Here is a 568414-nt window from a genome sequence, read left to right as displayed (position 1 = left end):
GAAAAAAATTGTACTTGATTTGTAACTGTAGTATTCAGACATTCTAACACAAAGATAATTCTGACTTCTGAATAATCAAACAGCCAATAAATCTGTTTTAAAAATCAAGAAGAACACAATACAATACCATTGAAAATAAGCCAGCAAAGATGTTCGTTGGGCAAGGCCACTTGCATAATAAGTCGAAGGAATTTAAGAATGCTCATGCACTTCTTCTGTGATTCCAGATTCAGCAGTTTGGGATCAGCCTCTTTCACCATTTGGTAACAGCAAATGCTGTTCATTTGCAACACATGAAGCTACAGAGCAGCAAATAGTTATAATTAATTTCTGAGAAGGCTACATATAATATAATAGAATAATTCACTTAAAGGAATACTGTTGATTCAACCTTCATTCCCCTTGTGTTCCTGAATATTACTGCATTGTAAAATGTGTGCATTTAAAAATCTCATGTCGTAATAAATAACTTGCCCAGTTTCAATAGGAATGAGTTGCCATAATAGATGATTTACCCATCACCTATAATTATCTGATTTATTTATTTAATGCTGTTTATCCAGTGAGTGCCCGATTTATTTAATGCTGCAATTATATTGATCTTTAGGAGAGACAGTAGCTATTTTGACCTTTACCAACTGGTTCCAAAACCACTTGGAACAAGTAGCCTAGTCAAATCTAAAATCTGACTGCCATAATTTGTAGGTTTTTTGTGAGGACTTCAATTATATTATCCAATTATTTGTAGAGAAGTAACGTCTGTCAAAAGACCACTGTCTTTATGAAAAAGTGTTACATTGGGGAAAAAGAAAACAAAAGAAACACACGCCATTTTTAACTATGATACCAGCACATACAAGTAACAACGATTTGTTACGACCTGTACTTGACTTCTATAATAATTGAATTACATGCTTGTAAAATAAAAGTACTTCAAACTTTGTTTTATAATGTCCCCATAACTGTATGTATACTGATCATGATTGGCAGTAATATGTTCTGTACAAAAATTCACCTCCATATATTAGCAGGTTTATAATGAGGATCTATAAACTGGTCAATTTCGGTGCGTGGCAACTGGTAACAGCAGTGTAGGATACTGTGCAAAACTACTCAATCCTGATAATCTGAGTTCATCTATTTTTTTTAACCTATCACAAAGGTCATATTGCCTACATAAACTAGCCTTAATTCAACATTGTTTTTTTGCTCAGAAACGGTAAATTATCCAGCAGTTTCAGTTAAGCAATTTTAATGAAACAGCACACCAAAACACGAACTGAACTTTAAAAACATGAAAGCAACAAAGCAACTACTGAAATGCAAATGATTGAACACTATACAAACTTCACAACATAAAGTTCAGTCACTTTAAAAAATACTTAGGCCCAAAAATGTACTACCTTGCTGCCATGAGTTACCACCGGAATCCTGGCAAAAATTGGCAGCTGCCAATCTTCTCTGGCACAGGACTCAGCGGCCGCCATTTTGGTGAGGGCCTCAGTGTTGCCGATAGAAGCGCTGGCCCTGGAGATGCTAATATGGAGAGCGTGATGTCAGTTGCCGTGCAACGCTGACTTAACATCACATTCTGCGAACAAAGACTTCTGCCCCAAGTTCAGCAAAGGGTTCTAAGCATGCTCTGAAAAGCGAGCGTGCAGCAGACTGTCAAGACACTGTCAGCACTTCTTAAAGAGACACACACATTTTTCAGGTAAGTTTGCATTGAAGTTTTTGGACTGGATTTTTTATATTTTATTGAAGTAGTGACTTGGTGCAATACATGTTAAAAGTTTTATTTAAGTGTAAAGGGAGTGCTGCTGGATGCTTGCAAGGCCTCATAAAGGAAGGCTTCAGGACAGACAGAAAATGCTGGAAATACCCAGCAGGTTAAGCAGCATCTGTGGAGAGAGAAACAGAGTTCATGCCTGACCTGCTGAGTATTTCCAGCATTTTCTGCCTGACCTGCTGAGTATTTCCAACATTTTCTGCTTTTATTTCAGGTTTACAACATCCACTCGCAAAGGGATGAGGAAGCCACAAAACAGAAAGATGCAGAAGGAAGGATGCCAAGATATCCAGGGTGTAATCATCCGCCTGCGATACCAGTGGCCACAACCCCAATTCCCCTTTCAACATTTGTCCCACACCTTACCGTCCCTCCGTTACTGACCATCACAGCGTCCTCTTGGCCACGATGCTAAAATAAAAGCCACCACAAAAGAAACTTTCAAATCTAACTTTATACATTTATCCACCTGACATCAAGAAATCAACTCATCACCCTTATGCATTCCCTTAGTGATTGTCTTGTGTGTCCCTTCACCTATCCTACTGATGTCACGCAGTGCTATCCTAGAGGCTGCATCATGGCTGGTGGCAGGCTGTTGACTTTCAGTGGGGGACACTGCAAATGGCCTTGCTGGTCGATCTTGAGGAGCTGGTGGCATGAAATCAAGTGACGGTTTTTTATATCATTATTCTTCTCTCCCTCTTCTTGGTCAACCATTATCTGGGCAGGCTGCATTTCTTGGGTTTGTGACATGAGGAAGGCACAAGCCTGGAGTTGTGGTGAGGGGAAGATGGGAAAGCAAAAGGTGCTTGTGAGAAGGAGGCTACCAGCATCTGTTATCCTTTCAGCCCCACTGCTGGCCAAGGGCTCAGCCATGCCAATGCCAATGCCAAGAATGGTCAACACCGTCTCCTCCAAGGAAGTGAGATGAAGCTAGGAATAGGCAGTGCACCTCATAATTGGTACAGATTGTTTGTAGGTGAGTGATTGAGGGGGGTGGGGAGTCGTGCATTGTGAAGTGTGTGAGGCAAGTGGTGCAGTTGGTTGGAGACAGTCTTTGAAGATGCAGTCACTGACCTTGACCAGTCTGAGGTCATGAAGTTTCTTTGGGCACTGGAGCTAGGTTGTGGGGGCGACACTGCTGGCAGTGACAACCTCCGTGATCTGGTCCCCCATCGCTCTTTCTGGAGGGCCTGTGGAGAGAGGATCTCTCTTGCAGTGTTGACTCTCTACACAAAGCTGGTATAGTGCATGCAAGACCATGGGTATCCCTTCCCTGGCTTGTTGATCCATTTGTGTTAGTGCTGAAGCATGTCTCCCATTTTTTAAGTGTGGAAGGCAATTCAGCTTTAAGAGCTGAAGATTCCCAATTGGGAATTCTATTTAACGTTAATTTATTTCAGAAGGCAGTTGAGCCGTTAGGACTAAAAACTGCCTATTTTTAAACTGATTTTTTTTTTTCCATTTTAGAAGGTCCATTAATGGATCAAACTGCTTTCTGAAATGACAGCCTTAATGTAAGAGAAGGCTGTTCTTGCTGCAATGACGTTACGGCCACGCTACATTGGGCTTCCTGACAGGACGAACCCCACGAAAATAGCCTTGCGCAGTAAGTTTAGCATTGGGTTAATGTTAATTAGCAACCAGCGCTAATTTACCAGTCCTGCCTGCGCCATCAATTTCAACGATTGTTAATTCCAGCCCGCGATGGCACCAGCAGGTTTTTAAGCGCTCTTCAATTTCTAGGCCTCATTGTCTGTGGTTTGTTCCGCACCAACACAAAACTGTCAATTCTATTTGGGCCAAAGCAAAGTCCCATTGGGACATCTGGCAAGTAGGCTACCTCCGCAATCACACACCATAGCTATAGTGGGGCTGGTTCCTCACTCACTTGGGCTATTTCTCCACTGCTCTCACCAGCAGCAATACCTGTGTCAGTCAATAATCCAGACATCAGGGCTTCCTTATTAGCACCAAAAATGGGTTTCAAACTCATGTCTGCTAATAGTCACAACAGAGAATTTGATTGCTCAAAAGGAGATTAGCTGCATCAGAATCAACCATTGATGCCTGTGTGGGTTCCTTGATCATGTCAGATGCAGCTGCTTCTTCTGTTGCTGGAATTAATTCAGTGCTGAAAGCAGCTGGGAGTGCATTCTGCTTTGAGCTCATCTCATGAAGAATGAATCCTGTGGATTGCTCACAGAAGATCCAACAAAAAAAAGCATGCCAGCATCATGTGTAACACACATTTCATACAACAAACATTTGTTTAAGTGCTGTTTCAAAGCATGAATCACATAAGCATTCATTTGGCTGGATCACGCAATTCACTTTTAATGGTAAATATGTTAGCTCCGTCAATTTAGGTACAGGTACGTCATGCAAGCCCCAGTTGTTGGGGTAAAAATTCAGATCCGCCCGAAACAGGTTGCACCTACCACTTCTGAAGTGGTTTTTCCACAGTGTCAGATGAGGTGGCCTCTTTCACGAAATTCAGCTCTATCATTTTTTGGGGAGCAGTATGCAGAAGATCGACATCAACAGGGGTGGAAATGGAGCCGGGATGGAGTCACCGCTCTTGTCGATCATCAGTGGAGCAGTGATGACATCATGATGCGTATGCGTCACGTCTCTCCCCTTCACCCCACGATTGGGTGCCAGGCGGCCTGGCCGAATCTGGGGGCATATTTATCCGGCCGATCTGGAAGTTGGCCGGCAAAAATAATAAAATGGCGGCCACAGCAGTGTGCCCTCGCCTTTAATGGCCACTGCGCAGCCATGTCCCACACACAGAAAACAAGGTGCACAGACAGAAAAAGCTGTTGGGGGCACCGCCCGGCAGATTGAAGATTTTGCAAGCTGAATTTAGATGGAGCTGCTCTGATTACGCACTTAGGACCGGTCGGCAGCAGCGGCGGGGCTGGGGGGGGGGGGGGGGGGGGGCGGGTGGGGAAGAGAGTGGGAACCTCTGGAATATCCACCAAGGTGAAATTTACTAGCGGCGGCCATTCAACCGCAAATCAGCGGCCACTGGTCTCCGCCACTTGGCCGCCGCCTTGTTGGGAGGCTGAATTTCTGCCCCGTTAACTGTCAAGGCAGCTTTTCTTCCTTGCCATGCCATGCTTCAGGCAAACCTTTTTGTTCTTTCTGTAGTCTCCTGCTCTGTAAATTTCTAATGTTTCTGTAGGTAATAGGCAGAGGAACAGCACCACAGAAGGCATTCAATATGATGCCAAACAAGAAGTTGCTAAGATTAGGGCTCATGGGATATGGGGCAATATATTAGCATGGATGGAGGAGTGGTGAACAGACATAAAACAGAGAGGAGGAATAAACGGGTCATTTTTGGTGCAAACCATGGCAGCAATTCATGCTTGGCTTTTCCTCCACTTGAGCAATTGATGAACTTTTAAAAACAAGCAGTTTCATCTGCATTAAAAATGTCTCTGGGCTTGTAATAAGGTTAAATTTCAGGAATATAATCACTCACCGAGTTGTCAAATGCTTTCTATGGAAATATCATTTGCCTCCCCGTGTGTGGACCGGAACTTGACTTTGTGGTTTTTGAAGCAGCTGAGCCACGAAGCAGAAATAAAGCCAATTCCAGATTCTTGGGCAAACTTATTTGTGCACTCCAACAGGATGAGGCTATTTAACTCACAAAGTTTAGCTGCTCTGACCCGCTTGAACCAGCTCAGCAAAGTTGATTCAACATCAAGACAACCTGAGTTATATATTTTTTCCATTGACTGGAATAATTCTGTTCGCCGTCAGCCTTGATTATCGCTCAATCAAGTGCTCCACTTCCTTCTTGGAGTGCCAACACTTGAGAGTACAATCCAGCAGTGCTGCACACTGGGCCGTGCAGCGCTGCCACATTCAAAAGGCCCCTCCCTCCCTTAAAGGGAAGGGCTCAGGCTGCAGGCTCTGCAAATAATGATTCACCTACCTGGACCACCGAGGGAGCTGGGGGGGGGGTCCCATGCGATCTATTATGTCCGTAATGTACTTATGAATGACTCCACGAGGCAATGTGTTGTACTCAAACTGTAGTGACCTTGGTCCTTTATTCCAAACTCCAGAGTAAGGCTCCCCTTTTATACAGCCCCTGCCACCAGGGCAGGAAACCCCGGTCTCCACCAGTTACACCCTCTAGTGGTGCCAGCATGTATATACACAGTGTAAACCTTATTGATAGTACATCAGGTAAACAAATCGGCATCTTATGCAACTATACAGTGACTACACAGAGAGTATATCTATAGTCTGCATATATAACACCGATCAATCCAGCACTCAAGCAGAATGCCGGGCTGAACGATCACGGGAAGAATCCCGCACAGAAAACAGATCAAAACAGCAAAAATAAACGGAAAGTTTATCTTTTTAAAACTTACCTCAGCCACCTCACCCAGACAGCGGCAGCCGCCCGATTAACACCTCGCCCGACACTGCTGCAGGGGGCAAAAGTTAATTTTGGGGCCGAGATGCTAACGGGGAAATGCGCACGGCGATGGCGTCATGACCTCTGGGCGCAACGCTGTAGTGCCCCGCTAAACTCCCACCCAGTATGACAGGAGTCACTGTCAGTGCCGCGCTCGGGCACCAATACATTTATGCCCCATTAGCGTCTCCCGCTAACAGGAGGCACAAATGCACCAACATTTCTCGGCCTTTGTTTTTCAGGTACGTGGAGAGGGTGATGGGAGGGGCATAAAATTTTTATGCCACAACTTTTTTATTTTCTCCAGAGTGCTTCCAAAAGTATTTGATGACTTTGTATGTTTCTCTCAAATGGTAAGGGTCCCGTCATTCTGAAATAGCTCTCAAACGGCTTCCTGTCTCTACTCAATGAAGCACTGCAAGGTAGCGGAGGGCTGTCTGATGATAGAGACCTCAAGTTGATCACAGGGTAGAATTTGAATTTAGCGTTAAATTCACTGGTCAGAACCCATTCGTAGAATTACATGGAATCTATAGCAGGAAACAGACCATTCAGCCCAACCAGTCCGTACCGGCATTTCTGCTCCATTAAGCCTCCTCCCATCCTTCCTCATCAGCTTAACTCTCTATCCTCTTCAGCTTTATATGCTTATCTAGCCTCCCCTTAAATGCATCTCAACTACTCCCTGTGGTAAGTTGCACATTCTCACCACTCTATGGTGAAGAAGTTTCTGTTAAATTCCTCATTTGATTTCTTATATTGATGGACTCTAGTTTTGCTCTTCTCTACAAGTGGCAATTCTTTCTCTCTGTCTACTCTATCAAAACCTTCTATCATTTTAAAGATCTCTATTAGGTCACCCCTCAGCTTTCTCTTTTCAAGAGAAAAGAAACCCAGCCTGTTCATCCTTTCCTGATGGGTATAACCTTGCATTTCAGGCATCATCCTTGTAAATCTTGTTGGCACCCTCTCCAGTGCCTCTATATCCTTTTTATAATATGGCAACCAGAACTGTACACAGTACTCCAAGTATGATCTAACAAAGGTTCGATACAAGTTTAGCATAACTTCTCTACTTTTTACTTCTATCCCTCTAGAATTAAACCTTAGTACTTGGTTTGCTTTTTTAGGGCCTTGTGTATTTGTGTCCCCAGATCCCTATGCTCATCTACCCCATTGAGATTCTTATTTTCCAGGTAATATGTAACCTCCTTATTTTTCTTACTAAAATGTAATACCTCACGCTTATCTGTGTTGAAATTCATTTGCCAATTATATGCCCATTCTGCAAGTTTATTAATGTCTTCTTGTAATTTGTTGCAGTCCTCCTCAGTATTAACTGTCCCCGCCAATTGGTGTCATCCACAATTTAGAAATTGTCTTTTTGATTCCAAAGTCTAAATCATTAATATAAATTGTGAACAACCAAGATCGTAGCACTGATCCGGAACCCCACTTTCCACCTTCTGCCACTCTGAATAGCTACCTACTACTTTTATTCTCTGATCTGCTCTGGTTCATTTCCCATTACTGAAAAGTCGCGAACCCTCCCTTATTGGGCTTCTTACAAACTAGGTTAGAAAGGAGTCCTGTATACGTTGTAGGGAGTCCATTCGCTTTCACGTTGGCAAGTCAAATTTAAATTCAGAGGTTCGGGTTAAACAACAAATTTTCAATACACTTCCAATAGGAGGTATTTTTGCACAATTTCAATTTAACTAAAATAAGGATAAGGTTTTAAAAGAGCTGCCAGAGAAAGAGATTTTTCTCTGTGACTACATTCTCACAGCTCTCCCTTTATCAGAATTCCCAGTTTGATTTATTTAATTAGTGCATAGCCTCCACACAATGTCATTGTTCTATGGCAATGTTTAGTTGCGAGGATTCAAATTCATTACAGCAAGGAGTACGGTTCTGTTACACTGGTTCAGTCCTTGCTTAGTGGGTGAGAGGACTCCAGCTCAAGAGTACTTGGTTGCATGGATTTAAATTTCCTTTTCAATTTTGTCCAAAGTAGGACATGAGATTCCCTTCCCATACTGCCTACAGAGTGGCTAATGTTGCCGACTCTTAATTCCCAATCTGCTACAGTGACAATTTATTATTTTGAAATAACAGATTTAAAAAAATATATTTTGTAAATTTCAACTCCCGCCCCCATAAATTTGAATCTTCATATTTGAACAATGCTACTATGATTTTTAAAATTAGGCTGTGAAAATTGGCACCTTAGCGGTAACTGATAGAAACATAGAAACATAGAAAATAGGTGCAGGAGTAGGCCATTCGGCCCTTCGAGTCTGCACCACCATTCAATAAGATCATGGCTGATCACTCCCTCAGTATCCCTTTCCTGCTTTCCATACCCCTTGATCCCCTGAGCCGTAAGGGCCATATCTAACTCCCTCTTGAATATATCCAATGAACTGGCATCAACAACTCTCTGCGGCAGGGAATTCCACAGGTTAACAACTCTCTGAGTGAAGAAGTTTCTCCTCATCTCAGTCCTAAATGGCCTACCCCTTATCCTAAGACTGTGTTCCCTGGTTCTGGACTTCCCCAACATCGGGAGCATTCTTCCCGCATCTATTCTGTCCCATCAGAATCTTATGTGTTTCTATGAGACCCCCTCTCATCCTTCTAAACTCTAATGTATAAAGGCCCAGTTGATCCAGTCTCTCCTCATACGTCAATCCTGCCATCCCGGGAATCAGTCTGGTGAACCTTCGCTGCACTCCCTCAATAACAAGAACGTCCTTCCTCAGATTAGGAGACCAAAACTGAACACAATATTCCAGGTGAGGCCTCACCAAGGCCCTGTACAACTGCAGTAAGACCTCCCTGTTCCTATACTCAAATCCTCTAGCTATGAAAGCTAACATACCATTTGCCTTCTTCACCGCCTGCTGTACCTGCATGCCAACTTTCAATGACTGATGAACCATGACACGGAGGTCTCATTGCACCTCCCCTTTTCCTAATCTGCCGCCATTCAAATTGTAGTGTCCCTGCACCGTACTACAAATTCGCACGAGGCATGTATTGCAGACACAGTCACTCGGTGACCTTAACCTTTATTCCCAGAACCAAGGAGTGCTGACCCTGGGTGGGACTTCCCCTTTTATACCTGGAAACCCAGGTGAGGAGTGTCTCCCACAAGTTCACCCCCTGTGATCAGGGTGTACATTTCTAGGGTATAAGTACAGTGTACAGGAGTTGCATGAAGGTTAGTTACATGAAGATTACCGTTGCATGATGATTACATACATGTTACAGATAATATTCTGTCTTCACGTTTTTGCCTCCAAAGTGGATAACCTCACATTTATCCACATTATACTGCATCTGCCATGCATTTGCCCACTCACCTAACCTGTCCAAGTCACCCTGCAGCCCCCTCACAGCTCACACCACCACCCAGTTTAGTGTCATCTGCAAACTTGGAGATATTACATTCAATTCCTTCATCTAAATCATTGATGTATATTGTAAAGAGATGGGGTCCCAGCACTGAGCCCTGCGGCACTCCACTAATCACTGCCTGCCATTTTGAAAAGGACCCGTTTATCCCGACTCTCTGCTTCCTGTCTGCCAACCAGTTCTCTATCCACGTCAGTATATTACCCCCAATACCATATACTTTGATTTTGCACACCAATCTCCTGTGGGACCTTGTCAAAAGCCTTTTGAAAGTCCAAATATACCACATCCATAAGGCAAAAAAAATGGCAGCTGCCGTGCTTCCGCACATCTTGCGGCAGCTGCAATTTTGGCCAGGACAGCAGCGCGGCCGTTAGTCGTGCTCACTAGAAAAATGGGAGTGAGGCAGATGGTGATGTCAATCAGTGTGCAATGCTGAATGAATGACGCACAAATTGCTATTTTCGTTCCATTTAACGCCCTCTCCTAATCACGTACAGCTGAACATTTGTTCAGCTTCAAGAAGGACCCTCCAATGGCAATATTTAAAGCAATCAGCAACAACTTGCTATGACTTGTTTATTTGATTTCAACTGGATGTGTGTACGTTTGTGCAACTGTTTGGAGCTTTCTACAGTTATTTAAAATTGGTGAGGTGACAGAGAGTGGTGCTGCAAATGGAGAATGCCTTGCTTCTGATTTCAAGGGTTCTGCTCAGACCATTTGCTCCCAGTCATGGGGGACCTACTTGCAGTCCCCCTCGTGCTCAAGTATGACAAGGAGATGGAGCCGAGGCAGGAAAAAAAAAAAGACAAGCTGCTCGCAGAGGGAGGAGGAGCAGCGGCAGGAGGCCTTATCCACTAGGGTCTTCTGAGAGCAATTTTCCTTCCTGCACTTAAGCAGAAGCAGTGTATTCGTAGGCTCCACTTCACCAAAGAGATGGTCACTGAACTCTGCTGCCTCCTGGAAGCAGACCTGCAGCCTCGGAGCAAGGCAACGACGGCGCTGCCACTGGCTCTCAAGGTCACCATGGCCCTCAATTTGTTCACCACCGGATCCATCCAATCTGGAGCAGGAGATATAGTTAACATCTCCCATCCGCCATTCATTGCTGCATTCGGGAGGTCACAGTCTCTGTACTACAGGAGAAGGGACTTCATTGTCTTCTTGAACAGAGGAGAGTATGTATGGCTTTGCCAGGATATCGGGCTTCCCCATGGTGCAGAGCGGCATCAACTGCACACATGTGGCTTGCAGGCACCGCATATCAATCCTGAGATGTATCACAACTGCAAAGGCTACCTCTCATTTAATGTGCAGTTGGTGTGCGACTATGCACATCACATCATGATGGTGAATGCCTGGTATTCTGGCAGCAGTCATGATGCCTTCATCCTGTGCCAGTCAGTTGTGCCAGCAATCTTCCAGCCACCATGTCGAACCCTTGGGTGGCTGCATGAGAGCAGTCCAAGGTTGCATGGCAGACAAACTGAGCTTGCATGAGAGTAGTCTTAAGATTTCACTGCAGTACTTGGGTGACTTCCATTTGTGCTGCAATGGAAGCTGTGACATCACCCATCACACCCAACATCATGGTTGGGTCCACAAGTGTCCAAATGGAGTTGCACATCATTTCCATCCTGGAAATTATGGGCTCCAAGCTCCACGCAAAGCTCCATGCAATGTTGAAGCCGTAATCCTCCATGCTCCTCGACACTGACAAGAGGCTCTCTGGCAGGCTAGCCATTGCACCAAGCATTTCGGTCTGCATGACCATCACCATCTGAAGGCTGCCCCATAGAAGTCGTCATCATCACAGTCCTGTGCAGTAGAATTCTTACGTGACCTCGCCGTCCGGGAACTGGTACCCGAGCTACCCTTTCCTCCTGGCCTGGCTGCAGCCCACTCATACCCAGTGGCTCACCATGTGCCGATCCCACCTCTATACTACCCTATAAAGGTACACAGTGACATTTTCTGAGCAGGTTGGTGTGTGGGAGTATCAGATCGAGTGATGGTGCCACTTCTACTCCTTCACAAGGTCGGGGACAGGCTGGGCTGGTGGCAGTTCGTGGGTATCTGAAAGGAGACAGGTACAATGGTGGGGTTGTGGTGAGGGGAGGGGAGAAAGCAAGATGTACATGCTTACACCATCAACAGCTTGTAAGTGAGAAGAGATTGTGCCATGAGGGGGAAGTGGGATGTGAGAAGAAGGATTAGGTATAAGCATATCATCATCAGTAATGCTTTCAACCTCGCGGCTCGCCACGGCCTCTCCAATGATTTCCAGCACTGTCTCCTCCAGCTCAGTGAGGTTCTGAAGTTGGGCTTCCAATCCGCCCATCTACTGCTGCTCACGTCTGTTGTGCGCCACCTTTGCCTGCAGGAGAAAGGGAAGCATGTCAGTGAGTGTGCTGCAATGTGTTTGGGTGATGTGCCTATTATGCTTGAATAGCTGGCAATGTGTGTAAGGAGTGAAGTGTGGGTGTGAGGCTTACAGCAATGGTAAGTGTGTGAGGGATAAATGAAGCTATGATTGTGAGGGATAAATGAAGCTATGATTGTGAGGGATGAGTCGTGGTTGCTAGAGATTGTTAGTAAATGGGTGATGGTACGGTGCATTGAGCAGTGTGTGAGGTTAGTGGTGCAGTTGGTGGGATATGGCATTTGAAGATGCATTCATTCACCTTGACCACTCGTGTGAAGTCACTGAACTTGTTGCAGCAGTGGATCCAGATCCTGGGGCAACACACATGGCACTGATGGCTTCTGCTATCTCCTTCCACTGCCTTCTCGCATGCTGCCTCGAAAGCCTCCTGACTCCCTATGGGTAGCGGACCTGTCGTCTTCTGTGCACTCTAGGAGCAAAGCCTCCAGTGCTGCATCTGAGAATCTATTTGCCCGTTCTCCTTCCTGTTGAGCCATGGCTTCAGAGTAACAATGAGGTGTTTCTGCAACAAAGCACCTCCCCTTTAAGTAGTGCAGAGAGCCGAGGAAAATTTTTATTAGTCATTTGCTAATCGCTAAGCTAACAAGCAGTGTATTTGGCGCTGAGCTCAGCTCTCCAATCAGATAAATGAGAAGGAAGCACAAATTTGCATGCTGCCTATACCACTTTGCTTAATTGAGTTTCACCCCCAAAATGTGTTCAGACTGTACACTAATGAAAGAACCGTGGTGAGGAATTTGGCTAAGAGAGGTACTGTAAGGGAAGGAACAAGGAATATTGGAAAGCCTTCAGCAAACAGTGCAGACTAGTGTGTTCCACCTTCATTCCTCCACAGGTAACATGTTGTTTTCTCAAAGAAATTTTAGTTTTGTTCTCAAGCATCTCAGCTTCAAGCTCTGGAGCAGTATGAATAGCAGATAAAACAGACAGTCCATCACATCCTGGGCAACCTGAGCACATTGATATTGTGCTGTTATTTGGAATAATAATGAATAAATGTTGCCTGTCATAACCCAACAGAAGTGGCTGGAAGCTATTCACATTTTTGCTTTGTTAAAGATATCAGCCTTTGTTTCACCAAGGTAGGCCATTTTAACACTGACCTAGTATTTATTATTGTTCATTACATGTGAATAATAAATAACTGCATTTGGAATAATTAATTACTTTTCACTTTCAAAAAACAGCAACATAATTGCAATGCTTCTATACTTTTTTGGTTGTATTTGATGTGTGATGTTACACAGGAAATGTTCAAAGTGGTACAGGAACATTTTGGTAAAAAAGCATGTCATCAATCAAGTTCACTTCACTGGTGAGTACTTGAGGATCTAAAAAACACCTCTAGTTTAGAACAATGGATCTAATATTACAAAGAAAAAACTGTAGGAAAGATAAGGGTAATAAAATAAATTATCAAAAGGCACATCACAGGCATACAGTAATAACAAATGTATAAAGAATATAGTTCTGCATTTCTTATAAAAAAATCAAAAAGATTTTGCACATACCGTTAAACTAGATTTCTCCACTTCAAATTCACTTAAAAAGATAGTCTTAAACGTTTTTACATCCGAGATGTCATCAATCATGAAAAAACCGAACTGTTGCAGGTATCGTCCATAACACTGCCACGAGGCCAACTTATACAGCTGGGAGTGAATGTCAACATGCATTAGAATACCACACAATAAAACACATACGTCAAAATACTTATAAGAAACATTTAGTTTACTCTATAAGAGCAGAACTAAGTGCTGATCACTCCCCATGTTTCAGTAATATTTCTAATTTGATGAGCTATACTACCATTACTGACTGTTACCATGGGATTTGTGACGTATTGCAAAACTCTGCATATTGTATTCATCCTGCAGCACATTGCACCAGCTGGTTTGGGTTTTGCTCCCATTCCTTAATACAGTATACACTGTTTCAGGTTTTGCCTGCACTATGTACTATGATCATGAGGTGCAAAGTAGTGCTATGTAAGCCACCATAGGAGGGAAATTAAAAGGGTCAAACTTAAAAAGGCTGCTCTTGTGCACCTCCTAACTACAAGAAAATAAGAGACTATTAACAGAACAACAATCCCATAGCTTAGAAGCAGATCATGGACCTAACCTTTTTATCCTGACCTGTACTAGACTAGGGAAACCAAAGTAAAAATAAACATTCGTAATCTTTGTAAATTTTGTAAATGTCAAGTAGCAGGAGCGGCAAACATCCCACAGAGATCTTGAAAGTAAGATCGAGGACAGCTGTCATTCTTTTTGGAAAATACTAACAATGAACAGGACAATCTACAGTTCCACCTGCACTGAGAATAATCATTCAAATACTGCAGAATTTATATGGACTGTAACCATAAGTTTATTCATAGTGGAAATCATTCCAATAAGGCTTCATATTTCCTACTTCACTGTTTCCTTCATTACAACAGTGAGTACACTTCAAAACTTTAAATTTTTCTAAACTTGCACTCACCTCCAAAAGTGGGAACCAGGAGCAAGAAGAAATAAGAAAAATAAAATATTAAATTTCACTTCTAAAAGATAAAAAATAATTTGAAAAGATGAGATAGATCAGATTTGGCAGAAAAGAGTAAAATCAAAAGTTTTTTAAAAAATAGGAAAATGTGGGATAAGATGCCAAGCGGAACAGTTAAAATTACTTTTAATGAAAATGGTGTTTTAGTTGTCATCATCACCATAGGCAGTCCCTCGGAATCGAGGAAGACTTGCTTCCACTCCTGAAGTGAGTTCTTTGGTGGCTGAACAGTCCAATACGAGAGCCACAGACTCCATTACAGGTGGGACAGATAGTCGTTGAGGGAAGGGGTGGGTGGGGCTGGTTTGCCGCACGCTTTTTCCGCTGCCTGCGCTTGATTTCTGCATGCTCTCGGCATTGAGACTTGAGGTGCTCAGCGCCCTCCCAGATGCACTTCCTCCACTTAGGGCGGTCTTTGGCCAGGGACTTCCAGATGTCAGTGGGAATGTTGCACTTTATCAGAGAGGCTTTGAGGGCATCCTTGTAGCGTTTCCGCTGCCCACCTTTGGCTCATTTGCCATGAAGGAGCTCAGAGTAGAGCACCTGCTTTGGGAGTCTCGTGTCTGGCATGCGGACTATGTGGCCTGCCCAGTGATGTTGATCGAGTGTGGTCAGTGTTTCAATGCTGGGGATGTTAGCCTGAATGAGGACGCTGATGTTGGTGCACCTGTCCTCCCAGGGGATTTGTAGGGTCTTGCGGAGACATCATTGGTGGTATTTCTCCAGCAACTTGAGGTGTCTACTGTACATGGTCCATGTCTCTGAGCCATACAGGAGAGCAGGTATTACTACAGCCCAGTAGACCATGAGCTTAGTGGCAGTTTCTAATAGCTAACACCTATGTGTGTGTGTGTGTGTGTGTGTGTGTGAGAGAGAGAGAGAGAGAGAGAGAGAGAGAGAGAGAAAGAGAGAGAGAGAGAGAGAGAGAGAGAGAGAGAAAGAAAGAAAGAAAGGAAGAGAAAGAAAGAAGAGAAGAAAGAAGAAAGAGAGAAAGAAAGAAAGAAAAGAAAGAGAGAAAGAAAGAGAGAAAGAAAGAAAGAAGAAAGAAAGAAGAAAGAAAGAAAGAAAGAAAGAAAGAAGGAAAGAAAGAAAGAAAGAAAGAAAGAAAGAAAGAAAGAAGAGAGAAGAAAAAGAGAGAGAGAGAAAGAGAGAAAGAGAGAAAGGAGAAAGAGAAAGAGAAAAAGAGAAAAAGAGAAAAAGAGAAAAAGAGAAAAAGAGAAAGAGAGAAAGAGAGAAAGAGAGAGAGAACTTAATTGATTTTTTAATGTTGAATTTTGGAAGCAAAGAAAGCCTTGAGGAAATTAGAAAAGTCAGTGTTAAGAGGGAAACAGGTTGAGCGTGAAGGGGAGGGCTCCAGCCTCTCACCACCTGTGCATGGGAGTGGATAGGGACTTCAGGGTAAGGTGATGACAGCAGAGCGAGGAGGAGGAGAGGATACAAGGTCAAAGGTCAAGGGGAAGAGAAAGAGGGAGCAATGCGAGTGAGTTGGGCTGTTGATGGGAGTAAGGAGGCCGGAAGAGTACGTAGTAGAGGAAAAGTGATGGGATGGGAGACACAACGAGAGTGAGGGATGGGACTACACAACAGTTGATAACATATGAAACATTACCTGAAAAATCCATTACGCAGCTTTTTTCAAGTCACAAAGAACAACTTAAAGCTCTAAAATACTTTAATTCCACTAGAACAGTGCCGTGCGATACATTAGCCAATATCCACATGTGGCTAATTGCATACGGATTAGTAAATAAAAATAAGTAATAGACACTGTCGTTGGTCATGTGATCTCAGCATTCATATTCACATGGCGTATGCTCTCTGCTCCTTCTTCGAATAGTGCCAAGGGATCTTTTACATCCAACTGAACAGGCAGACAAGGCCTCAGTTTTTAATGTCTCATCTGAAAGACCACAATACTGCACTGAAATGACAGGATTTGTACCCAAAACCTTCTGATACGGTGGTCAGAGTGAAGCCAAGCTGACACATAGGCCGGAATTTTCCCATAATAAAAGGGTGGGTTTGGAGCGTGGGGGCAGTTAAATTGTTAAAAATGGAATTCCCGACCTGATCCCGCCTCCAACCCACACACTTCCGGTTTTGCCAAGGACGTTACGGGAGCAGGCGACCAAGCCGCTGCCGGGGCGTTACCTCAATTTAAATATTGCAATGAGGCTGGAAGCCTCTATTATCCCCTCCATTTTGAATTTAACTGCCTGTGGACGGGTTTCACACAATTCGTGAAACCTGGCAGTTAAACAGAGGTGGGAACTGCTGCATCCAGGAGGTAAGTATTTTTATATCTACCTCCTGGATCAAGGGTCTTACCTAATCTATCCCTGCGATCAGAGATCCCCCTCAAGAGGCCTCCAATCACATTTCCAGGCCTTCCCCATCCCCAGGTTCCCCCCCCCCCCGCCATCCTCTGTATTGATGATGAGGCTGACCATGATCCTCCGGTGGTAGGCCCCGATCCTTTCGCTCCCCTGCCGATCCTCCATCACCACCCCCCTCCACCCTGCGATATCCATCCAACCAACCAACCAACCTGCCCACCCCCCCACCCCTCCCAAATCCCTGGCCGCCACTAACCTCCCCCCCCCCGCCGCCACACACACACACACACACACACAATCCCCGACCACCACCGCCACCCTCAAACACCGCCCATTGCCTGCCGATCCCCTGCCAACTCTGCAACCTCCCCCACCCCCGCCGATCCTCTCTCTCCCCCACTCCCGAGTGCCGATCCCCTCCTGATTGCACTTCCCCTCCCAATTGTCGACCCCTTCCCAATGATCCCTGACCTCCCCCTTCCGCCGATTGCAAACCCCCCTCCCACGAATTGCCAACATCCGCTTCTGCCTCCCGGGTTTCCCACCATCACAACCCGCCTCCCCCCAAAAAATTGTGGCCATATTTACCCGATAGATAGATATTCATTATAAACAGTAGTGGAGTTAATTCAGACAGACTTACCTTCAGCTCTGCAAGAAAAACTCCGACCATAATAAGTTTTTCATGGTAATAATGAGCTGGTAACAGCTTCTCATACTTGTTCCAGATGCGAAATAAGTCACTGGCTCTAATAAATTGAAACAGAACAATGCTAATAATTAGGCTGTCTTCATGGGTTAGGGGAGCGTGGCGGCGGGGAAACAGACAGCTTAACTTTCAAAACTCAATTCACGGACAAACGAATAGATATGTAGATATTCATGCTACTGCTATAAAAACTGCTTTATGAAAGCCCACATTTAAAATACTCGTTGATCTCGTGTAGTATTGCAAACAGGAAGTCAAGACCAAGGATCTTCAGGTGAGGTGCCTTGGGACATTTTACTACGTTAAAGGCGCTATATAAATAAAAGTTCTTATTATTATTGAAGTGGAATTGGAGGGTGGAAGATAATTTAACCAGTGCATGCAAATGTAATTCTGAAGTTCAGCATTTGGGTGCAGTGGGGTTGGGAGATCGGTGAGACAGTGCCTTAAATAAAAGAAAAGTTAGGAAGCTATTTTCGAACTATCATAACAGGATAGAAAAGGCAGACTTGTTTCCCAGCAGCTAGAGATTGGGAGGGGTTCGGGGGAAGAGAGTGACAGACGACTGGGGGTCAGGGGAGAGGGTGACAGGGACTGGGGGTCAGTGGAAGAGGGCGACAGTGACTGGGGGTCAGGGGAAGAGGGCGACAGGGGGTTGAAGAAGGGGTCTCAAGAGTGAGGGAGAAAAAGGAATGAGAATGGGGCTCGAACGGAAGGAGAGAGGGAAGAACATAACATAAGAATTCGGAGCAGAAGTTGGCTATTCGGCCCCTCGAGCCTGTTCCGCCATTCAATCAGATCATGGCTGATCGTCTACCTCAACTCTATTTTCCTGCAATGTCCCCATATCCCTTAATTCCCTTAATATTCACTCAAAGACTGAGCCCCCAGCCTTCTGGAGTAGAGAAGTCCAAAGATTCACCATCCTCTGAGTGAAGTTTCTCCTCGTCTCAGTCCTAAATGGCCGACCCCTTATTCTGAGACTATGATCCCTAATTCTAGAGGAGGATCTCTTGAGGAAACATCCTCCCTGCATCTACTCTGTCTAGCCTTGCAAGAATTTTGTATGTTTCAATGAGATCACATCTCATTCTTCTAAACTCTAGAGAATATAGGCATAGTCTGTACAATGTCTCCTCACCGTCCCCCGCCATCCCAGGAATCAGTCTGGTGAACCTTCGTTGCACTCCCTCAATGGCAAGCATATCCTTCCTTAGGTAAGGAGACCAAAACTGTACACAATACTCCAGGTGCGGTCTCACCAGGGCCCTATATAATTGTCTTTACTCTTATACTCAAATCCTCTTGTAATAAAGACTAACATAACATTTGCTTTCTTAATTGCTTGCTGTACCTGCATGTTAACTTTCAGTGGTTCGTGTACAAGGACACCCAGGTCCCTCTGAACTGAAGCCAGGGCCTGGAGAATCCTAGAGCAGTGGGAGCGACGCTGTGAGAGGAGCAGCCAGTAATGGGGTGAGTGAAAGCTGGAGGCTTTATTGGGGGTAAATAGTGAAAGAATATTACCACCAATGTTCCTGTTAAGCTGCATGGCCGTGTGCTGTCTGGAGGGCCCGTGCAGGCCGATCACCGGCTTTTTCATTGGAGCATGTGTGAAATTTTGAATGGGCCACGCATCCAAAATAAATTAAGGGGAACATTAGTTACTACTTGTGGGAAAATACCACTAAGGGACCATGACAGAGGATTCTCACTGAGCACGGGGTGCTGCACGCCCTGATTTTACATTACATGGAGGAGCGAGGTGCCGAAGGAACGAATATGAACTGGCATTGGCCCACAGTAGTGCTGTGGAAGTGGGAGGCGCACTCCTACTCCATTGCGCTCAACCTGCTCTTCCTGGCTTCACAGAAAGGGGAAGTCAAAAAAACTTTCTACTAGTGTGCTTCACCTAGTTTTTCAGGCATTGTACAGAAGGGCCCTGAAACAGCTAAGCTTAGGGAGGGAATTCTAGAATTTAGGCCAAGGCAACGTAAGGCACGGCTGTGAATGTTTGAAAATGTATAGAATATGAATGTTTGAAAATGTATAGAGACATTGAAGTTGAGAATGTGGAAAAATGTACAAAGAAAGTGAAATTGAACAAAGAAATCATGGGAGAATAACTAAAAGAATGTCAGTCTGCAAATATTACAACATCAGCACAATTAACAGATTTGCAAGGTCTAAGATACTAGTCATGCCAGTAAAATTGTAACATTTAGAAGCAATGCCTGAGAAAGTTCTTTGACAAAGTGTGAGAAAGTTCTTTGGGAAAAACAGACCATACTGAAGTCGGCTTATGAGTGGACAAAGGGAAGGAGGGATCAAAAGGGATAGGCTGAACTAGGATGTCACTCTAAATTGTATCTTGTTATCTTGTACCGAAAACGTATAACCGTTGTGCCTTTACAATGTAATTTCACTTTGTCCGTAGGAAGTGGGTGCGCTCTATCAAGAGAGCATTCCTTCTGTCTGATAAAGTCCCGGCCGGTAATAAAGACTGCTTTGTTATAAGCTTCTTTGGTGTTCGCCTCAGTGTATTCGCTGAAACAGATTGAAGGAAAAGAATCCAGAAATCTACACAGCCATCAATGGCGGGACAATGCCAATCAGAGATGTACTAGAGGCCAGAATTGGAGGACTGTGGAGATCTCGGAGGGCAGGAGGAAGTTACAGTGATAGGGAGTGTAAATGCATAGTCATTTCTACCACAACCACAATATGTCCAAATAACTTCTGCCGAATGTGGCCCACACCAAGTGCCAGATCAGGCCCACCGTGCAAATTGGGTTTGAGCCCCCGAGTTGGAGGGTCGGTGTTTCTCTACAGTACTGGCCGAAAACTGGGAGGTAAAGCAGAGTGCCACAACTAGCAGGAGGGTGCAATTACAACATGGCAAGTTTACATAGGATGTTTCCATTATAAATAGATATGGGAATTTATCATGGCTTAAAAGTTGACAAAAATGTGGCAAAAACAGGAAGTACAGTTTTGTAGACTGGAAGTACAAGCAACTCTCCTTTGTTAAAATTATATTGTATATTGGCAAGAGAAATAGGCAGATCACATATTACTTGTAAGATAAGAATCTAAATGGGGTGGAGAGTGCAAACACACAAATCACAAAGTATCAACACAGGTTAACAAAGCCATAAAAAAAAGCAAACCAAGCACGAGAGTTTATTTCTGAAGGGATACAACTGAAAAGAAATTAAGTTAATATAAACTTCTATCGAACTTTGGTTGGACCACACACTGCGTATAATTCTCTCGCCATATTATAAAAAGGATATAGAGGCATTGGAGAGGGTGCAGAGAAGATGAACAAGAATGATAGCAAAAATGTGAGGGTATACATATCAGGAAAGGATGAACAGGCTGGGTCTCTTTTCTCTCGGCTGAGGGATGACCTAATAGGAGGTCTTTAAAGGTTTTGAAAGAGTGGATACAGAGAGAGTGTTTCCAAGTGTGGGGAAGGGCACAACGAGAGGCCATCAATATAAGAGAGTCACCAAGAAATTCAGTAGGGAATTCAGAAGAAACGTTTTTTTACCCAGAGAGTGGTGAGAATGTGGAACTCGCTACCACAGGGAGTGGTTGAAGTGAATAGGATGCATTTAAGCGGCTAGATAAGCATATGAGGGAGAAGGGAATAGAGGGTTATGCCGAATGACCTGTTTCTGTGCTGTAATAAATAGATATAGCATTTTCCAGTCCAGGTCAACCAACAACCGGGAACAAACGTTTTGCATTTGTGAGCACCGTTGCCTTTAATTAGGAATAAAATTGAGCAGGATGCAAAATAAGTAACAAAATGCAAGAAGCCTCGGGGCGATTATAAAACCTGCAGGACTCTGCTCCCCGGGATGGGGAGTTCTGGGCCTGTAAGGCGGTTTCCAGTCTTACCGTCTGATGTACGAGCCCTGGGAAGTCGTTTTCACTATATGTCCCATAAAGTCGTTGAGCTCTTGTTCAAGTGCAGTTATAACGGGGTTTTTTTGGTCGAGTTTCCCATAAAAGGAGGCGGGCACGGGGTCCATGGTGACCCCGAGACAGTACGATGAGCGCCCGCTCCTCAGGCTGCCGCACCAACCGCCCAACAAATCGTTGCTAGGAGACCGCCGCCGCGCGTGACTCCCGCCCCTCGTCTCCGATTCGTCCGAAGGCAAGAACCCTCGCGTCTGATTGGTAGCTTTCTGAGCCCGCGCCGCCGCCGTCTCCACGGCGACAGCTCGCTGAATGAAAATAAACTCTGGGGGCTCAGGGCTGACAACACCTGAGGGGCGCTCAACGCAACAGGCTGTCACTCAAAGGGTAATTGATAACAGGTCAATCCCGCCCCCTGTCTGATCACAGGAGGAGCCCGGGGCCTGACCCATCATTAAACAACAACCTGTATTTATATAGCGCCTTTAAGCTGGTGAAATGTCCCAAGGTGCTTCACAGGAGTATTATGCCACAAAAATTTGACACCAAGCTGCGTAAACAGAATTAAGCGCAGGTGACCAATATGTTTTAAGGTGCGTCATGAAGGAGGAAAGAGAGGTGGAGAAGTTCCAGAGCTTAGGGCCCAGGCAACAGAAGGCACGGCCACCGATGGTTGAGTGATTATAAACAGGGATACTCGGGAGGGCAGAATTAGAGGAGCGCAGATATCTCGGGGAGTTGTGGGGCTAGAGGAGATTACAGAGATCGAGAGGAGCGAGGCCATGGAGAGATTTGGAAACAAGGATGAGAATTTTGAAATCGAGGCGTTGCTTAACCGGGAGTCAATGTATGTCAGCAAGCACAGGGGGTGAAAGGTGAGCGGGACTTGGTGCTGTTGTGTATCTGTACAGCATGCACTCCCATGTTCCACCACCAGGGAGTGCATCCCCTGAAGTCCCAAGGGATCCCAGCATCCCTTGGGAGCACTGTATATAAGCCGGCCCCTAAGGCCTGTTCCTCACTCTGGAGTGTCTTAATAAAGACTGAGGTCACTGTTACTTTAACCTCCCTGTGTGCAGTCTCATCTATGTTAGGAATACAACAACTGGCGACGAGTACACGAATCCAACACAAAGATACAGCAAACTGTGGGTATCCGGGAGAAGTTCTCGGAGGGTGAGGACTGGGAAGCCTATGTCGAATGGTTAGACCAGTACTTTGTAGCCAACGAGCTGGATGGAGAAGGAGGCGCTGCAAAAAGGAGAGCGATCCTCCTCACGGTCTGTGGGGCACCGACCTACAGCCTCATGAAGAATCTTCTGGATCCGGTGAAACCCACAGATAAGTCGTATGACGAGCTGCGTACACTTGTTCGGGAGCATCTTAACCCGAGGGAGAGCGTGCTAATGGTGAGGTATCGGTTCTATACATTCCAGAGATCTGAAGGTCAGGAAGTGGCGAGCTACGACGCATAGCTAAGGCGGCTTGCAGGACAATGTGAGTTTGATGGCTACCTGGAGCAAATGCGCAGAGATTTTTTGTACTGGGCATTGGCCACAAGACCATCCTACGAAAACTTTTGACTGTAGAGACACCGACACTCAGCAAGGCCATTGCGATAGCACAGGCGTTTATGTCCACCAGTGATAACATCAAACAAATCTCTCAGCACACAAGTGCTAGCAATGTTCAAAAATTAACTGGAACTGTGTTTGCGAGCAGAAATGTACAGGGCAGAACCCACAAGTCCGCAACTGCCAGCAGGCCTCAGGTGACCCAGATGACTCAGAGTCCGCAACAAAGGATGAATGCAAGGCAATTCAAACCTTGTTGGCGTTGTGGAGGCTTCCATTCAGCCTATTCATGCGGCTTCAAAGGGTATGTTTGCAAGAGCTGTGGAACAAAAGGCTGCAAGCTCTGCAAAACCTGCTAACCACCACGTGGCAGAGGAAGATCGGTCCATGGTGGATCAAAGCAATTTCGAGCCTCAGAGAGAGGAGGCAGATGCTGAAGTACATGGGGTGCACACATTTTCGACGAAATGTCCACCGAAAATGCTAAACGTAAAATTGAATGGCTTACCCGTAGCCATGGAACTGGACACTGGCGCTAGCCAATCCATCATGAGTAAAAAGATGTTTGAGTGACAGTTGTGCAACAAGGCACTTAGACCAGCCCTGAGCCCCATCCACACGAAACTGAGAACGTACACCAAAGAGCTTATCACTGTCCTGGGCAATGCCATGGTCAAGGTCACCTACGAGGACATGGTGCACGAACTGCCACTCTGGATTGGCTCAGGCGATGGCCCCACATTGCTTGGAAGGAGCTGGCTGGGCAAAATTCGCTGGAACTGGGATGACATCCGAGGGCTATCACATGTCGATGACGTCTCATGTACCCAGGTTCTCAACAAATTTCCTTCTCTTTTTGAGCCAGGCATTGGAAACTTTTCCAGGGTGAAGGTTGCGGATCTACTTGGTCCCAGAGGCACGATCCATTCACCACAAGGCACTTGCGGTACCTCACATGATGAGGGAGAGAGTGGAAATCGAGCCGGACAGGCTGCAACACGAGGGCATCATCTCCCCAGTGGAATTCAGCGAGTGGGCCAGCCCGATTGTTCCAGTACTCGGTCAGGATTTGCGGCGATTATAAAGTAATTATTAATCGTTTCTCGCTACAGGACCAATACCTGCTACCTAAGGCAGACCACCTAGTAAAAGATCCTTTCGGAATGAGTGATCACAGTATGGTTGAATTTGTAATACAGATTGAGGGTGAAGAAGTAGTGTCTCAAACGAGCATACTATGCTTAAACAAAGGGAACTACAGTGGGATGAGGGCAGAGTTGGCTAAAGTAGACTGGAAACACAGACTAAACGGTGGCACAATTGAGGAACAGTGGAGGACTTTTAAGGAGCTCTTTCATAGTGCTCAACAAAAATATATTCCAGTGAAAAAGAAGGGCGGTAAGAGAAGGGATAACCAGCCGTGGATAAACAAGGAAATAAAGGAGAGTATCAAATTAACCAATGCGTTATAAGGTGGCCAAGGTTACTGGGAAACTAGAAGATTGGGAACATTTTAAACGACAGCAAAGAATGACTAAGAAAGCAATAAAGAAAGGAAAGATAGATTACGAAAGTAAACTTGCACAAAACATAAAAACAGATAGTAAAAGCTTTTACAGATATATAAAATGGAAAAGAGTGACTAAAATAAATGTTGGTCCCTTAGAAGATGAGAAGGGGGATTTAATAATGGGAAATGTGGAAATGGCTGAGACGTTAAACAATTATTTTGCTTCGGTCTTCACAGTGGAAGACACAAAAACCATGCCAAAAATTGCTGGTCACAGGAATGTGGGAAGGGAGGACCTTGAGACAATCACTATCACTCGGGGGGGGGTAGTGCTGGACAGGCTAATGGGATTCAAGGTAGACAAGTCCCCTGGTCCTGATGAAATGCATTCCAGGGTATTAAAAGAGATGGCCGAAGTTATAGCAGATGCATTCGTTATAACCTACCAAAATTCTCTGGACTCTGGGGAGGTACCAGTGGATTGGAAAGCAGCTAATGTAATGCCTCTGCTTAAAAATGGGGTCAGACAAAAGGCAGGTAACTATAGGCCGGTTAGTTTAACATCTGTAGTTGGGAAAATGCTTGAAGCTATCATTAAGGAAGAAATAGCGGGACATCTAGATAGGAATAGTGCAATCAAGCAGACGCAACATGGATTCATGAAGGGGAAATCATGTTTAACTAATTTACTGGAATTCTTTGAGGATATAACGAGCATGGTGGATAGAGGTGTACCGATGGATGTGGTGTATTTAGATTTCCAAAAGGCATTCGATAAGGTGCCACACAAAAGGTTACTGCAGAAGGTAAAGGTACGTGGAGTCAGAGGAAATGTATTAGCATGGATAGAGAATTGGCTGGCAAACAGAAAACAGAGAGTCGGGATAAATGGGTCCTTTTCGGGTTGGAAATCGGTGGTTAGCGGTGTGCCACAGGGATCGGTGCTGGGACCACAACTGTTTACAATATACATAGATGACCTGGAAGAGGGGACAGAGTGTAGTGTAACAAAATTTGCAGATGACACAAAGATTCGTGTGAAAGCGCGTTGTGCAGAGGACACAGAGAGACTGCAATAAGATTTAGATAGGTTAAGCGAATGGGCTAAGGTTTGGCAGATGGAATACAATGTCGGAAAGTGTGAGGTCATCCACCTTGGAAAAAAGAACAGTAAAAGAGAATATTATTTGAATGGGGAGAAATTACAACATGCTGTGGTGCAGAGGGACCTGGGGGTCCTTGGGCATGAAACTCTTTTTGGGAGTGAACAAAAAAAACATTAAACCGTGCCCCACCGATCTGGGGGAAACACCAAACAGGCCCTTTTATTTTTTGTGGTATTTTTTGGGGTTTTTTTTTGGCACAAAAACATTTTTTCTCCAAGTGCCCCCTATAAAAGGGGAGGGGGACACTAAAAGCATCGGCAATTAAAACAAATTAACTTAAAAACATAAAATCAAATTAAAATTTGGTTGCCGGGCGTGACGATGCACTCCAGTCCCTCCGGTGCCCACCTCTCGCGGAAGGCCGCGAGCGTACCGGTGGACACCGCGTGCTCCATCTCCAAGGACACCCTGGCGCAGATGTACGCGCGGAAGAGAGGCAGGCAGTCAGGTTGAACGACCCCCTCGACCGCCCGCTGCCTGGACCGGCTGATGGCACCCTTGGCCGTGCCCAGGAGCAGTCCTATGAGGAGGCCCTCGGACCTACCCGCTCCCCTCCGCACAGGGTATCCAAAGATCAGGAGTGTGGGACTGAAGTGCAGCCAGAATTTCAGGAGCAGCCCCTTTAAATAATAAAACGGGCTGCAACCTCGTGCATTCCATAAAAACATGGAACACGGACTCTTCCAGAACGCAGAAATTGCAGGCGGCCTGGAAGCCCATGAACCGGCTTAAAAATTTATTGCACGGGACTGCTCCGTGCACCACCCTCCAGGCCAAGTCCCCGATAAATACTGGGAGGACTCCCGCATAGAGTGCCCTCCATCGGGGACCCCCGCCTCCTCCGGACGGCAAGATAGTACGCCATGGCATGTCCGGACAGCAGGCAAGGATGGCAAAGTTGAGAGTGCACAGGAGCAGCCCGTACAGGAAACCCCTCCGCGCGGAACTGAAAGGCACGGAGGGGATTTCCCCGAGGCGGCTCAAGTTGTGAGGCGCCGGCCCCCGAGGGAGGTTCCGGGGTTTGGCGCCGATGAGGAATTCTGTCCGGACGGGGGTCAGTTCGGACGGGATCTCCCCACGTGCTTGAGCCTCCTCGATGCACCTAACGGAGTCGGGGCGCAGAGCTCTTTTTAGCGACGCGATGGCATCGGCCGCGTGGCGGACGTTGGCAGAATTTAGACGCCGCGCCAGCATGTCTGGCGCCATCCAGCCCGCTCCTCCGCCATCGAGCAGGTCCCTGACCCTGGTCACCTCACCAGCCACAGCCCTCTCGTCCGACCACCACCTAAAACCTTGGTCGTGGAGGTACGGATTCCCGAGCAGCGGCTCCTGCAGGACGGCCGCCACTCCAGCCGGTGGAGAGCTGCGCTTGGTGGAGACTTTGTTCCAGACCCTGATGAGTTCGTTGTAAAAGACAGGCAGCTCCCGGAGGGCGGTCCTGACGCCCCCCACACTCACAAACAGGAGCTGCGTGTCGTAGTTGAGGCCGTGCTGCTGGCGGAAGAAATACGTCGCCAGAGCACGCCACCTAGGAGGGGGCTCGACGTAAAGGTATCTCTGCAGGGTCTGAAAACGGAAAGTCGCGAGCTGGGTGCTGACGCACACCAACGACTGACCGCCCTCCCCAAGCGGGAGCCTCAAGACCGCCGCAGAGACCCAGTGCTTCCTGTTGTTCCAGAAGAAGTCCACCAGCTTCTTCTGTATCTTGGCGACAAACGCAGGGGGAGGGGTCAAAGTGACCAGCCGGTACCACAACATGGCGGCCACCAGCTGGTTTATGACTAGCGCTCGACCCCTGTAGGACAGCACTCGGAGCAGTCCTGTCCAGCGCCCTAGGCGAGCGGCGACTTTGGCCTCCAGCTCCTGCCAGTTCGTCGGCCAGGCTCCCTCGTCGGGGCTAAGGTAGACTCCCAGATAGAGGAGATGGGTCGTGCTCCAGGCAAAAGGCCGGAGCTCCTCCGGCAGGGAGTCCACCCGCCACTGACCCACCAGGAGTCCGGAACATTTCTCCCAGTTGATTCTGGCGGAGGATGCGGCCGAGTAAATCTCCTGGCACTCACGCATCCTCTGCAAGTCAGCGGGATCCTCTACCGCGAGGAGCACGTCATCGGCGTAAGCCGAGAGGACGACCTCCACGCCCGGCCCTTGCAGAGCCAGTCCCGTCAACCTCGTCCGCAGGAGGCGCAGGAAAGGCTCCACGCAGACAGCATATAACTGGCCGGACATGGGGCATCCCTGGCGCACCCCTCTCCCAAAGCGAAGGGGCGCCGTCAAGGACCCGTTAACCTTAATCAGACACTCCGCGGCGGCGTACAAAAGTCGGATCCGGGCGACGAAATGCGTCCCGACCCCGAAAGCGCGCAGAGTTCCGAGCAGATAGTCGTGATCCACCCTGTCGAATGCCTTCTCTTGGTCGAGGGATAGGAAGGCGACCGACAGACCAGCCTCCTGGGAGTAATGGATGAGGTCCCGGACCAGATGGATGTTATCATGGATTGTCCGGCCCGGGACCGTGTAGGACTGGTCGGGGTGGATCATGTGGTCCAGCACGGCGCCAAGGCGAGCAGACATCGCCCTGGCGAAGATTTTGTAGTCCGTGCTGAGGAGGGAGACCGGGCGCCAGTTCTTAAGGAGGCGGAGATCGCCCTTCTTAGGCAGCAGGACGATGACTGCCCTGCGCCAAGAGAGGGGCATCTCCCCGGTCGCCAGACTTTCCCCCAGGACCCGTGCGTAGTCGCCCCCCAGGACCTCCCAGAACGCCCTGTGGAACCCCACGGTCAGCCCGTCCAGCCCCGGGGATTTTCCCCTCGAGAGCCGGTCAAGGGCGCCGGTCAGCTCCGCCAGGCTTAGCGGAGCTTCCAGATTTTCAGCTCCCTCCGGGCTGACCTTCGGCAGGTCCTCCCACAAAACTCGACGCGCTTCCTCGCTGGACGGCTCCGGAGAGAACAGGGCCCCGTAATATTCACGGGCCCTGTTGTTGACGCCCTCCGGATCCGAGACGAGAGAGCCGTCATCGGCCAGCAGCGTCAAGAGCTGCTTACGGACACCCTGTCTTTTTTCCAGCGAGTAGAAGAAGGGGGAGCCGCGGTCCAGATCCCGCAGGAACCGGATCCGCGACCTCACGAACGCGCCTCGGGACCCGACGAGCTGCAGGTCCTTCAGCGCGGCCTTCTTCGCTTCGTACACCGTCCACAGGGCCGGGTCCCCGACGACTTGACCGAGACGGGACTCCAGGTCGAGCACCTCTTTTTCTAGGCGCCCGACCCTGGCCGCCCGCCTCTTGGTCGACCCCCTCGCGTACTCTTGACAGAAGACGCGGACGTGAGCCTTGCCCACGTCCCACCATAGCCTCAAGGAGGGGAAGCCCCTCTGCTTCCTTCTCCAGTCGGACCAGAATCGACGGAACGAGTCCTGGAACCGCACGTCCTCCAGCAGCCGGTTGTTAAAATGCCAGTACGCGGACCCCGTCCCCGCGCGGAGCGAAGCGAGCTCCGCCCACACCAGGTGGTGGTCCGAACACGGCACCGGCCGCATGGAGGCCGCCGGGACGCAGGAAACGTACGCCCGAGACACGTAAAGGCGGTCGACTCTGGACCATCCTACTCCAGGCCTCACCCAAGTAAAGGCGCTGGAGTCGGGATGGAGATTTCGCCAGACGTCCACCAAGTCGAAAGACCCGACCAGGTCCCTCAACTTCTCCATCGCCGTCATGCTCTGCGGGGCACCGGAGCGGTCCCTCGCCTCGAGGGTGCAGTTAAAATCCCCCCCGAGGACAATGCAGTCGCCGACGTCACCGGAGCCAAGAAGAGCGGACACCTCTTCAAAGAAGCGCGTTTGCTGCGGGCCGGGCTGAGGGGCGTACACATTCACGAGATGGAGCGGCACGTCCCCCAGGCGAACCGTTACGTGCAGCAAGCGGCCTGGCATGGGCTCCTCGACCCCCAAGATCTCCGGCTGAAAATGCGGGGCCAGCAAGATGGCCACCCCACTAGAAGTGGCGGTGAGGTGGCTCATGCAGACCTCTACTTGCCATTCCAGGAGCCACGTGGCTTCGTCTCCCAGAACGGTGTGGGTTTCTTGCAGGAATCACGCCGCATATTTCCCTTCCCGCAGGAGCGAAAAATTGTTAAATCTACGGCGTGCCTCTCTGCCGCCGTTGATGTTGAGGCTGGCTATGGCTATTTTCATGACAAGAGCATAGTGCAACCTCTACCTAACCTATTGTGGGGGAGGGAGCGGAGTCTTTTGTTGAACTCCGCTCCTTCAGCAGCCCAGCAAGGAACTTTTTGAGCCGGCACAGCTCAAGGCCTTGCGCCTTTGATAAGGGCCCGCCCGTGGCCATGGTTTTAGCGGCGACGCGGACGGAAGCGATGAGCAGCCCCGGCTCGGACCATCTTTCCCGGGCCAGATGGGTTCGGTTGCGGCGACCCTGGCTCTGGACCAAAAAGTCCCGGAGATCCTCTACAAGAATGAGGAGGGTCTCAGCGGCGGGCACGAGGAGATCCACCGCCTCACTGGCGATGGACTCGAGATCTTCACCCGCGTCCTCCACCGAGTCCCCGTCCCCCTCCGGGAGGTCGCCGCTAGCAGCCGGCCCGTCGACCGCACGAGGTACGGCAAACGGCCCGACCTCTCCATCCGGCTCTGGCTCTGCCCCGATCCCACCCCCAGGATCGTCGGCAGAGGAGTCCCCACTGGGCTCTTTTAAAATTGGTGCTGGGTCGGGAAGCGACAGCGGAATGGGTTCCTCCTCGGCCCCAGGAACCGGGGAACACGGAGAGACCTGGTCAAAGTAATGTTCCAGGTCCACCAAGTACCCCAGCTCCAAAGTAGGGGCGAGGGTTGTTGTTCTTCCCCCTCCCCGCCGCCAACCCCCGGCCCAGCGTGTGGATGTATGTTAAAATTGTCTGCAGTTTCATTTTCTGCCGAGTCGAGCAAGTCCCGGGGGAAGTCGGTTATTGGCTGGGCGGGCTCAGGTGCGGCCTTTTCGGCCCCGCCCGCCTCAGTCCCTGGGACGCTCGACCCGGCGGCTACGCATTCCTCCGCTGGCCGCACGCCCCCCACAACAGGCAGATCTTCCACGCCATCCCCGGGAGGCAGCGGCTGGGCAGCCTCGACTGCCTCACCCTCCCCAGGGACAGATTCCTCTCGCCTACAGCGCAGTTTGGGGGCGCCGGTGGGGGACGCGGGACACGCGGCGGGCACCGACTCCTCCACGGAGGGATGTTGTTCCCCCTCCGCCTCATTGGAGCGGCGCCTCCTTTTGTTCCTGGGGGTGCGCAGAGGCAGGGAGATCCCCGTGTCTGCCGAGGCCTCCCGCTCCACTCCCCCCTTTTTCTTGTCTTGCCCGCGCCCGAAACCCTCTGCGGTATTAGTCAAGGGCTCGGGCACGGGCTCAGGGCACCCCTCGCCAGTGACAGGGTTGGGCCGAGCGCGGTAAACAAGTTGTTTGGCGCACTGAGGTGACCCGCCTCTAGATGTTTAGCCGCCTTCCGCGCCTTCTTTCCGGTCGGACGCTCTCCCTCCCCCCCGCCGGAGGCCGTGAAAACAAAGGCCCCCGACGATGCCCGCGCACCTACGGCTCCCGGCACGCGGACGCAACCAGGGGGAGGGGTGGCGGCGGCGCCAGCCTTGGCCGCCCTCGGTGGTTTGGCGGCCTTGTAGGCGGGGCAGTTCTTACGAACGTGCCCCACCTCCCTACAGGCATGGCACCGCACGCCGTCCGACGTCCAGAAGACGCGGTAGGCAGTCCCGTCGTGCACCACATTAAAATAGCCCTCCGTCGTCTCCTCCCGCACCAGCCGGACAAAGAGCTGGCGGCGGAAGGAGGACACATGGCGCAGGCTGTTCCCCCTGAGGCCAAGCGATATGGGGTTGATTCCCGACCTTACCTCCCCCAGTTGGTGTAGGTGAGAGAGGAGGAGCTCAGTGGGAACAAAGGGCGGGACGTTTGAAATGATAACCTTCTGCGCGGTGGCCTCGAGAGGGTCCACCGGCAGGAACGTCCCGCCCACCGTGAGCCTCTTTTCGAGGGCCAGAGACACCACCTGCTCCGACCCCAGGAAGAACACAGCCTTCCCAGACATCTTGGAGGCTGCGACAATGGCCGAGGGGCCGACTATCCCAGCCATCGCCCGCACGCACTCCTCAATGCTCATTGTGGGGTGAGTGTAGCTCTTGACCCCGTGTTTTTTCGTAATCAATCTGAAAGGTGGCAGGGCAGCAGGAGGCGCAGGACGTGCCGTGGATGTCGACGCCGCCTGCGCATATGTCTTTGCTGACCCTGCCACCGGCGTGGATGGAGTCGCCATCACGGGGTCCCTTTAAGGGCCACACCCACCCCAAAGTCACAGGCCTCAATGGTCTTAAGTGGCCTCGTTTAAATATTTAACAGAGGAAGCTCTGAAAGATTCACTCCTCTCCCCTAGTTGGCAATTGGGGAGGGGCCTTGCTCCCTCTGCTCAGTTGTCTTAATTGTTTTTTTTTTGTTTCTTTTTTTCAATCAATTGGGAGGAAGGGCTCTCAGAGAGAGAGAGGAGAGACAGAGAAAGAGAGAAAGAGTGAGGGGGGGTGGGAAAGAGGGAAACTGCGAGGGCAGGTCTCCCCTCACAGCAATGGGTGGGTGCACTCCCCAGATGGCAAACAAAACAGTCTTTGGGGTGGTCTTCGGGTGGGGGGAGAAGATGTCTTCGCCTGGGGCAGCTGGAGCCACACAGGTGCACACTCCCAACGATGTTAATTAGGGTAATTGAGTTTCTTCAGCCGAGGAGCTCCAGCTATCCCAGGCTAGGCAGTGGGGGAGGGGTGCTTCAGTGGTGTGTGGGGCCTAGCTCTAGGCAAGACCCCCACACACACTTCCACACACACACACCCCCCACGATGTTCCGGCCCTCGATTGGTCTTCTTTCCTCCCCCCACCAACACAATAAAGTCTTTTTGGGGAATGCACCAAAACACACCCACCTCTGGTTTAAGAAGTCTTTCCCTCCTTCCACACTGGTAAGTTGTTCTTTTTTTTCCCCCTCTCTCCAACTCTTTGTAGGAATAATCAAGTTGTTGCAGTCCTCTGTTCTCCTCCTCGCACTCGAGATGGATTGTAATGAAGCCCCTTCCTTCCTCCTCTTCCTGGGCTGGTCTCAGGGCTCTCAAAGGCCTTCCAGACAGGAGCTAAAGCAGCAGCTCCTTCCCTCACTGCTCCAGGCTCCAAGTGATTAGGCCACGCCTCCAAAGCTCTACCATTGGCCCTTGGGCATGAAACTCTTTTTGGGAGTAAACAAAAAACATTAAACCGTGCCCCCCCAATCTGGGGGAAACACCAAACATTTACAGGCCCAATTATTTTTTTGTGGTATTTCTTTGGGCTCTTTTTTGGGCACAAAAAACATATTTTTTCTCCAAGTGGCCCCTATAAAAGGGGAGGGGGACACTAAAAGCGGCGGCAATTAAAACAAATTAACTTAAAAACATAAAATCAAATTAAAATTTGGTTGCCGGGCGTGATGATGCACTCCAGTCCCTCCGGTGCCCACCTCTCGCGGAAGGCCGCGAGCGTACCGGTGGACACCGCGTGCTCCATCTCCAGGGACAAACTGGACCGGATGTATGCGCGGAAGAGAGGCAGGCAGTCTGGCTGAACGACCCCCTCGACCGCCCGCTGCCTGGACCGGCTGATGGCCCCCTTGGCCGTGCCCAGGAGCAGTCCTACGAGGAGGCCCTCGGACCTACCCGCTCCCCTCCGCACAGGGTGCCCGAAGATCAGGAGTGTGGGACTGAAGTGCAGCCAGAATTTCAGGAGCAGCCCCTTTAAAGAACAGAACAGGGGCTGCAACCTCGTGCACTCAATAAAAACATGGAACACGGACTCTTCCAGACCGCAGAAATTGCAGGCGGCCTGGGAGCCCGTGAACCGGCTTAAAAATTTATTGCACGGCACTGCTCCGTGCACCACCCTCCAGGCCAAGTCCCCGACAAATAGTGGGAGGACCCCTGCGTAGAGTGCCCTCCATCGGGGACCGCTGCCTCCTCCAGACAGCAAGATGGTACGCCATGGCGTGTCCGGACGGCAGGCGAGGATAGCAAAGTTGAGAGTGTGCAGGAGCAGCCCGTACAGGAAACCCCTCCGCGCGGAACTGAAAGGCACGGAGGGGATTTCCCCGAGCCGGCTCAAGTTGTGAGACGCCGGCCCCCGAGGGAGGTTCCGGGGTTTGGCGCCGATGAGGAATTCCGTCCGGACGGGGGTCAGTTCGGACGGGATCTCCCCACGTGCTTGAGCCTCCTCGATGCACCTAACGGAGTCGGGGCCCAGAGCTCTTTTTAGCGACTCGATGGCGCGGCCGCGTGGCGGACATTGGCAGAATTTAGGCGCCGTGCCACCATATCTGGCGCCATCCAGCCCGCTCCTCCGCCATCGAGCAGGTCCCTGACCCTGGTCACCTCACCAGCCACAGCCCTCTTGTCCGACCGCCACCTAAAACCTTGGTCGTGGAGGTACGGATTCCCGAGCAGCGGCTCCTGCAGGACGGCCGCCACTCCAGCCAGTGGAGAGCTGCGCTTGGTGGAGGCTTTGTTCCAGACCCTGAGGAGTTCCTTGTAAAAGACAGGCAGCTCCCAGAAGGCGGTCCTGACGCCCCCCACACTTACAAACAGGAGCTGCGTGTTGTAGTTGAGGACGTGCTGCTGGCGGAAGAAATGCATCGCCAGAGCACGCCACCTAGGAGGGGGCTCGACGTAAAGGTATCACTGCAGGGTCTGAAGACGGAAAGTCGCGAGCTGGGCGCTGACGCACACCAACGACTGACCGCCCTCCCCAAGCGGGAGACTCAAGACCGCGGCAGAGACCCAGTGCTTCCTGTTGTTCCAGAAGAAGTCCACCAGCTTCTTCTGTATCTTGGCGACAAACGCAGGGGGAGGGGTCAAAGTGACCAGCCGGTACCACAACATGGCAGCCACCAGCTGGTTTATGACTCGCGCTCGACCCCTGTAGGACAGCACTCGGAGCAGTCCTGTCCAGCGCCCTAGGCGAGCGGCGACCTTGGCCTCCAGCTCCTGCCAGTTCGTCGGCCAGACTTTCTCGTCGGGGCTAAGGTAGACTCCCAGATAGAGGAGATGGGCCGTGCTCCAGGCAAAAGGCCTGAGCTCCTCCGGCAGGGAGTCCACCCGCCACTGACCCACCAGGAGTCCGGAACATTTCTCCCAGTTGATTCTGGCGGAGGATGCGGCCGAGTAAATCTCCTGGCACTCACGCATCCTCCGCAGGTCAGCGGGATCCTCTACCGCGAGGAGCACGTCATCGGCGTAAGCCGAGAGGACGACCTCCACGCCCGGCCCTTGCAGAGCCAGTCCCGTCAACCTCGTCCACAGGAGGCGCAGGAAAGGCTCCACGCAGACGGCGTATAACTGGCCGGACATGGGGCATCCCTGGCGCACCCCTCTCCCAAAGCGAAGGGGCGCCGTCAAGGACCCGTTAACCTTAATCAGACACTCCGCGGCGGCGTACAAAAGTCGGATCCGGGCGACGAAATGCGTCCCGAACCCGAAAGCGCGCAGAGTTCCGAGCAGATTGTCGTGATCCACCCTGTCGAACGCCTTCTCTTGGTCGAGGGATAGGAAGGCGACCGACAGACCAGCCTCCTGGGAATAATGGATGAGGTCCCGGACCAGATGGATGTTATCGTGGATTGTCCGGCCCGGGACCGTGTAGGACTGGTCGGGGTGGATCATGTGGTCCAGCATGGCACCAAGGCGAGCAGACATCGCCCTGGCGAAGATTTTGTAGTCCGTGCTGAGGAGGGAGACCGGGCGCCAGTTCTTAAGGAGGCGGAGATCGCCCTTCTTAGGCAGCAGGACGATGACTGCCCTGCGCCAAGAGAGGGGCATCTCCCCGGTCGCCAGACTTTCCCCCAGGACCCGCGCGTAGTCGCCCCCCAGGACGTCCCAGAACGCCCTGTGGAACTCCACGGTCAGCCCGTCCAGCCCCGGGGATTTTCCCCTCGAGAGTCGGTCGAGGGCGCCGGTCAGCTCCGCCAGGCTTAGCGGAGCTTCCAGATTTTCGGCGCCCTCCGGGCTGACCTTCGGCAGGTCCTCCCACAAAACTCGACGCGCTTCCTCGCTGGACGGCTCCGGAGAGAACAGGGCCCCGTAATATTCACGGGTTCTGTTGTTGACGTCCTCCGGATCCGAGACGAGAGAGCCGTCGTCGGCCAGCAGCGTCAAGAGCTGCTTACGGACACCCTGTCTTTTTTCCAGCGAGTAGAAGAAGGGGGAGCCGCGGTCCAGATCCCGCAGGAACCGGATCCACGACCTCACGAACGCGCCACGGGACCCAACGAGCTGCAGGTCCTTCAGCGCGGCCTTCTTCGCTTCGTACACCATCCACAGGGCCGGGTCCCCGACGACTTGACCAAGACTGGACTCTAGGTCGAGCATCTCTTTTTCTAGGCGCCCGACCCTGGCCGCCCACCTCTTGGTCGACCCCCTCGCGTACTCTTGACAGAAGACGCGGACGTGAGCCTTGCCCACGTCCCACCATAGCCTCAAGGAGGGGAAGCCCCCCTGCTTCCTTCTCCAGTCGGCCCAGAAACGACGGAACGAGTCCTGGAACCGCACGTCCTCCAGCAGCCGGTTGTTAAAATGCCAGTACGCGGACCCCGTCCTCGCGCGGAGCGAAGCGAGCTCCGCCCACACCAGGTGGTGGTCCGAACACGGCACCGGCCGCATGGGACGCAGGAAACGTACGCCCGAGACACGTAAAGGCGGTCGACTCTGGACCATCCTACTCCAGGCCTCAACCAAGTAAAGGCGCTGGAGTCGGGATGGAGATTTTGCCAGACGTCCACCAAGTCGAAGGACCCGACCAGGTCCCTCAACTTCTCCATCGCCGTCATGCTCTGCGGGGCACCTCGCCTCGAGGGTGCAGTTAAAATCCCCCCCGAGGACAATGCAGTCGCCGACATCGACGGAGCCAAGAAGAGCGGACACCTCTTCGAAGAAGCGCGTTTGCTGTGGGCCGGGCTGAGGGGCGTACACGTTCACGAGATGGAGCGGCACGTCCCCCAGGTGAACCGTTACGTGCAGCAAGCGGCCTGGCACGGGCTCCTCGACCCCCAAGATCTCCGGCTGAAAATGCGGGGCCAGCAAGATGGCCACCCCACTAGAAGTGGCGGTGAGGTGGCTCATGCGGACCTCTCCTTGCCATTCCAGGAGCCACGTGGCTTCGTCTCCCGGAACGGTGTGGGTTTCTTGCAGGAAGCACACCGCATGTTTCCCCTCCCGCAGGAGCGAAAAATTGTTAAATCTACGGCGTGCCTCTCTGCCGCCGTTGATGTTGAGGCTGGCTGTGGTTATCTTCATGACAAGAGCATAGTGCAACCTCTACCTTAACCTATTGTGGGGGGGGAAGTGGAGTCGTTTGTTGACCTCCACTCCTTCAGCAGCCCAGCGAGGAACTTTTTGAGCCGGCGCAACTCAAGGCCTTGCGCCTTTGAAAAGGGCCCGCCCGCGGCCAAGGTTTTAGCGGCGGCGCGGACGGACGTGATGACCATCACTGGCTCAGACCATCTTTCCAGGGCCAGACGGGCTCGGTCGCGGCGACCCTGGCTCTGGACCAAAAAGTCCCGGAGTTCCTTTGCGGGAATGAGGAGGGCCTCAGCGGCGGACGCGAGCAGATCCATCACCTCACTGGCGGTGGACTCTAGATCTTCTCCCGCGTCCACCACCGAGTCCCCATCCTCCCCCGGGAGGTCACCGCCAGCAGCCGGCCCATCGACCGCACGAGGTACGGCAAACGGCCCGGCCGCTCCATCCGGCCCTGGCTCTACCCCGATCCCATCCCCAGGATCGTCGGCAGACGAGTCCCCACTGGGCTCTTTTAAAATTGGTGCTGGGTCGGGAAGCGACAGCGGAAGGGGTTCCTCCTCTGCCCCAGGAGCCGCGGAACACGGAGAGACCTGGTTTAGGAAATTCTCCAGGTCCACCAAGTCTCTCAGCTCCAAAGTAGGGGGCGAGGGTTGTTGTTCTTCCCCCTCCCCGCCGCCACCCTCCGGCCCAGCGTGTAGATGTATGTTAAAATTGTCTGCAGTATCATTTTCTGCCGAGTCGAGCAAGCCCCGGGGGAAGTCGGTTATTGGCTGGGCGGGCTCAGGTGCGGCCTTTTCGGCCCCGCCCGCCTCAGTCCCCGGGACGCTCGACCCGGCGGCTACGCATTCCTCCGCTGGCCCCATGCCCCCCACAACAGGCAGATCTTCCACGCCATCTCCGGGAGGCAGCGGCTGGGCAGCCTCGACTGCCTTACCCTCCCCAGGGACAGATTCCTCGTGCCTACAGCGCAGTTTGGGGCGCCGGTGGGGGACGCGGGACACGCGGCGGGCACCAACTCCTCCGTGGAGGGATGTTGTTCCCCCTCCGCCTCATTGGAGCGGCGCCTCCTTTTGTTCCTGGGGGTGCGCGGAGGCAGGGAGATCCCCGTGTCTGTCGAGGCCTCCCGCTCCACTCCCCCCTTTTTCTTGTCTTGCCCGCGCCCGAACCCCTCTGCGGTATTAGTCAAGGGCTTGGGCACGGGCTCAGGGCACCCCGCGCTCGCCGGTGACAGGGTTGGGCCGAGCGCGGTAAACAAGTTGTTTGGCGCACCGAGGGGACCCGCCTCTAGATGTTTCGCCTTCTTCCGCGCCTTCTTTCCGGTCGGACGCTCTCCCTCCCCCCCGCCGGAGGCCGTGAAAACAAAGGCCTCCGACGTTGCCTGCGCACCTACGGCTCCCGGCATGCGGACGCAACCAGGGGGAGGGGTGGCGGCGGCGCCAGCCTTGGCCGCCCTCGGTGGTTTGGCGGTCTTGGAGGCGGGGCAGTTCTTACGAACGTGCCCCACCTCCCTACAGGCATGGCACCGCACGCTGTCCGACGTCCAGAAGACGCGGTAGACAGTCCCCACATTAAAATAGCCCTCCGTCGTCTCCTCCCGCACCAGCCGGACAAAGAGCTGGCGGCGGAAGGAGAACACATGGCGCAGGCTGTTCTCCCTGAGGCCGAGCGGTATGGGGTTGATCCCCGACCTTACCTCCCCCAGTTGGTGTAGGTGAGGGAGGAGGAGCTCAGCGGGAACAAAGGGCGGGACGTTTGAAATGATGACCCTCTGCGCGGTGGCCTCGAGAGTGTCCACCGGCAGGAACGTCCTGCCCACCGTGAGCCCCTTTTCGAGGGCCAGGGACACCGCCCGCTCCGACCCCAGGAAGAACACGGCCTTCCCAGACATCTTGGAGGCTGCGACAATGGCCGAGGGGCCGACTATCCCAGCCATCGCCCGCACGCACTCCTCAATGCTCATTGTGGGGTGAGTGTAGCTCTTGACCCCGTGTTTTTTCGTAATCAATCTGAAAGGTGGCAGGGCAGCAGGAGGCGCAGGACGTGCCGTGGATGTCGACGCCGCCTGCGCATATGTCTTTGCTGACCCTGCCACCGGCGTGGATGGAGTCGCCATCACGGGGTCCCTTTAAGGGCCACACCCACCCCAAAGTCACAGGCCTCAATGGTCTTAAGTGGCCTCGTTTAAATATTTAACAGAGGAAGCTCTGAAAGATTCACTCCTCTCCCCTAGTTGGCAATTGGGGAGGGGCCTTGCTCCCTCTGCTCAGTTGTCTTAATTGTTTTTTTTTTGTTTCTTTTTTTCAATCAATTGGGAGGAAGGGCTCTCAGAGAGAGAGAGGAGAGACAGAGAAAGAGAGAAAGAGTGAGGGGGGGTGGGAAAGAGGGAAACTGCGAGGGCAGGTCTCCCCTCACAGCAATGGGTGGGTGCACTCCCCAGATGGCAAACAAAACAGTCTTTGGGGTGGTCTTCGGGTGGGGGGAGAAGATGTCTTCGCCTGGGGCAGCTGGAGCCACACAGGTGCACACTCCCAACGATGTTAATTAGGGTAATTGAGTTTCTTCAGCCGAGGAGCTCCAGCTATCCCAGGCTAGGCAGTGGGGGAGGGGTGCTTCAGTGGTGTGTGGGGCCTAGCTCTAGGCAAGACCCCCACACACACTTCCACACACACACACCCCCCACGATGTTCCGGCCCTCGATTGGTCTTCTTTCCTCCCCCCACCAACACAATAAAGTCTTTTTGGGGAATGCACCAAAACACACCCACCTCTGGTTTAAGAAGTCTTTCCCTCCTTCCACACTGGTAAGTTGTTCTTTTTTTTCCCCCTCTCTCCAACTCTTTGTAGGAATAATCAAGTTGTTGCAGTCCTCTGTTCTCCTCCTCGCACTCGAGATGGATTGTAATGAAGCCCCTTCCTTCCTCCTCTTCCTGGGCTGGTCTCAGGGCTCTCAAAGGCCTTCCAGACAGGAGCTAAAGCAGCAGCTCCTTCCCTCACTGCTCCAGGCTCCAAGTGATTAGGCCACGCCTCCAAAGCTCTACCATTGGCCCTTGGGCATGAAACTCTTTTTGGGAGTAAACAAAAAACATTAAACCGTGCCCCCCCAATCTGGGGGAAACACCAAACATTTACAGGCCCAATTATTTTTTTGTGGTATTTCTTTGGGCTCTTTTTTGGGCACAAAAAACATATTTTTTCTCCAAGTGGCCCCTATAAAAGGGGAGGGGGACACTAAAAGCGGCGGCAATTAAAACAAATTAACTTAAAAACATAAAATCAAATTAAAATTTGGTTGCCGGGCGTGATGATGCACTCCAGTCCCTCCGGTGCCCACCTCTCGCGGAAGGCCGCGAGCGTACCGGTGGACACCGCGTGCTCCATCTCCAGGGACAAACTGGACCGGATGTATGCGCGGAAGAGAGGCAGGCAGTCTGGCTGAACGACCCCCTCGACCGCCCGCTGCCTGGACCGGCTGATGGCCCCCTTGGCCGTGCCCAGGAGCAGTCCTACGAGGAGGCCCTCGGACCTACCCGCTCCCCTCCGCACAGGGTGCCCGAAGATCAGGAGTGTGGGACTGAAGTGCAGCCAGAATTTCAGGAGCAGCCCCTTTAAAGAACAGAACAGGGGCTGCAACCTCGTGCACTCAATAAAAACATGGAACACGGACTCTTCCAGACCGCAGAAATTGCAGGCGGCCTGGGAGCCCGTGAACCGGCTTAAAAATTTATTGCACGGCACTGCTCCGTGCACCACCCTCCAGGCCAAGTCCCCGACAAATAGTGGGAGGACCCCTGCGTAGAGTGCCCTCCATCGGGGACCGCTGCCTCCTCCAGACAGCAAGATGGTACGCCATGGCGTGTCCGGACGGCAGGCGAGGATAGCAAAGTTGAGAGTGTGCAGGAGCAGCCCGTACAGGAAACCCCTCCGCGCGGAACTGAAAGGCACGGAGGGGATTTCCCCGAGCCGGCTCAAGTTGTGAGACGCCGGCCCCCGAGGGAGGTTCCGGGGTTTGGCGCCGATGAGGAATTCCGTCCGGACGGGGGTCAGTTCGGACGGGATCTCCCCACGTGCTTGAGCCTCCTCGATGCACCTAACGGAGTCGGGGCCCAGAGCTCTTTTTAGCGACTCGATGGCGCGGCCGCGTGGCGGACATTGGCAGAATTTAGGCGCCGTGCCACCATATCTGGCGCCATCCAGCCCGCTCCTCCGCCATCGAGCAGGTCCCTGACCCTGGTCACCTCACCAGCCACAGCCCTCTTGTCCGACCGCCACCTAAAACCTCGGCCGTGGAGGTACGGATTCCCGAGCAGCGGCTCCTGCAGGACGGCCGCCACTCCAGCCAGTGGAGAGCTGCGCTTGGTGGAGGCTTTGTTCCAGACCCTGAGGAGTTCCTTGTAAAAGACAGGCAGCTCCCAGAAGGCGGTCCTGACGCCCCCCACACTTACAAACAGGAGCTGCGTGTTGTAGTTGAGGACGTGCTGCTGGCGGAAGAAATGCATCGCCAGAGCACGCCACCTAGGAGGGGGCTCGACGTAAAGGTATCACTGCAGGGTCTGAAGACGGAAAGTCGCGAGCTGGGCGCTGACGCACACCAACGACTGACCGCCCTCCCCAAGCGGGAGACTCAAGACCGCGGCAGAGACCCAGTGCTTCCTGTTGTTCCAGAAGAAGTCCACCAGCTTCTTCTGTATCTTGGCGACAAACGCAGGGGGAGGGGTCAAAGTGACCAGCCGGTACCACAACATGGCAGCCACCAGCTGGTTTATGACTCGCGCTCGACCCCTGTAGGACAGCACTCGGAGCAGTCCTGTCCAGCGCCCTAGGCGAGCGGCGACCTTGGCCTCCAGCTCCTGCCAGTTCGTCGGCCAGACTTTCTCGTCGGGGCTAAGGTAGACTCCCAGATAGAGGAGATGGGCCGTGCTCCAGGCAAAAGGCCTGAGCTCCTCCGGCAGGGAGTCCACCCGCCACTGACCCACCAGGAGTCCGGAACATTTCTCCCAGTTGATTCTGGCGGAGGATGCGGCCGAGTAAATCTCCTGGCACTCACGCATCCTCCGCAGGTCAGCGGGATCCTCTACCGCGAGGAGCACGTCATCGGCGTAAGCCGAGAGGACGACCTCCACGCCCGGCCCTTGCAGAGCCAGTCCCGTCAACCTCGTCCACAGGAGGCGCAGGAAAGGCTCCACGCAGACGGCGTATAACTGGCCGGACATGGGGCATCCCTGGCGCACCCCTCTCCCAAAGCGAAGGGGCGCCGTCAAGGACCCGTTAACCTTAATCAGACACTCCGCGGCGGCGTACAAAAGTCGGATCCGGGCGACGAAATGCGTCCCGAACCCGAAAGCGCGCAGAGTTCCGAGCAGATTGTCGTGATCCACCCTGTCGAACGCCTTCTCTTGGTCGAGGGATAGGAAGGCGACCGACAGACCAGCCTCCTGGGAATAATGGATGAGGTCCCGGACCAGATGGATGTTATCGTGGATTGTCCGGCCCGGGACCGTGTAGGACTGGTCGGGGTGGATCATGTGGTCCAGCATGGCACCAAGGCGAGCAGACATCGCCCTGGCGAAGATTTTGTAGTCCGTGCTGAGGAGGGAGACCGGGCGCCAGTTCTTAAGGAGGCGGAGATCGCCCTTCTTAGGCAGCAGGACGATGACTGCCCTGCGCCAAGAGAGGGGCATCTCCCCGGTCGCCAGACTTTCCCCCAGGACCCGCGCGTAGTCGCCCCCCAGGACGTCCCAGAACGCCCTGTGGAACTCCACGGTCAGCCCGTCCAGCCCCGGGGATTTTCCCCTCGAGAGTCGGTCGAGGGCGCCGGTCAGCTCCGCCAGGCTTAGCGGAGCTTCCAGATTTTCGGCGCCCTCCGGGCTGACCTTCGGCAGGTCCTCCCACAAAACTCGACGCGCTTCCTCGCTGGACGGCTCCGGAGAGAACAGGGCCCCGTAATATTCACGGGTTCTGTTGTTGACGTCCTCCGGATCCGAGACGAGAGAGCCGTCGTCGGCCAGCAGCGTCAAGAGCTGCTTACGGACACCCTGTCTTTTTTCCAGCGAGTAGAAGAAGGGGGAGCCGCGGTCCAGATCCCGCAGGAACCGGATCCACGACCTCACGAACGCGCCACGGGACCCAACGAGCTGCAGGTCCTTCAGCGCGGCCTTCTTCGCTTCGTACACCATCCACAGGGCCGGGTCCCCGACGACTTGACCAAGACTGGACTCTAGGTCGAGCATCTCTTTTTCTAGGCGCCCGACCCTGGCCGCCCACCTCTTGGTCGACCCCCTCGCGTACTCTTGACAGAAGACGCGGACGTGAGCCTTGCCCACGTCCCACCATAGCCTCAAGGAGGGGAAGCCCCCCTGCTTCCTTCTCCAGTCGGCCCAGAAACGACGGAACGAGTCCTGGAACCGCACGTCCTCCAGCAGCCGGTTGTTAAAATGCCAGTACGCGGACCCCGTCCTCGCGCGGAGCGAAGCGAGCTCCGCCCACACCAGGTGGTGGTCCGAACACGGCACCGGCCGCATGGGACGCAGGAAACGTACGCCCGAGACACGTAAAGGCGGTCGACTCTGGACCATCCTACTCCAGGCCTCAACCAAGTAAAGGCGCTGGAGTCGGGATGGAGATTTTGCCAGACGTCCACCAAGTCGAAGGACCCGACCAGGTCCCTCAACTTCTCCATCGCCGTCATGCTCTGCGGGGCACCTCGCCTCGAGGGTGCAGTTAAAATCCCCCCCGAGGACAATGCAGTCGCCGACATCGACGGAGCCAAGAAGAGCGGACACCTCTTCGAAGAAGCGCGTTTGCTGTGGGCCGGGCTGAGGGGCGTACACGTTCACGAGATGGAGCGGCACGTCCCCCAGGTGAACCGTTACGTGCAGCAAGCGGCCTGGCACGGGCTCCTCGACCCCCAAGATCTCCGGCTGAAAATGCGGGGCCAGCAAGATGGCCACCCCACTAGAAGTGGCGGTGAGGTGGCTCATGCGGACCTCTCCTTGCCATTCCAGGAGCCACGTGGCTTCGTCTCCCGGAACGGTGTGGGTTTCTTGCAGGAAGCACACCGCATGTTTCCCCTCCCGCAGGAGCGAAAAATTGTTAAATCTACGGCGTGCCTCTCTGCCGCCGTTGATGTTGAGGCTGGCTGTGGTTATCTTCATGACAAGAGCATAGTGCAACCTCTACCTTAACCTATTGTGGGGGGGGAAGTGGAGTCGTTTGTTGACCTCCACTCCTTCAGCAGCCCAGCGAGGAACTTTTTGAGCCGGCGCAACTCAAGGCCTTGCGCCTTTGAAAAGGGCCCGCCCGCGGCCAAGGTTTTAGCGGCGGCGCGGACGGACGTGATGACCATCACTGGCTCAGACCATCTTTCCAGGGCCAGACGGGCTCGGTCGCGGCGACCCTGGCTCTGGACCAAAAAGTCCCGGAGTTCCTTTGCGGGAATGAGGAGGGCCTCAGCGGCGGACGCGAGCAGATCCATCACCTCACTGGCGGTGGACTCTAGATCTTCTCCCGCGTCCACCACCGAGTCCCCATCCTCCCCCGGGAGGTCACCGCCAGCAGCCGGCCCATCGACCGCACGAGGTACGGCAAACGGCCCGGCCGCTCCATCCGGCCCTGGCTCTACCCCGATCCCATCCCCAGGATCGTCGGCAGACGAGTCCCCACTGGGCTCTTTTAAAATTGGTGCTGGGTCGGGAAGCGACAGCGGAAGGGGTTCCTCCTCTGCCCCAGGAGCCGCGGAACACGGAGAGACCTGGTTTAGGAAATTCTCCAGGTCCACCAAGTCTCTCAGCTCCAAAGTAGGGGGCGAGGGTTGTTGTTCTTCCCCCTCCCCGCCGCCACCCTCCGGCCCAGCGTGTAGATGTATGTTAAAATTGTCTGCAGTATCATTTTCTGCCGAGTCGAGCAAGCCCCGGGGGAAGTCGGTTATTGGCTGGGCGGGCTCAGGTGCGGCCTTTTCGGCCCCGCCCGCCTCAGTCCCCGGGACGCTCGACCCGGCGGCTACGCATTCCTCCGCTGGCCCCATGCCCCCCACAACAGGCAGATCTTCCACGCCATCTCCGGGAGGCAGCGGCTGGGCAGCCTCGACTGCCTTACCCTCCCCAGGGACAGATTCCTCGTGCCTACAGCGCAGTTTGGGGCGCCGGTGGGGGACGCGGGACACGCGGCGGGCACCAACTCCTCCGTGGAGGGATGTTGTTCCCCCTCCGCCTCATTGGAGCGGCGCCTCCTTTTGTTCCTGGGGGTGCGCGGAGGCAGGGAGATCCCCGTGTCTGTCGAGGCCTCCCGCTCCACTCCCCCCTTTTTCTTGTCTTGCCCGCGCCCGAACCCCTCTGCGGTATTAGTCAAGGGCTTGGGCACGGGCTCAGGGCACCCCGCGCTCGCCGGTGACAGGGTTGGGCCGAGCGCGGTAAACAAGTTGTTTGGCGCACCGAGGGGACCCGCCTCTAGATGTTTCGCCTTCTTCCGCGCCTTCTTTCCGGTCGGACGCTCTCCCTCCCCCCCGCCGGAGGCCGTGAAAACAAAGGCCTCCGACGTTGCCTGCGCACCTACGGCTCCCGGCATGCGGACGCAACCAGGGGGAGGGGTGGCGGCGGCGCCAGCCTTGGCCGCCCTCGGTGGTTTGGCGGTCTTGGAGGCGGGGCAGTTCTTACGAACGTGCCCCACCTCCCTACAGGCATGGCACCGCACGCTGTCCGACGTCCAGAAGACGCGGTAGACAGTCCCCACATTAAAATAGCCCTCCGTCGTCTCCTCCCGCACCAGCCGGACAAAGAGCTGGCGGCGGAAGGAGAACACATGGCGCAGGCTGTTCTCCCTGAGGCCGAGCGGTATGGGGTTGATCCCCGACCTTACCTCCCCCAGTTGGTGTAGGTGAGGGAGGAGGAGCTCAGCGGGAACAAAGGGCGGGACGTTTGAAATGATGACCCTCTGCGCGGTGGCCTCGAGAGTGTCCACCGGCAGGAACGTCCTGCCCACCGTGAGCCCCTTTTCGAGGGCCAGGGACACCGCCCGCTCCGACCCCAGGAAGAACACGGCCTTCCCAGACATCTTGGAGGCTGCGACAATGGCCGAGGGGCCGACTATCCCAGCCATCGCCCGCACGCACTCCTCAATGCTCATTGTGGGGTGAGTGTAGCTCTTGACCCCGTGTTTTTTCGTAATCAATCTGAAAGGTGGCAGGGCAGCAGGAGGCGCAGGACGTGCCGTGGATGTCGACGCCGCCTGCGCATATGTCTTTGCTGACCCTGCCACCGGCGTGGATGGAGTCGCCATCACGGGGTCCCTTTAAGGGCCACACCCACCCCAAAGTCACAGGCCTCAATGGTCTTAAGTGGCCTCGTTTAAATATTTAACAGAGGAAGCTCTGAAAGATTCACTCCTCTCCCCTAGTTGGCAATTGGGGAGGGGCCTTGCTCCCTCTGCTCAGTTGTCTTAATTGTTTTTTTTTGTTTCTTTTTTCAATCAATTGGGAGGAAGGGCTCTCAGAGAGAGAGGGGAGAGACAGAGAAAGAGAGAAAGAGTGAGGGGGGGTGGGAAAGAGGGAAACTGCGAGGGCAGGTCTCCCCTCACAGCAATGGGTGGGTGCACTCCCCAGATGGCAAACAAAACAGTCTTTGGGGTGGTCTTCGGGTGGGGGGAGAAGATGTCTTCGCCTGGGGCAGCTGGAGCCACACAGGTGCACACTCCCAACCATGTTAATTAGGGTAATTGAGTTTCTTCAGCCTAGTAGCTCCAGCTGTCCCAGGCTAGGCAGTGGGGGAGGGGTGCTTCAGTGGTGTGTGGGGCCTAGCTCTAGGCAAGACCCCCACACACACTTCCACACACACACACCCCCCACGATGTTCCGGCCCTCGATTGGTCTTCTTTCCTCCCCCCACCAACACAACAAAGTCTTTTTGGGGAATGCACCAAAACACACCCACCTCTGGTTTAAGAAGTCTTTCCCTCCTTCCACACTGGGAAGTTGTTCTTTTTTTTCCCCCTCTCTCCAACTCTTTGTAGGAATAATCAAGTTGTTGCAGTCCTCTGTTCTCCTCCTCTCACTTGAGATGGATTGTAATGAAGCCCCTTCCTTCCTCCTCTTCCTGGGCTGGTCTCAGGGCTCTCAAAGCTCCTTCCCTCACTGCTCCAGGCTCCAAGTGATTAGGCCACGCCTCCAAAGCTCTACCATTGGCCCTTGGGCATGAAATTCTTTTTGGGAGTAAACAAAAAACATTAAACCGTGCCCCCCCCAATCTGGGGGAAACACCAAACATTTACAAGCCCAATTATTTTTTTGTGGTATTTTTTTTGGGCTCTTTTTTGGGCACAAAAAACATATTTTTTCTCCAAGTGGCCCCTATAAAAGGGGAGGGGGACACTAAAAGCGCCGGCAATTAAAACAAATTAACTTAAAAACATAAAATCAAATTAAAATTTGGTTGCCGGGCGTGATGATGCACTCCAGTCCCTCCGGTGCCCACCTCTCGCGGAAGGCCGCGAGCGTACCGGTGGACACCGCGTGCTCCATTTCCAGGGACAAACTGGACCGGATGTATGCGCGGAAGAGAGGCAGGCAGTCTGGCTGAACGGCCCCCTCGACCGCCCGCTGCCTGGACCGGCTGATGGCCCCCTTGGCCGTGCCCAGGAGCAGTCCTACGAGGAGGCCCTCGGACCTACCCGCTCCCCTCCGCACAGGGTGCCCGAAGATCAGGAGTGTGGGACTGAAGTGCAGCCAGAATTTCAGGAGCAGCCCCTTTAAAGAACAGAACAGGGGCTGCAACCTCGTGCACTCAATAAAAACATGGAACACGGACTCTTCCAGACCGCAGAAATTGCAGGCGGCCTGGGAGCCCGTGAACCGGCTTAAAAATTTATTGCACGGCACTGCTCCGTGCACCACCCTCCAGGCCAAGTCCCCGACAAATAGTGGGAGGACCCCTGCGTAGAGTGCCCCCCGTCGGGGACCCCCGCCTCCTCCGGACAGCAAGATGGTACGCCATGGCGTGTCCGGACGGCAGGCGAGGATAGCAAAGTTGAGAGTGTGCAGGAGCAGCCCGTACAGGAAACCCCTCCGCGCGGAACTGAAAGGCACGGAGGGGATTTCCCCGAGCCGGCTCAAGTTGTGAGACGCCGGCCCCCGAGGGAGGTTCCGGGGTTTGGCGCCGATGAGGAATTCCGTCCGGACGGGGGTCAGTTCGGACGGGATCTCCCCACGTGCTTGAGCCTCCTCGATGCACCTAACGGAGTCGGGGCCCAGAGCTCTTTTTAGCGACTCGATGGCGTCGGCCGCGTGGCGGACATTGGCAGAATTTAGGCGCCGCGTCACCGTATCTGGCGCCATCCAGCCCGCTCCTCCGCCATCGAGCAGGTCCCTGACCCTGGTCACCTCACCAGCCACAGCCCTCTCTTCCGACCGCCACATAAAACCTCGGCCGTGGATGTACGGATTCCCGAGCAGCGGTTCCTGCAGGACGGCCGCCACTCCAGCCGGCGGAGAGCTGCGCTTGGTGGAGACTTTGTTCCAGACCCTGATGAGTTCCCTGTAAAAGACAGGCAGCTCCCGGAGAGCGGTCCTGGCACCCCCCAAGTTCACAAACAGGAGCTGCGTGTCATAATTGAGGTTGCGCTGCTGGCGGAAGAAATACGTCGCCAGAGCGCACCACCTAGGAGGGGGCTCGACGTAAAGGTATCTCTGCAGGGTCTGAAGACGGAAAGTCGCGAGCTGGGCGCTGACGCACACCAACGACTGACCGCCCTCCTCAAGCGAGAGACTGAAGACCGCGGCAGAGACCCAGTGCTTCCTGTTGTTCCAGAAGAAGTCCACCAGCTTCTTCTGTATCTTGGCGACAAACGCAGGGGGAGGGGTCAAAGTGACCAGCCGGTACCACAACATTGCGGCCACCAGCTGGTTTATGACTAGCGCTCGACCCCTGTAGGACAGCACTCGGAGCAGTCCTGTCCAGCGCCCTAGGCGAGCGGCGACCTTGGCCTCCAGCTCCTGCCAGTTCGCCGGCCAGGCTCCCTCGTCGGGGCTAAGGTAGACTCCCAGATAGAGGAGATGGGTCGTGCTCCAGGCAAAAGGCCTGAGCTCCTCCGGCAGGGAGTCCACCCGCCACTGACCCACCAGGAGTCCGGAACATTTCTCCCAGTTGATCCTGGCGGAGGACGCGGCCGAGTAAATCTCCTGGCACTCACGCATCCTCCGCAGGTCAGCGGGATCCTCTACCGCGAGGAGCACGTCATCGGCATAAGCCGAGAGGACGACCTCCACGCCCGGCCATTGCAGAGCCAGTCCCGTCAACCTCGTCCGCAAGAGGCGCAGGAAAGGCTCCACGCAAACGGCGTATAACTGGCCGGACATGGAGCATCCCTGGCGCACCCCTCTCCTAAAGCGAAGGGGCGCCGTCAAGGACCCGTTAACCTTAATCAGACACTCCGCGGCGGCGTACAAAAGTCGGATCCGGGCGACGAAATGCGTCCCGAACCCGAAAGCGCGCAGAGTTCCGAGCAGATAGTCGTGATCCACCCTGTCGAACGCCTTCTCTTGGTCGAGGGATAGGAAGGCGACGACAGACCAGCCTCCTGGGAACAATGGATGAGGTCCCGGACCAGATGGATGTTATCGTGGATTGTCCGGCCCGGGACCGTGTAGGACTGGTCGGGGTGGATCATGTGGTCCAGCACGGCACCAAGGCGAGCAGACATCGCCCTGGCGAAGATTTTGTAGTCCGTGCTGAGGAGGGAGACCGGGCGCCAGTTCTTAAGGAGGCGGAGATCGCCCTTCTTAGGCAGCAGGACGATGACTGCCCTGCGCCAAGAGAGGGGCATCTCCCCGGTCGCCAGACTTTCCCCCAGGACCCGCGCGTAGTCGCTCCCCAGGACGTCCCAGAACGCCCTGTGGAACTCCACGGTCAGCCCGTCCAGCCCCGGGGATTTTCCCCTCGAGAGCCAGTCGAGGGCACCGGTCAGCTCCGCCAGGCTTAGCGGAGATTCCAGATTTTCGGCGCCCTCCGGGCTGACCTTCGGCAGGTCCTCCCACAAAACTCTACGCGCTTCCTTGCTGGACGGATCCGGAGAGAACAGAGCCCCGTAATATTCACGGGCCCTGTTGTTGACGCCCTCCGGATCCGAGACGAGAGAGCCGTCGTCGGCCAGCAGCGTCAAGAGCTGCTTACGGACACTCTGCCTTTTTTCCAGCGAGTAGAAGAAGGGGGAGCCGCGGTCCAGATCCCGCAGGAACCGGATCCGCGACCTCACGAACGCGCCTCGGGACCCGACGAGCTGCAGGTCCTTCAGCGCGGCCTTCTTCGCTTCGTACACCGTCCGCAGGGCCGGGTCCTGGACGACTTGACCGAGACGGGCTTCCAGGTCGAGCACGTCTTTTTCTAGGTGCCCGACTCTGGCCGCCCGCCTCTTGGTCGACCCCCTCGCGTACTCTTGACAGAAGACGCGGACGTGAGCCTTGCCCACGTCCCACCATAGCCTCAAGGAGGGGAAGCCCCCCTGCTTCCTTCTCCAGTCGGACCAGAATCGACGGAACGAGTCCTGGAACCGCACGTCCTCCAGCAGCCGGTTGTTAAAGTGCCAGTGCGCGGACCCCGTCCTCGCGCGGAGCGAAGCGAGCTCCGCCCACACCAGGTGGTGGTCCGAACACGGCACCGGCCGCATGGAGGCCGCCGGGACGCAGGAAACGTATGCCCGAGACACGTAAAGGCGGTCAACTCTAGACCATCCAACTCCAGGCCTCACCCAAGTAAAGGCGCTGGAGTCGGGGTGGAGATTTCGCCAGACGTCCACCAAGTCGAAGGACCCGACCAGGTCCCTCAACTTCTCCATCGCCGTCATGCACTGCGGGGCACCGGAGCGGTCCCTCACCTCGAGGGTGCAGTTAAAATCCTCCCCGAGGACAATGCAGTCGCCGACGTCGACGGAGCCAAGAAGAGCGGACACCTCTTCAAAGAAGCGCGTTTGCTGCGGGCCGGGCTGAGGGGCGTACACGTTCACGAGATGGAGCGGCACGTCCCCCAGGTGAACCGTTACGTGCAGCAAGCGGCCTGGCACGGGCTCCTCGACCCCCAAGATCTCCGGCTGAAAATGCGGGCCCAGCAAGATGGCCACCCCACTAGAAATGGCGGTGAGGTGGCTCATGCGGACCTCTCCTTGCCATTCCAGGAGCCACGTGGCTTCGTCTCCTGGAACGGTGTGGGTTTCTTGCAGGAAGCACACCGCATATTTCCCCTCCCGCAGGAGCGAAAAGTTGTCAAATCTACGGCGTGCCCCTCTGCCGCCGTTGATGTTGAGGCTGGCTATGGTTATCTTCATGGCAAAAGCATAGTGCAACCTCTACCTTAACCTATTGTGGGGGAGGGAGCGGAGTCTTTTGTTGAACTCCGCTCCCTCCGCAGCCCAGCGAGGAGTCCCTCGAGCTCGCGCAGCTCAAGGTGTTGCGCCTTTGTCAAGGGCCCGCCCGCGGCCAAGGTTTTAACGGCGGCGCGGACGGACCCCTTGATCAGCTCTGGCTCGGACCATTTTTCCAGGGCCAGTCGGGCTTGGTTGCAGTGACCCCGGCTCTGGGCCAAAAAGTCCCGGAGTTCCTTTGCAGGAATGAGGATGGTCTCGGCGGCGGCCGCGAGCAGATCCACCGCCTCGCTGGCGGTGGTCTCTAGGTCTTCACCCGCGTCCCCCACCGAGTCCCCGTCCTCCTCCGGGAGGTGGCCGCCAGCAGCCAGCCCATCGACCGCACAAGGTACGGCAAATGACCCGGCCGCTCCAACCGGCCCTGGCTCTGCCCCGATCCCACCCCCAGGATCGTCGGCAGAGGAGTCCCCACTGGGCTCTTTTAAAAATGGTGCTGGGTCGGGAAATGACAGCGGAAGGGGTTCCCCCTCCGCCCCAGGAACCGGGGAACAAGGAGAGACCCGGCCATAGGAAATCCCCAGGCTCTCCAAGTGCTCCAGCTCCACAGCAAGAGGGTGTTCCTCCCCCTCCCCGCTGCCACCCCCCGGCCCAGCATCTACAGTGTCATAATAGACATATGTTTCATTTTCTGCCGGGTCGAGCGACTCCCGGGGGAAGTTGGGTATTGGCTGGGCGGGCTCAGGTTCGGCCTTTTCGGCCCCGCCCGCCTCAGTCCCCAGGACGCCCGGCCCGGCGGCAATGCATTCCTCCGCGATCCCCACGCCCCCCACGACAGGCAGATCTTCCACGCCATCCCCGGGAGGCAGAGGCTGGGCAGCCTCGACTGTCTCACCCTCCCCGGGGACAGACTCCTCTCGCCTACAGCGCAGCTTGGGGGCGCTGGTTGGGGACGCGGGACACGCGGCGGGCACCGACTCCTCCGCGGAGGGATGTTGTTCCCCCTCCGCCTCATCGGAGCCGCGCCTCCTTTTGTTCCTGGGGGCGCGCGGAGGCAGGGAGACCTCCATGTCTGCCGAGGCCTCCCGCTCCGCCCCCCCCCTTTTCCTTTTCTTGCCCGCACCCGGGCCCCTCTGTGGTGTTGTTCAAGGGCTCGGGCACGGGCTCGGGGCACCCCGCACTCGCCGGTGACTGGGTTGGGCCGAGCGCGGTAAACAAATTGTCTGGCGCACCGAGGGGACCCGCCTCTGGATATTTTGCCTTGTCCCGCGCCTTCCTTCCATTCGGACGCTCTCCCTCCCCCCCGCCGGAGGCCCCGAAAACAAAGGCCTCCGACGATGCCCGCGCACCTATGGCTCCCGGCACGCGGACGCAACTAGGGGGGGGTGGCGGCGGCGCCAGCCTTGGCCGCCTTCGGTGGTTTGGCGGCCTTGGACGCGGGGCAGTTCTTGCGAATGTGCCCCACCTCTCTGCAGGCATGGCACCGCACGCCGTCCGACGTCCAGAAGACGCGGTAGGCAGTCCCCTCGTGCACCACATTAAAGTGCCCTTCCGTCATGTCCTCCCGCGCCAGCCGGACAAAGAGCTGGCAGCGGAAGGAGAACACGTGGCGCAGGCTGTTCTCCCTGAGGCCGAGCGGTATGGGGTTGATCCCCGACCTTACCTCCCCCAGTTGGTGTAGGTGAGGGAGGAGGAGCTCAGCGGAAACAAAGGGCGGGACGTTTGACACGATGACCCTCTGCGCGGTGGCCTCGAGAGGGTCCACCGGCAGGAACGTCCCGCCCACCGTGAGCCCCTTTTCAAGGGCCAGGGACACCGCCCGCTCCGACCCCAGGAAGAACACGGCCTTCCCAGACATCTTGGAGGCTGCGACAATGGCCGAGGGGCCGACTACCCCAGCCATCGCCCGCACGCACTCCTCGATGGTCATTGTGGGGTGAGTGTAGCTTTTGACCCCGTGTTTTTTGGTGATTAATCTGAATGGTGGCAGGGCAGCGGGTGGCGCAGGAGGTGCCGTGGAAGCGGTTCCCACCTGCGCATATGTCCTTGCTGGCCCTGCCACCGGCGTGGATGGGGTCGCCATCACGGGGTCCCTTTAAGGGCTACACTCACCCCAAAGTCACAGGCCTTAATGGTCTTTATTGGCCTCGTATATTAACTGAGCAGAGGAGCCCTTAACGAGGCACCTCTCCCCTAGTTGGCAATTGGGGAGGGGCCTTGCTCCCTCTGCTCAGTTGTCTTAATTGTTTTTTTTTTTAAATTAGGAGAAAGGGGCCTCAGAGAGAGAGGGGAGAAACAGAGTAACAGAGAAAGAGAGAGGGGGTTGGGAAGGGGGGGGGAACTGCGAGGGCAGGTCTCCCCTCGCAGCTGTGGGTGGGTGCACTCCCCAGATGGCAAAACACAAAAAACACAGTCTTTGGATTGGTCTTCAGGTGGGGGGAGAAGATGTCTTCACCTGGGGCAGCTCGAGCCACCAGGCACACACTCCTAATGATGTTTAAATAGGGTGATTGAGTTTCTTCAGCCTGGTAGCTCCAGCTATCCCAGGCTAGGCAATGGGGGAGGGGTGCTTCAGTGGTGTGTGGGCCTAGCTGTAGGCAATAGTGCGGGCAAATTACAACCCATAGCTTATGCCTCCAGGTCACTTTCGCGGGCGGAGCGCGGGTACGGAATGGTAGAGAAGGAGGCGCTCGCGTGCGTGTACGGTGTCAAAAAGATGCACCAATATCTTTTCGGGGCCAAGTTCACGTTAGAAACCGACCACAAGCCCCTCACATCCCTCCTATCCGAGGGCAAGGCAATAAACGCCAACGCCTCGGCGGGAATTCAACGGTGGGCACTCATGCTTGGGTCCTAGGACTATACCATAAGGCATAGACCAGGCACAGACAACTGTGCCGACGCGCTCAGCAGGCTACCCCTGGCGATCACGGAAGGGTCTGACGAACAGAACTGCGAGATAGTCATGGCAATCAATGCCTTTGAGTCCACAGGTTCGCCCATGATGGCTCGCCAAATCAGAGCCTGGACGGCCAGCGACCCCACGTTATCCTTAGTAAAAAGATGTGTCCTAACCGGTGACTGGGCAGAGGCTCGCGATGCCTGCCCCGAGGAATTAAAACCCTTTCACAGGCACATGCATGAGCTATCACTACAAGCAGACTGCCTGATGTGGGGCAGCCGAGTAGTCATGCCTCTGCGAGGCAGAGAGGCATTTGTCCGGGAGCTCCACCACGAGCACCCGGGGATCGTTCTCATGAAGACCATAGCCAGATCCCACGTCTGGTGGCCTGGTATTGACGTGGACTTGGAACTCTGCGTCCGAAGGTGCACCATTTGTGCCCAACTCAGCAATGCCCCCAGGGTGGCTCCACTGAGCCCCTGGCCCTGGCCTACCAGACCGTGGTCGCGGGTGCACGTAGACTATGCGGGCCCATTCATGGGCAAAATGTTCCTTGTAGTTGTAGATGCATTTTCAAAGTGGATCGAATGCACCATTTTAAACTCAAGCACAACCTCCACCATTGTGTCGAGCCTCACAACCATGTTTGCAATACACGGAATCCCTGACATATTGGTCAGTGACAATGGTCCGTGCTTCACCAGCGCAGAATTCCCAAGACTTTATAAGTGACCACGGCATAAATCACGTCAAGACGGCACTGTTCAAGCCGGCCTCCAATGGCCAGGCGGAGAGAGCAGTGCAAATCATTAAACAAGGCATGCTTAAAATCCAAGGTCCCACGCTGCAGGGTCCCCTGTCGCGACTGCTGTTGGCATACAGATCTCGTCCGCACTCACTGACTAGGATCCCCCCCCGCGCAACTGTTGATGAAGAGGACTTTAAAAACAAAGCTCTCATTAATCCTCCCAGACATGCACAAAATCATTGAGGCAAAGCGCCGTAAGCTGACTGAGTACCATGACAGAAATTCGAGGGGGAGATGGAATGAGATAGGGGACAAAGTGTTTGTACTAAACTATGGCAGAGGTCCCAAATGGCTTGCAGGGACAGTAACGGGCAAGGAAGGAAACAGGCTACTGGTAGTACAAATGGACAATGGCAAAACCTGCCGAAGGCATGTAGACCAAGTCAAAAGCAGATTTACCAACAGCACTGCGGAACCAGAGGCAGACTACAAGTGCAACTCACACCACACCTGGTGGACAGACAGAGGGAACAACCTGAGGAAAGGGCAATCCCAATAGACAGCCCAGGCGAGTCAACAACAATCACACCAATCGAAACAGACAGCCCAGGCGAGATACAGCAACCACACCCAAAGAAAAACAGACACCAAGGCAAACAACTGAACCACAACTCAAATGCTCCACGCGAAAGCGTAGACCACCTGAGAGACTGAACTTATAAAGTCAATAAGACCTTGGGGGAGGGTGATGTCATGTATCTTACATTATTATATATAACTGTATCCCAACATGCTAGACATGACTGTAATAAGATATGACCTGTAACCACCAGCATACCTTACCACCAGGGGGTACACTCGCAAGAGACAGGTATATAAGGACAGGTCTCAGGCAAGTGCAGCATTCCAGAGCTGGAAAATAAAGGTGCAAGTCCAGAGTGACCTTGACTTCACTACATGCCTCGTGTGAATCTGTACTGAGGGGACAGGACTTTACAATCCTGTATCGAAGGCGGATTGGAAGATTATGGCCAGTATCTCCGCAATTTGCACCTTTACTTCCCTCAGCATCCTAGGTTGCATCCCATCGGTCCTGGTATCTTAACTACTCTTAAGTATAACCAACCTTTCTAGTACCTCCTCTTTATCAATTCTATCCCATCCAATATCTCAACTATCTCCTCTTTCGCCATGATTTTGGCAGCATCTACTTCCTTGGTGAAGACAGATGCAAAGTACTCATTTAAGCCCCAATTTTGCCCAGTGAATTTTTTGGCACCGAAGCTCAGTTGAAAGAGTCCCCAATGTCGGGGCACCGGCATCTACTACCAGCGGCAGAATGTTTGGCACATTATATTCTGGTGCTGATGTACCTGTAAAAGAAGGTTCCGCGTCATTTCTGGGCATAAGGCCAACTTTCCACACCAACAAAATTTTTAAAACCGGCGCACAGACCCTAGAAACACCGCAGGAATAACCCTTACCTACAGTTAGAGAAATCCGCACTGGCCCGCTCCTATCCCCGGCCGAAGAGAGTCCCTGTCTCTTATAAATAAACTTTAAGGTAATTTAAAAAGCGAATACTAACTATATGCAGATATAAAATCAAAAATAAATATAAACATACCAATACAGATGCTCCTGCAATGATAAATGAATGCTGGCAAAAAAATAAAAAATCTTTACCTTTTTCCACCGATGTTCTCACTGCCCAAAATCATCCAAGAAGTGCAGGGAAACCTTCTAAAATCTCCAAGTTTGAAAAAGCAGCAGACAAATCGGAATCTTTTTCTTTTACCATTCAGTAAAGCCTTCTCCCGATTCCCCTCGATGTCGACTGCAGCCGCTGCTAGCCCCCGGCCGAAGGTCTTCCATCCACGTGGTCCGTATTTATCTTTAAATATTCATAACTTTAAAGATCTGCACACAAAAGACAATGCAAGGCACTCCAGACTCATAGGGAAGCAGCAGTGATTTCTAATAAAGATGGAACATTACATTCAATTAAAAAAAATAATCCTACTACAAATCTTTTATGTTTTTATGGAGTATTGGAGTGCTTAGGTGGAAAATACATAATTTATATTAAATATTTCCACCACAAATCTTTTATGTTTTAATGGAGTATTGGAGTGCATTAGTGGACATTACATTATGTTTATTAAATATTCCCACCACAAATCATGTATGTTTTAGTGGAGTTTTGGAATGTTGGAATGCTAAGGTGGACAATAATATTAAGTTGTTCACGGTCACTAATACATGCCCCATGGTCCTTCGTTACATGTATCAGTAACCCAGAACAAGGCAGGATCCATGAACATCTTAGTACTGGAACCTGCCCCTGTACCATTTAAACTAATAGATTGCAAGGGGTGAGGCCATTTTACATGTTGAGTCCAGTTATCCTGCAATATTTATTAGTGCAGCATTAAAAAATGAAGTGCAGGAGTCAGGTTAAAAGTTCAAAATTAAAATGTTTATTAAAGATTTGTACAGCACAGTTGTAATTAGCTTAACATTACTTATCTTTAAACCTTCATAACTTTAAAAATGTTATTCAAAACTGTGGCAAACTTTATAAAGAACAATCAACTAAAGCAAACAAAAAACAAACAAGACATCGATTTTCCTCCTTAGCGCTGTGCGCCAATCCTGCCCCAGTGGATGCCGCTACCCCATTCGCATGCCCATAGTTGCAGACTTCTGCTTTCCCCCGCCCCCTCCCCCCCTCCTCCACCATACCCCCAGGTGTAATCTGTTTCTTTTCCGACACGGCATTTCTTGCTGCTGGGCTGCAACAGGGACAGAGCCAAAATGTGTCATTTTGGAATGCCCAGGTTCCTCTTCATAGTCAACCTCAGCCTCAGGATCAACCATTGATTTTCGTGCCGAGTGGAAAGCGCTCCTCGCATTAAGGACAGCATGGGTGAACCCCCCTATTGCCAATACTACCTCATTCAACCGTCCCAAAAGTCTTTCCACGTATAATGACAGTCCTCCCAACTCTGCCCTCACCTCACCAAAGGCTTCCAGGAGCAATCGAGATTGTTGGATGTTCTCACCACTCCGAATCCACTGTTTCTGCATCAGGTCTGGAGTTCGCCCTCCAAGATGTCTCGCAAGTGTGGCTTGCTGCGACACACTTGTACCCGCAGCCTCAGATGTCACACCTAGAAAAGTCCTCGCTTGATTCACTCATGAAAGGGCCTGGAATCATAGAAACATAGAAACAGAGAAAATAGGTGCAGGAGTAGGCCATTCAGCCCTTCGAGCCTGCACCGCCATTCAATAAGATCATGGCTGACCATTCCCTCAGTACCCCTTTCCTGCTTTCTCTCCATACCCCTTGATTCCTTTAGCCGTAAGGGCCATTTCTAACTCCCTCTTGAATATATTCAATGAACTGGCATCAACAACTCTCTGTGACAGGGAATTCCATAGATTAATTTATTCAAATGTTTGTATGTGTTTAGTTTGTTTTCCAAATACGTAATAAAGTTTTCCAAATGAGTGAAGAAGTTTCTCCTCATCTCAGTCCTAAATGGCCTACCCCTTATCCTAAGACTATGTCCCCTGGTTCTGGACATCCCCAACATTGGGAACATTCTTCCCACATCTAACCTGTCCAGTCCTGTCAGAATCTTATACGTTTCTATGAGATCCCCTCTCATCCTTCTAAACTCCAGTGAATAAAGGCCCAGTTGATCCAATCTCTCCTCATATGACAGCCCAGCCATCCTTGGAATTAGTCTGGTGAACCTTCGCTGCAATCCCTCAATAGCAAGAACTTCCTTCCTCAGATTAGGAGACCAAAACTGAACACAATATTCCAGGTGAGGCTCACTAAGGACCTGTACAGTACAACTGCAGTAAGATCCTCGAGGGATTCAGCACTTCCAAATCCAGAGTAACCATCTCGTCGTCTATGACTCTTTGCTGCCCATCATTCTCCTGAATTGAAATATCTGGCGTGGCGTTTTCTTGAACATTTTCTCCTTCAACTTCAGGTGCACCTTCTGTCTCCTCCTGATGCTCAACCTCTGCGAAACAAAAGATAGATGCTTGGTTAGCAGCATTGAGGAAGGAGCAGCATAGGAAGCACATGTAACATTTAGCCAACCCAGACTTGCAATTTGCAAGGCTTACCCTCAAATGGAAAACTGGGCCTAACTGCCGCGTTGATTGTTGGTCTTCTCCTGTGACATTTAATCATAGACGCCATCCTCTGCTCCACGGCTGTTAGTTGCAGCCTACTTGGCAGACCTCCTCCAGTTGTGACCATTCTCGGTTGATCGGTGACACCATCTTCTGCAAAGATGAAAATGGAATTTTTTAAGCAAGGGTCCTTCTGAACACACACATGCACATGGATTAATTTACGGATGTTATTGCAGTGCATAAATATACATATATTTAAAAGCCCAAATAAATGTAAGTTTATCGTATTACTTACAGTCATTGCTGGTCCCAGATCCTGCAACATTTGCAGCTGCGCACCGGTTCTCAGGTCATGGACATTTCATTAAACTTGACTGCGACCTGCTCCTAAACGTTTGCGTAAGCTTAATTTTACGGAAGCTCCCCTTGTTCTCAAGAACTCACCATTTACTCTCAATTAAGTGTACCTGGGCTCAATTTTTCCATGAGAAATCTCTTCACCCTTGCAGTTTCCCCTTCTCTGTCCCTGGCCCTTTCGCCTTTTCTGTTGACTTCCATTGCATCCATCTCGTGATCGAAGCTGTATTTCCTACCTGCGAATCCACCTCTGCTACCAATGGATTCTCAATGGTGATCCACACAGTCCCCAATCGTGCTTTTTTTTAATACTTTCTCCTGCACATGTGCAAATGGTTACTTTTTTTTGTGCTCATGTGTGATTTGGTGCCCGTGAATTTTTTTCCACGCATGCGCTGTGCAGTTTCAGCGCACATTGGAGGCTCTGCCCTTCGAGTTCAGATCAAGTAGCGCTGGCGCCAGAGGGTGCACATGTGGTGAGAAAACTCTGCGTTTTTATTTTCAGCGCTGAGGGACAAAAAAAACCGGTCATTCAGGTAAGTGAGCACCATTTTTTTTCTTTAAGGAAACTTGGGCCCTTAGTACATCAGCCATGCCCTCTGCCTGCATGCATACGTCTCCATTTTTGGTCCCTAATGGCTCCACCTTTAATTACCCATTTACTATTTAGATGCCTATAGAAGACTTTTGGATTGCCTTTTATGTTAGCTGCCAATCTATTCTCATACTCTCACTTTGCCCCTCTTATTTCCTTTTTCACTTCCCCTCTGAACCTTCTATATTCAGCCTGGCTCTCACTTGTATTCTCAACCTGACATCTGTCATACACCCTTTTTTTCTGCTTCATCTTACTCTCTATCTCTTTCATCATCCAGGGAGCTCTGGCTTTAGTTGCCCTACCTCTTCCCCATGTGGGAATATACCTCGACTGTACCTGAACCACCTCCAAAGGCAGCCCATTGTTCAATTACAGTTTTCCTGGCAATCTTTGATTCCAATTTACCTGGGCCAGAACCGTTCTCAACTCACTGAAATTGGCCCTCCTCCAATTAAGTAATTTTACTCTAGATTGCTCCCTATCCTTTTCCAAAGCTAATCTAAACCTTATGATATGATGATCACTGTTTCCGAAATATTCCCATCTCATTCCCCAGGACCAGACCCAGCAATGCCTCTGTCTTTGTGGACCGGAAACGTACTGATCAGGAAAGTTCTCCTCAACACTCTTCAGAAATGTTTCCCCTCTCTGCCCTTTACTCTATTCCGATCCCAGGCTATTTTAGGATAGTTGAAGCCCTCAATTATCATTACTCTATTGTTCTTGCACCATTCTAATTTCCCTGCAAATGTGCTCCCCTATATCCTTCCCACTAGTTGGTGGCCTATAGAATACACCTAGCAGTGTAATGTCATCTCTATTGTTTCTTAACTCTAACCAAATAGATTCTGTCCTTGACCGCTCCAGGACATCCTCTCTCTCCAGCACTGTAATATTCTCCTTAATCAATACTGCCACCCCACCTCCTTTCTTTCCTTCCCTATCTTTCCTGAACACCTTGTATCCAGGAATATTTAGTACCCAGTCCTGCCCATTTTTGAGCCAGGTCTCTGTTATCGCCACAACATCATATTCCCATCTGACTATTTGTGTCTGCAGCTCAGCAATGTTATTTACCACGTTTAATGCATTTACAATCATGCACTGTAAACCTATCTTAGACCTTGGTCTGACCCCATCTAATACCATACTCTTTCTTACTCTAGTGCTATCTGTTACTCCCAATCCTTTGTGCACCTTGTTTCTCCTTTCTAATGCTACATCCTGGTGCTCATCCTCCTGCCAAATTAGTTTAAACCCTTCTCAACAGCACTAGCAAACCACCCTACCCAAAAGGACATTAGTCCCAGCTCTGTTGAGGTGCAACCCATCCAGCCTGTACAAGTCCCACCTCCCCCAGAGTCAGTCCCAATGTCCCAGGAATCTAAGGCCCTCCCTCCCGCACCATCTCTCCAGCCACGCATTCATCTGCTCTATCCTCCTATTTCTATACTGACTAGCTCGTGGCACCGGGAGTAATCAGGAAATTACTACCTTTGAGGTCCTGCTATTTAATCTCTTTCCCATAAAATCTGCCTGCAGGACCTTATCATTCTTTCTAACTATGTCGTTGATACTGATATAGACCACCACCTCTGGCTGTTCACCCTCCCCCCTCAGAATGTGCTGCAGCTGCTCAGTGACATCCTTGACCCTGGCACCAGGGATGCAACATACCATTCTGGAATCAAGTCTGCAGCCGTTGAAATGCCTGTATGTTCCACTAACTATCGAATCCCCTATCACTATTGCTTTCCTGATCTTCCTCCCCCCCTCCACCGCCGTACAGCTGAGCCACCCATGGTGCTGTGCACTTGGCTCTGGCTGAACTCCCCAGAGGAACCATCATCCTCACCATGAATATTGGTTAGAAAGTAAGTTACACTCGGGGACTCCTGCACTATCTGCCTGGTCCTCCTTGTCTTTTTGACGGTCACCCATTCCCTCTCTGCCAGCACACTGATACGCTATGGGGTGACCACCTCCTGAAGCGTGCTATCCACGTAGCTCTCAGCCTCACGGATACACCGCAGTGACACCAGCTGCTGTTCAAGCTCCAAAACCCGGAGCTTGAGCTCCTCCAGCTGACAACACTTCCTGCACATGTGGTTGTGCAAGACACAGGAAGCATCCTGGAGTTCCCACACGGCATTCCATGGGACTGAGGTGTCCTGCTATGCCTCTATTTAACAGACTACTAACTAACTTAACAGAAATAAACTCAAGACTTTAAAAAAAACAAATCACCAGCTACTCACCAACTAGCTGACGGCACTTTATGTTTTTTTACCTGGCTCCCTGACGCTTGCGCTCCCTCTGGGCTCTCGGGCCAACCTTTATCTCTGGCCGCTCCTCTCGCTGTCCCACAGGTCTGTTCTTGGGCCTATTAACTTAGAGTCCTTGGGGTCTGTGGATGCACTCCTCCTTTTCAGTTGGACATCTCACCTGCCTTCCCACTCTCCACCGATTCCTGCTCTTACTAAATTCCTCCACTCTGTGAGCGATCCACTCTGATTGCATTCATCCAGCTCTGTCTCCAATCTCTGTGCTCAAGCTCCAGCAAGTTCAACACCCTATCTAATTTTACTCTCCATTGATTTCAATAGACAATAAAATCCAGCAGGGTGCAAAACAGGCTGTCAACCTCCTCCTGTCACTTTCCCACCAAGTGCGTTAGGTTAAAATTACTTTCATTGCTTTGTTAAATTTGCCGTATTACAGCAAAGAGTGAACTGCTGTCATGTTTAGACTGCAGTGTGAGATTAATGTAAACATTAGAAACTGTACTCCAGATCCGAAACGACTGTTGGACAATGCCACAGAACAGAACAGCAATGTATTCTCCACAGTAGGTGAAATTCACACTAGTCCTTTACACCCGATTTGGAGTTAAGAAGCAAAAACTTTTTGTGGAACTTTTATTTAGAGATTAAAGATTTTTTTAGTTTTGGTTGAATTTGGTGTCAAGTTGTCTTTTTGGAAAAGAAAATTATTTTTGTTTTTTTGTAGCAAATAATTAATTGAGTGTGTAGAGGATCTCCTGGGTTCACATTTCCTGTGATCTTGTTACACCTTGTAAGATTGTCCTCTTGCACTCAGGCAGTTTTTTATGGCCCTGAAATTCCGATCGGAGGCTTTTTTCGGCCGAATGCCTCCGAAATTATCTGGTGGTCCCGGAGGTGCCTGGGATTCTGGTGAGGAGGCCTTCTCTTCCCGAGCTGCAAAGCGCGCTTCCGTCCTCCAGGTTCCAACGCAGATGGTACAGTCACGTGTGATTGTTCAGCCAATCAGGTAAAGTATTCTCATTAATAGCAATGAGAACTCCGTATCTAAGAGTTCTCATTGCTATTAAAGAGGAAAAAAAAAACAAACACATTAAACAGTATAATAAAAAATAAAAAACACACCTCATAATTAAAATGAATTGAAGTTAAAGTTAATAAATTCCTTAGAAAAAAAATATTTTTCTAATTTAAAAAAAAAGTTTTGTTATTAGGGTTTAATATAAACTTACTGTAGTGGGCAGGGTTTTTAACATAAAATATGGTTTTTAAGTTTTACTTTTATATGTTTTTATTATGTTTGGAAACTCTTATTCTGGTATTATGATTGAAAACTCTTATTCTGGTAAAACTCTTATTCTGGTCAGGACATTCGCGGGGCAAGAGATGGGAAAAAAACGCAATCTTGCCCATGCGAATGTCCTTGCTGGTGAGATGCGTTGGATCTGTCAAGCTAACTTGACAGATCGAAAAGCCGGTTTTCAACTTTTGCGAGGACCCGGGGAAGCCAGAATTTCTGTGTAACTTGGGTGAGTTGTATTGTGTATGTAAGCACTCTGTTAATGACTCCACGAGGCAGGAGTATGGCACTTGAACTGTACAGACTGTAGTCCTTTATTGCAGCTCCTAGAGTGAGGACACCAAGAGGTGAGCTCCCTTTTATACTTGGTTACTACAGTGTACAGGTGACCCTTAGGTCTCCAGCAGCAGCACCCTCTGGTGTACAGGTATGGCATTTACAGGGTGAAGGTACATTCAGGTCTAGTGTTATAGTACATCATTGACATGCATACATAACAACATTCCCCCCTAAGCCTTTCCCAAGTCCTTATTGCCATGACATGGGGAGATGATCAATAGTGGGCTGTGGGAGGTTGTGGTGAGGGTTGTGTGGGTGCCAGGTGTGATCTCTGTGCTTGTGGCTGCCCTCATCCATTTCCCCTCCCCCCCCACATACACAGGTGTCACTGTTGGAGGATTCCGCAGTGGTGGAGTTAGTGCAATGGGTAAGGTACACACAATGTAGAATGGGTAAATGATGGTGTTTGGTGGTGAGCAGGGTGGTGTGGCCTCCTTGTCCTTCATTGGTGGTGGAAGTCTGGTCATCCCAGGCTCCACCAGGAAAGCTGGAGGGTACTGGCCTCTCGCTCCCGGTTCTGGCCCTGGTGGCCAGGGGGTGTAGGGCTGATCTGGGGCAGGTTATCAGTGGTGGTGGCTGTGCTGCCCATTGACCGTTGTCCCTGCAGTGGGTCTGCTCCCTCTCGGTGTGTGTGAGCCCTTCCTGGGGCATCACAATTGTCCCAAAAGCCCAGGCCACATGGTCAGGTAGCCCGCTGGACCTGGGGGTCTCCCACGGGGGGTTTCCTCTGGCATTAGTATGAAACCTGTAGAACCCGGTGTCATTTAACATTCTACCTTTTACATGCATGACACATTGGCTCTGATCGCAACTAGTCGACTCTGCACTGTTATCTCTCTTCACATTATCACATTTTGTATTTATAACACTTTCTTGTGTATCAGTGTCTCCATGCAGGGTTACATTTATCATATCAGCATTTCTGGCATCATCATTTAACTGTACAAACTTCTTGCTTGCATTGCTTTTAAAGGCATTCATTACATTTTTTCCATTAGTGAATCCGGCATCACATTTAACATTACATTTGCATACCTGCATTCGCTTACTGCACTTTTAACTTTAATGTCCTCGGCATCGCTGTGCCTAGAGTAGAACTGTCCCTTTAATTGCCTTGGGTTGCCAGTCTCCTTTAAGAGGGCCTTCCAATCCGGTTCACCGCTCGGTGCCACATGTTGCTCCTCCAACGCTGCCCCTCGTGGTCTGGTCGCGACCATTTTGATTCCAGGTTCTTCGCCTCGAGGTGCGGCTGCCATCTTCTCGCTCTCCTTGAGGTAGGCTGTGGTGATCCTTTTCTCCCCAGGTTCAGCCACGGACGTCGGGAATCCACCTTTTTCACCGATCTTCTTTCCTTGGAGTCCTGCCACGGCCCAGAAGGTGAGGTCTGGACGTCCGGGTTGGATGATCTCGCCACGGTGTTGTGCAGTCTGTGTCGTCACCGTGCTGTCGAGCTAGATGGTAGGATTTCTAGATGCTGCGATGGATCCAAGTTTGGGACCACGTGGGATGTCGATCGCTGGGACCTGGAGGCCATCGTCACTCCGACCGATTTGGACCTGCTTCATCCAACTTCTTCCCAGCAGCGTTGGACCATCGCCGGCAACGATCCCTTATACATCGTGCTCCCATGGAACACCTGGACGTCCATGCTGCCAACAACTGGGATGGTGCCTTTTGCATAGGTGAGCAGCTTTGCCTGGATTGGGGACAGTTTTGGTCGTTCAGTGGGATTTTTCCAGAGTTTTTCAAAGGCCATCTGGCTCATCAACGACTGGTTCGCCTCTGTGTCGATCTCCATCTAAACTGGAACTCCGTGATATCCACTTCCATCTTCCACGGGGAACTCTCAGTGGAGCAGGTATATATTCCGTACTCTTCTTCCAGGGGCTGAGTCGCTTCGTCTTCATTAGTGTCGGAGCCCAGGTGATCGGCCAACTCTTCAGCGACGTGGTGAATAAAACTTTTTCTGCACATTCGCTGAAGGTGACCTTTCGCGTTGCAGCCTTTGCAGGTATAGTCTTTGTATCGGCACTGGTGGGCCCTGTGATTTCCTCCACAGCGCCAGCACGGGGCTAGCTGGTTGGCCCCATGTGACGGACTCAGGGTTGTGGGACTCGGGGCAGCATTCTTTCCTCTGAAAGTCGCCATTCTGTTCACTGCGCTCGTCAGTTTAGAGTCCTGGGTGTGGGTCATCATTCATTTGGAGTCGCAGACAGAAATCATGAAAGCCTGGCTCATTTTGATTGCTTTCTGCAGGGTGACCATAGTGTCCACAGAGAGCAGTTTAAGGAGAAGGCCCTCGTGGCCGATTCCAATAAAGAAAATGTCCCTTAGTGCTTTGGTGAGGTGGTCACAAAAATCACACGGTGCAGCAAATCTTCTTAGATCTGCAGCATACTTAGCAATTTCTTGGCCTTCGGGCCGCTGGTGAATATAAAACCGGTTTTGGCTGTGAGGATGCTCTCTTTGGGTTTCAGTTGCTCTTGTATTAAAGTTACGAGCTCTGCATAGCTCTTGGTTGTTGTCTTTGCTGGGGCTAGCAGGTCCCTGACGAGGCCATGGATAGTGGGCCCACAACTGCTGAGCAGGATGGCCCTGCGTTTGTTCGCCAGTGTGGCCAGTGAGTCCCCTTCCAGGTCATTCGTGATGAAGAAGTATTCTAACCTTTCCACGAAGGCGTCCCAATCTTCCCCACCAGTGAATTGTTGGAAGTTGCTGAGATTAGACATCTTGTGCATGAAATTCGTAGCCTCGTCACCAGTTATTATGTATGTAAGAACTCTGTTAATGACTCCACGCGTCAGGGGTATGGCACTTAAACTGTACAGACTGTAGTCCTTTATTGCAGCTCCTAGAGTGAGGACACCAAGAGGTGAGCTCCCTTTTATACTTGGTGACCTGCAGTGTACAGGTGACCCTTAGGTCTCCAGCAGCAGCACCCTCTGGTGTACAGGTATGGTATTTACAGGGTGAAGGTACATTCAGGTCTAGTGTTACAGTACATCATTGACATGCATACATAACAAGGTGAGCAGAAAATTAAGCAGGAACCTGCCTTGTTGCGTCTCCACCCATTTCTGTGCCTGTAACAATATCTAGTGTCACTTTTGCTGAATGCCTGATGCATCTAAAAATAGGCAATAATCTCTATACTAAACTATGTTACAATTAACTCTTGTGCATGTAGTTCACTTTATATTCTTCCTAACTACAGGAATATCTGGCTAGCTAAAACTTTGAAAGTTTCAGTCAGATTTACTCTGAAGATTGCCTAATGAAAGCCCCAGGTCAACTAGCAGATTTTAACAAGAGTAACTGAAACCAGGCATCATTTACATTATTGTCTGTTCAACTTAAAAAGCTAATAATCAAACACATATTGAACTAATAGGAACATAGGAATTGCTAGATGAAAAAAGAGCACAGTCCATCTAGTTTACCGTCAACCATCCTGCTAATTGCATGATAGAATGCTAATCGCACCGTATGTTTGTTTGAATTGTGTGAATTGGTTCCTCCCTCAAACAAACTGGCAAGTAATAACAAGTCCTCACAACATTGTACTGAGTTAGGATTGAACATAATTTCCGTGAGTGCAACTCATGCAAAACTCAAAAATACTGACACAATCCCCAAAAAGCTAATGACTCAAAAAATAATGGAAAGAATGAAAGACTTGCAGTTACATAGCGCCTTTCATGACGTCTTATGTCCCAAAGTACTTTACAGCCAATTAAGTATTTTTGAAGTGTTGCAATGCAGAAAATGCAGCAGCCAAATTGCGCACAGCAAGGTCCCACAAAATGGAGGATCATTGGAGGTGATGATGTTCCAATACACACTTCCTAGGTAGTGGAGGTCGTAGGTTTGGGAAGTACTGCTAAAAAAGCCTTGGTGAGTTGCTGCAGTGCATCCTGCAGATAGTACACACTGCAGCCACAGTACGCCAGTGGTGGAGGAGATGGATGTTTACGTTAGTGGATGAGGTGCCAATCAATATGTCTGTTCAGTTCCTCAAAAAGCTGTAAATATTGCTTTTTAAAAATATAGCGTGCATGAAACAGTTCCACTCCTGGAGGAGTTCTGCTATTCTACTGCTAAAATAAAGCAGGATTTCAGGTACATTTAAGTTGGGGTGTAGAAATCCAAAGAGATTGCTCTTCTAGAAGTTTCAAAAGTACAGCACAGGCAAAAGGAAGCTTACAGGCAAATCAAAGCCACGGGGAGCACCTGTAATAATTAGAAGTTAAAGGGGATCACCCAAGCTGAAAGGGAACAAAAGAGTAAAGGGATCTCACAAAGGAAACACCTGAGAAGGTAGACAATAAGGAAGCAACTAAGAGAAACATAAAAAACAAACGGCACCCGTGAGTAGTTAAAATAAAAAGGAAACAAAAGTACTTAGGAACTGCTACAGGCTGCTTACAAAACGGCCCACCAAATATTGACATTTATTTTTGAAGGGGCCAGGAGGAGTACCTGCAACTTGCCTGTAGAGTGAAAATGAGGTCCAGGGCTGTAAATGGCTCATGCCTTCCACTGGCCAGAACGATGGGCAGGCAGGTGATCTCTCCCGGTCTGCCAGCAGTTAAAAACTGGCCTTAGAAGAAGGGGTAGTTAGAAAAGCAGAGATTAGTTTGGCAGTTACAGATAGATTTGAGTCGTAAGGGATTTCTTTGCTCAGAAAAGTACATAGACATGTGTATTGTAAAGTCAATATTTACAGTTGTCTACCTAGAGCCAGATCAGTACAAAGTGAAGAAAGGTTGGATAGAGTAATGAAGGGGGATGGTAGGAAACATAGAAACATAGAAAATAGGTGCACGAGTAGGCCATTCGGCCCTTTGAGCCTGCAGCACCATTCAATAAGATCATGGCTGATCATTCCCTCAGTACCCCTTTCCTGCTTTCTCTCCATACCCCTTGATCCCCTTAGCCGTAAGGGCCATATCTAACTCCCTCATAAATATATCCAATGAACTGGCATCAACAACTCTCTGCGGCAGGCAATTCCACAGATTAATAACTCTCTGAGTGAAGAAGTTTCTCCTCATCTCAGTCCTAAATGGCCTACCCCTTATCCTAAGGCTATGTCCCCTGGTTCTGCACTTCTCCAACATCGGGAACATTCTACCGGCATCTAACCCGTCCCGTCCCATCAGTTTCTATGAGATCCCCTCTCATCCTTCAAACTCCAATGTATAAAGGCACAGTTGATCCAGTCTATCCTCATATGTCAGTCCTGCCATCCCGGGAATCAGTCTGGTGAACCTGCACTGCACTCCCTCAATAGCAAGAATGTCCTTCCTCAGATTAGGAGACCAAAACTAAACACAATATTCCAGGTGAGGTCTCACCAAGGCCCTGTATGACTGCAGTAAGATCTCCCTGCTCCTATACTCAAATCCCCTAGCTGTGAAGGCCAACATACCATTTGCCTACTTCACCGCCTGCTGTACCTGCATGCCAACTTTCAATGACTGATGAACCATGACACCCAGGTCTCGTTGCACCTCCCCTTTTCCTAATCTGCCGCCATTCAGATAATATTCATGATTTTGCCCCCAAAATGGATAACCTCACATTTATCCCCATTATACTGCACCCTGCAGCCTCTTAGTATCCTTCTCATAGCTCACACTGCCACCCAGTTTAGTGTCATCTGAAAACTTGGAGATATTACACTCAATCCCTTCATCTAAATCGTTAATTTATATTGTAAAGAGCTGGGGTCCCAGCACTGAGCCCTGCAGCACCCCACTAGTCACTGTCTGCCATTCTGAAAAGGACCCGTTTATCCTGACTCTCTGCTTCCTGTCTGCCAACCAGTTCTCTATCCACATCAGTACATTACCCCCAATATCATGCACTTTGATTTTGCACACCAATCTCTTGTGCGGGATCTTGTCAAAAGCCTTTTTGAAAGTCCAAATACACCACATCCACTGGTTCTCCATTGTCCACTCTGCCAGTTACATCCTCAAAAAATTCCAGAAGATTCATCAAGCATGATTTCCCTTTCATAAATCCATGCTGACTTGGACCGATCCCATCACTGCTTTCCAAATGCACTGTTATTTCATCCTTAATGATTGATTCCAACATTTTCCCCACTACTGATGTCAGGCTAACCGGTCGATAATTACCCCTTTTCTCTTTCCCCACCCTTTTATTTAAAGTGGTGTTACATGAGCTACCCTCCAGTCCATAGGAACTGATCCAGAGTCGATAGACTGTTGGAAAATGATCACCAATGCATCCACTATTTCTAAGGCCACTTCTTTAACTACTCTGGGATGCAGACTATCAGGCCCCAGGGATTTATCGGCCTTCAATCCCATCAATTTCCCTAACACAATTTCTCGCCTAAAAACGATATCCTTCAGTTACTCCTTGTCACTAGACCCACTGTCCCCGAGTACATTCAGAAGGTTATTTGTGTCTTCCTTCGTGAAGACAGAACCGAAGTTTTTGTTCCCCATTATAAATTCACCTGAATCCGACTGCAAGGGACCTACGTTTGCCTTCACTAATCTTTTTCTCTTCACCTATTCATAGAAGTTTTTGCATTCAGTTTTTATGTTCCCTGCAAGCTTCCTCTTGTACTCTATTTCCCCCCTCTTAATTAAACCCTTTGTCCTCCTCTGTTGAATTCTAAATTTCTCCCAGTCCTCAGGTTTGTTGCTTTTTCTAGCCAATTTATATGCCTCTTCCTTGGTTTTAACACTAGCCTTAATTTCCCTTATTAGCCATGGTTGAGCCACCTTCCCAGTTTTATTTTTACTCCAGACAGGGATGTACAATTGCTGAAGTTCATCCATGTGATCTTTAAATATTGGCCATTGTTTAGCCACCGTCAACCCTTTAAGAATCCTTTGCCAGTCTATTCTAGCCAATTCATGCCTCATACAGTCGAAGTTACCTTTCCTTAAGTTCAGGACCCTAGTTTCCGAATTAACTGTGTCACTCTCCATCTTAATAAAGAATTCTACCATATTATGGTCACTCTTCCCCAAGGGGCCTCGCACAACAAGATTGCTAATTAGTCCCTTCTCATTACACATCACCCAGTCTAGGATGGCCAGCTCTCTCGTTGGTTCCTCGACATATTTGTCTAGAAAACCATCCCTAATACACTCCAGGAAATCCTCCTCCACCGCATTGCTACCAGTTTGGGCTAGCCCAATCAATATGTAGATTAAAGTCGCCCAGGATAACTGCTGTACCTTTATTGCACACATCCCATATTTCTTGTTTGATGCTGTCCCCAACCTCACGACTACTGTTTGGTGGTCTATACACAACTCCCACTAGCGTTTTCTGCCCTTTGGTATTCCGCAGCTCCACCCATACCGATTCCACATCATCCAGGCTAATGTCCCTCCTTATTATTGCATTAATTTCCTCTTTAACCAGCAACGCCACCCTGCCTCCTTTTCCTCTCTGCCTCTCCTTCCTAAATGTTGAATACCCCTGGATGTTGAGTTCCCAGCCTTGGTCACCCTGGAGCCATGTCTCCATGATGCCAATTACATCATATCCATTAACTGCTGTCTGCGCAGTTAATTCGTCCACCTTATTCCGAACACTCCTCGCATTGAGGCACAGAGCCTTCAGGCTTGTCTTTTTAACACACTTTGCCCCTTTAGAATTTTGCTGTAATGAGGCCCTTTTTGTTTTTTGCCTTGGGTTTTTCTGCCCTCCACTTTTACTATTCTCCTTTCTATTTTTTGCTTCTGCCTCCTTTTTATTTCCCTCTGTCTCCCAACATAGGTTCCCATGATACGTGCAGCAGACTTTTGGATGAGCTCAAGTTCACGGCTGGTGGAAGATGGAAGGTAGAATCACACAGCCATCTCAATGCTGGAGACGAATTTAAGGAGCTAGGAGCTAAATTTAAAAGTAGGACCTCAAAAGTAGTAATCTCGGGATTGCTACCAGTGCCACGTGCTAGTCAGAGAAGGAATCGCAGGATAGCTCAGATGAATACGTGGCTTGAGCAGTGGTGCAGCAGGGAGGGATTCAAATTCCTAGGGCATTGGAACCGGTTCTGGGGGAGGTGGGACCAGTACAAACCGGACAGTCTGCACCTAGGCAGGACCGGAACCAATGTCCGAGGAGGAGTGTTTGCTAGTGCTGTTGGGAAGGAGTTAAACTAATATGGCAGAGGGATGTGAACCAATGCAGTGAGACAGAGGGAAACAAATTGGAGACAGAAGCAAAAGACAGAAAGGAGATGAGTAAAAGTGGAGGGCAGAGAAACCCAAGGCAAAAAACAAAAAGGGCCACTTTGCAGCAAAATTCTAAAGGGTCGAAGTGTGTTAAAAAGGCAAGCCTGAAGGCTCTGTGCCTCAATGCGAGGAGTATTCGGAATAAGGTGGACGAATTAACTGTGCAGATAGCAGTTAACGGATACAATGTGGTTGGCATCACGGAGACATAGCTCCTGGGTGACCAAGGCTGGGAACTCAACATCCAAGGGTACTCAACATTCAGGAAGGATAGACAGAAAGGAAAAGGAGGCGGGGTGGCGTTGCTGGTTAAAGAGGAAATTAAGGCAATTGTAAGGAAAGACATTAGCTTGGATGATGTGGAACCGGTATGGGTGGAGCTACGGAATACCAAGGAGCAGAAAACGCTAGTGGGAGTTGTGTACAGACCTCCAAACAGTAGTAGTGATGTTGGGGAGGGCATCAAACAGGAAATGAGGGGTGCATGCAATAAAGGTGCAGCATTTATCATGGGTGACTTTAATATGCATATAGATTGGGCTAACCAAACTGGAAACAATACGGTGGAGGAGGATTTCCTGGAGTGCATAAGGGATGGCTTTTTTTTTGACCAATATGTCGAGGAACCAACTAGGGGGGGAGCCATCTTAGACTGGGTGTTGTGTAATGAGAGAGGATTAACTAGCAATCTCGTTGTGCGAGGCCCCTTGGGGAAGAGTGACCATAATATGGTGGAATTCTACATTAGGATGGACAATGAAACAGTTAATTCAGAGACCATGGTCCAGAATTTAAAGAAGGGTAACTTTGAAGGTATGAGGCATGAATTGGCTAGGATAGATTGGCGAATGATGCTTATGGGGTTGACAGTGGATGGGCAATGGCAGACATTTAGAGACCGCATGGATGAACTACAACAATTGTACATCCCTGTCTGGCATAAAAATAAAAAAGGGAAGGTGGTTCAACCATGGCTATCAAGGGAAATCAGGGATAGTATTAAAGCCAAGGAAGTGGCATACAAATTGGCCAGAAATAGCAGCGAACCCGGGGACTGGGAGAAATTTAGAACTCAGCAGAGGAGGACGAAGGGTTTGAGTAGGGCAGGGAAAATAGAGTACGAGAGGAAGCTTGCAGGGAACATTAAAATGGACTGCAAAGGCTTCTATAGATATGTAAAGAGAAAAAGGTTCGTGAAGACAAACCTAGGTCCTCTGCAGTCAGAATCAGGGGAAGTCATAACTGGGAACAAAGAAATGGCAGACCAATTGAACAAGTACTTTGGATTCACTAAGGAGGACACAAACAACCTTCCGGATTTAAAAGGGGTCAGAGGGTCTCTTAAGAAGGAGGAACTGAGGGAAATCCTTATTAGTCAGGAAATTGTGTTGGGGAAATTGATGAGACTGAAGGCCGATAAATCCCCAGGGCCTGATGGTCTGCATCCCAGAGTACTTAAGGAGGTGGCCTTGGAAATAGCGGATGCATTGACAGTAATTTTCCAACACTCCATAGACTCTGGATCAGTTCCTATCGAGTGGAGGGTAGTCAATGTAACCCCACTTTTTAAAAAAGGAGGGAGAGAGAAAACAGGGAATTATGGACCGGTCAGCCTGACCTCAGCAGTGGGTAAAATGATGGAATCAATTATTAAGGATGTCATAGCAGCACATTTGGAAAGAGGTGACATGATAGGTCCAAGTCAGCATGGATTTGTGAAAGGGAAATCATGCTTGACAAATCTTCTGGAATTTTTTAAGGATGTTTCCAGTAGAGTGGACAAGGGAGAACCAGTTGATGTGGTGTATTTGGACTGTCAGAAGGCTTTCGACAAGGTCCCACACAAGAGATTAATGTGCAAGTTAAAGCACATAGGATTGGGGGTAGTGTGCTGACATGGATTGAGAACTGGTTGTCAGACAGGAAGCAAAGAGTAGGAGTAAATGGGTACTTTTCAGAATGGCAGGCAGTGACTAGTGGGATACCGCAAGGTTCTGTGCTGGGGCCCCAGCTGTTTACATTGTACATTAATGATTTAGACGAGGGGATTAAATGTAGTATCTACAAATTTGTGGATGATACTAAGTTGGGTGGCAGTGTGAGCTGCGAGCAGGATGCTATGATGCTGCAGAGTGACTTGGATAGGTTAGGTGAGTGGGCAAATGCATGGCAGATGAAGTATAATGTGGATAAATGTGAGGTTATCCACTTTGGTGGTAAAAACAGAGAGACAGACTATTATCTGAATGGTGACAGATTAGGAAAAGGGGAGGTGCAACGAGACCTGGGTGTCATGATACATCAGTCATTGAAGGTTGGCATGCAGGTACAGTAGGCGGTTAAGAAAGCAAATGGCATGTTGGCCTTCATAGCGAGGGGATTTGAGTACAGGGGCAGGGAGGTGTTACTACAGTTGTACAGGTCCTTGGTGAGGCCACATCTGGACTATTGTGTACAGTTTTGGTCTCCTAACTTGAGGAAGGACTTTCTTGCTATTGAGGGAGTGCAGCGAAGGTTCACCAGACTGATTCCCGGGATGGCGGGACTGACATATCAAGAAAGACTGGATCAACTAGGCTTGTATTCACTGGAGTTCAGAAGAATGAGAGGGGATCTCATAGAAACGTTTAAAATTCTGACGGGTTTAGACAGGGTAGATGCAGGAAGAATGTTCCCAATGTTGGGGAAGTCCAGAACAAGGAGTCACAGCCTAAGGATAAGGGGTAAGCCATTTAGGACCGAGATGAGGAGAAACTTCTTCACCCAGAGAGTGGTGAACCTGTGGAATTCTCTACCACAGAAAGTTGTTGAGGCCAATTCACTAAATATATTCAAGAAGGAGTTAGATGTAGTCCTTACTACTAGGGGGATCAAGGGGTGTGGCGAGAAAGCAGGAATGGGGTACTGAAGTTACATGTTCAGCCATGAACTCATTGAATGGTGGTGTAGGCTCGAAGGGCCGAATGGCCGACTCCTGCACCTATTTTCTATGTTTCTATGTTTCTATGAGTCCTTAACCTCGGCAAGACATGAAAGGTGGAGGAGCCTTCTGGAGAAGAGTAACCTCACTCACTAAAGAAGGAAAACACGGGCCTTGCTCCATGAACTTAGCGGGGCAAACCCCGCCTATAGACGCAGGATGACCATCAGAGCGAACGCCATTACATTCCACTTGATACAAACATCAAAAACTTCAGTGGACCAAGAATGTTGATGGCAGCTTTTGACAAACTTGATGGCGGCACCAAGATCGTCAAGATGTCTGATCCATTCACCTTGGAAAAATTAAACGCAGCCCTTCGATAACCAAATCTGGAAAAGCTGTGGCCCAGATGTTGTTTACCCAGAATACTTAACAGCACTGGGACCCAAAGTGAAGAGATGGTTGACCTTCTTTTCCGACGTATGGTAAAATTCCAATTATCTGGAGGGAAGCTAAAATATTTGCCCTCCTGAAGCAGGGGAAGAATACTTATGAGGCCTCCAGCCACCGCCCGATCTCCTTACTTTGCACTTGTTATCAAGTGCTGGAGAGGCTTCCACTCCACAGACTAGCTCCAATCATCGAGCCATCCATCCCCAAGGAGCAAGTGGGCTTCCTGAGCGGCCATAACTGTTGCGACCAAATGGTAGCTTTAACCATGTATATCAAAGCAGCCTTCCAGCATCACCTCCAGATCTCCGTGGCACTCGTGGGCTTGTCAGTGGTGTATGACACACTATGGAAGCACGTACTGCCTTTCAAGCTCTCAACCATTTTACCTTGCAGAACAACGATTCCTCTTCTCAACTCCATGCTCAGTTACCAACGTTTCCATGCATACTCTGGCACCAAGAAGAGCAAATATAGGACACTCAACAACATGCTCCCACAGGTTATGTCTTGGCACCAATGTTATTCAATATCTCACCAGTGACCTGCCCAAAACAGAATCCCTTGGTCACGCAAAATAAGAATCTGTCCACCACCGAGGAGACCCTGACCAGTGATTTACAGAGAATGGAGGCCTACTTCCGCCGATGGCAACTCCGGCCAAACCCGCAAAAGACCATCACTTTGGCATAACACTCAACACCCATCAAGCAAACCAAGCTCTGAAAGTCTCCTTTTTGCGGTGCAAAGATAAACCATGCCAAAAAACCTTACCATTTAATTGTCACGCTCAATCACACCCTGTCACATAGACAGCAGCTCCAGAACCTTGAGAAGAGACTAAAGAGTAGGGCCAACCTGGCCCAGAAACTCGCTGGATCCACACGGGGAGCAAACGCTCAAACCCTCCATACGGCAGAACTCGTCCTGCTGTACTCCACAGTGGAGTACTGCTCTCCGGCATGGCTATCTTAACCGAAAAGGGATTAAGGAGTTATGGGGAGCGGGTAGGAAAGTGGACCTGAGTCCATGATCGGATCAGCCATAATCGTATTAAATGGCGGAGCAGGCTTGAGGGGCCGTATGGCCTACTCCTCTACTATTTCTTATGTTCTTATGTTATTATATGTCAAATCCATTGATGTCCAGCTGAATTCGACGATGAGAATTATCACCAGTATGCTTTTATCGACACCAACACCTTGGCTGTCTGTGCTTCCAAACATCGCACTACCACACCAATACCGCGAATATTGCCTGTTGGTAGGTCAAAATCCTGGAACTCTCTCCCTAACAGCACCATGGGAGTACATAAGAACATAAGAACATAAGAATTAGGAACAGGAGTAGGCCATCAAGCCCCTCGAGCCTGCTCCGCCATTCAACAAGATTATGGCTGATCTGGCCGTGGACTCAGCTCAACTTACCCGCCCGCTCCCCATAACCCTTAATTCCCTTATTAGTTAAAAATCTATCGATCTGTGACTTGAATACATTCAATGAGCTAGCCTCAACTGCTTCCTTGGGCAGAGAATTCCACAGATTCACAACCCTCTGGGAGAAGAAATTCCTTCTCAACTCGGTTTTAAATTGGCTCCCCCGTATTTTGAGGCTGTGCCCCCTAGTTCTAGTCTCCCCGACCAGTGGAAACAACCTCTCTGCCTCTATCTTGTCTATCCCTTTCATTATTTTAAATGTTTCTATAAGATCACCCCTCATCCTTCTGAACTCCAACGAGTAAAGACCCAGTCTACTCAATCTATCATCATAAGGTAACCCCCTCATCTCCGGAATCAACCTAGTGAATCGTCTCTGTACCCCCTCCAAAGCCAGTATATCCTTCTTTAAGTAAGGTGACCAAAACTGCACGCAGTACTCCAGGTGCGGCCTCATCAATATCCTATGCAGTTGCAGAAGGACCTCCCTGCTTTTGTACTCCATCCCTCTCACAATGAAGGCCAACATTCCATTCGCCTTCCTGATTACCTGCTGCACCTGTAAACTAACTTTTTGGGATTCAGAGTTTCATGCACAAGGACCCCCAGGTCCCTCTGCACCGCAGCATGTTGTAATTTCTCCCCATTCAAATAGTATTCCCTTTTTTTGTTTTTTTTCCCAAGGTGGATGACCTCACACTTTCCGACATTGTATTCCATCTGCCAAACCTTAGCCCATTTGCTTAACCTATCTAAATCTCTTTGCAGCCTCTCTGTGTCCTCTACACAACCCGCTTTCCCACTAATCTTTGTGTCATCTGCAAATTTTGTTACACTACACTCTGTCCCCTCTTCCAGGTCATCTATGTATATTGTTAACAGTTGTGGTCCCAGCACCGATCCCTGTGGCACACCACTAACCACCGATTTCCAACACGAAAAGGACCCATTTATCCCGACTCTCTGCTTTCTGTTTGCCAGCCAATTCTCTATCCATGCTAATAGATTTCCACTGATCCCGCGTACCTTTATCTTCTGCAGTAACCTTTTCTGTGGCACCTTATCGAATGGCTTTTGAAAATCTAGATACACCACATCCATCGGCACACCTCTATCCACCATGCTCGTTATATCCTCAAAGAATTCCAGTAAATTAGTTAAACATGATTTCCCCTTCATGCATCCATGCTGCGTCTGCTTGATTGCACTATTCCTATCTAGATGTCCCGCTATTTCTTCCTTAATGATAGTTTCAAGCATTTCCCCCACTACAGATGTTAAACTAACCGGCCTATAGTTACCTGCCTTTTGTCTGCCCCCTTTTTTAAACAGAGGCGTTACATTAGCTGCTTTCCAATCCGCTGGTACCTCCCCAGAGTCCAGAGAATTTTGGTAGATTATAACGAATCCATCTGCTATAACTTCCGCCATTTCTTTTAATAGATTGGGATGCATTTCATCAGGACCAGGGGGCTTGTCTACCTTGAGTCCCATTAGCCTGTCCAGCACTACCCCTCTAGTGATAGTGATTGTCTCCAGGTCCTCCCTACCCACATTCCTGTGACCAGCAATTTCTGGCATGGTTTCTGTGTCTTCCACTGTGAAGACCGAAGCAAAATAATTGTTTAAGGTCTCAGCCATTTCCACATTTCCCATTATTAAATCCCCCTTCTCATCTTCTAAGGGACCAACATTTACTTTAGTCACTCTTTTTCGTTTTATATATCTGTAAAAGCTTTTACTGTCCGTTTTTATGTTTTGCGCAAGTTTACCTTTGTAATCTATCTTTCCTTTCTTTATTGCTTTCTTAGTCATTCTTTGCTGTCGTTTAAAATGTTCCCAATCTTCTATTTTCCCACTAACCTTGGCCACCTTATACGCATTGGTTTTTAATTTGATACTCTCCTTAATTTCCCTGGTTATCCACGGCTGGTTATCCCTTCTCTTACCGCCCTTCTTTTTCATTGGAATATATTTTTGTTGAGCACTATGAAAGAGCTCCTTCAAAGTCCTCCACTGTTCCTCAATTGTGCCACCGTTTAGTCTGTGTTTCCAGTCTACTTTAGCCAACTCTGCCCTCATCCCAATATAGTCCCCTTTCTTTAAGCATAGTATGCTCGTTTGAGACACTACTTCCTCACCCTCAATCTGTATTACAAATTCAACCATACTGTGATCACTCATTCCGAGAGGATCTTTTACTTGGAGATCGTTTATTTTTCCTGTCTCATTGCACAGGACCAGATCTAAGATAGCTTGCTCCCTTGTAGGTTCTGTAACATACTGTTCTAAGAAACAATCCCGTATGCATTCTATGAATTCCTCCTCCAGGCTACCCCGTGCGATTTGAGTTGACCAATCGATATGTAGGTTAAAATCCCCCATGATTACTGCCATTCCTTTTTCACATGCCTCCATTATTCCCTTGATTATTGCCCGCCCCACCGTGGAGTTATTATTTGGGGGCCTATAAACTACGCCCACCAGTGACTTTTTCCCCTTACTATCTCTAATCTCCACCCACAGTGATTCAACATTTTGTTCATTAGAGCTAATATCATCTCTCACAACTGCCCTGATATCATCCTTTATTAACAGAGCTACCCCACCTTCTTTCCCTTCTTGTCTATCTTTCCGAATCGTCAGATACCCCTGTATGTTTATTTCCCAGTCTTGGCCACCCTGCAACCACGTTTCTGTAATGGCCACCAAATCATACCCATTTGTAATGATTTGTGCCGTCAACTCATTTACTTTATTTCGAATGCTGCGTGCGTTTAGGTAGAGTGTTTTAACCCTAGTATTTAATCCATGATTTTTAGTTTTGACCCCTCCTGCAGCCCCTTTACATTCAGTGGTCCTTTTTGTTTTTTGCCTTGGGTTTCTCTGCCCTCCACTTTTACTCATCTCCTTTCTGTTTTTTGCTTTCCCATACCTTCACCACAGTTCCTCGCAACCTTCAATCGCCTCAGAACTGGTCATGGTTGATGCTGCCACCTTGTCCATAAATGAAAGATGAAAGCAGCCCCATCATGCGACTGCAGAGCTCCTAATCAGACCCTGGAACACATTATTGAGCACTGCCCTGGGAGGAAAGATACCCATGCTGTTACAGCGGGAGCTTTGACCTAGATATCTGACTTAGATATTGATATTTTATTTGTTTTTTGTTACTACCATATGAAAGAAGAATTATAGAATGATACAGTTCAAAAGAGCCCAGAATTGAACACACTACTCCAGCCAAGGCCTAACAGGTGATTTATAAAGGTTTAGCATAACTTCCTTGGTTTTTCACTATACCTCCACTTCTAAAGTAGAAATGAGGATTTACGGGTATGAAGATTCTCTCTTTAACGATGTAACACTTTTCGCGGTGGGAAACAATTGGTAGTGGAGAAGAGAAGCCGGGAGTTATCTTTGCTCTCCGGGATGATCCTGGAGTAGTGAACAGTTTTGGCAGAGAAAAGCAGGACCAAATTCTGCATTATGTGGTTCAGCTAGATCTGGCAATGAATGGCTAAACCAGTTGTGCCCCATAAATGTTCAAATCTGCATCCCTTAGACTTAAGAGAGCAAAGTTGAGGGTCGTACCAAGCAGGAGAATATTGTAACATAGAGCTCCCCTCGTGGACGACTACTCCGTCTAGTGGACTACTGTGGTAATGCAACTGCTGATGTATAATAATAAAAGGGCCATGTGACTAGATCACCTGACAAGTTCCTGTGTAATGAAGCCGTCATGTAAGTGTGTGTTTGTGATGTCTTAGAGAAGATATCAGATTGGCGACAATGATAGGATAATTAGATTCCCGAGCTGAAATTTGTGGTGGTGGATGATTCCTGCCAAACAACAGAGACACTTTGAGAGGTTCTTTGTTTTGCAGCACAGCTAAAAATCCAAGGTAAATTTCAAGCACACTGTTGACATTGCCACAGTCCAGATCGTCACACCTATGGGAATAATAGGGCACTTGGGTGAGTTCCATCCCGACCAAGAGACTTTCGGAGCATATGTGGAACGGATAGAAATGTTTTTCACCGCAGATAGTATCATCGAAGTCCCCAATGATGAAAACGGTAACCGGGTGGTTTTAGAAAGAAAACGGTCTAGTTTCCTGACTGAAGCAGGCCCCGAAGTGTATGAAACCCTGAAAAGTCTGCTTCTTCCTGTCAAGCCAAAGGACACGCCATTGACACAGGTTCTAACAACACTACAGTCCTGAGCCCCTGGAAATTGCTGAAATACGAGATCAGTTAACTGATGAGAATCTCAGTGATTACATTGCAGCATTAAAAAAGCTATCCATTCACTTTAATTTCGGAAACTTTCAGGACCGAGCATTGCGTGACCGCTTTGTTTGTGGGATGAAAAATTAAGCAATCAGAAGAAAGTTGTTGACAACTGTTATGTGCATTATAAAGTAATGAAACTGAGTACTGAAAGTGTGACCTTAGCTCCTTTACTCAAACTCCAGAGTGTTGGTACAGCATGGGATGCCTGCTTATATACAGTACTCCCAAGGGATGCTGGGATCCCTTGGGACTCCAACAGGTATGCTCTCTGGTGGCAGTATGATACACATTACCTAGGGTTGCATACATAACATTACTCCTTCCCAAAGTCAACACTTATTTACAGGGTGAGATGATCTGGGGCTTTTCACTCCCTTGTCGATCGTCTCGGTACAAATGCAAGTGTGGGTGAGTTGGTTGGTTCTTCGCTGAGCTGCTGGGCAGCTGGTCTTGCTGGGTTGCTGGGGATGGTGAGTTCAGCTTTGTGGTCAACCGTGATGTCGGTTGCCACTTGTGTGTGTGCTGGAGGGTCGTAGTTGGTGGTGTCCTCTTCAGGTTGCTCGTGGCTGTCTGTGAATCGCAGTTTGGTTTAGTTCAAATGCTTTCTGCAAGTTAGTCCATTAGCAAGTTTGACCTGAAACACTCTACTCCCTTCTTTGGCTATGACAGTGCCTGCAAGCCATTTGGGACCATGTCCATAGTTGAGTACAAATACTGGGTCATTGACCTCAATATCGCGTGACAAGTTTGCGCGATCATGGTACATGCTTTATTGATGCCGCCTGTCCTCGACGTGATCATGAAGATCAGGGTGGACAAGAGAGAGCCTTGTTTTGAGTGCCCTTTTCATGAGAAGCTCGGCTGGGGAACACCGGTGAGCGAGTGGGGTCTGGTGCGGTAGCTGAGCAGCACTCGGGACAGGCGGGTCTGCAGGAAGCCTTCCGACACACGTTTCAAGTTTTGCTTGATGGCCCGTTCTGCCTGGCCATTGGATGCGGGCTTGAACGGGGCAGATGTGACGTGCTTGATCTCATTGCGGGTCATGAATTCCTTGAATTCAGCACTGGTGAAGCACGGCACATTGTCGCTGACAAGGACACCAGGCAGGCCATGTGTGGCGAAAATCGCTCGTAGGCTTTCGATGGTGGCAGTGGATGTGCTTACAGACATTATTACGTACTCAATCCATTTTGAATAAGCATTCACAATGACCAAAAACATTTTGACTAGAAACGGGCCCGCAAAGTCAACGTGGATCCTAGACCATGGTTTGGAGGGCCATGATCACAAACTTAGCGGTACTTCCCTGGGTGCATTGCTCAGTTGAGAGCAAGTGTTGCACTTGCGCACGCAAGACTCCAAATCTGAGTCGATGCCAGGCCACCACACATGGGATCTGGCTATAGCTTTCATCATTACTGTGCCTGGGTGGGTACTGTGTAGGTCACGTATGAATGTCTCCCTGCCTTTCTTAGGCAAAACCACGCAATTGCCCCACAAAAGACAGTCCGCCTGTATGGACATTTCATCTTTGCACCGTTGGAAGGGTTGGTCTCTTCATGCATCTCCGCTGGGACGCTGGACCAACTCCCATGGAGGACACAGTTTTTTATAAGGGACAGTAGGGGATCCTGGCTGGTCCAGGTCCTGATCTGGCGGGCCGTAACGGGTGACTTTTCGTTTTCAAATGCATCCATCACCAAGAGCAAGTCTGCCGGTGGTGGGCAATGGTAGCCGACTAAGAGCATCAGCGCAGTTCTCTGTGCCTAGTCTGTGGTGGATTACATAGTTATATGCAGACAGCGTAAGCGCCCATCTTTGGGTGCGGGCAGAGGCATTGGTATTAATCCCTTTACTTTCTGAGAATAGCGATATGAGCAGCTTATGTTCAGTTTCTAACTGAAACTTGAGACTAAACAGATTCTGGTGCATTTTTTTCACCCCGTAAACGCATGCCAGAGCATCTTTTTCAATCATGCTGTAGGCCATTTCGGCCTTGGACAAATTCCTGGATGCATAAGCAACCGGTTGCAATATTCCCAATTCATTTGTTTGTTGTAACACACACCCGACCTCGTACGAAGATGCATCGCAACCTAGCATTAAACGTTTACATGGGTTATACAGAACAAGCAGTTTGTTGGAACATAACAGATTTCTGGCTTTCTCAAAAGCAACCTCTTGTGATTTCCCCCATACCCAGTCATGTGCGTAGCAGCACATGTAGGGGTTCTAGTAAAGTGCTTAACCCGGGTAGGAAATTCCCAAAATAGCTGAGTCCCAGGAACGACCGCAGCTCCGTCACGTTCTGTGGTCTCGGTGCATTCTTGATGGCCTCTGTCTTGGTGTCGGTGGGTCTGATGCCGACTGCCGCGATTCTTCTCCCTAAGAACTTGACTTCTGGCGCCAGAAAAACACACTTCGAGCATTTCAACCTGAGTCCCACGCGATCTAGCCGACCTAGAACCTCTTCCAGGTTCTTCAAGTGTTTGATGGTGTTCTGACCTGTGACCAGTATGTCGCCCTGGAAAAGCACGGTGCATGGAACCGACTTTAGCAGGCTCTCCATGTTCTTTTGAAAAATTGCCGTGGCCGATCGAATCCCAAACGAGCATCTGTTGTAGATGAACAGACCTTTGTGCGTGTTGATGCAGGTGAGGCCTTTCGAAGATTCCGCCAGCTCCTGCGTCATGTAGGTCGAGGTCAGGTCCAACTTGGTGAACGTCTTTCCTCCAGCCAGGGTCGCAAATAGGTTGTCTGCCTTGGGTAGCGGGTACTGGTCCTGTAGCGAAAAACGGTTAATCGTTACTTTATAGTCCCCACAAATTCTGACCGTGCCATCGCCTTTGAGAACCGAAACAATCGGGCTGGCCCACTTGTTAAACTCCACCGGTGTGATGATGCCTTCTCGCTGCAGCCTGTCCAGCTCAATTTCCACTTTATCTCGCATCATATATGGCACCGCCCATGCCTTGTGGTGGATAGGTCGTGCACCGGGAACCAAGTGGATCTGCATCTTCGCCCTCGAAAAACTTCTGATGCCTGGCTCAAACAACGACGGGAACTTGCTCAGAACCTGAGCACATGAGGCGTCGTCGACGGACAAGAGCACTCAGATGGCGTCCCAGTTCCAGCGGATTTTTCCCTGCCAGCTTCTGCCGAACATTGTGGGGCCATCTCCTGGTACAATCCATAGTGGGAGTTCGTGCACTGCTCCATCATAGGAGACTTTTACTGTTGCGCTGCAAATTACAGGGATCAGCTTTTTAGTGTAAGTTCTTAGCTTGGTATGAATGGGGCTAAGCTTGGGCCTGTGAATCTTGTTGCCCTACAGCCTGTCGAAGGCCTTTTTGCTCATGATGGACTGACTCGCACCCGTGTCCAGTTTCATGGATACTGGAATTCTGTCCAGTTTGACTTTTAGCATGATCGATGGACATTTCGTGGTGAAGGTGTGTACCCCGTACACTTCTGCCTCCTCGGTTCGAGTCTGTAGTTCAGCCTGATCCACCATGGATCGATCCTCCTCTGCAATGTGGTGGTTTGCAGGGTTTTCAGCTTGTCTGCACGTTCGCTGGAGGTGTCCCATTGTTCCACAGCCTTTGCACACATAGTGTTTGAAGCGGCATTGATGGGCTTGATGATCACCCCCCAGCGCCAATAAGGTGTTAACTGCCTCACATTAACGTTTGATGGCGGACTCTGAGTCATCTGAGGTCGTGCAGCTGCAGCCATATACTTTATGCCACATGCATTCCTGCCTAAAAACAATGTTATTTTGTGTACAGTACTTGCTGAAACCTCTTTATGCTGCGAAATTTGTTTGGTGTTATCGCTGGTGGACATAAATGCCTGAGCTATCGTTATTGCTTTGCTCAGGTTTGGTGTTTCAACAGTCAATAGTTTGCGAATGATATCCTCATGGCCAATGCCAAGCACAAAGACGTCTCTTAGCATTTGCTCAAGGAATCCATCGAATTCGCAATGTCCTGCAAGGCGCCTTAGTTCGGCGATGTAGCTCGAGACGTCCTGGCCTTCAAACTGTTGACATGTGTAAAATCGATACCTTACCCTCAGAACGCTGTCCTTCGGATTTAGGTGCTCCCGGACCAGCGTACACAGTTCTTCATACGATTTGGTTGTTGGTTTCACCGGAGCTAGAAGATTTTTGATGAGGCCATAGGTTGTTGCCCCACAGACCGTGAGGTGGATCGCCCTTTGTTTGGCAGTGTTCTCATCCCCTTCCAGCTCATTGGCCATGAAGTATTGGTCGAGTCGCTCCACGAAGGCCTCCCAATCGTCCACTTCTGAGAATTTCTCCGGATACCAACAGTTCTCTGCATTTTCGAGTGATCGTTCGTTATCTCATCACCAGTTGTTATGTTCATAATAAAGTAATGTAACTGAAAACTGTAGCCATGAGTAAGTGTGACCTTAGCTCCTTTATTCAAACTCCAGAGTGTTGGTACAGCATGGGAGACCTGCTTATATACAGTGCTCCCATGGGATGCTGGGATCCCTTGGGACTCCAACAGGTATGCCCTCATGTGGCGGTATGATGCAGGTTACCTACCGTTGCATACATAACAACAACCCCTTAACTTGATTTTGATTTAGCTTGTCAGACAGCTATGTCGATTGATATGGCCGACCAATACTCCCGAGAATTTCGTGCCATTTCCAGTTGTCAGCCAACCGAGGTGAGTCACCTGCAGGTTAAAAGAAAAAGGCAGTTGGGCCCCAAGGCCTCAGCAACTGGCCAGGGTAACAGTAAATTGAAGTCATGATATCATGACTTCAATTTACTGTTACCCTGGCCAGTTGCTTCTGCAGGAAGCATTCCATTCTGCTCAAAGCTGTCCATATGTAAAGGCAGAGTGTTTCTTCTGCAGGAAAACTGGGCATTTTGGGAAGGCATGCCAACTGAAGAGTAAACCGATGTTCAATGCTAGAAGTAGTAATCGCCAGAGACAACATAGCCTTGAAGCGAGGCAACAGGACAAGGAGGTTTGGGAGATACACGTCACCAGGAGCACAAGGGTACCTAACAGTGATGTGCGAAGTATCCGTCTTCCAAGTAGATGTTGCGAGAACCAGGATACCCATGGAAATCGACACTGGTGCATCCATGAGCATAGTACCGGAATTGCTGTATCTCGACAAATTTAATGATTTTCCACTGAAGAGGCCGAAGACAGAGCTGCGAGGCTACTCAAGAGAGCAAATCCCTGTGATAGAATGTATCACCGTACCGGTGAAATAAATGCAGTTTCAGAGCTTGCCTCTCAATAGTGTCAGGAAACAAGCCTGCCTTAATAGGTAGAAATTAGTTGGGATCACTGAAGCTGGATTGGAATGAGATTTTTCGTGTAGAAACAAAATTTGCATTGAAAGGGAAGCTTTGGCATTAATTTTTGGGGTCAAGAAGTTCCACAAATACTTGTATGGTCATAAGTTTACCATCATTACAGACCATAAGCCCCTGACAGCAAACCTCCATCCAAAGTCCCCGGTTCCAACCTTAGTTGCAGCCCAAATGCAGAGATGGGCTTTGATTTTGTCAGCATATACGTATGACATTGAGTACAGACGATCAGCTGATGTTATGTCCAGGTTGTCATCCCCATCACAAGTTACACCCAATAGGGAAGAAGTGTTCTATTTTTCATACATTGATGAGCTGCAGTCACAGCTGAAGAGATTGGTAGAGCAACCAAATGGTAGAGTAAGAGAGAGAAGTGTGAAATTGAATCAGAAAGTTAGAGTGAAGAACCATCACCATAAATGATTAAAGTGGTTACCAGGAAGAATAGTGAAGATAAATGTACCTCGCACATATTTGGGCAAGATATTTGATCATGGACAAGTTAGGTTTGTTCACGTAGATCATATGTTACCTACAGATGTGGAAGAAGTTGAAAATTGGAATGATTTGATTATTTCTGATGAGTCAGATAGTTTTGTTACAAGTAGAGTACCAGTAACAAATCCTACATCAGATGTACTATGAAACAAGTCCAATAGAAAATCAGAATTTAAGTCTGAGTCCGAGTCGGGCAGACAAACGGTCTAAAGCTGTGGAGAGTCCAAATGTAGATCAAAGACATTCCTTGGAGAAAAACTCTCCTCAGGCTCAGCCTAGAATGAGTCTAAGTTCAACACCAAGTTTATAAAGTTTTGTTCAAGAGCAAAGGTATCCTCTTCGAAACAGAAAACAATTGGTTAAGTTTGATTTGTAAATATGGCAAAATAAGTCCACATCTTTTGTTTTGTGTAACCATGCTAGTTATGTATGATAATAATTTTGTTATACAGGCAACTCTCGATTATCTGGGTCCCTCGGGGATCGGGCTATTCCGGGTAAATGATTTTGCCGCTAAGACGAGTGCACTTGGCGAGAATGTTTGAGTCCCAAATTTGACGTGGAGAGAAAGGTAAAAACGCGGGCAAGGACACGGTGAACCGTATTGTGTTGGAAGCGGATATTTTTAAACTCTCTGGAGTGGAACATTCAATAAATAATTAATTGCACCCAGGGTTGCAGTTACTTACTGATGTCAGCGCTTTCGTGCAAACAGCGGACGGTGCAGAAAGTGGTCAGCGCAGAACTGTGTGTGGGTGGGCTTAATGGTCGTGTGCAAAACATAGAAACATAGAAACATAGAAAATAGGTGCAGGAGTAGGCCATTCGGCCCTTCTAGCCTGCACCGCCATTCAATGAGTTCATGGCTGAACATTCAACTTCAGTACCCCATTCCTGCTTTCTCGCCATACCCCTTGATCCCCCTAGTAGTAAGGACCTCATCTAACTCCTTTTTGAATATATTTAGTGAATTGGCCTCAACAACTTTCTGTGGTAGAGAATTCCACAGGTTCACCACTCTCTGGGTGAAGAAGTTCCTCCGCATCTCGGTCCTAAATGGCTTACCCCTTATCCTTAGACTGTGACCTCTGGTTCTGGACTTCCCCAACATTGGGAACATTCTTCCTGCATCTAACCCCGTCAGAATTTTAAATGTTTCTATGAGGTCCCCTCTCATTCTTCTGAACTCCAGTGAATACAAGCCCAGTTGATCCAGTCTTTCTTGATAGGTCAGTCCCGCCATCCCGGGAATCAGTCTGGTGAACCTTCGCTGCACTCCCTCAATAGCAAGAATGTCCTTCCTCAGGTTAGGAGACCAAAACTGTGCACAATACTCCAGGTGTGGCCTCACCAATGCCCTGTACAACTGTAGCAACACCTCCCTGCCCCTCTACTCAAATCCCCTTGCTATGAAGGCCAACATGCCATTTGCTTTCTTAACCGCCTGCTGCACCTGCATGCCAACCTTCAATGACTGATGTACCATGACACCCAGGTCTCTTTGCACCTCCCCTTTTCCTAATCTGTCACCATTCAGATAATAGTCTGTCTCTCTGTTTTTACCACCAAAGTGGATAACCTCACATTTATCCACATTATACTTCATCTGCCATGCATTTGCCCACTCACCTAACCTATCCAAGTCGCTCTGCAGCCTCACAGCATCCTCCTCGCAGCTCACACTGCCACCCAACTTAGTGTCATCCGCAAATTTAGAGATACTACATTTAATCCCCTCATCTAAATCATTAATGTACAGTGTAAACAGCTGGGGCCCCAGCACAGAACCTTGCGGTACCCCACTAGTCACTGCCTGCCATTCTGAAAAGTACCCATTTACTCCTACTCTTTGCTTCCTGTCTGACAACCAGTTCTCAATCCATGTCAGTACACTACCCCAATCCCATGTGCTCTAACTTTGCACATCAATCTCTTGTGTGGGACCTTGTCGAACGCCTTCTGAAAGTCCAAATATACCACATCAACTGGTTCTCCCTTATCCACTCTACTGGAAACATCCTCAGAAGGAGATGCTTAAAGGAGGAACAGACCAAGGTAAGAGTGCGTTAAAGACCAAAAATGAGTAGTTTGGACAGGAGCTTTGCATTGCTTTCTGTTGCAGTTGGGATCAGCTTGTTTTCCAGTGCTGAGATTAGAAAAACAGCAAAATGTCCATCTCAGTGCAGCAGTACACGGGACACTATCACAGTTTTTAAAAGTGCCACTGCAGCGGGTTCTCCGTTAGATCCATGTACAGATAATCGAGAGTTGCCTGTAAATTACTTTTTCATTAAGGAGGGAGAAGTGTAATATAGAGCTCTCCTAGTGGTGGACTACTGCTCCATCTAGTGGACTACTTTGGTAATGCAACTGCTGATGTATAATAATAAAAGGGTCAGGTGACCAGGTCACCTGACAAGTACCTGTGTAATGGAGCCATCTTGTAAGTGTGTGTTTGTGATGTCGCAGAGAGGATATCACAGATATCTCGATCAGAAACTTGCCATGGGTTTGGGTAGGCAATAGCGAGTAAACAATAGAGAACAAGGATTTTGAAGGAGATGCTTAAAGGAGGAACAGACCAAGGTGAGATTTGCTAATAAGGGCCACACCATCACGGGATGCCTGTGCAGCGAAGTCGGTGGAAAGTATAACTGGGCAGGCAGGCTTCAGTAAGGGTGTGGCCCTTATTACCAATGTTGGTCATCAATGTTGGTCCAATCAAAAAATGAGTTGACAGAATTTTATTTTATGATTGACAGCAAAAATGGCCATTCACAGAGTGAGCCAAGGCTACTTATCTACAAACCCCAGACTCAATTTCCAGTATTGTATTGGATAGTGAGGGCTGGATTTTCTGCTTGGTATCATCTCTCTTTTCACCCCGGAGAGGCGGCAATGGCGGCGGTAAGCTCTTCCCGCGCCACTCCAGGTTTTTTGGGGCCGGTTTCGGCGAGGTGCAGACACCAGTTCAATTTTTGGCTCCCGCTTGACCCATAGCGCTCCATCGAGCGTCGTGCTGGGACCGCCTGTGAAAACAATTCTCGGCCGGTATCAGGACTGCTGTGCCGCCATTATTGCCCCGAAATGACCAAAGCCGAAAATCCAGCCCAGATGGTTCCTTAATGTCCTTCAAGGTAGGGAGTCTGCCACCCCTACCCAGTCTGGCCTACACATGAATACAATCCCACACTCTGTGGTTGACCCGAATGCTGCCAGTTGTAAACAATCGCTATGCAGTTTAAGAAGAAACAAACTGGACGACAACAACCCAGGTATTGTAAAAGAATAAGACCAAGGTAATCTGAACCCAGTCAACTCTACAAAGTTCTCTTCAGCAAGCTTAGACAGCTGTCTCACAGTCTCGCCAAACAAAAGCCTGACATAGCTGTACTCACAGAATCATATTTATAACCCAACATTCCAGACTCTTCTGTCACCATCCCTGGGTATGTCCTGTTCCACCAACAGGACAGACACAGCAGAGTAGAGTACAGTGGCATACGGCCAGGCGGGAGTGACCCTGTGAGTCCTCAACATTGCCTCCTGAGCCTATCAAGTCAAATAAGGTCAAGGACATAGCTGTCAGACTGTGCCTGTGTCAGGTGCTGAGGGATTCAACACAAGGAAGTAACCTACTTGGTCTTGTTCTCACCAACCTTCTTGCTGATCACCATCCCAAGTGACAGCATAGGAGGAAGCTCTAAGGAAAGCAAATGCACTGAATGTATTCTAGGTGGAGGGCTTCAATTTCCACAACAAGAGTGGCTCAGTAATACACCACTGACCAAACTGAACAAGTCCTGAAGGATATAGCTCCCAGACTGGACCTGCATCAGGTGCTGAGGGAATCACCAAAAAGAAGTAACCTACTGGATCTTGTCCTCACCAACCTACCTGTTGCAGACACTTCTGTCCATGATAACATTAGTAGGAGTTGTGAAGACAAGTTTCTTTTCCACCGTAAGGACATCCTCCAATCCTCTATCATGTGTTGTAATTCTGCCATGGTAACTGGGACAGACTCAGACAGAGCTAGTGGCTCAAAACTGGGAATCCATGAGGCACTTTGGGCCATCAGCAGCTGCAGAATTGTATATCACCACAATCTGTGATGTCATTACACAGATGAGACTGAACACAGGGAGGTTAAAGTAACAGTGACCTCAGTCTTTATTAAGACACACCAGAGTGAGGAACAGGCCTTAGGGGCCGGCTTATATACAGTGCTCCCAAGGGATGCTGGGATCCCTTGGAACTTCAGAAGATGCACTCCCTGGTGGCGGAACATGGGAGTGCATGCTTTACAGATATACAACATCACTCCCCCGCAAAGTCAAAGTGAAAACTAATTACAAGGTGAGGCAGTCGGGAGCCTTTCTTTCCCTGGTGGACCGCCTCGGTACAGTTGTCTGTTCTGGTGTGTTGGCTGTGCCCTCGCTGGGCTGGCGTGTTGTTGGCCCTGCAGGGCTGCTGGGTGAGCCTGGCCTTGCTGGGCTGTTGGGCGTGATGGGTTCGATTTCCAGGTCCCGAGTGGTGTCGTTGATCCTTTCGGTGTGTGTTGTGGGCTCAAAAAAGGTGGTATCTGCTGTTGGGCATGATGGGTTCGATTTCCTGGTCCCGGGTGGTGTCGTTGATCCTTTGGGTGTGTGTTGTGGGCTCAAAAAAGGTGGTATCTGCTGTGGGTTGTTCAGGGCAGTCTGTGAACTGCAGCCTCGATTGGTCCAGGTGCTTTCTGCAAATTTGTCCATTGTCAATTTGACTACAAACACCCTACTCCCTTCTTAGCTATCACCGTGCCCGCGATCCACTTGGGACCATGTCCATAGTTTAGCACATACACAGTGTCATTCAGATCAATTTCCCGTGACACAGTGGCGCGACCATCGTCTACATTTTGTTGCTGCCACCTGCTCTCTACCTGAGGTTGGGGTGAATCAGCGAGAGTCTGGTTTTAAATGTCCTTTTCATGAGTAGCTCAGCCGGGGGCACCCCTGTGAGCGAGTGGGGTCTCGTGCGATAGCTGAGCAGTACTTGGGACAGGCGGGTTTGGAGTGAGCCTTCTATGACTCGTTTGAGGCTCTGTTTGATTGTTTGTACTGCCCGCTCTGCCTGCGCATTGGAGGCTGGTTTAAACGGGGCCGAGGTGACATGTTTGATCCCATTGCGGGTCATGAATTCTTTAAATTCGGTACTGGTCAAACATGGCCCGTTGTCACTGACCAGTATGTCAGGCAGGCCGTGGGTGGCAAACATGGCCCTCAGGCTTTCAATGGTGGTGGTGGCGGTGCTTCCCGATATTATTTCACCGGAGCCAGAAGACTCTTCATGTGGCTGTAGGTCTGTGCCCCGCAGACTGTGAGGAGGACCACTTTCCTTTTTACAGCACTTCCTTCTCCAGCCAGCTCGTTGGCTACAAAATACTGGTCTAGCCGTTCGACATAGTCCTCACCCTCCGAGAACTTCTGCAGGATGCCCACAGTTTGCTGCATCTTTGCATTGGATTCGTATACTCGTCGCCAGTTATTGTGTTCCGAACATAGATGAGGCTGCACACAGGGAGGTTAAAGTAACAGTGACCTCAGTCTTTATTAAGACACTCCAGAGTGAGGAACAGGCCTTAGGGAATGCTGGGATCCTTTGGGACTTCAGGGGATGCACTCCCTGATGGCAGAACATGGGACTGCATGCTTTATAGATACACAACAGTCATGACCTGGGACATCCTTCACTCTTCTCTCACCATCAAGCCAGGAGACAAACCATGAAGCTATGGCACAAGGCTACCTATTTGCTGTACACCAAAAGTTGAAAACCGTATACAGAGCTAAGCAATCCCACAATCAACGGATCACAGCAAAGCTCTGTGGACCTACGATATCCAGCCGAGAATGGTGGTGCAAAACTAGGCAACTAACAGGAGGAGGAGCTTTCATGAATACCCATCCTTAACCATGGTGGAGCCCAATACATGGATGCAAGAGACAAGACTGAAGTATTTACACATGTCTTCTGCCAAAAATGAATGATCCTACTCAGCTTCCTCTCGAATTCTCCATCAATGTAGACACCAGTATCCAACCAATTTAGTTCACTCCACGTAACATTTAGAAGTGACTAAGTGCACTGGACACAGCGAAGATATTGGGCAGTATCCCTGCTGTAGTGCTGAAGATTGTGTGCCAGAGCTAGCTGCTTCCCTAGCCATGCCGCTCCAGAACAGCTATGGCATTGACATTTACCCAACAATATGTAAGATTGCCCAGGTGTGGTCTATCCACAAGCAACAGGATAAATGTAACCCAGCTAATTACCATTATCAGCCGCCTCCCAATCATCAGTAAAGCGATGGAAGAAGTCATCAATAGTGTCATCAAGCAACACCTAGTCACAAATAACCTGCTCACTGAAGCTCAGTTCAGGTTCTATCAGAACCACTCAGTTCCAGTCCTCATAACAGCCTTGATCCAGACAATGATTCAAGACTTGAATGCCAGTGTAGATTTGAATGTAGTTGCCCCCAACAAAAGGCAGCATTTGACCAAAGATGGCACCAAGGAACTCTCGAAAAACTGGTCAGGTGGGGGGGGGGGTCAAAGAAAAACCCAATCATACCGGACATAAAGGATAATGGTTGTGGTTATTAGAGTCCAGTCATCTGAGCCCCAAGACATCACTGTCGGAGTTCCTCATGGAAGGATTCTTGATCCAGCCATCTTTAGTTGCTTTCCTTCATTATAAGGCAGGACTGGATGTTCGCTGATGATTCACACCTCCTCTGATGATGAAGCAGCCAACGCCAGCCATTAGCAGCACCTGAATAACATCTAGGCTTGGGCTGAAAAGTGGTAGGTAATATTCCTGCCACATAAGTGCTTGGTAATTACCATTTTGATCAAGAGAAAGCCCAATCGTTTGCCCTTGGCAATAGTCCCCCACTATCACCATCTTTGGGGGTCACTATTGACCAGAAACTCAACTGGACAAGTCACAGGAACACCATGGCTATCAGAGCAGGGCAGAGACTGGATACTCTGCGATAAGTGGGTCACCTCTTGACACCCCAGAGCCTCTCTAATGTTTACAAGGCTCAAGTCAGGAGTGTGATATAATACTTACAACAACACTGAAGAATCTCGAGACCATCCAGGACAGAGCATTTCACTTTATCGTTTCCCCTGCTATTGGACCAATATCGACTTCCACCATCACCCGTGAACTGTGGCTACAGTTTGTACAATTTCCAGCATGCATTGCGGTAACTCACCAAGATTACTTTGACAGCTCTTCTCTCCCCTGCAAAAGAGGACCAATGGCATGGGAACACCATTACCTACCAGTTTCCCTCTAAGACACACACCATCCTAACTTGGACATATATTGCTGATCCTCATCATTGATGGGTATTGAGGAATTCCTTACCAAACACCATTGTGGGAGCACCATTACTAGGAGGACGGCATGGTTCAAGAAGGCATACCACCACCTTCTTACAGCTATGACAAATGGGCAACATATGTGACCTTGCCAGTGTCACCTACAGCCACAAAACAACAAGATCAGAAGAAAGCCTTCGGTGTATTCAGGTAGCTGTAGTCTATCAGAATGGCATGCACATTGAGGCTAGTGCAATCTGAGAGTTTGCTCATTTGTACTAAGGGACTTACGCATGTAACAAAACCCAAATCCCAGGCTTCCAAAACAGTTACAGGCCTCCGAACAAAAACTTTCAGAAAAATCTTTCAAACATAAAAATCAAATGTATGGGTAAATTTAGTACAGGTTGAGCCTCCCTTATCCAGAACTCCCTTATCCAGAACCACCCCTTGTCCAAAATCATTTCTGGCCACCAGGTGGCACATGCGCAGAACTCTGACACTCCCAGCCCCAAGCCAGCCAGTCCCGATATCCCCTTGCTCAGTACCTGTTAACCAATTTAACGTGACCACTCCTCGTCCGGAAAAATCCCTTATCCAGAACAGGTCAGGGCCCGAGGGTTCCGGATAAGGGAAGTTTAATATTATTGTGATTTAAAAAAAATGTTTTTAGAATATTTGAAATCTTTTCTTAATGTCTTCTGAGGTGACTGACCAAAAAAAATGGTGGCTAAAAAGATTGAGTGATTTCCTTGGTCCTGTTCTCCTCCTTGCTATTATTTTGGACCATCCAATCCATGTTGTTGTTTATTTTTCACATGAGCAGTAATGTTTATCCCATGTGTCCACCCACTTCCCGTATCTCTTTATCCCTCTTTCGTTCAAGCACCTACCTGACCCATTCTAAAATATAGACAAGGACTCTGCTTCAATCATTAACTCCAGTAATGCATTCCACTGCCTCACACCCTGTGTAAAAGAAAATCTCCGACACTCTGTCTTGAATCTCTTGCATTTAATGTTATAATTATGCCCCCTCATTTTAGACCCCTCAATCTGCTCTGTTCTATTCCCTCATAATGTTACATTGGATTACATCGGATTACATCGGATATACGGCACAGAAACAGGACATTCGGCCCAACCAGTCCATGCAGGCATTTAATGCTCCACTCGAGCCTCCTCCCGTCTTTCCTCATCCAACTCTATCAGCATAACCCTCGATTCCCTTCTCCCCCATATACTTGTCTAGCCTCCCCTTAAATGTATCTATACTATTCACTTCAACCATTCCCTGTGGTAGCGAGTTCCACATTCTCACCACTCTCTGGGTAAAGAAGTTTCTTCTGAATTTCCGATTGGATTTCTTGGTGACTATCTTATATTGATGGCTTCTAGTTATGCTCTTCTCCACAAGTGGAAACATTCTCTCTCTATCCACTATATCAAAACCTTTCATAATCTTAAAGACCTTGATTAGACCTTCTTTTTTCAAGAACCAGCCTGTTCATCCTTTCCTGATATTGTACCCTCGCATTTCTGGTATCATCTTTGTAAATCTTCTCTGCACCCTCTCCAGTGCCTCTATATGCTTTTTATAATATGGTGACCAGAACTGTGCGCAGTACTCTAAGGGTCCGAAATTGGTCTTTGCATATGGTCCGCCCATTTCTCGGCGGTATGCCGGCGGTGCGTCATTTCAAACCCCCGGCATACCGCTGAGACCGAAGGGGACAAAATTGGCCGATTTTTTTTCGCCGCGATGTTGGCGGTATGTCAGCTGTCTGCAGCGGGCGGTATGTAACCTAGTAGTCGATCCAGATCGACTTTCTCTTCGATGGGTGGTGCAACACTGAACTGTGCATGCGGATTTTTTATTTTTTTTATTTTTTTCACAGAAACGTTTTACCCCTGATTTCGAGGGTCAGGGGTCACCCGCACATGCGCAGTGAGTTGAAGAGGAGGGGGAGAGAGTGAGAAGGAGCAGTAAGCTAGTCGACGGGCAGTTTAAAAACACATTGCAGAATTAAAAAATATTCCTAACAACTAATAATTCTACAGTTTGAAGAATAAGAAGACATATTTTACAAAGCAAAAATCATAACAACATAAATATTATGGAAATATTAAAAAAAGAAGTCGAAGTGCAGAAACATCGAGAAGGGCGGGAGGTTGAGGGCGTCCACCTTCGACGAGACGGAGTTACCTGCCCTTCTGGAGAATATCACGGAGAGGTACTCCAAGCTAACGAAGGGTGGTCATGGAAAGCCCCCTCCCAAATGAATACAACAGGATATGGGATGAGATCGGGGCGGCTGTGTCCTCCACAAGTACCATGGTATGCACCGAGGAGCGACCTGGTGAAGGTAGCAAGAGTAAGTAATGATTTTATTTATGCACTCCCCATGTGCCATGTACCATGTAAATGTAGGTTCAGTGTCACACGGATAATGTTATTTATCCCAAGGTTACGCCGATGTATTTGTGCTTTCAGGCAATGACAAGAGGATCAACCCAGTGTTTTTTAATATGTGTGTGTGTGTGAGACCCTGTGTGTCTGCGATGTTACATGGATTGAAGACTTTTACTTTCATTTACTTTACTTTTTGCAGAAGAAGACATCTGCAATAGCAGCGGATCAGCGGCGTATGGGGGAGGACCCGCAACCCAGGAGCTTCTGACTGAAATTGAAATCCGTGCCCTGTCCCTGGTTGGGGATAGCAACCGTGCCACCACTGGCATTGGAGCTGACCCACTCACACAGGATGGTCAGTTCAATACAATCCAGTCTGTGTTGCGGTCCTCTCATGTCACTGTAACTGTAATGTTGGCCGGATGTAATGTAATGTAAGTTTATTGCACTGTAATGTTGGCCTCATGTGATGTACTGCAATGCTGGGGGCATGTAACGCAATGCATATATGTATTGTCTGTCTGCGATATGTAATGCAGTACTGCAGCAGCGGTGGACATTTAAGTAAGACTGTGATAAGTCACTGTACTATGTACTCATGTAACCCTGACCCCTCCCCTGGTGCCAAGCGTTTTTAAATGTTGTTTTGTACTTCCAGACTCAGACAATTCAGACCACACCAACACAGAGAGACCAGACGACAGACCCACTGCCTCCACCTCTGGCGACACCCAGCCTTCTCCCGACTTCACCCCTGGCAGAGATGAGGAAGAGGAAGAGGAAGAGCCGCTGATCCTGGAGCCAGTGGAGGTGGAGGTGGGGGTGGAGATGGAGGAGGATACACCAGCTCCATGGGGGGAGCTGGAACATCCTCCACCACCGAGTCTGTATTCAGGGGATTCCCCCATGGCTCCTCTGATTCTGCGGGACCAAGTGGTGCGCAGCAAGGTTTCCCCAGTGTTGCAGTGCCTTTGCCGCAGTGACGGAGGTTGGTGCAGAAAAGGTTGGTTGCTGCACGACAGATAGGTGCGTACCAGAACATGGTGTGTCTGTCACAGGCCAGCGTCGACATCGGTCGAGAGCTGCTCAAGGCCATGGCTATGATAGCCGCAAACATCGCGGCTCTATCAGAGCGGCAGTCGGAGGATATGTCGCGTATGATCACCGCGATGGAGCGAACGGCCGACCCCATCGAAGCCATGCGGCAATCAACAGGATCAGGACATGGTGCGGAATCCCTCCGTGCCATAGTAGTCGGGTCAACAGCACCTGAGGGTGGGGAGCTGACAGCATCTTCCAGCCCTGAAGCCGTGCCTTCCACATCACGAGCTTCTCCTGAGGCCCCATTTATTGCGTCTGCAAAGTCTCACCCACAACGACAGCAACAGTACTTGGGGTGCAGTGCTGCACACCGGCTTGGTACCACCACGGGGAGGTCCGGGCTCAAGGGCACTGGGAAAGGGAAGGGCGGGAGTAAGAAAGGGGGGAATAGGCCCAAGGGTGGTGTAGCGCGCTGTCGAGGTCGTGGTCGTGGCCGAGGACAGTAAAGGGTCTTTTGTTGTACTTGTTCATTGAATAATTGAAGTTTGATTTGTAAAAGTTTATTAAAGTTGTTAAAGTTTTGTTAAAGTTGTTATTAAAGATGTTAAAGTTGTTAAAGTTGTTTTATAGTTATACGTTTTACAAAGTTTTAAAATTGTTGTATATTTTTGACATTTTTACATAAATGTTTGAATTCAATTTAAGTACTCTTGTACAGTGTCAAACTTTTGGGGTAACAGTCATCAGGGTCCCAAAATGCAGCTCTCCACATTCAAGCAAAGGGTTCATTTATAAACCTTCTCACATCTGGTTCCTCCATTAGACAGGTAGTCAGCAATACAGGCTGAGCTAGTACAGGCCCCATTCATTTTAAACCTCCACAATATTTTTCAATGAAAAAAATATAACTAAAATTCCTTCTATCTTAATAAGTTAATCAGTACCAATAAAAATACCTTTTCCACTCTAAATCGCACTGTAAAGTCACTGTTCACCTCAGAAATACAGAGGTGCTGCTTTAGCTGACAGTTCCCGATTTCCAAAATGGCGGCTCATAGAAACATAGAAAATAGATGCAGAAGTAGGCCATTCGCCCCATTCGGCCCTTCGAGTCTGCACCACCATTCATGACTGATCATATAACTTCAGTACCCCATTCCTGCTTTCTCTCCATACCCCTTGATCCCTTTAGCCTTAAGGGCCACATCTAACTCACTTTTGAATATATCTAACGAACTGGCCTCAACAACTTTTTGTGACAGAAAATTCCACAGGTTCACAATTCTCTGAGTGAAGAAGTTTCTCCTCATCTCGGTCCTAAATGGCTTATCCCTTAACCTTAGACTGTGACCCCTGGGTCTGGACTTCCTGCATCTAACCTGTCCAATCCTATCAGAATTTTATATGTTTCGATGAGCTCCCCTCGCATTCTTCTAAATTCCAGTGAATATAAGCCTAGTCGATCCAGACTTTCTTCATATGTCAGTCCTGCCATCCTGGGAATCAGTCTGGTGAACCTTCGCTGCACTCCCTCAATAGCAAGAATGTCCTTCTTCAGATTAGGAGACTAAAACTGTACACAATTTTCAAGGTGTGGCCTCACCAAGGCCCTGTACAACTGCAGTAAGATCTCCCTGCTCGTTTACTCAAATCCTCTCGCTATGAAGGCCAACATGTCATTTGCCTTCTTCACTGCCTGCTGTACCTGCATGCCAACTTTCAATGACTGAGCACTCCGCCCATTCTCACCCACTTAACGCTGCGTAAAACCACCTTTTCCAGGACGGTATGCAGCTCCGGTGGTATGTCACTATATGCGATGAAAATCAGACTGTTTGGGCGGTGTGTGGGCAGTCAGCGGTACGTCAATGATGAATATTCCGCCGAGCAGTATGTCGACGGTATGTAGGTTTTTTCATCAAAATCGGGCGGTAGTGGGCGATATGTCGATGAATTTCTGGCCCCAAGTGTGGTCTAACCAAGGTTCGATACAGGTTTAGCATAACTTCCCTACTTTTCAATTCTATACCTTTAGAAATATACCCGAGTGCTTGGTTTGCTTTTTTATGGCCTCGCTAACCTGTGTTGCAACTTTTAGTGATTTGTGTATTTGTACTCCGAGATCCCTTTGTTCCTCTACCCCAACCAGACTCACACCCTCCAAGTAATAAGTGACCTCCTTATTCTTCCTACCAAAATGTAATACCTCACATTTATCTGTGTTGAACTTCATTTGCCAATTATATGCCCATTCTGCAAGTTTATTAATGTCCTCCTGTAATATGTTGCAGTCCTCCTCAGTATTAACTATCCCCCCAGTTTGGTGTCATCCGCAAATTTAGAAATTGTGTTTTTGATTCCAAAGTCTAAATCGTTAAAATAAATTGTGAACAACAGTGGTCCCAGCACTGATCCTTGTGGAACACCACTGCCCACCTTCTGCCACTGTGAATAGTTACCCTTTACCCCTACTCTCTGCTTTCTGTCTTGAAGCCAGCTAGCTATCCATTCTGCTACTTGTCCCCTGATTCCACAATCTCTGACCATCAGTCTATTATGGCCTCCAATGTGCCAGTGCAGCCTTCGGCTGCCTGAGTAAAAGAGTGTTTGAAGACCAGGCCCTCAAAACTGCCACCAAGCTCATGGTCTACAGGGCTGTAGTAATACACGCCCTCCTGTATGGCTCAGAGACATGGACCATGTACAGTAGACACCTCAAGTTGCTGGAGAAATATCACCAACTATCTCCACAAGATCCTACAAATCCCCTGGGAGGATAGGCGCATCAACATCAGCATCCTCACTCAGGCTAACATCCCCAGCATTGAAACACTGACCACACTCGATCAGCTCCATTTGGCAGGCCACATAGTCCGCACGCCAGACACGAGACTCCCAAAGCAAGTACTCTACTCGGAGTTCCTTCATGGCAAACGAGCCAAAGGTAGGCAGCGGAAACGTTATAAGGACACCCTCAAAGCCTCCCTGATAAAGTGCGACATCCCCACTGACGCCTGGGAGTCCCTGGCCCAAAGATTACCCTAAGTGGAGGAAGTGCATCCGAGAGGACGCTGAGCACCTCGAGCCTCAACGCCGAGAGCGTGCAGAAATCAAGCACAGGAAGCGGAAAGAGCATGCGGCAAACCAGTCCCCCCCACCCCTTCCCTCAATGACTATCTGTCCCACCTGTGACAGGGTCTGTGGCTCTCGTATTGGACTGTTCAGCCACCAAAGAACTCACTTCAGGAGTGGAAGCAAATCCAACTCGATTCCGAGGGACTGCCTATGATGATGATGATGATGATTATGATGATGATGATAGGGCACCTTATTGAAGGCCATTTGACAATCTAGATAAATTACATCTACTGCATTACCATTGTCTACTCTCTGTTACCTCTTCAAAAAATTCAATGAGATTGATCATTAATTTGAAATGCACTAATCCCATTACTACTCTCATCATCCAATGTCATGTCCACCCGTTTAACACTTCTATCAATCGCCCAGTCATAACCTATGCTCTCTGTCTTTGTTTTTTATAATGTCCTTATACCAGGCAGGAGAGGAGTGAATCTGCGCTGTACCTTCGCAATTGCCTCACTCCTTTCTATAGTGTCTGGCACATAAACTGCGCACAATATTCCAGTTGTGGTTTTATATAACTCCTGAATGGTACTTTTTATGCATAATTTCCATTCCCACTTTTACAGCTTTTAGAACATAAAAATTAGGAGCAGGAGTAGGCCATTTTGCCCCTCGAGCCTGCTCCGCCATTCAATGAGATCATGGCTGATCCTCTACCTCAACTCCATTTTCCTGCACTATCCCCATATCCCTTGATTCCTTTAATACCCAAATGGGTACATTCACTATCAGTTCAGTTATGATTTGTTGCTGTTTTACAAATCAGGTACAAGTGTGACACAGAAATTTGTACATGTGACATATTTGATGTCTGAAATTTAACAGACAAAATATAGACTGACACAAGGCTTTTATTTATATTAGTGGACCACCTTTTGGCATGGCTCATGGTAAGATGGACGATATGCTGTTTGATATTATTCTACTGGCACAAAGTCTAATTGTTGAGGAAACAGAGGTTTAGAACAATCAGAGTTGAATAGAGTATGCGAAGAAGCTTGCTGGGAACATAAAAACTGACTGCAAAAGCTTCTATAGGTATGTGAAGAGAAAAAGATTAGTGGAAACAAACGTAGGTCCCTTGTGGTCAGATTCAGGTGAATTTATAATGGGGAACAAAGAAATGACGGACTAGTTAAACAAATACTTTGGTTCTATCTTCACGAAGGAAGACACAAATAACCTTCGGGAAATACTAGGGGACCGAGGGTCTAGTGAGAAGGAGGAACTGAAGGAAATCCTTATTAGGTGGGAAATTGTGTTAGGGAAATTGATGGGATTGAAGGCCGATAAATCCTCGGGGCCTGATGGTCTGCATCCCAGAGTACTTAAGAAAGTAGCCCTAGAAATAGTGGATGCATTGGTGATCATTTTCCAACAGTCTATCAACTCTGGATCAGTTCCTATGGACTGGAGGGTAGCTAGTGTAACACCACTTTTTAAGAAAGGAGGGAGAGAGAAAACGGGTAATTATAGATCGGTTAGCCTGACATCGGTAGTGGGGAAAATTTTGGAATCAATTATTAAAGATGCAATAGCAACACATTTGGAAAGCAGTGACGGGATCGATCCAAGTCAGCATGGATTTATGAAAGGGAAATCATGCTTGACAAATCTTCAAGAATTTTTTGAGGATGTAACTGGTAGAGTGGACAAGGGAGAACCAGTGGATGTGGTGTATTTGGACTTTCAAAAGGCTTTTGACAAGGTCCCACACGAGAGATTGGTGTGCAAAATTAAAGCACATGGTATTGGGGGTAATGTACTGACATGGATAGAGAACTGGTTGGCAGACAGGAAACAGAGAGTCGGGATAAACGGGTCCTTTTCAGAATGGCAGACAGTGACTAGTGGGGTGCCGCAGGGCTCAGTGCAGGGACCCCAGCTATTTACAACATATATTAATGATTTGGATGAGGGAATTGAATGAAATATCTCCAAGATTGCAGATGACACTAAGCTGGGTGGCGGTGTGAGCTGTGAGGAGGAAGCTAAAAGGCTGCAGGGTGACTTGGACAGGTTAGGTGAGTGGGCAAATGCGTGGCAGATGCAGTATAATGTGGATAAATGTGAGGTTATCCACTTTGGTGGCAAAAACACGAAGGCACAATATTATCTGAAGGGTGGCTGATTAGGAAAAGGGGAAGTGCAATGAGACCTGGGTGTCATGGTACATCAGTCATTGAAAGTTGGCATGCAGGTACAGCAGGCGGTGAAGAAGGCAAATGGTATGTTGGCCTTCATAGCTAGGGAATTTGAGTATAGGAGCAGGGAAGTCTTACTGCAGTTGTACAGGGCCTTAGTGAGGCCTCACCTGGAATATTGTGTTCAGTTTTGTTTCCCTAATCGGAGGAAGGATGTTCTTGCTATTGAGGGAGTGCAGCGAAGGTTCACCAGACTGATTCCCGGGATGGCAGGACTGACATATGAGGAGAGACTGGATCGACTGGGCCTGTATTCACTGGAGTTTAGAAGGATGAGAGGGGATCTCATAGAAACATATAAAATTCTGACAGGGACTGGACAGGTTAGATGCAGAAAGAATGTTCCCGATGTTGGGGAAGTCCAGAACCAGGGGGTATAATCTAAGGATAAGGGGTAAGCCATTAAGGACTGAGATGAGGAGAAACTTCTTCATTCAGAGAGTTGTTAACCTGTGGAATTCCCTACCGCAGAGAGTTGTTGATGCCAGTTCATTGGATATATTCAAGAGGGAGTTAGATATGGCCCTTATGGCTAAAGGGATCAAGGGGTATGGAGAGAAAGCAGGAAAGGGATACTGAGGTGAATGATCAGCCATGATCTTATTGAATGGTGGTGCAGGCTCAAAGGGCCGAATGGCCTACTCCTGCACCTATTTTCTAAGTTTCTATGTTTCTATGTTGTTTGGTCTAGGAATTTTGCAGGTTAGAATGTTCTTGACAATTGCAAGCTTGTAGCTTGGAAGCAACCAGTATTTTAAGATGGTTTTTCATTTGTAACTTGTGTGAAGAATGGATTTTAATGTCTGGGGCATGGCATCTATGTGCATTAGGAGCATCAGCTGGGCCCTGGTACACTAGAGGAGCGGGAAGGTCGTTATAGACTTGCGATGAGTGATCGGACGGAGAAGTGATGAGGGATCGTGGCTGAGATTTGGTGGGTGATCGTGACGAAGGTTCGGTGAATGTTTGGTGCGGAGGTGTGGCGGGAGATCATGGCGGAGGTGCGGCGAATGTTTGGTGCTGAGATGCGGTGAGAGATTATGGCAGAGGTGCGGCGAATGAGGGCCCAGGGGCAGCACGGGCCAGCCCACTCTGCGATATGTATGCGCACTAGGTCCGTGCAGCAGATCTGGTCTCCAGTCGTCTTGGTTAACCCTTGCCACTGTCAGGCCCCTGTGGTGGCTAATGTGCAACGGTCATCACACATTAAAAAAATCCACGCACAGGCATCTTCCATCCCCTCAATTGGAGTTCCGGACTGGAACATCGGGTCCTTCATTGAAACATCTGTGAACGCACGTGGAAGCAAGTCATCCTCGTTCGAGGGACCGCCTATGATGATGATGGGTGGTAGATGTACATTTAAAAAATATTACCAGTGGTTATTCCGCAGTGCTGCTCAGTGAGTCAGAAGATGTGCTGTTCTAGGACAGACGAATTACATCATTGTAATGAACGGTTTTATTCTACTGCTAAATTGTGAACTTGCAACTCTTAAGCCTGCAAGGTATAATTATTCTGCATTTTTGAAATGAATGCTCGGGTGAATTATAGGTCAGGATGCCTTTTTTACCATTTTAAGTGTGATTGCTAAGGGTAAGGCTCAGGTCAAACAGTGTTTAATTGTTGTTTGGTCATGGAACTTTGCAGATTGGAATGTAGTGTGAGCTTGAAGCTGCAGCTCATAAGCACCCAGCACTTTAAGATGGTTTTGCATCTTTAACAAACCATAACTCTGGAGTGTCATATTTGGATATGCTGGATGTACTGTTTCTGTTGTGTAGCAAATGCTCTAATAACGACTCCACGAGGTAAGGATATAGTCCTTGAACTGTAGTGACCTTAGTCCTTTATTGCAGCCCCTCGAGTGAGGACACCAAGAGGTGAGCTCCCTTTTATACTTAGTTACCTGCAGTGTACAGGTGATCCTTAGGTCTCCAGCAACAGCACCCTCTGGTGGTACAGATATGGTGTATACAGGGTGAAGGTACATTCAGTGGTCTAGTGTTACAGTACATACATTAACATGCATACATAACAACACTCCCCCCCTAACCTTTCCCAAGTCCTTATTGCCATGACATGGGGAGGTGATCAGTAGTGGATGGTGGAAGGTTGTGGTGAGGGTTGTGTGTGTGCCAGGTGTGATCCATGTGTCTATGGCTGCACACATCCATTCCCCCCCCCCCATACATAGACCATGTGGGTGTCACTGTTGGAGGATTCCGCAGTGGTGGAGCAAGTACATGTTGTTATGGGTAAGGTACATACATTGTAGAATGGATAGGTGGTGGTGTTTACTGGTGGGCAGGGCCACAGGGTGGTGTGGTCTCCTTGTCCTCCATTGGTGGTGGAAGTCTGGTCATCCCAGGTCCTGCCGTGAAAGCTGGAGGGTACTGGCCTCTTGCTCCCGGTGCTGGCCCTGATGGCCTGGGGGGGGGTAGGGCCGATCTGGGGCAGGTTGCCAGTGGTGGTGGCTGTGCTGCCTATTGACCGCTGTCCCTGCAGTGGGTATGCTCCCACAGGGTGTGTGTGAACCCTTCCTGGGGCATCACATTGGTCCCGGAAGCACAGGCTACATGATCAGGTAGCCCGCTGGACCGGGGTGTTTCCCACGGGGGGTTACCTTTGCGATTGTCAGTATATATGTAGAACCCGGTATCATTTCTCATTCTATCATTAGCATACATGATACATTGGCTCTGATCGCAACTAGCTGACTCGACATTGTCATACTTCTTTACACTTTCACATTTGTCACTTACAACATTTTCTTGTGTGCTATCAGTATCTCTGTGCAAGGTTACATTAGGGTACCTGCCTTTGTTGGTTACATGTGTCACGTTAGCAGTACTGGCATCACTGTTCAACAGTACAAACTTGTCACTTACATCACTTTTTGAAGCATTCATTATATTTCTCCCATTAGTATTGCTGGCATCACCATTCAACAGTACATTTATATACCTGCATTCATTGATTACACTTTTATCGTTAATATCACCGGCATCGCTGTGCCAAGAGTGGAACTGTCTCTTTAATTGTTCTGGGTTGCCGGTCTCCTTTAAGAGGTCCTTGCAATCTTTACCCCAATTCGGTTTGCCGCTCGGTAACATGTGTTGCTCCTCAACGCTGCCTCTCGTGGTCTGGTCACGGCCATCTTGATTCCAGGTGTTTCGCCTCATGGTGCGGGCTCCATCTTCTCTTTCTCCCCAAGGTAGGCTGTGGTGATCTTTTTCTCCCCAGGTTCTGCCACGGACGCCGGGAATCTACTTTCTGCGCCGATCTTCTTCCTCGGAGTCCTGCCACTGGAGCCTGGAAGGTGAGGTCTGGTCGTTCAGGATGGATCAGCTTACTGTTAAGTTGTGCAGCCTGTGTCGTCGCCACACAGTCGAGTCGGACGGTAGGATTTTCAGGTGCTGCGATGGATCCAAGCTTGGGGCCGCGTAGGATGTCGATCGCCGGGGCCCGGAGGCCTTCGTCGCTCTGACAGATTTGGACTTGCTTCATCCATCTTCTTCCCAGCAGCGTTGGACCATCACCGGCAACGATCCACAAGGGAAGCTTGTGTATCGCACCACCATGGGACACCTGGACCTCCACGCTGCCAACTACTGGGATGGTGCCTTTTGTGTAGGTGAGTAGCTTTGCCTGGATTGGGGACATTTTGGGTCATTTGGCGGGATTGTCCCAGAGTGTCTCAAAGGCCATCTGATTCACCAATGACTGGTTCGCCCCTGTGTCAATCTCCATCGAGACTGAAACCCCGTTGATTTCTACTTCCATTTTCCACAGGGAACTCTCGGTGGAGCAGGTATATATTCCATACTCCTCTTCCAGAGGCTGAGCAGCTTCGTGTTCATCAGTGCTGGAGCCCAACTCGGTGAGTAAAACTTCTTCGACACATTTGCTGAAGGTGACCTTTAGTGTTGCAGCCTTTGCGGGTATAGTCTTTGTATCAGCACTGGTGGGCCTTGTGGTTTCCTCCACAGCACCAGCACAGGGCTAGCCGGTTGGCCCCATGTGGCAGACTCAGGGTTGTGGGACTCGGGGCAGCAGTCTTGCCTCTAAAAGTCGGCATTCGGTTCACTGTACTCGTCGGGTTAGAGTCCTGGGTATGAGTCATCGTCCCTTTGGAGTCGCAGATCGAAATCATGAAAGCCTGGCTCACTTTGATTGCCTTCTGCAGGGTGACCGTAGTGTCCGCAGAGAGCAGCTTGTGGAGGAGACCCTCGTGGTCGATTCCAATAACAAAGATGTCCCTTAGTGCTTCGATGAGGTGGTCACCAAAATCACACGGTGCAGCCAATCTTCTCAGATCTGCAGCATATTTAGCAATTTCTTGGCCTTCGGCCGCCGGTGGGTGTAGAACCGGTGTCTGGCTGTAAGGATGCTCTCTAGGTTTGAGTTGTTCTTGTATTAAAGTTACGAGTTCCGCATAGCTCTTGGTTGTCGTCTTCGTTGGGGCTAGCAGGTTCCTGACGAGGCCGTGGTTAGTGGGCCCACAACTGCTGAGCAGGATGGCTCTGCGCTTGTTCGCCAGCGAGATCAGTGAGTCCCCAGCCAGGTCGTTCATGATGAAAAAGAGTTCTAGCCTTTCCACAAAGACATCCCAATCTTCCCCATCAGCGAATTTTTGGAAATTGCTTAGGTTAGACATATTGTGCGTGGAAATTTGTAACCTCATCGCCAGTTGTTGTGTAGCAAACACTCTAATAACGACTCCACAATGTAAGGGTATAGTACTTGAACTGTCGTGACCTTAGTCCTTTATTGCAGCTCCTAGAGTGAGGACACCAAGAGGTGAGCTCCCTTTTATACTTGGTTACCTGCAGTGTACAGGTGACTCTTCGGTCTCCAGCAGCAGCACCCTCTGGTGGTACAGGTATGGTGTATACAGGGTGAAGGTTCTTTCAGTGGTCTCGTGTTACAATACATACATTAACATGCAACAATAACAGTTTCTAATATACTAATGAATCTTTCATGGGATTGCTCATGGTATGTTGAATTATGCATTCTCTCTGCTACTGTTTCTGTATTGCAGCTTCTCTCTCTTCCGGTTCTTGGTCACTTTGTCTTCTTTTCTGGTCTATCTTGTTTCTCTCTCTTTTCTTTAATGTTGTGTGTGTCTTTTTTAGGTTTTCCGTTTCACGGGGTCTTTTTGGGTGGGAGGTGGTTCGTTGTTCATGGTGGTGGCTGCAGGATTCCAGCTGGGGAGGGATTCAAGCTCATGGGACAAACCAATAGATTGTTGATGACTTTTACATAGTGTGAAGGGTATAGAGGGTGCGGAATTCCTAAAAAATATTCAAGAGAACTTCTTTAGTCAGTATGTAACAAGCCCAACACGGGAGAGGACGGTTCTGGATTTAGTTTTGGGGAATGAAGCTGGGCAGATTAAAGGGGTATCAGTGGGAGAGCACTTGGGTGCCGGTGACAGTGAGCCCGAGTTTCCGCCCTCTGGAAAAACAGCGCATCTCGATAAGATGCGCCGACTTTCTGGAAGAAAAAGGGCGCCAAAAACTTACCTTGTGATTCGCCGAGCTCCTCAGGACATCTTCGTGCTCGGCGTGGTGCAGCACAAGGGGTCGGAGGCGAAGCCAGGTCCCGGCGCTGAAAACAGTGCCGGGACCTCTGCACATGCGCACTAGAGTAGCTCCAGGCCCTCGAGGCTCTGTGGGAGGGGCCCGACCCTAGCCCTGGCCGAACAGGGCGAAGATCAGGACTCGGACCTCCCTCCCGTTCAGCTTCCTCCCCCTGCTCCCTCCCTCCATGTCGTTATCGGGGGCCGCTCGGCATCTCGCTGGGGGCGGGCCCTGCCCAAAGTGTCTGCAGCGGCGGCCCGGCCCGGCCCGTTCAGCCGCTGTCCCCTCCTCTGTCCCCCTCCCTCCCTCGCCCTCTTCTCTCCCCCTCCTCTCTCCCCCTCCCTCCCTCCTCTCCCCATCCCTCCCTCCCTCCTCTCCCTCCCTCCCCCTCCTCCTCACCCTCCCTCCCTCCTTCCCCTCTCCCTTCACTCCCCTCCTCTCCTCCCCCTCCCCTCCCTCTCCTCCCCCTCCCCTCCCTCTCCTCCCCTCCCCTCTCTCCTTCCCCTCCTCTCCTCCCCCCTTCTCCACCCCTCCTCTCCTCTCCTCTCCCCTCACTCTCTCCTCCTCTCCCTCCCTCCCCCTCGCCTTCCCTCCCCCCTTCTCTCTCTCCCTCCCCTCTCCTCTCCCTCCTCTCCCCCCTCCCCTCTCCCCCTCCTGTCCCCCCCCTTCTCTCCCTCCCTCCCCTCTCCCCCCTTCCCCTGCCCCCTCCCCTCTCCCCACCACCCCCTCCCCACTCTCTCCCCCCACCCCTTGCTGTCAGAAACACAGAGACACTGACAGAGACAGAGAGAGACACTGGGGTGGGCGGGGTATCCCAGCATGCTGTTGGAGGTCTCCCGGTACTGCAGCAGGTGAGTAGAAATATTTTTTTATTTATTGATTGATTTGTTATTATTTTTGTTATATTTTAATTTTTTAATTTTTTTTGATCGATTTATTGGTTGATTTATTGATTTATTGATTTATTTATCATTTATTATTGATGATGGCTCTTTATTTGAAAAAAGTGAAGTGTTTAATGTTTGTAAACCCCCCTCCCCATCTCTCAATCCCTACGCCTGATTTCTAAGTGTAGGCAAGGTTTTTCTGAGCGTACAAAAATCTACACTTACTCCATTCTAAGTTAGTTTGGAGTAAGTTTTCATTGCCTAAACTTGCAAAACAGGCGCAAGTGGCTGGACACGCTCCCTTTTGAAAAAAAATCTGTTCTAAAATGAAACTAATCTAACTGACGAGAACTGGAGCAAACTAAATGGCGAGATATTATTTGAATGGGGAGAAATTACAACATGCTGCGGTGCAGAGGGACCTGGGGGTCCTTGTGCATGAAACACTTTTTGGAGTTTATCTGAAAAACATAAAACATTAATCGGTGCCACCCGACCTGGATGACACACCAGACATTTACAAGGCCCCTTTTTTTTTTTCTTTTTTTGTGTTTATTTTTGTGTTTTTCTTTTTTTGGGGTTTTTTTTTTGGGCACTAAAATCAAATTTTTTCTTCCAGTGCCCCCTATAAAAGGGGAGGGGGACACTAAAAGCACCGGCAATTAAAACAAATGAACTTAAAAACAAAAAATCAAATTAAAATTTGGTTGCCGGGCGTGACGATGCACTCCAGTCCCTCCGGTGCCCACCTCTTGCGGAAGGCCTCGAGCGTACCGGTGGACCCCGCGTGCTCTATCTCCAAGGACACCCTGGCGCGGATGTACGCGCGGAAGAGAGGCAGGCAGTCAGGTTGAACGACCCCCTCGACCGCCCGCTGCCTGGACCGGCTGATGGCACCCTTGGCCGTGCCCAGGAGCAGTCCTACGAGGAGGCCCTCGGACCTACCCGCTCTCCTCCGCACAGGGTGCCCAAAGATCAGGAGTGTGGGACTGAAGTGCAGCCAGAATTTCAGGAGCAGCCCCTTTAACTAATAAAACAGGGGCTGCAACCTCGTGCATTCCATAAAAACATGGAACACGGACTCTTCCAGACCGCAGAAATTGCAGGCGGCCTGGGAGCCCGTGAACTGGCTTAAAAATTTATTGCACGGCACTGCTCCGTGCATCACCCTCCAGGTCAAGTCCCCGATAAATACTGGGAGGACTCCCGTGTAGAGTGCCCTCCATCGGGGACCCCCGCCTCCTCCGGACGGCAAGATGGTACGCCATGGCGTGTCCGGACGGCAGGCGAGGATGGCAAAGTTGAGAGAGTGCAGGAGCAGCCCATACAGGAAACCCCTCCGCGCGGAACTGAAAGGCACGCAGGGGATTTCCCCTAGGCGGCTCAAGTTGTGAGGCGCCGGCCCCTGAGGGAGGTTCCGGGGTTTGGCGCCGATGAGTAATTCCGCCCAGACGGGGGTCAGTTCGGACGGGATCTCCCCACGTGCTTGAGCCTCCTCGATGCACCTAACAGAGTCGGGGCCCAGAGCTCTTTTTAGCGACTCGCTGGCATCGGCCGCCTGGCGGACGTTGGCAGAATTTAGGCGCCGCGCCAGCGTGCCTGGCGCCATCCAGCCCGCTCCTCCGCCATCGAGCAGGTCCCTGACCCTGGTCACCTCACCAGCCACAGCCCTCTCTTCCGACCGCCACATAAAACCTCGGTCGTGGAGGTACGGATTCCCGAGCAGCGGCTCCTGCAGGACGGCCGCCACTCCAGCCGGCGGAGAGCTGCGCTTGGTGGAGACTCTGTTCCAGACCCTGATGAGTTCCTTGTAAAAGACAGGCAGCTCCTGGAGGGCGGTCCTGACAACCCCCAAGTTCACAAACAGGAGCTGCGTGTCGTAATTGAGGTCGCGCTGCTGGCGGAAGAAATACGTCGCCAGAGCACGCCACCTAGGAGGGGGCTCGACGTAAAGGTATCTCTGCAGGGTCTGAAGACGGAAAGTCGCGAGCTGGGCGCTGACGCACACCAACGACTGACCGCCCTCCCCAAGCGGGAGACTCAAGACCGCGGCAGAGACCCAGTGCTTCCTGTTGTTCCAGAAGAAGTCCACCAGCTTCTTCTGTATCTTGGCGACAACCGCAGGGGGAGGGTTCAAAGTGACCAGCCGGTACCACAACATTGCGGCCACCAGCTGGTTTATGACTAGCGCTCAACCCCTGTAGGATAGCACTCGGAGCAGTCCTGTCCAGTGCCCTAGGCGAGCGGCGACCTTGGACTCCAGCTCCTGCCAGTTCGCCGGCCAGGCTTCCTCGTTGGGGCTAAGGTGGACTCCCAGATAGAGGAGATGGGTCGTGCTCCAGGCAAAAGGCCTGAGCTCCTCCGGCAGGGAGTCCACCCGCCACTGACCCACCAGGAGTCCGGAACATTTCTCCCAGTTGATCCTGGCGGAGGACGCGGCCGAGTAAATCTCCTGGCACTCACGCATCCTCCGCAGGTCAGCGGGATCCTCTACCGCGAGGAGCACGTTATCGGCGTAAGCCGACAGGACGACCTCCATGCCCGGCCCTTGCAGAGCCAGTCCCGTCAACCTCGTCCGCAGGAGGCGCAGGAAAGGCTCCACGCAGACGGCATATAACTGGCCGGACATGGGGCATCCCTGGCGCACCCCTCTCCTAAAGCGAAGGGGCGCCGTCAAGGACCCGTTAACCTTAATCAGACACTCCGCGGCGGCGTACAAAAGTCGGTTCCGGGCAACGAAATGCGTCCCGAACCCGAAAGCGCGCAGAGTTCTGAGCAGATAGTCGTGATCCACCCTGTCGAACGCCTTCTCTTGGTCGAGAGACAGGAAGGCGACCGACAGACCAGCCTCCTGGGAATGATGGATGAGGTCCCGGACCAGATGGACGTTGTCGTGGATTGTCCGGCCCGGGACCGTGTAGGACTGGTCGGGGTGGATCATGTGGTCCAGCACGGCACCAAGGCGAGCAGACATCGCCCTGGCGAAGATTTTGTAGGCCATGCTGAGGAGGGAGACAGGGCGCCAGTTCTTAAGGAGGCGGAGATCGCCCTTCTTAGGCAGCAGGACGATGACTGCCCTGCGCCAAGAGAGGGGCATCTCCCCGGTCGCCAGACTTTCCCCCAGGACCCGCGCGTAGTCGCCCCCCAGGACGTCCCAGAACGCCCTGTGGAACTCCACGGTCAGCCCGTCCAGCCCCGGGGATTTTCCCCTCGAGAGCCGGGCGAGGGCACCGGTCAGCTCCGCCAGGCTTAGCGGAGCTTCCATATTTTCGGCGCCCTCCGGGCTGACCTTCGGCAGGGCCTCCCACAAAACTCTACGCGCTTCCTCGCTGGTCGGCTCCGGAGAGAACAGAGCCCCGTAATATTCACGGGCCCTGTTGTTGACGCCCTCCGGATCCAAGACGAGAGAGCCGTCGTCGGCCAGCAGCATCAAGAGCTCCTTACGGACACTCTGCCTTTTTTCCAGCGAGTAGAAGAAGGGGGAGCCGCGGTCCAGATCCCGCAGGAACCGGATCCGCGACCTCACGAACACGCCTCGGGACCCGATGAGCTGCAGGTCCTTCAGCGCGGCCTTCTTAGCTTCGTACACCGTCCGCAGGGCCGGGTCCTCGACGACTTGACCGAGACGGGATTCCAGGTCGAGCACCTCTTTTACTAGGCGCCCGACCCTGGCCGCCCGCCTCTTGGTCGACCCCCTCGCGTACTCTTGACAGAAGACGCGGACGTGAGCCTTGCCCACGTCCCACCATAGCCTCAAGGAGAGGAAGCCCCCCTGCTTCCTTCTCCAGTCGGACCAGAATCGACGGAACGAGTCCTGGAACCGCACGTCCTCCAGCAGCCGGTTGTTAAAGTGCCAGTACGCGGACCCCGTCCTCGCGCGGAGCGAAGCGAGCTCCGCCCATACCAGGTGGTGGTCCGAACACGGCACCGGCCGCATGGAGGCCGCCGGGACGCAGGAAACGTACGCCCGAGACACGTAAATGCGGTCGACTCTGGACCATCCTACTCCAGGCCTCACCCAAGTAAAGGCGCTGGGGTCGGGGTGGAGATTTCGCCAGACGTCCACCAAGTCGAAGGACCCGACCAGGTCCCTCAACTTCTCGATCGCCGTCATGCTCTGCAGGGCACCGGAGCGGTCCCTCGCCTCGAGGGTGCAGTTAAAATCCCCCCCCCGAGGCCAATGCAGTCGCCGACGTCGACGGAGCCAAGAAGAGCGGACACCTCTTCGAAGAAGCGCGCTTGCTGCGGGCCGGGTTGAGGGGCGTACACGTTCACGAGATGGAGCGGCACGTCCCCCAGGCGAACCGTTACGTGCAGCAAGCGGCCTGGCACGGGTTCCTCGACCCCCAAGATCTCCGGCTGAAAATGCGGGCCCAGCAAGATGGCCACCCCACTAGAAGTGGCGGTGAGGTGGCTCATGCGGACCTCTCCTTGCCATTCCAGGAGCCACGTGGCTTCGTCTCCCGGAATGGTGTGGGTTTCTTGCAGGAAGCACACCGCATATTTCCCCTCCCGCAGGAGCGAAAAATTGTCAAATCTACGGCGTGCCCCTCTGCCGCCGTTGATGTTGAGGCTGGCTATGGTTATCTTCATGGCAAAAGCATAGTGCAACCTCTACCTTAACCTATTGTGGGGGAGGGAGCGGAGTCTTTTGTTAAACTCCACTCCCTCCGCAGCCCAGCGAGGAGTCCCTCGAGCTCGCGCTGCTCAAGGTGTTGCGCCTTTGTCAAGGGCCCGCCCGCGGCCAAGGTTTTAGCGGCGGCGCGGACGGACCCCTTGATCAGCTCTGGCTCGGACCATTTTTCCAGGGCCAGTCGGGCTTGGTCGCAGCGACCCCGGCTCTGGGCCAAAAAGTCCCGGAGTTCCTTTGCAGGAATGAGGAGGGTCTCAGCAGCGGTCGCGAGCAGATCCACCGCCTCGCTGGCGGTGGTCTCTAGATCTTCTCCCGCGTCCCCCACCGAGTCTCCGTCCTCCTCCAGGAGGTGGCCACCAGCAGCCGGCCCATCGACCGCACAAGGTACGGCAAATGACCCGGCCGCTCCAACCGGCCCTGGCTCTGCCCCGATCCCACCCCCAGGATCGTCGGCAGAGGAGTCCCCACTGGGCTCTTTTAAAAATGGTGCTGGGTCGGGAAACGACAGCGGAAAGGGTTCCCCCTCCGCCCCAGGAACCGGGGAACAAGGAGAGACCCGGCCATAGGAAATCCCCAGGCCCTCCAAGTGCTCCAGCTCCAAAGTAGGGGGCGAGGGTGGGTGTTCCTCCCCCTCCCCGCTGCCACCCCCCGGCCCAGCATGTACAGTGTCGTTAAAATTATTCTGAATTCCAGTTTCTGCCGGGTCGAGCGAGTCCCGGGGGAAGTTGATTAATAGCTGGGCGGGCTCAGGTTCGGCCTTTTCGGCCCCGCCCGCCTCAGTCCCTGGGATGCCCGGCCCGGCGGCAATGCATTCCTCCGCGGGCCCCACGCCCTCCACGACAGGCAGATCTTCCACGCCATCCCCGGGAGGCAGAGGCTGGGCAGCCTCGACTGTCTCACCCTCCCCGGGGACAGACTCCTCTCGCCTACAGCGCAGCTTGGGGGCGCTGGTGGGGGACGCGGGACACGCGGCGAGCACCGACTCCTCCGCGGAGGGATGTTGTTCCCTCTCCGCCTCTTCGGAGCGGCGCCTCTTTTTGTTCCTGGGGGTGCGCGGAGGCAGGGAGACCTCCATGTCTGCCGAGGCCTCCCGCTCCACCCCCCACTTTTTCTTGTCTTGCCCGCGCCCGAGCCCCTCTGCGGTATTGGTCAAGGGCTCGGGCACGGGCTCAGGGCACCCCGCGCTCGCCGGTGACTGGGTTGGGCTGAGCGCGGTGTTCAAGCAGTCCAGCGCACTGAGGGGACCCGCCTCGAGACGTTTCGCCTTCGTCCGCGCCTTCTTTTCGATCGGACTCTCTCCCTCCCCCCCGCCAGAGGCCGTGAAAACAAAGGCCCCCGGCGATGCCCGCGCACCTATGGCTCCCGGCACGCGGACGCTACTAGCGGGGGGGGTGGCGGCGGCGCCAGCCTTGGCCGCCTTCGGTGGTTTGGCGGCCTCGGAGGCGGGGCAGTTCTTGCGAACGTGCCCCACCTCCCTGCAGGCATGGCACCGCACGCCGTCCGACGTCAAAAAGACGCGGTAGGCAGTCCCCTCGTGCACCACATTAAAATTTCCCTCCGTCGTCTCCTCCCGCGCCAGCCAGACAAAGAGCTGGTGGCGGAAGGAGAACACGTGGCGCAGGCTGTTCTCCCTGAGGCCGAGCGGTATGGGGTTGATCCCCGACCTTACCTCCCCCAGTTGGTGTAGGTGAGGGAGGAGGAGCTCAGCGGGAACAAAGGGCGGGACATTTGAAATGATGACCCTCTGCGCGGTGGCCTCGAGAGGGTCCACCGGCAGGAACGTCCCACCCACCGTGAGCCCCTTTTCAAGGGCCAGGTTCACCGCCCGCTCCGACCCCAGGAAGAACACGGCCTTCCCAGACATCTTGGAGGCTGCGACTACCCCAGCCATCGCCCGCACGCACTCCTCGATGCTCATTGTGGGGTGAGTGTAGCTCTTGACCCCATGTTTCTTAGTTATAAGTCTGAAAGGTGGCAGGGCAGCAGGTGGCGCAGGAGGTGCCGTGGATGTGGATGCCACCTGCGCATATGTCCTTGCTGGCCCTGCCACCGGCGTGGATGGGGTCGCCATCACGGTGTCCCTTTAAGCACCCACCCAAAAGTCACAGGCCTTAATGGTCTTTATTGGCCTCGTTTGTGTTTTGAGCAGAGGGAGCTCTGAAAGAGGCACACCTCTCCCCTAGTTAACGATTGGGGAGGGGCCTTGTTCCATCTGCTCAGTGTCTTAATTGTTTTGTTTTTTTTAAATTAGGAGGAAGGGCTCTCAGAGAGAGAGGGGAGAGACAGAGAGAGAGAGATAGAGCGAGGGGGTGCGGGAAAGAGGGAGGCTGCGAGGGCAGGTCTCCCCTCACAGCAATGGGTGGGTGCATTCCCCAGATGGCAAAAACAAAGCACAGTCTTTGGGGTGGTCTTCGGGTGGGGGGAGAAGATGTCTTCACCTGGGGCAGCTAGAGCCACCCAGGCACACACTCCCAACGATGTTCAATAGGGTGATTAATGCTTCTTCAGCCAGGTAGCTCCAGCTATCCCAGGCTAGGCAATGGGCGAGGGGTGCTTCAAAGGTGTGTGGGGCCTAGTTGTAAGCAAGGCCCCCACACACACTTCCACACACACACACCCCCCGCGATGTTCCGGCCCTCGAAAAGTCTTCTTTCCTCCCCCCACCAATAAAACAATGTCTTTCGAGGAAATGCACCAACACCCACCTGTCGAATGTTGTAGAATCTCCCTCCTTCCACACAGGTTGTTGATTTTTCCACTCTCTCCAACTCTCTGTAGCAGTAATGAAGTTGGTATTTTTCCTGTGCTCCACCTCTCCCTCCGGATGTTGAATGGGTAGTAAGCTAGCCCTTTCCTCCTCTTCCTGGGCTGGTCTCAGGGCTCACTCCAGGCCTTCCAAGGCAGGAGCAAAGTTGGTAGCTCCTTCTCTCTCAACAGCAGAGCTCCTACTGATTAGGCCATGCCTCCACTGCTCCACAATTGGTCCTTGTGCATGAAACTCTTTTTGGGAGTAAACAAAAAACATTAAACCGTGCCCCCCCGATCTGGGGGAAACACCAAACATTTACAGGCCCTTTTTTTTTTTGTTTTTGGGGTTTTTTTGGGCACAAAAACATATTTTTTCTCCAAGTGCCCCCTATAAAAGGGGAGGGGGACACTAAAGCACCGGCAATTAAAACAAATTAACTTAAAAACATAAAATCAAATTAAAATTTGGTTGCCGGGCGTGATGATGCACTCCAGTCCCTCCGGTGCCCACCTCTCGCGGAAGGCCGCGAGCGTACCGGTGGACACCGCGTGCTCCATCTCCAGGGACACCCTGGACCGGATGTATGCGCGGAAGAGAGGCAGGCAGTCTGGCTGAACGACCCCCTCGACCGCCCGCTGCCTGGACCGGCTGATGGCACCCTTGGCCGTGCCCAGGAGCAGTCCTACGAGGAGGCCCTCGGACCTACCCGCTCCCCTCCGCACAGGGTGCCCGAAGATCAGGAGTGTGGGACTGAAGTGCAGCCAGAATTTCAGGAGCAGCCCCTTTAAATAATGGAACAGGGGCTGCAACCTCGTGCACTCAATAAAAACATGGAACGCGGACTCTTCCAGACCGCAGAAATTGGAGGCGGCCTGGGAGCCCGTGAACCGGCTCAAAAATTTATTGCACAGCACTGCTCCGTGCACCACCCTCCAGGCCAAGTCCCCGACAAATAGTGGGAGGACCCCTGCGTAGAGTGCCCTCCATCGGGGACCCCCACCTCCTCCGGACGGCAAGATGGTACGCCATGGCATGTCCGGACGGCAGGCGAGGATGGCAAAGTTGAGAGTGTGCAGGAGCAGCCCGTACAGGAAACCCCTCCGCGCGGAACTGAAAGGCACGGAGTGGATTTCCCCGAGGCGGCTCAAGTTGTGAGACGCCGGCCCCCGAGGGAGGTTCCGGGGTTTGGCGCCGATGAGGAATTCCGTCCGAACGGGGGTCAGTTCGGACGGGATCTCCCCACGTGCTTGAGCCTCCTCGATGCACCTAACGGAGTCGGGGCCCAGAGCTCTTTTTAGCGACTCGATGGCAGGTGGAGAGCTGCGCTTGGTGGAGACTTTGTTCCAGACCCTGATGAGTTCCTTGTAAAAGACAGGCAGCTCCCAGAGGGCGGTCCTGATGCCCCCCACACTCATAAACAGGAGCTGCGTGTCGTAGTTGAGGCCGTGCTGCTGGCGGAAGAAATACGTCGCCAGAGCACGCCACCTAGGAGGGGGCTCAACGTAAAGGTATCTCTGCAGGGTCTGAAGACGGAAAGTCGCGAGCTGGGTGCTGATGCACACCAACGACTGACCGCCCTCCCCAAGCGGGAGCCTCAAGACCGCCGCAGAGACCCAGTGCTTCCTGTTGTTCCAGAAGAAGTCCACCAGCTTCTTCTGTATCTTGGCGACAAACGCAGGGGGAGGAGTCAAAGTGACCAGCCGGTACCACAACATGGCGGCCACCAGCTGATTTATGACTAGCGCTCGACCCCTGTAGGACAGCACTCGGAGCAGTCCTGTCCAGCGCCCTAGGCAAGCGGCGACTTTGACCTCCAGCTCCTGCCAGTTCGCCGGCCAGGCTTCCTCGTCGGGGCTAAGGTAGACTCCCAGGTAGAGGAGATGGGTCGTGTCCAGGCAAAAGGCCTGAGCTCCTCCGGCAGGGAGTCCACCCGCCACTGACCCACCAGGAGTCCGGAACATTTTTCCCAGTTGATCCTGGCGGAGGACGCGGCCGAGTAAATCTCCTGGCACTCACGCATCCTCCGCAGGTCAGCGGGATCCTCTACCGCGAGGAGCACGTCATCGGCGTAAGCCGAGAGGACGACCTCCACGCCCGGCCCTTGCAGAGCCAGTCCCGTCAACTTCGTCCGCAGGAGGCGCAGGAAAGGCTCCACGCAGACGGCGTATAACTGGCCGGACATGGGGCATCCCTGGCGCACCCCTCTCCTAAAGCGAAGGGGTGCCGTCAAGGACCCGTTAACCTTAATCAGACACTCCGCGGCGGCGTACAAAAGTCAGATCCGGGCGACGAAATGCGCCCCCAACCCGAAAGCGCGCAGAGTTCCGAGCAGATAGTCGTGATCCACCCTGTCGACGCCTTCTCTTGGTCGAGAGATAGGAAGGCGACCGACAGACCAGCCTCCTGGGAATGATGGATGAGGTCCCGGACCGGATGGATGTTGTCGTGGATTGTCCGGCCCGGGACCGTGTAGGACTGGTCGGGGTGGATCATGTGGTCTAGCACGGCACGAAGGCGAGCAGACATTGCCCTGGCGAAGATTTTGTAGTCCGTGCTGAGGAGGGAGACCGGGCGCCAGTTCTTAAGGAGGCGGAGATCGCCCTTCTTAGGCAGCAGGACGATGACTGCCCTGTGCCAAGAGAGGGGCATCTCCCCGGTCGCCAGGCTTTCCCCCAGGACCCGTGCGTAGTCGCCCCCCAGGACGTCCCAGAACGCCCTGTGGAACTCCACGGTCAGCCCGTCCAGCCCCGGGGATTTTCCCCTCGAGAGCCGGTCAAGGGCGCCGGTCAGCTCCGCCAGGCTTAGCGGAGCTTCCAGATTTTCGGCGCCCTCCGGGCTGACCTTCGGCAGGTCCTCCCACAAAACTCTACGCGCTTCCTCGCTGGATGGCTCCGGAGAGAACAGGGCCCCGTAATATTCACGGGCCCTGTTGTTGACGCCCTCCGGATCCGAGACGAGAGAGCCGTCGTCGGCCAGCAGCGTCAAGAACTGCTTACGGACATCCTGTCTTTTTTCCAGCGAGTAGAAGAAGGGGGAGCCGCGGTCCAGATCCCGCAGGAACCGGATCCGCGACCTCACGAACGCGCCTCGGGACCCAACGAGCTGCAGGTCCTTCAGCGCGGCCTTCTTCGCTTCGTACACCGTCCGCAGGTCCGGGTCCTGGACGACTTGACCGAGACGGGCTTCCAGGTCGAGCACCTCTTTTTCTCGGCGCCCGACCCTGGCCGCCCGCCTCTTGGTCGACCCCCTCGCGTACTCTTGACAGAAGACGCGGACGTGAGCCTTGCCCACGTCCCACCATAGCCTCAAGGAGGGGAAGCCCCCCTGCTTCCTTCTCCAGTCGGCCCAGAAACGACGGAACGAGTCCTGGAACCGCACGTCCTCCAGCAGCCGGTTGTTAAAGTGCCAGTACGCAGACCCCGTCCTCGCGCGGAGCGAAGCGAGCTCCGCCCACACCAGGTGGTGGTCCGAACACGGCACCGGCCGCATGGAGGCCGCCGGGACGCAGGAAACGTACGCCCGAGACACGTAAAGGCGGTCGACTCTAGACCATCCAACTCCAGGCCTCACCCAAGTAAAGGCGCTGGAGTCGGGGTGGAGATTTCGCCAGACGTCCACCAAGTCGAAGGACCCGACCAGGTCCCTCAACTTCTCCATCGCCGTCATGCTCTGCGGGGCACCGGAGCGGTCCCTCGCCTCGAGGGTGCAGTTAAAATCCCCCCCGAGGACAATGCAGTCGCCGACGTCGACGGAGCCAAGAAGAGCGGACACCTCTTCGAAGAAGCGCGTCTGCTGCGGGCCGGGCTGAGGGGCGTACACGTTCACGAGATGGAGCGGTACGTCCCCCAGGCGAACCGTTACGTGCAGCAAGCGGCCTGGCACGGGCTCCTCGACCCCCAAGATCTCCGGCTGAAAATGCGGGCCCAGCAAGATGGCCACCCCACTAGAAGTGGCGGTGAGGTGGCTCATGCGGACCTCTCCTTGCCATTCCAGGAGCCACGTGGCTTCATCTCCCGGAATGGTGTGGGTTTCTTGCAGGAAGCACACCGCATATTTCCCCTCCCGCAGGAGCGAAAAATTGTTAAATCTACGGCGTGCCTCTCTGCTGCCGTTGATGTTGAGGCTGGCTATGGTTATCTTCATGGCAAAAGCATAGTGCAACCTCTACCTAACCTATTGTGGGGGGGGGAGTGGAGTCATTTGTTGACCTCCACTCCTTCAGCAGCCCAGCGAGGAACCTTTTGAGCCGGCGCAGCTCAAGGCCTTGCGCCCTTGATAAGGGCCCGCCCGCGGCCATGGTTTTAGCGGCGGCGCGGACGGACGCGACGAGCAGTACCGGCTCGGACCATCTTTCCAGGGCCAGACGGGCTTGGTCGCAGCGACCCCGGCACTGGACCAAAAAGTCCCGGAGTTCCTCTGCAGGAATGAGGAGGGTCTCAGTGGCGGCCGCGAGCAGATCCACCACCTCACTAGCGATGGACTCGAGATCTTCTCCCGCGTCCCCCACCGAGTCCCCGTCCTCCCCCGGGAGGTCGCCGCCAGCAGCCGGCCCGTCGACTGCACGAGGTACGGCAAACGGCCCGGCCGCTCCATCAGGCCCTGGCTCCGCCCCGATCCCACCCCCAGGATCGTCGGCAGACGAGTCCCCACTGGGCTCTTTTAAAAGTGGTGCTGGGTCGGGAAGCGACAGCGGAAGGGGTTCCTCCTCCGCCCCAGGAGCCGGGGAACACGGAGAGACCTGGTTTAGGAAATTCTCCAGGTCCACCAAGTCCCTCAGCTCCAAAGTAGGGGGCGAGGGTTGTTGTTCTTCCCCCTCCCCGCCGCCTCCCCCCAGCCCAGCGTGTGGATGTATATTGCAGTTGTCTGCAGTGTCAGTTTCTGCCGAGTCAAGCAAATCCCGGGGGAAGTTGGGTATTGGCTGGGCGGACTCAGGTTCGGCCTTTTCGGCCCCGCCCGCCTCAGTCCCCGGGACGCTCGACCCGGCGGCAATGCATTCCTCCGCGGTCCCCACGCCCCCCACGACAGGCAGATCTTCCACGCCATCCCCAGGAGGCAGCGGCTGGGCAGCCTCGACTGCCTCACCCTCCCCGGGGACAGATTGCTCGCGCCTACAGCGCAATTTGGGGGCGCTGGTGGGGGACGCGGGACACGTGACGGGCACCGCCTCCTCCGCGGAGGGATGTTGTTCCCCCTCCGCCTCATTGGGGCGGTGCCTCCTTTTGTTCCTGGGGTTGCGCGGAGGCAGGGAGACCTCCATGTCTGCCGAGGCCTCCCGCTCCGCCCCCCCCTTTTCCTTATCTTGCCCTCGCCCGAGCCCCTCTGCGGTATTGGTCAAGGGCTCGGGCACGGGCTCAGGGCACCCCGCGCTCGCCGGTGACTGGGTTGGGCTGAGCGCGGTGGTCAAACTTTCCGGCGCACTGAGGGGACCCGCCTCTAGATGTCTCGTCTTCTTCCGCGCCTTCTTTTCGATCGGACGCTCTCCCTCCCCCCCGCCGGAGGCCCCGAAAACAAAGGCCTCCGACGATGCCCGCGCACCTATGGCTCCCGGCACGCGGACGCAACTAGGAGGAGGGCTGGCGGCGGCGCCAGCCTTGGCCGCCCTCGGTGGTTTGGCGGCCTTGGAGGCAGGGCAGTTCTTACGAACGTGACCCACCTCTCTGCAGGCATGGCACCGCACGCCGTCCGACGTCCAGAAGACGCGGTGGACAGTCCCCTCGTGCACCACATTAAAATGACCTTCCGTCGTCTCCTCCCGCGCCAGCCGGACAAAGAGCTGGCAGCGGAAGGAGAACACGTGGCGCAGGCTGTTCTCCCTGAGGCCGAGCGGTATGGGGTTGATCCCCGACCTTACCTCCCCCAGTTGGTGTAGGTGAGGGAGGAGGAGCTCAGCGGGAACAAAGGGCGGGACGTTTGAAATGATGACCCTCTGCGCGGTGGCCTCGAGAGGGTCCACCGGCAGGAACGTCCCGCCCACCGTGAGCCCCCTTTCGAGGGCCAGGGACACCGCCCGCTCCGACCCCAGGAAGAACACGGCCTTCCCAGACATCTTGGAGGCTGCGACAATGGCCGAGGGGCCGACTACCCCAGCCATCGCCCGCACGCACTCCTCGATGCTCATTGTGGGGTGAGTGTAGCTCTTGACCCCGTGTTTTTTCGTAATCAATCTGAAAGGTGGCAGGGCAGTAGGAGGCGCAGGACGTGCCGTGGATGTCGACGCCGCCTGCGCATATGTCTTTGCTGACCCTGCCACCGGCGTGGATGGAGTCGCCATCACGGGGTCCCTTTAAGGGCTACACCCACCCCAAAGTCACAGGCCTTAATGGTCTTTAAATGGCCTCGTTCAAAAGACTGAGCAGAGGAGCTCTTAACGAGGCACACCTCTCCCCTAGTTGACAATTGGGGAGGGGCCTTGCTCCTTCTGCTCAGTTGTCTTAATTGTTTGTTTTTTTCAATCAATTTGGGAGGAAGGGCTCTCAGAGAGAGAGGGGAGAAACAGAGAGTAACAGAGAAAGAGAAAGAGAGAGGGGGTGGGAAGGGGGGGAACTGCGAGGGCAGGTCTCCCCTCGCAGCTGTGGGTGGGTGCAATCCCCAGATGGCAAAACAAAAATAGTCTTTGGGGTGGTCTTCGGGTGAGGGGAGAAGATGTCTTCACCTGGTGCAGCTGGAGCCACACAGGCACACTCTCCCAACGATGTTCAATAGGGTGATTAAATATTCTTCAGCCAGGTAGCTCCAGCTATCCCAGGCTAGGCAATGGGGGAGGGGTGCTTCAAAGGTGTGTGGGGCCTAGTTGTAAGCAAGGCCCCCACACACACTTCCACACACACACAACCCCCGCGATGTTCCGGCCCTCGAAAAATCTTCTTTCCTCCCCCCACCGATACAACAAAGTCTTTTAGGGACTGCACCAGTACACCCTCCCTCCACAATGGATGTTGTTGTTGGTCTTTCCCCCTCTCTCCAACTCTTTGTAGAAATGGTGAAGTTGTTCAAGTTTTCTGCTTTTTCCTCCTCTCCCTCTGGGTGAACGTTGGTGGTGAAGCCCCTTCCTTCCTTCCTTCTCTTCCTGGGCTGATTCACAGGCCCAGCCAGGAGCTACAACAGGAGCTGCTCTCCTCACTGTTCACTCAGCCAACTGAGCAGGACACGCCTCCAAAGCTCCACGATTGGTCCTTGTGCATGAAACTCAAAGCTAGTTTGCAGGTGCAGCAAGTAATCAGGAAGGCGAATGGAATGTTGGCCTTCATTGCGAGAGGGATGGAGTACAAAAGCAGGGAGGTCCTTCTGCAACTGTCTCGGGTATTGGTGAGGCCGCACCTGGAGTACTGCGTGCAGTTTTGGTCACCTTACTTAAGGAAGGATATACTAGCTTTGGAGGGGGTACAGAGATGATTCATGAGGCTGATTCCAGAGATGAGGGGGTTACCTTATGATGATAGATTGAGTAGACTGAGTCTTTACTCGTTGGAGTTCAGAAGGATGAGGGGTGATCTTATAGAAACATTTAAAATAATGAAAGGGATAGACAAGATCGAGGCAGAGAGGTTGTTTCCACTGGTCGGGGAGACTAGAACTAGGGGGCACAGCCTCAAAATACAGGGGAGCCAATTTAAAACTGAGTTGAGAAGGAATTTCTTCTCCCAGAGGGTTGTGAATCTGTGGAATTCTCTGCCCAAGGAAGCAGTTGAGGCTAGCTCATTGAATGTATTCAAGTCACAGATAGATAGATTTTTAACCAATAAGGGAATTAAGGGTTACGGGGAGCGGGCGGGTAATTGGAACTGAGTCCACGGCCAGATCAGCCATGATCTTGTTGAATGGCAGAGCAGGCTCGAGGGGCTGGATGGCCTACTCCTGTTCCTAATTCTTATGTTCTTATGTTCTGATGAGAATTGCAATTTCTAAGATACTCCATTCTAAACTAGTTGCTCCAAAAAAAAGGAGCAACTCAGGCTGAAACTTGAGCCCCATAATTCAGTCAGATTCAAGGTAGTTATGGATAAGGACAAGGATAGACCAGGAATAAAAGTCCCAAATTGGGGAAAAGATAACTTTGCTAAGTTGAGGAGTGATTTGGCCACAGTGGACTGGAAACAGTTACTTGAAGGTAAATCAGTGTCGGAACAGTGGGAGGCATTCAATGAGGAGATCCGGAGGGCTCAGGTCAAACATGTGCCCTTAAAGACAAAGGGTGGGAATAACAATTCTAGAGCTCCCTGGATGTCAAGGGACTTACAGGGAGGATAAGGAAAAAAAGGGAAGCTTATGTCATATACCGACAGCTAAATACTGTAGAATCTCTGAAGGAATATAGAAAGTTCAGAGGTAAAATTAAAAAGGATATTAGGAATGCTAAGAGAGAGCATGAAAAATTCTTAGCAAGTAAAGTCAAGGAAAGCCCAAAGATGTTCTATAAATATATTACGTGCAAGAGGATAACTAAAGAAAGGGTAGGTCCTATTAGAGACCATGAGGGTAAGCTGTGTGTGGAGATGGAAGATGTGGGTATGGTTCTTAATGAATACTTTGAATTTGTTTTCACAAAGGAGAGGGGCAATGTAGATACTGCTATCAAGGAGGAGTGTGATATTCTGGATGAAATAAAAATAGTGAGAGAGGAGGGGGGTTTGGCAGCTTTGAAAGTACATATGTCCCCAGGCCCGGATGAAATGCATCCCAGGCTGTTGAGGAGGAAATAGCAGAGGCCTTTGACCATCATTTTCCAGTCCTCTTTGGATCTGGGCATGGTGCCGGAGGATTAGAGGATTGCTAATGTTGTACCTTTGTTTAAGATGGGAGAAAGCGAGTTATTATTTAAGTGCAGCAGGACCTGGGGCTCCTGGTACCTGAAATACAAAAGGTTAGTGATCAGGAATGCCAATGGAATCTTGCCTTTATTGCAAAGGGGATGGAGTATAAAAGCAGGGAAGTCTTACTACAGTTATACAGGGTATTGGTGAGGCCACACCTGGAATACTTCATGCAGTTTTGTTTTCCATATTTAGGAAAGGATATACTTGCTTTGGAGGCAGTTCAGAGAAGGTTCACTAGGTTGATTCTGGCGATGAGGGGGTTGACTTATGAGGAAAGGTTGAGTAGGTTGGGCCTCTACTCATTGGAATTCAGAAGAATGAGAGGTGATCTGATCGAAACGAATAAGATTATGAGGGGGCTTGACAAGGTCGGGTCACAGTGTCGGAACGTTCAAGGGCACTAAAGTAGTGATACGCATCACTCCGGACGCCAGACCAGTGCACCACAAAGCCAGAGCGGTGCCGTATGAGAAGCGTGAAAAAATTGAAAGTGAATTGGACAGGCTGCTCAGAGAGGGCATAATTTCGCCCGTTGAATTCAGCGATTGGGCAAGTCCCATAGTTCCTGTCCTTAAAGCTCAGTCAGGATTTGTGGCGACTACAAAGCCACCATCAACCGTGTGTCGCTGCAAGACCAATACCCGCTCCCGAGAGCGGAGGACCTTTTTGCCACGCTGGCAGGTGGCAAGCTGTTCATGAAGCTGGGCCTCACTTTGGCCTACATGACCCAGGAACTGGCTGAAGAATCCAAGCTTCTGACCACCATCACGACGCACAAGGGATTATTCATCTACAACAGGTGTCCATTTGGCATTCGTTCGGCGGCAGCTATCTTTCAGCGGAACATGGAAAGCTTGCTCAAATCCATTCCTGGAACAATCGTATTCCAAGACGACATTCTTATAACGGGTCGAGACACCGAGGAACACCTCCACAACCTGGAGGAGGTGCTATGCCGACTGGACCGGGTAAGCTTGTGGCTGAAAAAGGCCAAGTGTGTGTTTTTGGCCCCAGAGGTCGAGTTTTTGGGCAGGAGGGTTGCCGCAGACGGGATCCAGCCACTGAATCAAAAACTGAGGTGATTCGCCGGGCGCCCAGGCCCGGCAACACGTCGGAGTTGCGATCATTCCTGGGACTTTTGAACTATTTCGGGAATTTTCTGCCGAACTTAAACACATTGTTGGAGCCGTTACACATGCTCCTCCGTAAAGGTTGTGAATGGCTTTGGGGGGACTGTCAAGAACGGGCTTTCAAGAAGGCGAGGAACCTGCTGTGTTCTAACAAACTGTTGACTTTGTATGACCCTTGTATAAAACTAGTTTTAACGTGCGATGCATCGTCCTACGGGGTTGGGTGTGTGTTGCAGCAGGGTAATGACGACGGCCGACTCCAACCGGTGGCTTATGCCTCCAGGTCACTCTCCCAGGCAGAGCGTGGATACGGCATGGTCGAAAAGGAAGCACTCGCTTGTGTTTATGGTGTGAAAAAGATGCACCAGAACCTTTTCAGTAGGCGGTTCGAGCTAGAGGCGGACCACAAGCCGTTAACATCCCTGTTGTCCGACAGCAAGGCTGTCAACGCCAATGCGTCAGCTCGCATACAGCGATGGACTCTCAAGCTGGCTGCGTATGACTACACCATAAGGCACCGGGCAGGCACCGAAAATTGCGCTGACGCGCTCAGCAGGCTCCCATTGGCCACCACCGAGGGGGCAGCGGAGCAAAGCGCTGAGATGGTCATGGCCGTTGAGGCTTTTGACACCGCAGGCTCCCCCATCACAGCCCACCAGATCAAACTCTGGACCAACAGAGATCCCCTCCTATCCATGACAAAGAAATGTGTCCTGACTGGGGATTGGGCGCCCGCACACAGGGCGTGCCCCGAGGAGTTCAGACCACTTCAGAGACGGATGGATGAGCTCTCCACCCAAGCTGACTGCCTGCTATGGGGCAGCCGGGTAGTCATGCCCCAGAAAGCAGGAAAGCGTTCATCAGGGAACTCCACAGCAAGCACCCTGGCATCGTGTTAATGAAGGTCATTGCCCAGTCACATGTATGGTGGCCAGGGATTGACTCAAACCTGGAATACTGGGTTCGCAGGTGCACGACGTGTGCCCAGCTGGGCAATGCCCCCAGGGAGGTCCCACTCAGTCCGTGGCCCTGGTCCACCAGGCCATGGTCACGTATTCACGTAGACTATGCGGGCCCGTTCATGGGGAAAATGTTCCTGATCGTTGTCAATGCATACACGAAATGGATCGAGTGCATCATATTAAACTCATGCACGACATCCATCGCGACCCACGGCTTGCCAGACATCCTGCTAGGCAACAATGACCCTCGTGTTTCACCAGCCATGAATTCCAGGAGTTTATGTTGGGCAATGGTATCAAAGACGTCCAGACAGCACCGTTCAAGCCGGCTTCCAATGGCCAGGCGGAATGTGCAGTCCAAGTCATAAAACAGGGCATGCTACGCATCCAAGGACCCTCCCTTCAGTACCGCCTATCGCGCCTCTTGCTGGCCTACAGGTCCTGCCCGCACTCGCTCACAGGAGTCCCGCCAGCGGAACTCCTCATGAAACGCATGCTTAAAACGTGGCTGTCCCTCATTCACCCAGCCCTGGCAGACATTGTTGAGGGAATGCGCCAGTCCCAAACTGAGTTCCATGATCGAAACTCAAGGGGGAGGTGTGTAGAAATGGATGACCCGGTATTTGTTCTTAACCATGCTTTGGGACCAAGTGGCTTGAGGGCACAGTGATTGGCAAAGAAGGGAATAGGGTCATACTGGTCAGACTAAACAATGGGCAGATATGCCGCAACTACTTGAACCAAGTAAAGAAAAGGTTCAGTATAGACACGGAGGAACCTGAAGAAGAGCATGAGATGTCAACCACATCACTGCCAGTGTACGAGCAACAAGGACAGTCCACAGCATGCACAGTCCCTGCGGCCAGCCCGGACAGGCCGGAATCACCTCAGGTGACAGAGACGCGTGCTGAGGCTCAGCCACCAGAGTCACAACTGCGGCGCTCCACGAGGGAGCGTCAACCACCTGAAAGACTTAACCTTTGACACAAAAAGACGTAAGGGGGGAGGTGATGTCATGTATGTAACCATCATGCAATGGTAATCTTCATTTAACTGTAACCTTCATGCAACTCCTGTACACTGTACTTATACCCTAGAAATGCACACCCTGACCACAGGGGTGAACTTGTGGGAGACACTCCTCACTTGGGTTTCCAGGTATAAAAGGGGAGGTCCCACCCAGGGTCAGCACTCCTTGGTCCTGGGAATAAAGGTTAAGGTCACGTAGTGACTGTGTCTGCAGTACATGCCTCGTGTGAGTTTGTAGTACGGTGCAGGGACACCACATATTTCTTATGTTCTTATGTTTTTATATTAAAGGGATAGGCCGAGTAATTACAGGCCTGTCAGCCTAATTTCAGTGGTGGGAAAATTATTGGCAAAAATCCTGAAGGACAGGATAAATCTACATTTAGAAAAGCAAGGATTAATCAGGGTCAATCAGCATGGATTTGTTCAGGGAAGATCGTGTTTGACTAACCTGATTGAATTTTTCGAGGAGGTAACAAGGAGGGTCGATGAGGGCAGTGTGTATGATGTAGTGTATATGGACTTTAGCAAAGCTTTTGATAAGGTCCCACATGGCAGATGGGTCACGAAGGTAAAAGCCCATGGGATCCAGGGCAAAGTGACAAGTTGGATCCAAAATTGGCTTGGAGGTAGGAAGCAAAGGGTAATAATTGATGGATATGTTTGTGACTGGAAGGATGTTTCCAGTGGGGTTCTGCAGGGCTCAGTACTGGGTCCCTTGCTTTTTGTGGCATACATCAATAGATTTGAATATTGGGGGTATGATTAAGAAGTTTGCAGATGACACTACAATTGGCTGTGTGGTTGATAATGAAGAGGAAAGTTATGGACTGCAGGAGGATATCAATCTACTGGTCAGGTGGGCAGAACAGTGGCAAATGGAATTTAATTCGGAGAAGTGTGAGGTAATGCTTGGGGAGGTCTAATAAGGAAAGGGTATACACGTTAAACGGTAGGCCACTTAGAAGTGTAGATGAACAAAGGGACCTTGGAGTGCTTGTCTACAGATCCCTGAAAGAAGCAGGCCAGGTGGATAAGGTGGTTAAGAAGGCATAAGGAATGCTTGCCTTTATTGGCAGAGGCATAGATTACAAGAGCAAGGAAGTTATGCTTAAATTGTATAATACACTGGTTAGGCCACAGTTGGAATACTGCGTGCAGTTCTGGTCGCCGTATTATACGAAGGATGTGATTGCACTGGAGAGGGGGCAGAGGAGATTTATGAGGATGCTGCTTAGAATGGAGAATCTTAGCTATGAGGACAGATTGGACAGGTTGGGTTTGTTTTCCTTGGAACAGAGGAGGCTGAGAGGAGACCTCACTGAGGTGTATAAAATGTTGAGGGGCCTGGATATAGTAGATAGCAAGGGCCTATTTCCCTTGGTGGAGGGGTCAATTACAAAGGGGCATAGGTATAAAATGGTTGGTGGAAGGTTTCGAGGGAATTTGAGGGGAAGCTTCTTCATGCAGAGGGTTGTGGGGATCTGGAGCTCGCTGCCTGGAAGGGTGGTGGAGGCAGAAACCCTCACCACATTTAAAAGGTGCTTGGATGGGCACTTGAAGTGCCATAACCTACAGGGCTACGGACCTCGAGCTGGGATTAGACTGGATAACCTCTTGTTGGCTGGTGCAGATACGATGGTAAGTACTTCAGGGAATTTAATACGGCCAGAGTGCTCTCCTGGACTAGTTTCGATCACCTGGATGGGTCGGAGAGGAATGTTCCCAGATTTTTTTTCCCAATTGACCTGGGTTTTTATGTTTTTTTGCCTCTCCCAGGAGATCGCATGGCTCCGGGTAGGGTGGAGTGTAAAATGTTGCGATACATGGGGCAAACTGGTTGGGCCGAATGCTCGTTACCGCTCCCATAGGTTTATATGTAACCTTCAGGGCTGCTGACCGAGGGCCGTGTGGCACTTTGTCGGCCGGCGCGGACACGATGGACTGAAATGGCCTCCTTCTGCGCTGTAAATTTCTATGTTTCTATATTTTGAGCTGTAGTTCATGGGTGGAGGAGGGATCCAGCCTACAGGGTTAATTTTATATTGTGGAAAGGAAAGGGAAGGGACAGGATGAAGGATAGGAATTCACAGGCACTGAAGGCACTTAGTAATTTTAACTCAAAAGAAATGGAAGAAATAAAAAACTTGCTTGCATGAAAGGACATACCTGAGTGCCGCACCACAGTGCCACCTATGCCTAACAAAAATCTATCGATCTCTGTCTTGAAAGTGTCAAGTGACCCAGTATCCACAGCCATTTGGGGGAGATAGTTCCTGATCACTTATCTTATTTCCCTGGTGTATCTGAAAATTTTGATTTTTCTCTATCAATTTAAGTATCATCTATCTATATGAGGTCTCTTTAAGATAGTTCTTACAAGGCTGACGAGCCTTTGCTTATCGGCTCATTTTTCACAGCTCTTGCTTCTGATACCAGTGATTAATCAAGTTGATCTCCTCTACACTTTCTTTAGGGTCTGGATGGTTCCATGATGTTGCAGCAACCAGGACTCTCTGTAGTATTTCAAGTATGTTCTGATCTGGTACTGTACTGCTTCATCATAACTTCTGGCAATTTGAACTCAACTGATTTGGCAATATAAGCCACCATTCCATTAGTTTTGTTTATTGTGACTTTACACTGTTTAGACTTGGTGGGTAACAAATTAGTTAATGCCCTCGGTCTCTTTCAGCTTTCCCCTTGACAAGTGCGTCAAGGCATGGTTCTTCCATTTTTACTTCTAATGTGCAGTACCTTGGGCTGGAGTTTCGGCTTTTGAGATTTTGGGGCGGTAATGGTGACGGGACGGTCTGCAAAATTCAGCAAAAAAATGAGGTTCCATGATGGGGAGTGCAAAATCAGGAAGTTTTTGCACACTAGCCGAAAATCACGGCATTAAAAAAGTTTTGTTGATTTAAGGAACTTCATTGTTGCTCAGTGCCCTGGAACATAACATTGTGTATTGTCTGGTCTTATTTTGCTGGGGAGAGTTTTTGTTCCTTTGTTGCAGTAAAATGTCTGTTTGATCCTTTGCCATTGGTGTCTTGTGCATCATTCCAACGTTCACCAGAGATGTGCCTTTATGGGGGCACATAGTGTGTCCAGTATTAGCTCCATCCCTCAGTTTCCTCCATTTAGGAGCCGGTCCATTATGAGCTGGCGACGTGCGACACTTGGTCCAGCAGCATCTCCACGCTGCCTCCCCCGTGGATGGGGTGGCTATCCATGGGGGCCTCGCCTGGCTCCTCTTCGTCCTCCTACTCCTGAGTTGGGCCTGCAATCCCCACTAGCAATGCCTGGCCTCTCATGATGGCCGAGCTGTGCAACGTGCAATGCACCACAATGAATTCGGATACCTGTTGATGTAAGTATTGAAGGCTGCCTCCAGAGTGGTGCAGGCATCGGTATGCCTTTAGGAGATGGCATGTCTCTGTCAGCATTTCCTTTCAGAAGCACAGCCTTCTCAGACACTGCTCCTTCGAGAACTGGAGGTCTAAGCGTTGGTGCCTGTAAACCCGTGGCGGGTAAGCTCTCCTCCCCAGATGGCTTTGGCCTCTCCTCATCCATGGGCCGACATGGCTAAGAGCCCTTCTTCTAGCTTGATGTCTAGCTTAATAGCAGAGCATGATACACTGTCGAACTAGTAATGCCCCCATTACATTTTCTCACTAAGGTTGTAAGGACACTGTAATGACAGATAAAAGTGCCGCTTGCATGTCGGAGCTTCACACAGCGAGCTGTGCGCAACCATTGCAACCAATGTGACTTGCGATGTCGGAGCCTCATCCCTCCATTCGCTGCCAATACCGCCTGCTGCACCCTGGGAACGCCTGGTTTTGCAGACGTTTCCTGGGGTGCGCGTTAAATGAGGTGTTCGGCCCGAATTTTGCATCTGGAGTGGTCATGATCTCAGAGAAACTAGAGTTTTTACGCTGCCACATACCATGAGCCAAATTTGTCAGCGGGGCGGTAAAAGCTGGACGGCAGGCGTTACGCCTAGAAACACCATTTACCGCCCCTCCAGGACGCAAACTGAGGCACAAGCGAGCCGAAAGTCCAACCCCTTGTATTTGTCAAAATTAAGCATTATTTTCCAAATGCTTATCCCTGATCTTGGTTGCCTCCTTTGAATCCACAGTCTCCTCTACCTTGATTTATGCTTCAAATTTAATGCTCTTTGAATTGAGTCTGATTCCAGAGCAGGTGGGATCCCAACATGAACATCTGGTACATCCTTCCTCTTTCTATGACAACAATAACAATTTGTAGTTATATAGTGCCCTTTAATGACGTAAAACATCCCAAGGTGCTTCACAGCAGTATTATAAGACAAAGAATTTAACACTGAGCCACAGAAGGAGAAATTAGGGCAGATGACCAAAAGCTTGGTCAAAGAGGTAGATTTTAAGGAGCTTCTTAAAGGAGGAAAGAGAGGCGGAGAGGTTTGGGTAGGCAATTCCAGAGCTTAGGGCCTGGGTAACAGAAGGCATGGCCACTGATGGTTCAGCAATTATAATCAGGGCAGAGTTAGAGGAACACAGATATCTCAGGGGGTTGAGGGGCTGGAGGAGATGACAGGAATAGGGAGGGGCGAGGCCATAGAAGGCTTTGAAAACAAGGATGAGAAATTTGAAATTGAGGCATTGCTTAACCAGGAGCCAACATAGGTCAGCGAGCTCAGGGGCTCAGGGGTGATGGATGAGCGGGACATCGTGAGATTTAGGACATGGGCAGCTGACTTTTGGATGACCTCAAGTTTACGTAGGGTAGAAAGTCGGAGGCCAGCTAGTAGTGTGTTGGAACAGTCAAGTCTAGAGGTAACAAAGGCATGGATGAGGGTTTCAGCATAAGTGATGAGCTGAGGCAAGAGTGGAGACGGATGATGTTAAGGAGGTGCAAATAGGTGGACTTAGTTATGCTGCAGATATGTGGTCGGATGCTCATTTCAGGGTCAAATATGACACCAAGGTTGCGAACAGTGTGGTTCAGCCTCAGGCAGAAGTTAGAGAGAGGGACGGAGTCAGTGGCTAAGGAACGGAGTTTGTGGCGGGTACTGAAAACAATGGTTTTGGTCTTCCCAATATTATGATGTAGCGAGCCTTACCATTCCCCTCTACTTTCTTCCTTCTACCTATCTGCCCTTGATTATTAAAGGCTTCTCTCATGCAGTACTTTGCTAAGAGATACAGACAAATTCTGAGAAACCAGGCTTCACTCGGAAATAAAAGCAACTCGGTGCACATAAACAGGTCAGTCAGCATCTAAAGGAAATTCCTCCATGGAGCATGAATATATGTTTGAACTCTGCACTGCATTGTTCCCAATCTGATCCTCACTGAGTGGGGAAGTGTTGAATATTATAATTCAGACTTCTTCTCAATACTTTTTATTCATACTCAATGCAAAAGTTTACTTTAAGAACCAAGCCCGCAAGTCCTATTAACCATAATTTAATTTGTATAGATAAAATAATTGGGATAATGTTGCTGCAGGGTGAACAATGAGCCCTTCTTCCATGAAGTATGTACTCGAACTGACACTGCCTACTCACAGTGTGCTTCAGGCAGATGATATAACGCAGGCTATAAATTACTAATTCTTAATTATTTAAAAGCAAGATTACTGAAGATAACATAAAGCCCTAGATAAACATAACATCACATGGATGAACTTCAACAATTGTACATCCCTATCTGGAATGAAAATAAAACGGGGAAGATGGCTCAACCGTGGCTAACAAGGGAAATTAAGGATAGTGTTAAATCCAAAGAAGAGGCATATAAATTGGCCAGAAAAAGCAGCAAACCTGAAGACTAAGAGAAATTTAGAATTCAGCAGAGGAGGACAAAGGGTTTAATTAGAGGGGGAAAATAGAGTATGAGAGGAAGCTTGCTGGGAACATAAAAACTGACTGCAAAAGCTTCTGTAGATATGTGAAGAAAAAAAGATTAGTGAAGATAAATGTAGATCCCTTGCAGTCAGAATCAGGTGAATTTATAATGGGGAACAAAGAAATGGCAGACCAATTGAACAAATACTTTGGTTCTGTCTTCACTAAGGAAGACACAAATAACCTTCTGGAAACGCCAGGGGACTGAGGGTCTAGCGAGAAGGAAGAACTGAAGGAAATCCTTATTAGTCAGGAAATTGTGTTAGGGAAATTGATGGGATTGAAGGCCGATAAATCTCCAAGGCCTGATAGTCTGCATTTCAGACTACTTAAGGAAGTGGCTCTAGAAATAGTGGATGTATTGGTGATCATTTTCCAACAGTCTATCGACTCTGGATCAGTTCCTATGGACTGGAGAGTAGCTAATGTAACACCACTTTTTAAAAAAGGAGGGAGAGAGAAAATGGGGAATTATAGACCGGTTAGCCTGATATCGGTAGTGGGGAAAATTTTGGAATCAATTATTAAAGATAAAATAGCAGCACATTTGGAATGCAGTGACAGGATCGGTCCAAGTCAGCATGGATTTATGAAGGTGAAATCATGCTTGACAAATCTTCTAGAATTTTTTGAGGATGTAACTAGTAGAGTGGACAAGGGAGAACCAGTGGATGTGGTGTATTTGGACTTTCAAAAGGCTTTTGACAAAGTCCCACACAAGAGATTGGTGTGCAAAATTAAAGCACATGGTATTGGGGGTAATGTATTGACGTGGATAGAGAACTCATTGGCAGACCAGAAGCAGAGAGTCGGGATAACCGGGTCCTTTTCAGAATGGCAGGCAGTGACTAGTGGGGTGTCGCAGGGATCCCAACTATTTACAATATACATCAATGATTTAGATGAAGGAATTGAGTGTAATATCTCCAAGCTTGGTGGCAGTGTGAACTGTGAGGAGGATGCTAAGAGGCTGAGGTGAGGTAAGTGGGCAAATGCATGGCAGATGCAGTATAATGTAGATAAATGTGAGGTTGGGGGCAAAAACACAATAGCAGAATATTATCTGAATAGCGGCAGATTCAGTAAAAGGGGATGTGCAACGAGACCTGGGTGTCATGGTACATCAGTCATTGAAAGTTGGCATGCAGGTACAGCAGGCGGTGAAGAAGGCAAATGGCATGTTGGACTTCATAGCTAGGAGATTTGAGTATAGGGGCAGGGAGGTCTTACTGCAGTTGTACAGGGCCTTGGTGAGGCCTCACCTGGAATATTGTGTTCAGTTTTGGTCTCCTAATCTGAGGAAGGACGTTCTTACTATTGAGGGAGTGCAGCGAAGGTTCACCAGACTAATTTCCGGGATGGTAGGACTGACATATGAGGAGAGACTGGATCAACTGGGCCTATATTCACTGGAGTTCAGAAGGATGAGAGGGGATCTCTTAGAAACATATAAAATTCTGACGGGACTGGACAGGTTAGATGCAGGAAGAATGTTCCTGATGTTGCGGAAGTCCAGAACCAGGGGTCACATGTCTAAGGATAAGGGGTAAGCCATTTAGGACCGAGACGAGGAGAAACTTCTTCACTCAGAGAGTTGTTAACCTGTGGAATTCTCTACCGCAGAGAGTTGTTGATGCCAGTTCATTGGATTTATTCAAGAGGGAGTTAGATATGGCCCTTACGGCTAAAGGGATCAAGGGGTATGGAGAAAAAGCAGGAATGGGGTACTGAGGTGAATGATCAGTCATGATCTTAATGAATGGCGGTGAAGGCTCAAAGGGCCAAATGGCCTACTCCTGCACCTATTTTCGATGTTTCTATGTTTCTAACTGTTCATTTATACCATGTTCCAAAACAATAAAAGTTCCAATAAAAAAAGTAAGGTGGTGAAATTGCCCTGCGTCCCGATTGGGGGCGGTAACCTTCTGGGGTCGAGACTTTTAACGCCTGACGCAGAAGTCCCGCCCCCGCACAGAATTGCCCTTACCACCCCTCAAAGGAAGCGGAGCGCAATCTCGCGTCTCCGCGTAGTGCTTACACGCTTCCAACGTCCCTCCCCTTCGGTTAAAGGGGAGGACCAGGGCAGCGTCTGACCGAGCCTGCAGCCCGGCACCCAAGACAGAATACCAGGCTGCACGATGGCGGCCGGACCACGCTGGGGCCATCATTGTTGAGCTGACCGGAGAGTCAGCCGACAAAAAAATATGGCCGCAAAGCTGGCGTAGACATCTGCTCACGCCAACCTAGTGGCCGGCGGGGCAATTTCCCCCATGGACCAATAAGAGATCAGCGCAGGTTGCGTGGCAGCCCGGGACGCTAACCGCAGGGTGCGGCATTTCCACGGCAGCGCCTACGCAAACTCCAGGGCAATTTCCCGGGGAGGTGGTAGCTCCCACTCCCCTGGGTAGGAAGTGTCTTGCATCTCATTAGCGCTCAGTGGAGGCAATAAAAGGGGGCAATTTCATCCCTTAAAGTCTTTGCAGTTCCCAATTAAAGGGTCGGTGGTAACTTGGGTACAAAATTGGCTACGGTATAGGTGAATGGATGTCTTTCTGACTGGGAAGAAATATGCAGTGGGGTCCCCAGGGGTTGGTATTCAGACCAATGTTTTCTGGTTATATATAAATTACGCCCCCCCCCCGCACTAATCTTGTTTTTTTTTTCTTTCTTCGCTTTTTTTCCTCTTTGTCTCTAATGGCAGCTGGTCATTACTCCGCAATTCACACCCGAGCCAAATCAACCTTTTTCTAACTTCTGTCATTACCATTTCAATTAGGCCCATCATCCCTTTTCTCTCTAATCTCTCCTGCCTTCCACCCGATCACAGCCCTTCCCTTTTGTTCTTTCTTCCCCTCCCCCTTTCAGTGATTAAGGCTGTCCTCTTTTCGAACATTCGGCAGTTCTGACGAAGGGTCGTCAACCCGAAACGTTAACTTGGTTTTTCTCTCCACAGATGCTGCCTGACCCGCTGAGATTTCCAGCACTTTCTGTTTTTTTTCAGATTCCAGCATCCGCAGTATTTTGCTTCTATATTATGGACTTGGGTCTGGGTAGTAAATGTTGAAGCTTGTGGACAATACAAAACTTGGCAACATAGTAAATAGTGAGCAGGATAGTAGCAGACCTCAGGCTGAAATGGGCAGACACATGGCAGATGAAATTTAATGCAGATAAGTGTGAAGTGATACACTTTGTGAGAAAAAACATGGAGCGGCAGTATAATCTAAATAGTACTATTTTGCGGGGGGGGGTGCAAGAGCTGAGAGACTTGGGGTGCATGTTCACAAATCTTTGAAAGTACAGGGCAAGTTGCGAAGGTGGTTAAGAAAGCATATGGGATACTTGATTTGTAAATAGGGGCATTGAATACAAAAACAAGGAAGTCTTGCTAAACCTTTACAAATCACAGGTTCGGTCTCAGCTGGAGTATTGTGTATAATCCTGCGGTGTGACTTTAGGAAGGATGTCAAGGCCCTGGAGAGGGTACAGAGGAGGTTCACCAGGGTGATACCAGGGATGAGGGAGAGATTGGTGCGGCAGGGGTTGTTCTCCTTAGAGCAGAAAAGATTAAAGGGAGGCCTAATAGAACTATTCCAAATGATGAGGGGTTTTGTCAGAGCAAGTAGGGAGAAACTACTTGCAAAGCGATTAGATGATCGCTTTGCTGAACATCTCCGTTCAGTCCGCAAGCGTAAGCCTGAGTTTCTGGTCATCTGTCATTTTAATTCTCTGCCCCATTCCCACCCTGACCTCTCTGTACTTGACCTCCTCCACTGTTCGAATGAAGCTCAATGGGCGCTCGAGGAACAGCACCTCAGCTTTCGATTAGGCTCTTTCATCATCATAGGCAGTCCCTCAGAATCAAGGAAGACTTGCTTCCACTCTTAAACTGAGTTCTTAGGTGGCTGAACAGTCCAATACGAGAACCACAGTCCCTGTCACAGGTGGGACAGATAGTCGTTGAGGGAAGGGGTGGGTGGAACTGGTTTGCCACACGCTCCTTCCGCTGCCTGCGCTTGATTTCAGCACGCTCTCGGCAATGAGACTCGAGGTGCTCAGCCCCCTCCCGCTCTTTACAGCTTTCCTGACTCATCATTGAGTTCAACAATTTCAGATCATAACCACTGCTCCCATTTTTTCAGACAGTAGCTGTTGGTAATGATTCTGATATTGTCATTTTCAGCTCCTCCAGAACCATCTTTTGTTTCTTTACTTATCCCATTACCATCCCATTTTGCCTTTCACCAGCATCCATTCTGTCATTTAATCTCGCCTGCCTTCCACTATATCAAAGACCTTCCCATTGACTTTTTCCTCCACCCCACGGCCCCCCCACCATTCCCCACCTCTGTGCTTGCTTAAAACCTGTTGCCCATCTCTAACTTTTTCCAGTTCTGTAAAAAGGTCATCGAGCTGAAAGGTTAACTTTGTTTCTCACTCAGATGTTGTTTGACCTGCTCAATATTTTCAAGCATTTTCTGTTTTTATTATGGCAAAACCATTTCCTCTGGCAAGTGTATCAGTGACAGAGGTCATAGATTTAAAATAATTGGCAAAAGAACTCGAGGGGAAATTAGGAGAAATTTCTTCTGCCGAGGGTTGTTAAGATCTGGAGAGCACTACCTGAAATGGTGGTGGAATAAGATACAATAGGAACTTTTAAAAGGCAATTGGGCATTTACTTGAAGATGACAAATTTGTAGGGTTATGGGGAAAAGGCTGGGGTGTGGGACTAAATTAGACAGCTCTTTCAAAGTGATGTCATAGGCATTACAGGCCAAATGGCCTCCTTCTGTGCGACAAGATTCTATGGGGGGAATGTTAACATGAAGGAGAGTGTGGGTTTGGGTGGGGATGAGGAGTTACAACAGGCCAACCTGCCGACTTCCACATTTAACTGATTCAAGCGCTATTGATGTAGATTTTTCAGTTTAACATGTGATCCACGGGTTTCCCAAGCTTGCTGAAACTCGCCGGTGAAAGCAAGGGGAGAACATAGCAGCAATTAAGGGGTCAATCAATCTCAGGGAAATGTGGCACTACATACACAGTACTCACAGCTGCTTTCTTATTGGGAAATGGTATTCACAGTACTCTTGCTGAGAGTTTACTTTCTACACTTTAGAAGTTTGACCTATCAGGTCAGGAAGAATGCTGCTTACGCTGACTTAGATTGGAGCTCAGATGAGGACCAAAATGACCAGTAACAGCAGCAACACCACCAGCAGCAGTGTCGAAATCTCGACTCACAATATACGACTCTGACACCTTCAGCTCCAGCAGATGTTCTTTTAATTTTTACTTGCAGCAAGGGAAGAGTCTCACTCAGTCAAAGGCTAAGTGAAGACCTCCAATATGGTACAGTTTCATGAGGTATTTATACAGTAAAAAACAAATTATTGTCCCATCCTGTGTATTGGTTCTGCCTTTGCAGTCAGCGAATGCAGATAAAGAGTTAATGATTACCATATTCTTGTCTTGACATTGTTTCCAAATGTCTCCTTTGTCAGTTATTGGTGGGCCAGTCAGCCATTACTCGATTAGGGTGTGATAATGTGCTATTACCGGCCTTGCATTGTGTGAGGATTGTCCAGTTTTCTGGTCAGTTATTTGGGCCCATGATTTCCATAGTGGTTGATTGGGTACTTGGCTTCTTGCATATTATAAATGAGTTCTGTACAAGAGATAATGGCTGGTAATTTGATTATCTCTTAGCGGGGTGAATTGGTGCTGCATGGATAATACAGGGGAGCACAATGGGTGGTACTTGTCTCAGCAGGACAGTTTAATGTTGTCTGGTGGCTATTAATCAGCTATCAGCAGTTTCAATCCAGGTTAGCATGTTTATTCAAACAGGCTATCTGTTGCGGGAGTTTCTGGAAGGACCAGGACTCCATTTTGTTTTATGTCAAAAAGGGTACAAAAAACAGTGTAATGCAGCTTTAAAAAATACATTTCCACATTCCCCCCTTTTGTCCTTCACAAGGACAACTTAATCCATTCTGATCTTGCACAGTCTCTCTATTTCCATTTCCACACAAGAACCTTCAGTGGTTGTTGCTACCATAACCTTAGTAGTGGTCTCGGTTGGTAACACTCTTTTTCCCAACCTGGCACAGCAACACTTAACTAAGACAAACAAAAGATATAGGACGAAGACTATCAGCAAGAATATGATCAAACCCTGCACCAAAGATCTCCCTAGGGATCCCAACCATCCCGATGCCCAATCCCACAAGGTGGTATGGCCCTGGCCAATCGTCTGTTTGTACTCTATTACCTTTTTCCTAATATATTCAGCTAGACTGCCGATTTCTTCTGACTTATCCGGGATATACATACAGCATTCTCCACCTATTAACGCGCATGTCCCTCCTTCTTTGGCTAGGAGATAATCTAAGGCCATACGATTTTGGAGAGCCACTGTTCGAATGGCTACTATTTCATCATTCACCCCTTCGAAGGCTTGGGAAGTTGCGTTGGCTACTGATTCGACTAAATTAGCCAGTTCCCGTAATTGCCATTCGTTTGATGCTATGCCATAGGGTGGTATCATTACCCTGAATATTCCATTTAACCATGTCAAATCCCGTTTAAATCTATGACTTCCATAGGCATCCTCTAAGGGATGCCTATTGTTGACCTAATAAAGGGTACCACATATCCTAAGTAACAGGACCCTGTCCAGTTGGCTGGTAACCATGGGTAGGCTTTATGGCCACAAATAAAGTAGATGCAATTATAGGACGTCAGCTCCTGGTCCTTTCGTGCCATCCATACTCGAGTGGTCTCACCGTCCCACCCTTCACCTGAAGTTTTATTATGGACCATTGTCCAGCTAACGGTTGCTATCTTTCTCCCATCAGTGGGATTAGTTGTGGCTTGCCATTTAGTCATTTGGGAATACTTGCTGCGTTCCATTTCTGGTCCTTTAATCTCATTACTCATTAGGCATATTATACCTTCAGGATTTCCTATTCCAGGAGTAATACTTAGGAAGGGTGGCTGATGGTTATTATTATAATTGGGCTGGTACCATCCCTGGAAGGTTGTAAGTTTATACCCTGCTGACCTCCATTCTGTTAGATCCTTCGTTTCTGACCCCTTGGTTAGGTTTGTCCTATTTTGCACGATCAACCATTCTACCATTTCTGATTCGTTAAAGGGGACTGATCTTAGGGGAATACCTGCTTCGGAGTGGACAGGTACATGGGAACATATCCAACAACTAGACAAGTTTCTTTCTTGAGCATACTTATGACTCAGCGCCATAGATACGTTTACCTGCAGTTCCCTTTGTTCGCGTTTCTGTACCCCTGGTATAATCAATAACGCAAAGCAAAACCCTGTCAAGCACAGCACCATCAGTCCCTATAGTCCGTACAGTCCCTTATTCAGTCTTCCTTTTTCTGTTCCTCTGGTTCCTTCTTCCCTTCCTCCTGGTCGGGTGCCCTTTTGCAATGGGACGCATGGATCCATGTTGGTCTTTCCTTTACCTTGATTGCAATATTAGTTGCCAGCAAGACCTGGTATGGTCCTTCAAATTGTAGACTGCTTTTTCTTTTAAAAATTTTGATGTAAACGAATTCCCCGGGCTGCAGGTTATGACACTTCCCTTCCGCTGGCTTGACTTGAGCTTCCTTTACCTGCGAATGAAAGCTGGAGATACATTTGGTTAGTGCAACACAATACTTTAACATATTTCCTTCCATTTTGTGGATGTCTATTTGTTTTGCAGTAAACGGTGCTGTAAACGGTAGTTGTTGGGGACGTCCCATAACTATCTCATGCGGTGACAGGCCTGTTGTTCTATTGGTTGCGGATCGCATTACCATCAAGGCTAAGAGCAGCAGTTCTACCCATTTTAGTCCAGTGTCATTACATAATTTTGCCAGCTTATTTTTAAGCATTCCATTATATCTTTCAACAAGTCCAGCTGATTGTGGATGATAACTGCAATGAAAACGTCGGTTAATCTGCAAAGCTTTACACATTTCTTTTATAACAGTTCCCGTGAAATGTGACCCGTTATCACTGGAAAGCTTAGCAGGGATTCTGAAGCGCGGTACGATTTCTTTTAACAAAAATTTAGCAACAGTAGTGGCATCGGCCTTTTTACATGGAAAGGCTTCAATCCATCTAGAGAACACATCTACAATACATACTTGAATCCCATACACATAGGTAATTCAATAAAATCCATTTGTAAATGTACAAAAGGCCCCAAACTGGATTTGGGTGGGAGGCAGACTCTACTTTTTCCGTCTTACCCGGATTCATTGTCTGACAGGTAACACAATTTTCACAGATTTGTTTTCTAATTGCCGAAATATCTGGTGCATACCAAGTTGTCAAAATATAACCTGCCATCCCCCCTTTGCCCGCATGTGTGAATGTATGAACACATCGGGCAATCCATGGAAGTAAGAATTTGGGCGCCACCACGCGGCCGTCGTGGTGAACCCATATTCCTTCTGGATTTTCATAACATTGATCCTTCGTCCAGGTCAACATCTCCTCTGTGCTGGCCTGAGTTTGGAAGACCAGCACATCATTAATAGTGGGTGGCGGATCTGAGCAAGTATTTTTCCTTAGCGGAAACAATGACACCTGCATCCCCCCTTTTGACAGAGTTGCTGACTTAGCTGCATTATCAGCTCTGGCGTTTCCAAGTGCTCCCTCATTCAACTGGCCTGTATGTGCTTGGCATTTGATAATGGCAAGTTTTGAGGGGCATTGAATGGCTCGCAGAAGATTTTCTACTTGTTCTGCATTCTTGATAGTAGTTCCTGAAGAAGTCAAGTACCCACGAATTTTCCAAATTTGTCCATAGTCATGTGTTACCCCAAAAGCATACCTGGAGTCAGTGTGGATATTAACTGTTTGTCCTTCAGCCAGAATACAGGCTCGAGTTAACACAAACAATTCGGCTTGTTGGGCTGAAAAGGAGTCTGGAAGAGAGGCTGTTTCAACAACATTAAACTGGGTTACAATTGCATAAGCCGCTTTAGGTTGGCCCCTATCATTTCGTAAGGCTGATCTGTCAACATAACCTTGTCACACACCAATATGAACCAACCAAATAGGATAAGGTTTTGCTTAGTGTAGGGTCCAACCTTTTCCAGGCATACAATATGGGTGTTGTGGGTTGAAGTAGTGGATATGCACCACATTTATGTATGGAGACTCGAACTTCCATACCGGTTGGAGAACAGAGGATTGTGGCATTCATTTTACATAATAGGTCACGTCCACACAGATTTACTGGAACTTCCTTAGACAGTAGGAATGAATGACTATCTTTGTAATCTTCTAATTGTACATTGATAGGGTCGGAGAAAATACATTTGAAGAGCGTGTCCAGATAGTCCAATCACTGAGGTTTGGTTAGTGGAAGTGGGAATTCCCTTTGTATCTTCCCTCAAAAGGACCGAACAAGTGGCGCCAGTATCCACTAGGAATGGAATGTCCCTTCCTTGTACTCGTATTTTTACTTCAGGTTCTCCTTTGGCATTTAACGAAACGACGGGTAGCTGTTTGTTCGCAACACTTGGATCTGGGATTGGGCGTCATTGGTCATTATACGGACAATTTGATCGTTGGCCGAATTGATTTTGATTCTGTGGTCCAAATGGATTTTGAACCGAGAAATTAGTCTGAGGTCTAGTATGTACCTGGACTTGGGTCGCATACGGGTTGGGTTCTAGAGGGGGAGGAGGTGGTCTATTACCAGCCTGTTGAGTCCAATCATAATTTGGTTGTTGCCCTTTTGACGGGCAAGTTCTAGCCCAGTGTCCAGTCCGACCACAATTGTAACAGGTGCCATATTGTCCTCGCCCTACAGCTCCTCTCCCTCTTCCCCTGAAATTTCCTCTTCTGCCTTGTCCTCTTCCTCTACCCTGTGGAGGGCAGTAGGAAGGTGCCGCTGGGGCAGGTGTTGTTGGAGCTGCTTGTCCCATAAACACAGTGACCTTGCTTTTCGATTCTCTATTTCGCTCCTGTATGTCTTTTAACATAGATACAACCTTGGATAGCGATTCCTGTCACCATCCGAGACAAACTAATTTAAAGGGATCTCTAAGTTCGGGTCGTAGTCCGTTTACCACAGCGCTAATCATGGGAGATTCTACCTCCTCTATTTTCATGCCTTGGTTCATGATCTCTCGCACTCTTTCTACATAATCCTCAACATCTTCCTCCTTTCTTTGTGTAGTTTCCATAATTTTGGACCAGTTCGTTTTCCTTGGGAACACCTGGTGTAAGGCTTCCCAACATCTTCTCCAGAACCCCTTTCCTGGCTTCATGCTGGGATCTGCATTGGGAGCCTCTCGCTGGGTTTTAAAGTCTGTGAATTTTGTCTCGAATTCAGCAAATTTAGTGTCCTTTAACCATGCTTTCAGCAAAATTTGACCATCTAATATACTGGATTCATGGCACAAGATGATCACTTTTAATTGGTCTATGGCCTTTTCAATACTGGTTTTAGGGTCTGCCAATCCTTCCACAATTATTCTTAACTCATTTGGTGACCATGGTCAATAAATAGGAATCGGAGCTCCGTCAGGGAGTGGATTGGGGGAAGTCTTAATGGGAATGCGGATGGCTCTAGGGCACTGGGCCCTTGTCCACGAGCCTGACTTCGCGTACTACCTACACAGTATTGATTTCCTTGTGACAGATCTATTTCTCCTGTAGCCGCACCTGCATTGTTGGGAGCAGGTGTTACCCCGTCTCCCTGTGCTCCGGCCCAAGGATTGCCTCCTTCCTGTTGGCCTGGAGCACCCGCTTGGGGTGGAACATACGGCAGTGGTCGATGGCTGTAGGGAGTCCAATCCTCATTCCAATCCTCATCCTCATCTTTTTCCCAACCCTTAGGGGCACTTGGCGAGTGTGCCTTTGTTTCTTTAGCAACCATAACAGATGGATGTTTACTATATCTAGGGCAATTCACCTGTTCTACTCGTTTATCCACCTGCTTTCTCCCTCTAGTACACTGCTTGCTAACCCTTGGGCTCTTTTCATGTCGTTCCTCAGCTTCCCTTTTCCAATCTCCAAATGCCGACCAATTTACTTTCTTTTTTTCTCTTCTACCTGGGTCTCTGTCTATAAGGCACTCCTCTAGACATGTTATTCTCTCTAAATTAAATGAACCATCGGGTGGAAATGGCCTGTTTTCACCCTTAGTCCACTTTACCCATTTTTTTTTAGGTGGTCAATTGAAGACTGACCACAATTCTGGAGCATAAAATAGGCTGTGTGCCCTTTGGTGGTGTTTTACTTACTCCGGCACCCATTCTGGATGATTAAGATTTTTCACAGTTTCTGATCTCACAATCCTTTCGGTCAACCGAGTTCTCTACGCCCACTTCTCATGTGGCCTGAAAAGGCTCTTAATTCGGGCTCAGTCTGGGTATGTGAGAGATGTTGACATGAACCAACCGTAGTTGATCAATCAGTTACTGCTTCTTTTCTCAATCAATCCTTGTTTTCCTGAATCACAATTTTCCCGAGTAACTCTTCCCATTTCTCTAATTGCAATGTCACACAAAAGTATTGAACACAACAGTATAACAAGGACAACTAGGACAATCAACATTCACGCGAGTATACAAATCATGACCTTAAACTCTATCTAAACAAATAGTCAATTCTCAGTCTGACCGAGTCCTTAACTTATCTTAATAAAACTTATGGTCCTATCACACAAGAACCCGGATCCTATCATACAAGGACCCTATCCCTTCTAAGGCAGTCCTATTGCAAAAGGAACTTTCCCTTTTGGGACTTGTATTATCCTATCGAACAAGGATAATTCCCTTTATGGTCCTATTGCACAAGGACCCTGATCTTATCACATAAGGACCATCAATCGATAGTGCTCTTTTTACTTTTTCCTAATGAAAATCTCCCCGGGCTGTTTCAAGATATTTTCAGGATCAGATCCCTTCTGCCTACAAGCTGAGAAGGGAATGATTACAAAAATATAACTTTAGCTCTTAAATGTCGAGTCTCGTAGATCGCAGTACCTCCCCTGTGAACAACAGATTACATATGCGATTCAACAGTAAAGAAAGCTCTTGTGAGCAAAAGGCTCACCTTATTCTGGCCAGTGAAGCCCTTCACTGAAGAGGCACTATGCCGGCATCTGTTTACTCACAGGGTAGAGAGTAAGCGATCTCGGTGGAACCTCCAAGAAGTAACTGTCGAAATCTCGACTCACAATATATGACTCTGACACCTTCAGCTCCGGCAGATGTTCTTTTAATTTTTACTTGCAGCAAGGGAAGAGTCTCACTTAGTCAAAGGCTAAGTGAAGACCTCCAATATGGTACAGTTTCACAAGGTATTTATACAGTAAAAAACAAGTTATGGTCCCATCCATGTATTAGTTCTGCCTTTGCAGTCAGCAAATACAAATAAAGAGTTAATGATTACCACATTCTTGTCTTGACATTGTTTCCAAATGTCTCCTTTGTCAGAATTATTGGTGGGCCAGTCAGCCATTACTCGATTAGGGTGTGATAATGGGCTATTACCGGCCTTGCATTGAGTCAGGATTGTCCAGTTTTCTGGTCAGTTATTTGGGCCCATGATTTCCATAGTGGTTGATTGGGTACTTGGCTTCTTGCATATTATAAATGAGTTCTGTACAAGAGATAATGGCTGGTAATTTGATTATCTCTTAAGGGGGGTGAATTGGTGCTGCATGGATAATACAGGGGAGCACAATGGGTGGTACTTGTCTCAGCAGGACAGTTTAATGTTGTTTGGTGGCTATTAATCAGTTATCAGCAGTTTCAATCCAGGTTAGCATGTTTATTCAAACAGGCTGTCTGTTGCGGAAGTTTCTGGAAGGACCAGGACTCCATTTTGTTTTATGTCAAAAAGGGTACAAAAAACAGTATAATGCAGCTTTAAAAATACATTTCCACAGCAGCCAGCTGGTCACAGACCTGTAGCTGCACAGAAGCGAGGGGAGCAGCAGCGAGGTTTGGACCTGCAGAAGGACCATGGTGCAGAATGCAGAACCTCTTCGTAGGATCATGAGGAGGAGGAAGACGAGGATGAGGAAGATGATGAGCTGTGCACATTACTGCCAGGGAAGCCCTGCTTACTGCAAGGTTCACTTAGGTTCCACCAGTGGACCCAGTCACAACTTCATGCAACAACCAATTTTCCGCACCCCCCACCCCCGTGCCACTGACACAAAGCAATCCTGCAAACAACTAACCACCCCCTTCATAATCCCACTTTGGGCACCATCAATTCATATCTTCCCATTCCTTGTCGAACAACTTGAAAGGCCATTTGCCAGCCAGCAACCAAGAATGAGCAAGACAGGAAAGTGGTGCAGAAAAATAATATTAATGCGCTTCAAGGAACAGAAACTTGACATAACAATGTCCAAGACACCCATGTGCATACCCTTGTGCAACTACAAACCTTTAATTTTCCTTTTCCTACCGCTCCTACACCATGCTACTCCTGAGGCTTCAGCAGAGGTAGAGGCTGGCTGTTTAGATCCTTGCTCTGACTATTGAGATGCTCTTAGCCAATGTCCCCTGGGTTTTGGAGCCTGTGAGGAACCCGCCAAAGACTGTTTTCACCTGCACCTGTGCAGGGAAAGATTCTGCCGTAGGGGACACGAGGCAGCATGGCGGGTACTGACGGGGGGGCGGGGGGGAGATCAGTGGGTCGATGAATAGCCAAAACTAGGGTATCTGTCATCCTATTTAAGGTGGTATCCAGAGTCTGCAAGCCCTTGCTCAAGACCTGCAGGAACTCATGTGCAGCAGGGAGGGATTCAAATTCCTGGGGCATTGGAACCGGTTCTGGGGGAGGTGGGACCAGTACAAACCAGACAGTCTGCACCTAGGCAGGACCGGAACCAATGCCCTAGGGGGAGTGTTTGCTAGTGCTGTTGGGGAGGAGTTAAACTAATATGATAGGGGGATGGGAACCAATGCAGGGAGACAGAGGGAAACAAAATGGAGACAGAAGCCAAAGACAGAAAGGAGATGAGTAGAAGTGGAGGACAGAGAAACCTAAGACAAAAAACAAAAAGGGCCACTGCACAGCAAAATTCTAAAGGGTCAAAGTGTAATAAAAAGGCAAGCATGAAAGCTCGGTGCCTCAATGCGAGGAGTATTCGGAACCCAGAAGAGGGATCTGAGCTAGTTAGAGTGGGTGAGAGCTCAGATGAACAGGACCCCAAGAAAGAATGCAAAAGGCAGGAGGCAACAGAGCAGAGTAGCACTGGGGTAAGTGTAAACCACAAGGTGATAGGAAGGGACAATATGTATGAATATAAAGGGGCTGCAGGAGGGGTCAAAACTAAAAATCATGGTTTAAAAACTAGTATTAAAACACTCTACCTAAACGCACGCAGCATTCGAAATAAAGTAAATGAGTTGACCGTGTTGATTTCTGGATTCTTTTCCCTCAATCTGGTTCAGTGAAATCACTGAGTCGAATACTGATTGTGCTTTAAACAAAGCAAGCTTTTATTTAAAAAGCAAATCCCGATCGGGGACCTTATCAGACAGAAGGAATGCAATTCTAATAGATCGCACTCACTTCCTACGGACAAAGTGACGTTACATTGTAAAGGGACGACGGTTATACATTTTCGGTAAAAGATAACAAGATACAATTAGAGTGACATCCTATTTCAGCCTATCCTCTTTGATCCCTCTTTACCATTGTCCACTCATAAGCCGATCTAAGAATGGTATGATTTTACACAAAGGCCCATTATGATTTACAAAGACTTTGAGGTTTTTCTGCAAGCTGTGGGTTTTGTTTCAATATGTGTTAGTGTTGTAACATTTTGCAGTCTCGAGTCTGAGATGTCATGGCTATTCCTCCATGAATTCTTTGTTAGCTTATACTGTCCATATATAATTCCCACATTCTCAACTTCAATGCCTCTATACATTTTCAAACATTCACAACGGCACAAATCATTACAAATGGGTATGATTTGGTGGTCATTACAGAAACATGGTTGCAGGGTGGCCAAGACTGGGAATTAAGCATACAGGGGTATCTGACAATTCAGAAAGATAGACAAGAAGGGAAAGGAGGTGGGGTAACTCTGTTAATAAAGGATGATATCAGGGCAGTTGTGAGAGACGATATTGGCTCTAATGAACAAAATGTTGAATCATTGTGGGTGGAGATTAGAGATAGTAAGGGGAAAAAGTCACTGGTGGGCGTAGTTTATAGGCCCCCAAATAATAACGTCATGGTGGGGCGGACAATAATCAAGGGAATAATGGAGGCATGTGAAAAAGGAATGGCCGTAATCATGGGGGATTTTAATCGACATATCGATTATTCAAATCAAATCGCACGGGGTAGCCTTGAGGAGGAATTCATAGAATGCATACGGGATTGTTTCTTAGAACAGTATGTTACAGAACCTACAAGGGAGCAAGCTATCTTAGATCTGGTCCTGTGTAATGAGACAGGAATAATAAACGATCTCCTAGTAAAAGATCCTCTCGGAATGAGTGATGACAGTATGGTTGAATTTGTAATACAGATTGAGGGTGAGAAAGTAGTGTCTCAAACGAGCGTACTATGCTTAAACAAAGGGGACTACAGTGGGATGAGGGCAGAGTTGGCTAAAGTAGACTGGAAACACAGACTAAACAGTAGCACAATTGAGGAACAGTGGAGGACTTTTAAGGAGCTCTTTCATAGTGCTCAACAAAAATATATTCCAGTGAAAAAGAAGGGCGGTAAGAGAAAGGAGAACCAGCCATGGATAACCAAGGAAATAAAGGAGAGTATCAAATTAAAAACCAATGTGTATAAGGTGGCCAAGGTGAGTGGGAAACTAGAAGACTGGGAAAATTTTAAACGACAGCAAAGAATGACTAAAAAAGCAATAAAGAAAGGAAAGATAGATTACGAAAGTAAACTTGCGCAAAACATAAAAACAGATAGTAAAAGCTTTTACCGATATATAAAACAGAAAAGAGTGACTAAGGTAAATGTTGGTCCCTTAGAAGATGAGAAGGGGGATTTAATAATGGGAAATGTGGAAATGGCTGAGACCTTAAACAATTATTTTGCTTCGGTCTTCACAGTGGAAGACACAAAAACCATGCCAAAAATTGCTGGTCACGGGAATGTGGGAAGGCAGGACTTTGGATATAATCACTATCACTAGGGGGGGTAGTACCGCACAGGCTAATGGGACTCAAGGTAGACAAGTCCCCTGGTCCTGACGAAATGCATCCCTAGGTATTAAAAGAGATGGCGGAAGTTATAGCAGATGCATTCGTTATAATCTACCAAAATTCTCTGGACTCCGGGGAGGTACCAGCCGATTGGAAAGCAGCTAATGTAACACCTCTGTTTAAAAAAGGGGGCAGACAAAAGGCAGGCCAACTATAGGCCGGTTAGTTTAACATCTGTATTGGGGAAAATCCTTGAAGCTATCATTAAGGAAGAAATAGCGAGACATCTAGCAGTTGCAACATGGATTCATGAAGGGGAAATCATGTTTAACTAATTTACTGGAATTCTTTGAGGATATAATGAGCATGGTGGATAGAGGTGTACCGATGGATGTGGTGTATTTAGATTTCCAAAAGACATTCGATAAGGTGCCACACAAAAGGTTACTGCAGAAGATAGAGGTACGCGGAGTCAGAGGAAATGTATTAGCATGGATCGAGAATTGGCTGGCTAAAAGAAAGCAGAGAGTCGGGATAAATGGGTCCTTTTCAGGTTGGAAATCGGTGGTAAGTAGTGTGCCACAGGGATCGGTGCTGGGACCACAACTGTTTACAATATACATAGATGACCTGGAAGAGGGGACAGAGTGTAGTGTAACAAAATTTGCAGATGACACAAAGATTAGTGGGAAAGCGGGTTGTGTAGAGGACACAGAGAGGCTGCAAAGAGATTTAGATAGGTTAAGCGAATGGGCTAAGGTTTGGCAGATGGAATACAATGTCGGAAAATGTGAGGTCATCCACCTTGGGAAAAAAAACAGTAAAAGGGAATATTATTTGAATGGGGAGAAATTACAAGATGCTGCGGTGCAGAGGGACCTGGGGGTCCTTGTGCATGAAACTCTTTTGAGTTTACCTGCAGAACATAAAGACATTAAACGGTGCCACCCGACCTGGGTGACACTCCAGACATTTACAAGGCCCTTTTTTTTTTTTTTTTCCCCCCTTTTTTTTTGTTTTTTTGTTGTGTTTTTCTTTTTTTTTTTGTTTTTTTTTGGGCACTAAAATCACAATTTTTCCCCAGTGCCCCCTATAAAAGGGAAGGGGACACTAAAAGCACCGGCAATTAAAACAAATTAACTTTAAAACGTAAAATCAAATTAAAATTTGGTTGCCGGGCGTGATGATGCACTCCAGTCCCTCCGGTGCCCACCTCTCGCGGAAGGCCGCGAGCGTACCGGTGGACACCGCGTGCTCCATCTCCAAGGACACCCTGGATCGGATGTAAGAGCGGAAGAGAGGCAGGCAGTCAGGTTGAACGACCCCCTCGACCGCCCGCTGCCTGGACCGGCTGATGGCACCCTTGGCCGTGCCCAGGAGCAGTCCTACGAGGAGGCCTTCGGACCTACCCGCTCCCCTCCGCACAGGGTGCCCAAAGATCAGGAGAGTGGGACTGAAGTGCAGCCAGAATTTCAGGAGCAGCCCCTTCAAATAATGGAACAGGGGCTGCAACCTTGTGCATTCAATAAAAACATGGAACACGGACTCCTCCAGACCGCAGAAATTGCAGGCGGCCTGGGAGTCCGTGAACCGGCTTAAAAATTTGTTGCACGGCACTGCTCCGTGCACCACCCTCCAGGCCAAGTCCCCGATGAATAGTGGGAGGACCCCTGCGTAGAGTGCCCTCCATCGGGGACCCCCGCCTCCTCCGGACGGCAAGATGGTACGCCATGGCGTGTCCGAACGGCCGGCGAGGATGGCAAAGTTGAGGGTGTGCAGGAGCAGCCCGTACAGGAAACCCCTCCGCGCGGAACTGAAAGGCACGGAGGGGATTTCCCCGAGGCGGCTCAAGTTGTGAGGCGCCGGCCCCCGAGGGAGGTTCCGGGGTTTGGCGCCGATGAGGAATTCCGTCCGGACGGGGGTCAGTTCGGACGGGATCTCCCCACGTGCCTGAGCCTCCTCGATACACCTAACGGAGTCAGGGCCCAGAGCTGTTTTAAGCAACTCGATGGCATCGGCCGCATGGCGGACGTTGGCAGAATTTAGGCGCCGCGCCAGCGTGACTGGCGCCATCCAGCCCGCTCCTCCGCCATCGAGCAGGTCCCTGACCCTGGTCACCTCACCAGCCACAGCCCTCTCTTCCGACCGCCACATAAAACCTCGGCCGTGGAGGTACGGATTCCCGAGCAGCGGCTCCTGCAGGACGGCCGCCACTCCAGCCGGCGGAGAGCTGCGCTTGGTGGAGACTTTGTTCCAGACCCTGATGAGTTCCCTGTAAAAGACAGGCAGCTCCCGGAGGGCGGTCCTGGCACCCCCCAAGTTCACAAACAGGAGCTGCGTGTCATAATTGAGGTCGAGCTGCTGGCGGAAGAAATACCTCGCCAGAGCACACCACCTAGGAGGGGGCTCGACGTAAAGGTATCTCTGCAGGGTCTGAAGACGGAAAGTCGCGAGCTGGGCGCTGACGCACACCAACGACTGACCGCCCTCCTCAAGCGGGAGACTCAAGACCGCGGCAGAGACCCAGTGCTTCCTGTTGTTCCAGAAGAAGTCCACCAGCTTCTTCTGTATCTTGGCAACAAACGCAGGGGGAGGGGTCAAAGTGACCAGCCGGTACCACAGCATTGCGGCCACCAGCTGGTTTATGACTAGCGCTCGACCCCTGTAGGACAGCACTCGGAGCAGTCCTGTCCAGCGCCCTAGGCGAGCGGCGACCTTGGCCTCCAGCTCCTGCCAGTTCGCCGGCCAGGCTCCCTCGTCGGGGCTAAGGTAGACTCCCAGATAGAGGAGATGGGTCGTGCTCCAGGCAAAAGGCCTGAGCTCCTCCGGCAGGGAGTCCACCCGCCACTGACCCACCAGGAGTCCGGAACATTTCTCCCAGTTGATCCTGGCGGAGGACGCGGCCGAGTAAATCTCCTGGCACTCACGCATCCTCCGCAGGTCAGCGGGATCCTCTATCGCGAGGAGCACGTCATCGGCGTAAGTCGAGAGGACGACCTCCACGCCCGGCCCTTGCAGAGCCAGTCCCGTCAACCTCGTCCGCAAGAGGCGCAGGAAAGGCTCCACGCAAACGGCGTATAACTGGCCGGACATGGGGCATCCCTGGCGCACCCCTCTCCTAAAGCGAAGGGGCGCCGTCAAGGACCCGTTAACCTTAATCAGACACTCCGCGGCGGCGTACAAAAGTCGGATCCGGGCGACGAAATGCGTCCCGAACCCGAAAGCGCGCAGAGTTCCGAGCAGATAGTCGTGATCCACCCTGTCGAACGCCTTCTCTTGGTCGAGGGATAGGAAGGCGACCGACAGACCAGCCTCCTGGGAACAATGGATGAGGTCCCGGACCAGATGGATGTTATCGTGGATTGTCCGGCCCGGGACCGTGTAGGACTGGTCGGGGTGGATCATGTGGTCCAGCACGGCACCAAGGCGAGCAGACATCGCCCTGGCGAAGATTTTGTAGTCCGTGCTGAGGAGGGAGACCGGGCGCCAGTTCTTAAGAAGGCGGAGATCGCCCTTCTTAGGCAGCAGGACGATGACTGCCCTGCGCCAAGAGAGGGGCATCTCCCCGGTCGCCAGACTTTCCCCCAGGACCCGCGCGTAGTCGCTCCCCAGGACGTCCCAGAACGCCCTGTGGAACTCCACGGTCAGCCCGTCCAGCCCCGGGGATTTTCCCCTCGAGAGCCGGGCGAGGGCACCGGTCAGCTCCGCCAGGCTTAGCGGAGCTTCCAGATTTTCGGCGCCCTCCGGGCCGACCTTCGGCAGGTCCTCCCACAAAACTCTACGCGCTTCCTCGCTGGACGGATCCGGAGAGAACAGAGCCCCGTAATATTCACGGACCCTGTTGTTGACGCCCTCCGGATCCGAGACGAGAGAGCCGTCGTCGGCCAGCAGCGTCAAGAGCTGCTTACGGACACTCTGCCTTTTTTCCAGCGAGTAGAAGAAGGGGGAGCCGCGGTCCAGATCCCGCAGGAACCGGATCCGCGACCTCACGAACGCGCCTCGGGACCCGACGAGCTGCAGGTCCTTCAGCGCGGCCTTCTTCGCTTCGTACACCGTCCGCAGGGCCGGGTCCTGGACGACTTGACCGAGACGGCCTTCCAGGTCGAGCACCTCTTTTTCTAGGCGCCCGACTCTGGCCGCCCGCCTCTTGGTCGACCCCCTCGCGTACTCTTGACAGAAGACGCGGACGTGAGCCTTGCCCACGTCCCACCATAGCCTCAAGGAGGGGAAGCCCCCCTGCTTCCTTCTCCAGTCGGACCAGAATCGACGGAACGAGTCCTGGAACCGCACGTCCTCCAGCAGCCGGTTGTTAAAGTGCCAGTACGCGGACCCCGTCCTCGCGCGGAGCGAAGCGAGCTCCGCCCACACCAGGTGGTGGTCCGAACACGGCACCGGCCGCATGGAGGCCGCCGGGACGCAGGAAACGTACGCCCGAGACACGTAAAGGCGGTCGACTCTAGACCATCCAACTCCAGGCCTCACCCAAGTAAAGGCGCTGGAGTCGGGGTGGAGATTTCGCCAGACGTCCACCAAGTCGAAGGACCCGACCAGGTCCCTCAACTTCTCCATCGCCGTCATGCACTGCGGGGCACCGGAGCGGTCCCTCGCCTCGAGGGTGCAGTTAAAATCCCCCCCGAGGACAATGCAGTCGCCGACGTCGACGGAGCCAAGAAGAGCGGACACCTCTTCAAAGAAGCGCGTTTGCTGCGGGCCGGGATGAGGGGCGTACACGTTCACGAGATGGAGCGGCACGTCCCCCAGGCGAACCGTTACGTGCAGCAAGCGGCCTGGCACGGGCTCCTCGACCCCCAAGATCTCCGGCTGAAAATGCGGGCCCAGCAAGATGGCCACCCCACTAGAAATGGCGGTGAGGTGGCTCATGCGGACCTCTCCTTGCCATTCCAGGAGCCACGTGGCTTCGTCTCCCGGAACGGTGTGGGTTTCTTGCAGGAAGCACACCGCATATTTCCCCTCCCGCAGGAGCGAAAAATTGTCAAATCTACGGCGTGCCCCTCTGCCGCCGTTGATGTTGAGGCTGGCTATGGTTATCTTCATGGCAAAAGCATAGTGCAACCTCTACCTTAACCTATTGTGGGGGAGGGAGCGGAGTCTTTTGTTGAACTCCGCTCCCTCCGCAGCCCAGCGAGGAGTCCCTCGAGCTCGCGCAGCTCAAGGTGCTGCTCCTTTGTCAAGGGCCCGCCCGCGGCCAAGGTTTTAACGGCGGCGCGGACGGACCCCTTGATCAGCTCCGGCTCGGACCATTTTTCCAGGGCCAGTCGGGCTTGGTCGCGGCGACCCCGGCTCTGGGCCAAAAAGTCCCGGAGTTCCTTTGCAGGAACGAGGAGGGCCTCAGCGGCGGCCGCGAGCAGATCCACCGCCTCACTGGCGGTGCTCTCTAGGTCTTCACCCGCGTCCCCCACCGAGTCCCCGTCCTCCTCCGGGAGGTGGCCGCCAGCAGCCGGCCCATCGACCGCACAAGGTACGGCAAATGAACCGGCCGCTCCAACCGGCCCTGGCACTGCCCCGATCCCACCCCCAGGATCGTCGGCAGAGGAGTCCCCACTGGGCTCTTTTAAAAATGGTGCTGGGTCGGGAAATGACAGCGGAAGGGGTTCCCCCTCCGCCCCAGGAACCGGAGAACAAGGAGAGACCCGGCCATAGGAAATCCCCAGGCCCTCCAAGTGCTCCAGCTCCAAAGTAAGGGGCGAGGGTGGGTGTTCCTCCCCCTCCCCGCTGCCACCCCCCGGCCCAGCATCTACAGTTTCATTAAAATCAATATATTTTGTTTCTGCCGGGTCGAGCAACTCCCGGGGGAAGTTGGGTAATAGCTGGGCGGGCTCAGGTTCGGCCTTTTCGGCCTCGCCCGCCTCAGTCCCCGGGACGCCCGGCCCGGCGGCTACGCATTCCTCCGCGGTCCCCACGCCCCCCACGACAGGCAGATCTTCCACTCCATCCCCGGGAGGCAGAGGCTGGGCAGCCTCAACTGTCTCACCCTCCCCGGGGAAAGACTCCTCGCGCCTGCAGCGCAATTTGGGGGCGCTGGTGGGGGACGCGGGACACGCGGCGGGCACCGACTCCTCCGCGGAGGGATATTGTTCCCCCTCCGCGTCATTGGGGCGGTGCCTCTTTTTGTTCCTGGGGGCGCGCGGAGTCAGGGAGACCTCCATGTCTGCCGAGGCCTCCCGCTCCGCCCCCCCCTTTTCCTTTTCTTGCCCGCGCCCGGGCCCCTCTGTGGTGTTGTTCAAGGGCTCGGGCACGGGCTCGGGGCACCCCGCGCTCGCCGGTGACGGGGTTGGGCTGAGCGCGGTGGTCAAATTATCCGGCGCACCGAGGGGACCCGCCTCTTGATGTTTTGTCTCCTTCCGCGCCTTCTTTCCGGTCGGACGCTCTCCCTCCCCCCCGCCGGAGGCCCTGAAAACAAAGGCCTCCGACGATGCCCGCGCACCCATGGCTCCCGGCACGCGGACGCAACTAGGGGGAGGGGTGGCGGCGGCGCCAGCCTTGGCCGCCTTCGGTGGTTTGGCGGCCTTGGAGGCGGGGCAGTTCTTGCGAACGTGCCCCACCTCCCTGCAGGCATGGCACCGCATGCCGTCCGACGTCCAGAAGACGCGGTAGGCAGTCCCCTCGTGCACCACATTAAAGTGCCCTTCTGTCATGTCCTCCCGCGCCAGCCGGACAAAGAGCTGGCGGCGGAAGGAGAACACGTGGCGCAGGCTGCTCTCCCTGAGGCCGAGCGGTATGGGGTTGATCCCCGACCTTACCTCCCCCAGTTGTTGTAGGTGAGGGAGGAGGAGCCCAGCGGGAACAAAGGGCGGGACGTTCGACACGATGACCCTCTGCGCGGTGGCCTCGAGGGGATCCACCGGCAGGAACGTCCCGCCCACCGTGAGCCCCCTTTCGAGGGCCAGGGACACCGCCCGCTCCGACCCCAGGAAGAACACGGCCTTCCCAGACATCTTGGAGGCTGCGACAATGGCCGAGGGGCCGACTACCCCAGCCATCGCCCGCACGCACTCCTCAATGCTCATTGTGGGGTGAGTGTAGCTCTTGACCCCGTGTTTTTTTGTTATAAGTGTAAATGGTGGCAGGGCAGCGGGTGGCGCAGGAGGTGCTGTGGAAGCGGTTGCCACCTGCGCATACGTCTTCGCTGGCCCTGCCACCGGCGTGGATGGGGTCGCCATCACGGGGTCCCTTTAAGGGCTACACCCACCCCAAAGTCACAGGCCTTAATGGTCTTTATTGGCCTCTTGTATAATGACTGAGCAGAGGAGCCCTTAATGAGGCACACCTCTCCCCTAGTTGGCAATTGGGGAGGGGCCTTGCTCCCTCTGCTCAGTTGTCTTAAATTGTTTTTTTTTTTTAAATTAAATTTGGAAGGAAGGGCTCTCAGAGAGAGAGGGGAGAAACAGAGTACGGGGGCGCGCCTTCGCCTCCCCTCCCCGATTCTCCTGCTCCCTCTCTCTCTCCCTTTGTGCCGAGCAGACGCAGGCGAGAAGACACAATGGCGGACGAGAAGCCCAAGGATGTGCTGAAATCAGAAAACGACCACATTAATCTGAAGGTGGCAGGCCAAGATGGTTCCGTTGTGCAGTTCAAAATCAAAAAGCATACACCTCTAAGCAAATTGATGAAAGCGTACTGTGAGCGCCAGGGTTTGGCAATTCGACAGATCAGATTCCGGTTTGATGGACAGCCGATTAATGAAACAGACACACCTGCACAGTTGGAGATGGAAGATGAAGACACGATCGATGTATTCCAGCAGCAGACTGGGGGCCAGTACTGACGGCTTTCGCTCCCCGTGTGATTGTCTGATCCGTGGATCATCAGCGCTTCTGACAAAGCAGCAAGTTATTCTCAGCAGCAGTTTGGAAAACACTTGTAGAATATTTTACGTCCACGTACACCTTCATAAGAGCTTTTATGGTTTGCTGGTTAATCTTATCACATTCGATTTTAAATAATAAAAATGACCAGTTTATACAGAAAAAAAAAAAAAAAAAAAAAAAAACAGAGTAACAGAGAAAAGAGAGAGGGGGGTGGGAAGGGGGGGGGGGGCTGCGAGGGCAGGTCTCTCCTCGCAGCTGTGGGTGGGTGCACTCCCCAGATGGCAAAACACAAAAGTCTTTGGGGTGGTCTTCAGGTGCGGGGAGAAGATGTCTTCACCTGGGGTAGCTGGAGCCACCAGGCACTCCTAACGATCTTTAATAGGGTGATTGAGAAAACCAACAATCTTCAGCCTGGTAGCTCCAGCTATCCCAGGCTAGGCAAATGGGGGGGGGGGGGGGGGGGGGGTGGGGGGGGTTCCAATTGTGGGGGGGGCCCAGTTGTAAGCACAGCCCCCACGCACACCACCACACACACACACACCCCCCGCGATGTTCCGGCCCTCAGTGGTCTTCTTTCCTCCCCCCACCGAAACAACAAAGTCTGTTTGGGGAAATGCACCCACACCCACCTGTAGAATGTAGAGTCTCCCTCCTTCCACACTGGATGTTGTTGTGGTTTTTCCCCCTCTCTCCAACTCCTTGCAGAATGGTAAAGTTGTTTAAAGTTTTCTTTTTTCCTCCTCTCCCTCTGGGTAAAGTTGAAGGTGAAGCCCCTTCCTTCCTTCTCTTCCTGGGCTGGTCTCAGGGCTCTCCAGGCAGGAGCTCAAGTTGCTAGCTGCTTCTCTCACTGCTCACAGCTCCAACTGAGCAGGACACGCCTCTACTGCTTCACGATTGGTCCCTTGTGCATGAAACTCTTTTAGAGTCTACCTGCAAAACATAAACATTAAACTGTGCCACCCGACCTGGGTGACACACCAGACATTTACAAGGCCCTTTTTTCCTTTTTTTGGTTTTTTTTTGTGTTTTTTGTTTTTTTTTTTTGTTTTTTTTTTTGGGCACTAAAATCACAATTTCTCCGGTGCCCCCTATAAAAGGGAAGGGGACACTAAAAGCACCGGCAATTAAAACAAATTAAACTTTAAAACGTAAAATCAAATTAAAATTTGGTTGCCGGGCGTGATGATGCACTCCAGTCCCTCCGGTGCCCACCTCTCGCGGAAGGCCGCGAGCGTACCGGTGGACACCGCGTGCTCCATCTCCAAGGACACCCTGGACCGGATGTAAGAGCGGAAGAGAGGCAGGCAGTCAGGTTGAACGACCCCCTCGACCGCCCGCTGCCTGGACCGGCTGATGGCACCCTTGGCCGTGCCCAGGAGCAGTCCTACGAGGAGGCCTTCGGACCTACCCGCTCCCCTCCGCACAGGGTGCCCAAAGATCAGGAGAGTGGGACTGAAGTGCAGCCAGAATTTCAGGAGCAGCCCCTTCAAATAATGGAACAGGGGCTGCAACCTTGTGCACTCCATAAAAACATGGAACACGGACTCCTCCAGACCGCAGAAATTGCAGGCGGCCTGGGAGTCCGTGAACCGGCTTAAAAATTTGTTGCACGGCACTGCTCCGTGCACCACCCTCCAGGCCAAGTCCCCGATGAATAGTGGGAGGACCCCTGCGTAGAGTGCCCTCCATCGGGGACCCCCGCCTCCTCCGGACGGCAAGATGGTCCCTTGTGCATGAATTCCAAAAAGTTAGTTTGCAGGTGCAGCAGGTAATCAGGAAGGCGAATGGAATGTTGGCCTTCATTGCGAGAGGGATGGAGTACAAAAGCAGGGAGGTCCTGCTGCAATTGTACAGGGTATTGGTGAGGCCGCACCTGGAGTACTGCGTGCAGTTTTGGTCACCTTACTTAAGGAAGGATGGGGTACAGAGACGATTCACTAGGCTGATTCCAGAGATGAGGGGGTTACCTTATGATGATAGATTGAGTAGACTGGGTCTTTACTCGTTGGAGTTCAGAAGTATGAGGGGGGATCTTATAGAAACATTTAAAATAATGAAAGGAATAGACAAGATAGAGGCAGAGAGGTTGTTTCCACTGATCGGGGAGACTAGAACTAGGGGGCACAGCCTCAAAATACGGGGGAGCCAATTTAAAACCGAGTTGAGTAGGAATTTCTTCTCCCAGAGGGTTGTGAATCTGTGGAATTCTCTGCCCAAGGAAGCAGTTGAGGCTAGCTCATTGAATGTATTCAAATCACAGATAGATAGATTTTTAACCAATAAGGGAATAAAGGGTTATGGGGAGCGGGCGGGTAAGTGGAGCTGAGTCCACGGCCAGATCAACTATGATCTTGTTGAATGGCGGAGCAGGCTCGAGGGGCTAGATGGCCTACTCCTGTTCCTAATTCTTATGTTCTTATGTTCTTCTGTTCTTATGCCACATTTGATGTTCCATGCAGTTGGCCAGTCTAACCATCATCTCATTGCTGTGCAACATCAACACACTCATGCTTGAGCTGGACTCTTCCAATCTCAATGGACAGTGTGCTTGGAAGGCTTGTTAGTACATCGCACATTCTCTACTACTGTTCAATTATTCTCCTTGTCATCGGCAGCGCCTGGATACAGCATCTGTGTCCAACTGGGCAGAGCTTGGCGAGGGCTGAGCCCTCTGATGCGGACTCTCCACTGCTGTATCCACCATCACCATCTGCTCTTGCTCACTTGTGAAGTGTGAATCTGTTATGTTTAGAATGACTCCACAAGACTGTACATCTTAAGCTCAAACTGTTGTGACCTTGGTCTCTTTATTGTAACTCCAGAGTGAGGAGGCAGCATGGTAGACTGCCTTTTATACCTGCTTGCCCAGGGTCTGCAAGTGACCCTTGGGTCTCTCACAGGTGCGCCCCCTCGTAGCAAGTCTTACACATTAGTAATGTTTACATACATAACATCATTTCCCCCCCAAAGTCTTATATACAAGTTATTTACAAGTTGAGGTGATCCGGGGCTCTGTGTTCCCGGGTTGATCGCCTGAGTTGAAGTCCTGGCATGGGTGAGCCGGTCGGATCATTGCTGCACTGCGGTGTGGCTGGTCTGATCGGACTGTCCGGCATGGTGGGTTCATCCTCGTGGTTGACCGCGAGATCAATTGCTGGTTGGGTGTGTGTGGGTGGATCAATGATGTTAATGTCCTCTTCAAACTGTTCTTGGTTGTCAGTGAACTGCAGTTTAGTGTGATCCAAGTGCTTTCTGCACGTTTGTCCGTTCAAAAGTTTGACAACAAACACTCTATTCCCCTCCTTGGCTAACACAGTGTCAGCAACCCATTTGGGACCATGACCATAATTAAGAACAAACACAGGGTTATTAACTTCAATGTCGCGTACAGGCAAGTGATCATGGTACATGTTATGCCGGTGATCACTGAGATCTGGGTGGACTAAGGAGAGCCTGGTTTTGAGTGCTCTCTTCATTCGCAATTCTGCAGGGGGAACCTCGGTAAGCGAGTGGGGTCGTGTGCGGTAGCTGAGCAGAATCCGAGATAGCCGGGTCTGCAGGGAACCGTCGTCACGCATTTCAAGCTCTGCTTGATGGTTTGGACTGCCCGTTCTGCTTGACCATTGGATGCGAGCTTAAACGGCGCAGACCTGACATGCTTGATGCCATTGCGGGTCATGAACTCGTTGAATTCCAAGCATGGTGAAGCATGGTCCATTGTCACTAACAAGGACGTCGGGCAAACCTTGGGTGGTGAACATGGCCCGGAGGCTTTCAATGGTGGCAGTGGACCTACACGACGACTTTATTGTACATTCAATCCATTTTGAGTAAGCGTCCACTGCTACGAGGAACATCTCTCCTAGAAAGGGGCCAGCGAAATCTACGTGGACTCTTGACCATGGTTTGGAGAGCCGTGACCACAGACTCATTGGGGCCTCCCTTGGTGCATTGCTCAACTGTGAGCAAGTGTTGCATTGGTGTACGCATGACTCCAATTCCGAGTCAATGCCGGGCCACCAAACGTGCGACCTGGCGACAGCCTTCATCATGACTATGTCTGGGTGGGTACTGTGAAGGTCGCGTATAAACGTTTCCCTGCCTTTTTTTGGAAAAATTACACGATTCCCCCATTGGAGGCAGTCCAAATGGATGGGCATTTCGTCCTTGCGTCAGTGGAACGACTTAATTTCATCTTGCATTTCCCCTGGGACCAATGGCCAGCTCCCATTGAGGACACAGCTTTTTACGAGTGATAGCACCGGGTCCTGACTAATCCAGGTCCTGATCTGGTGAGCCGTGACGGGTGACCCCTCGCTCTCAAAAATATCCATTACAAGGAGCAAGTCTGCAGGTTGCACCATTTCCACCCCGGTGGTGGGCAATGGTAGCTGACTGAAGGCATCAGCACAATTCTCCGCGCCTGGTCTGTGGCGGATTACATAATCATATGCAGATAATGTTAATGCCCATCTTTGGATGTGGGGCGAAGCATTGGTGTTAATACCTTTGCTTTCTGAGAACAACAAAATAAGCGGCTTGTGGTCGGTTTCGAGCTTGAACCGGAGCCCAAATAGGTATTGGTGCATTTTCTTAACCCTGTATACGCATGCTAATGCTACTTTTTCAACCATACTATAGGCTCTTTCAGCCTTAGATAAGCTTCTGGATGGATATGCAACCAATTGCAGTTTGCCTGACCCATTGGCTTGCTGACCCCATACAAAGATGCATCACAAGCTAGTACTAAACATTTTCACGGGTCGTACAATACAAATAATTTCTGGCCTTGTTAAAGGCTGTCTCTTGAGCTTTACCCCAAACCCAGTCATCACCCTTGTGTAGCAATAAATGCAATGGTTCCAGCAAAGTGCTCAACCCCAGTAGAAAGTTACCAAAATAGTTGAGGAGTCCCTGGAACGAACGCCGCTCAGTCACATTCTGTGGTCTGGGTGCATTCTTGATGGCCTCTGATTTGGAGTCCGTGGGTCTGATGCCGTCCGCCGCAATCTTTCTCCCCAGAAATTCGACCTCTGGCATCAGGAAAACACATTTGGAGCATTTCAACCTGAGTCCCACTCTGTCCAGTCACTTGAGAACCTCTTCCAGGTTGTGCAAGTGTTCGGTGGTGTTGCGGCCAGTGATCAAGATGTTGTCTTGGAACACCACTGTGCGCAGACCTGATTTCAGCAGACTCTCCATGTTCCTCTGGAAGATGGCCACCGCCGAACGAATCTCAAAGGAGCATCTATGGTATATAAACAGTCCTCTGTGTGTGTTGATGCACGTCAATTTTTTCGAAGGTTCAGCCAGCTCCTGTGTCATGTAAGCTTGGTGAATGACTTCCCCCCTGCTAGCGTTGCAAACAGGTCATCCGCTTTGGGTAGTGGGTACTGGTCCTGTAACGAGACTCGGTTGATCGTTACCTTGTAGTCCCCGCAGATTCTGACCGTCCCATCACTCTTCAACACCGGAACAATTGAACTGGCCCACTTGTTGAACTCGACTGGCGATATGATCCCCTCTCGTTGAAGTCTGTCCAGCTCGATCTCGACTTTCTCCCGCATCATGTATGGAACCGCTCGGGCCTTGTGATGAACGGGTCGTACATCAGGGACTAGATGGATCTGCACTTTGGCGCCTATGAAGTTCCTGACGCCTGGCTCGAATAACGACGGGAATTTGTTTAGCACTTGGGCGTCATCTTCCGAAGACCATGCTTTGATGCCGTCCCAGTTCCATCGGATCTTTCCTAGCCAGCTTCTGCCGAACAGCGTTAGGCCATCGCCTGGTACAATCCATAGTGGTAAATCATGCACAGCTCCATCGTACGATACCTTCACTGCCGCACTGCCAATGATTGATATGAGCTCTTTGGTGTAAGTGCACAGCTTGGTGTGGATCGGACTTAATTTTAGCCTTTGTGCCTTGTTGCCCCACAGTTTCTCAAAAGCCTTCTGGCTCATAATTGACTGACTCACCCTCGTGTCCAATTCCATGGAAACTGGAATGCCGTTTAATTTGACTTTTAACATTATCGGAGGGCTTTTGGTGGTGAAGGTGTGTATCCCATACACTTCCTCTTCAGCCTCGGGTTGAGTTGCCTCTTACTCATTCAGCGTGATCCGCGCCGGATCGGACATCTTCTTCCGACTCTGCCACGTGGTGAGTCGCAGCACATCTGCACATTCGCTGGAGGTGCCCCATTGTTCCACAGCCCTTGCGCAAGTAGTGCTTGAATCGACATTGATGGACTTGATGATTACCCCCGCAGCGCCAACATGGTGCTAATGGATTCGCATTCATGCCCCACGGTGGACTCTGATTCATCCTAGGTCTGGCCTCTGCGGGCTGAAGGCGTTATTTTATGCACAGTACTTGTCGGTGAGTTCCGATGCTGCAATGATATCTGTTTCGTGTTATCGTTCGTGGACATAAAAGCCTGGGCTATCGTGATGCTCAGATCTAGGGATTCGGCAGACGGCAGTTTGCGAGGAATGGCCTCGAGGCCAATTCCAAGCACGAAAAAGTCCCGCAACACTTCCCCCAATAATCCAGCAAATACACACGGTTCCACAAGGTGTCTTAGGTCAGCAACATAGCTCGCCACGTCCTGGTCCTTGGAGCGTTAGTGCGTATAAAAGCGATACCTGGCCATCAAGATGCTCTCCTTGGCTTGAGGTGTTCCCGAACCAGCGTGCACAACTCTTCATATGTCTTGTCCCTTGGTTTCGTCGGTGCTAGCAGATTTTTGATGAGGCCATATATCGTGGACCCGCAAACGGTGAGGAGAATCACCCTACGCTCGATCGCAGTTTCTTCCTTTTCCAGCTCGTTGGCCACGAAGTGCTGGTTAAGACGCTCAATGAAGGCTTCCCAATCATCACCCTCAACAAATCTCTCAAGAATACCAACGGCAGTCACAACTGCATGAAAGTTTATGATCTGTTACTCGTCGCCAATTGTTATGTTTAGAATAACTCCACAAGACTGTATATCTTAAGCTCAAACTGTTGTGACCTTGGTCTCTTTATTGTAACTCCAGAGTGAGGAGGCAGCATGGTAGACTGCCTTTTATACCTGCTTGCCCAGGGTGTGCAAGTGACCCTTGGGTCTCCCACAGATGCATCTCCTGGTGGCAAATCTTACACATTGGTAATGTTTACATTCATAACAGAATCACCAGGTGAAAACCAACTATCTCACTTAATAGTCCCACCAAAGTGTGAGTATCTGAGCTGGTGCATTGTATGCATGAGTCCTGTGACGGCGCACCCTCAGAACGATTGAGCTCCTCTGAGGGATCATTATCCGCGACGTCCAACAACTCCTGCTGCATGCGTGAAGGCCCTGTGGCAGATAAAAGCCATGAATGAGCATTGGCAAGGTAAGAATGTTGCAATTTTTCACTATTAACATGATCATATTTCACTCGCTGTGACTGAGCACCCTATGACATGCGGCTGTTTGCTAATTATTTGCATCACCGAGTGGCTGGGAGGTCCCCATCTCCGAAGGCCAGGCATACCGAGACTCCACTGATCTCCAACGCCTCCTCCTCTGCACTTGTGAGCTTTGAGATAGCTGGAAGGCCATCTCTGGTTCTCTGCCTTTCCCTGGTGTTCAGTGCTCGCTTCTCCTGCGAAGTAAAAAACAGATCTAAGCGAGTGTAATGGCATGTGTTTATCCGATGGATGAAGTGCATTTGGTGAGGGTGAGTATTAGGGAGAGGCATGGAATTGCATAAGGATGAGGGTGAATGGATAGATGGGGTTGTGATTAAGTGCATAGACAGAAAGGGATGAGTGCAGCTGAAAGGTAAGTGGGTAAGAGGAGTGATGTGATGGAGTAGCTTAAGAAGGTAGAGTGAAGTGGTGGGGTGATGCGCACAGCAGGATGCAGGTGAACGCGCCACTTTACTCACCTTTCCTGGCCTGGTTAGGTCATTAAAGTGCTTCCTGCACTACGTCCATGTGCTCCTGCTCCTGACTTTGGCAACCTCCAGGTTTCTTCCTCCCATTGTTGCGGAATAGTTTACATTCCGGCTTCTCACAACCCCCAGAAGCAGATCCAGGGAGACATCATTGAAATGGAGCACAGCCTTTGCATGTCTCACTTCCATTCCTCAACTTCCTCCTCTCTTCTCTTGAAATCCAACATCTTCAAATTGCATTATTTGCACTGTCCCTTTAAATACTAGAGTTGCGATTGCGTTATGCAGGTCCTCATCCTGTCTGCTGCCACTCATTGGACGGGAAACCTGGAAGTAAAATGATAATGAGATGGTTGCATTAAAAAACCACTGACAGAGGTGCTTAAAATACTTCCCACACAATATCGAAACACCATCTCCTGCTCCCAGCTACGTTCGGGGCCTATGATTCTCCTCAGCAATTTTCAACTATGAATCTGTTATGCGAAGCTTTGCTTGAGTTTCAAGCCCCATATTCTGGGCATTACCAAGACCAATTCCACCTTCACGCCTTACCTCACAGCTGCAATTCTAATATATGCTTTTGTCACCTCCAGACTTGATTTCCTCAACATTCTCCTTTCAGTTTCTCAAGTTCCGCTGTTCACAACCTCCAACTTGCCCAACTTTCCAGTGTCTACATCCTATCTCACACGATATAGTGCTTGCCCATCATTCCAATCTTTGACGATGTACACGGTCTCCCTATTCACCTGTGTATCATAGAAAAATACAAATATAGAAAATAGGTGCAGGAGTAGGCCATTCGGCCCCTCGAGCCTGCACCGCCATTCAATAAGATCATGGCTGATCATTCACCTCAGTACCCCTTTCCTGCTTTCTCTCCATACCCCTTGATCCCTTTAGCCTTAAGAGCCATATCTAACTCTCCCTTGAATATATCCAATTAACTGGCATCAACAACTCTCTGCAGTAGGGAATTCCACAGGTTAACAACTCTCTGAGAGAAGAAGTTTCTCCTCATCTCAGTCCTAAATGGTTTACCCCGTATCCTTAGACTATGTCCCCTGGTTCTGGACGTCCCCAACATCGGGAACATTCTTCCTGCATCTAACCTGTCCAGTCCCGATAGAATTTTATATGTTTCTATGAGATCCCCACTCATCCTTCTAAACTCCAGTGAATACAGGCCCGGTCGATCCAGTCTCTCCTCATATGTCAGTCCTGCCATCCCGGGAATCAGTCTGGTGAACCTTCGCTGCACTCCCTCAATAGGAAGAACGTCCTTCCTCAGATTAGGAGACCAAAACTGAACACAATATTCTGGGTGAGGCCTCACTAAGGCCCGATACAACTGCAGTAAGACCTCCCTGCTCCTATATTCAAATCCCCCAGCTATGAAGGCCAACATACCATTTGCCTTCTTCACCGCCTGCTGAACCTGCATGCCAACTTTCAATGACTGATGTACCATGACACCCAGGTCTCGTTGCAGCTCCCCTTTTCCTAATCTGCCGCCATTCAGATAATATTCTGCCTTCGTGTTTTTGCCACCAAAGTGGATAACCTCACATTTATCCACATTATACTGCATCTGCCACGCATTTGCCCACTCACCTAACCTGTCCAAGTCACCCTGCAGCCTTTTAGCGTCCTCCTCACAGCTCACACTGCCACCCAGCTTCGTGTCATCTGCAAACTTGGAGATATTACACTCAATTCCCTCATCCAAATCATTAATGTATATTGTAAATAGCTGGGATCCCAGCACTGAGCCCTGCGGTACCCCACTAGTCACTGCCTGCCATTCTGAAAAGGACCGTTTATCCCGACTCTCTGCTTCCTGTCTGCCAACCAGTTCTCTATCCACGTCAGTACATTACCCTCAATACCATGTGCTTTAATTTTGCACACCAATCTCTTGTGTGGGACCTTGTCAAAAGCCGTTTGAAAGTCCAAATACACCACATCCACTGGTTCTCCCTTGTCCACTCTACCAGTTACATCCTCAAAAAATTCCAGAAGATTTGTCAAGCATGATTTCCCTTTCATAAATCCATGCTGACTTGGGCTGATCCCATCACTGCTTTCCAAATGTGCTGCTATTTCATCCTTACTAATTGATTCCAACATTTTCCTCACTACTAACCGGTCTATCATGCTAACCGGTCAGGCTAACCCGTTCATGACCCGTTTTCTCTCTCCCTCCTTTCTTAAAAAGTGGTGTTACATAGCTACCCTCCAGTTCATAGGAACCAATCCAGAGTTGATAGACTGTTGGAAAATGATCACCAATGCAACCACTATTTCTAGGGCTACTTCCTTAAGTACTCTGGGATGCAGACCATCAGGCCCCGGGGATTTATCGGCCTTCAATCCCATCAATTTCCCTAACACAATTTCCCGCCTAATAAGGATTTCCTTCAGTTCCTCCTTCTCACTAGAACCTTGGTCCCTAGTATTTCCGGAAGGTTATTTGTGTCTTCCTTCGTGAAGACAGAACCAAAGTATTTTTAACTGGTCCGCCATTTCTTTGTTCCCCATTATAAATTCACTTGAATCTGACTGCAAGGGACCTACGTTTGTTTTCACTCATCTTTTTCTTTTCACATACCTATAGAACCTTTTGCAGTCTGTTTTTATGTTCCCAGCAAGCTTCCTCTCATACTCTATTTTCCCCCTCCTAATGCCCTCCTCTGTTGTATTACAAAATTCTCCCAGTCCTCAGGTTTGCTGCTTTTTCTGGCCAATATATATGCCTCTTCCTTGGATTTAACGCTATCCTTAATTTCCCTTGTTAGCCACGGTTGAGCCACCTTCCCCATTTTATTTTTACTCCAGACAAGGATGTACAATTGTTGAAGTTCATCCATGTGATCTTTAAATGTTTGCCATTGCCTATCCACCACCAACCCTTTAAGTATCACTCGCCAGTCTATTCTAGCCAATTCACTTTCCTAATTTCAGGACCCTAGTTTCCGAATTAACTGTGTCACTCTCCACCTTAATAAAGAATTCTACCATATTATGGTCACTCTTCCCCAAGGGGCCTCGCCCAACAAGATTGCTAATTAGTCCTTTCTCATTACACATCACCCAGTCTAGGATGGCCAGCCCTCTAGTTAGTTCCTCGACATATTGGTCGAGAAAACCATCCCTAATACACTCCAGGAAATCCTCCTCCACCGCATTGCTACCAGTTTGGTTAGCCCACTCAATATGTAGATTAAAGTCGCCCATGATAACTGCTGTACCTTTATTGCACACATCGCTAATTTCTGGTTTGATGCTGTGTCCAACCTCACTACTACTGTTTGGTGGTCTGTACACAACTCCCACTGGCGTTTTCTGAACTTTGGTATTCCGTAGCTCCACCCATACCGATTCCATATCATCCAAGCTAATTTCCTTCCTTACTATTGCATTAATTTCCTCTTTAACCAGCAATGCCAGCCCACCTCCTTTTCCTTTCTGGCTATCCTTCCTAAATGTTGAATACCCCTGGATGTTGAGTTCCCAGCCTTGGTCACCCTGGAGCCATGCCAATTACATCATATCCGTTAACTGCTATCTGCGCAGTTAATTTGTCCACCTTATTCCGAATACTCCTTGCATTGAGGCACAGAGCCTTCAGGCTTGTAATCCTAACACACTTTGCTCCTTTAGAATTTTGCTGTAATTTTACCCTTTTTGCTTTTTGCCTTAGGTTTCTCTGCCCTCCACTTTCACTTTTCTTCTTTCTATCTTTTGCTTCTGTCCCCATTCTACTTCTCTGTTTCCTTGCATAGGTTCCCATCCCCCTGCCATATTAGTTTAACTCCTCCCCAACAGCACTAGCAAACACTCCCCCTAGGACATTGGTTCCGGTCCTGCCCAGGTGCAATCCGTCCGGTTTGTACTGGTCCCACCTCCCCCAGAACCGGTTCCAATGTCCCAGGAATTTGAATCCCTCCCTTCTGCACCACTCCTCAAGCCACGTATTCATCTGAGCTATCCTGCGATTCCTACTCTGACTAGCATGTGGCACTGGTAGCAATCCTGAGATTACTACTTCTGAGTTCCTACTTTTTAATTTAGCTCCTAGCTCCCTAAATTGTCTTGTAGGACCTCACCCCGTGTTTTACCTATATCGTTGGTACCTATATGCACCACGACAACTGGCTGTTCATCCTCCCTCTTCAAAATGTCCTGCACCCGCTCCGAGACATCCTTGATCCTTGCACCAGGAAGGCAACATACCATCCTGGAGCCTCGGTTGCAGCCGCAGAAACGCGTACCTATTCCCCTTACATAGAATCCACTACCACTATAGCTATCCCACTCTTTTTCCTGCCCTCCTGTGCAGCAGAGCCACCCACGGTGCCATGAACTTGGCTGCTGCTGCCCTCCCCGATGAGTCATCCCCCTCAACAGTACCCAAACGGTGTATCGGTTTTGCAGGGGGATGACCACAGGGGACCACTACCTTCCTTGCACTGCTCTTCTTGTTAGTCACCCATCCCCTATCTGGCTGTGTACCCTTTAACTGCGGGGTGGCCAACTCACTAAATGTGCTATTCACATCATTCTCAACATCATGGATGCTCCAGAGTAAATCCACCCGCATTCCAGTGCCGCAACTCGGTCTGTCAGGTGCTGCAGGCTGATGCACTTCCCGCACATGTAGTCGTCAGGGACACTGGAAGCGTCCCTGACTTCCCACATAGCACAGGAGGAGCATAACACATGTCCAAGCTCTCCTGCCATGACTTGTTGTTGCTAGATTAACTTAATTTAGCAACAACAATGCTAAAGGTTACTTACTGATAAAGAAAAAGAAAAAATCTACTCACCAATCACCAGCCAATCACTTACCTCCTTGGCTGTGACGTCACCCTTCGATTTCTTTCTACTTCTTTTTGCCTCCCTGCTACAGCTGCACCAGCTGGGCCTTTTGTAGGCCTCACCAACGCTGCCGCTCCGCCTCCCGACTCCCCGCTGGTCACTCCGACGCTCCTTTCGGTTTCAAAAACCAGCCACTCATCTGCAAATCCCTCCATGGTTTCACCCACCCACCTCTGTGACTTTCTCCATCCTTGTGTACCATCCTGAGCCATTGTTTTGGTAACTCTGGACTCTTTTGTATCCCTCTTTCTGTCCCCCCATCGGTGGCAGGGTTTCAGCAATGTCAGACCGGTCTGGAACTCGATCCCCAAACCTCTCTGCCTGTTTCTCTGTTCCAATCTTTCAGTATCTTGTCAAAATCTACCACTTCTCCCATGCCTTCACAACTCCTAATTCAGGTATCCATTTTTACTCCTCTATTAAGTACTTTGGGATGTTTTCTTTTATGCTAAAGATATCATATAAATCAAGTTTGTTACTGAGTAGAGTTTCTTTTCTGTCCTGTGTGAAATAGGGGAATTCTATATTATATTTTTTATCTATAGCTTTAGATACATTGGGTGAAAGTGCTTTAAAAATAACTGGAGTTAAGATGGAAGCTTTCTTTCCCTACTAGGCACATTCTTTAATCTATAGATGAGCCACAATGTGGAAGCTTAGTCCTAAGCATCAATCCAGTTACACTTGGCTTTATAAATTCAGATTTGCCTTGGCATCAGTCATTCCCACCACCAGTCGGAGCATCTTACTTTTATGGAAATTGCCTTACACTGCCCTGTACCTACATGTACAATAGCATTTCATAAGATGCAACAATAACATCACCATGTGAACTGGACCTGATACTTGTATAATTCCCACATGTATTTCTTCAATCACTCTGAAAGTGGACCGAATGAACACTTGGTGAGGTAAGACTTGATATGACAGCTTTATTTCCCATCAAGTGTGTTATATATGTAAATGTGTATACACTCTGTACAGCCACCAGAGGGATCCCGTAATCTATTGGGAGCACAGGTATTTAAGGAGGCCTCACAGGTTGGAGAGGCACTCTGGAGACCTGCAATAAAAGACTACGGTCACACTTTACTTTGAGCTCACAGTGTTCAGTCTGACTCTTTCTTCATACATAACAACTGGCGACGAGATACAGATAGCGAACCCAATGATGCAGAGAACAGTGGGCATCCTGGAGAAATTCTCAGAGGGAGATGATTGGGAAACCTTTGTGGAGCGACTCGACCAATACTTCGTTGCCAACGAGCTGGATGGAGAAGCGAACGCTGCCAAACGAAGGGCGATTCTCCTCACCGTCTGCGAGGCACTAACGTATGGCCTCATGAAAAATCTGCTTGCTCCAGCGAAACCCACAGAGAAATCATACGATGATTTGTGCACACTGGTCCGGGAGCATTTGAACCCAAAGGAAAGCGTTCTGATGGCGAGGTACCAGTTCTACACCTACAAAAGGTCTGAAGGCCAGGAAGTGGTGAGTTATGTCGCCGAGCTAAGACGCCTTGCAGGACATTGCGAATTTGAAGGACATTTGGAGCACATGCTCAGAGACTTTTTCATACTTGGCATTGGCCACGAAACAATACTTCGCAAACTTTTGACTGTAGAGACCCCAACCTTGAGTAAGGCCATAATGATAGCCCAGGCGTTCATTGCCACCAGTGACAATACTAAGCAAATCTCTCAGCACACAAGTGCTGCCACAAGTACTGTGAACAACGTGATGTTGTTTTCAAATCGCAACGTACAGGGCAGGCCCCATATGCCTGCAGCTGCACGTCCACCATCAAGGGTGATGAATGCAAGGCCATTAACACCTTGTTGGCGCTGCGGGGGTGACCATCGTTTCCATTCATGCCGCTTCAAAGGGTACGTTTGCAAGGGCTGTGGAACAATAGGACACCTCCAATGTATGTGCAGGTGAGCTGCAAATCCTGTTAATCCTGCAAACCACCATGTTGCAGAGGAGGTCAGATCCATGGCGGATCATGATGAACCGAGGAGGCAGAGGTACATGGGGTGCACACATTTCCCACAAAGTGTCCCCCAATAATGATGAATGTTGAACTAAATGGACTCCCGTTGTCAATGGAGCTGACACAGGCGTGAGCCAGTCCATCATGAGCAAAAAGAATTTTGAAAAATTGTGGTGCAGCAAAGCCTCGAGGCCAGTATTGACCTTATACAAAGGAACTGATTCCCGTAATCGACAGTGCTTCTGTAAAGGTCTCTAAGATGGAGCGGTGCACACGCTACCACTCTGGGTGGTACCGGGCGATGGTCCCACGCTGCTCGGCAGGAGCTGGCTGGGAAAGATACGCTGGAACTGGGACGATGTCCGAGCGCTCTCGCACGCTGATGACACTTCGTGTGCCCAGGTCTTAAACAAGTTTCCTTCGTTGTTCGAACCAGGCATCGGGAAATTCCAAGGAGAAAAAGTGCAGATCCACCTAATTCGGGGGCCGCGACCCATCCATCACAAGGCGAGAGCAGTACCGTACATGATGAGAGAGAGGGTGGAGATCGAGCTGGACCGGCTGCAACAAGAGGGCATAATTTCACTGATCGAATTCAACGAGTGGGCCAGCCCGATTATCCCAGTCCTCAAGGGAGATGGCACCGTCAGAATCTGTGGTGATTACAAAGTAACTATCAATTGTTTCTCCCTGCAGGACCAATACCCACTACCAAAGGCCAACAAGTTCTTTGCAATGCTGGCGGGAGGAAAGACGTTCACGAAGCTGGACTTGACTTCAGCCTACATGACGCAGGAGCTGGAGGAATCCTCGAAGGGCCTCACCTGCATCAACACACACAAAGGTCCCTTCATTTATAACAGATGCCCATTTGGAATTTGATCAGCGGCAGCGATATTCCAGAGAAACATGGAAAGCTTACTGAAGTCAGTCCCGCGCACGGTGGTCTTCCAGGGCAACATCTTGCTTACAGGTCGGGACACAGTCGAGCATCTGCAGAACCTGGAGGAGGTTCTTACTCGGCTCAACCACGTGGAGCTCAGGTTAAAATGCTCGAAGTGCATTTTCCTGGCACCTGAAGTGAAGTTCCTAGGGAGGAGGATCGCGGCGGATGGTATCAGGCCCACGGATTCGAAGGCGGAGGCAATCGAGAATGCACCGAAGCCACAGAACGTGATGGAGGTGCGGTACTTTCTTGGACTCCTGAACTACTTTGGTAACTTCTTACCGGGTCTCAGCACATAGTTAGAAGCACTGCACGCCTTACTGTATAAAGGGGATGAATGGGTATGGGGCAAAAGCCAAGAAAATGCCTTTGTAAAAGCTAGAAAATTGTTATGCTCAAACAAATTGCTTGTGTTGTATGATCCATGTAAGCGTTTGGTACCAGCATGTGATGTGTCGTCATATGGCATCGGGTGTGTATTGCAACAAGCTAATGACTTTGGGAAATTGCAACCGGTTGCTTATGCATCCAGGAGTCTGTCTAAGGCCGAGAGGGCCTACAGCATGATTGAAAAAGAAGCGGCAGTCTGAGCAGCGGGAGTCTGGGGGAGGCCTAGAAAGGCCCAACATCGGACGAGGAGCGGCAGTCCGAGCAGCGGGAGTCTGGGGGAGGCCTAGAAAGGCCCAACATCGGACGAGGAGCGGCAGTCCAAGCAGCGGGAGTCTGGGGGAGGCTTAGAAAGGCCCAACGTCGGACGAGGAGCGGCAGTCCGAGCAGCGGGAGTCTGGGGGAGGCCTAGAAAGGCCCAACATCGGACGAGGAGCGGCAGTCCAAGCAGCGGGAGTCTGGGGGAGGCTTAGAAAGGCCCAACGTCGGAGGAGGAGCGGCAGTCTGAGCAGCGGGAGTCTGGGGGAGGCCTAGAAAGGCCCAACGTCGGAGGAGGAGCGGCAGTCCAAGCAGCGGGAGTCTGGGGGAGGCCTAGAAAGGCCCAACGTCGGAGGAGGAGCGGCAGTCCGAGCAGCGGGAGTCTGGGGGCGGGGGGGGTGGCGATAAAGGCCCAACGTCGGAGGAGGAGCGGCAGTCCGAGCAGCGGGAGTCTGGGGGAGGCCTAGAAAGGCCCAGCGTCGGACAAGGAGCGGCAGTCCAAGCAGCGGGAGTCCGGGGGCGGGGGGGGTGGCGATAAAGTCCCAACGTCGGAGGAGGAGCGGCAGTCCGAGCAGCGGGAGTCCGGGGGCGGGCGGCGGGGGGGCCGATAAAGGCCAGCTGGTACAGCTGCAGCAAGGAGAGAAGGCAAAAAAGAAGTAGAAATAAATCGAAAGGTGAGGTCACAGCCAAGGGGGCAAGTGATTGGCTGATGATTGGTAAGTCGTTTTTCTTTTCTTTATCAGTTTTTCTTTTCTTCTCTTTATCAGTAAGTAACCTTTTAGCATTATTGTTACCAAATTAAGTAAATCTAAGGGTTAAGTCATGGCAGGACAGCTCGGACACGTGTTATGCTCCTCCTGTCTGGGAAGTCAGGGACGCTTCCGGTGTCCCTGAAGACTACGTGTGCGGGAAGTGCATCCGCCGGCAGCTCCTAACAGATCGCATTGTGGCACTGGGGCTGCGGGTGGATTTACTCTGGAGCATCCACGATGCTGAGGATGAAGTGAATAGCATGTTTAGTGAGTTGGTCGTACCGCAGGTAAAGGGTACACAGCCAGATAGGGAATGGGTGGCCAACAGGAAGAGCAGTGCAAGGAAGGTAATGCAGAGGTACCCTGTGGTCATCTCCCTGAAAAACAGATGCACCACTTTGGGTACTGTTGCAGGGGATGATTCATCAGGGGAGGGCAGCAGCAGCCAAGTTCATGGCACCATGGGTGGCTCTGCTGCACAGGAGGGCAGGAAAAAGAGTGGCAGAGCTAGAGTGATAGGGGATTCAATTGTAAGGGGAATAGATAGACATTTCTGCGGCCGCAACCGAGACTCCAGGATGGTATGTTGCCTCCCAGGTGCAAGGGTCAAGGATGTCTCAGAACAGGGAACAGGGCGCATTCTGAAAAGGGAGGGTGAACAACCAGTTGTCGTGGTTCATACAGGTACCAACGATATAGGTAAAAAATGGGATGAGATCCTATGAGATGAATTTAGGGAGCTAGGAGCTAAATTAAAAAGTAGGACCTCAAAAGTAGGAATCTCAGGATTGCTACCAGTGCCAGAGTAGGAATCGCAGGATAGCTCAGATGAATACGTGGCTTGAGGAGTGGTGCAGAAGGGAGGGATTCAAATTTCTGGGACATTGGAACCAGTTCTGGGGAAGGTTGGACCAGTACAAACCGAACGGTCTGCACCTGGGCAGGACCGGAACCAATGTTCTAGGGGGAGTGTTTCCTAGTGCTGTTGGGGAGCAGTTAAACTAATATGGCAGGGGGATGGGAACCAATGCAGGGAGACAGAGGGGAGTAGAATGGGGGCAGAAGCAAAAGATAGAAAGAAGAAAAGTGAAAGTGGAGGGCAGAGAAACCAAAGGCAAAAAGCAAAAAGGGCCACATTACAGCAAAATTCTAAAGGAGCAAAGTGTGTTAGAAAGACAAGCCTGAAGGCTCTGTGCCTCAATGCGAGGAGTATTCGGAATAAGGTGGACGAATTAACTGCGCAGACAGCAGCTAACGGTTATGATGTAATTGGCATCACGGAGACATGGCTCCAGGGTGACCAAGGCTGGGAACTCAACATCCAGGGGTATTCAACATTTAGGAAGGATAGACAGAGAGGAAAAGGAGGCGGGGTGGCATTGCTGGTTAAAGAAAAATTAATGCAATCGGAAGAAAGGAAATTAGCTTGGATGATGTGGAATCGGTATGGGTGGAGCTACGGAATACCAAAGGGGAGAAAACGCTAGTGGGAGTTGTGTACAGACCACCAAACGTAGTACTGAGGTTGGGGATAGCATCAAGCAAGAAATTAGGGATGCACGCAATAAAGGTACAGCAGTTATCATGGGTGACTTTAATCTACATATTGATTGGGCTAACCAAACTGGTAGCAATGCGGTGGAGGAGGATTTCCTGGAATGTGTTAGGGATGGTTTTCTAGAACAATATATCGAGTAACCAACTAGGAAGCTGGCCATCCTAGACTGGGTGATGTGTAATGAGAAAGGACTAATTAGCAATCTTGTTGTGCGAGGCCCCTTGGGGAAAAGTGACCATAACATGGTAGAATTCTTTGTTAAGATGGAGAGTGACACAGTTAATTCGGAAACTAGGGTCCTGAAATTAAGGAAAGGTAACTTCGATGGTTTGAGGCGTGAATTGGCTAGAATAGACTGGCAAATTATACTTAAAGGGTTGATGGTGGATAGGCAATGGCAGACAATTTAAAGATCACATGGATGAACTTCAGCGATTATACATCCCTGTCTGGAATAAAAATTAAACGGGGAAGATGGCTCAACCGTGGCTAACAAGGGAAATTAAGGATAGTGTTAAACTCAAGGAAGAGGCATATATATTGGCCAGAAAAAGCAGCAAACCTGAGGACTGGGAAAAATTTAGAATTTAGCAGAGGAGATAAAAAGGGTGTAATTAAAAGGGGGATAATAGAGTATGAGAGGAAGCTTGCTGAGAACATAAAAACTGACTGCAAAAGCTTCTATAGATATGTGAAGAGAAAAAGATTGGTGAAGACAAACATAAGTCCCTTACAGTCAGATTCAGGTGAATTTATAATGGGGAACAAAGAAATGGCAGACCAATTGAACAAATACTTTGGTACTGTCTTCACAAAGGAAGACACAAATAACCTTCCGGAAGTACTAGGGGACCGAGGGTCTATTGAGAAGGAGGAACTGAAGGATATCCTTATCAGGCGGGAAATTGTGTTGGGGAAATTGATGGGATTGAAGGCCGATAAATCCCCAGGGCCTGATGGACTGCATCCCAGAGTACTTAAGGAGGTGGCCTTGGAAATAGTGGATGCATTGACAGTCATTTTTCAACATTCCATTGACTCGGGATCAGTTCCTATGGAGTGGAGGGTAGCCAATGTAACCCCACTTTTTAAAAAAGGAGCGAGAGAGATAACAGGGAATTATAGACTGGTCAGTCTGACATCGGTAGTGGGTAAAATGATGGAATCAATTATTAAGGATGTCATAGCAGTGCATTTGGAAAGAGGTGATATGATAGGTCCAAGTCAGCATGGATTTGCGAAAGGAAAATCATGCTTGACAAATCTTCTCGAATTTTTTGAGGATGTTTCCAGTAGAGTGGACAAGGGAGAACCAGTTGATGTGGTATATTTGGACTTTCAGAAGGCTTTCGACAAGGTCCCACACAAGAGATTAATGTGCAAAGTTAAAGCACATGGGATTGGGGGTAGTGTGCTAACATGGATTGAGAACTGGTTGTCAGACAGGAAGCAAAGAGTAGGAGTAAATGGGGACTTTTCAGACTGGCAGGCAGTGACTAGTGGGGTACCGCAAGGTTCTGTGCTGGGGCCCCAGCTGTTTACACTGTACATTAATGATTTAGACGAGGGGATTAAATGTAGTATCTCCAAATTTGCGGATGACACTAAGTTGGGTGGCAGTGTGAGCTGCGAGGAGGATGCTATGAGGCTGCAGAGCGACTTGGATAGGTTAGGTGAGTGGGCAAATGCATGACAGATGAAGTATAATGTGGATAAATGTGAGGTTATCCACTTTGGTGGTAAAATCAGAGAGACAGACTATTATCTGAATGGTGACAGATTAGGAAAAGGGGAGGTGCAAAGAGACCTGGGTGTCATGGTACATCAGTCATTGAAGGTTGGCATGCAGGTACAGCAGGCGGTTAAGAAAGCAAATGGCATGTTGGCCTTCATAGCGAGGGGATTTGAGTACAGGGGCAGGGAGGTGTTGCTACAGTTGTACAGGGCCTTGGTGAGGCCACACCTGGAGTATTGTGTACAGTTTTGGTCTCCTAACTTGAGGAAGGACATTCTTGCTATTGAGGGAGTGCAGACTGATTCCCGGGATGGCGGGACTGACCTATCAAGAAAGACTGGATCAACTGGGCTTGTATTCACTGGAGTTCAGAAGAATGAGAGGGGACCTCATAGAAACATTTAAAATTCTGACGGGGTTAGACAGGTTAGATGCAGGAAGAATGTTCCCAATGTTGGGGAAGTCCAGAACCAGGGGACACAGTCTAAGGATGAGGGGGAAGCCATTTAGGACCGAGATGAGGAGGAATTTCTTCACCCAGAGAGTGGTGAACCTGTGGAATTCTCTACCACAGAAAGTTGTTGAGGCCAATTCACTAAATATATTCAAAAAGGAGTTAGATGAGGTCCTTACTACTAGGGGGATCAAGGGGTATGGTGAGAAAGCAGGAATGGGGTACTGAAGTTGCATGTTCAGCCATGAACTCATTGAATGGCGGTGCAGGCTATAAGGGCCGAATGGCCTACTCCTGCACCTAGTTTCTATGTTTCTATGTTTCTATGTTTCTATCACAGCCCGACAGATTAAAACCTGGACGAGCCAGGAGCACTTACTGTCCCTAGTTAAAAATTGTGTGCTTCACGGGAGCTGGTCCAGTGTCCCAGTGGAAATGCAGGAAGAGACAAAGCCGTTCCAGCGGTGCAAAGCTGAAATGTCTATACAGGCAGACTGCCTTCTGTGGGGTAATCGGGCAGTGGTTCCCAAGAAGGGCAGAGAGACCTTCATCAGTGGCCTCCACAGTACCCACCCAGGCATCATAATGATGAAAGTGATAGCCAGATCCCATGTGTGGTGGCCCGGTATCGATGCGGACTTAGAGTCCTGCATGCACAGATGTAACACATGCTTGCAGCTAAGCAATGTACCCAGGGAGGCGCTGCTAAGTTTATGGTCTTGGCCCTTCAAACTGTGGTCTAGGGTCCATGTCGACTATGCAGGCCCGTTCTTGGGCAAAATGTTCCTTGTGGTTGTAGATGCGTACTCCAAATGGATTGAATGTGAGATAATGTTGGCAAGCATGTCCGCTGCCACCACTGAAAGCCTGTGGGCCATGTTCGCCACGCACGGCCTGCCCGTTGTCCTTGTGAGCAACAACGGGCCATGTTTTACCAGTGCTGAGTTCAAAGAATTCATGACCCGCAAGGGGATTAAACATGTTACATCTGCCCCATTTAACCAGCATCCAATGGTCAGGCAGAGAGAGCAGTGCAAACCATCAAGCAGGGCTTGAAGAGGGTAACTGAAGGTTCACTGCAGACTCGCCTAACCCGAGTCCTGCTTAGCTACCGCACGTGACCCCACTCGCTCACTGGGATCCCACCTGCTGAACTGCTCATGAAAAGGGCACTTAAGACAAGGCTCTCGTTAGTTCACCCTGACCTACATGAACAGGTAGAGAGCAGACGGCTTCAACACAGTCAATATCATGATAGCGCAAATGTGTCACGTGAGATTGAAATCAATGATCTTATATTTGTATTGAATTATGGACACGATCCCAAGTGGCTTCCCGGCACTGTTGTGGCCAAAGAGGGGAGCAGGGTGTTTCGGATCAAACTGTCAAATGGATTCATTCACCGGAAACACTTGGACCAATTCAAACTCAGATTCACGGACTATCCTGAGCAACCCACTTTGGACCCTACTTTCTTTGATTCCCCAACATACACACCAGTGGCAACCGACACCGTGGTTGGCCACGAAGCAGAACCCATCATCCACAGAAGCCCAGCAGAACTCACCACTCCAGGCAGCCCAGCAAGGCCAGCTGCACAGCAGCCCAGTGAGGGCCCAACAGACGATTCACCAAAACCAGCATTTGTCCCGAGATGATCAACCAGGGCAAGAAGGGCCCCAGATCGACTCACCTTGTAAATAGTTACACTGTTGACTTTGGGTGGGGGAGTGTTGTTATATTTGTATATATTCTGTACAGCCACCAGAGGGCTCATCCCCTGGAGTCCCAAGGGATTCCATAATCCCTTGGGAGCACAGGTATGTAAGGAGGCCTCACAGGTTGGAGAGGCACTCTGGAGACCTGCAATAAAAGACTATGGTCACATTTTACTTTGAGCTCACAGTGTTCAGTTTGACTTTCTTCATACATAACAACTTTTAGTCCGAAGCATCAATCCAGTTACACTTGGCGTTATAAATTCAGATTTGCCTTGGCATCAGTCATTCCCACCACCAGTCTGAGCATCTTACTTTTATGGAAATTGCCTTTCACTGCCTTGTACCTACATGTACAATAACATTTCAAAAGGTGCAACAATAACATCACCATGTGAACTGGACCTGATACTTGTATAATTCCCGCATGTATTTCTTCAATCACTTGGTGAGGTAAGACTTGATATGAATCGTTATGCAGCTTTATTTCCCATCAAGTGAACATACAGTACAGCAGCTATGATCAGATTCACTTATTGCTATCAATACAATGTGCCTCTGTCTGATAATTTTAAAAATGAGCATGCTACACTATCCCACTTCAGCCGTACACCTGCTTGATGTAAAGTTAGCTCTCTCTCATCCTTGTTTTCAAATTCTTTCATGGCCTCGCCCCCCTCCCTATCTCGAGGACCTCCTCCAGTCCTACAAGCTTTCAAGATCTCTGCACTTCTCCAATTCTGGCACCTTGTGCATCCTTGATTTTAATCACTCCACTGTTGGTGGCTGTGCCTTCAGCTGCCTCGGCCCTAAGCTCTGGAATTCCCTCCAAAAGCCTCTCCACTTTTCTCTTTCCTCCTTTAAGATGCTCCTCGAAACCTACATCTTTGATCAAGCTTTTGGTCACCTGACCTAATATCTCCTTATGTGGCTTGGTGTCAAATTTCATTTGATCATGCTCCTGTGAAGCACCATGGGATGTTTTACTATGTTAAAGGTGCTGTATAAATGTACGTTGTTGTTGTTTCCCAAAAAACCATCTGCCTCCTAGTGTCTTTGGCTGTCCACAAAAAAATCACCCAAAAACCTCTCAAACAAAGGGAGGAATTTTAACATCAAAGGGTGAGTGGGTGTCGGAGCAGGTGGATAGTAAAATGCACTGAAATTGATAGTGTCGTGAAGCTGGCTCCAACCAGCTGACTTCCACATTTCACTGGAGCACATTCGGCAGTGTGCGAGAAACCCCTTCGCGAGAGGCGGGTTACCAATTCTTTTTTTAACAGGGGTTTTCACTGTGGTTCCATGGATTTCCCGAGCTTTCTGGATCTCGCCAGTGAAAGCAAAGTGAGAGTACCGCGGCAATCGAAGGGGCTGAACAAATGGCAGGCCAAAAATACCATAAGTACTGAGACCTCACACCTGCTTCCTTGCCAAAGTGAAAGGCTATTGCTCACAGCACTTCTTCTGAAAGTTTGCTTTCAGTACTTTGCAGGTGATTTCTGCAACTTTGTCAGATGCAGTATAATGTGGATAAATGTGAGGTTATCCACTTTGGTGCCAAAAACATGAAGGCAAAATATTATCTGAATGGTGACAGATTAGGAAAAGGGGAGGTACAACGAGACCTGGGTGTCATGGTACATCAGTCATTGAAAGTTGGCATGCAGGTACAACAGGCAGTGAAGAAGGCAAATGGCATGTTGGCCTTCATAGCGAGAGGATTTGAGTATAGGAGCAGGGAGGTCTTACTGCAGTTGTACAGGGCCTTGGTGAGGCCTCACCTGGAATATTGTGTTCAGTTTTGGTCTCCTAATCTGAGGAAGGACATTCTTGCTATTGAGGGAGTGCAGCGAAGATTCACCAGACTGATTCCCGGGATGGCAGGACTGACAAATGAGTAGAGACTGGATTGACTGGGCCTAGAATTCATTGGAGTTCAGAAGAATGAGAGGGGATCTCATAGAAACATATAAAATTCTGACGGGACTGGACAGGTTAGAGGCAGGAAGCATGTTCCCGATGTTGGGGAAGTTCTGAACCAGGGGACATAGTCTAAGGATAAGGGGTAAGCCATTTAGGACTGAGATGAGGAGAAACTTCTTCACTCAGAGAGTTGTTAAACTGTGAAATTCTCCACTGCAGAGAGTTGTTGATGTCAGTTCATTAGATATATTCAAGAGGGAGTTAGATATGGCCCTGACGGCTAAAGGGATCAGGGGTATGGAGAGAAAGCAGGAAAGGGGTACTGAGGTGAATGATCAGCCATGATCTTATTGAATGGTGATGCAGGCTCGAAGGGTAGAATGGCCTACTCCTGCACCTATTTTCTATGTTTCTATGTTTGGAGGTGGTTTCTACTAATTTGGAGGTAGATTTCACTACCTTGGAGATCACTCTCACAACTTTGGAGGTGACTTTCTCTACATTGGATGTCACACTCACTACTTTGGAGGTTTGTGCGTCTGATCACCACTTTACATCTCTCATAGATCAGGTTAGCATAGGTGCAGTTTATGCTGTTTCACCTTGGACCTCAGATAAGGACCAAGTTGAACAGCAGCATCAACAGAACCAGCAGCAGGAGGACCAGTAGCATCAACAGCACCAGCAGCAGGAGGACCAGTAGCATCAACAGCACCAGCAGCAGGAGGACCAGCAGCATCAACAGCACCAGCAGCAGGAGGACCAGCAGCATCAACAGAATCAGCAGGAGCAGCAGCAGCCTTCTCCTCACAGGAGAGGAGGGATGAGCACAGAGCTGCAACTTGCAGAAAGTGATACCCACAACACAGGGTGTTGTGATTGCTTGAGACACAGCAAATATAGAGAACTGCATATGTAGTTTCCGGGTAGGAACTGTACAGCACATTGCTTTATTATTATATACATCAGTAGTCCACCACTTCTCCCTCCTTATTGAAGAAGTTAATCATTACAAATAAACAATGTACATGACTTGCATGGCATCCACAACTCTTGGTATACATTTCTCAAATGGAACCCATTTTATGTTTACAAGTTCTGCTATAGAATTCTATAACACAAACAAAAGATATGAACATATTTTCCATATTTACTGATTAAACTTAACCACTGGTTTTCTGTTTTTTCTTGAACAGAACTTTTCGATCTTGTTGTAGGACTCTACTGATCCTGGGGAGAGTTTTTCTCCAAGGGCTGACCTTGATCTACATTTGGACTCTCTCCACTTTCAGACTGTTTCTCTGCCTGACTCAGACTCAGACTCAAATTCTGGCATTCTCTTGGACTTGGTTCTGGTACATCTGATATCGGATTTGCTACTGGCACTCTACTTGTAACAAGACGATCTGACTCATCAGAATAAATTGAATCATCCCAACTTTCAACTCCTTCCATATCTGTGGGTAAGATATGATCAATGTGAACAAACCTAGGCCGAGAAATTGGCCTCGTTAGTGCCTCCCGATCGATAACGAGGTGATAACGATTTACCGACCAGGTGTGACGAGTTCAATGACTCTCTTTAACTTGACCGAAAGGATTGTGGCAGCAGTTACACCTTGCGCCATGATCTCCTGCACCCAGAGGTTGTGACATCATTGTCGAGTGCATTGCCCTGGTAGCATCCCGGACTGGAACTTCGGTTCCACCCCCTACAGAATCGCCGAGTGCAAACACCAACAGCTGCAGGAAGCGTTGTTCGGAAGGCCGGGCGCTTCGAGGGCGCAAGTTAATGGGGATAATGGCGCAGTAAATGTAAATATTGTTGCAATGTGTTACTTTAATGTTTTCCATTTCTCTTAGGCTGCGATCGATCAGCCCGGTGCACTGCTGCAGTGCATGGGGCTGATCGGGCTGGATCACATCTGCCGTTGGGGACCAGCTCACTAGTCCCAATGCACAGTCTGCAGCGATGGCCCTTCTCTTTCAGGGAGGGAAGGAGACTCGGATCGCGGCAGCGCTACACAAGATATTGTGCAGCGCTGCACAACTACCACCTCCCCCGCATCCTTCAGCGCTCCAGGAAGGAAATGGCGCGCTTGATTTCGTGCTCCACTTCATTCGTGGAGTGCTAACATCGAATTTACAGATAGTTGAAAATCATTAGCACCTGGCGCTAATCTTTCCAACTTTCAAAAGTTAACAAAAGTTAGCCCTTGAATTTCTCACACCTCACCTTTCCATGATCAAACATATGGACCAAATATGTGTGAGAGCCACATATCTTCACTACTACTCTGGTAACCACTTTAACCATTTATGGTGATGGTTCTTCACTCTAACCTTCTGGTTCAACCACACTTCTCTCTCTAACTCTCATCATCATCATAGGCAGTCTCTCGGAATCGAGGAAGACTTGCTTCCACTCCCTAAGTGACTTCTTTGATGACTGAACAGTCCGATATGAGAGCCACAGACCCTGTCACAGGTGGGAGAGCCATTCGGCTGGTTTGCCGCACGATCTTTCCGCTGCCTGCGCTTGGTCTCTTCGCTCTTTGCGTTGAGACTCGAAGCACTTTACCAGGGAGGCTTTGAGGGTGTCCTTATAACATTTCTGCTATCCTCCTTTGGCTTGTTTACCATGAAGGAGCTCCGCATAAAGCATTTGCTTAGGGAGTCTCGTATCTGGCATGTGAACTATGTGGCCTGCCCAGCGAAGCTGATCGAGTGTGGTCAGTGCTTCAATACTGGGTATGTTAGCCTGGTCGAGGACACTGATGTTGGTGTGCCTGTCCTCCCAGGAGATAGCAGTATCTTGCGGAGACATCGTTGGTGATATATCACCAGCGACTTGAGGTGCCTTCTATACATCGTCCATGCCTCAGATCCATACAGGAGGGCGGGTATTACTACAACCCTATAGACCCAATCCGGACCAGGGTCAAACAGGGCTGCATCATTGCTCCAACCCGCTTCTCAATCTTCCTCGCCACCATGCTCCACCTCACAATCAACAAGCTCCCCGCTGGAGTGGAACTAAACTACAGAACCAGTGGGAAGCTGTTTAACCTACGCCACCTCCAGGCCAGGCCCAAGATCACCCCAATCTCTGTCATTGAGCTTCAGTATGCGGACGACGTCTGCGTCTGCGCACATTCAGAGGTTGAATTCCAGGATACAGTCAATGTATTCACTGAGGCATATGAACGCATGGGCCTTACGCTTAACATCCGTAAGACAAAAGTCCTTCACCAGCCTGTCACCGCCGCACAGCACTGTCCTCCAATCATCAAGATTCAAGGCGCAGCCCTCGACAACGTGGACCATTTCCCATACCTCAGGTGCCTCTTATCAACAAAGGCAGACATTGATGCAGAGATTCAACATCACCTCCAGTGCGCCAGTGCAGCCTTCGGCCGTCTGAGGAAAAGAGTGTTTGAAGACCAGGCCCTCAAATCTATCACCAAACTCTAACTCTACCTTTGTCATGACTCTCTTTCTGCCTTGATTGTTTCTCTTCTACTGACTCTGCCAAGTTTGGCTTTAATAATGAGAACCTGATTCATGGCTGTCGTTTCAGAAACAACTCTGCTGGTTTTATAAAAACATAAGAACATAAGAACTTGAGAAATAGGAGCAGGAGTAGGCCATACGGCCCCTCGAGCCTGCTCTGCCATTTAATACGATCATGGCTGATCCGATTACGGACTCAGGTCCACTTCCCCGCCCGCTCCCCATAACCCCTTATCCTCTTATTGGTTAAGATACTGTCTATCTCTGTCTTAAAGTTATTCAATGTCCCTGCTTCCACAGCTCACTGAGGCAGCGAATTCCACAGATTTACAACCCTCTGAGAGAAGAAATTTCTCATCTCAATTTTAAATCGGCGGCCCCTTATTCTAAGATTATACCCTCTTGTTCTAGTCTCCCCAATCAGTGGAAATATTCTCTCTGCATACACCTTGTCAAGCCCCCTCATAATTTTGTACATTTCGATAAGATCACCTCTCATTCTTCTGAATTCCAATGAGTAGAGGCCCAACCTACACAACCTTTCCTCATAAGTCAATCCCCTCATCTCTGGAATCAACCTAGTGAACCTTCTCTGAACTGCCTCCAAAGCAAGTATATCCTTTCGTAAATATGGAAATCAAAACTGTACACAGTATTCCAGGTGTGGCCTCACCAATACCCTGTATAGCTGGAGCAAGACTTCCCTGCTTTTATACTCCACCCCTTTGCAATAAAGGCCAAGATACCATTGGCCTTCCTGATCACTTGCTGCACCTGCATACTAACCTTTTATGTTTCATGCACAAGTGCCCACAGGTCCCGCTGTACTACACATAGAAACATAGAAACATAGAAAATAGGTGCAGGAGCAGGCCATTCAGCCCTTCTAGCCTGCACCGCCATTCAATGAGTTCATGGCTGACATGAAACTTCAGTACCCCCTTCCTGCTTTCACGCCATACCCCTTGATCCCCCGAGTAGTAAGGACTTCATCTAACTCCCTTTTGAATATATTTAGTGAATTGGCCTCAACTACTTTCTGTGGTAGAGAATTCCACAGGTTCACCACTCTCTGGGTGAAGAAGTTTCTCCTTATCTCGGTCCTAAATGGCTTACCCCTTATCCTCAGACTGTGACCCCTGGTTCTGGACTTCCCCAACATTGGGAACATTCTTCCTGCATCCAACCTGTCCAAACCCGTCAGAATTTTAAACGTTTCTATGAGGTCCCCTCTCACTCTTCTGAACTCCAGTGAATACAAGCCCAGTTGATCCAGTCTTTCTTGATAGGTCAGTCCCACCATCCAGGGAATCAGTCTGGTGAATCTTCGCTGCACTCCCTAAATAGCAAGAATGTCCTTCCTCAAGTTAGGAGACCAAAACTGTACACAATACTCCAAGTGTGGCCTCACCAAGGCCCTGTACAACTGTAGCAACACCTCCCTGTCCCTGTACTCAAATCCCCTCGCTATGAAGGCCAACATGCCATTTGCTTTCTTAACCGCCTGCTGTACCTGCATGCCAACCTTCAATGACTGATGTACCATGACACCCAGGTCTCGTTGCACCTTCCCTTTTCCTAATCTGTCACCGTTCAGATAATAGTCTGTCTCTCTGTTTTTACCACCAAAGTGGATAACCTCACATTTATCCACATTATACTTCATCTGCCACGCATTTGCCCACTTACCTAACCTATCCAAGTCACTCTGCAGCCTCATAGCATCCTCCTTGCAGCTCACACTGCCACCCAACTTAGTGTCATCCGCAAATTTGGAGATACTACATTTAATCCCCTCGTCTAAATCATTAATGTACAATGTAAACAGCTGGGGCCCCAGCACAGAACCCTGCAGTACCCCACTAGTCACTGCCTGCCATTCCGAAAAGTACCCATTTACTCCTACTCTTTGCTTCCTGTCTGACAACCAGTTCTCAATCCACGTCAGCACACTACCCCCAATCCCATGTGCTTTAACTTTGCACATTAATCTCTTGTGTGGGACCTTGTCGAAAGCCTTCTGAAAGTCCAAATATACCACATCAACTGGTACTCCTTTGTCCACTTTATTGGAAACACCCTCAAAAAATTCCAGAAGATTTGTCAAGCATGATCTCCCTTTCACAAATCCATGCTGACTTGGACCTATCATGTCACCATTTTCCAAATGCGCTGCTATGACATCCTTAATAATTGATTCCATCATTTTACCCACTACTGAGGTCAGGCTGACCGGTCTATAATTCCCTGCTTTCTCTCTCCCTCCTTTTTTAAAAAGTGGGGTTACATTGGCTACCCTCCACTCGATAGGAACTGATCCAGAGTCAATGGAATGTTGGAAAATGACTGTCAATGCATCCGCTATTTCCAAGGCCACCTCCTTAAGTACTCTGGGATGCAGTCCATCAGGCCCTAGGGATTTATCGGCCTTCAATCCCATCAATTTCCCCAACACAATTTCCCGACTAATAAAGATTTCCCTCAGTTCCTCCTCCTTACTAGACCCTCTGACCCCTTTTATATCCGGAAGGTTGTTTGTGTCCTCGTTAGTGAATACTGAACCAAAGTACTTGTTCAATTGGTCTGCCATTTCTTTGTTCCCCGTTATGACTTCCCCTGTTTCTGACTGCAGGGGACCTACATTTGTCTTTACTAACCTTTTTCTCTTTACATACCTATAGAAACTTTTGCAATCCGCCTTAATGTTCCCTGCAAGCTTCTTCTCGTACTCCATTTTCCCTGCCCTAATCAAACCCTTTGTCCTCCTCTGCTGAGTTCTAAATTTCTCCCAGTCCCCAGGTTCGCTGCTATTTCTGGCCAATTTGTATGCCATTTCCTTGGCTTTAATACTATCCCTGATTTCCCTAGATAGCCACGGTTGAGCCACCTTCCCTTTTTTATTTTTACGCCAGACAAGAATGTACAATTGTTGTAATTCATCCATGCGGTCTCTAAATGTCTGCCATTGCCCATCCACAGTCAACCCCTTAAGTATCATTAGCCAATCTATCTTAGCCAATTCATGCCTCATACCTTCAAAGTTACCCTTCTTTAAGTTCTGCACCATGGTCTGAATTAACTGTTTCATTCTCCATCCTAATGCAGAATTCCACCATATTATGGTCACTCTTACACAGCACTTTGCAATTTTTCTCCATTTAAATAATAACTTGCTCTTTGATTTTTTCTGCCAAAGTGCATGACCTCACACTTTCCAACATTATACTCCATCTGTCAAATGTTTGCCCACTCACTCAGCAGATTTTTTGTGTCCTCCTCACATCTTTGTATCTTCAGCAAACTTGGCTACGTTACACTCGGTCCTTTCTTCCAAGTCGTTAATATAGCTTGTAAATATTTGGGGTCCCAGCACTGATCCCTGCGGCACCCCACTAGTTATTGATTGCCATCCCGAGAATGAACCATTTATCCCAACTTTCTGTTTTCTGTTAGTTAGCCAATCCTCTATCCATGCTAATATATTACCCCCAACCTCGTGACCTTTTATCTTGTGCAGTAACCTTTTATGTGGCACCTTGTCAAATGCCTTCTGGAAGTCCAAATACACCACATCCACTGGTAACATTTGAAGTAGATGAATATAGTATTGTGTATGGAGTTGGGGTTAATGCCAAGCATATATATCTATATCTATCATGTAGAGTTCCAAACTAAAATCGGCTGAGCAGGAAAGAGACCTAGGTGTTATAATACATGAGTCTCTACAGGTTCCGTGTAAGTAGTTTTGCCCTTGGTGGTTTCGAATCACCCCCCCTCACAACAGTTCGACACCATCAGAATGCTTTTATTCAAGTTAAAGCACACACCTGCATCCAGTAAAACACACCCTGGTGGCGTAAAACAAACAAACACAGTACAACACACAACCCTGGCGCATCTGAACAGGCCCCTAATGTGAAGTACCCACATCTAAAACACCCCTGCTCGGGTTCAAAATTACACCACCGAATCTGTCCAACAAAAATTGTGCGTACGCTTATGATCCTTGCAAAAACCTCCCCACTAAAACCCCTAAGGTTTGGTCGGGACACACGACACCCTTTCACACTATGCGGTGGTCTTAAAGATGTGTGGGCTGGGATAAATACTCACCAATTACCCCTCTGGCTTACTCGCTGCTTCTCCCGATGAGTGTATCTTCTGGTTCTGTACCTGTTATGTAATGATGTGTGTATCGTCCCTGTACCTTAAATGTAATGTAAGTACTATGCCACACCACAGAGGGCGCTGCAGTGGGAAACCCTGGTATTACCTGTAACAAGGACTAATTCAGGCTGGCCACCACACCTGGGAGGCACTCTGGAGCTGAACAATAAAGGACGAAGGTCACAGCAGTTAGACTTACACCAGACCATGTGGAGTCAGTGATTTGTGTGCTACATACACCACATTGGCGACGAGGATGGGATTTGCTGGCACCTGGGAGCGCCAGGGACAAGTCATACGAGGAGCTGACTGAACTCATTCGTGACCAGTTGAAACCGAAGGAGAGCATCCTCACGGCCAGATACAAATTTTACCATCACTGCAGACCTGAGGGCCAGGATGTCACCAAATATGCTGCGGACCTCAGGAGACTCGCGGCGCCGTGTGATTTTGGGGCACACCATGACGAGGCTTTGCGGGACGTCTTCGTTATGGGGATTGGCCACGAGGGCCTCCTTCACAAGCTGCTGGCCACGGAACCCACAGTCACTCTGACAAAGGCCATCGCCATCAGCCGGGCATATATGACCTCGACTTGCAGCACCAAGCAAATAATCCACACAGTCTCGAACCCGGCAGGCACTGTCCACAGGCAAGTCCTAGCCCCGGACCTCACACAGAGACCCTGCAGCCTTAATCCCCACAGGCAAGCCCCAGGCCCGGATCTCACACAGAGACCCTGCAGCCCCAGCCCCCACAGGCAAGTCCCAGGCCCGGATCTCACAGAGACCCTGCAGCCTCAGCCCCCACAGGCAAGCAGCCCTGCACAGAGGGGCCTAGTGGGGGGGGGGGGGGGGTGAGCTGGCGGGGCGCTGCGGGCGGGGTGCTGAGGGATCCAGGGGCCGGCGGTTCAGAAGGGCCCCGCAAAGGAAGAGGCCGTTGGGCGGGCCCCGCCGAGGAGCTGGCAGCGTCGGGCGGCCATGGCAGCCGCAGGGGAGGCCGCTATGGAGGCCGCGGGGGACGCGGCAAGTGCGGCCACTGGAGAGGCCACGGCGGCCGCAGGAGAGGCAGCAAGTCAGGTGGCAGTGGAGGGGAGCAGAGGCTGCCACGGCGGAGGGCATTCGGAGCGGCGGAGAAGAAGATGGCGGCGGCATCATGTCGGAGTTGCAGAGCATCAAAGATGGCGGCGTCCAAGGCGAAGCCTCGTGGAATCCTCCTGCATCAAAGATGGCGCCTTAAAGAGGAAATGCACCCGGGAGTCTTAAAAGGGCCTTACAAAGAGGTGGTCCCCACAAAGGACTTCTGTTTGGCAGAGCGAGTCTAAAATGAGCTATGTTAATGTGAGATAGTGAATTTATAATAAGAATTACTTTTTTTATGCTGAATGGCCACTGTATTTGTGTAAAATAATGGATGAAGTACAATTAATGATAACGGCTAACAAGGAAATCAAGGTTCCGCTACCAGTCAATAACCAGTTAATGTACCAGATAATATGTATCATACTAATGCACTGTCTATGCCCACCTGCCTTCTGTTGGACAAGTGTGATGTTATGTAATGATGTGTGTATCGTTGTCCTGCATCCAGGTGGGGGGGGGGGGAAGAGGTGATGTTATGTAATGATGTGTGTATCGTCCCAGTACCTTAAATGTAATGTAAGTACTATGCCACACCACAGAGGGCGCTGCGGTGGGAAACCCTGGTAGTACCTGTAACAAGGACTATATAAGGCTGACCACCACACCTGGGAGGCATTCTGGAGCTGAACAATAAAGGACGAAGGTCACAGCAGTTAGACTTACACCAGACCGTGTGGAGTCAGTGATTTGTGTGCTACATACACCACAGTACCGATCTGTGGTATTTAAGTCCAGTCTCAAGGTCAGCTTCCCAATCGAAATAGCGAGGCTCTTTTTGCTCGTAGATGATGCTTCTTCTCTCCATCCCTAACGGAGCACTCAGTCCCTGTGCATTGAATGACGCAAGCAGGCGTAGAAGAGGGGAGAGAGAGATGGCAGCAAACTGCCAATCTTATACCTGCAAAAATGCTTATTCTCACGCCAAAAGTTCAACTGTCCTTTCGCCTGAGGCAGTACAACTGAAAGAGTAAAATCAATGTCCTCGGCCTGTTCCTTTGTTACTGGCTGTTTCCTTGATAAGGCTTCGACTAGTCTGTGTGGTCGAATAGCTTTCCTTTGTGTCATAGCACCGACCAATCTACTTGATCTCTCACTGATTGCATGAGAAAAGTCCTGTCCATCAACCATGTGATTCCTGCCCACCTGATGTGTATTCCTGTGGAACATGTTTGGACCTGTCCCACTTCACTGTCTGTTCTGCTCCTCTGCAGAACAGAAAATGTATCCAAGCAATGTCCAAAACTTAAGTCCAAAAGTGTGTTTTTGCCAAATTCTTACATCCGTGAGGCTATAATAAAGGTTGATATAGTATTGGGAATGTATTGCTAAGGCGATATAATATAATTCAAAATGCACTTTTGTTGTTTCGTATGATGGGAAAAGCTTACAATGGGATGTCCAGTTGGTCTCTCCATTTGATGGCCTCCTGAGATGCTGAGTGGAGAAATGAGATGCCTCTTAGATCTTAGTGGGCAGGTTCATGTGATGTGTTCCATGGTCTGGGACTCATGGCCACAGTTGCACTTCGGGTCGTCCGTCATCTTCCACTTGTGGAATAGGTGACCGCATCGTCCATGCCCTGTGTGGATTTAGTTGAGCGCTGTCTTTGAGGGAGGTCGAAGACAGGGAGCTCTGTTGTTGGGTCAGTGATGAAGTGCTGGTTCTTTACGTTGCATGAGTCTCATGATTCCGTCCATCTAGATAGTGGGTCGATACCAGTTGCGTGAATATTGGTTGCTGTTTCCCAGAATGGCCGGCGCGATTTTAAGTGCTTTCTTAGTGAGTTTTTCAAGTCTTTGTTAATGGGAAGGTCGGTGTTGCTCATGACTTTTTCCATCTCACGGAGCACAGTGGCATTGTGGCAAATAGCAGGCAGAGTAATGTGGGACAGCACCAGGAGCCACTCAGTTGGAATGGACTGGAGCGTCCCTGACACCTTCCTCATGGCGGCATTTAGCTGCACGTCCACGATCTTTGTGTGGCGGCTGCAGGACCATGAGGCAGAGCAGTATTCTGCAGCAGAGTAGAAGAAGGCCATTGTTGCAGTGCTAAGTGTTTTGGCTGTGCTCCCCCATGATGGTCCAATGAGTTTCCAGACCAAGTTCACCATGGTTTTTACTTTTTTGGCTGATGTTGGGGAGATGAGGCCGATAGGCGAGAGTCCTGTCCAGGGTGACGCCCAGGTATTTTGGGTGGGGTACATGGATAAGCCGCCTTCGGCAGAATGAAATGTTCAGTACTTACCTGGCGACATTGTTGTTCAGATGAAACGTCGATGTAACGGTCTTCTCTGGATTGGGACGGAGGCGCCACGTCCTGAAGTATCATTCCACAAGGTCCAGGTCGCTTGTTAGCTTCCTACTTGCTTCCTCTAGTGTTGATCCTAAGGCAGCAGTGCTATGTCATCGTCATATGTGAATTTCGGAGATTTGGTGCAGGGCATGTCCACCGATGTTGAGAAAGGCCGGTGTGAGCACCGATCCCTGTGGCAGACCATTCTTGAGCTTCGGTGTTCAGCTGGTCTTGTCACCTAGATGCAGAACTTATGGTTGCTCATTAGGGTGTTGATAAGCCTGAGGGTCTTGTAGCATTGAATGATTATTGAAAACTTCAGTAGTAGACCTTCATGCCAGACAATGTCGTATGCTAATGACAAGTCTTTGAAGGCAGCTCCAGTCTTCAGCTGCTTCTGGAACCCTGCTTCAATGCTGGTAGTGAGTGCAAAAACCTGGTCAGAGCAGCTTCTTCCTTCTTTGAAACCCGTGTGCTCGTTTGGGAGGGCAGCTTCTAAAGCTGTTTTTATCCGATTAAGGATGGACCTTTCGACCATCTTGTAGACTGTAGGCAGAAGGGCGATGGGGCCCCAGCTTTTGTGATCGTTGGCTGGTTTTCCTGGCTTTAAGATGACAATGACTTAGGAATGGTGCAAAACTTCAGGGATTATCCCAGAGTCAAGGATGTTGGAAGCAAGTTGGGCCCTGGTTCTTGAGAATTTCTGGGTAGATGCCATGGATCCCGGTGGCTGCCAGCGCTGTGTCGAATTCTTCGGTGATGAAAGCCACCGAAAAGGTGGTGTGTGGAGTTGTTTTCTGCAGAGAGAGCTTAAGCAGCTTTTTCACTCTGTGCTTGTTTTCGGTGATAGTCGTTACCTTTGAGTTGGCACTATAAGGTCCTTGAACAAAATCTTGAGTAGGCCTCATCTCAATTAGTGTGCAGTTTTGATCCCCTCACATGGTGGGTAATATAGAGCCCCTGGAAAAATTTCATTTAGAATGGCAATTAGTTTAAAGACTCTCAATTATAGCGATAGGTTTAGAGAGCTGGGTCTTGTACTCCAGAAAAGCGTAGACTTCAGGGAGGTATTTAAAATAATGAGGGGACTGCACTATTTCTGTGTGGATGGACTATTTGAATGAGAGAGATTAGGGAGAAGCAGTGGACATACTTATAAATTACATAAGCATAGAAGTAGGTTAGATGACAGGAGTTTTTTCTTTCCACAGAGGGTCATTGACCTTTGGAACAAGTTGCCGGCTTGTGCGGGGAATGTGGGCTCGCTGCAAACATTCAAAAGGGAGCTGGACGAGTTCCTGGCTGAGGCTGATATTACTGTGTACAAAAGGTAGGCGGGATGTTGGATGACATGTCTCGTTGTCACTGTGGTCTCCTGGAATTCGTTTTGATACCCTTCAGGAGCTGGTTAAGTATTTCCATGTGCAAAACTGGTTGCACCCCAGTTTGAATTAATGAGCATGATGAGTTTCCGCCAATTACATCCTTTTGCGGCCCAATGAGGAGGGTCTTCAAATTAAGCTGTACTTTCTGGGCACAAAGGCACCTTTTAAAAGTTTTTAAATATTAAAATATATTGAATTTACTAAGAAACTGACTAGTGTACACCAATGAAATTAAAAATTGGTTCTGAATCGTTTTTAAAAGTCATTTTCAGCTATTTAAAATCAGGTTACTCAGTGGTGGACAAGACTCTTATTAAAATTGTTTATTTTTGTAAAAAAAACATTTTCAGCTGTATTAATAAAACTGCACCAGGTTACCACACATAACTACATCAATGAATATCTTTTAATGCAAGGGAAAAAATAAAGTTCTGTTCTAAAATGCTGCCCGATTGCGCTGGTTCATGGAAGATTATGCATTTGTGATTATGCAAATGAGTTTGAGCAGAAACTTGAACCATAGAACGAGGGGGCATAGTCTCAGGATAAGGGGTCGGCCATTTAAGACTGAGATGAGGAATTTCTTCACTCAGAGGGTGGTGAATCTTTGGAATTCTCTACCCCAGAGGGCTGTGGATGCTGAGCCATTGAGTATATTCAAGGCTGAGATAGGCAGATTTTTGGACTCTAAGGGAATCAAGGGATATGGGGATCGAGTGTAAAAAGGAGTTGAGGTCGAAGATCAGCCATGATCTTATTGACTGGCCTGAAGGCTTGAAGGGCCATATGGCTTACTCCTGCTCCTAATTCTTATGGGGGGAATGGGTACAGCTAACACTGAAAAAGAATGCAATAAAATACAAGACGACATTAGAAAACATGAAGACTGGGCAGTTAAGTGGCAAATGAGCTTTAATGTAGATAAATGGGGGGTGATGCACTTTGACATGAAAAATAGAAACATCACCTACACATTAGAAAATAAGATACTGAATGGGGTAGAATACCAAAGGGAACATAGAATCATAGAAATCTTCAGCTCAGAAGAAAGCCATTTGAACTGATGTGCCTGTGCCGGCTCTTTGAAAGACCAGTCATGCTTAGTGCCACGCCATTGCTTTTTGTATGTAACCCTGTAAATTCCTCACCTCAAGTACCTGTGCAACTCCCTTTCAAAATTATTGACAGAATCAGCTTCCACCACCTTTTCAGGTCGCGCATTCCAGATACCGACAACTCTGAGTGAAAAAATTCTCTATCGACTCTGACAAAATCTCCCATCATCTTTAAAACCTCTATTGGGTCACCTCTTAACCTTCTCTGTTCCGAGGTGAACAGTCCTAACTTTTCCAACCTCTCCCCATCCCTGGTAACATCCTGGGAAACCTCCTCTCTAAGGCCTTTATATCTTTCCCAGAGTGTGGTGCCCAGAATTGTCCACAATACTCCAGCTGGGACCGAACCAGTGATTTATAAAGTTCTAGCATCATCTCTTTGCTTTTATATTCTATGCCTCTGTTTATAAACCCAAGTAACCCATATGTTTTTTAACCACCTTAACAACTTGCCCTGTCACCTTTAAGGATTTGTGCATATGCACACCGAGGTCTCTCTGCTCATCTACACTTTTCAAAATCGTACTATTTATAGTATACTGTCTTTCTATGTTAGTCCTCCCAAAGATATCACTTCACACTTCTGCACATTGAATTCTATCTGTCATGCTTCTACCCATTTTACCATCCTGTCTGTGACATGCTGAAGTCTACAACAATCCTCATCACTATCTACTATGTTGCAAAGCTTCGCATCAGCTGAAAACCTTATAATGTTGCTCCCAACACCAGAGTCGAGGTTGTCCAAGGGACGCAGAATTGAAAATCTATGGCAGACAACTGGCTAAACCATTCATCACCAGATCTGGTTGGACGACATAAAGCACTATTGGAAAAGTAGGAAATTATTCACTTTGGTAGGAAGAATGGAAAAGCAGAATATTTTTTAAAAGGCTAGTAAATGTTGGTATTCAGAAGGATTTGGGTGTCCCTACACATGAATCACAGAAAGTTAATGTGCAGGCACAGCAAGCAATTAGGAAGCCTTTATTGCAAGAGGATTGTATAAGAGTAAGGAAATCTTGCTGCAATTATATAGGGCTTTGGTGAGACCAAACCCTGGAGTACTGTGTACAGTTTTGGTCTCCTTACCTAAGGAAGGATATACTTGCCTTAGAGGGGGTGCAACAAAGGTTCCTGGGATGAGATGGCTCTTGGAGAGTTTGAGCAGAAAGGGCCTATATTCTTTGGAGTTTAATGATAGGTGATCTCATTGAAACATATAATCGTGTAAAACTCTTAGAGGACTTCACAGGATAGATGCGGAGAGGCTGTTTCCACTGGCTGGAGAGTCTAGAACTAGGGAACATAGTCTCAGTATAAGGGGTTGGCCATTTAGAAAGATGAGCAGAAATCTCTTCACTCAGAGGATTGCGAATCTCTGGAATTCTCTACCCAGAGGGTTGTAGATGCTCCGTCTCTGAGTATATTCAAGACGACTAAGATTGATAGATTTTTAGGCACTAAAGGAATCAAGGGTTGTGGGGATCAGGCAGGAAAGTGAAGTTGAGGTCAAAGATCAGCTATGATTTTATTGAATGGCGGAGCAAGCTCGAGGGGCCGTATGGCCTACTCCTGGTCCTAATTCTCATAGACATAGAAACATGTTCTAATAGTATTTGTTTGCAAACATTATGAGATATCGGGCTAGATTTTCCATTATTTTTGCATGCATAACGCCCACTTAACGTTCATTTTTCCGCTGAAATGAGGTATAAAGCCCAGATCTCGCCCATTTAGTCACAAAATGGAAACTGACGGGCATTTTTCGGAGACATATTGCTGAGCGTTACTTTCACCATGTACGTAACGCTGGGGAAAAATAAGACCGCCCGCCCACTTTTTTGGGCGGAATCATTAGAATGGGCAAAACCAACGCCCATAATATCACCCAGCGTTACTTTCCGCAAGTAATTAATGCCGAGATTCAATAATACCGACCGCCCACTTTTTTTAATCATAAAGATCAAATTTGCTGAAACTAACGCCCAGGAGATCACTCAGCGTCACTTTCATCACCTCGCACACATCTCGCCCACAATATCGCTCGCCCAAAACACCGTCTGAAAAAGTGGAACTGTTCTGAACTAATCACAGCGGTGTGGGCGCCATTTTTCAAATCGCAGGTCACTTCATTGAAAAGGCTGCTTCAACTTCGGGGGAGTTTGGATTGACTCTGGAGTTCTTCTCAGATGAAGTGACCATCTCAACAGACATATTTTTAGACTCTGGACGACTGGGGTTTACTCTAGGTGTATTTTAGTGTGGAAATTATTGCTTCTGATCAATCGCTATTATACTTTCATTGGAATGGGGCCAGCCATTTCTCAGCCTGCATCGATTAATACGCAGATGCTGCAGAGTGCAAATGGCACAATATCTAATGCATATCATTATGTGCCCAATCTAAGACATGCCAGAATGAGGAGGCGGTCCAGACCATACACACCCTGCACTTACAGGGAGAAGGGAGTTGTGTACAGACCACCAAACAGTGGTAGTGAGGTTGGGCATCAAACAGGAAATTAGGGATGCGTGCAATAAAGGTACAGCAGTTATCATGGGTGAATTTAATCTACATATAGGGCTCAAGTTTCGGCCTGAGTTGCTCCTATTTTTTTGGAGCAACAATTTAGAATGGAGCATCTTAGAAATTGCAATTCTCGGCATGTAGTTTGCTCCAGTTCCAGTGAGTTAGAATAGTTTCATTTTAGAACAGATTTTTTTTTTCAAAAGGGGGCGTTACCAACCACTTACGCCTGTTTTGCAAGTTTAGGCAGCGAAAACTTAGTCCAAACTAACTTAGAATGGAGTAAATGTAGATTTTTGTATGTTCAGAAAAACATTGCCTTCACTTAGAAATCAGGCGTAGGGATTGAGAGATGGGGGAGGGGGGAGGGGGGTTTACAAACATTAAACACTTTATTTTTACAAATAAAGAGCCATCATCAATAATAAATGACAAATAAAACAATAAATCAATAAATCAATCAATAACAAAAAATAAAAAAATAAAAAAATAAAAAAAATATTTAAAAAATCACTCAATAAATAAAAAATTATTTCTACTCACCTACTGCAGCACCGGGGAGAAGAGGGGTGGAGGAGAATGGGGGGGAAGAAGATAGGGGGGGAGAAGAGGGGGAGAGAGAAGAGAAGAGGGGGGAGAGGGAAGATGAATGGTGGGGAGGGGGAAGATAAACGGGGGGAGGGGAAAGATGAACGGGGGGAGGGGGGAAATAATTTCTTCTCTCAGAGGGTTGTGAATCTGTGGAATTCTCTGCCCAAGGAAGCAGTTGAGGCTAGCTCATTGAATGTATTCAAGTCACAGATAGATAGATTTTTAACCAATAAGGGAATTAAGAGTTATGGGGAGCGGGCGGGTAAGTGGAGCTGAGTCCACGGCCAGATCAGCCATGATCTTGTTGAATGGCGGAGCAGGCTCGAGGAGCTAGATGGCCTACTCCTGTTCCTAATTCTTATGTTCTTATGTTCTAAGATGAAAAGGGGAGAGGGGGAAGATGAACGGGAGAAGAGTGGGGAAGATGAACGGGGGGGAGGGGGGAGATGAACGGGGGGAAGAGGGGGGAGATGAATGTGGGGGAGGGGGAAGATGAATGGGAGTAGGGGGGAGATGAATGGGGGAGGGGGAGATGAATGGGGGAAGGGGGGAAGATGAATGGGGGGAGGGGGGAAGATGAACGGGGGCGGGAGAGGGGAGAAGATGAATGGGGGGAGGCGGGGGGAAGATGAACGGGGGGGGGGAGAGAAGAAGCTGAATGGGGCCCGCCGAGGAGTTCGGGCGGGGCCCGCAAGCAGCCGATGCCAGGTTGCCGCCGCCGCCGCCGACTCTTCGGGCGGGGTCAGCCCCCAGCAAGAAGCCGGGCTGGTGGGCCCCGCCAACGAGGTAAGATGTGTCAGGCCACTCGGCCCGGGATAGGGGCGACGTCCCTTCAGCTTGGGATAGGGTCGTCGCCTGGCGACAGGACGCGCTGGGAGGGCCGGGAGCTACTGCGCACGCGCGTAGCCTGCATTGCGCACACGTACAGCTGCCGGCATTGTTTTTTGCGCAGGGCTGTAGCTCCGCCCACAGCAGCTCCTGCTGCACTGCGCCGAGCTGGAAACGGGCTTGCAGATATCGGAGAATCGCGAGGTAAGTATTCGGCACAATTTTTATTCTACAAATTAGGCAGGCCTCTCCGATGTGCACTGTTCTAGCGGTAGTCCGAAACTTGAGCCCATAGATTGGGCTAACCAAACTGGTAGAAATACGGTGGAGGAGGATTTCCTGGAGTGTATAAGGGATTGTTTTCTGGACCAATATGTCGAGGAACCAACTAGAGAGCTGGCCATCCTAGACTGGGTCTTGTGTAATGAGAGAGGATTAATTAGCAATCTTGTTGTGCGAGGCCCCTTGGGATGATTGTAGAATAATATGGTAGAATTCTTCATGAAGATGGAGTGATACACAGTTAATTCAGAGATTAAGGTCCTGAACTTAAAGAAAGGTAACTTCGATGGTATGAGACGTGAATTGGCTAGGATAGACTGGCGAATGATACTTAAAGGGTTGACAGTGACTAGGCAATGCCAGACAATTTAAAGATCACATGGATAAACTTCAACAATTGTACATTCCTGTCTGGCGTAAAAATAAAACGGGGAAGGTGGCTCAACCGTGGTATCAAGGGAAATTAGGGATGGTGTTAAAACCAAGGAAGAGGCATATAAATTGGCCAGAAACAGCAGCAAACCTGAGGACTGGGAGAAATTTAGAATTCAACAGAGGAGGACAAAGGGTTTAATTAGGAGGGGGAAAATAAAGTATAAGAGTAAGCTTGCAGGGAACATAAAAACTGACTGCAAAAGCTTCTATAGCTATGCGAAGAGAAAAAGATTAGTGAAGACAAGTGTAGGTCCCTTGCAGTCAGAATCAGGTGAACTTATAATGGGAACAAAGAAATGGCAGACCAATTGAACAAATACTTTGGATCTGTCTTCATGAAAGAAGACACAAATAACCTTCTGGAAATACTAGGGGAGCGAGGGTCTAGCGAGAAGGAGGAACTGAAGGAAATCCTTATTAGTCAAGAAATTGTGTTAGGGAAATTGATGGGATTGAAGGCCAATAAATCCCCAGGGCCTGATAGTCTGCATCCCAGAGTACTTAAGGAAGTGGCCATAGAAATAGTAGATGCATTCGTGGTCATTTTCCAACATTCTATAGACTCTGGATCAATTCCTATGGATTGGAGTGTAGCTAATGTAACCCCACTTTTTAAAAAAGGAGGGAGAGAGAAAACACGGAATTATAGATCGGTTAGCCTGACATTGGTAGTGGGGAAAATGTTGGAATCAATTATTAAAGATATAATAGCAGCGCATTTGGAAAGCAGTGACAGGATCGGTCCAAGTCAGCATGGATTTATGAAAGGGAAATCATGCTTGACATATCTTCTTGAATTTTTTGAGGATGTAACGAGTAGAGTCGTCAAGGGAGAACCAGTGGATTGTGGTGTATTTGAACTTTCAAAAGGCTTTTGACAAGGTCCCACACAAGAGATTAGTGTGCAAAATTAAAGCACGTGTTATTGGGGGTAATGTATTGATGTGGATAGAGAACTGGTTGGCAGACAAGAAGCAGAGAGTCGGGATAAACGGGTCCTTTTCAGAATGGCAGGCAGTGACGAGTGGGGTGCCGCAGGACTCAATGCTGAGACCCCAGCTATTTACAATATACATCAACGATTTAGATGAAGGAATTGAATGTAATATCTCCAAGTTTACAGATAACACTAAGCTGGGTGGCAGTGTGAGCTGTGAGGAGGATGCTAAGAGGCTGCAGGGTGACTTGAACAGGTTAGGTGAATGGGCAAACGCATGGCAGATGCAGTATAATGTAGATAAATGTGAGGTCATCCACTTTGGTGGCAAAAAGAGGAAGGCAGAATATTATCTGAATGGTGACAGATTAGGAAAGGGGGAGGTGCAACGAGACCTGGGTGTCATGTTACATCAGTCATTGAAAGTTGGCATGCTGGTACAGCAGACGGTGAAGAAGGCAAATGGAATGTTGGCCTTCATAACGAGAGGATTTGAGTATAGGAGCTGGGAGGTCTTACTGCAGTTGTACAGGGCCTTGGTGAGGCCATACCTTAGAAACATAGAAAACATAGAAACATAGAAAATAGGTGCAGGAGTAGGCCATTCGGCTTTTTGAGCCTGCACCATCATTCAATAAGATCATGGCTGATCATTCCCTCAGTAATCCTTTCCTGCTTTCTCTCCATACCCCTTGTTCCCCTTAGCCGTAAGGGCCATATCTAACTCCCTCTTGAATATATCCAATGAACTGGCATCAACAACTCTCTGTGACAGGGAATTCCACAGGTTAACAACTCTCTAAGTGAAGAAGTTTCTCCTCATCTCAGTCCTAAATGGCCTACCCCTTATCCTAAGACTGTGTCCCCTGGTTCTGGACTTCCCCAACATCGGGAACATTCTATCCGCATCTAACCTGTCCCGTCCCGTCAAAATCTTATATGTTTCTTTGAGATCCCCTCTCATCCTTCTAAATTCCAATGTATAAAAGCCCAGTTAATCCAGTCTCTCCTCATATGTGAGTCCTGCCATCCCGGGAATCAGTCTGGTGAACCTTCGCTGCACTCCCTCAATAGCGAGAATGTCATTCCTCAGATTAGGAGACCAAAACTGAACACAATATTCCCTGTACAACTGCAGTAAGACCTGCCTGCTCCTATACTCAAATCCCCTAGCTATGAAGGCCAACATACCATTTGCCTTCTTCACCGCCTGCTGTACCTGTATGCCAACTTTCAATGACTGATGAATCATGACACCCAGGTCTTGTTGCACCTCTCCTTTTCCTAATCTGCCGCCATTCAGATAATATTTTGCCTTCGCGTTTTTGCCCCCAAAGTGGATAACCTTACATTTATCCACATTATACTGCATCTGCCATGCATTTGCCCACTCATCTCACCTGTCCAAGTCACCCTGGTGCCTCCTAGCTTCTTCCTCACAGCTCACACCGCCACCCAGTTTAGTGTCATCTGCAAACTTGGAGATATTACACTCAATTCTTTCATCCAAATCATTGATGTATATTGTAAAGAGCTGGGGTCCCAGCACTGAGCCCTGCGGCACTCCACTAGTCACTGCCTGCCATTCTGAAAAGGTGTGTACAGTTTTGGTCTCCTAATCTGAGGAAGGACATTCTTGCTATTGAGGGAGTGCAGTGAAGGTTCACCAGGCTGACTCCCTGGATGACAGGACTGACTTATGAAGAAAGACTGGATCGACTAGGCTTATATTCAATGGATTTAGAAGATTGAGAGGGGATCTCATAGAAACACATAAAATTCTGATGGGATTGGACAGGTTAGATGCGGGAAGAATGTTCCCAATGTTGGGGAAGTCCAGAACCAGGGGTCACAGTCGAAGGAGAAGGGGTAAGCCATTTAGGACGGAGATGAGGAGAAACTTCTTCACTCAGAGAATTGTAAACCTGTGGAATTCTTTACCACAGTAAGTTGTTGAGGCTAGTTCGTTAGATATATTCAAAAGGGAGTTAGATGTGGCCCTTACGGCTAAAGTGATCAAGGGGTATGGAAAGAAAGTAGGAGTGTGGTACTGAAGTTGCATGATCAGCCATGATCATATTGAATGGTGGTGCAGACTCGAAGGGCCGAATGGCCTATTCCTGCATCTATTTTCTATGTTTCTATGTTTCTATAAGAGGTCTTACCTCGACATGTCCGGGAACACCTGCCTTCGGAAACTGTGCTTCCACAAGGTGGTGATCACTGAAATATGCGAGCTCATCAGACCAGATATGCAGCCTGCCATCAGAATATCACTGTTGGTCGAGGTCAAGGTCACCGCGGCACTGTATTTCTACGCGCTCGGTTCCTTTCGAGCCTCCGTGGTCGAGATTTCCCATCTGTCTCACATGCCACACATCGCTGCATTAGACAGGTCACGGAGGCCCTGTATGCGCGTAGGATGGACTTTATCAGCTTCCCCATGACCACAGAGGGTCAGACTGACAGGGCTGGAGCATTCTACCACATTGCTAAGTTCCCAAGGGTGCAGGGAGCAATACAGTGTACTCACATCGCCATGCGGGCACCTTATCAGGACTCAGAGCTTTTTTGTAAAAGGTCGACCACAACCAGATCATACTGGCAGTGAATGCCAAATGTCCAGGCAGCTTCGATGAGGCTCACATCCTGCGTGAGAGCACTGTGTCTGACATGTTTAAGAGTCAGTCACAAGGACAATGCTGGATGCTTGGTGACAACCTATATGCCCTCCCCTGTGTGACACCCACACCGAGGCCGAGAAGTGATACAACCAGAGCCACAGAGACACACGTAATATGGTCGAGAAAACAATTACTGTGTTTAAGCAGCGCTTTAGATACCTGGAGCACTCAGGAGGGGAGCTACAATACAACCCTGAGCAAGTAGCTAAATTCACGATTGTGTACTCCATGCTGCACAACCTGGCTATCAGGAGGGGACAAGAATTGCCAGAAGGGACTGATAGTCCACCTCAGGAAGAGGAGGACGAGGGGCTGGACTCTGACCTAGGGCCAAACAATCAGGCTGACTATGCAACTATGCCCACGCCCGCCTCCAGACCGTAAGAAAGGCCCCGTGGTGGCTACAAGGCTGCAAGACTCTTACGTCAGGAGCTCATAAATGAGCGATTTGCCTAAAAGAACGTTGCTGTAATTGACAAAGCTGACACACTGCTGTGTGCATGCAACTCAGACGTCAATGGTGGGCATCACCTTGGTGCCAGTTAAAGTTTAAGTTGATTGAAGTTAAGTTGTATTTAACCCTTTCATGTTAAGGAATCACCAGTGTGTAACGGTCCAGCTATCTGAGACAATGCGCAACAAGGTTATGTTGAATAAAAAACATTTTATACGACCATTGGTCTGAAATCATAAGTATCACGGGCAAAAACACCCCACCCCCACCCCACTTTTTCGACCATTGACATCAATCAAATGGGCAACACAGAATACAAATGCAAAACAGGAGGGTGGTCCCCTCCCCCCCGCCATACATTACAACAAATGGCATACACCCAGATGGAGATATAACACAGCCATCACCTGCGGACATGCACCTCACTTTCCTTCCCCCCATCCCCTTCTTCTCCCCACCTCTACCCCTTCCCCTCCTCGCTCCAGGCCACCTGGTCGAAGAGCTCCTCAGGCGGTGTCTCATTTGGGGGGGATGAAGGCAGAAGCAGTGGTTGCACGGGTACGGGAGCGGGGGGTGCTGAGGTGGGAACATTCTCGGATCCAGAAGCAGGATCTTGGTCCTGCCTCTCATGTGTCGTTGGCACTGGTGGTGCTGAACCTAGGGGTGGAGTGCCGTGCTCCGGGACCACTGGGAGGCCTGGCTATCGCCTTCAGGGCCTCCACCATTCGCGGAATGTACTCAGTCATGGTGCCGGAGATGTTGGCCAGCTATCGGGATATGCCCCCAATGCATCGGGGATCTGGTCACCAATGTCTACAGTTCTCCTGGACAACTTAACCATCTCTCCGCTCTCATCTGACGTTTGTGGACCAGACCTGCCACATCCACAAACTCCATGAGGTCGCCGCCGTCCTGGGGACAAATGGGGTGCCCTGTGGCGGCGAGGTGCTTGGGCCCGGTACCTCCAGAATGGAGACGGGAACGGCCGGAGGAGCACTAGATGGCCTTGGGGTGGAATGCCTTCTGGAGCCTGGTGATGCAGGTTCCTCAAAGTCGGCGCTCTCATCCGTAGAGAACAGACCCAGCGGATTAACGGGTGAGAATCGGAGCTCCTCAGCAGCAGATGTAGTATCGTCCGCTGAGTCTGGCCCCGCACCCCCACCTTCTGGCCTCTGTGGTCTTGCCTGGGGCCGCGCTGCTGGCAAAACACAAATGAGGTTATTAGAAGATAAGGGGGTGCAAGGGTCACAAGGTGATTATAGCACTACAAACAGCATATGCACGACAAAAGCACCACTGCTATCAAAATCCTCACAGACATCACATTTCATGACCATTAACACATTGCGCATTGCAATGATTTTCATTCGGTCAGCATTATTTATAGGACAATTTTAGAACCCATCTATCATATATTATTGTTCGGATATGAGTGGGTATGGCATCAATTGACCTTACATCACACAATGGTGTATACTTTACTCACGTGGCATTAATTCAGGGTCTGCAGCTGCTTGCGTGGCCACCTGAGTGTGCTTCCCCACGAGTTCGAGCACACGCTCCTCCATGTCAGTGATGCCGCTGATGACTGGTGGCCCCCCACCCGTTCGCCTCTGCACGGACCTCATCGTCGATAGCTTCTTCTGCAAAAGGTAGCAGGACGACATGGCATGAGATCATTGTGTGATTTCATTGCTCGGTACTGTCACAGACACTGATACGACACATAACCGAAAGATGTAATCATGATTATTATGATCATTATCATTCTTTACCTAAAGACATACACTATGAACGCAAGCTTTGAGTACAACATTCCCGGTAAAAGTGAAAGACCTCACATCTGATTATAGTCACTCATGACTCTTACAAATCAAATTATATAAATATATAAGTACATGTAAATAAATGTAATACTCTTGCGGATCCAACAAGGTCATTCCATCGCTTGCGGCATTGGTTGCCCTCACTCACCTCATTGGTCGCTGACGAGGCTACCTCTGCTATCTCGGCCCATATCTTCTGGTAGGCCTTTGGGGTGGGTTTCCCACGCCCTCCCTGGGTCAAATCACCCCAGCGTAACTCGACCTCCTGCAGGAGGGAGACATTTGCCTTGTCCAAGAACCTCCTCGCTCTTTTGCAATGTGTTCCTCTCCCAGCTTCCCAGCTCACTGCTCTCACCAGCATCAGTCTCCACAGCGTGCTGTGACGCCTCCTCCTCTCCCTCCATTATAGGCACCAAATTCGAGCAAATATGTGGCTGGTAACAGCTAATTTTTGTTTCCCAATTTGCTATAAAGCTCTAAACTCTCCCTCCTTCCTCTCAAAGCAGCCACACCACAGTTACACACGCCTTCACTCTCTCTCAGCTCCTTCTCTCTCTGTCTCCTCTTTTGCGCATGTCATGATGACCCTTGACCTCCTGAATCGCGGGAATCGAGCGTTGTCATGCCGTTGCTAAGGACGGCAACACTTTACGGCAGAAGGTCAGAGAGATTTAACGCTAATGCCCATTTCATATCGCTCGCGGTAACATCCAATTTCAAAAGTGGAGACTAGGGGCTTTGAGAATGGGCAACAAGTCGGCGATCTGAAAACCCATTTTTACTGTCCACGCCGGAAATAACGCCCATTTTTGGGTGATCTGCACAAAAGTGTAAAACCTAGCCCATAAAGTTGTCATTGGTGGAGTGCAAAATGGGTGATATCAAATTAGCAGCCTGTTTTGCACTCTGTTCGATTTTCGTTTTCATTGACTTTAATGGGAAAGAAAATCAAGCAGCGTGTAATACAGGCTGCCAATTTTCTACTGGCAATTTTGTGCTATCGCCAAGACGAATTTATACTCCAAGTCTTTGAACTTGAATTTACGACACATATCCCAGCCAAAACGACTTCTTTCTTCACAGGTCTTTTTGGCTGAGATAGATCTTGCAGATTTTACTCAATATCTTTAGTTCCTTAGTTCAAATTTAGAGCTGAATTTATAGCTCAGTTTCAGTTTATGAACTGACACTCAGTTTCAGTTTCTGAACTGACACTCGGACTCCATGTGATGGGCAGGAATATGCATCTCACCCACATAAACCACATCAGAAAGTTGTCCTCCACAAATCTTGCAGATCATACATTGTGTAAGAAATAGCTTCTGAAAAGGACATTTTAAACTGTTGTGGACTGATCTCATCTCTACTGGTTTCTAAATATTTGTACCTTGCTGTGTTTTCTGCTTCTATGTAATTATCTCACTTGCAAATAACTCTAGCTACTTTAACCTGAACATAATGTTTGACAGTGTGGTATTTATGGTCTTTGGCGTAGGATGGTGGCCATCCCACTTGGTTTCCTGTGTATTACACCATAATTAAAGTGTTATTCATACTGCCAAGATGCAGCTGAGCCTTCTACAGGGTTTGACCTGACAGTTGAGAGAGAACTCCCCCATGAGGTAATGAGATTCCAGGAGATGGTGAGGCACGTATTCAGAAGTTCGAGAACTATGTTTTGTGAGACCAATAAGGGACAGAATCTAAGAATAACATCCCCAAAATATCCCCGGAAAAATGCTGAGAAATCTTAAAATCTCATAACAAAAACAAAATTTGACTTGTTTAGTAATCATAAACTAGTGGGCCTAATTATAATTGAATGGAATTGCAGAATGTAATCCTGGATACATTGCATAAAAATCCAGAAATCCTAAGTAATAAAAATAGAATAAGACTTATTGAGTCACGATAAATCAGTGGACATGCCCATGATTAGTCTTCACCACAGTATGAAGCTTGTTCGCAAACTTGGTGTCATATTTGACCCTGAAATTAGCTTTCAACCACATATCCACAACATAACTAAGACTGCCTATTTCCACCACCGTAACATCTCCGCCCATGCCTCAGCTCATCCGCTGCCAAAGCCCTCATCCATGCCTTTGTTACCTCTAGACTGGACTGTTCCAACGCACTCCTGCCTGGCCCCACATTCTACCCTATGTAAATTAGAGATGATCCAAAACTTAGCTTCCCTTGTCCTAACTCGCATCAAGTCCCGTTTACCCATCACCCCTGTGCTCGCTGACCTACATTGGCTTCCGGTTAAGCAACGCGATTTCAAAATTCTCATCCTTATTTTGAAATCCCTCCGTGGCCTCACCCCTAACTCGCCCCAATCTCCTCCAGCCCCACAACCCCACCGAGATGTCTGCGCTCCTTTAATTCTGCCCTCCTGAGCATCCCTGATTGTAATCGCTCAACCATTGGTGGCAGTGCCTTCTGTTGTCTTGGCCCCATGCTCTGGAACTCTCTGCCTAAACCTCTCTGCCTCTCTATCCTCCTTCAAGGCGCTCCTTAAAACCTACCTCTTTGACCAAGCTTTTGGTCACCTGCGCTAATTTCAACTTATGTGACTCGGGTGTCTAATTTTTATCGCCTAATACTCCTGTGAAGCTACGTTAAAGGCGCTATATAAATTCAAGTTGTTGTTGTTGTTGAAGAAAATTAGTTTAGTGGATCCAAGTGGCACTCTGTGTTTGTGCTAATCCTTATCAGAAACACCACATACCCAGTGAATCTAGCCTTTTAGACAGCCTTTTAGTAGAACATGATTATATTCCTGGGTAATAGGCTTTTCCATGTCATGCAACCCCTGAAACACAACCACTGAGATATTAATCAGATGATCAGCAAAAGCTGCTTTCACAAGTCAATCCAATCACAAGAGGATCAAAGGAAGGAAGCAATGACAAATGCCTCACAGGTTAATGTCTGGATCTTCGTCCTGCTCTTCCTCAAGTGTCTTTCCCTTTTATACACTTTTAGAGAGTGAATGAGTCCATGAGATGGAAGGCTAGGAGCAACAGTAAGAAAAATTCACCTCGGTAGTTGAGTCTTTGGTCATCTTGTGAACTAAAAAAATTCCCGAATAAGGAAATACAGGGGTCAAATCTCCTGTTTAATGACACCTGCTAAACAAGTGATGTCGCTGACAAGGAACGGTAACCTTCTTTAAGTGGTGGCACCCTAGACATCTGAACATCTTGTGAAAGTTGGAGAGAATATATAAAGGTTTGCCTCTGGAAAATGCATAGATGATGCATGTCTGCAAAGGGCCCAGAAAGAACTGAGACTCCTCCATAGCCTCCTTCATCGTTAAAACAGGATTCCTGATGATTGCAGACTCAGCTGGGAGTGGAGAAAGTGTGTATTGGAGCATTGCATTTGTGGACTTGAAGATTGGCAATAGCAGACCTCCAATCCTGAGCAGTCAGCTGGTCCAGTGGGGTTTGTGAGGTGTTGGGACAAGGATGTACCTGGAATCTAGGCTATCAAAGGCCCTGCGAGGTGCATTGTGGAACAGGTGGGGAGAGGTTGGAGTTAAATTTATAATTTAGAGTTCAGCAGGATGGGTGCATTACTGTCACCCTCACTGTTGAGTCAGAAGATTATGAGTTCAAGCCACACTGTAGGTCTTGAGCGCACAATCTAGACTGAAGCTTCAGTGCAGTACTGAGGGAGTGCTACACTGTCTGAATTGCTGTCTTTCAGATGACGTGTTAATGGAGACCCTCTCTGTCTGTTCAGGTGAACAAAAAAGATCCGAAAGTATCATTTGAAGTGTAGGGGAGTTCTCTTGGCATCCTTGCATTCCTATAGTGCGTATCATGACCACAGGATGTCTCAATGTGCTTTACAGCCAATTAATTACTTTTGAAGTGTAGTCAATGTTGTTAACGTAGGAAACACAGCAGCCAATTTATATACAGCAAGGTCCCACAAACAACAATGAGATAATGACCAGATAATCTGATTTAGTGATGTTAGTTGAATGATAAATATTGGCTAAAACTTCCCTGCTCGTCTTCAAATGGTGCCATGGGATCTTTCACATCCACCTGTGAGGGTAGACAGGGCCTCAAGTTAACACCTCATCTGAAAAATGGCACCTGACAGTGCACTACTCCTTCAGTACTACACTGAAGTGTCAGCCTAGATGATGTGCTCAAGTCTCCAGAATGGAACTTAAACCACAACCTTCTGACACCTAATATCCTAGCCAACATTTATCTCAACTAACACCACTAAAATATATATAAAATCAATTAGATAGGAGAAAGACAAAGACTTAAAAATTTAAAAGCTCTTTATCTGAATGCACACAGCATTTGTAACAAAATAGATGAGTTGATGGCACAGATACAAATGGGTATAAAAATTAGGAGCAGTAATAGGCCATTCGACCCTTCGAGTCTGCACCGCTATTCAATATGATCATGGCTGATCCTCTATCTCACCACCATATTCCCGCTGTCTCCCCATACCCCTTGATGCCTTTTCTGTCTAGAAATCTATCTCCTTCTTAAATATATTCAGTGACTTGGCCTCCACAGCCTTCTAAGGTAGAGAATTCCACAGGTTCACCACCCTCTGAGTGAAGAAATTTCTCCTCATCTCGGTCCTAAATTTCCTACCCCGTATCCTGAGACTGTGACTCCTTGTTCTAGACTTCCCAGGGGAAACATCCTCCCCGCATCCAGTCTGTACAGCCCCGTCAGAATTTTATACATTTCAATGAGATCCCCTCTCATTCTTCTAAACTCTCCTGAATACAGGCCCAGTCGACCCAATCTCGCCTCATACGACAGTCCTGGCATCCTAGGAATCAGTCTGGTGAACCTTCGTTGCACTCCCTCTATGGCAAGTATATCCTTTCTTAGGTAAGAAGCACACAATACTTCAGGTGCGGTCTCACCAAGGCCCTGTATAACCTTAGTAAGATATCTTTGCTCCTGTACTCAAATCCTCTTGCAATGAAGGCCAACATACCATTTGCCTTCCTAACTGCTTGTTGCTCCTGCATGTTTGCTTTCAATGGTGTACAAGGACACCCAGGTTCCTTTGTACATCGACATTTCCTAAGCTATCATCATTTAAATATTACTTTGTCCTTATGCTTTCCTACCAAAGTGGATAACTTCACATTTATCCACATTATACTGCATCTGCCATGTGTTTGCCCACTCACTCAACCTATCTAAATCACCTTGCAGCGTCTTTGCATCCTCCTCACAACTCACAATCCCACCTAGTTTTGTGTTATCAGCAAACTTGGAAATATTACATTTGGTTCTCTCTTCCAAATCATTTATATATATATTGTGAATAGCTGGGGCCCAAGCATTGATCCCTGTGGTATTCCACTGGTCACTGCCCGCTACCCCGAAAAAGACCCATTTATTTCTACTCTCTGTTTCCTGTCAGTTAACCAATTTTCAATCCATGCCAGTATATTACCCCCAATCCTATGTGCTTTAATTTTGCACACCAACCTCTTATGTGGGACTTTATCAAAGGCCTTCTGAAAATCCAAATACACTACATCCACTGGTTCTATCAGTTACATCCTCAAAAAACTCCAGTAGGTTTGTCAAACACGATTTTCCTTTCATAAATCCATGTTGACTTTGTCTAATCCCGTTATCACATCCTTTATAATAGACTCTAGCATTTTCCCTACTACTGATGTTAGGCTAACCGTTCTGTAGTTCCCCGTTTTCTCTCTCCCTCCTTTTTTAAATAGTGGGGTTACATTTGCCACCCTCCAATCTGCAGGAACTGTTCCATAATCTATAGAATTTTGGAAGATGACACCAATGCATCCACTATTTCCATGGCTATTCTGGGATGCAGATTATCAGGCCCTTGGGATTTATCTGCCTTCAGTCCCATTAGTTTCTCCAGCACTATTTTCTTACTAATAATAATTTCCTTTGATTCCTCTTGCTCACTAGACCCTTGATTCCCTAGCATTTCTGGGACGTTATTTGTGTCCTCTTCCGTGAAGACAGAACCGAAGTATTTATTTGATTGTTCTGCCATTGTTCCCCATTACAAATTCTCCTGTTTCTGACTGTAAAGGACCTACATTTGTCTTCACTAATCTTTTTCTTTTTACAGACTTGTAGAAACTTTTGCAGTCTGTTTTTATGTTCCTTGCAAGTTTACTCTGATACTCTATTTTTCCCCTCTTAATCAATCTCTTGGTCCTTTTTTGCTGAATTCTAAACTGCCCCCAATCCTCAGGCTTGCTATTTTTCTGGCAACTTTGTATGACTCCTCTTTGGATCTAATACTATCCTTAATTTTTTTTGTTAGCCATGGTTGGGCCACTTTTCCTTTTGTACTTTTGTGCCAGAAAGGAATGTATAACTATTTGTTTCTTAAATGTTAGCCATTGCCTATCCACTGTCAAGTTTTTTCATCAATCTTCCCAATCTATCATAACCAATTCATTCCTCATACATTCAAAGTTTCCTTTGTTTAGATTTAGGACCTTAGTTTCGGATTGGACTACTTCACTTTCCATCTTAATAAAGATTTCAATCATGTTATGGTCACTCTTCTCTAAAGAACCCTGCACAACATGACTATTAATTAACTCCTTCTCATTGCACAATACCCAATCTCGGATAGCCTGCTCTCTAGTAGGCTCCTCAACGTATTGGTCTAAAAATCCATCTCATACACACTCCAGGAATTCATCTGATAGCCATTACAGAGACGTGGTTGTGTGACCAAGGCTGGGAACTAAATATTCAGGGATATTTGGCAATTCGGAAGGACAGACAGAAAGGAAAAGGAGGTAGAGTAGCTCTGTTAATAAGGGATGAGATCTGTGTGTTAGTTAGAAATGATATTGGCTCAGAATGTTGAATCAGTTTGAGTGGAGATAAGGAATAATAAGGGGAAAAAGTCGCTGGTGGGCATAGTCTATAGGCCCCCTAACAGTAGCTGCACTGTTGGACAGAGTATAAATCAAGAAATAATGGAGGCTTGTAAAAAAGAAACGGCAATAATCATGGGTGATTTTAACCTTCATATTGATTGGACAAAGCAAATTGGCCAGGGTAGCCTTGAGGAAGAGTTCACAGAGTGTATCCGGGATAGTTTCCTTGAACAGTATGATGCGGACCAACCAGGGAACAGGCTATCTTGGATCTTGGATCTGGTACTGTGTAATGAGACAGAATTAATAAATGATCTCCCAGTAAAGGATCCTCTAGGAATGAGTGACCATAACATGGTTGAATTTCAAATTCAGTTGGAGGGTGAGAACGTTGACTCTCAAGCCAGTGTCCTAAGCTTAAATAAAGGCGACGACAAAGGTATGAAGGCAGAGTTGGCTGAAGTGGACTTTGAAAATAGATTAAAGTGTGGGACGGTTGATGAGCAGTGGCAGACATTGAAGGAGATATTTCATAATTCGCAACAAAAATATATCCCAATGAGAAGGAAAGATTAAGAGAAGCGATAACCATCCAAAGGAAATAAGGGATGTATCAAATTGAAAACAAGGGCATACAATGTGGCCAAGACTAGTGGGAGACCAGAGGATTGGGAAACTTTTAAAAGTCAGCAAAGAACGACTAAAAAAATAATAGAGGGAAGATAGATTATGAAAGTAAACTAGCATGAAATATAAAAACAAATAGTAAGAGTTTCTACAGGTATATAAAAAGGAAAAGAGTGGCTAAAGTAAATGTTGGTCCCCTAGAGAATGAGACTGGGGAATTAATAATGGGGAACAGGAAAATGGCAGAGACTTTGAACAAATATTTTGTATCGGTCTTCACAATAGAAGACACTAAAAACATCCCAAGAGTGGATAATTAAGGGGTTATAGGGAGGGAGGAACTAAATACAATCACTATCACTAGTAGTTCTCGGTAAAATAATGGGACTAAAGACGGACAAGTTCCCTGGACCTGATGGCTTACATCCTAGGGCCCGAAAAGAAGTGGCTGCAGAGAGAGTGGATGCATTGGTTGTATGCTACCAAAATGCCCTGAATTCTGCGGAGGTCCAAGCGGATTGGAAAACCGCAAATGTAACGTCCCTATTTAAAAAAGGAGGCAGACAGAAAGCAGTCCGATATAGACCGGTTAGCCTAAAATCTGTCATTGGGAAAATTCTGGAGTCCATTATGAAGGAAGCAGTAGCAGGACATTTGTATTATGCTCATAATAAAGGATGAAACTGAGGACTGTATGCAATGAGTAAGTGTGACCTTAGCTCCTTTAATTGAACTCCAGAGTGTTGGTACAGCGTGGGAGGCCTGCTTATAAAAATTGCTCCCAAGGGATGCTGCGATCCCTTGGGACTCCAACAGGCAGGCCCTCTGGTGGTGGTGGTGTGATACAGGTTGCCAAAGGTTACATACATAACATCATTCCCTCATAAAGTCAATAGTACACTTATTTACAGGGTGAGACAACCTGGGACTTTTCGCTCTCTTGTCGATCGTCTCGGTACAAATGCAGGTGTGGGTGGATTGATTGGTTCTTCACTGGGCTGCTGGGCAGCTGGCCTTGCTGGGCTGCTGGAGATGGTGAGTTCAGCTTCATGGTCAACCGTGATGTCGGTTGCCATTTGTGTGTGAGTTGGAGGGTCGAAGTTGGTGGTGTCCTCTTCGGGTTGCTCGTAGCTGTTAGTGAATTGCAATTTGGTTTGGTCCAAATGCTTTCTGCACGTTAGTCCATTGGCCAATTTGACCTGAAACACCCTACTCCCTTCTTTGGCTATGACCGTGCCAGCAAGTCATTTGGGACCATGTCAAAATTGAGTACAAACACAGGGTCATTGACTTCAATATTGCGTGACAAGTTTGCGCAATCATGGCCGCCTGCCCTCGATGTGACCATGGAGATCAAAGTGGATAAAAGAGAGCCTTGTTTTGAGCGCCCTTTTCATGAGCAGCTCGGCTGGAGGAACCCCGGTGAGCGAGTGGGGTCTGATGCAGTAGCTGAGCAGGATTCGGGACAGTCGGGTCTGCAGGGAGCCTTCCGACACGCGTTTCAAGCTTTGCTTGATGGTTTGAACTGCCCGTTCTGCCTGGTCGTTGGATGTGGGCTTGAACGGGGCAGATGTGATGTGCTTGATCCCATTGCGGGTCATGAATTCCTTGAATTCAGCACTGGTGAAACACGGCCCATTGTCGCTGACAAAGACATCGGGCAAGCCGCGTGTAGCAAACATGGCTTGTAGGCTTTTGATGATGGCGGTGGACGTGCTTACAGACATTATAACACATTCAATCCATTTTGAATAAGCATCCACAACAACTAAGAATATTTTGCCTAGAAATGGGCCCGCAAAGTCAATGTGGATCCTAGACCACGGTTTGCAGGGCCACGGCCACAAACTTAGCGATGCCTCTCTGGGTGCATTGCTCAGTTGTGAGCAAGTGTTGCACTGGCGCACGCATGACTCTAAATCTGAGTCAATGCCGGGCCACCACACATGGGATCTGGCTATGGCTTTCATCATTACTATGCCTGGGTAGATGCTGTGGAGGTCGTGTATGAAAGTTTCTCTGCCTTTCTTGGGCAAGACCATGCGATTACCCCACAAAAGACAGTCCACCTGTAAGGACATTTCGTCTTTGCGCCTGTGGAACAGCTTAATCTCTTCCTGCATCTCCACTGGGATGCTGGATCAACTCCCATGGAGGACACAGTTTTTTTTCAGGGACAGTAAAGGATCCTCTGACGTGACTTTTCATTTTCGAATGCATCCATCGCCATGAGCAAGTCTGCAGGCTGTGCCATTTCCACCCCGGAGGTGGGCAATGGTAGCCGACTGATAGCATCAGCGCAGTTCTCTGTGCCCGGTCTGTAGCAGATTACATAGTTGTATGCCGACAGCATGAGTGTCCATCTTTGGATGCGGGTAGAAGCATTGGTGTTAATCCCTTTGCTCTCTGAGAATAGCGATATGAGCGGCTTATAGTCAGTTTCAAGCTCAAGCTTGAGAGCAAACAAATACTGGTGCATTTTTTTCACCCTGTAAACGCACGCCAGAGCGTCTTTTTCAATCATGCTGCAGGCCCTTTCGGCCTTGGACAGACTCTTGGACGCATAGACGACCGTTGCAAAATCCCCGATTCGTTAGCTTGTTGTAACACACACCCGACCTCGAATGACGACGCATCGCAAGCTAATCATTTACATGGGGTATGCAGAACAAGCAGTTTGTTTGAACATAACAGATTTATGGCTTTCTCAAAGGCAGCCTCTTGTGAATTCCCCCATACCCAGTCGTTTCCCTTGCGCAGTAGCACACGTAGGGTTTCTAGCAGGCTGCTTAACCCGGGTAGGAAATTACTGAAATAGTTGAGGAGTCCCAGGAACGACCGCAGCTCCGTCACGTTCCGTGGTCTCGGCATGTTCTTGATGGCCTCCACCTTGGCATCGGTGGGTCTGATGCCGACTGCTGCGATTCTTCTTCCCAAGAAGTTGACCTCTGGCGTCAGGAAAACACACCGAGCGTTTCAACCCGAGTCCCACGCGATCTAGCCGACTTAGAAACTCTTCCAGATTCTTCAAGTGTTCGATGGTGTCCCGACCTGTGACCAGTATGTCGTCCTGGAAAACCACGGTGCGGGGATCCTACTTTAGCAGTCTCTCCATGTTCCATTGGAAAATTGCCACGACCGAACGAATCCCAAATGGGCATCTGTTATAGATGAACAGACCTTTGTGCGTGTTGATGCAGGTGAGGCCTTTCGAAGAGTCCTCTAGCTCCTGCGTCATGTAGGCCGAGGTCAGGTCCAACTTGGTGAACGTCGTTCCTCCAGCCAGGGTCGCAAATAGGTCGTCTGCCTTGGGTGGCGGGTACTGGTCCTCTAGCGAAAAACGGTAAATCGTTACTTTATAGTCCAGGGATCGGAGAGGCCTATAAAAGGCCGCGAGAGGCAGCGGGAGTTCGTGGTCACTGAGGCGTGAGTCCAGGGATCGGAGAGGCCTATAAAAGGCCGCGAGAGGCAGCGGGAGTTCGTGGTCGCTGAGGCGTGAGTTCAGGGATCGGAGAGGCCTACAAAAGGCCGCGAGAGGCAGTGGGAGTTCGTGGTCGCTGAGGCGTGAGTCCAGGGATCGGAGAGGCCTATAAAAGGCCACGAGAGGCAGTGGAAGTTCGTGGTCGCTGAGGCGTGAGTCCAGGGATCGGAGAGGCCTATAAAAGGCCACGAGAGGCAGTGGAAGTTCGTGGTCGCTGAGGCGTGAGTCCAGGGATCGGAGAGGCCTATAAAAGGCTCGCTTGTGTAGCTACAGGGAGAAGGCAAAAAAGAAGTAGAAAGAAATAGGAAGATGACGTCACAGCCAAGGGGGTAAGTGATTGGCTGGTGATTGGTGAGTAGTTTTTCTTTTTTCTCTTCTGTAACAGTGAGTAAACTTTAGCATTGTTGTTGCCAATTTAAGTGTATCTAAGGGTTAAGTCATGGCAGGAGAGCTCGGTCACGTGATATGCTCCTCCTGTACCATATTGGAACTCAGGGACACTTTCGGTGTCCCTGACGACTATGTGTGCAGGAAATGTATCCGCCTCCAGTTCCTGACGGTCCGCATTGCGGAATTGGAGCTGAGGGTGGATTCACTCTGATGCTGAGATAGACGTGAGTAGCACGTGTAGCGAGTTGGTCTTACCGCAGGTGAAGGGTCCACAGCCAGTTAGGGAATGGAAGACCAGGAGGAAGAGCAGTGCAAGGAAGGTAGTGCAGGGGTCCCCTGCGGTCATCCCCCTGCAAAACAGATACACCGTTTTGAGTACTATTGAGGGGGATGACTCATCAGGGGAGGGCAGCAGCAGCCAAGTTTATGGCACCATGGCTGGCTCTGCTGCACAGGAGGGCAGGAAAAAGAGTGGGAGAGCGATAGTGATAGGGGATTCGATTGTAAGGGGAATAGATAGGCGTTTCTGCGGCCGCAACCGAGTCTCCAGGATGGTATGTTGCCTCAACTGGTGCAAGGGTCAAGGATGTCTCGGAGCGGGTGCAGGACATTCTGAAAAGGGAGGGTGAACAGCCAGTTGTCGTGGTGCACATTGGTACCAACGATATAGGTAAAAAAAGGGATGAGGTCCTACGAGATGAATTTAAGGAGCTAGGAGCTAAATTAAAACGTAGGACCTCAAAAGTAGTAATCTCAGGATTGCTACCAGTGCCACGTGCTAGTCAGAGTAGGAATCGCAGAATAGCTCAGATGAATACGTGGCTTGAGCAGTGGTGCAGCAAGGAGGGATTCAAATTCCTGGGGCATTGGAACCGGTCTGGGGGAGGTGGGACCAATACAAACTGGACAGTCTGCACCTAGGCAGGACTGGAACCAATGTCCTAGGGGGAGTGTTTGCTAGTGCTGTTGGGGAGGAGTTAAACTAATATGGCAGGGGGATGGGAACCAATGCAGGGAGACAGAGGGAAACAAAAAGGAGACAAAAGCAAAAGACAGAAAGGAGATGAGTAAAAGTGGAGGGCAGAGAAACCCAAGGCAAAAAACAAAAAGGGCCACTGAATATAAAGGGGCGGCAGGAGGGGTCAAAACTAAAAATCATGATTTAAAAACTAGGATTAAAACACTCTACCTAAACGCACGCAGCATTCGAAATAAAGTAAATGAGTTGACGGCACAAATCATTACAAATGGGTATGATTTGGTGGCCATTACAGAAACATGGTTGTAGAGTGGCCAAGACTGGGAATTAAACATACAGGGGTATCTGACGATTCGGAAAGATAGACAAGAAGGGAAAGGAGGTGGGGTAGCTCTGTTAATAAAGGATGATATCAGGGCAGTTGTGAGAGACGATATTGGCTCGAATGAACAAAATGTTGAATCATTGTGGGTGGAGATTAGAGATAGTAAGGGGAAAAAGTCACTGGTGGGCGTAGTTTATAGGCCCCCAAATAATAACTTCACAGTGGGGCGGGCAATAATCAAGGGAATAATGGAGGCATGTGAAAAAGGAACGGCAGTAATCATGGGGGATTTTAACCGACATATCGATTGGTCAAATCAAATCGCACGGGGTAGCCTGGAGGAGGAATTCATAGAATGCATACGGGATTGTTTCTTAGAACAGTATGTTACAGAACCTACAAGGGAACAAGCTATCTTAGATCTGGTCCTGTGCAATGAGACAGGAAAAATAAACGATCTCCGAGTAAAAGATCCTCTCGGAATGAGTGATCACAGTATGGTTGAATTTGTAATACAGATTGAGGGTGAGGAAGTTGTGTCAGAAACGAGCGTACTATGCTTAACCAAAGGAGACTCCAGTGGGATGAGGGAAGAGTTGGCTAAAGTAGACTGGAAACACAGACTAAACGGTGGCACAATTGAGGAACAGTGGAGGACTTTTAAGGAGCTCTTTCATATGCGCAACAAAAATATATTCCAGTGAAAAAGAAGGGCGGTAAGAGAAGGGATAACCAGCCGTGGATAACCAAGGAAATAAAGGAGAGTATCAAATTAAAGACCAATGCGTATAAGGTGGCCAAGGTTAGTGGGAAACTAGAAGATTGGGAAAATTTTAAACATCAGCAAAGAATGACTAAAAAAGCAATAAAGAAAGGAAAGATAGATTACGAAGGTAAACTTGCACAAACCATAAAAACCGATAGTAAAAGCTTTTACAGATATATAAAACGGAAAAGAGTGACTAAAGTAAATGTTGGTCCCTTAGAAGATGAGAAGGGGGATTTAATAATGGGAAATGTGGAAATGGCTGAGACCTGAAACAATTATTTTGCTTCGGTCTTCACACAAAACCATGCCAAAATTTGCTGGCCACAGGAATGTGGGAAGGGAGGACCTTGAGACAATCACTATCACTAGGAGGGTAGTGCTGGACAGGCTAATGGGACTCAAGGTAGACAAGTCCCCTGGTCCTGATGAAATGCATCCCAGGGTATTAAAAGAGATGGCGGAAGTTATAGCAGATGCATTTGTTATAATCTACCAAAATTCTCTGGACTCTGGGGAGGTACCAGCGGATTGGAAAGCAGCTAATGTAATGCCTCTGTTTAAAAAAGGGGGCAGACAAAAGGCAGGCCGGTTAGTTTAACATCTGTAGTGGGGAAAATGCTTGAAACTATCATTAAGGAAGAAATAGCGGGACATCTAGATAGGAATAGTGCAATCAAGCAGACGCAACATAGATTCATGAAGGGGAAATCATGTTTAACTAATTTACTGGAATTCTTTGAGGCTATAACGAGCATGGTGGATAGAGGTGTACCGATGGATGTGGTGTATTTAGATTTCCAAAAGACATTCGATAAGGTGCCACACAAAAGGTTACTGCAGAAGATAGAGGTACGCGGAGTCAGAGCAAATTTATGAGCATGAATAGAGAATTCGCTGGCGAACAGAAAGCAGAGAGTCGGGATAAATGGATCCTTTTCGGTTTGGAAATCGGTGGTTAGTGGTGTGCCACAGGGATCGGTGCTGGGACCACAACTGTTTACAATATACATAGATGACCTGAAAGAGGGGACAGGGTGTAGTGTAACAAAATTTGCAGATGACACAAAGATTAGTGGGAAAACGGGTAGTGTAGAGGACACAGAGAGGCTGCAAAGAGATTTGGATAGGTTAAGCGAATGGGCTAAGGTTTGGCAGATGGAATACAATGTCGGAAAGTGTGAGGTCATACACCTTGGGAAAAAAAACAGGAAAAGGGAATATTATTTGAATGGGGAGAAATTACAACATGCTGAGGTGCAGAGGGACCTGGGGGGTCCTTGTGCATGAATCCCAAAAAGTTAGTTTGCAGGTGCAGCAGGTAATCAGGAAAGCGAATGGAATGTTGGCCTTCATTGCGAGAGGGATGGAGTATCAAAGCAGGGAGGTCCTGCTGCATCTGTATAGGGTATTGGTGAGGCCGCACCTGGAGTACTGCGTGCAGTTTTGGTCACCTTACTTAAGGAAGGATATACTGGCTTTGGAGGGGGTACAGAGACGATTCACTAGGCTGATTCCGGAGATGAGGGGGTTACCTTATGATGATAGATTGAGTAGACTGGGTCTTTACTCGTTGGAGTTCAGAAGGATGAGGGATGATCTTATCGAAACATTTAAAATAATGAAAGGGATCGACAAGATAGAGGCAGAGAGGTTGTTTCCAGTGGTAGGGGAGACTAGAACTAGGGGGCACAGCCTCAAAATACGGGGGAGCCAATTTAAAACCGAGTTGAGAAGGAATTTCTTCTCCCAGAGGGTTGTGAATCTGTGGAATTCTCTGCCCAAGGAAGCAGTTGAGGCTAGCTCATTGAATGTATTCAAGTCACAGATAGATAGATTTTTAACCAATAAGGGAATTAAGGATTACGGGGAGCAGGCGGGTAAGTGGAGCTGAGTCCACGGCCAGATCAGCCATGATCTTGTTGAATGGCGGAGCAGGCTCGAGGGGCTAGATGGCCTACTCCTGTTCCTAATTCTTATGTTCTTATATCATGTTCTTATAGTCCCCACAAATTCTGACTGTGCCGTCACCTTTGAGTACCGGGATAATCGGACTGGCCCACTCGTTGAATACTACCGGCGCGATGATGCCTTCTCGCTGCAGCCTGTCCAGCTCAATTTTCACTTTCTCTCGCATCATGTACGGTACCGCCCGTGCCTTGTGGTGGATGGGTCGTGTACCGGGAATCATGTGGATCTGCACCTTCGCCCCCGAGAAGCTTCCAATCCCTGGCTCGAACAACGATGGGAATCTGCTCAGAACCTGGGCACATGAGGCGTCGTTGACGGATGAAAGCGCTCGGATGGCGTCCCAGTTCCAGCGGATTTGTCCCAGCCAGCTTCTGCCGAACAGTTTGGGGCCATCCCCTGGCACGAAGCATAGTGAGAGTTTGTGCACTGCTCCACCATAGGAGAATTTTACTTCTGCATTGCCAATTACAGGGATCAGCTCTTTGGTGTAAGTTCTTAGCTTGGTGTGAATGGGGCTGAGCTTGGGCCTGTGTGCCTTGTTGCACTGCAGCCTGTCAAAGGCCTTTTTGCTCATTATAGTCTGACTCGCACCCGTGTCCAGTTCCATGGATACTGGAATTCCGTTCAGTTCAACTTTTAACATAATTGGTGGACATTTTGTGGTGAAGGTGTGTACCCCGTACACTTCTGCCTCCTCGGTTCAAGTCTCTAGTTCAGCCTGATCCACCATGGATCGATCTTCCTCTGCACCGTGGTGGTTTGCAGGGTTTGCAGCTCGTCTGAACATTCGCTGGCGGTATCCCATTGCTCTGAAGCGGCATTGATGGCCCCGATGATCACCTCCACAATGCCAACAAGGTGTTAACTGCCTCGCATTAATGATTGATGGCAGACTCTGGGTCATCTGAGGTCGTGCAGCAGCTGGTGTGTATGTTCTGCCATGTATATTCCTGCTTGAAAACGACGTTACTTTGTGCACAGTACTAGCCGAAACCTCGTTATACTGCAAAATTTGTTTGGTGTTATCGCTGGTGGACATAAATGCCTGGGCTATTGTTATGCCTTTGCATAGATTCGGTGTTTCAACAGTCAATAGTTTGCGAAGGATAACCTCATGGCCAATGCCAAGCACAAAAAGGTCTCTCAGCATTTGTTCAAGGAATCCATCGAATTCGCAATGTCCAGCAAGGCGCCTTAGTTCGGCAACATAGCTCGCCACTTCCTGGCCCTCCAACCATTGACACGTGTAGTACCGATACCTCGCCATCAAAACGCTTTCCTTCGGATTTAGGTGCTCCCGGACAATTCTTCATTGGATTTGGTTGTTGGTTTCACCGAAGCTAGAAAATTCTTCATGAGGCCATAGGTTGTTGCCCCACAGACTGTAAGGAGGATTGCCCTTCGTTTGGCAGCGTTCTCGTCCCCTTCCAGCTCGTTGGCCATGATGTATTGGTCGAGTCGCTCCATGAAGGTCTCCCAATCGTCCCTTGCTGAGAATTTCTCCAGGATACCAACAGTTCTTTGCATTTTCGTGCAGTTGTTCGTTACCTCGTCGCCAATTATTATGCTCATAATAAAGGATGAAACTGAGCACTGTATGCAATGAGTGTGACCTTAGCTCCTTTAATTGATCTCCAGATTGTTGATACAGCGTGGGAGACCTGCTTATATACAGTGCTCCTAAGAGATGCTGTGATCCCTTGGTACTCCAACAGGTAGGCCCTCTGGTGGTGGTGTGATACAAGTTGCCAACGGTTACAGACATAACAATTTGGAAAAGCATAATTCAATCAAGCAGAGTCAGCATAGCTTTATGAGAGGGAAATCGTGTTTGACAAATTTGCTGGAGTTCTTTGAGGATGTAACGAGCAGGGTGCATAAGGGGGAACCAGTGGATGTAATGTATTTGGATTTCCAGAAGGCATTCGATAAGGTGCCATATAAAAGGTACTGCATAAGAGAAAAGTTCACAGGTTGGGGTTAATATATTAGCATGGAGAGAAGAGGGTTGGGGCGATGTCGCAACTGTTTGACCCCGGTCCGGAAGTCCATTGAGTCTGTGATGGATCCGTTGGTAAGAATCACGGCCTGCATGTTGTCGTGGAGCAGGCGGAGGATGGTGATGAACTTTTGGGGGCATCCGAAACAGGAGGACGCTCCATAGACCCTCACGGTTGACAGTGTCAAAGGCCTTTATAAGGTCGAAGAAGGCCATGTATAAGGGCTGGCGCTGTTCTCTGCATTTTTCCTGTAGCTGTCGCGCTGCGAAAATCATGTCCATTGTGCCCTATAGGGGACGAAATCCGCACTGTGACTCTGGGCGGAGCTCCTCGGCCACGGGAAGAAGACGGTTGAGGAGGACTCTAGCGAAGACTCCCAATGGCTGATAGCAGGGAGATTCCTCTGTAGTTGCCGAAGTCAGACTTGTCCCTTTTTTAAAGATGGTCACGATTACTGCATCTCTGAGATCTCCCGGCATGCTCTCCTCCCTCCAGATGAGAGAGATGACATCGTGTATTCATGCCAGCAGTGCCTCTCTGCCACACTTCAATGCCTCAGCAGGGATTCCGTCTGCATCCATAGCCTTGTTGTTTTTAAGCTGTCTTGTGGCTTTTTCTACCTCGTGCAGTTTTGGGTCTCACTGAGGGCATCAAACAGGAAATTAGGGGTGCGTGCAATAAAGGTGCAGCAGTTATAATGGGTGACTTTAATATGCACATAGATTGGGCTAACCAAACTGGAAGCAATACGGTGGAGGAGGATTTTCTGGAGTGCATAAGGGATGGTTTTTTAGACCAATATGTCGAGGAACCAACTCGGGGGGAGGCCATCTTAGACTGGGTGTTATGTAATGAGAGAGGATTAATTAGCAATCTTGTTGTGCGAGGCCCCTTGGGGAAGAGTGACCATAATATGGTGGAATTCTGCATTGGGATGGAGAATGAAACAGTTAATTCAGAGACCATGGTCCAGAACTTAAAGAAGGCTAACTTTGAAGGTATGAGGCGTGAATTGGCTGGGATGGATTGGCGAATGATACTTAAGGGGTTGACTGTGGATGGGCAATGGCAGACATTTAGAGACTGCATGGATGAACTACAACAATTGTACATTCCTGTCTGGCATAGAAATAAAAAAGGGAAGGTGGCTCAACCGTGGCTATCAAGGGAAATCAGGGATAGTATTAAAGCCAAGGAAGTGGCATACAAATTGGCTAGAAATAGCAGCGAACCTGGGGACTGGGAGAAATTTAGAACTCAGCAGAGGAGGACAAAGGGTTTGATTAGGGCAGGGAAAATGGAGTATGAGAAGAAGCTTGCAGGGAACATTAAGACGGATTGCAAAAGTTTCTATAGATATGTAAAGAGAAAAAGGTTAGTAAAGACAAACGTAGGTCCCCTGCAGTCAGAATCAGGGGAAGTCATAACGGGGAACAAAGAAATGGCGGACCAATTGAACAAGTACTTTGGTTCGGTATTCACGAAGGAGGACACGAACAACCTTCCGGTTATAAAAGGGGTCGGGGGGTCTAGTAAGGAGGAGGAACTGAGGGAAATCCTTATTAGCCGGGAAATTGTGTTGGGGAAATTGATGGGATTGAAGGCCGATAAATCCCCAGGGCCTGATGGACTGCATCCCAGAGTACTTAAGGAGGTGGCCTTGGAAATAGTGGATGCGTTGACAGTCATTTTCCAACATTCCATTGACTCTGGATCAGTTCCTATGGAGTGGAGGGTAGCCAATGTAACCCCACTTTTTAAAAAAGGAGGGAGAGAGAAAACAGGGAATATATAGACCGGTCAGCCTGACATCGGTAGTGGGTAAAATGATGGAATCAATTATTAAGGATGTCATAGCAGTGCATTTGGAAAGAGGTGACATGATAGGTCCAAGTCAGCATGGATTTGTGAAAGGGAAATCATGCTTGACAAATCTTCTGGAATTTTTTGAGGATGTTTCCAGTAGAGTGGATAAGGGAGAACCAGTTGATGTGGTATATTTGGACTTTCAGAAGGCGTTCGACAAGGTCCCACACAAGAGATTGATGTGCAAAGTTAGAGCACATGGGATTGGGGGTAGTGTACTGACATGGATTGAGAACTGGTTGTCAGACAGGAAGCAAAGAGTAGGAGTAAATGGGTACTTTTCAGAATGGCAGGCAGTGACTAGTGGGGTACCGCAAGGTTCTGTGCTGGGGCCCCAGCTGTTTACACTGTACATTAATGATTTAGATGAGGGGATTAAATGTAGTATCTCCAAATTTGCGGATGACACTAAGTTGGGTGGCAGTGTGAGCTGCGAGGAGGATGCTGTGAGGCTGCAGAGCGACTTGGATAGGTTAGGTGAGTGGGCAAATGCATGGCAGATGAAGTATAATGTGGATAAATGTGAGGTTATCCACTTTGGTGGTAAAAACAGAGAGACAGACTATTATCTGAATGGTGACAGATTAGGAAAAGGGGAGGTGCAAAGAGACCTGGGTGTCATGGTACATCAGTCATTGAAGGTTGGCATGCAGGTGCAGCAGGCGGTTAAGAAAGCAAATGGCATGTTGGCCTTCATAGCAAGGGGATTTGAGTACAGGGGCAGGGAGGTGTTGCTACAGTTGTACAGGGCATTGGTGAGGCCACACCTGGAGTATTGTGTACAGTTTTGGTCTCCTAACCTGAGGAAGGACATTCTTGCTATTGAGGGAGTGCAGCGAAGGTTCACCAGACTGATTCCCGGGATGGCGGGACTGACCTATCAAGAAAGACTGGATCAACTGGGCTTGTATTCACTGGAGTTCAGAAGAATGAGAGGGGACCTCATAGAAACATTTAAAATTCTGACGGGGTTAGACAGGTTAGATGCAGGAAGAATGTTCCCAATGTTGGGGAAGTCCAGAACCAGAGGTCACAGTCTAAGGATAAGGGGTAAGCCATTTAGGACCGAGATGCGGAGGAACTTCTTCACCCAGAGAGTGGTGAACCTGTGGAATTCTCTACCACAGAAAGTTGTTGAGGCCAATTCACTAAATATATTCAAAAAGGAGTTAGATGAGGTCCTTACTACTAGGGGGATCAAGGGGTATGGCGAGAAAGCAGGAATGGGGTACTGAAGTTGAATGTTCAGCCATGAACTCATTGAATGGCGGAGCAGGCTAGAAGGGCCGAATGGCCTACTCCTGCACCTATTTTCTATGTTTCTATGAGGTGGTCGGGGGTAGCATGCTGCGGGATGGAGTTGAGAACACTCGAGTCAAAGGCAGAGTCTCGATTGAGGAGATCTTTGAAGTACTCCTTCCAGCGGGCCCTGACTGCCTCGGTGTCCTTGATGAGTGTTTCCCCATTCTTGGCCAACAGTGGGGTGGGGCCTTGGGTATTTGGCCGGTAGGTGGCCTTGACTGCGATGAAGAATCCTTGCACATCATGGTTGTCGGCCAGCTGCTGTATCTCCTATGCTTTCTCCATCCACCACCTGTTCTTTAGGTCCCGGATTTTTTGTTGGACCTCAGCCTTGAGCCATCTGTAATGCTGCTTTGCTATTTCTGCGTTGGGTTGTTGTTTAAGGCTCAGAAATGCCCTGCGCTTGCGATCTATTAGCTCTTGGATCTCCTAATCATTTTCATCAAACCAGTCCTGGTGTTTCCTGGTTGAGTAACCGAATGTCTGGTTGGCAAACAGTGACTAGTGGGATGCTGCAGGGAGCGGTGCTGGGGCCTCAACTATTTACAATCTATATTAATGACTTGGATGAAGGGACCGAGTTTAATGTAGCCAAGTTTGCTGATGATACAAAGATGGGTGGGAAAACAAATTATGAGGAAGACACAAAAGATCTGCAAAGGGATATAGACAGGCTCAGTGAGTGGGCAAACATTTGGCAGATGGAGCATAATGTGGGAAAATATGAGGTTGTCCACTTTGGCAGAAAAAGTAAAAAAACAAATTATAATTTAAATGAAGAAAAATTGCAAAGTGCTACAGTACAGAGGGACCTGGGGGTCCTTGTACATGAAACACAAAAAGTTAGTATGCAGGTACAGCTAGTAATCAGGAAGGCAAATGGAATGTTGGCCTTTATTACAAGGGGGATAGAGTATAAAAGCAGAAAAGTCTTGCTACAACTGTACAGGGTATTGGTGAGGCCACATCTTGAGTACTGTATACAGTTTTGGTCTCCATATTTAAGGAAGGATATACTTGCATTGGAAGCTGTTCAGAGAAGGTTCACCAGGATGATTCCGGAGGTGAGGGGGTTGACTTATGAAGATAGCTTGAGCCTATACTCATTGGAGTTCAGAAGAATGAGGTGATCTTATCGAAACATATAAGATAATGAAGGGGCTCAACAAGGTGGATGCAGAGAGGGTATTTCCACTCAGAGGAAACTAAAACTAGGGGGCATAGTCTCACAATAAGGGGCTTCCCATTTAAAACTGAGATGAGGAGGAATTTCTTCTCTCAGGGTTGTAAATCTGTGGAATTCTCTGCCCCAGAGAGCTGTGGAGGCTGGGTCATTGAATATATTTAAGATGGAGTTAGATTTTTCAGCGATAAGGGAATAAAGGGTTCTGAGGAGCGGGCAGGAAAGTGGAGTTGAGCCCATGATCAGATCTTATTGAATCATCATATTATAGGCAGTCCCTTGAAACGAGGATGACTTTCTTCCACAGCAAAAAAAGGATGAGTTCACAGGTGTTACGAAAGAAGAACCCGAACTACATCCTCAAGGATGGAAGATGCCTGTGCGTGGATTTTTTTAATGTGCGGTGGCCGTTGCACACCAGTCACCACACGGGCTTGACAGAGCTCGGTTTTGGTCCAGTGGCAAGGATTAACCAAGACAACTGGAGACCTGCTCTGCTGCACGGACCCAGTGCGCACACATATCGCTGTGTGGGCTGGCCAGTGTTGCCCCTGGGCCCCTGGCCCCGAACTCACACCTCCTCTGGGCCCTGATCACATCCCTCCACAGGTTTATAGTTTATAGGCCCCCTCACAATAGCTACACTGTTCGACAGAGAATTAATCAAGACATAATAGGAGCTTGTAACAAAGATAATACTGTAATCATGGGGAGTTCAATCTTCATATTGTCAGGGCAAATCAAATTGTCAAAAGATAGTCTAAAGGACGAGTGCATGGAATGCACTCGTCCTCTTATTAAATGGCGAAGGGTGAAATGGCCTACTCTTGGTCCTGTTTCTTATGTTCTTATGTTTAACCGTGGAGAAAAAATTACGACTTGGTGACAGTATCCGCAGTATTTTGCTTTAATCTTGGGGGCAGAAGTGGTCTTTTTATGTGGGTAAATTCTGCCACATGTCTCAAGAGATACCTTGTCTCAGCGCAGACTTCCCACCGCCTCAATTTCAGTGGTTATGATCCGACAATTTCAGTGCTAGCAGGTTCTCGGCATCGGCGAGAATGCAGTAAATGGCATTCAATCCTTTTGCAGCGGAGAACCATCCCCGTGCAATTCATTGGGAAGGTGAAAGCAACGCAAGGTTTGTGTGAATGCACGTGGCTCTTAAAAAAACAGCGCCCTGCACTGTAAGTACTGTTTAAAGGTGCCGTCTGCATGGCACCGCTGCGATTAAAATGTGTTTCCACTTCTGTGAGGGCAGGCAGTGTGCTTTCTGAACGTACTGAATTCTCGTGTAATTTCTCTTCTGTTTTGCACTTTGATGCAGTTGGTGCGAACCTCATGCAGTTTATTCCTTTAATAAAGGAGTTTCAAACTGTCAACAAAAGGGGTTCCAATCCTGTGGCTCGTCGGCATCAATTCCCTCCCCATGCCGAGTCCTCCTTGTTGGCTTTCGCTCGATGTACAGGTGCGAACGGGGCAGCTGACTGAAGTTTAATTTGTTTTATTGCCGGTTTTAGTGTTCCCCACCTATTAGCCAGGGGGCACTTGTTAAATTTATGTTTTTTTAGTGCCAAAAAACCTCCCAAAAATCACAAAAAAAAGGCACTTGAAAAGTGTTTGGAGTGTCCCCCAGATCAGGGCACGCTTGATTTAACAGTTTAATTTTGTTTACAACCAAAAGAGTTGGCGAGCTGTTGCCGAGAGGTGGGCGCCGGAGGGACTGGAGTGCATCATCACCCCGGAAACCACATTTTAATTTGCTTCAAGTTTACTGTCTAAAGTTTAATTTTTTTAAGTTTTTCAATTTTAGTGCCCCCCTTTACTCAAGGGGCACTTGATTATTGTTCTACTTAAAATATTTGTACGCATGAGGTTAACGGGTCCTGTCCTCCTTTCGTACCACCTTCATCTGCACCCCCGCTAGGCCAGCACCTCCGGGTGCATTCACTTCCCGCTCGCTCGCTGGTGTCGCCTGCAACCTTGGGCTGGACGGCAGGGGGAGCCCCACCGAGCCTGTGTTTGTGCGCGCACGCGCCGGCTGGTTGGCTGGCTGTGAAGCGGGTGGAGACGGGCATGTCGGGTGTGCAGGGTTGCCTTCGCTCGGGTTAAATCTGACGCCGCCATCACTACTACTATCACCACCTCCGCCGCCACCGAATTCTCAACCGCACGGCTCGCGGTCTCGCCGCTCCCCCTCCACACACACACACACAAAACACCTTTCGGATATCGGCGAGAGAGACGCGCCGCCGAAGCCTGCCCGGAGAGACTGTCGGAAGGCGCTCGAGACCCAGGAGGGAAATTCGAAAAGAAACCGTCAGCGGTCCTGCGCGAGAGCGGTAACCCGGGGAGACGGGCGCGTGGTGACGGGGCGGCCAACGGCAGCGCTTGTTGCAGGGCGCGAGGGCACGGCCGCACAGTGAGCCGGAGGAGGAACGACCGGTGCAGACATCGCCTCAAGCTCTCCCCGTCGGCCGCTCGCTGCCCCTTGTTTTATTATTAACAGGTAATGTTTGGCTTTTTCTCAAATTCGCGTTTTAAAGTTACCCGGCGGGGGGGGGGGGGTGTTGTGCTTAAATTGTCTCTATAAGTGAGAGTTTGTTTTGCTGAGGTGACCGGCCTTGCCCCTTTTCTACCAGCCGCCCCGGCGCTCGCTTGCTCATTGGGGACGGTTTTTTTTTAATGACAGGAAATGCGAGTTTTTATATCTTTGTGAGGGGGAAGTGTTGTGCGAGGCGGATGTCGGCGTGTCATGGAAACAGGTCCTGGGACGGCAGCAGCGGAATTGAAGCAAAAGAAAGGGACCGTGGGAAGAGGGTGACGCTGCAACATTCCCGGCCCATGATCTCAGCCTTTTAATTAATTAGCGTCTCGTCGAAGATCCACCCCTGTTTGTCAGGCCAACATCCCCAGCATCGAAGCACTGACCACGCTGGACGGGCCACATTGTTCGCATGCCTGACACTAGACTCCCGAAACAAGCAGAGGAAACGTTTCAAAGACACCCTCAAAGCCTCCTTGATAAAATGTAACATCCCCACCGACACCTGGGAATCCCTGGCCCCAAGACTGCCCAAAGTGGAGGAAAAGCATCCGGGAAGATGCTAAACACTGCGAGTCTCTTTGCCGAGGGCAAGCTGAAGCCGAGCGTCGATAGTGGAAGGAGCGCGGGGCAACCCAGGCACCCCAACCTCCCGTTTGTCCCATTTGTGACAGAGACTGTAGGTCCTGCATCGGACTCTTCAGTCATGCGAACTCATTTCTAGTGTGGAAGCAAGTCATCCTCGACTTCGAGGGACTGCCTGTAATGAATGATGAGTAAACTGATGACCAGGACAGGAATGAATAATAAACTGGTGACCAAGACTATCCACAGGAATTTGTCTTTTCTCACAACCAAAATGCAAGTGACAACCTGTCCAGTTTTACTGTAGGAATCCTGTAGCTCACTCAGTCCTCCCTCAGTAGTTTCTTACACGTTTTAGTTTACACAAACAATGAAAATTGACACCAGATATCTGTTTGATTTGATTTGACTTTGAAGCTGTTGAGTGTTTCAATCCCAGTTAACTGTTCTGTGTCTGAAAGCACAAAGTTTGTCAATGAGTTTGAGCTTAGTTTCTATTTCAGATATTAAAGCAACACCAATAGCCGTGGCATGCATTGTATTCAATAATCTACATATCTTTGGTGTTGAGTCTACAGTTAAGTTTTCTTAGCTTGTATAGATAAATTAATCAAATTGAATTCTCATTTTATTTCTATATTCCATGTTCTATACACTTATTCAAGTTAGCATGGAATAAATTCGCCCCAAATTTTCAATGCTGAAACTACACCAGGGTCTAAGACAAAAGCTGTAAAAAAAATGTCCTTGGTCACAAAGAGTTACTATTTCATCACATTGGAGCCCTGGCCTTGTATTAACTTTTTAAATTGACATCTGAAGTAAGTTGTTGTAATCTGAATTGCAATATATTTTTCTGAAGATTTTAACAAGAACTTTGCTCATTTCATTTAATAAAAAAATCTGAGGGTGTTCATTGCTGTAGAATGTCTTAAACTTGTGGAAATAGTAGAATAGCTGAACTTCAATATATATAAATGCAAGTACATTTTGGTAGGATGAATAAGGCAACATACTCCTTGGAAAATAAGTGTCTAAATGGGGCAGAAGAGCAGAGGGATCTGGGAGTACAGATACATAGATCACTAATAGTGATGCAGGTTAATAAGACCATTTAATTTTTTAAAAAAGCAAACCAAGCACTGGGGTTCATTTCTAGAGGGTTAGAATTGAAACTCAGAAGTTATGTTAAACTTGTATAAAACCTTGGTTCGACCAAACTTGTACTGCAAACAGTTCTGGTCTCCATATTATAAAAATGATAAGAGTTGCTGGAGAGGATGCAAAAAATATTTACTAGAATGATACCAGAACTGAGAGGTTATACCTATTAGAAAAGATTTGAACAAGTTGGGGGCATTTTTTCTAGAAAAGAGAAGACCAAGGGGTGACCTGATAGAGGTCTTTAACATTATGAAATGGTTTGTTTGATAGGGTAAATGTAGAGAAGGTGTTTCCATTTGCGGGCGAGATGAGAGTTAGGGGCCATCATATAAGATAGTCACTAATAATTTCAATAGGGATTTCAGGAGAAGCTCCTTTTACCCAGAGAATGGTTAGAATGTCTTTCTCTCTACCACAGGGAGTAGTTGAGGCGAATAGCATAGATACATTTAAGTGTACGTTGATGAGGGTTAGATGAAGAGGGATGGGAGGGGGTCGTGTAGAGCATAAGCACCGCGGTGTATGGACCTGTTTGGCCAAATGGCCTGTTTCAGTGCTGTAAATACTTTGTAATAGCTAATATTGCAATTCTGTTAATTCTGATTAGGAAAAACAGAAATTCACCCCCAGATTTCTGCTGTATATTCATTTATCCCACTATCCAGCAGCATGTGGGATCCTATCTGATGTAGCTTTAAGATCATTTTGACGCCAAGACGGTGGCTGCAAGATTTACTCAATGACTTACTGAAACCAATGTTCCTATTGAGCTGTGCAGCGCTCTGAAGGTCCTGTGCAGACCACTTGCCGGCTTCACAATGGAAAAACCACACGTGCAGAAATTTGAAGGGCCTGTTAGAGGCCGCACATCCAAAAAGAAATTAAGAGGTACATTGATTGAGACCCTTCCCCACTTAACAGTGAATCAAGCTGATCTGAGGGTGATGAGACTGACTAGGTTAGGGGTATGCTGGAGTATTTTTTTTAAACACCGGATACAGGAGGTTTACAGTTAATTTGCTGTAGCTCTGAAATTATATTGATGTGCTACATACAAACCCATACTGTGTTTATCTGCAATTCCATGATCTGCTATTTTAGTGTCTGTTTATTTTAAATGGATTAGCACCTTCCTTAAATTTGTAGAGAGAGCATTTGTACATCAGTATTTCATGGCATGTATAATTTGAGCCTAAAAACCTTTCAGGTATAATACCACATAGTTAATTTTTGTTGCTGGTTTGAATGAAGAGAATTCTTTGATTAACATTGTGTACAGTGGTAAAGATAAACATGCTTTCAGAATTTAAGATTATTGCACGAATGCTCTTTCTCTTCACTTACTGCACAAAATTATAATCTTTGTCCCAAATTCTGGCTGTCCGTGTGGCCAGACTCAGCTGGGAGTAGAGGCAACAGGACACCAGTGTGTATAAATCGTGTTTCCTAATGTTAAGAGGCTGTGAAAATCTTCTCTATGGTTGGTTGTAAAAGGAACCTTAATTTGTCTTTAAATCCCATCATGGCAAGTTGTGAAGTTGAATTTAATAAATCTGAGCTGGTAATTTGTGGGCTTACACCAGAAAAAAAACAACCATGAAAATGTTTGTTTGATTAAAAGAAAACTCAACTGGTTCAGTAATGCCCTTCAGGGAAGGGTACCTTGTCTGGCCTGCATGCAACTTCAGTACCAAAGTGGCCTCATAAATCCCACACTTGTAAAAATAATACAATGGCTAGGAGACACCCATCACCTTCTCAGGACTAGAGATGAGCAATAAATGATTTTGTGGTCTACATCCTGAGAAGTGTGTAAAAACAATTACTTGTATATCTCAGGGAACAATAAATGTATAACAATTAGTGCACGTTGGAACTTTAAAGTTTACTTCCTATTTCAAAATGTTACTAGGTTCCTCCTGCTGTGAATCAATAGTCCTCTAATGAGGATTGCTGCCTATTAATTTTAGTATGGTAGTGTGTGTCTGTGTCCGTATATTTACTCAGTTTCTGGAAACTATCAATTACATTAAAATGTTTAGCATCTTCAAATAAAATGTGGTGTTCGAGAGATATTTTAAAATGTAATTTCTCTTTCTCTTCCCCTGCCCCCCAACTTCAGAATCATAATTGGAAGAATTTTTGATTAAAGAATAGTGCATTCTATGTGTGTGATTTCCAGTTCATACAGATGTTAAAGTTGCATATAACTCAAAGTTGGGGCCTAACCCAATTCTGGATAGAAGCTATGTGAGATCTGATGCTGCATGGAGTTTAATTCCAGTGCACTGCTGGCCTTGGTTTTAAAATGTGTCTAGAGGTCCCTTGGACTTTCTAACTACTTTATAAATATGACTTGGATGTTCAGAGACAGGATACTCTATGGTTCAATTTTTTTTTAACCAGTTTAAAAAAAAAAAAAGTTTCTGAACATGCATGTAAGCATAGATGAGCAGAGTGCTCTCCTGGACAAGAATATTGGAGTTCCAGCTAGGCAATCTAATGGAAGTACTACTGCCTGATTTGAAACTGATACTGCAGCATAAATACACCAGAAGAGTAAGTGTGAAAATTGTGTTTACTCTGGTATAATTTAATGTTTATTTCAGTGGTTGCATGCTGAAATAGGGACACAAAACTGATTTAAAGGAAAAGGCATTAATATCTTCAGTTATCAAATTGAATTTTCATTAACCAATAACAGTTGGTGTGGAAAATGTTAAATGTGACCAAACAGTATATTTTACTTTTGTGTATGCTTTGTATGTGAGTGTATCCGCAACTTCTTGGCTAAATATTATTTAGTTAGTGGCGTCCTTTTACTGTTGTCATACACTGCGTGAGTGTCATATGCTTCTCCCAACACCTCAAAAAGTAAATTTTACAACTGTATAAATGAATTAACAAAAAAATTATATCTGCACAAATATTTTCAGTTCTATTCCAAAATACAAATTGTAAACCTTAAAGATCAATATTTCAGGATTTGCAGCAAATCTGAACAAAAGTTAATATCTGACACATTTATTGTATGTGGGACACAGAACAAATGAGCCGTGGAAATCGGCCACAGTAACAGGTCAGCAGTTTTTAAACCAATGATTTTCAGCCTCCTGCTGCAATTCAGAAGCCAAACATCAAGTGACTTCTGCCTCCTTTTGTTTATTGAAAACGTTTGTGTTTCCTATATATAAAATGACCATTATAAAGAGCTGAACATAAGTTCAGTTAAAGAGCTTGTTTATAATTTTGATCAAATAACTTTGCACTATCGCTAAATCAGAATCACTCACCTGCAAATATACTTTTACCCCATCTCCATTATTCCTCCCATTCTGCAGGAATAAGACTAGGATACTTATGGGACCAGAGGCTGGGATTGCTTTAAGATCTTTTTGACACTGGAACAGCATCTGCATCATTTTCTCCAATTCTTAACAAATAACAGTCCCCATCTTATTTAATTGGTCTGCAGGAAAGTTTCTGTTGTTTGACTGGTGAAATATGCTGGCACCTAAAAGATCTTTCTCTTGGGGCACGCTCCACTGTACATCATTATCATCATCATAGACAGTCCCTCAGAATCGAGGAAGACATGCTTCCACTCTTTAAAATGAGTGCTTAGGTGGCTGAACAGTCCAATATGAGAATCACAGATCAAGCCACAGGTGGGACAGATAGTCGTTGAGGGTAAGGGAGGGTGGGACAGGTTTGCCGCACGTTCTTTCCGCTGCCTGTGCTTGCTTTCTGCATGCTCTCGGCGACGAGACTCGAGGTGCTCAGCGCCCTCCCAGATGCACTTTCGGGTGGTCTTTGGCCAACGATTCCCAGGTGTCAGTGGGGTTGCTGCACTTTATCAGGGAGGCTTTGAGGGTGTCCTTGTAACGTTTCCTCTGCCCACCTTTGACTCGTTTACTCGGAACTCCTTCACGGCAGAGCGCTTGCTTTGCGAGTCTCGTGTCTGGCATGTGGATAATGTGACCTGCCCAGCGGAGCTGATCAAATGTGGTCAGTGCTTCAATGCTGGGGATGTTGGCCTGGTCGAGGACGCAAATGTTGGTGCGTCTGTCCTCCCAGGGGATTTGTAGGATCTTCCGCAGACATCGTTGGTGGTATTTCTCCAGCGACTGTGCAGATGATATTCAGCTATTAACACCAATCTGTGCATCTTGGAGGTGAGTTTGGTGATGATTGGCCTTGGGCTGGATGAATCCTGTGCCAGCGGAGACATTTGATGTTTGTTAAAGTTAATTTGCTCCATTCTTTCTTGGCTCATTTTGGCAAGGGAACAGTTTGTTTCACTGCTGTTGACTACTTGTCGTATATCTTCAACATACCCTGGTTTGAGAAAAGATTGGTATCAATGAAGAGTCACTATCAACAGCTCTAACCACTGAAGGAAATGGAAATTTACTGCAATAATATTGCATCACCTGCTTTGACTACAGGTTCCAGGTACAAACTAACTACCTACAGTCTGTACATGTCTGCAACATCTTTCTCCTGGTTAGGCTGGGAAATATTCAAAGAAATAGAACCTCTGTGTGAAGTCCTATCATTTAGTGTTAAGTTGCCTTTCAAACCTTGATCACTGATGTATTGGCACTTGATGGCTCTTTGATGATGGGGTTAGCTGAAGGGTGGGAGGAGGAGGCTTATGTGGAGCATAAACACTGATATGGACTTTTCGGACAGAATGGCCTGTAAATACTATAATACTGCTGCTTACTGCGTAACGTTGGTTAGAATCATAGGGCCCAAGTTTCGGGCCACGCCTAGAATGGCGCAGCCCAGACCTGGACGCCCGTTTTTCGCGCCACAAAGTGCGCCTAAAAAAACCCACACCTATTCTCTGGCTCCCTGCAGGTCCTCGAGCTGGGCGCGGCGCAGCATGAACTGTGGGGGGCGGAGCCAGGACTCTGCGCTGAAAACAGTGCCGGGACCTCTGCACATGCGCTACAGTGGGCGCGCATGTGCGGTAGCTCCAGGCGCCCAAAACTGTGGGAGGGGCCCGAAGCACGCAGCCCCTAGCCCTGGCCGGATGGCCTCACTGGGGCTGCGTGGATAAGGCTCACCTCCCACGCCCAGCCCAGACCCGACCTGACCGGACCCGACCTCCGCTCCCCCCCCGCCCTGGCGACCCGACCTCCGCTCCCCCCTGGCGACGCGACCCCCCCCCCCCCCCCCCCCCCCCGGACCCGGGACCCGACGCCACCTATCTGTCAATCCAGCCCGAAGTCTTGGACCCGGCCCGTTCAGCTTCCTGCCTCCACCTCCTCTCTTCCTCACCTGCCTCCTCTCTTCCTCCTCCTCCCTCCGCCGCCTCCTCCTCCTTCCTCTGCCTCCTCCTCCTACTGCTACTACTACTACCCGCGGTCAGAAACACAGAGATAGAGACACTGACAGAAACACCTTGGGGGGGGGGGGGGGGGCCACCCCAGCACGCTGTTGGAGGACTCCCGGTGCTGCAGTCGGTAAGTTTAAAAAAAAATTTATTTATTGATTTTTACATGTTTTTATTTTTTTTGATTGATTTATTGGTTGATTGATGTATTTATCATTTATTATTGATGATGGCTCTTTATTTGTAAAACTGAAGTGTTTAATGTTTGTAAACTTCCCTTTAAACCCCCCCTCCCCTCCCATTCCCTACACCTGATTTGTAACCTACGCCTGATTTTCTAAGTGTAGACAAGTTTTTTCTGAGCATACAAAAAATCTACACTTACTCCATTCTAAATTAGTTTGGAGTATGTTTTCACTGCCTAAACTTTCAAAACGGTCGTAAGTGACCGGACACGCCCCTTTTGGGGAAAAAAAACCTGTACCAAACTGAAACTGTTCTAACTGACTAGAACTGGAGCAAACTAAATGCCGAGAACTGCAATTTCTAAGATACTCCATTCTAAACCAGTTGCTCCAAAAAAGAACAGAAGCAACTCAGGCCGAAACTTGGCCTCATAGAATGGTTACAGCACTGAACGAGGCAATTTGGCCCGTCGAGTCCGTGCCGGCTCTCTGCAAGAGCACTTCAGCTAGTCCCACTCCCCTGCCCTTTCCCCGTAGCCCTGAATTTTTTTTTCCTTTCAGGTACTTATTCAATTCCCTTTTGAAAGTCATGATTGAATTTGTCTCCACCACCCTCTCGGGCAGTGCATTCCAGATCCTAACCACTCGCTGCATAATTTTTTTTTTCTTATGTCACCCATTGGTTTTTCTGCCAATCACCTTAAATCTGTGTCCTCTCGCCCCTTCCACCAATGGGAACAGTTTCACTCTATCTACTCTGTCCAGACCCCTCATGATTTTGAACATCTCTATCAAATTTTCTCTGAACCTTCTCTGCTCTTAAGGAGATCAACCCCAGCTTCCCCAGTCTATCAACACAACTGAAGTCCCTCATCCCTGGAACCATTCTTGTAAATCTTTTGACTTTATCAGTTAATCAGTGCTTGTGGTTGTGGAAGTTCAAAATGATAAGTGCTTTGATACTAGTGTTTCAATCTGGCCTCGACAGAGTCACAGAATTTCACTGCTTTTGCGTAATTCATTTGTCCATGGAAGTTGATTGTAAAAGCATATTGGATTACCTACTGTCTAGTCTTTTTTTTAAATAACATATTTCAACTTTGCGTACAAAGCTGCTTCCTATTCTTCCCTTTGGCATACTCTGATCAAGCATATTGCAGAGGTAGTCATTGTGTGTATTTAAAGTCCCCTATTTCAATTCCAGTTGTTCTGTCTAATCCAGTCAAGAATTGAGGCGTGTTTTACAATGAGGCACTTGTACACTGGGTTTGTGTAGTGAAGCACCATCTGACCAACATAACATGGCTTCTACATTGTTAAACTCTTAAAGGGCCACTGTCTGGAATAGTTTCCTTTGTTTCCATCATTTGTACCAGCATGTTGAATTCCAAACACAGACCGTACCCACAGTGAGTCATAGCAGCCAATTAAACAATGCAACATTTATTCTAATCTTGGGGTCTAGACTGCAAAACAGATGGTGCCTCTGATATGTATTTTGTGGTACATATGATTTTGTGATTTTGATGTGTATTGATGCATATTTCAGAGTAACTTGAGTTATGTGACCCAGCACCTGTGTTGTGGATAGTTTTGAGGTAATTTGACTAAATATTTCTAGAAACCCTAATGAAAAACTATGCTGGAGTTACACCTTCGTGTTGTATTTAACCCCGATATGAGCTTCCGACCACACATCTGCTCCATCACCAAGACTGCCTGCTTCCACCTCTAACATTGCCTGACTCCGCACCTGCCTCAGCTCATCTGCTGAAACTCTCATCCATGCCTTTTGTTACCTTGAGACTTGACTATCTCACTGCTGTCCTAGCTGGTGTCCCATCATCCACCTTACATAAACTTGAGCTTATCCAAAACTCTGCTGCCCATATCCCATTCACCCATTACCCCTGCGCTCACTGACCTACATTGGCTCCCAGTCCAGCAACGTCTCCAAATTCTTGATTTTTGGTCAGGAGCACCAGAAACATGTATAACTTTCCCCTCTTTGGACCAGGATGCCTAAATACAATTGTTGTCTCAACTACTTCCTTGGCTGCGATCAGCTAACCCAGCACAAACTAAAACTTAAAATTGGGACGTACTGTTCTGTATGGCTTGGTGCTGCATGAGGCATTGCCTTTGTACAATATACCATTGGAAAGCTAATTGAGTGTTTCAAGTTGTCAGCCGTGGCTCAGTTGGTAGCACTCTCGCCTCTTGAGTCAGAAGGTTGTGGGTTCAAGTCCCATTCCAGAGACTTGAGCACAAAAAGCTAGGCTAACACTAATGCAGTACTGGGGGAGTGCTGCACTGTCGGAGGTGCTGTCTTTCAGATGAGATGTTAAAACCAAGGCCTCGTCTGCTCTCCAGGTGTACGTAAAAGATACCATGGCATTATTTTAAAGAAGAGCAGGGGAGTTATCTTCGGTTTTCTGCCAATGTTTATCCCACAATCAACATCACAAAAAAACAGATTGCTGTTTGTGGGATCTTGCTGTGCGCAAATTAGCTGCCACACAAGTGACTATACTTCTAAAGTACTTCATTGGCTGTAAAATGCTTTAACACATCCTGTGGTCGTGAAAGGCGCTATATATAAATTGTTTTATCATATTTCCAAGATATTGAGGGGAACAGATAGTAGATTTCCACTGGTTCGGGATTCTGGGACGAGGGGCATAGTCTAAAAATTAGAGCTAGACCTTTCAGGAAAATTCAGGAAATTTCAGTAAAATTAGGAAACACTTCTTCACACAAAGTAGTAGAATTTTCTAACGCAAACGGCAATTGATGCTAGATCAATTAATTTTAAATTGGAGATTAATAGCTTTCTGTTAATCAAAGGTATTGAGGGATATGGGCCAAAGACGGGTATATGGAGTTAGGTCGCAGATCAGCCAGAATCTCATTGAATGGCGGATCAGGCTCGAGGGGCTGGATGGCCTATTCCTGTACCTATTTGCCAACATAAGTGACTACACTTGAAAAATAATTGGCTATGAAGCACTTTGAAGATGTAAAAGGCATTATATCAATGTACATTCTTTTAAATGTTTTTAATACTGAAAAACATCATGTTGTTAAGCTCATAATAAAGGATGAAACTGAGTACTGTGAGCAATGAGTAAGTGTGACCTTAGCTCCTTTAATTAGACTCCAGAGTGCAGGTACTGTGTGGGTGGCCTGCTTATATACAGTGCTCCCAAGGGATGCTGGGATCCCTTGGGACTCCCAACAGGTCGGCACTCTGGTGGTGGTGTGATACCGGTTGCCAAGAGTTACATACATAACAATTGTACCGTCCTTTGCTAAAATCGCACTGACATAATTTCATTCTCACTATTGTATCTTTTTGACGGTGTTTAGATCTTTGCCTGTTTGTTAGTCATTCACAGCTCTCAGTAGTTTTAGTAATTTTGTGTGACATCTCTCCCTTATAGCTGTGCTTGTTTTGAGAGGCAGGTACTAGAAAATACTGACCAAATTTAGAGGCAGTATTAGATTATGATTGGAATTCAAACAGCACAGAAAAAGACAATTTTTCCATTTTACCTGTGCCAGCTTTTTGAAAATGGTATCCAATTCCACTCCCCTGTTCTTTCCCCATAACCATAGCCCTGCAAATATTTCCATTTCAGTATATATCCAATTTCCTTTTGAAAGTTACTACTGAACGTGCGTGCAGAAAATTATATTCAAAAACGGCTTCAAGATAAATGTTTTAAATTACTTAATTTCTGACTATCGAACCTTTCCAATGACTGGAGAAAGCTCATGCATACCAACAATTGGAAACATTGTAACGCTGATCCGTGTAGAGTACTTGGCCTGTTCATAGTTGGGAAAGGTGGAAGCAGCATTTTGCTTCCTCTGTAGGTCCTTTGGGGTTTTATTTTAGGAAGATGGTGAGCTCATTGGTGGTGACTTCTGGTACGTGAGTGCTATAATAATGCAAGTTATTGCTGGTATTGAAGAACTTAAAAAAAAAAAGGACGAAGAGACCATTTGGGGGGAAAAAAACAGCTTTGTTTTATCTGTGGTTGGCAACTGACTCTTCAGAACACACATCATTGTCTCTTATAATTTAATGGTAGGGTTGCTCATCAGTTTTGCCATTAAGTAGCTACAGTTGAAGTTTGGGAGATGAAAGTGAGCTAAAATGAGTTCGTTTAAGTACCATTTACAAAAAGATATCCCATCCTTATGAGCTTAGTAAAATGAACATACTGATTATCCCATATTTATTAGGATGACAAGTCTTACTGTTTCTGCTTTTTTGTTTCCTCGCAGTTGCATGTTGACGCAAGTATTTGATCTTGATACGACAATGTAGCAGAGACAGAAAATTGTGTTTTCTATTTGTAGATCTTCTGTGGCATTGCTGCTGGATAGTTCAGGAAATGGGATGGGAGTGGAGTAGTCAGACAGGGAATGGAATATGTGGCCAGTGAATAGAGTTGGAGAAGGGACTGGTCACTTTCCTAGCTGGATCCAGGAATGGACAAATCCATTGCATGGAGTAAGCAGAGGGCTTTGTAGGGTTGAGGCTGGGAGAGTGGCAGGGTGATGGTGAGGCTAAATGTATTGATAGTAGTATTGTAAAAGAAGCAAAATCTGGTAAATTCTTGCCCCCCTCCCCCCGGTTTGCCTTTCTGCACTTTTGGACAACAGCTGTGTGAGTGGGAAAAATGGTAATTTCTGTGGAATGTACCAAAATGGGGTAATTACTCCGGTGCAGCGTCCAGAATTTGGGACCGAGGTCATTCCAGATTCTGCGCTTTTCCAGATTTTGGATGGTCTTTTGACATCATGAATCTGGAAACAAGCGAACCCAAGTTCGGATATTTCCAGATTTCGGAATGTCAGGAAGCGGGGGTGGTCCCGCCGCGGAGGAGCTGTTGGGGCCGCCGGTCCCGCCGCGGAGGAGCTGTTGGGGCCGCCGAGGAGCTGTTGGGGCCGCCGACCCCGCCGCCGAGGAGCTGTTGTAAGGGCAGCAGTGGTGAGGCAAGACCACAAAGCACTTAGAGAGCAAAAATAATTGGGCTCTGGACAGTGGTGGAGAGAAGTTAGTGATGGTGGCAGAAGGCAGATTAAAGGAAAGTTTTGTCAGACTTTAGAAGTAGGAGAAAAAGGAAGCGAGGCATTTCAGAGTTCGGAACTGAAGACGGAGCAGAGGAAGGGGGTTGCCAAGGAGAACAGAGTTAGATAGCAGAGGGAATGTGCACAAACTTGAGGTTGGAGGATGTTACAGATGGCTGGGCCATGTTACAGGAGGTCAACAAGTAGTGAAGAATGGACTTCAAAGTGCATAGCTCAGAAGGAATGAGGGACGTATTGTGGTTTTATGGCCAATTTATTGTTCACCAATCCCATTTTATGGGGATAATTTTAACCTAACCTGTCGAGTCGGTTTGGCACGCCCGTTTTACATGCTGCCCAATTTTACTCAAGTCCATGGAGTGCAAAATCAAGCAGGCTGTGAAACGGGTATCTGACCCAAACCCACCTGGAGGGTTGGGTTAGAAGTACCCACTATGGGCTCAAGTTGTGGCCTGAGTTGCTCCTATTTTTTTTGGAGCAACTAGTTTAGAATGGAGCATCTTAGAAATTGGAATTCTCGGCATTTAGTTTGCTCCAGTTCTAATGAATTAGAATAGTTTCATTTTAGAACAGTTTTTTTTCAAAAGGGGGTGTGTCCAGCCACTTATGCCTGTTTTGCAAGTTTAGGCAGCGAAAACTTACTCCAAACTAACTTAGAATGGAGTAAGTTTAGATTTTTGTATGCTCAGAAAAACCTTGCATACACTTTAGAAATTAGATGCAGGGAACGAGATGGGGTTGGTGGGGGGGGGGGGGGAGGTTGGTGTGAAAAGGGAAGTTTACAAGCATTAAACACTTCACTTACAAATAAAGAGCCATCATCAATAATAAATGATCAATAAATCAATCAATATAATGTTTTGAAAATGATTACACCATCCCACACTTTCACTATTTTTTGACGTAATAAATTTGCAAATTAATTGTTGACATGCCTAATCACAACCGACTATCTCAGCCAGTTCCTCCGAACATATGTCTTGGATTACAAGCTTACTGCTTCATACATTGCTAAATCAGATATGCTTCAGAACTGCCCCTCCTTTACCATATTGATTTCTTTTACAGAATCCTAGGTAAACTAACACAAATCTACACGCAACATCATGTGGTGGAGATAAAAGCCGCATAAAGTACTTTAAAACATCCAGTAACACACGATCTTTACACACTCAAGTGATTTTTGTATAGTTTATCAAATTATTTGAAGCTGCCTGCACAACAATACATTTTTAACTGTCATTGTAAACCCCCAAATGGCTGAGCCACTGTGCGAAAGCTCACTGTAATTGCTTCTTCAGAAATTAATGCAAAAACACACAACTCCATGGGGTGGGAGAGAACAGACACATTTAAGGACAAGCCCATCCCCTTTTACATAATCTCAACCCCATCCCCTTTTACATAATCTCAACCCCAGAAACCCAGCTTTTTCCCCATACCCTTCAATCATTTTCTCTCCAGAAACTTACCTTAAACTCATTTATTCCAGACTTTATGTTCTTTATAGTACTTCCGGCTGAACGCAGCAGGCACTGTTCCCGCAGGTCGCGGCGGGGAGCCCATTCAACCAGGGCTAGGGACGGTGTGCTTCGGGCCCCTCCCACACAGCCTGCACAGATTTGGGGGCGAGGAGCTACTGCACATGCGCGCACACTCTAGCGTGCATGTGCAGAGGTACCGGCAGTGTTTTCAGCGCCGGCACCTGGCTCCGCCCCCCGCCCCTTGTGCTTTGCTACACCGAGGGCCTTCATCGTTCCAGCTGCGGGAAGAATAGCAAGATAACTTTTAGGCACGATTTTTGTTCTAAAAAGTCGGTGCAGCTCAAGGAGGTGTGCCATTCTAAGCGTTGGGGCAAACTTGGGCCCGATGATTCAGTTTTAGCTTGTGAAGACCAATCAGAACTAGTCATGGAATGCAAATTGTGTTTAAGTTCCAGCTTACTTACAATTTCCTAAAAACAGTTCAGATGTGAAATTACTTAATTTGTTATGATTAGCTAAATTGACTAATGTCAAGTGGTCTTTAAATTGAAGTTGTTTTGGTTTTACCAAATCAACTTCTGAATGACACAAGTTTATTCTACATTAGATGTTTCTAAGCTCTGCAGCACTGAATGAGTACTCATGATGCAACCAAGAAATGATTTGCAAGTTTTAGCCATATGTTTGCTGTAATATATTTTCTGTTTGCATTGTGAATAACAAATTAATAAATGTTCATCAATCTGGTTTTATTGATGTAAAATACAGGAACTGTCTGTCTTAAGTGTGCTAGATTGCAATGCAATCAAGCTATGCTGATACCTAAAATTAGCAGGGTGAATATTATCAATGGTAATGATTTGGTTGTCAGCCGTGGTTCAGTGGGTAGCACACTTACCTCTGAATCAGAAGGTTGTGGGTTCAAGTCCCATTTCAGGGACTAGGCTGACACTCCAGTGCAGTGCTGAGGGAGTGGTGCACTGTCAGAGGTGCCATCTTTCAGATGAGACGTTAAACCGAGACGTCTGATCTCAGGTGGATGCAAAAGATCCCATGGCACTATTTCGAAAAAGAGCAGGGGAGTTATCCCCGGTGTCCTGGCCAATATCTATCTATCTCTCAATATAACAAAAGGTTATCTGGTCATCTGTTTGTGGGAGTTTGCTGTGCGCAAATTGACTGCCGTTACAACAGTGACTACACTTCAAAAGTACATCATTGGCTGTAGCGCGCTTTGAGACGTCTGGTGGTTGTGAAAGGCGCTATATAAATGTAAGCTCTTTTCTTTCTTTTCTCTCGTACTGGTCCTGTGACTCATATTTTTAATTTTCAATTCTTTTTCCACCTTTCTGCTCGATGTGGCTTGGAAAAAGAAAGACCTTGCAGTTATATAGTGCCTTTCACAATCTGAGGGTGTCCTAAAGTGCATCACAGCTAATGAAACAATTTTGAAGTGTAGTCCTTGGTAATGTAGAGAATCACGGCTGCCAATTTGTGCACAGCAGTGTCCCATAAGCAGTAGAACTAAATGAACAATTAAATGTTTTTTTAGTCATGTTGGTTGAAGGAGAAATGTTAACCAGGACACTGAGATCACCTCTGCTCTTCAAATATGCCATGAGGTCTTTTGCGTCCACCTGAGACAGGACCTCTGTTTAACATCTCGTCCGAAAATCCTCTGCATTGCACTGGAGTGTCAGCCAAGATTATTCAAGTGTCTGGAGTGGGACTCTAATCCAGGACCTTCTGATTAAGAGTCAGGGCTGCCACCTACTTAATTGATGACAATTCTATACTGCAAGGTTGCCTTAGAATGAGGCAATCCTGTTATATAAAGGAACCAATGCTGCAGCTCTAGGAAATAATGAAATTTTCCTGGAACATTTGCCTTTGGGTTTCGCTGTTACTGAGATGACCCCTTGGTCCACCCTTGTCGTCGTCATCATCATCATAGGCAGTCCCTCGGAATCGAGGAAGACTTGCTTCCTCTCCCAAAGTGAGTTCTTTGATGGCTGAACAGTCTGATACAAGAGCCACAGATCCTGTTACAGGTGTGACAGACATTCGTCGAGGGAAGGGGTCGGTGGGGCTGGTTTGCCGCGTGCTCCTTCCGCTGCCTGCGCCTGGCCTCTTCGCTCTTTGTGTTGAGACTCGAAGAGCTCAACGCCCTCCCGGATGCACTTTCTCCTCCTAGGGCGGTCTTCGGCCAGGGTCTCCCAGGTTTTAGTGGTGATGTTGCACTTTACCAGGGAGGCTTTGAGGGTATCCTTATAATGTTTCCGCTGTCCTCCTTTGGCTCGTTTACCCTGAAGGAGCTCCACAAAGCATTTGCTTAGGGAGTCTCGTATCTGGCATGCAAACTATGTGGCATGCCCAGCGAAGCTGATCGAGTGTGGTCAGTGCTTCAACACTGGGGACCCCTGTAGTGCATTTGCCATTATTGGCTTTTAGGGACCTTCCCTCAACATAAGCAAAGAATGGAGCCAGATGCATAAAAATGAGGAATATTACTTTATTAAAAATACGCACATAAATTCTGTTATTAAATGTGGCAACTGGGCATGGGATTGACACCCAAGTTCACATTCTTACTCTGACAACAGGATGGCTAGTGGAACAGATGAAACATGTATAATAGTGTTTCTGGCTTTCGTATAGAACCAATAAAACCCTTCAGTAACCTCTCCAACTAGCCCCTAATTGAAAAATTATGAAATCTGTGTTTATTAAAACTGGAAACCAGTCTTTTTAAATTAATAAGTGGTAAATGTGTATGCCACATAATTTTTTTATTAAGTCTCTTGTTCTAAAAAATAATTTGAATTATCCAATAATTTGAATTAAGCAATGTGAATAACCCAGCAAATGGGAATTTAGTGCCAAGAATTTAAATTATCAGATCATTTAAACTAAGCATCTTTTTAATTATGATTAGATTGTAGCTAAAATATTGAGGCATTATGATTTGCTGCGTTTTGGCTATTTGGAAGCCCGGGGAGGGAAACGGTTTTGTGTTCATGATATGCATCTGGTTTGAAGAAAATCGAACTGCTCTGGAGATGATGAAGGGAACACTGGTATCATATTCTCTATAATAGCCGAACACTGGTATCATATTCTCTATAATAGCCGAATGACTGAAGCCCAGAATAACGCAACAATTACGGGCCCAAGTTTCGGGTGGAGTTGCTCCTATTTTTTTGGAGCAACTAGTTTAGTTTGGAGTATCTTAGAAATCGCAATTCTTGGCATTTAGTTTGCTCCACTTCTAGTGAGTTAGTTTAGTTTAATTTTAGTTCAGTTTTTTTTTCAAAAGGGACGTTACCAGCCACTTATGCCTCTTTTGAAAGTTGAGGCACCGAAAAGTTATTCCAAATTAACTTAGAACGGAGTAAATGTCGACTTTTGTATGCTCCGAAAAACCTTGTGTACACTTTAGAATTGGGCGCAGGTAGCCAGAGATTGGGGGGGGGGGGGGGGGGGGTGGAAGTTAGGGGATTTTCCAAAGCATTAAATACTTCACTTTTAAAAATAAAGAACCATCAATAATAAATGATAAATCAATAAATAAAAAGTTCCTACCTCACCTACCCGTTCGGGAGCCTGGCCAGGGCTAGGGGCTGAGTGCTACAGCCTGGAAATCGGCACTCTGCCCGCTCCAGGAGCTCATTCGGCCAGGGCTCGGGTCGGTGTGCTTCAGGCCCCTCCCAGACAACCAACAGCACACGCACACAGAATCTAAGGGCCAGGAGCTTACTGTGCATGCGTGCAGACTCCACTGCGCACAGCTGCCGGCATTCTTTTTGGCCCAGGGCTGTAGCTCCGCTCCGCCCCTCCCACTGTTGTGCTGCATCGCGCTAACTGCTGAACAGGCCTGCTGCTCTCGGAGAATCGCGAGGTAAGTTTTTGGTGCGCTTTTCATTCCACAAAATAGGTGGGCCTCTCGGAGATGCTCCGTTCTAGCGGATATCGGAAACTTGGGCCCCATGAAGGGAACACTAGTATCATATTCTCTCAATAGCCGAATGCTGCTCTCGATTTCAAATGACTGAAGCCCAGAGTAACACAACAATACCATGATTACCACGAACCATCAAGAAAAATCTGCACCTTTTTTTTTTTCGATTTCTGTGCTCAGTTTGGACTATTCAGAAATTAATTTTCTAGCTTTTGAGTTTTGAACTCCGGTTTTATGAAACTACCAGTAGAGCTGTAGAAAGCTTCCCTTACAGGATCTGATAAATATATTGACAGTCCAGAAACACGAGGTGCACAAAAGCATATTTACTCATGCTCATATTTGCTGACCATTTTGTTCTTGTATCTGCCTTTTTAAAATGTTTCTATAGGACATGAATACGAGGTTACCTAGAACAAATTTTAAGGAGAAATTAAATAAAGGGCTGCCCTGATTCTCCACTCCTGATATTTCCAAACTATAGGAATGGTTCGAGAGGGTACAACGCTAGGACGCTGTGTGGCCTGAGGAAATACAAACACAAAAGAAGTTTGAAAAATTGTGTCTTTTCTCCGGAGAAAAGTACAGGTACAGGCTGATGTGGTAGAAGGTTTTAAAATTATGGAAACAGACTGTTTCCAGTCATTGAGGGGCCTAAAATAAGGGGCCACCTATTTATTAAAAAAAAATTAAGTATAAATTTGGAACCAAGGGCAGGAGAAATGTCATTATAGAGTTGAGACTATGGAATTCACTTCCAGGCTTTGTAGTTTGTGCCTCAACTATGTCAGCATTTAAGAGTAAATTGGATAAATGGATGATGGAAAATGGGATGGAGGGATATGGGAATGGGATGGGTAAATGTGATTAGAACTAGGTCCTTGCGTGGAGGGTAAACACCGATATGGCCTGTGTCCATATTGTAACTTCTGTGCGCTTCTATACAAATGCTTGCTGTCTTAAACCATAGAGCGGAGGCTAATACATATATGTTTTCACCTGTTTTTTTTGCTCCAATTTGTACTTTATTGAACTAACAAAATTGAAGTACTGAAATCAGTGCAAATGAAAATTGGTGATATTGCCAAGATGCAGTTGTTCTGAGGTTAAGGCTACGCATTTTTGGCCCAGAGCAGAAGGGGCTTTTTGCATCTGCTGCTTATAGTCTGTCAGTAGAAGAAACGCTCCTTCCTCTTCTTCTCCCGTCTCTTTTCCCCCCGCCCCACGGTAATCTTGATGTCTTAGATTATACCAGTGTCATTCTTATTTCACAAGGTTGCGTTTGACAACTCCACTGACTTGGGAGTGCTAGTTGTTACTACGGAGTGCCTGTGTTGACAAGGTGTTCCATTTTCTAATGGTAACATCCTTCTTCTTGAGCTCAAAATATGGCGGAGGAGAGGAAGAAAAAATTTGTCTTTTTGCCTTGCTTTTGCCAACCTGTTGGAATTCATTTGTGGGCGAAAACAGTTTTCAAGGTTCATTTAGAATTGCTGAATTTACAGCACAGAAGGTCATTTGGTCCATTGTGTTTGTGCCAGCTCTTTTTTCGAGAAAACCGGAAATAATCCCACTATCCTGTTCTCTTCTCCATCACCCTGTATCTTCCTCTAGTTCAAATATTTATCCAATTTTCCCTTGAAAGAGACAATGATCTCTGCTTCAACCACTCTGAGTTTAACAATTCTTCGAATCACACTCCTCACTTTCTTGGTGACTATTTTAAATTGATGTGCCCCTATTGCTGACTCCCTGACTAGAGGAAGTGGTCTTTCGTCACCCAAAGTCCCTATATACATTTAGAAACCTTTTGACTTTCTCTGCTCCAGTGGAAATGGTCCTAGTAGTCAAGTTCCTCGTCATAATTTTGGTTTCCTATCCCTTGTGAATCTACACTACACACTATTGCTTTAATGTCCTATAGTGCTCTTAACTGTGGCCTAACCAGTGTTTTGTACAAATTTATCATACTTTCTTTGCTCTTGTACTCTGTTGTATAAAGCTCTGCTGAGACCGCATCTGGAGCACTCTGTTCAATTCTGGGCATCACATGAAGGATATATCGGCCGGGGGCTAAAAAGGTTAAATTATGTGTAGATTAGGCTTGTATTCACTTGAGTATAGAAGATAAGGGGTGATCTAATTAAGATGATTTAAGGATTTAATGGGGCAGATAGAGAGAAACGATTTTGTCTGGTGGAGTCCGAAACAATAATTATAACCGTAAAATTAGAGCTGGGCCATTCAGGGTGATGTTGAGAAGCACTTAACACAAAGGTAGTGGAAATTTGGAATTCCCTCCTAAAAAGCTATTGAGGCGCGGTCAATTGAAAATTCCAAAATTGAAATCAATTAGATTTTTGTTAGGTAGGACATTAAAGGGTATGGGGCCAAGCCTTATAAATGGAGTTAAGATACAGATCAGCCATTATCTAATTGAAAGGCAACTCCTGTTCCTATGTTTCCTATTTAAAAAAAAATTATATAGTGCCTTCCACAACCTCTATGTCCCAAGGTGCTCTAAAGCCAATGAAGTACTTTTAAAATGTAGTCACTGTTGTAATGAAGGAAAATGGCAGCCAATTTGCACATAGCAAAGTCCCACAAACAGCAATGTGATAATGACCAGCTAATTTATTTAGTGATATTGGTTGAGGTATAAATGTTGGCCAACGGCTTTTGAATAGTGACATGGTATCTTTAACGTCAATTTCAGAGTGCAGACAGGGCCTCGGTTTCATCAAAAGGCTGGTACCTCTGACAGTGCAGTGCCCACTCAGTACTGCATTGGAGTGTCAGCCAAGATTTTGTGCTCAAATTTCTGGAGTGACTTGAACCCACAACCTTCTGACTTGGACGAAGTTAACCGAGTCACATCTGACACCAAAATGCTGATGGTTTTTACCTGCACTAGCACTTTCAGGGGATTATGCATTTGAACTCCTATCTCTTTCTGTTCTTCCAAACTTTTAAAATATCTTTCCAGTGAGTGTATACTCCCATTCCTTTTTTTTTCTCCCATAATATATTGGTGTACACTTATCCCAATTAAATTGCATCTGCCTATCCTTTCTGCTAACCTGTCTGTAATCCTTTACAATCCTTGCTGTTAATAGAAAAGCCCCTACTTTTCTGTCATCAGCAAATTTTGAGAGTATACTCTCTATGCCAAAGTTCTATATATACACTGAGAACAAAAGTGAACCCAGCACTGACCTCTAGGCTATACTAATTCAATCGTTCTATAATTTGCACAACACCCATTTACCCTAACTTTTTGTTTTCCTGTTCAACCAATTTTCTATTCATGCTGTTACATTTCATCTTGTCTTATGTGCTTGCACTTTTCTAAAATCTCTTGAGACCATCACGAATGCCTTCTGAAAATCCTCATACACAACATGATTCCTATTTCTCCCAGTCCCTGCAATCAGGTGCTTGATGGTGAATTTTGACAGTACTTATTACACGAGCAACATGCCAAACTTTTAAACTTTGTTTTTAACATCTTAAGGAAATGAAAGCAAATGGCAAGCTTGTTGGTTACCTAAGCAAAATGGTTTACTTGAAACAGTTATCTTGTCAGGGTTCATGGGAATGGAGATGGGAGGGAAATTAAATTAATTTATGTTTTGGTTTACCTATGGCATTCATTTTCATGTGCTGGGATAGTCTCCCATTCAGTGAGATTCCATTCATTAACACTTTGTAATCTGTCAATTATAATGTATGTGTATTTATGTATATATATTATAGATGGTCACCAGTCATGCACTCCTCCTTCCAGATGAGAGAGATAAGGTCCTGCATTCGCGCCAATAGTGCCTCTCCTCCATACTTTAGTGCCTCAGCGGGAATTCCATCTGCTCCTGATGCCTTGTTCTTGAGCTGACTGATGGCCTTTTCTACCTCGTACAGGCCTGGGGCTTTGCTGAGATGGTGGAGGGTAGCATGCTGCGGGATGGAGTCGGGGACTTTTTTTTAAAAAGTGGACAAGTCCGACAAGAGGAATCTCCCTGTTGGCAACTGGGAAAGTCATTGCTAGAATACTCCTCAACTGTTTTCTCCCTGTGGCTGAGGAGCTCCTCCTGGAGTCACAGTGCGGATTCCATCCACTACGGGGCACAATCGACATGATCTTCATGGCGTGAGAAATGCAGGGAACAGCACCAACTCTTGTACATGGCCGCCTTTGACCTCACAAAGGCCTTTGACACTGTTAACCGCAAGGGACTATGGAGCATCCTCCTCTGCTTTGGCTGCCCCCCAAAAGTTTGTCGCCATCCTCTGCCTGCTCCACGACGACATGCAAGCCGTGATCCTGATCAACTGATCCACCACAGACCCCAATCCATGTCCGGACCGGGGTCAAGCAGGGCTGCGTCATGACGCCAACCTTTTTCTCGATCTTCCTCACTGCAATGCTCCATCTCGCGCTCAATAAGCTCCCCGCAGGAGTGGAACTATTCCGTGGAACCAGTGGGAACCTGTTCAACCTTTGTCACCTCCAGGCTAGATCCAAGACCTTCCCATCCTCTGTCGTTGAACTATAGATCGAGGACGACGCTTGTGTCTGCACACATTCAGAGGCTGAACTCCAAGTCATCGTCAACATCTTCACTGAGGCGTATGAAAGCATGGGCCTTGCACTAAACATCTGTAAGACAAAGGTCCTCCACCAATCTGACCCCGTCACACAGCACTGCCCCCCCGATCATCAAAATCCACGGCACGGCCTTAGAGAATGTGGACCACTTTCCATACCTCGGGAGCCTACTATCAGCAAGGGCAGACATCGACAATGAGTCCAACACTGTCTCCAGTGCGCCAGTGCGCAGCCTTCGGTTGCCTGAGCAAGAGTGTTCGAAGATCAGGCCCGCAAATCTGGCACCAAGCTTTATAGTCTACAGGGCTGTGGTGATACCCGCCCTCCTATGTGGCTCAGACGTGGACCATTTACAGTAGACACCTCAAATCGCTGGAGAAATACCACCAACGATGTCTCCGCGAGATCCTGTAAATCCCCTGGGAGGATAGACGCACCAACATCAGTGTTCTCAATCATGCCAACGTTCCCAACATTGAAGCACTGACCACACTCGACCAGCTCCGTTGGGCCTGGCCGCATGCCCGACACAAGACGCCCAAAACAAGCGCTCTATTCGGAACTCCTACACGGCAGGCGATCCCCAGGTGGGCAGAAAAACGTTTCAAGGACATCCTCGAAGCCTCCTTGATTAAAGTACAACATCCCCACCGAAACTGGGAATACCTAGCCAAAGACTGCCCGAAGTGGAGGAAGAGCAATCTGGGAGGATGCTGAGCACCTCGAGTCTCGTCGTCGAGAGCATGCAGAAAGCAAACACAGGCAGCGGAAGGAGCTTGTGGCAAGCCTGGCTCTCCACCCCCCCCATCCTTTCCTCCAACGACTGTCTGTCCCACCTGTGACAGACTGTAATTCCCGTATTGGACTGTACAGTCACCTGAGAACTCACTTTTAGAGTGAGGGACTGCCCATGATGATGTATTATAGATGGATAAAAGCAGAAAAAACTATTGTTTAAAGGTTATGCATATACAGAGATATAATATCATAGAATCGTCTGCAGAAAGTAGTCACTCGACCCATCGTGCATGTGTCGGCTCTTTGAAATAGTTATCCCATTAATCCCATGTCCTCAATTCTTTCCCCATAGCCCTGCATTTTTTTTTTCCTTTTCCAGTATTTATCGCTTTTGAAAGTTACTATTGAATCTGCTTCTACTATCCTTTCAGGCAGTGCATTCTAGATCATAACAACTCTGCGTTTTAAAAAAAAAACATTTCTCCTCATCTCCCCTCAGGTTATTTTGTCAATTACCTTAAATGTCCTTTGGTTACTGACCCCCCCCCGCATCCCCCCCCCTTCCCCCGCCAGTGGAAACTGTTTCTCCCTACCTCCTGTCAAAACCCCTCATAAATTTTGAACACCTCTATTAAATCCCCGCTTAATCTTCTCTGCTGTAAAGAGAATAATACCGGTTTCTCCAATCTTGCCACATAACTGAAGTCCCTCATCGCTGGTACCATTCAATAAATCTTCTCTGCACCCCCTCAAGTCTTCACATCCTTCCTAAAGCGTGGCACCCATAATTGGACACAATACTCCAGCTGAGGTCTCAGTGATTCATAAAAGTTTAGCATAACTTCCTTTGCTATTGTGCTTTGTGCCTCTATTTATAAATGCAAGGATCCTATATGCTTACACATGTGCCTGAAAGGATGGTAGAGGCAGAAACCCTCACCATATTTAGAAAGTTCTTGGATGTGCTGTTGAAGTGCCGTAACCTACAGGGCTACGGACCAAGAGCTGGAAAGTGGGATTAGGCTGGATAGCTCTTGATCGGCCAGTGCAGACATGATGGGCCAAATGGCCTCCTTCCTTGCTGCAATTTTCTATGATTCGATGATGTGTATATAGATGCGTAAACTTAAAACCATGGTTTCTTCTTTTATTTCTCGTTTTTTTTTTAAGTCTGCATGTACCATGTTTTCAAGATACTTCCTTTTGTAATGTTTTTGTTGCACGTTGTCAACTTTTTTCCCATTACGAATTTCTATGCCCTGATCAAAAACGATAGTCGTTCCTATATTTAAAAAGGGATAAAAAAATCCCAATATCTACACTTGTAATTATCCCACCAAGAATCACTGGATACCAGTTGGGAATGGGAATCCTAGGTGATTTTTTTTCATCCACTCTCCCTCTCGCCCAGAGTTCTGAGCCAGCTGTACTACTCTGATTGAGATCAATTTAAATAAGCATAACTTGTGGTTTGAACCTGTGACTTTGTAATCTGCATAGCCTGGTGCTGCTCTGGGTGGTGTCTTCATGTTGGGCTACTGGGAGCTCATGGAGAATTTTCAGCAGTTAATAAAATTGCAGTAGTGAGTGTTTGTGTACTTTTGCCAATAATAACTAAGCTGTTTGCACAATCTTAATCATTCACAGAGCATGCTGTACAACGCTGAGAATCAAACAGGATATTCTATTCCAATATGTCTGCCCAGCACAACAACATCATAGGCAGTCCCTCAGAGTCGAGGATGACTTGCTTCCACTCTAAAAGTGAGTTCTCAGGTGACTGAGGAGTCCAATGCGGGACCAACAGTCTCTGTCACAGGTGGGGCAGACAGTGGTTGAAAGAAAGGGTGGGTGGGGAGCCTGGGTTGACGCACGCTCCTTCTGCTGTCTACACTTGGTTTCTGCTTGTTCTTGGCGATGGGACCCAAGGTGCTCAGTGCTCTCTCGGATGCTCTTCCTCCATTTTAGGCGGTCGTGGGCCAGGGATTCCCAGGAGTCGGTGGGATGTTGCACTTTATCAAGGTGGCTTTGAGGGTGCCCTTGAAGCATTTCCACTGCCCACCTGGGACTCGCTTGCCCTGTCGAAGCTCTGCGTAGAGCGCTTGCTTTGGGAGTCTCGTGTCGGACATGCGGACGATGTGGCCCGCCAACGGAGCTGATCAAGCGTGGTCAATGCCTCAATGCCTCAATGCTGGGGATGTTGGCCTGAGCGAGAACACAGACGTTGGTGCATCTATCCTGCCGATGGATTTGCAGGATCTTGCGGAGGCAGCGCTGGTGGTACTTCTCCAGCGTTTTGAGGTGTCTGCTATATATAGTCCACGTCTCCGAGCCCAGCACAGAAGATATAATGGCTACCACTGTGTAAATAAACTTAAATATAACCCAGAAAAAAATAATAACTCAATACAAAATAAATCCATAGAAGAATATCTGGAGCTAAACAGAAAATCAAGGAATAACAAGAGCTACAGTTTATTCCAGAGCAGAATACATCAACAACAACTTGCATTTATATAATACAAGTTGTACCTCTCCAGTCTGGCATCCTCGGGACCTGACTGGTGCGGGACTAGAGACCTTTCTGGACCACGGGAGATTACGGTGACTCTTGACTTACCGGGTCCTGATGACCACGTTCGGACTCCTGAATGCCTCCGCCACGCCCCGGCTGCAAAACTCCTGCCTCACCTTCTCTGCGCTGCTTTGCTGATCGTTTCCTGACAAGATAGCGTCCCAACCCCGAAGCTGGATTTGCACAGCACAGAAGGCTACTGCGCAGCATTTCATCGCTTACCTCCAACAGCAGCACAGGACCCTGCATCAACAATGCGGGACCCTCCATGAAGAGTGTGTGTCGTGACCTCCCACCAGGAATGATGCCGGACCAGGGATGTTGCCAGACCAAAGAGTCCCAGTCTGGAGAAGTATAACCTTTTAATCCCAAGGTGCTTCACAGGAACTGAAAAGATGTTTGTTTTACAAGCCACTTCAGTCGAATGTTTTGTAGCAACACAAATGAAAATTTAAATGATGAAATTTAAAAAGTCTACAGCTATCCATCAAAAAGTAAACAAAAGGTAGAAAGTTTTTCCATAAAGAGGATTTAGTAAAATATCAGTTCAAAGGACTGAAAATAAATGCAAAAAATTATTATGGAGTTTAAAATATGGTTAGAAAGGGAGAGGCTGAGATGCAAGAAATCAGAAGAGAACACTGAAAGAAATAAATAACAATTTACGAAACACTAAATCTAACGTGGCATTATTGATGGACAATTTTTAAAAATTCCCTCATCTTTGCCTTTCCTCTGTTGAATCGGCATCTTATTCTCTCCAATTCTGTGTTTCCCATTGTTGTTTGACTCTTATATTTATGCAAGCCTTTTCTTTCCTGTTTCTCTGCTCACTTTTGTATTTCTTTCAAACATGGTATTGTACTAATTTTACCTCAACGACATTTGTATATATTTTGTTTAAAATCGAGGGAACACGCAACAAAATGGCAGTCAATAAGTACAAAGTTGGTTATTGGGACTGTTTGGGAGAGACAGAAACTGGAATTGATGCCTAACTTGGGATCCACTTATTCCCCAGGTCTTCCTTTATCTGTCCTGCTGAATGTGAAGTCATAGGCCCATACTGTGCTAGTATGTCCAGGAATTAGCAAAATATGCACGGTTAACAGACATTGCCCGCCCGCCCGGCATCTTGCTGGGGGCGGGCCTCACCCGAAGTCTTCGGCCTGGCTTCCTCTCGTCGGCCGGGCCGGTTCAGCCCCCCCAATCCTCCTCTCTCTCTCTCCTCTCTCTCTCCTCTCTCCTCTCTCTCTCTCTCTTCACCCCCCGCCCCTCTCCATCTCCCTCTCCTCTCTCCCTTCCCTCCCTCCCTCCCTCTCTCTCTCTCTCTCTCTCTCTCTCTCTCTCTCTCTCTCTCTCTTCACCCCCCGCCCCTCTCCATCTCCCTCTCCTCTTCCCTCCCTCCCTCTCCTCTTCCCTCCCTCCCTCTCCTCTTCCCTCCCTCCCTCTCCTCTTCCCTCCCTCCCTCCCTCTCCTCTTCTCTCCTCTTCCCTCCCTCCCTCCCTCCCTCCCTCCCTCTCCTCTTCCCTCCCTCCCTCCCTCCCTCTCCTCTTCCCTCCCTCCCTCCCTCCCTCTCCTCCCTCCCTCCCTCCCTCCCTCTCCTCCTCTTCCTCCCTCCCTCCCTCCCTCCCCTCCTCTTCCCTCCCTCCCTCCCTCCCCTCCTCTTCCCTCCCTCCCTCCCTCTCCTCTTCCCTCCCTCCCTCCCTCTCCTCTTCCTCCCTCCCTCCCTCCCTCCCTCCCTCTCCTCCTCTTCCCTCCCTCCCTCCCTCCCTCCCCTCCTCTTCCCTCCCTCCCTCCCTCCCCTCCCTCTTCCCTCCCTCCCTCCCTCTCCTCCTCTTCTCCTCTTCCCTCCCTCCCTCCCTCCCTCTTCCCTCCCTCCCCCTCTTCCCTCCCTCCCTCCCCTCCTCTTCCCTCCCTCCCCTCCTCTTCCCTCCCTCCCTCCCTCCCTCTCCTCCTCTTCCCTCCCTCCCTCCCTCTCCCTCTTCCCTCCCTCCCTCCCTCCCTCTCCTCCTCTTCCCTCCCTCCCTCCCTCCCTCTCCTCCTCTTCCCTCCCTCCCTCCCTCCCTCTCCTCCTCTTCCCTCCCTCCCTCCCTCCCTCTCCTCCTCTTCCCTCCCTCCCTCCCTCCCTCTCCTCCTCTTCCCTCCCTCCCTCCCTCCCTCTCCTCCTCTTCCCTCCCTCCTCTTCCCTCCCTCCCTCCCTCCCTCTCCTCCTCTTCCCTCCCTCCCTCTCCTCCTCTTCCCTCCCTCCCTCCCTCCCTCTCCTCCTCTTCCCTCCCTCCCTCCCTCCCTCTCCTCCTCCCTCCCTCCCTCTCCTCCTCTTCCCTCCCTCCCTCCCTCCCTCTCCTCCTCTTCCCTCCCTCCCTCCCTCTCCTCCTCTTCCCTCCCTCCCTCCCTCCCTCTCCTCCTCTTCCCTCTCTCCCTCCCTCCCTCTCCTCTTCTTCCCTCCCTCCCTCCCTCCCTCCCTCCCTCCCTCTCCTCCTCTTCCCTCCCTCCCTCCCTCCCTCTCCTCCTCTTCCCTCCCTCCCTCCCTCTTCCCTCCCTCCCTCCCTTCCTCTTCCCTCCCTCCCTCCCCTCCTCTTCCCTCCCTCCCTCCCTCCCTCCCTCTCCTCCTCTTCCCTCCCTCCCTCCCTCCCTCTCCTCCTCTTCCCTCCCTCCCTCCCTCCCTCTCCTCCTCTTCCCTCCCTCTCCTCCTCTTCCCTCCCTCCCTCCCTCCCTCCCTCCCCTCCCTCCCTCCCTCTCCTCCTCTTCCCTCCCTCCCTCTCCTCCTCTTCCCTCCCTCCCTCCCTCCCTCTCCTCCTCTTCCCTCCCTCCCTCCCTCCCTCTCCTCCTCTTCCCTCCCTCCCTCCCTCCCTCCCTCTCCTCCTCTTCCCTCCTCTCCCTCCCTCTCCTCCTCTTCCCTCCCTCCCTCCCTCTCCTCCTCTTCCCTCGCTGTCAGAAACACACTCAGTGAGAGACACACACTGGGGAGGGGGTGGTGGTGGTGGGGGTTGGTCCGAGCACGCTGTTGGAGGGCCCCTGGTGCTGGCGAGTAGAAACTTAATTTTTCATATTTTAATTTTTTTGTTGTTGATTTATTGATTTATTTATAATTTATTATTGATGATGGCTCTTTATTTGTAAAAGTGATGTGTTTTCATGTTTGTAAACTTCCCTTCCCCCTCCCGGCTATCTCTCTTCCTTACGCCTGATTTCTAAGTGTAGGCAAGGTTTTTCTGAGCGTACAAAAATCTACACTTACTCCATTCTAAGTTAGTTTGAAGTAAGTTTTCGCTGCCTAAACTTGCAAAACAGGCATAAGTGGCTGGACACGCCCCCTTTTGGGAAAAAAAAAATCTGTTCTAAAATGAAACTGTTCTAACTCACTAGAACTGGGGCAAACTAAATGCCGAGAATTGCAATTTCTAAGATAATCCATTCTAAACTAGTTGCTCCAAAAAAATAGGAACAACTCGGGCCGAAACTTGACCCCTTAGACTCTTAAAAAGTGAAATTAAATTAATGCGCATTTAGAAATGCAGGGGCTAATCAATTATAGCCAGCACAGACTTGTTGAAAGCAAGTTATGTTAATTTTTTTGAAGAAGGAACTGATTTTGAATAGATAATCAAATTACAGGAGATGTAATGGAAATGGATTTCAAGAAGTGTTCAATAAAATGTCCCACAAGAGACTTTAGATAAAATTCATTTTATGGTATTCGTAGAAATGTGGCATAATGGATAGCCAGTTGATTGATGGACCAACATTATAATCTAATGAGGACTTTATGTAAAAGCTAATATTTCTTTTCAAAAATGTTGTAATTGGTTCATAGGAAACTTTCAGTACTATGTACATTTCAAAAGCATTCATTTTACCATTTACAACATTTTTCTTATGAGATACAAATAGAGGGTACTCGAAGGCAAAATATATTTGAATAAAGAATTAATCATGAGTGAGGGTGCAATAATACAAATGATTGGCTCGTACAAGGTCTCATCTGTGAGACGACTTTGTGCATGAATTGGCTGCCACGTTTGCTGTTGCTGTTTGTGGGACCTTATTATGCATAAATTGGCTGCCATGTTTGCCTCCAGAATAACATTCTACACTTTAAAAAGTGTTTATTGGTTGTGAAGTACTTTTGGGATGTCCTGATAAAGTGAAAGGTGCCATATAAATCTAGGCTTTCTTTTTTCACAGAATTCCAGTTACAGCCAGAATACAGTTTTAATTTGATCATATTTCTAATTTCTAGATCCTTCACTTTTTAACCACTCCAGTATTAAATATATATTCCTATTATTGGTAATGAAGTTGTGATCTTGGAGTTGAGCCAGTAACGGGCACACCCTTCCTACTTTTGCTTCACAAACTGCTTTTTAAAAAATGTTTATAACTTCTGTGCCAGATTTAAAGATTTACACTGGCATTGAGACAAATTATTGACTTGATTTTTTGTATGACATTGTTTCAAAAGAGTCAGACAAAAATGAAAGAAAAAACAATTCACTTCTGCCTTTTACTGGGTTCACATCCCAATTATGTGTCGCACTGTTTGTGGGAGCTTGCTATAATTGGCTGTTGAATTTCCTACATTACAACAGTGACTACACTGTGAATGCAATTTGCCCTTTATAACTAGGAAATCATTAATCTATTCTCTGATAAAGCCACTGATGTTTAGCGTACGGATGAAATCTGTCCCCCACACAGAGGGAATCTTCATCTTCTATCCACTGTTTTTGCTCTCATTAAAAGCAGTTGCAGTTTCTAAATAGGATTGTTTATCTCTCAGACGAAACCACAGTGGTTCCAGCAGATTCTATATTCAATATGAATCCGCCAATGCTACTATTTCATCATCATCATCATCATCATTCCCTCTGAATCGAGGAAGACTTGTTTCCATTCTTAAAAATGAGTTCTTAGGTGACTGAACAATACAATACGAGAATTACAGTCTCCGTCACAGGTGGGACAGACAGTCATTGAGGGAAAGGGTGGGTGGGACTGGTTTGCTGCAGGCTCCTTCCACTGCCTGCGCTTGATTTCTGCATGCTCTCGGCGATGAGATTTGAGGTGCTCAGCGCCCTCCCGTTTGCACTTCCTCCACTTGGGGCGGCCTTTAGCCAGGGACTCCCAGGTGTCGGTGGGGATGTTGCATTTTATCAAGGAGGCTTTGAGGGTGTCCTTGAAGTGTTTCCGCTGCCACCTTGGACTCGTTTGCCGTGAAGGAGTTCCGAGTAGAGCTTGCTTTGGGAGTTTTGTGTCAGGCATGCGAACAATGTGGCCCGCCCAGCACAGCTGGTCGACTGTGGTCAGTGCTTCAATGCTGGGGATGTTGGCCTGGTCGGTATCGCTAACGTTGGTGCGTCTGTCTCCTCGGGATTTGCAGGATCTTGAGACATCGTTGGTGGTATTTCTCCAGCGATTTGAGGTGTCTACTGTAACATCATCATAGGCAGTCCCTCGTATTGAGGATGACTTGCTTCCACGCCAAAAAGGGATGAGTTCACAGATGTTTCAATGAAGGACCTAATATTCCAGGTCCCGAACTACATATTGAAGGTGCCTGTGCGTGGATTTTTTTAATATGGGGTGGCCGTTGCACACCAACCACCACACGGGCTCGACAGAGCTAGGTCTTGGTTCAGTGGCAAGGATTATCCAAGACTAGCTCTGCTGCATGGACCTTGTGCGCACACATATTGTAGTGTGGGCTGGCCCGTGTTGCCCCTGGGCCCTCGCCTCTCCTGAGCCCCGAACTCTCGCCTCTCCTGAGCCCCGAACTCTCGCCTCTCCTGGGCCCCGATCACATCGCTCCACAATCTCTCCTGTATATGGTCCATGTTTCTGAGCCAGACAGGAGGGCAGGTATCACTACAGCCCTGTAGACCATGATCTTGGTGGCAGATTTAAGGGCCTGATCTTAGAACACACTTCCTCAGGCGGCCGAAGGCTGCACTGGAGGTGGTGTTGGATCTCATCGTCAATGTTTGCCCTTGTTAAGAGGCTCCCGAGGTATGGGAAGTGGTCCACGTTGTTCAGGACCGCGCCGTGGATTTTGATGACTGGGGGGCAGTGCTGTGCGGCGGGGACAGGCTGGTGTAGTAACTTTGCCTTACAGATGTTTAGTATAAGGCCCATGCTTTCGTACACCTCAGTGAAGATATTCACTTTGACTTGGAGTCATTGGATGGACTGCTTCATGGATTACAATATCAAACTGTCACTTGGGGCTCAATTTTCCCCAGTGATTTGCGATGTTTTTTTTGAGTAGGCTGCTCTTTTTGGCCTAAGTTTTTAAAAAAAAAAGCACAGTTTTCCCCAATCAATTTGCACCAGTGTAACTCAGTTAGTAATGATTTTTTTTCGGCCAGTTTTTTTTTCAGCCAAAGGGGGCGTAACCAGCCACCTATACCAATTCTGCCCATTTCGGGAAGTTTGCCCATACAGCGCGCATACGCACTGCGCACACTGCAGCATTCTGTAGTCTCCATTTAAATAATATTTTGCTTTTCTATTCTTCTTACAATCGCAGGCCATGGAGGTGACTGAAGTCGGCAGAGCTACCTGAAATGACTTAATAGGTAATTGTACTTTAATGAGATGCAAAGAGCTGCTCAAATTTCCCAAAAGCGTTGATGTGCTTAAGACAGTTTAAGTGCACTTTTTGGCCCCAAGTTTCCACACGCGGCAAAACAGGCGCCCCTCTGAGCTGGGCGCCCGTTTTTCGCGCCGAAAATGGCGTCTGAAAAAAAACACGCTATTCTCCAGCGCTTTGCAGCTCGATGTCAGCTTGGCGCGGTGCCCAGGGGCCGGAGCCTACCACTCGCGCCGATTTTGTAAGTAGGAGGGGGCGGGTACCATTTAAATGAGTTTTTTTCGTACCGGAAACCGTGCGCGTTGGAGCGTTCGCGCACGCGCAGTGTGAAGGAAACATTGGCACTCGGCCATTTTTGTAGTTCTTTGTAGCTGTTCAATTTTTAACATTTTTTAATAAAACCACATTGCCCTTCCATGAACAGCACTAAGGTTTCTTGCAGCAGTGAGAAGGCTGCAGGAAGCCTCAGAAGTTGAGGCAGCCGTTTCCCGACGGGCCCGACTGACGGCAGGGGGGCCTTCCCCCCCCCCCCCCCCCCCCCCCCCGCCATCGGGAATGGCTGCCTCAACTTCTGAGGCTTCCTGCAGCCTTCTCCCTGCCTCCCCCCCGCTGCCGTCGGTTGGGCCCTCACTGCCTTCCCCCTGCTGCCGCCGAGAACGGTTGCTGTCTTCGATCGGGCCCTCACTACCTCCCCTCCCCTGCCGTCGGGAACGGCTGCTGCCGTCGGTCGGGTCCTTACTGACTCTTCCCCCCCCCCGCTGTCGGGAACTGCTGCTGCCGTCGGTCGGGCCCTCACTGCCTCCCCTCCCCTGCCGTCTGCAAAGGCTGCTGCCGTCGGTCGGGCCCTCACTGCCTCCCCTCCCCTGCCGTCGGGAACGGCTGCTGCCGTCGGTCGGGCCCTCACTGCCTACCCCCCCTCCCCTCCCCTGCCGTCGGGAACGGCTGCTGCTGTCGGTCGGGCCCTCACTGCCTTCCCCCCCCGCCATCGGGAACGGCTGCCTCAACTTGTGAGGCTTCCTGCAGCCTTCTCCCTGCCTGAAAGGCCTGCCTTGAAGCACTTTCACACAGGTAGGAACATGGTTTATTTAATCTTTTCTTTGCTTATAAATTTTTATTCAGGTTGGAATTATTTGTATAATATTTGTATAAGTATAACTAAGGATTTATTGTAGAATGTAATGACTTCCCTTTTCCCCCCCCCCCCCACCTCGTTCCGGACGCCTAATTTGTAACCGGCGCCTGATTTTTTAATGTGTAGACAAGGTTTTTTCAGGCCTACAAAAATCTTCACTTGCTTCATTCTAAGTTTGGAGTACGTTTTCACTGTGGAAACTTTCAAATCAGGCGTCAGTGGCCGGACCCGCCCCCTTTTGGAAAAAAAATTTCTGTTCAAAAGTGAAACTGTTCTACATGACTAGAATTGCAGAAAACTTAAATGTGGAGAATTGCGATTTCTAAGATACTCCGTTCTCCACCAGTTGCTCCTAAAAATCAGGAGCAAATCATGTGGAAACTTGGGGCCTTTATAACTGACTCCTATCGTGATGGCAAATTGTTGGTGCCATTTGGCCAGTATAGGTGGCTGTGCGCAATACCACAGATGGTAAACTCCTGCTGTCCAGTTACACAATTTTAACTGAATTAATATTGGGTGTTTATCCTTGAAAAATGCATTGAAATGGATATATGATATTCTGTTTTATAAGAAAAAAATACAACTTTAGAGTTGGCACAGTACTGCAGGCCACGTTGTTTATGTACCTGCATTACTACCAGCGAAGTTGTGTCGGTGAAGCTGTTCGACTGAAATGTAAGTACTCGTACAGACTAAGATGTCAGTTTATTTTAGCTCACATTTTTAGAAAGGATAAATACGTACTTAAACATGTTGATGTGTCAGTGTTTTGGCTTTCTGGGTTAGGAATATATAGAGGGGTAACCTATATGGTATGGTGTACTTCTGTAACTATCATATTTATCTAAGAAGATTCAAATTTTGTCAGTCTGCAGAAAAATCCAGAACCAGATCGAGGAAGTACAGTACCGTTCCAGAAACCTACTCTGATGTGATCACCTGTTTTAGGATTTTTATTTATTGACTCCAATTAAATCTCTAACATCCAATAACAACCCTCCCATTGTTTTAAATGCTAGATTTATCAACCAAGCCTATTAATATACAGGTATTCTGTTCCCAATAGCTAGCAACAGGCTGCAATGCTGGGTCAGTTCTTCAGCAGAATAGCATGGATTACTCTGCAATGTCCTTAACAAGGTGGATTTATTTTTAAGTCCCGGGCACCTTGCAGAATGTGATGGAAGAGCTTATTAGTATTATGGAAACTTGTCTTAGGAAATGCTTATTTAATGTTATTAACTGTTTTTTTAAAATATAAATCAGAGTTGTGATAGCCTAGGAGAAGATACTAGCTAGCAAGAGTTAAGGATATATTACAAAGGGCAATGTGTTCATGAAAAGTGGCTTTAAATTGGGCTGGAAATCCTGGCTTCTCCGGGTCCGTACTGAGTGTCGATGGACCTGGGAAGGTATTGCAAAAGCCGGTTTTCAGCGCATGTGCTGAAAACCGGCTTTTCCGATCTGCAGCTTGACGGATCCAATACATATCGGGTGTGAGGACATTTGCAAGAGCAAGATTGCAGTATTCACCCATATCTTGCCTAGCAAATGTCCTCAAAATTCTTGCGCCTGATAAAAGCAGGCATTTAGCCTACTTTTACAGGCGTAAGAGTTTAAAAACATACAAAAATATAATTAAATTAAATTTAAAAAACACTTTATTTTTAAAAACCATGACCACTACGTTACATTTATTTTTAACCATAATTTTAAAAAATTGCCCGTGGGAAGCCTCCGCCCGCAATTTGAGCCCCATTGAATACGGCTACTTTCATATGAAGGGAAAAGCTTATAATGGATGTCCAGTTTGTCTTATCCATTCAATGGCCTCCTGATATGCTGAGTGGAGAAATATGGTGCCTTCTTCAACAGATCTTAGCGGGCAGGTTGATGGGATGTGTTCCATGGAGTATTCATGGCCACAGTTGCACCTTGGGTCGTCTGTCATCTTCCACTTGTGGAGCAGGTGGCCGCATCTTCCATGCCCTGTGTGGATTTAGTTGAGCGCTGTCTTTGAGGGAGGCCAGGGACCTCTGCTGTTGAGTCAGTGGTAAGGTGTTGGTTCTTTAGGCCTCCAGGCCAGGTCCATGATCACCCCAACCTCTGACGTTGAGCTACAATATGCGGTTGATGCCTGCATCTGCACACATTCTGAGGCTGAACTCCAGGATATAATAGACGTATTTACTGAGGCATACGAAAGCATGGACCTTACGCTAAACATCCGTAAGATAAAGGTCCTCCACCAGCCTGTCCTTGCCGCCCAGCACTGACCCCCAGTCATCAAGATCCACGGCGTGGCCCTCGACAACGTGGATCATTTCCCATACCTAGGGAGCCTCTTATCAACAAAAGCAGACATTGATGCGGAGATTCGACACCGCCTCCAGTGCAGCCTTCGGTCGCCTGAGGAAAAGAGTATTCGAAGACCAGGCCCTCAAATCTACCACCAAACTCATGGTCTACAGGGCTGTAGTAATACCCGCGCTCCTGTATGGCTCAGAGGCATGGATAATGTACAGAAGACACCTCAAGTCGCTGGAGATATATCACCAACGATGTCTCCGCAAGATCCTACAAATCCACTGGGAGGACAGGCACACCAACATCTGTGTCCTCGTCCAGGCCTCGCCGGGGCCCAGCTTCCTTGTCGTCGGTGGGGCCCGCCCGCCCTGCATCTTGCTGGGGCAGGCCCCGTCCAAAGAGTCGGCGGCGTCACAGCATCCCGGCATCATCTTCTCTTCCTCCCCCCCCCTCCCCCCAATCTTCTCCTCTTCTTCTCCCCCTCCCCCCCCCCAATCTTCTCTTCTACTCCCCCTTCTACCCCCATCTTCTTTTCTTCTCCCCCCTCTTCTTTTACATAAGAACATAAGAAATAGGAACAGGAGTAGGCCATCTAGCCCCTCGAGCCTGCTCCGCCATTCAACAAGATCATGGCTGAAAAGGCCGTGGACTCAACTCCACTTACCCGCCCGCTCCCCATAACCCTTAATTCCCTTATTGGTTAAAAATCTACCTATCTGTGACTTGAATACATTCAATGAGCTAGCCTCAACTGCTTCCTTGGGCAGAGAATTCCACAGATTCACAACCCTCTGGGAGAAGAAATTCCTTCTCAACTCGGTTTTAAATTGGCTCCCCCGTATTTTGAGGCTGTGCCCCCTAGTTCTAGTCTCCCCGACAAGTGGAAACAACCTCTCTGCCTCTATCTTGTCTATCCCTTTCATTATTTTAAAAGTTTCTATAAGATCACCCCTCATCCTTCTGAACTCCAACGAGTAAAGACCCAGTCTACTCAATCTATCATCATAAGGTAACCCCCTCCTCTCCGGAATCAGCCTAGCGAATCATCTCTGTACCCCCTCCAAAGCTATTATATCCTTCCTGAAGTAAGGTGACCAAAACTGCACGCAGTACTCCATGTGCAGCCTCACCAATACCCTATACAGTTGCAGAAGGACCTCCCTGCTTTTGTACTCCATCCCTCTCGCAATGAAGGCCAATATTCCATTCGCCTTCCTGATTACCTGCTGCACCTGCAAACTAACGTTTTGGGATTCATGCACAAGGACCCCCAGGTCCCTCTGCACCGCAGCATGTTGTAATTTCTCCCCATTCAAATAATAATCCCTTTTACTGTTTTTTTTTTTTTCCCCCCAAGGTGGATGACCTCACACTTTCCGACATTGTATTCCATCTGCCAAACCTTAGCCCATTCGCTGAACCTATCTAAATCTCTTTGCAGCCTCTCTGTGTCCTCTATACAACCCGCTTTCCCACTAGTCTTTGTGTCATCTGCAAAATTTGTTACACTACACTCTGTCCCATCTTCCAGGTCATCTATGTATATTGTAAACAGTTGTGGTCCCAGCACCGATCCCTGTGGCACACCACTAACCACCAACTTCCAACCCGAAAAGGACCCATTTATCCCGACTCTCTGCTTTCTGTTCGCCAGCCAATTCTCTATCCATATAATACATTTCCACTGACTCCGCGTACCTTTATCTTCTGCAGTAACCTTTTGTGTGGCACCTTATCGAATGCCTTTTGAAAATCTAAATACACCACATCCATTGGTACACCTCTATCCACCATGCTTGTTATATCCTCAAAGAATTCCAGTAAATTAGTTAAACATGATTTCCCCTTCATCAATCCATGCTGCGTCTGCTTGATTGCACTATTCCTATCTAGATGTCCCGCTATTTTTTCCTTAATAGTTTCAAGCATTTTCCCCACTACAGATGTTAAACTAGCCGGCCTATCGTTACCTGCCTTTTGTCTGCCCCCTTTTTTAAACAGCGGCGTTACATTAGCTGCTTTCCAATCCGCTGGTACCTCTCCAGAGTCCAGAGAATTTTGGTAGATTATAACGAATGCATCTGCTATAACTTCCGCCATCTCTTTTAATACGCTGGGATGCATTTCATCAGGACCAGGGGACTTGTCTACCTTGAGCCCCATTAGCCTGTCCAGCACTACCCCCCTAGTGAAAGTGATTGTCTCAAGGTCCTCCCTTCCCACTTTCCTGTGACCAGCAATTTCTGGCATGGTTTCTGTGTCTTCCACTGTGAAGACCGAAGCAAAATAATTGTTTCAGGTCTCAGCCATTTCCACATTTCCCATTATTAAATCCCCCTTCTCATCTTCTAAGGGACCAACATTTACTTTAGTCACTCTTTTCCGTTTTATATATATCAAAGCTTTTACTATCCGTTTTTATGTTTTGCGCAAGTTTACCTTTGTAATCTATCTTTCCTTTCTTTATTGCTTTTTTAGTCATTCTTTGCTGTTGTTTAAAATTTTCCCAATATTCTATTTTCCCACTAACCTTGATCACCTTATACGCATTGGTTTTTAATTTGATACTCTCCTTTATTTCCTTGGTTATCCACGGTTGGTTATCCCTTCTCTTACCGCCCTTCTTTTTCACTGGAATATATTTTTGTTGCGCATATGAAAGAGCTCCTTAAAAGTCCTCCACTGTTCCTCAATTGTGCCACCGTTTAGTCTGTGTTTCCAGTCTACTTTAGCCAACTCTGCCCTCATCCCACTGTGTCCCCTTTGTTTAAGCATAGTACGCTCGTTTGAGATACTACTTCCTCACCCTCAATCTGTATTACAAATTCAACCATACTGTGATCACTCATTCCGAGAGGATCTTTTACGAGGAGATCGTTTATTATTCCTGTCTCATTACACAGGACCAGATCTAAGATAGCTTGCTCCCTTGTAGGTTCTGTAACATACTGTTCTAAGAAACAATCCCGTATGTATTCTATGAATTCCTCCTCCAGGCTACCCCGTGCGATTTGATTTGATCAATCGATATGTAGGTTAAAATCCCCCATGATTACTGCCGTTCCTTTTTCACATGCCTCCATTATTCCCTTGATTATTGCCTGCCCCACCGTGAAGTTATTATTTGGGGGCCTATAAACTACGCCCACCAGTGACTTTTTCCCCTTCCTATCTCTAATCTCCACCCACAATGATTCAACATTTTGTTCATTCGAGCCAATATCGTCTCACACAACTGCCCTGATATCATCCTTTATTAACAGAGCTACCCGACCTCCTTTCCCTTCTTGTCTATCTTTCCGAATCGTCAGATACCCCTGTATGTTTAATTCCCAGTCTTGGCCACCCTGCAACCACGTTTCTGTAATGGCCACCAAATCATACCCATTTGTAATGATTTGTGCCGTCAACTCATTTACTTTATTTCGAATGCTGCGTGCGTTTAGGTAGAGTGTTTTAATCCTAGTTTTTAAACCATGATTTTTAGTTTTGACCCCTCCTGCCGCCCCTTTATATTCAGTGGCCCTTTTTGTTTTTTGCCTTGGGTTTCTCTGCCCTCCACTTTTACTCATCTCCTTTCTGTCTTTTGCTTTTGTCTCCTTTTTGTTTCCCTCTGTCTCCCTGCATTGGTTCCCATCCCCCTGCCATATTAGTTTAACTCCTCCCCAACAGCACTAGCAAACTCTCCCCCCTAGGACATTGGTTCCAGTCCTGACTAGGTGCAGACTGTCCAGTTTGCACTGGTCCCACCTCCCCCAGAACCGGTTCCAATGCCCCAGGAATTTGAATCCCTCCTTGCACCACTGCTCAAGCCACGTATTCATCTGAGCTATCCTGCGATTCCTACTCTGACTAGCACGTGGCACTGGTAGCAATCCTGAGATTACTACTTTTGAGGTCCTACGTTTTAATTTAGCTCCTAGCTCCTTAAATTCGTCTCGTAGGACCTCATCCCTTTTTTTTACCTATATCGTTGGTACCAATGTTCACCACGACAACTGGCTGTTCACCCTCCCTTTTCAGAATGTCCTGCACCCGTTCCGAGACATCCTTGACTCTTGCACCAGGGAGGCAACATACCATCCTGGAGTCTCAGTTGCGGACGCAGAAACGCCTGTCTATTCCCCTTACAATCGAATCCCCTATCACTATTGCTCTCCCACTCTTTTTTCCTGCCCTCCTGTGCAGCAGAGCCAGCCACGGTGCCATGAACTTGGCTGCTGTTGCCCTCCCCTGATGAGTCATCCCCTCAACAGTACTCAAAACGGTGTATCTGTTTTGCAGGGGGATGACCGCAGGGGACCCCTGCACTACCTTCCTTGCACTGCTCTTCCTCCTGGTCTTCCATTCCCTAACTGGCTGTGGACCCTTCACCTGCGGTAAGACCAACTCACTAAATGTGCTATTCACGTCATTTTCAGCATCGTGGATGCTCCAGAGTGAATCCACCCTCAGCTCCAATTCCGCAACACGGTCTGTCAGGAGCTGGAGGCGGATACACTTCCCGCACACGTAGTCGTCAGGGACACCGGAAGTGTCCCTGAGTTCCCACATGGTACAGGAGGAGCATAACACGTGACCGAGCTCTCCTGCCATGACTTAACCCTTAGGTACACTTAAATTGGCAACAACAATGCTAAAGTTTACTCACTGATATCGAAGAGAAAAAAGAAAAACTACTCCCCAATCACTTACCCCCTTGGCTGTGACATCACCTTTCTGTTTCTTTCTACTTCTTTGCCTTCTCCCTGTAGCTGCATCGGCACGCACCTCCTCGACGCTGCTCCCGACTCAGTGACGCACCTCCTCATGCTGCTCCCGACTGCCGCCGCGTTGGACCTTTATCGGCCTCTCGCCGACCCTGGAACTCACGCCTCTCCACCCACCTCCTCGACGCTGCTCCCGACTCAGCGACGCACCTCCTCACGCTGCTCCCGACTGCCGCTGCTCTTCTCACTCCCCCCCATCTTCTTTTCTTCTCCCCCCTTCCCCCCCCCCCCATCATCTTCTCTTCCCCTCTTCTCCCTGGTGCTGTAGTAGATGAGTAGAAATATTTTTTTTATTTATTGTGATTTTTAAATTTTTTTGAAATGTTTTATTTTTTAATTTATTTGGATTGATTTATTGGTTTATTTATCATTTATTATTGATGATGGCTCTTTATTTGTAAAAGTGAAGTGTTTAGTGTTCCTTAACCCCCCCCCCCCCCCCACCCTTCGTTCCCTAGACCTGATTTGTAACCTACGCTTGGTTTTCTAAGTGTAGACAAGGTTTTTTTGAGCGTACAAAAATCTACACTTCATTCTAAGTTAGTTTGGAGTAAGTTTTCGCTGCCTAAACTTGCAAAACAGGCGTAAGTGTCCGGACCCGCCCACTTATGGGAAAAGAAAATCTGTTCTAAAATGAAACTGTTCTAACTCACTAGAACTGGAGCAAACTAAAGGCTGAGAATTGCAATTTCTAAGATACTCCATTCTAAACTAGTTGCTCCAAAAAAATAGGAGCAACTCGGGCCGAAACTTGACCCCAAGAATAGGGAATTTTTTTGGCTGTGAGTAATTCCCCAGAAGATCAATTCTCTCCGAATACATTGTGTGCCATATGGTATAACACTCCAGTCATTAAAAATAGCATGTCTTCCAACTCACTGAGCAGCAGGTTGGGAGATCTGTTTGTGACTTGTTCAAAATGTATGAATGATTTTAGATTTCTTCGGTTTCATGGGCTGAGTTAGAATTGATGGGTTGTGGTGAGTAAATGTTACGGGTGATGTTGGAACAGCTTTCCTTTAACAAATGACGCGAATACCCCTGTTATCAATGACTTTTTCACCATGTCTATTTTGGAAATGTTTGGTCTACTTTGTTTCTGAAAAAGATGTGTGAAATCAGATGTGGAATAAGATTTGTTTGTCCATAAGAATGAGTCACTGTGATGGCTTTTGGTAATTTGAAATAACTCTTCTCCAGGGCTTTTATTAATCAATCATTGTGGAATTTAATGTTCATGAAATGCAGCATAAGCACACATTTAGTTGTGATGTTTTGAGTATAAAAAGTTATGTTGCTTCTCAGACATTCAGCACATTCCTTCAATGAATGGCTGAGCAATACTGTCGAGGAAAGCCCAAATGTGATTCTTGGTTTGAGCTGTGTTCGTTGATCTGAACCATTGCAGCAATCTGGGCATTGAAATTGGCTGTAGTTGGGTTCGGAAAGAGGAAATTGTCCAGAGTTCAGTGACCAGTGCTGCGAGTATGTGTGTGAGCATCTGGAGAATACAAGATTGGCCTTGGCTATGATGGTTGCTGACTCTCATTGTTCATGCGCACACACAAATAGTTGTGCTGGAGGATAACTAGCATCTCTGAAACCATGCCTCAGCAAAGAATCAACACTTTCAGGGAGATGAGGATTTTTTTTGAGGGCGGGGGAAATGAGCACAATTTCATGCATACACAAGTTTTACTTCAATTTCACATTGGGTAGCTGATTTTTATTTTAAGCACAGTCCTTTTAACATTAGAATCTAACCAAGATTTCAGCATTTTTCCTGACATTTAAGAGTGCTGTGGGAAAACCATTTGGTCAGTGGTTCAAGCAAAGTCTTTTTTGTCTCTTGCTTGTTGTCCCATTTGTGCCAAATAATCTATTCTTTTTTCAGTTTCTCTTCTGTACCTTTTTTTACTTGCTCAAGCTCTATTTTGCAATCTCTCTCTGCTTTTTGCCTTGACCTCTTTCTCACTGTCCAGATTTATCTTTATTTTTCTCTTCCTTCCCTAACTCATCTCCAAATATATCCCTCCTCAGCTTCTCTTTCTGTCCCTCTTGTTGCATACCTCCATCTATCCTGTTTCATCTTCACCTAGAATCAGAGAATGTTAGAGCACAGAAAACACTGATTTGGTTCAGCACGTTTTTCCCAGTGTTTTTCTTCACATGAGCTAATCTCGCTTCTCATACCCTTTTTAAGTCTACTGTATAACTTTCCTACCCATATTAATGGCCACCTGCTCAACCTTGCCATTTCCCATGACCTGTTTGTTCCCATGTTCTCTATGGGCAGGGCCATCTCCAGCCACTTCCTTATATCCCGCACTATCCATATCACCTGACTCTCTTCCACTCTTGTCTTCCATCCTTCTATCACTGGCGTGGGGGTGGGACTGTCTTCAACCAAGTCAATTACAGTTGCTCTTTTGGCCCTCCATTCACTATAATACTTTATACTTGTTCAACATGTTGATTTTGTTTATCCATTCTTTAGCCTCTACCCACCCTGTGCCCAGCAAAATCTTTGGTCTCTCATCCTGGTTTTTCCTCCTGGGTACAGTCCCCATCTTCAATCCCTCAAGTCCAATGGGCATACATTTCAACATAACTGGCCCACAGCTAGTTTAGCCATCCATCACCAGATTAGACCACGTCGAGCATTATCGGGCCTCACTCTCCCTCGTTGGATCTTCCTGGATACCCCCTGACTTTTTGTGTTACCAGCCCTCTCCTTAACTCCATCTCCCCTGCCCCCTTTATCCTCCGCTCCAATGCATGTGAGAAGCTCCTGGGCTTCTTTATCACCTAAGATTGAGATCATCCATTCAGCCGACTTTGCTGCTTCTCCAGTTACTCCTGGCCTCCCAAGCCTACCCCAGGCACCCCTATTCCCTAGCCCTGAGCTCGGATCTCCCTCTAGCTTTGCTCTCATCCCTCCCCTCTTTTTTTTTTTCCGCCCCCCACGCCCCCTCCCCCCCCTTCCTGGCCCCCATTGTGTATAGCTCCCTATCCTCGGGTACTGTGTACCTCACTTTCAAAACAGCTGGCCTACTCCTCTGTCCCCTCTTTTTAAAAACTTGCCTTCAACCCTTCTGTCCTTGCAAAACTAGTGCCTTGTTTCAAATTTCTCTCCGCTCAAGTCCTCGAATGGGTTGTCACCTCCCAAATTCATGCTCATCTATCCAGAAAATCTTTCTGAATCTGTCCCATAAGTTTCTGCTGCTCCCACAGCATTGAAACAGTCCTAACCAAAATTATGCATGGCCTTCTCTGTGACTGTGACCATGGTGCATTGTCCCTCCTCAATCTCTTTGCAACCTTTAACGCGGTTGACTACACCATCTCCTCCAACACCTTTCCTCCATTGTCCAGCTTGATGGGATTGCCCTAGTTTAGTTCCACTGTTGCTTATCATTTCCATCAATTGCTTCTCTTTCCAGCCCTGCACCTTCTACATCGGAGGCCCTCCTCCATGCTCTTGGCGACATCATCGACAGACATGGGGATCAGCTGCCACATATACACAGATGACACCCAAGTGTACTTATCCACTTTCCCTCTGCTGCCAGACTTATTGTCCAACATCCAGTCTTGAATAAGCCACAATTTCCTCCACCTAAACATTAGAAAGACTAAAGTCATTCTTCCTGGTTCCCACCACAGTCTTCATACCCATGCCAGCAGTTCCATTTCTCCTCTATGGTCACTGTCTCAGGCTGAACCAGATGATTTGCAATTTTGGCATCCTATCTGTGATTGTCTCCAACCCCAAATATCTCCATCACAGAGTACCTACTTCCACCTTCGTAACATTGTGTGCCCCAGCTGCTGCTGAAATCTTCATCCATGCCTTTGCAGTATTAAAATCCTCTCCTAGTTAGCCTCCCATCCTTCATCCTCTATAAACTCCAGCTCATCCAAAACTCTGCTGCCCGTAGCCTATCCTGCACTAAGTCCCACTCATTCATCATCCCTATCCTCGCTTACCTATATTGGGAATGCTTGTAATATAAAATTCTAGTTCTGATCTCCCCAATTCTGACCTGTGTTTCTCTTTCCGTTGCCCTACCAATGCGGCCGTGCCTTCAGCTGCCCAAACCCTACACTCTGTAATTCCCTTTTAACCCCCCGCCTCTCTATCTTCCTCTCTTTTAAGACAATTCTTTAAAATGCACCCCTTTGACCAAGCTTTTGGATATCCCCCTCACCCCCCCCCCCCCCCAATATCTCCTTCTTTGGCACATAGAAGTAGGCCGTTCAGTCATCAAGCATGTTCCGCCATTTCATTAGATCATGGCTGATCTATATCTCAAGATTTTGTTCCGTAATCTTCTATACATTTCCCTAACAAAAAATCTAGCAATCACAGTTTTGAAATTTTCATTTGATCTAGCCTCAACAGTTTTTTTTTTGGGTGAGGAAAGAAAAGAGTTCCATATCCCACTCGCCTTTGTGTGAAGAAGCACTTTCTGACATCACCCCTGAACGGCCTAGCTCTAATTTTAAGGTTATTCCCGCTTGTTCTCTACCACTAGAGGAAATAGTCTCAGTCTCTCTCTCTCTCTCTCTCTCTCTCACACATCAAATCCCTTAATCATCTTAAACACTTGAATTATATCACCCTTTAATCTTCAAAGGAATACATCCACTAATTTTTAGTCATTTCTGTACTTGGACCCCTAAATCTCTATGCTCCTCCTCATTTCCTTACTTCTCGCTATTTAGAAAATAATCTGATCCATCTTTCTTGGGTACGCTCTGGGTGCTCAGTCATTGAGTATATTCAAGGGAATCGAAGGATATGGGGATCATGCGGAAAAGTGAAGTTGAGGTCGAAGATCAACCATGATCTTGTTGAATGGCGGAGCAGGCTCGAGGGTCCATATGACCTACTCCTATTTCATGTGACCTCACATTTTCCAACATTGAACTCTATCTGCCAGAGTTTTGCTCACTCATTTAATCTGTCAATGTCCCTTTGCAATTTTTTGCTCCCATCTACTCTATTTGCATCACTTAACTTGGTGTCATCAGAAACTTGGATATGCAGCTCTTTATTGCTTCATATAAGTCATTTGATAAATATAGTGAAAAGCTAAGGCCCAGTGCGGATCCCTGGGGAACACCACTAGTCACATTTTGCCAATTTGAGTACATATCCATTATCCCTACTCTGTCACCGACGACCTAATCAATTCCCCAAGTTGGAGCCAATAAGTTGCCCCCAATTCCATGCGCTCTCATTTTGTTCGGTCTCTTGTGTGGAACCTTGTCAAAAGCCGACTGGACGTCTTTATAAATAACATCAACCATGTTAGTTAACTCCTTTAAAACATTTAGCTAGGTTTATTAGACTTACTCTTTACAAATCCATGCTGGCACTCTCAGATCAGCTCATGATCAGTCCCTGATAATAGATTCTAGTAACTTCTCCACACCTGATGTTAGACTAAAAAGTGTATAATTTCCTGGTGTATCTCTCCTACCCTCCCTAAATAATGGCAATTTTCCAATCCATGGGGTCAATTCCTGAATTGAGAGCATTTTGAAAGATCATGATTAAAACATAGACAAGTTCCTCACCTACTTCATTGAATCCCTTGGGGTGGAATCCATTGGGCCCTGGGTATTTGTCTATTTTTCAGACTCATTTGTTTCTCCACCATCTTTTTGTTTTTACTAGTGTTTAATCTAGTTCCTCCCCTTCATTATTTTTACTTTTCCTTGTATCTGGTATTTTATCCTCATCCTCTACTGTGAAGACTGATATAAAGTAGCTATTTAGTAAGTGCCATTTCTAATTCCACTATCACCTGCGTCTGTCTTTAAGGCACCCATATTACTCTTAGCTACCCTATCTCAATGTATATGCATCCTTCGGTTGCAACGTTAAACTGTACAAGGTGGAATGAAGACACAGGTAGTGCAGGAATCCCCCAATTCAGTGGCACATGCTAACCGATTTTCAGTTTGCAATACCTTGAAGGTGATGACTCCTTGGAGCAATACAGTAAGAATCAAACCCCCAGTACTGCAGGAAATTTGATTGCACACAGGAGAAAGAGTAGAAATGCAATAGTCATAGGGAATTCAATAGTTACGGGTATATAGACAGGCGTTTATAACTGCAAACGTGATTCCTGAGTGGTATATTGCCTCCTTAGTGCCAGGGTAAAGAATATCACTGAACGGGTGCAAGTCATTCTGCGAGGGGTAGGGGAAACAACCAGAAGTCGTGGTCCATGTTGAAACCAATGACATGGGTAGTAAAAGTGTTGAGGTTCTTGAGGCAGAGTTTCAAGAGCTAGGAAAAATATGTAAAAGCAAGCCCCCTCAAGGAAGACTAATCTCAGAATTACTCCCAGTGTCACATACTAGGGAATATAAGGACAGGAAGATAATGCATGTAAATGCTTGGCTGAAGAAGTAGTGCAGGAGGGAGGGTTTCAAATTCTTGGTGCATTGGAATGGCTCTGGGGGAAAGGGGCACCTGTACAAGATGGATGGGTTGCACTTGAACAGATCCCGCACAAATGTTCTTGCTGAGAGGTTAACTAGTAGTGTTGGGGTAGATTTCAAGTAATTTGGCAGGGGAGGGAAAGCAGAAAATAACAAGAAGATGATCAGGGGGAAGAGAGATACAAACAGCAGGAAAGTTAGAAAAATACGAAAAATTGCAGGGACCAGATTGAGGAAAATAGCAAAAGTGATGAAGGAGGTATTAAATTGTATGTTCGTCCATGTCCACTGTGTAACTAAAGGTTGGGGAGCTTCAGGCACAAATTGCCACATGGGATTATGAAGTTGTTACATTAACCGAGACATGGCTCAAACAAGGTCAGGAATGAGTTCTTAATATTCCTGGTTAGTAAGTATTCAGGAATGATAAAGAAGGAAACAGGAGGGGGTGTGGCAGTATTGATTAAGGAAGATACAGTTCTAAATAGAAAGGATATTCTAAATGGTTCTAATGTTAATACGGATTCTTTTTCCCTCAATCTGGTTCAGCGAATACACTGACTCGAACACCGAAGCAGCTTATAACAAAGCAGACTTTATTAATTGTTTCACCGGCCGGGACTTATCAGAACAAAGGAACGCTCTCCCTCAGAAAGCGCTCACTTCCCTCGGACAAGCCCCGTTACAATGTAGGGGCGCAACGGTTATACACTTTCGGTACGTAATACAATTGAGGGACATTCAGTTCACCCTATCCTTTTGTGATCCCTCCTTCCCTTTGTCCACTCATGAGCCGACACCTGGCCTTCCTTGCCCAATTAGATACGGGCAAGTGGTTATGTGTAATAGCAACTGTTTTGCACAAAGAGCTATTCACCCATTGCTTGTTATTGCTACAATTTTACTGGCGTGACTAGTAACCAAGACCTTGAGCAAGTCTGCTATTTGTGCCAATGTTGTAACATTTGCAGTCTGACATTCTTTTGTTTATCCTTCCATGATTCCTTTGTTCACTTCACTGTCTCCATTGCTATACATTTTCGCACATTCTCATTAGGGCTGAACCTATTTGGTTTGAGTTAAGGAACATTGGGATTTTTTTTAAATAGAATTCCAAACAGTGAGAAGGAGATAGATGGGCAAATTTGTTGACAAATTGCAAAGGCGTGTAACAAAAATAGAGTAGTAATTAAAGTTCGATTTAATTACCCTAATATTGACTTGGAAAAACAGTGCTAAAGGTAGGGAAAGAAGAATTTCTAGTGTGTACAGGAAAACTTTCTCAACATCAACTTGTGTTTATATAGCACCTTTAAGGTAGTGAAACGTCTCAAGGAGTGTTATCAAACAAAATTTGACACCGAGCCACATAGAAATATTAGGGCAGATGAAAGAGATGGGTTTTAAGGAGCGTCTTAAAGGAGGAAAGAGAGGTAGAGAGGCGAAAATGTCTCCAGTCCAATAGGAAGGAAGCAGTGTTGGATCTGGATCTGCGAAGTGAGGTAGGGCAAGTGGAGTGTCATACTGTAGGAGATAATCTAGCTAACAGTGACCACAACATAATTCGATTTAGAGTAATTATAGAACGAGACCAGAAAATACTGAACGTAAAAATGCTCAACTGGGGAAGAGTTCATTTGTGATTTAAGAAGGGACCCAACACCAGTAGATTGGAAAAGGCAATTGCAGGGTGAAGCAGTAACAGAGCAATGGAAGGCATTCAGGGAAGAGATAGTTCAGGTACAAACTAGGCATATTCATTTGAAGGGAATAGGTGGAGCATCCAAAACTAATGTGCCCTTGATAACACAGGAAATAAAGCAGAGAAAGGAGGCTTGCGACAAATGTCGGGAGCAAGATTCAGTTAATAACCAGGAAGAGTATGGAAAGTATAGGAGGGAATTGAAAAATTTAATACAGGAGGCAAAGAGAGGTTACGAGAAAAGATTGGCAGCAATATTAAATTGAACCCTAAAACATTTTATAAACCTATAAAGTGTGAGAGGTTAGCTAGTTTAAAAAGTTGGGCCTATTAAGGGCCCAAATGCACGCTCTCAAAAAAAACCACAACTTGCAGTTATATAGGACCCTTTAACGTAGTAAAGTGTCCCGAGGCGCTTCACAAAATTTGACACGAGCCACACGAAGATACTTGGACAGGTGACCAAAAACCTGGTCAAAGACCTGCCTGACATGCCTGGAGCTGTATGGTTTGCTGCAGTTCCATACCATGTATATCAACTTCAGTAATGGTGTTTACTGCTTTAGTTTTTGTGTCCTGCTGGTCCCCATATCTCCAGTCTTCACAGGGTTCTAAAGAAACTAGCCTCAAAATGAGGCAGCGTCATGTAATGCCTTTGACATTGGACTTTATTGAAGAGTAATATTTCTGGTGCCTTAGAGGTCCTTCATAGTAATTTTCTTTCTTTTCCTCTATCCCTTCACATTTGTATAGCCTATATGCAGACTTGCTGACCTTATTCATGTTTCTAAAGCTATCAAAAAGCATTTGCATTTCTCAAAGTATTTGAGAGTCAGTGTGATTTAATAGGTATAAATTGGGCTTTCTGTAGAATGCCATTCCTTTTATAGTTCACTGTGTGAAAAGCTTTGGCAACACTTCACACGCATGTCATTCTCCTAAGCTGTATGGTACTGTCATCAAAATTGTCTCTATGCTTTTAAGCAATTTATACTAAAGGTTTGAAGGCAGTTGAAACTGAAGTGGATTGTTTTCATACTTAAAGATTAAGAAAATAATTTTGCTGTATAAAGGATTGTAGATTTTCTTTAAACTTGCACAGTGGAATTGCAAAATCAAGGGGGGTTGGGTCAATGCAGATCCATTGGGTTGTGGTGACAGTGGAAGTGTTTAGAGTAAAGTTCTTATTTTAGATGTTCTACCTATTTCTCAAATAATAAAATTCTTAAATGTTGCGGTTAATTAATCCGATAGAAGTTAACACATGCTTAAAATACAGTACTTAAAGCCAAACGTGATGGTTAGGTTGGAAACTCAAACGAGTTACAGTTCTGAGCTAAGCAACAGGTTGATCTGACCTTTCTGAAACCAAATACTGATTACAGCCTACCACTTTTTATTCATTGCCCTCTCGTTTCTATGGGACAATTTGCATTACGTTATTATATAAGTGAAAATACAGCGCCATATAAGGAGTATTTAATGGAACTTGTCATCAATAACTTTAATAAACTGATTTTCTTTCTTCATGAGCTATTTTTCCATTGGGTTATCTAGATCAGTATAACTCCCTTACTTTATCTTATCAGAAGTGTGGCTATAATACATATCAAATGAAACCTTTAATCATAAGGCGGTCTTTGATTCTGTATCTTTTGGTATCAGCTAAATGTCCTTATTCTACAGAAAGCCCAATTAAAAAGATGTATACCCTCATGTTTTCCCTTTGCAGAGCTAACTAACTGTCTTTGCTCCGTTAACAATGGTTATAGCTCCTTGAAACTTATAAACTAGTCTGCAATGACAAGTCTTTGAATTGGGTTCCCTCATTACACAGGTGATTACTTCATGCTGAAACTGACCATGCAATAGGGTGAGCTTTTGCTCTAAACTTCAGAAAGTCACTGCTTTAAAATGGAATCATACCTCCCTGCTTAACAAATAAAGGCTAAAGGCTAACATTACTACAATACAAAGAAAAATCAACAGCAGTATAACGTAGTAGACTTCAGGACAGTCTGATTAACCCTTCTAGAAATAGAATTTCATAACTGTACAACTTCATGCAACTTGATTAATCTGCCAGTTCAGCTTTCAATCATCTTACTGGCCTGATCTATTTCAGAAGTGGGTGGTGTGAAGGCGCCCTGGCCAATGGGGAAAGAGATTCATGGAAAGGGTGAGTGCAGCAAATTGATGAATTTTGAAATGGTGTTCAGTGCGGAGCCCAGGGCTGTTTACTGACGATTATCACAGGAGATCCTTGAGTGTATTGTGTACTTTTTCTAAAGATGGCTATTTATCTGATATATTTCCCTTCCTTTAGTAGATCTACATAGACAGCTCTTTACAGTGAAGTCCAGAATGTATTCATCAAAAATGACATTTAGTTTATCCCCCACCCACCCAAAAGCTTCAGCAGGTAATTCTCACTTTGTGATGCTGCACTGAACTATGTGGATCAGGAAGCTTGCAGGTTTGATCCCCAATTGGTGCTGAATTAGGGATTTAGGCCTCAATTTTGACCCAGCCTATTTTTCGGCCACTTACTGGAGTTGCGTCGCTTTTCTCCATTCTGAAGTGCGGCGAAAAATTTCCTTCCCACTTTGGCTGCTGTCCGGCCTCTTCCCTGTAGTCGCGCGGCGTGGCCAGTTGAGTCGGGGGTGGAGCCAGCGTTCTGCGCCGAAAACTGCCGGGACATCTGCACATGCGCAGTGAAGTGTCCGCGCATACGCAGTAGCTCCTCGCCCCCAGCCTCTCCGTTTGCTTGCTGCAGCCTCTTTGGTGATTTGCTTGCTGCAGCCGCTCTGTGGGCCCCAATGCCGGTCAGTAGAATCACTCTCGCCCCTAGCCCAGGCCGAGTGGCCTCCCACACCGCCTGGCCCGCTGCTTTCCTGGGCTGAGTTTGAAGATGAAGGTAGGACTTACTTCAATTTTTTATTATTGAATTCTTAGTACTTTTTGTTTGCAAGGTTTGGTGGTTTGTAAGGCTTGGTGGTTTCGGTCCTCTCCGCTTCCCGCCCTTATCCCAGGCTGAATGGCTTCCGATGTACCTACCTGCGCTGATTTCTTAACTCTCCGCAAGGGTTTTCTGAAGTGGCCACGTACGCTGGCCTAAGTAGATTTGGAGTAACTTATTAGCTGGCCAAAGTTGCCTAACTGGGCAGAACTGGTGTAGATGGCTGGTAACGCCCCCTTTTGAGAAAAAAAAACTAAACAAAAAAAAAATCGTAACTAACTAATTCAGTTACACTGGTGCAAATTTATTGGGGAAAATGGGGATTTTTAAGTTATGTCAGAAAAAATAATTTTACTCCCCCAAAAAATGGAGCAACTCCTGGCCAAAATTGAGCCCCATGGATGGGTATATATCGATATAAAGATATATATTTTTGCCTGAGCCAGAGGGTGGGAAAATGAACAAAGTCTCTCCAATAAAGTGACCTCTGCTACAAATACATTTGTGTGAATATTGAGTGCAGAAAAAATTGGCCACCATGTAATGCTGTCCATGATTAAAAAGACTGCTGCCAATTGGTTTCCAGACTTGTAGATGGAAAAATAGCCCATTGGGTTGTGCTTGAAACTGAGAGTGAGCATGTACCTCCAGGAGAGGAGACACAAACACTATAGTTAACTCCTAAAGGAAAGTACTCCCTCCTACTTTCCCCACCCTTGAACTGTGATGGCAGTATATACTGCTTACTGGCAGTAATGCCCTATTTTGTTAATGTTGCATGGTCCAGAATATAGGTGTAATTTAAGCTGGTTGTTGTATTGGTTGCTATGTTCTGTTCTCAATAACCATAGAGGCCAGTGAAGCTATTAGTTTTTTGATATATAAAAGAAAGTTACAAACTTGTTTGGGGTATATTTTCTCTGCAAACAATCTATAATGCTTATATAGATGTTAAAAATAATCATTGTCTGCTAATTTACTGGAGTTGAACCATTTGTAAGACTTAAACAGAACAGGAAGAGCTGAAAAATGGACATGATAAAGGAACTCTCGTTATACAAACTTTTACAGGATATCGAAACTACAAGTTTTGGAGTCTTGTCGTAGTCAGCAAGGCAAATCAAAATTAATAATGGTGATTGCTTTTGAAGTGCTCCAACTACAGTATTTTGTGGTTGACATGGTACAAAATAAAACAAGGCATGATCAACAAGCAATAGGGTCAGACTCTCTGCAGTTGCTAATAAGCTACTAACCCCTATCTGCAGGCCCTGGCATTCCTCCCTGGCACTGACCGAGCAGGACAGGGATTGACTTTGGGCTGGCATAGAGACAGACGATCGATATCGTGAGCTGTTTGTAAATATATCTACAGCCAATCTGTATTTATAGGTAAAACACTATCAGTCTACATCACCTCCTCCCTCTACATTTTTGTTTCTACATCTTTCAAGACTACATATTGCAGATGTGCTGCCTGCCATGTATCAAATGAGTGACTGATGGATGAGTCAGCATGGGCAGCGTTTTCATCTCTGTTCCATTGATGAGGATAGCCAATATCCCTGCAATGCTGCAATTCCAATCTTGAATAATCACTGATGGCATCTTTTGTCCATCTTGTGTGTCATCATGTGACTATACATCATGTAGATAGGCTGTGTTGCATTGATATCATCTATGAAGTTCTTTGAAGGTGTGTGCGCTAAGTGTTTCAATTGTACGTTGCAGCTTGAATGTGTGCCTTACTGCAGTATGGGCCTGCATGATGAGCAGTGAAAGCTGTAAGGTTATGTGAGGGCCAGTTATAAATGTGGAATGGATTGGCATCAAATTGTAGCATGCACACTTCAATCATCAGTCTTGCCTTGCCAGTTTCCTTAAAGCATGGTGCCATCTTCTGCATCTGTTCCCGAGCCATTGGCAAGTATACACAATGTTGAAGATGGCCACTACATTCTGCCAGGCATACTGCTCTCGTGTAGAGTGCCAAACCACGTACTGCTCATATGCACTTCTCATTTGCACTTCACCGACCATCCAAACGGGTTTGGACTCTGTCATTTCACTACCCGGCTACAGACTCTGTTTTTTGCTTTCACATTTATTTGACCTTACTTGAAGTAATTCTGGTCACTTCTTTTGCCACATAGAGCCTGAAAAATATATTTAACATTTTTAGCTTTTAGATAATGTGAAACAATTTTCATCCTATGTGGTCGCTGACCCTTTAAATTCCTTCCTTTACATTTTGATGGCAGCTCTTCAAGGGCTACTTATGTGCACAATTTCACACCTTTGTCAAGTTCCCGTTGCCAAGTTGAATATCAGGCTAGGAGCTTGCCATGAGTAAGTAATTTGGGCTAACAAGCAACGCACTCATGAAGTTGGCCCAGTGTGATATTCGCTCATTATTATGTGGTCTTGCTGCTTTAATTCCCAATCAGATGGTTTATCCTGCTGTTCTTGGTTGTTTAACACCATTGTGTTTGGTACATAATACTTTATCTTTGTTTTTCACAGCTGTTGGTTTATTTGTATGAAATGAAACTCCATGATACTTTTGGCTCAAATAAGTAATTGTGTCTCAAATTTGAAACCAAATTTGAATCCCCTGACCGTGCGTGGGAGTGAAGAAACATTGTAACCCAATATTACCATTCACTGGTACACATTCTATAAATATTAATGGATGTATTGAATTTTTCTTAGCGAGCATTGAATCAAGCATTTTTGAAAGTGGACCTTGAACGCCTGTGTTTTTGCGCTCTGCACCTCGGGTCTCGTCGTCGAGAGCGTGCAGAAATCAAGCGCAGGCAGCGGAAAGAGCGTGCGGCAAACCAGTCCCACCCACCCCTTCCCTCAACGACTATCTGTCCCATCTGTGACAGTGGTTCTTGTATTGGACTGTTCAGCCACCGAAGAACTTATGTTAAGAATGGAAGCAAGTCTTGCTTCCAAGGGACTGCCGATGATAATGATGATGATTTTACTTCCTTTTGCATACTTCAGTCCTGTGACCTTAAACGGCACTGAACATTAATCAATACAGACTGTCTCTAGGATTCTGTGGTCATGTTCAATAACATTTGCTAATGTTCAGCTCATATGGATGGATTAATCCTAAAATTATTACTGAAAGATCAGGCAGCTTGTCTGACATCTGTTCTTGGCTGTCATGAGTTGTAACAACTTCCAGCTCAACATTGGGAAGACTGAAGCCTTCATCTTCAGCCCCTGCTACAAACACTGCTCTTTTCCCACCTATTCCTTTCCCTTCACTTATTCCTATCTATGTTGAACCAGATTGTTTACAATGTTTGTGTCGTCTTCGACCCTGAGCTTGGATTGAGACCCAAATTCTCTCCATCACAAGAATTGCTTGCTTCCATTTATGCAACATTGCCTGGCTGTGCCCTTTCCACTGCTGAAATCCTCATAAATCCCAAAGTCAACTATTTCAACACTCTCCTTCCTGGTCTACCTTCCTGCAGCCCATAAAAGCCAACATGCAAAATTCTGCCGCCCCTTCCCCTGTCCTGCATACTCACCACCCCTATCCTTGCTGACGTACATTGGCTTCCTGTCCCCAAAGCACACAATTTTAAATCCTCGTCCTTGTCTTTACATCCTTGTATTGCCTTGCCTCACAAATCTCCTCCAGCCCTATGTTCCCCATTCCTCTGACTCTAGCATTTTGTCAACACCCCCTCTGAATATTGACAGCAGAGCCTTCAGCTGTCTGGGTCTTGCTCTCTGGAATTCCTTCCCTAAACTCCTCTGACTCTCTCTCTTTTAAAATCTTTCTTAAAATCTATCTCTTCAACCAAACCTTTGGTTTTCGCTCCTAATTTCTAAGCTTCTGGCTCAGCGTCATTTTTCCTTGTAACTATCTGTGAAGTGCCTTTACATTAAAGCTACTACATAACTGCAAGTTCTTGTTGATTATCGCTAGTTCTGATTTCTGATATGGGGAAGTTATATGGAAATCTTCAAATATGACTGTGCTTTTAATTGCCAAACTTGCCAAATCGCTGTTTGGATCACTGTCCTCCTTATCATGAAGTAATTGAGCTTCAATGTTTTGCATTCTGAAAGTAATCTTTGTCCCATATATTTCTGGTTTGTATCGTCGCTGCCTAGACTTGTACAACTGTTATTGCAAGTAGATTGGTTGGAATCAGGTAAGGTATAGTTTGCTTGACTCGACATCTGGAGATAGCCATTTTTAAGAAGGAAATTCACCTGAGGAAATAGATGGTTGAATTAGAAATGTATGAAATGATAATTCTAAAAGTTGAATTATTTACAAAAACGATGGAAAGTATCATGGTATAAAAGTACAAAAGCTCTTGGGAATTGGTGCAAAAGTTTGTGTATTTTCATCTTCATGCAGTCATTGAAAGATACTCTTGGGAACCCAAGTATCGATCATGTTATGCTCAAATGAGAAAAGTAAAAGTACGTGAACATTTTCGCTAATTTTTCGGCACTGCAATACCTAGGGGCAAAAAATGTTGTTCATATGTATGGCATATGCTGAATACAATGTTCATGTGGCTGAAGAATGGGTCATAACTCCATCAGGTTGCAGAATTGAGGCTAACCTTAAACAAGCAAATGAAAATGTTTCTCACAAATGAGAATAAAGAGCATCTCAATTAGCAGTGCTTGGCAAAGGCGAGACAGTTAGCCAACAGCTGACATTCCCCAAGGATGACATCAGAGGCAGCACCGGCTTGTTTCAGAATCTGAAGAAGCAGCTTATGGTCTGCCGTCCTGTTTAGAATGATCATTACTGAAGCCAGATCAGTCACAATAGAAATGGTTGAAGGTTGCCCTACTGCGCTCCCTGCATTGTTGCATTTTTAATATCCAGAGAATGTTTTTAAACAGATTTTTGGCCTGTTATCAAATTTGGTGGAAAAAAATTTTGTTTCAAAGAGGAGAATTGCTCGGACAGAAAAAGCAGCGAACAGTACCTTTTAGGAAGAGTTTCTGCTTTAAACACAATCCGAATTTGCCCCAAAATGCACTTGAAATTGCGCTTGTTCGGTTACATTGCAGGTTTCCACTAAATTTAATTTACATAATCACAAATTAAAAATCTTCCATCGGGCAGCATAATAAAAAGTAATCATATGTTTTTTCTTTCCATTTAAAAAAAACATTCCTTAATCATAGAATCATAGAATGATACAACACAAAAGGAGGCCATTTTTCCTATTGTGCCTGTTCCAGCTCTTTGAAAGAGCTATCCAATTAGTCTCATACGCCTGTTCTTTCCCCACAGCCCTGCATTTCCCCTCCCCCCTTCAAGTAGTTAGCCAATTCACTTTTGAAAGTTATTGAATCTGCTTCCACCACCCTTTCAGGCAGTGCATTTCATCTCGCCTCTTTTGCCAATTACCGTAAATCTGTATCCTCTGGTTACCTACCCTTCTGCCACTGGAAATAGTTTCTCCTTTTTACTCTACCAAAACCCTTCTTTATTTTGAACACCCCCATTAAATCTCCCCTTAACTTTCTCTTTTCTAAGGAGAACAACCCCAGCTTCCCCAGTCTCTCCACATAAAGTGTGATGCCCAGAATTGATACAATACTCCAACTGGTGCCTAACCAATGATTTATAATGGTTTAGCATAAATTCCTTGTTTTTGTATGCAATACCTCTTTATAAAGCCATGGATCACATGTATTTTTAACAGCCTTCTCAACATATCCTGCCACTTAAGATTTGCGTACGTATACCTCCAGGTGTCTCTGTTCCTGCAAACCCTATGCTCAGAGACATGGACCATGTACAGTAGACACCAAGTCGCTGGAGAAATACCACCACGAAGTCTCTGCAAGATCCTGCAAATCCCCTGGGAGAACAAACGCACCAACATTAGCGTCCTCGACCAAGCCAACATCCCCAACATTGAAGCACGAACCACACTTGATCAGCTCCGCTGGGCGCAGGCCACGTTGTTCGCATGCCAGACATGAGACTTCCAAAGCAAGCGCTCTACTCTGAGCTCCTTCACGGCAAACGAGCCAAAGGTGGGCAGAAGGAACATTACAAGGATACCCTCAAAGCCTCCCTGATAAAGTGCAACATCCCCACTGACATCTGGGAGTTCCTGGTCAAGGACCGCCCTAGGTGGAGGAAATGTACCCGGGAGGGCGCTGAGCACTTCGAGTTTCATCGCCGAGAGCATGCAGCAATCAAGCGCAGGCAGCGGAAAGAGCGTGCGGCAAACCAGTCCCACCCACCCCTTCCCTCAACGACTATCTGTCCCACCTGTGACTTGATCTGTGATTCTCATATTGAAGCTAGTCTTCCTCGATTCTGAGGGACTGCCTATGATAAAATTGCATCATTTTTAATATATATTGCTCCTCCTTATTCTTCCTGCCATAATGCACTGTGATTAAATTTTACCTGCCATTTCTCCAGTCTGCCTCTCCTCCGGAAGTTTGTTACTCTCTTCGCTGTTTACTACATTTCCAAATTTCATGCCATCTTCAAGCTTTGAAATTATGCACCTTAAACACAAATCCAGATCATTCATATATATCAAAAAGAGTGTCAATCTGGTGCAGTTTTATTAATCCGACAGGAAATTATCACCATAAATGATCATTTTTAATAAGGTTACCCATTCCTCCACGTGAGTCATCTGATTTTAAAGTCACTGAAAATTACTTTTTAAAAAAAACTATATTAAACCATTGAATAGTTTTATTGGTGTGGACTAGTCAGTTTCTATTAAATTAAATATTTTTTGGATATGAAAACCCTTTTTAAAAGTGCATATGCTCCTAAGAAAATAAGCGCAATTTGAAGAGCATTCCTAAATCAACAGAATCTCGCAATTTCAACCTTGGGGCACAGCCCATTTTGTGGGCGGTACCTGATTCAGGCGAATTGGATCTTTAATCAGTGTAAAAGATCGTGGAAAACATGAGCACGTGGTTTTGGGTGTAACTTACTTGCGTTCAAAATTCCCCCTTGCGCTGGTTCAGCCAATTCCACCCAAAATTCACTGCTTTATTAGCAGAAACTCGACCTCCTTATGTATTGGCTTGACCCTTCAAAAATTTTAGTCCCACACCAGGATCTGACCTTCTATAGAACAGGCTAACACCCCAGTGAGAAAATGCTGCATTTTCCAAAGTCTCTTTCTTTTTTTTTCTCTTTTTTAATTGGAGAATGATTTCACCTAGAAACAGGTGTTATCTGTGCTCTTTATAGGGTTGCACGCAAAGACTGGAAACCATGCAGTATTGAAAAAAAGCAAAAACACACACAAGAGAAGGTTTCAGGGAGGAGTTTGAAAGAAAAAGGATGTTAAAGAAGACAATTCTAGAGGGCAGAGACATAGTGGCTGAAGGAGTTGCTGCCAGTGTTGGAGGAGTTGGGAATGAGGTATGAGCCAGTGACTGAGGAATTGGGAGTGTGTGTAGGGTTTTGTATAATTTGTATAATTAGAGAACATGGTTGAAGTAGGGTGAGAAGTCTTTTGATCATCGTTTTGATGATCTTTGGCATAGGTATATAGTGGATATTGGGGAGGAGGAGGGAGGAGGGGAAGAGTGACCATAATATGGTGGAATTCTGCATTAGGATGGAGAATGAAACAGTAATTTCAGAGACCATGGTCCAGAACTTAAAGAAGGGTAACTTTGAAGGTATGAGGCGTGAATTGGCTAGGATAGATTGGCGAATGATACTTAGGGGGTTGACTGTGGATGGGCAATGGCAGACATTTAGAGACCGCATGGATGAATTACAACAATTGTACATTCCTGTCTGGCGTAAAAATAAAAAAGGGAAGGTGGCTCAACCGTGGCTATCTAGGGAAATCAGGGATAGTATTAAAGCCAAGGAAGTGGCATACAAATTGGCCAGAAATAGCAGCGAACCTGGGGACTGGGAGAAATTTAGAACTCAGCAGAGGAGGACAAAGGGTTTGATTAGGGCAGGGAAAATGGAGTACGAGAAGAAGCTTGCAGGGAACATTAAGGCGGATTGCAAAAGTTTCTATAGGTATGTAAAGAGAAAAAGGTTGGTGAAGACAAACGTAGGTCCCCTGCAGTCAGAATCAGGGGAAGTCATAATGGGGAACAAAGAAATGGCAGACCAATTGAACAAGTACTTTGGTTCGGTATTCACTAAGGAGGATACAAACAACCTTCTGGATATAAAAGGGGTCAGAGGGTCTAGTAAGGAGGGGGAACTGAGGGAAATCTTTATTAGTCGGGAAATTGTGTTGGGGAAATTGATGGGATTGAAGGCCGATAAATCCCCAGGGCCTGATGGACAGCATCCTAGAGTACTTAAGGAGGTGGCCTTGGAAATAGCGGATGCATTGACAGTCATTTTCCAACATTCCATTGACTCTGGATCAGTTCCTATCGAGTGGAGGGTAGCCAATGTAACCCCACTTTTTAAAAAAGGAGGGAGAGAGAAAACAGGGAATTATAGACCGGTCAGCCTGACCTCAGTAGTGGGTAAAATGATGGAATCAATTATTAAGGATGTCATAGCAGTGCATCTGGAAAATGGTGACATGATAGGTCCAAGTCAGCATGGATTTGTGAAAGGGAATGCTTGACAAATCTTCTGGAATTTTTTGAGGATGTTTCCAGTAAAGTGGACAAAGGAGAACCAGTTGATGTGGTATATTTGGACTTTCAGAAGGCTTTCGACAAGGTCCCACACAAGAGATTAATGTGCAAAGTTAAAGCACATGGGATTGGGGGTAGTGTGCTGACGTGGATTGAGAACTGGTTGTCAGACAGGAAGCAAAGAGTAGGAGTAAACGGGTACTTTTCAGAATGGCAGGCAGTGACTAGTGGAGTGCCGCAAGGTTCTGTGCTGGGGCCCCAGCTGTTTACATTGTACATTAATGATTTAGACGAGGGGATTAAATGCAGTATCTCCAAATTTGCGGATGACACTAAGTTGGGTGGCAGTGTGAGCTGCGAGGAGGATGCTGTGAGGCTGCAGAGCGACTTGGATAGGTTAGGTGAGTGGGCAAATGCATGGCAGATGAAGTATAATGTGGATAAATGTGAGGTTATCCACTTTGGTGGTAAAAACAGAGAGACAGACTATTATCTGAATGGTGACAGATTAGGAAAAGGGAAGGTGCAACGAGACCTGGGTGTCATGGTACATCAGTCATTGAAGGTTAGCATGCAGGTACAGCAGGCGGTTAAGAAAGCAAATGGCATGTTGGCCTTCATAGCGAGGGGATTTGAATACAGGGGCAGGGAGGTGTTGCTACAGTTGTACAGGGCCTTGGTGAGGCCACACCTGGAGTATTGTGTACAGTTTTGGTCTCCTAACTTGAGGAAGGACATTCTTGCTATTGAGGGAGTGCAGCGAAGGTTCACCAGACTGATTCCCGGGATGGCGGGACTGACCTATCAAGAAAGATTGGATCAACTGGGCTTGTATTCACTGGAGTTCAGAAGAATGAGAGGGGACCTCATAGAAACGTTTAAAATTCTGACGGGTTTAGACAGGTTAGATGCAGAAAGAATGTTCCCAATGTTGGGGAAGTCCAGAACCAGGGGTCACAGTCTGAGGATAAGGGGTAAGCCATTTAGGACCGAGATGAGGAGAAACTTCTTCACCCAGAGAGTGGTGAACCTGTGGAATTCTCTACCACAGAAAGTAGTTGAGGCCAATTCACTAAATATATTCAAAAGGGAGTTAGATGAAGTCCTTACTACTCGGGGGATCAAGGGTTATGGCGAGAAAGCAGGAAGGGGGTACTGAAGTTTCATGTTCAGCCATGAACTCATTGAATGGCGGTGCAGGCTAGAAGGGCTGAATGGCCTGCTCCTGCACCTATTTTCTATGTTTCTATGTTTCTAAACCCTTTGAGGGTAGGAATTTGGTGTCTGTTTGAGTTGCTGTTTTGAGGGTAGAATCAAAGACACTGGTGAGGTGAACGTTGAGCCTCCAGTGATAAAGTTGTGGATGGGGAGAGATGGGGTTGGAGGTGAGAAATATTTCTGTTTATTTGCAAAAGTCAGTGTACTTCAGAAGCGACTGTGAAAAGCGCTTTTTGATGTTTCCAAGACATTAAGGTGTTATGTCTTTTTCTTCTTGCCTTCATGCTCTGTACCAACATGACTAAATATTTTGCAAGTACCTTATTTAAAACTGTTAAATCCTGCACATGCATTTGTAAATACTTCAATCTGTTTTAATCTATTATTGTATTCTATTGCTGTGATGCTTTTCTACACTTAGTAAATGTGGGTACTGTAGCATTGTACACTGCTGCACGCACTATTAAATGTCTTCAAATAAACAGTTTATTCTGTTGCACTGTTTTTAACTTACAAAATGTACATCTATTGGAGTTTCCCCATAACATGACTGCTACATATGAGTAATTTCTCCCAGCAAATTCAATGAGTCAGTGGCCTAGACTTCTGATTATTAGACTGATGGCAACCAACTTAAAATAAATGAGTTACTGTCAGCATCACAGTTGGAAAATCTTGGCAATTGTGTCAATATATTTGATATTTTAAAGATTAGTTATAATGTCTTTCCCTTGGACCCCTTCAGTTTCAATAAATGGGACAACATTGTATAATTGGGCAGTGTCCTAATAGGACTTCTGACTATTTGTGCTTTACCTTTACTGGGAGACTTTTTTTTTCCACAAGAAAGCTTAAGGCCTTTAATTCAATGACTGTTAATTCAGGTGATGGGGAAAGTAATGTGTTTGGTGTTTTAACTTGTCAAATGATTATAATAGAATACTGGGATTGAATCTTGCTCATTTTTAAATGTAACTATTGTATCTTTTCAGAATAATTTCCTGCTGATAACTTTTTTCTCACTAATTTCTTTCCTTTCTCTCGGAGTCATTAACTCCTTTTGGGGTTATGATTCCATGGGTGCTGGTCTGTGGTACCTTGCCCAAGTGACCATTATTCATATGAGTGTGAACAGCAAGTGTCAGCACATCAGCTCAGATGCTGGTATTGTGGGCTCAACATTTGAAATTTGTACCTCATCATTTTTATTATGTCTGTAATGTACCTATGAATGACTCCATGAGGCAATGTGTTGTACTCAAACTGTAGTGACCTTGGTCCTTTATTTGTAACTCGAGAGTGAGGCAGCCACATGGTGGCTTCCCTTTTATACAGCCCCTGCCACCAGGGCAGGAAACCCTGGTCTCCACCAGTTGCACCCTCTACTGGTGCCAGCACAGTATATACACATTGTAAACCGTATTGATGGTACATCAGGTAAACATGTCTCCATCTTGGGCAACTTTATAGTGACTACACGGAGTATATCTATAGTCTGCATATATAACAATTTTCCTGAAGAAATAAGTAGAGTGAATAGTAAAACGATAGTTAATGAAAATTCCTTTTAACTGCACCCATTATTCTTAACACTTTTTTCTGTTTTTGGCTTGCTTTGTATAACAAGTCAGCCTACTGACTATTCACCATGACTGTTCCTTTCTCATTCCAGTACATGCTTATCGACAAGAAGAATAAAGCGACTGAATTGGCTTCCATATGTCACTTTCAGTAATTCACTAGAAGATTGAAAAAGTGGAAAGCAAACTAGATTGTGGAAACAAACGTTGAACTTTGGAATTCTGAATCCGAAGGATGACCAAACTTAAGGATTGGAAACTGTGACTGAAATATGTGAGTAAACTTCATTGTGGACATTAGCTTTGTTGAATTCTTGGTGGCCCGAATTTTACAGTGCCTATGACCACGTACGCACAGTGTACACGGTCGCAAGTGCCTCTCAAATTCTGGGTTTTCCCATGCACTGTGCATGCGCGAAAACTTGGAACTTGCGATCTGTCAAGTTTCAGCTTGACAGATCATCCACATGCGCAGGAAATGAACATTCGCTGGCGGAGAGTTAGGCTATTTGCCCACTACTGCCCAGTGAATGCCTAGGAAACATTGCGTCTGGTAAAAGCAGGCATAGGGCTGCCTTTTACAGTGCAAGGGTGAAAATAAGTATTAAAAATTTTTTTTAAAATCATTTAAACATTCAAAAATCCTCATTAGGTTATTTTTTAGGTCCCTTTTTAAAAAAAAAAGTTTACCTTTTATTTTTCAAAAAATAAAATTTGTTATAAATCTTTAATTAAATTATATTTTTATTAAATTTTAAAGTTGATTAATTTTTATTTAGGTTGTGTGAAAGTGTGTGTTTTATGTCATTCCTGGTATGCTTATGGGGATTCTGTACGTAACTGAATAATTTCCTCAGGTGGACGTAAAATATTACATGACACTATTTTGAAGAAGAGCAGGGGAGTTATCCCCGATGTCCTGTCCTATTATTTATCCCTCAATCAGCATAACAAAAACAGATTACCTGGTCATTATCACACTGCTGTTTGTGGGAGTTTGCTGTGCACAAGGTGGCTGCTGCGTTTACCACATTGCAACAGCGACTACACTCCAAAAGTACTTCATTGGCTGTAAAGCACTTTGAGACATCCGGTGGTCGTGAAAGGAGCTATATAAATCCAAGTCTTTCTTTAAGCATAATGTGAATCCTCCTTTTTGATTGTTTGGGCCAGCCCACTTGATCCCAGGGACGCTTGCGAACTGCATGCGCCCTTGGTATACGTGGGCTTTTACGCAGGCATATGCCTGCAGGCCCAGGACTGCAAGAGTCCGAAAATAGAGGCACCAGGTATGTGCGTACAGGTCCAATGTTTTTATTTATCATTAATTGAAAAAAATAAATATTATTTAGCTGCAAAAGGAGACTAGTCTTTTGAGGAAAATATTATTGGGAGTACTCACTCTTTTGTGAAAAGTTCTCCTTGTGGAAAAAAAATATGCTCTCTTGTTGTGGTTTGTTACAACTGCGTGGCTTACTAGGCTATTTAAGAGGGCAGTTAAGAGTGAACCACATTGGTGTGGGACGAGAATCACGTCACATATCGGCCAGACCGGGTAAGAGCCTAGGTCACTGCGCTGAGGAACTCCCTTCCACTTTCCTTTCCCCTCCATCAACAAGGTCCCACACAAGAGATTAATGTGCAAAGTTAAAGCACATGGGATTGGGGGTAGTGTGCTGACATGGATTGAGAACTGGTTAGCAGACAGGAAGCAAAGAGTAGGAGTAAATGGGTACTTTTCAGAATGGCAGGCAGTGACTAATCGGGTACCGCAAAGTTCTGTGCTGGGGCCCCAGCTGTTTACATTGTACATTAATGATTTAGACGAGGGGATTAAATGTAGTATCTCCAAATTTGCGGATGACACTAAGTTGGGTGGCAGTGTGAGCTGCGAGGAGGATGCTATGAGGCTGCAGAGTGACTTGGGTAGGTTAGGTGAGTGGGCAAATGCATGGCAGATGAAGTATAATGTGGATAAATGTGAGGTTATCCACTTTGGTGGTAAAAACGGAGCGACAGACTATTCTCTGAATGGTGACAGATTAGGAAAAGGGGGAGGTGCAAAGAGACCTGGGTGTCATGGTACATCGGTCATTGAAGGTTGGCATGCAGGTACAGCAGGTGGTTAAGAAAGCAAATGGCATGTTGGCCTTCATAGCGAGGGGATTTGAGTACAGGGGCAGGGAGGTGTTACTACAGTTGTACAGGGCCTTGGTGAGGCCACACCTGGAGTATTGTGTACAGCTTTGGTCTCCTAACTTGAGGAAGGACCTTCTTGCTATTGAGGGAGTGCAGCGAAGGTTCACAGACTGATTCCCGGGATGGCGGGACTGACATATCAAGAAAGACTGGATCAACTGGGCGTATTCTTCTGAACTCCAGTGAATACGAGAGGGGATCTCATAGAAACGTTTAAAATTCTAACGGGTTTAGACAGGTTAGATGCAGGAAGAATGTTCCCAATGTTGGGGAAGTCCAGAACCAGGGGTCACAGTCTAAGGATAAGGGGTAAGCCATTTAGGACCGAGATGAGGAGAAACTTCTTCGCCCAGAGAGTGGTGAACCTGTGGAATTCTTTACCACAGAAAGTTGTTGAGGCCAATTCACTGAATATATTCAAAAAGGAGTTAGATGTCGTCGTTACTACTAGGGGGATCAAGGGGTATGGTGAGAAAGCAGGAATGGGGTACTGAAGTTGCATGTTCAGCCATGAACTCATTGAATGGCGGTGCAGGCTCGAAGGGCTGAATGGCCTACTCCTGCACCTATTTTCTGTGTTTCAGCTTTATCCCACTCATTTTCTCCTCTTCTCCTCCTCCTCCTTGTCTCCTCTCAGTCTGTTCTCTCCTGCCTCCCCGCCCCGCCCCGCCCCCCCACTTTTCCTGGCAGCACCCGAATTCATGCTACCTTCATCTCTAGAATTCATGTCACGAACGCTCTCCTCGAGTAACTCTCTTCCTCCATCTCTAACAAACCTCAGTTAATGCAGAACTCCATAATCAGCCCTTTTGCATCTTTTTTTTTTCTGGTGTCGACCCGAGCTTTTGCAAATAGTTTACAGTTTCAGAGGACATTAGCATACAGCAATGTATTGTCTCATGATTATGTTGCGGAATTAATTCAGAGCTGTTCTGGTGGTGACTGTGACGTAGACTAATACTTCAACTGAAATTTAATGATAGTGAAAAGTGGAGACAACATGCCCTGGTTAGTGCATCTTGTAATTAATGTTTACAGATCAGAGGATTGAGCAGACAAGCATAAAACTCCGAAAAGCTTCCAATTTATATAATTGTCAATGCTCATTCCTTTATATAATCATGTTTCTGGTGACGTCTCAACAGAGCATATACAATTGTTCATGTTAAATAAAACTGCCATAATTGGGTTTGCCAAGCCTACATTAGTGTATCCCCTATGGGTGCCAGCCTTGGTTAATTGATGGCGCTCGCCTCTGAGACCGAAGATCTTGGGCTCAAGCCCCATTCCAGACACTTGAGCACATAATCTACGCTGAAACTTCAGTTCAATATTAGAAACATAGAAAATAGGTGCAGGAGTAGGCCATTCGGCCCTTCTAGCCTGCACCGCCATTCAATGAGTTCATGGCTGAACATTCAACTTCAGTACCCCATTCCTGCTTTCTCGCCATACCCCTTGATCCCCCTAGTAGTAAGGACCTCATCTAACTCCTTTTTGAATATATTTAGTGAATTGGCCTCAACAACTTTCTGTGGTAGAGAATTCCACAGGTTCACCACTCTCTGGGTGAAGAAGTTCCTCCTCATCTCGGTCCTAAATGGCTTACCCCTTATCCTTAGACTGTGACCTCTGGTTCTGGACTTCCCCAACATTGGGAACATTCTTCCTGCATCTAACCTGTCTAACCCCGTCAGAATTTTAAATGTTTCTATGAGGTCCCCTCTCATTCTTCTGAACTCCAGTGAATACAAGCCCAGTTGATCCAGTCTTTCTTGATAGGTCAGTCCCGCCATCCCGGGAATCAGTCTGGTGAACCTTCGCTGCACTCCCTCAATAGCAAGAATGTCCTTCCTCAGGTTAGGAGACCAAAACTGTACACAATATTAAGGCAGTGCTGCACTGTTGAAGGTGTTGTATTTTGGATGACATGCTCTCAGTTTATTTGAAAGATCCAATGGCACTTTTGGAAGAAGAGCAGGGGTTTGTAAGATCAGGTTTTCAATCATTCGGTGAAGCAAGAAAGCATTTTAGCAGAGAGTGATTTAACACAAGTTTAACTTGCTTTTATTAGCTATTTTTTGCTAAATCCAATATTGCACCAAGGGTTTATGAGTTATAAACCACGATCTATGGTCTTCGTCTTGATGAAAGTTAATAAAAACCTTAATATAAAAATTGGAGCTGACTTTTGAAAATCCGAATTTTGGCGTTGGGTTTATATTTTTAGAAATGTTGAGGTACCTCACTTTTCGACAGGCCAAACCCAATTAGCACATGTCTGCTGAAGAATTCAAACCGCCTGGGGGCAACAAGAATTGCCTCTATATTGGATGGTAGAGTGAGTGTGGTTGGCTGAAGGCACGGCCGTCAATGGCGGTTCAATTAAAATCGGGAATGCGCCTGAATTGGAGGAGCATAGAGAGATCTTGGAGGGTTGCAGGCACTGTAAGGTGCACGGCCGCGCAGTGATCTGTAAGGTCCCCCACACTTAAAATTAAAGGCTGCGCAGTGAGCTGGGAAGGGGCCCAATACTCTTTGCCCCTGAAATTGCACTCGTAATCCCTTTGAAATGCCCCACAAGTTCTGGAATTTCGTGTGCCTGAAACCCGAAACTTGAGGCCATTGACAGATTATCAGCGGGTCTCCAAAAAAGCAATCACTGGCGCAGAGTTGGGCTATTTGCTGAGCAACTGGCCAGCAATTTACCCACGTACGTCTTGTAGTTGTTTCAAACAGGCATAAGGTAATTTCTAGGCCGGCATGGGAATCCTCACAGTCATTTGTGATCTTGGAACCGATCGAAATCGGATTAGCACTTGCTAAGATACAGAGCCCTAGAACCTGGCGGGCGCTGTCTCTGGATTCTCTCAGTAACTTTTTTTCTCTGGAGTAGCATATAGTTTGTTCCTGGGGACTGAATGGGGCCTGCACTTTGGAACATCGCAGATGGAGGCACAGTACATGTAGAATGGCCACTGAAGGAGGCTTAAAGCAAACAATTTTTAGGCCCCCAATGAAACACAAATATGAGGAAGAAGAAAAATTTAAATTCTGGAAATTGTATAATGCCAGGGAAAAAATATGGGAAAGTGATGTTGAATGTCCTGCAGCAAGTTCCAATTAAATTTTGCATGGTTTTGCCCCATTTTTGTAAAAGTTTATCAGGGTGATTTAAATCATGAGAGAGGGAAAAATGTTTGTGCCCCTGTTTGTTGAGAGACAGAGGGAACGGCAGCAGAAAAAGAGGAAACAACTTCTCCAAACCTGATGCCAGCTCATGGCCAAGGCTGGGGATAGATAACCTCACCAGCACCTTAGGCAGTTTAACCATTTTATTCACTTGCTTGTTGGAGCTCCATTTGGAATTAGTCTTTATTTTATTACTAGCAGAAACCCGCAAAACATTTGCGGTCAAATTACTATCTTTATTACAACAGTACTTCTTCAAATACAGGATTTCTAGTTATTCTTTCACCAAAGACTTTAACAAAATTAAAACTTATCGCTCTGGATAAAGCTACACAAAGCTATCCATGTGTAAAAACAGGCCTAGGAATATAGATACAAATTTTGACCCCCCTGCCCCAAGTTCCTGAACTCACTCTTCAGCCCAAGTTCCTGACCTCCTCCCATCCCCCACGCCATAGATGGGGCATTTTGTGAGGGTCACGGATTGTTAGCAGGTTTATTGGATTATCAAGGGAATAGTGACCGTGTCGTGACTTCTGGATTTTGTCCAGTCTTGCTCTCAACCGGCCTCCCCCACATCCCCCACCTTTAGACCTGGATCACGATCTTCCGCCATCCCCACTGTGCTCTCTGTACTCTTTACCAACCCTCACCGTGCTCCTGACCTCCCCTCCCCTGATTTCCCCCACCCCCCCCATCCGATTCTTCCCCCCGCCCCGTCCCTTCGATTCCCCCTCTCTTCTCCCCCCCCCCCCCCCCCACCCCCCCTCAATCTCTCCCCCTCTCCCTACCCCTCCAATTTCTCACCTCTGCACCTCCCCCTCTCTCCCTTCGATTTCCCGCTCCTGAGGCTTAAGAAAGATATGGCAATAATCACAGGCGATTTTAATCTTCTTGTTGTTTGGACAAATCCAATTTTCCAAGGTAGCCTTGAGGAAGAATTCATAGTGTATTCGGGATGGTTTCCTTGAACAGTACGTTGTGGAACCAACCAGGGAGCAGGCTATCTTAGATCTGTACTGTGTTAATAAATTATCTCCCAGTAAAGGATCCTCTAGGAATGAGTGACATAACATGGTTGAATTTCAAATTCAGTTGGAGGGTGAGAAAGTTGGTTCTCAAACCAGTGTCCTGATCTTAAATAAAGACGCTTACAAAGGTATGAAGGCAGAGCTGGCTAAAATGGGCTGGGAAAATAGATTAAAGTGCAAGATGGTTGATAAGCAGTGCAGACATTTAAGGAGATATTTCATAACTTTCAACACAAATATATTCCAGTGAGAAGGAAAGACTAAGAGAAGGGCGAACCATCCATGGCTAACTAAGGAAGTAAAGGATGGTATCAAATTGAAAACAATGGCTTACATTGTTGCCAAGATTAGTGGGAGGCCAGAGAATTGGGAATTTTTTTTAAACCAGCAAAGGACGACTAAAAAAATAATAGAGAGAAGATGGATTATGAAAGTAAACTAGTAACAAATATAAAAACAGATAGTAAGAGCATCGACAGGTATATAAAAAGGAAGAGAGTAGCTAAAGTAAATGTTGGTCCCCTGGAGGATTGAGACTGGGGAATTAATAATGGGGAACAGGGAAATGGCAGAGACTTTGAACAAATATTTTGTATCGGTCTTCACGGTAGAAGACACTGAAAGCATCCCAATAATTGATGATCAAGGAGCTATGGGGTGGGGGGGTGGAAACTTAAAACTATCACTAGAGATAAAGTACTAAGCAAACTAATAGGACAAACGGTGGACAAGTCTCCTGGACCTGATGACCTGCATCCTAGGGTCCTAAAAGAAGTGACTGCAGAGATAGTGGATGTATTGGTTGTAATCTAACAAAATTCCCTGAATTCTGGAGTGGTCCCAGTGGACTGGAAAACCGCAAATCTAGCACCCCTATTTAAGAAAGGAGGGAGACAGAAAGCGGGAAACAATAGACCAGTTAGCCTAACATCTGCTATTGGGAAAATGCTAGAGTCCATCATTAAGGAAGTAGTCGCAGGACATTTAGAAAATCAGAATGCAGTCAAGCAGAGCCAGCATGATTTTATGAAAGGGAAATCGTGTTTGACAAATTTGCTGGATTTCTTTGAGGATGTAACGAGCAGGGTGGATAAGAGGGAAACCAGTGGATGTGGTGTATTTGGATTTCCAGAAGGCGTTCGATAAGGTGCCACAAAAGGTTACTGCACAAAATAAGAGCTCATGGGGTTGGGAGTAATATATTAGCATGGATAGAGGATTGGCTAACTAACAGAAAACAGAGTCGGGATAAAATAAAAAAGCAAATTATCATTTAAATGGGGAGCAATTACAAAATGCTGCAGTACAGTGGGATCTGGGGGTTCTTGTGCATGAAACACAAAAAGTGAGCATGCAGGTACAGCAAGTAATCAGGAAGGCAAATGGAATGTTGGCCTTTATTGCAAGGGCAATGGAGTATAAAAGGAGGGAAGTCCTGCTCCAACTGAACAGGGTGTTGGTAAGACTACACTTGGATTACTGCGTACAGCTTTGGTCTCCTTATTTAAGCAAGGATATACTTGCTTTGGAGGTAGTTCGGAGAAGGTTCACCAGGTTGATTCCTGAGATGAAGGGATTGTCATATGAAGAAAGGTTGAGCCTTTCCTCATTGGAGTTTAGAAGAATGAGAGGTGATCTTATTGAAACATAAGATTCTGAGGGGGCTTGACAGGGTAGATGCAGAGAGGATGTTTCCCTTCATGGTGGAATCTAGAAGTAGGAAGCATAGTTTCAGAATAAGGGGTTGCCCATTTGGAACAGCGATGAGGAATTTCTTCTGAGGGTTGTGAATCTTTGGAATTCTCTACCCCAGGGAGCTGGGTATTTGAAAATATTTAAGGTGGAGATCGACAGATTTTTGAATGTTAAGGGAGTCAAGGATTATGGGGAGCGGGCGGGGAAGTGGAGTTGAGGCCAGGATCAGATCAGCCATGATCTTATTGAATGGCGGAGCAGACTCGAGGGGCCAAGTGGCCTACTCTTGCTCCTATTATGTTCTTATAAGGAGGTTACCTACTCCTTGAAAAATTAGAGTCTAAATGGAATAGAGGTGCAATGGGATCTGGGATATAGATTCACACATTATTAAAAGTAGCAACGCAGGTTAAAAAAGCCATAACAGTGCAAATAAAGCACTGGGGATCATTTTTAGCCGAATGGAATTCAAAAGCAGAAGTTATGTTAAACTTATATATCACCTTGTCTGATTGTCTCATAATTTGAGACGGTAGGGTGGCAATATGGCATTACTGCGCATGGTCTCCTGGTGTCCTGGCTAGCATTCATTCGTGTTTCACAACAGCAGCACTGAAACATCATCATTTATCTCAATGCTGTTTGTGGGATCTAGCTATAACCAAATTGGCTGCTATATTTCACCACATTACAATAGTGACTACATTTCAAAGGTATTTCATTAACTGTGAAGCACTTGGGATATCCTGAGGTTGTGAAAGGCGCTGTATAAATGCAAGTTCTTTCTATGCAGACAATGGAATGGCAGATCTACGATTATTTCAGATCTTGCTGGATAAGAATAGTTCATTGCACCTTTCAGTTGTTTGTAATGGTGGTCGTGGGGTAAAGGTGCTAAACAGCATTGTCCCCCCAAAATATCCAGACCTGAGCTGATGTATGAACTGCCCCTGTTCCACATCAGACAAGATCAATGATGCCTGTCCTGGATAGGTTTTTGGAGTATGTTTTTGAATAGTTCCTGGTATTACCTCTCTGATGATGCTTGGGATGGATTTGGCACATCCTTGCATTGGGGAACTTGGAATGGACCAATCAGCATGAGCAGGGAGATTCTTGCTCCTATCACACTAGTTCCGTGCACAATGATATTCAGGTTCATTCTCCCCTTCACTTCCTGATCGTTTCTACCTTTGCAGCGAGGCACTTAGCAGGGGCTGACTATCTCCCAGATGAAAGGTGGCAAAATTAGCTACACCTCATTGGGAAACTATTGTATGCATCGTTGAAGTTGGCCAAAAACAGTATTGATGTCCTAGAAGCCAACAACCTCTCTGTCCCCACTGGGCACTGTAAGGTACCACCATTTTTGGGTAACACGAGCATCTAGAAAATAATCTAGTCCTTGGTGCCTATTTATGGCCTAAATTTACTCTTGTAGCCTGAAATATGTTGCAACACATTTTCCTTTGGCCAAATTCTTTTACTTCCACAATCTCCAAATATTACTTAATGAAATTCCACTCTAGGTGCATCGACAGCACTCGTGCATTTTTCCAGGCACATTTTAGCAGCAAGGACAGTGAGGTGGCTTCTGCAGATTTTTTGCCATCCTCTCATTCACATCCAATGATGGGAGCACAGAGGGGGAGCAGATTTTTATGGCAGGAGCATATACATGTGCAGCTCCTTAAAGTAACACCTTCTCTGCAAATTCTTGTTCTACATTTTTGTCTTCGTATTGTGCTGAAAGAAAACCAGGAATCTGTCATTACACAGCAGAAATGAAGGATATCTTCCTTGAGTGAGGGAGCACTACAGGTCTTTAACTGGTCAGTGATGGCAAGGAGACATGTCATGTTTGAGCATCAGAGTCATCAGCATAGTGCAGTCTTGGGCTGCCTGAGAAGAGCAGGTCAATGATGTGTTTGCACTCGAGTTCACCTCCATGTTGAAGAAGACATTAAACACTGAAATTTGCCAAGATCAGTGAGTCCTACATTTATTTGTTATGCTCTGTAATGGCTTGCCTGCAGCACATGCACAAATAATTTCCCTCAAACAGCTGCTTACTAGCATGGGACACTTATCTTTACACACTCCATTTGTCTCTAGCACAAGGTCATTTGCATTCATGCATAACAAATCTTCATCCCTCAGAATATATATTTCACTGATGTTGAGTAGGGCCATTAAAGACACACTTACATGTTCTTGCACTATTGTTTTGGGAAGCGCAGTGGCCAACTGCATAGCTTTGGCAGGGCTTTGGAAAGAGTCGACATTTCATCAATCTCTATGATCACAGGCAAAGGATCCCACAAAAAAGGCAGCCTTTATAAACTAGAGAGGCACACCAGATCTCAAACCTTTGATACACCTGGAAGTACTGACTGCATATAGGAGCTGACCACTCTATGGTCACCACTGGGGAAAGATATTTAAATGATATACCTGTCTCGCTGTCTCCCAGTGGGCAGGTAGAATTCTGAAAGGAATGCCCATGCTATTTAGACCGTTGCCTATTTCAGACAAACTATCTTCAGTTGTTAGGGTAGTGGAACTTTAGTTTGAAACCACTGAAAAGAGCATGGGAAATGACGAGGACTGGGCCAATGATGGCAGTGTGGATATCAGCTTGTCAACCTTGGCAGTGGAGTTAAAATACAGAAGGAAGAGGCTTGCAATGAATGATGTGGACTGCTATGAATTGGGAAAAACTAAGGTAATAACAGATCAAAAAAACACATCCCAACCCAATAATAAACATACCACACAAATACAGCAAATTAAACTCCAGGCTTCTAATGTAGAACTGGCTCTGGAAGAAAATGTGTTTGAGATTTGCAGCACTCTGTAGGAGTAAGAATAAGTGTTTTATTCCTTTTCTTTTGTTACATTATAGAAATGTTAAGTATACCAGTGCTTTTTCAGCCAATTGAAAAAGATGGAAGCTGAAACCCATTCACAAATTGATTTACAAACATGTAATACTATTTCAGCAATTTACACTTTTTTTACCCATTGGTACCAGCAACTGAAGTGATCTGTTTTTGATTTGTTAGTCATTTGGAAATTTGGTTTGTACTACAGGTTGAACCTCCCTTATCTGGGACTCCCTTATCTGGCACCGCCCCTTATCCGGCACCATTCCTGGCCGCCGGGTGACACATGCGCAGAACGCGACCGGTCAAAATCCTGCTCCCCAATATAATCTTTCTGCTCGATGCGGGGGATATCGGCTGCCTTCTCCTCGTCACCCAACTGGAACTCCTGCAGCCACAGTCCTTGGGCCGGCTGCTCCTCCCCACAGCACTCCCTCTGGTGGGGGTCAGGCCAGCGGGCCACATCCTTGGGTCGGGGGGGCAGCGTCCTTGGGCCGGCCGCTCCTCCCCACAGTGCTTTCTCTGTGGGGTCTGGCCGGCAGGCTCTTTGAGCCCGCTTGGGCTGCCGACCCCCCCGCCCCCCACTTCCACCCTCTGCTCTGGGCGACCTCCTCCTCTCCTCCCTCTTTTTCCCCCCCCCCACCCCCTCGGGCCGCCTCCTCTCTTTCTCTTCACACCCCCCCAACCCACCCCCGGGCCGATGACCTCCCCTCATCCGGCAAAATCCCTTATTCGGCACAGGCCAGGTCCCGAGGAGGATGCTGGACAAGGGAGGTTCAACCTGTATAACAAGTTCCCATTTTATACATATCAGCCACACTATATACTACAAAATGGGAGATGGGAGGCTGCCATTAGATATGAAACAAAACATGTTTTTTTTACATCGCAGTCTCGTGGGGGTGGAATTTCCTGTGACGCGTCATTGGAAAGTTACACCCAAAATTATGTCCATTCTGCCGATGACGATTTACACCCAGATTTCCTGCCAATCTGTAACCGATGGATTGTAAAAATGGACGTAACAAGCAGAAATCAGCATAACCTGTTGCGGCCTGAGCAAAGTGCTGAACTCAAACCGTATATTTTTCTTTAAGTACAAAAATGGAAGTTTCAAACCATCTAACTATATTTCGTGCACATTAGCCACAGTAGGTTTAAGAACATCCAATCGTGGAAGCTTTTCAGGTTTTAAATGTGATTCGTACTCAAATGATAAATACATTCTAAAAAACAGAAAATACTGTGCAGATCTCGGAGGATAAACATTTTTAAAAATTGCTCACAAAATTGCAATGAAACACCAGAAATGATGCTTAAAATAGGCTTAATTCTACTCACGTTTTGAACCAGTGTAACTGCAGGAAATTTGCATGTACATCTCTAGCCTAGTGCGGAGCCATTATAATGAGCCAAGATACATTTGGACGCAGGGGTCAATAAACAGGCGTTAAACAGCGAACAAATTTAAGCACAGCATCATTACGCACATAACACACTTGTGACCAATTTTCCTCATCTTTTATTTTTATTTCGGGTATTTGCTTTACACCTCAATTACATACGTCTCTGGACACCAATGCACAGGGAATTCCACACCATATTGTTTGTGACTCTATTCTATCAATCGCAAATATTCAGGATGTAGCTTGGAGTCGTCATCATAGGCAGTCCCTTGGAATCGAGGAAGACTTGCTTCTACTCTAAAAGTGAGTTCTCAGGTGACTACAGTCCAATACGGGAATTACAGTCTCTGTCACAGGTGGGATAGACAGTCGTTGAAGGAAAGGGTGCGTGGGGAGCCTGGTTTGCCGCATGCTCCTTCTGCCTGTGCTTGGTTTCTGCATGCTCTCGGCGATGAGACTTGAGGTGCTCAGCATCCTTCCAGATGTTGTTCTTCCACTTAGGGTGGCCTTGGGCCAGGGATTCCCAGGTGTCATTGGGGATGTTGCACTTTATCAGGGAGACTTTGAGGGTGTCCTTGAAACGTTTCTTCTGCCCACCTGGGGCTCGCTTGCTGTGTAGGAGTTCCGAATAGAGCGCTTGCTTTGGGAGTCTCATGTCGGGCATGCAGGCGATATGGCCCGCCCAGCGGAGCTAGTAGAGTGTGGTCAGTGCTTCGATGCTGGGGATGTTAGCCTGATCGAGAACTATCATTTATCCTCCCAGTGGATTTGCAGGATCTTGCAGAAGCAGCGTTGGTGGTATTTCTCCAGTGCTTTGAGGTGTCTACTGTATATGGTCCACGTCTCTGAGCCATACAGGAGGGCGGGTATCACTATAGCCCTGTAGACCATAAGCTTGGTGCAAGATTTGAGGTCCTGGTCTTCGAACCCGCTCTTCCTCAGGCGACCGAAGGCTGCACTGGAGGCAGTGTTGGATCTCGTCGTCGATGTCTGCCCTTGCAGATGGTAGGCTCCCGAGTTATGGAAAATGGTCCACATTATCCAAGGCTGCGCCATTGATTTTGATGATCGGGGGACGCTGTGTGGCGGGGTCAGGTTGGTGGAGAACCTTTTGTCTTACGGATGTTTAGTATAAGACCCATCCTTTCGTACGCCTCAGTGAAGGTGTTGACTTATGACTTGGAGATCAGCCTCTCAGTGTGCGTCGTCTGCGTACTGCAGTTCGATGACAGAGGATGGGACGACCTTGGATCTAGCCTGGTTGTGACGAAGGTTGAACAGGTTTCCATTAGTTCTATAGTTTAGTTCCACTCCACCAGGGAGCTTGTTGAGTGTGAGATGGAGCATTGATGATGCTGATCAAGATGTCGGATGGGATGGAGCTCTCCCCGAATAAACTTCCCCCTGGCCATCTGCTACCATCCTTCACTCTTCTCTCCCTCTTCTCTCCCTCAATCGCCACCCCCCCCCCCCTACCCACTGTTTAAGACCCCCTGGCCCTAATAATGGGTGCATTTTCCATCCCTAAAGTATATCCCTTACCCCACAACCTGTGCTGCAAGGGCAGCTACCTGGGTCCACTGCCCATCCCCCAATCAAGACTTAACTTCCAGATCGACCTCCCTGCTGCCAAGACTTTCCAACTGGACCATCGCTTTTCGCTCCTCACTGGATGTGCCCAAATCAGCTGCTCCACCCGATCCCCGACTGTGGTGAGCCTCCGACCACAAGTTTGGACCCTACCTTCATTCTTCTTCACATTCGGGCCGCCACCCCTCCAGCAACATTCGGGCTCCCCTCCCTCCCCCCGGCGACGTTCGGGTTCCGCCCCCCCCCCCCCCCCACCACTCACTCCGCCGACGTTTGGGCCCCCCCCCTTCTGGGCTGCTGGCCCCACTCAACTGCAGAGCCTCTGTCGAGCAGTGGTATGCACAGTGGCTGTGGCCACTCTGACCTCTCCTCCTTCCATGAAGTGAACCTCTGGCCATCTGGGCCACACCAATGCCTGCTCTCAGTCAGGAACTGATACCTGTGAGAGGGAAGCATTACCTCAAATCTCTCACCCCCCCCCCCCCCCACTTTCCACACCTCTGATTTCTCACCAAAGGGTGCTGCTCAGCGCTGAGCTTACGGCTCGCATCCTGCCGTAGGCAACTAGGCCCATACAGTGGTGCTTGGTCTGCAGTCATCTTGGACCCCCTTGCCACTGGACCAAGACCTTGCTCTGTTAAGCCCGTGTGGTAGCCGGTGTGCAACGGCCACCCCACATTAAAACAACTCGGGCACAGGCATCTTCCACCCCTGTGGCTTGGAGTAGAAATGTATACTCTGTGTGGCTTAACATAACATAAGAAATAGGAACAGGAGTAGGCCATTTGGCCCCTCGAGCCTGCTCCGCCATTCAATAAGGTCATGGCTGATCTGATCTTGGACTCGGCTCCACTTCCCTGCCTGCTTCCCATAACCCTTGACTGCCTTATCGTTCAAAAATCTATCTCCACCTTAAATATATTCAATGACCCAGCCTCCATAGCTCTCTGGGGTAGAGAATTCCACAGATTCATGACCCTCAGAGAAGAATGAAGTTGATCTAGTCTTTTAAACTATAGATGTGTGTTGTGTTCTGCTGACCCAAATAGATAATTCAAATCAGCTGATTGCACAGAATTCTTCATCTTACTGGTTTCAGTTCCCCATTGAATTGATACTGCTGATGCTTGTTTTATTTAATGTAGGCTTTGGAAATTGCCACGGCATATTTTTGCTGTTGTAGTTTCAGGGCCATTATCATGCCCAAAGCATATATTCCTAACTGGCAGAAATCCACAGTATGTCACTGCTAGAGAAAAAAACAGGCTAGAGAGTAAAATGTATAAAATTGAGGATAATTGTCCTCTTCAGATCTCTGCTGTTCTCTGAATCAATCTCTGCTGGTTCCTGATTCATTTGCCCTATTTCCACGGATCATGGATCAATCCTCTTTCCTTCGATGGCTCCTGGATCAAACACCGCTCCTCTTCTGGTTCATGAACTGGACTTCATTTGCCCACAGTCTCTCAGGCTATTTTTTTTCCACCACTGGCTTCAAGTTAAACCTTTGCTTCGCTGCTGACTCCAAAATCAGGCTTAACTTTATCACTGAATCAGGCTTCATGCTGTATTGCTTTCTGCTTGGAGGCAGACCCTCTTGAGACAGACAGATATTGGATTGGTTGCATTTCTCATATTAGTTCTGACCGTAGCTTTTTTCTTCCCATTGACATTGGTCCATGTAATTTAAAGTTTTTCCCTGCCATCATGGCACCTTTGTTACTCCAGAGCAGCAACTCCAACTATCTCAGCCACTGTTCTTGGCAATTATCTTCTCCAGCTCGCTCTTCGAGGTTAACTTATCTAGCCAATGCCTAATGCCTCCCTTCTTCTGACGCTTTCGGTGGATCATCAGTCACTGTCCCATGAGCTCAGTCACGAACAATACCCTCACCTCAACAACAACAGTTTGCATTTATATAGTGCCTTTAGTGTAGCAAAACATCCCAAGGCGCTTCACAGAAGCATTGCTAAACAAATGTTGACACCAAGCCACATAAGGGGATATCTTGGTCAAAGGGGGAGGTTTAAAGGAGGAAAGAGAGGCGGAGAGGTTATGGGAGGGAATTCCAAAGGTTAGGGCCTCAGCAGCTGATGGCACGGCCGCTAATGGTGGAGTGATGAAGATCGGGGGTGTGTAAGGGACCAGAATTGGAGGAGCTCCGATATCTTGGAGGGTTGTAGGGCTGAAGGTGGTTAGAGCTAGGAAGGGGTGAGGCCGTGGAGGGATAAGAATTTTAAAATCGAGGCATTGCTTCAATGGGAGTCAATGTAGTTTAGTGAGCACAAGGTGATTGGTGAAAGGGACTTGGTGTGAGTTAGGATATGAGCAGCATAGTTTTGAATGGGCTTAAGTTTATGGGGGGTGAAAGTTGGGAGGCCGGCCATGAATGCATTGGAGTAATGAAGTCCAGAGGTAGCAAAGGCATGAATGAGGGTTTCAGCAGTAGATGAGAACAAAAGACATAAGAACATAAGAATTAGGAACAGGAGTAGGCCATCTAGCCCCTCGAGCCTGCTCCGCCATTCAACAAGATCATGGCTGATCTGGCCGTGGACTCAGCTCCACTTACCCGCCCGCTCCCCATAACCCTTAATTCCCTTCTTGGTTACAAATCTATCTATCTATCTGTGATTTGAATACATTCAATGAGCTAGCCTCAACTCCTTCCCTGGGCAGAGAATTCCACAGATTCACAACCCTCTGGGAGAAGAAATTCCTTCTCAACTCGGTTTTAAATTGGCTCCCCCGTATTTTGAGGCTGTGCCCCCTAGTTCTAGTCTCCCCAACCAGTGGAAACAACCTCTCTGCCTCTATCTTGTCTATCCCTTTCATTATTTTAAATGTTTCTATAAGATCACCCCTAATCCTTCTGAACTCCAACGAGTAAAGACCCAGTCTACTCAATCTATCATCATAAGGTAATCCCCTCCTCTCCGGAATCAGCCTAGTGAATCGTCTCTGTACCCCCTCCAAAGCTAGTATATCCTTCCTTAAGTAAGGTGACCAAAACTGCACGCAGTACTCCAGGTGCGGCCTCACCAATACCCTATACAGTTGCAGCAGGACCTCCCTGCTTTTGTACTGCATCCCTCTCGCAATGAAGGCCAACATTCCATTTGCCTTCCTGATTACCTGCTGCACCTGCAAACTAACTTTTTGGGATTCATCCAAAAAGAGTTTCATGCACAAGGACCCCCCAGGTCCCTCTGCACCGCTGAGGCAAGGGTGGAGTCGGGCCTCATGGATGAATCCCTCTATATCCTTTTGCTGACAGAAACCTGGCTTGCAAGCAATTATTCCATCCCCCATACTGAAGCTTCTCTACATTACTACATTATAATCCTGCCCGACATGCCACTATAGGGACATAGCTCATCAGCTAGTCCACCTTAACCTCTTGCCTTTAATCATCTGCACATCTTATCCTCTTCCATCTCTCCTGCTTCTTACTTAGAATCCTTATGTGCATCACCCTCTCAATCCAATGCTGACTTCTAAGTCTCCTCCTTTAGCTTCTGGACCAAGTGAATTTGAATCTTCAGTGACTTCAGGCTACACCCAAATTCTCTTCTCCACCTCTTCTCTGACTTCTCTGCTCCTGTCAGCAGCTCCCTCCAGAATGTCTGTTCAATTGCCAGTGCAGCCCTGGCCATCCACCACATTATTGTGGATAATTACATTGACATTATGACCTTGATGGAAACTTGCCTCACTGGTCCCGTACTGAAACCTCCCCGCTTGGATATATGTTACACCACTTGCCCCGCTCAATCTGCTGTGGTGGCGGTGTGACCCTTATCACCGAATCTTACTGTGGTCCCTTCCCCTACTCCTCTGTACTTTCTTTGAGCACCTCGCCTTGACCCAATCCTTTTGCCTTACCCTTAATATTCTCTACCGCCTACCCAAGCCCCACTTGAGTTTCTCCCTCGGCCTCTGCACTAAATGACTCCTCATCCAGTGATTTCAATATCCATATCAACTTACTTTTCCCTTTCTGCTCTGAGTTCTGATCTCCTGTCCTCCCTAAACTTCTCCCTCCATATAAGCTCTCCTACCCGTCTCATGGTCTCTCAATTCCCATCGTCCCAATTACAGGTAAGGTTATATCTGATCACTTCCTTGTATCCCTCACCACTTGGGAAAACTCTGCCCCAAGCCATTACAAATGCTCTTTCAAATCCCAACCTGCTAGTCTTTGGCCCTCCATTCACTGAGATACTTCTGCAATTTAAACATTTAAAATTCTGACGGGGTTAGACAGGTTAGATGCAGGAAGAATGTTCCCAATGTTGGGGAAGTCCAGAACCAGAGGTCACAGTCTAAGGATAAGGGGTAAGCCATTTAGGACCGAGATGCGGAGGAACTTCTTCACCTAGAGAGTGGTGAACCTGTGGAATTCTCTACCACAGAAAGTTGTTGAGGCCAATTCACTAAATATATTCAAAAAGGAGTTAGATGAGGTCCTTACTACTAGGGGGATCAAGGGGTATGGCGAGAAAGCAGGAATGGGGTACTGAAGTTGAATGTTCAGCCATGAACTCATTGAATGGCGGTGCAGGCTAGAAGGGCCGAATGGCCTACTCCTGCACCTATTTTCTATGTTTCTATGTTTTTAATAGTCGATCTGCTCAACCACTCCCTTGCCTCCGCTTTCAATGCCCTTGTCCCCAGTAAATTCTTTACTCTTTTCCCACCTTGATTATTTCCCCGGGATGGCCACAATTTTCACTAAGTCCAGTGGTGTGGACTTGAACGTACCTGGGACACAGCTAGTTGAGTCATTCACCATCAGATCTGGCATGCTCTCCTCTGCCAAAGCTACTCAGTATTCCAGAACCGTCCTGGAATGCAAAGATAACCCACGGCTTTTCTCCACGACCAACCATCTCCTTTAATCTCTCCATTGCCTCCTTTACCCTCGCCTCCATCTACAAGTGGAAGGCGCTCATTGACTTCTTTGTCACTAAAATTGCGAATATCCATTCAGCTGCCACTGCTGCTTCCCCAACTTTTCCTAGCCCTGAACCAACATCTTCCTCTGACTTATTTCTTATCTCCCTTCATGCCCTCTCTGAGCTTGCCTTGCCCAGGAGATCCACCTCCTGCTATCCTATTCCCACTAAACTTTGGCCGCCCAACTTTCCTGCCTGGCCCCTATGCTAGCTAGCATTGTAAACGGCTCCCTCACCTCCAGTTACTGTCCCCCCTCCCTTTCAAAACTGCTGTCAGCACCACCACATCAAAAATCCCACCCTTGACCCTTCTGTCCTCACAAATTACCACCAAATCTCTAACCTCCCTTTCCACTTCAAAATCCTTGAACTTATTGAATCATGCAGCACAGAAGGAGGCCATTCAGCCTATCGTGCCTGTACTGGCTCTTTTCCCATAGCCGTGTAAATGTTTCCTTTCCAAGTAATTTCAAATTGGTCCTTTTTCGAGTATATATCACATTCCTTTTTGAAAGTTACTATTGAATCTGCTTCCAACACCCTTTCATTCCAGATATGAAACGGCTGTTTAATTCCCCCCCCCCCCTCTCCTCCGCGGGAACGAAACGGCTGTTCAATTCCCCCCCCCCCCCCCTCTCCTCCGCGGGAACGAAACGGCTGTTCAATTCCCCCCCCCCCCCCCCCTCTCCTCCGCGGGAACGAAACGGCTGTTCAATTCCCCCCCCCCCCCCTCTCCTCCGCGGGAACGAAACGGCTGTTTAATCCCCCCCCCCCTCCCCTCCCCTCCGCGGGAACGAAACGGCTGTTTAATCCCCCCCCCCCCCTTCCCCCTCCCCTCCGCGGGAACGAAACGGCTGTTCAATTCCCCCCCCCCCCCCCCCTCTCCTCCGCGGGAACGAAACGGCTGTTTAATCCCCCCCCCCCCTCCCCTCCCCTCCGCGGGAACGAAACGGCTGTTTAATCCCCCCCCCCCCTCTCCCTCCGCGGGAACGAAACGGCTGTTCAATTCCCCCCCCCCCCCCCTCTCCTCCGCGGGAACGAAACGGCTGTTTCATCCCCCCCCCCCTCCCCTCCCCTCGCCGGAACGAAACGGCTGTTTTAATCCCCCCCCCCCCTCCCCCTCCGCGGGAACGAAACGGCTGTTTAATCCCCCCCCCCCTCCGCGGAACGAAACGGCTGTTTCCTTCCCCCCCCCCCCTCCCCTCCCCTCCGCGGGAACGAAACGGCTGTTTAATCCCCCCCCCCCCCCCCCTCCCCTCCGCGGGAACGAAACGGCTGTTTAATCCCCCCCCCCCCTCCCCTCCCCTCCGCGGGAACAAAACGGCTGTTTAATTCCCCCTCACCCCCCGCGGGAACGAACGGCTGCAGCATTCTCCGTGCCTGAAGCACTTTCACACAGGTAGGAAGATGGTTTATTTCATCTTTTCTTTGCTTATAAATGTTTATTCAGGTTGGATTTATTTGTAGAAGTATAAATAAGGATTTATTGTCGAATTTAATGAGTTCCCTTCCCCCCCCACCTCGTTCTGGACCCCTAATTTGTAACCTGCGCCTGATTTTCTAATGTGTAGAACCGGTTTTTTCAGTTCTACAAAAATCTTCACTTGCTCCATTCTAACTTAGTTTGGAGTAAGTTTTCACTGTGGAAACTTTGAAATCAGGCGTCAGTGGCCGGACATGCCCCCTTTTGAAGAAAAAATTTCTGTTCCAAAGTAGAACTGTTCTACCTGACTAGAACTGCAGAAAAAAAAAATGTGGAGAATTGTGATTTCTAAGATAGTCCGTTCTCCACCAGTTGCTCCTAAAAAATCAGGCGCAAATCATGTGGAAACTTGGGCCCAATACTTCAGCTGAGACTTAACCAATGAAGGATTAGCATAACTTCCTTGCTTTTGTACTCTGCCTCTATTTATTAAGCCAAGAATTCCATATGCTTTTTTTAATCAGCTTCATTAACTTGTCCTGCCACCTTCAAAGATTTGTGTTTGTGAACCTGCAGGTCTCTCTGTTGCACCCCCTTTAAAATTGTACCATTTCGTTTATATTGCCTCTCCTTGTTCTTCCTTCCAAAATCATCACTTAACACTTAAATTTCTGCATTAAATTTCATCTGCCATATGTCTGCCTGTTTCACCAGTCTGCTCTTGTTCTCCTGAAGTCTGCAACTATCCTCTTCACTGTTTACTACATTTTCAAGATTTGCGTCACTTTGAAATTATGTCCCCTATACCCAAGTCCAGGTTATTGATATATATCAAAAATAGCAATTGCTGTATACTTCCCTCCAGTCTGAAAAACATCCTTTCATCCCTAGTCTCTGCTTTCTACCTTTTAGCCAATTTATTGTCCAAAATGACAGTCTCATTTTAATCCCATGGGCTTCAATTGTTTTCGCCTCCCAAATCCATGCCTATCTTTACCGCACCTCCATGTTTAAACCCTTCCCATTGGGTTTTCACCCATGCCTCAGCACTGAATCGGCTCTAATCAGTCACAAATTACATACTCTGCAAATGTGATAACAGCGCATTACCCTTCCTTGTACTTTTTAAAACTTCTTTGCAACATTTTGATGTCAACCATGCTATCCTGCTCCAATGCCTCTTCTCCGTTGTTCAGCTAAGTTGGATTTTTGTCGCTTGGTTCCATTCTTAACTATCAATTCTGGAAGAGCATCTCTTGAAATGGCCTCTTTCCACCCCTGTGTCGTTACTTCGAGTCCCCCAAGCAACTATCCTTGGCCCCCTCCCATTCTTCATCTACATGCTGCCTCTTGGCAACATTATCTGGTTCCACATGTATGTTGACAACTCCCAGCTCCACCTCCCCACCACCTCTCAATCGCTCCACTACCTCTGATTTGTTAGCCTGTTTGCCTGACATTTAATCCTGAATGAACTGCAAATTCCTCCAGTTAAACATTGGGAAGACTGAAGGTATTGTCTTCGTCCCTATTCCCCCCCCCCCCAATAAACTCCATTCCAATGCTGTCGGTTTCATCCCCTCCTCAGCCACTGTTATGTTCAACCAGACTGATTGCAACCTATGCATCTTATTTAGCAGCTTCTTGGAGCTCAGCTTCCAACTCCATATTCTTCTCCACATTCCATAAACCTGAGCGCCTCCAAAAATTCTTACCCGCACCAAATGGCACTCCTTCATCAGCCCTGTGCTCGCTAACCTACATGAGCTCCTAGTCTACTAATGGCTCATTTAAAATTCTCATCCTCACATGCCTTCATGGATTTAGCCCTCCCTACTAACCTTTTCCAGCCCTACAGCCCTCTGAGATCTGTGTTCATCCAATGCTGGCCTCTTCGACATCCACCAGTCCCTTCACCCCCAGCATTGGTGGCTGTGCCGTTAGCTGTCTAGTCCCTGAGCTCTGAAATTTCCTCACTGAACCTGCCCACCTCTCTCTCCTCTTTTAAGAGCCTCCTTAAAACCATACATTGGCTAAACTTTTAGTCACCTGATATCTCCTTTAATTTAAAGGCGCTATATAAATGCAAGTTGGTTACCTCCCGTGCAAGAAAAATAAAGTAATGTTATTAATGTCTCTAACCCTCACTCCATTCTCAATAGATATTCTAACAATGCTGAAAGCCAATATACCAACAGTTTGAACTCATGGGCTCACTCAACAGCAGCAGTCACTGATCCTCCAGCTGCCTCTGCTCGTTGCAGTGTGACCGTATGGCTTCAGTTACAGCCAGCCTTACCCTTGATTAGGATTATGTTCGAACTGGGAATTTGACTCCATAGCACCTGGGAGCCCACTGACCCTTCAGCTGACCGTGGTTGCAAAGATGAAGCATCGCTGTTCTATGGTGTTTTTTCCCATTTTAACAAATGAGATGCATTTTGTATTCTCTTGCTGAACCTAAAGGCAGATGATCTCTTGTTTTTTTTGTTTTTGTCGGTCACAAAAGATTAAATGAATGCTCTCATTAAACTTGCATATATCTGAAGTTGCTAATCGTAACAGATTGTTGGTGTTCTAAATGTTAGGATGTATCTCCTCAATGAGGCAACGGTTCCCAGGACAGGCCTTTTCAAATCTCGAGGCCCAAAAAATTAAAACAGGACAAGCCAGCTAATAAGAAATGCAAGTGCGAATAGAACAGAGTTGACTGGCCTTCCTGTGCTGTAATTTGTACTCCCCTGCTTCACAGAAATTGAGAGTGCTGCATGGATTATAAGGATCGGTGTGGTGTACTTTTGGTCAAAAAGGGATCATAACATATGTATAAAAAAATTTAAAGGGAAAATTCTGTGACCAATGAACACAGAAATTGTGTGGAGCAGAATGTAGTCAAATGTTCATTCATTTTAATGTATAAGTATAGAGGGCTGATTAGGATATTTAAGCAAAATAAGGGAAAAATTCGTGGCCGCCAAGGGAGTTGCCTGTCGCCTGCAACTCTGGTTAATGGCTGCTGAAAATGGGCAAAGCGCTACCGGAAAAAAATTGGCGCTGGGGGCTAAAGAATTTTGGCCCATGCTAACTTACTGTGTAACGTTCTCCTAGTGGCATTAGTGCAGGCATGGAAGTCTTAAGTTCCAATCCTGACGTGGCATTCCAGCTTTTAACAGCCTCTGGGAGGAAGGCAGTGGAGTTCGCAACGAATTGTGGGTAATTAAAAGGGCAATGCATTCAGAACAAATTACAATTAAGTGGGAAAAAAACTGCAGTTTTCAGCCCGAAGAAGTCCAAAATAAAAGTTTTAAGCACTTAAAACTGAATTCCCTACCGAACCTCAAAAAATGGGAAAAGTGTTCCAGCATTAACACAAATGGTTCAGCAAGCTAGGGAAGGGGCAACTAGAGTCTCCCATGCAGCCTTCTAGCTTCGAGCAGGGGTTCAACACTGCGAGAGGTCCTCGGCCACAGGAGTGTCAGGAGGCCCTCCAGAAAGAATGATGTGGGACTACATTACTGAAGCTATCGCTGCCAGCAGTGTCGCCCCCACTACCTGGCTTCAGTGCCCAAAGAAACTGTGACCTTAGACTACTTGTCAAGGTCAGTGAATGCATCTTCAAACACCCGTCTCTGACCAACTGCACCACTAGCCTCGCACACTGCTCAATGCATGATTCCCCCCAGCCACCACAACCCCAATCACTCGCCTACCAGCAATCTGTACCAAACATGAGGCATATTTCCCATTCCGAGCCTCACCTCTCCCCCTTGGAGGAGAGGGTACAGGCCATTCTTGGCAGGGGCATGGCTGAGCCCTTGACCAGTGGCAGGGCAGAAAGGATACAAGATGCTGGTATCTTCATACCGTATCTTCCTCCTGGCATACACCTGTTGCTTTCCCACCCTCCCCTCACCACAACTCCACTCTTGTGTCTTCCTCAGTTCACACACCTAAAAAATGCAGCTTGGTTGACCAAGAAGAGGGCGAGGAGAGTGAAAAAGAAGAAACACCGCCACTTGATTTGACACTCCTAGCCGTCAACTCGAGGTCAACCAGCAAGGCCATTTGCAGTGTGCACCACTGAAAGTCAGCAGCCTTCCATCAGCCATGCTGCAGCCACTGGGGTAGCACTGCGTGACATCAGTAGGATAGGCAAAGGCACAGGCAATACTGTCACTAAGAGAAGGCATATCTGTTATGTATGTAAACCTGTAAATACCATGCCTAACCATCAGAGGGCTTATCCCCTGTAGTCCCAAGGGAGCCCACAATCCCTTGGAGCACCTCTATTTTAAGAGGCCTCATAGGCTGGAGAGGCACTCCTGAGATCTGTAATAAAGGACTATGGTCACACCTTACTTTGAGCTTGCAGCATCTAGTCTGACTCTTTATTCAAGACATAACAACTGGCGACGAGATACAAATGACGAACCCCACTGCAACAATGCAGAGAACCTGGAGAAATTTTCGGAGGGAGATGATTGGGAAACCTTCGTAGAGCGACTCGACCAATACTTGTGGCCAACAAGCTGGAAGGAGAAGCGAACGCTGCCAAACGAAGGGCGATCCTCCTCACCGTTTGCGGGGCACCTATGGCCTCATGAAAAATCTGCTTGTTCCAGCGAAACCCACAGACAAGTTGTACGATGAGTTGTGCACACTGGTCCGGGAGCATCTAAACCCGAAGAAAAACGTTCTGATGGTGAGGTATTGGTTCTACACGTACAAGAGGTCTGAAGGCCAGGAAGTAGCGAGCTACATCGCCGACCTAAGGCGCCTTGCAGGACATTGCGAATTTAAAGGACACTTGGAGCACATGCTCAGGGACTTCTTTGTACTTGGCACTGGCCATAAAGTGATGCTTCGCAAACTTTTGATTGTTGAGACCCCAACCTTGAGTAAAGCCATAGTGATAGCCCAGACGTTTATCGCCACCAGTGACACTACCAAACAAATTTCTCAGCACACTAGTGCTGCTGCAAGTACTGTGAACAAAGTAACGTTGTTTTCGAATTGAAATGTACAGGGCGGGACTTGCACGCCTGCAGCTGCACGTCCGCAGATGACTCGCCACCATCAACACCTTGTTGGCGCTTCGGGGGTGATCATCGTTTCCATTCATGCCACTTCAAAGGATGCATTTACAAGGGCTGTGGAACAATGGGACACCCAACGCACGTGCAGGCGAGCTGCAAACTCTGCTAATCCTGCAAACCACCATGTTGCAGAGGAGGACAGATCCACAGTGGGTCACGACGAACCAGAGCCTCAGACCGAGGAGGCAGAGGTATATGGGGTGCACACCTTTACCACCAAGTGTTCCCTGATAATGCTGAAGGTTGAATTAAATGGACTCCCGGTGCCCATGGAACTGGACACAGGCGCAAGCCAGTCCATAATGAGCAAAAAGACTTCCGATAAATTGTGGTGCAGCAAAGCCTCAAGGCCAGTCCTGACTCATTCGTACTAAACTGAGAATGTACACAAAGGAACTGATTCCCGTAATCAGCAGTGCTACCGTAAAGGTCTCCTACGATGGAACAGTGCACGAGTTACCACTTTGGGTGGTACTGGGCGATGGCCCCACACTGTTCGGCAGGAGCTGGGAAAGATACACTGGAACTGGAACGTCATCCGAGCACTTTCGTCTGTCGACGGCATCTCGTGCCCAGCTCCTAAACAAGTTCCCCTCGCAGTCCGAACCAGGCATCGGGAAGTTCGAAGCAGCAAAAGTGCAGATCCATTTGATTGAGGCCGCGACCCATCCATCACAAGGCAAGAGCGGTACCGTACACGATGAGAGAGAGTGGAGATTGAGCTGGACAGGCTGCAACGAGAGGGCATCATTTCGTCAATTGAATTCAATGAGTGGGCCAGTCCTCAAGGGAGACGGCACCGTCGGAATCTGTGGTCATTACAAAGTAACTATCAATTGTTTCTTCCTGCAGGATCAATACCCGCTACCAAAGGCAGACGACCTATTTGCGATGTTGGCGGGAGGGAAAACGTTCACGAAGCTGGACTTGACCTCGGCCTACATGACGCAGGAGCTGGAGGAATCATCGAAGGACTTCACCTGCATCAACACACACAAAGGTCTCTTCATTTCATTTACACCAGTTTTGGATTCGATTGGCCGCGGTGATATTCCAGTGGAAATGGAAAGCTTGCTGAAGTCGGTCCCACGCACCGTGGTCTTCCAGGATGACATCTTGGTTACAGGTCGGGACACCGTCGAGTACCTGCAGAACCTGGAGGAGGTTCTTAGTCAGCTTAATCGTGTGGGGCTTAGGCTAAAACGCTTGAAGTGCGTTTTCCTGGCGCCTGAAGTGGAGCTTCTGGGGAGAAGAATCGCGGCAGATGGTATCAGATTCACCGATTCGAAGACACAGGCAATCAAGAACGCACAGAGACCACAGAACGTGACAGAGTTGCGGTTGTTTCTAGGCCTCCTGAATTATTTTGGTAATTCCTCACCGGGTCTTAGCACATTGTTAGAACCCCTGCACTCTTTACTGCGTAAAGGAGATGAATGGGTATGAGGCAAAAGCCAAGAAAATGTCTGAGAAAGCTAGGAAGCTGTTATGTTCAAACAAATTGCTTGTGTTGTATGATCCATGTAAGCGTTTGGTACTCGCATGATGCATCGTCGTACGGGGTCGGGTGAGTATTGCAACAAGCTAATGAATTTGGGAAATTGCAACCGGTTGCTTTTCCATCCAGAAGTCTGTCTAAGGCTGAGAGAGCCTACAGTATGATCGAAAAAGAAGCGTTAGCATGTGTTTACCGGGTAAAGAAAATGCATCAATAACTGTTCGGGCTCAAATTTGAATTGGAAACTGACCATAAGCCGCTTGTATCCCTCTTTTCTGAAAGCAAGGGGATAAATACGAATGCATCGGCCCGCATCCGGAGATGGGCGCTCACATTGTCCGCATACAACTACGCCATCCGCCACTGGCCAGACACAGAAAGCTGTGCTGATGCTCTCTGTAGGCTGCCATTGCCCACCACAGGGGCGGAGATGGCACAGCCCACAGATTTAGTTATGGTAATGGAAGCATTCGAGAGTGAGCAATCACACCTGTTACTACCCGACAGATTAGAACCTGGACGAGCCAGGACCCCTTACTGTCCTGAATAAAAAAAACTCTGCTCCACGGAAGTTGGTCTAATGTCCCGTTAAAGATGCAGGAAGAAATAAAGCCGTACCAGCGGCGTAGAGATGAAATGTCTATTCAGGCAGACTGCCTCCTATGGGGTAATCGGATAGTGGTGCCAAAAATGTGATCTCCACAGCACCCACCCAGGCATCGTAATGACGAAAGCGATAGCCAGATCCCATGTGTGGTGGCCTGGTATCGATGCAGACTTAGAGTCCTGCGTGCACAAATGTAACACATGTTCACAGTTAAATAATGCACCCAGGGAGGGGTCACTAAGTTTATGGCCCTGGCCCTCCAAACCATGGTCCAGGGTCCATGTCGACTATGCAGGCCCATTCTTGGGAAAAATGTTCTTAGTGGTTGTAGATGTGTACTCCAAATGGATTGAATGGGTGATGATGTCAGCAAGCATGTCCGCTGCCACCATTGAAAGCCTACGGGCCATGTTTGCCACGCATGGCCTGCCTGATGTCCTTGTAAGTGATAATGGGCCGTGCTTTACCAGTGCCGAGTTCAAGGATGCATGACCCACAATGGGATCAAACATGTCACATCTGCCATGTTCAAACCAGCATCCAATGGTCAGGCAGAACGAGCAGTTCAAACAATCAAGCAGAGCTTGAAAAGGATAACTGAAGGCTCACTGCAAACTTGCTTATCCAGAGTCCTGCTTAGTTACTGCACAAGACCCCACTCGCTCATTGGGGTCCCTCGCGCTGAACTCATGAAAAGGGCACTTAAGACAAGGCTCTTGCTAGTCCACCCTGATCTACACGAACAGGTAGAGAGCAGGCGGCTTCAACAGAATACATATCATGATCGCGCAAATGTGTCACGCAAAGTTGAGATAAATGATCCTGTATTTGTGCTGAACTATGGACAAGGACCCAAGTGGCTTCCTGGCACTATTTTGGCCAAAGGGGGGTGGGGGGAAGAGAGTCGGGTGTTTGTGGTCAAACTCTCAAATGGACTCGCCTGCAGGAAACACTTCGACCAAACCAAACTCAGATTTACGGACTATCCAGAACAACCCACAACGGACTCCACCTTTTTCGACTCTCCAACACACACACAAGTGGCAACCGACCCAGCGGTTGACCACGAAGCAGAACCCATCACTCGCAGCAGCCCAGCAGGACTCACCACCCTCAGTAGCCCAGCAAGGCCAGCTGCACAGCAGCCCAGCGAGAACCCAACAAACGACTCGCCAAAGCCAGCATTTGCACCGAGATGATCAACCAGGGAACGAAAGGCCCCAGATCGACTCAGATTGTAAATCGGTAAACTATTGACTTTGGCGGGGGAGTGTTATGTATGTAGACCTGTAAATACCATGCCTAATCACCAGAGGGCTTATCCCCTGGAGTCCCAAGGGAGCCCACAACCCCTTGGGAACACCTGTATATAAGGAGGCCTCACAGGCTAGAGAGGCACTTTGAGATCTGTAATAAAGGACTATGGTCACACCTTACTTTGAGCTTGCAGCATCTAATCTGACTCTTTATTCAAGACCTAACTATCGGTGATGACTTGATTTCTTGATTTCATATTGGATGGATAGATGTATAAAGTTGGATTAGAAAGTTTGCTTTGTGGTGGCTTTTATTTTAGCATCATGGCCAAGAAGACACTGTGATGGTGTGAAAATAATGTTGAAGGGGGAATTGGGGTTGTGGTCACTGGGATCGTAGATGGATGATTCAATCCTGGATATCGTAAGCAGAAATGTGGTGAGGGTTTCTGCCTCCACCATGCACTGAGTTCCACACCCCCACCACTCTCTGGGTGAAAGAATTTGCCATCTGGATTGCATCCTTCAGCTTCTTCCTCTTTTTCTTCCTCTTCCCTCTGCAAGCGAATGGTGTAAATCTGAAATGATAGCATAAAATGCTGGAAATACTCAGTAGGTCAGGCAGCATCTTGACCTGAGATGTGAACTCTGTCTCTCCGCGGATGTTGCTGGCCTGCTGAGTATTTGTAGCATTTTCTGTTTACTTGGAGGCCTTTCTTTACCATCTGAGGCCTTGCAAGCATCCAGCAGCACTCGCTACACACTTTAAAAAAAAACGTTTAACATCTATTGCAGCAAGCCACTACTTCATTAAAATGAAAAGAAAACTCAGTCCAAAAGCTTAAATGCAAACTTAGCTGAAAGATATATGTGCCCCTTTAACAGGTGCTGACATTGCCTCCGTGAGTCTGCTTGCACGCTGGATTTACCTGGCATGCTTAGGACCCACGCTGAACACAGCGCAAAGGTCCAAGTTTGCTGTGGTGACAATAAGTTGGCGTGTGACATCGCCATCCCTTATTTTACTTTGCAGGGTGATGGATCTTCCCGGCAGCACTGCTGGGCCTGGGAAAATGTAGGCCTCCGTGGGACCTAGCGTCAGCTGGCGAAAGAGTGGTGGCTGCCTTCTCTTCGCCATTTTCTGATGGTAACGGGGTGGCGTAAAGCACTCGAACTTTTAGCCCATGGACTTGTAATTGTGTTACATTCAGGAAGTTGAGAAATGGTTCATTAGTGTCAGGAGGTGAAAGAATAGTTGCAGCAGATCCATTTTGCAAATTAAAATTGAAGAGGTAAAATGGCCTGTACGAATCCTTCAGGGAAGGAGAAGGGGACTCACTGAGTTATGGGGAAAGACTGGGGAGACTTGGGATTTTCGGTATGGAAAGGAGGCATCTGAGAGGTGATCTTAAAAATGTATGTAAGATTGAGTATAGAAAAAGTTAACCTGGAATATTACTTCAAATTAAACTGTTGGTGTAGAACTTGGGGACATGTGTTCAAACTAGTAAAAGATCATTTAAGGACGGCTTCACACAAACACAGACACACACTGATCAATATTTGGAATAAACTTCCCGATAATGTAGTCAAGACAAAAACCCTGAAATCATTTACAAAATATTAAACGCTACAATGGGGAATGTTACGATCTATGAATTAAGATGGACTAAATGGCTTTCATCCATTATCTTGTGACAATATAATAATGACAAACTGTGTTTTGCGTTTGTACATAAGCTTTTATACCATACTTTTGCAGTTATTGTAATTGAGTGCAGATGTAGCTACTGACAAATCAGCCGTTTATAGCATGTTTCAAATTAAGAATGAATAACACAACCTATTTTCCTTTCTTTCTCATTTTCTTTTTGGAGCCTCCTAAGATATTCCTGGTAATGTTAGGAAATGACCACGTGGGTAAGTGGTGATAGGGTAGGAAATCTGTATCAAACATATATGCCTATTTTAAATATTCTTTAAGTTGTTTGCATTTACTCCAATATTTGAGTCCATGCAGAACATTATCTCAATGTTTGTCAAATACTTGTTCCCGAATACAGTTCTCCCTCCCTGACCCCCATACTTGTAGAAGTCATCCCAGGAATAAATTTTTTAAAAAAATACACAACCCTTTAAAGATAGGCTGTCGGGTGGGAAAGTGCAAATGCGATTTTGACTTTTATATACAGATTTATTGAATACAAAAGTAGGGTGGTGAGGATGAATCTCTGCAAATCATTGGTTACGTTCATCCTTGTGCAGTTTTGGACAACCATTATCGGATGGGCATTGAAGCCTTGGAAAAATGGCATCATAAATTCACTGGGATGACATCAGGGATGAGAAGATACCGTTGACTTGGACAAAAACTTAACTTGAGCTGTGTGAAAACAGTTTAAAATCAAAGCTAATGGAAATTTTCAAGATTTTGAAAATGTTTGAGAGGGTTAACGAAAGGTGAGCTCTATTGGTTAATGAATGTGTAAGATTAAAAAGTTGAGAAGTAGTGCGTAAAGGGGTAGATTAGCAATGTATTTTGAACTTAGCAGATTGTTAGAATAAAGTATCTATTGTTAGAAGCCAGTCATGTCATTCAAGAAGGAATTGGGTAACTCATGAAAAATATTCAACATTACAGTGAAAGAACAGGGACATAAGAACATAAGAAATGGGAGCAAGAGTCGACCATTCGGCCCCTCGAGCCTACTCTGCCATTCAATAAGATCATGGCTGAACTTCTACCTCAACTCCACTTTCTCGCCCTATCCCCATATCCCTTGAAAAGCTGGTCAAATTTTCAATGTCTTGGTTGAATTTGAACACTCATTCTCTGGATTACCAGTCCAGTAACATAACCACTACAAACCGTATAAAACAATTCCATTTCAAAACAATCCTGGTCAGATTTGAGCACACATTCTCTGAATTACCAGTCCGTAACATAACCACTACATACTGTGCCCGTATAAAACAATTCCATTTCAAAACAGTCCAAGGTGGAATTTGAACTCCTGCTTTCTGGATCATTAGTCCAGGTTTCCAGATTACATGTAACATCACTATACCACCAGATCTGATTTAAAAGTAGCATCACCACTGCACCACCAGACATGGTGGGCTGAATGGTCTCCCAGACTGAAAATCCTAAGATTCTAGATGGCCTTTTATTGCCTCCGCTGTATGTAGGAGCCTCGTTCTGAACTGTATCTTAATTATTAAGTACTGTTTTCAGCTGTCACTTTGCACACTTTGTCCATTTACTGATGAATTAGTTCATTTCTTCATATTGCCAGTAGTCATTGAGTGCAAAAACAGTTTTCACTACATTTTAACTGCAGTGTTTACTTGGTCTTCAGTGAGTTTCCAGTTTGCACAGCACCTCCAATAAGAGCACATTTGTACATTGTCATGTTCTGTGTTAGTCTGATGAAGCGGAATCGTTATGGGCAGATGTTTTTTTTAAATTCGTTCATGGGATGTGGGCATCGCTGGCAAGGCGCATTCTTGAACTGCTGCAGTCCGTGTGGTGAAGATACTCCCACAGTGCTGTTAGGGAAGGAGTTGCAAGATTTTGACCCAGCGACGATGCAGGACTGACAATTAACTTCCAAGTCAGGAAGGTGTGTGACGTGGAAGGGAACTTGGGGGTGGTGGTGTTTCCATGCGCCTGCTGCCCTTGTCCTAGGTGGTAGAGGTCACGGGTTTTAGAGGTGCTGTCGAAGAAGCCTTGGTGAGTTGTTGCAGTGCATTTGTAGATGGTACACACTGCAGCCACAGTGCGCTGGTGGTGGAGGGAGTGAATGTTTAAGGTGGTGGATGGGGTGCCAATCAAGCAGGCTGGATGGTGTTGAGCTTCTTGAGTGTTGGTGCTGCACTCATCCAGGCAAGTGGAGAGTATTCCATCACACTCCTGACTTGTGCCCTGTAGATGGTGGAAAGGCTTTGAGGAATCAGGAGGTGAGACACTCGCCCCAGAATACCCAGCCTCTGACCTCTTGTTGCCACAGTATTTATGTGGCTGGTCAAGTTAAGTTTCTGGTAAATGGTGACCCCCCCCCCCCCCCCCCCCAAGATGGTGGGGGATTCAACAATGGTAATGTCATTCACTGTCTGGGGTCGGTGGTTAGACTCTCACTTGTTGGAGATAGTCATTGCCTGGCACTTGTGTGGCGTGAATGTTACTTGCCACTTATCAGCCCAAGCCTGAATGTCATCCAGGTCTTGCAGCATGCTGGCATGGACTGCTTCATTATCTGACGAGTTGTAAATGGGACTGAACACTGCAGTCATCAGAAAACATACCCACTTCTGACCTTATGATGGACGGAAGATCATTGATGAAACAGCTGAAGATAGTTGGGACTAGGACACAAGCCCTGAAGAACTTCTACTATGATGTCCTGGGACTGTGATGATTGACCTCCACCCCCACAACCATCTTTCTTTGTGAAAGTTTCCCCCCCGATTCCCGTTGACTTCAGTTTTACCAGGGCTCCTTGATGCCACACTCGGTCAAATGCTGCTTGATGTCAAGAGCAGTTACTGTCGCATCATCTCTGGAATTCAGCTCATTTGTTCATGTTTGGACCAAGGCTGTAATGAGGTCTGGAGCCGAGTGGTCCTGGCAGAACCCGAACTGGGCATCAGTGAGCAGGTTATTGGTGAGTAAGTGCCGTTTGATAGCACTGTTGACGACATCTTTCATCACTTTGCTGCTGATTGAGAGTAGACTGATGAGGTGATAATTGGCCGGATTGGATTTGTCCTGTTTTTTGTGGACGGGAACACGACATATCTGGGCAGTTTTCCACATTGTCGGATAGATGCCAGTGTGGTAACTGTACTGGAACAGCTTGGTTAGAGGCAGAGTTCTGGAGCACAAGTCTTCATCATGACAGCCGGGATGTTGTCGGGGCCCATAGCCTTTGCTGTATCCAGTGCTGTCCCAGTTTCAGATTTGCAAAAATGTTTAGAAGCCCCTCCCTGGGGCTGAATCATCTGACCTTTGCAGTATTTACTGACCTCTGATGTTTCAGCTTTCAGTTTTGCATTTTGGAGATTATTTGTTTTATCCATTGTGAAGCCTATTTCCAAATTCTAAAATGAGGCCCATTGTGAACTGGGAGAAAATCCTTCTGCCCAAAAGATTTCCTTCTGTAATTCCATCCCAAGAGGTTTCAGCCCCTCAAAGGAGCACATTTCACCTCCAAATCAGTAAAAAGTTGTTTGGGGCTGTTCACAGGACTGTTCCACAAAGTTAGCACTGGTTGAGCCACATTCCACATAAAAGGCTTTTAGCTGGGAGAAACCAAATGGTCCACCAGCACAATCTCAACTACCTTTAGTTCCTGGGACAAAAGTACTAAACCAGATTGTTTTGTAGTCACTACGGTGCAGTCTTGCAAAAGATCAAAAATGGCTTAAGCATTGAAGGTGCAAGGCCATGAAGGAATCTACATGCAAGGATAAGAATAGTGGAGGATCTGGAGCCAATGTAGGTCAGCAAGGACAGGGGTTTTGGATGGATAGGATATAAGAACATAAGAAATAGGAGCAGGAGTAGGCCATTTGGCCCCTCAAACCTGCTCTGTCATTCAATAAGATCATGGCTGAACTGATCTTGGCCTCAATTCCACTTCCTTGTCCACTCCCCATAACTCTTGACTTCCTTATAGTTCAAAAATCTGTCTGTCCCTCCCCTTTAAATATATTAAATGACACAACCTCCACTGCTCTCGAGGGGGGGGGGAAGCGGGGAGAGAATTCCAAAGATTCACGACCCTCTGAGAAGAAATTCCTCCTTATTTCCATTTTTAAATGGGCAACCCCTTATTCTGAAACTATGCCCCCTAGTTCTAGATTCCCCCACGAGGGGAAACATCCTCTCTGCATCTACCCTGTCCAGCCCCCTCATAATCTTATACGTTTCAATAAGATCACCCCTCATTCTTCTAAATTCCAATGAGTATATAGGGCCCAATCTACTTAACCTTTCTTCATAAGACAACGCTTTCATCTCCAGAATCAACCTCTTGAACCTTCTCTGAACTGTCTCCAATGCAAGTAATAACCCTCCTTCAATAAGGAGACCAAAGCTGTATGCAGTAGATGTGGTCTCACCAGCGTCCTGTACAGTTGTATTAGGAGTTCCCTACTTTAATACTCCATCCCCGTTACAATAAAAGCCAACATTCCATTTGCCTTCCTAATTACTTGCTGTACCTGCATGCTAACTTTTTGTGTTTCATGTACAAGGACTCCCAGATCCCTCTGTACCGCAGCATTTTGTAATCTCTCATTTAAATTTGCTTTTTTATTTTTCCTACCAAAGTGGATAACCTTACATTTTTCCACATTGTACTCCATCTGCCAAATTTTTGCTCACTCACTTAGCCTGTCTCTATCTCTTTGCAGATTCTTTGCATCCTCCTCACAACTTGCTTTCCCATCTATCTTTGGATCATCAGCAAATTTGGCTACATTACACTCGATCCCTTCATCCAGGTAATTAATATAGATTGTAAATAGTTGAGGCCCAGCACTGATCCCTGTGGAACCCCACTAGTTACTGTTTGCCAACGTGAAAATGACCCATTTATCCCAACTCTCTGTTTTCTGTTAGCCAATCCTCTATCCAACCTAATATATTACCCCCAATCCCGTGAACTTTTATCTTGTGCAGTAACATTTTATGTGGCACCTTATTGAATGCCTTCTGGAGATCCCAAATACACAACATCTACTGGTCCCCTTTTATCCATCCTGCTCGTTGCATCCTCAAAGAACTCCAACAAATTTTGTCAAACATGATTTCCCTTTCATAAAACCATGCTGACTCTGCTTGACTGTATTATGATTTTCTAAATTTCCTGCTGCTACTTCCTTAATAATGGACTCTAGCATTTTCCCAATGACAGATGTAAGACTGCGACTCTGAACCCGGCAATTAAAAGAAATAAAGCTGCCGGGACTGATGCTATATGTCTGCTGCAGATCTGCTATCCTTTTGTTCCTCTGAACCGGCCGTATGGCTGCCTGCGGCTCTCTCCCACTCTGGCTCCGTGAACTACTTTTCAAAAACCAGCCAAATCCGCCGCTCATCGGTGGCTGGGTGGGGCGCTGCTGTGAGTGCATACTGGACGCTACTCCTCCGTTAACTCATGGCTGCTCATCTCGACGACTCTTATTGCGTCTTTCCTCTCCAAAACAGATAAGGGTTTACTATATGTATATATAATCCTCTTGACAAATTAATCCAATGAAATATTAAACTGCAAAAAATGCTGTTACATTAGGTTGCACAAAAAAGTGCATCATATCTGTATTAATCACCCAGTCTTTAAACGCTGCAAGTGAAAGGCAATAATTGGCAAATGTGAGTGATCAGTACTTTTTCAAATATGAATAATTGACCACAAAATGTAATTTTAAAGGTTTAAATATTATAATGTATACCTTCAAATGTGACACTCAGAATCATGAGGACATTCATCCTGCCTTTCTAATTACTATCACATATAATGCTAGTTCTATTACTGCAGGAGATTTTAAAATATATCTATAGTTATACATTTTCAAAGTATTTTCCAACATTACTAATAGCATATACAATACTATATAGATAGCAAAAAGAATGGTTTGCTCCACTCCATGTACCCAGAGTACAACGGCAGGAGAGTTCTCATCGCGGTCTTAGACACGGGAGTGGATCCCGGACCACAAGGACTCCAGGTAATGTCACGCGATTGTAATTCAGGCCTTGCGTATCCTTGGGCTCGGTATTCAGCACACTAAAAAGAGAACACCTCCCATGTTGGAGGCCCTGCAGACTTGAGCCATGTAGACTTTCAGTACAACATGTAACCAATCAATCATTTAATTCATTTAATAACAGAAGAGTTTACTATTTTACACTACATTTTGTGTATTTAAGCTATAATATCTGACTAATATCTGAATTTATGTTTATGCAGTGTTCCCGTTAATTTTTTCCGTGTGCGATCCCTTTAAATGTGCATGCACAGTATCTCTTTCAGCAGCGTGAGCGGCCTGCACGGGACCCCGCGATCGGAGCGTGGCAGCAAACTTATGGGGAGCATTGGTGTGTAGCCCTCAACAACTCACTAAAACATATTAAGTGGCCATCCAACCCAAATATTTGTCCCAAGTCTGGCCTGGCCTTGATAAAGAAAGGTCTTAACTACAGCATGAGGAGGACCTGCCCTTTTATAGGTGCTCAGTCCCTTCAAAGACTGTAAAACATCTCAACTTGGTGTTCTGTGTAAGTGAGGTGGCAATAATAATGCAGTGCTGCAACTGGCATAAACAAACCCAACTTCAAAACATTGACTTATGTGGAAGTTAAGACTAGAACTGGATTTTGCACTGACATTGAGTAAACCAGTGGCGTAATGTAACTCTAAACTATGGGAAATTGGTTTGAAACTGGATTTTATACTGCTTTGTACTAGTGCAAGTGCAGTGTATCCAGTGTGGTCTGTGCGCCTCAGTATAATACATGACAAAGAGCATTCAGTCTGACAGGTAACTTGTGGGATTGTGGTATATGTGTAATTTTTGACATGACGTTGAAGAAAAGAATTATATTGTACATGTGTGGATGAATTTAATCATTTTCGCAACTTAACTGGGGAGAGGGAAAGGAAAAAGAAAACTATGATCCCAAGTGTACGTTCACTCATGTCTGTCACTCCTTTTGTTCTGTTTTTAAAATCTAGGCTAGAGATAGCTAGAGAACTGTCCCAGATATGACAACATAAACGGGAAGCATTGTTCCTCCCACCATTCATCAGGCCATTTGAGCAAAGCTTTGTAGTTTTACAACGTGAAGGAAACAATGAAATTGTATTCATATTGTGCCTTTTTGAGATTCCAAAGTGTTTCACTGCTGACAAAGCACTTTTAAAGTGCAGTCACCATTATGATGTAGGTAAATATGGTAGTCATTCTGCGCACAGTGAAGTCTCACAAATAACAATGCGATAAGTGACTAGATAATCTATTTTGGTGGTGTAAGTTGAGGGATGAATATTGGCCAAGACATTGGGAGAACTCCCTGCTCCTCTTCAAATAGTGCCACAGGGATCTTTTGCATCCACCTGAGAGGGAAGACAGGGGACCTTGATTAAAGCCTCATCCAAAAGATGGCACCTCTGACAGTGCAGCACTCCCTCAGTACTACAGTGAAGTGTCAGTCTAGATTATGCGTTCAAGTCTCTGGAGTGGGGCTTGAACCCATAACCACCTGATTCCGGTGATGAAAGTAATTTTTTATGTTGGAATTGCAGATCAGCATTTTCCCTGAAGATTGATGCAGAACATTTTGTAAAGATTGTGTGATTTTGTTTTTATTTTCATAAGCAAGCTTACTATTTAGCATGATTGGAAATAAAATATTGAACCACACAAATTTCCACAAAATAGTTCCTTTTGTGTTTTAACAGTGATATCTGTGTGATTTTCATGTGTAGTAACATTTATGTTTTGCAGTTCTCCAGCCACACTTAATGACATAACAATGTGTTCTACTGCATGCTGTACCCTTCAAGTTGGACTCTCCAAGTTCAGAAAATTTAGGTTGGAGATTCAGGAAATCTATTGAGGGAGGGCCTGTGAAATTATTTAAATTTGTGTATTTAATTTGGTGTGAAAATATGCAGTTGTAATATAAGGCAACGTAACAGCGCAAAAAATGGAGCATAAAAGAATGCATATTTAGGGCAGATTATGAAACAGCCAAAACCAGAGATTTTCCAGTGCTTCATGAGTTGGTACTTCCACTGGTGAACAAAGATTTGACTCCATGATATTTCCAACTTATGTAGAATTGTGTTCGAACTTCAGTACTTACTGGAAAGTTCCTTAAATTTAGATAGTTATTTAGATAACGGTAGCTGTGCTAATATGCAAGTTTTTTCCAATTAATAGTTTGAGTGAAGAAATTCTGAAAGGATGCCATTTTGCTTTTTTACAGTGCAGCTGAATCCTAGTGCACCTCATTCATTTTTTATTGATGAAATTAAATGAGCTTCCTGTCAACTTCCATTGCAGGTTTAATTTCAGGTTTCTCTGAGTGAAGTATTTCATGGAAAAGATGAAAAAGTTTAAGCGACGGCTTTCTCTGACCTTGCGTGGCAGCCAAACAATTGATGAATCTCTGTCTGAGCTTGCAGAGCAAATGACTATCGAAGAGAATAGCAGCAAAGATAATGGTGAGTTATTTTTGTTAAAGCTTTTAAATGAACATAATGCAATTCTTTATTATGTAAGAAAAATAATCGATTCAACAGTTGGACTGCTGTCAGCTTCACTTTTAATCTGAATACTGTACATTTCTGTCATTTACTTTATCAAAAGATTTTGAGTTGAGTTAATACCAGAGTGAGTGATGATGCAACTGATTTTATTCTCATATGACAAAACGGAGCATAATTTTGCTCATAGTTAAAACCATAACGAGGGTTTTGGTCAAATTTACTCTGCTTCATGTAATTTTCTGCACCCTGTAATTTTCTAAAGCTGGGTAGATTTCAGTATAGGAATGGAAGCCAGTTTATTGATGGCTTTTTTTGTCAGTCAGGCTGCTGTCGAATATGCCAACTTTAGGGCTTTACAAAGTCTATTCTGTAGTTCTGCATTTCCAAATAACTATCATAATAATAGGCTATTACATGGTACAGCACTATAAGACTGAGAACAGATTGTAAGGTTCTTTTGTGATCTGCCAGTTGTCAGAACACTATTTTACAATAATGTTCCTTTTTTTTTACATTACATCACTGGTTTGAATATTTTCTCTAAAAATATTGTAGGAAACTGGTTTTGGTATCATCTCTCCAATCATTAACATTAGTAAAGGCAAATATTGTATGTGGGGTTTTGTTTCATTTTTCACTCAGTTCACAGAGCAGTCTCAAAATAGAGGGAAGTTAAGTGGATGGGATAAACAGGCAGTTACTCACGCACGCACACACAATAGTAGCAAACTTTAGGATGTGGGCAAATCCATGTCAGATGAAATTTTATGCAGAGAAGTGTGAAGTTATGCGTTTTGGAAGGACGAATGAGGAGAGACAATATAAACTAAATGGTACAACTTTAAAGGGGGTGCAGGAACAGAGATCTGGAGTTTACGTATGCAAATCTTTAAAGATGGCAGGACAAGTTGATGAGGCTGTTTTATTTTAAAGTAAATGCGAACCTTGGCTTTATAGAGTACAAAAGCAAAATAAGTTATGCTGAACCTTGATAAATCACTAGTTAAGCCTCAGCTGAAGTATTGTGTCCAGTTTTGGACACCACGCTGTAGGATGGATGTCAAGTCCTTGGACAGGGTGCAGAGGAGATTTGCTGGAATTGGACCAGGGGTGTGAGGGACTTCAGTTATGTGGAGAGACTAGAGAATGTTCTCAGCGAGAAAGGTTAAGGGGAGATTTAATAGAGGTGTTCAAAATTATGAGCGGTTTTGATAGAGGGGGAGGAGGGTCGGTAATCAGAGGTCACAGCTTTAAGGTACAGGTTGAGCATCCAAAATCCGGAGTTCCAAAATGTGGAATGTTCGGGAATCCGGACACTGGGCCGATCCATGGCAGGGTTGTCCAGAAACTGGAAAATGTTGCGAAATCCGACCGCGCCGCGGCCCGACCCCGGCCCTCGCCGCGGCCCGACCCCGCCTACCTCGGCCCAGGCAAAGACGTTCCAAAATCCAGAAATACCCGGAATCTGGAATGGCCTCGGTCCTGAGGTTTCCGAATTTTGGACGCTCAATCTGTAATTGGCAAAAGAACCAGAGGGGAAATGATTTTTTTTAACAGTGAGTTGTTATGATCTGCAATGCACTGCCTGGAAGGGTGGTGGAAGCAGATTCAGTAGTAACTTTCGAAAAGGAATTGAATTTAAAACGAAGGAAAAATTGCAGGGGACTAATTGGATAGCTGTTTCAAAGAGCCAGCACAGATACGCCGGGATGAATTGCCTTCTGTGCTGTATGATTCTATGTTTCTGTGAAATATGCAACTAGATGCAAAAAGTAAATAAACATTTCTAAAATATATCAACTGGGAAATTTGAAATAGAAACAAAAAAAAAATATGTACCTTGTAAAGAGAAGGGATGGGGCAACTGTATGGCTCATCAAAACCTCAGTGTCAAACCATGAAAGGAAGAATGGGGAGCAGGTGTAGTCCAAGAATAGGTTGCTAAGGGAGAGTTGAAAAGGCCTGGTGGCATTAGTTGAGTCTTCACTCACCATGTCCGAACAATGTGAAATGGCAATTAACAATACAAATAGGATATTGGGATATATTGCCCAGTCAGTTCAAATGTCCAGAAGTCCTCCTGAATCTGTGCCCTGGAGGACTATAGAGTTTTGATAATGGCAACGTTTTGAGACCATCAGAGGCAGTGCAAAGGAGAGTGTAAAAGCTGATCTCTGGTGTCAGAAGGAACAGCTGGAGCTAGGGCTCTTCAAACTTAAAAAGAATCTCCTTGGGTTGGGGACCTTTATAGGTTTAGAAGGTACTGAACTGAATAAAGAAAGTGATTATCTGTACAAACATTTTTGTACCCTTCTGCCCATGCGTGCAGTCAAGCCTGCCCCCTTTGCGCATGTACGCCCTATACCCTTCTGCACAAGCACGTCGTCACCGAGGTCCGGCTGCGCATGCGCGGTACCCGCACAATTGCAGCTCATTGTAGCATGGACCTCACTGTTTTCAGCTCTGTGGGTTTCGGCCCAGGATAAGATTGGACTGAAAAGGGGGGGTGGGGGGAAGAAGAGGGGGGGGGAGAGGAGAGGGGGAGAGGGGGGGGAGAGGGAGAGGGGGGGGAGAGGAGAGAGGGAGAGGGGGGGGAGAGGAGGGAGGGAGAGGGGGGGGGGAGAGGGGAGGGAGAGGGGGGGGAGAGGAGGGAGGGAGAGGGGGGGGGAGAGGAGAGAGGGAGAGGGGGGGGAGAGGAGAGAGGGAGAGGGGGGGGAGAGGAGAGAGGGAGAGGGGGGGGGAGAGGAGAGAGGGAGAGGGGGGGGGAGAGGAGAGAGGAGAGAGGGAGAGGAGAGGAGAGAGGGAGAGGGGAGGAGAGAGGGAGAGGGGGGGGAGAGGAGAGAGGGGGGGGGGGAGAGGAGAGAGGGAGGGGGAGAGGAGAGGGGGAGAAGAGGGAGGGGGAGGGAGGGAGAGGAGGGGGAGGGGAGGAGAGATGGGGGGGTGGGAGGAAGAAGAGGGAGGGGGAAGTGGGGGGGGGAGTTGGGGGTTGGAGGGGGAAGTTGGGGGTTGGAAGGGGGGGGAAGTTGGGGGTTGGAGGGGGGAGGGGGGGAAGTTGGAGGGGGGAGGGGGGGAAGTGGAGGGGGGAGGGGGGAAGTGGGGGGGGGAAGTGGAGGGGGAGGGGGGAAGTTGGAGGGGGGAAGGGGGGGGAGGGGGGAAGTTGGGGGGGGGGAAGTTGGAGGGGGGAGGGGAAGTTGGGGGGGGAAGTTGGAGGGGGAAGGGGGGAGGGGGGGGAAGTTGGAGGGGAAGGGGGGAGGGGGGGAAGTTGGAGGGGGAGGGGGGAGGGGGGGAAGTTGGAGGGGGGGAGGGGGGGGAAGTTGGAGGGGGAAGGGGGAGGGGGAAGTTGGAGGGGGAAGGGGGGAGGGGGGGAAGTTGGAGGGGGAAGGGGGGAGGGGGGAAGTTGGAGGGGGGAGGAAGTTGGAGGGGGGAGGGGGGAGGGGGGAGGGGGGAGGGGGGAGGGGGAGGGGGGAGGGGAGGGGGGGGAGGGGGGGAGGGGGGAGGGAGGGGGGGAAGTGGAGGGGGAGTTGGGAGGGGGAGGGGGGGGAAGTTGGAGGGGGGAGGAGGGAATAAATATCTCATATGATCACTCTCAACAAATAAAACGGAGGGGGAGGTTCCAAGAGGGGGGGGAAGTTGGAGGGGGGGGAAGTTGGAGGGGGGAGGGGGGGGAAGTTGGAGGGGGGAGGAGGGGGGAGGGGGGGGAAGTTGGAGGGGGAGGGGGGGAAGTTGGAGGGGGGAGGGGGGGGAAGTTGGAGGGGGGAGGAGGGGGGAGGGGGGGGAAGTTGGAGGGGGGAGGGGGGGGATGTTGGAGGGGGGAGGGGGGGGAAGTTGGAGGGGGGAGGGGGGGGAGGGGGGGGAAGTTGGAGGGGGGAGGGGGGGGGAAGTTGAAGGGGGGAGGGGGGGGAAGTTGGAGGGGGAAGGGGGGGAAGTTGGAGGGTAGAGGGGGGGAAGTTGGAGGGTAGAGAGGGGGGGGGAAGAGTTGGAGAGGGGAGAGAGTGGGAGGGGGAGGGGTGGTTGAAAAATTGCAGGAGCTTCGACTGGGGGAGGAGGTCACGAACTTGGGGATGGGGGAAGGAACTTGTTTCGGGATGGGAGAAGATTTTAACTGTGGAGTCGGCAGTCAGAATGGCTCGAATTACATTTTGCAAAGTCACTGATTACGTCGGCAGGCCGGTTCGACTTGCACATTTCAGAGTAATTGCTAGGTGTGTCTTATCCTCCAAGGGGACCAATGAGCAATCAGGTCTTGTGATCAAGGGGATCCAATCAAAGCATAGATGTTGTATATCAATATGTCCAGAAAGTAACGCAATGATTTCAGACAAAACGCATCAAGAGAAAGGGCACAGGTTGTGAAGGGCAAATTTAAGATGGCCAGCAGAAAGTATTTCAGCAGTATGGGTGGTTTTCAAGGCAGGGTTCCAAGTTAAAATCCATAGAACCACAGAAACTTATAGAACAGAAGGCGACTATTTGGCCCATCCAGTGCTTTCCAGATACATCCCAATACCCATTTTGCCGTATTGACAACCTGAGATGCAAACTCTTGGATATTCAGCTCTTGGTTTTAATTATTTCCACCAAATCTGTCGCATTTTTTTTGCTGTTGCCCATTGGCAGTCCCTCGGAATCGAGGAAGACTTGATTCCACTCTTTTTTTTTTTAAAAAAAAAAGAGTCCTTAAGTGGCTGAACAGTCCAATACGAGAGCCACAGTCCCTGTCACAGGTGGGACAGATAGTTGTTGTGGGAAAGAGTGGGTGGCACTGGTTTGCCGCACGCTGTTTCCGCTGCCTGTGTTTGATTTCTGCACGCTCTCGGTGATGAGACTCGAGGTGCTCAGCGCCCTCCCGGATGCACTTCCTCCACTTAGGGCGGTCTATGGCCATAGACTACCAGGTGTTAGTGGGGATGTTGCATTTTATCACAGAGGCTTTGAGGGTGTCCTTGAAATGTTTCCTTTGCTCACCTTGGGCTCGCTTGCCGTGTAGGAGTTCCGAGTAGAGCGCTTGCTTTGGGAGTCTTGTGTCAGGCATGCGAACAATGTGGCCCGCCCAGCGGAGCTGGTTGAGTATCGTCAGTGCTTCGATGCTGGGGATGTTAGCCTGGTCAAGGACGCTAACGTTGATGTGTCTGTCCTCCCAGGGGATTTGCAGGATCTTGCGGAGACATCGTTGGTGGTATTTCTCCAGCGACTTGAGGTATCTATTGTACATGGTCTGTGTCTCTGAGCCATACAGGAGGGCAGGTATTACTACAGCCCTGTAGACCATGAGCTCGGTGGCAGATTTGAGGGCCTGGTCTTCAAACACACTTTTCCTCAGGCGGCCGAAGGCTGCATTGATGCGCTGGAGGTGGTGTTGAATCTCGTCGTCAATGTCTGCTCTTGTTGATAAGCTCCCAAGGTATGGGAAATGGTCCACGTTGTCCAGGGCCACGCCGTGGACCTTGGGGCAGTGCTGTGCAGCGGGGACAGATTGGTGGAGGACCTCTGTCTTACGGATGTTTAGCGTAAGGCCCGTGCTATTGTACGCCTCAGTAAATACGTTGACTATGTTCTGGAGTTCAGCCTCTATGTGCGCAGACGCAGGCGTCGTCCGCATACTGTAGCTCGGTGACGGAGGTTGGGGTGCTCTTGGACCTGGCCTGGAAACGATGAAGGTTGATCAGATTCCCACTGGTTCTAGTGTTTAGTTCCACTCCAACGGGGAGCTTGTTGACTGAGGGTGGAGCATGGCAGCGAGGAAGATTGAGAAGAGGATTGGGGCGATGACTGTGATTCATGAACTATTTTTTGAGCAAGTAAGTTCAACCTAAGTTAAAGCTGCTTTAGTCTGAAAATAAATGAAAAGGGAGCTATGAAATGCTGAGCAATCAGGTGGTTAACTACATGGGTAATTTGCCACCAGTGATTTGTGGAGTGCTGAGCAGGAAAATTAGCATTAGAATGGAGCTCTGCACAAGTACAGTTTTATATATTTTCCTTTTGAGCTATGCTAATGCTCTGTTAATCTTTTTTGTAACTATAAATATTAATTTTCTCTTGCATCAGCCTTTTGACAACATTGATTTGCGAGTGGGCAGTAAGGTTCTGAGCTAATCAAAATGTGTTTGGCTTTGGACTTTTTAAACGAAAGTGGAGCCTTTAATCCCTTCTGAGTGGCTGTATTTGACTGCAGATCCCAAACGTGAAGAAGCAGTGTACTCATTTCCCTTGCAATCTAATTAACACTTGCCCTGCTGAATAGCAGACTTCAACTGGTTAGCAACACATACTGCAACTGTTGCTTCAAGGGTTAATTATTTCATCATTGCATTTTAGTGAATGCCAAAATGAATAAGCTTTAATGACCAGTGTGCAGCTGGGATCCATGATAGCAACTGGATTAGATGAGCAACACCTCGATAATTATGCAGCTAAGAGGAAGACAAGATGATATGAACGGTGTAATTTTAAAATAACCAAATGTTAGCAGGCTAATTGTAATAATCTAGTGTTCTGCACTTCACTTGGTTGTATCATTAGGAGTATCAGCTGGTTTTGTTCTGGAAAAGGTCAGATCTAAGTGCCTACAGTACAAGTGTCAGATGAATAAAAGGAAGGAAAATCTCTTTGTTGCACACTGAATCACTGATCATTAAAGTGAGGAACATAAAAGCTAGTAAGCAAAACAAATTATTACCACGCATTTCACTTAACTTCAGAGTACAATTGCTTTTAACTTGGACTGGGGTCACTTTGGGGCCTCACTCTCAGGTCAGCTCTGATGCTCTGCCAGCTATAATTAGTTGAAACATTCTTAACCCAGTTTCTATTGAGTGTGAGCCCATAGCACAGAACTGATCACAGCTTAATACAAATTGATACTAAATTGCGAACTGGTTCAGGGGCCCAAATGGCTGTAGTAGGAAATGGAAGAATTCAAACTGGTTTGTTGTAGGTAGTGCTCTTCTGGGGTTCATCTGCCCCAATATATCCTTATGTGGCTCGGTGTCAAATTTTTGCTTGATAACACTCCTGTGAAGCGCCATGGGGCATTTTACTACGACAACCGCCACTCCCAACCATCGAAATGGAAAGTTCTATTTCCCAACACTAGCATCTCACATATTGATGAGCAGAAGCATTATGTATATGTTTCTTTGTTCCTCTGTTTATACACTAATGACCATGCACTGCAGCATAAAGTAGTGGTCGGTTACTGTATCTCATAATCTGAGTATTTATTTGTTGGCTTCCCCCAGTATCAGCGCCACCATTTTCCAAATGGCCTAGACCAGTGAGTTGCAGTCACACCCCATGCTGCCTGACCCTATTTTGGTAGCGTGTTTAATCCTGGATAAGCCAGTAGATTGTTGGAGACATGTAAATATTAAAGAAATTAGTGCTCAAGTCTGAGTAATGCAGCCTTGCCTTCAAAACAAAAATGTTATATTTTTCTCTGACTGGAGAAGTGTTTGTTGCTATTTGCAGCTGCTGAAGAGTGAGGAAATGCATTCCTGAAATTTTAAAAGAAGGTAGTAACACATGTACCTAACTGTACCCCTAAATGGGACCAAAAGTACAGCTGAGGGCTTCTGTTGACCCTAACTCCGCTGCCCTTTCAGTATTAAAGCAAATGTCACCTGAGAGAGAAAAAGGCTTGCATTTATATAGCGCCTTTCACAACCACCAGAAGTCCCAAAGCGCTTTGCAGCCAATGAAGTACTTTTTGAAATGTTGTCACTGTTGTAATGTAGGAAATGCAGCAGCCAAATTGCGCACAACAAGCTCCCACAAACAGCAAAGTGATGATGACTAGATAATCTGTGTTTTGTGATATTAGTTGAGGAATAAATATTGGACAAGACACTGGGGATAACTCCCCTGCTCTTCTTCGAAATAGTGCCGAAAGTATGTCCACCTGAAAGCAGACGGGGGGCCTCGGTTTAACTTCTCCTCTGAAAAATAATACTTTTGATAGTGCAGCACTCCCTCACTATTGCAGTGGAGTTTCAGCCGAGATTTTTGTGTTCAAGTCTCTGGAGTGGCACTTGAACCTACAACCTTTTGACTCAGAAGCGAGAGTGCTGCCCACTGAGCCGCAGCTGATGGAGCGAGTCAACAATTACATTTGATATCTGGCTTGAAAGAATGGTATAGTTTAACACTCATTTTGCAAGGACTGGGTTATTGATTTAATTTACATTTTTTTTTCTGTTTTTCCTCTGTTTGGGTATGGAACACTAATTGAAAAAGGAAAACCTATTGCTTACAATCTCAGTTTGATTTTTATGGGAATTTTTAACAATGTTACAGGGTTACATGAAGCAGAGCTTTTTAGGACATAGTTCGAATTTATTCTATCTAATATTGTCCTATTGTCCACATTTTTAATCACATATTACTGAATTTTACAGCAGTCACCAGCTTTAAATCCTTTTCTATAAGAAAGGTACATAGTTTTATTAATTTATTCTGTAAACTTACTGGATAGATAAAAGCATTTAATATAAACTGTAAGGTTAATATTAGTTTGACATTAATGTACAGTAACTTATAGATAATTGGAAATGACATGCATATGGTAGTTACGCTTACATATTTTTAATTTTATCTCTTCACAGTTATTTTCATTGAGTTTATATCATTAAATAAGATGTGATGTGAAGAATGTTAATAGACTACTTACTCCTGGACTATGAGCTAGTTTTGTAATGTTGCTGTATCTTTCTGGTCTAAAACCACAGCTGCACTTAAATTGTCAGAGTTTTACCTATATATATATATTGGAGCATAGCAATATCTTTCCATTCTCAGATCTGCCCTACTTAGTCAGGATTTGCTTGTCAGCATAAGGGGAAAGTCATATGTCTGGTGCTTTAAAAGTTTGTGATGAGCCAATCCATCAATCTCTCCTACAATTTATTTTTGTCCTACAATTTATTTTTGCGCGACAATACTTTATCTAAAATATTGGGCGTCTCCTCCAATTTTATCCATGGATTGCCTCTTTGCAGTTGTTAATGTTATTTACTTTTATCTATAAGGATTTGAAGATTTGTAAGCCAATCATTACACTTGTGACAATTAAGAGCTTTTCCAAGTGGGGACAACCTGTATTGGTGCTCTTGTCAAAATCTGCAGTAGTAGTCAGCAGAGAAACATTCACTAAAATGCAGTGAGGTGATCAGATCTGTGGTAGGTGTAAGTTTCATCACTTTGGAGCTCTCCCTTGGAATAAAGTTCCTTCCCTGCATAGTAAGGAAGTGCACAGCTACTGTTCCAACCCTTAAGGTTGTGGAACAGCTTCAAGTCAAACAACAAGGATTTACAAAACAAGTTCTAAGTTCCTGCATTGGGTCTGCTGCCAGTATTATCAGTAACCCAATGCATCCACAATGGTTAGAAGGAAGCCTGACATTGAAAGTAGACCCAATCCATTGCTGAACAGATTGCTTGATTCTCTGTGGACTAATATTGAAACTAGTTCCATGACAGTCTCTGTGGCTTATCACCACCTGAGATACTCCAAGCTTGAATCAATCACAAACTTTTAACCATATGTGGCAGTTTTAACAAGCTGGCAGATTCCTGACTGATGGATTTAGCTGACTCTGTATTGAGGTTCCCAGACTGTTTCAACTGAATAGAATGGCCATCAGGGAAGATACTCCAAAGAATAATGAGAGCATGTGCGTGGCTTCTCCCAATGAAAATGCTGACTTGAGACTTTTATTTGAAAAATCATTACACATCAGTTACAAGTAATCTCTTTTTACAGTTTCATTGAAAATAATGAACCTATTGTATAAAATAGTATCATACTACAATGAAAAGCTTCTGTACAGAATATAATACTGCTTTTCTGCATTTCATTTCTAAAAGCAACATCTTTACACTTCGTCATGTATGTCTGCAATGAATTAGGATATATGCTGAGGAATGAGCATTGCTATATGTTCAATCCATAAACACTTACCCATCAGTTACATTTTTAATATACAGCATAATAGACTTAACAGAAATACTTGTACTCTGATTTACTTTAACAATATCAATGTGAAAGAATGAATGTTATTTGTAATAGCTATATGAATCTGCTATAATTGAGAACATAAGCTATGAAGTTCCCTTGCAACTATAAAGATTCAGTGCAATATTGGCATTCGGTCCAGCTACAACTTACCACCAGTAATCAGCTGAATCTTCCATCACTCCACATTGCCTTTTTTCCCTAGTAAATGAAAAATATATTTGACCTCTGCCGATGAAAATTTGGTGGCATGAGTTCAGTGTTATTGAGGGCTTCTTTACTATGATTCACAGATTACACTGTGTCTAAGCCACGCTGCCAAGCTATAAGTCCTGGCTTTTCTTTCTTGCCTGTTTGATATTGGGATTGAAGCATCTACCTAGACCACTGATCGCCACATCTGGTCCTGTATCCAGGAACGCATGGTTGCTTTCTGATGATCATGGGAACATTGTGGGGGGGAAACACAGATATTTGTGTTTCTCTACAATAGCCCCTCCCATAAAAGGGGCTCAGTCTCTTTCATGGGCAATAGACTTGCATGTAATTTTTTTTGTTTTCTTTCCCATAACTGGTCATGCGCTCACCTTTTCTTTCTCTTCTGCTCCCCTTGTAAAATGGCACTAATGGGGCTCCTGTGTTAGCCTTAGTGATCGGCAAGCTTAAATTCGCTTCGATCTAGAAGGGAGCGTTCATGATGAGTGTAAATTTGATTTTAGTTTTTTCTGGGCAGTTCCCTTTTTTTGACTGCTTCAGGTGTACTTGCAAGTTTTTTCCCCTTTTTTGTTTTCTCCCTCTCTCTGTTTTCCCCCTCTCATTCCGTGTATGTAATATATAAAAAATATTTCTCATCTCTGCGTTCCTTTACTGAGAGCCAGTGCAGGCTTCAAAAACCTGTTAACAGGTTGTCGGGGATTTCCTGACCTTCATTTGCCTGCCCCTTCCCTGTGTCATTTTTAAGGATAGTTTGCTCAAAGTCCTTACAAGAACATTATTGTTCCTTTGTAGGGATTGGTGGCAGCTGGCACTGGGATTCCTGAAGATACTGCAAAACCTAAGGTCTTCCCTTTTGAAATGTAAAAGTAAATTTAATGGGATTCCGGAAACACTTTGAAATATATTAAACAAATAATTGCTGGAATTCAGCTGGTGCTTCAATGTGTGGAGGCAAAAAAATAAACATTTGGGCTGAGTGGAAATCGATTCAGCAATGCAACATTAGAAGTTTTATAAGCTTAGTACATTCAGTTATCTTGAGAAACTTCTACTATTGGTTTCACTTAACCAGCATTGAATTCACTTACTTGGATTTAATTATTGGCCTCACCTGACAGATTGCAAAAAACACACGTGAGGGATTTGATTTTTTTTTTATTACAGATTGTGATCTTCAATGAAAATATAAATTGATAACAATATAAATTCAGCTCTGCAGACAAAACATTAATTTGGAAGTTTTGTACAAAACTCATGAAGAATTAAGTGAAACAAAGAGTACTGTATTTTTAAACTTGGCTTTTTTTAAAAAAGTATTTCTAGTGTTCATTTGGCTTCATTTTAACAAACATTCACTTTTTTTTTAATTAAAAAGGTGACTGATTTTAGTTCTTCATTTTTGCTTTAAGTGTCTTCAATCTTTTAGCTAATCTAAAGGCATTAAATAATGTCTTCCTTGTGGCTTTGTACTCGGTAATTTAATGTCTTAAAAGCTGTGCTAAAATAGCTGCATCATATACACTCTAGTTTTAAGCATATTTTCTCTTTCTGTAGTGAACTGCATCCAACAATGTAGCTTTTTAAATACTGCTTTGGTCTGCTGACAGGCTTTTTGCTGTAACTGCAGTGTGTCGTATCTGATCAAAAGCTGCAAAACTAACCAGGTTTAAACCACTTCATTTGCTACAGATCTAATGTATTTTAAAAGGTCCATCTCCAAATTGCCAACATCAGTTGAAAGGTTACAACATTTTTTTTTAAATACTAAAACTTATGGTTGCTGGTAGTAACTAGTGCAACGGTCACAATTTATTATTTGGGATCACTGTTTACTGGGCATATTCATGATGACATGGTTGTATTCTATTTACTTACATCTTCAGTTAGTTTGAAACTTTATTTTTGCTCTTTTCTGTTTCATTATTATTTTTCTGTTCACAAATGTTTTTGTTTCTGGATAATACATCAACATCCCTGCAAGTGGGTGCAGGTCTGTAGTAGTAGTAGATAGATATGTGTACGTATAAAGTAATCTTGTTGAAAGCGAATCATTCTTTACGTAATGACTATCAGACCAATATGACAGCAGCAGACTCTCCTGCATGCTTCACACATTACCTGCTCATCTGAGTTTGGAGTGCTGCTGCTGGTCACATTTTTCTGTTGTCATTGCTTTATAAGATATGCTGGTGCTCATACTGACTGACACAGCCATACTTCACTGCTTGCCAGTGCCATGTGAATAGCTGTTGAGATTCTTCCAGCTGTCAACATTGAGATTGCATAGCTTGAGTGTGCTCTTTACTTTCTGCCCACCCAATTTCTGATTGGCACATTACAACTTGCTGTGTGGGATCATTTTTTGACATTTTGTACTTATCCATATAGATGTGTGCTGCAAAATAATAAGAGAAAGAAAGCCACCACTTAATGCTGGGTGCTTCTGATTTGTAGATTTAAATTTATTAGCAACTTCCACTCAAGTTTCTTAGTCAAACATATATTTATAAAATGTTATGTCATTTGAGATTTAATAAATTCAATTTCATAACATGCCATGGGATTTGAACGAATACCATCTCTCTGCTGTCTAATCTATCTAATTATCTAATATCATCTTAAATGTTATGGCTGCCACTGCTTCAATAGTCACTTGCAATAATGCATTCCATATTCTAGTCATATCATCATCGTCATCATCATCATCATAAGCAGTCCCTCGGAATCGAGGAAGGCTTGCTTCCATTCTTAGCATGAGTTCTTAGGTGACTGTACAGTTCAATACGAGAACCACAGTCACTGTCACAGGTGGGACAGATAGTCGTTGAGGGAAAGGGTGGGCAAGTTTGCCACACGCTCCTTCCGCTGCCTGCACTTGATTTCTGCATGCTCTCGGCGACGATACTCGAGGAGCTCAGCGCCCTCCCGAATGCACTTTCTCCACTTAGGGCGGTCTATGGCCAGGGACTCCCAGGTGTCAGTGGGGATGTCACACTTTATCAGGGAGGCTTTGAGGGTGTCCTTGTAACGTTTCCTCTGCCCGCCTTTGCCGTGGACGAGTTCCGATTAGAGCGCTTGCTTTGGGAGTCTCTTGTCTGGCATGTAAGCTATGTGGCCTGCCCAGCGGAACTGATCAAGTGTGGCCAGTGCTTCAATGCTGGGGATGTTGGCCTGGACGTCTAGTAAGGCATTGTGCAAAACATTCTTCTAAACTCCGCCTCTGTGCTAATACTAATTCTAAGTTTATATCCTTTGTTAATTCTCAATCAGGCCTTGATTAGATCATATCTTAACCCACTAAACTCAAGGGGATATCAATAAAGTTTATGCAACCTGTCCTCATAATTTAAGCCCGTCATTCTAGTAAATCCGCTGCACCCCCTCGGTGGCTAATATAATCCTCCCTGAGGTGCGGTGTCCAAAAATGAACACAGTACTCCAGATAAGGTCTGACCAAGGCTCTGTACAACTGAAACATCATTTCCTCTCTTTTGTATTCCAACCGAATTGAGATAAAGACTAACATTCCGTTAGCTTTTTTGATTTTTTTTGTACCTGTGCACTAGCTTTTTGTGATTTGTCTACATGGACAACCAAATCCCTATGCTGCTCCACAACACCTAATCTCGGACCATTAAGAAAATATTTAGATGTGTCTTTCTTGGATCCAATGTGATTTCACACTTCACCACATTGAACTGCATCTGTCATAATGTTGCGCATTCACTTAGTCTGTCTATGTTCCATTGTAATTTCCTTCTCCCATCTACAGATGCCTACCAAGTTGGTGCCATCTGCAGACTTGGATATAAATGCTATTCCTTCATCCAAGTCATTATATATAGTGAAAAGCTGAGGCCCCAGTACAGATCCCAGGGGGATATGGTTTGTTATATCCCGTCAATCGTAGAACGTCCCCTTCCTACCTACTCTTTGTCTCCTACCTTCGAACCAAGTATCAACCCATGTCACAAGGTTACCTTCATTTTTGTACAATTTCATTTTTGAGAATATCTTGTGTGGAAATTTATCACAAACTTCTGATAGTTCATATAGACAACATCTATAGACCCTTCCCTATCCACCATGCCAGTGACCTCTTCTGGAAATTCAACTAGATTAGTCAGACATGACCTACCCTTCGCACGTCACTATCTTTGATCAGTTCATACTTGTCCAAGTGCTCAATTATTCTGTCCCAGATAGATGCCAGTGACTTCCCCACAATTGATATTAAACTGATAGGTCTGTAGTTGCAATTTTCCAATCCAAAGGCACAATTCCTGAATTGAGAGAACTTGTAAAATTATGACTAGCTCCTCTGCAATTCCCCACCTTTCAGGTCTTGGAGATTTGGTTATCTTAATGGATAGTGGTGTCCCCCAGGGATCTGTACTGGGGCTTCAGCTTTACACTATATTTATCAGTGACTTAGATGAAGGAATAAAGAGCCACATATCCAAGTTTGCTGACAATACTAAGTTAGCTGCACAGTAAGTCGTGTAGATGGGAGCAGAAAGTTGCAACGGGACATTGATGGATTAAGTGAGTAGGTAAAACAGTGGCAGATGGAGTTCAATGGGGAAAGTGTGAGGTCATCCACTTACAACCCAAGAAAAATCGATCAGCGTATTTTCTAAATGATAAGCTTGGAACTGTGAAGGAGCAGAGTGATTTAATGGTCCATGTATATAAATCACAAAAAGCTAGTGGACAGCTCCAAAATATAATTTAAAAGGCTAATGGAATGTCAGCCTTCATCTGAAAGAGGTGGAAGTTATGCTGCAGTTGAAAAAGGCTCTGATTAGACAGCATCTGGAGTACTATGTTCCTCTCTGGGCACTGCACCTCAGGTAGGATATATTGGCCTTTGAGGGTGCGCAGCACATATTAACCAAAATGATGGGGCTTTTGGGTTAATTATGAGGACTGGTTGAATAGATGACTAGGCTTGCATTCATAGAATTGCATTGAATTTTACAGCACAGAAACGGGCCATTCGGCCCAACAGGTCTATGCCGGTGTTCATGTTCCACATGAGCCTTCTCCCTAACTTCATCTGACCCTACCAACATATCCTTCTTTTCCTTTGTCCCTCATGTACTTGCCTAGCTTCCCCTTAAATGCATTTATGGTATTCGCCACAACCACTCCATGTGGTAGTGAGCTCCACTCACACCTCTCTGGGTAAAGAACTTTCTCCTGAACTCTTCATTGAATTTTAGTGAATATCTTATATTTATGGCCGCTAGATTTAGACCCTTCCACAAGTGGAAATGTCCATCCTACCGAATCCTTTAATTTTCAAGACCTTTGTCAAGTCACTTCTCAGCCTTCTCTTATCTGGAGAAAAGACCCCCAGCCAGTTTAATAATCCCTGGAGTATAAAAGATGAAGGGGGTGATCTAATTGAGATGTTTAAAATAGTTTCTCTCTATCTAACCTATTTCCTCTGGTGATGGCGTGCCGAACATAAACCTTAAAATTAGAGGTAGGCTATTCAGGGGTGATATTAGGAAGTGCTTCTTCACAAAGAGTAGTGGAAATCTGGAAAAAACACTCCAAAAAGTTGTTGTGGATAAATCAATTGAAAATGTCAAAACTAAGTTTGATAAATTTTGTTCGGTAAGGGTGTTACGGATATGGAATCAAGGCAGGCAAATGGAGTTGAGTTACAAATCAGCAATAATCTATTTGAATGGCGGAACAGGCGTGAGGAACTGAATAGCCTACCCCTGTTCCTACATTCCTTAAGTCCCATTATTTACTCCATTGCCATTTGTTAAATCCAATATCTTCCTCTCGAGTTATTTTTAGGTTTCCTTGTACCATTGGTATATTGTAAAATGGTACTTTTAAAAATGTTTCCATCTTTTCTCCATTTTCATTCTTTTTTTTTCTCCCTAAGAATCTCGTAAAATTCTCCTCCCTCTTTCTCATTCTGATCCTCCACTTTTAAGAGTTGTTTTGATTTGCTTAGCACTTAGCTGATATGGATATACAAGTGAGACCTCATCAGTGTTGTTCTATCTTATGATTAAATGTGTTCATTATCAAGCTTACCTGTCTGTCGTTTAGTAAATCGACTATTCCACCTCTAGCTCCATCTCACCTTCTCCCAGCATAGGAAATTCCTGTAAACTTCCCCACTGCTCTTGCTCATTTTCAAGATAGTTGAAACCAACAGGAAGAGGGCCAGAGTAATTTTTGCAGTACCCCACCAACTAAGAAAATCCTTTTTTCTGGCCTTTCTAAATATTTGCTCAACCAAATAATTGTTATCCAAAAATTAACTAAAAGAACATTACTCATCATTCTTATACTAGCATAAGTACTCGGAGGGAACCCACCTTTCTTTCCCTTTTTAGGCAATGGTCTGTTACAAAATACTGCTCTTAAAATTTGCCTTAACGTAACTGAGCCAGTAAACTTGATACTTGAATTTCAATGTTCTTGAATGTTCCATCAAATTCTTGCCTTCGTTCGTATTTGTTCTATCTGACCCACAAAGCTTGCAGTGCCAATTTCCTGTTGACTCCACAGTCTAAAAAGGAGCATTGATACTGCTTTATGGCAGTAAATTGGTACTTTAACAAACAAATGTAAATAGGAAAATGAAACTCAAAATATGTTGCAGGAAACAACTAATAAGTTGGTTTATTGACTTGACTGCACTGCACTTTGCTGCTAGCTAGTAAGAAGCAAGTCGCTGATAATGTCTCTGACAGAATCAACAGCAATCTTAACTGGCTTAACTTTGGACAAGTATTGCTGCAGGGCATGAATTGGGCAGTAACTTTAGGTGAATAGAATAATCTGTTAATCGCTATTTGCCAAAAGTCCTGGAAGCTTTTTTTCTCATCAAGGGTGCATTCATGGAGTGTGGTGTTGTTGCTGAACTCCACTGCTGCAATTTTCATGTTTCCACAAAACTCTCTCCCTGCTGATTTTAGACTCTTAAGACTTACATTTATTTGGGTTGACAAACTGTAATCAAGCTAGATACCTAATTAATCTTTTTGAGGTCCATTAGTATCTATCGTGTATAACAATTAGAGAAATGTTATATTTCGGGTACTATTTAAGCAATCACAAGGATAACTTAGTGGGATTTTAGTGCAATTTATTCAAACTATTTGAAAATGCGGATGAAAAACTGTAAAAGCTCAGGTTAACATGCCAGGGATTGCACTGAACTCAACCCAAAGATCTACACATGGCGAAATTATCTTTCTAAAGAAAGCAAATGAGTTGATCCAAGGAGGTAGAGAGTATTAAATGTATTTGGAATATCTGACTTGGAATCAATCAGTCACTTCAATAAAGCTGTTGTTTTCACTTCCTTCTTCCCCAACCGTGTCAAACATTTTTCTGGTTATAGCCAGGATGAATTAAATGGACATTTTTAAAACCTAAATTATATGTACTTGCCATTTGTCATGCAAATACTGCAGTCTAGCATTTTATTTCTTATTTTGATATTAGGTATAAACACTATGTAATAAACTTAGAGGATTAATGAAAATATTTTATCTAGAACTCTCTCTCTTTTTAAACAACTACCAGCAACCAAATTAAGACTAAGATATTTTTTCTAAAACTATTTAACCATTTTTTTGTATCAAAATAATGTCAGTTGCACAAAAATGTTTTCTCCAAAGAACTGTTTGCTTCATGGCACCGTTTTCTTTTATGACCAAGACGCTACAGAACTAATGATTTTGTTGGTAGTCAACTGATGTCTGCAATTAGCTTTATTCTTCACTGATCCTATTTAACATTTCCGTAGCTTTTAAAGAAACGTTTAGCTACTGTTGATGTAAAATTGGAGGTATGTTTAGATACAGTATATGTTGACATGAAGTGGAATTTCTCCAAAAATATTGAATATGCTAATGTACTGAAGCACAATGCATTACCTGTCAGGCACCAAACAGTATGTTTATATTGTGTTTTTTTTTCTTTCTTTCAATCAACCACCCGTTTTACCTCTCCTTCTGATCTGTTTCTGCTATATGGATTGCCTCGTTGGGACAAACCTGTTGGCTTTCAAAAATCACAGAGCCAATTGTGAAGAATGGCAGGCCTGCAACATCGCACAGTATGCACTCCTTTCTCCACCAGTACGCAGGCTCTTTCAAAAAGCCCCCTCTGCGGAGACCCCATAGCGTGATTGGTGGGAGCCTCGGCTCTTTCATTTCCATGCCCAGGAATGGTGGTGGTAGACTAGGTGATTACCAAGAGATTGTCTGTCTGTATAGTTTTGTTACACCTAAATGTTTTGCACAATATTGAGTTGTCTTGTGCATGAGGTAGTTTGCTATATTAATATGTATATTTTGTTTACTGTAACACTGTTTTAAAACAATTTGCTTGGAATTTTCTGCATGGTTTTTGTTTTTCTTTACAAAATCTAACCTTCGATCTTCCAGGTGAGTGCTGGTAAAATGAATGTGTGATGTGTATCTGTTAGTTTAACTGATGTACAACTATCTTGTAGCTTAAGGTTGACTCCTCTCCAAGAATGCTTTCTTTAGGTAACTAATAAATAATTTGGGGGAATTGAACTTGATGTTGATCGGAGATGAAGCTGACTTGCATAATTTAGCAAGGGCACAAACTATTTTGTATGTGGTTGAATGTAGAAATAACTTGGCTTGTAAATGCCATAAATGTAAATCTTTAGAAAATATTTTACAATGTATTCTATAGCTTGCATTATTTGCACATTTACAGTATGAATTCAACAAATTAGCTTAGCTGGAGATATTTTTGCATGTATCTTTTTGGAAAAAGTACTTTGGTTGAAGACATTTTGCTATCTTAAGCCTGCATTTAAATGTGTTATTGAAGAAAAATTGATTGTAAGCAATATCAATTCTCTAATGTCTTGAATGTAGTGCACACTAATTTCAATCATAGCAACATGTATAATTGACAAGTTTGGTAATTTTATGTAAATGTTTGGCAGTGTGATATTTATAATGACCGCATAGTGCTATTTAGGGGTAAGCAAAAAACATATTTTATGGCTCCTATAATCCCTGTCTCAATCAATTTTAATCCATAAATGCTGTTGCATACTGGTTCTTTCAGCCCATTGTGCCGCCTCTTTAATTACCTAAGTGACTGCAGTTGAACTATCTCTACTGAAATGGTCAAATTAATATCATGGTCACTTCTAGTACAACAACAACTTGTATTTATATAGCACCTTTAACGTAGTGAAATGTCCCAAGGCGCTTCACATGAGTGTTGAGATTTAAAAAAATTGACACCGAGCCGCATAAATAGAAATTAACGCAAGTGACCAAAAGCTTCGTCAAAGAGGTAGGTTTTAAGGAGCGTCTTGAAGGAGGAAAAAAGAGGTCGAGAGGTTTAGGCAGGGAGTTCCAGAGCTTGGGGCCTAGGCAACAGAAGGCGCGGGCAACAATGGTTGAGCAATTCTAATCAGGGATGCTCAAGAGGACCGGATTAGAGGAGCGCAGACATCTTGGAGGGGGGGTGGGGCGGCGGCGGGGGAGATTACAGACATAGGGAGGGATTTGAAAATAAGGGTGAGAATTTTGAAATCGAGGCATTGCTTAGCCGGAAGTCAGTGTAGGTCAGCGAGCATAGGAGGGTGATGAGTGAGCAGGACTTGGCTGCCAGTTTCCTAACTCGCACTGAGTTTTGGATCGTCTCTAGTTTACGTAGGGTAGAATATGGGAGACCAGCCAAGAATGCGTTAGAATAGTCAAGTGTAGAGGTAACAAAGGCATGGATGAGGGTTTCAGCAGCAGATGAGCTGAGGCAGGGGCAGAGATGGGTGGTGATACAGAGGTGGAAACGGGCGATCTTAGTTATACTGCGGATGTATAGTTGAAAGCTCATTTCAGGGTCAAATATGACACCAGGGTTGTGAACAGTCTGGTTTAGCCTCTGAATGAAGTTGGGGAGAGGGATGGAGTCAGTGGCTGGAGAACAGAGTTTGCGGCAGGGACCAAAAACAATGACTTCGGTCTTCCCAATATTCAGTAGGAGAAAATTTCTGCTCAACCAAAACTGGATGTCGGACAAGCAGTCTGACAATTTAGAGACCGTGGAGGGGTCAAGAGAAGTGGTGGTGAGGTAGAGCTGGGTGTCATCAGCGTACATGAGGAAACTGATGCTGTGTTTTTGGATGATGTCGCCAAGGGACAACATGTAGATGAGAAATAGGAGGGGGCCAAGGATAGATCCTTGGTGGACACCAGAGGTAACGATGCGGGGGCGGGAAGAGAAGCCGTTGCAGGTGATTCTCTGGCTACGATTAGATAGATAAGAATGGAACCAGGCGAGTGCAGTCCCACCCAGCTAGACGACAGTGGAGAGGCATTAGAGAAGGAAAGAGTGGATAACTGTCAACTGTGTCAAAGGCTGCAGACAAGTCAAGAAGGACGAGGAGGGATAGTCTGTCTTTGTCACAGTCACAAAGGATGTCATTTGTGACTTTGGTAGCCGTTTCGGTACTGTGGCAGGGACTGGAGGGATTCAAACATGGAATTGTGGGAAAGATGGGCATGGATTTTGGAGAGGAAACAGAGGTTTGAGATGGGGGCAGTAGTTTGCAAGGATAGAGGGGGTTGAGGGTTGGTTTTTTGAGGAGAGGGCTGATGACGGCAGATTTGAGGGAGAGCGGGGGACAGTACCTGAGGAGAGAGAACCGTTAACAATGTCAGCTAACATGGGAGCCAGGAAAGGAAGTTGGGTGGTCAGCGGTTTGGTGGGAATAGGGTCAAGGGAGCAGCAAGTGGGTCTCATGGACAGGATGTGCTCGGAAAGGTCATGAGGGGAGATCGGAGAGAAACTGAAGAAAAATGTGAGGTCAGGGCTAGGGCAGGAGGGGATCCTTAGAGGAAGTTTGGCCAGGTGGGCTAGGGGAAGGAAGCGAAGAGGCAGAGGCAGCCGAGCAGATGGTCTCAATCTTGGAGGCAAATAAGTCCATGAGTTCCTCACATTTATTGTCGGAGGTGAGGGTGGAGACTGGGGAGAGGTGTTTAAAAAGACTATTAGCAGTGGAGAATAGAAGCCAGGGTTTATCTTTACATTCCAGAATGATTCTGGAATAGTGAGTGATTTTGGCAGACGAGGGCAGGACCCGATAATGCTTTATGTGGTCCAGCCAGATCTGACGGTGAATGGCTAAACCAGTTGTCCGCCATATCCGTTCAAATCTGTGTCCCTTGGGCTTAAGGGAGCGAAGATCGGGACTGTACCAGGGGCAATGGCCAGGGTGAGAGAGAGTAATTGTTTTAACGGGATATCAAAGGTAGTGGTGAGGTTGTGATTTGAGCAGATCTGTAGCTGCAGAAATGCCATAGTGAATGGAGAGCCAAAGGCTGGACAGTTGAGAGTTGGGAGAGATTTTTTTCCAGGGGCGGACACAGAAGGAAATAGGGTGGGGGGGGGGGCGGGGGCTGGGGGAGGGGAGTGGTAGGGGGATGTGGGTAAAGAGCGATACGAGGAAGTGGTGAGAGATGGCTTTATCTGCGATTGACATGATGGAAGTAGCGAGACCACGAGAGAGATGGCAAGGTCGAGGGCTGGCCGTGAATATGGGTTGGGAAGTTTACATGGAGGGAGAGATTAGGGGAGGATAGGAGGCAAGTGAACTCAGAAGAGAGAGCAGTATGAATTGAAATGAAGGTTGAAATCACTGACTGTGAAGTCATTCGGTGCAGAGACAGGGAGGAAGTAGCGAATAAATAGCGGTAATAAAATTTTTACAGGGATGTGATTGGCAAGATTCGACCCCAGTTAGCACGCTGGGCAGGAAGGTCGGTGAGGGAATAGGATATGGGACAGTTGGGGTTGCTGCTTGTAAGAAGGCAGCAAACAAGTGCCTTTGTAGGATGATGAAAAGCATAGAGGGAAGCTGTAGGCATATCTAAGGGAGTCAAACAATTGAGCTCCTATTACTGCACATTTTGAAAGATTAAGCATTATTGTGCTTGCTGCTGATTAGACCAGAAGTTTAAAGTCTGAATTTATCTGAGGATTAGTTTGTAACTAAATGGATTATGCATGCTAATATATAGTTATATTCACATAAAAATGAAATTGTGAATCTCAGACTGAATCAATTATGTAGTAAATGATTTGGGGTGAAGTGACAAGTATTGTAGTACTAAAACTGGGTGAAATTTGATGCAAGATATTTTAAAATAAGTGACTGCTCCTCATATAGGAATGTTATATTGATTGTGCCAGAGACAAAACTTCATCCCATTATGTTTATTGCTGTAGTTCAGTTTTAATTAAAAAAAATATATAAATATATATAAATAAATAGGGATACTTCAGTCTTAAATTCTATGTTACACCTGAAAAACGACGACACATACGTGCATTTGTTCACAAATCTTATCTATTTTTATGAAATAACTGAAAACTTTTGTTGTCCTACAAGTCAACACTCAAAAATGCAGTCATAAATATAAACTCTTGGATTGTAATACCCTTTATTTACATCTTTTGTAAAGCTATGCTCTTCCAAATTCTATATTCACATTCTTTAAATTTAAGTGCTAAATAACCTTTTCTCCTAATTATTTAAATATATATAGTGTAATATCATACCTGGCTGTGAAGATTTACAAAATTATAAGCTATTATTAGAACCTCCTGAGTCACTTAGGTATTTTCAGAATTTAAAAATATTAGGAAGTCCTTGCTGACCCTGACTTTTTAGTAATATGTGGCAGACCTTGGTTTTAAGCTGTCTTTATCAGTTGGCCCTAATAGTTCAAAATTGTGTGTGTAAATTAGTGGTTTTGAAAAATTGCCTTTGGGAAGGTCAAAACTAAAATGCTATGTTTCTTTTAGCTGGTCAAAGATGTTTAAAATAGTAAGAATGTGACATCTGAGTAAAATAGACACGGACTTGGCATTGTTTAGATGCAGTTTTGATGGTGGTTGTCGGGAAGAGGGAATGAAACCTGGCCGATTGCAGGGAGGGGTGTTTGTTCTCTGGTAACATTGGCCGGACTTTACCGGGGTAGTAGGGGATGTGTTCGGATGCGGGTTGGGGGGCAAAGTTGTTTTTGGGAGCGAGTCGGGAACCCACTGTCATCCTGCTTCCACTCATCTTTCCCCCAGACGCGTCTGTCAGTGTCGACTCGACCAGCAGAGGCAGGCGACCCACTTTAAATTATTAGTAGCTAGTTGTCAAATCCTTGAGTGGTTTTCACCTTGTCTTTTAAATTATCTGCATGGCTACGGAAACATGCTGCTCGAGAACCACGTATGTCAACCTGAGGCGGGAGTTCAGCGGCCATTGCTCCAGCTGATTCATTGACAGCATGAAATGTACTATAAAAGCACCCACCTGACACATGATCACTTTCCTTAGCAGAAGCTGTTTCTCACTGCATTCCCAGCATAGATTCTGCAGGCAGCAGTCTTTCCAACAAAGTCTCCATCCATTGTCACCTCATTGGAAGAACCTCTCACCATTGACATTGCTTCTGTCATCTCTACTTCATCTGCCATCGATTCCATCAGAATGGATGCCATTTATCATGTCTCACCTTGGTCCTCAGAATCTGATCACGTTGAGTCCCAGGCACACCAGCAGCAGCAACACCATTACCAACCTCCAATCACCTGATGCTGCAAAGGACAGAGGACACCAGCACCTGAGCATATTGGGATGGCCTCATCATGGGCAGATTTACTTCACTTGATGCTGTACACCCATATGGCTGTCATATGATGCGCCAGGTTGGCACCACCCCACAGCAAAACCATAAAACATCCCTGCAATGACCAAGCCATTCCTTTCACACTCACCACTATTGCTGGAGATACTGTTATGTGTCACCAGTCACTAACTCACTAAGCCACTTCCAAAGGTGCACACAAATATGAAAATAAAGATTGTTATGTTTGACAACACATTAACGGAAACTTTACATAAACATTGGATAAAACACTCAAGTGGCCTCCTTGTGTGTTAGTTATGATTGCATGAGTATGAGGGGTGGCTAGTGAGATGTAGATGTGATAATGTAGATAGATAGAGAGAATTGGGTGGACGTGCAAGGTAAGTTGGTGTAAGGATGTAGAGAAGGCAGAGTGATGGGAAGTGATGAGAGGCACAGCAGGATGAAGGATAGTGTGGCTTTGTACTCTCATTTCGAGATCTAATGAGATCATTGAAACGTTTAAGGCACTCCACCCAGCTCCTGACCACATCCCTGCTGCTGACCTCTGCAATCTCCAACCAGGCTGTTTTGGTGTCCTGGGGAGGTCTCTTCCGCTCATCGGAAGGGAAGAGGACCTCCATAAGCATATGGATGGAGCCATGGGAGAACCAGTGTGCAGCCCTGCCCCTCTGTGCGGTCATTGTCAGTATTTGCAGCATTCCAATGCTGTAGTGCACTGACAGCACTATATTAAAATGACATTCAAATCCAATGTGGCCCCTTTAAAGATCCCGGCTGAAAACGCGCCATCGATGACTTCACCAGAGCCACATCATTTAATTGGACTGGGTAATGTGCAATCTGCCCTATTAAGAGAGTCATTTTCAGCAGTGGGATGGAGCCAGTAGCGGGGTCACAACCCACCATGGCTACCACCCGTACTGGTCCAGCCCAGGTAGGCAGCCGGCCATTTTCTGAAGCATTGACTGAGAAATAGCATTTTGTCAGTAACGCAGCTGTTTTTTGTGTTTTTTATTAAAATAACTTCCTCATCTTTTTATTTGTCTCCTCTTTTGGGCTACTTACCAACAGTGCTGCTCTGTGAGCAACTGCCAGCAGGCATTAATAACGTGGGGAAAGATGAAAAAATGCAGAGTAGTCAGTGTCTTTATTTTCTGTCTCCATCTTCACGGTATCCAACCAAAGAAAAATTTCACTCTTGTGTTCAGTCAAGGTCATTGGTTGTGAGATATTCCTGTCACAACATTGTAAAAGTAGTCTAGTTAATAGGCAATGAAAATTACAGAGCTATGTGAACATTTTGGATATAAAAGCTTTGATTTCTCCACAGTTTGTGTTTTGAATTTAAAATTTGCATGTTTTGCCAAGTGTAATACTTGACACAGTCTAGCTACCCTCACCACCAAAAAATAAACTTGTATAATGGGATAAAGGCCTTTCTTTACACTCTGTAGCATTTCATCTAGAAACTGTCCCTGGATTGACTAAGGCCCCTCATCACTGATTCCCCAACAACAAGTTGCATTTATATAGCAGTTTTAACATAGTAAAATGTCCGAAAGGGCTTCACAGAGATGCAATTAAAAAATGGACACTGCGCCAACAGCTTAGGTCAATGGGATGGATTTCACAAAGGGTCTAAAAGAGATGAGGCAGAGGGCTAAGAGAAGCATTTACAAAGTGTAGGTGACATTAGGGGACCAGTCCCCAATGTAGGTAAGCAAAAACGGGTAATAAATGAATGGGGCTTGGTGCTTGATAGGCTACGGGCAGCAGAATTTTGGATGAGCTGAAGTTTATAGAGCATGGCAGATGGGGGTGATAGCTAGGAGAGCATTGGAGTAGTTGGTGATAAAGATTTGGATGAGGATTTCAGCAGCAAATGGGCTGAGATTCACAATGCTATGAAGGTGGAAGTATGCAATCCTTGTAATAGAGAGGATGTGGGAACTTGTAAATCTATGCGTGGCTTTAATCTTTCTATAATGGAGCAACTTAAACTGCACGCAGTACTCATAACTTTGGCCTCACTAATAACAAATTGTACAAATTTATCATTACTACTTTACTCTTGAACTCAGTAATCCTATTAATAAAGCCTCACCTGGTGACCTTTTTATGGCTTTTTCTATCTGCACTTGCAATTTCAAGGAACTGCATTTCAACTCTGTTCATCCACGTCCTTCAATGTCTTTCCATGAGTGTATATTCCCATTCATTGTTTTCCTTCCAAAAAAATTACTTCTTACATATCCACATTAAATTGCTTCTTCTACATGTCTACCCATTCTTGTACAATAAACCTGAACTTTTCTTTCACCTTAGTGAATGCCTTCTGAAAATCCATAGACACTACATATACTGCATTCTCTTTATCTCATTGATCACTTCAAAACACACATGAATTTGTCAAACATGATTTGCCTTTAACAAATCCATGCTGGTTGTCCTTGATTAACCTATGCATTTTTAACTGCTCTTAAATTCTATCTCAAATTATGGATTCTTAGAATTTGCCCAGAACTGACATCAGACTAACTGGACTGTAGTGACTCAGTTTATGCTTCTTTAACTGAGGTGTTATATATGCGACACTCCAGTCTAACAGCACAATTTGCGTATTTACAGATGGCTGAAAAATTGTGGCCAGAGTCTCTGCTATCTCCTCTTTGACTTATTTCAACAGCTTAGGATGTCTGCAATCGGGGACCTGCGACATATCCACTCTGAATTCTACTAACTTTTTCAGAACAGATTCCTTTTCTACAGTTATCTTTAACAGTTATTTCATACCCTTCTCTAGTACACCTATGTTCTCACTTCCACTATCAATTGTAAAAAGGAATGCAAAGTATTTATTTAATAGCGCTGCCATTAAATTCGTTCATCATTGAGTGGTCCTACCCTCTCTTAATATGTAAATATGTTCGTTTCATAGAATAACTTCCCCACCACCGATGTTAGGCCGACTGGCCTATAGTTTCCTGGCTTATCCCTCTCTTTCTTGAATAGTGGTATAACATTCGATATCCTCCAGTCCTCCGGAAAGATTGTGACCAATGCCTCTGCTAGTTCTACCTTTTGCTTTTTTCAGCAACCTAGGATGCATTCCATCTGGACCAGGTGATTTACCAACTTTCAGTAATGCTAATTATTTTAGTACATCTTTTCTATCTATTATTATCCTGTCCATAATTTCCCCTTCTTTCAGTGTAACCTTCACATTTCTTTATTTGTGAAGACAGTTGCAAAGTACTCATTTAATGCTTTAGCCATATCCTCTGCCTCTAAATGAAGAGTTCCTTTTGGGTCCTTAAAAGACTTTATAGGTTTATAAAATGTTTTGGGATTCAATTTAATGTTACCTCCTAATCTTTTCTTGTAAACTTTCTTTGCCTCCTGTATTAACTTTTTCAGTTCCCTCCTGTACTTTCCATAATCTTCCTGGTTATTAACTGACTCCTGCTCCTGACATTTGTCTGCTTTATTTTAACTTTTATTTCCTTAGCTTTGGATGCTCTACCTTTTCCCTTCAAATGAATATGCCTAGTTTGTACCTGAACTATCTCTTCCCTCAGTGCCTTCCATTGCTCTGTTACTGCTTTACCCTGCACTTGCCTTTTCCAATGTTAGGTCCCTTCTGAAATCGCTGAAATTAGCTCTTCGCCATTTTTACCTTTTGATATTTTCTGGTCTCTTTCCATAATTACTCTAAACTGTTGTAGTCACTGGCAGCTGGATGAGCTCCTACTGTAACACACTCCACTTGCCTTACTTCATTTCCCTGAACCAGAGCCAACACTGCTTCCTTCTTTGTTCGACTGGAGACATTGATCAAGAAATTTCTCCTGTACACATCAGAAATTCCTCTGCTTCCCTACATTTAGCACAGTTTTTCCCAGTCTATATTGGGGTAATTAAAGTCTTCTAAAATCACAATTTTTGTTGCCACCGTTGAAATTTGCCAACAAATTTGCTCACCTATCTCTTGTTTCAATTATAGAGAGCCTTGGTGAGACCACACTTGGAGTACTGTGTACAGTTTTGGTCTCCTTACCTAAGGAAGGATGTACTTCCCTTAGAGGGATTCCAACAAATGTTCACCAGACTGATTCCTGGGATGGGGGCGGCGGGGGGGGATTGTCCAATGAGGAGACTAGGCCTATAATCCCTAGAATTTAGAAGAATGAGGTGATCTCATTGAATCATTTAAAATTCATAGCAGGCTTGACAGGGTAGATGCAGTGAGACTGTTTCCCCTGGCTGGAGAGTCTAGAACCAGGCATCACAGTCTTATGATAAGGGGCCAGCCATTTACGACTGAAATAAGGAGAAATTTCTTCACTCAAAGGGGTGTGAATCTTAGGAATTCTCTACCCCAGAGGGCTGAGGATGCTCAGTCGTTGAGTGTGTTCAAGACAGAGACCAATAGATTTTTGAATATTATGGGGACATTGTGGGAAGATGGATTTGAGGTTGAAGATCCACCATGATTTCATTGAACAATGGAGCTGGCACAAAGGGTCGAATGGCCTGCTTCTCCCATTGTGTTCTCCTTCTCACTGTTTGGAGCTCTATTTAAAAAAAAAATTACCCAGCAATGTAACAGCTCCCCCTCTGTTTCTTAACTCAAGCCAAATAGATTCAGTCCTAGAACTACCTAATGTATCCTTTCAATTTAGAACTGTAACATCATCCTTAATGATGATGATCTTATAGAAACATTTAAAATAATGAAAGGGATAGACAAGATAGAGGCAGAGAGGTTGTTTCCACTGGTCGGGGAGACTAGAACTAGAAGGCACAGCCTCAAAATACGGGGGAGCCAATTTAAAACCGAGTTGAGAAGGAATTTCTTCTCCCAGAGGGTTGTGAATCTGTGGAATTCTCTGCCCAAGGAAGCAGTTGAGGCTAGCTCATTGAATGTATTCAAGTCACAGATAGATAGATTTTTAACCAATAAGGGAATTAAGGGTTATGGGGAGCGGGCGGGTAAGTGGAGCTGAGTCCACGGCCAGATCAGCCATGATCTTGTTGAATGGCGGAGCAGGCTCGAGGGGCTAGATGGCCTACTCCTGTTCCTAATTCTTATGTTCTTATTATGTTCTTAATCAATACTGCTCTCATTCCTGAAAACTTGATAACCAGCAATATTAGGAACTCATTCCCGACCTTGATTGAGCCATGTCTCTGTTAATGCAACCACGTCATAATCTCGTGGCCAGATATACCTGCAGCTCACCGACCTTATTAGTTACATTACATAACATACATACAATTTAATACCCCCTTGATCACTTTTGTTATTTTCCTCAATCTGGTCCTGCAATTTTAGGGATATTTCTCATTTTACTGCTGTTTTTTTTCTCCATCCTCTGATCTCATTGCTACTCCTGTCTTCTATTTTCTGGTTCCCCTCTCCCTGCCAAATTAGTTTAAATCCTCCCTCACAGCAAGAACATTGGTCCTGGCTCAGTTCAGCTGCAGTCCATCCATCTCGTACAGGTGCTCCAAGAATTTGAAACCCTGCCTCCTGCACCACTTCTCCAGCCGCGCATTTTCCTGTTTCTATACTCACTATGCACTGGGAGTATTCATGAGATTACTACCTTTTTTGAGGTCCTGTTTTATAATCTTTTTCCTAGCTCCTGAAACTCTGCCTGAAGGATCTCAACATGTTTTCTACCTTTTCATACTTTTTTATTTCCTTAAAAAAGCACGATTATTTCTCCTCCTATTGTCAGCAAGGAACAAGGTGGTGGTTACAGCTTTTAGAAAGGTAAACCAGAAGAATATTGCCGCCTTCATGGGGTTGGCTTTGCCATAAAAAATGAGCTAGTTGGCCGTCTCAGAGACTCCCCTTGCGGGATAAACGAACACCTCATGACTCTTCGGATCACCCTAGCCCAGAACCAGTGCGCTACGGTCTTCAGCGCGTATACCCCAATGCTGGGAGCTACAGATGAGACCAAAGAGGAGTTCTATTCCAGCCTCGTACAATACCTATCCCAAATACCAACGAACGACAAGCTGATCCTCCTGGGTGACTTTAACGCCAGAGTTGGAAAGGACACAGACCTCTTTGGAGGTGTGATTGGCAGAGAGGGGGTAGGGAAAAACAACCCCCAACGGTACCCTCCTCCTGACATGGCCATGTCCTAACCAACACTTTGTTCCTTCAGAAAAACAAGTATAAGGCTTCATGGCTCCAAGCATTGGCATCTGCTAGATTACGTCATCGTCCGAGCGAGAGACTGCAAGGACGGTGCATCACCCGCACCACGACAGGAGCTGACAACTGCTGGACGACCACCACCTAATCCACTCTGTCATAACCAATGTAGCCCCAAAACAGCGACGGCAACAGAAACAATGCTGCAGGAAAATCATCACTGGAATACTCCAAAATCCAGCTAGGAAAGCCCTATTCAGCCAGCGCCTCGCTACAAACCTGGCAACTCCCAGAGATGCAGAATGTCCACAACGCCTGGTCTGCCCTCAAGACCTCCATAATTAATACCTGCGAAAAGACACTCGGTCACTCGACCAGGAAACACCAAGACTGGTTCGACGAGAACGACCGAGATCCAGGAGCTAATAAGCTGCAAGCGCAAGGCTTTCTTGGACTGGAAACAGCAACACAACTCGAGAGCAAGAAAGCAACTCTACAGACATCTGAAGGCCAAGGTCCAACAAAAAACTCGCGACAGAGCAGATGGTGGATGGAGAAAGCGCAGGAGATCCAGCAACTAGCCGACAACCATGGCATTCTTCAGTGCAATCAAGACCAGCTATGGCCCAAGCACCCAAGGCCCTTACCCACTGCTGGCCAAGAACGAAGAGGTGCTCAGGAAGTATAGAGAGGCAATCAGTGCTCACTGGAAGGAGCTCTTGGAAGATTTCCTCAACCGAGACTCTGTCTTCGACATGAGTGTCATCGACTCCATCCCGCAGCATGCCTCCCGCCACCATCTCAGCACGAGGTAGAAAAGGCCATGCGTCAACTGAAAAACAAGAAAGCCTCAGGAGCAGATGGAATCCCCGCTGAAGCACTCAGACATGGCGGAGAAGCACTTTTGGTGCGAATACACAATCTCAGTTATCTCATCTGGAAGGAGGAGAGCATACCAGGTGATTTGAGACATGGTAATTGTGATCACCTTCAAGAAAGGCAGCAAGTCCGATTGCGGTAACTACAGAGGAATTTCCCTACTGTCTGCCACAGGGAATGTCATCGCAAGAATCCTCCTCAATCGCCTTCTCCCTGTGGCTGAAGAACTCTTCCCAGAGTCGACATGCAGATTCTGCCACTAAGGGGCACAATGGACATGATTTTCACTGCGCAGCAAATCCAAGAGAAATGCAGGGAATAGCACCAACCCGTGTACATGGCCTTTGATCTCACACAAGCCTTCAACACTGAACCGTGAGGGATTATGGAGCGCCCTCAAATTCGGCTGTCCCCAAAAGTTTGTCACCATCCTTCACCTGCTTCACAGTGACATGCAAGCTGTGATCCTGACCAACGGATCCACCACAGACCCAATTCACGTTCGGACCGGGGTCAAGCAAGGCTGTGTCATTGCACCAATGCTCTTCTCGATCTTCCTTGCTGCAATGCTCCATCTCACCCTCAGTATGCTCCCCATTGGAGTAGAGCTAATCTACAGAACAAACGGGAAGCTGTTCAACCTCTGCCGCACCCAAACCAGATCAAAGGTTGTCCCATCCTCTGTCATTGAATTACATTATGCAGACGACGCCTGCGTTTGCGCACTCGGAGGCTGAACTCCAGGCCATCTTCAGCGAAGCATATGAGAGTATGGACCTTGCAGTAAACATCCGTAAGACAAAGGTCCTCTACCAACCTGCCCCCGCCACGCAGCACTGCTCCCCGATTATTAAAATCCATGACAACGTGGACCATTTTCCAATCTTTGGGAGCCCACTGTCAACAAAGTCCAACACTGCCTCCAGCGTGCCAGTGCAGCTTTTGGTCGCCTGAGGAAACGAGTGTTTGAAGACCAGGACCTCAAACCTGGCACCAAGCTCATGGTCTACAGAGCAGTAGTGATACCCGACCTCCGATATGCCTCAGAAACACGGACAAATGGACAGCAGGCACCTCAAAGCACTGGAGAAGTACCAACAGCGCCGCCTTCGCAAGGTCCTGCAAATCCATCGGCAGGATAGGCGCACCAACGACAGCATTCTCGCTCAGGCCAACATCCCCAGCATCGAAGCACTGACCACCCTCGATCAACTCTGTTGGATGGGCCACGTCATCCGCATGCCTGATACAAGACTCCCAAAATGAGCACTCTACTCAGAGCTCCGACGCAGCAAGCGAGCCCCAGGTGGGCAGAGGAACTGCTTCAAGGACACCCTCAAAGCCTCCTTGATAAAGTGCAACATCCCCACCGACACCTGGGAATCCCTGGCCCAAGCCTGCACAGTGGAGGAAAAGCATCCAGGAAGGCGCCAACCACCTTGAGTCTCTACGCCGAGAACAAGCTGAAGCCAAGCACAAACAGCGGAATGAGCGCAAGGCAATCCAAGCACCCCACCCACTTGTTCCTTCATCCACCGTCTGCCCCATCTGTGACAGAGACTAGGTCCCGCATAGGACTCATCAGCCACATGAGAACTCATTTTGAGTGAAAGCAAGTTATCCTCGACTGCCTAAAAGTTTGTCTGCAAGCATTTTTCATATTCCCTTTTAACCTTGTAATCTCTCTTTTTATGCCCTGACACTTTTTGAATTGCTCATAATCATTTTTAGACTTTAAATTTCAGTTTATTTTTGATTTATCCATAGAACTCTGATCTTTATACCCACTTTTCACTTTATGGGAGCGTATTTATTTGTGCTCTGTCTATCTAGTATTTGAGACTTCCTGCTGCTGATCCGTTAACCTATTTGCTTACTTTTCTGCCCATTTAATTTGGACAGTGTCCTTTCTTCTCTGACTGTTTTCTTTATAAAGTCCAGCACTCTCTATCTTGACTATTCATTATTCTTTTTTTATTTTTGCCTTGAATCTAACAATGTTGTGATTGCTATTTCCCAAATGTTCTCATACTTACTTTTATTTGCCCACTTCATTTCCCAGAACTAAAACGATCAATGCTTTCCTTGTTAGATTAAAAACATACTAATCTAGGAAGCAGTCCTTCTATTTTATTGAAAGTAGTTGGTGAGGTAATTGTATGCACGCATACAGAGCTAGCGTGTGTATCGTTTTCAGAATTAAGTAGTCTTGGTTATTAAGGAGTTGTTTAAGGAGGTGTTGGACAAGAGAAACAAAACATTATTTGAAATGCAAAAAAACTTGCTCCTTTATTCAGTAGCATTGATTTTTTTTTTATACTGAATTAGAACAGACATCCAAAAAATGCGCTCTGTGTAGCGTGAAATTGTAGAGAATCAGAAATTTACAGCACGGAAACTCCCATTGAAAAGTAAATGGTTAGCAATGCTGAATTATTTATTTATCTGTTGTAAATTAATTAGCATAACAAAATTGATTGTATCAACCATTAACTGAAAATATATTCTCTAAAAAAAATTGTGAAACAACTTTAAAGATAAGTTAATTCCGAGCAGGATTTTACATTAGTGTCCAACAAATAACTTGAATAAAGAAGGAAATGTGTTCTGTTCAGAGTGAAGCAAATTAAACATGTTAAACAAGCATCAGTTTTTTTTTTATGTTGAGAACACACTACTGAAGCCATTTATGCAATTTAAAAATTTGAATGCATTTGACATGTAAAATGTTTTAGTCAAGAGGGTATTCCATACACTGAAAATAATGGTTGTACCTGTAGAACATTTATAAGGTATTGGAAGGTACAAACAAGTCAAATATTAATTGAAAATGAGCTTACATTTAAGCATTATATGTTGGTTGTAATGAAGCATAAATAACATAGCAAAGGGCACTGTGCCAGAATGTGGCTGCATTTTATCATCCCTCTTGCTGTGTATATTTTTAGAATAACCTCTATTATATAAAAACATAGAAACATGCTCTTTTTGTCTCAGTTCCAGGTTTCAAGAAACTAGCTGATTTCACTTTCTGCCCTTCCTGTTCAGATATAGTACATGAGAATTTGAAAATAGGTTCAGATGGTGAGAGTGACCAAGCTTCTGGAACGTCATCTGATGAGGTGCAGTCACCCACACGTGTTCGTATGAGGAATCACTTACACAGGAGAATCTCAATGGAGGTAGGATTTTATATAACAATTCAGGAGATACAAAATGGATTAAAATTTCAATTCAGTAGCATGATCAGATTATGTGGTGGAGTTTCCTTTGCTCAGCTCGACACGAGGAAAAAACAGTTGTAAATGGTTCTAAATAGAATAGGCCTTTAATGTGCACTGATATAAGTAGAAAATCTAAATAATTATAAGCCTTGTAGCTAGTGCACATCAGTAGCATCTTGCCTTTCAAATATGTCCTATCTATGCTGCACCTCAGTGTCATATGACTGACTGAGGCATAAGAAATAGGAGCAGGAGTAGACCATTAGGCCCCTCGAGCCTGCTCCGCCATTCAATAAGATCATAGCTGATCTGATCTTGGTCTCAACTCCACTTTCCTGCATGCATAACGCTCGACTCCCTTATCATTCAAAAATCTGTCTATCTCCATCGTAAATATATTCAATGACCCAGCCTTCACAGCTTTCTGGGGCAGAGAATTTCGCAGATTCACCACCCTCTGGGAGAAGAAATTACACCTCATCTCCGTCTTAAATGGGCGACCCCTTATTCTGAAACTATGTCCCCTAGTTCTAGATTCCCCCATGAGGGGAAACGTCCTCTCTGCATCTACCTTGTCAAGCCCCCTCATAATCTTATACGTTTCATAAGATCACCTCTCATTCTTCTAAACTCCAATCAGTATAGGCCCAACTTGCTCAACCTATCTTCATATGACAACCCCTTCATCTCAGGAATCAGCTTAATGAACCTTCTCTGAACTATCTCCAATGCAAGTATATCCCTCCTTAAATAAGGAGACCAAAACTGTACGCAGTACTCCAGGTGTGGTCTTACCAATACCCTGTACAGTTGTAGCAGAAAGTCCCTACTTTTATACTCCACCCCCCTTGCAATAAAGGCCAACATTTTATTTGCCTTCCTAATTACTTGCTAACTTTTTGTGTTTCATGTTCAAGGATCCCCAGAACCCTCTGTGCCGCAGTATTTTGTAATCTCTCTCCATTTAAATCATTTGCTTTTTTATTTTTCCTACCAAAGTGGATAACCTCACATTTATGCATTTTATACTCCATCTGCCAAATTTTGTCCACACACTTAGCCGATCAGTGGGCTCAAAATTGCCCAGGAGTTGCTCCGTTTTTCTTTGGCGCAACTTGATTTTTCTGGAGTATCTTAAAAATCCCCATTTTGCACATTCAGTTTGCGCCAGTGTAAGTGAGTTAGTTAGGATTTTTAAAGTTTTTTTTCAAAAGGGGGCATTACCAGCCACCTACGCCCGTTTTGGCCATTTAGGCCACTTTGGACAGCTAATAGTTATTCCAAACTAACTTAGGCCAGCGTATGTGGCCACTTGTGGCTGCACAGAAAATCCTTGGAGAGTTAAGAAATCAGGGCAGGTAGGTACTAATGACGTGACTAAAGAATGTGAATAGGATCAAATAGCTATACAGGACATCATATGACAAACTTCGCAAGGTTAATTTACTATACAACAGAAGCATTCATGGAAGCTTAAACTACAACAATAAAAGAAGTAAAGAGACAAAACATATTTACATAATTTTTTTCAAAATATCCAAATTAAAAAATAGAAGTATCCCCTACTCGTAATTCTTATGTTCTTATGTAGGAAAGTATTTTCATTAGCAGGGGTAAGAAAGTCTTGAGTCAGCTCATTAAAATTACTGGCTACACAGTTATCAATCCCTCACTCCTCCTCCTCCTCCTCTTCCCCTCTTTCTTCCCCCCCCCCCCCCCACCCCCGATCAAAACTCTCTCCGCACCAATCGGTTTGTTGTAGCCTTAGCCCGGGAAGAGATGCATGCGCATTAGCTCTTGCCGATGATGATGATGCGGCAGGCCACTCGGCCCGGGATGGGGCGGGACACATCGGGTCCCACGCTGCTGGCACTTTTTTCGCGCAGGGCCCTAGCTCCGCCCCCCAATCGACTGGCCAAGCCCCGGGAGAGGCAACACAGCAGCCAGAATCAGGGGAGATTTTTTAGGTGCCATTTTCAGCCCACAAAGTCGGTGCATCTCTGGGTGAGTGCGCCGAAAAAAGAGATGGGCCCAAATTTGAGCCCGATATCCCTTTGCAGATTCTTTGTGTCCTCCTCACAACTTGCTTTCCCACCCATCTTTGTATCATCAGCAAATTTGGTTAATATTACACTTTGTCCCCTCATCCAAGTCATAATATCGATTGTAAATAGTTGAAGCCCAAGCACTGATCCCTGTGGCACCCCACCAGTACAGTTTGCCAACCTGAAAATGACCCATTTATCCTGCCTCTCTGACAGGCAAAATATCATAATTTACTCAAATAACCACTATGTTGAGCTGCCAATTAAATATCTGACTGGAAATTATGACCAAATTTACAAATTACCAAAAAGAAAATGAACAAGTAGAACATGGAGCAAACATATCCCCCTCCTTTTAAAGCTACCATTTACAAATCATCAACTAACACAAAACTGGCCAATAAAATCTCTCTTTTTGTGGCACAGCTTTTGGCCATTATTTGATTTAATGATTTAAAATCCATTTAAAAAAAAAAACACTCTTTTGAAAGAAACGGCACCTAAATCTACCCAAAGGATTGCTGGGCTAATGTTAGAAATTCCTTCAAAAATTTCCTCCCACATAGGGCCTTGGGACTTGAGTTAGAAATCTCATTTAGGCCTTGGGATTTTTCATGTTGCTCATGTGAAGCAACAGTACGACAGTAACAACCATGTAGAAAATTCATACAAGAATAGGCAGAGATTAAAGAATAAATATCCAAATTAAAAGATATCTCCGTTTACCAGCATTTTATGCAGTTTAAGTCGTCAAATAAAAATGGAGATATTGGTGTTTGAGAAGAGTTGCTTTGTATGCCTGAGGAGGACTGATGTTTGCCAGCAGGAAAAGTTGGAGTCACTTTGCATCATGCTCTCAGTGTCAGTCAGCCAGAACACAGCAAATGACTACTTGTTCAGATGCAGATCATCAGAATTTTGACGGCGGGGAATCCCTCCCCCTATTCCCTCGCCTCTCTTCCCTCTTCTCCCCTACCTCTCCAAGTCAATAAGAAATTCACCACTGGAGATGGAGCAAATAAAAAAAAAAATTTTTTTTAAATAGCTCGCAACAAATAGTTTTGGAGAGGGAGGAACAAAAGTCAATTGCATCTGTAACAGATGTTGTAAAGTGATAATGAGGAACTTGGGAATTGTTAGGTGAAAAATGACCATGGTTCATCTATAACTCTCATAGATGGCACTTGTCAGATACCACGGGGTCATCCGGATACCTTCATTTATCTGTAATGGAAATTGCCTCTGGTTTGTGGATTGACTACAAGAATGTATTTCAAAAGATTTTATGGGTATAAGAATTCAACATTTTTTGTATTCCATCCTGGAATGTGGGCGTCGTCGACTAGGCCCACATTTATTGCCCATCCTAATTGCCCTTGAGAAGATGGTGGTGAGCCGCCGCCGCCTTGAATTTCTGCAGTCCATGTGGTGAAGGTACTCCCACTGTGCTGTTAGGGAGGGAGTTCCAGGTTTTTGACCCAGCGACGATGAAGGAACGGTGATATATTTCCAAGTCAGGATGCTGTGTGACTTGGAGGTGAACTTAAGAGGTTGATTGTATTCTCATGCGCTTGCTACCCTTGTCCTTCGAGGAGGTAGAGGTCGTTGGTTTGGGAGGTTCTGTAGAGCTTTCCAGACCATCACACCAGTTGGCATTTACAAAATCTCAACAAAAGTATGTCAGGCTGTCCTTTACTAGACAAGCAACAAAAGGACGAAATTCTATGCAGTTTGGGTCCTACTTAATGACAATACTCTATTCTGTCCTCACTAGACAACTGTATAGACAAAAATCCAGTAAGTATTAGCATGCATTGGACTAAGGAATTCTACATTTAGCTCTTGCAGATACACTCTATGGAACTGAAATTTGTGATGTATTGCCTGCATTAAGACAATCTAGTGTCTTCATCGTTGAGTTAAAATGTCTGCGCCAACTGAGTTCTGATTCAAGGTCACCGACCTGAAACATTAACTGTTTCTCTCTTCACAGATGCTGCCTGACCCGCATTCTGTTTGAGTCTGCACTAACATCTGGCAAAGATTTAGATACTGTGCAAAATGCAGCTCATTATCACCGTATAAAATGTTTGGCATTTAAACATGATTCTGCCATTTTCCAAGGTTGTCTCTGGTTCGCAAAATGTATCTGTAAAGAAAGGCTGCACATCATTAACCACATTATTCAGAAAGATAAACACAGTAAGCCTCAGAAATGCAGCCATGCCAGTCAGGTGTTGCCGCACATATAGGGATTGTCTGATGCTAAAGCCCTCAGCCAATTATGGGAACTTGCCTGCATAATACCCTCGGTGCTAATACATGAATGAAGAGGTTTGTCAAAATATTATAAATTACTTGCATGAGGTAAAAATATTGGACGCATTGGTGATACTGAAAAAGATACAGGCCTCACCAATATAATATTTATAGTACTATTTGTTTACTTCAGCAAAACTTAGTTAAGATGCAAATAACTTTATCATTTTCATTTTTTTTCCTATATGTGATTCAGTTATTAATTTTTCTGCCTGGTTGTTACTCTGGAAACTGTAGTTCTACAGGAGCAGGGCGAAAACTACAACACGGATAATGCATCTCTCTTGCACACACAATTTGTCCACAAGTGCTATAAATTCAACACCGATAAATGTGAGGTATTACCTTTTGGTAGGAAGAATAGGGAAGTCACTTATTACTTGGAGGGTACGAGACTAGGTGAGATAGAGGAGCAAAGAGATCTCTGAGTACAAATATACAATTCACAAAGTTGCGACACAGGTTAACAAGGCCATAAAAAAGCAAGCCAGGCATTAGGATTTATTTCTGGAGGGATAGAATTGAAAAGTAGTGAAGTTATGCTCAACTTGTACACTGCGTATAATTCTGGTTACCATATTATAAAAAGGCTACCGAGGCACTGGAGAGGGTGCCGAGAATATTTGCAAGGATGATACCAGAAATGCGAGGGTATACCTATCAGGAAAGCATGAACAAACTGTGACTTAGTTCTTCTGAGAAAATGAGGCTGAGGGGTGATCTATTTGAAGTCTTCAGAATTATGAAAGGTTTTGATAAGAGTAGATACGGAGAGTGTGTTTCCACTTGGGCAGACCATAACTAGATGCCATCAATATAAGGTAGTCACCAAGAAATCCAATAGGGAATTCAGAAGAAACTTCTTTACCCAGAGAGTGGTGAGAATGTAGAACTTGCTACCACAGGGAGTAGTTGAGGCCAATAGTATTGTTATGTTTTCGGTACGACCTCACAAAAACACAGGCTTTAAAATGGCTGATAATTTCCGGAATTATCAGCCAGGTGACTTGGTTCCCTTTTTAATTGTTGTAAACAGCAATGGTTGCAATGCCACAATAGTCCACTGGGTGGAGCTATATATATTACACTTCTCCCTCCTTAATGAAGAAGTAATTATAACAAACAATCATCATGCATAACTTGCATGGTAATACAGAACAAAAGATATGGATTTATTTAGCCATATTTACAAATCAAGTTTAACCACTTGTTTTCTGTTTCGAAGAGGATACCTTCACTCTTGAACAGAACCTTTCAAACATGGTATTGAACTTAGACTCATTCTAGGCTGATCCTGAGGAAAGTTTTCCTCTAAGGGATGCCCTTGATTTACTTTTGAACTCTTGACAACTTCAGACTGTTTGTCTGCCTGACTCAGACTTAAATTCTGACTTTCTCTTGGACTTGTTTCCAGTACATTTGATGTAGGATATGCTACTGGTACTTTACTTGTATCAAAACTATCTGATGAGTCAGAAATAATCGAATCATTCGAACTTCAACTCCTTCCGCATCTGTAGGGAAAATATGATCAATGTGAACAAACCTAACCTGTCTATGATCAAACATCTTGACCAAATATGTGTGAGGACCACATATCTTCACCACTCTTCCTGGTAACCACTTTAACCATTTATGATGATTCTTCTCTCTCCTTCTGGTTTAATTTCACACTTCTCTCTTTTACTCTACCTCTGTCATGATTCTCTTTCTGTCTTAATTGTGTCTCTTCTACGGACTGTGCCAAGTTTGGTTTTAACAACGAGAATCTGGTTCGTGGCTGTCGTTTGAGAAACAACTCTGCTGGTATTCGACCAGTAGTTGTATGAGGAATATTACAATACGTAATTAGAAAATTAGCCAATTTGTGGTCCAATGACAACTGTCGTTTCTTTGGATTTGGATCCAACATTTGTTTGATGAGGGCACGTTTTACAATTTGTACTGTGCGCTCTGCTGCGCCATTTGAAGCAGGGTGGTACGGTGGAACCTTGGTATGTTTCAGACCAATTTTGTTCGTGAACTGTGCAAATTCTTAACAAAATTGTGGTCCATTATCCGAAACAATTTATTCTGGGAGGCCAAATGAAGAAAATAATCTCTCAAAATGTCTAATGTTTTACTTGTTGTTTTCCGCATTTCAAACACATCGACCCACTTCAAATGGCTATCAATCACAATGAGCAATTGTTGTCTTTCTAGCTCAGCAAAATCAATATGTAACCTTTGCTACACCCTGGGAGGCCATTTCCATGGCTGTAATGGTACTGATGGTGGTTTCTTGCTTGCCAATTGACATGTCGTACACTGATGATGTACTCTCTATCTTTATCAAGACTTGGCCACCTTAAATAACTGCGTGCAAAACTCTTGGTCAAGCACATTCCCAGGTGCTGGTCATGGAGACCTCCTAATAATTTGGACCTAAATTTATTTGGTATACCACTCTTGCAGCCCACATGATACAATCTTTATCAACTGATAATTCATTCCTACAAATGAAGAGTGGATGAATATCTTTGTTACCTGGTTTGGTCAGCCATTTGCGATGTAATCATGCACCTTTGACATAACTGGGGTCATGTTTGGTTGTTCTACTAATCACTTAAGCTGTGACTGGCAGTTCATCAATGTATGAAAAAAGAATACTTCTTCACTATCGAGTGTAACTTATGATGGGGAAGGCAATCTCGACATAGTATCAGCATTACTGTGATCAGCTGATCGTCTGTATTCAATGTCTATGTATATGCTGACAAAATCAAAGCCCACCTCTGCTTTCAGGCTGCAGCTAATGTTGGAACTGGGGACTTTGGATGGAGGATTGCTGTCATGGGGCTTATGGTCCGTAAAGATGATAACCTTCGACCATACAAGTATTTGTGGAACTTCTTGACTCCAAAAATGAATGCCAAAGCTTCCCTTTCAATCTGTGCACAATTACGCTCACTGGCACTGAGTGCGTGAAGCAAAAGCAATTGGTGTCTCCTCCCCACTATGTAACACGAGAGATCACTGCCCCAACTCCATACGGAGAGGCATCACATGCTAGCTTGATCTCCTTAGATACGTCATAGTGAACTAACACGGTGCTCTCTACCAGTTGGCTTTTAACACTACTTGAATGCTGTGTCGCATTCTTCTAACCACTTCCAATGGACCTGTTTTTTCAATAGTTAATTCAGTGGATGTATCACTGTAGCCAAATTTAGTAGGAACATTCGATAATAGTTCAAAAGACCCAAAAATGATCGAAGTTCAGTGACATTCTTGGGAGAGGGTGCATTTCTGATTGCATTCAGCTTTCCCTTGGTTGGATGTAAACCATCTTTGTTTACTCTGTACTCTACTGAGTTTTGAAATAACTCACACTTATGAGCGGTCACTCATACTCTGCTTCTCTAGCCGTTTGAGCACTTCATTCAATATGTTACTATGAATTTGCCTGTTTGGTGCTGAAATTAGTATGTAATCTAAATCGCATACTACCTCTTCAATACCTTGCAAAATCTGGTTCATCACCCCATGGAATATGGCAGGAGTGGAAGACACTCCAAATGGTAGCCTCTTAAATTGATATAGACCTAGATGAGTATTTATAGTCAAACATGACTTGGACTCCATCAGTTCAAGCTGTAAGTAGGCATTCATAAGATCCAACTTTGAGAAGATCTGACCACCTGTTCAGTGTTGTGAACAAATCTTTTACATTTGGCAATGTATTGTGGAGATTACCCTCTAGAAGCTAGTTTACAGTTACTTTATAATCACCACACAACCTTACCTTACCATCGGCCTTGGATACAACAACAATGGGTGTAGCCCAATTACATAGATCTATCTTCAAGATAATGTTCTCAGTCTCTAGTTTTTTGAGTTCTTGCTCAACTTTCTTCTTGCGTGCATATGGTATGGGACATGGCTTGCCGTAAACTGGTCTAGCGCCCTTCTGTACCTTGACACTCGTCTTGAAGCCTTGGATCGGACTGCCTGTTTTGCAGAACACCTTCGAATACTTCTTGATGACATCATCCTTTGATGCAAATCTCGTTTCAACAAGAAAAATCTCACTCTAACCCAGCTTCAGTGATCCCAACCAATTTCTTGTCTCCTACCACTATTAAGAGAGGCAAGCTCTAAAATTGATCCTTGTATTTCACCAGTACAGTGATACGACCTACCACAGAAATATTCTCTCCCGAGTAGCCTCGCAGCTCTATCTTGGATTTTTCCAATGAGAAATCACGCAATTTGTCGAGATATAGCGATTCTGCTACTACATTCACGGATGCACCAGTGTCGATTTCCATGGGTATCTTGGTTCCTGCAACATCTACATGAGTGATGATACTTTTCAAATCGCTGTTGGATATCCTCATGCTCCTGATGATGTGTAGCTCTAAAACCACCTCGTCCTGTTGTTTTTCTTCCATGGTGTGTAGTCTCTGGGGATTTCTACTTTTAACTTTGAAAGTTAGTTAGTCTTCAGCCGGCATGCCTTCGCAAGATGCCCAGTTTTCCTGCAGAAGAAAAACTGCCTTCACAAATGGATAACTTTGAGCAGTGTCTTGTCCCAGGCACCGATAGCATGACTTCAATCCTCTGTTACCATTGCCAGTTGCTGAGACCTTGGGGCCCAACTGCCTTTTACTTTTAACCTGCAGGCGATTCACCTTGGTTGTCTGACGACTGGAAATGGTACGAAATTCTCAGAAATATTGGTTGGCCATATCCATTGACATAGCTGTCTGACAAGCTAAATCAAAAATCAAGTTAGGATTTGTCAATAACTTTCTTCTGATCGCACCATTTTTCATCCCACAAATCGAGGTCACGCAATGCTTGGCCCTGAAAGTTTCCGATATTACAGTGAATAGATAGCTTTTTTAATGCTACAATGTACTCACTGATACTTTCGTCGGTTAACTGATCTCGTATTCCGAAACGATAACTTTCAGCAATTTCCAGGGGCTCAGGACTGTAGTGCTGTTCTGCTTAAGTGATTTGTGTTTTTGTCTTGACAGGCACAAGCATATTTTTCAGGGTTTCATACTCCTCGGGCCCTGCTTCAGTTAAGAAAATAGCCCATTTTCTTTCCAACACCACCCGGTTATGGTTATCATCGGGGACTTCGATGATAGTATTTGCAGTGAAAAACATTTCTAGCCACTCCACATACGCTCTGAAACTTTCACAGTCGCGTTGAAACTCCCCCAAGCGCCCTATTCCATAGGCGCGGCCATCTGGACTCTGGCAGTTCAGCCAAGTGTGCTTGTAATTTACCTTGGATTTTTAGCTGTTAATCAAAACCGAGAAGCTCTCAAAGTCTGTCAAATGGCTGAATCATCCACCAACAAAAATATCAGCTAGGTTATCCGATTATCCCATCCTCGTCGCCACTGTTATGTTTTCGGTACGACCTCACAAACACACAGGCTTTAAGATAGTTGATAACTTCAGGAACCAGTCAGTTAACTTGTTCCCTTTTTATTGTTGTAAATAGCAATGACTGCAATGACACAGTAGTCCACTATATGGAGCTTTATATATTACAAGTATTGATGAATTTAAGGGGAGGCTAGATAAGCACGTGAAGGAGAAGGGAATAGAGGGTTATGCTGACAGATGAGGAAAGACAGGAGGAGGCTCAAGTAGAGCATAAATGCTGGCATGATGCATCTCTGTCACACATACATACAATTTGTCCAGAGCAGCTAGAAATCCTTTTTCCCACAATTCCCCCGCACCCAAGGTCCAAGTGCAATTTTCAGATCAAGCAATAAGCCCTTGATTGAAGGGTAGGCCGATGTGGGGGAAACTTTTTCCATTCCTGAATTTAAAAAACTAATTTAATCACTTTTTTTACATTTCTTTTTCACAATTGTGATATTTTGAATTATGTTAGCTCCAGCTTTATACACTGAGCTGAGTACAGAAGTGAAAGGTGACTGAAAACTGAAGAAATTTATTTGAGCAGTTTTTATTAATCCATTCTGGGGTACTTTTAATATTTGTAGTGGGGAGGGGGTGGAAATTGATGTATTTACACAAATGTCCACTGGCTACTCATCCTCATTAATATGCTACTTTTAAAGTATTTGTTCATACTGAATCTAACACACATTTGATGATCTAAACTGCTATTTGAGTCGAGCATGATTTTTCTTTAGCCCCAGAATTTTGCTGGTAACAGTTTAGGAGGAAAGTCTTTGCTGCCCTCATGTGGTTAATATTAATTAAAAATGTTGGATTGTTGCATTATTTGTTTCTCTCCTTCCAAGAAAGCAATGATAATGAAGACAGGCCTGTTACAAGATCAGAAGATAGTCACAGATGACTGGCTATCTTAATTCATCCAGAGAAATCCTAAAATCACCCATTCTCTTTCCCCCCCCCCTTGTTTATAGTATCCAATGTTTTTTTTATGTTTCCAGGGTCCTTGCTCCCATTATTCTTTCTGGAAGTTTCATTTCACACACTGCTCACTTTTTCCTATGGAAACAAATTTCTTGGTATCTGTCTTGAAATTACTTGTTGGAATTTTGTGTTCCTTATTTCTGCTCTGGCACTTTAATTTGAAGCAATATTTGAGGTATTTTTTTTTCTATACTCTTAACAATGTGATCTATTTTTGTAAGATCCACCCACCCACCCCCTTTCTGACATCTGTTTTCCAGGCTGTAAAGCCTTTCTTTCCAGTCTTTCCTCTTTACTTAGCTCAGGTGAAGTCACTGTCTAAGGATAAGGGGTAAACCATTTAGGGCCGAGATGAGGAGAAACGTCTTAACTCAGAGAATTGTGAACCCGTGGAATTCTCTACCACAGAATGTTGTTGAGGCCAGTTCGTTAGATATATTCAAAAGGAAGTTAGATGTGGCCCTTACAGCTAAAGGGATTAAGGGGTATGGAGAGAAAGCAGGAATGGGGTACTAAAGTTGCATGATCAGCCATGATCATATTGAATGGTGGTGCAGGCTTGAAGGGCCGAATGGCCTACTCCTGCACCTATTTTCTATGTTCTCAGCCACGTGCGAACAGGAGTGGGCCATTCAGATCCTCAAGCCTGATCCAATGTTCTCTTAGATCCTGGCTGATCTATATCTCCACTCCATTCACCCATCTTTGCTCCATAGCACTTGATATCCTTACCTGACAAAAATCTATTACTCAATTTTGAAAATTTCAATTGACCCAGCATTCACATGCTTTTTGGGGAGGTGGATTCCAGAATTTCTCTCACCCTGTGTGTGGAAAAAGTGCTTCTTAATTTCACTCCTAACTGGTCTTGCTATAATTTTAAGATTAAACCCCTTGATCTGGATTAAGGGGAAATAATTTCTCTATCTACCCCATTGAATCCCTTTATCATTTTAAAGAGCTTGATTAGATCATTCCTTAACCTTCTAAAGTCAAGAGAATACAAACCAAGTTTCTAGAACCTGTCCTCATAATTTAACCATTCAAACCCTAGTAGCATAAGAACATAAGAAATAGGAGCAGGAGGAGGCCATTTGGCCCCTCGAGCCTGCTCTGCCATTCAATAGGATCTTCTACCTCAACTCCACATTCCTGCACTACCCCCATATCCCTTGATTCCCTTAATATCCAGAAATCTATCGATCTCTGTCTTGAATATACTCAACGACTGAGCATCCACTGCCCTCGGGGGTAGAGAATTCCAAAGATTCACCACCCTCTGAGTGAACACATTTCTCCGCATCCCAAACCTAAATGGTTGACCTCTTATTCTGTGATCCCTGGTTCTGGACTCCCCAGCCAGGGGAAACATCATCCCTGCATCTATCCTGTCAAGCCCTCTAAGAATTTTGTATGTTTCAATGAGATCACCCCTCATTCTTCTAAACTCTAGAGATTAGAGGTCTAAGCTATTAAATCTCTCAAAGGACAATCCCCTCATCCCAGGAATCAATCTAGTGAATCTTCATTGCACTCCCTCTATGGCAAGTATATCCTTCCTTAGATAAGGAGACCAAAACTGTACACAATACTCCAGGTGCGGTCTCACCAGGACCTTATATAATTGCAGTAAGACATCTTTACTCGTGCTCAGATCCTCTTGTAATAAAGGGTCACCATATGATTTGCTTTCTTAATTGCTTGCTGTACCTGCATGTTAACTTTCAGTAATTCGTATACAAGGACACCCAGGTACCTCTGAACACCAACATTTCCCAATCTCCCACCGTTTGAAAAGTATTGTTTTTCTATTTTTCCTACCAAAATGGATAACTTCACATTTCTCTACATTATATTCCATTTGCCATGTCCTTGTCCACTCACTTAGCCTGTCTATATCCCCTTGAAGTATCTCTTTGCATCCTCCTCACAATTTGTATTGTCACCTAGCTTTGTATCATCAGCAAATTTGGATACATTACGTTTGGTCCCCTCATCCAAATCATTTGATATAGATTGTGAATAGCTGAGGCCCAAGCACTGAGCCTTGCAGCATCCTACTTGTTACAGTCTGCAAACCTGAAAATGACCCATTTATTCCTGCTATCTGTTTTCTGTCCATTAACCAATCCTCAATCCATGCTAGTATATTACCCCCAATCCCATGAGTATCATGGTTCTTCTCGGTTTGAATGTCTTTGTTTTTTGCTGACCAGAACTGGATGTAATATTCAAGATACAATCTGGCCATTGTACTGTATAGTTTGATTCTTATCTCCTCTGACTTGTATTCTACTGTTTTGGCTCTGCAGTTTAACATCTTATTGGCTTTGATTCCTGCTCTGCATTTTTAAGTGTTGAGTCTACGAAGGCTCCGAATTCTCTCTCAACTTATCCTTAGCTATTTTATCACCATTCTTCGAGTATGTATGTGGTCTATTTTGCTGCCTTATCTGTCGCATTCTATACTTTTGTGCATTAAATTTAATCTGCCATTCATCTGCCCACTTGCATCTTTGTCAAACTTATTCTGTAATTTCTGAGCTACCTCTCTTAATTTTGCCTCCCCTCCTTGTTTGGTTTCATCTGCAGATTTGCCCACTTTGCATTGACTTTTTGAATCCAGATCATTTTATGTAAATTAGAAACCATAGTGTAGCTCAGTGCTGAGACCCATCAGTCATCAGTCAGCACTCACCTTGCCCCCATCTCCTTAGATTCTGGCATAACTCCTCTAACAACTCACTGCTGCCTACCTTCAGTCATGTTATTGAGTAAACAGTTTAATAGCTTCTAGGACTAAACTTTTGGGAGCCTTTTGGAAGTTGAGGTACACCATGTTATGAGGCTTAGTTCCTCAAAGAGGAGTTGGTAAAGCAGGATCTTTCCCTTCCATACCAGATTCATTAGTTTGTGGGCTGCAACCTGTATTATTGAATTGGAAAAAAGAGGGGAGCAGAAAGTCATTTTCTGAATTACCCTTTAAGTTCTTAATGTTTATAATTCAGATTTATACTGACATTGTGCTAATGTAAAGAAAATTTCACTCTCCAGCATTTAACAACATTAAAATGAAAATAAGCACACATGAAATTAAATTACAAGCAGCATGTTTGCAACCAATGAGAGCTTTTTTAATGATTAAAAAATCATGAGGTGTATAAAAAAAAATGTTTTGAGTTATTCTAACTTATATTCTACAACGCATTTATTTGCTATGTTTTCTGACAAGACAGAAACTTTGTAATGTTGATCAAACTTTTTAAAATTTAAAAAGGATGACCATCTGTTGGAATTAGTAATGGACCAAAGAAGTCTCCTGATCAGTATCAATGCAATATATGGTACCCTCCTTCTATTATTTTTCATAATTCATCATGATCTAACTGTCTTAATAGTAGAACCAGATATTTATTAAGAAAACTCAATTCTACATCATTAGTTTTTTGTTGAAGACATTTTTTTCTATCACAAATGCATGGTTTAAAAACATATTTTCTTCAGCTTCTACATGCAGGCAGGAAAGTGATAGCTAGTGTGATAAAAGTCCCCAAGGTTCCATATTTGATCCTTCCTTTACCTTGTTTACATGTTGCCTCTTGGGAACACTGTCAATAGGCATATGGTCAGTTTATATATGTATGTTGGCAGCACCTAGTTTCACCTTGTTGCCACTATCATCAAGTTCACCAGTATTCCAACATAAATCATGGATGAACCAGAACTTCCTCTAATTGGACATTGGGACGACCAAAGCCAGATTATTTGGTTCTGACTAAAACTCAGTACTCTTGACCTCAGATCCATCCCTCTCCCCAGCTGCTCATTGAGGTTGAGCTAGACAGTACACAACCTCAGTGTCATGTTCAAGCCTGAGCGGAGCTACAAATCATATAATCTATCCAGTCATCAAGATCCACGGCGCGGCTCTGGACAACGTGGACCATTTCCCATACCTTGGGAGCCTCTTACCAACAAGAGCAGACATTGACGACGAGATTCAACACTGCCTCCAGTGCGCCAGTGCAGCCTTCGGCCGCCTGAAGAAAAGAGTTTTTGAAGACCAGGCCCTCAAATCTGCTACCAAGCTCATGGTCTACAGGGCTGTAGTAATACCCGCCCTCCTGTATGGCTCAGAGACATGGACCATGTACAGGAGAAATACCACCAATGATGTCTCTGGAAGATCCTACAAATCCCCTGGGAGGACAGATGCACCAACATTAGCGTCCTTGACCAGGCCAACATCCCCAGCATTAAAGCACTGACCACACTTGATCAGCTCCGCTGGGCAGGCCACATTGTTCGCATGCCAGACACGAGACTCCCAAAGCAAGCACTCTACTCAGAACTCCTTCATAGCAAATGAGCCAAAGGTGGGCAGAGGAAATGTTTACAAGGACACCCTCAAAGCTTCCCTAATAAAGTGACACCTGGGAGTCCCTGGCCAAAGACCACCCTAAGTGGAGGAAGTGCATCCGGGAGGGTGCTGAGCACCTCGAGTCTCATCGCCGAGAGCATGCAGCAACCAAGCGCAGGCAGCGGAAAGAGCGTGCGGCAAACCTGTCCCACCCATCCCTTCCCTCAACGACTATCTGTCCCACCTGTGACCGGGACTGTGGCTCTTGTATTGGACTGTTCAGCCACCTAAGGACTTATTTTTTTTAAGAGTGGAAGCGAGTCTTCCTCGATTCCGAAGGACTGCCGATGATGAATCTATCCATCGCCAAGAGTATCTCCTTCCTCCACCTTTGCCTCAACCTCGGAAACCCTTATTTCATGGTTTTGTTACATGTAGGCATGACTGTTTAGAAAATCTTCCTTGACAGCCTTTCAAACTCTATCCTACTCAAAATCCAACTCATTAAAAACTCTTGCTTGCAACCTGCCACACACTGTTCTGCTTGCCCATCACATCTATCCTCGCTGACTTCCACTGACTCCCTGTCTCTCCAGTGCATCAAATTCAAAATCATCATTTTTATTTACAAACTCCTCCATTGCTGTGCCCCACCTTACTTTGGCAATCAACTTCATTCCCTAAATCCCAGTCCCCATTCTCTCCCGTTCTCAATCTTCAACTAGTGCATGGGGCATTACCATGCAAAGGTGTTCAGTACTTAGATCTCACTTTTGGATGAGAAAGTCAGATATGGAGCATTTCCTGCCAGGTCACAAATGGAGAGCCTGGGCATTTTCAAATAATTAAATGTTGAGAGAGCAGTTCCTTGGTATCTGGAATAGGTAAGAATTTTATAATTTAGGGAATTGTTCAGTGTTGATTGAGATTGATTAAACTCTTGCAGTTAATGGAAAGACTCTAGCAAACAAAAAGATGAGCTCTTGCAGGAAAAAGACAAAAGAACAGTCTGAATTTATGGCTCTAGTGTGTTTTACATTGCAAGGGTTGTGTAAGTTGTGCATTGTTGAATAGTTTGAGGTTTCATTCTCATTTTTACTTGGCCTTGGTGGACCCCTGTAACACCTAAATGTAACTGCAGTTTATAATATGGACTGGATATTCATAGCAGGGATGATCAACAATAACTTGCCTTTAACATAAGACATCCCATGGCAATTCACAGGACTGTTACAAAACAAAATTTGACACTGAGCCACATATGGTGATATTTGGGCAAAAAAGCTTGGTCAAAGAGGTAGGTTTTAAAGAGTGTCTTTAAAGGAGGTAGAGGGGTGGAAAGGTTCAGGTAGTGAATTCCAGAGCTTAGGGCGTTGGCAGCAGAAGGCTGCCAATGATGGAGTGATGAAAATCGAGGATGCTCGAGAGGCCAGAATTGAAGGAGTGCTGATATCTTGAAGGGTTGTGGAGCTGGAGGAGATGACAGGGCGGGTGAGGTCATGGAGGGATTTAAAAACATGGATGAGAATTTTAAAACGAGGTGTTGCTTAACTGGAAGCCAATGTCGGTCAGCGAACACAGGCGCTGAGTGAACAGGACTTGATGCGAGTTAGGACACGAACAGCAGAGTTTTTGATGACCTCAAGTTTACGGAGGGTAGAACATGGGAGGCTGGCCAGGGTGGTAGAACATGGGAGGCCTGACAGTAGTGCATTGGAATAGTCAAATCTAGAGGTAACAAAGGCATTGATAAGGGTTTCAGCAGCAGGTGAATTAAGCGGGAAAGGAAGCGCTTGCACTCTTTCTATGATTAAATAGATAAGAATGGAACCAGGCGAGTGCAGTCCCACCAAGCTGGACGACGGTGGAGAGGCGTCGGAGGAGGATGGTGTGGTCAACCGTGTCAAAGACTGGACAGGTCAAGGAGGGATAATTTACCTTTGTCACAAGATAGAATGTCATTTGTGACTTTGAGAGCCGTTTCGGTACTGTGGCAGGGGCGTAAACTTGATTGAAGGGATTCAAAAATGGAGTTCTGGGAAAGATGGGCACGAATTTGGGAGGTGACAACACATTCAAGGACTCTGGAGAGAAGAGGGAGGTTAGAGATGGGACAATAGTTTGCAAGGACGCAGGGATCAAGGATTGATTTTTGAGTATGATTGCAGATTTGAAGGCAAGGGAGACAGTAGCTGAGGAGGAAGAATTGTTAACAATAGGAGCTAACATGGGAGCCAGGAAAGGAAGTTGGGTGGTCAGCAGTTTAGTGGGAATAGGATCGAGGGAGCAGGCAATGGGTTTCATGGATAAGATAAGCCCAGAGAGAAGAAAAACTAGAGAAAGATGCGAGTTCAGGGCTTGGGCAGGGGAATCCTCAGTAAGTTTGGCCCTGTCTGGAATACACATGCTTGGCATTTGCCACACCCACATGCATAACACTACACTTATCATGTCACCTGACAAACTGGGGCTATTGTCGCATTGCATATAGATGTGATTTGTAGTGGGGAGGGGTTTCATCCAAGGTTCTAACACTGACACAAATCTGTGTCATCCACAAACTTGCTGATCGTACCTTCACCCCAGTCATTAATAAAACAATGGTCCTGGTGACTCCACTGATAGTGGCTCTGCGTGGAGACCGGTTATCATTAATAACAACTCTCTGCATATGATAATGCAACCAATTCCTTTTCAAACCCAGGATCTGCCCTCCTTTCCTACAGAACTCGCTCTTATTAACTAGCTTATTGTGTGCCACTTTGTCAAAAGTTTTTTGGAAATTCAATTGTACTATGACCCAAATGCATAGCACTGCATTTATCTACATTAAATGTCATCTGCAAAACAGTCAACCAGGCTGGTGCAAAGTGACCTTTTCCAAAGCTATGTTGAGACCTGTCCAGGTGTTCGTACAGATGATCTCTAATGATCCCTTCTACCAACTTGTCTATAACAAAGTTGAGCTAATGGCTATAATTTCCCAATTCTAACAATATTAAAAAAAAGAAAAAACATTCCCCTTCTGTCCATGGGAACAATCTCTGATTAACAAGCTGTTAAATATATAAGCAAGGAACTTGCTTAACACCGCTCCCATTTCTTTCAGCACTCTCAGGTGGGTGCCATCAGGACCAGTAGCCTGATCTGATTCGAAACCCCTTTGCATCTACATCCATTTTAACACCTACAACTTTAATGTCACTTCTTTGCATTAAGTGCACTGAACATAGTCTACAGGAGTGAAAACTGATGCAAGTTAGATATTAAAATCCTCTTCCATGCGCCTGGGAATTGACCTGATTCTATCCTGAGGAATCCTTTAACAGCTCTTTGCAGTCCGTTATTGCCCTATGACTCCTAACATAGCTTTCAAAATATTTTACTATTACTACTGCTGTTATCCGCTCCTTTCTTTTCAAATGATCTTTTTGACCACTCTAGTAACAGGTATTGTTGCCTTTAGCTGACCTCAATGCATGGCTGCTGCTCCTGGAATTATTTTCTTTTGGTCTATAAAAGTACTTTTGTTTAAGTCTGGTTTGCCCTTGCACATGACCAGTTAGCCACTTTGAATTTTGCATGTCTTTCTTTGACTCTAGGGAGATGCATGGTTTCTTTTTGCATTAGAATGGTTTTAAAGGTGGTGAATCTATATAAAACCTTAGTAAAACCTCAGTGGAAATACTGTATGCAGTTTTGGACTCCATGCTATAGGAAGGATAACCATGTAGTTCACCAGGATGCTATCTTTTATGAGGAAAAACACATGAAAGACTTTGAAGAATTGGGGCTGTTTTTGTTAGAACTGAAGGTTACAGGGTGATTTGATCGAGATGTCTCCAGTGATTGAGGGGTCTAAAACAAGGGGGCATAGATTGAAGATTAAGAGACTTGGGACAGAACAAGAGTGCTGTTAGAGAAAATCAATGATTTATTTTTTATTTAAGCCAAAGAAGGAGATATTAGTTGGGTTGTCCAAAAGCTTAGTCAAATAAGTGGGTTTTAAGGAGGATTTTAAAGACAAGCGGGTGAAGTAAAGAAGTTTAGGGAGGGATTTCCAGAGAGTGAGGCCTAGATGGCTAAAGACACAGCCACCAAAGGTGGGATGAAGGGAGGGTGGAAACCCAAGAGGCCAGAGTTGTAGGTATAGATTTTTAGGGGGGGCAGGGGGTGGTGGGATTATAGGGCTGGAAGAGATTTTAAAGGTAGGGTCATAAAGGGATTTGAACACTAGGATGAGAGTTTTAAATTATCGTTGGGATAATGGAGCAAATGTAGGTCAACAAGGACTGGTGAGTGGGAATGTCAATAATTCAAGATGGGGATGGTTGCTAAATAGGACTTGATGTGCAATAGGATGCAAGCAGCAGAGTTTTGGATGAGCTGAAGTTTATGGATGATAGGAGGCTTGCAAGGGGGGGCCCTACAGCAATTGAGTCTGAAGGTGGTAAAGGCATAGATGAGGTTTTCAGCAGAAGATGGGCTAAAATAGTAGTGTAAGGGAGAATTGTTACGCAGGTAGAAGTAGCTGGCTTTTGTGATGAAGAGCAAAGAGGCCAGAATCTCAGTTAATGTTCAGAATGCCAAGATTACAAACAATCGGGGTCAGCCTGAGACACGAGCTGGGGAGGAAGCAGAGTTTGTGCTGGGGGTGAAAACAATGGCTTTAAGCTTCCTCGTGTTTAGCTGGAAAAGTTAATACTGATCCAAGATTGGATGTCAGATAGTCTTGACAGCACAAAGACAGTGGAGAAATCGAGCGAGATGGTGAAGAGGTAAAGGATCCCCTTGGAATGAGTGATCATAGCATGATTGAATTTAAAATTCAGATGGAGGGTGAGAAAGTTGGATCTCTAACCAGCATACTAAGCTTAAATAAAGGAAATTATGAAGGTATGAGGGCAGAATTGGCTAAAGTGGACTGGGAAAATAGATTAAACTGTAGCACGGTTAATAAACATTTAAGGAGATATTTCATAACTCTTAAAATATATTCCAGTGAAGAGGAAAGGATGTAAGAGAAGAGAGCCATCCGTGGCTAACTAAAGAAATAAAGGACGGTATCCAATTAAAAATAAGGGCATACAAAGTGGCCAAAACTAGTGGGAGGACAGAAGATTTGGAAGCTTTTAAAAGCCAGCAAAGAATGACTAAAAAATGATTAAGAAAGGGAAGATAGACTATGGGCCCAAGTTTCCACATGATTCGCGCCTGATTTTTAGGAGCAACTGGTATTCTCCACATTTTTTTTTCTGCAGTTCTAGTCAGGTAGAACAGTTCTAGTTTAGAACAGAATTTTTTCTTCAAAAGGGGGCGTGTCCGGCCACTGACGCCTGATTTGAAAGTTTCCACAGTGAAAATGTACTCCAAACTAAAGTAGAATGGAGCCAGTGAAGATTTTTGTAGAACTGAAAAAACCTGTTCTACACATTAAAAAAATCAGGCGCAGGTTACAAATTAGGCGTCCAGAACGAGGTGGGGGGAAGGGAACTCATTAAATTCGACAATAAATCCTTATTTATACTTCTACAAATATTATACAAATAAATCCAACCTGAATAAACATTTATAAGCCAAGAAAAGATTAAATAAACCATCTTCCTACCTGTGTGAAAGTGCTTCAGCCAGGGAGAATTCTGCAGCCGTTCGTGCCGCTGAGCGGGAGGGAGAAGGGAGAGAGGAGGAGGGGGGGGGAAGGGAGAGAGGAAGGGAGGGAGGGGGAGGGAGACAGCGCGGGGGGGGTGGTCGTGTCGGGGAACAGGAGCGCGGGTCGGGTCAGTCGGGGGGGGGGCGGGTGTTGGGTCGGCGGGTGGGGTAGCGGGTGTCTGGTCGGGGGGGAGCGGGTGTCGGGTCTGGTCGGGCGGGGAGCAGGAGCTGGCCGTGGGAGGAGCCTCATTCACGCAGCCCCAGTGAGGCCATTGGGCCAGGGCTAGGGACTGCGTGCTTCGGGCCCCTCCCACACAGTTCGGCGCCTGGAACTACTGCACTTGCGTGCCGACTGTAGCGCGCATGTGCAGAGGTCCCGGCCCTGTTTTCAGCGCCGGGACCTGGCTCCGCCCCCCCACAGCTCGTGCTGGCTGCGCCGAGGGCCACAGGACCTGTAAGTGGGTGGAGAATACCGAGGATTTTTTTAGGTGCCGTTTTAGGCGCGAAAAACAGCTCGGAGGGGAGCCCGTTTTTTTTCTTGTGGAAACTTGGGCCCATAGAAAGTAAACTCGCACAAAATATAAAAACAGAAAGCAAGAGTTTCTATAGGTATATAAAAAGGAAACGAGTGGCTAAAGTAAATGTTGGTCCTTTAGAGGACGAGACCGGGGAATTAGTAATGGGGGACATGGAGATGGCAGAAACGCTGAACAAATATTTTGTATCAGTCTTTACGGTAGAGGACACTAACAATGTCCCAACAGTGGATAGTCAAGGGGCTATAGGTGGGGAGGAACTTAACACAATCACAATCACTAAGGAGGTGGTACGCAGTAAGATAATGGGACTAAAGGCAGATAAATCCCCTGGACCTGATGGCTTGCATCCCAGGGTCTTAAGAGAATCAGCGACAGGGATTGTGGATGCATTCATTGTAATTTACCAAAATTCCCAGGATTCTGGGGAGGTCCCAGCAGATTGGAAAACTGCAAATGTAAAACCCCTATTCAAAAAAGGAGGCAGACAAAAAACAGGAAACTATAGCCCAGTTAGCCTAACATTTGTGGTTGGGAAAATATTGGAGTCCATTATTAAAGAAGCAGTAGCAGGATTTGGAAAAGCAAAATTCGGTCAGGCAGAGTCAGCATGGATTTATGAAGGGGAAATTATATTTGACAAATTTTCTGGAATTCTTTGAGGATGTAACGAACAGGGTGGATAAAGGGGAACCAGTGGATGTGGTGTATTTGGACTTCCAGAAGGCATTTGACAAGGTGCAACACAAAAGGTTACTGCAAAAGATAAAAGTTCACGGGGTTGGGGGTAATATATTAGAATGGATAGAGCTAACTAACAGAAAACAGAGAGTCGGAATAAATTCATTTTCTGGTTGGCAATCAGTAACTAGTGGGGTGCCGCAGGGATCAGTGCTGGGACCCCAACTATTTACAATCTATATTAATGACTTGGAAGAAGGGACTGAGTGTAATGTAGCCAAGTTTGCTGACCATACAAAGATGGGAGGAAAAGCAATGTGTGAGCAGGATACAAAAAATCTGCAAAAGGACAGAGACAGGCTAAGTGAGTGGGCAAAAAATTGACAGATGGAATATAATGTTGGCAAGTGTGAGGTCATGCACTTTGGCAGAAAGTAATCAAAGAGCAAGTTATTATTTAAATGGAGAAAGATTGCAAAGTGCTGCAGTACAGCGGGACCTGGGGGTACTTGTGCATGAAACACAAAAGGATAGTATGCAGGTACAGCAAGTGATCAGGAAGGCTAATGGAATCTTGACCTTTATTGCAAAGAGGATGGATAAAAGCAGGGAAGTCTTGCTACAGCTATGCAGGGTATTAGTCACACCTGGAATACTGCGTGCAGTTTTGGTTTCCATATTTAAGAAAGGATATTCTTGCTTTGGAGGCAGTTCAGAGAAGGTTCACTAGGTTGATTCCGGAGATGAGGGGGTTGACTTGTGAGAAAAGGTTGAGTAGGTTGGGCCTCTACTCATTGGAATTCAGAAGAATGAGAGGTGATCTTATCGAAATGTAGAAGATTATGAGGGGGCTTGACAAGGTAGATGCAGAGAGGATGTTTCCACTGATGGGAGAGACTAGAACTAGAGGGCATGATCTTAGAATACGGGATCGCCCATTTAAAACCGAGATGAGAAATTTCTTCTCTGAGGATTGTAAATCTGTGGAATTCGCTGCCTCAGAGAGCTGTGGAAGCTGGGAGATTAAATAGATTTAAGACAGAAATAGACAGTTTCTTGAACGATAAGAGGTTATGGGGAGCGGGCAGGGAAGTGGAGCTGAGTCCATGATCAGATCAGCCATGATCTTATTGAATGGCGGAGCAGGCTCGAGGGGCTGTATGTCCTACTCCTGTTCCTATTTCTTATGTCGAAACTGATCCCAAGTCTGCAAATGATTTCACCAAGGGTCAGCATGTAGATGAGGAAGAGAAGAGGGCTGAGGATGGATCCTCTGGGGCCACAGGAGAGGGTGGGTGGAGAAATGATTGCTAAGATGTGCAGCTATGAGTGGATGTGGAGAAATAGAATCAAGCAAGAATGGTCCCACGCATTGGACAACGTAGAGGCATTGGAGGACTTGATTGCATTTTACAATGATGGTTTGCTTGCTTTTTTTATTTTCAGGATGTCAACAAACGGTTGTCGTTGCCTGCAGACATTAGATTACCTGATGGGTATTTGGAAAAACTGCAGATGAGCAGCCCACCTTTTGACCAGCCAATGAGTAGAAGATCTCGCAGAGCTTCCCTGGTGAGTCTTTGTTGCTATTTATTTTGTTTTATTAGCAGCAGCTATGAAACTTGTGTTTGCTTTTCACCGCTGTTTCTCTTCCTTTAATTCATGGGTATTATCTCTGCTTCCCAATAATGCTCAAGAAAATTTGTGAACTTGCTCAATCCATTTAGTTCAATTTCTCTGAATACATCACTGTTTGCTATTTACAATAATTGCACATTCCTTCATAATCTCCAATAAAATGTGCAGAACTAAAGCCTGGAAATATTCCAACTCTCAACTTTTCATAATTTACAAGTAAGAATGATGCTAGCATTGTCTAATTTAGGGAGGGGTAGACAAAGGAAGAAATCATCACACTTGTAGTTTGATTTCCCCTCTCTATTGTGGCGTGACCAATCCCATCCAGAGTGGCAGTCGGTGAACTACAATTGCCCACTGCAACCCTGTAATAAGGAAAGGAAAACCGGCCAAATTCTCTGCTGCAGATTAAGACAAAAGCAATAGGAGCAGGAGTCGGGCATTCGGACCTAGTCTACTCAATTTCTCCTTGTAGGATAATCACCAACATCCCAGGAATCAGTCTGGTGAACCTTCATTGCACTCTCCCTCTATGGCATGTATATCCTTCCTTAGGTAAGGAGGCCAAAACTGCACACAATCTTTTCAGTGTGGTCTCAACAGGGCCCTATGTAATTGCAGTAAGACATTTTACGCTTGTACTCAAATCCTTTTGTTTCAAGGCCAACATGCCATTTGCGTTCTTAATTGCTTGCTGTACCTGCATGTTAACTTTCAGTGATTCATGTACAAGGACACCCAGGTCCCTCTGAACACCAACATTTCCCAATCTCTCACCATTTAAAAAATACATTGCTGTTCTATTTTTCCTACCAAAGTGGATAACTTTACATTTCTCCCCATTATATTCCATTTGCCATGTTCTTACTCACTCACTTAGCCTGTCTATATCCCCTTGAAGCCTCTTTGCATCCTGCTCACAACTTACATTCCCACCTAGCTTTATATCATCAGCAAACTTGGAGATATTACATTTGGTTCCCTCGTCCAAAGCGTTGAAATAGATTGTGAATAGCTGAGCCTCAAGCTATTCAAGCGACCAGTAACTCACTAGTCGCAGTCTGCCAACCCGAAAATGACCCACTTATTCCTGCTCTCTGTTTTCTGCCCGTTAACCAATCCTCAGTCCATGCTAATATATTACTTCCAATCCCATGAGCCTATTTTTGTTTAATAACCTCTTGTGTGGCACCTTATCGAATGCCTTCTGAAAATCCAAATACATCACATCCATTCGTTCCCTCTATTCTGCTAGTTACAACCTCAAAAAACTCAACAGATTTGTCAAACATGATTTCCCTTTCATAAATCCATGTTGACTCTCCCCAATCCTATTATTTTTTTACATGCCTTGTTACCAGATTCTAGCATTTTCCCTACTACTGAGTCAGGCCAACTGGTCTATAGTTCCCATTTTCTCTCTCCATCTTTTCTTAAATAGTGGGGTTACATTTGATACTTTCCAATCCACGGGAACTGTTCTAGAACCTGTGAAATTTTGGAAGATGAAAACCAATGCATCCACTATCTCTATAGCCACCTTTTTCAAAAGGCATTTGATAAGGTGTCACATGAAAGGTTATTACACAAGATAAGGGCTCATAGGGTTGGAGGTAATATATTAGCATGGCGTCACCGAGGCCTACGAAAGCATGGGCCTTACACTAAACATCGGTAAGACAAAGGTCCTCCACCAACCTGACCCTGCCACACAGCACTGCCCCCCTGCCCCCCCCCCCCCCCCCCCCGTCATCAAAATCCACAGCCCGGCCTTGGACAACGTGGATCACTTTCCATACCTCGGGAGCCTATTATCAGCAAGGGCAGACAAAGACGACGAGGTCCAACATCACCTCCAGTGCAGCCTTCGGTCGCCCGAGGAAGAGAGTGTTCAAAGATCAGGCCCTTAAATCTGGCACCAAGCTTGTGGTCTGCAGGGTTGTAGTGATACCCACCCACCTGTATGGCTCAAAAACGTGGACCATATACAGTAGACTCCTCAAATTGCTGGAGAAATACCACCAACGGTGTCTCCGCAAGATCCTGCAAATCCCCTGGGAGGATAGATGCACCATTGTCAATGTTCTCGATCAGGCCAATATCCCCAGCATCGACGCACTGACCACACTCGACCAGCTCCATTGGGCAGGCCACATTGTCCGCATGCCCGACACAAGACTCCCAAAGCAAGCACTCTACTCTGAACTCCTACACGGCAGGCGATCCCCAGGTGGGCAGAGGAAACATTTCAAGGACACCCTGAAAGCCTCCTTGATAAAGTGCAACATCCCCACCGAACCTGGGAATCCCTGGCCAAAGACAGGCCTAAGTGGAGGAAGAGCATTCGGGAGGGCGCTGAGCACTTCGAGTCTCGTTGTCGAGAGCATGCAGAAAGCAAGCTTCATGCAGCGGAGGGAGCGTGCGGCAAACCAGACTCCCACACCCCACCTTTCCTTCAACGATTGTCTGTCCCACGTGTGACGGACTGTAATTCCCGTATTGGACTGTACAGTCACCTGAGAACTCACTTTGAATGGAAGCAAGTCTTCCTCGATTTCGAGGGACTGCCTATGATGATGATGATTAGCATGGATAGAGGATTGGTTAACGGACAGAAAACAGAGAGTAGGGATAAACACGTCTTTTTCAGGTTGGCAGGCTGTAACTAATGGGGTGCACCAAGGATCAGTGCTGGGGTCTCAGCTATTTACAATCTATATTAATGACCTAGATGAAGGGACCAAGTGCAATGTATCCAAGTTTGCTGACAATACAAAGCTAGGTGGGACTGTAAGCTGTGAAGATAACACAAAGCGTCTGCAAAGGCATATAGATAGACTAAATGAGTGGGCAGCAAGGTGGCAGATGGAGTATAATGTAGGGAAATGTGAGGTTACTCACTTTGGTAGAAAGAATAGAAAAACAGAATATTTTTTAAATGGTGAGAAACTTTTAAATGTTGGTGTTCAGAGAGATTTGGGTGTCCTTGTGCGAGAAACATGGAAACATAGAAATTAGGAGCAGGCGCCCTTCGAGCCTGCACCGACATTCAACCTCAGTGCCCCTTTCCTGCTTTCTCTCCATACCCTTTGGCCGTAACGGCCATATCTAACTCCCTTTTGAATGTATCTAACTAACTGGCCTCAACAACTTTCTGCGGTAGAGAATTCCACAGGTTAGCCACTCTGAGTGAAGAAGTTTCTCCTCATCTCGATCCTAAATGGCTTATCCCTTATTCTTAGACTGTGACCCCTGGTTCTGGAACTTCCCAGCAACAGGAACATTTTTCCTGCCTCTAATCTGTCCAATCCCGTCAGAATTTTATATGTTTCTATGAGATCCCCCCTCATTCTTCTAAACTCTAGTGGATACAAGCCCAGTTGATCCAGTCTCTCCCCATATGTCAGTCCTGCCATCCCGGGAATCAGTCTGGTGAACGTTCGCTGCACTCCCTCAATAGCAAGAACGTCCTTCCTCAGATTTGGAGACCAAAACGGAGTGTACTATTCTAGGTGTGGCATCACCAAGGCTCTGTACAACTGCAGTAAGACCTCCCTGCTCCTATACTCAAATCCCCTAGCTATGAAGGCCAACATGCCATTTGCCTTCTTCACTGCCTGCTGTACCTGCATGCCAACCTTCAATGACTGATGTACCATGAGACCCAGGTCTCGTTGCACCTCCCCTTTTCCTAATCGGTCACCATTCAGATGATATTCTGTCTTCCTGTTTTTGCCACCGAAGTGGATAACCTCACATTTATCCACATTATACTGCATCTGCCATGCATTTGCCCACTTACCTAACCTGTCCAAGTCACCCTGCAGCCTCTTATCATCCTCCTCACAACTCACACTGCCACCCAGAAACACAGAACGCAAGCATGCAGGTACAGCAAGCAATAAGGAAGGCAAGTGGCATGTTGTCCTTTTATTGCAAGGGGGTTGAAGTATAAGAGTAAGGAAGTCTTGTTACAATTGTACAGGGCCTTGGTAAGACCACACCAGGAGTACTGTGCACAGTTGTGATCTCCTTATCTAAGGAAATATATACTTGCCTTGGAGGCGGTACAACGGAGGTTCACTTGATTGATTCCTGGGATGAGAGGGCTGTCTTATGATGAGAGATTATGTAGAATGGGCCTATAGTCTCTGGAGTTTAGAGAATGAGATGTGATCACATTGAAACATACAAGATTCTGAAGGGGATTGATAGAGTAGATGCTGAGAGATTGTTTCCCCGGGTTGGAGTGTCCAGAACTAGGAGTCTCAGGATAAGTGGAAGGCCATTTAAGACCATGATGAGGAGGAATTTCTTCACTCGGAGGGTTGTGAATCTTTGGAATTCTCTGCCCCAGAGAGCTGTGGGTGCTGAGTCTCTGAATATATTCAAGGCTGAGATAGATAGATTTTTGGACTCTCGGAGAATCAAGGGATATGGAAATCGAGCAGGAATGTGGAGTTGAGGTCGATGATCAGCCATGATCTTATTGAATAGTGGAGCAGGCTCAATGGGCCATAGGGCCTACTCCTGCTCCTAGTTCTTATGTTCTTAAAACCTTAGGATGTAGGCCATCAGGTCTAGTCCCATTAATTTCTCCAGTACTTTTTTTTATGAATACGAATTTCTTTCAGGTCTTCATTCTCCTTGGTTCTCCACTCTTTCCGGAAGGTTTTTTGTTGCCTCTTCCGTGAAGACAGACACAAAGAGTTTAATTTCTCTGCTATTTCCTTATTCCCCATTATAATTTCTCCTGTCTCTGCCTGTAAGGAACCCGCATTTACTTTCACTAATCTTTTCCTTTTTACTTACCTGTAGAAGCTTCAACAGTCTGTTTTTGTGTCTCTCGCTAGTTTACTCTCATATTTTATTTTCCCTTTATCAATTTCTTGGTCCTCCTTTACCTAATTCTAAAATCCTCCCAATCCTCAGGCTTCCTGCTCTTTTTGGCAACATTATAAGCCTCTTCCTTTGATCTAATACTGTCTTTAACTTCTCGTTAACCACGGTTGGACCACTCTTCTGTAGGATTTTTGTGCCTCAAAGGCATGTATATTTTTTGTAAATTATGTATGTATTCTTTAAATGGTAGCCATTGCTTGTCTACTGTCATATCTTTTAATGTAGTTTCCCAATCTACCTTAACCAACTCGCTCTTCATACCTACATAGTTTGCTCATTTAGATTTAAGACCCTAGTTTCAGATTTAACTAAATCACTTTCAAACTTAATATAAAATTCTACCATATTATGGTCACTCTTCCCTTAGGGCCCCTTTACTAAATCTAAAATAGCCTGTTCCCTTGTTGATTCCTCAACATACTGATCTAGAAAACTATTTTGTATACATTTCATGAATTCCTCCTCCACACTATCACTGCAAATTTATTTTGCCCAGTCTATATGTAGATTAAAGTCCCCCATGATTACTGAATTACCCTTAATACATGCACCTCTAACTTCCTGATTTATTCTCTGCCCTATATTACCACTCCTGTTTGGTGGACTCCTGACAGTATTCCTGGTGTGGTCTTACCAAGGCCCTGTACAATTGTAACAAGACTTCCTTACTCTTATACTCCAACCCCCGGCAGCCACCCACTTCATTGGTTTAAAGTCCTGTCCTACTGCCCTAGTTATTCGATTCGCCAGGACACTGGTTCCAGCCCATTTTAAGTGTGGCCTGCCCCAATGGAACAGCTCCCTCTTTCCCTAGTTCTGGTACCAGTACTGCATGAAGCAAAACCCATGCCTCCCATACCACGCTTTGAGCCACACATTTAACCTTCTAATCTGCTTATTCCTATGCCAATTGGCACGGGGCTCAGATAACAATCCAGAGATGATTACTTTTGACGTTCTGCTTTTTAATTTGGATCCCAACGCCTCAAACTTTCTTAGCAGAACTTCATTCCCAGTTCCACCTATATCGTTGGTTTCTATGAGAACCTGGACAACTGGATCATCCGTTTCCCACTGCAAGTTCTTCTCCAGCCACGAGGAGATGTCTTTAACCCTGGCAACACAACCTTCGGAACTCCCAGTCATGGCTGCAGAGAACAGTATCATTCTAACTGTCCCCTACCACAACTACATTCCCTTTCACTCCCCCCACTTGAATGGCCTCCTGCACCATTGTGCCATGATCAGCTTGATCATCCATTATGCAGGCTTTTCTCTCATCCACACAGGCTGCAAGAACCTCATACCTGGTGGGTAAGGACAAATGCTGAAGCTCCTCCAGCACTGCACTTAAGATCACTTTACCTGCCTGAGTTGCAGTCATACCCTCCTGTCCCTCACCAATAACCAGACCTCCACCACTCCGTAACCTGAAGGTGTAACTACCTCCTGGATCAAAGTGTCCAGGTAACTCTTCCCACTCCTTGATGCCCCGCAATGTTTGCACCTCAGACTCCAGCTCAACAACTGGATTGTTGTCCAGCTGTACATATATAGAAATCGAATTGTGTCCGATGATGATCTGTAGTACATTTACAAGTAACAGAAATGATTTAAACAGCCAAAATAGAGCTGATTTTCCTCTCCCATTATGGACAGGGAAAAGTACCAGGGTCCCATTATGTTGGGACTTCGGCCTTTTTGGACATAACTGGGAAGTGCAGTGACGAAGTAGGCGGGTGTGTGAAGCTCCCTCCTGAGTAGAGGGAGCATGTGAATTTGATGGAATTGACACAGAAATAATGTCATTACACATTCCGCATCATTTTCCAGCTCTAATAATGAACGATTGTGTGCAGTTAATGAATACTCATTGAAACTGGAGTTAGAAGTTGCTAGACTGTGCTTTGAGACAAGAGCATCTTCAAAGGGGCAGCCAGCAATGTTTGCTTCGGTGCATTACTAAGGCCATGTTATAAATCCTTTGGAGTCACATGGCTGCATGGTATGGTTGGAGGCAATTTTGTTCCTCGCAGGAGTAGCTGCTGCCGGGTCACAATTCCAATTTGTCTTTACACTGCCACACACAACTTCCCACATATTTTGAATGAGCATCGAATCCAAGGCAGTCATCCTGTCTAATGATCACCTGAGAAAATGTAAATGATCTGAAACCAGAAATGCTGCTGGGTTAAGTGGTGTGTACAAAATGTGCATCGCACGACTGATGCTGCAGTGAGCAGGATGGGTGGGACAAGCAAGATCAGCCGTGTCTCGCTTTTTTCCCCCCTCTGAATAAATCTTCAGGATAAGGCATCAATCAGAATATTGGGAGTATTCGTGAAGAAATTGGCATGTTCTGCACCAGTGATAGCAGTGATGTCTCTTGTACAAAAGGGTTCAAATAAAACATCGATTATTCCTGAATTCAAGCAGAGAATAAAGTGCCATGGCTGCAATGCTTTATCTCCCATGCCATTTTTTTTCTGAATTGAGAATTTATATGGGTGGAAATTAGTGTCCGTTACACCCACTTTTTGAGTGAAAAATTAGCGTTGGGTGGTAAAATTTCTAGGCGCAATCTCTCAAGGCTGATCTCCCCTGGAAGTGCACCAACTGCCAAATTGGTTGCCAGTGGCTTCCGAAAGTCCAGGGCATTAGATTGCTTGAATATGCTAATCAGGATCCTAACGTCTGTCTTAGGACCCTAATCCCAAGTTTGGCATAAACTGGGTGGCTCACCAGGGGAAGTTTGAAACAGATAAGGCCCGAGGCCCAATTTCCAGTGAGCACCAGGGTTGATGTTGAGCACGCATTCTCTTCAATATCCAGTTCATTTGGTTTCCGTCGCTGCTTAAATTTCTCCGCCATTGTCTCATAATATCTGCAAAAATCATACATTGGATGTGGGTGAGCCAGCATCAATTTGAAAATCTGAAACAAAAGCAGAAAATGCTGCAAACATACAGTTGCTCAGTAAGCATAAATGGAGAGAACAAACCGATCAATATCACAGTCCCATTTTCTTCCACTTATGCAAACTGACCTCGTGTATTGTCAACATTTTTAACCAATTCATCCCATCTGCTTATACCAGAAAGTTGAGGTGAACAGCAGTGCCATGTTTTAATGAGAGTGTAACAGAATTCTTGCACTTCATTGAAGTTTAAATTGTTAGAATTTAAATTCAGACTTCATGAAATACTGGTTTCCTTTAAAATTGGCATTTTTGTAATGGCTCTTGTCAAAAGAATTGTCCAGAGCAAAGTGTCATTGTTTTCAACATCACTTGTATGTTGTTTGAGTTACCCATTTCAAAGCATGGTTTCTTTGGGCTTTATCACTATGCTGTCCAATTATGTGGTTAGTACAAAATTCTTGATAAAAATATTTTTGGTTTGTGCTTTGACCCATTAAGTTGTCTTTCATAAACTATTTTTGTGAGGGGAAAAGTACCAGTTTTGGGCTTTTTTAGGCCATTTCACTTCCTGGCCACACTTCTTCCTGCTGTGTCAGCTTTCAAGACTGGATCCAGAGTTGAGTAACTCTTGCATCTCAACTCCAGCTTCAAGTTATATTTTATAAACCTATGGAAATGTTGTAGGAACAGACAGCAGGAAATTTTCAGTTAGGTGACCTTTGTTGCTTAAGAACCTTAAGATAGAACCGGCAGAAATTTGGACTTGCACCAAAAGATCACCTGTCAGAAAATTTCTCCACCATTCTCCTGTTAAATTCCCTGCTTTCATTATTGTAATCACAAGAAACAGTTTTAGCCAACAACTGTAATTTTCAGTGAATCTCAACCAGCCTACGTTTATTTTAAATTTCCTCTTGTGAGTTAGGCAGCACACAAGACAACAGTTACAAAGATAAATCTCTCACATTTGACTGGTGGTTATTGAGGGCATAGAAAATCTTGGGGCAATTGTACTGACGTACTAATGGCAGATTACAGATTTTTCCTAACCTAGTGCATGTTCCAGCAGCGCTAGTTCAACAAACAATAGCTCAGTGTGTGGACTTGGACATACACAGTACAAAGTTCCAAACAGTTGCATAGTTTGAGGAGGAGTTGCACAGCCAGTAGCGATGCTTTGAGGAGCTTTGCTGGTGGCTGTACTGATTTTTTGGGTTTGGTCTCCGTCCAACTTGTTGCTTGATCTTTTCCATGCACAGAAGCAATTTTGTTTTTTCACTGCAGCACGTCTTTCATTAACTCAGTGTCAGCCAGAACAAATGTTTAACTCTTTGGATAAGATAGAGTTCTATGCAGCACCAAATATGACCTGTTTAGTCTGAGGCCAGTTAAACTTTGGATTTTTTGATTGGTATATGGGATTTAAGATAGCAACTTTTGCTTAAGATAGTGCTAGTCGGCCTGATTGTACAGCTGTGCTTACAGCTTGATGTACCCTTTTAAGTACCAGTGAAGCCCAGTGATGATCAGATATGGCAACTGGTGCTTTGGTGACTCAGGTGATCAAAGTAGGCAATCACTCCAGTTAAAGAGCAGACCTGCTGAATGAGACCACAATCATTTTGTTTGCTTCCTAGCCATTGTTGGTAACAATTAAGTTATTAATTAAGAGAATTTTGTATTAATGGGTGGATGATATAAATCTCCTAAAAGTATTAGATAAGCAAAAATGGAATCAGTAAATTCGGTACTTACTGGGCACTTTTGTGTTAATTTTCTGGTTCCTATTTGAGGAGAGCAAAAATCTGGCCTACCTATTTGCTGTGCATTTGGCTCTGCTGTGTAAAACGAGACCCAGAATGCAAACATGTAGGAACAATTCCTAGGGGGAAAAGGCTGTCTCAGGAGAAAGCTGTATGAACCCTAATGTTATAATAGTGATTTAGCTGTGCCTGCCAAAGCTATAAAACGTTAGAGAACATAGTGAGAGCAGTTAAAAATGGTAATTCTGTAAATGTTGTTTTTGTACTGTGATTAAAATGTAGTGAAAAAAATTCTGCAGTTTGATGTTTCATAAGATTGCTTCTAATTACATTAGACGATCACATTTAATGCAATCGATTACTATCACGTGATACAAGTTTTAATATTGTTTTATTTATAGTCGGAGATTGGATTTGGGAAACTAGAAACTTACGTTAAGTTGGACAAACTTGGAGAGGTGAGTAAATCTGCCTTTCAGTAGTTTGCACCTGGGGCTATAGAATAAAGAGGGACTTCAACTAAAATGGTAAATTCTAGTAATTAATAGAATCTTCTGTGCTGTTGCCTTAGGGAGAACGGCACTGCACATTTTTTTTGATTAACCAAGTGGGTGATGCATTTTACATTGCAAGTCAAATTCCCAGTAAAAATAAACATTGGTACGATGCACTACATGATTCCAACAATATTTAAGTCAAGTATTCTCCTCCCATGTGGGATACCATATCTATTTTTACTGGGAAATCTGTCAACAATTAAATATCTCTGCACACAAATTGTCAGTTTTCTTTAAGCAAAAATTATAAGGTGGCTTATTTCAAGTACACATCTGCATTAATTTTAGAATACTGCTTTAAACATTGAACATTTTCAACATTTTCGTAGTGAGCTCCTTTTCTATTAAGAAAAATAACTGGCAGGCTAGGTAGCATAAATTATGTATTGCTCCAAGGTATATTCTTCCATTAGACAAGTTTAAAAGAGTTCCTGTATTAACGTTGTTTCGCAATTCTAGAAAATATACCCTACAATAAATTAGGATTACTTTGAAGACATTTTTCCTGTATATTTGTGTTTTAATAATGTTTGAACTTTGAGACACAATTGGGGGTACTTGTTTGGAGGATGTACTGATTGTGAGTACAAAAAACCGGTTTAACAGCAGTTTCAGTTTGTTTCCATAGTGCTCTCTCATCTTCCATTTACTCAGTTAAATTAAACTTGCCTTGGTAACCGCAAATGACCCCAAAAACTTTTTAAAATTGAATTCATGGCACATCTGGTGAGGATAGTAGCCACAGAATGCTCATGTTTTGCATGATTGGTGATCCAGAAAAGTAAAAAAACCAAGAGCCAAGTATGTAATTTTAAAAAGGGCAACTTCAAGGGACTGAGGGAAGAGCTTAAACAAATTGATTGGGGTTTGTCTAATAACACTAAAGTAAACAAGTGGAAAACCTTAAAAAGCCTAATGCTGATCATGCAGGTTAAATACATATTCAAGATAGCAAGCGTAGACTAAAATAGCGTGACCCTAAATGAATAAGAATATAGGATTACATCGGATATGCGGCACAGAAACAGGCTATTCAGCCCAACCAGTCCATGCCGGTTTTTATGCTCCAGTCAAGCCTTCTCCCGTCTTTCCTCATCTTAACTCTATCAGCATAACCCTCTATTCCCTTCTCCCTGATACGCTTATCTAGCCTCCTCTTAAATGCATCGATACTATTTGCTTCAACTACTGCTGTTGTAGCAAGTTCCACATTCTCACCCCGCTCTGGGTAAAGAAGTTTCTTATGAATACCCTATTTGAATTGTTGGTGCCTATTTTATACTGATGGCCTCTAGTTATGCTCTTCCCCACAAGTGGAAACACTCTGTACCTACTCTATCAAAACCTTTCATAATTTTAAAAACCTCTATTAGGTCACCCCTCAGCCTTTATTCAAGAGAAAAGAGACCCAGCTTGTTCATCCTTTCCTGATGGTATACCTGCACATTTTTGGTATCATCCTTATAAATCTTCTCTGCACCCTCTCCCGTGCCTCTATATCCTTCCAAAATATGGAATTATATACAGTACTCCCAGTGTGGTCTAACTAAGGTTCGATACAAGTTTAGCATAACTTCGGTAAACAGAGAAATTAGGTGCAGGAATAGACCATTCGGCCCTTCGAGTCTGCACCGCCATTCAATAAGATCATGGCTGATCATTCAACCTCAGTACCCCTTTCCTGCTTTCTCTCCATACCCCTTGCTCCCTTTAGCCGTAAGGGCCATATGTAACTCCCTTTTGAATATATCTAACGAACTGGCCTCAACAACTTTCTGCGGTAGAGAATTCCACAGGTTTACAGCTCTCAAGTGAAGAAGTTTCTCCTCATCTCGGTCCTAAATGGCTTAACCCTTATCCTTAGACTGTGACCCACTGGTTCTGGACTTCCCCAGCATCGGGAACATGCTTCCTGCCTCTAACCTGTCCAATCCCGTCAGAATTTTATATGTTTCTATGAGATTCCCCCTCATTCTTTTAAACTCCAGTGAATACAAGCCCAGTCAATCCAGTCTCTCCCCATATATCAGTCCTGTCATCCTGGGAATCAGTCTGGTGAACCTTCGCTGCACTCCCTCAATAGCAAGAATGTCCTTCCTCAGATTAGGAGACCAAAACTGAACACTATTCCAGGTGTGGCCTCACCAAGGCCCTGTACAACTGCAGTAAGACCTCCCTGCTCCTATACTCAAATCCTCGAGCTATGAAGGCCAACATGCCATTTGCCTTCTCACGCTTTTTCTCTCTTTCCCTCAATGGTCAATATCTAACGTGTTGTAAAATTGTTGTGAAGCGCCTTGGGATGTCTTACTAATTAAAGGCGTAATATAAATAAAAGTTGTTATCCGCAAATTTAGAAATTGTGCTTTTGATTCCAAAGGTTAAATCACTAATATAAATTGTCAACAACAGTGATCCCAGCACTGATCCTTGTGGAGCACCACTACCCACCTCTACCACTGTGAATAGCCACCCTTCACCCCTACTTTCTGCTTTCTGTCCTGAGGCCAGCTAGGTATTGAATCTGCTACTTGTCCCCTTACTCTGCCTTCTCTGACTTTATTCATTAGTCTATTATGTGGTACCTTATCGAAAGCGTTTTGAAAATCTAGATAAATTACATCATCTGTCTACTTGTCTACCCTCTCTGTTAACTCTTCAAAATATCCAATGAGGTTGGTCAAGCAAGACTTTCACTTTCGAAATCCATACTGACTATTGATTATTATATATTTGGCTTCGAGATGTTTTTCTATTTTCTCATTTAGTCGGGATTCCATTATTTTTCCTGCCACCAATATTAAGCTGACTGGTCTATAATTCCCTGCACATATTCAATCTCCCTTCTTAAATATAGGTATTATGTTAGCTATCCGCCAGTCCTCTGACACTACACCTTTTATTAACAAATTATTAAATATGTGTAGCAATGCCTGTGCTATCTCTTCCGTAGATTCTTTTAAAATGCGCAGATGAAATCAGTCCAGATTAGGGTTTTTTCCTGAGTTTGATTCGTTTATTTAATGGACCGTAATTTGCAACCCCTACAGGCACACATGAGGTGCGCACGTGCCCGTAGGGGCCCGCAAGTTCCAGGTTTTCATGCGCGAAAAACCAGAACTTGCGATCTGCCAAGAATCTTCTTGATGGATCCAACGCATCCCCGGGAAAAAGGCGTTTGTGGGAGAGAGTTGGGCTATTTGCCCAATTTCTGCACCGCATTTGCCTGTGAAATTCTTATGCCTGGTAAGAGCAGGCGTAAGGCCTACTTTTACCAGCATAAAAGTTTTTTTTTAAAACTTAAATAATTTTTTTTCAATCTCTTAAACATTAAAAGCCCGGTGTAATAAAGTTTATTTGTAGCCTTGTCAAAACATGTATACTTAATTTTCAACAAATTAAATTATTGTTTTAAATATTTAAATAAATGCCATTTTAATTAATTTTATATGTGTAATGTTTTTTTAATTTGATGTCTATTTTTGGGGGTATTCCCATTCATACTTATGGGGTTTCCGTACATATGGAATCCCCATATGCATGAATGGGGATCCCCTTTCTTTTGTTGGGCTGTCCCACGTGATCCGACCCTGGGATACGTGGACAGGCCTAGGACCGCGAATCTCGGAACCTCCCAGAGGTCCCAGCACTGATCGCTGTGGCACCCCACTAGTTACCGTTTGACAACCTGAAAATTACCCATTTATCCTGACTCTCTGTTTTCTATTAGTTAGCCAATGCTCTATCCATGCTAATATATTACCCCCAACCCTGTAAGCTCTTATCTTGTGCAGTAACCTTTTATGTGGCACCTTATCAAATGCTTTCTGGAAATCCAAATACACAACATCTACTGGTTTCCCTTTATCCATGCTGCTCGTTGCATCCTCAAAGAACTCCAGCAAATTTGTCGAACATGATTTCCCTTTCATAAAACCATGCTGACTCTGCTTGACTGCGTTATGATTTTCTTAGTCTTTCTCACTGGAATATTTTTTTGCTGAGAGTTATGAAATATCTCCTTAAATGTTTGCCACTGCTTTTCTACAGTTTTACTCTTTAATATATTTTCCCAGTCTACTTTAACCAACTCTGCCTTCATACCTTTGTAATTACCTTTATTTAAGTTCAGGACACCAATTTGAGACCTAGCTTTCTCACCCTCAACGAGTTTGAAGTTCTACCATGCTATGGTCGCTCTTCCCAAGAGGATCCTTCACTACGAGATCATTAATTAATCCAGACTCGTTACACATTACCAGATCTAAAATAGTCTGCTCCCGGTTGGTTCCACAATGTATTGTTCCAAGAAACCATCCCGCATACACTGTATGAACTCTTCCTCAAGGCTACCTTTGCCAATTTGATTTGTCCAATTATTATGCAGATTAAAATCGCCCATGATTATTACCGTATCTTTCTTATAAACCTCCATTATTTCTTGATTTATACTCTCTCCTACAGTGGTAGCTACTGTTTGAGAGCCTGCAGACCACTCCCATCAGTGACGTCTTTCCCTTATTATTTCTTATCTCCACCTAAACTGATTCTACATCTTGATCTTCTGAGCCAATAGCATTTCTCACTACTGCATTGATCTCATCCCTTATTAACAGAGCTACCCCACCACCTTTTCCTTTCTGCCTATCCTTACGAAATGGCAAATACTCCTGAATATTCAGTTCCCATCCTTGGTCACCTTGCAACCACGTCTCTAGTGGCAATCAGATCATACCCATTTATTTTTATTTGTGCCGTCAACTCATCTATCTTGTTATATATGCTGCATGCATTGAGATATAGAGCTTTTAATTTTGTCTTGTGTATACGCTCTGTCCCTTCCTGTCACACTCTGGTTATCATTACCCCTATCGCTGCCCTGCACTCTTGCCTTTTTAAATTTCCGCTCACTGGATCCCTCCCCCCACCTGCCCCTCCACTATTTAGTTTAAAGCCCTATCTACAGCCCCAGTTATTCGATTCATCAGGACACTGGCCCCAGCCAAGTTCAAGTGAAGCCAATCACGACGGAACAGCTCCCTCCTATCCCAGTATTGGTGCAATTGCCCCATGAATTGAAACTCATTTCTCCCACACCAATCTTTGAGTCACGCATTCATCTCTCTGATCGTATTTACCCTATGCAAATTTGCTCGTGGCTAAGGTAGTAATCCGGAGATTATTACCTTTATGGTTCTGCTTAATAATTTAGCGCCTAGCTGCTCATACTCCTTCAGCAGAACTTCTTTATTAGTCCTACCTATGTCGTTGGTACCTACATGGACCACAACAACTGGATCTTCCCCCTCCCATTCCAAGTCCCTCTCCAGCCCAGAGGAGATGTCCTTAACCCTGGCAACACAGCCTTCAGGACTCACGCTCTCGGCTGCAGAGAACCGTATCTATCACCCTAATTGTGCTGTCCCCTACCACTAACACATTTCTTTTTGCTCCTCCCATTTAAATGGCCCCTGTACCATGGTGCTGTGGTCAGTTTGCTTATTCTCCCTCAAGTCCTTGCTCTCATCCACACGGGGAGCAAAAACTTTGTATCTGTTCAACAATTACAAGAGCTGAGGCTCCTCCATTACTACATCTTGGGCCTCCATACCTGCCTCACTGGTAGTCACACCCTCCTGTCCCTGACCACTGACCAAATTTGAATTTTTAACTTAAGGGATGTGACTCTCTGCTGCAACACAGCATCCAGGTAACTCTCCCCTTTCTTGATGTGTCACAATGTTTGAAGCTCGGACTCCAGCTCATCAACACAGAGCCAAAGTTCCTCGAGTAGCCAACATTTACTGCAGATGTGGTCGCCGTGGACCTCAATGGTGTCCACCAGCTCCCACATGCTGCAGCAGTAACACATTGCCTCCCCTGCCATCTCTAATGTATTTTATTTAAGTTTTCAAGTTTTGAATGTTTAGTTTTTAATCCCAGCTCTTAACTTAACCAATGCCCAAGAAAAAGAGAGAAATGCTGACCAAGTCCCAATCATTTCCCTGCTTTCCTGTGACGTCACACTTTGATTTCTTTTAACTTCTTACCCTTGCAGGTCAGTTGGCGTCGCTCTGAGCTGGCTCCTTTATTGCCCGCTGGTGGTGTGCTCTCACCCTGGTTTCGGGCTCCTTTTATCTCCTGCTGGTGGTGTGCGCAGTTTGGGCACCTTATAAAGAAAAAAGTGTAGGCACATTGGAAAAGATGCAAAGAAGATTTACATGGATGTGAGGAAGTAAATGTAATGAGACTTGAAAACCGAGGTAGCATTCATTAAAGCCGGAAAGGTCATGAGGGGTTGGGGGAGAATCGAATTGGAAGGTTAACGTTTTGAAAAGGTTTAAGGGCATAATTAGTGAACCATTTCCATTGGTCAGTGAATCAGTAACGAGGAACAGAAATTTAGGATTAGTAATAAATGCATAAAGGAGAGGAAGGTTTAATATGGGCTGAGGGACCTACTAAAAATGAAACGAGCTGAAATATAGATGAAATAGGACAGACAAAACTAAGGGAGGACATAAATGGCCAGGGAGCATATAGAGTTATAGAACTCGGAGTGTAAAAATATGGTTAAAAATTAAGTGAGAGGATGCATTATTAAAAAGGAGTTGAACTGTCTGTACAGCAATACACATAATAAAACAGGGGAACTGAAGGCAATAATACGTTGCGAGGAACCAGTTATCGTAGGGATGACTAAGATATCAGGACTGGGAATTTAACATTGCAGTGTATGATATATTCAGAAAAGACAGAGGGAAAAGTGGGGGGTGGAGTAGGCGTACTTATTAGGCATAACGTAATAGCTGCATCACTTTTTTCCACTGCCATCAGTAAGATAGAAATAGAATCATGTGGATATAGTTAAAAGATAATAAAGGATCCATCACACTAATAGGGGTAGTCCACAAACGACCTAATACTGGAAGGGAGGTAGGTGGAGGAAGCAATATGCAAACAAATTAGGGAAATTAGTAAAAAACATAGAATAATAATCATGAGGGATTTAAGAGGTAGATAAAGGGGATAATGGAATTCCTACAATATGTACAGGACTCCTTTCTAACCCAATATGCAAGAAGTCCAACTAGGGAGGATTTGCGACTAGATTTAGTAATGGACAATGGACCAGAGCAGATAAGAGAAGTAAAAGTAGGGAAACATCTAGGCAATAGTGACCATAATATAATATAATATGCTTTAAGATAATAATTGATAAGGACATAAGCATGACGAAGAACAGGGTAATAGATTGGACAAAAGCCGATTTTGAGGGGCTGAGAATAGAACTTGGGAAAATAAAATGGACAACAATATTGGCAAAGGAGTAGGCCATACGGCCCCTCAAGCCTACTCCACCATTCAATAAGATCATGGCTGATCTGATCATGGACTCAGCTCCACTTCCCCACCCGCTCCCCATAACCCCTTATCCCCTTATCGGTTAAGAAACTGTCTATTTCTGTCTTAAATTTATTCAATATCCCAGCTTCCACAGCTCTTTGAGGCAGCGAATTCCACAGATTTGCAACCCTCAGAGAAAAAATTTCTCCTCATCTGTTTTAAATGGGCGGCCCCTTATTCTAAGATCGTGCCCTCTAGTTCTAGTCTCCCCTATGAGTGGAAACATCCTCTCTGCATCCACCTTGTCAAGCCCCCTCATAATCTTATATGTTTCGATAAAATCACCTCTCATTCTTCTGAATTCCAATGAGTAGAGACCCAACCTACTCAACCTTTCCTCATAAGTCAACCCCCTCATCCCCGGAATTAACCTAGTGAACTTTCTCTGAACTGCTTCCAAAGCAAGTGTATATAGCTGTAGTAAGACTTCCCTGCTTTTATACTCCATCCTCTTTGCAATAAAGGACAAGATACCATTGGCCTTCCTGCTCACTTGCTGTACCTGCACACTATCCTTTTGTGTTTCATGCACAAGTACCTCCAGGTCCCACTGTACTGCGGCACTTTGCAATCTTTCTCCATTTAAATAATAACTTGCTCTTTAATTTTTTTTTCTGCCAAAATGCATGACCTCACACTTTCCAACATTATACTCCATCTGCCAAATTTTTGCCCACTCACTTAGCCTGTCAATGTCCTTGTGCAGATTTTTTGTATCCTCCTCACACATTGCTTTTCCTCCCATCTTTGTATCGTCAGCAAACTTGGCTACATTACACTCAGTCCCTTCTTCCAAGTCGTTAATATAGATTGTAAATAGTTGGGGTCCAAGCACTGATTCCTGCAGCATCCCACTAGTTACTGGTTGCCAACCAGAGAATGAACCATTTCTCCCGACTCTCTGTTCTTAGTTAGTCAATCCTCTATCATGCTAATATATTGTCCCCAACCCCGTGAACTTTTAACTTGTGCAGTAACCTGTTATGTGGCACCTTGTCAAATGCCTTCTGGAAGTCCAAATACACCACATCCACTGGTTCCCCTTTATCCACCCTGTCCATTACATCCTCAAAGAACTCCAGCAAATTTGTCAAACATGACTTCCCCTTCATAAATCCATGCTGACTCTGCCTGACCGAATTTTGCTTTTCCAAATGTCTTGCTACTGCTTCTTTAATAATGACTCCAACATTTTCCCAACCACAGATGTTAGACTAACTGGTCTATAGCTTCCTGCTTTTTGTCTGCCTCCTTTTTTAAATAGTATCTGGCCTCTGCAATTGTTGCAAGGAGACGAAAAAATCCACTGCAATCAATATAGAAACAGAAACAAGGTTGTCAAAGAGAAAAAGAGGAGACTGGACAAGAGCATAGCTACATATGCTAAATGTAAATTCATTCATTAGTTTAACAGTATGTGGGCAGTCATTGATCAGGTAAAAGCCCTAAAAGATTTTAACAGGACCTAAACAAGCATAAAAGGATGAAATTTCTTGTGGGTGCATAATTGAGAAATTGTAGCTTAAATTACACCCATTTTTGCGGCCATTTTGCCGATATGAATTTACTCTTAAATTTCCTGCCAATCCCATTCACATGCATTCCGGCGGAACATAAAATTCTGAGTCAAGTGGAAATCAGCGTAAACAATCAGGTCCCAAGGAAAACGCCAATCTTGCATCATATCTTTTTTTAAGTATGAAAATTCAAATTTAAAGCCATCTAACCATCATTCGTGCAGACTATTAGGCACAATGTGCTTAAGAACATGCAATTCTGGAAGCTTTTACAATTTTTTTTTAAGTGACTTGTACTGAAGCCATGAAAATGCATTCTAAGAAACTGAAGTTAATGCAAATTCATTGCTGTTGCATCAGTTACCGGTAAAATAATAGAATTTATCAGGATTACTTGTATGATAACCTATTAAAAAGCAGCTAATAGGGACTTGGAAGAGGATGATCACATCTGACAAATATCTTTAGGTTTTTGAAGCAATTAAAAAAAACCTGCAAGGTGGTGTACCTATAAATGCAAAATCATTCATTCACCTTTATCTTTACTTCCATAAAGCATTTGGCAAGGTGCTGCATGAAATGCTACTTCAGCTTAAAGCAATGGAGTTTCAAATTAAACCTGGAAATTGGCTGAAGAGGTGAAAGCAGTGGGTACTTGTTGGACAAATTAAGTGAGATGCAAAGTGCTGAATAGAATGTCCTAGGGTTCACTGTAGGGACTGTTTCTAATTAACATTGATGACTTGGGGTTCAGAAATTCAATGATAAACTAAGAGGGACGGTTGAATCTATGAGGCAGCCAGGTAACTACTAATGAGCTAAACAAAAAATGTAAGTTGGCAGACAATGTAGATAAAATTTGATATGAATACAAGTGCAGTAAACTGCACATAAGAAGAAAAAAACGAGTGATGTAAACATTCTGTGAATGGTGTTGAAATAGCTAAGGATAAAGTTGAATGGGTTTTTGGCAGACTCTGCTCAACATGTCTAATCGCTGCAGAGCAAGAATCAACAAAGAAAATTGTAAAAGTAAACTATAAATCTGAGTAAGTCACGATGAAACAGTATGGTGTTGAGGTCAGACCACATTTGAGTAATGTGCTCTGTTCCAGTCTTTGAGACAAAAGTGGGAGTTTCAAGTTGTGGCTCTTCTCTGCAAAAATTCCACAAGTGTCAGAGGACGGAATTATGAGGGAAACATTTTTTTCTTGAAGGGAGATAACAGTTGGCCTTTATAGAGGTATTATCAGAATATTAATTCAAGCTAAACTATGATGGGGCAAAGGGAGCACAGGTTCAAGGTAGTAAACAAAAGATTTAGGATTGATGTTGCTATGTTCTTTATTTCATGTATGTTTTTACTCTTTTTGTGGAATCCAGCTAAGGGTAATAGGAGTACAAGCCATGGAGCCATGTAAAAAACAGGCAGAAGTTGGGATGTTTCTGGATAGATGAACTGAATGTTACTCCTTCATTTTCTCAAGATAATTACAAGTGAAGGCCATTTGGCCTATCTTAAGTCATCCATCCAGAGTAATCCTAACATCCCTATTGTAGCATCCAATTATTTTGTAAATTATACCAGGTTTTTTGCCTACCCTGCTCTATCTGGAAGTTTGTTCCACATGTTGATCATTCTTTCCGTGAAGAAGAATCCCCTGATATCAGTCCTAAAATTAGCTTTTACTAAGTTTGAAACTGTGTCCCCAGATTCTGCTCCTGCAATTTAATTTAACCTAACATTCTGGGTTAAATTTGTCTATGCCCTTAACAATCGTGTATACCTTTAAGATTCCTCTTAGTTACCTCCTTTCCAAGCTAAAAATCCTAAATTTCTCCAATTTTTCCTCATAACTGAGACTCGTGACATTAGGAATCAACTAAGTAATTCTTCTCGGCACTGTCTCCATCACTTGAATGTCTCTTTATGTTTGATGGTGACCAGAACTGAATGCAGTACACATGATGGCTCTGTAGTGGGTAATGACAGTGAACTGTCAGTGTTAACCGTCATTAGCCCTCGGAACTATACTCAACTTCGGGATTTAGCGCATGCACATTGAGTGAAACTGACAAAAGCTTTTCCGCACTAATATCACTGTTTAAATACCCCATTAAAAGTTAAGCCGCCTTGAAATAGGTGAATTGACTGCTAAACAAACGTTCTGGAAAACTAATTTTTATATTTGTGAACTGTCAAATTTCTCCATTGTGATAAAAATATTTTTTTAACTTTAAAAAATCATATTTTTAAGTTTGTTCATATTGAAGCTTCTACCTTATGCACATGTGAAAGTCCCAATCTTTATTTCACTTTCTAATATTTTTTTAAAAGTCCAGAAAATGCTGCTTCTATTTTCCTGGTTTGCTGTCTGAGAATTCTGTACAGGTGGGAACTCCCTTATCCAGAACCACCCCTTGTTCGGAAGCATTCCCGGCCGCGCGCACACTGAAAACACGTGACCTCCCCTTATCCAGAAAGGTCCCGAGGGTTCTGGATAAGTGAGGTTAACCTGTATTGTGATTGGCTGCTTAGACAGTTTGTTGATGTCACTGCAGCTCTTCACTGGGAATCACCTAATCACAGCGCTATAATAAATTGTGTCGAAAAAGGCAAACTTCTTGTCGCAGAGATCTCTGGAGGTAGCTTTCTTCGGAGTCAGCGGCGAAGGTCTTTGCTTTGTTGCTAACCGCAAATTACACGCCGATGACTCTAACCAGAGTATTATACAGTTTGATTATTACTTACTCTTGATTTATATTCTGTTATTTGCTGTTCTTAATTAGTTGGACACGTTTAGCGTTGAGTCGACTAAGACTCCTCGGTATCTTTGTTTCGTTTTGGCTATTTCAACACCATTCATCTATTTTTCCTTCCTGTGTGGCCTACTTTACACTTGTCTGCATCAAATTTCATCTGTCATTGTTCAACCCACTTGCAGTTTTCTGGCTGACATTTATCCTTCAATGAACACCTCTAAAAACAGATATCTGGTTATTTATCTCAGTCGTGTTTGTGGGACTTTGCTGTGCACAATTGGCTGCTGTGTTTCCTTCGTTACAACAGTGACCATTCAAAATTACTTCATTGGCATGGAAGCACTTTTGGACATACAGGGGCTGTGAAAGACACTTCATAAATAGTTTTTTTTTCTATATTGCTCTGGCTAATTCAAAAGGTGCATGTTTGGTGAAGCCACCTTGTGATACCCTGCATTGTTAATTTTTGCTGACTGTCCCACTGATACTTTTCTTTTTATTCATTCCTGGGATGTGGGTGTCGCTGGCAAGGCCAGCATTTATTGTCCATCCCTAATTCCCCTTGTGAAGGTGGTGAGCCGCTGCCTTGAACCTCTGCAGCCCATGTGGTGAAGGTACACCCACAGTGCTGTTAGGGAGGGAGTTCCAGGATTTGGACCTAGCAACGATGAAGGAACAGTGATATACTGCCAAGTCAGGATGGTGTGTAACTTGGAGTGGAACTTGGAGGTGGTGATGTTCCCATGCGCCTGCTGCCCTTGTCCTATTAGGTGGTAGAGGTCGCGGGTTTGGGAGTTGCTACCGCAGAAGCCTTGGCGAGTTGCTGCAGTGCATCTTGTGGCTGGTATACAGTGCAGCCACGGTGCACAGTGGTGGAGGGAGTGAATGTTTAAGGTGGTGGATGGGACGCCAATCAAGCAGGCTGCTTTGTCATGCTTCTTGTGTTGTTGGAGTTGCACTCATCCAGGCAAGTGAAGAGTATTCCATCACACTCCAGACTTGTGCCCTGTAGATAGTTGAAAGGTTTGGGGAGTCAGGAGGTGAGACACTCGCTGCAGAATACCCAGCCTCTGACCTGCTCTTGTTGCCACAGTATTTATGTAGCTTGTCCAGTTAAGTTTCTGGTAAATGGTGACCCTCGGGATGTTGATGGTAGGGAATTCGGCGATGGTAATGCCGTTGAATGTCAAGGGGCAATGGTTAGACTCTCGCTTGTTGGCAATAGTCATTGCCTGGCACTTGTGTGGCGTGAATGTTACTTGCCACTTACCAGTCCAAGCCTGAATCTCATCCAGGTCTTGCTGCATGCGGGCATGGACTGCTCCATTATCTGAAGTGTTGCAAATGACACAGAACTCTGTAGTCATCAGAAAACATCCCCACTTCTGACCTTATGATGGAGGGAAGGTCATTGATGAAGCAGCTGAAGATGGTTGGGCCTGGAACACTGCCCTGAGAAACTCCTGCAGCGATGTCCTAGGGCTGTGATGATTGACCTCCAATAACCACAACCATCTTCCTTTGTGCTAGGTATGACTGCAGCCAGTGCAGTTTTTCCCCCGATTCGCAATGACTTCAGTTTTACTCGGGCTCCTTGATGCTACACTCGGTCAAATGCTGCCTTGCTGTCAAGGGCAATCACTCTCGCCTCACCTCTGGAATTCTGCTCTTTTGTCCATGTTTGAATCAAAGCTGTAATGAGGTCTGGAGCCGAGTGGTCCTGGCGGAACCCAAATTGAGCATTGGTGAGCAGATTATTGGTGAGTAAGTGCTGCTTGATAGCACTGTCGATGACACTTTCCATCACTTTGCTGATGATTGAGCGTAGACTGATGGAGCAGTAATTGGCTGGATTGGATTTATCCTGCTTTTTGTGGACAGGTCATACCTGGGTAGTTTTCCACATTCTTGGATAGATGCTAGCCAGTGTTGTAGCTGTACTGGAACAGCTTGGCTAGAGGCCCGGCTAATTCTGGAGCACAAGTCTTCAACACATCAGCCGGGATGTTGTTGGGGCCCATAGCCTTTGCTGTATCCAGTAGTCTGAGCCGTTTCTTGATATCATGTGGAGTGAATCGAATTGGCTGAAGACTGGCTTCTGTGATGGTGGGGACCTCTGGAGGAGGCCAATATGAATCATCCACTTCGCAATTCTGGCTGCAGATGGTTGCAAATGCTTCAGCCTTGACTTTTGCACTCGTGCTGGGCTCCGCCATCATTGGGAATGGGGATATTCATGGAGCCTCCTCCTCCAGTTTAATGGTCCACCACCATTCACGACTGGATGTGGCAGGACTGCAGAGCTTTGATCTGATCCATTGATTATGGAATCGCTTAGCTCTTGTCTATGGCATGCTGGTTCCGCTGTTCAGCATGCATGTAATCCTGTGTTGCAGCTTTCTCTAGTTGGCACCTAATTTTTAGCTTCTAGCATGCTCTTCTATACACCTGATTGAACCAGGGTTGGTCCCCTGGCTTGATGGTAATGGTAGAGTGAGGGATATGCTGGGCTATGAGGTTACAGATTGTGGTGAAATGCAATTCTGCTGCTGCTGATGGCCCACAACTCCTCATGGATGCCCAGTTTTGAACTGCTAGATCTGTTGTGAATCTATCCCGTTTAGCACAGTGGTTGTTCCACACAACACGATGGAGGATATCCTCAGCGTGAAGACAGGACTTTATCTCCATAATGGCTGCACAGTGGTCACTACCACCAATGCTGTCATGGACAGATGCATCTGCGACAGGTAGATTGGTGAGGGCGAGGACAAATAGGTTTTTCCATCATGTTGGTTCTCTCTCCACCTGCCGCAGACCCAGTCTGACAGCTATATCCTTCAGGGCTTGGTCAGTAGTGGTGCTGCCACTCTTGGTGATGGACATTGAAGTCCTCCACCCAGAATACATTCTGTGCTCTTACCACTCTCAGTGCTTCTTCCAACATGGAGGAGTACTGATTCGTCAGCTGAGGGAGGGCGATAGGTGGTAATCAGCAGGAGGATTCCTTGCCCATGCTTGACCTGAAGCCATGAGACATCATGGGGACTGGAGTCACTGATGAGGACTCCCAGGGTCACTCCATCCCGACTGTATACTATGCCGCTGGTGGGTCTGTCCTGCCGGTGGTACAGGACATACCCAGGGATGGTGATGGAGGAGTCTGGGACATTGGTTGAAAGGTATGATTCTGTGAGTGACTGTCAGGCTGTTGCTTGACCAGTCTGTGGAACAGTTCTCCCGATTTTGGCTCAAGTCCAAAAATGTTTGTGAGGCCGACTTTGCAGGGTCGACTGGGCTGGGTGTGCCGTTGTCATATCTGTAGCCGGTGCCTAGGTCGATGCCGGATGGTCCCATCCAGTTTTATTCTTACTCTTGTTTTTCGTAGCAGTTACAACTGTGTGGCTTGCTAGGCCATTTCAGAGGGCAGTTAAGAGTCAACCACATTGCTATGGTTATGGAGTCACATATATGCCAGATCAGTTAAGGACGGCAGATTTCCTTCCCTAAAGGACATAAGTGAACCAGATGGATTTTTACAGCAATCCGATAGTTTCATGATCACCATTACTGATGCAAGCTTTTTATTCTAGGTTTATTTAATGAACTGATTTTAAATTCCCCAGCTGCAGTAGTGAGATTTGAACTAACGTCTCTGGATTGTTAGTCCAGGCCTCTATTACTAGTCCAGTTCCCGATATTAAGTGAAGAAATGAAGCAGGAGGAGAAGAGGGAATCGACCGAGAGAAGAACACATAAATGAAGGTTAAGGAGGAGAAACAAAAGTGAGGGACAAGAAGGAAAGAAACTAGTAAATGAGGGAAAAGAGTGAGAAAGACACATTCCATATTAAGATAGTACCCTTAGCTGAGATTGTTTTGATGGGACAGCCCAAAAACATTGAGAATTTATAATGAAATATTTAGTGATATTGATTACCAGGGATGGACATGTTGCTGATTACGATTCCTTATTACAGGGGACCTATGCAACAGTATTTAAGGGAAGAAGTAAGCTGACTGATAACTTGGTAGCACTGAAAGAAATCAGGCTGGAGCATGAAGAGGGCGCACCTTGCACAGCAATACGGGAAGGTAAAATAGTCCCTTTCTATGTATTGCTATTGTCATTTAACACACATCTTATGTATTCTTGCATAACTACTTTAGTATATGCAGGCTGATTTATCGTTAAAGCCATCCTAATCAAATTGTAAATTTCACAAGTAAGTTCTGTCAAATTGTATTCATTGCAATGACCAATGCCAATAACATTTTTCATATTAAGGTGTGATTTATGTTTGTAATAGGACATTTATTAATGGTTTTCTTTGTCTCTCTAGTGTCGTTACTGAAGGATCTGAAGCACGCAAACATAGTCACTTTACATGATATTATTCACACAGAAAAGTCATTGACACTAGTCTTCGAATACCTGGTAAGGTTTTGTTTTTGCACAATTTGGGCTGGATGCTGTTTGAAAAATAAAGGAATCTGATTCACAATTTGATTTTCAACATCTTGTAGGACAAGGACCTGAAACAGTACATGGATGACTGTGGAAACATAATGAGCATGCACAATGTGACGGTGAGGGCTAAAATTAACAAGTAACTGCTATGAGTCATTTGCTGCATGCAAGTGCTGTTATATTAATCTTATTGCTTTGCTTTGTAGATATTTTTATTCCAGATTTTGCGGGGCTTGGCTTACTGTCACAAACGGAAGGTGTTGCACCGAGACCTGAAACCACAGAATCTGCTGATAAATGAAAGAGGAGAACTGAAGCTTGCTGATTTTGGTATGAAACAATAATTAAATATTACATACTAGTGAAAAGTCTTGTGTTAATTTCTGTAATTCATTCTGTATCATACCTGTATTTTCAATTTCTTTCTCATTGATTTAACATCTACATGTAAATAGAGATTACCATTATGCCGAGGTGGGGGGGAGAAATACCAATTCTGTAGAGTCCCTTGAAGTAAATTTGTGGTTGGGCAGTCAGATGCACTTGCCCTAACTCAATAAGCCAATTGTGCCAAGCTTCACTTTTATCTTACCAAGAGGAGGCCTTTTTGCCTTCCACACATCATACTTACCAGTTTCTGGTCACTGGTTAAGTCCCTTCATCCAGTCTCTGGAAGTGTAGAGAAGTCTTGTTGAATTTTTTTCGATTTTCACTTGTCGTTTTAGTAGAAGTATCTTGCAAACTTTTTGGATGTGCCACTATTTTGGATTGTTGCTTACTAAGGCTAGGCCTTAGTTGAGCTCAGCTGCAGGTAGCTGGTCAATGCCAACAGCTCACATCAAAGTTCACATTGTCTCATGGCTCCTTCCCAATCACAGGTACCCATGCCTTTGTTGTCTTTAATCATCACTTAACTTTTCCTTGTATGAAGTCTGTTAGTGACAGAGATTAAGGAGTCAGAGGTGCTTAAGCCTGGATGTCGTCATATTGACTGGAATCTGAAGGATAAATGCAGCAATGTTGTGATTTCTCTGTTCTTGATGATCTCTGGTATAAGTAGCAGGTTCATGAATGGAATTATAGAGGCAAATTACAGCTGGGCAAATTAAATATTGATATAAATTATTAGGAGTGGTTTAGGGGTAAATCTAACTGGTACAAGAGCGAATCTATATGTGGTAGGCGCAAGGAGATAGCTGACAAGAGAATTAGAGTGCCCCTGTGAAATGTCTTGGGATGCATTTCAATGTTAGTCACTACATACATGCAAGTTGTTAAAGGGAATTTCAGTTTAACTATGGATAAGCAGGTGGTCACAGGAAGGGAAAATAAAAGACCCTTGTTACAAAAATGAAGACGTGGTTGTAAAAGGAATGTTGCTACATGGATAGAGGGGTGACTAGGAATCACAGCAACGAGTCTGGGTAAATGGATGATTTTCAGATTGGCATGATGTGGATTGGAGTGTGCCCCATATATCTCTGCTGGGATTGTAACTTATTTTCTCATTTATACAAATGATGTAGTTTGCTGTTGGCACCAATTATGGGGCATGGGAAAGAGTGGGAAGAACGCAAGGAATTAAGAGGGCACAAATGCATATTAGTAGAGTGGGCAGTTAGTTGGCTGAAATGAGATATACCCTAAACAGCAAGACTCTTAACTCAATGAAGGGACAGATACATTGACCTTTTGAAGATACGAGCGCAGGTAGAAAAGCCATAAAAGTAAATGGGAATCGAGGTTTTATGCAAACAGGCATTGAATATAAAATGAAGGAAGAGTTGTTAAATTTGGAAAAGACAGTATTTAGGTCACAATTGGAGAATATCATTGTTCCTTCATTGTCGCTGGGTCAAAATCCTGAAACTCCCTCTCTGATAGCACTGTGAGAGTACCTTCACGACACAATTCAAGAAGGTGGCTCACCACCACCTTCTTGAGGGCAATCAGGAATGGGCAATAAATGCTGGCCTTGCCAGCGACGCTTGCATCCTGTGAATGTATAACCTAAAGTGACCGTCTCCTCCTCCCTACCAGAATTAGGTTTGCTGCAATGCAGTCAATGGCATCAGCCATCTTTACAGTGCCATATACATGCTTATTCAATTGGTTACTACAGCTGAACTTTGCACCTTAGTCCTCCTAACCATTTTCACTAATCTCAGAAATCCCCATGAATCGAAGCATGTTTGACTGCTTCCTGTTGTAGACACAGAGCTTTAATGTGCTAATCAGGCTTCAACTCCAATTCCATCTACCAACAGTAGCTTTAGTAGTTAATGCCACCTTATCACACACATTGGTTGCAGTGCACTTATGTTGTGCCTCTTGCCTAAGATTGTTTCCATTTCACTTACCTTTGGAAATTCTCTGCCACTTCTTCCTTCGATCATTGAAAGGAAATACCACTTCGTTGGTATGCACATTGCATTTGCTTTTTTATATAAATAGGATAAAGAAGTTTTATCAATCTGCTTTGTTTTCTTTGGAAGCAAGGTTTTAGGTCAGTATTTCCCAAACTAGAGATGCCACCCCCAAGATGCACATGGCCAACTTTAATTTACCTTGCTCAAATTGCAAAACTGCTCATTGGGGAAAAAAATACAAATGATGAACTTTTTGCTTTTATACATTTACCGTAAGGTTTGCAGGTTTGAATTCTAACTCTGGTATTTTTTAATGTAATTGCAATTTTAAAAGGTACAAAATTCAACTCTTCCACTTTATGACTGAAACTATTTGCAAATCATTTGATTGCCTGAGCACTGAATAGCTCGTTATGAAGTATGGGTTGAGTGTGGCACTGAAATTAATTTGCGAAATTGGCCGCTGCATATATTTTTTAAAAGGCTGATTCATCACCAGCTTTTTTATATATGGTACATATTTTTTCTGTTACTTCACATTTCTTCCTGTTTATACTTGGCATCACATACGTGTGTGTGTGTGTATAAGCAAATTTCTTGCTTGATTTAGATTTTGTATTCATGAAACAGCAAATCAGAACTGAACAAGTAGGGAATGTATCAATCTCAAGCAATTCAGAAAAAAACCCACCAATCATGAAGTTCAGTAAACAGAAGTGAGGAGACCGAATCAAGGGGCTATGTATACAAAAGGACAGAGTTTCAGAGAGGAACCCAATTTTAATCAGCAACAGTTTTAAAATGTCTGATCTGCCTCTCTCAGCCTGCCTCATGTTGAAGTAGGTTTCTAGCTGGCCACATAGTCTGCAAGCAGTTGGCTCACTGCCATTTTTTAATTTTCAGTTTGGATTAAAGTACCAATAAGCAGAACATGTGCTGACTGTATGAGTGCTTTTACAGTAACCACCTCAGGATGTCCCAAAGCACTTGACAGCTCATGAAGTATTTTTGAAATGTAGTCACTGTTCTAACATAGGGAAATGCTACAGCAATTTGCACACAGCAATGACCCCACAAGCAGCAACGAGGCAAATGAACAAATAATTTGTTTTAGTAATGTTGGTTGACTGATGAATATTAACCAGGGCACTGGGAGAGCGGCACTGAATTGTCGACCTAAAATATTTGCTCAATTCCTGGAATGGTGTTTGAACCCACACCCTTCTGAATGACAGATGAGAGAGCTACCATTGAGCCACGGCTGACACCTAAAAGAAGATTAAAAATTGTGATTACTTACCAGACCTGGAGTGTTCCTCATTGCTTAAATGAAGCTAAACCTCCATTTATGTAGCTTCCTTCCAGCTGTTCACTTTGTGATCTGTCCTGGTTTGCAATGTTTTGGGATATTGCAGGATATTGCCTTCTCCAAGCAATGAGCTATAAAAGTATGCCTCAGAACTAGGATGTTCCACTCGGAAAGGATGGCAGCCAGACCCTTTTTGTTATATGGAGGTTGACTTGGTTACACAGAATGAGGAAGTTGCAAGTTATCTGCCATTCACTCATAATATAAATTTCTAGAAAGTATGAGCTATTTTTATCCCGCTAATGACTCATGATGCTAACCAAACTCGTTTTCTTTAAGTAAATAGAAGTTACCATTCCAAATGCTATTTTGTTTACTTGAGGCAAGAGAACAATCCAATTCATTAGTTTATCCAAAAAAAATGTTTTGGTAGTTTTCAGCTTTGGCTGATTAAGATTATTTTACAGCTGCATTTTAATGAGTTTTATTTAAATGAAGCGGGTTGCATTTTCAAATCTATAATTCACCATATCAAACTTTGAAGCTTCATTTCGTTACAGGTTTGGCAAGAGCCAAGTCAGTTCCTACAAAGACGTACTCAAATGAAGTTGTAACTTTGTGGTACAGGCCTCCAGATGTACTCTTGGGCTCTTCAGAGTATTCAACACAGATCGATATGTGGTATGTCTAATTGACTACTGTTTACTCTTTTTTTTTATCGGGCATATCTATGTAACGATTTTAGAGGTCTCGTGTATTTAACATCAAGGACCACTCCCATAATCAAGCCTACCCTCCCCCATAAACTTTATTCTCGTAATATCTAGAAATGTAGGATTTCCAAAGTTGCAATTGCGCTAGTTTTCAGAAGGTTTTTTTTCCTTCAAGTTTCTGCTCAAACTTGTTTGCATATTGCCAAATGTAAAATCTTCCATGAACCAGGAATCGGGCAGTGTTTTCGAAAGTAATTTTTTTTTTACAATTCCTTGATATTTTTAAGAGTGGTAACCTGGTGCAGTTTTATTGATACAGCTGAAAATGGGTTTATCACAAAGAATAAGCATTTTTAATCAGTGTCCAGTCCACCATCTATGAGTAACCCAATTTTAAATCACTGAAAATTACTTTTTTTTTTAAACTATGCAGAACCCTTTACACATTGGTGTACAGCTGTCAGTTTCTTAGTAAATTAAAAAATCTATGTATTTAATGGGTGCCGATTAGTGTCCTTCCGCCTTAAAGAACACAGCTTAATTTTAAGAGCCTCCTCAAACGTCTGCAAATGAACACATATTTAGCAGAAACACAACATGGTAATTAATTAGATCTGGTTCGTGGGCAGGGCTGACTTCCAGCACAATGTTTTTTAAACTTGTGCAAAAGATCATGGAAACTCAATTTGCACTGGATGTCATTTGCGCTTGAAATTCTTCGATCTTTTGCGCTAATTTGGCTGGTTTTTGGGCAAACTGTTGGAAATACCAGCGCAACTTAGTGGAAACTTCAGGTCAATGCTTTGATGCTGAAAATTGTTCATTGGAAAAGACATAACCCCTCTGAATTTCACGTTATTCAGATAACGAAAACTATGCCACTGTTGTACCTTGCAAATTAGATTTATTAAAAGTAAAATATTAACCAGCAGCAAAGATCAACAGAGCAGGTGTCACAGAGTTTAACTTTAAAACACTTCGAGCTAGAAATTACATAGTATCACTGGGCAAAAAAGATTTGAAGCTGCCGGGAACTTCTGCTTTAGCGCTCCAAGAGGGAAGTGGAACACTAAATCAAGCACTACCACTTCCCTTAGAGCGCTAAAGTAAGCAAGAGGGGCGGTATCGGCAGAACGCTGAGCAATGTTCAGTGCAGCGCTGTCGTTTTTAAAGGGAAGGGCCAATGGTGGGTTGAATGAATCTTCATGCTGTCACGGCACCTGTGCTACGTGCATAACAGCCCTAAGCACTTTCCATACCTCGGGAGCCTATTATCAATGAGGGCAGACATCGACAACGAGATTCAACACCGCCTCCAGTGTGCCAGCGCAGCCTTCAGCCGCCTGAGGAAAAGTGTCTTTGAAGATCAGGCCCTCAAATCTGCCACCATGCTCATGGTCTACAGGGCTGTAGTGATACTCGCCCTCCTGTATGGCTCAAGAGACGTGGACCATCGAGTAGACACCTCAAATCGCTGGAGAAATACCACCAACGATGTCTCCGCAAGATTCTGCAAATCCCCTGGGAAGACCGACGCACCAGCGTTAGCGCCCTCGACCAGGCCAACATCCCCAGCATCGAAGCACTGACCACACTCGACTAGCTCCGTTGGGTGGGCCACATTGTTTGCATGCCTGACACAAGACTCCCAAAGCAAGCACTCTACTCGGAGCTCCTCCACGGCAAGCGAGCCCAAGGTGGGCAGAGGAAATGTTTCAAGGACATCCTCAAAGCTTCCTTGATAAAATGCAACATCCCCGTCGACACCTGGGAGTCCCTGGCCAAAGACCACCCTAAGTGGAGGAAGAGCATCCAGGAGGGCGCTGAGCACTTCGAGTCTCATCACCGAGAGTATGCAGAAATCAAGTGCAGGCAGCGGAAGGAGCATACGGCAAACCAGTCCCACCCAGCCTTTCCTTCAACAACTGTCTGTGACCGAGACACTAATTCCTGTATTGGACTGTTGAGTCACCTAACAACTCACTTTTAGTGTGGAAGCAAGTCTTCCTCCATTTCGAAGGACTTCCTATGGTGATGTTGAGCCCCAAGCATTCTAAGAGAATGCAGGACTGAGCAATTGCGGGGGCAAAGCAAATCAGTAGGCACCAAAATAGGGAGATAAATAAATTTTGCCCTACTTGTCCACTACTGCCTTTAATTAGTGTTCCCCAAGCGGCCAGCCAAGGTGAGCACGCCTCCTGCAGCTGCCGTTGTTGACGCCTGGTGATGCTGCAGGGGACGGGTGCAAATATTACATCTGAGGCAGTAATGGGATGCTGCGCACCGGATGATGTCACGATCTACGGGACGCAAGAGATCAAAGCGGTAAGTGTTACCGCCAGTACAAAACCCCCAGGGAAGTTAGCGGACAGCGGTGATTTTTCCATGCCCTGTCAGTAACCCCGTTATTTCCCCCCGCAGGCGCTAAAGGGAGGTGCAAACCAGGCCAATTTCTCCCCCTTCAGTTCACACTTCACCACTAAGTCTCCTGATAATGCTGAACTTAGGTCATTGCTTGTAATAAAACTTGTACGTGGAACTGTGTCTGTCCCCATTGAGCCTTACCTGTTCACTTCCTCAATCAATGGAATGAAAAGGAGTGAAAATATAGCACAAAGCTGCCAGATATATTTTCTGGTGGGCATGCAGTTATCAATCAAGTTCAAAGCTGACTTTCAACAATTAAAAGATGCAATGATGCTTAGCTGACTTTTATATAAAACAAAGCCTAACCGTTAGGAAAGGCGATATACATCTGTAGCATCCAGCCCTGAGTAGTCAAATAAAACAGTAAAATAGTTGGTGATTACTTGCAGTGACCTGCCTAAAAAAAAAGGGCAGACCAACCTGCCATGGTATTTCCATCCACACATCAGGAATTTGGATTTTTTTCCCAACTGAGAAACATCAATACGCAAATTAAAGTGAGTACTAAAATCCCATAAATGGATATTAAAGTAATCTTTTTATGATCTGAAATATGACTGACCTCCCAACCGTCACAATATTAATTCTGTTTTATTTAATTACATTAAACCTAATTCTCCGCCAAGTGGCTGACAGTGTATATTGCTGTATTTTTCAGAATTCTAGTTTGAGATATTGGGCTGTAATTTGTGACCCGTACAGGTGCCTGTAGGAGCCTCGCACGTTCTGGGTTTCGGCATGCAGTGTGCATGCGCTAAAACCCAGAACTTGCAATCTGTCAAGAATTTTTTTAACCGATCGCACACATCCCCGGCAAAAAGGCATTCGTGGACAGAGAGTTGGTCCAACTTCTGCCCAGCGATTACCTGTGAAATTCTTAGGCCTGGTAAAAGCAGGTGTAATGCCTGCTTTTACCAGCGTAAGAGTTTTTAAAAAACAGAAAAATAAAATGTTATCAATTATTTATACATTTAAAAACTTGTGAAATGAGAAGTTTATTTTTAGCCCCTTTAAAACATGTAAATTGATTTTTCAAAAAATTACATTTTTGTTTTAAATTTTTAATTAAAAGCCATTTTAATTAATTTTAAATGTGATTTCTTTAAATAATTTTTTGGGGCATTCCCATTCATACTTGTGGAGTTTCCGTACATGCGGAATCTCCATAAGCATGAATGGGGCTTCCCTTCTGTCATTCGTGGGCCGACCCACGTGATCCTGGGGCGCTTGCGAACTGCGTGCATTCCTGAGATACATAGGCCACTTCCTGCGCATACTCAGGCCCAGGACCGTGAGTCTCTATGCTTAACCGGGCCACCAGGTACGTGGGCATTTTATTTGCGAATCGGAAGCATTTTCCTGCGGGAAGACTCTGGCCCTGAATTTGTGGTCGATGTGATTGACTTAAGAAAATGTTTTAATGTCACGAGTAGCACTATTGCTTTTCCTTAAGCTAGAGACATTTCAAGTGAGATGTCCTTATTAAGATTGCTTTCTATCATACAATTTTCTGCAAATGTTTAATTCAGAAATAAAATATTTTGTTTTCCATGAAGTTCTGTGGAAAATCTTACTGCAAAGCATAGGGTGAGCACAGTGGTGTCATCCTACTTGGAATGCAGAGCAGGGTTGGCTAGCCAGCTTTCCTATTGCTGGGGTTCAGCTCTGTACGGCTGTCCACAGATTCTGTTGTGATGTGGCACTTGATCAGCCAGGAGCTAGCTGACTGGAGAAACATTTCTGCTATCACCAGGGTGGATCTTCACCACATTACCAACCTCTGCAGCGGAGAGGAGGCTGACATTGTTCCCTAGGGTGAAGGAACTGTTTGGGGTTTCTCAAGTGGGGAATTGCTGCCAGTACTGGAGAGGGAGAGAATGGGAGGAAGGAAGTGAAGAAGAGAGAAGGGAACACTGGTGGAAGAGGGATGAATAGGGAGAGGTAAAGAAAAAGAATGATAATCTGTTACTCTAGCTCATTCTTCCCGGGAATTCAAACCTGTGGCACTTGTGACAAAAATAATGTTCTTCATTACAGTTATATGCACAGAACTTGTAGAGTTCTGTGTACTGTGCTTACATATGTATCTGCAGGGAACACCTGCGAATTTGCCTGAAAAACTGGATGAATAACAGACTCTTAACAGTCAACACAGTTGTATATAGTGTAAATTACTAATTGTGCTGTACAATATCTTGTTTGTGATTTTTTTTTTGTGAATCATTTGTAAGTAAATTTGGACAGTACTGGAGAATAAATAGTTAATATTTTACTTCACCATTATTGACAGGAGACACAATTTCCGAAGTTTAATGTAATCTGAGTTAACTGTTAACTGTTGAACCTGGGCCACGCAGAGTGCAACAGAATATTGGGCGAAAATCTCACTTCATAAGGGAAGAGTTCTCCTTCTGGAAATGGTTGTGAAACTGGTCACTTGAGAAAAAGGCGTTCGAGGAAACCCAAACTCCAACCATTCTGTAGTCTTTAAAGTCCAAGCTTGGCATCACCTAATACCCTCTTTTCTTTTACAGTTGTCAGTCTCGTTCTTCTTCTTCTTGATTTATTAATTTTTTTTTTTTAAGTTTGTATTGCAGCACATTTGCAATGCTGCCTGGAAACACTGAGAAAAGGGCAGTCATAGTTCTCAAGTCCAGAGCTAGTCGAGATCAGAAGGCTGACCAGGAAAAGTTAAGCGAGTCCACTACTAGTGATAGTGCGATGAATTTTTGTTATATTTTTTCTTGAAGGTTGTATGGTTAGATGAATCAAGGTGAACTTAAATCTGTTACTCTCTGTACATTCATTTGGTGTCGGCAAAATTAAGTAGTTTAATGATTTGTATCTGACTTTATCTCCCCTGAAGTCTTTCAGTTCATCTTCAGTAAGATTGTAGAAGCGCACGCAGATCATGTGAAAGACACAATTTCCAGTTCAGATAACACGGGTGTCCTATTGTTACACTACAGTATAATTTGGATATTATGCAGTATAGACTGTTGAGCTCACATGATGACACGTCAATTGATTCAAGAAATTCACAAGAAACTTGGCTTGGTGTCTAATTTTATTGCTTCCAAAGTTCACCCAAACTAAACTAAGCATTACATTTATAGATAGATCTTAATGCTGTGACACCTATTCTCTTGCAATCCATACGTAGGTACATACAACACGACACACCTCGTATGGGTCAGACACTAGGTCCTGTTCTCTCACAGTGTCAGTTAACTAATCTACCCCCTCTCCTTCATATAATCATTTCATTCACCATATAAGGTCTTGTTTTGAACTTTTTCAGCTGACTGGTGACGCTTGTATCATCAAACAGATTTCCATTCACATGACCACATAGGAGTAGAACCATAGCTACTGCCAAGGCCTCACTCTTATCTATACTTTCTCATGATTGTAGACTGAATTCATTCTTTTCTATGTCCAGTATTTTTTATTACCCCTCTCCTACTACGTTCTTAAGCTGATCTTTTTGTTTTGGCTGGTTTACTCAAAAACCTGTTGTCATCTAGCTGGGCTGCTTAATAACAAGTTTTCTCGCGCTTTTATGTCAGCAAGTCTGTTGGGCTACACAACTAGCTGCATGTATGAACTTAAACTTTGCTTACCCATGATGCATGTGTTAGCCATTTTGTCATTGTTTAATGCTAATACTTATATAGAAGTGCATTTATTATCCAATAGAAACAAAGACATAGAAAATAGGAGTAGAAGGCCATTCGGCCCTTTGAGTCTGCACCACCATAGAAACATAGAAAATAGGTGCAGGAGCAGGCCATTCAGCCCTTCTAGCCTGCACCGCCATTCAATGAGTTCATGGCTGAACATGAAACTTCAGTACCCCCTTCCTGCTTTCTCGCCATAACCCTTGATCCCCTGAGTAGTAAGGACTTCATCTAACTCCCTTTTGAATATATTTAGTGAATTGGCCTCAACTACTTTCTGTGGTAGAGAATTCCACAGGTTCACCACTCTCTGGGTGAAGAAGTTTCTCCTCATCTCGGTCCTAAATGGCTTACCCCTTATCCTCAGACTGTGACCCCTGGTTCTGGACTTCCCCAACATTGGGAACATTCTTTCTGCATCTAACCTGTCTAAACCCGTCAGAATTTTAAACGTTTCTATGAGGTCCCCTCTCATTCTTCTGAACTCCAGTGAATACAAGCCCAGTTGATCCAATCTTTCTTGATAGGTCAGTTCCGCCATCCCGGGAATCAGTCTGGTGAACCTTCGCTGCACTCCCTCAATAGCAAGAATGTCCTTCCTCAAGTTAGGAGACCAAAACTGTACACAATACTCCAGGTGTGATCAGTATGATCATGGCTGATCCTCTATCTTAACACCATGGGCCCAAGTTTCCACATGATTTGCGCCTGATTTTGAGGAGCAACTGGTGGAGAACGGACTATCTTAGAAATTGCAATTCTCCACTTTTTTTTTCTGCAGTTCTAGTCAGGTAGAACAGTTCCACTTTGGAACAGAATTTTTTCTTCAAAAGGGGGCATGTCCGGCCACTGACGCTGGATTTCAAAGTTTCCACAGTGAAAACGTACTCCAAACTAACTTAGAATGGAGCAAGTGAAGATTTTTGTAGAACTGAAAAAACCTTATCTACACGTTCAAAAATCAGGCGCAGGTTACAAATTAGGAGTCCAGAACGAGGTGGAGGGGGGGTGGGGGGGAAGGGAAGTCATTAAATTCTATAATAAATCCTTATTTATACTTATACAAATATTATACAAATAAATCCAACCTGAATAAACATTTATAAGCAAAGAAAAGATTAAATAAACCATCTTCCTACCTGTGTGAAAATGCTTCAGCCAGGGAGAATGCTGCAGGCGTTCGTTCCCACGGGGGGGGGAGAGGAGAAAGCCGCTCGTTCCCGCGGGGGGGGGAGGAGAAAGCCGTTCGTTCCGGTGGGGGGGGGAGGAGGGTGGGAGAGAGAGAGAGGAGAAAGCCGTTCGTTCCCGCAGGAGGGAGAGTGGGAGGAGAAAGCCGTTCGTTCCCGCGGGGGGGGGAGGAGGCAGCCATTTGTTCCCGACGGCGGGCGGGGAGGGGGAGGGAAACGGCTGCCTCAACTTTCTGAGGCTTCCTGCAGCCTTCTCTGTGCTGATGTGCTGATGGCAATGTGCTTTTATTAAAAAAAATTTCAAAAATTAAACAGCTACAAAGAACTACAAAAATGGCCGAGTGCCAATGTTTCCTTCACACTGCGCGTGCGCGAACGCTCCAAAGCGCACGCGCAGCGTTGCCGGCAGGAAAAAAACTAATTTAAATGGTACCCGCCCCCTCCCACTTACAAAATCGACGCGAGTGTAGGCTCCGCCCCCTGGGCGCCGCGCCAAACAGACAAGGAGCTGCAGGGCGCTCCAGAATCGCGCGTTTTTTTTTCGGCGCGAAAAACGGGCGCCCAGCCGCCCGTTTTTTATCGTGTGGAAACTTAGGCCCCATATTCCAGCTTTTTCCCCATACCCCTTGATGTCTTTTGTTTCTAGAAATCTATCTATCTCCCTCATAAATATATTCAATGACTTAGCCTGCACAAATTTCTCCTCATCTTGGTCCTAAATTTCCTACCCCGTATCCTGAGACTGTTGTGAGCCTTGTTCAAGACTTCCCAGCCAGGGGAAACATCCTCCCTGCATCCAGTCTATCCAACCCAGTCAGAATTTTATACATTTCAATAAGATCCCCTCTCATTCTTCTAAACTCTATTGAATACAGGCCTAGTCGACCCAATCTCTCCTCGTACGACAGTCCTGCCATCCCAGGAATCAGTCTGGTCAACGTTCACTGCACTCCCTCTATGGCAAGTATATCCTTTCTTGGGTAAGGAGACCAAAACTGCACACAATACTCCTGGTGCGGTCTCACCAAGGCACTGTATAACTGTAGTAAGGCATCCTTGCTCCTGTACTCAAATGCTCTTGCAATTGACTCCAGGATGGTATGTTGCCTCCCTGGTGCAAGGGTCAAGGATGTCTCGGAGCGGGTGCAGGACATTTTGAAGCGGGAGAGTGAACAACCAGTTGTCATGGTGCATATAGGTACCAACGATATAGGTTAAAAAAACGGGATGAGGTCCTACAAGACGAATTTAGGGGAGCTAGGAGCTAAATTTAAAAAGTAGGACCTCAAAAGTATAAATCTTAGGATTGCTACCAGTGCCATGTGCTAATCAGAGTCGGAATCGCAGGATAGCTCAGATGAATACATGGCTTGAGGAGTGGTGCAGAAGGGAGGGATTCAAATTCCTGGGACATTGGAACCGGTTCTGGGGGAGATGGGACCAGTACAAACCAGGTGGTCTGCACCTGGGCAGGACCGGAACCAATGTCCTAGGGGGAGTGTTTGCTAGTGCTGTTGGGGAGGAGTTAAACTAATATGGCAGGGGGATATGAACCTATGCAGGGAGACAGAGTAGAAGTAGAATGGGGACAGAAGCAAAAGATAGAAAGAAGGAAAGTAAAAGTGGAGAGCAGAGAAACCCAAGGCAAAAAGGGCCACATTACAGCAAAATTCTAAAGGGGCAAAGTATGTTAAAAAGACAAGCCTGAAGGCTCTGTGCCTCAATGCGAGGAGTATTCAGAATAAGGTGGACGAATTAACTGCGCAGATAGCAGTTAACGGATATGATGTAATTGGCATCACGGAGACATGGCTCCAGGGTGACCAAGGCTGGGAACTCAACATCCAAGGCTATTCAACATTTAGGAAGGATAGACAGAAAGGAAAAGGAGGTGGGGTGGCATTGCTGGTTAAAGAGGAAATTAATGCAATAGTAAGGGAGGACATTAGCTTGGATGATGTGGAATCGGTATGGGTGAGCTACGGAATACCAAAGAGCAGAAAACGCTAGTGGGAGTTGAGTACAGACCACCAAACAGTAGTAGTGAGGTTGGGGACAAGAAATTAGAGATGCATGCAATAAAGGTACAGCAGTTATCATGGGCGACTTTAATCTACATATTGATTGGGCGAACCAAACTGGTAGCAGTGAGGTGGAGGAGGATTTCCTGGTGTGTATTAGGGATGGTTTTCTAGACCAATATGTCGAACCAACTAGAGGACTGGCTATCCTAGACTGGGTGATGTCTAATGAGAAAGGACTAATTAGCAATCTTGTTGTGTGAGGCCCCTTGGGAAAGAGTGACCATAATATGGTAGAATTCTTTATTAAGATGGAGAGTGACATAGTTAATTCAGAGACTAAGGTCCTGAACTTAAGGAAACGTAACTTCGATGGTATGAGACGTGAATTGGCTAGAAAAGACTGGCGAGTGATACGTAAAGGGCAGACGGTGGATAGACAATGGCAAACATTTAAAGATCACATGGATGAACTTCAACAATTGTACATCCTGTCTGGAGTAAAAATAAGACGGGGAAGGTGGCTCAAACGTGGCTAAAGGGAAACTAAGGATAGTGTTAAATCCAAGGAAGAGGCATATAAATTGGCCAGAAAAAGCAGCAACCTGAGGACTGGAAGAATTTTGTAATACAGCAGAGGAGGACAAAGGGTTTAATTCGGAGGGGGAAAATAGAGTGAGAGGAAGCTTGCTGGGAACATTAAAAACTGACTGCAAAAGCTTCTATAGATATGTGAAAAGAAAAAGATTAGTGAAAACAAACGCAGGTCCCTTGCACTCAGATTCAGGTGAATTTATAATGGGGACCAAAGAAATGGCAGACCAGTTAAACAAAAGCTTTGGTTCTGTCTTCACGAAGGAAGACACAAATGGAAACATAGAAAATTGGTGCAGGAGTAGGCCATTCAGCTCTTCGAGCCTGCACCGCCATTCAATGAGTTCATGGCTGAATATGCAACTTCAGTACCCCATTCCTGCTTTCTCGCCATACCCCTTGATCCCCCTAGTAGTAAGGACTACATCTAACTCCTTTTTGAATATATTTAGTGAATTGGCCTCAACAACTTTCTGTGGTAGAGAATTCCACAGGTTCACCACTCTCTGGGTGAAGAAGTTTCTCCTCATCTCGGTCCTAAATAGCTTATCCCTTATCCTTGGACTGTGACCTCTGGTTCTGAACTTCCCAACATTGGGAACATTCTTCCTGCATCTAACCTGTCGAAACCCATCACAATTTTAAATGTTTCTATGAGATCCCCTCTCATTCTTCTGAACTCCAGTGAATACAAGCCCAGTTGATCCAGTCTTTCTTGATATGTCAGTCCTGCCATCCCGGGAATCAGTCTGGTGAACCTTCGCTGCACTCCCTCAATAGCAAGAATGTCCTTCCTCAAGTTAGGAGACCAAAACTGTACACAATACTCCAGGTGTGGCCTCACCAAGGCCCTGTACAACTGTAGCAACACCTCCCTGCCCCTGTACTCAAATCCCCTCGCTATGAAGGCCAACATGCCATTTGCTTTCTTAACCGCCTGCTGTACCTGCATGCCAACCTTCAATGACTGATGTACCATGACACCCAGGTCTCGTTGCACCTCCCCTTTTCCTAATCTGTCACCATTCAGATAATAGTCTGTCTATCTGTTTTTACCACCAAAGTGGATACCCTCACATTTATCCACATTATACTTCATCTGCCATGCATTTGCCCACTCACCTAACCTATCCAAATCACTCTGCAGCCTCATAGCATCCTCCTCGCAGCTCACACTGCCACCCAACTTAGTGTCATCCGCAAATTTGGAGATACTGCATTTAATCCCCTCGTCTAAATCATTAATGTACAATGTAAACAGCTGGGGCCCCAGCACAGAACCTTGCGGTACCCCACTAGTCACTGCCTGCCATTCTGAAAAGTACCCATTTACTCCTACTCTTTGCTTCCTGTCTGCCAACCAGTTCTCAATCCATGTCAGCACACTACCCTCCAATCCCATGTGATTTAAGTTTGCACATTAATCTCTTGTGTGGGACCTTATCGAAAGCTTTCTGAAAGTCCAAATATACCACATCAACTGGTTCTCCCTTGTCCACTCTACTGGAAACATCCTCAAAAAATTTCAGAAGATTTGTCAAGCATGATTTCCCTTTCACAAATCCATGCTGACTTGGACCTATCATGTCACCTCTTTCCAAATGCGCTGCTATGACATCCTTAATAATTGATTCCATCATTTTACCCACTACCGATGTCACGCTGACCGGTCTGTAATTCCCTGTATTCTCTCTCCCTCCTTTTTTAAAAAATGGAGTTACAGTGGCTACCCTCCACTCGATAGGAACTGATCCAGAGTCTATGGAATGTTGGAAAATGACTGTCAATGCATCCGCTATTTCCAAGGCCACCTCCTTAAGTACTCTCGGATGCAGTCCATCAGGCCCTGGGATTTATCGGCCTTCAATCCCATCAATTTCCCCATCACAATTTCTAATAAGGATTTCCCTCAGTTCCTCCTTCTTACTAGACCCTCTGACGCCTTTTATATCCGGAAGGTTGTTTGTGTCCTCCTTAGTGAATACCGAACCAAAGTACTTGTTCAGTTGGTCTGCCATTTCTTTGTTCCCCGTTATGACTTCCCCTGATTCTGACTGCAGAGGACCTACGTTTGTCTTTACTAACCTTTTTCTCTTTACATATATATATATATATAGAAACGTTGGCAGTCCGTCTTAATGTTCCCTGCAATTTTCCCTGCCCTAATCAAACCCTTTGTCCTCCTCTGCTGAGTTCTAAATTTCTCCCAGTCCCCGGGTTCACTGCTATTTCTGGCCAATTTGTATGCCACTTCCTTGGCTTTAATGCTATCCCTGATTTCCCTTGATAGCCACAGTTGAGCCACCTTCCCTTTTTTATTTTTACGTCAGACATGGATGTACAATTGTTGTAATTCATCCATGCGGTCTCTAAATGTCTGCCATTGCCCATCCACTGTCAACCCCTTAAGTATCATTTGCCAATCCATCCTAGCCAATTCACGCCTCATACCTTCAAAGTTACCCTTCTTTAAGTTCTGGACCATGGTCTCTGAATTAACTGTTTCATTCTCCATCCCAATGTAGAATTCCACCATATTATGGTCACTCTTTCCCAAGGGGCCTCGCATAACGAGATTGCTAATTAATCCTCTCTCATTACACAACACCCAGTCTAAGATGGTCTCCCCCGAGTTGGTTCCTCGACATACTGGTCTAGAAAACCATCCCTTATGCACTCCAGGAAATCCTCCTCCACCGTATAGCCTCCAGTTTGGTTAGCCCAATCTATATGCATATTAAAGTCACCCATGATAACTGCTGCACCTTTATTGCATGCACCCCTAATTTCCTGTTTGATGCCCTCCCCAACATCACTACTACTGTTTGGAGATCTGTACACAACTCCCACTGATGTTTTTTGCCCTTTTGGTGTTCTGCAGCTCTACCCATATAGATTCCACATCATCCAAGCTAATGTCCTTCCTAACTATTGCATTAACCTCCACTTTAACCAGCAATGCTACCCCACCTCCTTTTCGTTTTATTCTATCCTTCCTGAATGTTGAATACCCAGCCCTGATCATCCTGGCTGATCATTCACCTCAGTACCCCTTTCCTGCTTTCTCTCCATACCCCTTGATCCCTTTAGCCGTAAGGGCTATATCTAACTCCCTCTTGAATATATCCAATGAACTGGCATCAACGACTCTCTGCGGCAGGGAATTCCACAGGTTAACAACTCTGAGTGAAGAAGTTTCTCCTCATCTCAGTCCTAAATGGCCTACCCCTTACCCTAAGACTGTGTCCCCTGGTTCTCGACTTCCCCAACATCGGGAACATTCTTCCCGCATCTGACCTGTCCCGTCCTGTCAGAATCTTGTACGTTTCGATGAGATCCCCTCTCATCCTTTTAAACTCAAGTGTATAAAGGCCCAGTTGATCCAGTCTATCCTCATGTGTCAGTCCAGCCATCCCTGGAATCAGTCTGCTGAACCTTCGCTGCACTCGCTCAATAGCAAGAACGCCCTTCCTCAGATTCGGAGACCAAAACTGAACACAATATTCCAGGTGAGGCCTCACCAAGGCCCTGTACAATTGCAGTAAGACCTCCCTGCTCCGATACTCAAATCCCCTAGCTATGAAGGCCAACATGCCATTTGCCGCCTTCACCGCCTGCTGTACCTGCATGCCAACTTTCAGTGACTGATGAACCATGATACCCAGGTCTCGTTGCACCTCCCCTTTTCCTAATCTGTCACCATTCAGATAATATTCTGCCTTCGTGTTTTTGCCACCAAAGTGGATAACCTCACATTTATCCACATTATACTGCATCTGCCACGCATTTGCCCACTCACCTAACCTGTCCAAATCACCCTGCAGCATCTTAGCGTCCTCCTCACAGCTCACACCGCCACTCAGTTTAGTGTCATCTGCAAACTTGGAGATATTACACTCAATTCCTTCTTCCAAATTGTTAATGTATATTGTATAGAGCTGGGTCCCAGCACCGAGCCCTGCGGCATCCCACTCGTCACTGCCTGCCATTCCGAAAAGGACCCGTTTATCCCGACTCTCTGCTTCCTGTCTGCCAACCAATTCTCTATCCACGTCAGTACATTGCCCCCAAAACCATGTGCTTTAATTTTGCACACCAATCTCTTATGTGGGACCTTGTCAAAAGCCTTTTGAAAGTCCAAATACACCACATCCACTGGTTCTCCCTTATCCACTCTACTAGTTACACCCTCAAAAAATTCCAGAAGATTTGTCAAGCATGATTTCCCTTTCACAAATCCATGCTGACTTGGACCGATCCTGTCACTGCTTTCCAAATGTGCTGCTATTTATCTTTAATAATTGATTCCAACATTTTCCCCACTACTGATGTCAGGCTAATAATTTCCTGTTTTCTCTCTCCCTCCTTTTTTAAAAAGTGGTGTTACATTAGCTACCCTCCAGTCCATTGGAACTGATCCAGAGTCGATAGACTGTTGGAAAATGATCACCAAATAACCTTCCGGAAATACTAGGGGACCGAGGGTCGAGTGAAAAGGAGGAACTGAAGGAAATCCTTATTCGGCAGGAAATTGTATTAGGGAAATTGATGGGATTGAAGGCCGATAAATCCCTGGGGCCTGATAATCTGCATCCCAGAGTACTTAAGGAAGTGGCCCTCGAAATAGTGGATGCATTGGTGATCATTTTCCAACAGTCTATCGACTCTGAATCAGTTCCTATGGCCTGGAGGGTAGCTGATGTAACACCACTTTTTAAGAAAGGAGGGAGAGAGAAAACGGGGAATTATAGACCGGTTAGCCTGACATCAGTAATGGGGAAAATGTTGGAATCAATTAAAGATAAATTGCAGCACATTTGGAAAGCAGTGACGGGATCAGCCCAAGTCAGCATGGATTTATGAAAGGGAAATCCTGCTTGACAAATCTTCTAAAAAAAATTTGAGGATGTAACTAGTAGAGTGGACAAGGGAGAACCAGTGGACGTGATGTATTTGGACTTTCAAAAGACTTTTGACAAAGTCCCACACGAGATTAGTGTGCAAAATTAAAGCACATGGTATTGGGTTAATGTACTAACGTGGATAGAGAACTGGTTGGCAGACAGGAAACAGAGAGTTGGGATAAACTGGTCCATTTCAGAATGGCAGGCAGTGACTAATGGGGTACCGCAGGGCTCAGTGCTGGGACCCCAGCTATTTACAATAGACATTAATAATTTGCATGAGGGAATTGAGTGTAATATCTCCAAGTTTGCAGATGACACTAAGCTGGGTGGTGGTGTGAGCTCTGAGGAGGACATTAAAAGGCTGCAGGGTGACTTGGACAGGTTAGGTGAGTGGGCAAACGCGTGACTGATGCAGTTTTATGTGGATAAATGTGAAGTTATCCACTTTGGTGGCAAAAACAAGACAGGAAGGCAGAATATTATCTGAATGGCGGCAGATTAGGAAATGGGGAGGTGCAGTGAGACCTGGGTGTCATGGTACATCAGTCATTGAAAGTTGGCATGCAGGTTCAGCAGGCGGTGAAGAAGGCAAATGGCATGTTGGTCTTCATAGCTAGGGGATTTGAGTATAGGAGCAGGGAGGTCTTATTGCAGTTGTACAGGGCCTTAGTGAGGCCTCACCTGGAATATTGTGTTCGGTTTTGTTCTCCCAATCTGAGGAAGAACATTCTTGCTATTGAGGGAGTGCAGCGAAGGTTCACCAGACTCATTCCCGGGATGGCAGGACTGACATATGTGGAGAGACTGGATCGACTGGACCTGTATTCACTGGAGTTTGGAAGGAAGAGAAGGGATCTCATAGAAACATATAAAATTCTGACGGGACGGGACTGGACAGGTTAGATGCAGGAAGAATGTTCCCGATGTTGGGGATGTCCAGAACCAGGGGACATAGTCTTAGGATAAGGGGTAAGCCATTTACGACCGAGATGAGGAGAAACTTCTTTACTCAGAGAGTTGTTAACCTGTGGAATTCCCTAACGCAGAGAGTTATTGATGCCAGTTCGTTGGATATAGCCAAGTGGGAGTTAGATATGGCCCTTACGGCTAAAGGCATCAAAGGGGTATGGAGAGAAAGCAGGAAAGGGGTACTGAGGGAATGATCAGCCATGATCTTATTGAATGGTGGTGCAGGCTCGAATGGCCTACTCCTGCACCTGTTTTCTATGTTTCTATGAAGGCCAACATACCTTTTGCCTTCCTAACTGCTTGCTGCACCTGCATGTTTGCTTTCAATGACTGTACAAGGACACCCAGGTCCCTCTGTACATCACACTTCCCAAGCCATCACCATTTAAATAATACTATGTCCTTATGTTTTTCCTACCAAACCGGGTAACTTCACATTTATCCACATTATACTGCATCTGCCAAGTGTTTGTTCACTCACTCAACCTATCTAAATTGCCTTGCAGAATCTTTGCATCCTCCTCCCACAATCCCACCTAGTTTTGTGTCGTCAGCAAACTTGGAAATATTACATTTGGTTCTAAATCATTTATATATAAATATATATATATATATATATATATAATAGCTGGGGCCTAAGCACTGATCCCTGTGGTCATCATCATCATAGGCGGTCCCTCGAACAAGGATGACTTGCTTCCACGAGTTCACAGGCGTTTCGATGAAGGACCCGATGTTCCAGTCATGTACTCCAATTGAAGGGGTGGAAGATGCCTGTGCGCAAATTTTTTTTAACGTGTGGTGACCGTTGCACATCAGCCACCACATTGCCTTGACAGAGCTAGGTCTTTTTCCAGTGACCAGGGTTAACCAGGGCGACTGGAGACCTGCTCTGCTGCGGACCAAGTGAGCGCACGTATTGCAGTGTGGGCTGGCCCATGCTGCCCCTGGGCCCTCGGTTCTTCTGGACCCTGTACCCTCATCTGTCGCATCTCCGCCACAACTTCTCGCCGCTCCTCCACCACAAACACTCACCACTCATCCGCCCCAATCTTCCAACGACTCTGTACCTGGACCCAACCAATGTTCTTGCCCACGCGCCACTCAGCCGCCCATCTCAAAATCATCGCATACTTGGAGCAGCTCGCGCTGGAGGTTGAAGTGATCTGCCACTCCAGCTCTTTTATAGCCCGACCTGCGGAGCTGTTTTCTCGCAGGTCGGGGGGCCACAATGTCCCAGGGCCCACCACTCCAGCGCTTTTATAGCCCAACCTGCGGAGCTGTTCTCTCGTTCCCTGTGGTACCCACTAGTCACTGCACGTCAATATTGCCTTAAAACCCTGGAACGCCTGTGACATGGGTTTTACTCATTTTGATCCCAGCCCAGTAGTCCCAGAGTCTTTCTTGCAGGAAGCTAAAGAACTTTCCCTTTAATTATCGTAAGTAGTTTCCTAATTATAGAAAGGAAAACGAGAGCAATTAAAACGACAATTTGAACAATAATCATCAACATATGATTATGTATTAAGGGAAGGACGTGGTTGCACTCGAGAGGGTGCAGAGGAGATTTACTAGGATGCTGCCTGGAATGGAAAACCTTAGTTATGAGGACAAATTGGAACAGAAGAGGTTGAGAGGAGACCTCATTGAGGTGTGCGGAATATTGAGGGGCCTGGACATAATGGATAGTAAGGGCTTATTTCCATTGGTGATGGGGTCTATCACGAGGGGGCATAGTTTTGGGGTGGTTGGTGGAAGGTTTGGAGGGGATTTGAGGGGATCTTTACGCAGAGGGTTGTGGGGATCTGGAATTCGCTGCCTGGAAGAGTGGTGGATGCAGAAACCTCACCACTTTTAAGAGATGGTTGGATGGGCACTTGGGGTGCCGTAACCTGCAGGGTTACGGACCTAGAGCTGGTAATTGTGATTAGACTGGATGACCTTTCGTTGGCCGGTGCAGATATGCTGGTGGGTGCTGCAGGGAGTTGAGTACGGCCAGGGTGATGATCTGGACTGGTTTCGATCGCCTGGATGTGCCGGAGAGGAATTTTCCCAGATTTTTTTTCTCTCTAAGTTGGCCTGGGTTTTTGTCTGGTTTTTGCCTCTCCCAGGAGATCGCATGGCTCTGGTTGGGATGGAGTGTGTTAGTGTGGGGATGTGGTAGTTGTGTGGGGCGCACTGGTTGGGCTGGGTGCTCTTTGCCTTTCCGTCATTGTTCATAGGTTTATATGTGGCCTTCGGGGCTGCTGACCAGGTGCCATGCGGCTCTTTGTCGGCCGGCATGGACACGATGGGGCGAAATGGCCTCCTCCTGCACTGTAAATTTCTATGTTTCTATAGACATGATTCTTATTCATGGATACTGGCCCATGTTATAAATAACTTCCCACCATTTATGATCCCTTTTCTATTCTAGCATTCTGGTACTGCATGTGAACCAAGTGTTTTGATATGCACCTTTGAAAAATAGACCATAAATTTAAAGACAGTGGTGGGATCGGATGTCCAAACCTCACCAGTGACCGTAATGCCTCTGCCTGGAGGGTTACATTCACCTGAACGTCAGTGATTATACAACCGAACTAGTATTAAAATTACCATAAAGTCTGAGAGTTGGCAAGTGGTAGTGCCATGCCTGTACTCCAAATATTGTAGATGTCACACAATATTTCCATCTTTAGAGATATGCATAGTTTATTAAGTACAGCTGGTTACTTGGATAATGCAGCTGGAAGATTTTTCATCCAGGGTTTTAATACATTTGGTTACATGAGCTTTTTGGCATAGTTACAGCTGATAGACTAAAAACTATTGGTATAATCTTGTAGTGCACAACATTATACAAAGCTTGATGAATTCTGATAACTATAGGTCCATTCTTTGGGCCACCTTCTGTATCATCCAGGCATCCCGGTTCATCTGGCTCATTTAAGAGCTCCGTCACTACTTATCCTGCTGTAGTAGAGAACCATCCCTCACAAACTCAATGTTATCCCTTATTAACTTTCCAAAATGTTACTTTGTGGTTCTTCAGGTTATCAGTTCTATTGATTTGATTCACACACTATGGGCCCAAGTTTCCACATGATTCGCGTCGGATTTTTAGGAGCAACTGGTGGAGAACGGACTATTTTAGAAATCGCAATTCTCCACATTTTTTTTTTCTGCGGTTCTAGTCAGGTAGAACAGTTCTAGTTTAGAACAGAATTTTTTCTTCAAAAGGGGGCGTGTCCGGCCACTGACGCCTGATTTGAAAGTTTCCACAGTGAAAATGTACTCCAAATTAAAGTAGAATGGAGCCAGTGAAGATTTTTGTAGAACTGAAAAAACCTGTTCTACACATTAAAAAAAATCAGGCGGAGGTTACAAATTAGGCGTCCAGAACGAGGTGGGGGGGAGGGGGGGGAAGGGAACTCATTAAATTTGACAATAAATCCTTATTTATACTTTTACAAATATTATACAAATAAATCCAACCTGAATAAACATTTATAAGCCAAGAAAAGATTAAATAAACCATCTTCCTACCTGTGTGAAAGTGCTTCAGCCAGGGAGAATTCTGCAGCCGTTCGTGCCACTGAGCGGGAGTGGGGGGGTGTGGAAAGAAAGCCGTTCGTGTCGGAGAGAGAGAGAGAGAGAGAGAGAGAGAGATAGATGGGTGGGGTGGGTGGGGAAGGGAGAGGTCAGATCGGATCCAGTGTGGGGTGGGGGGGGTGGCGGTCGGGTCAGTCGGGGGGTGGGGGGGGTGGAGCGGGTGTCGGGTCTGGTCGGCGGGGGGGGAGCAGGAGCTGGCCGTGGGAGGAGCCTTATTCACGCAGCCCCAGTGAGGCCATTCAGCCAGGGCTAGGGGCTGCGTGCTTCGGGCCCCTCCCACACAGTTCAGCGCCTGGAGCTACTGCACTTGCGTGCCGACTGTAGCGCGCATGTGCAGAGGTTCCGGCACTGTTTTCAGCGCCGGGACCTGGCTCCGCCCCCCCCCCCCCCCCCACAGCTCGTGCTGGTTGCGCCGAGGGCCAGAGGACCTGTAAGTCGGTGGAGAATACCGAGGATTTTTTTTAGGCGCGAAAAACGGGCGCCCAGCTCGGAGGGGCGCCCGTTTTTTTCTTGTGGAAACTTGGGCCCATTATCACTACTGGATGATCTCCTTGCACCTTTCTGGTAAAGACTGCTCCAAAACTGTGCTGCTACCATTATGTAAAAGGAATGTGCCCCGTAGTCCCCTGCCACTGCCGCATTCCCGAGAACCACAATAACCTGTGATAGAGTAAAAAATGTATTATGGCTCTTCTAGAGAGCCCTTGAATGGTTCAGCCCAACACAACTAAAGTCCTGAACATAAGATGCTTGGACCATGTACAGAAGTGACCCGAAACATGCAACAGGCACACTGGCTCTACCTTTTCCTCATGTATTACTTATAAATTTAATATGTGAAATGCAACAAGATGAAAGACTGGTCTCTTTGAATCCAATTGTAATCTTTTTCTCACCGCCATTGCACCTTGCTTCAACAAAAGTCATCTTTATTCGAGGAAGTGTTAACTTCCGCAAATTAAAACACAAAAAGGTAAAAAGACAAATAACGAAAAGATGAAACTCTGCATTTCTCCAGTCTTGCCGGCAGCGTTCAGAAGTAACAGATATTACCTGCATAAGCTGATGGGCTGATGAACAGTAACGTGTGTAATAGATTACGAGTCAATTAAAAAAAATATTTTGCTATTCAAAAGTTTTTTTTAAGCAGTTTTTTTTAAAGAGAAACCTTTAAGAATCTTTACTTTTGTATAATTTGCTTTCCTAACCAACAGGAGAGGTTTTCATTTGCCTTTTCCTCGAAGAAGTGAGGTCTGGACAGTCATGTATCTTGGGATGGCTGCTAGCAGAGATATTTGTTTGGCTGACAGAGGGAAGGTCATATCAATTCTGAACAAAATGGGACAGCCATACCATACCCCTGATTATCTGAGCTGGATACTTTACCTACAACATATAGTGTGTCTTAAAGAATGGCTACTACTATGAAGGAATAGTCAACCCTTTTCTATTGAGGATAATTTTTTGTTGGAAAATCTTACTTGCTGTTGAGAGGAATTTTGGGAAAGATTATGTATGTTGGGAAGTGTGATGTGTACATTTAAATTCTAAATTATAGTTCTAAATACTTCTCTTGTGCAGATTACAATGTCTTGTTCTTTCACTTGTTCCAGGGGTGTTGGGTGTATCTTCTATGAAATGGCAGCTGGTAGACCTCTGTTTCCTGGTTCCACTGTAGAAGACGAATTGCACTTGATTTTCAGGCTACTAGGTAAGTTTGTAATTCTGTTAATGTAACAAATTTTGATCACAGCATAACTACTGATTTTTGAAAATTGAAGATGGTATTAGTTCTATGCCTAAATATTTATTATGTTTGATTCTATATCAATAAAAGTGTCATATTATCCTAATCTAAGATTTGCAACTGGTATGTGTCCCAACATATCAGGGTGCATAGTACTCTATATAGCGATTAGCTCAAATTTCACATGCACTTAAATGTATTCAATCAAAAAATACACCTGTTTCACTCTTAAAAGGCAATTTCTCCTAAAAGGGGGAAACTACCATATCCCTGACTATATTGGTTCTCCACCCATTCCTAAATATTAGATTTATAACACATTAAAACATTCCATAATTCTGGGGAGAGAACATTAAAACGTATTCAAATTACTTTTAAATACCTCCAACAACTTTACCTCTCTCTGGATCCTAGAGTGGCTTTCTGATACGACACTGATGCTGATGTTTTAGCTGCTTCTCATGTTGCTGCTGCTTGTCTCCATACACGTGCAACTTCCCTGCCACTCGGCATCAGGCACATGCACACCATTCATAATGACATATTCAAGCCCCCCCAACCCCCACTGCCACATCTTTCCTCCAGCCACATTGACAGTTGCTCCCTGACGCCTCCAGCCTCACATAAAATTGACGAGGGCATATGTGGACTGTAAGAATTATAATGGAAAACAAAAAGAATACAAAATGTTAAGAGCTTGGTAGGACAATCTATGGAAATATGAGGAAAATATATTTTTTAAATATCAAAAGGAACAGTATAGTATGGTGAAGCAGATTCAGTTGTGAATTTCAAAGGGGAATTGAATATATACTTGAAAAGGAAACATTTGCAGGGCTATAGGGAAAGTGGAAGGGAGTGGGATGAATCGGGTAGCTCTTTCAAAGTGCTGGCCTAGGCACGATAGGCCGAATGGCCGCCTCCTGTGCTGTGATTCTATATCAGTAAAAAGGAAATTGTAAAAAGTGAGGTGACACCCCTGAGAGGATTGGATTGCCAATTTGCTGATGATTTAATTGGCAGAATTATTTAATAAATACTTAACATTTTTTAATAAAGCGGATATTGGAGAGGAGAATTCTAAAGTGGTTGAGAGCAATATTATGGATAAAAGGATGACTTTAGCTAAGTTGTTGGGCTAAAAGGAAGATAAAACATAGGAGCCTGACAGAATACATCCTTGAACTTGATGGAGGTGGAGCTAAATGACAAGGCCCTAGAAATTATGGGGCCAATTTTAGCTTGGGGTGGGATTAGTGTGTTTGGAGGTGGGTCCAAAGCGGGTGGCACACCCAGAAATTGAGAAGGATGCGAGGAAGATTTCAAGAGCCAGGCTTCATTTTAATATTGCATATGTCTTCCGCCTGAAGCTGGCGGGAATGACATCAGGAGTGGAGATTGGGGTGGGAGCCATATGCTGCTGTGGACTTGAGGGAAATATCCCTGGCATAAGATAAGGGCTGGGTGGAGGGGGGAGAGTGAGGGTGGTTAACACAGGTGATGTTTGAAGGTTGTCTTTTTTTAAAACAATTATTTTGAAAGGCTACAGCCTGCAGAAACTTAGGCCGAAATTTTATGAGGAGGAGTGGCGGCGGGGAGGTGTCAGCAGGCAGGATCGGTGGCGGGTTGGGTGGGAAAGTGTTTTTTTCTGACCGGGTCGGAAGCCCACTGTCAACCCGCCTTTCCTATTGTTGGGTCTGTCAGCGCTGAACAGACCCGACAGGCAGCGGTGGGAGGCCCAATTAATCTCCTTTGCATCTAGTTGACATATCATTAACAGGCTTTTATAACTTAACTTTTCACTTTAACTTCATGGCTTGAGTTCAGTGGCCATTGTTCCAGCTGATTACTTGAAAGCTTCAAATGTACACTAAAAGCTCCCACCTGCAAGATCATCACTTTCTTCAGCCACAAGCTGTTACTCAGCACATTTTCAGTACAGATAGTCTGCAGGCTTTCCACTCTCCATCCAGTATCGTCTCATTGGAAGAACTCTCTCACCATTGACACAATGCTTATGTCATCTCTACTTCACCTGCCATCTATTCCATTAGCGTGGGTGCCCTTTATACTGTCTCACCTTGGTCCTCAGAATCTGACCATGATCAGCCCCAACACCAGCAGCACCAGGCACAACAGCAGCGACAACAACACCAACCTTCACCCCAATCACCTTTTGCTGCACAGGTCAGAGGCATCAGCACCTGACCACATTACTGCCCAGGAGACCATGGGCAGATTTACTTCACTTGACGATGTACACCCTGGCTGCCACATGATGTGCGAGGTTGGCGCCACTACAGCATCCCTACAATGTCCAAGCCATTCCTTTCACACTCATCACCATTTCAGGGGGTACCGCTATATCTCACCATTCACTGCAACTCACTAAACCACTTCCAAAGGTGCGCACACATCTGTCCAAGAACGGAAAGTGTTGAAAATAAAAGTTGCAATGTTTGACAGACTTTACATGTGCATGGGATAAAGCATCCAAGTAACTACCTCTATGTGTTGTTAGTTGATATGATTGCATTAGGATGAGGGTGAGTGCGAGGGGTGGCTACTGAGACGGGGATGTGCCAAAGTAGATAGAGCGAGGGGTGCGTGGTAAGTTGGTGTGCATGGGTAGCGTAGGGATGGCAGAGTGATGGGGATGTGATGAGAGGCACAGCAGGATGGAAGGTGAGTGTGGCTTTGCACTAATGTTTCGTGATCTAATGAGATAATTGAAAGGTTTGCGGCACAGCAGCCAGGTCCTCCTGACCACATCCCTGCTTGTGACCTCCTCTGCAATGTGCAACCAGGTTGTGTTGTTATCCTGAGGAGGTCTTTTCCGCCCATTGGCAGGGAAAAGGACCACCCCCCCCCCCGCATGCTCTGACTCCCTCCATAAGCATGGGAGAACCTGGGTGCAGTCATTGTCAGTGTTTGTAGCAGTTCAGTGCTGTAGAACACTGACAGCACATGTCAAAACAAAGTTGGCCATGGTCCCTTTAAGGAAACCTGCTGATGACACTTCATGAATGACGTCACCGGATCTGCTTCCTCTAATTGCACCGGGGAACACAATGGACGGTCTTAACAAGCCCTATCAAGGAAGAATCACTTTAGACAGTGGGGTCAGTGCCGGCCCCGGATCCCTCGACATGAGCAAATTCCCAGCCTGAATATGTGCATGAAGCCAGGTGGGCCAGTTTTTGGAATTCAGTGATTGTCAGTTGTCTCATTGCAGGCAGAATAGCCCCCATTCATCTTGAAAACAGCAGGAAACACACACTTTAAACTTATACCCCTAAGTGAGGGAGGGGAAAGAGAGTGGTAAAAAGAGGAGTAGCTGGTTTTATTGTGTAGACTTGCTGTCAAATCACTACCAGGAACAAAGTCAGTGTCATATCCATAAAAACAGCAAAGCAACATGGGCACTCATTTCAGTGCTCTTGTTCCATGCTCCAGTTCATGACTTCAATCCTGATCTGCAGCTTCAGATTCCACTTTCTGTTTCTAAAACACTAATTCTACACACAACTCCCTAATTCCACGTTCTAATCTGCAGTTGCAACCTTAGATTATGTTTACTGCTGTACACACCCATGATGCACTGCCTCTAAAAACACAGACCAACAATGGTACAGGTGAATATCCTGGCCTAATCTTTGACTAGAGCTTTAATTGCAGCACTTCCTAGCATTACCATGACTGACAAACCTTCCTTTCCTATTGACGAGGTCGCCCTCCCAGCATAGGCTTGTTTCCTGGTTTGGTACCAATCCCAAAGTCTCCTAAGGCTTTCTGCCTAGTCGCGTGAGCCAAAACAGAATATGGGTCAGTTGTGAATTTTTAAAGTGCTTCTTCAGTTAACCTTCCTTGGTCATACTCAATTTCTGAAAAGGAATGAAAGCAGTTGAATGTATGGAGTACAGAGCTTTAACTAAAAAGAACACCTTGGATGCGAAGAGCTTACTATGAAACACTTTTGCACACGCAGTCCATTCAGGTCAATTTGCTGGTCAAGCAAATTCATATTTATGGGGCCTTGCTGTGCGCAAATTGGCTGCTGCGTTTCCTACATTACAACAATGATTACATTTCAAAAGTATTTCCTTGGCAGTAAAGCATTTTTGGGATGTCCTGAGGATATGAAAGGCACTATATAATTGAAGTTTTCTTTTATTCTTTTTGTTCATGTATAACATGTGTACTACAATTCTGGATCGGTCATTCCAACAACTAACAGGTTGCAGAACACAACGACACGAGATCCGATTGCAAGAATTGACCTTGGATATTCGGCCCATCTTTCATGGATGAGCCTGTCCAGTGACGGATGTCAGGGCACCTTTCATCACGAGGCTGTTGGAGTTCATTCCAAATTCCAGGACATCAGCATAGTGTCATAGAGGTCCCAAGTAGAGAAGGTTCTTGCATGGATCAGTATTCCTATTTATCCACTGCATTACTGAGCCATACAGACCAAGAAGGTCCGGAGATTGATTCCCAGCTTTTTTTGAATTAACTGTTATAGAAAATAGGTGCAGAAGTAGGCCATCTGGCCCTTCGAGCCTGCACCACCATTCAATAAAATCATGGCTGATCATTCATCTCAGTACCTCTTTCCTGCTTTTTCTCCATACCCTTTGATCCCTTTAGCCATAAGGGCCATATCCAACTCCCTCTTGAAGATATCTAAAGAACTGGCATCAACAACTCTCTGCGGAAGAGAATTCCACAGGTTAACAACTCTTGAGTGAAAAAGTTTCTCCTCATCTTGATCCTAAATGGCTTACCCCTTAGCCTTAGACTGCGACTCGTGGTTCTGGACTCCCCCAACATTGAGAACATTCTTCCTGTATCTAACCTGTCCAGTCCTGTCAGAATTTTATGTTTCTATGAGATCCCCTCTTATTTATCTAAACTCAGGTGAATACAGGCCCAGTCGATCCAGTCTCTCCTCATATGTCAGTCCTGCCATCCTGGGAATCAGTCTGATGAACCTTCGCTGCACTCCCTCAATAACAAGAACATTGTTCCTCAGATTAGGAGATCAAAACTGAACACAATATTCCAGGTGAGGCCTCACCAAGGCCCTGTACAGCTGCAGCAAGACCTCCCTGCTCCGATACTCATCCCCTAGCTATGAAGGCCAACATACCATTTGCCTTCTTCACCACCTGCTGTACCTGCATGCCAACCTTCAGTGACTGATGTACCATGACACCAGGTCTTGTTGCACCTCCCCTTTTCCTAATCTGCCACCATTCAGATAATATTCTGCCGTCGTGTGTTTGCCACCAGAGTGGATAACCTCACATTTATCCACATTATGCTGCATCTGCCATGCATTTGCCCACTCACCTAACCTGTCCCTGCAGCCTCTTAGCATCCTCCTCACAGCTCACACTGCCACCCAGCTTAGTGTCATCTGCTAACTTGGAGATATTACTCTCAATTCCTTCATCTCAATCATTAATGTATATTGTAAATAGCTGGGGCCCCAGCACTGAGCCCTGCGGCACCCCACTAGTCACTGCCTGCCATTCTAAAAAGGACCCGTTTATCCCGACTCTTTGCTTCCTGTCTACCAACCAGTTCTCTATCCACGTCAATACATTACCCCCAATACCATGTGCTTTAATTTTGCACACCAATCTCTTGTGTGGGACCTTGTCAAAAGCCTTTTGAAAGTCCAAATACACCACATCCACTGGTTCTCCCTTGTCCACTCTACTAGTTACATCCTCAAAAAATTCTAGAAGATTTGTCGAGCATGATTTCCCTTCCATAAATCCATGCTGACTTGGATTGATCCTGTCACTGCTTTCCAGATGCGCTGCTATTTCCTCTTTAATAATTGATTCCAACATTTTCCCCACTACTGATGTCAGGCTAACAGGGAATTATAGGCCGGTTTTCTCTATCCCTCCATTTTTAAAAAGTGCTGTTACATTAGCTCCTCTAGTTCATAGGAACTGATCCAGAATCGATAGACTGTTGGAAAATGATCACCAATGCATCCACTATTTCTAGGGCCACTTCCTTAAGTACTCTGGGATGCAGACGATCAGGCCCTGGGGATTTATCGACCTTCAATCCCATCAATTTCCCTAACACAATTTCCTGACTAATAAGGATTTCCTTCAGTTCCTCCTTCTCACTAGACCCTAGGTCCCCTAGTATTTCCGGAAGGTTAATTGTATCTTCCTTTGTGAAGACAGAACCAAATTATTTGTTCAACTGGTCTGCCATTTCTTTGTTCCTCATTATAAATTCACCTGATTCTGACTGCAAGGGACCTATGTTTGTCTTCACTAATCTTTTTCTCTTCACATATCTATAGAAGCTTTTGCAGTCGGTTTTTATATTCCCAGCAAGCTTCCTCTCATACTCTATTTTCCCCCTCCTAATTAAATCCTTTGTTCTCCTCTGCTGAATTCTAAATTTCTCCCATTCCTCAGGTTTGCTGCTTTTTCTGGCCAATTTATATGCCCCTTCCTTGGATTTAACACTATCCCTAATTTCCCTTGTTAGCCACGGTTGAGCCACCTTCCCTGTTTTATTTTTACTCCAGACAGGGATGTACAATTGTTGAAGTTCAGCCATGTCCTCCTTTAAATGTTTGCCATTGCCTATCCACCGTCAACCCTTTAAGTATCATTCGCCAGTCTATTCTAGCCAATTCATGTCTCATACCATCAAAGTTATCTTTCCTTAAGTTCAGGACCCTAGTCTCTGAATTAACTATATCACTCTCCAGCTTAATAAAGAATTCTACCATATTATGCTCACTCTTCCCCAAGGTGCCTCGCACAACAAGATTGCTAATTAGTCCTTTCTCGTTACACAAAATGCAGTCTAAGATGGCCAGCCCTCAAGTTGGTTCTTTGACATATTGGTCTGGAAAACCATCCCGAATACACTCCAGGAAATCCTCCTCCACCGTACCACTACCAGTTTGGTTAGCCCAATCTATATGTAGATTAAAGTCGCCCATGATAACTGCTGTACCTTTATTGCACGCATCCCTAATTTCTTGATGCTGTCCCAACCTCAATACTACTGTTTGGTGGTCTGTATACAACTCCCACTAGCGTTTTCTGTCCTTTGGTATTCCGCAGCTCTACCCATACAGATTTCACATCATCCAAGCTAATGTCCTTCCTTACTATTGCGTTAATTTCTTCTCTAACCAACAATGCTACCCCACCTCCTTTTCCTTTCTGTCTATCCTTCCTGAATGTTGAATACCCCTAGATATTGAGTTCCCAGCCTTGGTCACCCTGGAGTAATATCTCCGTAATCCCAATTATATCATCTTCGTTAATAGCTGCCTGCGTAGTTAATTCATCCATCTTATTCTGAATACTCCTCGCATTGAGGCACAGAGCCTTCAGGCTTGTCTTTTTAACACACACAGTGGAGATACAATGCTTGGCCCTCAGAGCTTTAGGTTGGGAAGGGGCATATAGGCTGGGATTCCTAGAATCATAGTAACCCATGGCACAGAAGGAGGCCATTCGGCCTGTCGTGCCTGTGCTGGCTGTTTGACCGAGAAGTCATGCTTTGTCCCACATACCCACTTTTTCTCACTAATCCTGTAAGTTCCTCATCCTCAAAGAACCTGTCCCAACCTCCTTTTAAAATTATTTATGCAATCAGCTTCCGCCACCTTTTTCAGAGAGCGATCCAGATCCTGAAAATGTTTCTCCTCATTTCCCCTCTGGATCTTTTCTTATGATTTTGAATCTATGACCTCTAGTTGACCCACTCACCAGAGTGAATATTTTTTTCCCCTATTTACTCAAACAAAACCTCTCATCATCTTGAAATCCTCTGTCTGGTCACCTCTTAACCTTCACTGTTCCAAAGAGAACAGTCCTAACTTTTCCAACCTCGTCTCATAACTGAAGCCCCTCATCCCTGGTAACATCCTGGGAAACCTCCTCTCTAAGGCCTTTATATCTTTCCCGGAGTGTGTTGCACAGAATTGTCCACAATACTCCAGCTGAGACTGAACCAGTGATTTATAAAGTTCTAGCATCATCTCTTTGCTTTTATATTCTATGCCTCTGTTTATAAACCCAAGTAACCCATATGTTTTTTTAACCACCTTAAACAACTTGCCCTGTCACCTTTAAGGATTTATGTACATGCACACCGAGGTCTCTCTGCTCATCTACACTTTTCAAAATCATACTATTTATAGTATACTGTCTTTCCATGTTAGTCCTCCCAGAGTGCATCACTTTACATTTCTCCGCATTGAATTTCATTTGCCATGCTTCTGCCCATTTAACCATCCTGTCTCTACCATCCTGAAGCCTATAACTGTCTCATCATGATCTGCTACTTTGCCAAGTTTCGTATCATCTGCAAACTTTATAATGCTGCTCCCTACAAAGAATAATGGAACACCACTATAAACCACCTCCCAGTCTGAGAACCATCCATTCATCCGCACCCTTTGCTTCCTGTCACTGAATCAATTCCTGCTTCTGAACACACTCTGCCCCCTGATTAAAGTGTGCATATACGGTACCTTTGGTATTATAGGTAGAATAGCCTGCCAAAATTCACTGTTGAGGATCAGACATGAATTATGACCACTTGGACGAGGTACCAGATGATGACTGGCACCCATTGAACCATACCTCTCCAAGATAGACGGCAGGGGCATGGATGAAAAACAAAAGCGAGAGGAGGAATCTCAAATAATTCTTGTAATTCTGGTTCTCCGATGATATGGCCATCTACACTAACAGGTCCTATTGGATCCCAAGATCCCAAAGAGGCAAGACTTGAAACAGATGAATAGTCAGATGTAGCACGGCACAGCTTTTGAAGGAGCCAGTTGTAGAAACTTATGCTTGCATTAATTGGTAGAAACTACATTGCTGAACTCTAAGTGAGTCTGTTTATTCAGGGCTTACAGCACCAAGTAGAAATAGTTTGTCCAGTACCTGTACTATCGCATTCATAACTTGAATCCATCAGGGTATGATACAACAGTGATTTTTATCACACCTAATGTTGCCAAGTCAAAACATAACGCACGGTAGTGTGGAAATTGACCACCTGGTGTATGAATTTTTTTGAAGGATGTTTCTTGGGTGCACATGAAACATTGTGGGTCGATCCCAATTTCTTGTTTCATGTGTAGGTTGAATTTATTTTAAAAGTGCGTGGAAATAGCGCAGTCATCAATCATTTTGTTGAGCACAGGTTTCCAAAAAATATTTTGGAATGAACTATTGAAACCTCAGTCATGTTAATATTTTCCCTGAGTATCTGCATCTTACTTTATTTAATGCAGGAACACCTGCAGAGGAGACGTGGCCAGGAGTATCTTCAAATGAGGAATTTAAGGCTTACAACTTTCCTAAGTATAAGCCACAACTTGTCATAAATCATGCACCAAGGTATTGTTAGTCAATTGCATTTATGTTGTGTTTGTGTTGTGTGTGAACTAAGAAAGATGCAAGGAATTCAGAAATGGCATCAAGAAAGTAGAACATAGGCCAATTTAGATGCACTAGGAAAGTGCCCATGTATAGCAGATGTCTTTCAATGCAGATAAATGCAGTTGGGTCTGGCAAGCACTAAGTATGTGTATGCCATGCAGGGATACCCATTAAAGGTTATGGAGCAACAGAGAAACCAAGTGCAATAGTAGATAAATCACTGAAGCTCCATGAGCATTGTGATGAGACTATTGATAACCATGTGTAGTTTGTTGATAAAGCTCTATTTAGATTATTACAACAGTTTTTAGAACCTTAAATTTAAAAAGACAGTGAAGTGGATAAAGGAATTTAGGGCCCTCAGTATGAAGACTGATGTGGAGTATTCAAAAGATACTCGACACAAGTCTGTTTTGGAGAAAAGAATTGTTTATTAAGTACTCGTTCGAGGGAGAGACAGCTTCTACACGAGTTCAGTAACTCGGTGACCCAAACCAGCTGTTCTCTCCGAACAATCGTCGGGTTACTGTTTTTATACAGTCAAAATACATACAAAATCATGATGTTCTGCGCGGAGGCTTTCCATTTGTTGTTTCCCTGCCGCGTCACACAATTTTCACCTACCTACTATATTAATTGATTCATACAATTATATTGACAGCAAGCTTCATTGCCTCCCCTGTGCGCCTTTTATCTGATAAGTTACGTTCCACATCATTCTCAGGTCTGCGAACTCTTTGCCTAACTGCTTTCAACCAGTTGAGATGTTTTTCAATCGTCTTGTTATCCGTAATCTCTTGCCACCCCATGCGACCTAGCCTTGGAATGTATTTTTCTCAACTGTCTGGTTTATACTGTGATAAGCTGATCTATCATCCTGAGTTCTAATTTTATCATTTTCCCTATGTTGGTAGCATGTATTTTTTCCTTTTTCTCACAGCCTTGCTTTGGTTTTTAACTTTACTTAATTAGGTCCCCTTTGCTAAATTAGGTTTCCTCTACGTAAAAAACAATTCTACAAAGACTAAAGGTTGACATTTAAAATAATCAATTTCTTTAAGTTGCTGAGTGCCATGAATAATTGCAGAAGTAAGTTGGTAATCTAACTAGGGCAGTGACAACAGAACTAGAACTAATACAAAAAGCCATATTCAAGGAAGATTGGAGATGCGATAATTATTTTCGCCGTTGCATAGTGGATATGTGGGATAGATTCCAAACTAAGGCAGTTAATGCTGCGTAGATTAACATCTTTAAAAACACGAAATGGTATTAAAAATTACAAAGATTTCCAAGGAACATGATCTTTGTGCTGCTGGAAGCATGGATGAGCCATCTGAGGAATCATGTAAGATTTAGATGAATATACTTCATTGCCTTCAAGGGATGTGGGAGTAATTGCACAGAGCGTTATCTTATGGGTTTTGCTCACATTTGGTTGCCTTCCTTACTAGATTGGATGAGGTAGAATCTATGATAAGGCAATTTGTACATATTTTATGAAGGTAATCAGCTTGATGCATTTCTTTGCACACAAATATGCCTGCCGTCTGCCTCACTCGAGAGGCATACATAAAAATGAGCAAGTATAAGGACAGGTGTATGTGCTATTGTAACTTTTTCAACTGGAGACTTGCTTTTTCTTACAGATTGGACACAGAAGGAATTGATTTGTTATCCAGTTTTTTACAAGTAAGTTTTAATTCTTGCATAATTGAAATGTAATTTTTGCCTTAAATAAAAAATACAACTAATAGGCATCTAATGTCCTTTGTAGTACCAGGCCAAGAAGAGAATTTCAGCGGATGATGCCATGAAGCATCTTTACTTTAAAAGCCTTGGAACAAGGACACACTCTCTACCTGATGGTAAATCATTCATTGCTTCATAATAAGCGGTAATCTTTTAACTGTCTTGCTGTCAGTTTCCCATGGTGTTACACACAGGAAGTCGAGACCAAGTGTAGATTCCAGGTGAAGCATATTTCGAGCAGATCTCACCAACGTAATTACGTTTCCATTTTAAAGTCAAACATTCTGCCCTTATTTTTATATTTTCACTATAAATCTCTATATCCATATGTTATTGATAACTACCTTGTATACTTCTTATGTGATGACACCCTCCTTCTGCTCAGGTAGGGTGACACTCGAAGGACAATGTCATCATCCTGCTAGTGTAGCCCTATCCAAACAGCAGGAGGGTATCATCACAAGATGACCAGTTGACATGAGCAGTTTCCATTATAAATGTGGATATAGGAATTTATAATGGAAAAGTTGATGAGAAGTGTGAGTACACACAGGATTTCTCTTTTCTTTCTCTGTCTCTTTCTTCTCTCCCCATGATTCTTATTTTTGCTTCTCTTTGTTTTAACTTTTGGTTGGGAGGTGGTGAATGATTTAACATGACATAGCAAACAAATGAGCTACAGGCTGCATTTGGACTAGGGATTGTGGGGAAAATGTGCTCCCCCCCCCTGCGAGGCAACTTCCTTCCCTCTTTCCCCCCCTCACCACACTGCTCCCATCATGTCCCCTACTCCTTCACCTTCCTACTCCCCATTCCATTTCCTGGCATATTCTCTTCCCTTTTCAACTACCTACTCACCGCTTGTACCCTTACCCTTACCCTTGCGCTTGTTCTGACACTCGCTTTAGAAACATAGAAAATAGGTGCAGGAGTAGGCCATTCGGACTTTTTTAGCCTGCGCTACCATTCATTATGATCATGGCTGGCTGATCATGCACTTCAGTACCCCATTCCTGCTTTCTCTCCATACCCCTTGATCCCTTTAGCCGTAAGGGCCACATCGAACTCCCTTTTGAATATATCTAATGAACTGGCCTCAACAACTTTTTGTGGTAGAGAATTCCACAGGTTCACAATTCTCTGAGTGAAGAAATTTCTCCTCGTCTCAGTCCTAAATGGCATACCCCTTATCCTTAGACTGTGACCCCTGGTTCTGGGCTTCCCCAACATCGGGAACATGCTTCCTGCATCTAACCTGTCCAATCCCGTCAGAATTTTATATATTTCTGAGATCCCCTCTCCTTCATCTAAATTCCATTGAATATAAGCCTAGTCGATCCAGTCTTTCTTCATATGTCAAACCTGTCATCCTGGGAATCAGTCTGGTGAACCTTCGCCGCACTCCGTCAATAGCAAGAATGTCCTTCCTCAGATTAGGAGACCATAACTGTACACAATATTCAAGGTGTGGCCTCACCAAGGCCTTGTACAACTGTAGTAAGACCTCCCTGCTCCTATACTCAAATCCTCTTGCTATGAAGGCCAACATGCCATTTGCTTTCTTCACCGCCTGCTGTACCTGCATGCCAACTTTCAATGACTGATGTACCATGACACCCAGGTCTCGTTGCACTCCCCTTTTACTAATCTGTCGCCATTCAGATAATAATCTGCCGCCTTAGTGTTTACCACCAACGTGGATAACCTCACATTTATCTATATTATACCGCATCTGCCATGTATTTGCCCACTCACCTAACCTGTCCAAGTCACCCTGCAGCCTCTTAGCATCGTCCTCACACTGCCACCCAGCTTAGTGTCATCTGCAAACTTGGAGATCCCAGCACTGAACCCTGCAGTACCCCACTGGTCACTGCCTGCATTCTGAAAAGGACCCGTTTATTCCTACTCTTTGCTTCCTGTCTGCCAACCAGTTCTCTATCCATGTCAGTACATTACCCCCAATACCATGTGCTTTAATTTTACACACCAATCTCTTGTGTGGGACCTTGTCAAAAGCCTTTTGAAAGTCTAAATACATCACATCCACTGGCTCTCTCTTGTCCACTCTACTAGTTACATCCTCACAAAATTCTAGAAGATTTGTCGAGCACGATTTCCCTTTCATAAATCCTTGCTGACTTGGACTGATCCTGTCACTGCTTTCCAAATACGCTGCTATTACATCTTTAATAATTGATTCCAACATTTTCCCCATCACTGATGTCAGGCTGACCGGTCTTTTATTCCCTGTTTTCTCTCCCTCCTTTTTTAAAAAGTGGAGTTACATTAGCTACCCTCCAGTCTATAGGATTAGATCCAGAGTCTATCGAATGTTGGAAAATGACTACCAATGCATCCACTATTTCTAGGGCCATTTCCTTAAGTACTTTAGGATGCAGACTGTCAGGCCCGAGGGATTTATTGGCTTTCAATCCCATCAATTTTCCGAACACAATTTGCTGACTAATAAGGATTTCCTTTAGTTCCTCCTTCTCGCTAGACCTTCGGTCTCCTAGTATTTCCAGAAGGTTATTTGTGTCTTCCGTAGTGAAGACAGAACCACAGTATTTGTTCAGTTGGTCTGCCATTTCTTTGTTCCCCATTATAAATTTGCCTGATTCTGACAGTAAGGGACCCACATTTGTCTTCACTAATCTTTTTCTCTTCACGTATCTGTAGAAGCTTTTGCAGTCAGTTTTTATGTTCCCTGCAAGCTTACTCTCATATTCTATTTTCCCCCTCCTAATTAAACCCCTTGTCCTCCTCTGCTGAATTCTAAGTTTCTCCCAGTCCTCAGGTTTGCTGCTTTTTTTTGGCCATTTTATATGCCTCTTCCTTGGCTTTAACACTATCCCTAATTTCCCTTGTAAGCCACGGTTGAGCCACCTTCCCCATTTTATTTTTATGCCGGACAGGGATGTACCATTGTTGAAGTTCATCCATGTGATCTTTAAATGTCTGCCATTGCCTATCCACCATCAACCCTTTAAGTATCATTCGCCCATCTATCCTAACCAATTCACGTCTCATACCATCGAAGTTACCTTTCTTCAAGTTCCAGACTCTAGTCTCTGAATTAACTGTCACTCTCCATCTTAATGAAGAATTCTACCATATTATGGTCACTCTTCCCCAAGGGGCCTCGCACAACAAGGTTGCTATTTAATCCTCTCTCATTACACAACACCCAGTCTAGGATGGCCAGCTCTCTAGTTGGTTCCTCGACGTATTGGTCAAGAAAATCATCCCTTATAAAACTCCAGGAAATCCTCCTCCACCGTATTGCTACCAGTTTGTTTAGCCCAATCTATATGTAGATTAAAGTCACCCTTGATAACTGCTGTACCTTTATTGCACACATCCCTAATTTCCTGTTTAATGCCATCCCCACCCTCACTATGACTGGTGGTCTGTACGCAACTCCCACTAGTGTTTTCTGCCCTTTGGTGTTCCGCAGCTCAACCCATACAGATTTCACCTCATCCATGCTAATGTCCTTCCTTACTATTGCGTTAATCTCCTCTTTAACCAACAACGCTACCCCAACTCCTTTTCCTTTCAGTTTATCGTTCCTGAATATTGTATACCCTTGGATGTTGAGTTCCCAGCCTTGGTCACCCTGGAGCCATGTCTCCGTAATCCCAATTACATCATATCCGTTAACAGCTATCTGCGCAATTAATTCATCTACCTTATTACGAATGCTCCTCGCATTGAGACACAGAGCCTTCAGGCTTGTTTTTTTTTTAAACACTCTTTGTCCTTTTAGAATTATGTTATACTGTCCCTTTTTGATTTTTGCCTTTGATTTCTCTGCCCTCCACTTCTACTTTTCTCCTTTATACCTTTTGCTTCTTACCCCATTTTACTTCCCCCCCCCCCCCCCCCCCGTCTCCCTGCATAGGTTCCCATCCCCCTGCCCTATTAATTTAAATCCTCCCCAACAGCACTAGCAAACACTCTCGCTAGGACATCGGTTCCAGTCCTGCCCAGGTGCAGACCGTCCAGTTTGTACTGGTCTCACCTCCCCCAGAACCAGTTCCAATGTCCCAGGAATTTGAATCCCTCCCTCTTGCACCATTCCTCAAGCCACGTATTCATCCTAACTATCCTCTTTCTACTCTGACTAGCACGTGGCACTGGTAGCAATTCTGAGATTACTATCTTTTGAGGTCCTACTTTTTAATTTCACTCCTTGTTCCCTAAATTCAGCTTGTAAGACCTCATCCCGCTTTTTACCTATATCGTTGGTACCTATATGCACCACGACAACTGGCTGTTCACCCTCCCTCTGCAGAATGCCCTGTAGCCGCTCCGAGACATCCTTGACCCTTGCACCAGGGAGGCAACATGCCATCCTGGAGTCTCGTTTGCGGCTGCAGAAACGCCTATCTATTCCCCTCACAATAGAATCCCCTACCACTATAGCTCTCCCACTCTTTTTCCTGCCCTCCTGTGCAGCAGAGCCACCCATGGTGCCATGAACTTGGCTGCTGCTGCCCTCCCCTGAAAAGCCATCTACCTCAACAGTACCCAAGGTGGTATATCTGTTTTGGAGGGAGATGACCGCAGGGCACCCCTGCACTACCTTCCTTCCACTGCTCTTTCTGATGGTCACCCATTCCCTATCTGCCTGTGTAATCTTTATCTGCGGTATGACGTGCTATTCACGACATCCTCAGCATCGCGGATGCAGCAGAGTGAATCTATGCGCAGCTCCAGTGCCGCAATGCTAGATACACTTCCTGCACACAGAGTAGTCAGGGACACTGGAAGCGTCCCTGATTTTCCACATAGCACAGGAGGAGCATGACAAGGGTCTGGGCTCTCCTGCCATGACTTAACCCTTAAATTACTTAATTTGGCAACAATGACAAGGTTTCTTACTGCTAAGAAAAAGATAAAGAAAAAGAAAACTACTCACCACTCAACTAGCCAATCACTTACCCTCTTGGCTGTAGCGTAACACTTCGATTACTTTTTACTTCTTTCTTTCTTTTGACCCCGCTGCAGCTAGCTGCTCCTCCAACTGCTCGTCCCCGACTGCCGCTGGGCCTTTTTTTTTCCTTAACCCATCATCCACTCCCACGAAGGACAGGTGAGGAGAGGCCAGAGACACCTTTCCCCTCTCTCCTACTCTACCTTCCTATCTGGTTCCCTCAAAGATCATTTGTTTACTTCAAAATTCAATTTGGAAAAAATGTGGGGGGGGGAAAAAAGCCCTGTCTGCTTTTCTTCCTCTTTGTGTCATTATCTTTCTCTGTATCTCTCTGCATCATGGATGTTAGAAATTAGAATCTATGGGCTGAATTTTAATGGAGAAGGGAGGGTGGGGTGGCTCTGAGACGGCTGGGAAACCCGGGTGAACGGCAGGGCCTGATTTGAATGACAAGCCCCTTGTTTCCCAGTCAGGCTGCCTGACTCCAAGCGGCTAGGCCTGCCACACAGGTGAGGAAGGGATCGTTCGGGGCGGGGTGGGGGGTGCGGTGTTTGAAAAGATCACGAGGCATGCAAAGCCCGACTAGCTACACTTAAATACAAAATGGAGGTTAAAGAAGAGGCTTCCAGCCTCGTTATAATATTTAAATAGATGGCCCGCCTCTTGGCAGAGGATTGAACCCGGTCCTGCCTCCATTAAAACTGGAGTTGGGCGGGTTGGCATTCATATTTTTAACACTAACTATCCCTGCTCCCAACTCACTCGTTTATTTAGGTTAAAATTCCCCCCTTATCTCAAGTGTAAGCCTTTAGTATTGACCTTGAGGAAAAACTTGTTTACGCAGCGATTGACTAGGATCTGGAATACACTGCCTGAGAGGTTGGTGGAAGCAGATTCAAACGTGGCTTTCAAAAGGGAATTGGATAAGTACCTAAAGGGGAAAAGTTTGGAGGGTTAAGGGGAAAGGAGGGGTGAGTGGGACTAGATAAAGTGCTCTTGCAGAGAGCCGGCATGGGCTCGACAGGCCGAATGGCCTCCTGTGTTGTAACCATTTTATGATTCTATTCTAACACTGAGATAATTAGCTGGGTTGAAAACTCAACTTTTATTTTTTTAATTTGATAGATTACTCTTGTACTCCAACCCCCTTGCAATAAAGGCCAACATGCCATTTGCCTTCCTAATTACTTGCTGTACCTGCATGCAAACTTCCTGTGTTTCCTGTCCGAGGGCACCGAAATCTCTCAAAGTCAACATTTAATAGCTTCTCACCATTTAAAAATGACTTTTTCTATTCTTTCTACCAAAGTGAATAACCTTACATTTCCCCACATTATATTCCATCTGCCACCTTATTGCCCACTCACTTAACCTGTTTATATCCTTTTGCAGGCTCTTTGTGTCCTCCTCACATCTTAATTTCCCACCGAGCTTTGTATTGTCAGCAAACTTGGATACATTGCACTTGATCCCTTCTGTTAAATCATTAATATAGATTGTAAATAGCTGAGGCCCAAGTGCTGATCATTGCAGCACCCCATCAGTCAGTTTTTAGTCCCATTAGTTTCTTAAGTACCTTTTCTCTACTTTAAGTTCCTCACTCTTATTACCCCCTTGGTTCCTCACTATTTTTGGTATGCTTTTTGTGTCTTCTACTATGGAGACAGATGCAAACTATTAAAGTCTCTGCCATTTCCTTATTCCCCCTTATAATAATAATAAAAATAATAACTAATTTATATAGCGCCTTTAACGTAGTAAAATGTCCCAAGGCGCTTAAATTATAATTTCACCTGTCTCCGCCTCTAAGGGACCAATGCTTATTTTTACTACTTCCATTTTGCATACTTGTAGAAGCTTTTACAATCTGTTTTTACATTTCTTGCTAGTTTACTCTTTTTTATTTTCTCTCTTTTCTATCAAATTTTTAGTCATCCTTTGCAGTTTTCTAAAGCTCTCCCAATCCTCAGGCTTATTACTATTCTTTGCAACATTGTAAGCCTTTTCTTTTAATCTAATGTTATCTTTAACTTCTTTAGTTAGCCACGCATGAATCACTTTTCCCGTGGAGTTTTTATTTCTCAATGGTGTGTATATTCGTTGAGAATTTTTGAATATTTCTTCAAATGTTTCCCAGTGCTTATCTACCATCATATCTTTTAATCAAATTTCCCAATGTACCTTCACTAATTTGGACTTCATACCTATGTAATTGGCTTTATTTAAGTTTAAGACTCATTTTCAACTGAATTATTTCACTCTTAAACTCAATGTGAAATTTTATATTATGATCACTCTTCCCTAGAGGATCCTTTGCTATGAAATTACTAATTGACCCTGTCTCATTACACAGTACAAGATCTAAAATAGCCTGTTCCCTGGTTAGTTCCATGACGTATTGTTCTAGGAAACTTGTCTCGAATGCATTCCATGAACTCGTCCTCCAGGCTACCTTTGCCAATAGCATTTGCCCAGTCTGTATGAAGATTTAAACCCTCCATGATTATTGTATTACCTTTATTACATGCTCCTATTATTTGTTGGTTAATACTCTGTCCAGCGGTATAGCAACTGTTTTGGGACCTAAAAACTATTCCCACCAGTGTTTTCTGCCCCATGTTATTTCTTATCTCCACCCATATTGATTCTATTTCCTGATCTTCCGAGCCAAGATCCTTTCTCACTAGTGTCCTTATGTCATCCTTTCTTATCAGGGCTCTTTTCCATTCTGCCTGTCTTTTTGAAACGTCAAGTACCCTGGAATATTTAGTTCCCAACCTTAATCACCTTGCAACCACATCTCTGTAATGGCTATTAGATCAAAGCCACTTATCTCTATTTGTGCCACTAATTCATCTATCTTGTTACAAATGCTTCATGCATTCAGATAAAGAGCCTTTATTTTAAATTTTTTAACCATTATTCCTTGCTTTCATCTTATTCGCTGATGCACTTTAACTGTTAAAGCCTCTGTCCCTTTCTGTCACACTGCCTATCTTTACCCAAATCGCTACAGTGCTCCATTGCCTTGATATCTCTCTTTCGATTTCTAAATTTCCCCTCACATTTTTGGTATAAAGCCCTATCTACAGCCTTAGCTATTCGATTTGCCAGGTCACTGGTCCCAGCCTAGTTTAAGTGGAGATCGCCCCCACGGAACAGCTCCCTCTTTCCCCAGTACTGTGTCAGTGCCCCATGAAGTGTGAGCAAAAATTTAAAAATGAGCATTTCTTTCATTTGAGATATTTTTGCTGTTTTTCTCATGAATGCAATGCCCATTCTATTGCATTCTTTAGATATACTAACTTCTGATATTTTTGTCGTAAGACTGACACTGTGTGGCCAAAATGTTTTGTTTTATCTCTTCCACAATGTATTAGGTGCCTCACTTTTCTCATTAAATGAAATTCAGTTACAAAAGGACCCTGGCTACAGAACCACCTCATATCCAGAGACAGGTAAGATTTATTATTTATTGAATTAAAGTTGTACATTTGAAAAAAAAATTGGGCTGTTCACTCGTCATCTATTTCTGCCTAACAAATCAAGCTGCTCCTGCTTTTATATTGGTGCCATACTCTAACCAGCTAACCGGGCATGCATCACAATAAGAGCTCGTGACCTTTTTTTAAATTTTCTATTCAAATGATTTTCTGTTTCCACACAGGATAACAACTTCTCACTTGGTTGTTTTTGGTTTGTTCCCCTCCCCCGCCCCCGCCCCCCCCACCCCCTCCCCAGTTGGTAATTTTGAGAGACGGTTGACTAAAGTAAAGGAGAAGCCTTTAATTTACAGTATAGTATCCGCTTTTGGTCCATGTGTGCAAATTGCTTTGCACAATTTAGCTTTCATGTTCAAAGATGGGCTTTGGGGAAAGGTTCAAATGCAGAAAAAGAAACTATCTACGATCTACGAACAGTTCTGGTGCCAGCAGCATGAGGTCCAGACAATTTTAACTCCCAGGCCTCATCTGCACACCCCTGGTCAGATGCTCACCTGACTGGCAGGAAGCAGCAGCTGGCCAGCGGGCAGGAGCTGAATGTCGGAGGGAGGAAGCCAGCTGCCAGGGTACAAAATAACAGACCCCGGAACTCGGATAAGTCACGGAGAGGGATTTTGGGAGGAGATCTCAATCAGGTGGGGGAGCCCGGGACAGGGGAGGCTTAAACCTTTTCCATGGAGAACTCTTGCTCCTCCTGGTTCCACATGAATAGTTGAAGAAAAAGTGATCTGTTTGGGACTCTTTTGGCCCCAACTCTTCCTCCTGCTAGGCTCACCGGGCGAGAAAGCTACAATGGCCCCACTCAGGCCAATGGTTAAAATTGCAGTCGGGCCCCCATGTCATCGGAGCTCAGTCTGCACATAAAAAAAGGATCTCACCAGTTTTCGACAGCTGTCCTTCCTGCCTGTTCAGAAGAGCAGGTTTTTAAAAAAAAAAGTAGTAAACTACGGGAATTAAGTGGGACATCAGCATTTAAGTCTCCCACCCGATTTTAACTGCCCGCCAGCTTCCTGCTGAGTGGGCAGGGTTAAAATCGCCTCTATTGCAATGTATCAATTTGTATCATTTGCAAATAGAAAACCCTATTTTTAAATCGAATAGCAGAGGTGCCTTCAAATAGGTGCATCACACTATCCCTGGGCTCATTCCCAAATCCCCAATAAACAATTGTTATAAACCGTAAAATATTTTGACTTTTTTTTAAAAAAACTTGTTTGTTCAGCAGCATTTTATTCAATGTTTAGTATTTTAGCCAGGGTAATTTTAAGGATGCGTCTATTTGTACTGCCAAAATGGCCACCTTTTCTCTGATTGGCTCTCCAATATCACTTGACCTATTGCTGATTGATCACCTTTGGAGGATAAGCCACACCCTGAAGTTCCTCTGGAATGTGTAACTGGAGCTGCCCAGCCCAAGTTCTGACTGACTTTCCAATTTGTAATTGGATCCATTTTGATTTCAGAAGCCACAAAGGATATATCTCCCCAAAAGCCACCAAATTCCAGCTGAAAGTCCCTTACCCCAGCACAAGTGCTGCTTCCACCAGCCGAAGTCCCTTACCCTAGCACAAGTGCATGACACCCTCGCCATAGAATGGGGCATTGTGTGCGGATTGTTAACCGGTTTATTGGTTATGAAGTGAATAGTGACATTGTTGTGACTTCTGGATTTCATCCACTCCAACGACGTCCCTTGTAACACAAGCACCGAGCTTTCCGAGAAATTGGGTGTCAAGGGAGGTTGGAAGAACCTCCGATTTCCCCCACCCAACCATGGGGGTCTCTCTTTTTCTCCCCCCCCCCCCCCCCCCCCCATGTCTGTCTCTTCTCTCCCCCTTTGCCCCACCCCGCCGGCGCTCTCCTCCCTCTCTCTCCCCCTCTTCCCCCTCTCTCTCTCTCCACCCCACCAGGCGCGCGCTCTCTTTTTCTCTCTCTCTCTCTCTCTCTCTCTCTCTCTCTCTCTCTCTCTTTTTTTTTCCTCCCCCTCCCCGGCTCCCTCTTTCTCTGCCGGCTACCTGCCACCGCTCTCTTTTCCCCCCCCCCGCGGCTCAGCTCTCTCTCTCTCCCCGCCCCACCGCCCATGAACAATGGGGTCCCACTTCTGGTTTGGGGCGGAGTCTCGAGAGGCGCAGAAGGACAGAAAACGAGCAGTACAGATAGTCAGTCCCTAAATTTAATGGTGTGCAGGTTTAAAACAGTCCAATATGGGGTATTCTGACTTGCTTTATGCATAATAAATTGTTAATTTGTGATCCCCGTGCATGCATCATAAGGAAATAGAACAAGTACTGTGTCTATGTACTGATTGTACAATCGCTTTCCTGCTGTGGAGCTGGTTTTAATGCATCTTTATTTTTCAGCACATGGGAAAAACAGAAGACAGAGCATGTTGTTCTAGGCTGTCTTGCAAAATAATTGACTTGAGTTCCATTGGCTTGCCATTTTACATCGCAGTTACCCAGGATTTTGATTTGAAGACAACAATTTCCATAATGTAGAGTGGATCATAACTTGAACATCAACATGTCTCCTTTATTGCCCTTCTTGCGATGTAGTCTTTTCTTCTGATGTGTCGATTGTTTTATATACGCAAGTCACAGTGTGACATTTTTATATACACATGTATGTGTATATATACGCGCTCATGTGTGTGTATGTGTGTGCACACACACACATACATTGATATATATGTAGAAAAAAACAGTTTTATGGTTCACCTCTGCTGTTTATAGCCAGTAGGTTACAGCTGCTGTTGTAACTTTAGCTGCAGTTTTGTGCAGTACTGGAAGCAACGTGCTTATTTATTGGGAATCATTGCTGCTAAACGACTACTGTCCATAAACCACATCATGGTGGTATAGCGGAAAATGAGAGTGGCTTGTAGCATGTGAATGCATCTGTTTCTCCTAATAACTATTTCCAACATTTTGCAATTTTTACCGTGACATTTAGTTACAAATGCTCTTGAATATTTAAATATTAGAAGGACCTCACCTTTTAAAATATGATTGTGATGAGCAACCTTGCACCCTCGAACCATCGTGTAGAACATTTAAATTTGTTTTGGAATCTTGTGTGGCCAACAGACAAATTGATGTGTTTTTTTTTAAATCTGAGGAATTCAGTATCAAATCTTCATTTTCATGACTAAATATCAGCAAATTCATTGCAGCTAATTTTTTCCATGTCACTTTACGAAGACTTGGGAATTCAGAGGGTTCAATTCTGTATCTGATTTCTGCTACATCATTTTATAATGATTTCACTACAAAACTTGTGTATCTCAATGAGTATCATAAGTAGGCTTTTGTTAACAGTAACAGTATTTGTACGTATGTTTGCCTTTCCAAATAATGGTTTTAGTGGACCTACATTTTAGGATTACTGTTAATATATAATTGTCAAGATATCAGATTTGTAGCAAATGCAAATAATCATTGATGACATTAATTTTTTTCTGGACTTTTATTGTAAACTTATTCAGGGTCCTATCATTTTCAAAAATTTCCATAGTTTGTTATTTAACAGTGTTAAGAATATTTTGTATGTTTAATTTTATTTGTGAACTGTGATGATGGCATGTTGAAGAAGTGTTTACTTGTATGTTGTGTTACTTGTGACTGATTTTAATTGGAGTTTTGTAAGAAGAAAAAGGAAACAGATTCATTGGTAACATTGTACATTGGACCACTACTGCTCATCAAAATGATTCCGGGCTGAAATCTGTAGATCTAACTAAAACTGCTGTGCTATTTCTGGCTGACAGTACTATTTTTTTTCTTTGAAAGTATAAATATTACAGTGCATTCCTTGTTTTAACTGATCATAGTTCTTTGGTGTCCTGTGTAGCCATGTCAAATTTCTGAAACTAAAATGTTGCTACAGTCGATAACAATAATTGGTAAAATTCATCTTCAACCAAACTGTATTAATACATTTCTAAACCCCAACTTTTCCTTACACACTTTGGTTGCATATTAGAAACGCTTCCAACAGTAACTCGGCCAGAGATCATAAAAATCATCTGATGCAACTTTGTTGGAAGTGTGGAGGCAATTCTATGTCTCTCCTTCGCTAAAATAAAGAAAACAATAGAGTAGATCTTTGTTATAAAGTATTTCTGGGAGAAAACCAAGCAATCCTTGTCAAAGTGTTAGGTTTCTGCTATGAATGTGCCATTTTGCCATCCTATCTCCATCCCTTAAAAGCTGTACTGAAATTACGATGCTTTCCTTTTTAACAAAAAATGCTGCTGCTCTTTTTCTGGTGGCTGTATGTTTATACCCTATTTAATAGCGAATCTCTTCAGTTTTGTTGCTCCCATCATCTTTACCTGTGGAATTTTTAAGGTACCATCTTGTCATCCTTCACAGCTCTGACAGCTGGAGAATAAAAGCACCGTGTAAAAAATAGGAGCAGGAGTCGGCCATTTGGCCCCTCGAGCCTGCTCTGGCCATTCAGTCAGATCATGGCTGATCGGATCATGAAATCAGCTCCACTTCACTGACTGCTCCCTATAACTCCCTTATCGCTCAAAAATCTATCTCCGGCTGAAATATATTCAATGACCCAGCCTCCACAGCTCTCTGGGGCAGAGAATCCCATAGATTTACAACCCTCAGAGAAAAAATTTCTCCTCATCTCAGTTTTAAATGGGCGGCCCCTTATTCGAAGACTATGTCCCCTCGTTTTAGATTCCCTTATGAGTGGAAATATCCACCTTGTCGAGCCCCCTTATTATCTTACAAGTTTCAATAAGATCACCTCTCATTCTTTTGAACGCCAATGTGTATAGGCCCAACCTACTCAACCTATCCTCATAAGTCAATGCCTTCATCTCCAGAATCAACCTAGTGAACTTTCTCTGAACAGCCTCCAATGCAAGTATATCCTTCCTTAAATACAGAGACCAAAACTGTATGCAGTACTCCAGGTGTGGCCTCACCAATACCCTGTACAGTTGTAGCAGGACTTCTCTGCTTTTATACTCCATCCCCCTTGCAATAAAGGCCAACATTCCATTTGCCTTCCTAATTAATTGCTGTACCTGCATCCTAATTTTGTGTGTTTCATGCACAAGGACCCCCAGGTCTCTACTGCAGCATTTTGCAATTTTTCTACATTTAAATTATAATTTGCTTTTATATTTTTTCTGCCAAAGCGGATAAACTCACATTTTCCCACATTACACTCCCATCTGCCAAATTTTGGCCTACTCACATAGCCTGTCTATATCCCTTTGCAGATTTTTTGTGTCCTCACAATTTACTTTCCCACCCATCTTGTATCATCAGTAAACTTGGCTACATTACACTTGCTCCCTTCAAGTCATTAATATAAATTGTAAATAGTTGAGGACCCAGCAATGATCCCTGCGGCACCTTACTAGTCACTGTTTGCCAACTGGAAAATGACTCATTTATCCCGACTCTCTGTTTTCTGGTTAGTTAGCCAATCCGCTATCGATGCTAATATATTACCCCCAACCCCGTGAGCTTTTATCTTGTGCAGTAACCTCTTATATAGCACCTTAGCTAATGCCTTCTGGAAATCCAAATACACTACATCCACTGGATCCCCCTTATCCACCCTGCTCATTACCTCCTCAAACAACTCCAGTAAATTTGTCAAACATGATTTCCCTTTCATAAAACCATGCTGACTCTACTTGATTGAATTATGCTTTTACAAATATCCTGCTACTGCTTCCTTAATAATGGACTCCAGCATTTTCCCAACGGCAGATGTTTACTCCCTGGTTAACAAACATTAACATACCGGATGATTATTGTTGTGGTCAGAAACGAGCATATTAATGGATGTGTTTATGAACAAGCAGAAGTGACTAGCAGGTAACGATCACCTGGTCCATTATGTTTTCCCCAAACTGTCATGATGTATGAAGCACCATGGTTATAAATGGAATTTGTGGGTAAAGGATGTCTATTGTCCTGGCCTCTTAAGCTGCATTAAATCTCAAGTCTTAAGAGTGTGCAGGCAGAGAAGCTAGACAGAAGAGTGACATAGAAAATAGGTGCCGGGGCAGGCCATTGGCCCCTTTGAGCCTGCACCATCATTCAATAAGATCATGGCTGATCATTCCCTCAGTACCCCTTTCCTGCTTTCTCTCCATACCCCTTGATCTCTTTAGCCGTAAGGGCCATATTTAATTCCCTCTTGAATATATCCAATGAACTGGCATCAACAACACTCTGTGGCAAGGAATTCTGCAGGTTAACAACTCTGAGTGAAGAAGTTTCTCCTCAGCTCATTTCTAAATGGCCTACCCCTTATCCTAAGACTATGTCCCCTGGTTCTGGACTTCCCCAACATCGGGAACATTCTTTCCACATCTAACCTGTCCAGTCCCGTCAGAATGTTATACGTTTCTATGAGATCCCCTCATCCTTCTAATCTACAGTGAATAAAGGCCCAGTTGATGCAGTCTCTCCTCATATGTCAGTCCAGCCATCCCTGGAATCAGTCTGGTGAACTTTTGCTGCACTCCCTCAATAGCAAGAATGTCCTTCCTCAGATTGGGAGACCAAAACTGAACACAATATTCCAGGTGAGGCCTCATCAAGGCCCTGTACAACTGCAGTATAAGACCTCCCTGCTCCTATGCTCAAATCCCCTAGCTATGAAGGCCAACATACCATTTGCTGCCTTCACTGCCTGCATGGCAACTTTCAATGACTGATGAACCATGACACCCAGGTCTCGTTGCATCTCCCCTTTTTGAAATCTGCCGCCATTCAGATAATATTCCGCCTTCGTGTTTTTGCCCCCAAAATGGATAACCTCACATTTATCCACATTATACTGCATCTGCCATGCATTTGCCCACTCACCTAACCTGTCCAAGTCACCCTGCAGCCTCTTAGCGTCCTCATCACAGCTCACACCGCCATCCAGTTTAGCGTCATCCACAAACTTGGAGATATTACACTCAATTCCTTCATCTAAATCATTAATGTATATTGTAAAGAGCTGGGGTCCCAGCACTGAGCCCTGCGGCACTCCACTAGTCACTGCCTGCCATTCTGAAAAGGACCCGTTTATCCCGACTCTTTGCTTCCTGTCTGCCAACCAGTTCTCTATCCACGTCAGTACATTATCCCCAATACCATGTGTTTTGACTTTGCACACCAATCTCTTGTGTGGGTCCTTGTCAAAAGCCTTTTGAAAGTGTATATACACCACATCCACTGGTTTTCCCTTGTCCACTCTGCTAGTTACATCCTCAAAAAATTCCAGAAGATTCGTCAAGCATGATTTCCCTTTCATAAATCCATGCTGACTTGGACCGATCCTGTCGCTGCTTTCCAAATGCGCTGCTATTTCATCCTTAATAATTGATTCCAACATTTTCCCCACTACTGATGTCAGGCTAACCGGTCTATAATTACCCGTTTTCTCTCTCCCTCCTTTTTTTAAAAGTGGTGTTACATTAGCTACCCTCCAGTCCATAGGAACTGATCCAGAGTTGATAAGACTGTTGGAAAATGATCACCAATACATCCACTATTTCTAGGGCCACTTCTTTAAGTACTCTGGGATGCAGACTATCAGGCCCTGGGGATTTATCGGCCTTCAATCCCATCAATTTCCCTAACACAATTTCCCGCCTAATAAGGATATCCTTCAGTTCCTCCTCACTAGACCCACTATCCCCTAGTACATTCGGAAGGTTATTTGTGTCTTCCTTCGTGAAGACAGAACCAAAATATTTGTTCAATTGTTCTGCCATTTCTTTGTTCCCCATTATAAATTCACCTGAATCCGACTGCAAGGGACCTACGTGTGTCTTCACTAATCTTTTTCTCTTCACATATTTATAGAAGCTTTTGCAGTCAGTTTTTGTGTTCCCGGCAAGCTTCCTCTCGTACTCTATTTTCCCCCTCTTAATTAAACCCTTAGTCCTCTGTTAAATTCTAAATTTCTCCCAGTCCTCCAGTTTGTTGCTTTTTCTAGCCTATTTATATGTCTCTTCCTTGGTTTTAACACTATCCTTAATTTCCCTTGGACCAGGCAGGGAGTGCAGGAGTCCCGAGTGCTCCAACCAGTATTCATGGTGAGGGTGATGGTTCTTCGTGGGGAGTGCAGCCAGAGCCAAGTCCATGGTACGACGAGTGGATCAGCTGCACGGGGGTGGGGGGGGAGGAAGATCAGGAAAGCAATTGTGGTAGGGGATTCGATAGTTAGGGGAGCCGACAGGCATTTCTGCGGCTGCAGACTTGATTCCAGGATGGTATGTTGCCTCCCTGGTGTCAGGGTCAAGGATGTCACTGAGCGGCTGCCGAACATTCTGAGGGGGAGGGTGAAAAGCCAGAGGTCGTGATCCATATCGGTACCAATGACCTCGGAAGAAAAAGGGATGAGGCCCTGGAGGCTGATTTTAGGGCATTCGGAGAGATAAAAAGCAAGCCCAAAAGGTAGTAATCTCCGGATTACTCCTGGTGCCACATGCTAGTGAGTACAGAAATAGGAGGATAGAACAGATGAATATGTGGTGCAGCAGGGAGGGCTTTAGATTCCTGAGGCATTCGGACCGTTTTTGGGGGAGGTGGGACCGGTCGGTACAAGCCGGACGGGTTGCACGTCAACAGAGCTGACCAGTATCCTCGCGGGGAGGTTGCTAATGCTGTTGGGGAGGGTTTAAACTAGATTGACAGGGGGATGGGAACCCGAGAGCATTGTCAGAAGGGAGAGAAGCCAAGCTGGCAATGAGGGGTAGAAAATAAGTTAGCAAGTTTGAAAGGCAGAGGAAACAAAGGCTAGAAAATAGACAACAAGACAGTTTGGTAGTGTTAAATGGTGTATACTTTAATGTAAGGAGTCGAGGAAATAAGGCAGCTAAGCAAAGGGTACAGGTCAAAACGTGGGGGCCAAAATTCAGGGTCTCAAAAAGACAGGTTACTGTCTGTTTGCAGCGGTCATGCATCGGAATCCTGTAGCCGCCGCTTTGTAGTCAATCGGCAGACCAAACCAAATTCAGGTCAGGGATATCTCGGCCTGGACCCGATGCTGATGACCACTGCAAGCGTGTCATCAGAATGCACACCGTTGCTTTCCCTCACCTTAAAAATGCACCGACTGAAATTCAGGTCGCAAAACCGATCCCCCACCACGCGGTGCCCCGACAGCTTTCTGTGTCAGTGCATCTTATCCCCAGTGAGTGCGGCCTGGTAGCGTGGCGGCCCTTCAAGGGGATGGCCCACTGCTGTGGCCGCCAAGTAATAAGTTTTGCCAGCCGACTTCCAAATCCGCTGACAAGATAGTGCCTCTTGGGTGCCAGGCCCAAACCCTCTCTGGTGGCCCAATGGCCAAAAATGAAAATTGACAGATTCTCTCCCCTTTAACGGAGTGGGGAGAGTGTGGTAACGCACACGCTCTGTGACGTCACCACTACTCCACCGCTGATTGATAGCGGCGGAGTCCCAGTCCCGACCCAAATTCAGCCCCTCAGCCTGCCGTCCTGTCCCGCCCCCACTATGAATGATTTCCTTCAGAACTTTGTGAAAAAATGTCAAAGTCCTGAAAATTGATCATTCAACCGCATCATGGATCCCTGTGGTAAGAACATAAAAAATCATAGGTGCGCCAGCTTTCTTGCGCTACTGAATTTTGGCCCCGTGGGATTATGATGATATAGCCATTACTGAGACATTCCTGACAGAATGGCAGATCAACATTCCTGGTTACAGGGTTTACAGGCAAAGTAGAGAGGGGGTTAAAAAAGGAGGGGGGTTACAGTATTTATTAAAGAAACTATTACAGTTGTGAGGAGGGATGATATGTTAGAAGAATCATTCCTCCTCACAACTATAATAGTTTCTTTAATCAATACTGCAACCCCCCTCCTTATGGGTTAAACTAAAGAACAGAAAAGGGGCAATCACGATGCTGGCAGTGTACCAAAGACCCCCCAAACTGTTGGAGGGCGATAGAAGAGCAAATTTCTCGGCAAATTTCTGACACGTGCAAAAATAATAGTGCAGTAATTGTGGGGGTTTTCAATTACACTAATATTAACTGGGATACTATCCGTGTAAAAGATAGAGGGCACAGAATTCCTAAATTGCATTCTGGTGAACTTTTTTAGCCAATATGTAGCAAACCCAACAAGGGGTGGGGCAGTTCTGGATTTAGTGTTAGGAAATGAAGCTGGGCAGGTGGAAGGAGTATCAGTGGGAGAGCATTTTTTTGATAGTGGTCATAATTCAGTTAGTTTTAGCATAATTAGTGATAAGGACAAAGAAAAAACAGGAGTAAGGGAATGCCAATTTTGCTTGGCTGAGAAGTGGACTAGAAACAGTTACTTGAAGGTAAATCAGTGCCAGATCAGTGGGAGGCATTGAAGAGGGAGGTACATGGAGTTCAGGGTAAACATACGCCCACAAAGAAAAATGGTAGAACTGCCAAATTTAGAGCTCCCTGGATGACCAGGTGCATACAGGGTAAGATAAGGCAAAAAAGGAAGCCGCTATCAAATATCATGAGCTCAATACTGCAGAAAGCTGAGAAGAGTATAGTAAGTGCATGGGTGAAATTAGGAATGCAAAAAGAGGGCAAGAAAAAATACTGGCAAGTAGAATCAAAGAAAACCCAAGGATGTTTTACAATTGCATAAAGAGCAAGAGGATAACTAAGGAAAGAGTAGGGACCAAAATGGTGATCTGTGTGGAGGGGGAGGATGTGGGTAAGGTACTTAATGAATACTTTGCAGGTGTCTTCTCCAAAGAGGGGGAACAATGCCGATGTTGAAGTTCAGGAGGAAGAGATTGAAATATTGAACGGGATAAACATAGTAAGAGGAATTATTAAGGGGTTTAGCATCCTTGAAAGTAGATAAATCGCCAGGACCAGATGAAATATATCCGAGGATATTAAAAGGGAGGAAATTGCGGGGATTCTGACCATTTTTCAATCCTCCCTGGCTGCAGGAGTTGTGCCAGAGGATTGGAGAACTGCGAATGTTGTTCCATTGTTCAAAAAGGGAGGAAGGGATAAACCAAGCAATTACAGACCAGTTAGCCTAACCTCAGTGGTGGGCAAATTACTGGAATCAATTCTGAGAGACAGTATAAATCTTCATTTAGAAAGACACAGATTAATCAAGGACAGTCGGCTTGGATTTGTTAAGGGAAGGTTATGTCTGACTAACGTGATTGATTCTTTGAGGAAGTAACGAGGAGGGTCGATGAGGGCAGTGCGTTTGATGTAGTTTATATGGACTTTAGCAAGGCTTTTGACAAGGTCCCACATGGTAGGCTGATCAAAATAGTAAAAGCCCATAGGATCCAAGGGAGAGTGGCAAATTGGATCCAAATTTGGCTCAGTGGCAGGAAGTAAAGGGTAATGGTTGAGGGGAGTTTTTGTGACTGGAAGGCTGTTTCCAGTGGGGTTCCACAGGGCTCAGTACTTGGTCCCTTTTTGTAGTATAAACGATTTAGACTTAAATGTAGGGGGCGAGATAAAGAAATTTGCAGATGATACAAAAATTGGCCGTGTGGTTGACCGTGAGGAGGAAAGCTCCAGACTGCAGGAAGATATCGATGAACTGGTCAGTTGGGCAAAAAAGTGGCAAATGGAATTCAATTTGGAAAAGTGTCAGGTGATGTTTTTTGGGAAGGGCAACAAGGCAAGGTAATACACAATAAATGGGAGGATACCGAGAGGTGTGGAGGAACAGTGGGACCTTGGAGTATATGTCCACAGATCCTTAAAGGTAGCAGGACGGGTCGATAAAATAGATAAAAAGGCATACGGACTGCCTCGAAAGTTCTCTGTCCTGAACAATTACTGCCTCCTCTTGAGGAAAATGGTGACATTATTTCTCCAGTTGAACATGGCATCAGTCACTTGCGTTATGTAGGACAAAACATCGTACTGGCTTATCTGGCAGATGTCTTCTGCAGTGATCTAGAAAGATCCTGTGGCATAGAGGCTTAATGCAATGGTGACTTTAATCAGGGCAGTTGACTATCTGCAATAGAGGCTGCCACAGCTCACACACTGCACCTGGAATGAAACAGAGACACTTGAAACTTTTTGTCTAATATGCCCAGGTAAGAATCGTGTGTTCTGTGTACACAGGTCCTGGCTAGCAGTGGATGTGCACATAATGTCTGAAATGTATTTGCAACTACAAATGATGTCCCATTACAAAGTGGTCTTCCTCATGCCTTGATCATGCAACAGCTTGGGAGTTGACAAACAAAATATCATCCTCCCAACGTTCCTTGGTGATACTGGAATTACTGTAACCGGCTCTTTAAATACCAGTGCAGCACAGCAAAAGTGAGGATTGTACAAAAGGAAATCAATAGACATCTCAAAGAATATATGCACCGACCTCTAAAGGCTTCACTAAAAAGTAAAATCAACATCTGAAAAAAAGAAAACACTAACTTTAACAAGACCTATTGAACACGTGTGGCCAGTTGTTAAAGGCAAGACTAATTCTGTAGGCAGAGCCCAACTCTAACTCCTGAATTTTGCTGTTGGATCTGGTTACCTTAATTTAAATATTTATATGAGACCCAAGCATCCTAGTTGCAGTTTCGCTCAACTCCCCCAAATAATACAGGGCAACATCGGGCATTTGAGATTATGCGCCAGATTTTATGATACTCAGTGGTGGTGTACAAAGGGCGGGCCATTGTTAAAGTGCACTTCACGTGTATCAGAGTGCAAACAAGATGCTCACTAGGTTCTCAATAGAGGGGAATGTTGAAACATGAAAATTCATTTTGTCCAAGGTAGTCTTTTGCAACAGTGTCTCCAATGTATACATTTTTTCTGCTTTTGTTTGACTGGCTGAGGACCTGGCTTTATAGAAACATAGAAAATAGGTGCAGGAGTAGGCCATTCGACCCTTCAAGCCTGCACCACCATTCAATAAGATCATGGCTGATCATTCTCTCAGTACGCCTTTCCTGCTTTCTCTCCATACCCCTTGATCCCCTTAGCCATAAGGGCCATATCTAACTCCCTCTTGAATATATCCAATGAACTAGCATCAACAACTCTCTGTGGCAAGGAATTCCACAGGTTATCAACTCTCTGAGTGAAGAAGTTTCTCCTCATCTCAGTTCCAAATGGCCTACACCTTATCCTAAGACTGTGTCTCTTGGTTCTGGACTTCCCCAACATCAGGAACATTCTACCCACATCTAACCTGTCCCGTCCCATCGGAATCTTATATGTTTTGAGATCCTCTTTCATCCTTCTAAACTCCAATGTATAAAGGCCTAGTTGATCCGGTCTCTCCTCATATGTCAGTCCAGCCATCCCTGGAATCAGTCTGGTGAACCTTCGCTGCACTCGCTCAATAGCAAGAACGTCCTTCCTCAGAGTAGGAGAGCAAAACTGAACACAATATTCCAGGTGAGGCCTCACCAAGGCCCTGTACAACTGCAGTAAGACCTCCCTGCTCCTATACTCAAATCCTCTAGCTATGAAGGCCAACATACTATTTGCCTTCTTCACTGCCTGCTGTACCTGCATGCCAACTTTCAATGACTGATGAACCATGACACCCAGGTCTCGTTGCACTTCCCCTTTTCCTAACCTGCCGCCATTCAGATAATATTCTGTCTTCGCGTTTTTGCCCCCAAAGTGGATAACCTCACATTTATCCACATTATACTGCATCTGCCATGCATTTGCCCACTCACCTAACCTGTCCAAGTCACCCTGCAACCTCCTAGCGTCCCCCTCACAGCTCACACTACCACCCAGTTTAGTGTCATCTGCAAACTTGGAGTTATTACACTCAATTCCTTCATCCAAATCATTGATGTATATTGTAAAGAGCTGGGATCCCAGCACTGAACCCTGCGGCACTCCACTAGTCACTGCCTGCCATTTTGAAAAGGACCTGTTTATCCCGACTCTCTGCTTCCTGTCTGCCAACCAGTTCTCTATCCATGTCAGTATATTACCCCCAATGCCATGTGCTTTGATTTTGCACACCAATCTCTTGTGTGGGACCTTGTCAAAAGCCTTTTGAAAGTCCAAATACACCACATCCGCTGGTTCTCCCTTGTCCACTCTACCAGTTACATCCTAAAAAAAATTCCAGAAGATTTGTCAAGCATGATTTCCCCTTCATAAATCCATGCTGACTTGGACTGATCATGTCACTGCTTTCCAAATGCGCTGCTATTACATCTTTAATAATTGATTCCAACATTTTCTCCACTACTGATGTCAGGCTAGCTGGTCTATAATTACCCACTTTCTCTCGCCCTCCCTTTTTAAAAAGTGTTGTTATATTAGCTACTCTCCAGTCCATAGGAACTGATCCAGAGTCGATAGACTGTTGGAAAATGATCACCAATGCATCCACTATATCTAGGGCCACTTCCTTAAGTACTCTGGGATGCAGACCGAGGATTTATCAGCCTTCAATCCCATCAATTTTCCGAACACAATTTCCCACCTAATAAGGATATCCTTCAGTTCCTCCTTCTCACTAGACACTCGGTCCCCTAGTACGTCCAGTAGGTTATTTGTGTCTTCCTTCGTGAAGACAGAACCAAAGTATTTGTTCAATTGGTCTGCCATTTCTTTGTTCCCCATTATAAATTCACCTGAATCTGACTGCAAGGGACCTACGTTTGTTTTCAACTAATCTTTTTCTCGTCACATATCTTATAGAAGATTTTGCAGCTTCTTCTTGTACTCTAGGTGGACAGGCTAAAAGCTTGTGGTTTGCATAAAGATGACTGACATCAGATTTATTTGAAGCATTGATAAGAGTATGTAAAAGTTCTTGGTGCTGAAGTGGAGGGGAAGATCATATGTGATCCCTCTACTGCTGGATTAAACTGGTAGGCTAATTAAATCTAAACTAGTGTTCAAGTTCGAAAGAGGACTGAGGACATTTTAATGGGTCCATGGTATCTTAGTTTATGTGTCCTGGAGCCAATATTTATCCCTCAATCAACATCACTAAAACAGAATATCTGGTCATTATCACGTTGCTATTTGCAGGAGCTTGCTGTGTGCAAATTGGCTGCCGCGTTTCCCACATTGCAACAGTGACTACGTTCCAAGAAGTGCTTTATTGACTGTAAAGCACTTTGGGATGTTCGGTGGTCGTGAAACGTGTAAAGTCCTGTCCCCTCAGTACAGATTCACACGAGGCATGTAGTGAAGTCAAGGTCACTCTGGACCTGCACCTTTATTTCACAGCTCTGGAATGCTGCACTTGCCTGAGACCTGCCCTTATATACCTGTCTCTTGCAAGTGCACCCCTGGTGGTAAGGTATGCTGGTGGTTACAGGTCATATCTTATTGCAGTCATGTATAGCATGTTAGGATACAGTTATATATAATAATGTAAGATACATGACATCACCCTCTCCCAAGGTCTTATTGTCTTTATAGGTTCAGTCTCTCAGGTGGTCTACGCTCTCATGTGGAGCGTCTGAGTTGTGGTTCAGCTGTTTGCCTTAGTGTCTGTTTTTCTTTGGGTGTGGTTGCTGGTATCTCGCCTGGGCTGTCTGTTTCAATTGGTGTGATTGTTGTTGACTCGCCTGGGCTGTCTGTTGGGATTGCCCTTTCCTCAGGTTGTTCCCTCTGTCTGTCCACCAGGTATGGTGCGAGTTCCACATTGTAGTCTGCCTCTGGTTCCGCAGTGTTGTTGGTAAATCTGCTTTTGACTTGGTCTATATGCCTCCAGCAGGTTTTACCATTATCCATTTGTACTACCAGTAGCCTGTTTCCTTCCTTGCCCGTTACTGTCCCTGCAAGCCATTTGGGATCCCTGCCATAGTTTAGTACAAATACTTTGTCCCCTATCTCATTCCATCTCCCCCTTGAATTTCTGTCATGGTACTCAGTCAGTTTACGATGCTTTGCCTCAACGATTTCATGCATGTCTGGGAGGATTAATGAGAGCCTTGTTTTTAAAGTCCTTTTCATCAACAGTTGCGCGGGGGGATCCCAGTCAATGAATGCGGACGAGATCTGTATGCCAACAGCAGTCGCGATAGGCGACCCTGCAGCGTGGGACCTTGGATTTTAAGCATGCCTTGTTTAATGATTTGCACTGCTCTCTCTGCCTGGCCATTGGAGGCCGGCTTGAACAGTGACGTCTTGACGGGATTTATGCCGTGGTCAATTATAAAGTCTTGGAATTCTGCGCTGGTGAAGCACGGACCATTGTCACTGACCAATATGTCAGGGATTCCGTGCGTTGCAAACATGGTTGCGAGGCTTTCCACAGTGGTGGAGGTTGTGCTTGAGTTTAAAATGGTGCATTCGATCCACTTTGAAAATGCATCTACAACTACGAGAAACATTTTGCCCATGAATGGGACCACATAGTCTATGTGCACCCGCAACCACGGTTTGGTCGGCCAGGGCCAGAGGCTCAGTGGAGCCACCCTGGGGGCATTGCTGAGTTGGGTACAAATGGTGCACCTTCGGATGCAGAGCTCCAAGTCCGCGTCAATACCAGGCCACCAGACGTGGGATCTGGCTCTGGCCTTCATGAGAACGATCCCCGGGTGCTCGCGGTGGAGCTCCCGGACAAATGCCTCTCTGCCTCGCAGAGGCATGACTACTCGGCTGCCCCACATCAAGCAGTCTGCTTGTAGTGATAGCTCATGCATGCGCCTGTGAAAGGGTTTTAATTCCTCGGGGCAGGCATCGCGAGCCTCTGCCCAGTCATCGGTTAGGACACATCTTTTTACTAAGGATAACGTGGGGTCGCTGGCCGTCCAGGCTCTGATTTGGCGAGCCGTCATGGGCGAACCTGTGGACTCAAAGGCATTGATTGCCATGACTATCTCACAGTCCTGTTCGTCAGACCCTTCCGTGATCGCCAGGGGTAGCTTGCTGAGCGCGTCGGCACTGTTGTCTGTGCCTGGTCTGTGCCTTATTGTGTAGTCGTAGGACGCCAGCATGAGTGCCCACCGTTGAATTCGCGCCGAGGCGTTGCCGTTTATTGCCTTGCCCTCGGATAGGAGGGATGTGAGGGGCTTGTGATCGGTTTCTAACGCGAACTTGGCCCCGAAAAGGTATTGGTGCATCTTTTTGACACCATACACGCACGCGAGCGCCTCCTTCTCTACCATTCCGTACCCGCGCTCCGCCCATGAAAGTGACCTGGAGGCATAAGCTATGGGTTGTAATTTGCCCGCACTATTGACATGTTGCAAAACGCACCCGACCCCATACGCTGACGCATCGCATGTGAGAACTAGCTTTTTACCTGGGTCAAAGAAAGTCAAAACACTGTTGGAACACAGAAGGTTGTGTGCCATATTGAAGGCGCGTTCCTGGGCGTCCCCCCAAAGCCAATCGCACCCCTTCCTGAGTAGCATGTGGAGAAGCTCCAGCAGCGTGCTTAAGTTATGCATAAAGTTCCCAAAGTAATTGAGTAGCCCGAGAAAGGTGCGCGGTTCTGAGACATTCCGGGGCCTGGGTGCCAGGCGAATTGCTTCTGTTTTGGACTCTGTTAGGTGGATTCCATCAGCGGCAATCCTTCTGCCCAAAAATTCAATCTCAGGTGCTAGAAACAGGCACTTGGATTTCTTGACGCATAGGCCTACCTGATCCAACCACTTTAGTACTTCCTCCAAATTACGGAGATGGGAGTCGGTGTCCTTGCCCGTGATAAGTATGTCGTCTTGAAATACAACCATCCCCGGGATGGACTTGAGCAGACTCTCCATGTTGTGCTGGAATATGGCAGCTGCCGACCTGATGCCGAATGGGCATCAATTGTACATGAAAAGGTCTCGATGTGTGTTGATGGTGGTGAGTAGCTTGGATTCCTCGGTCAATTCTTGCAGATACGCATATGTGAGGTCTAATTTTGAGAAAAGTTTACCTCCTCTGGTTACTGACCCTTATCCTTATCCACTAAAAACAGTTTCTCTTTATTTACTCATCAAAATCATGATTTTTAACACCTCTATCCTCTTAACCTTCTCTGCTCTAAGGAGAACAATCCCAGCATCTCCAGTCTCTCCACATAGCTGAAGTTCCTCATTCCTGCTTCCATTCTAGTACCATTCTTCTGCATCCTTTTCAAGGTCTTAACATCCTTCTTAAAGAGAAGTGCCCAGAATTGTACACAGTACTCCAGCTGAGGCCTAACCAGTGTTTGGTTTAGCATAACTTCCTTGCTTTTGTACTCTATTCATCTATCAATAAAACCAAGAATTTCATATGCTTTTTTAAAAGCCTTTTCAACTTGTCTTACCACCTTCAAAGATTTGTGTACCTATACCTCCAGATCGCTTTGTTCCTGCACCCCTTTAAAATTGTACCATTTAGTTCATATTGCCTTCTCATTCTCTGCATTAAGTTTCATCTGCCATGTGTCTGCCCATTTCACCAGTCTATGTCCTCCTGAAGTCTGTTACTATCTGCCTCAGTGTCAATGCCAGCCGTGGCTCAGTTGGCCTCGTGCCTGAGAGACAGAAGGTTGTGAGTTCAAGTCCTATTCCAGAGACTTGAGTACAAAAATCTAGGCTGAGGGATTGCTGCACTGTTGGAGGTGTCGTCTTTCCGATGAGACATTAAACAGAGGCCCCGTCTGCTCTGTTAGATGGAGAAGAGCAGGGGAGTTATCCCCGGAGTCCTGGCCAATATTTATCCCTCAATCAACATCACTAAAACAGATTATCTGATCATTATATAATTTTTAGCTTGCTGTGCGCAAATTGACTACACTTCAAAAAGTACCTCATTGGCTGCAAAGCGCTTTGGGATGTCCAGCGGTCATGAAAAGAACTATATAAATGCAAGTCTGAGGGAATGATCAGCCATGATCTTATTGAATGGCGGTGCAGGCTCGAAGGGCCTATTTTCTATGTTTCTAAGTCTTTCTTCATTGTTTACTACATTTCTGAGTTTTGTACCATCTGCAAACTTTGAAATTATGCTCTGTATACCCAAGTTTAGGTCATTAATATATATCAAAAAGAGCAGTGGTCCTGATACCGATGGAGATTAATGGTCGGAAAGTTATGGTCAGTGCTGAATTTCTGATTTGCATTACCAATATACAAAGTTCCTTCCCCTACCCAAGCAGTGTAAATTCATAAAATAATCCCATGACCTTACTGTATATTGATGATATAATACCTGCAAGCTCTCAGCAGCTGGCTCGAGGTTTTCTCAATGCCCACAAGGTTAGTTAACAAGTACCGGTAACTCATTATCAGCGGTAATTCCAAGGCAACTTGCAAAAAATTTGTTAGCTGAAGATATCACGTAAGCCATTAAGAAACTCAAATAACCTCTCCTATCCTATGCATTCACATATCCGAATGCATACCCGCTTGTGGGTATACAAGAACAACTTGTATTTATATAGCACCTTTAACAAAGTAAAACATCCCAAAGTAAAACAGGACCGTTATCAGGCAGGAATTGACACCGAGCCACTCACTGGAACAGCACCACACCAGAATATAATTCAGTGGAGGAATGAGAAGAGACAAGGGCCCACAAGAGCAAACACCGTGCAGAAAAAGTTATGCCAAATTTGCCATCAAGTCCTCACTGATCCTGGAGAGGAACTTGGAGTGGGAGGGGAAAGCTCCCGCTGTTGTGGTCCACGTAGATGCCACGTAGATAAAATGCAACATCCTCACCGACACCTGGGAGTCCCTGGCCAAAGACCGCCCTAAGTGGAGGAAGTGCATCCGGGAGGGTGCTGAGCACCTCGAGTCTCATCGCCGAGAGCATGCAGAAATCAAGTACAGCCAGCAGAAGGAGCGTGCGGCAAACCAGTCCCACCCACCCTTTCCTTCAACGACTGTCCCACCTGTGACTGAGACTGTAATTCCCATATTGGACTGTTCAGTCACCTAACAACTCACTTTTAGAGTGGAAGCAAGTCTTTCTCGATTTCGAGGGACTGCCTATGATGATGAGATACCAATGACATAGGTGGGACAAAGAAAGAGGTTCTGCTCAGGAGCTAGGGGCTAAATTAAAAAGCAGAACCACAAAGGTAATAATCTCTGGATTACTACCTGAGTGTTATGTATTGATGCTTAGGGTCACTAGACACCAGGGGGCACCATTGTCGGAGGTCATCGGGCTGTACGCGCATGTGCGTGGGCCCTGGTATATCAGAGCAAGTATCATGTCATGTGTGCACTTTGGGCACGAATAAAGTTGAACCAGGTTTGCACCTTAGTGAGTTTACAGTAACAAGTCTTTTGAGTCATTATATACATCACATTTGGCGACGAGGTAATTTAAGAACCTTCGCATGCACAATGGGCACCATTGGAATTCTGGAGAGATTCATGGCTGGTGAGGATTGGGTGGATTTTATCAACTGCCTGGATCAGTATTTTGTGGCCAACAAAATGGAGGAAGCTGGTGATGCAGTTAGGTGCAGGGCGGTTTTCCTCACCGTTTGTGGTCCAAAAATTTGGAATCATGAATCCTCTCTCGCCTGCACGTCCAACGGACAAAGAGTATAGGGATTTGTGCATTCTGGTGCGTGAACATCTCAAGCCAAAAGAAGGGATCATCATCTCATGCTATCGCTTCTACACACATGTTTGTGCTGAGGGCCAGGATGTGTCGGGATTCGTCACCGACCTAAGACGTCTTGCTGAGCCGTGTAAGTTCAGAAACGCGTTGGAAGACATGCTGTGAGATTTCTTCATGAGAGGCATCAACCATGATGTGATCCTTCGGAAATTATTAGCTGCAGAAATGCTGGATTTGAGCAAGGCCATCGCAACTGCCCAGGCATGCATGGCGACTGATGATAATTTAAGGCAGATATCATCGAAAAGTCGGAGGTCCCCGGCAAGTACTGTAAACAAGATTGTGTTGTCGTCTGGCAGAGCTGCTCATGGCAGGGCCTACTCGACTGCTTATGTGAAACCTGTAGCTGCTCAGAGTCTGCCAACTGGTACAAATCCGATTTCGCCCTGTTGGCATTGTGGGGGCAATCATTGGCCTCATCAGTGTCGGTTTAAACAGTACATCTGTAAAGGCTGTTCGAAAGTGGGGCATCTTCAGTGAATGTGCCCACAGCTGAGCAAGCGTTCTACTGCTCATCACATTGCTGATGATGGCCCGGATACACAACCCGAGGAGGAAGTGTATGGTCTATATTCGTTCCTGACAAAGAGCCAACCGATAATGGTTAATGTGAAGCTGAATGGCGTGCCTGTATCAATGGAGCTGGACACGGGTGCGAGTCAGTTGATAATGAGCCAAAGGACGTTCGACAAGCTGTGGGGCACTGAGGCTGTGAAGCCTAAGATGAGTCCAGTCAATGCCAAGTTGCGTACCTACATTAAAGAACACATACCGGTGATTGGCTGTGCAGTAGTCAAGGTGTCGTATGATGGTGTGATTCACGATTTACCATTTTGGATCGTCCCAGGCAATGGTCCAACACTGTTCGGCAGGAATTGGCTCGAGAAAATCAAGTGGAACTGGAATAATATCAAAGCATTGTCCTCGGTGGATGACATTTCACGTGCTCAAGTGCTGAAGAAGTTTCCTTCTTTGTTTGAACCGGGCATTGGCAATTTTACTGGAACCAAGGTGCAGATTCACCTGGATTCTAATGCAAGACCTGTTTATCATAAAGCTCAGTCTGTTCCGTATATGATGAGGGAGAAGGTCGAAATTGAGCTTGACAGACTCCAACGTGAAGGGGTCATATCACCGGTCAAATTTAATGAATGGGCCAGTCCCATTATTCCTGCGTTAAAGAGTGATGGCACTGTCAGGATCTGTGGAGACTACAAGGTTACAATTAACCGATTTTCGAAACAGGATCAGTATCTGATACCGAAGGCTGATGACCTGTTCACCATGATAGCTGGTGCAAAGTTGTTCACTAAACTGGATCTAACGTCGGCCTATATGAAACAGGAGCAGTTCGTCACTTCGAAGAAACTCACCTGCATCAACACCCATAAAGGACTGTTTGTCTACAACAGGTGTCCTTTTGGAATCCATTCGGCTGCAGCCATATTTCAGAGGAACATGGAGAGTCTACTGAAGTCCGCTCCTAGAACCGTTGTGTTTTAAGATGACATTCTGGTCACAGGTCGTGACACTGCTGAACATCTGAACAATCTCAAAGAAGTCCTACATCGTCTGGACAAAGTGAGACTCAGGCTGAAATGTTCGAAGTGTGTCTTCATGACACCTGAAGTTGAATTCCTGAGGAGGAAGATTGCTGCTGATGGCATCAGACCTACTGATTTAAAAACCAAGGCCATCAAAAATGTACCCAGACCTCAGAATGTGACGGAGCTGCGCTCATTCCTTGAGCTACTCAACTACTTTGGTAATTTCTTACCCAGATTGAGCACTTTATTAGAGCCACTGCACATGCTGCTCAGAAAAGGTGACAACTGGGTCTGGGGTGTGTATCAAGATAAAGCTTTTGAGAAAGCCAAGTACCTGCTCTGTTCGAACAAGCTGCTTATTCACTATGATCCGTGTAAGTGTCTTGTATTGGCCTGTGATGCTTCATCATATGGGGCTGGCTGTGTACTCCAACAAGCAAATTAGTGGGGCAAGCTACAGCCTATTGCGTATGCTTTGAAAAGTTTGTCAAAGGCGGAAAGAGCTTACAGCATGGTAGAAAAAGAAGCTTTGGCCTGTGTGTATGGGATCAAAAAGATGCATCAGTACCTGTTTGGTCTTCGTTTTGAACTCGAAACGGATCACAAGCCATTCATTTCATTGTTTTCGGAAAACAAAGGTATTAATACCAATGCATCATCCCGTATCCAGAAGTGGGTGTTGACATTGTCTGCCTATGATTATGTTATCCATTGTAGACCGGGTACTGAGAATTGTGCCAATGCACTGAGTCGTCTGCCGCTGCCCACACCTGAAGTGGAAACACCTCAACCTGCAGATCTACTGTTAGTAATGGATGCTTTTGAGAGTGAAGGAACTCCTGTCACTGCTCAACAAATGAGGATCTGGACCAGCCATGATCCTATTTTATCGGTTGTGAAACGTTGTGTCCTCAGTGGTGATTGATCTGCAATACCTATGGAAATGTGTGATGAGACCAAACCTTACAACCGTCGCAAAGATGAACTATCCATTCAGTCAACTTGTCTACTGTGGGGCAATCGTGTTGTTATTCCTAAGAAAGGCAGAGAAAAATTTGTACATGAACTATATAGCACTCATCCTGGTATTGTCATGATGAAAGCCATTGCCAGGGCTCATGTTTGGTGGCCTGGAATTGACTCTGATCTGGAATCATGTGTGCATCAGTGCAATACTTGCATGCAGCTAAGTAAAGTACCAGCGGAATCTCCGCTGAGTCTTTGGTCGTGGCCATCTAAACCATGGTCAAGGATCCACATCGATTTTGCGGACCCATTCCTAGGAAAGATGTTTTTTGTTGTGGTGGATGCACAAAGTGGATAGAGTGTATTATTATGTCATCCAGTATGTCCACAGCTACTATTGAGAGCCTTCGTGTCATGTTTGCTACTCATGGTTTGCCTGACATTGTTGTGAGCAATAACGGATCTTGCTTCATAAGTCTTAAGTTTCAGAAGTTCAGGAAACTCAATGGTATCAGACATGTAAGGTCTGCTCCATTCAAACCTGCGTCTAATGGTCAAGCAGAGCATGCCATTCAAACGATCAAGCAAAGCATGAAACGTGTGACTCAGGGCTCACTGCAGACTCGTTTGTCATGTATATTGCTTAGTTACAGGACACGACCTCACACGCTTAACGGGGTCTCCCCTGCTAAACTACTGATGAAGAGAAGTCTCAAGACCAAGCTTTCTCTTGTCCATCCTGATTTGAATGATCCTATTGAAAACAGATGTCAAAATCAGCAATGGTATCATGATCGTGCTGCTGTGTCATGTGACATCCCTGTCAATGATCCAGTTTATGTGTTGAATTATGGTCAAGGACCAAAGTGGATCGCCGGTACTGTTATGGCCAAGGAGGGTAACAGAGTGTTTATTGCCGTGCTCAAGAATGGGCAAACATGCAGGAAACATGTTGATCAGATAAAATTGCGGCACACAGATGAAGCGGAACCGGTTGCGGAAGATGCAGTCAGTTACCAACCAACCAATGTTCATTCATCAGAAGACTCTGCTGTCATTACTGAATCTGGACTTTCAGTCTCTGATAGGGTCATCACCACTCCCATCAGATCGGTTACTCAGCCTTCAGTCATAAGTGACTCAGAACGCTCGCCCAGCACTGGAATTGAACTGAGACAATCAGCTCGTGAGCGAAAAGCACCAGACCGTCTTAATTTGTAAAGACACTGATACTAAGATCTTGAAGGGGGATGTTGTTATGTATTGATGCTTGGGGTCACTAGACACCAGGGGGCGCCACTGTCGGAGGTCATCAGGCTGTACGCGCATGTGCGCGGGCCCTGGTATATAAGCGTGGGTACTATGGCACGGGGGTACTTTGAGCACGAATAAAGTTGAACCAGGTTTGCACCTGAGTGAGTTTATAGTAATATAGAAACATAGAAAATAGATGCAGGAGTAGGTCATTTCGCCCTTCGAGCTTGCACACCATTCAATAAGATCATGGCTGATCATTCACCTCAGTACCCCTTTTCTGCTTTTTTTCCATCCCCCTTGATCCCTTTAGCAGTAAGGGCCATATCTAACTCCCTCTCCAATGAACTGGCATCAACAACTCTCTGAGTGAAGAAGTTTCTCCTCATCTCGGTCCTAAATGGCTTACTCCTTATCCTTAGACTGTGTCCCCTAGTTCTGGACTTCCCCAACATCGGGAACATTCTTCCTGCGTCTAACCTGTCCAGTCCCGTCAGAATTTTATATGTTTCTATGAGATCCCCTCTCATTCTTCTAAACTCCAGTGAATAAAGGCCCAGTCGATCCAGTCTCACCTCATATGTCAGTTCTGCCATCCCAGGAATCAGTCTGGTGAACCTTCGCTGCACTCCCTCAATAGCAAGAACATCTTTCCTCAGATTAGGAGACCAAAACGGAACACAATATTCTAGGTGAGGCCTCACTAAGGCCCTGTACAACTGCAATAAGACCTCCCTGCTCCTATACACAAATCCCCTAGCTATGAAGGCCAACATACCATTTGCCTTCTTCACCGCCTGCTGTACCTGCATGCCAACCTTCAATGACTGATGAACCATGACACCCAGGTCTCGTTGCACCTCCCCTTTTCCTAATCTGCCGCCATTCAGATAATATTCTGCCTTCGTGTTTTTGCCACCAAAGTGGATAACCTCACATTTATCCACATTATACTGCATCTGCCATGCATTTGCCCACGCACCTAACCTGTCCAAGTCACCCTGCAGCCTCTTAGCATCCTCCTCACAGCTCACACCGCCACCCAGCTTAGTATGATCTGCAAACTTGGAGATATTACACTCAATTCCTTCATCAAAATCGTTAATGTATCTTGTAAAGCGCTGGGGTTCCAGCACTGAGCCCTGCGGCACCCCACTAGTCACTGCCTGCCATTCTGAAAAGGACCCGTTAATCCCGACTCTCTGCTTCCTGTCTGCCAATCAGTTCTTTATCCAAGTCAATACATTACCCCCAATAGCACGTGCTTTAATTTTGCACACCAATCTCTTGTGTGGGTCCTTGTCAAAAGCCTTTTGAAAGTCCAAATACACCACATCCACTGATTCTCCCCTGTCCACTCTACTAGTTACATCCTCAAAAAATTCCAGAAGATTTGTCAAGCATGATTTCCCTTTCATAAATCCATGCTGACTTGGACCGATCCTGTCATTGCTTTCCAAATGCGCTGCTATTTCATCTTTAAGAATTGATTCCTACATTTTCCCCACTACTGATGTCATGTGAACCGGTCTATAATTCCCTGTTTTCTCTCTCCCTCCTTTCTTAAAAAGTGCTGTTACATTAGCTACCCTCCAGTCCATAGGAACTGATCCAGAATCGATAAATTGCTGGAAAATGATCACCAATGCATCCACTATTTCTAGGGCCACTTCCTTAAGTACTCTGGGATGCAGACTATCAGGCCCTTGGGATTTATCGGCCTTCAATCCCATCAATTTTCCTCACATAATTTCCCGCCTAATAAGGATTTCCTTCAGTTCCTCCTTCTCACTAGATCCTCGGTCCCCTAGTATTTCCGAAAAGTTATTTGTATCTTCCCTCGTGAAGACAGAACCAAAGTCTTTCGAGTCATTATATACATCACACTGAGCCACAAGCAAATTGGCATAGGGTAAATAAGATCAGAAAAATGAACGCGTGGCTCAAAGATTGATGTGGGAGAAATGGGTTTTGATTCATGGGGCTGTGGCACCAGTACTGGGGAAAGAGGAAAGAGGGAGCTGTCCTGTTGGGACGGGCTCCATTTGAACCATGCTGGGACTAATGTCCTGGCGAATCAAGTAACTAGTGCTGTAGATAGGACTTTAAACTAACTAGTTGGGGGGGGGGGGGGTTCAGGTGAGGGGAAATTAAAAAAGTCAAAGAGAAAGGAAAAGGCAATGGTGAAGGGTAGCAATAGCGGTAATGATAACCAGAGTGTGACAGGAAGGGACAGAGCGTATAAATGTAAGAGTGCATCAGAAAGTGAGGTCAGAGTCAGGAAAAATGGTGACAACACAAATTTAAAAGCTCTTTATCTGAATGCACGCAGGATTCATAACAAGATAGATGAGTTGACGGCACAAATAGAAATAAATGGGTATGATCTGATAGCCATTACAGTGACATGGTTGCAAGGTGACCAAGGCTGGGAACTGAATATTCAGGGGTATTTCAGAAGGACAGACAGAAAGCAAAAGGAGGTGGGGTAACTCTTTTAATAAAGGGTGAGATCAGTTCAGCAGTGAGAAATGATATTGGCTCAAAAGATTAAGATGTAGAATCAGTAGGGTGGAGATAATAAGGGAAAGAAGTCACTGGTAGGAGTGGTCTATAGGCCCCCTAACAGGGTACACTGTAGGACAGAGTATAAATCAAGAAATAATGGGGGCTTATAAGAAAGCTACTGCAATACTTATGGGTGATTTTTATTATATAGGTTGAACAAATCAAATTGGCCAAGGTAGTCTTGAGGACGAGTTCATAGTATTCAGGATGGTTTCTTTGAACAATACATAAGAACATAAGAAATAGGAGCAGAAGTAGGCCATACGGCCCCTCGAGCCTGCTCCGCCATTTAATACAATCATGGCTGATCTGATCATGGACTCAGGTCCACTTCCCCTCCCACTCCCCATAACTCCTCAATCCCTTATCGGTTAAGAAACTGACTTAAATTCATTCAATGATCCAGCTTCCACAGCTCTTTGAGGCAGTGAATTCCACAGATTTACAACCCTCTGAGAGAAGAAATTCCTCCCCATTTCAGTTTTAAATGGGCGACCCCTTATTCTAAGATTATGCCCTATCAGTGGAAACGTCCTCTCTGCATCCACCTTGTCAAGCCCCCTCATAATCTTATACGTTTTGATCAGAACACCTCTCATTCTTCTGAATTCCAATGGGTAGAGGCCCAACATATTCAACCTTTCCTCATAAGTCAACCCCCCCATCCCCGGAATGAACCTAGTGAACCTTCTCTGAATTGTCTCCAAAGCAAGTATATCCTTTCTTAAATATGGAAACCAAAACTGCATGCAGTATTCCAGGTGTGGCCTCACCAATACCTTATATAGCTGTAGCAAGGCTTTCCTGCTTTTATACTCCATTCCCTTCGCAATAAAGGCCAAAATTCCATCGGCCTTCCTGATCACTTGCTGTATCTGCATACTAACTTTTTGTGTTTCATGCACAAGGACCCCCAGGTCCCGCTGTACTACAGCACTTTGCAATTTTTCTCCATTTAAATAATAACTTGCTCTTTGATTTTTTCTGCAAAAGTGCATGACCTCACACTTTTCAACATTATAATCTATCTGCCAAATTTCTGCCCACTCACTTAGCCTGTCTATGTCCTTTTGCAGATTTTTTGTGTCCTCCTCACACATTGCTTTTCCTCCCATCTTTGTATCGTCAGCAAACTTGGCTACGTTACACTCAGTCCCTTCTTCCAAGTCGTTAATATAGATTGTAAATAGTTGGGGTCCCAGCACTGATCCCTGCGGCACCCCACTAGTTACTGGTTGCCAACCCGAGAATGAACCGTTTATCCTGACTCCGTTTTCTGTTAGTGTGGAACCAACCACAGAACAGGCTCTTTTAGATATGGTAACGTGTAATTAGACAGGATTAATTAATGATCTCATAGTAAAGGGCCCTCTAGGGAAGAGGAATCATAGCATGTTAGAATTTCAAATTCAGTTCAAGGGTGAGAAACTTTGGTCTCAAACTAGTGTCCTGAACTTAAATAAAGGCAATTACAAAGTGGACTGGGGAAAATAGATTAAAGGGTAAGATGGTAGATAAACAGTGGCATAAATTTAAGGAGATATTTCATAACTCTCAGCAAAGATATATTCCAGTGAGAAAAAAAGACTCTAAGAGAAGGATGAACCATCCGTGGCTAACTAAGGAAGTTAAGGATGGTATCAAATTGCAAACAAAGGTATACAATGTTGCAAAGATTAGTGGTAGGCCAGAGGATTGGGAATTTTTGAGAAACCAGCAAAAGACGACTAAACAAATAATAAAGAGGGAAAAGATAGATTATGAGAGTAAACTAGCAAGAAATATCAAAACAGACAGTAAGAGCTTCTACAGCAATATAAAAAGGAAGAGTAGCTAAAGTAAACGTTGGTCCTTTAGAGGATAAGAACATAACAAATAGGAGCAGGAGTAGGCCATTTGGCCCCTCGAGCCTGCTCTGCCATTTAATAAGATTGTTATGAATGTAAACACTATCAATGTTTAAGACTTGCCACCAGGGGGCGCACCTGTGGGAGACGCAAGGGTCACCTGCACACCCTGGGCAAGCAGGTATAAAAGGCAGACTACCATGCTGCCTCCTCACTTTGGAGTTACAATAAAGAGACCAAGGTCACAACAGTTTGAGCTGAAGATGTACAGTCTTGTGGAGTTATTCTAAATGTAACAATTGGCGACGAGTAACAGATCACGAACTTTCACACAGTTATGGCTGCCATTGGTATTCTTGAGAGATTAGTTGAGGGTGATGATTGGGAAGCCTTCATTGAGCGTCTTGACCAGCACTTCGTGGCCAACGAGCTGGAAAAGGAAGAAACTGCGATCAAGCGCAAGGCGATTCTCCTCACCGTTTGCGGGTCCATGATATATGGCCTCATCAAAAATCTGCTAGCACTGACGAAACCAACGGAGAAGACATATGAAGAGTTGTGCACGCTGGTTCAGGAACACCTCAAGCCGAAGGAGAGCATCTTGATGGCCAGATATCACTTTTATACGCACCAACGCTCCAAGGACCAGGACGTGGCGAGCTATGCCACCGACCTAAGACGTCTTGCAGGACCGTGCGTATTTGCTGGATCTTTGGTGGAAGTGTTGTGGGACTTTATCGTGCTTGATATCGGCCACGAGGTCATTCTTCGCAAACTGCTGTCTGCCAAATCCCTATATCTGACCAAGGCCATCACGATACCCCAGGCTTTTATGTCCACGAACGATAACACTAAACAGATATCATTGCAGCATCGGAACTCACCGGCAAGTACTGTGCATAAAATTACGCCTTCAGCAGGCAGAACTGTACATGGCAGGGCCTACACGCCCGCAGAGGCCAGACCTAGGATGACTCAGAGTCCGCCGTGGATGCAAATTCATTAACAACGTGTTGGCGCTGCGGGGGTAATCATCGAGCCCATCAATGTCGATTCAAGCACTACTTGTGCAAGGGCTGTGGAACAATGGGGCACCGCCAGCAAACGTGCAGACGTGCTGCGACTCACCGCATGGCAGAGTCGGCAGAAGATGTCCGATCCAGCACGGATCATGCTGAACGAGCAGGAGAGGCAACTCAATCTGAGGATAAAGAGGAAGTGTATGGGATTCACACCTTCACCACCAAAAGCCCTCCGATAATGTTAAAAGTTAAACTTAACGGCACTCCAGTCTACATGGAATGGGACACGGGGGCGAGTCAATCAATTATGAGCCAGAAGGCATTCGAGAGGCTGTGGGGCGACAGAGCACATCCCTGTCTGGAGTAAAAATAAAACAGGGAAGGTGGCTCAACCGTGGCTAACAAGGGAAATTAAGGATAGTGTTAAATCCAAGGAAGAGGCATATAAATTGGCCAGAAAAAGCAGCAAACCTGAGGACTGGGAGAATTTTAGAATTCAGTAGATGAGGACTAAGGGTTTAATTAAGAGGGGGAAAATAGAGTACAAGAGAGGAAGCTTGCCGGGAACATAAAAATTGACTGCAAAAGCTTCTATAGATATGTGAAGAGAAAAAGATTAGTGAAGACAAAAGTAGGTTCCTTGCAGTCGGATTCAGGTGAATTTATAATGGGGAACAAAGAAATGGCAGACCAATTGAACAAATACTTTGGCACTGTCTTCACGAAGGAAGACACAAATAACCTTCCAGAGGTACTAGGGGTCCGAGAGTCTAGTGAGAAGGAGGAACTGAAGGATATCCTTATTAGTCGGGAAATTGTGTTAGGGAAATGGATGGGATTGAAGGCTGATAAATTCCCTGGGCCTGATAGTCTGCATCCCAGAGTACTTAAGGAAGTGGCCTTAGAAATAGTGACTGCATTGGTGATCATTTTCCAACAGTCTATCGACTCTGGATCAGTTCCTATGGATTGGAGGGTAGCTAATGTAACACCACTTTTTAAAAAAGGAGGGAGAGAGAAAACGGGTAATTATAGACCGGTTAGCCTGACATCAGTAGTGGGGAAAATGTTGGAATCAATCATTAATGATGAAATAGCAGCGCATTTGGAAAGCAGTGACAGGATCGGTCCAAGTCATCATGGATTTGTGAAAGGGAAATCATGCTTGATGAACCTTCTGGAGTTTTTTGAGGATGTAACTAGCAGAGTGGACAAGGGAGTACCAGTGGATGTGGTGTATTTGGACTTTCAAAAGGCTATTAACAAGGTCCCACATAAGAGATTGGTGTGCAAAATCAAAGCACATGGCATTGCGGGTAATGTACTGACGTGGAGAGAGAACTGGTTGGCAGATAGGAGGCAAAGAGTCAAGATAAACGGGTCCTTTTCAGAATGGCAGGCAGTGACTAGTGGAGTGCCGCAGGGCTCAGTGCTGGGACGCCAGCTCTTTACAATATACATTAATGATTTGGATGAGGGAATTGAGTGTAATATCTCCAAGTTTGCAGATGACACTAAACTGGGTGGAGGTGTGAGCTGTGAGGAGGACGCTAAAAGGCTGCAGGGTGACTTGGACAGGTTAGGTGAGTGTGCAAATGCATGGCTGATGCAATATAATATGGATAAATGTGAGGTTATCCACTTTCTTGGTAAAAACACAAAGGCAGAATATTATCTGAATGGTGGCAGATTAGGAAAAGGGGAGGTGCAACGAGACTTGGGTGTCATGGTTCATCAGTCATTGAAAGTTGGCATGCAGGTACAGCAGGCGGTGAAGGCGGCAAATGGTATGTTGGCCTTCATAGCTAGGGGATTTGAGTATAGGAGCAGGGAGGCCTTACTGCAGTTGTACAGGGCCTTGGTGAGACCTCACCTGGAATATTGTGTTCAGTTTTGGTCTCCTAATCTGAGGAAGGACGTTCTTGCTATTGAAGGAGTGCAGTGAAGGTTCACCAGATTAATTCCAGGGATGGCTGGACTGACATATGAGGAGAGATTGGATAAACTGGGCCGTTATTCACTGGAGTTTAGAAGGATGAGAGGGGATCTCATGGAAACATATAAGTTTCTGACGGGACTGGACAAGTTAGATGCGGGAAGAATGTTCCCGATGTTGGTGAAGTCTAGAACCAGGGGACAGTCTTGGGATAAGGGGTAGGCCATTTAGGACTGAGATGAGGAGAAACTTCTTCACTCAGAGTTGTTAACCTGTGGAATTCCCTGCCGCAGAGAGTTGTTGATACCAGTTCATTGGATTATTCAAGAGGGAGTTAGATATGGCCCTTACGGCTCAAGGGATCAAGGGGTATGGAGAGAAAGCAGGAAAGGGATACTGAGGGAATGATCAGCCATGATCTTATTCAATGGTAGTGCAGGCTCGAAGGGCCAAATGGCCTTCTCCTGCACCTATTTTTCTATAGACCCAAGCTGATCCCGATTCAGGCAAAGCTGCATACCTACACCAGTTATTGGTAGTGCGGACATAAGAGTATCCCATGAGGGAGCGGTCAGATTTACCACTGTGGATTGTTTCAGGTGATGAGCCAACGCTGCATGCTAGAAAGTGGATGGGGACGATTCGATGGAACTGGGAAGACCTCTGCGTACCTTCTCCGGTGAATGTCGTCTCCCTTGCTCAAAGGCTGAGCAATCTCCTGCCTTCAGGCATCAAAGTGTAGATCCATTTGCAGATCCCCGAGGCACAGGCCGCTCATCACGATCACGAGGAGGTAAAGATCAACCGAGCAGTGGTACAGGCCAAAGCCGACCACCCAAAGCCGACGACCTCTTCGCAACGAATGAAGAGATTCCAGGTCGACCAAGCAGAGTGGGACTCCGGCCGAAACGATCCAAATGCGTCTTACCGATGCCAGAGGCAAAATCCCTGCCGAGGAAGATCGCGGCAGTCGGCATCACAGACATGGACGAGAGTGTGTCCAGACCACCGGACGGAAGTGCGTCCAGACCACGGGACGGAAGTCGCCGCAACAAAACAGAAGCATGTGTTGCCCAGCAAGGAAGACGATTGGGCTTGGGGCAAAGGTAAAGGGGCAGCCGCTGAGAATGCCAGGAACCCACTACATTCCAATATGTAACCCATGTGAGCGCCCATTTGTGGCAAGTGATGTGTTATCACACGGGGTCGGGTGTGCTGTGCAGCAAGCCAAAGTAGCGGGTGAGCCCCAACCGGTTGTACATGTATCCAATAAGTTACCCAAGGTAGTAGTCTGCGTTCACGGGACAAAAGAGACGTACCAAAGAGTGTCCCAATATTTGCTCGAGTCAGACAAGCTGCCAATCTCACAGTTTTTGGAGAGCAGAGGCACCATTATCAATGCTTTGTTTCGAATATGTCTAACACTGTCTGTGCACTGTAACATGATCCGCCAGGGCCAGGCACTGAGAACCGCGCTGATGCCCTCAGTTGGCTACTGTTGCCCACCATCGCAGACCTGCTCGTTGTTATGGAAGTGCTAGAAAGCAAGGGGTCAACTGTAACGTTCCCCCAGACTAGGATCTGGACCAGCCAGGATCCCACGTTACCTCCTGCTAATGGCGAACCGCTAGACGGGATGTTGCAGCTTATCCGTCGCAAAGACGTAATGCTCATCCCATCAGATTGGCCCCTATGGGGCAACCCTGCAACGTTGCAAAGAAAGGCAGGGAGGCTACACACAGTCGGTGGTCCGGGGCCTCCATACCATGGCCCAGGATCCACGGGGACCACGCGGCCTCCCGCCACCACTGAAAGTCTCAAGGCCATATCTGCCATCCTTGGCTTGCTAGACCTTAGGGTCAGCGACAATAGTCCGGAGCGGGCAGCCCAAATCATAAAGCCGAACACCACACGTGTCACGGTAGACTCCCTACAGACCCGGCTATCCCGGGTGCTATGCAGTCACCGGACAGAATCACTCAGAACAGAGCCTTCCGTAAGCTATCAGCAGAGAATGCACCATGATCGTACGGCTCCTCCACGCAACATCAGAATAAATGATGTAGACCATGCTCAGGGCCCCAGATGGGCTGCTAGCATTGTACTAGCCAAAGAGGGGAATGGAGTGTTTGTGATGAAAATGGAGTGTTTGTTGTGAAACCATGTAATGGGAAAACGCAGAAAGCATTTGGACCAGACCAAACTGCGAACTACAGATAACCAGGAACCACTGTGAAAGGACATGGCCCCCAGCGACCCACTAACACAATCGACCTCGCTGTCACCCACGAGGATGCACTCACCATGCCTGACAATCCGATCAGACCAGCCGCACAGCTGTGCAGCAATGATCCGACCGACTACCCATGCAGGATTTCAACTCAGGGGATCAACCCGGGAACACAGAGCGCCAGATCGCCTCAACTTGTAAATAACTTGTACATAAGACTTTGGGGGGGGGGGAATTATGTTATGTATGTAAACACTACCAATGTGTAAGACTTGCCACCAGGGGGCGCACCTGTGGGAGACCCAAGGGTCATTTGCACACCCTGGGCAAGCAGGTATAAAAGGCAGTCTACCATTTTGCCTCCTCACTCTGGAGTTACAGTAAAGAGACCAAGGTCACAACAGTTTGAGCTAAAGATGTACAGTCTTGTGGAGTTATTCTGAACATAACAAAGATCATGGAGGATGAGACTGGGGAATTAATCATGGGAAACAGGGAAATGACAGAGACTTTGAACAAAGGGATCTGGGGATCCTTGTACATGAAAGTTAGCATGCAAGTGCAGCAAGTAATTAGGAAGGCAAATGGAATGTTAGCCTTTATTGTAAAAGAGATGGAGTATAAAAGTAGGGAAGTCTTGCTACAGTTGTACAGAGCGCTGGTGAGACCACACCTGGAGTACTGCGGACAACTTTGGTCTCCTTATTTAAGAAAGGATAGACTTCCATTGGAGGCAGTTCAGAGAAGGTTCACTAGATTGATTCCTGAGATGAAGGGGTTGTCTTATGAAGAAAGGTTGAGCAGGTTGGGCCTATACTCATTGGAGTTTGGAAGAATGAGGGGTGATCTTATTGAAATGTATAAGATTCTGAGGGGGCACGACAGGGTAGATGCAGAGAGGATGTTTCCCCTCATGGGGGAATCTAGAACTAGGGGGCATAGTTTCAGAATAAGGCGTTGCCCATTTAAAACAGAGATGAGGAGGAATTTCTTCTCTGGTGGTCGTGAATCTTTAGAATTCTCTGCCCCAGAGAGCTGCGGAGGCTGGGTCATTAAGGTGGAGATAGACAGGTTTTTGAACTTTTGGGGAGTTACGAGTTATGGGGTGCAGGCAGGGAAGTAGAGTTGAGGCTATGTTCAGATCAGCCATGATCTTATTGAATGGCGGAGCAGGCTTGAGGGGCCAAATAGCCTACTCCTGCTCCTATTTCTTATGTTCCAGGAGAATCCTATTTCATCATCCTGAGGAGGTGAAGGGTTTTGAATCATTTGGAACATAAGTGAACATTCAGCATATTGGCTAATCCCATTATTGGCTGCCTAAAATTAGCCTTAAAAGTTGTCTTATTTAATTGCACATTGGAAGTTTTTATATACTTAAATAATATGTAGATTATTTCTTACCTCTCATTGGAAGCGAGCTAGTTTTGGCTATGTGTAGACATCTGCTTAAGTAACTAGTACATGCAGAAATACTCCCTTGGTATAAATCTGGCAATGTTCTACTGTCTGAACCATCTGCCTGATTGGAGCCTGATTCCAGATACCACACTTATCCCAGAGCATTCATTTAATAGATCCATTAAACTACTTGGCATGGTTTAAGCTCGGTAGCATCCAAAAATTCCTTATAAGTTCCTATTATTTGCTGCCATATTTGTGATCTCAGATGCAAAAGTATCTCTCTTGCATAAACTCTTGAGAATAGGCATACTTCAACAGTAAGCTGCCACAGCTTGATAAATTGTCAGCATTTAGTACCATTCAACTTTGTAATGAATGACTCGCTTGTAATCTGGGAAATACATTGATACAATCGATGAGCCTGAGGCATTTTATCACTTGGAATGGTCTTCCATCATTTGTTAAATCTCAGGCTTCAACTAATTACTGAACATTAGATCCTGTGCTGGCTTTCAAAAGGACTATTCATCTTCTGGCACGGTAAATCCCTCCTGTGCAATTGTTAATGATTTTTCACCATCTGAAAAAGATGCAGACCCAATAGGACCTCCCTGTCCAACTCAGTGTCCCGACAAAATTCCCTGCTTATGCCATGTTTCCGATAGACACTCTCCCCTAACCATAACGTGATAGGGTCCGTAAAACTCAACAACCCTGTCTTTGGGATCAAGAAAGCTCTGTTCATATCTCTGCACCTCTAAAGCTTCTGCATTCTCTATCTCCAAGAATCTCCCATCTGCTCTACATCCCATGATCCTCTGCCATCTCCACCTCAATCCATCCCCCCATCCACAGGTAATAATTGTCAGATTCAAAATTGCCGCCTCCCGGCTTCTTGCCCATCTTAGGCTGCTGCTGGATGCTGAATTTGTGGCCATATTTGTGTTTATTGCTCCTGCAGTTGCCTTTTGCTTTTACAGTGTTTTGATGATGAGCTATCCTGGCACCAATGAAAAGCGTCAATTTCTTCCACTATTTTCTGATGACAGTGTTATATATGTATACTTGTATTTACTCTGTACAGCCACCAGAGGGCTCATTCCCTGGAGTCCCAAGGGATCCGATAATCTCTTGGGAGCACAGGTATTTAAGGAGGCTTCACAGGTTGGAGAGGCATTCTGGAGACCTGCAATAAAAGACTAAGGTCACACTTTACCTTTGAGCTCACAGTGTTCATACTCTTTCTCCATACACAACAACTGGCGACAAGATACAGATAGCGAACCCAAAGATGCAGAGAACAGTGGGCATCCTGGAGAAATTCTCGAGGGAGATGATTGGGAATCTTTTGTGGAGCGACTTGACCAATACTTCGTGGCTAACGAGCTAGACGGGGTAGAGAGCGCTGCCAAACGAAGGGCGATCCTCCTCACCGTCTGTGGGGCACCAAAGTATGGCCTCATGAAGAATCTGCTCACTCCAGCGAAACCCACGGAGAAATTGTACGATGATTTGTGCACACTGGTCCGAGAGCATTTGAACCCAAAGGAAAGCGTTCTGATGGCGAGGTACCGGTTCTACACCTACAAAAGGTCTGAAGGCCAGGAAGTGGCGAGTTATGTCGTCGAGCTAAGACGCCTTGCAGGACATTGCGAATTTGAAGGACATTTGGAGCACATGCTCAGAGACTTTTTCGTACTTGGCATTGGCCACTAAACCATACTTTGCAAACTTTTGGCTGTCGAGACCCCAACCTTAAGTAAGGCCATAGCGATAGCCCAGGCGTTCATTGCCACCAGTGACAATACGAAGCAAATCTCTCAGCACACAAATACTGCCACAAGTACTGTGAACAAAGTGATGTTGTTTTTGAATTGTAACATACAGGGCAGGTCACACATACCTACAGCTACACATCCGCAGATATCTCAGAGTCTACCATCAAGGGTGATGAATGCAAGGCCATTAACATCTTGTTGGCGCTGCGGGGGTGACCATCGTTTCCATTCATGCCGATTCAAAGAGTACGTTTGCAAGGGCTGTGGAACAATGGGACACCTCCAACGAGTATGCAGGCGAACTGCAAAGTCTGTTAAACCTGCAAACCACCATGTTGCAGAGGAGGACAGATCCACGGAGGATCACGACAAACTAGAGCCTCAGGTTGAGAAGGCAGAGGTACATGAGGTGCACACATTCACCACGAATTGTCCCCTGATAATGCTGAATGTTGAACTAAATGGACTCCCAGTGTCAATGGAACTGGACACGGGCGCGAGCCAGTCCATCATGGGCAAAAAGACTTTCGAAAGGTTGTGGTGCAACAAGGCCTCAAGGCCAGTCTTAACTCCAGTTCACACGAAACTAAGAACTTACGTGAAAGAACTGATTTCTGTAATCGGCTGTCTATTGTAAAGGTCTCCTACGATGGAGCGGTGCACAAGCTACCACTCTGGGTGGTACTGGCTGATGGTCCCACGCTGTTCAGCAGGAGCTGGCTGGGAAAGATACGCTGGAACTGGGACGACATCCGCTGACAACACTTCGTGTGCCCAGGTCTTAAACAAATTTCCTTCGCTGTTCAAACCAGGCATTGGGAAATGCCAAGGAGCAAAAGTGCAGATCCACCTAATTCCGGGGGCGCGACCCATCTATCACAAGGCGAGAGCAGTACCGTACATGATGAGAGAAAGGGTAGAGATCGAGCTAGACCAGTTGCAAAGAGAGGGCATCATTTCCCTGATTGCGTTCAACGAGTGAGCCAGTCCTATCGTCCCAGTCCTCAAGGGAGATGGCACCGTCAGAATCTGTGGTGATTACAAAGTAACTATCAATCGTTTCTCCCTGCAAGACCAATACCCACTACCAAAGGCCGACGACCTCGTTGCAACACTGGCAGGAGGAAAGACATTCACGAAGCTGGATCTGATTTCAGCCTACATGACCACAGAAAGTTGTTGAGGCCAATTCACTAAATATATTCAAAAAGGAGTTAGATGTAGTCCTTACTACTAGGGGGATCAAGGGGTATGGCGAGAAAGCAGGACTTGGGTACTGAAGTTGCATGTTCAGCCATGAACTCATTGAATGGCGGTGCAGGCTCGAAGGGCCGAATGGCCTACTCCTGCACCTATTTTCTATGTTTCTATGTTTCTATGAATCATTGAAGACCCTCACCTGCATCAACACGCACAAAGGTTTTTTTGTTTATAAACAGATGCCCGTTTGGAATCCGATTGGCGGCAGCAATATTCCAGAGAAACATGAAAAGCTTACTGAAGTCGGTCCCCCACACCATGGTTTTCCAGGACGACATCTTGGTCACAGGTCGGAACACAATCGAGCATCTGCAGAACCTGGAGGAGATTCTTAGTCGACGCAACCGTGTGGGGCTCAGGTTAAAATGCTCGAAGTGCATTTTCCTGGCGCCTGAAGTGGAGTTCCTGGGAAGGAGGATTGCAGCGGACGGCATCAGGCTCACCAACGCGAAGACGGAGGCAATCGAAAACGCACCGAGGCCACAGAACGTGACGGAGCTGCGGTCGTTTCTGGGACTCCTGAACTACTTTGGTAACTTCTTACCAGGTCTCAGCACACTGTTAGAACCACTGCATGTCTTACAATGAAAAGGGGATGAATGGGTTTGGGGCAAAAGCCAAGAAAATGCCTTTGTAAAAGCGAGAAAATTGTTATGCTCAAACGAATTGCCTGTGTTGTATGATCCATGTAAGCGTTTGGTACTAGCATGTGATGCGTCATCATATGGCATCGGGTGTGTATTGCAACAAGCTATTAATTTCGGGAAACTGCAACCGGTTGCTTATGCATCCAGGAGTCTGTCTAAGGCTGAGAGAGCTTACAGCATGATTGAGAAAGAAGCGTTAGCGTGTGTCTATGGGGTAAAGAAAATGCAGCAATACCTGTTTGGGCTAAAATTCGAATTGGAAACTGACCATAAATCGCTTATATCCCTGTTCTCCGAGAATAAGAGGATAAATACCAACACATCGGCCCACATCCAGAGATGGGCGCTCACGTTGTCCGCATACAACTACGCCATCCGCCACAGGCCAGACACAGAAAACTGCGCCGATGCTCTCAGTAGGCTGCCATTGCCCACCATGGGGGTGGAAATGGTGCAGCCCGCAGATCTAGCCATGGTTAGGGAAGCATTTGAGAGTGAGCAATCACCCGTCACTGCTCGGCAGATCAAAACCTGGACAAGCCAGGACCCCTTATTATCTCTAGTCAAAAGCTGTGTGCTTCACGGGAGCTGGTCCAGTGTCCCAGTGGAATTGCAGGAAGAGATAAAGCCGTTCCAACGGCGCAAAGATGAAATGTCTATACAGGCAGACTGCCTTCTGTGGGGCAATCGAGTAGTGGTCCCCAAGAAGGGCAGAGACACCTTCATCAATGACCTCCATAGTACCCACCCAGGCATTGTAATGATGAAAGTGATAGCCAGATCCCATGTGTGGTGGCCCGGTATCGATGCAGACTTAGAGTCCTGCATTCACACATGTAATACATGCTCGCAGTTAAGCAATGTACCCAGGGAGGCGCCGCTAAGTTTATGGTTTTGGCGCTCGAAACCGTGGTCTAGGGTACACATCGACTATGCAGGCCTGTTCTCGGGTAAAATGTTCCTTGTGGTTGTAGACGCGCACTCCAAGTGGATTGAATGTGAGATAATGTCTGCTAGCACGTCCGCTGCCACTACTGAAAGCCTGTGGGCCATGTTTGCCACACGCGGCCTACCCGATGTCCTGGTGAGCGACAACGGGCCATGTTTTACCAGTGCTGAGTTCAAAGAATTCATGACCCGTAACGGGATCAAACATGTCACATCTGCCCCGTTAAAACCAGCGTCCAATGGTCAGGCAGAGAGAGCAGTGCAAACCATCAAGCAAGGCTTGAAGAGGATAACTGAAGGCTCACTGCAGACTCGCCTATCCTGAGTCCTGCTTAGCTACCGCACGAGACCCCACTCACTCACTGGGATCCCACCTGCTGAACTGATCATGAAAAGAGCATTTAAGACAAGGCTCTCGTTAGTTCACCCTGATCGACATGAACAGGTAGAGAGCAGGCGGCTTCAACAAAGTGCATACCATGATAGCGCAAATGTGTCACGCGAGATTGAAATCAATGATCCTGTATTTGTATTAAATTATGGACAAGGTCCCAAGTGGCTTCCCGGCACTGTCGTGGCCAAAGAGGGGAGCAGGGTGTTTCGGGTCAAACTTTCAAATGGACTCATTCACCGGAAACACTTGGACCAAATCAAACTCAGATTCACGGACTATCCTGAACAACCCACCTTGGACCCTACCTTATTTGATCCCTCAACATACACACCAGTGGCAACCAGCACCATGGTTGACCACAAAGCAGAACCCATCATCCACAGCAGCCCTGCAGGGCCCAACACACCAGGCAGCCCAGCAAGGCCAGCTGCACAGCAGCCCAGTGAGGGCCCAACAAATGATTCAACAACACCAGCTTTCACACCGAGACGATCAACCAGGGCAAGAAGGGCCTTAGATCAACTCACATTGTAAATAGTTACACTATTGACTTTGGCGGCGGGGGGGGGGCAGTGTTGTTATATATGTATACTTGTATTTACTCTGTACAACCACCAGAGAGTTCATCGCCTGGAGTCCCAAGGGATCCCATAATCCCTTGGGAGCACAGGTATTTAAGGAGGCCTCACAGGTTGGAGAGGCACTCTGGAGACCTGCAATAAAAGACTAAGGTCACACTTTACTTTGAGCTCAGTGTTCAGTCTGACTCTTTCTCCATACACAACAGACAGGGTATCTCACATTTTGTCACAGTGAGGCCGAGAGCGTAACCTAGTTGTTACTGGACGAATAGTCCAGAGAATGGGTGTTCAAATCCTACCATGGCAGTTTGAGAATTTGAATTCAATTAAAATAAATATATCTGGAATAATAGCGCTTGTGACCATGAAGCTGTCGGATTGTTGTAAAACCCCAATTAATTCACATTAGTTCTTTAGAAAAAGAAGCTTGCTGTCTTTACATGGTCTGGTATATACATGACTCCAGTAACACACCAATGGGGGGGTTGACTCCTCACTGCCCTCTGAAGTGTGGATCCAAGGAGCCTCAGTCCAACTGAGGTCAATGAGAATTGGGGAATGTGGCTGGTGTCACACCTGGACAAAGGAAGGTGGTTGTTGGAGGCCAATCATCGCAACCCAACAAATCACTGCAGGAGTTTCTCAACCATCTTCAGCTGCTTCATCAATGACTTTCCCTCCATCATAAGGTCAGAAGTGGGGCTGTTCCTTGATGATTACACAGTGTTCAACTCCATTCACAATTTCTCAGATAATGAAATAATCCATGCCTGCAGACAACAAACAGAAGAATTGGGAGCAGGAGTCGGCCTTCTGGCCCCTCGAGCCTGCTCCACCATTCAGTGTTAATGGCGGATCTGATCTTGGCCTCAACTCCACTTCCCTGCCCGCTCCCCATAACCCCTTGACTGCCTTATCATTCAAGATCTGTACAACATCTAGGCTTGAGCTGATATGTGGCAAGTAACAGTTGTACCACATATGTGCAAGGCAATAACCATTTCCAGCAGGAGGGAGCCTAACCACCTCCCCTTGATATTACCATCGCCAAATCCCCCACCAGAAACTCAACCTGAACCAATCACATGAATGTCCTGGCTACTGGAGCATGTCAGAAGCTGGATATTCTGTGAAGAGTGGCTCACCTCCAAAGCCTCTCCATCACCTACAAGGCACAAGTCAGGCGTGTGATGAAATATTCTCCACTTGCCTGGATGATGGGTGCAGCTGTAACAAATGTGCAACTCCATCCAGGACAAAGCTGTATGAGTGATTGGCACCCTCTACACTCGCATAAACATCCCCCCTACAGCGTAACGTAGCTGCAGTGTGTGCTATCTACAGGATGTGCTGTGACACCTCCCAAACCCACACCATCTACCACCTAGAAGAATAAGGATAGCAGGTACATGGGAACACCGTCACCTCCAAGTTCCACCCCAAATCAGACACTATCCTGGTTTGAACATATATCGCCATTCCTTCATCATTGGTTCAAAATCCTGGAACTGCCTACCTTGACACCACGAGGACTGCAGTGGTTCAAGAGGAAGACCCACCATAACCGTCTTGAGAGCGACGCGTGATGGGCAATAAATGCTGGCTTTTCCAGCACTGCCCATATCATCAAAATAGGAAAAAAGACAATTTAGCTGCAATTGAAGGATATCTGGGATGCACACAGTGCAGATGGGCTTTTAAACCTGAGGAAGTGGGTTTGGGCAATGGCAGCTGGAATCATCAAACAAGAATGCATCTGTCAGAATTTATGGGACCCAAAATGTTAAGTATTCAGTTACTGGCAGAGAGACGCTTCCCTTCCCAATGTGTGCATGCACTAGCCTTGAAAGGTAACAATGAGTCAAACACGTAATAATTTGTAGATATATAATTAGTTATTGTTTCATTGGGCTAGATTTTTCTATCATTTTCGGCGATTTTCTCGGCGGTACAGCTCTTTTTCCGGCTGGCGAAAGTTTCCCCTTTACTGTTTCAATGGTATCGCCCAAATCTGAAAACACCCGCCGGGATCAAACTGCCGACGTGCACCGCTGAGAAAATTGCCAGGGCAGAAGTTTGGCCTCAACGGAAGCCCGTCCAGATCGCCAAGGGAACCGTCCTGTGAAAGCTGCTTAAACAGGGCGGTAGGTGAGCACTCTGCAAAGAAAGGTAAGTTAAAGGTTTGTTATTTATTTTTTAATTTTAAAACGGTGATTAAGTGTAAAAGTGTCTTGGGAATGCTTTGTAAGTTTCTTTTTTAAGTGAAATTTTTTTTTCAAGTTTTCCCCCCTCCCTAGGCCTCGGACTACATTTTTAAAACACTGCCCGTTTTACTTAGTTTCCCCTTAACCGCCAAGAATAAAGGTGCAAGGCCCACTTTCTTGCCAGGCGATTGGTTTTAATTAGTTTTAACATAAAAGTGTAAATTCTCGCCAGTGTTACTTATCAAACATTAGCGGTTTTTCTGAGCGGTCAATCGGGTGTTGAGGGGCTCTCGGGAAAGCCTAGCCCAATATCTTTTTTAGAATTGTAATTGTCCAAGTGTATAATATTTTGATTTGATTTTAAAAATCCAATCGTTAAATCCACTGTAAAGTGTAACACTAAGCCATGGAAACCACAAGATCCCACATTCGATCCCTGACCTGATCACAGCTGAGACTGCAGGAGCCACAATCGACCTCAATGCTTCTGGGCATTGGTGAGGGAAAATCAGCAAGGTTTCCTGCTCCTGATTATTATTCCAATGATTTCCTGCTGAAAAGTGCATGTGTAGACGTTAGCAGCAGACTCGGCTGTGATGACACTCACTGGGCTTATACATGAAGAATACCCCACTTGGGCAAGGTAAGGAAGGATGTTGCCATCTCTGGACCTATACCCTCAGTGAGAGTCCGTGCCTTTGTGGTCCCTGTACATGCACTTTCTAACTTTGCAGGAGCTGCTCACGCATTCTGGTCCACTGTCATTTTAATTTTAATTTTAATTTACTGTAATTTTAACCTGCACTGCACTGCTGATTTTAACACTTTTTCTGGGGTAGTAACGTCAAGGGATTGTCTAATTATCCTGGTGTCTTGAAAAATGAATTGAAAACAGTTTGCTGCGATTCTGGCATTTATTGAATTACGTCAATTACAAACTTGTAGCCAAAGTACAAATACAAGGCAAACCTGCCCATATAAACTGCAAAATGCTTTTTATTTAAAAAACTTACACTGAAATCTTACTTTCTAATACATAGTATCATGTCCTTTAACAGCCAATAATTGAAAACTGATACAAAGCTTCAATTATTTAGTAATGCTAATAATCTGTTTTTACAACAGGTTTACAGTTCATTTACAAGTTACATAAAACACTTAAGCATAATAGGCACAGCTGGTTAACATTCATTAAAAGCACAGTGCATAAAACGCAAGGTACAGGAAAAGGTTATATATTTATTGCCAACTTCATTATAAAATGACGGGGAGAAAACTAATCAAAAAACACATGTAAAAGGGTATTTAATCCATACTTCATAATATGACTGACAACTTCGTATCAGTGATGCATGATCACCGATACAAATAATAGCTGAAGATTGTCCTACATTTTGGCATTTAATTGGTCCCTTTTGCTCCTTCAATAAAGCAGTATCATGATTTCTGGGCATTTGATGAAAGCAGCAAGGGAGAAATCCCATCCAAACTGGGGATTGGAATTGGTATGTGTCCATTCACTAGGGTCGGAAACTGGAGGCAGAAAAATGGGACAAAATTAAAATGACTTCACAGTAGTGCAAGTGAACAGCCGAAAGCTCAAAGCTCTGGCCACAGAAAAGGAAATGCATAGGAACATACAGAACAAGGAAAGGAAAAGCCAAACTGGTCCATGGAGCCTGTTCCATCCCACGTGGTGTAACATCCGCGCCCAGTCACCTCTCCCACACCCCCCGCAATCTCCTGGAAGTGACAAAAAATGAAATAGACTGCTATGTCCTTACTAGTTCCTGTTTAATAATATGTGGTAAAAAGAAGCAAATTCTGGCTTCGCACTAGCAAATAAATCTGTTGCTAATAGGTTAATGGCTAAAATATAAAGATGGAAAATCCTTATTATGGAATTGCTCCACCACCACCATTTGTAAGAGTGTAATTTCAGCATGACAAGTATACATAGGCCGTTCCATTATAAGTGAGGACAGAGGCATTTATAATGGACGAAATGTATGACTTTAAAATGGGGACTGAATTACATCTGCTCACCCTGGTCTAATTATCCTCCACCTATAGACTACACTTGGTCTCGACTCTCTGTGCAACACCATTAGAGATTGACTAGTCAAATGAAAGTAATATTTGTGACCTTTTTTTTTTTGTTTGCTCCACTAATTTTTTGATTTATTTTCATTTTCTTGCATTGTGTTTGAAAGAAAATGCATTTTGGTACTAAGAACACAAACATTGTTGGCTGATTTAAAACAAAGAATTGATCAGATCACTGTACAGCACAGAAGGAGGCCACTGGGCCCATCGTACCTGTGTCGGCCCTTTGAAAGAGCTCTCCAATTAGTCCCACTCCCCTGCTCTTTCCCCATAGCCCTGGTAGTATTTATCCAGTTCCATTTTGAATATTATTATTGAATCTGCTTCCACCACCCTTTCAAGCAGTGCATTCCAGATAATAGCTTGCTGTGCAAAATAAATTCTTCGTGTCACTCTGGTTCTTTTGCCAATCACCGTAACTCTGTGCCCTGGGGTTACCTACCCCTCTGCCACTGGAAACAGTTCTCCTTATTTTCTCCATCAAAACCCTTTATGGTTTTGAACATCTCAATCAAATCTTCCCTTAACCTTCTCTGCTCTAAGGAGAAGCAGCCCAGTTTCTCCAGTCTCTCCGGAGTCCCTCATCCCTGGGACCATTCCAGTAAATCTCCTGCTCCCTCTCCAACGCCTTGACATCCTTCCCAAAGTGCGGAGCCCAGAATTGGACACACTACTCCAGCTGAGGCCTAACCAGTGTTTTAGAAATGTTTAGCGTAACTTCCTTGATTTGTGCTCTATGTCTCTATTTATAAAGCCCAGGATCTGTGTGCCTTTTTAACATCTTTCTCAACTTGTCTTTCCACCGGTAAGGATTTGTGTGTGTACATCTAAGGTCTCTCTGTTCCTGCACTCAATTATTGTTGCATTTAGTTTATATTGCCTCTCCTCATTCTTCCTACCAAACTGAATCACTTCACACTTCTCTGTATTGAATTTCATCTGCCATGTATCTGCCTAGTTCACCAATCTGTCTATGTCCTCCTGACATCTGTTATCTGCAAAACTTTGATATTGTGCCCTGTACATCCAAGTCCAGGTCATTAATATATATCAAACAGAACTGTTGTGCCAACACTGACCCCTGGGGAACACTTTCCTTCCAGTTTGAAAAACAACCCTCCACCCCTATCCTCTGCTTTCTATTTCAATCCACACTGCCACTTTCCCTTTAATCCCATGGGCTTCAATTTTCCCAACAAGTCTATTATGTGGTACTTTATAAAACACCTTTTGAAAGTAAACATTCATAACATTAACCGCATTATTCTCAACACTCTCTGTTACTTCATCACAGAATTCAATCTTGTTTGGAGATTGTCAAAAAGATTGTGCCTTTTTAGACAATTACTCATTCGGTACATCCAAAGCCATTTCCAGAATGTACAACAGTTTTCTTTTGCTTGAAGTCATTTTGAATTTAAACTGGGGGAGGGTAGGACCATGCCATTAAATAAATTGCCGTTGTTTGCTCCACAAATCCGGTGATGAAATCCACTGTAACTTATGGTGAAATAAACAATTTACTATTTACAATCTATATTAATAACTTGGATGAAGGGACCGAGTGTAATGTAGTCAAGTTTGCTGATGCTACAAAGATGGGGGAAAGCAAATTGTGAGGAGGACACAAAAAATCTGCAAAGGGATATAGACAGACTAAGTGAGTGGGCAGAAATTTGGCCCATGGAGTATAATGTGGGAAAATGTGAGGTTATCCACTTTGGCAGAAATAATAGAAAAGCAAATTATAATTTAAATGGAGAAAAATTGCAAAGTGCTGCAGTACAGAGGGACCTGGGGGTCCTTGTGCATGAAACACAAAAAGTTAGTATGCAGGTACAGCAAGTGATCAGGAAGGCAAATGGAATCTTGTCCTTTATTGCAAGGGGGATAGAGTATAAAAGCAGAGAAGTCCTGCTGCAACTGTACAGGGTGTTGGTGAGGCCACACCTGGAGTACTGCGTACAGTTTTGGTCTCTGTATTTAAAGAAGGATATACTTGCATTGGAGGCAGTTCAGAGAAGGTTCACTAGGTTGATTCCGGAGATGAGGGGGTTGACTTATGAAGATAGGTTGAGTAGGTTGGGCCTATACACACTGGAGTTCAGACAAATGAGAGGTGATCTTATTTCAAAACATAAAACATAACAAGGGGGCTCGACAAGGTGAATGCAGAGAGTATATTTCCACTCATAGGGGAAACTAAAACTAGGGGACATAGTCTCAGAGGGTTGTAAATCTGTGGAATTCTCTGCCCCAGAGAGCTGTGGAGGCTGGGTCATTGAATATATTTAAGACGGAGATAGACAGATTTTTGAGCGATGAGAGAGTAAAGGGCTATGGGGAGCGGGCAGGGAATGGAACTGAGTCCATGATTGGATCAGTCATGATCTTATTGAATGGTGGAGCAGGCTTGAGGGGGCGTATGGCCTATTCCTGCTCCTATTATGTTCTTACATGGGAAGCTGTGTCGCCATGGGAACCAGTATGGGTCCTGGTTACACCTGCCTTTTCATGGGATACGTGGAACATTCTTTGCTCCAGTCCTACTCCCTCATCTCCTTTCTCAGTATATTGAGGACTGTATCAGTGCTGCTTCCTGCTCTCGCCCTGAACTGGAAAACAACATTAACTTTGCTTCATATTTCCACCTCCTCTCAGCCTCACATGGTCCATCTCCAACTCATCTTTTCCCTTCCCCGACTTCTTTATCTCCATTTCTGGGGATAGGCTATTGACCAATATAAGCCCACTGACTCCCACAGCTACCTTGAATACACTTCCTCCCACCCCGCTTCCTGTAAGGACTCTTCCATTCTCCCAGTTTCTCCGTCTCCATTGCATGTATTCTGACGATATCACCTTCAACATCAGTGCTTCCGATATGTCTTTTTCCTCAACCGAGGATTCTGTTCCAGTGTGGTTGAAAGGGCCTCGACTGTGGTCATCCCATTTCCCGCATTTCTGCCCTCATCCCTTCCCCTCCCTCCCAGAAGGTGAGGACAGGGTTCCCCTTGTCCTCACCTTCCACCCCACCAGCTTCCGCATTCAACGGATCATCCTCCATCATTTCCGCTACCTCCACATCTTTCCCTCCCCTCTCAGTATTCCGAAGGGATCGTTCCCTCCTGGATACTCTGGTCCACTCAATCATCCACAGCACCCCCTCCCCTTCCCACGGCCCCTTCCCGTGTAAGCGCAGGAGATGCAACACCTGCCCTTTTACCTCCTCCCTTCCCACTGTCCAGGGCCCCAAATACTCCTTCCAGGTAAAACAGCGATTTACTTGTTTCAATTTAGTATACTGTATTCACTGCTCACGATGTGGTCTCCTCTACATTGGGGGGACCAAACGCAGATTGGGTGACTGCTTTGCTGAACACCTCCATTCAGTCTGCAACTATTTTAGTTGATAACCATAAATCAAGTGCCCCTGATTAAAGGGGAGGGTGGGGGGGGGCACTAAAACCGACACAATTAAACAAATTAAACTTTGGACAATAAACTTAAATCAAATTAAAATTTGGTTGCCGGGGGTGATGATCCACTCCAGTCCCTCCGGCGCCCACCTCTCGCGGAAGGCCGCGAGCGTACCGGTGAACACCGCGTGCTCCATCTCCAGGGACACCCTGGCCCGGATGTAACTGTGGAAGAGAGGCAGGCAGTCGAGCTGCCATTCAGTCTGCAAGTGTGACCCCGAGCTTCTGGTCGTCTGTCATTTTAATTCTCCGCCCCCACTCCCACTCTGACCTCCGGCAAGGAAGTTCGAGGAACTGCACCTCATCTTTCTATTAGGCACTTTACAGCCTTCTGGACTCAATATTGAGTTCACCAATTTCGGATTCTAGCCACTGCTCTCATTTGTTTCGGACAGCAGTTGCTGATAATGATTTTGCCATTTACACCACTCTACACCCATCTTATCCCCTTTTGTCTCAAATCTCTCCTGCCTTCCACCCTATCACTGACCTTCCCTTTTGTTCTTTCCTCCCCTCCCCACTTTCCCTGCTCCTGTACGTGCTCAAAACCCGTTACATCTCAAACCTTTTCCAGTTCTGATGAAAGTTTGCCAATTGAAACGTTAATTCTGTTTCTCACTCCACAGATGCTGCCTGACCTGCTGAGTATTTCCAGCATTTTCTGCTTATATTAAGACAGGAACTTTGTTTGCTAATCTAACAAATCCATGGTCTGTCAGACATTTTCCGTTGGTGAAATCCCACTGTGAAATGCTGGGGCATGCTGGTTGTGTGAAGCATTGTCGATGGCACTATGCATTTTACAACCGAGTGTAAGTAGCTGATCCCTTTCTGAATTCCCAAGCCCCCCCCCATCCCCCCCCACCCATCCCCCGACTTAAGAATTTATTTTAAAAGCAATTTCAACTTGAGATTTTAAAAACTCAACAGAGCTTTATTTGGAGAAGTTAACCTAATTATCCTGTACTGCAAAGACCAAAGGTGTAGGAAATGTCATTCATTGAAGATACTAACATTTGCTGCACCAACAGCTTAGATTGTAAATATTGCATTGAGCGACAGTTTTATTTGAAAAAGCAACTTATTATCTTTGTATTCTACCGATTATACTGAAGGACACATACAAGAACACAAGCTGTAAAATATTTAAACTGTGTATCGTTCAAAATAGTGGAGCTTCCCCTGGTATATTTGGTAAGTTTAGTAAAGCTTTACTAGCAAAGAATCATTATTAAAAACTGTTCCAAAATCAGAACATGCTGGAAATACTCAGCGGGTCAGGCAGCATCTGTGGAGGGAGAAACAGAGTTAACGTTTCAGGTCAATGGCCCTTTGTCAGAACTGGAAGATGATCAGGATTAGCAAGTAAAGGGGGGAAGGAAATAACAAAAGTGAAGGTTTGCGATAGGATGGAAGGCAGGAGAGATTCTATGGCAAAAGGGATAGTGGTCCATGGCAAGAGGAGCTGGTAATGGGACAGGTAAAGAAACAAAATAAGGGTACAGAGGAGGTGTAAATGGTTGCAGAAGAATAGCAGAGGAGAGGGAAGCATGAGAAATCTGGCAAAGAGGAGAAGGCTCCCATGGCCTGGGAATGTAGCGGAGAAAGGTGGGGAAACCCCACCAGCCATGTACTGATAGGGGACCCCCAGCACCATCCCCACCCCCCACCCCACCCACACCTCCACCTCCCCCACTCCTCCTCCCCCACCCCCAGCACCAACCCACACCTCCCCACTCGTCCCTCCCCAAGCCTCTCTACCTTTCTTCTTTGTAAGGCACTCCTTAAAACCTACCTCTCTGACCAAGCTTTTGGTTATCTATCCTACTGTCTCCTTATGTGGCTCGGTGTCAAATTTTCTGTTCAATAATGCTCCTGCGAAGGGCTTTGGGATGTTTTACTATGTTAAAGGTGCTATATCAATGCAATTGTTGTTACAATAAGGTGCTATAGAAATACAAGTTTGTTCATTCCATTTGACTGCAGTTAAGAGCTAAAGTGCGGGAAAATGAACGGACCCAGTCGAGGGCTCTGTTAACCACAGTGGAGGGGAATCCTCGGTTGAGGAAAAAGGAAGGCATATCAGAAGTACTGATATAGAAGGTGGCATCGTCTGACAGACATGGGAGAATAGTACAGAGACCTTACGGGGAGCAGTGTGGGAGGAAGTGTAGTCCAGGTAGCTGTGGGAGTCAGTGGGCTTATAGTGGATAATGGTTGACAGCCTATCCCAGAAATAGGGATAGAGAAGTCGAGGAAGTGAAGGGAGGAGTCGTGGATGGACCACGAGGGGCGGATGGACCATGAGGGGCGGGAATCAGCAGTAATTCTGTTACCCTGCAGCTGCCTTCCTTTACGTGCTTTCTGTGGTTGTGTACAATACAATATGTGAAGCATTTACTTTTATATAAATGACAGACCTGTGATTGAAGTTTATAATCTGCAGATGTTTTTGCAAAGGAACGTTATTTTTGTTTGCTATTATATTTTGTTAAACATTCCTCTTTGAAGTTGTCACTGATTATTTTTAATAATTACAGTAAGTAAACGTTACAATAAGTAAATCGCAATTTTTAATGTTGAAAACAGTGCTACAGGTACTTGGCACAGGTCAACGGCACAACCCAATCACTGACCCCCAGGATCGGACCCTTCAGTTGTTGCCTTATGTACACCTCCTCTTAACTCTGCCCACGATCTATGTCCAGCAACTTGACCAAAAACTGATAAAACTCATCATAACGGTAGCAGTGTTTGAGTACCAGACAGTCCCGGAACTTAAATGATGCGGTCTTGAAACGAGTGTTGTTGCTGCTAGACTACTTAAAATATTTCCAACTCAACTTCTGAATTGCAGACAATTTTAAAGAAAAATTGGCAACAGATGCAAAGGCTGTAATCTATAACTGCCAACATCGTAAACCTGCACAAAAATCAAGATTATTGCATGCAATGAACAGGTAGTAGGCATATCAAGTTAAAATGTTATAGGTAATTCGCGCTGATATTAATGTTTACCATTGAGCACATACCTGAAATAAAGACCCTGGCCCCTGTAGTCTGGCAGGACTCAAGGGAGCCACTGGACTCAGCGTACTCCAGAAGTGAATACTGGAGAGTAAGGGGCTTGGTGTCAACAGAATCCCATTGGGTGTCTATAATGGTGAGAAACATCACAAATAGGCTGATCAATAAACCATTTTGTCAGCCGTGGCTCAGTGGCCTGGACTTTCAACTCAGAGCCAGAAGGTCATGGGTTCCAGTCCTACGCCAGAGACCTGAGCACAATATCCAGGCTGACACTCCCAGTGCAATGCTGAGGGAGTGCCGCACTGTCGGAAGTGCCGCCTTTCGGGTGAGACATTAAACCGAGGCCTCGTCTGCTCTCAGGTGGACTTAAAAGATCCCATGGCACTATTTCAAAAAAGAGCAGGGGAGTTCTCCCCGGTGTCCTGGCCAATCCCTCAGTGTCTCTTTGTCAGGCAAAATGATATAATGCATCGGTGCTACCCATGACGGATATCTGCACTGACCAAATAATGTAAGTGGAAGAATTCTTTATAATGAGGCTGTAGATTCATATCAGCTTGTCTCAGTATCTCGTTTCATTTTTGAACTGGGCTATATATATTATGACTTTTATAGAAAGGTATTGAGAACAAAGATAAAGAACTTGCATTTATATAGTGCCTTTCACAACTTCAGGACATCCCGAAGCATTTTATAGCCAAAGAGGTACTTTTGGAGTATTGTCACTGTTGTAATGTAGGGAAATGCGGTTATCAATTTGCACACAGCAAGCTCCCACAAAAAGCAATGATATAGATGACCAGATAATCTGTTTAAAGAGATTTTATGGCCAGACACTAGGAGAACGACAAATAGTACCATGGGATCTTTTACATCCATCCGAGAGGGCCTCGGTTTAACATCTCATCCAAAAGACGGCACCTCCAGCAGTGCAGCACTCCCTCAGCACTGCACTGGAGTGTCAGCCTGGATTATGTGCTGACTCTGGTGCGAGCTCTATCACTGATCCACAGCTGACATCCAGTAACATTTAAACCTGTTTATACACAAGTCATTATCTTGTATTTACAAAAGTAACTCGAGACAAATAATCTGCTGGCACAAACAAGTAATCTTTCTCCTTCAGGCCACAAGGCGTGGCTAACAAAAATGTGAAAGTGCTGCAGTGTGCAGTGGTCTTGCGAAGTTCGGTGGGAAGCATGCTGTTGGGGCAGAGTTAGGGAGCTCTCCTTCTAGCTCACCTTGGAGTTCTTGATGGTGACAATGGGTATGGAAACTTTACTGTTCTAAATCCGAGCACTAACATCCATTGGGTTAAACTGCACAAAATTCACCCATTCGTAAAAAAACTGACCCACGATCCAGGTGAAGAGACACTTGTTTATAATTGTGCTCACATTCCATTCTGGAGATGCATATTTTAAAATCTAATTAATAAAACTTGTATCAACAAATAACATAAGGCAACTATTTTTAGTTTATATTAGCTGGCCACCATTTTATGGCAATTTACACACTGCATATATTAATCTCTCTCCACAGGAGCGGCAAGAGACTGTGGGAGGGATGTGATTGGGGCCCAGTGGAGGCGTGAGTTCGGGGCCATGGGGCAGCATGGGCCAGCCCACACTATATGTGTGCGCACTGGGTCCGTACAGCAGAGCTGGTCTCCAGTTAGTCTTGGGTAATCCTTGCCACTGGACTAAGACTGAGCTCTGTCAAGCCCGTGTGGTGGCTGGTGTGCAACGGCCACAACACGTTAAAATAATCCACACACAGGCATCTTCCACCCTTCAACATGTAGTTCGGGTCCTTCATCCGAAACACCTATGAACTCGTCCTTTTTTTTGCCGTGGAAGCAAGTCATCCTCGTTTCGAGGGACCGCCTATGAATATTAATCTATGTAATTGTCAGATTTCTTGTTGGAAGTATAATTTACTTAAAAGACAATGTAATTGAACAAACTGACCTGAGCAGTGAAAAATGCGGGCGTGAGGGATCCTGATGGAAGTGCTGGGCTGTTGAGGGCAATGGAGCTGGCATCTGTGTTGGTTATGACTAAAGAAGGAGCTGGAATCTCCAGGCCTTTGGGTTTCTTAGCCTTTGGAAGGTGGATGTGTCTCTGCTCAGCTAGACAAGGTGACTTGGCCTTTGAGCCCGCTGAGAGGTTGAGGGGCTGGACAGACTGTTCTGAATCATAGGCATCAAGTTCAATAATGCAAGCCTTCTGGTATCTCGATGAGGAGGTGGTATTTGAAGATGATGAAGCAATAGCAGAATGGAGTGATGCTAAAGGAGGCGATGCTTTAGAGGAGAGAGCTGTGAAGAACGTTGATGCAACCATGGTTTCTGGTGAAGGGGAGTGGGATGATGGAACTGAGACAACTGGCATGGTGACCGGCCTTTCATTCTTATTTGTTACAAATCTTATAACAGTCCTGACCTCCTCAGGTGTAGGTTTTCGTGCAGTTTTCTCTTCAGGCTTTTCCATTTTGATTGACTTGAAAAAGTCTGACCTGTTCTGCAGAGAGTTAATGGTGAAAGAGGTATATAACCCAGAGTGGATATAATCATTGCGACTTGGGCTTCTGCTGCTCGGTAATGTCAGTTGCTGCTGGTCTCTGCTCTGTGAGACGGACTGAGTGTCACTGTCTCCGAGCAAAATGCTTTCTCTGCTGGATTCCAGAGACTGCGGGTCCATCTTTAAAATGTCTGGAAATGAGACAAATTTGTAAACAAACTTCTGCCCAATCACCTTCTTAATAATATTCTGTGGAGATAGAAAAAAATAACTTTTATTAGATTGATACAACATTTACACTGTATTTATGTTAACAAGTGAAAATACGGTTAACAAAAATGAAAGAAATTAGAGCGGTAAATCGAAATGTTAATATCCACTCAAGTACTTAAAATGACGGAGGGAGAGTCAATCTTCCCAGATATTCTCCCACGCCGCCAATGTAACTGTGTTCACTCTGTTCACGCACATAAACCACGTCTCCAGCAAACCTGTGCCAATGTTACAACCGCTGAGTGGGAAAATCCCTGAGGAAAGTCCCAACTCGTGTTTTTGTTACCTTCTGTATTAATCTGTTTCAATACAGCTCAGTAATACTTTGTAACCTCGTCGACCAAAAGTAAGGATAGCTGCCCTGTAGGATCCTTGTCATTTTTCGAGTGATAGCATCCCTCATACTGCTGGAAGTTATCCGATCCTGACTGGTCCTGCCTGAGGGAATCCCACTTTGTTTTGTGCCGACAGCAATGGGACCTTTCTGCTCCCGCCAGGACAGGCACAATATGGTCACTTCCACAAGGGGGCCTTACATCCCCTAAGTCCAGGAGTGCACCTTTTCCTGCCCAACAATAGCAAGAGCCAGGGATGGTAACAGAAAACCCTTACTCTGTATATCGGCTGCTGAAATATGACCCACATCGTCAGGCGAACTCCACTCTCTTTACAGAAGACAGATTAAACAATTCTCACCATAACTAGATTATTTACATAACATTCATGAATGAACAGTATGAGGCAAAGAGAACATACATTCTCCTACACTCATCAGGTTACTAAAACAATAAAGATGCAACTTAATTTCTTTCTAATCACAGGGCCTTTATGTTCTGGCTACTAATATCACAGCCGCTGTGTGACAGAAGGCTTGGCCAACAGTCGGGCGGGGAGCACTCCGGAACAGATAGGTATGACCTCCGACCCGGGGGACTGATCCCGGGGGGGGTCCGATCCCCGGCCCCGGGGGCCCTTGTTATGGGGTGGGGGGATCTGACAAGGCGAGCTTGCTCCTCCTGCCCCACTAGCAGTGCTGTAAAGGCACTTAGCTTCTCTCCAAAGCTGCTCTCACCTCCCTTCAGCTGCCGGGTTTCCCGAGGCCTGGGAAACCTACCTGGCCACAGTTAAACCTGCAAACTCTAAATCATAGGCTGCCAACCCTCAGTATAATATCTAAATTGCCAACCCGCCTCCTGGGCACAGGTTGGTTACCCATCCCTTGTCCCGTTTCCGTTAAACGGTGGGCGGGTTTCAGATTTTTAAAGTTTTAACGTCTGACCTGACCCCCAATCACCTCCCCCTCAAATCACCAACCCCCTCTCCCCCAAACCACCAAACCCCAACCCTCTCCCCCCAACCCCTCTCCCCCCAGAAACCTCCAACCCCTCTCCCCCTAGAAACCTCCAACCCCTCTCCCCCCAGAAACCTCCAACCCCCTCCCCCCAAACCTCCAACCCCCTCCCCCCAAACCCCCTCAACCACCAACACCCCTCACCTCCAACCCCTCCCCCAAACCTCCAAACCCACTCCCCCAAACCGTCTCCCCCCAAACCTCCAACCCCCTCCCACCCAAACCTCCAACCCCCTCCCACCCAAACCTCCAACCCCCTCCCACCCAAACCTCCAACCCCCTCCCCCCCCAAACCACCCCCCCAAACCACCAACCCCTCCCCCAAAACATCAACCCCCCTCCCTCTCCCCCCAAAACACCAACCCCATCCCCCCCAAACCTCCAACTCCCTCCCCCCCAAACCCATACGTCCAACCCCCTCCCCTCCAAACCTCCAACTCTCTTCCCCCCCCCAACCACCAACACCCTCCCCCCCCAACCACCAACACCCTCCCCCCAACCTCCAACCCCCTCCCCCCCAAACCTCCAACTCCTCCCCCCCAAACCTCCAACCCCTCCCCCCCAAAATCTCCAACCCCACCTCCCCCCCAAATCTCCAACCCCACCTCCCCCATAAACCTCCAATCCCCTCCCCAAACCTCCAAACCCCTCCCCCCCAAACCTCCAATCCCCTCCCCCCAAACCTCCAATCCCCTCCCCCCGCAAACCTCCAACCCCTTCCCCCCAAACCTCCAACCCCCAACCTCCACTCCTCCCAACCACCACTCCCCCCCCCCCACCCCACCATTTTTGAGGGGTAAAATTTAGCCCAGTGGTGCTAGAGTTGCAGCAAGGAAGAGTCGGTCCCACCAATGCTCAATCTGCAATGGGCTGGCTCGGGAACACCGAGATCTTGGGAACCTTCTTAAAATGGGGGCGGGGTGGCGGGGGGAGGGGGAGAAAGGAAATAGAACTGATCTGATGCTTGTCTACAGAAGAGGAGCAGGGATCATATTGACTTCAGGGTACAACAAAGCCAGGGTGGACCAAGTTTGTTACAGTGTGCGTCGGGATAATGATTATAGATGACTAATTTTGAATTAATTTTTCCTCTAGAATTTTTCCTCTAGTAGTCTTCTGCCCATTCTAAAAGCTGAACACACTCTTGTTGGATAGTCTGATACTGGTACTCATGACTCTTGGACAAGATGATGGTCTGCTCCAGTAGTATGCTGATTTCTCAAACTACTGCCACACCTATTTATCCTACTCCTATTCCTCTACAACAAGCACTCTCTACCATGCTTCTGAACACCATGGTTAATGCAAACAACCCTTTGTGTATCACTGTGGGAAAACATGTATCTACTGTAAGAAGTTCAACTGCAGAAATTGTGGATTCCCAAATGAAAAGAAAGATAGGTCACGTTGGAGGTTTCTTGTGTGCCTATCAAGGGGCTCAATTTTGCCCAACCCCTTTTGTCGGCGCACTTACCTTAAGTTCAGTGACTTTGCACGCTGGAAACGGTGCCGGAAAAAAGTCGCCCCATCCTGGCCGCTGTTCCGAGTCCCCAGAGTCCCAGCGTGGCGTGTATTGTGAAGTGGTGGGCGGAGCAACAGCGCCGAAAACAGTGCCAGCAGCTACGCGCATGCGCAGTGAAGTCTGCACGCGTGCTCCTGCCCTCCCAGCGTGTCCTGCGGGGTGTGAGCAGGACCCAATGCTCGCAGCCCCTATCCCCGGCCGAAGGGACGCCCCGATCTCGCCACATCCTATCCCCGGCCGAGTGGCCTCCCGCACCGGCCGGCCGAGTTCCTGGGCCGAGGTAGGACTTCAGTTTTAATTTTTATTCATTGATGGTTGTGCTTGAGAGTTTTGATTGGGGGGGGGGGGGGGGGGCGGGGTAGGAGGAGAGTTTTTGGGGAGGGGAGAGAAAGAGAGTGTTATGGTGGGGGGGAGGGGGGGGAACTTTAAAAAAAAAAATCTTGATTCTGGCATAAAGGTAGGACTTCTATTTTTAATTTGTTATTGATCGATTGCTTATTACTTTTTGTGCTTTGTTTAGTGCTTTGTAAGTCTTGGTGCTTTAAATGTACTAACCTGCGCCGATTTCTTAACTGCCCGCAATGTTTTTCAGAGCTGGCCACATACGCTGACCGAAGTCGATTTGGAGTAAGTTTTAGCTTGCCAAAGTGGCATAAATGGCCAAAACTGCCGTAAGTGTCTGGGAAAGCCCCCTTTTGAAAAAAAAATTAACTAAAAGAAATCGGACCTGACTTACTCTGGAGCAAATTTTGGGGAGAAAATGCCATTTTTTAAAATCAGAAAAATCAACTTACTCCAAAAAAATTGATGCAAGTCATGGCCAAAGTTGGGCCCAAGGTGAGGAGTAAGTGTCAGCATCAAGAACTCCCAGGTGAGGTACAGCACAGACAGAGGAGCGTAAAGCTCCCATACTCTGCCCCAACAACATGCCCCAGTCACCAGCGGAGCGCCCCCTAGTGCACCAGTGTGGAACTTTTCCCGTTTCCCCACACTGAGTGAGGTTGCCAATCAGTGCCAGGTGTGCAGTGACCCACCAGAAACCTGACTGAGCCTGTCCACACCCAGTGCCCAGACCCAGACCCAGTGCCCACGCCCAGAGTCCACACCCAGTGCACACAGAGCACATACTCATCAGTCTGGGACTGCGTCTCAGAGCTAACCTCCTGCATCCACACTAATACAGATGATCAGAATTTGGGCTGGGTCATAGAAACATAGAAACATAAAAAATAGGAGTAGGCCATTCGGCCCGTTGAGCCTGCACCACCATTCAATAAGATTATGGCTGATCATTCCCTCAGAACCCCTTTCCTGCTTTCTCTTCATACCCCTCGATCCCTTTAGTCATAAGGGCCATATCTAACTTCCTCTTGAATATATCCAATGAACTGGCATCAACAACTCTCTGCGGCAGGGAATTTCACAGGTTAACAACTCTCTGAGTGAAGAAGTTTCTCTTCATTTCAGTCCTAAATGGCTTACCCCTTATCCCAAGACTGTGTCCCCTGGTTCTAGACTTCCCCAACATTGGGAACATTCTTCCCGCATCTAACCTGTCCAGTCCCGTCAGAATCTTTTAAGTTTCTATGAGATCCCCTCTCATCCTTCTAAACTCCAGTGTATAAAGGCCCAGTTGATCCAGTCTCTCTTCATATGTCAGTCCTGCCATCCCGGGAATCAGTCTGGTGAACCTTCACTGCACTCCCTCAATAGCAAGAACGTCCTTCCTCAGATTAGGAGACCAAAACTGAACACAATATTCCAGGTGAGGCCTCACCAAGGCCCTGTACAGCTGCAGTAAGACTGCCCTGCTCCCCAAGCTATGAAGGCCAACATACCATTTCCCTACTTTACCGCCTGCTGTACCTGCATGCCAACTTTCAATGACTGATGAACCATGACACCCAGGTCTCGTTGCACATTTATCCATATTATATTGCATCTGCCATGCATTTGCACACTCACCTAACCTGTCCAAGTCACCCTGCAGTCTCTTAGCATCCTCCTCACAGCTCACACCGCCACCCAGCTTAGTGTCATCTGCAAACTTGAGAGATATTACACTCAATTCCTTCATCTAAATCATTAATGTATATTGTAAATAGCTGGAGTCCCAGCACTGAGCCCTGCGGCACTCCACTAGTCACCGCCTGCCATTCTGAAAAGGACCCGTTTATCCTGACTCTTTACTTCCTGTCTGCCAACCAGTTCTCTATCCACGTCAGTACATTACCCCCAATACCATGTGCTTTGATTTTGCACACCAATCTCTTGTGTGGGACCTTGTCAAAAGCCTTTTGAATGCCTTCCAAATACACCACATCCACTGGTTCTCCCTTGTCCACGCTACTAGTTACATCCTCAAAAAATTCTAGAAGATTTGTTAAGCATGATTTCACTTTCATAAATCCTGATTTCCCTTTCATAAATCATTATTATATAACAAGCTTTTCACTAGAAACACACTTCAATCTGTTGAGACATTTATCTTCAGTTTGTTAGTTTTAAGTTTATCATTTTATTCTGATTATTCTATTTAGGTTTTAATAAATGATTGTGATTTAAATAGAGGCGTGTCCCACACTTATAACGGAGCTAGCCCCGCCTCCAGCACTAGCTCTTTAAAACTTTCGACAGCTCATTATGTCGTACAACTTGGTCAGAGGCTAAAGAAACTCACCTGAATAAAGGTTCCTGTTCAATTGTGGTCTGTTTTAAAGATTGTTTTTTTTTGCAATCACTGAAAGAACTCACCTCTGCTCCTGTGCAACATCACCTCCAGTCACTCACCCAGTGACCTGTGGCAGGCAGCACAGGGCAAGCACCTTGCCCACTGATACATACAGCATTCTTACAGGGCTCGACAGGGTGATGCGGGGAGGATGTTTCCCCCGGGCTGGAGAGTCTAGAACCAGGGGTCACAGTCTCAGGATAAAGGGTCAGCCATTTAGGACTGAGATGAGGCGGAATTTCTTCACTCAGAGGGTGGTGAATCTTTGGAATTCTCTGCCCCAGAGGGCTGTGGAGGCTGGCTCTTTGAGGGATTCGAGACTATAGATTTTTGGTCACTGAGGGAATCAAGGGATATGGGGATAGGGTGAGAAAGTAGAGTTGAGGTTGAAGATCAGCCGTGATCTTACTGAATGGCAGAGTAGGCTCAAGCGGCCGTAAGGCCTACTCCTGCTCTTAATTCTTATGTTATGTCCTTCTATACCGAAGAAACATCTCATTAATCTGTCAGGAAACCATCAAGTATTGTTTTTCTTCGGAGCACAGTCTCCTCCTTAAAGATATTTTCTCCCTCTCCATTTTTTTGGGTCTCCCCACAACTTCTGCAGCTGATGTGGTTCATGGCTAATGTTCTGCCAGGCCCCTACCAATGCTGCACCAAAATACTGTGAGATGTGGGAGGCCGATCGGCAAACAGCTCTCTCTTCAATTTATCTCCCCCTTCCCTCAGGGAATAACCACAGCACAATGCTGGGAATAGTAACGCAGCGCATGGAGGATGAGGTGGGGGAGGGCGGGGAACTTGATTCCCTTTGCAATGTGCAGATAAATGCTCAGTGCCCACATTAACTCCGTCCCCAATATACAGTGTCCCCATCCCCAATGTACTGAGTCCCCATCAACCTCGGCACAGGCTTCGGACACGACAACGGCACTCCCAGCCCAGCCGACCCGGCAAAGTCCTCCTCATCGACATCTGGGGACTTGAGCCAATATTGGGAGAGCTGTCCCACAGATTGGTCAAACAATAGCCTCACAGTCACTCAGAGAATCAAACCTTTCAGCCAATGTCCCAGACTCCTCCATCACCGTCCCTGGATATGTCCTGTTCCACCAGCAGGACAGACCCACCAAGGGTGGAGGCACAATGGTATGCAGTCGGGTGGGGAGTGGTCCTGGGAGTCCTCAACATTGACTCCTGACCCCATGAAGTCTCATGGATTCAGGTCAAGCATGGGCAAGGAAACCTCCTGCTGATTACCACCTACACCCTCCCTCAGCTGATGAATGAATCAGTACTCCTCCATGTTGAACACCACTTGGAAGAAGCACTGAGGGTAGCAAGGGCACAGAATGTACTCTGGGTGGGGGACTTCAATGTTCATCACCAAGACTGGCTCGGTAGCAGCACTACTGACCGAGCTGGCCGAGTCCTGAAGGACATAACTGCCAGACTGGGCCTGCGGCAGGTGGTGAGAGAAACAACACGAGGGAAAAACCTACTTGACATCGTCCGCACCAATTTACCTGTCACAGATGCATCTGTCCATGACGGCATTGGTAGCAGTGACCACCGCACAGTCATTGTGGAGATGAAGTCCCATCTTCACACCGAGGACACCCTCCATTGTGTTGTGTGGCACTACCACCGTGCTACATGGGATAGATTCAGAACAGATCTAGCAGCTCAAAACTGGGCATCCGTGAGGCGCTGAGCGCCATCAGCAGCAACAGAATTGTATTCCAGCACAATCTGTAACCTCATGGCCTGGTGTATCCCTCACTCTACCATTACCATCAAGCCAAGGGACCAACCCTGGTTCAATGAGGAGTCTGAAAGAGCGTGCCAGGAGCAGCACCAAGTGGACCTAAAAATGAGGTGCCAACCTGGGGAAGCTGCAGCACAGGCCTACATGCATGCTAAACAGCGGAAGCAGCATGTTATAGACAGGACTAAGCGATCCCCCAATCAACAGATCAGATTGAAGCAATACAGTCCTGCTACATCCAATCGTGAATGGTGGTGGACCATTAAACAATTAACGGGAGGAGGAAGCTCCATGAATATCCCCATCCTCAATGATGGCGGAGCCCAGCACGTGAGAAAACATCAAAAAACAAGGCTAAAGCATTTGCAACCATTTTCCACGAGACATTCTGAGTGGATGATCCATATCGGCCTCATGAGATCCACACCATCACAGAAGCCAGTCTTCAGCCAATTTGATTCACTCCACGTGATATCAAAAAACATAGAAACCCCTTTCCTGCTTTCTCTCCATACCCCTTGATCCCTTTAGCCGTAAGGGCCATATCTAACTCCCTCTTGAATATATCCAATGAACTGGCAACAACACTCTCTGCGGCAAGGAATTCCACAGGTTAACAACTCTCTGAGTGAAGAAGTTTCTCCTCATCTCAGTCCTAAATGGCTTACCCCTTTATCCTAAGACTGTGTCCCCTGGTTCTGGACTTCCCCAATATCGGGACATTCTACCCGCATCTAACCTGTCCCGTCCCGTCGGAATCTTATATGTTTCTATGAGATCCCCTCTCATCCTTCTAAACTCCAATATATAAAGGCTCAGTTGATCCAGTCTCTCCTCATATGTCAGTCCTGCCATCCCGGGATTCAGTCTGGTGAACCTTCGCTGCACTCCCTCAATAGCAAGAACATCCTTCCTCAGATTCGGAGAGCAAAACTGAACACAATATTCCAGGTGAGGCCTCACCAAGGCCCTATACAACTGCAGTAAGACCTCCCTGCTTCTATACTCAAATCCCCTAGCTATGAAGGCCAACATATCATTTGCCTTCTTTACCGCCTGCTGTACCTGTATGCCAACTTTCAATGACTGATGAACCATGACACCCAGGTCTTGTTGCACTTCCCCTTTTCCTAATCTGCCGCCATTCAGATAATATTCTGTCTGTGCGTTTTTGCCCCCAAAGTGGATAACCTCACATTTATCCACATTATACTGCATCTGCCATGCATTTGCCCACTCACCTAACCTGTCCAAGTCACCCTGCAGCTTCCGAGCGTCCCCCTCACAGCTCATACCACCACCCAGTTTAGTGTTATCTGCAAACTTGGAGCTATTACACTCAATTCCTTCATCCAAATCATTGATGTATATTGTAAAGAGCTGGGGTCCCAGCACTGAACCCTGCGGCACTCCACTAGTCACTGCCTGCCATTCTGAAAAGGACCCATTTTTCCTGACTCTCTGCTTCCTGTCTGCCAACCAGTTCTCTATCCACGTCTGTATATTACCCACAATACCATGTGCTTTAATTTTGCACACCAATCTCTTGTGTGGGACCTTGTCAAAAGCCTTTTGAAAGTCCAAATACACCACATCCACTGGTTCTCCCTTGTCCACTCTACTGGTTACATCCTCAAAAAATTCCAGAAGATTTGTCAAGCATGATTTCCCCTTCATAAATCCATGCTGACTTGGACCGATCCAGTCACTGCTTTCCAAATGCGCTGGTATTTCATCCTTAATAAATTGATTCCAACATTTTCCCCACTACTGATGTCAGACTTCTCTCTCTCTCTCTCTCCATTTTTAAAAAGTGGTGTTACATTAGCTACCCTCCAGTCCATAGGAACTGATCCAGAGTCGATAGACTGTTGGAAAATGATCACCAATGCATCCACTATTTCTAGGGCCACTTCCTTAAGTACTCTGGGATGCAGACTATCAGGACCCGGGGATTTATCGGTCTTCAATCCCATCAATTTCCTTAACACAATTTCCCGCCTAATAAGGATTTCCTTCAGTTCCTCCTTCTCACTAGACCTTTGGTCCCCTAGTATTTCCAGAAGGTTATCTGTGTCTTCCTTCGTGAAGACAGAACCAAAGTATTTGTTCAATTGGTCTGCCATTTCTTTGTTCCCCATTATAAATTCACCTGAATCCGACTGCAAGGGATAGAGAACTGGTTGGCAGACAGGAAGCCTCTTAATTAAACCCTTTGTCCTCCTCTGCTGAATTCTAATTTCTCCCAGTCCTCAGGTTTGTTGCTTTTTCTGGCCAATTTATATGCCTCTTCCTTGGATTTAACACTATCCTTAATTTCTCTTGTTAGCCACGGTTGAGCCACCTTCCCCTTTTTATTTTTACTCCAGACAGGGAGGTACAATTGCTGAAGTTCATCCATGTGATCTTTAAATGTTTGCCATTGCCTATCCACCGTCAACCCTTTAAGTATCATTTGCCAGTCAATTCGAGCCAACTTACGTCTCAAACCATCGAAGTTACCTTTCCATAAGTTCAGGACCCTAGTTTCTGAATTAACGGTGTCACCCTCCATCTTAATAAAGAATTCTACCATGTTATGGTCACTCTTCCCCAAGGAGCCTCGCACAACAAGATTGCTAATTAGTCCTTTCTCATTACACATCACCCAGTCTAGGATGGCCAGCACCCTAGTTGGTTCCTCGACATATTGGTCTAGAAAACCATCCCTAATACACTCCAGGAAATGCTCCTCCACCGCATTGCTACCAGTTTGGTTAGCCCAATCAATATGTAGATTAAAGTCACCCATAATAACTGCTGTACCTTTATTGCATGCATCCCTAATTTCTTGTTTGATGCTGTCCCCAACCTTACTACTACTGTTTGGTGATCTGTACACAACTCCCACTAGCACTTTCTACCCCTTGGTATTCCATAGCTCCACCCATACCGATTCCATATCATCCAAGCTAATGTCCTTTCTTACTTTTGCATTAATTTCCTCTTTAACCAGCAATGTCACCCTGCCTCCTTTTCCTTTCCATCTATTCTTCCTAAATGTTGAATACCCCTGGATGTTGAATTCCCAGCCTTGGTCACCCTGGAGCCTTGTCTCCAAGATACCAATTACATAATACCTGTTAACTGCTATCTGCGCAGTTAATTCGTCCATCTTATTCCGAATACTTCTCGCAGTGAGGCACAGAGCCTTCAGGCTTGTCTTTCTAACACACTTTGCCCCTTTAGAATTTGGCTGTTTACCTTAGGTTTCTCTGCCCTCCACTTTTTGCTTTTTGCCTTAGGTTTCTTTGGCCTCCACTTTTACTTTTCTTCTTTCTATCTTTTGTTTCAGCCCCCATTCTCCTTCCCTCTGTCTCCATGCATAAGTTCCCATCCCCCTGCCATATTAGTTTAACTCCTCCCCAACAGCACTAGCAAACACTCTCCCTAGGACATTGGTTCCAGTCCTGCCCAGGTGCGGACCGCCCGGTTCGTACTGGTCCCACCTCCCCCAGAACCGGTTCCAATGTCCCAGGAATTTGAATCCCTCCCTTGTGCACCACACCTCAAGCCACGTATTCATCTGAGCTATCCTGCGATTCTTACTCTGACTAGCACGTGGCACTGGTAGCAATCCTGAGATTACTACTTTTGAGGTTCTACTTTTTAATTTGGCTCCTGGCTCCCTAAATTCGTCTCGTAGGACCTCATCTCGTTTTTTGCCTATATTGTTGGTACCAATGTGCACCACGACAACTGGCTGTTCACCCTCCCTTTTCAGAATGCCCTGCACCCGCTCCGAGACATCCTTGACCCTTGCACCAGGGAGGCAACATACCATCCTGGAGTCTCGGTTGCGGCCGCAGAAATATCTATCTATTCCCCTTACAATTGAATCCCCTATCACTATAGCTCTCCCACTCTTTTTCCTGCCCTCCTGTGCAGCAGAGCCACCCACGGTGCCATGAACCTGGCTGCTGCTGCCCTCCCCTGATGAGTCATCCCCCTCAACAGTACCCAAACGGCTGAGCACACTGGATACAGCAAAGGCTATGGACCCCGACAACATCCCGGCTGTCCTGCTGAAGACTTGTGCTCCAGAATTAGCCAGGCCTCTAGCCAAGCTGTTCCTGTACAACTACAACACTGGCATTTATCTGACAATGTGGAAAACTGCCTAGGTATGTCCTGACCACAAAAAGCAGGACAAATCCAATCCGGCCAATTACTGCCCCATCAGTCTACGCTCAATCATCAGCAAAGTGATGGAATGTGTCATCAACAGGGCTATCAAGCGGCACTTACTCACCAATAACCTGCTCACCGATGCCCAGTTTGGGTTCCGCCAGGACCACTCGGCTCCAGACCTCATTACAACCTTGGTCCAAACATGGACAAAAGAGCTGAATTCCAGAGGTGAGGTGAGAGTGGCTGCCCTTGACATCAAGGCAGCATTTGACCAAGTGTGGAATCAAGGAGCCCTAGTAAAACTGATGTCAATGGGAATCGGGGGAAAACTCTCCACTGGCTGGAGTCATACCTAGCTCAAAGGAAGATGGTTGTGGTGGTTGGAGGTCAATCATCACAGCCCCAAGACATCGCTGCAGGAGTTTCTCAGGGCAGTGTCCTAGGCCCATCCATCTTCAGCTGCTTCATCAATGACCTTCCCTCCATCATAAAGTCAGAAGTGGGGATGTTTTCTGATGATTGCACAGTGTTCAGTGCCATTCACAACTCCTCAGATAATGGAGCAGTCCATGCCCGCATGCAGCATGAGCTGGACAACATTCGGGTTTGGGCTGATAAGTGGCAAGTAACATTTGCACCACACAAGAAAGACTTGGATTTATATAGCACCTTTCATGACCACTGGACATCTCAAAGCACTTTACAGCCAATGAAGTACTTTTGGAGTGTAGTCACTGTTGTAATGTGGGAAACGCAGCAGCCAATTTGCACACAGCAAGCTCCCACAATCAGCAATGTGATAATGACCAGACAATCTGTTTTGTTATATTGATTGAGGGATAAATATTGACCAGGAATAAATCTCCTGCTCTTCTTTAAAATAGTGCCATGGGATCTTTTACATCCACATGACAGAGCAAGCAGGACCTTGGTTTAACGTTTCATCTGAAATTCGACACCTCTGACAGTGCAGCGCTCCCTCAGTACTGCACTGGAGCGTCAGCCTAGATTTGTGTGCTCAAGTCCCTGGAGTGGGCCTTGAACCCACAACCTTCTGACTCAGAGGCGAGTGTGCTGCCCACTGAGTCATACCTGACACAAGTGCCAGGCAGTGACTATCTCCAATGAGTGAGAGTGATGGAATACTCTCCATTTGCTTGGATGAGCGCAGCTCCAACAACACTCAAGAAGCTCAACACCATCCAGGACAAAGCAGCCCACTTGATCAACACCCCATCCACCACCTTCAACATTCATTCCCTCCACCACCGGCGCACCGTGGCTGCAGTGTGTCCCATCTACAAGATGCACTGCAGCAACTCGCCAAGGCTTCTTCGGCAGCACCTCCCAAACCCACGACCTCTCCCACCTAGAAGGACAAGGGCAGCAGGCGCATGGGAACACCATCACCTCCAAGTTCCCCTCCAAGTCACACACCATCCTGACTTGGAAATATATCACCGTTCCTTCATCGTCGCTGGGTCAAAATCCTGGAACTCCCTCCCTAACAGCACTGTGGGAGTACCTTCACCACACGGACTGCAGCAGTTCAAGGCGGCGGCTCACCACCTTCGCCAGGGCAATTAGGGATGCGCAATAAATGACGGCCTTGCCAGCGACGCCCACATCCGATGAACAAATAAAAAATATATACTGTCTCCATCCCCCCACCCCCAATACACAGTGTCCCCATTCCCCCATCCCCAATATACAGTGTCCCTTTCCCAATATACAATGTCCCATCCCCCCATCTCCAATATACAGTATCCCATCTCCCCATCCCCAATACACAGTGTCCCCATTCCCCCATCCCCAATACACAGTGTCCCATCTCCCCATCTCCAATATACAGTGTCCCATCTCCCCACCCCCAATATACAGTGTCCCATCTCCCCATCCCCAATATACAATGTCCCATCTCCCCATCCCCAATACACAGTGTCCCCATTCCCCCATCCCCAATATACAATGTCCCATCCCCAATATAGTGTCCCATCCCCCCATCCCCAATATACAGTGTCCCATCTCCATCCCCAATACACAGTGTCCCATCCCCAATATACAGTGTCCCATCTCCCCATCCCCAATATACAGTGTCCCATCTCCCCATCCCCAATACAGTGTCCCCATTCCCCCATCCCCACTATACAGTGTCCCATCTCCCCATCCCCACTATACAGTGTCCCATCTCCCCATCCCCACTATACAGTGTCCCATCCCCAATATACAGTGTCCCATCTCCCCATCCCCAATATACAGTGTCCCATCTCCCCATCCCCAATACAGTGTCCCCATTCCCCCATCCCCACTATACAGTGTCCCATCTCCCCATCCCCAATATACAGTGTCCCATCCCCAATATAGTGCCCCATTCCCCCATCCCCACTATACAGTGTCCCATCCCCAATATACAGTGTCCCATGCCCAATATACAGTGCCCCATCCCCAATATAGTGCCCATTCCCCCATCCCCACTATACAGTGTCCCATCCCCAATATAGTGCCCCATTCCCCCATCCCCCCATCCCCAATATACAGTGCCCCATCCCCAATATAGTGTCCCATCCCCAATATACTGTGTCCCCATTCCCCCATCCCCAATATACAGTGGCCCATCCCCAATATACAGTGGCCCATCCCCAATATACTGTGTCCCATTCCCCCATCCCCACTATACAGTGTCCCATCCCCAATATACAGTGCCCCATTCCCCCATCCCCACTATATAGTGCCCCATCCCCCCATCCCCAATATAGTGTCCCATCCCCAATATACAATGCCCCATCCCCCCATCCCCAATATAGTGTCCTATCCCCAATATACAGTGCCCCACCCCCCATATACAGTGTCCCCATTCCCAATATAGTGTCCCATCCCCAATATACAGTGCCCCACCCCCCATCCCCAATATACAGTGCCCCACCCCCAATATACAGTGTCCCATCCCCAATATAGTGCCCCATCCCCCATATACAGTGTCCCCATTCCCGATATACAGTGTCCCATCCCCAATATACAGTGTCCCATCCCCAATATACATTGCCCCAAACCATGCCCTCTATTAAATTGCCTTCTGAAAAAGATCTGGTTTTGAACTACTCTATTTTAAAGCTTCCCGCCTCCAGCTTGTATGTCGGAACATTTGGTTTAATGAATGTCAGTGGTGAGCAGTTTTCACATTCTGCTGTACAACGGAGCACAAGTACCTTATCGTAATAATATCGCAGCGCTCGGCTCAGCTTATCATAGTTCATGTTGGTTTTGTTTTTTCTGAGTCCCCAGAGTTTAGCCACCTCTTCCGCCTTGAGGAGTTTGAATTCCCCATCATTGGATGTCCAGCAGATCAGGTGTTCGTGTTTTTGGTCCAGCAATAACTGCAGCAGGAACTGCCACAGTGTGATAGCACTCTCCATACCTGCAACACACAAGTACATACTCAAGCTCAGGACACATGGCACTTTCACTCAACCTCTCACACCTGTCCAATCGGGCAAGTTCAAAAATACATCACCGCAACAGAATATGTGTTCTGAGTAAACTGGTCCAAGTTCTGATTCCTGAACTGTTTTAGTTCTCTTTATTCCTCCTGTTGGTCACCTTGTGTGTTTCGAAGAGAGGGTAATTACTTGAAGGGCTCAAGATGGCTCAGGAGTTGGGAGTTGCTCCATTTCAAACAATGATCTTGTGATTTATTGTAAATACACTTCCCCCGGTGTTAACTGTGGCTCAGTGGGCAGCACACTTGCCTCTGAGTCAGAAGGTTGTGGGTTCAAATCCCACTCCAGGACTTGAGCACATAAATCTAGGTTGATACTCCCAGTGCAATACTGAGAGGGTGCGGCACTGTCAGTAAGTGCTGTCTTTCAGGTGAAACATTATAACCGAGGCCCAGTTTGCCCTCTCAGGAGGACATAAAAGATCCCATGGCACTATTTTGAAGAAGAGCAGGGTCCTGGCGAATATTTATCCCTCAATCAACATCATTAAATCAGATTATCTGGTCATTATCACATTGCTGTTTGTGGGAGCTTGCTGTGCACAAATTGGCTGCCATATTGACTGCACGCCAAAAAGTACTTCATTGGTGGTCGTGAAAGGCGCTATATAAATGCAAGTCTTTCTTTCCCTTACAGTCAACTGACAGGATGTGTATGAGAATCACCTGGCATGACCTGCCCATGCTGTGCTCTGTCTTTCCCTCTGGTCTCTCCTCATTGCCTCCTGGATAGCGTAGGCACAAATAGAAATCTTTCACAGGGTCATAGGCACAAAACTCTATCAACTATTAAATATGTTTCAACCCACTGCAACCCAGTTGGTGGCTTGGTGGGGAGATGGGCTGTGAATACTGGGTTGGCATCCAGCGGGGTACTGATGTCCATTGGGAGCCATATGCACCCCTGCTCCCCAGCGTGTCTACCCATGTACCCCCTCTCCCCAGCATGTCTACCCATGTGCCCCCCTCTCCCCAGCGTGTCTACCCATGTGCCCCCCTCTCCCCAGCGTGTCTACCCATGTGCCCCATTGCTCGCCAGCATGTCTATCCATGTGCCCCCCCTCTCCCCAGCGTGTCTACCCATGTGCCCCCCCTCTCCCCAGCGTGTCTACCCATGTGCCCCATTGCTCGCCAGCATGTCTACCCATGTGCACCCCTCTCCCCAGCGTGTCTATCCATGTGCACCCCTCTCCCCAGCGTGTCTATCCATGTGCACCCCTCTCCCCAGCGTGTCTATCCATGTGCCCCCCTCTCCCCAGTGTGTCTATCCATGTGCCCCCCCTCTCCCCAGCGTGTCTATCCATGTGCCCCCCTCTCCCCAGCGTGTCTATCCATGTGCCCCCCTCTCCCCAGCGTGTCTATCCATGTGCCCCCCCTCTCCCCAGCGTGTCTATCCATGTGCCCCCCTCTCCCCAGCGTGTCTATCCATGTGCCCCCCTCTCCCCAGCGTGTCTATCCATGTGCCCCCCTCTCCCCAGCTTGTCTATCCATGTGCCCCCCTCTCCCCAGCGTGTCTATCCATGTGCCCCCCTCTCCCCAGCTTGTCTATCCATGTGCCCCCCTCTCCCCAGCGTGTCTATCCATGTGCCCCCCCTCTCCCCAGCAAGTCTACCCATGTGCCCCCCCTCTCCCCAGCGTGTCTATCCATGTGCCCCCCCTCTCCCCAGTGTGTCTATCCATGTGCCCCCCTCTCCCCAGCGTGTCTATCCATGTGCCCCCCCTCTCCCCAGTGTGTCTATCCATGTGCCCCCCTCTCCCCAGCGTGTCTATCCATGTGCCCCCCTCTCCCCAGCGTGTCTATCCATGTGCCCCCCTCTCCCCAGCGTGTCTATCCATGTGCCCCCCTCTCCCCAGCGTGTCTATCCATGTGCCCCCCTCTCCCCAGCGTGTCTATCCATGTGCCCCCCCTCTCCCCAGCAAGTCTACCCATGTGCCCCCCCTCTCCCCAGCGTGTCTATCCATGTGCCCCCCCCTCTCCCCAGTGTGTCTATCCATGTGCCCCCCCCCCCTCCCCAGCGTTTCTACCCATGTGCCCCCCCCTCTCCCCAGCGTGTCTATCCATGTGCCCCCCCCCCCAGCGTGTCTATCCATGTGCCCCCCTCTCCCCAGCGTGTCTATCCATGTGCCCCCCTCTCCCCAGCGTTTCTATCCATGTGCCCCCCTCTCCCCAGCGTGTCTATCCATGTGCCCCCCTCTCCCCAGCATTTCTATCCATGTGCCCCCCTCTCCCCAGCGTTTCTATCCATGTGCACCCCTCTCCCCAGCGTTTCTATCCATGTGCACCCCTCTCCCCAGTGTGTCTATCCATGTGCCCCCCTCTCCCCAGTGTGTCTATCCATGTGCCCCCCCTCTCCCCAGCGTGTCTATCCATGTGCCCCCCCTCTCCCCAGCGTGTCTATCCATGTGCCCCCCCTCTCCCCAGCGTGTCTATCCATGTGCCCCCCCTCTCCCCAGCGTGTCTATCCATGTGCCCCCCTCTCCCCAGCGTGTCTATCCATGTGCCCCCCTCTTCCCAGCGTGTCTACCCATGTGCCCCCCCTCTCCCCAGCGTGTCTATCCATGTGCCCCCCCTCTCCCCAGCGTGTCTATCCATGTGCCCCCCTCTCCCCAGCGTGTCTATCCATGTGCCCCCCCTCTCCCCAGCGTGTCTATCCATGTGCCCCCCTCTCCCCAGCGTGTCTATCCATGTGCCCCCCTCTCCCCAGCGTGTCTACCCATGTGCCCCCCCTCTCCCCAGCGTGTCTATCCATGTGCCCCCCTCTCCCCAGCGTGTCTATCCATGTGCCCCCCTCTCCCCAGCGTGTCTACCCATGTGCCCCCCCTCTTCCCAGCGTGTCTACCCGGTTCTCCTGGTGGAGTTGTGAGTGAGGCTAACAACCTGCTCACATATAATGGGACGTTGTTATGGAAACAACCTAGGGCTCGATCGGCTCAAAGCCGTGTCTGAGTGGTACCTCCATGCCCCTCGGAGTCAGAACGGCGTGGGTTCAAGACCCGCTCCAGAAACTGAGCCCATAATGCAGGCTGACACTCCAGTGCAGTGCTGAGAGAGTGCTGCACTGTCGGCGATGCCGTCTGCCCTCTCAGGTGGACGCAAGATCCCATGGCACTACTGGAAGAACAGCAGGGGAGTTCTCCCCAGTGTTTATCCCTCAACCACCATCACTGACACAGATGTAGAAAAGCAAAATACTGTGGGTGCTGGAAACCCGAAATTAAAACAGGAAATGCTGGAAATGCTTGGGCTTGAGCACAGAGCGTGGAGACAGAGCTGGATGAATGTAATCAGAGTGGATCGCAAGCAGATTGGAGGAGAGCAGGAATCGGTGGAGAGAAGGCAGGTGAGATGTCTAACTGTGCAGCCACAGACCCCGAGGGTTCTAAGTTAATAGGCCAAGAACAGACCTGTGGGAGAGCGAGAGGAGCGGCCAGAGATAAAGGTTGGCCCGAGAGCCCAGAGCCCAGAGGGAGCGCAAGCGTCAGGGAGCCAGGTAAAAAAACAAAGTGCCGTCAGCACAAGGGAAGGAGCTAGTTGGTGAGTAGCTGGTGATTTTTTTTTTAAAGTCTTGAGTTTATTTCTGTTAAGTTAGTTAGTAGTCTGTTAAATAGAGGTATAGCAGGGCACCTCAGTCCCATGGAATGCACATCTTGTGCCATGTTGGATCTCCAGGACACTTCCCGTGTCCTGGACAACCACATGTGCAGGAAGTGTCATCAGCTGGAGGAGCTCAAGCTCCGGGTTTCGGAGTTCGAGCAGCAGCTGGTGTCACTGCGGTGCATCTGAGGCTGAGAGCTACGTGGATAGCACGTTTCAGGAGATGCTCACCCCATAGCGTATCAGTGTGCTGGCAGAGAGGGAATGGGTGACCGGCAGACAGACAAGGAAGACCAGGCAGATAGTGCAGGAGTCCCCTGAGTGTATCTCACTCTCTAACCAGTATTCATGGTGGTTCCTCTGGGGAGTGCAGTCAGAGCCAAGTCCACAGCACTATGGGGGGTGCTGCACAGGGGGGTGGGAGAAAGATCAGGAAAGTAATAGAGTTAGGGGATTCGATAGTTCGGGGAGCAGGCAGACATTTCTGCGACTGCAGACTTGATTCCAGGATGGTATGTTGTGTCCCTGGTTCCAGAGTGAAGGATGTCACTGAGCGGCTGCAGAACATTCTGAGGGGAGAGGGTTACCAGCCAGAGGTTTGGGTCTATATCGGAACCAACGATATAGGTAAAAAGTGGGATGAGGTCCTGCAGGCAGATATTAGGGAGCTAGGAAAGAGATTAAAAAGCAGGACCTCAAAAGTAATAATCTCCGGATTATTCCCGGTGCCACGAGCTAGTGAGTACAGAAATAGGAGGATAGAGCAGATGAATGCGTGACTGGAGAGATGGTGCAGGAGGGAGGGCCTTAGATTCCTGGGACATTGGGACTGGCTCTGGGGGAGGTGAGACCTGTACAGGCTGGATAGATTGCACCTCAACAGACCTAGGACCAATATCCTTGTGGGGGGGCTTGCTATGCTGTTGGGAAGGGTTTAAACTAATTTGGCAGGGGGATGGACACCAGGATGTAGCATTAGAAAGGAGAAACAAGGTGTACAAAGGATTGGGAGAGACAGATAGCACTAGAGTAAGACACAGCACGGTATTAAGTAGGGTCAGAGTAAGAGAGAATACAAGGAGGTCTAAGATAGGTTTACGATGCTTGTGTGTAAATGCATTAAACGTGGTAAATAACATTGCTGAGCTGCAGGCACAAATAGCCAGATGGGAATATGATGTTGTGGCGATAACAGAGACCTGGCTCAAAAAAAGGCAGGACTGGGTACTAAATATTCCTGGATACAAGGTGTTCAGGAAAGATAGGGAAGGAAAGAAAGGAGGTGGGGTGGCAGTATTGATTAAGGAGAATAATACAATGCCGGAGAGAGAGGATGTCCTGGAGCAGTCAAGGACAGAATCTATTTGGTTAGAGTTAAGAAACAATAGAGGTGCCATTACACTGCTAGGTGTATTCTATAGGCCACCAACTAGTGGGAAGGATAGAGGGGAGCACATATGTAGGGAAATTAGAACGGTGCATGAACTGTAGTGTCGTGATAATTGAGGACTTCAACTATCCTAATATAGCCTGTGATCGTAATAGAGTAAAAGGGCAGAGAGGGGAAGAATTTTTGAAGAGTGTTCAGGAGAACATCCTTGATCAGTACGTTTCCGGCCCAACGAAGACAGAGGTGTTGCCTGGATCTGGTTCTGGGGAATGAGATGGGTCAAGTGGAGCAAGTGTCAATGGGGAACATGGCAGATATTAAATAATTACTTTGCTTCAGTATTTACCAGGCAGATAGGACAGGTGAAGATGACATTGAATGATGAGATTAATAATGAGTTAACTGCATTTAAAATAAAATGAGGAGATAGTCTAAATAAACTAATGGATAAAACCCTTGGATTATATCCGCACATTTTAAAAGAATCTAGGGAAGAAAAAGCAGAGGCTTTGCTACATATATTTAGTAATTCTTTAGAAAACTAGGACTGGTGGATAGCTAACGTAATACCTATATTTAAGAAGGGGGATATAACATGTCCAGGGAAGCTATAGAGCAGTCAGCTTAACATCGGTGATAGGAAAAATAATTAATCCCTACTAAAGGAGAAAATAGAAGAACATCTAGAAACCAAAAATATAATAATGAATATTCAGCCTGGAATTCAAAAGGGAAAGTCTTGCTTGACCAGCTCATTGAATGTTTTGAAGAGGTAACAGAGAGAGTAGACAAGGGTAATGCAGTAGATGTAATTTATTTAGATTTTCAAAAGGCCTTCGATAAGGTTCCCCATAATCGACTGATGAACAAGGTCAGAGAATGCAGAGTCAGGGGACAAGTAGCAGAATGGATAGCTAGCTGGCTTCAAGACAGAAAGCAGGGAGTAGGGGTAAAGGGGAGCTAGTCACAGGGGCAGAGGTGGGCAGTGGTGTTCCACAAGGATCAGTGCTGGGACCACTGTTGGTCACAACTTATATTAACGATTTAGACTTTGGAATCAAAAACACAATTTTTAAATTTGTGGACGACACCAATATTGGGGGATAGTCAATACCGAGGAGGACTGCAACATATTACAATAATACATTAATAAACTTGTGGACAGGGCATATAATTGGCAAATGAAATTCAACACAGATAAATGTGAGGTATTATTGGATTTGGATATTAAGGGAATCAAGGGATATGGGGATAGTGCAGAAAGTGGAGTTGAGGTAGAAGATTAGCCATGGCCTACTCCTGCTCCTAATTCTTATGTTCTTATTATATTTTGGTGGGAAGAATAGGAAGGTCACTTATTATGTGGAGGGTGCGAGTCTGGGTGGGGTAGAGGAGCAAAGGGATCTCGGAGTACAAATACACAAATCACTAAAAGTTGTGACACAGGTTAGCGAGACCATAAAAAAGCAAACCAGGCACTTGGGTTTATTTCCAGAGGGATAGAACTGAAAAGTAGTGAAGTTATACTAAACCTGTATCGAGCCCTGGCTACACCACACTTGGAGCACTGTGTACAGTTCCGGACGCCATATTATAAAAAGGATATAGAGGCACTGGAGAAGGTGCAGAGAAGATTTACAAAGATGATACCAGAAATGCGAGGGTATACATATCAGGAAATGAAAAAAGGCTGAGGGGTGACCTCATGAAAAGTTTTGATAGAGTAGATAGAGAGAGAATGTTTCCACTTATGGGGAAGAGCATAACTAGAGGCCATCAATATAAGATAGTCACTAAGAAATCAAATAGGGAATTTTACCCAGATAAGAATGTAAGAACATAAGAAATAGGAACAGGAGTAGGCCATACGGCCCCTCGAGCCTGCTCCGCCATTTAATATGATCATGGCTGATCTAATCATGGACTCAGCTCTACTTCCCCGCCCGCTCCCCATAACGCTTTATCGTTTAAGAAACTGTCTATTTTGGTCTTAAATTTATTCAATGTCCCAGCTTCCACAGGGGCAGTGAATTCCACAGATTTACAACCCTCAGAGAAGAAATCTCTCCTCATCTCTATTTTAAATGGATGGCCCCTTATTCTAAGATCATGCCCTCTAATTCCAGTCTCCCCAATCAGTGGAAACATCCTCTCTGCATCCACTTTGTTAAGCCCCCTCATAGTCTTATACGTTTCGATATGATCACCTCTCATTCTTCTGAATTCCAATGAGTAGAGGCCCAACCTACTCAACCTTTCCTCACAAGTCAACCCTCTCATCCCCGGAATCAACCTAGTGAACCTTTTCTGAACTGCCTCCAAAGCAAGTATATCCTTTCATAAATATGGAAACCAAAACTGCACGCGGTATTCCAGGCGTGGCCTCACCAATACCTTGTATAACTGTAGCAAGACTTCCCTGCTTTTATACCCCATCCCCTTTGCAATAAAGGCCAAGATACCATTAGCCTTCCTGATCACTTGCTGTACCTGCATACTATCCTTTTGTGTTTCAAGCACAAGTACCCCTAGGTCCCGCTGTACTGCAGCACTTTGCAATCTTTCTCTATTTAAATAATAATTTGATTTTTCCTGCCAAAGTGCATGACCTCACACTTTCCAACATTATACTCCATCTGCCAAATTTTTACCCACTCACTTAGCCTGTCTATGTCCTTTTGCAGATTTTTTGTGTCCTCTTCACACATTGCTTTTCCTCCCATCTTTGTATCGTCAGCAAACTTGGCTACGTTACACTCAGTCCCTTCTTCCATGTCATTAATATAGATTGTAAATAGTTGGGATCCCAGCACTGATCCCTGCGGCATCCCACTAGTCACTGGTTGCCAACCCGAGAATGAACCATTTATCCAGACTCTCTGTTCTCTTGTTAGTTAGTGGTGAGGTTGTGGAACTCGCTACCACAGGGCGTGGTTGAAGCGATGGAGAGAAACTGTTCCCATTGAAGGGTCGAGAACCAGAGAATACAGATTTAAGGTGATTGGCAACACAATAGATGCATTTAAGGGGCGGTTAGATAAGCATACGAGAGTAGGGAATAGAGGGTTACATGAGGAAAGACGGGAGGAGGCTCGAGTGGAGCATAGACACCGGCATGGACTGGTTGGGCCGAATGGCCTGTTTCTGTGCCGTATATCCTATGTAAGCCTGTGTAATTTAGGGAACAGTGATCATAGAATCACAGAATCATAGAACGGTTATAGCATGGAAGAAGGACATTCGGCCCGTCGAGCCCGTGCCAACTCTCAGCCAGTCCCACTCTCCCGCCCTTTCCCCATAGCCCTGCAATTATTTTTCTTTCAGGTACTTATCCCAGGATCCCGTTAGCTTCCTTATCTGCTTTCTCAACCTGCCCTACCACCTTCAACAATTTGTGCACACACATCCTCGACTCCGAGGGACAGCCCAAGAGAAGACCCCCTTTAGTTTACATCGCCTCGCCTCATTCTTTCTACCAAAATGTATCACTTCACACTTTTCTGCATTAAATTTCATCTGCCACGTGTCCCCATTCCACCAGCCTGTCGAGGTCCTCTCGAAGTCTATTCCTATCCTCCTCACTGTTCACTATACTTCCAAGTTTTGTGCCAATGCCAAAAATATGCCATTGGCTGGAAAGCACTTTGGGACATCCTGAGAGCTTGCAAGGTGCTATATAAATGCAAGTTCTTTTTTGGCCTGGTTTTTTCAAGTCTCTCTCATAGTTATAATCTCTCATCCCTGGTATCATCCCAGTGAGCCTATGCCGCACCGTTTCCGTGGATCCAATATCCTGTGTACAATGGGATGCCCAAATGATATTCATAGTAAAATTAACATTTATGATAGGGTCCCAGGAATTTCCACGCTTTGTCATCTCCAGACTCAACTATTCTAATGCAATCCTGGCCAGTCTCCTATTCTCCTCCCTCTAGAAACTTCAACTCATTGAAAACTCTGCTGCCTGTATCCTATCCCACATTAAGTCCCACTCAACCATCAACCCTGTCCTTGCTGACCTAAATTGGCTCCCAATTCCCCAACACCTCGAATGTAACATTCTCATCCTCGTGTTGAAATCCCTGTATGGCTACACCCTCTCACAGCCAGCCCTAGAACCCCCAAAACTCTCGATTCCTCTGACTCTGGCTTCTTGTTCATTCCCGCTCCCATTTGCCCCATCATTGGCGGCCATGCCTTCAGCCATATAGTCCCCACCCCCTGGAACTCCCTCCTAAACCCCTATGCTTCTCCACCTCCCTCCTCCTTCATGACCTGCTTAAAATCCATCTCTTTGACCAAGCAGTTGGTCACCTGTCCCAATATCTCCGTCTTTGGCTTGACAAACGTATCTGTCTGATTACGTCTCTGAGAAGTACTTTGAGGTGTTTTTCTGCATTAAAAGCTGCCATATGAATGCAAGTTGTTGAATGTGAGATTTCTCTACAAAAGGGGCAAGACCTGTGAACAAATATCCCAGCGTATTCCTACTTCCTGTTAACGGGCTCCCACTCTTTACATTTCATTTCATGAACACAGTAGGTGGTGCAAAGCTCCGACTCCAACTCTTTCGATTATGATGATTCACTACAGATAGCAGCAGAGTCAGTGCTTCCAATATCGTTACACATCGCCCAACAATCCTTCCAGTGTATGGATGTCATGTTTTACAGATTGCTCATACATCTTACTGCTCATTAATGTCTTCATACAAGTTAAACAAACCAACTTCCAAAGCAAACTATAATAAACTTCAGAGTCTGATTACAAACTGTACACAGAGTACCAAAGGTGAAACAATCATTTATTCACATCTCCACAAAGTAGCTGCAGTCACACAAAGCATTCATGGTTCGAGATTGCAACTGGAAGTTAGCTCAGACCCGACAGCATCAATCCCCAGTCATAGGGACCCGACCCTGCCCTCTCCCCTCCCCTCTGCTCTGCCCCTCCTCACGCCCATCCCCTCCCCCTCCTCACTCTGCTACCTCTCCCACAACTCTCCCTCCTCACTCCCCTACACCTCCCCCAATCCCCCCTCCTCACTTCCCTACCCCTCCCCTCACTCCCCTACTCCTCTCCGCACTTCCCCATCTCACGCTCCCCCCACCTCCTCACACCTCTACCCCTCACCCAACTCCCCCCTCCCCTACACTCCCCTATCCCTCGCCCCACCCAGTGCCCCTACCCACTCCCCCTCCCCTCACTCCCCTAACCAGTCCTCCTCCCCATAACCCCCCCACCCACATCCCCTCCCCCCCCCACCCACATCCCCTCTTCCCTCCCCGCCATCTCATCACTCCCCTCCCCCCAACTCCCCCCCTCACTCCCCTTCCCCCGACTCCCCCTCCTCACTCCCCCCCCCGACTCCCCCTCCTCACTCTCTTCCCCCCCCTCCCCCTCCCCCCGACTCCCCCCCGACTCCCCCTCCTCACTCTCTTCCCCCCCCCTCCCCCTCCTCACTCTCTCCCCCCCCCTCCCCCTCCTCCTCCTCACTCTCCCCCCCTCCCCTGACTCCCCCTCACTCTCCCCCCCGCCCCTGACTCCCCCTCCTCACTCCCCTAGCCCCCAACTCTCCCCCTCCTCACTCCTAGCCCCCAACTCCCCCCTCCCTCACTCCCCTTCCCCCAACTCCCCCCTCCCTCACTCCCCTCCACCCAACTCCCCCTCCTCACTCCCCTCCCCCCCTCCTCACCCCCGCCCCTGACTCTCCCCTCCCCCCGACTCCCCCTCCTCACTCCCCTCCCCCTCTTGTTTATTTCATTTTTCTGTTTGCAAACCAAAAAATGTTAATTTTTAGCTTAACAGGCCATAGTCTTCAAAATGCGAAGCCCTTCACAGCAAACGGGCTCCAATCACCACGTCCTTAATGAGTGCAGAGTAGGAATGAGCGTTTGATGGGAGCGGGAGCAGGAGAGAGACTGCAGGCCTTTTACTAAACTCCCACACGTTATTTGGTGTTCCTCTTATCCTGCGTATTGTTACATGTCTGTTTGCAAAACTCACTATGAAAGCAAGAAAGGGATACAACAGTGACTACACTTCAAGAGTACTTCACTGGCTGTAAAACACTTTGGGACGCCGAGGTTGGGCTTGAACAACAAGAGAACAGGCCAGCTTAGATTTAGTAATGAGCCCAATAATCTACCCAGCTAACAGTGACCATGTGATCAAGTTTAATATCAAGCTTGAGGGAGGAGGGCGAGTCACAAACCATGGTTTCACATTTAGGTACGGCTGAACTGGGAGGGATGAGGCAGAAACTGATGACAATAGACTGGGCAGTACTATTAACGGATAAAACTACCGATGAGCAGTGGAAGGTGTTCAAAAAGTATTTGGTCAAATACAAGACCTGCACATCGTCCTAAATGCAAAGAGCTCCACTTGTGTAATGAAACAACCCTGGGCAGCAAGGGAAGTGAGAGACAGTATCAAACTTGTACAAAGACCCGGCGAGATCCCATGGACTGGGAGATACAGAGAAAGTGGTAAGGGATACAAAACGGGAATATGAGAAAAAACCTGTGAGGGATATCAAGGGCAGCACTGAAGTGTTTATAAAAATATGAACAGAGAGAGTGCGGCTAAAGATAATATGGGCCCCTTAAAGATAGACACCGGCGTGAGGTATGAGGCGTGAATTGGCTAGGATAGATTGGCGAATGATACTGAAGGGGTTGACTGTGGATGGGCAATGGCAGACATTTAGAGACCGCATGGATGAACTACAACAATTGTACATTCCTGTCTGTCGTAAAAATAAAAAAAGGAAGGTGGCTCAACCGTGGCTATCAAGGGAAATCAGGGATAGCCTTAAAGCCAAGGAAGTGGCATACAAATTGGCCAGAAATAGCAGCGAACCCAGGGACTGGGAGAAATTTAGAACTCAGCAGAGGAGGACAAAGGGTTTGATTAGGGCAGGGAAAATGGAGTACGAGAAGAAACTTGCAGGGAACATTAAGACGGATTGCAAAAGTTTCTATAGATATGTAAAGAGAAAAAGGTTAGTAAAGACAAACGTAGGTCCCCTGCAGTCAGAATCAGGGGAAGTCATAACAGGGAACAAAGAAATGACGGACCAATTGAACAAGTACTTTGGTTCGGTATTCACTGAGGAGGACACAAACAACCTTCCGGATATAAAAGGGGTCGGAGGGTCTAGTAAGGAGGAGGAACTGAGGGAAATCCTTATTAGTCGGGAAATTGTGTTGGGGAAATTGATGGGATTGAAGGCCGATAAATCCCCAGGGCCTGATGGACTGCATCCCAGAGTACTTAAGGAGGTGGCCTTGGAAATAGTGGATGCATTGACAGTCATTTTCCAACATTCCATTGACTCTGGATCAGTTCCTATGGAGTGGAGGGTAGCCAATGTAACCCCACTTTTTAAAAAAGGAGGGAGAGAGAAAACAGTGAATTACAGACCGGTCAGCCTGATATCGGTAGTGGGTAAAATGATGGAATCAATTATTAAGGATGTCATAGCAGTGCATTTGGAAAGAGGTAATATGATAGGTCCAAGTCAGCATGGATTTGTGAAAGGGAAATCATGCTTGACAAATCTTCTGGAATTTTTTGAGGATGTTTCCAGTAGAGTGGACAAGGGAGAACCAGTTGATGTGATATATTTGGACTTTCAGAAGGCTTTCGACAAGGTCCCACACAAGAGATTAATGTGCAAAGTTAAAGCACATGGGATTGGGGGTAGTGTGCTGACATGGATTGAGAACTGGTTGTCAGACAGGAAGCAAAGAGTAGGAGTAAATGGGGACTTTTCAGAATGGCAGGCAGTGACTAGTGGGGTACCGCAAGGTTCTGTGCTGGGGCCCCAGCTGTTTACACTGTACATTAATGATTTAGACGAGGGGATTAAATGTAGTATCTCCAAATTTGCGGATGACACTAAGTTGGGTGGCAGTGTGAGCTGCAAGGAGGATTCTATGAGGCTGCAGAGCGACTTGGATAGGTTAGGTGAGTGGGCAAATGCATGGCAGATGAAGTATAATGTGGATAAATGTGAGGTTATCCACTTTGGTGGTAAAAACAGAGAGACAGACTATTATCTGAATGGTGACAGATTAGGAAAAGGGGAGGTGCAGAGAGACCTGGGTGTCATGGTACATCAGTCATTGAAGGTTGGCGTGCAGGTACAGCAGGCGGTTAAGAAAGCAAATGGCATGTTGGCCTTCATAGCGAGGGGATTTGAGTACAAGGGTAGGGAGGTGTTGCTACAATTGTACAGGGCCTTGGTGAGGCCACACCTGGAGTATTGTGTACAGTTTTGGTCTCCTAACCTGAGGAAGGACATTCTTGCTATTGAGGGAGTGCAGCGAAGGTTCACCAGACTGATTCCCGGGATGGCGGGACTGACCTATCAAGAAAGACTGGATCAACTGGGCTTGTATTCACTGGAGTTCAGAAGAATGAGAGGGGACCTCATAGAAACGTTTAAAATTCTGACGGGGTTAGACAGGTTAGATGCAGGAAGAATGTTCCCAATGTTGGGGAAGTCCAGAACCAGGGGACACAGTCTAAGGATAAGGGGGAAGCCATTTAGGACCGAGATGAGGAGGAATTTCTTCACCCAGAGAGTGGTGAACCTGTGGGATTCTCTACCACAGAAAGTTGTTGAGGCCAATTCACTAAATATATTCAAAAAGGAGTTAGATGAAGTCCTTACTACTAGGGGAATCAAGGGGTATGGTGAGAAAGCAGGAATGGGGTACTGAAGTTGCATGTTCAGCCATGAACTCATTGAATGGCGGTGCAGGCTAGAAGGACCGAATGGCCTACTCCTGCACCTATTTTCTATGTTTCTATGTTTCTATGATACTGTAATTGGAAATCAGAGAAATAGCAGACTTACTAAATAGCTACTTTGTTTGGGTTTTCACAGTAAAGGATGAGGGTAAAGAAGCAGAGATGTAAGGAAAACTAAAGATAAATCAAGAGGAGGAACTAACTAGATTCAATATAAGTTAAAAAATGGTGATGGAGAAAGTAACGTTATTAAAGAGACAAGTCCCCAGGGGATTATACGAAGTAGGTGAGGAAATTGTCGATGCTTTGGTCATGATCTTCCAAAACTTTCTCAATTGAGGAATTGTCCCAGTGGATTGAAAACCTGCCATCGCCACTCCATTATTTAAGGCTAGGAGAGATAAAGCAGGATATGATAGTCCAATGGCAGTTGTGGGGAAGTTACTAGAATCTATTATTAGGGACAGAGTGACTGAGCATTGATCAGTAAAGGGTAAGTCTTGTCTAATGAACCTAGTTGAATTTTTTGAGGAGGTAACTAACATGGTAGATCAGGACATGTCTATGGGTGTTATTTATATGGACTTTCAGAAGACATTCGATAAGGTTCCACACAAGAGACTGTTAACAAAGAGCAGAGTGGGTGGAATTGGAGGCAGCCTACGATCTTGGATAGGGAATTGATTAGGAGGTAGGAGACAGAGTCGGGATAATGGATATGTACTGAAATTGGCAGAATGTGACGAGTGGTGTTCCCCAGGGATCAGCACTGGGCCACAGCTTTTCACTATATTTATCAATGACTTGGATGAAGCAATAGCGAGCCATATGTCCAAGTTAACTGATGACATTAAGTTAGGTTGCCCAGCAAATAGTGTAGATGGGCGGAGAATATTGCAAAGGGGCATTGATAGATTAAGTGAGTGAGCAAAACTGCAGATTGAGTTCAATGTGGGTAACGTGGGAAAGTGTGAGGTCATCCACTTTGGACCCGAGAAAGATAGATCAAAGTATTTTCTAAATGGTGAGAGGCCAGGAACTATGGTAATCAGAGAGATTTAGGAACAGAAATCACTGACAGTTAGTGGACAGGTACAGCGATTAAAATGGGTAACAGAATGTCAGCCTTTATCTCGAGGGTGGAAGTTATGTTACAGTTACATAAAGCTCTGGTCAGACCCCATCTAAGACACTATGTTCAGTTCTGGGCCCCGCACCTCAGGGAGGGTTAATCGACCTCGGAGGGCGAGCAGCCCAGGTTCACCAGACTGATACCCGGCTAAAAGGGTTCAATTATAAGGACAAGTTGCATAGACTAGTCCTATATTCCCATGAATACAGAAGCTAAAGGTGATTGACCTAATTGAGGTGTTTAGATGATGAAGTGATTTAATTGGGTAGATAGGGAGAAATTATTTCCTCTGGTGGGTGAAGTCCAGAACAAGGGGGCGGAACCTTAGAATGAGAGCCAGGCCGTTCAGGGCGAGTTCAGGAAGCATTTCTTCACACAAAGGGTGCTGGAGATCTGCAACTCACTCCCCAAAAAGCTGTTGAGGCTGGGGGTCAATTGAAAATGTCAAAACTGATAGATTTTTGTTGGGTACGGGTATTAAGGGTTACGGAACCCAGGCGGGTAGATGGAGTTAAGAGACAGATCAGCCGTGATCTCACTGAAAGGCGGAACAGGCCAGAAGGGCTGAATGGCCTCCTCCTGTTACAATGATATAGTGCCTTTCATAGGAAGTATTTATTTCATTTTATTAGAAGTTCACTTTCTAATAAAGCCCCACAGTAATCAGAAAATGTACTTCATCGCTGAGTTGGAGAAAGATGATAAAGAAGTGTAAGGAGAGGGCCTTGGCCTCAATGGCTGGGGTGATTGTTATACTACACTACCCGGGATTGGTAACTATAGAGCCAGCAGAGCCAGCAAGACCCTAAACCCTGCACTGCGGACTACACCACACACTCTGCCCGTCACAAGGGGACTTAGTGTGTGTGTTTGTCACACTCACTGCCCCACCAGCTGGTTTTAATGTTAGAATAGATCAGGTGGCAGCATACACTTCCTGTGATCATTAGAAAGACACAGTACTAAGTTTATAAAGTGTCTAGGAGACCCACGAGGGCACGTTTTAAACCTGGCGTCACGGCGGACTCGAGTTATACTGCACCGTGTGCCAGCTGAAGTGGTATGAGACGGACTCTTGCAGGGAATCTCACAGCTTGACTTTCAACATCAACTTGCATTTAATATAGCGCCCTCAATACATAAACCATACCAAGGCACTTCACAGGAGCAGTGTTGGAATAAATGGACCTCAAGCCCAAGAAGGAGCTATTAGGGGTGTTGACCAAAAGCTTGATCAAAGAGCTAGGTTTTGGGAGGGCTTTAAATAAGGAGAGGTGGCGAGGCAGAGGGGGTTTAGGGAGGAAATTTCAGAGCGTGAGGCCTAGACGACTGAAAGCATGGTCGCCAATGGTGGAACAAAAGGGCAAAATAATTCCCTCCCTAAATCTCTCCGCCTCTCTACCTCTCTTTCCTCCTTTAATACGCTCCTTAAAACCTATCCAAAAAAGGATAGTATGCACGTACAGCAAGTGATCAGGAAGGCCAATGGTATCTTGGCCTTTATTGCGAAGGGGATGGAGTATAAAAGCAGGGAAGTCTTGCTACAGCTATACAAGGTATTGGTGAGGCCCCACCTGGAATACTGCGTGCAGTTTTGGTTTCCGTATTTACAAAAGGATATACTTGCTTTGGAGGCAGTTCAGAGAAGGTTCACTCGGTTGATTCCGGGGATGAGGGGGTTGACTTATGAGGAAAGGTTGAGTAGGTTGGGCCTCTACTCACTGGAGTAGAGGTGATCTAATTGAAACGTATAGGATTATGAGGGGGCTTGACAAGGTGGATGCAGAGAGAATGTTTCCACTGATGGGGGAGACTAGAACCAGGGGGCATGATCTTAGAATAAGGGGCCGCCCATTTAAAACAGAGATAAGGAGAAATTTCTTCTCAGAGGGTTGTAAATCTATGGAATTCGCTGCCTCAGAGAGCTGTGGAAGCTGGGTCATTGAATAAATTTAAGACAGAAATAGACAGTTTCTTAAAGGATAAGGAGACAAGGGGTTATGGGGAGCGGGCAGGGAAGTGGAGCTGAGTCCATGATCAGATCAGCCATGATCTTATTGAATGGTGGAGCAGGCTCGAGGGGCTGTATGGCCTACTCTTGTTCCTATTTCTTATGTTCTTATGTACCTCTCTGACCAAGCTTCCCTGTTCATAATATCGTGATGTGGCTCGGTGTCAAATTTTGTTAGATAACGCTCCTGCAAAGCGCCTTGGGACATTTTACTACCTTCTAGGTGCTATATAAATATAAGCTGTGTTGTTGTTTATGGATGCACGAATGGCCAGAGTCAGATGAACAGAGAGTTCGAGGTTCAGGATTCAGATAATGACTGGATTCCTGAGTTCTCCTGCCACTTTGGCGATGATGCGCGCATGGCACCAATGCAGCAGTATAACTGCAGTCTGAAGGTGGTTATTATGGGTAAACCTTCATGGCAGGTGTAAAATGGAGTGGGGAATCTAACTGATGTGCAGTAACTATGAGGGTGACCTGTGACCCTGGCCCAGCCTGTCGCCCAACTCCCACTCGTCCCCCACAGTCACTCCCAAAAAACAAACATCCAACACCATTCAAACACAGGCAGCTATATCAACAGAATCACTGTGTCAATGCACGCTCCCGCAAACACTGGGAACAATGCAGTGCCAGTAAACACATCAATGGAAAATACTGCAGTATGAAGCTAACAATGAGGAGGTTGCACGTTATGTGCAGTAAGCTGAGTCTGGGGCCGAGATCTGAATCGTGGTCAGATGAATACGGCTGCAAGAGCCCCAGGTGAAATGGATTTTTGGAGTCTCAATCCCATCCAGTCAGGGTAATCCTGACTCTGGGCAATAATGTAAAATGGGTGCTGTGAATCGGCAGACCATTTTACATCCATCCCATTTTTATTTTTATTGGAAGAAGGGACCGAGTGTAACGTAGCCAAGTTTGCTGACGATACAAAGATGGGAGGAAAAGCAATGTGCGAGGAGGACACAAAAAATCTGCAAAGGGACATAAACGGCTAAGTGAGTGGACAAAAATTTGGCAGATGGAGTATAATATTGGAAAGTGTGAGGTCATACACTTTGGCAGAAAGAATCAAAGAGCAAGTTATTATTTAAATGGAGAAAGATTGCAAAGTGCTGCAGTACAGCAGGACCTGGGGGTACTTGTGCATGAAACACAAAATATTAGTATGCAGGTACAGCAAGTGATCAGGAAGGCCAGTGGTATCTTGGCCTTTATTGCAAAGGGGATGGAGTATAAAAAAAACAGGGAAGTCTTGCTGCAGCTATACAAGGTATTGGTGAGGCCACACCTGGAATACCACGTGCAGTTTTGGTTTCCATATTTACGAAAGGATATACTTGCTTTTGGAGGCAGTTCAGAGAAGGTTCACTAGGTTGATTCTGGGGATGAGGGGTGGACTTATGAGGAAAGGTTGAGTAGGTTGGACCTCTACTCATTGGAATTCAGAAGAATGAGAGGTGAACTTATCGGAACGTATAAGATTATGAGGGGGCTTGACAAGGTGGATGCAGAGAGGATGTTTCCACTGATGGGGGCGACTAGAACTAGAGGGCATGATCTTAGAATAAGGGACCGCACATTTAAAACAGAGCCGAGGAGAAATTTCTTCTCTGAGGGTTGTAAATCTGTGGAATTCACTGCCTGAGAGAGCTGTGGAAGCTGGGATACTGAATACATTTAAGACAGAAATAGACAGTTTCTTAAACGACAAGGGGTTATGGGGAGCGGGCAGGGAAGTGGACCTGAGCCCATGATCAGATCAGCCATGATCTTATTAAATGGCGGAGCAGTCTCGAGGGGCCATATGGCTTATGTTCTTATTCCCATTGAAGTCAATATTGCACAAAGTCAAAAATACCCCTGTAAAATAGTCTGTAAAAATACCCGTCGTTCAGCGTTCCATTGGGAACTTATTATACTGCCCAAATCTGTCTGCGGGAACCAGTAGTGCCACACTGCGACAGATGGGGATAGAATCAGAGAAATTTACAGCACGGAAGGAGGCCATTTCAACCCATCGTGTCCACATCGGCCGACAAAGAGCTATCCAGCCTAATCCCACTTTCCAACTCTCAGTCTGTAGCCCTGTAGGTTACGGCACTTTAAGTGTATATCCAAGTAATTTTTAAATGTGGTGAGGGTTTCTGCCTCTACCACCCTTTCAGGCAGTGAGTTCCAGACCCCCACCACCCTCTGGATGGAAGACATTTCCCCTCAAATCCCCTCTAATCTTGCTCCCAATTACTTTAAATTTATGCCCCCCGATTGTTGACCCCTCTGCCAGGGGAAACAGGTCCTTCCTATCCACTCTATCCAGGCCCCTCATAATTGCATACACCTCAATCAGGTCTCCCCCTCAGCCTCCTCTGTTCAGGAAAACAGACCCCCGATGCTTGCTGAGATTGGGAGTTAATGCCCGTTGGAGTCGAAGTTCTGGGCATTAAGCATTGACCGTACGGAGCACGGGGGGGAATTCTCGGCTGGCACAATCGCCCCCTCCCCCAGGGACTGCCTGACTGTCCTCCCAATTAAATTAAAGGGAGGAACCTCCGGTGGGTTCTACAGGAGCCGTACAATGCTCGCCCCCGTCCCACCACATCAGATTTTCCTCCCTAAAAGATTTTGAATGGAAATCGAGCCCATAGGTTAGACAGGCGACACAAGTTTCACTCTGCATCGAAACCTCATCACACCTGGCCTGCAACTGCTCCAAACTGGAATTAGAAACAAGAAGATTCAGAGATATTTTTAATGCTGTGACAGTATAATTCCAGCCAGTCAGCATAAATCAGGTATGAATGGGTTCTGTACACCTCAGGTCAACGGCCTGGTACAACCACCGGCAAACTGACTGACTCCTCCCACAAGGATTATTTGCAATTCTCCAGGACTCTCGGGGAGAGGGGGGGCTGGGATAATACAACTCCATGGGACCAGTCAGCGATGCTCTCGGGATATCTCCTGATTTCTCCACTTGGCCAGTGCTCCCCCTGCCCCAGTGCAGCACAATATATCTCTTCCTTCGACACCCAGCACAGACAGGGCACATTCTGGGGAAATGGTACAAGGTTTCTGTAATGGATGCACTGTGAGTACGCTCACAGGTTTATAGAGCTGTCCCACCCTCGGGAGCCAGTGCCTCACAACTTGAGCCTCCTCTGGGAAATCCCCTCCGTGCCTTTCTGCGCGGAGGGGATTCCTGTACGGGCAGCTCTTGCACACTCTCCACTTTGCCATCCTCGTCTGCCGTCCAGACACGCCATGGTGCACCATCTTGCCGTCCGGAGAAGGCGGGGTTTCCCAATGGAGTGCTCTCTACGCGGGAGTCCTCCTTTTATTTATTGGGAACTTGGCCTGCAGGGTGGTGCACGGAGCAGTCCCGTGTAATCGGTTTTTAAGTCAGTTCCCAAACTCCCAGTCCGCCTGCAATTTCTGCGGTCTGGAGGAGTCTGTGTTCCGCATGTATGTTGAGTGTGTGAGGTTGCAGCCCCTATTCCATTATTTGAAGGGGCCGCTGCTCAAATTCTGGTTGCACTTCAGTCCCACACTCCTGATCTTTGGGCACCCTGTGTGGAGGGGAGCGGGTAGGTCCGAAGGCCTCCTCGTAGGACTGCTCCTGGGCACGGCCAAGGGAGCCATTAGCCGGTCCAGACAGCGGGCGGTCGATGGGGTCGTACAGCCTGACTGCCTGCCTCCCTTCCGCGGTTACATCTGGGCCAGGGTGTCCCTGGAGATGGAACACGCGGTGCCCACCGGTATGCTCGCGGCCTTCCGCGAGAGGTGGGCGCCGGAGGGACTGGAGTGCATCATTACCCACGGCAACCAAATTTAAATTAATGATTTAAGTTTTGTTAAAGTTTAAATTGGTAATTTGTGGGTTCTAGTGCCCTTGCCAAAAGGGGGCACTTGATTTTACGTTCTCACCAAAATAGTGTAGAGGTATGGAGTTGGGAGGGGCTTAGCCAGTCACGTGATGTTCACAAGACTCAATAAAACCCCAGCCAATTGGGTTACATAAGAACATAAGAAATGGGAGCAGGAGTAGGCCATACGGCCCCTCGAGCCTGCTCCACCATTCAATAAGATCATGGCTGATCAGATCATGGACTCAGCTCCACTTCCCCGCCCGCTCCCATAACCCCTTATTGTTCAAGAAGCTGTCTATCTCTGTCTTAAATTTATTCAATGTCCCAGCTTCCACAGCTCTCTGAGGCAGCGAATTCCACAGATTCACAACCCTCAGAAGAAATTTCTCCTCATCTCAGTTTTAAATGGGCAGCCTCTTATTCTAAGATCATGCCCTCTAGTTCTAGTCTCCCCAATCAGTGGAAACATCCTCTCTGCAGCCACCTTGTCAAGCCCCCTCATAATCTTATACGTTTCGATAAGATCACCTCTCATTCTTCTGAATTCCAATGAGTAGAGGCCCAACCTACTCAACCTTTCCTCAGAAGTCAACTCCCTCATCTCTGGAATCAACCTAGTGAACCTTCTCTGAACTGCCTCCAAAGCAAATATATCCTTTCGTAAATATGGAAACCAAAACTGCACGTGGTATTCCAGGTGTGGCCTCATCAATACCTTATATAACTGTAGCAAGACTTCCCTGCTTTTATACTCCATCCCCTTTGCAATAAAGGGAGATCCACGATGGGGCAGATGGTTGTGAGCCTGGTGGATGAACCGGTAATGTGTCGTGTGATTGTTAAACCTTTGCTAATAAACCAACTAGTTCTTAATAGCAATGTTTAGCTATGAATTCTTAAGCAAAAAACCCAGGAAGCAAATACATTACAGTTTCCGATCAGTGTAGCTCAGAGCGGGGAGTGTGGCATTGTCTGAGGGGCAGTGAGTCACCATGGTAACTCACGGGAGAGGTTCAAATGAGGAGACAGGTCAAGGTATGTATGTACTCGGAGGGTGTTGAACAGCAGGCAGCAGGCTGCGATTAAACAACTGTGGCTTTTGATATCCATATTCTAATGGGCAGCCCCTGGTATTAAGCAAGACAATTTGTACTCCAGCTAACGTTCCACGATGACTTGAAGTTCAATAGTCCAGTTTTACGTCTAATTTAGCACTTGGTACAAAGGAGTTTCTCAGTCTGAAATCAATTGACTCCAGAGGGAGAGAGGAGGCACTGTTGTCAAAGCAGAAAGTTCACCCGGCAGCAAAGAGGATAAATTTCTGGGGGCGGGGCGGGGGGGACACACAGACTGAAACTGTCCTCTCCTCCTAAAGTACAACACGGGTGATTTAATCCCTATTGCCATTAGGATGCACAGATCTCAAGTGTGTGACACCAACAGGTGTGGCTTGTACTGATTAATGCAAAATACACAGAGGATAAAGCCACGGATAAGACCTATAAACACAAATTGATCTGTCTGGCGTGGGTTTTGAGCAGGGTCAGACCAGTCATATGGAAAATGGTGAGTGCCCTGTGAATGTCTCCAGAGTACTGTATAAATCGGTCCCCCCACACCCCTTTACTAAACCCCACATTGGCAGGGTTTGGGGTCACATGCAGGGTTGCAGACTGGACAACCCTGAGCTACAACTCTGCTGGAGCCCTGCTGTCTGTAGATTACACGGGATATACAGCACAGAAACAGGCCATTCGGCCCAACCAGTCCATGCCGGCGTTTATGCTCCACTCGAGCCTCCTCCTGTCTTTCCTCATCTAAATTTTATCAGCATAACCCACTATTCCCTTCTCCAGCATACGCTTGTCCAGCCGCCCCTTAAATGCATCGATTCTATTCGCTTCAACCACTCCCTGTGGCAGTGAGTTCCACATTCTCACCACTCTCTGGGTAAAGAAGTTTCTCCTGAATTCCCTATTGGATTTATCAGTGACTATCTTACATTGATGGCCTCTAGTTATGCTCTTCCCCACAAGTGGAAACATTCTCAGTGACTACACTTCGAAAGTACTTCATTGGCTATAAAACGCTTTGGGATGTCCTGAGATTGTGAAAGGTGCTATAGAAATGCACTTTTGTGTCTTTCGACTTACACCTGGTGAAGGTAAAGCGTGGGGGTAGAGTGAGCCACTGCCCATTGCACGCACAGGAGACATTATCGTGCCTGTTTATTCCAAGGCCTTTCAGTCAGGCTTATTCACTGACTTCCCTCAATATCGGTCGGTAGCTCAGCCCTCAGCCTTTTCAGCTTCTGGAGTTGACCCTTGGATCCGAGAAGTGATGTCAGGTAGATCTGGACTGTGTGCGTTAGAGTAAGACGGGTGCTAGTGGATCGGCTGCCCATGGTACATCTCTCCCCCGTTTTAGTCCCACTGACGTCAATGGGAGAGATAGAAAGCGGGCTGCAGATACACCATCACTCGCTATAAACTATCGCACACTGCCTTACCCACGTAGCATCATCAGATCAGGAAGGCTATAATAGACCATTTCCTCCAAAAGTCTTGCAGGCTATCAGGATAAGAAATATAGTCCAAAGAAGACATTTTACTCCCCTGTGGACTGATTATTGTTTTCAAGTATTTTTACCATCGGTATCTGGCTTCTTTCTTGTCTTTTTCTGCTTCTTTGTAATGAGCTCCTTTGTAAATAAATTCAGTAGTTTCAGGCTAGCAGTATCGGAATGACTGTGGTATCTGTTGCCCTCCAGAATGGGGGCACCTCACATGTTAAGTTGTAATTAGAAGGTAACTGTGCGTCCGATGGCAAGCTATCCACCCACAATATGTCAAAGGGCATAGGAAACTCAGTCTGCTGGCACAAACCATGCTTGCTGTCAACGTAAGTTTCAAGTGTCAGGAGAACGTCGGAACCATAAGGTCGTCTCGGCCAGAGCTCCTGGACAGCCTATAATCTGGAGCCCAGTCACCTTTAATGTTTTCAGAGGACAAGGTGCTCTCGCAACATTCAGTTACCAGGGGTGCAAGCGTGCGCAGAGCTCCTTCCTGGCCACAAGAGGGCAGAGTATAAATCAGGTGTTGCTGGCTACAAATCGATACAGCAGCAGCAGCACAGTGTAACCAAAAGAAAGACTTGCATCTATATAGCGCCTTTCACGACCACCAGATGTCTCAAAGCGCTTTACAGCCAATGAAGTACTTTTGTAGTGTAGTCACTGTTGTAATGTGGGAAACGTGGCAGCCAATTTGCGCACAGCAAGCTCCCACAAACAGCACTGTGATAATGATAATCTGTTTTTTGTTACGTTGATTGAGGGATAAATATTGGCCAGGACACTGGGGATAAATCTCCTGCTCTTCTTCAAAATAGTGCCATGGAATCTTTTACATCCACTTGAGGGGGCAGACGGGACCTCGGTTTAACGTCTCATCTGAAAGACGGCCCCTCCGACAGTGCGGCACTCCCTCAGCACTGCACTGGGAGTGTTAGCCTGGATTTTGTGTGCTCGAGTCTCTGGAGTGGGACTTGAACCCACAACTTTCTGACTCAGAGGCGAGAGTGCTACCCACTGAGCCACGGCTAACAGAGCCAAAACAACAACAACTTGCATTTATATAGCACCTTTAACATGCAAAACGTCCCATGGTGCTTCACAGCAGTGTTATCATACAAATATTGACATGGCTAGTAAGTCACCAATAAAATGCTCTTGGTCTAACTGATCACGCACTCCTTCTATAGAAATTATACTCTGCTACAAGTTTTCCTCATTTCATAGAACCATAGAAATTTACAGCTCGGAAGGAGGCCGTTTCGGCCCATTGTGTCCGCGCCGGCCGACCAAGAGCTATCCAGCCTAATCCCACTTTCCAGCTCTAGGTCCGTAGCCCTGTAGGTTACGGCACTTCCAAGCACACATCCAAGTACTGTTTAAATGTGGTGAGGGTTACTGCCTCCACCACCCTTTCAGGCAGCGAGTTCCAGACCCCCATCACCCTCTGGGTGAAGAAATCTCCCCGCAAATCCCCTCTAAACCTTCCCCCCAATTACTTTAAATCTATGCCCTCTGGTTGTTGACCCCTCTGCTAAGGGAAACAGGTCCTTCCTATCCACTCTATCTAGGCCCCTCATAATTTTATACACCTCAATAAGGTCTCCCATCAGCCTCCTCTGTTCCAAAGAAAACAACCCCAGCCTTTCCAATCTTTCCTCATCACTAAATTTTTTCAGTCCTGACAACATCCTTGTAAAACTCCTCCGTACCCTCTCCAGTGCAATCACATCTTTCCTGTAACGTGGTGACCAGAACTGCACGCAGTACTCTAGCTGTGGCCTAACTAGTGTTGTATACATTTCAAGCATAACCCCCCTGCTCTTATATTCTATGCCTCGGCTAATAAAGGCAAGTATCCCGTATGCCTTCTTAACCACCTTATCTATCTGCCCTGTTATCTTCAGGGATCTGTGGACATGCACTCCAAGGTCTCTTGGTTCCTTTACACTTCTCAGTGTCCTACCATTTAATGTGTATTTCCTTGCCTTGTTAGCCCTTCCCAAATACATTACCTCACACTTCTCCGGATTGAATTCCATTTGCCACTGTTCTGCCCACCTGACCAATCCATTGATATCTTCCTGCAGTCTACAGCTTTTTTCTTCATTATCAACCACACGGCCAATTTTTGTATCATTTGCGAACTCATTGATATATACCACAAAAAGCAAGGGACCTCGTACTGAACCTGCGGAACCCCACTGAATACAGCCCTCCATTCACAAAAACACCCATTGACCATTACCCTTTACTTCCTGCCTCTGAGCCAATTTTGGATCCAACTTGCCACTTTGCCCTGGATCCCATGGGCTTTTACTTTTGTGACCAGTCTGCCATGAGGGACCTTATCAAAAGCTTTGCTAAAATCCATATACATCATATGCACTGCCCTCATCGACCCTCCTGGTTGCCTCCTCAAAAAATTCAATCAAGTTAGTCAGACATGACCTTCCCTTAACAAATCCATGCTGAGTGTCCTGGATTAATCCGTGTCTTTCTAAATGAAGATTTATCCTGTCCCTTAGAATTTTTTCGTATAATTTTCCCCCCAATGAGGTTAGGCTGACTGGCCTGCAATTACTCGGTCTATCCATTTCTCCCTATTTAAACAACGGTACAATGATAGCAGTCCTCCAGGCCTCCAGCACCACACCTGTAGCCAGAGAGGATTGGAAAATGATGGTCAGAGCCTGTGCTATTAACAGCCTGGGATACATTTCATCCGGGCCTGGGGATTACAAAGATGCTAACGCCCTTAATATTTTTCCCTCACTATGATTATTTCATTTAATATTTCACACTCCTCCTCCATCTGATTGTAATGTCTGCATCTTTTGTGAGCACAGACGCAAAGTAGTCATTAAGAACCATACCCACGTCTTCCGCCTCCACACACAGATTACCCTCATGGTCTCTAATAGGTCTTACTCTTTCTTTAGTTACCCTCTTGCTCTTAATGTATTTACAAACCATCTTTGGGTTTTCCTTGATTTTACTTGCCAAAATGTTTTCATGCTCTCTCTTTGCTTTCCTAATTTTCTTTTTAATTTCACCCCTGCACTTTCTGTACTCCTCTTGAGTTCCTGCAGTATTGAGCCCTCGGTATCTGTCATAATCTCCCTTTTATTTTCCTTTATCCTACCTTGTATGTCCCTTGACATCCAGGAGGCTCTAGATTTGTTAGTCCCACCCTTTTTCTTTAAGGGAACATACTTGCTCTGAATCCTCCGGATCTCCTCCTTGAATGCCTCCCACTGCTCGGACACTGATTTACCTTCAAGTAGCTGTTTCCAGTCCACTGTGGCTAAATCACCTCTCAGCTCAGCAAAACTGGTGCCATTTTTATTTGGTTTCTGTGTTTTTTCTTAATCAACTTTTGTAATGAGAAACCTAGATGAAGGGCAGTGCGGTAGATCGCCAAAGTTTAAGGGAGCAGAAGGGAAGTAGTGATTCGGTGATTGAAGTTCCGTTAAGTGCATGAACTGCTGATCACTTCTTAGATGGCCTACAGTAAAAAGCTGGATTAGTCTGTGGGTTGTTTATCCCTTAGTAACTAAACTGCAGCTTCTGTCTAGTAGCTACCAGATTCTGTTACATGCGTACAATCACAAGGTTATTGTCTTAACGTGAAAAGTTGCATCGTGTATCCTACAGTAGAGATAAAAAGAAAAACAGAATATGCTGGAAATACACAGCAGGTACACCAGCATGTGAAATGAGAAAAGGCAGCTTAAAGTCTCACACAGAGGTCCCTCCACTCTATATTTCCAAGATTATCTGTGCTTACATCACTTGCAAAGTGCCTCTGGCAATGCCCAGTCTGTTGATGAATGTAAGCTTTCTCTTTAAAGGTACAAGAGACCTGCTCCACAGAGCCACCTGGTGACTAGAACCTGCATCACATCGTGACAATTGACAGCAGAAATGAATGGAAAATGTAGATAGAAAAATTTGACCAAAGATCCAAACAAGAAGTCGGAAGGTTGGAGGATAGAAAGTGTGCGCCTCATCCAATATTTTTAATACTACTAGTCAACCTCCCCTTGTGTTGCACACGGGAATTCGAGGCCAATTTGAGTCTTCAGTGGGACTGCAGTACCCCACTGGCAGGAGGGTGTCATTACAATGTGACAAGCAGTTCCCATTATAAATGTGGGCAGAGGAATTTATAATGGGAAACGCTGACAGGAAATGTACACAGACACAGGATTTATAATATATTCTAGAGAGACAACAGTTGTAAATTTACAAAACATGAACAATATATGGACTGAATTATTCAAATATATTAGTATAATTACAGTCAATTACCTTTGTCGATTTAATTAAGTTCGTATGTGCAAAACTAATAAACTGATTTGAGAAGTAAATTTTCTACCAGGGAAAAGATCAGCACGACCCACAACATTTACAGATTTTTGATTTTTTTTGCATGTTTTTATCACTCACAGGATTAAGGCAGTAGTTTCCTGAGGCCCACTTCCTGCAGATTGCAGGCTGTTCAGTCGCTCAATAAACTGTGAAACTGTCTAATTGTGGACTTCCTTTCATTATACTTCACTGCGCTGCAGAAGAAAATTGCAGAAATAATTTTGTGCAAACTAAATTTTAACAGCTCACATTCTTCAACCTGCTTCATCAACTCACTCAATAATCTCACAGACTATTCCTGGTCCCATTCAGTTAGAAACTCCTTTAATGCTGGATCTCAGGAGCTGTTTATGTAAGGTTCAGATCAGAGCAGTGAGGACATTGTCCTGTCTGGTGATCTCAAGCCCCCCACCCCACACTATACCCAATCAATTTCTAATGGTCACTTGCCCAGAAAGATCCAAAGTGAATGGCATAACATAAGAAGTAGGAGCAGGAATAGGCCACCTGGCCCCTCGAGCCTGCTCCGCTATACAATAAGATCATGGTTGATCTGATCATGGCCTCAAATCCAATTCCCTGCCCGCTCCCCATAACCGTTATCATTCAAAAATTTGTCCACCTCCACCTTAAGTATATTCAATGACCCAGCCTCCACAGCTCTCTGGGACAGAGAATTCCATAGATTTACGACTCCGAGAGAAGAAATTCCTCCTCATTTCCATTTTAAATGGGCGGCCCCTTATTCTGAGACGATGCCCTGTCGTGGCATGTCTGAGTAAGCACTGCCTTTAACAATTATGTGAACACACTTTTACTGGTGCCCTGGCCAGTATTTATCTCTCGAGCAGTGACAATAAAACAGCTGATCTCTGTCCCGTGCACAGGTTGGGTTTGAGGGGAGCAGATTCACGGGGGGGGGGGCTCCTGACTGTGTAAGCGCACAGACTGCCAGACCCCCGTACACCGGGGAAGGTACACACTCACCAGTTGTGCAGTGATGGAGTGCTTTAGGCCGAGAGCAGAGCCTGCCTGGAGTGACTGATGCTGCCATTCTGGAGGCTGGTCACGGGGAGGTGGAGCACAACCCAACATCTCGCCCTACTGGCTGTCTGAAAACTCCGCCGCCCACATAACATCACTGGCTGCACTTCATTGGCTGGAAAGCGTTTGGGACATCCCGAGGGCACTATAGCAATGCAAGTTCTTTCTTCCCTTTCGGATGAGTACTGCTCAGGATATCTTCCTGTATATTCAACACTTGTTGACAATAGTGAAAGCACAACTCCGAGTTCCACGCGTTTGGTGGCCATCGGTCTTTGGGCACACGGCACCATTCCCGGCAAGGCCCGGTGATGATCCAATCAGAGAGACGGTGACCCCGTGTGTGAGTGACAGCAACAACTCTCTGCTGGGCTACTGGGTAAAGGTACCCAGGGATATAGAGCAACGGCAGGCTAATGGGGTTGAGGTGCTGATCAGCCATGATCTGATTGAATGGCGGTACAGGCTGGAGGGGCTGAATGGCCTACTCCTGGTCCTGCTTGTACCGAGCGATCAACATTTCACAAGTAATACAGAGAGCTTGGGGAAGCCCAGCATCATGTATTTTCTTTCACACACACTCTCTCTCTGCTGACAGTACAAAACTGTACAGTGTTGCAGAGCGGAAAGACTTTAATGAGATTTAGGTGCTGTGTGTGCAGACATTGCTAAATCGTGACTAAATCCGCCCGCTCTGCCACAGCAAATGGAAAATTCAGGGAGCGCCACTCACATCCTGCACTGAGCATCGCGTTACATACACACTACAAACTTCAGTCAAACTCCCCCAACCACAGCCCCTGGGCTCCATAGCAGACAGGAGCCGGTGAGCAAAGAGTTAACCTTGCAACTTGGAGACCAAGAGACTCTTTGTTTCCACTAGTGACTCACTCGCAGTATGTTGCTTGCTGCCAGTTCCAAACCGGAAGCTCAAGGCAATTAAGTCTTTGCTGTTTCTAGACAGGCAAGGAACACTGAAAAAAGCTGCTCCCCCAACCCCTCACACCTCTAACACTGCTCCTCAACCCCACATACCCCAACCCCACTTCCCCAAACCCACTCACTGTTCTCCCAACCCCTCACACCTCTAACACTGCTCCTCAACCCCACATACCCCAACCCCACTTCCCCAAACCCACTCACTGTTCTCCCAACCCCTCACACCTCTAACACTGCTCCTCAACCCCACATACCCCAACCCCATTTCCCCAACCACTGTTCTCCCAACCCGTCACACCTCTAACACTGCTCCTCAACCCCACACACCCCAACCCCAATTCCCCAAACCCACTCACTGTTCTCCCAACCACTCACACCTCTAACACTGCTCCTCAACCCCACACACCCCAACCCCAATTCCCCAAACCCACTCACTGTTCTCCCAACCACTCACACCTCTAACACTGCTCCTCAACCCCACTCACCCCCCCCACACCCATCAACCCCACTCACTGTTCTCCCAACCCCACACTGCCCACCACCACACATCCCTCCCTGCTCCCAGGCCGGGGGGGTGGGGGGGAAGGGGTCACTCCAACATCTGGAAAGCTGCAACTTCAAACAGCCCCCACCGTTTCACAACATTCAACTGGGATTCTCTGCTTTGTTTTTGCTCCCTCCCCCCCTTAAAGATTACAGACAAAAAATGCAAAGTGCAACTTTCAAAGCACCTCCTCCCCCTCGCTCCAACTCACTTTCTCGCCACGATGCCTCTGCTTCCCCAGGCCCAGAACTTGTGGCTTCCCCCTCACAGTAAACAAACTTTGAGAGAGAGAGAGAGAGACAGAGACATCCACCCAGACACGAACACAGCTCCCACTCTAACTTTGTGCAGGACATCCGGCCTGTGTCTGCTCAGAGTTGGGGAAACAGAGACAGAGGGGGGGGCAGACAGAGGGGGGGGGGTAAGAGAGACAGAGGGGGGGGGGGGAGAGAGAGAGAGAGGGGGGGGGAAAGAGAGAGAGGGGGGAAGAGCCTGGGGGGGGGGGGTTTACTAAGGTGGGGGGGGGGGGGGGAGAGACAGAGGGCAGAGCTCGGGGGGGGGGGGGGGGGAGGAAAGAGAGCCAGGACAGAGCCCGGGGGTGGAGGTGCAGAGCTAGGACGGACGGAGCCGGGCTGGGGACAGTCACATACCCGGCAGATGAGCCTTTTGTTGGCAGTGTGGACGGCTGCCCTCCGATGCGATCAGCGCGGCGAGCTGCCTGGGCTGTCCATGCTGACACGGCGCTGCAATGTGCTGCTGCTGTAACTGGATCCTCCCGAGCAGGAAGCTGGATCAGGCAGACAAGAGCTCCGGATCACTTCCTTTCCGCATTATTCCCCAGGCACTCGCAGTCTGTGTAAACAAGTCTTTCCCCTTCTCCCCCCCCCCCTGCCCAGTGTCCCGCTCGCCGCTCCCACTTGACGTCAAGACTTCGCCGCTGAACCCCGGGTCGGGCAGGGAGGGGTGCCACAGTGTGCGGGCCTCCCAGCTCCCCACACACTGATATACACACTGAGATACACAGATATACACACTGAGATACACAGATATACACACTGATATATACACACACTGATATACACACTGAGATACACACACACACTGATATACACAGATATACACACTGATATACACAGATATACACACTGATATACACACTGGTATACACACACACACTGATATACACACTGAGATACACACACATATACACACTGATACACAAACTGCCCACGGACACACACACACTGCCCACAGATACACACTTCCTACACACACACATTGCCCAGACACAGCCCACAGATACACACTTCCTACCTACACACACACACACACACACACACCGACAGCTCTGTCTGCACTCTCACCCTGTGCTCACACACATACACACTGCCCAGAGACACTCACACACTGATACATCATTACTATACAGTATAAATGCACACGAGGCCCATACTTGAGAGAAGGTCACTTTGACCAATTACCTTTATTACCAAGACTTCAAATGATGAAGGTGGGTGGAGCTTCCCCTTTTATACCTGAAAGTCCAGATTAGGAGTGTCTCCCACAAGTTCGCCCCTTGTGGTCAATGTTCTCAAGGTGTACAACTTAGGACAGCTTATACATGGGTTATAATGATAATTGAATACATGACATCACCTCCCCCCCCAAAGTCTTATTGGGATCACAAGTTAAGTCTCTCTGGTGGTTTACGCTCCCTTGTAGAGCGCCTGAGTTGGGGCTCCGGTTGTTGGGCGCTGGCTTGAGTGTCTGCTGTTTGCAGTGGCCTCAGGCCTGTCCGGACTGCCCACAGTGACTGGGCTCTCCTCCACTTGGTTCCGGTGTTCGATCACCTGTGGTGGAGTAAACTCTACGTCGTGTTCTTCCTCTGCTTCTTCTATGGGGTTGCTGAACCTCCTTTTAGTTTGATCCACGTGTTTGCGGCAGATTTGTCCATTGGTAAGTTTAACTACCAAAACCCTATTCCCCTCTTTGGCAATCACAGTGCCTGCGAGCCATTTGTGCCTTGCAGCGTAATTAAGGACAAAAACAGGGTCATTGGCATCAATACATCGCGCCCTCGCATTCCTGTCATGGTAGTCACATTGTGACTGACGCCTGCTCTCTCAACAATTTCTTTCATAGTAGGGTGTATAACGGATAACCTGGTTTTGAGCGTCCTTTTCATTAGCAGCTCTGCGAGTGGAACCCTTGTGAGTGAGTGTGGTCGGGATCTATTGGCCAACAGGAGGCGTGATAAGCGGCTTTGTAGGGAACCCCCTTGGATTCTGAGCATCCCCTGTTTGATTATTTCACTGCTCGTTCCGCCTGGCCGTTAGAGGCCGGCTTGAACGGTTCCATTCTGACATGGTTGATTCCATTGCCTGCCATGAAGTCCTGGAATTCAGTGCTTGTGAAGCACGGGCCATTGTCGCTGACCAAGACATCCGGTAGACCATGGGTGGCGAACATTGCCCTAGACTTTCTACCGTGGCAGAGAATGTGCTTGAATTTAAAATGGCACACTCAATCCATTTGGAGTAGGCGTCGACTACAACCAAAAACATTTTTCCCATGAAAGGACCTGCATAGTCCACATGGAATCGTGACTATGGCTTGGTGGGCCAGGACCAGGGGCTAAGGGGGGCTTCTCTGGGTGCGTTGCCCAGCTGAGCATACGTGTTGCACCTGCGAACACAAAGTTCCAGGTCTGCGTCTATCCCTGGCCACCAAACGTGTGACCTGGCGATTGCCTTCATCGTGACAATGCCCGGGTCCTCATTGTGAAGTTCTCTGATGAACGCCTCTCTGCCCATCTGGGGCATGACTACTCGGTTTCCCCACAGTAGGCAATCAGCCTGAATCGAGAGTTCAGCCTTGCGCCTGTGAAATGGTTTAAATTCCTCAGGGCATGCCTTGTACGTGGCTGCCCAGTCCCCATTCAGGACACATTTCTTGACTAAAGACAGTAGCGGGTCTTTATTTATCCAGACTTTAATTTGATGGGCTGTCACAGGTGAGCCTTCATTTTCGAAAGCTTCAACAGCCATGACCATCTCAGCACCATGCTCAGTTGCCCCCTCAGTGGCGGCTAGTGGGAGCCTGCTGAATGCATCGGTGCAGTTTTCGGTGCCCGGTCTGTGCCGAATTGTGTAGTCATAGGCAGCTAATGTGAGTGCCCACCTCTGTATGAGGGCCGATGCATTTGCATTTATGGCCTTGTTGTCGGCCAAAAGGGACATTAAGGGTTTGTGATCTGTCTCCAGCTCAAATTTCCTGCCAAACAGGTACTGGTGCATTTTTTTTAACTACATATACACATGCTAGCGCTTCCTTTTCTATCATCCCGTAGCCCCTTTCTGCCTGGGACAGCATAAGCTACCGGCTGTAACTGACCATTGCATTCACATGCTGCAACACACACCCGACCCCATAGGACGACGCATCGCACGTTAACACAAGTTTCTTACATGGGTCATATAGCGTTAACAGATTGTTGGAACTTAACAAATTGCATGCTCTATCAAAAGCCCTTTCCTGGCTGTCCCCCCAGACCCAATTGCAGCTTTGCATAGGAGCACATGTAGCGGCTCTAACAGCATGCTCAATTTGGGAAGAAAGTTACCAAAATAGTTCAGGAGCCCCAGGAACGAACACAGCTCCATCATGTTACGGGGTCTGGGTGCTCTCTGGATCACTTCCGTCTTGGACGCAGTAGGGCTGATCCCGTCTGCTGCTACCCTCTTCCCCAGGAATTCTACCTCTGGAGCTAGGAAGACGAACTTTGCCTTCTTCAGTCGCAGACCTACCCGGTCCAGTCTGCGTAGCACCTCCTCCAGGTTGTGGAGGTGTTCTTCAGTATCGCAACCCGTGATGAGGATGTCATCTTGAAAAACCACCGTCCTTGGAATCGACTTGAGCAGGCTTTCCATATTTTGCTGAAAGATCGCGGCGGCCGAACGAATCCCGTACGGACATCTGTTATACTCAAACAACCCCTTGTGTGTCGTGATGGTGGTCAGCTTCTTCGACTCACTCGCCAGCTCCTGGGTCATGTAAGCTGAGGTCAGGTCCAATTTTGAAAAAACTTTGCCACCGGATAGCGTCGCAAAGAGGTCCTCCGCTCTCGGTAGCGGGTACTGGTCTTGGAGTGATACCCCGATTGATGGTGGCCTTGTAATCACCACATATCCTGACCGACCCATCCGCCTTGAGCACCGGCACAATCGGGCTCGCCCAGTCACTGAATTCGACTGGCGAGATGATGCCTTCCCTCAGCAGGCGGTCCAATTCGCATTCTATCTTTTCCCGCATCATGTACGGCACCGCTCTGGCCTTGTGGTGTACTGGCCTGGCATCCGGGTTTATGTGAATCACTACCTTGGCCCCATGAAAGTGCCGATGCCGGGTTGAAATAATGAGTCAAATTTGTCCAGGACCTGTGAGCATGATACTCGCTCCACAGAAGAAATTGCATTGACATCGCCCCATTTCCAGTTCATGACAGCAAGCCAACTCCTCCCCAGTAGTGCGGGACCGTCCTCGGGACAATCCAGAATGGCAACCTGTTCTCCGAATCTTTGTGGGTCACGACTACCGTGGCGCTGCCGAGCACCAGAATGATGTCCTTTGTGTAAGTCCGTAGCTGTGCGTCAATCGGCAATAATTTTGGCCTCCTGGCCTTGGACACCCACAACCTTTT

General features: G+C 46.4%; 5 protein-coding genes across 17 annotated transcripts; 3 read left to right on the top strand and 2 right to left on the bottom strand.

Annotated features, from left to right (window-relative positions):
• Nucleotides 1-104: 104 nt before the first annotated feature.
• Nucleotides 105-21799, bottom strand: LOC139278126 (cilia- and flagella-associated protein 54-like). The gene is made up of 4 exons (XM_070896782.1): nt 21613-21799; nt 17638-17743; nt 13620-13760; nt 105-299 (listed from the first exon to the last, which is right to left on the bottom strand). Exons 1-4 carry the CDS (start codon nt 21744-21746, stop codon nt 105-107), a joined length of 576 nt encoding a protein of 191 aa, XP_070752883.1. The 5' UTR covers nt 21747-21799.
• LOC139278668 (uncharacterized) lies at nt 16829-98693 on the top strand. 3 transcript variants are annotated; one of them, XM_070897714.1, is made up of 5 exons: nt 16829-16945; nt 19076-19179; nt 96733-97209; nt 97447-97602; nt 97906-98693. In XM_070897714.1, exons 3-5 carry the CDS (start codon nt 97095-97097, stop codon nt 98271-98273), a joined length of 639 nt encoding a protein of 212 aa, XP_070753815.1. In that variant the 5' UTR covers nt 16829-16945; nt 19076-19179; nt 96733-97094; the 3' UTR covers nt 98274-98693. The 3 variants fall into 3 exon arrangements, with proteins under 3 accessions (XP_070753815.1, XP_070753816.1, XP_070753817.1); XM_070897715.1 differs by lacking the exon at nt 16829-16945 and adding an exon at nt 17634-17682; XM_070897716.1 differs by lacking the exons at nt 16829-16945; nt 19076-19179 and adding an exon at nt 24242-24292.
• Nucleotides 98694-158931: 60238 nt separating this feature from the next.
• LOC139278040 (small ubiquitin-related modifier 3) lies at nt 158932-159498 on the top strand. Its single transcript, XM_070896704.1, has one exon. It carries the CDS (start codon nt 159015-159017, stop codon nt 159297-159299), a length of 285 nt encoding a protein of 94 aa, XP_070752805.1. The 5' UTR covers nt 158932-159014; the 3' UTR covers nt 159300-159498.
• A 72394-nt stretch (nt 159499-231892) lies between these two features.
• cdk17 (cyclin dependent kinase 17) lies at nt 231893-467707 on the top strand. Of its 8 annotated transcripts, XM_070897698.1 has the most exons (20): nt 231893-232359; nt 250703-250806; nt 264667-264715; nt 295570-295751; nt 334389-334549; nt 352885-353052; nt 368610-368743; nt 392239-392364; nt 402417-402473; nt 418239-418353; nt 418602-418696; nt 418786-418848; nt 418936-419059; nt 422968-423088; nt 444113-444210; nt 453557-453662; nt 455354-455396; nt 455482-455572; nt 463779-463856; nt 466262-467707. In XM_070897698.1, the coding sequence occupies exons 5-20, from the start codon at nt 334423-334425 to the stop codon at nt 466297-466299; spliced, it is 1584 nt and encodes a 527-aa protein (XP_070753799.1). In that variant the 5' UTR covers nt 231893-232359; nt 250703-250806; nt 264667-264715; nt 295570-295751; nt 334389-334422; the 3' UTR covers nt 466300-467707. The 8 variants fall into 8 exon arrangements, with proteins under 8 accessions (XP_070753799.1, XP_070753797.1, XP_070753798.1 ...); XM_070897696.1 differs by lacking the exons at nt 250703-250806; nt 264667-264715 and adding an exon at nt 333828-333914; XM_070897697.1 differs by lacking the exons at nt 250703-250806; nt 264667-264715 and adding an exon at nt 330732-330821.
• Nucleotides 467708-507923: 40216 nt separating this feature from the next.
• On the bottom strand, nt 507924-564732 carry elk3 (ETS transcription factor ELK3). 4 transcript variants are annotated; one of them, XM_070897691.1, is made up of 7 exons: nt 564366-564732; nt 561267-561382; nt 533187-533395; nt 517614-518414; nt 515646-515768; nt 508670-508771; nt 507924-508561 (listed from the first exon to the last, which is right to left on the bottom strand). In XM_070897691.1, the coding sequence occupies exons 3-7, from the start codon at nt 533391-533393 to the stop codon at nt 508466-508468; spliced, it is 1329 nt and encodes a 442-aa protein (XP_070753792.1). In that variant the 5' UTR covers nt 533394-533395; nt 561267-561382; nt 564366-564732; the 3' UTR covers nt 507924-508465. The 4 variants fall into 4 exon arrangements, with proteins under 4 accessions (XP_070753792.1, XP_070753794.1, XP_070753793.1 ...); XM_070897693.1 differs by lacking the exon at nt 508670-508771; XM_070897692.1 differs by lacking the exon at nt 561267-561382.
• Nucleotides 564733-568414: the final 3682 nt, after the last annotated feature.

The sequence above is a fragment of the Pristiophorus japonicus genome, chromosome 13, assembly GCF_044704955.1.
Source record: "Pristiophorus japonicus isolate sPriJap1 chromosome 13, sPriJap1.hap1, whole genome shotgun sequence".
NCBI classification, from domain to species: domain Eukaryota; kingdom Metazoa; phylum Chordata; class Chondrichthyes; family Pristiophoridae; genus Pristiophorus; species Pristiophorus japonicus.
This window is presented reverse-complemented; position numbering and strand designations above follow the sequence as displayed.

Bases quoted from the DNA above. Each gene is read 5' to 3' on its own strand.
- LOC139278126 (XM_070896782.1), bottom strand. From the start codon at position 21,746: ATGGACCCCGTGCCCGCCTCCTTTTATGGGAAACTCGACCAAAAAAAC. The intron at 13,761-17,637 runs GTAAGTCTGTCT...ATTCACTCCCAG, and splicing joins TTTTTCTTGCAGAGCTGAAG to CTGTATAAGTTGGCCTCGTG. The intron at 300-13,619 runs GTATGTGCAAAA...GCTGCTCTGTAG, and splicing joins TGGAGAAATCTAGTTTAACG to CTTCATGTGTTGCAAATGAA.
- LOC139278668 (XM_070897714.1), top strand. From the start codon at position 97,095: ATGGAAAGCCCCCTCCCAAATGAATACAACAGGATATGGGATGAGATC. The intron at 97,210-97,446 runs GTAAGTAATGAT...TACTTTTTGCAG, and splicing joins ACCTGGTGAAGGTAGCAAGA to AAGAAGACATCTGCAATAGC. The intron at 97,603-97,905 runs GTCAGTTCAATA...TTGTACTTCCAG, and splicing joins TGACCCACTCACACAGGATG to ACTCAGACAATTCAGACCAC.
- LOC139278040 (XM_070896704.1), top strand. From the start codon at position 159,015: ATGGCGGACGAGAAGCCCAAGGATGTGCTGAAATCAGAAAACGACCAC.
- cdk17 (XM_070897695.1), top strand. From the start codon at position 334,423: ATGGAAAAGATGAAAAAGTTTAAGCGACGGCTTTCTCTGACCTTGCGT. The intron at 453,663-455,353 runs GTATTGTTAGTC...TTTTTCTTACAG, and splicing joins GTCATAAATCATGCACCAAG to ATTGGACACAGAAGGAATTG. The intron at 463,857-466,261 runs GTAAGATTTATT...TTTATTTTTCAG, and splicing joins CACCTCATATCCAGAGACAG to CACATGGGAAAAACAGAAGA.
- elk3 (XM_070897691.1), bottom strand. From the start codon at position 533,393: ATGGAGAGTGCTATCACACTGTGGCAGTTCCTGCTGCAGTTATTGCTG. The intron at 508,772-515,645 runs GTATGTGCTCAA...TGTCACTTCCAG, and splicing joins GGCCAGGGTCTTTATTTCAG to GAGATTGCGGGGGGTGTGGG. The intron at 508,562-508,669 runs GTATGTTCCTAT...TTCTGCCTCCAG, and splicing joins GCTTTTCCTTTCCTTGTTCT to TTTCCGACCCTAGTGAATGG.